The sequence below is a fragment of the Choloepus didactylus genome, chromosome 18 (assembly GCF_015220235.1).
Source record: "Choloepus didactylus isolate mChoDid1 chromosome 18, mChoDid1.pri, whole genome shotgun sequence".
NCBI lineage: Eukaryota > Metazoa > Chordata > Mammalia > Pilosa > Megalonychidae > Choloepus > Choloepus didactylus.
In genome coordinates, this window is record NC_051324.1 from 47,211,039 (window position 1) to 47,674,427 (window position 463,389).

General features: G+C 40.7%; 5 protein-coding genes, 2 long non-coding RNA genes, 1 other non-coding gene and 1 pseudogene across 26 annotated transcripts; 5 read left to right on the forward strand and 4 right to left on the reverse strand.

Annotated features, from left to right (window-relative positions):
* Positions 1–39,593: 39,593 nt before the first annotated feature.
* LOC119515049 lies at positions 39,594–39,781 on the forward strand. The gene has a single exon (XR_005212945.1). It is a non-coding gene; the product is annotated as a U2 spliceosomal RNA (small nuclear RNA).
* A 24,984-nt stretch (positions 39,782–64,765) lies between these two features.
* Positions 64,766–358,946, forward strand: SKAP1 (src kinase associated phosphoprotein 1). 2 transcript variants are annotated; one of them, XM_037808263.1, is made up of 13 exons: positions 64,766–64,953; positions 115,338–115,443; positions 141,900–141,925; positions 158,051–158,149; positions 313,804–313,881; positions 314,793–314,876; positions 317,672–317,796; positions 320,211–320,274; positions 322,367–322,564; positions 330,787–330,837; positions 337,900–338,000; positions 356,397–356,505; positions 358,329–358,945. In XM_037808263.1, the coding sequence occupies exons 1-12, from the start codon at positions 64,905–64,907 to the stop codon at positions 356,496–356,498; spliced, it is 1,083 nt and encodes a 360-aa protein (XP_037664191.1). In that variant the 5' UTR covers positions 64,766–64,904; the 3' UTR covers positions 356,499–356,505; positions 358,329–358,945. The 2 variants fall into 2 exon arrangements, with proteins under 2 accessions (XP_037664191.1, XP_037664192.1); XM_037808264.1 differs by lacking the exons at positions 64,766–64,953; positions 115,338–115,443 and adding an exon at positions 117,148–118,639 and having other exon boundaries at positions 358,329–358,946.
* LOC119513243 lies at positions 136,584–137,776 on the reverse strand (annotated as a pseudogene).
* LOC119513249 lies at positions 197,028–219,069 on the reverse strand. The gene is made up of 3 exons (XR_005212590.1): positions 218,672–219,069; positions 197,840–197,898; positions 197,028–197,467 (listed from the first exon to the last, which is right to left on the reverse strand). It is a non-coding gene; the product is annotated as an uncharacterized LOC119513249 (long non-coding RNA).
* A 758-nt stretch (positions 358,947–359,704) lies between the features above and the next one.
* On the forward strand, positions 359,705–367,361 carry LOC119513251. The gene is made up of 3 exons (XR_005212591.1): positions 359,705–359,760; positions 359,860–359,966; positions 367,289–367,361. It is a non-coding gene; the product is annotated as an uncharacterized LOC119513251 (long non-coding RNA).
* On the reverse strand, positions 367,250–376,045 carry SNX11 (sorting nexin 11). 5 transcript variants are annotated; one of them, XR_005212589.1, is made up of 8 exons: positions 375,820–376,045; positions 372,607–372,661; positions 372,089–372,175; positions 371,672–371,772; positions 370,276–370,371; positions 369,850–370,062; positions 368,788–369,130; positions 367,250–367,985 (listed from the first exon to the last, which is right to left on the reverse strand). XR_005212589.1 is itself a non-coding variant. In XM_037808265.1 (7 exons), exons 2-7 carry the CDS (start codon positions 372,646–372,648, stop codon positions 368,839–368,841), a joined length of 831 nt encoding a protein of 276 aa, XP_037664193.1. In that variant the 5' UTR covers positions 372,649–372,661; positions 375,820–376,045; the 3' UTR covers positions 367,250–368,838. The 5 variants fall into 5 exon arrangements, 4 of the variants coding, with proteins under 4 accessions (XP_037664193.1, XP_037664194.1, XP_037664195.1 ...); XM_037808265.1 differs by having other exon boundaries at positions 367,250–369,130; XM_037808266.1 differs by lacking the exon at positions 375,820–376,045 and adding an exon at positions 373,332–375,800 and having other exon boundaries at positions 367,250–369,130.
* Positions 376,046–379,943: 3,898 nt separating this feature from the next.
* Positions 379,944–397,481, forward strand: CBX1 (chromobox 1). Its single transcript, XM_037808273.1, has 5 exons — positions 379,944–380,166; positions 392,343–392,519; positions 392,950–393,127; positions 393,714–393,808; positions 395,973–397,481. Exons 2-5 carry the CDS (start codon positions 392,380–392,382, stop codon positions 396,115–396,117), a joined length of 558 nt encoding a protein of 185 aa, XP_037664201.1. The 5' UTR covers positions 379,944–380,166; positions 392,343–392,379; the 3' UTR covers positions 396,118–397,481.
* A 4,377-nt stretch (positions 397,482–401,858) lies between these two features.
* NFE2L1 (nuclear factor, erythroid 2 like 1) lies at positions 401,859–415,293 on the reverse strand. Of its 11 annotated transcripts, none has more exons than XM_037808256.1 (6): positions 415,163–415,293; positions 412,521–413,539; positions 407,533–407,715; positions 406,979–407,068; positions 406,598–406,756; positions 401,859–405,844 (listed from the first exon to the last, which is right to left on the reverse strand). In XM_037808256.1, the coding sequence occupies exons 2-6, from the start codon at positions 413,028–413,030 to the stop codon at positions 404,498–404,500; spliced, it is 2,289 nt and encodes a 762-aa protein (XP_037664184.1). In that variant the 5' UTR covers positions 413,031–413,539; positions 415,163–415,293; the 3' UTR covers positions 401,859–404,497. The 11 variants fall into 11 exon arrangements, with proteins under 11 accessions (XP_037664184.1, XP_037664180.1, XP_037664181.1 ...); XM_037808252.1 differs by having other exon boundaries at positions 407,533–407,748; XM_037808253.1 differs by having other exon boundaries at positions 407,533–407,748; positions 415,101–415,257.
* A 7,527-nt stretch (positions 415,294–422,820) lies between these two features.
* COPZ2 (COPI coat complex subunit zeta 2) lies at positions 422,821–432,303 on the forward strand. 4 transcript variants are annotated; one of them, XM_037808269.1, is made up of 9 exons: positions 422,821–422,954; positions 423,722–423,796; positions 425,418–425,499; positions 426,050–426,141; positions 426,627–426,682; positions 427,184–427,261; positions 429,301–429,352; positions 429,933–429,971; positions 431,961–432,303. In XM_037808269.1, exons 1-9 carry the CDS (start codon positions 422,844–422,846, stop codon positions 432,006–432,008), a joined length of 633 nt encoding a protein of 210 aa, XP_037664197.1. In that variant the 5' UTR covers positions 422,821–422,843; the 3' UTR covers positions 432,009–432,303. The 4 variants fall into 4 exon arrangements, with proteins under 4 accessions (XP_037664197.1, XP_037664199.1, XP_037664200.1 ...); XM_037808270.1 differs by having other exon boundaries at positions 422,837–422,954; positions 423,728–423,796; XM_037808271.1 differs by lacking the exon at positions 429,933–429,971.
* Positions 432,304–463,389: the final 31,086 nt, after the last annotated feature.

Sequence of the window (463,389 nt, forward strand, 5' to 3'; positions counted from 1 at the left end):
TGATATGGCTGAGAGTGTCACCCGGGAACCAGGGGAGTATCCTCAGAGAAGAACTGAAACAGAATATAAACTGCGATTCATGGTGTCACCTGCACAGACTAGAACAGGGCTATAACAGTCTTCTCATTCTTCTAGGCCTACTAGCTACTTAGTGAGCACTGACTGAATGCTGGGTTTTGTTCCAAGTTCTTTGCATACACTGTCTCATTTAATTCTTGCCACAACCCTAAGAGGTAAGGTATTGTTATAATTCTCATTTCACAAAGAATGGAGCTGAGACTCACAGGGGTCAAATATCTTGTCCACTGTCACACTATAAATATTATATTTCTATTAATACAGCTCCTGGTTACTTTTCTGTTTTGTTTTCTTGAAATTTTTTGCCAGTCGTATCCAGAGTTTACTCATGTTGAAGCATCTAATAATTTTCTGCACATGCTTGGGCTTGGTCTTATTTTCAACACCTGGATTCATACAATTGACTTTTTGAACTCAAAATAGGCTCTTACCTTTATCCCAATTAAACTTCATGTCTTCACATTTTTTCCTTTGGCCTGGATGCCCACTTTCCTTCCCCTGATTTGGCTGACTCCAATAACTCCTCTAAGACCTAGCCCAGGTGGTCATTTCCTCTGGGAAATTCTAACCCATCTTCCCATCCCTGTCTGAGTTAGGAGCCCTTCCCCTGTATTGCTAGAGTACCTTGTGCACATGTCTCCATTATGGCTTCATTCCAGTACCTTGTATGTAATGTTCGGATTACCTTGAAGGCAGAGACAGTCTTGTTAGTCCTTGTTTTTCCATTGCCTAGTACAGTGCTTGGCTCATAGGCACCTACTGAACTAAGAAATATTATATTTAGATGAATATTCTGAACTAGAGAGACCCAGAGAGGGTCAACCAGGATGGAGACGGAGAATGATAGTAATGATTATAGACCATGTGTATAATGCTTTAGAATCATCAAATAATATAGGCATATATGATCTCATTTAATCCTCTCAACAGTAGGTAATGTACGTATTTTAATCTCCATTTTACAGATGAGGAAAGCAAACCTCAGAGAGATTATAAGACTTTCCCAAAGTTCCCCAGTTAGTAACTCATAGAACCAGACCTTGAACCCAGGTCTTTAGGCTTCCAGTTCTTTGTTCTTTCCTGTGTAGGGTATTGTTGAAGTAACTGGCAATGCTTAGCTTGGAGAAGAAAAGACTTGGGGCCAACATTATAAATACCTTCAAAGATCTGAAGGAATGTTATCTGGGGTTCTTGAAAGGGCATCCACTCCTCCTGTTTTGTTTCTACTAATGAGCAAAATTTATAGGAAGAACTCTTTAATAATTAAAGCCGCTCAAAATTGAATTTGGCTTCCTAATGAGCTACCTGTCATTAGCGGTATTAAAGCATCAGCATATGAGGATCTGTTAGGGATATTATAGGGGAGATTTTGGGGTGAGAGCTGGTACCAAATTACCCTGAGATCTCTCAATGACTCTATAATTCCTTCTGGATCTTCCCTATACCTGGTCACATAAATATTTGCATGGCTGGCTTCACCACTACCACCAAAGATGGGTGTACAAGATCCTTGTAGAGGAATGGATAGTATTTTGCCCCAGAAGAAAACAAAGAAAACAATCCTGAAGTGGAAGAAATAAAGACTCATTCCCATGAGAAAACATGTTCCTTTCAACGATTCTTTGTATTACAAAGCAAGAAAACTCTCATTCCAATTGGAACCAGGAAGCCAAGAGCTCTAAAATTTTAAGGTGTGACCAAACGGGATTACGGGGAGCAGCTGCATTAGGGGCAGGCCAGAGGGGGGCCATGGGGCAAGACTACCCATAGGCAGTCTACATCCTTCTCCTGGAACCACTTTGAAAATTTGGCCCAGGATTCCTTCTGGGAAAAGAAGTCAGGAACCTAGAGAGTCAGAGTGAGAAGCAAATTCTTAGAATATAACCCAATTGTCAAATGTCCTTCTACTTCTCTGACAGAGGGAACTGAAAGGCTCTAGGAGATCAGGAGCCCTGACAGCTCAGTGCAGCACTGAGCTCCTGAGAGCAGTGGGTATTGAATGAAACATCGATGTCCACACAATCACGATTTAATAATCCAGACGCATATTGTGCTGGCCCTTCTGTGAACTCCGACCTCCCTTTCAAGTCCCTGGCCTCCGTGTTCATTAAAAAAATCTGATCACCAGTGACCTGGGCCCTGGTGTAGCTGACACTGCCTCCCTCCTTTCCTTTCTGCTCTAGTCCAGACGTGCTCCAGGGATGCAAAAGAGCCGGGGCTCAGAGGTGAGAAAATAACTTGTTGAGAAATCTGTCTACAGCAAGGACCTCAGTGTGGAGCTGGGAGATGGGAAAAGGATAGCTGGAAATGGGGGGTTGTTACCTGCTGAGCAGGAAAATATTGTTTCCATGGGCCACCAGGAGGCAGAGGTTGGGGCAAGGATGAAATTCTGAAATTCTCTTCTCCCTAAGGAAGAAAAAGAGAGAAATAACATCTTTCCTGATTGCAACCAAATTAGCTCTCGGACCAATCCTTGGGTCAGACATCCCTCTCCGGTCCCCTCTCCCAGCTTTAGATTCTGGATATTAAAGCTTATCTCTAAATAATTTTTGAAAGGGTGATTTGGGTTCTGTTCACAACAGCTTCTTTTTCAAACTGTACTTTTGAGTTCTTGCCCAGTGTCTCTGTAATTCTTGCTCTGAACCTTAACAGAGATATAGGACTGGAGACTTGTGACATGATTTGATATTTTCCAGGCCTTGACATTGAACAAGGATATATGGTATGAGAAGAGACGCTCTTGGTCCAACAGGATGTACATGCTGAGTGGCTTTTCATCGGGTGGGGTTGGGAGGCACTGAGTAATCCATTCTCTCTGGCCTTGTTGCCTTAGTGACCAAGAGCCTGTATTTTCAACGTGACTAGCGGGGCTCAGGAGTGCAACCTGAGATGAAGAGCAGGTTGTTCCTTGGCAAGACCTAGCACTTAACAACAGCAGCAATAAATATTTGTGGGAGGGCACACTTGGTGCCATACACAGTGGGAGGTGGGGCAATAACAACTGAGGTTTACATTTCTGTTTTCAAGGCTCTTTCCCAGCCATTATCACATTTCCTCCACACAAGAGGCCTGTGAGGTATGTATGGCAAGTAGTATTATCAACAACTTCAGTTTATAGATGAAGAAATCAAGAATCAAAAGAATTAAGTGATCCGCCCAAGGTCACACAGCTAATCAGAGCTAGAACACGTTTTCAGACTGCAAATCCCACCTTCTCTTTCTTATAAGAAAATAACCTACAATGATGAGCAAAATAACTAGCTTAAAACAGAATGCACCTGTGTAGGTGGCGTAGATAAGATTGGCCCTGAATGATAATTGTTGAAGCTGGGTGTTATTGTATACATGGGAATTTATGATATTCTTTTATTATATATATGTATGGAATTTTCTATAATCAAGAGAAAAATAAATCTGTGTCCTGTGTCCAGAGCCCGTTTAAACCATTTTCTTAGATAAATCCCATTTTTCCTGCCTCTAAGTTTCCTTCCAATGGCTGAGATCTCATTACTGATAATGGCTGCTATTGACTGGGTGTTAATTGTATCAGGCATTCTGATAAGTGCTTTCTTTATGTTTTACCATTTAATCTTCACAACCACCCCATGACTAAGTACTACTGTCCTTGCTTTGCAGATGAGGAAACTGAAATTTAGAGCAGTCACTTAACTTGCCCGTGGTCACACCCTTAGTAAATCTCACAGCTGAGACTTGAACTTAGGTCTGTCTGACCCCAGAGCCCCGTATTTATCCCCTAATTCCCCACCCTCCCTGATTTACTCCCAGAGAGGCAAAATCCCTCTCTTGGCAGCAATCTTGAAATGTGCTTTCACTCTCGCATCTTATAAGAAACTCCGAATGTGGAATTGAAGACATTCTCATCAAAACTAGGACTTTGTAAGCAGAAAAGCTCTTTCATTTGGCCAGGCCTGTCTGTCCCCACCTCCCCGAGGGGATTCAAGCACTTAACTTTGTTTTGTAATCTCAGGTTGATGTAGCTGGCATCCATTTACTATCTGAGCACAGGCGTCATTGTTATTTTTTCAGTTCCTAAAAGTAAAACTTCTCCCAAAGAAATGGTTAGTAAGCAGGATGGGGAAGGAGGAGAATTGTCTTTGAAAGGGATTTAAATTCCATTTTTCTTCTAGGTTTAACAGAGAATCAACCTTTAGTGGGTGAGGTGTTAGCCCCTAATTGGGCGGGCCAAGGTTAAAGGACACCAAACCCAGTGTTGCTGGGATGACCCCACCTCAAGTCCTGTCTGATTTCAGCGAGTCCAGCGCTGACTTGGCCCCTGTCTTCTCCAGCCTCAGCCTTCTTGCACTGGTGGGAAGACCCTCGGGCTGTTATCTGATGCGGTATCAAATATTTAGCTGGAGAACTTTCAGAGTGCTTCAGGGACACAGGGAACTGTTTAGATATCAGATTCTCTCCTGCCAGGCCAAGCGAACCCCCTGTTGACGAATGGCTGTGTTTCCTCAAGCATCTTTCCCAGCAGTGAGTTATCTTGCTTGCCCTTTAACTCGCTGTCCAGCTGAGAGGCCCCAGGCCTGCAGAAGCTGTTCTTCTAATCCCCATCTCAGGCTCAAGCTGCTGCAGTGGGCGATGGAAGATTGTTTACAGAAGATGAAGGCTCGCTGCCTTGCACCTGGTTTCTGTCTGGCCCACGCTGAAGGGGATGAAGGATACTTCATTTATCTCGACCTCTCTTCTCAGGCAGCTCCTGCTGTCATGGCAAGCTTGGGTTGGTGTTTCATTCCCTGATAAGCAACTTTCTGAGGAGCTGGGGAGAGAGAGCCACTTACAGGCTTTACATACCTCTCTCAAGTCCCCACCCCAGTTGCTAGGGGGCAGTAGGGCTGGGTGTAGGAGATGCTGAGGGTTATGGAGAGGGTTCAAGAGGCCCTTGCATTCCAGCTTGCTGGTGGGCAGGGCATATTGCCCTTTCTCTAATTATGGATTTTGGAGCTCAGGAGCCAAACAACCAATTTGCCCTCTTTGCCACCAGGGGAGTAAGAGTGAAAGGGCATCTGTTGGGCAAAAGACATGATGGACAAACCTTATTTTCTGAAGGAGGGGGACAGACAAACAAAGGAGGGACTGGGGCTTGGAGTAGAGGAAAATAGGGAGCTATTGCTTAATAGGTACAGAGTTTCTATTTGAGATGAAAAGTTTTGGAGACAGTGGTGACGGCTGCACAACATTGTGGATGTAATTAATGTCATTGAATTGTACACTCAAAAATGGCTAAAATGGCAAATTTTATATCATTATATTTTACTACTAAAATTAATTTAAAAAAAAGGAAGAGAAAGGCTCACTGGGACAGACATTCTGGAAGTTTGGAGTTGGGAGTGGAGAGTTAGGAAGGCCCCTCCCTAAAGACCTCTAAGATAAAAAGAAGTTCATGATAATAACTAACATTTATGGGGTGCTTACCATGAACCCAAGCCCTGTGCTAAGCACTTGATCTCATTTAATCCCAAGGGGCAAATCTCTTGTTACATCCATTTAACATATGAGGAAATTGAGGCTTAGAAGGATTAAGTGATACAGCTAGTAAGAAGAGAGCTGAGATTTAAACACAGGACAGTTTGACTCCAGCGCCCCAAGCCCTTCACGAGCATGCTATTTGTAGGGAAACTCACCATGGGCAGCCGATTCTGAGGATATAGAGCTACGCAGACACTGATGTGTGTTTAGAGCTGCTTGGTGGACTCAGTGGGTCTCTAGGTCTTCCCTTGTGCAGCCTCACAACATCAGATCCTGCAGCTTGCAGAGGTTCCAGATCCTGCTATGTCCTCTTTCTCCTCTTTCTATCCTTCAAGGGGCAAACAATTGTGAGTTCCCTTGAGGCAAGAGACCAGTACCCTCTAAGGGAGTTTTCCTCAGCTTCTAAATTTTCCTTGTTGAGTTAGTAGCAATAAGCACTTTTCACATGTCCAACTTAGAAACTCAGAAGTGGCACAGTGACCTCCTTTGTGGCCTCAATCTCAATTCTTTGTCTGCAAACCCAGCTGCCTTCTTCTGCCACTATTCTACCCTCCCTCATGAGCACACACCCTTGTGGCTGGTTTCTGTCCCAGGGGAAAAGAGAACCTCAGGTCTCAGAGACCAGTGTGAGACTTCTCGGGAATATTGGTGCCTGGTTTTATTCGATGACACCCTGGTACTTGAACCTGGAGTGAGAAAGCAAATCTAGGTGGTGGGTTAGGGGAAGCAGATAGCGAAGGGTAAGGGTGAAGTGGCCCCTCAAGGAAGCTGAATTTGAAGAGGGGCAGGAGACCACAGAGTTTCTGACAGCTTTTGGGGTTTGAAAGAGGCAGGTTTTTATTAAAGCAACCATTTTTCTTTCACTGGGACAATTCTACTTGTTGCTTTCTACCTTCCTGGGAAAAGTCAACAAGCCTTTGGAAATGAATTATGATAGTAGATGTGGTGGTAGTACTTTTTGAATAGAGCCATCAGTTGATAATCTCAGTTTTTGAAGTTTACTCCAAATATTCAAAAATGAATACACTGAACTTCCAGGAAGGTGTCTTCTTCCTAGAACAGGTGCACCAAGTTGTGTCGACAAGCCCCTGTCCTCTCTGGGGGAACATCAGGCCTGGCCAGAGAAGGCTCTGCCTACTGTTCACAGGCCATGTCCTTAAGCCTCTGCACACACATCTATTGTGTGATGGTCAAGAAAGCATGGATGGTCTAATGTGATATATTCATGGCTAACGGGTGTCTGGAGCACCCTCCTCTTTAAAGCTGGTTGTTAATACTGGCAGCTGAGTGGAGGAGAAGGAGTGAGACCCTTCAGGGCCCAGGAAGGACTGGTTCGGGACACAAAAGTTCCGTTCTTGATGTTACCATTGAGTTGCTGTGGGTAGTTAATAAAGAGGCTTAACATCCCCGAGCCTCTCCTTCTGGAGTTGGGAAGTTCATCCTATTCTCTCACCATGAGAATGAGACAAGGACAAATGGATCCACTTAAAATAAGTGTCACCTATATTCAAGGCAAGGTGGCTTTGATAAAAGTAAGTCCATGACACCGTTTTCCCTCCTCCTCCCTCCACCACGCTCTGGGCTTCTCCTTTATTGGAGCAGTCAGATCAACTCAGAGGACCTCACTGTCTGGAGGGCAGAAAGCATTGACAGAGGGCTTCAAGCTTCTTTCCGACAATTGCAGCTCCTATCTGACCCCTTGAGGACAGACAGTTGGAGACAAAGGGAGATTTAGGTAGGGGAAGGAAGGGGACACTCTGTTTCACACCCTTCCAACCTGACGCCACCAGGATTGGGATGGTGACAGGCCCTGGACTCAGCGTTCGGAGCAGCTGACTCTGTGGACAAGAAGCAGATAAACTGCACCAGGCCTCATAATGAACCCAGCGCCAGCTTCAGATAAACTGTCGCCACTTACTCCTCCCTGCCCTCCCTTCTGCAGGAAAGACTTTCGCCCTTGCATCAGCCACAGGCTTGGAGCAGGAGCTGGGGCTTTCTAAGTTATGGAAGGAGCAGAGACTCAGGAACTCTGATTAGAACCTGGTTTGATTCCCCTTAACTTCCTCTGAACCCAACTGTCCAGGACCAAAGAGAAACAACTGTCTGAAAATACAGATAAAAACCACTGGGGGGGTGTTAACTTAAAAATCAATGAGTTTTACTTTCTTGATTTTTACTACTCTTCTTCCCTTTGTATCTCTCCTCCATCATATTTTCTTTCTAGTCACAGGAGAGGTAAGTACATTACAAGCAGATAAATTCTGCTCAGAGATGCTGAGGGCCCCATCCCAGATTAGCAAGGCAATGGCAAAGACAAGGCTAAAATCTGGAACTCCTGCCTCCCACATCAGGATTATTTCATTACAATATTTCCCCTCCCACTTATCTTGATAATTGCCTCAATTTAATTCTTTGTTTTGGCCCTAGGAGACCTAGGCCTTGTAGATTTTAAGAAATGGATCATCTTTTTGCAGGTAATTGGGACAAAGGGATTCAAGCTTGAGTCTTCCAAATTGCATGCTGCTCAGATAACCCCTCGAGCTCATAAAGAGTTATACAAATTTTAACCAAATATTAAATAGTCTTAAGGGTGTGAACAAGTGGTCCTTTACTAGGGAAATGAAGAAACCTTCTTTACTGAAGAAAGAGAAATTTGAAAAATTTGAAAAATAGGCAGATATTTCTCACCTGGTCAATGTCAGTACCCAGAAGCAGATTGAGACAGCCTCAAAAAGGCCTTATAACCCAAGGATAAAGCCCAGGCCCAGGACTGTGGAGGATATGAGGACCCCACCCTCAAGCATATCTCTTCCAACAGTTTTCAGATTCCATGAGAATTTGGCTGGAGACACTTACAATGTGCTGGACATGATCTAGCAGGATTAGGACTTTCTGATTTTTATCTCAATGTTTTACATCCAGGGTAAATGTTTTTAACAGGAGATAGGAGAATTCCACATTTTTTAGTGTTTATTTTTTTCTGACCTAGCTGCTGAGTTTGGAATGATTGGTATTATTTTCTAATGCTTTCACTTAAGTCAGTCTTTTTCCCCACATAGATTGTGAACTTCTTGAGGGCAAGGACCATGCCATAAATTTCTACTATTGCCCGTGCAGTGCCTGCCGAACACAGATCTAAACACTTGGTAGGACTCTGTTGAATTCTGAATGAGTTTAGTATGTTTACTTAGCTGGTGATGCTCATCAGTAGCATCATCCTTTTCTGTGGCTAGTAAACAATTCAGTCTCCTACTCAAAGTGTGATCCATGGACCGCCCTCAACAGTATCACCTGGGAGCTTGTTAGAAGTGCAGAATCTCAGACCCAGCCCAATCTACTGACTCAGAATCTGCAATTTATCAAGATCTTCAGGTGATTCATATGCATATTAAAGTTTGAGAAGCACTGGTCCATAAAACATGATCTCATCTGATTCTTTCTTCTACCTATGAGTATTCTTATTTCCATATCATATAAATGGAAATTGAGACTCAGAGGTCAAAGTGACTTGCCCATGCTCACACAACTAAGTGGAGGAGCCAGAACTCATGCCTTCTGACTCATGTCTCAAGCTCTGTCTACTATGCCACGATTCAGAAGAAGGGGAGATAAGCAGCTGGCTACATGCAAATGAGCCATCCTAAGTCTTGACTCTGTGCTTCTGACTCTTTCTCAAGGGAGGCCGTGTAAGATGATCTCTGAAAGAGGAAGAGCTGTGATGACCAGCCCTCCTCGGCTCTCTCTTCACTCCTTTCTTCCAGCCACCTAACAGCTCCTCTAACTCGAGCCAACTGCTTCGCAAGTGCAGGCTGTTAGCAATAATTGCCAGCACCTGTCACAGTGCCTGGCATTTAGTAGGCACTCAACAAATGTCTGTTGAGCCAAATAGAATTACCTAGCATTAGCACAAGCTTTCAGCTGCTGATTACCAAGGCACACTGGGTGAAGGAGCGTGCTGGGTCTTTGTGACTTCTCTCTCTAGTCCTAGAGAAACATTCAAATTACAGGTCCTGCTGACAAGAATTAGGGACCCCATCTTCTTAACCTAAAGGTCAGATTTTAAAAACAAATGCCATTGTCTGGGCCCATCTTCTGGTTAGGGCCCAAGCTAGGAGCTGCAAAAGCCTGAAGTTGATGAGTGGAGAATTTACATGCTTACACTGGAAAGCAGGCTCTGTTACATTTTCTTTGGCTGGAAGCACTGAGTGTGGGAAAAGTCAAGAGCACTGACTGAGCCAAGTTTGAAGCCAGGGGTTAGCAGAAGGGAATTACAGGGTGACAGTAACTAGGGTCTGCCTGTAAACCTTGGCTAAAGTTTAGGGCTTTCTCTGGGACTGTTGATGATGGGAAAAACTGAAATTAACCAGGGGTGGGGTGGGGTGGGGTTCAGCCCATCTGAATGAACACAGGACTGTGCAGGAAATGCCTAAATTTCTTTGCTTGCTTCCAAAAAACAGAAATGAAGCAAAGCTCTGCTGAGGGCTGACTTGTTATGCTGTCACAAGTTTTCTGAATATCTGGGCTATGAAGATGGATCCCATTAGGAAATCTGACAGCTTTTCCACTCCTCCTTGCATTTTTGCATCTTACACCAAAATATAAATGAAAGGAATATACTGTCTTCGCCAGGAAGCAGTCAATCCTCACCCTGTCTGAACAAGGCACATATTTGGGGTTCTTTTACCTAGATAGGGATGGTTATACTCCCTCACCCACATGTTCTCATCCTGTTCTCTTTGTGTCTGTTGAAATGTGTGAGCAATAATGCAGATAAACCTCAACATTTCCTTTGCCTCTGTCAGATATTAAGCTACAGAGCCAGTGAGTCACAGATGCAACAAGATGCAATTTGGCCTTTGATCATTTGAAGATTGGAGAGGCTTGGTTCATCCTTGTCCAACTTCCTTATTAGCTAGCACAAGGAATATTTTGCTTCCACATAACAATCTACAGAGACAGGGATTTAGTTCTTCCGGTGTGGGTGGAAGAAAGCCATCCCTTTGCCCCTATGCTACTCAACTCCTTCTGGCCAGGGAATCTGAAGCCTTGGGTTTTTCTAAGAGTTAGTTGAGAAAGAAAGTATCAGCTTCAGAGTATATTTATTTCCAGCTTTAAGGGGCTGTTCACAGAGATGTGTATCCCCCATTCTACTCCTTTTAATTTAGTTGGTATGTTTTTCTCATAGCACTGTTGGAGGTTGGAGTAGGTTACTTTCCCTTCCTGCCCCTTCCTGCCACTCCCCCTGCCCAAATTCTCTACTCCAGGCTATTTGATTGCTCATTCGTTCACCCAATACATAGGGAAGACCAATGAGGTATAGCACACGGTGTGGGTGTGGGGAAAAACTGACCACTTCCTCCTCCTTGGCACTCCCAGTGTCCCCTATGCAGAATTCTGTGACAGCACTTAACAGCAATTTATTATACTTATTTGACGTGTTTTCATGTATCTCCCTAGAAAAGGTAAGAAGCACCTTGAAGGAAGGAATCACACTAGTATTTGTTGTAATTCTAAGCATCTAGTCAAGGTGGCTGGCACATGGGAGATATTCAATGTATGTTGACTAAATTGAATGAATAAGAAGGTTTGAGATGACTCAGAAGGGAAGAGAGCAGATCTAAGTTCTTCTGAGTAGCCTGGGCCTCAGGTAACCTTCCAAAATGATCCCTGGGGTGCAGATTTGACCTCTTCAAAGTTGACATTGCTACAGCCTCAGGGTGGTTATTGCACTGTTGACAGTGTCACAAAGATATTGGTCAGGACTGAGGACAGCTGAAAAAGTATCATTCTGAGTACTCAAAGAGATATTTATCAGTGGAAGAGCATTGCTTAAAAACTGTGGCCACAATATTTTTTGTTAATTGGTCTGTGTAAGTATCAACATGCACACTTGTGTTCATATTTTTGTGTGCATTCTTTAGCAGAATCATAAAATGTCAAAGGTGAAGAGATTGTGAAGAAAATGTACCTCTTTCTTTTTACAGTGAGGAATTGAAGCCCAGAGATTGAGCAAGGAAGTATTATCAGAGAGTGGAAGAGCTAGGATTAGAACCAAGGCCTCCTGATTCTCAATAAGACACTAAAAAGCATGGAGAAGACGGCAGTGGCTGTGCAGTTACTTCCCTCTTACTCAGGAGAACTGGGCATTTCTACTGTCCCTGTCCTGCCAAAACATACACAGAAGCTTTTATTTTTTCTATCCCCCTCCCTTCCTCCCTCCTTTTTTTCTGCTAACATTTACTGGCTATTTACTATGTTCCAGGCACTTTGGTAAGAGTTTTGTATGTATCCTCTCATTTAAACTTCACTATAATCTTATGAAGTAAGCTCAGTCATAATTATAATTTTATTACTGTTATTATTATTCCTGTTTTACAGAAGTGGCACAAGGAAGTTGAGCAACTTGTCCAAGATCATGAATCTAGTAAATGACAGTTGGAATTCAAACCCAAATATGTCTCCCTCCAGAGTCCATGGTCTTAACTATTGTGCTACAGTTTTTTTCATAGTTTTATTCAAATCTAAGCAATGCCCCACTATTGGAGAACTGAGTCCCCTTGTTGTTGAAGGAATCATTCTTGCCCCCAAAGTATCAGGTTCTATCATATTTTGTACCCATCTCCCTTCTAGCTGCTTGTAACTATTTGTTTTCATGCCCATCTCTTCCACTAGAGTAGAAGCTCTTTGGATGAAGGGACTTTATCTTTTTCATCTTTTTATTCCCAGCACCTAGCACAGTGCCTGGCACAGAGAAGGTGCTTAATAAATGCTGACTAAATGAGCAGATGACTGAAACTCCCATACAGCTCACAGGGTTGGTTATACAATACTAGAATAACTTCTTGGAGTCCCCGACTTGGGGATTTGATCTACTGTATCTGTTGTCTCTGCTTGGTTTCCTTGTAGGAAAAAGAATAGCCTCTTTCATGCCCTACAAAACGGAACTATCAATAGATAAACTTCCAATTTCTGAAGGCTAGTGTCTGTCCCGTTTCCTCCTTTGCTGGGTACATTCTGGCATTAGCAGTGAGGATGTCCTCTACAGAACCCAGGGAAGATGACAAATACAGACCCCAGGGGGAGGACTGTGCAGGAGAACAGGGTGGTGGTGTTGCACCTTTCCTCATTTCAGTAGTACTTTGATATCTGGAGCCAGGAATCCCTTTCTCTCCTTGGTGGCTTGGCTGGACCTCTCCAAACCCAGAGCAACTTAGGCTTGGCAGCTTGGGCCTCACTAAAGGATTATTGGAAACCATTGCCTGCTGAAGGGTAACTTGCTATTTTTATATGAGGCCAATTTCCCCAAATCCATGTCTTCAAACTGAGAGAAGGGTCAATGGCACTGGCCCTGACATCTGACCTGAGCCTCGGAGATGCATGCTTTGTCTCCAAAACTTCTCTTGGGAAGGCTCCTGATCCAGAACCATGTTCATTCCCGGTTGGGTGTATGATTCCTGCATCCTGTCTGGTTTGTGAGCTTCTAGTCAAAGACAGATAGGCACAATGTTCAACTCCCCACATTCTGCTCCCCCTCCCCCTAAGGGAACTGATGTGACCCTGGAGAGGCTAGAAAGGGGGAGAGGGGCCCGCCATCCACATCTCTGCCCTTCCTAAGGGCCGGGCAGTTCCAAACTCCCGATAGGACACTGGCCTGCTTTCCTCAATTCCTCTCCAAGAATGTGCTTTCCCAAGGGAAAGGAGGCGGAACCTTTGCCCTGAGCCCCCAAGAGACGCTACAGCAGTCACAGGTGGGGAAGGTCCTTTGTATTATAAATACTTCTCAAATGTCTCCTGTAAATCTCCAGATGTGTGGCGCAAGGCAGAGGGGAGAGAGCTTGAGTTAGAGCCGATTAGAGACCATTTTCTCCCAGAGGAGGGCAAGCCTGCCCGTCAACCGAGCCCCACATGGCCGCGGAGACCACCTCGGGAGGAAGCGTCTCCCTTGACAGCTTTCCACGCAGCTGCTTGGTCCAAGGCCTGCCTGTACCCCACTCTGCGGCGCTGCGAGCTTTGGGAAGGACAGACACCATTTACCCGTTGCTCCTCTGCCCTTTCTGGTGCGCGCGCCGGGTCGTCCCCGGGTGCGCCCTCTTCCCGAGCGCGCCGGGGCGAGGGGGAGGGTGCGGGGGCAGAACGCAGAACGTGGCAGAAGCACACTGCCCGGGCCGGTGGGTGATTTATGAAGTGCTGAAAAGCATCTTCGAAGCTGTCATTTATCTTACAGCTCTCAGCCTAAATAAACACAGAATCCGCCTAATTATAGTTACAGTGGAAACACAACACTCGAACCTCCTCGCCAGCGCTGCCAGCCCCTCCCCGGCCCGGCCCCGCCCTTCCCCGGCGCCCGCCTCAGCCCCCGGCTGCACCCTAGCGGCCGCCTCTCCCGCGCCCGGGCTCCTTACCTCCTCCGTGCGCCCCCTACCCTCGCCCCGCGCCCCTCTCTCTCTTACACACACATACTCACTCGTGCACCCACGCACTCAATCTCTGAAAATGAGTTGAGTCAAGAGCAGAGGTGCCAGAAACTTCCCCTGCTGCACCCATGGCCTGGATACTCCTACTCTTTCCCAATCTAGGGAGCTTCCTTGGACACTGGTCCAGCCTGGTCCAGGGGAGTCCTGCAAGGGCAAGGGAATGTCTCTCTCTGTGGTTGACCAGATCAGGGAAAGGCAGGGGAGGCTTGGGTATCCTTTAGGGTAGAGGAAAGACGTTCTTTTTTGTTGCTTGGCCACTTTGGTCCGTCCCAAGGAGTAGGGAAAGGCTCTTCCTGCTTGGTGACTCTTCCTTTCTCTATCCCTGTTCCTGGGCTTGAACTTGGAACCTCCGTTCCTCATTTCTCTTTGGCATGTGGGAGGCGTCCTGTCTTTGGAGTCAGAGGGGCAGATGTTTAAAATGCATCCAGGACAGTGATGTCACAGTCTGGTTCCGGCAGAAGCCCTCATCCACTGGGGCACCCTCCCCAACTTGGTCTTTGTCCTGGGGAGGTGAGGCTTAGAGCCAGGGCTGCGTTCAACAAGAGGAAAAGTATCTAGTTATTCTAACAATCAAGGGGGATCAGCCTCATGGCTGATGTAATCATAGTCCCATTGTTTCTGTAGAAACAAGTTCCCTAAAAATGTGAATTTCAGAGCCTAAGGCTGTGTTTCAATTGGGGCAGTTCTCAGTTTCATTCATGTGGTGTTAACTTATGAGCTAGCATATACATTACACTAGGCATATAACTCACCCCTAATTTACTGCTGTCTTTCTGTGTGTGCAGGGTCTTGTTCTTGTAGACAAATTTGGGGATCTAATAACAAAGTAAAGGAAGGGTCTCTGAAGGGCAGGTGTAATCTGAGTAGGCCCTCTACTCAGAGGATGTGAGCTTTGGAAAATGGTATAAATAAAGACAGGGCTGCCACCTGCAAGTTGATTGGGAATGGAGAGGAGACATCATGGAAGGAGAACTGGGAATGAGGGCATAAAAACAGAACAAGAAGAGGAAGTAAATATTGCTTATTAAGTGCCCAGACCTGGGAATTCTTAATCCTGATTTTGCTTCCTAACTCATCCCTGACTCGTTCTGTTAAAGGGTTGTGAAATGCAGTCCCTCCTGCTTTAGTTCCAGCCATAAAACCAAGCTCGAAAGCCAAGATAACGGACCCACATAACTTCAAGGGCTTGGACAGCTGGGTTCACGTGAGAGGCTCTTGATTTGAGCTTTTTGATGGCCCTGGCAGCCTCCCTGCCAGTCTATCCCCCTCCCTAAAGAGCAGGATCCCCCCTCCCCCAAACTGTCCAGAATCTAGCCTGCTTAGCCAAGTTTCCAAATCTTGCTAGAAGGAGAGAGGAAGAACCCTTTCCATGGTATGCAGAGGAGTGCAACAAAGAAGAGATCCATTTTTTACTAGATACACCACTGCTTATCCATTAAAGTAAGATAAAAATACCTGTTTCTTGCCTAGCTCCCAGAACACCAATTCAAATGAATGAGGATGTAAGCTCATGGTAAGAAAATCTCTCCCTAGGTAGTTCCAGATGAAAGAGCAGCTCTTTAGCACTCCTAGTGAGTTAGACAGTGAGGACTCTCCTTACAGCTGGCTGGGGTAATCTCTGTTTTGTTTGTTTGTTTGTTTGTTGTTTGTTTTTTAAATAATAGGGGACATAAAGCCTCAGAAGAGTTGAGTAACTTTTCTGAAATCACACAGTAAATCACCCTTGAAGACTTCAGTTTTTGTTTACTGGATCACAAATACATTTTAAGAATATGGTTTGCACTAACTCTTTGAAGGACAAGACAAAAGGAAAGCATATTTTAAAATGATACACCTATAGATCTTTTAGAAAATACATTTTTATTAGAAAGGGGAGGAAAAACTTATGATTTTCTGTTTTGTTGAGCCTCTTTGGGTTTTGTAGGGTTTTCTCCTTTCTCCTCTTCTCCCTCTCCCATTTTCTCCCCTTCTCTCTACTCTACCTTTTCTCCCCTCCTCCTTCTTAACAGTCCAGTCAGCAGTTTTGTGCTTAGGATGCTTTGCTTTTATTGCTGCCAGTCCTTTCCTGCCAGCCACCAGGGTCTCCCCCTCCCTCCCAACTTCCTCAGTTGATCCCGTGCAGAAGTCGATAGCTTATCTTCACACAGCAACAAGAAAGTGAGATAGTGGCTTGGAAGCCAGCAACAGGAGAGCATCTTGGGAAATGGCCTGCCCTTGTGGAACAGTCCTCTTCCCCATCCCCCAAAGCAAAGATCTCCCATGGATACTTTTTGCCCCCTCTCTCCAGTCTAGTCTCTGATCCTACAGTCAAAGAGGTCACTGGATTAAGGAAGATAAAGGAAATGGCCCTCAGATTCCTCCCTGGGCAGTTGAGGATGCACCATTTCACCTTTTCTTCCAGAAGTCCGTCTTCAAAGGAAGTTCAAGTCCTGGCTTTTGAAATAAAGCTGTTTCTGAAATGCTGTGCATTATTAGAAAAGTCACTCAGCCTCTCTGGACTTCAGTTTCCCCAGGCATATAGGATCCTACCAGAGTGCGCCTTTCAGTATTTGACCCGGGTTTAGAGCACTGGCAGTTTCTATTTCAGGAGGAAAGAGTAATTGCTGTTTTCAGTAATTTCTGATGGGTCATGCCCTCACACTCCACCACTTCCTTCTTCTGTTACTTCACTCTGTATCCCAATGAGCTGACAGGGAAATTTTGTCCCAGGCAGGGATTATCCCTCCTAAAGTGCTCCCAGTTTCGAATCTGAGAAATTCTGCAGGCTGGAAATATATTACTCTTCAATTCTTAATCTAATAAATATTAAACTTTTCCTCTACCAGGAAAATATTTTCCGTTTCCACAAGGCAATAAAAAGTAGAGACATTGCTTCTGCTTCTGCTTCAATTTAAGTCAGTGGTTCTCAACCAGGGTGTTTTTGCCTCCTGCCCCTGCACCAGGGGATATTTGATAGTGTCTGGAGACACTTTTTATTGTCACAACTGGGAGAGGGATGCTACTGGCATCTAGTGGGTAGAGGCCAGGGATGTCACTGAACATCCTACAATGCACAGGACAGGCCCCGCGCGGAAGAATTATCCAACCCAGAATGTCAACAGTGCCGAGGCTGAGGAATCCTGGTCTAGGTCATCATTAAGCAAACCCTGGCCTGGGTCCCTGATGAAGTTTTGGAACTCAGAGCACCTGAAGGCGCCATGAGCCTGCCCTCAGAGGGCTCCCATATAATAGGGAAATATTAGGAGGCATCTGGTCTGATAGGAGAGGCATAGTTCTTAATTTCATGCTTGGAGAGTGTATAGTCTAAAGAGGCTTATGAGATAGTAAACTGATATTTATCCATTCAACATATTTATTGAGCTCCTACTGCATACCAGGTCTTACATAAGGTGCCAAGGATACCCTAAATGAGTTCCAAATCCATGTACCTGGGAAGGAATTTCCCTTCCCCTCAGTCCTGTTTCCAGTCACAACTGTGGGCAAGTTTTGGCTAATATGCTTGTGAATGGGAAGAACATTCCAGAAAAACAAAAGGCATTATATAGAGGATCTAGAGAGCAGAATAGTTACAGCATTTGGGATATTGTGGGCAGTTCTTAGAAAAGTAGAAGCCAAACTGGTGGAAGGAAAAAAAACTTAGGTTCTATTGTAAAAGCAGGTAAGCCTCCTGGGATCCTGAAGGCAGCCACAGACTAGAGATGCTGCTGAGAGGTAAGCATGGTAATTGCTCTCAGACCCAAGTGATTTAAATTCTGAGTTGCATGGGCTAACTGGATTCGACACCGACAGCCCTGCTTTGCAATATGCCTTGGAGATCACACTAAGTGTTCTGTGGCCATAGAAGAAAGAGAGAAAGCCTAGTTAGCCCAGAACAGCCTGGAAATGTCTGGATAGTTTGAGGTGAAGATCTTCCTCCTTTACACTTCTTGTACAAAGGAATTCACTTGTCATGGGTGAAGGAAAAGGAGGGATCCTAGAAAGTAGTTCTCATTTGAGTTGGCATGGGTGGTGGTAGGCCAAATACTTCTGGATTGTCCCACCAGGAACCTTAGAGACATGAGCAAATTCCTTTTCTTATGAAATGGAAGCAGAAGAAATAGGCCTTCTATAGGAAATATTGCATGCATTCGCTTTTATTGAGCACCTACAATGTGCAGAAATTATTCTAGGTACTCTAGGAGTTACAAGGTGTGCCAGTTTGAATGTATCATGTCCCCCAAATGCCATTATCTTTAATGTAATGTTGTGTGGGCAGATGTTATCAGTGTTGATTAGATTGAGTGTTTCCATGGAGATGTGCCCCACTCAACTGTAGGTGATAACTGATTAGATATTTCCATGGAGGCGTGGCCCTACCCATTCAGGGTGGGCCTTGATCAGTGGAGCTGTATAAATGAGCTGACAGGCAGAGGGAACTCAGTGCAGCTGTGAGTGATGTTTTGAAGAGGAGCTACAGCCAAGAGGGGCACTTTGAAGAAACCGCAGGAGCTGCAGATGAGAGACAGTTTGAAAATGGCCATTGAAAGCAGTCTCTTGCTCCGGAGAAGCTGAGAGAGGACAAATATCCCAAGTGCAACTAAGAGTGACATTTTTGAGGAACTGCAGCCTAGAGAGGAAAATCTGGGGAGAAAGCCATTTTGAAACCAGAACTTTGGAGCAGACGCCAGCCACAGGCCTTCCCAGCCAGAGGTTTTCTGGACACCATTGGCCATCCTCCAGTGAAGGTACCCAATTGCTGATGTGTTACTTTGGACACTTTATGGCCTTAAGACTGTAACTGTGTAACCAAATAACCCCCCTTTTATAAAAGCCAATCCATCTCTGGTGTTTTGCATTCCAGCAGCATTGGCAAACTAGAGCACAAGGATACATTTATTCCTTATTCATTCATTCACTAGCAGTTGCATATTGAACACCTACTATGTATCTAGTACCATGATAACTGCTTGGGAATGAAACACTGTCCCTTTCTACAAGAGTCCATAGAGGACAAGCATTTCTTACATTCCTACTATGTTCCAGGCATCAAGCCAAGAGCTTTAGGTAGATGATCTCTTTAATACTCACAACCCCAAGCCTATTTTATAGATGAGGAAACTAAAGGCCCCCAAAGTTTAACCATGGAGCCCACATCTGATTCCAAGAGCCAGCCCATTTTTTATTCCCACTTCAAGAACAAATATAAGATAAGGGGAAAAGTAATGTGTCATAAAAGAGGTACAGATAAGGAATAATTTATTAATGCATCATTGTTTGCATCCAAAGGTGATGAAATTTCTAGTTTGCTTTGGGTAACTATGGCTAAAAGGGGAGGTGATGACCAATAGCCCCTAAGCTAAGTCAAGATTCAGCATTGTTTAAAGGCTGATCCAGTTGAAGACTCAGACTTCTCCTCTCTAAGTCTCTGTTTAGGAAGACCTTCACCCCAGTGCCTCTCTCTCACCCATCTGCTTTGCAGCTGCTCACAGCCACTCTGAGCAGAAACAAGCATTTTGAAGGTGGAGATGCACAAAGGGGCAGCCCCTGGCAAACTTGTGAAACAGGCAGTTTGTCTTTCAGGACTTCGGCTTTTCTTTTCTGCCTCTGGCACTGGGCTATGAATCCGGAACCCTGAGTTCCAGTTTCAGCTGTGCTATTGACTTGCTGTGTGATACTGGAAGACCTTCTCCTTCTCTGGGCCTTAGTTTCCTCATCTGCACAATGAGGGGATTGTTCTACAGATCTCTAAGGTTCCCTCTGCAGTTCTGACCCTGTGGGAGTCTTGAAACCTTTGACCCCCTCACTCCACAGCCTTGCTAGGGTCCTTCTGCTCTGCTGGCGCAGGGCTCAGCCCTTGGAGGGAGATCTTGGCACATTTCTCCATGTGTGGCTCAGGCATGAACCCATGATACAGCCTCCTCTTTTTCGAGGGACTCTGCAGGAATCCTGGCAGCCCTTCCATCTCTGGAGAAGTGAGTTCCAGCTCAGATGCTGATGAGATCATCAAGATCCCTGGTCTGAACAGGAATCTGGCAGGAGGGCTCATGGAGCAGCTGTTTGTGGTTTCTCTTTGCCTCTGAAGGAAAGTCTGAGCAGATGATCCCCTAGGTGCTGCTTGTTTCTGTGTGAGGGAGAAACAGGATGTAGCTCCAGATCAGTGGATTGGGAGGGGCCTTAGCAAGGGGGGTCTGGGGCCCCACATAAATGGCGTATTTCATGGGATGAAAGATCCCACCCTCTCTCAAATAGCTTCCTTGGCTCTGCTTTAGTTCTTGGGAACCTAATTTCTTCCCCAATATTTTTTCATGAGGATTTTTTGTTTGAGGAGCAGCTGCTCTGGGTCTGAGGGAATTTACTCCACTGCCAAGGCAGCTTTTTATCCAAGCAGCCAGGGTCCTCCTTAAAGAACATCAGCTCCTCTGCCTGGAGGGGCCTCTGACTCCAGCAGGATTAATAAGCAGTTGTGGAAGGCTCTGGGCATCCTGGCTCCTGTCCAGGCAGCCCTGGGGCCTGGGGGCAGGTTGGGGGCAAGGCGGGGCTGGGCGCGAGAAGCTTCTCGAACACCAGGGTGGCCACCAGACAGGACAGGCATCCCTGACCTGGAGACCTCATGGAAACTCTTTGGCTGGCAAGGCATTATACTGGAGGCTCCAAATGCCAGAGGGACCTCATCTTTTAGCTGTGTTTAATGGCAGAAATCAGGGACTTTGACTTACCAGAAAACAAATCCAACACAGCATACAAATAACTGCCCAGTGGGGAGAGCCAGGTTGGTTCAGAAGTGCAGAGGGAGGGCAGAATTAGTAAAAGATCTGCACAGGGTGGCTTTGATTGGGGAAGTCAAGAATTCTAAGATGTCAAAGTTGGGAGGAACCTTGAGTTCTGGTCCAATTCTTTTATTTTCCTCATGGAGAAATTAAGGAAAGTGATTTATCTAAAATCTGCCACAAAGAAGAGATTCAAATATAGGTCTTCTAACCCTAGCCCAGTGCTCGTTCCTCTACATCTTATCTCTACATGTCTTGTTTGCCCAACGTTCTAGGACTCCACAGTTCACTAACTCTTATGATGTTCCTAACCAGCTCCAACTCAAGCACATCTGGTTCTATGTTTCCACTCCTCCCTTCCCTTGCTTGGTCATTGCTCTTTTTTTATGCCTATCTGAGCCAGCTCTGCTCTGTCAAAGACTTCTTTAATGCTCATGGGGTTGTGAATGTAAGACTTCAGGTTTGATGTAAATAAGGAGAATCCTGGGAATGCTTTTGACTAAAAAGGGGGTACTGACCTTCCATATTAGTTAGGGTTCTCTAGGGAAACAGAATCAACAAGAGATATCTGTAAATGTAAGATTTTATAAAAGTGTCTCACACAACTGTGGGGATGCATGACTCTAAATTCCGTAGGGCAGGCAGCAAACTGGCAACTCCAATGAAGATGTTCAATGAACTCCTCAGGAAATGCTTCACTGGCAAACTGAAGAACTGAAGGTCCTCTTCCTCTCTTCCTTAGAAATCTTCAACTGATTGGGTTAAATCCAGTTGATTGAATTCTCTCATTGAGGAAGACACGCCCTTCATTGATGTAATCAGTCACAGGTGCAGTCAATTGACTGATGATTTAATAAACCATCCTTCTGGTTTATTAACCAGCCACAGATGTCCTTGCAGTAATAGTTAGGTCCGTGCTTCCTTGACCAGACACCTGGACACCATCACCTGGCCAAGTTGACACATGAACCTAACCATCACACCTTCTGTAAGGAAAGATGTAGGAAAATGAGGATTGCAATAGTTCTTCCTGAGGCTCTGGACCTGTTCCTCTCATCGACCAGTGTCAGCTCTTCAACCTGACACCAAGCCCCATGCTCCAAGGCTTTTACCTGGGCTTGAAACTACCCAATCATCTTCTCTCCACCTTCTACCCCCACCCCCATTCAAGCACAAGAATCTTTAAAAGTGTCTGTCATTGAGCACTTGGGCATTTAGATTAATCCTCCTCATTCCATACTCTGGCCACCCTTCTCAAATCTTGAACACACTTTTGATGTCACTTCAAATTCTAAAAAAAGTTGAGGTTTCTTGATTATCAGCGCTAACTGAGGGATATGGGAAATAGTAGTAATTGAGATCACAAGCAGGACAAAAGGGTAGCAAATAGACTAACCAGGTCATCTGGCTAGATAGAGACTCCTGCTACTTTGCTGTGTGGTCTTGCATAAATCCTTTAACATGTCTGCTCTTTAGTGTCCTTACTTACCAGGTGAGGATAATTCTGTCTGACTCATCAACCTTTGAGATACATTAAAGGTCAAGTGGGAGAGCAAATTTAAAATGTTTCTTAATTTAAAAGAATGTTTCAACTAAATACATTGCTGTTAGGTTTAGTGTTTTAGTTTCCTTGGCTGCTCAAGCAAATACCATGCAATGGGCTGGCTTAAACAATGGGAATTTAATGGCTTATGGTTTTGAGTTTAGGGAAAAAAGTCCAAGTTAAGGAATCATCAAGGTAGTGCTTTCTCCCCAAAGACTGTAGCATTGCAGGACTGGCTACTGGTGATCCTTGGTCCTTAGCTTGTTACATGGCAAGGCCCATGGCAGCATGTCCTGGTCTCTCCCTTCTCTTCTAGGATCTGTTGATGTTCAGTTTCTGGCTGCTCCCTCTGTGGCATTCTTTCTTTGTCTGGATTTCATTCTGCTTGTAAAGAACTCTAGCAATAGGACTAAGACTCATCCTGACTGAGGCGGGCCCCACCTTAACCAAAGTAACCTCATCAAAAGTTCCTACTTACAATGGATTCATGCCCAAAGAAATTGATTAAGTTTAAGCACATGTTTTTCTTGGGTACATACAGCTCCAAACCACCTCAGTTAGGATTAGTTTAATCTAGATTTAGGATTAGGTTATGATTAGCTCAGCATTTCTCAATCTTGGCACTACTGACATTAGGACTGGATAATTCTGTTGTAAGGGGCTGTCTTGTGCATTTTAGGATGTTTAGCAGCATTCCTGGCCTCTATCCACTAGATTCCAATAGGATCTCTCCACTCCCTTCTCCATCGTGGCAACCAAAAATGTCTCCAGACATTGCCGAATGTCCCCTAGTGGGCAAAATCATCTCTGCTTGAGAACCACTGGGTTAAAATAAAGGTTAAAGATAATGTTAGGATTATGTTAGAGTTAGGATTAGGGTTTGGGATTGGGTTAGGATTAAATTTTGAGTTGGGTTCAAGTTTAGATTACTCCTAACCCTACATCTAAGTTTAAACCCAATTCCCAAACTTAACTCTAAACTAACCCTAAAATAAACATGGTTAGGGTTCACGTTCAGGTTTAGTTTAGAGTTTATGCTTTGATTGGGTTTAGCTTAGCACATTGCAGAGAGAAATGTATTGAAGAAATATTATATAATGAATTTCAGGCCCCAAAAGGAACAACGGTAGGGCTACCACACTGCTATTTCTCTTGTTAGCAATATTGGTAAGTGGTTGTAGTACTTAGGGGACGTACCCACCCCCCACTGTGGAACTCCCCAAAGAACCCTCCTGAGCCTCTAGGGAGTGATTTCATAATGGTCTTCAAATCTAAAGAAGGTGGTTATGTACAGTTGTTCCTTATTCCCTCTCTGTGTGACGTAACTATGGCTGTAAAGTGACCTGTGTGTGGGTGTGTATGTGCTTGAGTGTGTGTATACCTACTCTTTGCATCAGCTGCTGATTTACATCTTATTTCACATCCATATTAGCATACTATTGTCACAAAGGTCCTCATACCTAAGGTTAGGAAACCAGTACATATGTGCAGGCTCCCCTTCTGTGAAGTTGTTCCAGGCACAAGGAAGCAGGCCTAGAGAAAGGGATTCCTAGGAACAATACAAAAAGATGACCCAAGACCCCAGCATAGGGAACATCTTGGAGCTGGAAGTCAGGAAACCAATTCACTCTCTCCTTTCTTATACTGCTGCAGGCAATTTCATCTCCCTGCCTTGATTTTCCCAACTGTAAGAGAACCAGAATAAAACTTGCTTGAAACCCTTCATTGATCCCCAATTCATTTGGGGATAAAGTTCAATTCACAAGCTCTTGAAGTGTTTGGGAAGGAAGATGCCATGTTAACCCAAAGTGTTTTTTGTTATCTGTTTCCAGAACGAAGTAGTGGAGGGTGTCTTCTTGCCCGGCACCTGAGAGGTAGCTGGGACCTGCCAGAGTCTCCATCTGCCCATGTCAGAGAATATAGGAGGATTGGTGGTGCTAGAGGCAGATGCAACAGAGAGGGAGCTGTGCTTCACCAGCTTGTCAACATGTCATTAGGGTGTTCCTGTGGGAACCAGGAGCAGAGTCAGGAGGCAGGAGATGTGAGAGGGAGGGAGGAGGGAGGAGGGAGGAAGAGAAAGAAATGGAAAAGATGAAGGGGTTCATGCCAATACTACATTCATCCCTGTCATGAGGAGAGCTCTATCAAACCAAGCCCAGGCCTATAAATCAGGCCATAATTAGTTGCAAAGAGAAAGCTTTAACATCCTCATCAAATTGATTAATACATCTTGCAGCTCAGGACAGGCTGGCCATGCCTTGGAAAATCTGCAGGCATGCCTAGCTGGGTGGGAATGGAGTAGGGAGAAGGGATAGCTTCAGCTGCAGCAGCATGGAGCCAGGTGAGTGCCGACCCCTCTGTTTATTCACTCCAAGGGGCCTTTGACAAGTGGCGGGTGAGGCTGGTTCATAGTCTGGGAGGTCTTTCTGGACCTGGAGCCTGGAGAATCAAAAGAATGTGGTTCTGGTTTTGGAAGGGATTAGCCCTGATATTGCTGGTAATTTATTTTTTTCTCTCTGGATCTCAGTTTACCTGCTGTAAAAGGGACAGATTGGACCAGATGAACTTTATTTCCATTTCTGACACCAATGGACAAGGACTTTTGGGGTTCATGGCCACTGAAGACTTGGCTACAGTTTCAATTGCTAGGACATGCAGTGGGAGGTCAGGAGTTTGGGGAAGCTTAAAGAAAGTTGTCCTGCCTCAGGCTCGAGATTTCCAAGTCTTGGTTTCCCTAATCAAGAATGTCTTCAGCATCAAATCAGATAATGTGTCTACATGATCCTGATAAAATGTAAAGCATTAGTTAAATATAAAGCATTTTTATGAGCAATGTTCTGGGTATCAGCCACTCTTGTCCTTTGCTGACTGCCCTTGAAATCCCTGTCTGCCCTTTATAAACAGCTTCTTTTTAAACCCCTGGAACATGCTCCATTGGTCTAAGGGACCCTGCATCCTATGACTTCTGTGAATGTCTTGTATGAATTGCCTGTTTCCTGCTTTAACAAAAATTCTGACCTAATGGCTTATAATAAATGAAGATCCTTTACTCGTAGTGTTTGTACTATGTAGATGCATTGATGCAATCCAAAATCCATTCTTTCTTTCTTCTATAATAATAGAACTTCCGGGCATATGGCTGCTCATTCATGTATTTCCCAGCCTCCCTTGGAGGGAGGACTGGTTGTGTGACTAAGTTCTTGTTAATGGAAGGTAAGCAGAAGTGATGTGAGCCACTTATGGGCTGGGATCTCAAGAAATGGGTAGACCTCTCCACATTCTTTATCCTTTCTGGGAGCCAGCATACAGGTGAACCTGCGGCTCAGCTTGGACCATACAGACAAATGTCACACTCTAGGAGATGGTGGAAAAGCAAGACAGAAGGAACCTGGATTCCTGGATGACAGCATGGAGGAGAGCTCCCTGCCAACCTGCAACTGAGACGGTTCTGTAAGAGAAAAATAAACTACTATTGTGTTAAGCCATTGCATTTTTGAATGTCTTTATTACAGGAGTTTTGTCTTTTGCCCTAATTATTTATTTATACTGAGTATCTCCCAGGAGTCCAGAAGTTATCCTACCCATCCCACTGTCTGTAGGCCACAGCACCAATCCATACTGAATGCGTAAGATGCTCCAGTTTTAAAGACATGTTAAGGAGATTCCACTGCTCCTCTTGTACTTGAAGGCTGGGCCTGCATCTAGCTCAGAATCATCTTCTGGTAATAATTTTAAGAAGCTCTTCACCCAAACATACTCAAAATTACACCCTAAAAAATAGTCATAGATTTTATTTTCTTTCCTCCTGTGCCGTCCTGCCCTTGTGTACCCTACACCATTCCTGGGAGGCAGCTGCAACTTGAAGGTTAAGGGGAGGAAAGATGAAGCAGCAAATAAGGCAACTAAAGGCAGAGGATGCCTGGAGGGACCTTCAGGAAATGGGACTCTTGACTCTGGGCCGGAGGAGCGGCATGGAGGGCTTAGGGACCACGGACCTGGGGAAATGGACCGGAAGTGCCCAAATGACTCATCCTAAGATTCTGGTAGAGCAAGTGAAGTTTTAAAAGTCTAGGCACTGCTTTCTTATGCTTCTAATTCCCAGGAAAATTTGACCCTCACTAGCTGACCCACTGGCTTCCTCGTTGGTTTGTCATCATCAACCAAAGCTTTTCCAGAGCTACGACATTTAGAGGGCCTCCCTCCTGACCTAACTCCTCCCATTTTGGAATGTGGTCCTGGGTAGACTGGGAATTGCTCTTTAAGATGTTTAACTGGGGTAGATGGTTTGGAATGTGAAGCTGGAATATATCCTTTCAAACGCTGGGAGCTATGGGTGTCAGCAGACATGGGTCACAGGGCGGAGGAGAAAATGAATAAAGGACATTGTGCCAAGTAGCCACAAGTGGGGACCCAGGGTGGAGAGGAGGGGTGCTCTCACTTTGTCATATCACTGGCCCGAGTCACAAGGCAGGACCGGAAGGGACATGCCAGCTGCAAATGCTCCCACCTCATCTCACAGCTCACCAAGTATTATTGCCTAGCACATAAAAACCAGAGTGCTAAGCTGCCAGGAGTGTTAAATTCAAGGAGCTGTGACCAGAAGCAGGAAGGCTCTGGGGACCGAGCAGGGAGGCTATGCTGGCAGGGCTAGCGGTTCCCATTAATCCCCCCTTGGCTCTCAGGCGGCAACTGAAACCGAGGAAGAAACTTAGCCCTTGCCCTGAAACCTACCTCTGCCTCCTGCCTCTCCACCGTGATAGAATTTAGGGGAGTCCTGCACCTCCTTAGCAGGAGCTGGGCAGTCTCTGAGCAGAAAATAAGTGCTTTCAAGCCACATAAATCAAAGAAAATTAGCAGGAGTCAGGGTAAAAATCCATCCTCCACCACTTGGATGTTTGAGCCAATGTTCTTCTCCATGATTTAGAGCCGTGTAATTAGAGTGATCCAATCTTGGTTGTATTTTTTTTTTCACCCTCCCTGCCTGTTCCATTCAAAATTTCCCTCCAATGAGGCAGTTTCCCACTGGCCATAGCTCCTCTGGCTGGAAGCAGGGCTGTGCACCTGTCAACTTAGCATCTTGATGGAGCTCTGTGCTATTTCTCTTCCCCTCCTCCCTGGTTGCCTGGAATGAAAGTCCGCTGCAGGCTGGTTAGGAGTTGTGGGTGGGAGGCCAGCACTGGGTGTAGTTGCTCCTTGCAGAAGCTGAGGGTGTGAGAGTTAAGTCCAAGTGAGATGCAGGAGCATCCCAGGGGCAGAGGAGGGGGCTGGGGAAGCAGAACCTCTGACCTCCAAATGGGGAGGGGAAAGATGATGGAGTGAAGGTTTCCTAGCCTGATACCCCTTGCCAGATTGGAAACATAATTTCTGCAGTTGATGGAACTGTGTGAACTGGAATTCAGAGAAGTTAGGTGTCTTGATTTACCTCAGAAAACCAGGGTCCAGAGGGACAATGTGATATGGAGAAACGAAGGCAGAATTTAGAGTCTTAGAGTCAGCTTCAAATCTGTAGCTTCAAATCTCCTCTCCATCACTTACTACCTATATGACATTGAACAAGTTTCTTAAGTTTCCTCATCTTTAAAAATAGAATAATGATATGATCTCATGAAGTTTTAATGAAGATCAAATGAATAATCAATATAAAGTTCCTAGCAGGTAGTGCCTGGAACATAGTACCTTCTTGCCTCTCAATGCTTCCCGTTGCTCGAGGCTGTACAGGAGGCTCAGAAAGGAACCTTACCCCCCTCCTGGGTCTCCCAACTCCTGGTCCAGTGCCTGGTATCTAGCTCAGGAATCCACCCACTAGGGGCTCTCAGTCTAGATGGTGAACTGAGTGGTAGACAGAGCAGAGTGGGTAGGTTCCTGTAGGAGGCAGACTAGTGAACGTCACTCTGAGGAAGGGAGAATCACAGCCAGCAGGGTGGTGTGTAGTGCTCGAGTCCCGTATCAGCACTTACAAGTTGTGACACTGGGAAATTCCCTGGGCCTTAGTTTCCCCCATTGTAAAGTACGTATGATTGTAATCCTTACCTTACCTACACCAGAGAGTGCCTCTGAGGTTCAAAGGAAATAGTGGATGGCAAAACACGTTGCAAATGGCTCTATAGGTATACGGAGTGGTGAAAAGCTTATTCAGTAGAATATCTCTTAGAAAAGGAACTCTCTGATTAGAAGAATGCCTTGACACATGCTTCTCCATGTAGTTTGGTGGCAGATATTAGCAAAATTTTAAAGAAGGGAGAATATTGTTCTGCATGAGGCAGAGAAGAAAAGGAGAGAGAAGAGGAAGAAGAGAAAAAAGGAGGGGCAAGTGAGGCACCAATAGGATGGAGAGAAGTCAGGAGTGGTGGAGAGCCAAGTGAAATCCACCCATTAAAGCACCCATTAAAGTTGTGCTGTGTAATATGAGCTCTTTCTCAGGGTCCCCTATGAGATCCTTGGGTATACCTATTAAATTCACTCTTTTTGGAGCACCAATCACATGCATATCACCATGCTAGTTCTTTATGCATATCCTTTCATTTACTACTCCCACGACTTTCCATAGTTGAAGAAACCAAAGGTCAGGAAACCCGGACAACTTGTTCAAGGTCACAGAAGTGGTAGCTGATGGACGAGGAATTTCAAGCGGGGTCTAGCTCTGAACACTACCATGTTGCCCATCTGGGCCTCAGTTCTTTGAGGTTAAAGATTAGTTAATTTCCCTGGGCCCCAGTTTTTCCATGTGTAAGGAAGAGAAGCATATCTGTTGCTTTCCTTAGTCACTCAGATACTTGACAGATGAAGGAGGTAATAGATGTAAAGTACTTTGAGAGCTTTTAAACAAACAGCCCCACTGTGAACGAAAGCTATTAATACCGCATCTCACATGCTAAAAGGCCTGCTTAATCCACCCTGCCCTAGGAGCCAAAGAGGATTTTTTCCCTGTTTAATTTATCCTTTCTAGTCAAGTGCCAAGTCTATTCCACTTGGCTTCCTTTCAACAGAAACCAACCCCTAAAACTATCCAAGTCCAAATACCATGGACCATCTCAAAGGATTCCCTTCCTCTCATCTGTCTCTTCAGCCCCCTCCAAAGATAGGGACTGACCCCAGTGGTATGCTGGAAAATGTTTAACAAATAGCTTTCCAGAAAATGTCCTGATTTGTAGCACTTGCCAATTTCCTTGGTGTAATTTTTCCCACCATGGTTGATTCAAACTATCCACAAGACATCCCTGAATGCAAAATTGGGAAGAGACATACAGTAGTACACTATTATATATGGGTAATATAGATACAACAGATGTAACTAACCACAAGTGCTCAGATAACAGTAAAATTTAGCAAAACATTAGGAAGCCATGGATTTTAGTATTTGTTACTTTTATTTTTTAGCATAATTTAATTTTTTGTTTAAAACCACTGTTTTCCAAAATTCTTGAAAATTAACAGTGGTGCTCATGAGCCAATACCAGGAAGCTCCAGGCCCTTACAAAGGCATCAGTCCCCTGAGGGCATGACCTTTGTCTCTCTTGTTTACTAAATATTTTCTCAACACCTAACAATTTTGTTGAATGAATGAATGAAAGAAATAGATTCTATACTACCAGATGGAAGGGCTAAAACTTTGACTTCTTGTTATCCCTCACAATAGTTACATAATGGGAAAGTAAATATTATTGATAAGAAAAATGACCTAATATCCAGTGGGTGTGACTGACTCCTAGGAAATCATCCTGCCCTGGAAAGTAATATATTTTGAAGAAGAAGGTTGCAACCGTGGCTTCTGGAATTCAAAGCACTGACTCTGTGCTTGGCATATCTCATTACCCTCAGCTGCCCCTCTCCTACCCTCAGGGTAAGACATTTGATCTTTGAACAGGCCGTGCAGAAATTCAGGCCTGAATCTTTTTGATTTAGGAAATAGCCAGGCACTATGGAATCTTGTAGCAATGGTTTGTATCTCCACCCGTTTCTACTGCCACCAGAAATAATAAAATGGTTTGTTTCTCTTGGCAGCCCGCACCCATCAGTCCCCCATGTGTGTGTTGCTTTCTTCAATTTTCCCCTCTACAAAATCTGGTCATGTTTAATAACAATAAATCAGAGGAGAGATTGCAGCCTGGAAGAGAAGTCTGGGGCAGCCGGGTTTTCCACATCTGGGGCCCATTCGGATTGAAGCGACGACAATTCCTAATAAATGTTAATGGAGAACCTCCTCAGATTCATACACCCCAGCCATAATTTAGCCTGTCTCCATGCCAGATGACCTTCTGAACACCCAGAATACACCCATCATAGCATCAGCTATAGCCCTGGATTGCTTCCTGCATTTGAAGTGGAAAAAAAAGAAGGCTCATTACTATTGATCACATGCCTACTTTTCCCTTCCCCAGATTTTTCTTCAAAGGTGCACAAAGCCATAGAGACTGCTGCACAGGTGCTTAGGGGGAGGGAGTCTGCTTGAAGGTTGTTACCCTCTACTCTTACCGGAGGCCTCCCCAAGACCCAGGACAGCCAACGTGGTTCCTACATGAGAAGGGCCCGGACATGGAAATTCTCCTGTTTTTTGGCTTCTGACACTCTTTTCTGACCCCACTTGCTCTATCCCTTTTGCTGACCACTCCATCCCCTCCAGTCCTATCTATCTAGATGGTCCTCAAGGCCAGCTTTCAGTCTTTGGCTTTTCTCTTCCCACACCTGTCACCTCTGTGAGTCTAATGTCCCCATGTGGTTTGCCAGCTCTGACTGCTTTCAAGATGCAATCCTGAATTTCTAATTGAGGGCTATGTGTTTTTACTTGACAACCAGTCATCGCTTATGCATGAGTTATCAAAAACCTCTACAACTTCCACAACAGCTTTTGATACCAGCTGACAAATACTGCACTAACTCGGTCAACCCAATTCAATTCTAACTACCTGGAGTTAGGCCAGACTCCACAAATGAGGGGCAATCCTCCACGAGATTATCCTTCAGGTACCAGTCACAAATTCAGGGCTTTGGGCCACCCGCACTTCTGATCAACTGTGTACAAATTTGGGAATTCCCATCCCTTTTTGGATTCAATAATTTTATAGAATGACTAGCAGAATACACTGCGTGGGGACCCAGGGCCCCGGCCCCCTCCTCTCCATAGTGATTTCACTAGCCAACAGGACAGACATTAAAAGTCATCAGACCTCCCCAGGGGAGGAAAAAATGTATTGTTAACAAAGCATTGAAATTCCCCTCCCCTGATTACTGTTGATAACAAATCTCCACTCCCTTGTGTCACAAGACCCTGCTGAAACTCTGTTCTCATATGCTCCTTGTCCTAACCCTTATAAACCACCCTGACACGCCCTGCTTTTGCGAAGCACTAACCTCCATCTTTCCCAGCCTGCTGCCACCGTGGAACAGATCATCTCCTGTAAGTAAGTCCTATTAAACTCACGTCTGACTCCATGCCTGGCATGTTCTTGGTCCTAGGGCTAAGCTGGGTCTGACATAGTGAAAGCACTATACCTATGATTATAGTTTTATTGTAGTAAAAGGATGCAGATAAGAAGCCAAAAGAAGAGACATACAGGGCGAGGTCGGGGAGGGTCTCAGATGCCAGCCTCCCTGTTCTCTCCATGCGGGTCAGAACGCGTCACCCTCCCGGCACAGCAGCCATGTATTTTCTCAATCATGGAAGCTCATCTGGGCTTTGAATGTTCCCAGTTAATATGGGGTGTCATTATTTGGGCAAGATTTGATAGAATCAAGGCCCACGTGGTTGAACTCATTCTGCAGCACCCTGTCCCCTCCCAGAGGTGGGGGAGATGAGGCTGATATGAGATTGCTCAAAGCCCAACTCCCTAATAACATAGTTGATCTTCCTGGGGGGGGGCAGCCCCCACCCTAAGACTGCAGGTGCAGTTGGCCCCTCCCTGTCTCACTAGCATATGAACTATCAGGTATGGTCCCAGGCCCTAGGTGAAGAACAAAAGACATTCTTATATGGGAGGATTTGGGTTTTCTTTTTTCTTTTCTTTCTTTTCTAGAGAAATGAAAATCTTCTAAAGTTGATCATGGGGTTGTATGCACAACTATGTAATGACACTGTGAGCCAGTGATTGCATGCTTTGGATGGTTTGTATGGTGTGTGAATATATTTCAATAAAACTTTATTGAATAAAAAACCCATATTCTCTTCATAGGAAATTCCAAAGATTCAGAAGTGAGGACAAAGACCTGTCAAGTACTTTCTTATACCACAGCCTAAAAGTCAATTTGCCTAAATTAACTTATCATCTCTTCCAAACACAGTTGTTGGCCTTTTCTCCAAACTTCCATATATCTGTTCAAAGGGTACCACAATTCTTTCAGCTATATAGGTATAAAATCATGAGCCACTTTAGATATTTCTTCTCTCTTGCCTCCTATGCCATTAGGTGATAGAATTATTGGATCTTCTATCCCAGTCTCACTTCTTTTAACTTTGATTACCACCCACCCACACACTGCAGGCCCTTATCACCCACTTTGAAATTGTCTTCTAACTTGTATCTGTCTGCTAAACCATTCCTGGACTCTGTAATCAGATACATCACCCAAGATGCTGTCTTGATCATGTCCTCCCCTAGCTCAAAATTCTTCAGTGGCTCCCCATTGACTTTATTATTATTATTGTTGTTGTTGTTGTTGTTGTTATTCAAGGCCACATGCCCATTAAACTGCCTAAGTCACATAGTGTTGGAGCCAGATCTTTAGATTATAAATCTCATTTTTTTTTTTCATATTTTCTCCTTACCTGGTCTAGTGACAAGCCTTATGAGAATTCATTAATTTATTCAAGAAATGTTTTTTAAACTATTGTACCAGAGTCTGTGCTGGGTACTGGAGAACATTATAAATATGTTCCCTGCCCATATGGAAGCACATTTTAGTTGGAGAGACAGACAAATAAAAAAAAATAAACAAGTAAATAAGTAAAATAATTGTGAACTCTAATTCTGCAAGGAAATAAGGCTGGGAAAGAATAAGGGAGTTCTACAATACTTTAATCCAATCTCCAAATTCTCATCTCTCCTATTGCAAACTCTCTGGTTCCTGAAGGAGACCACAATTCTTGGGCACCCACCTTCTAGTAGCTCAAACAAGGACAAGCATAAAAGATGCTTTGTGACTAGAAATAATTCAATTAGCTTAAATAGTGATTAAACAAATCAAGCTACATTTCTTGTACATTTAGAATCTAGCAGCCCCTCATTTGGACTGAAGATGAAATAGATGATTATTGTAATGTATGAGGGATTTAGTTTACACAGAGAAGAATTTCCTGGGAAAAGTTCAGTGGAACAGGTGTTTGAGGGACCATAGTAGCTTTTACTACAACAATGCTGTATAGCAAATAACCTCAAATCTCACAGGTTTACAACATTTATTTCTTGCTCACAGGTTTGCAGATTGGTTGCAGTGACTTCATTCCAGGTTATGGATCTTGATCAGGTCTGAGTCCTATACCTTCTCATTCTGGGACCAGGTTGAACCCACCCAGGGTGTACTCTTCTCATGGCAAAGAGCAGAAGCCAAGCAAGAAGAGATTAAAGCTTCTGCTTTCATTCCATTGGCCAAAGCAGGTCACACAACTAACACCATCATCAATGGAGCAGGGAAGTTTACTCCTCCCATGGAATGGCAGAGAGGGGAGTGAATATTTGCTGACACTCTACCACAGGGAGGATAAGGAGTTCCTTTCGCAAGTGGTCTTTATGAACAGAAAGATTGTTATCTATCTGGGTCCCTCTGGGTACCATATTACCTGAAGTATAGCAAAGGAGGACCAGAAGACATGATTTCTTAAAGATGCCTATTTTGGTACAAGGGCAATGTAATTCATATTTGATAGCTGGTCGCCACTGAAGCCCCTTTTCCTTTTCTACCAGAGCTGTGCCATGGGGGCGATTTTCAGCCTGACTCTTCATATCAGAGTCTGTGTGTGATTGTATACAAGTGACAGCCACACAGCAAACATAAATACAGAAGAGGCTCTGATACCATTGGGGAACTGTATTCCTGCCATCAGGCCAGCTTTGTCTGCCACTACAGTGCAGTTAACTCTGGAATGAAACTGGAGAGCTAACTGATGGTCAGAGAGGACTGGGAAGGTTTCCATTTGTAACTGAGACAGGTAGGGCTCAGCAAAAGACAAGACAAAAGTGGATTTTACCATAGGCAAGACAAATTCAACTGACAAACACTTATACATTGTATTGAATCACTTAATGGTCTTAATGTTTGAACTCATTCAAACGGAAAGTTGCAGGCACAATTGTGAACCCACAATTCACAATTCATAGCTTTTGACTCCCAAGGCACAATCTCCTGTGCCCTTTTCACCGTTGATAACTTTCTCCTCTCCTTTCGCTGCGGGATGCTCATTCTCCCTCTTTTCCCCTTGCAATTCTTTTGGGCCAGTCCAGCAGCAGCTGCATTGCCAGAGAGAGAGAGTTTGTTAGAAATACAAATTTTAGATCCCACCTGAGAATGCTAAGTGAGAATCTCTGCTGCTGGGGTTAAGGGGTGGCGGGAGGGGGGTGGGGGGCAGATCCAAGGAATTTGTGTTTTAATAAGCTCTCCAGGTGAGCATATAAGCACACACACTGAAGTCTGGGAACCAATGTGGTTCTAATTCAGTAGATCTGGGGTGGGACCCATCACGTTTCTAACAAGCAGCCTGAAGACTCTGAGACTGTGGAGTGCAGAGCACAGTTCAAGAAGCACTGCTCTAGAATTCACATACACATGGAACGATTGTCAACAGTTAAAAGCCTTACCTGTCTTAAGTGGATAGGAATGAGTCACTAATGACAGGATTCAGGTAACACCACCGGGTTTAAAAAAAAAAAAAAAGCATGTTTTGATCAGAGGGTGGACCTGAGCCTCTAAAACCACACTTGGTGTGTTACCTTTCTTCTCATGTGTAGAGCCAGTCCTGGCTATGGATGATCAAAGTGGGAGTGTTTTATGGGGGGAAAAGCACTGGGCTGGGGGTCAGAATACCTGGGTTCTTTCTTGCCCTGCCACTGACACTGTGACCACGGGCGGGTCACTTACATTCTCATCCATAAACTGAAGAAAATGAGACTACAAACTTTCTAGCATCCCAACCCCCACTCTCCCCCCTTAAAAATATTATTACACGAAACTATGATTACTCTTAGTAAAAGTTTTCTCTCCAGGTGAGTATGGGAGTCTCGGAAATGATAGGAACCCCAAGTTGGAGGATTGAGTACCGGAGTTGAGCGCCCGGGCCCGAGTTCCACCCTCCTGAATGGAATTCTCCAGCGCCCAAGCTCTGAGCCAGACTCTGTGGATTGAGGTCCCCGCCCCCCACTCCCAACTATGTGACGTTGGGCAAGTTAACTTCGGAGCCTTTTTAAATTCTGTAAAATAGGGGTGACAATGACACCTACCTCGTAGGGTTGTGGTGAGATTTAAAAGAGTTAACACATGCAAAGCGCTTAGGACAGTGTGCGGCAGGGGGAGAAACATTCGTCAAACGTCGGGACCTATTAGAAGGAGGTGGAGGGGGTGTCCTCAGTCTCCGCCGCAGAGCGATCGAGTTCTCGAGACCAGTTTGCAGATCTCCGTCTCTCCTGCAGGTGGCGCCTCCCCTCGTTGAGCAGGCGTCCTGCGTCCTGGAACTCTTTGAGGAAGTTGAAAGAATTAAGTTTGTTTTACATCTCTGCTTCGTTTAGGATTGCTAGAGCGGGATCTCCTGCAGTCCCCCGAGGCCTGTGCCCACGGCAGCAAGGTTTTGGGATCCTGACCTTCTTCCTGGAATGGCGTTGAATCAGTTCCCCGCCCTACTCCCGTCCGAGGCCGCTCACCCATCAGCCGGGAGCCTCGCTTGCAGACGCGACCCAGTAGGCCTTGCGTGGGAGGATTTACCTCTCAGCACCCGAGGTAGGGAATTCAGTAGGAGTTTCTTTCCTGGTCGGTTAAAATGACAGATTGGTACATGAGCGCTTAATGAAAGATTCTGGAAACGTCCGTGGAGATCAGAAAAAGCGCCTCTCGGAGCTGACAGCCAGGCCATCTGCATTCCCGCATCGCTATTAATTCCTTAACAATAAACGACAGGAGCGCCTAGAGGGTTAACAGCTTAATTTAATCTCCGAGATTCCTTCCTGGAGCAATGAGAATTAGAAAGGCATTTACGAAACGTTATCCGCACATCTCATTTTTCCCCACTTGGAGTCTTTTGGACCAGTCACACCCACTGGTCCAAGGGATGGTTGCCGCCCACCAAGGCTGACACATCTCCGCAGGATCTGCCTCTACACGGCGTTTTTGGGCTTCGTGAACCACATGACCGGGCTCCAAGGTCACATGATTTGACGTCTTAGCAATTGTCCTGAATGCTGGTTTACATTATTTCCCCAGGGTCTTCCAGGGAGGAAAGTCCCTGAACCAGAGCCAGAAAGGCTTGCTCTTACTGCGGGTGAATTTCCTTCCCCGTTGGAGGAGGGCAAACCATGAGCAGAGGCGTGTGGTAGGAGCAACCAGTGTGAAGAACCACCAGGTCAGGCTTTGAGCATCCTGGGCAGGTCTTTGGAGAGACCTGATTCTAATGCCAGTCCTCTCATTTTATGGGTGAGGAAACTGAAGCCTGGAGATGTTCAGTAGTTTGCTTAATGCCATACATCCAGGTAATGAATGCCAAAGCTCCAAATAGGATTCAAGCCTCCTTATTCGCAGACAAATGTTTGTTCCATGATAGGGTTGACAAAGAGATTTCATCTTACACTATAACTCCCATCGTTTGTTGGTATGGGCTGTTGGGGCCCTGTGGGGTTCTTAGGCTGTTGCTGGGAAGGCCTCGATGTCCTTTTGGAGGTGTCTTCCAAAGACAGAGAAGGGGCAAAGGTGCCAGGTATTTGTTATCCCTGCACTTCCTAGGCTGTTTGCTTTGGGTTAAGGCATTTAAAGGCTTCTAATAAAAAGGAAATGTTATCTGGAAGGACTAATGCATTAAGCCATTATCTGTCATTGACACCTTGGCTACAATTCATTTAAGATTAGTTTGCTGGTTGTCCAGCAAGTCCCTGAGGGAATGAGAGTTTTGACCAGTATAGGGGACTAGGAAAAGACCAATTCATGAGGCCAGGTCAAGGAGGGGTGCAACATTTGGGGTTCAAAGCAGATAGGAGTTGGAATGAAGACACTGGATATCTAGTGCAGGGAATTCTGAGGGGCTGAGTTAAGAGGAAGAAGTGACCCTGAAGACATTTTTTGCATAATGCTCTCTTGGCTTAACTTTGCATAGTATGGTTTCTACCAGTCACACTGCTTGATCCTTAGTTTCCCTATTTGTAAAATAAAGAGATGAACTAGATCAGAGGTTCTCAAGCCTGTCTACCTATTAGAATGACCTAGGGGACTTTAAAAGAAAAGACAAAAAACCAATGCTTGGGTCCTACCCTGGGCCAATTAAATCAGAATCTCCAAGAATGGGACTCTGCTCCCCCTTTCCCCAACACCTCTCTAGAAGGGAAGTGTTCCCCAAAGTGTCCCAGTAGTCTTCCTCTGGCCAGAAGTGGGTCATGTGGCCATCCTTAGCTGCAAGGGACCTGGGAAAGCAAGAATCTGGCATTTTCAGCCTCTGTCATGGGAGGCAGGGTCTGTCAGAAAGAAAAAACGGCACATGTTGGATAACCTATCTATAGATATTTACAGCTACAGTTAAGGACTTACATGCAGTTGCTGCTTTGTATACTACTTCCTTAACTAGCTAAAGCCATTTTCTTCATTTGTGCAGTTCTAACTCCTGAGACCACATCCTCCTTCCTTGGCAGGAAGTATAAAAAGTACAAAAAGATCAAGGCCCTTTAGATGTGTTTTGTTAACTTGTGTTGTAACAACGAATGTCTTCCTGAACAACAGACTGCTATCGTCTAGGTGACCCTGCTCCATCTTGCTAACTAATCTCATGGCATTTGGACCATCATCATACTCTGGATCAAGGGAAACCACCCAATTTTGGCATTTGCTTTGATCTCCAGATCCCTAGACCGCTGGTATCTGTTCTTGACATTTGCAGAGCTCTCTAATGATCCTGTCTCCCTGACAGACAAACCTGGTTCTGATGCATGAGTACAGTTATAAAGCTGAGTACCTGTGAAACAACCCAAATGTGTAGGTATTGAGGGGTTGCCAAACAAAAGCACTATCACCTGGGATTATCAGATCAGGGCTGGCTTCTGCCAAAATTTGACATTTTGAAAATTGTCATTGGTCAATGGGTTAATATCGTTAATATATGAAGAGTTCTTGCAACTCTGTAAGAACAAAAAGGACAAATACCTCCAAAGAAAAATGGGTAAGGAGCAGAATTAGTCATTTACCTAAAGAAGTAATTTGAAAGCCCAATAGATGTATTTCAAAAATTCATCCTTACTAATAATCAAGTAAATACAATTTGAAGCAAGACACAGTTCTGTCAATTTGACAAAGGTTTAAAAAAAGTTTAAAAAAAATGCCTAATAAACTGGCTAAGGTCAATGAACACTTAGCCTCTGTTCCCAGTCTTTCTGGAGTGCTGCTTTGGACTACAGAGGCTGGAAAGCTAAATTGTCCATTTTCCAGATTCCCTTGTAGCTAGGGTTCTGGGTGTGGATTGGAATCCACTAATTAACTGCACTTCCCTGAGATTTGGATGATGCTGTCTGCTGCTGTCCAGAAGCCTCAGACACTATGCCTTTGAGTTAATCCTTTAGACTGCTGGGCCTATTTGCCATGGCAAATAATAGTCTTAACAACAATAAATATGTGCATAGTGCTTTTAGTAAGGTAAAAAGCTAGCTTCCCATATTTGGTTCAAGGAAATAAAGTGCTAGTTCCAATCCTGACTCTGGCCTTGTGGTTATGAATAGGTCATGTGCTTCACTGGGTCTCAGTTTCCTTATCTGTACAACAAAGGGGTTTTATTAGTTGATCTCCTGCCACCTCTGACAGCCTAGCCCACACCAATCAGGCACATCTCTCACTGGCTCTTTTTAGCTTGGGAGAGTCCATCTTGCAGGTGACACTGACCTGGTTTGAAGGTCAGTGGAGAACCCCAGGCTCCTGTGGCAGATCAGAGTTCATCTCTTTGGTCAGCTCATCTGACCAGCATAGAACACACATGTACTCTCAGTGCTAGTATATATGTGCTTTACTGTTTTGATTCTGTGATCTTCTATACAAGTGGGTGAGTGACATGATTGTAGGGGGTCCTTATATAGGGGTTCTTAAAACTCTCTTACCATCGCTTCTTGACCTTTTGGCTAAGATCACGTGTAGTATCTGTTCTTAGTTTAATATCTGATACATCCTCTATCCAAGGACAATAAGTTAAATGGGTTTTTGGAGCAGGGAGATGGAAATGGAGGTTGCTTGGTACACTCCACGCATCGACCTAGTATTGCAGTACCTCCAGGGATGGTGCACACACACACAAAACAAAACAAAAAACAAAACAAAAAGACAAAACCCTCTTGCCAACTATTTCCAAACCCTCGCTTACCCTGAAATCTGGCGTATTGCATTCACCATTAGAAATGGCTCCATTAGATCAAGGAATTGTCTCTAGTTAAAATGAAAATACGTTATCATAAGAAGTAGTACATTACTATATTAACCCCAGTCAACCTCATTAGCACTGATTACACATGAAATTAGCTAGCTTCTTATCCTTTTGGAGGACAGAGAGCAGATCTGGGGGAGAAAGGCAGACGAGGACTAACAGTTTAATGGGAAGAAGGCATTCCCAAGGAGGGCAAAACGAGGTGAGATGCTACAGTAGGATGCACTGGGAAGCTTGGGGGCAGCATGACTGTACTTCATTCATACATTCAAAGAAATAAACATTTATTAAGCCTTCATTTCACACTGGGCGCTACGTTAGGTGTTGATACAAAGATGAAGAAAAATTTGTCCTTGTTCCTAAGGCAGATACAATCTAGTTGGGGAAGAGGAGGATCAAATGTAAAATGGACAGTAAATTGTTATACACACACATTTTTCTTTAGTGCATGCAGAAGAGAAGGAGTGGTCAATTCTTGGAAGCATTAGAACAAATTTCCTTGAGGCCATACTGCTTTCCTTCCTGGTATGAAGAAGGAGCTGCTAATAGAGGAGGGTGAAAAAAACTGTGGCTATCTGATAACAATTTTTTTTTTAAATCTAGGACCAGCCTTGATAAGGGAAGGATAATGAGGCAAAATGAATTTATAGAGGAATTGGAGGCAGGGTCTCATTTGAACCTTTGGCCGTTGAAGGTCAAATTGTCTACTCAGCATCTAGGGGCACCAATAACGACAGGGGGCAGGGCTCATGGTGGCTGACAGCACCAGCTTTCGCTGTCAGACTCCCTGGGTTTGAACCCTGGCTCTGTGGCCTTGAATTACCATCCCTGCTTCCAGTTTTCTTGTTTCTAAATGGAGAGACAATAATACCTGTCGCATGGAGTTGGGAACATTAGATGAAATACAGTAATGCATGGAGAGTACTTCGCAATCGTGGCAATTACCATGTATCATTGGTCTTAATTTTCTGAGATGTGTTCTATGAAACAAAAATTATCTAAATTAGTGGTAGAGCCCAGGAATTCTAGTTCCAGTTCAGTGTCGTTTTGCCTCACTAATGAAACCAACAGCTTCTCCACGGCGTTCTGGGGATCTTATAAATCTTTCTTGTAGCCACTTTGTCTACCACATGTTCCCATCCAAGTTTTTTTTTCTATAATTATTACTGTGCCTTGCTTTCAGAAAACTCAGGTTAGGAAAATCTGAATGTGTTAAACAGATATATCTAGGGTTCATTATTCTTATTACAAAATAATTATTTGTTTTACAGGAGAATTAACCTTTTTTTACAGGAAAAGATAATTTCCTATGTACATACAAAACTGAATGCAGAATATAAAAACTTACTTTCGATATAATGTAGAATCTTGGAATTGGGAAAGTGTTGATGGACCTGACCTTAGAAATCATCTAGGCCAGTGGTTTACAAATTTTTATTGTAGCAATCCTATTTCTTTGGAAATCTTTCTTAGATGCATAATGCAGAAGAAAGCAGAGCTACCCTGATTAAACCAAGGGTGAGGAGGGGGCACCCCTGAAGTAGCTTGTGATCCCGTCTGAGGAAGTTTTCCAGTTTTACTGCTCTAATCCAATGATCTTATTTTGCACAATTCTTTTGTAAACTTGATACACCTGTATTTCTATTGATTCAACTTATCTGTCTTATTTTCTTTTTTAAATTACAGGTTCTTTCAGGGCAGGAACTAAAAATCCTTAGTATACTGTTCTGCATATGTGTATTTAAGGCCTTGTTAAAGTCTTCCTGTTGGTGGCAGAAACCACCAGAGACTATTATTATATATAAACATCCTTTACTGAATCTTTGGAAAGTGATTTCATAGTGCCACAGAATTTTCAGCTTGAAGGGGCCTTAGAGAAAATGTAGTTTAACATTCTCATTTTCCAGATGTGGAAACTGGGGCCTAGATAAGTGATCCGGTTGATGCTATACAGTGAGTTAATGGTAGAGCTGGGACAAGAGTGTTGGATGTCTGATTCCTGGTTTAGGGCTATTTAAACTTGTAACAGGAGGCTGCCCTTATGCAGTGAGAACATTATAGATTTGTGTTCCTGAGAATGCACTTAAGGTACCTACAAATCTCCTTTCTTTTCTCAATAGATAACCCAGAGAACTATCTAATCTGTGGCCTATATTTTTATCCACGTAAATTTTTTAAAATTATAAAAGGAAAAGTACTAACATAAAGAGATGTCCATAATATAGTAAATGAAAATGCAACTATTATAGGTAAGATGATCCATTTTGTTTAAAGCCTAGGTTATTTCCCTAAGGTTTAGCTGGACATATTTTTCTATGATCACTCCTGACAATGAACACTCAAGTATCTAATGATGTGATAACCATGCCTGTTAATTGATAAAAGTTGACATTGATGCCTGTCTATAACAACTGTAAGAGTTTTTTATTTACTTTATCTTATTCTTTTTAACTACTGCACAGTGTTGTCTAGCATATATGCATCATAATTCATTTACCCAGTCTCCTATTGATAGCATTTAAGTTGTCTCCAATTTTTCAAAAAGCTGCAGTAAAATTCCTCACACATACATTCGTTGCCCATGTGTGAATGTTTTTATGGGACAGACTCATAGAAGTAGAATTGCTGGATTAAATTTTGAGATTCTGTACGGCATTTATTCTCATATTTTTCTTTCATAGCTGAGACTAAAATGATTAAAGATTAAACCCCAATATCTGTACATAACTTTGTAGTTTATTAAGGCTTTCATGTCTGTGAAGTCATTTGAACGTCTTAACAACTATTTACAGATGGGGAAAATGAGGATCAGATAAATAATTTGCTCTTGATCCATAGCTAGGGAGGGTAGAACCAGATTTGAAAATTAGGTCTTTTCATTCAGGTGTAGGGGTAAAAGCCTCTATTTAAAACCCAGGAATAATCCATTAGGATGAGCATAGTCTCCGAAGGGAATCAGCTGTCCTCTGTCCCTTTGAAGGGGGCCCCATTTGGTGAGAAGTAGACGTTTCCAGACAGAAGCCGAGAGTGTCTGGGAGCCCAAACCTTAAAATCATCCTAAGAATGGTTCAGTTGTGTCCGTATTTCCCTTGGTGGGAAGTTCAAAAGGGAGTTGAGAAAATCATTTGGGTCTGTTGGGGATTGACTCATGTCCCCCCACAAAAGGCATGTTCAGGTCCCAACCCCTGATCCTGTGGGTGTGAACCCATTTGTAAATAGGACCTTTGTAGATATTATTAATTAAGGTGTGCCCAAACTGAATGAGGGTGCGATTAATCCAATATGGCCGAGGTCCTTATAAGCAAAGGAAATTGGACTCAGGAAAAGAAATCACAGGGAGCAGCTAGAAACTAGAAGTCAACAGAACTTGGAAGAAAAAGAAGACGCTGCCATGTGCATTGCCATGTGGTGGAAAAGCCAAGGACTCTAGGCTCGCCGGCAGCCAGCCCCAGAATGTTGCAGTCTTTGGGGAGAATGTGTCCCCATGCTGATGACTTGATTTTGGACTTCTCCTAGCCTTAAAACCATGAGTCGATAAATTCCCATCATTTAAGCCAACCCATGGTACAGTATTTGTTTTAGCAGCTGGGAAACCAATACCAGTGCCCTAGATGCAGAGGGGAGGAGAAGCCCTAAGATTTACTGAGTAGACCCACTGGAAAGGCCTTTATGAACAGAAGTGGGGTGTGCTGGGGGGCAGGAATAGGACACTTCCCTCTTGGGATGGAGGACTCTGCTCTGGTGGGCTTCCTACTCTGCTCCAAAGAGCTGCATTTCAACTTGCGAGAGGGCCTCTAGCATTGTTTGGGTCCCAATGAAACGCTGGTGACAGTCAAGATGTCCCTGTATAAGTATTCCTTTTTCCTTCCCCTTCACCTAGGCCCTGTCCATGCTAATTTGTTTGAACTTTCTAAGCTAATCATTGATACCAAAACAAATATCAGATCTTGTTTGGTTTAATAGACATTTATTGGGCACCTACTATGTGTAGGGCCCTGAGGATGTAAAGCTAAATGGTGGATAGAGCTCTCTGTAGAAAGACTAGGGGGTCTTCTGTAGCACCTCCATTCTCAGCCACCCAATGCTACCCAATTATATTATTGCTCTTGGCAGCAGAAGTTGCTCATGTGGGCAGGAGCAGAGCAAGTAAAAACCTGGCTTATTATACCACCACCATTTTCAGGCGACTGCCAGGGCCTTGTCAACCTTTTGGGCCTGGGCTATGTTTGGCTCAGCTTCCTCTTTGAGACCTCATCTCCAAGCTGCATATTATGCTAGCAGAACCCAAGGAGATTTATTTGGTGACCTTTCTCAGATGCAGAATCCAAGCAGGGGAGGGAGAAAATCAGCTCTGAAGTGGTTAATTTTACTGGCTGCTAAATTGATAAGCGGTGGGACGTCAGTCTGAAATGAACTCGCCTTGTTCGAAGGGGTTCTAAGACAGCAGAACTCAATCAGCAGTGGGCCGCACGGTTCAAGGCTGCAATTCATCCCGCTATGCCTCTGAAAAATGGGAGGTGACAGTTCATTTTGCCAGTGACAGTCTGTCGGTCTCGCTCGCTGCTTCTCCTGTCGATTGCCTGGCTGAGGTGAAGTGCAGCTCCGAGACACCCTTGTTTGGTATTCTGCTCAGCTGAGCAGGATGGTCCCAGGACCCAAGGTGTGCAAATCTTACTCTGCTTCCACAGCTTCTGTGCTTCCCTTCTCTGTGGCACTGAGATGCCCATGCATGATTAGGGGTCCTAGGAGCCATCTTCCCCGTTCTGGTCCTTTCCCTTTCCTTCCAACTCTCACTTTTGGTGGATTGGGCTCCCTGCTCTCACCAAGACCTCGTGAAACAAAGGCATCCTGCTCAAGAGGGTTCCAGCCTCCCAACAGAGGACTACGAGTGAGGCAAGATATGGACATGGGAGCAGAGAAATTATTGTTGCAAGTGAGGGGCACAGAGGGAAAGTCAGACAACCAGCAAGGCACAGCCTACCCAAACACAACTTGAATTTTTGAGGAGACCCCTGATCAAGGGCAAAGGGGGAGGAAGGAGAAGAGGAGATGGCTGTGAGTGCTTGTACTTAATCCAGTACTTTCTACTTCTCTAAAAAATAACACACATTTGAATTAGAGTCCGTGTGTCTTTGTTAACTTTCCCCATTTTGATAATCTTACTGGGTATCATTTAAGTGAATGTTGTCATTTTTAGGAAATACCACTGAAATCTTCAGCGAAAAAGGAGCATGGTATTTACAAGTTATTTTCAAATGACTCAGAAAAGATATGTAAATTTATATAAATATAAAATAATAAAAGCAAATGTGGCAAAAGTTAACCACTGATGAATCTGGATAAAGGGTATACAAAAGTTCTACATACTATTGTAATGTTTCTGTAAACTTGAAATTATTTCAAAAGAAAAAAGACAAAAAAAGACAATAGATGTATCTTCCAGCACTTAATAAACTTTTGTTGTAGACCTGCTATGCATTAAGCCCCATGGTAGGTGCTGGGGATACAGAGGCAAACAAGTCAAGAAAGGTCCTGACCCACTGGAAGCTTTCGTTTGAGAGGGGAAGACAGGCACAGACAATTACAGATGGGACATATATTTTGAATGGCAGGACCTAAATGCCACAGGAATGTAAGAGAGGAAAACATAAACTGCCTAGGGAGCCCAGGATGGTTCCAGAGGACGTGATGTTTAAGTTGAATTAAGTAGGACTTAGTTGGGTGAAGAGTGTTCCAGACGTGAAAAAATGGAAGTGGGAGAGGGTGTGGCTCATTTGAGAAACTGGAAGAAATCTGTTACTGAAGATGAGAGAGTCAGGGAAACCGTGCGGCAGGCGTTCAGGGGAGATCGGCAGGAGGTCAAGCATGGTGGTGTGGAGAGCTTATTAGCCATACTGAGAAGTTACGAAGTATAGTATTAGGAAGCTACTAAAGCTTTATGTAGAAGAGGGACATGAGCAGTTGTGTGTGTGTGTGTGTGTGTGTGTGTGTGTGTGTGTGTGTGTGTGTGTGTATTTTAAAAGAGATTGCTGGCTGTAGGTGGAAAATTGATTGGTGAGGCATAGATTGAGGGCAGCAAGGTGAGAGTGATGATGGTGGCTTGGACCAGGATGGTGGCAGTTGGGGCTGGAGAGATATCTAGGAGGTAGACTTGGCAGGGGGAGAAAGAAGGATGAAGGATGAGCCTCAGGTTTCTAGACGGGGCAATGGAATTATCTGTGGTGCCATTTACTAACCTAGGGAAGAGAGAAAGATGGGAAGGTTGGCCGGGCATGGGGGTGAGTTGTTGCACTCTGTGGAATCTGGATCAATCCAGCATATTTCACAACCAAAATTATAAAGCCTAATATACTCTTTCGGCCTTAGCACCATCTTGCTCAGAACCTCCACACCATGAGAGACAAGTGGAGGAAGAAGCGAATGCGCAGGCTGAAGTGCAAAAGAAGAAAGATGAGGCAGAGGTCCAAGTAAACCATTAGTGTGTTCACCCATGGAGACCTGGGGAGCAGAAATATGGAATGCCAGAGGCCGGGGATGCTGATACAAGTTGTTGACTGCAGGCTACTGTCTCGAACTTCTCTCTCAATAGACCTAGAACTTCCAACATTGTCCAACTTCCACGAAGACCTCTGAGAGATCCACCTTGATTGTACCAAAGCAGTCCCTTTTGGTCCTTTTCCCTGGGCCTGTTGCATTCTGGACTAGTTCTGTTCTCAATTGTGGCCCAATGTAACATGTACAATAAATCATCTCTTCTGCTGTCTTAGCTGAAGAACAACAACAACAAAAAGTCTAATATAGCAGAGTTCTTGTCAGACTGGAGCTAAGACTTCAGCACACCAGCAAGGGATGTAACTTTCTAAACCCCCTATTTAACCACATTCCAGATTTTCAAGGGCGGAGAAGATTTGTGGCAGAAAATATGAACCTCTTCTATAGAGATTCAGGCATATACAGGAAGATCTGAAAAATAGGAGGTTTGATAGATAGATTGCTTTTACTGCTCCCCAGCAACCTTACCCATTTTTTGTACAAACAGCAATCCCTTTTGTCTAGGAATTGCTTCTCTCCCTCATTCCTCCCATTTGGTTTCTGCCCCCTCGGCCACAGCTGACCCAGGCTGGGCCAATGAGAGCCTGCCCTATGGCCTAAGAAACAATTGAATCCAGGGACTCAAAGACCAGTTATATTTAAGGCCTAGTTATTACTCATCCCCTCCTTGGAATCTTGGTGACATTAATTTCTCTTTTTGCCTAAGGCTATTTGATTTGGGTTTCTGTCTCTTACAATCATAAGTCTTGATTAAAACAAGGAGCTGTTACAAAGAAGCCAGGCTGTTGGAAAGGACAATTAAATTGTTGAGAGAAAGAAAAGCACAGAGTCTGCAGATGGGCCAGACTCGGTGATAAAGTTTTAGTGGAAGGAGCATGTGGTTGTTCTTAAGCCCTCCTGACCCATCCCCTGGGGATACTAAAGTACATTTGGACGATGAAGGCTCTGCACTTACATAGAAAGAACTAGGTCACCAAAGGCCTCAGCATCTCTGCTATGGACTCTGTGTCAGGTAGAGGGCAAGCAATGCCACATCTCAGGGGCAGCATGGCAAGAATAGGCACTTTAAAAATGAGCTGAGAGAACAAACAAGAGCCAAATGTATTGGCAGAGGCTAAGGGAGTCATGCAAATTTGTGAAATGACCCTGGAATTCTCAGAAAGACATAAGACAGATGGGGGCTAAGGATCCCTTTAGGGATTGAGTGGACTTAGGGACAAACTTTAAAAGTGATCTCACCTAGTAGTGCCTTAGAGACAGTCTGGACCACACTAAAACTTTTCTTGGTGCAAAGGGAATCCATTGAGGAAGCCCAGAGCTGAGTCAGGAGTTTAGTAAAGTTGCCCAAAGATGGGAAGGTCAATGATCAGAGCTCTTAGGGAAACAGTTATGAAATAAATGCTGCTTGCCTTCGGAATCCCTTTTGTCCTCCATCTGTCCCTGATACCCAGTCCTTCCAGTTGATTTAAATAGTCACCCAGGCCTGAATTCTCCTGGGTAATGCTCATTGTCCCAGACATGGGCTTTCACGTCCTATTGAAATTTGCCTGCCTGTGTCCTATATCAGCCCCTCAGGACATCTACTAATCTGATAAACCGATGTGTACTAATGGGATAAAAAGTGCAAATGTAGAAACACGTTAGCCTTGCCTGATAATTCATGTCTTATTCATTTCTGAACCCTTGGAACCTGACACTGCCCTGGCACATGTATGTATGCAGTTAATGTTTATGGAAATGAAATTGACAGAGTATGTTCCTTTTCACTCAGACTCTCTGGAAACAATACCTCACCCAAAGTTAAGAACTTCATGGTAAGGAGTTCAGGCATTGTAGCACCCCAGAGTGTGGGAGAAGTTTGGGGCAGATGGCCTTCCAGCATTCCTCAAATCATACCATGAGGGCCATTGCCCAACCTGACTCTGTCGAGAATGGACCTTAGCATGCCCCTTGTGGTCCATATGAAATGCTGAGCATCTACTTTGGGAGTCTCTGTTTTGGCACTAAGCATCTTTGGGAATTCAATTAATACTGATGCATTAAGCAGGCAAGTATTTTGGTCTCTAAAGAGCATTGTGTTGTCATTTGACATGAAGACGATGACAATATTAATACAGCATTTTAGGTCAATGTATTTGGTCCAGTTACACGAATGGGAGCATTAGACAGCTGCTAGATAGTGTGTTTCCTGAAAGCAGTGATAGTGCCTCTTCATGTATGTGTCCAATGCTTTGAACATAGTAGGGGCTTAATAAATGTCCAATGAATGAATGGAGGACAGAATTCACACTGGTGTTCCTGGTTCCTTTGTGACTAAAGGAAGACCCAAGGCCTTTTTGGATCTGAGGTTAACGGAAGTTTCAAGGTACAGAAATGCTTTGTTTTCCTTCTTCCTTTTCTTATGTGAAGCTGATGGATTCATTGAGTACTAAACCTGACTCCAAACAACACTGCTGCCCTGCCTCAAACTATCCAATTAACTGGAGTCTTAACAACTTGAACCAAAATGAATAAAACATAACAGGTTGCTTCCTCATCCTCCTTAAAACACTAGAAGGAGCTTCAGACTCCTTCACTGCATGTGTCTGTTCTGATCTGTTGTCCATGGTCACCTCTGCAAGTTGAACATACACTTTGCATTTGCCACACTGTGATGGTAAGTTTGGGGCAAGGGAACCATGCTACTTTCAAGATATGCATTACCATTGGTGTAATTAAGCACTGTAAAGGAATACTAGAAAAGGCTGGGAGGTCTCCACCTCTAGGGATCATGGACTTCTGGCATGTTAGAGCTGGAAGAAAACTTATTTCCTCATTTACAGTTGAGGAACCGGGTCCTTTAGTAAAAAGGAAAGACAATCAAATTACCTGTCCTAGATGGTTTAGTGTCTCAGCAACCAGAGGACATGATGCCAGACCAGATTTTCTCTTGGGGTTCTTGGAAACGCCATTATTCTTTGATTTTCTGATTCTGCATTGGACACCAACCAATAAAACCTCTGGATAAGCAGGTTCATGTTCCCCCCTATGGTTTGGGAGAATCAGAGTGTGGATTGGGTGAGGACAACTGTATGAGAGCCCACAGTCCTGTCGCTTAACTATTTTCTTCTCCAGAATATTTCTCCATCTTCCTTTCTTTGGCATCAGCTGCCACCAGAAATGGTAAAGCTATTATCTGGCTCATCCAAATCACCATTTCCTGATTTTAATGTTCAACAACCATTTTTGAATCCTTCTCCTATTTCCCCTCTGTTTCAGTTTAAGGTTAAGAAGCACCCAGGAGGTAAATGAGTACTTAGCCGAGCATAGCGGGGCCTGTCACCCTTGTGGTTCTGCATTAACTTGCTGTAACTTGGGCACGTCACTTCTGTCTGGGCCTCATATTTTTCATCTGCAAGTCATAGGGATTTCCAAACTCCTTTCCAGCTCTGAAATTCAGATACCCTGTGTTGAGATTTGGAAAGAAGTATCTTACGGACCAGCTCCTGTCTGGGAACAAAAATGTGTCACATAGTACTATGAATCTCTTCTTAGCCCATCCTTGCTGTTTTTTTTTTTCTGAGTGCTATACCGGAACAATGAAAGAAACCAGAGAAGCAGGTTGACTGTAACTGAAGTCTGCCAGCGTCTCATGTGAATTGGTAAACTGAATCAGAAGATGCAAGCATCTAAATGGCCAGAGCAACTCTTTACTGAGTCTGAGCAGAGTTGAAGGAAGGAGGCTGTGGGCTCCTTATTTGATACTGCTAAGTTTCTCCCAAAACTTCTGTTTCTCATCAGTTAAGTGCAAAACTCTAGTCTCCAACTCCAGGCCAGCTTAGAAAAAAAAATTGCCTCCTGGTTTAGTTTCCAAGTCAGCACAGAGGTGAGGAAGTACTGCTGAGGCCCTCCAACAGGGACCCCATTGCCACACTCCCCACCGACAGCAATAGAAGTGGTGTTAGAAGCACTCGTGACTGATATTAGTGACATTGAAAACTTACTTCCTGGCACTGGGCTCTGTGTGTGTGTGTGGGGTAGTAAAATCCCCCCATTTAGGATAATCCCTTGTGTTTTGGGTACTATCTTCTATATGGTGACTTTGGGAGCCCCCAGCCAGGCATTTTCTCTCTATTGGGGAAGATGTTGAAAGTTGGAGGTTAAATGACTTGCCCAAGGTCACACTGTTGGTGGCAGAATGGACATGAAAACCCCAGCCAATCTTCTGAGTCCTTAGTCTGGCTTTCATTTCACCAAGCCGTTGCTGCTCCTCATGTAAGGGATGGTTACACCCCCAGAGAATGCCAGGCAGGGATGCCAGGTATCCGTATGACTGCCGTTCCAGTCCCCAGTGACCTTTTACTTCCTGCAGTCAGCTTGGATGGTGGGGGGAGCAGCTCTGGGACAGAGGGGATTGCCATATGCAGAGCTGTCCTGGTGAAGATAACAGGTTGTCTGTCAATGTAAGAAGCCTATGTTTGACCCGACCACAGAGCTTCCACAGTAAGAGAAATTAAACCTGTCGCACACACCAATCCCAGTGCTCTGATTACATTTACAGGGGTCATGGCCTGTATTCTGTCACCATGGAAACCCCTCTTGCTGCCAGGGTGTTGTCTGTGTATGTGGTTGATATTTAAAGGCAAAGTCACAGGCCCTGTTGCCGAACTATCAGCTGCCAGGGGCATTTGTTCTCTTCCACCAACCTGAGAGCTGGTGCTACTTCCCAGAGATAAGAGGAAGGGGAATAGGTGAAGTAAGGGGCTTACTTGTCTCCAACAGGCAGATTTTTTTAGTAGAGCCAGGTTTGCAGGGAGGAGGGATAGTGGGTGGAGGTGCTGGGATAGCAGGTGGAGGGGGGTGCGATGCCGAAAAGGAACCCAACTTTATCAGAATACAAGCATCTTCTCACAGGCATGTGGGCCCCTGGAGCCCTGTTGCTCTGACACCTTCCCTCAAGTAGTGGGCACGTCTCAGCACAGCCAGGTGGAGCTGGGGAAGCCCCTCTGCCTGTGTGCCCTCCATGGTTTCGATTTTGCACATCTGCAGTCGTATGAATTGTGCTGATAACATTACGGTTTGCAAAGGATTCCTGCTTCTCCCAAAGACCCCACAGCACTGTCCTGGGAAAAGCTACCGGGGGAGTGACTTATCAGGAGTCCCAGGTGCTGGAAGAGGTAAATAACACCTGATTCAAGAGAATCAGAAGAGAAGGCAAGTGCTGAGTCTGCCTGTGACCATCAATTTTTTCTTTAGTCTCAAGACAATTATTTCCACACCATTGAATGGAGTGTAGATAACATGGGCACCTTAATAGACTGAGAGCAGAGGCTGTTTAGAGGAGATTTTAAGCACTGTGAGCATAAAATGAACATGAATATTCTGCAATATGCATCTTACAGTTGTCATTAAGTGGATAGCCTCAATGATGTGATGCAACAGGCTTTGATTGGAATTTTGAGCTCTGTAAAAGGAAATTCTGCATCAATAGTCTCATGATACGGAATATCACATATTATTCAATAAGACATGTCAGTGTGTTGATAGTGCATATTGCTAAAAAGTACAGTGGCAGATAATGGCTTGAATCTCCACAAGGCACTTTTCTTTGAGGAATTTACAGCCACCCCCTTGAAGCCTCTCAATGTCCCTTGGAGAGCTGAACATGATATATCCTGAAATTACAACTTGGGGAAATGGAGAGGATCTATTTGATTTAGTTTCTAATTCTCCATATTATGGGAGACTCTTTGTATTCTCCTTATGTTTTCTTTCTATTTCTCCATTTTTTTTTCAGTTTCTCACTCACTTTCTTCTTTTCATTTTTCTTTTTGCTCTTTCCTCATCCCTAGGCCATCTCTCTTTCTATTCATCCCACATCCCACCCCACCCCTACCCCTTCCTTTCTGTAGAATTTGACCCTGTGGCAGTCCTCCAGTCTTAAGAGGCTACTGACTCCTGGGATATAATCTGCCTTGTGGTTGGTTCTTCTTGGGGTCTGTAATTATAGTGAATACTTGGTTTCTGCCTCAATGAGTTAAAGGAGTTAATGTCCTGTGCTTTCCAGATCAGTGTTTTTCCCATATGGTTTGGCAAACACTAAAAATATTCCAGAATAGATAGGATAGGGAGGAAATATTTGGAGAAGGGCAGGGAGAATCTTCAGGCTGATTCCCCCAATTTCTTAAAGCATGGTGCCAAGGAAGCCAAGGCCATTCTTTTCATCTCTTTAAAGGCAACTTAGCTTTATAAAGAGGAAAACTTCTCATCCTTCGAGACTAATGACACCTGTATCTTGGCTGTTCATTTCTCCAATATATCCTTAGTGAGCAAGGAGGATCAAATGAGAGATTATGAATGCCTCAGTATATGTATTTTTATGAGCACCCAGCAGGTGCTAGTTGCTGCAGGGAATGCAGAGACAATAGTAATAGCTAACATTTATGAAGGACCTACCATGTTTCAGACAGTTACAAACTCTATACAGTATATAGTAACTCTTTGACTATTCGAAAAAATCTTGAGAAAGTAGGTGCTTTTACTATTTTATATTTACTCATTTTACAGATGAGGAAATTGAGGCACAGAGAGGATAAGTAACTTGCCCAAGGTCACAGCAGGCAAGTGTGAGATTTGAGCACAGGACTGTGACTCTAGGGCTACTGTACTATGTCACCTGTTTGATTGGGTCAGAGTTTTGTGTTGGGATGTGTCATCTGGAGCTTCTGTGAAGGGTGGCATGAGATGGTGGAAAGATTGGATGTAGGAGGCCGGATGAGAAGCCATCTCAATATCATTTCTCAGCAAAGATAATGGGAGCCCGACCCAGAGTGGTGACACTCAGGATTCAAAGGAGGGTAAGAGTTCAAAAGCTACCGTGGGAGGTAAGATTGGCAGCTTCGTGGAAAATTGGAATGAGCATAAAGAAATGTTCAATTTGCATCTTACTCTTAGGGCTTGGATCAGTGGGAAAACAGCAGTTACTTTATAACTTCTTACAATTTATTGAGCATATACCAGAAACTTTACATACATCATTGTGTTTAAGCCTCATTATAAGTCTCTGAGGTAGCGATTATGGTTCCAATTTATAGATGAGGAAACTAAGGTTTGGAGAGATGAAATGATACGCCCAGAGTCTTAGAGCTGGTAGGTGGCAGAATCAGAATTGAGACCCCAGTTTTTCTGACTCATAAGCCCATGTCCTTTCCACTGAGCTTTGTTGCTATAACAAGAATTAAGGGAATCAGGACATGGAGCTGGTGCTTCAGTTGGTGGAATTACTCAGATATCTGGGTGGAAATGTGGGACAGAGATATAAATTAGAAAACTAACCTGCATGAAGGGGAAAATTGGAGAGGTATAGGATGAAACCACTGGGAACTCAGAATAAGGAGGGAAATGAGAGGGAGAGGACAAAGGCAGGTATAACACCTTGGTGAGTACCCATGAGTAGGGAGTGAAATGAAGAAAGCCAAAGAAGGAGGCAGAAAAATAATAGTTAAGAAGGGTGGGAAGAAGACCAGGATAGGGCAGTGCAAAGAAAGCTGGGTGCTCACAACACAAGCAGGTGGCCAATGGCAGTCAATGCTGCAGAGAGGGTAGGGATGGGGATGAAGACTGACAAGAGTTAGAAGGAGGTCATTGATGCCCTTGGGAAGAGAGAATTCAATGGGCAAGGGAGGCTAAAGGACCAAGGAGATAGGATGTAAGATTTGATGGGGGAAATCAATGGAAAGAAGGAGAAGAAAAGATGAGAGAAGGAGAAAGTAGTAGTAGTGATTTTTATGTATGCATGTTTGTATGCTTGTATATATTAAAGGGGAGACCTAAAATGTTAGCAGAGGGAAAGACTAAAGATAAAAAAGAGTGTGGGACTAAAGGTCTAGAAGGTGATAGGAGAGTCCAAATCATGAATTTTAGTGGAGGGATGATCCCTGTAGAAGAGGACGGACAATTCTTCCTTTAGAGTAGAAGGAAAGGTGAAGTCCGAAGATCAATGCAATATAGAGTAGGAGTACAGGCATTCCTTGGAGATATTGCGGATTCAGTTCCAGACCACTGAAATAAACTGAATACTGAAATACAGTGAGTCACAAGAATTTTTTGGTTTCCCATGCATATAAAAGTTATGTGTATACTTTTATATGCACAGAATACTGTAGTCTGGTAACTGTGAAATAGCATTGTCTAAAAAGACAACTTACATACCTTAATTGAAAATACTTTATTGCCAAAAAAATACTAGCCATCATCTAGCCTTTAGCAAGTTGTTGTCTTTTTGCTGGTGGAGGGTCTTGCCTCGATGTTGATGGATGCTGACTGATCAGGTGGTGCTTACTGAAGATTGGGGTGGCTGTGTCAATTTCTTAAAATAAGACAACAATGAGGTTTGCCATATCAATTGACTCTTCCTTTCCTGAGAGGTTTCCCTGTAGTATGCGATGCAGTTTGATAGCATTTTACCTGCCACAGAGCTTCTTTCAAAATTGGAGTCAAACCCTGGTGCTGCTTTACCAAGTAAGTTTATGTAATATTTAAACCCTTTGTTGTCATTTCAACAGTGTTCACAACATCTTCACCAGGAGAAGATTCCTTCTCAAGAAACCACTTTCTTTGCTCACCCCTAAAAAGCAACTCCTCAACCGTTAAAGTTTTACCATGGGATTGCAGCAATTCAGTCACATCCTCAGGCTCCACTTCTAATTCTAGTTCTTTTGCTATTTCCATCACATCTGTAGTTACTTCCTCCAGTGAAGTCTTGAAACCCTCATATTCATTCATGAGGATTAGAATCTTCTTCCAAATTCTTGTTAATGCTGAAATTTTGACCTCCTCCCACAAATCGTAAATGTTCTCAATATCATCTAGAATGGTGAATCCTTTCCAGAAGATTTTCAATTTACTTTGCCCAGATCCATCAGTGGAGTCACTATCAATGGCAGCTAGAGCCTTCCAAAATGTATTTCTTAAATAATAAGTCTTGAAAGTTGAAAATACTCCTTGATCCATGGGCTGCAGAATGGATGCTATGTTAGCAGTAATGAAAATAACATTAATCTCCATCAGAGCTCTTGGGTGACCAGGTGCATTGTCAATGAGCAGTAATATGTTGAAAGGAATCTTTTTTTTCTGAGCAGTAGGTCTCAACAGGGGGCTTAAAATATTCAGTAAACCATGTTGTAAACAGATCTGCTGTCATTGAGGCTTTGTTGTTCCATTTATAGAGCACAGGCAGAGTAGATTTAGCATAATTCTTAAAGGTTCCATGATTTCTGGAATGGTAAATGAGCATGGCCTTCAACCTAAAGTCACCAGCTGCATTAGCCCCTAACAAGAGAGTCAGCCTGTCCTTTGACACTTTGAAGCCAGGCATTGACTTTTCCTCTCTAGCTGTGAAAGTGCTAGATCCTCTTCCAATAGAAGGCTTATTCATCTACACTGAAAATCTATTGTTTAGTATAGCCACCTTCATCAATGATCTTAGCTATATCTTCTGGATAACTTGCTGCAGCTTCCACATCAGCACTTGCTGCTTCATCTTGAGCTTTTATGTTATGGGGATGTCTTCTTTCCTTGAACCTCATGAACCAACCTCTGCTATCTTCAAACTTTTCTTCTGCAGCTTTCTCACCTCTCTCAGCCTTCACAGACTTGAAGAGAGTTAGGGTCTTGCTCTAGATTAGGCTTTGGCTTAAGGGAATGTTGTGGCTGGTTTGATCTTCTATCCAGACCACTAAAATGTTCTCCATATCAGCAGTAAGGTTGTTTCACTTTCTTATCATTTGAGGGTTCACTGGAGTAGCACTTTTAATTTCCTTCAAGAACTTTTCCTTTACATTCATAACTTGGCTAAGTTTGGCACAAAAGGCCTAGCTTTTGGCCTATCTTGGCTTTTGACACGCCTTCCTCACTAAGCTTAATTGTTTCTCATTTTTGATTTAAAGTGAGAGAGGAGCAACTCTTCATTTCATTTGAACATGTAGAGGCCACTGTAGGGTTTTTAACTGGACTAATTTCAATATTGTTGTGTCTCGGGGATAGACTTGGGTAGCATTTATTGATTATGTTTGCCATCTTATATGGGCACAGTTCATCACCTCCAAACAATTACAATTGTAACACCAAAGATCACTGATCACAGATCACTATAACAGATAGAGTAAAAATAACAAAGTTTGAAATATTGTGAGAATTACTAAAATGTGACACAGAAACATGAAGTGAGAACATGCTCTTAGAAAAATGGTGCCAGTGGGCTTGCTTGATGCAGGTTGCCACAAACCTTCAATTTGTAAAAAAAACAGTATTTGCAAAGTGCGGTAAAATGAAGTGCAATAAAATGAGGTATGCCTGTACTGTCTTGTATTTGATAGAGAGTATGGTTTACAAAGTTACAAATGTTGCTGGAAGGAGAGGCCAAGGATGTTTAAGAATAGATATTTAGAAAGAAAAAAAACAAAATGGATACCAACACAATTATGAAGGCAAGAAAAGAACGTATTTGAGGGACCTAAATGAAATTTGGGATGTCCGCAGACTCCCAGGCTTCATTTTTTAATCCACTTTCTCACACTGAAGTAATCAACCATTGCTGGTTTTATATCTGACTTCAGCTAGTGTTTCTGTTTGGATTTGTGAATATTAGTGATTCTTGTCAGATTATTTTTCATTTCCTCTTAGTGTGAACATTCCTTCAAAGCATGTTGCAGTGCAAGTCAGAGCTTTCTACCAAACTGTAAATAACCCCCCACCCCCACCCCAAATTCTAAGGCCTTTAATGAAATGAGGGACAAGAAAGGATAGACAGAAAGGAGGGGGTCAAGGGAGATTAAACTTTACCTATTGATTTTTTTAGATAATATGTTCTCATTATCTTCTTTTTAAAATTTAATTATGGTAATATATACAACATAAAATTTCCCATTTTAACCAAGTGTACCCTTCTGTGGAATCTTTTACCTTTTGAAATAACAGATGGAAGGAAACCAAAGAAATCCAGTTCAGCTTAAGAAAAATAGCTTAAAAATTGCTGTCCCTCTATTATTTTGCTTTAATACCTTTAATTCACATCCCTGCCCCACAAAAGAAACTTCATAAAGTTTTCAAAAGTTATCATGTCTGCAAATATCTAGCCTATAAAATTGGCCCTAACCCCACCTGCTTCCCCATGCAGTTTAACCACATAGACAACCTCTGCATTTACTCAGAGAGCATGCTGTGTCATCTGGCTGCAGCTGACACATTTCAAGTCCCCCACTGCCCCCCTCCCCCCATTCCCAAGAGAACCAATCAAAGACAGAGAATGTCAGAGTCAGCAACCTTTTTGGTCCTTAGGGCCATTGCAGGGTTCATCAGTGCCCATGGGGAATGTCTAATGTGGTCTAAGGGACAGGCAAAGAAGATACTTAAAAAAAAAAAAGTGATTGGGGAATATAGGGGAAAAATAATAAGGGGAGTAATAGAAAGATAAGTACAAACAAAGAAATTATTTAAGGAGAGGACCAACAATGATTGTTTCATACGCCTGCTCAGCCATTCCCAGGCTGTAATTTCCAGCCCAGGGACTGTTCTGTTCTACAAGAGCTTTGGACCAGCACTAGAGAACTGAGATTCTAAGGCCAGCACAACCCCTGGTGAGCTGTGTGGCCCTGGGCAGAGTGCTGGGTCTGTTCCTCATCTTTAATTTGATCACCTTGAAGATTCTTTTGAGTTTTTATAGCCCCTCACTCTGTCTGAGACTCTTCCTCATTGATAGTCTGCTTATGGGAATGTTCCCTGTTATGATGACACCCTGCTTATTTTGTTGCCTTTATTAGCGTAGAGAATCTAGGAATGTGAGCAGAAATGGGTGACCATCAACAGTGCATCTGTGTGTAATAGGACTCTCCTATGTCGAATGGTTAACAGATTATTTAACAGTAAGACCTGTTACTAATGCTGAGTTTTAACGGCAGCGAAGTGATAGGCCCAAGGTAGCATCCTGTGCTCATCTTCTGAGCCTCAGAAGGGGCATGAGGCTTGGTTTCTAGAGCCGTGCAAAGCATGTGGTGAGCCTGGCCTTGGCATCTGCAGGACAGGACACATCATCTCTCCGTCCACAGCCCTTAATGAAGTGTGCAGCTCTTGTCCTCATTAGGTCTCAGCATTGTCAATAAAAGAGTCAATAAACCCGGCTGATGGGGTTGGGACCGAGAGGCTGAGATGCAGCGGCTGCACATCCACAGGGCAGACGTCAGCTCCGCCACATGTCGTGACCCAGCATCCAGGGATCAATAACCGGCTCGGAATAAAGCCTGAGAGCCTGCCCTCCACAGTCTCCTCTTCAGATCCATTTCACCCAGGAGGGAGCAGTGCCAGCCGGCTCCTGCTTTGCTTGCAGTTGTTCCCACCCTATGCCATTCTGGGTACCAGATGCTTTTGTTTCTTCCTGATTGATCCCTCTGGACACCCCATGGATGCATATTTAGTGAGTGCCCACCTGGCATGAGAGCATGTAGACGGCATCCCCCAGCAGCTCAGAGGGCAGCATGGACTGTGTTTTCTGTGTCTTCTGTCTGCTGACAGTGTGTGAGGCCTTAGTTGACAAGACGGTATATTGTCTGCATGTCGTCCTGCTGGACTCCATTTCTGGCTGCTCTGCATCTCTTTAGATACCCTTATCTTACCTAATTACAAGGAATTTTAGATTAATTTCATGGCCTTTGCTCCAAAGGACCTCTTATCAGTGAGGGCCTTGTATTTTAACCTTGCCATTCTTTTGTTGTTTGCCTTTAGGGGGCGGGCAGCTAAGAAGGGGCTGGTAAGATCTTTCTGGAATTGGGGCTAAAGGGAGGGGAAGAAGAGGGAGGCAGACAGACCTGGGATTTGTGTATTCTGCTCCATCCTCCTGCCTGTGTGTGGAGACAGCTGGCTGCTTACTTCCATGACAGCCACATGGTACCCAGCCACACAGAACAGGACCCGGGCAGGGACGTGTCTGCTGCCAACCTCTTCAGATCCCTTTGATATTTCCGACAGAGCAGTAAAGGACTCTTGACTATCACATTTTGCCTTGCTTCTCTCTACCTCCTCTAAGACTCCTCAGTGTGGTTTCCATGGCTACCTCCAATCAGATCTGGCTTCCTGAAAAATTGAATTTCAAAGAAGCACAAGGCTTCAAAGGAATTTGTCCATTTAACAGAATGTCATTAGGAGTGAGGCTGACTGCTGAACCAGGTCCTCAGATGATTAAGGAGGGGCTGCACTCATGTGTGGAGGCCGGTTTCTGTCTGCAATAAGGAAACTTGATGTAACATGACAATACTGTATTGGAACCTGCCAGTCACCCACCACACACTACCCAACATGCACCTCACTCTATCCCCGTCTCCCAAAACCTAGAGATTCATGTGGGGAAGAATGGATGTAGAATACCTATGCTGCAAGTTCTACTGTTTCACTTGATTTAGAGAGCTATGACAGAATGTGAAGCCTGTGAGGATGTGCAATTACCTGGGTTTGTTGCTCCTTACCAAATAATTCATTAGCTCACAGCCTACATTAGCATGTGACACAATATCCTTTGAGAAAGAGGTTTGTCAATTTTCTTCCATCCTTGAGAGGGAAAGCAAAGCAAAGTGCTGACTTATATATAGGAGGGACTTTGTTTCCTTTGCTGTTTTTTTTAAAGTAAACTTTAATTTAGAACAGTTGTAGATTTACAGAAAATTGTGACCACAGTACAGAGTTCCCATTACCTTCCCTTGCTTAAGTCCTCAAAAATGGTCCAAGACCAATTACGATTTTATAGGAAGAGCAGCGGGATGGCTGAAACTGCCTCAAGGGGTACCTGGTATTGCTCAGGAGCCTGGAGAGGCCAGCCTGCCCACTGCTACACTTTCCCAGGGCAAGAAGGAGGCAGAGTCCCCAGACTGTAGCCAGCCACTGTCCCCAACCCCTCCAATTTGCTACAATGTGTTAGGGTGGGTCATGTGACTCTGAACCCAAGGTACTTTCTCTCTTCAAATCTCAGAAGGCAGACATGTAAAAATGGCTCAATATCATTGCACCCCTGAACCGGTTTGGAACTGTTATGTGCCCCAGAAAAGCCAAGTTCTTTTTTTTTTCCTTTTTAATTTTTATTGGGATTGTTCAGATACCATACAATTATCCAAAGATCCAAAGTGTACAATCAGTTGCCCCTGGATACCCTCATACAGCTGTGCATCCATCACCACACTTAATTTTTGTTCAATTTTTAGAAACTTTTCATCACTCCAGGCAAGAAATAAAGTGAAAGATGAAAAAAGAAAAAAAGAGAAGGAAACTAGAATCCGCCCCTATCCCTAACCAACCCCCCTCAATTGTTGACTCATAGTGTTGGTATAGTACATTTGTTACTGTTTATGAAAAGATGTTGAAATACTACTAACTGTAGTATATAGTTTGCAATAGGTATATACTTCTTCCCTATATGCCCCTCTATTATTAACTTCTAATTGTATTGTCATACATTTGTTCTGGTTCATGGAAGCGATTTCTAATATTTATACAGTTAATCATGGACATTGCCCACCATAGGATTCAGTTTTATACATACCCATCTTTTGATCTCCAACTTTCCTTCTGGTGACATACATGACTCTGAGCTTCCCCTTTCCACCCCATTCACACACCACTCGGCACTGTTAGTTATTCTCATCTTGCTACTGACAACGTCTGTTCACTTCCAAACATTTAAGTTCATCCTAGTTGAACATTCTGCTCATACTAAGCAACCGCTCTCCATTCTTAAGCCTTGTCCTATATCTTGGTACCTTATATTTCATGTCTATGAGTTTACATATTATAATTAGTTCCTATCAGTTAGACCCTGCAATAATTGTCCTTATGTGTCTGGCTTATTTCACTCAGTATATTGCCCTCGAGGTTTTGTCATCAACCCATTTTTTTTTTTTTAAGATGGTTTTGTTCACTTACCATACATTCCATCCTAAGTAAATAATCTGTGGTTCTCTGTATGGTCATATATTTATGTGTTCACCACCTTCACCACTATCTATATAAGGGCACCTACATTTCTTCCACAAGGCAGGAGGGAGAGTCAAAGAAGGTAGGGAGGCAAAAGAAAGAGGAAAAAAAAAATGACAGCTAGGAAACAGCAAAAGGAAAAATAATCTTAAATCAAAGTAGAGTAAAGAATCAGACAATACCACCAATGTCAAGTGTCTAACATGCCTCCCTTATCCCCCCCTCTTATCTGCATTTACCTTGGTATATCCCCTTTGTTACATTAAAGGAAGCATAATACAATGATTCTATTAGTTACAGTCTCTAGTTTATGCTGATTGCATCCCTCCCCCCAATACCTCCCCACTTTTAACACCTTGCAAGGTTGACATTTGCTTGTTCTCCCTCGTAAAAGAACGTATTTGTACATTTTATCACAATTGTTGAACACTCTAGAGTTCACCAAGTTACACAGTCCCAGTCTTTATCTTTCTTCCTTTCTTCTGGTGTCTCACATGCTCCCAACCTTCCTCTCTCAACCATATTCATAGTTATCTTTGTTCAGTGTACTTACATTGTTGTGCTATCATCTCCCAAAATTGTGTTCCAAACCATGCACTCCTGTCTTCTATCACTCTGTAGTGCACCCTTTAGTATTTCCTGTAGGGCGGGTGTCTTGTTCACAAAGTCTCTCATTGTCCATTTGTCAGAAAATATTTTGAGCTCTCCCTCATATTTGAAGGACAGTTTTGCTGGATATAGGATTCAAATCTGTTCTAGTTTGCTAATGCTGCCAGAATGCAAAACATCAGAGATGGATGGGCTTTTATAAAAGGGGGTTTATTTGGTTACACAGTTATAGTCTTAAGGCCATAAAGTGTCCAAGGTAAACATCAGCAATCAGCAATCGGCTACCTTCACTGGAGGATGGCCAATGGTGTCCGGAAAACCTCTGTTAGCTGGGAAGGTACGTGGCTGGTGTCTGCTCCAAAGTTCTGGTTTCAAAATGGCGTTCTCCCAGAACGTTCCTCTCTAGGCTGCAGTTCCTCAAAAATGTCACTCTTAGTTGTACTTGGGATATCTGTCCTCTCTCAGCTTCTCCAGAGCATGAGTCTGCTTTCAGCAGCCGTCTTCAAACTGTCTCTCATCTGCAGCTCCTGTGCTTTCTTCAAAGTGTCCCTCTTGGCTGTAGCTCCTCTTCAAAACATCACTCACAGTGGCACTGCATGTTCTTTTAATCCAATCTTGTGGGTGCAGTCTTATTGTGGATGGGATCTTTTGATTAGATTATTTCCATGGAGATGTGACCCTGCCCATTCAGGGTGGGTCTTAATTAGTTTACTGAAGTCCTTAAGAAGTTAAGAGAGAGAGAGTTCAGAGCCCACACAGACCCAGACACTTGGAGATACAGACAGAAAGACATTTGGAGATGCTAAGAGATGAAGTCCAGAGTTTGTCTCAGAGACACTAAGCGAGAACCCACAGACACTTAAAGAGAAAGTCACTGGAATCAGAAGCTAAAAGCAATGCAACCTGGAAGCAAAGGACCAGCAGATGCCAGCCACCTGCCTTCCCAGCTGACAGAGGAGTTCCAGACACCATTGGCCCTTTCTTCAGTGAAGGTATCCTCTTGTTGATGCCTTAATTTGGGCACTTTTATGGCCTTAGAACTGTAAATTTGTGAACTAATAAAACGCCATTTTAAAAGCCAATCCATTTCTGGTATTTTGCATTCTGGCAGCTTTAGCGAACCAGAACAACCCCTTAAAGGAAGCCCCCAACCTTGAGGATTTATCTCAGCCAGGAGAAACTAACCCAGGAGGGTGTGTACTGCTACCACATGTCCTTATGGATGGCTTTTCTTGCTGTTCCCATCAACACCTCCCTGGGTCAGTCTTTATTTCCCCTGAGGCCCCTGTAAAACCACTTCCTCCCTCTTCCTGTTGTCTTATTGTCTTCTCTCTTACTGCTCCCAATCCTTTCCACAAACTCTGTGGGTTGAGTCTGAGAATAGAAACCCAATTTAACAGAGAAGGAGTATCATAGAGGTGAAGTGACATGTGTGAGGCCAGATGCTACACAGGGGTTCTGGGTAGGTCACTCCCCAGCTCAAAAATTGTCAATGGCTCCCCAGTGCCCACTCAACTGAGTTCAAAATCTCCATCCTGACATTCAAGGTCCTTCACAATGGAGCTTCAATTTATCTTAACAACCATAGTTCCCCAACTATAGATACTAGCTGCTAGCTGAAAGGAGGACTTTCTCATCTTTATTTTCTCTGGCCCTTCCACCTGGAAAGTCCCCCTGACCCTTTAAAGTCTGGTATGTTGTTCAGGGCTCACCTCAAATACCAAGTGTGCCCACATTTCTCTCCTTTTCTTATATCCGTCTTTTATTTCCCATGGCACCTTATACCTTTTTCATGGCGCTTGGCCTGTTGTACTTTTTTTTTTTAAGTAAACTCTTTGAGATAATTGTAGATTCAAATACAGTCGTAAGAAGTAATACAGAGAGATCCTGTGTCCTGTTTTCCCCCAGTGGTGACATCTTGCAGTACTACAGTATGATATCAAAACCAGGATATTGATGCCTATTGTACTTTGAGAACACTGTCCTTGGTAATCTTGTCTTGTTTTCTGTTCCTCTCCTCTCTGTGTCAGCTCTTGGGAGGGAAAGGACTCTGTATCCCTCTCCCTCAGCTTTCCCCCAGGCCACCCCGTCATTTCCCTGCATACTTTCAGCCTCAGGGAGGAAGGGACACTGACTCTCTGAGTCCAGTGCTGCCGCTACAGCCCCGATTCTCCCAAATGTTGGTGGCTTTGTAGTATTTATTGAGACTTAGGGTCATTTTCTTTAACCATTGGCGGCTTGCCTGAGATAGCGAATGTTCTGTCCTGGTTTTCTGGCATGGACATTGTGGACTGGATCATGGGTTTAGTGGTGCTACGCTTGGCTCCGACTATACTCTTCCTTAGATTCTGCCTCCTCCACACCCTATTTCAGGCGCCACGATTGCTTTTAAACCTCTTACCTTGAGGTCCACTGTCCAGCGCTTAGAAAGGAAAGTCTCAAAGAGACATGATTCCTTTGAGAGAAGCCTTTGGGCGGGGGCCTGGAAGGAACACCCATTGGCTTTGCTAGGCCCCGTGCTCCCTGCCCTGCCCCACCTGCCCATTTCCCTCCACCTGCGGGCCTCAGGGTGCACCCCCTTCCCACCGCCACCCCCGGGCTGCGCCCCCCGCCGCAGGCCCACCGCTCGCGGGGCTCCCCGCCCGCCACTTCCTGAGCGCGCCCCGGGCCGGCGCCCCGCCCTGCGGCCGGGCCAGGCAGCTGCAGCTGCGGAGGCGGCGGCGCCAGAGGTACAGGTGCTGCACCGCGCTCCCGCGAGCCCGCCAGCCCCGCGGCCTCTGCGCCCGGCCTGCACGACCCCTCTCTCGCCTCACACTCCGCCTCCCTACCGCCCCTGCCAAATGCAGGCCGCCGCCACCCTCCCCGAGGAGATCCGTTGGCTCCTGGAAGGTAACGCTCTGGCCCAGCCCCCGGCCTCTCTCTCATGTCTCGATGGCCCCGGGAAGCCCTCAAGCGCAGAGCTGAAGGAGACCTCCGGGCTCCCAAGGCCAGGCCCTCTGCCATCGCTCACCTGCTTCTAGAACAGTCGAGGCTTTTCGAGTCCTCATCTCTCCCAAACCAGGCTTTCATCTCCCATCTCAGAATCCTACCCCCCTTACACACACACACACACACCCACCACTTAACCTCCCAGGCTTCTAAACTCCAGGCCAGATTCTGAGTCCCCCTTGCCACCTTGCTGGTTTTCCACCTGTCCCTTCCCCCTCAGGTCTCTGCCGGACATCTGTAGGCTTTCCCCCTCCTCACCCCTTCCTCCCAATACTTCTTCACCTCTCCTGGAGGACCCTCATCTCTCTTGGAGGCATCGGGGCTCACAAGGGGCTGTGGAGCTGTGAGGACTTTTGGGGGGTGGGTCCTCTGTTGGCCAAGGCTTAGTGGTTAGTTTGAATTTGGGGCAGAGCTGAAACCACAGGCTCCCTCTGCCAGCCTGCACACTTCTAGGGTTCCCTAAACAGTATTATTTGTTCATTATTTACTATTCACTATTGTATTCCTTCCTTTTCTAGTGTCTAACAATCTTTTAAAAAAGTTAAGGCCATATTAACACTCAGCACATACTTCTAACACTCAAAAGAGACCCTTCGTTTATGTACAATATCATCTGCTCAGTTCACACTTCTCATGGTGAAAATAATTTTACTTGCTTTCCCGTAACTGACCTTCTTAGAAGGACAGAGGCCTGGAATCAGCCCTTGCATAAGAATCCCAGGAGGGAATTATTCAGAATGAAACCTCTTGGCATCTTAGTGACATATTTGACACATATTTAACAGATGGCCTGCTTTGGGCAGGTCATACTTTTGGCAAGCAGCTATTTTTCAGTTTCTCTCAATTTAATTGGTTTTATATCTCCATTACCTTGTTATCTTGGTATAAATGCTTCCTAATCAAATATTTGGCAAGTCCCTTTGGTCTCTGTTTGTAGCAGTGTTTCCATCCTGGATAGCTTCTGTGTAAAAGCTGCCAACTAGGTATTTTTTTTTTTAGGCGAGATTTCCAAAATCCATTTTGATTGTGATTTGAATGAATCTAAACTTTAGGAGTAGAAAACTAGTTGCAGGGTGAAAAAACCCAGCAATCCAGCCTTTCTCTCCACTGTTGAGTTGCCTGTTGGTTCAATATTAGACTGTGACAAGAGGCTCTAAGTGTTTCTTGGTTTCCAGGAGAGAAGAAACTGTGGTAAAAAGTTTAATTTTGTCCTTGCATTTAAAAACATAAAGTGATTCTTTCTATTGGTATCTCACATTCGAGATAAAATGTCTTTTACAAGCTTGTTAAGCTATACTTCCATGTTGTTTCTGGCCTTGGTAGAAAATTTCCTTTTATTTTCAGATCCTTGCAATGAAATTCACTCCTTCAACATTTTTGATATGCAGTCCTTTATTGTTCAGAACTGACACTTTGGTAAACAACTCATTCTTGCACCTGCCACCTTCCTTTAACTTAGATTATTTTCTTGTTAGCTGACTGTTTTTAATTGAAGTCTTCAGATTTCCTTCTAAAGTAGAACCTTTGTTTGCTGACAGATAGAGCAGGGTATGAATGGAGATTAATTGCATGTCACATACTTCTGTATCAAACTTGCTGCATCTTAACAATCTCTGTTGGTGCTCAGATCTTTGGAATTTGTAAGAAGGAGTCTGAGGTTAAATTTTAAGGAGCTTCGTTGGTTAATGTATTTTTAAGGCTTTTTTTTTTTTAAAGTTTGCAGTTAGTCTGAATCAGAAGTAGAGAAAAAAATGTAAAGTGGAATTCGGTCAATGAGTCTACTGAAAACTGTTTGAAGAATATGTTTTTGAAAGGCTCATATAAAAATAGCAACTTATTGATTATAGGTTTTATTTTTATGGAACACAGTCTCTGGTGTCCACCAGCAGAAATATTCACTGTGCTACAAATAATTTTGTGGGTAGTTGAAACCCAAAATGACCATCAATTTATTGCCTGTTGCTGTTTACTCTCTCCCACCTCCCCCTTTTAAAGTTAACTGCTGACAAAAAATATGTAGATCCTGATCTCTATATAGTCACTCAGTGGGAGGGAGTTACAGGATGTAAGAGCTGCAACTTTAGAGCTGTCACATGGCCTTGGGATGGAGTTTCCACAATGACTTACTACTTTTATAAACCAAGGCTTAAGTGTTTTTACACTGATTTAACGCTGACCATCACAGCCATAACATGGGCATTTATTTCTAACTACATGGGCATAAATGACAGGGGCATGTTTTTGACATAATGTGGGCTTTTAGAAATAAAATTTGCAAAACATTGTGAAAGGTTAATGTGAAAATTTTGCATAATGAAGAGAACAGAAATGCTGAAGGTTTAAAATTAATTTAGCTTAAGGATAAAATGTTAAACATTTAAAAATGCTTCATTTGACTTAGAAATTCCACTTCTAGGAATCTGTTGCTGAAATTAAAGTACATGAAGTACATGCACAAGGATCCATCCTAAATATCCATGAGTTGGGAGAGGATGGGGGATGATTGAATGAATCATGGAACAGCCATATTATGGAATACTTTGCAGCCAGGAAAAAATTGTAATGTTTCTCTATATACGAACTTGGAAAATGTCCATGGCATGTTTTTTGTTTTTTTTTTTTCATGGCATATTGAGACTAAAAAGAAAGGTGCGTATCTGAAACTCAGAGCTAGAGCTCGGCAGATATGAATATCAGTATTAACGCATACAGCAACTGTTAAAAAAAAAAAAAAAGCTGAAATAGAGCCCAGACTTCAATTAGAGATATGAATAAAGCGGATCTGGTTAAGACTAGAGCAAATCAGGCCAAAGGGTAAAGGTTGAAACTGACTGTGTGTTAAAACTTCAACTTCCATGTGAGACCAAGGGAAGAAATGTTTATTTGGTGTAGGATCTATATTTTCTAAACAATATAACTTCTGTCAGTTTGTTCAAACACTACAATTACATGGAACTTTGAATAGGAAGTGAGCTGTGGTAGGTCTGTATAGATTACAATCAAATAGCAACACATCCTAAAGTAATTTGGGTGGAGAATAAAAATATATATTCAGGCCTCCCTGAAGAGCTGGGGGAGGATGCAGATGTGTTGGACTTCCTCACCTGGATTGTTGCTGATGTTCTCACAAACATTGGGTACTGACAGCTTGATGTACTGAGCCTTCTGTCTTGGGGCTGGCCCCAGGAAGCTTGTTGCTGCAAGGAGAGGCTAAACCTGCTTATAATTGTGCCTAAGAGTTTCCCCCTGAGTGCCACTTTGTTGCTCAGATGTGGCCCTCTTTCTCTAACTAAGCCACCTTTGTGGGTGATCTTGCTGCCCTACCCCCTACGTGGGACCTGACTCCCAGGGGTGTAAATCTCCCTGGCAACTCAGGATATGACTCCCGGGGATGAATCTGGACCCGGCATTGTGGGATTGAGAACATCTTCTTGACCAAAAGGGGGATGCGAAATGAAACGAAATAAAGCTTCCAGTGGCTGAGAGATTTCAAATGGGGTCCAGAGGTTACTCTGTTGGACATTCTTACGTACTATATAGATAACACTTTTTAGGTTTTAATATATTGGAATAGCTAGAAGTAAATACGTGAAACTACCAAACTCCAATCCAGTAGCCTTGACTCTTGAAGATGATTGTATAACAATGTAGCTTACAAGGGGTGACAGTGTGACTGTGAAAACCTTGTGGATCGCACTCCCTTTATCCAGTGTATGGATGGATGAGTAGAAAAATGGGGACAAAACCTAAATGAAAAATAGGTTGGGATGGGGAGGGGTGATTTGGGTGTTCCTTTTTTATTTTTTCTTCTTATTCTGATTCTTTCTGGTGTAAGGAAAATGTTCAAAAATAGATTGGGGTGATGAATGCACAACTGTAAGATGGTACTGTGAACAGTTGATTGTACACCATGGATGATTGTAAGGTATGAGAATATATCTCAGTAAAACTGAATTAAAAAATCAGGAATTTATATACATAAAAAAAGAAAGGTGCATAATAGAATATATAATATCCTATTTTTGTTTGAAAATAGAAACAAAACAGAACAATAACCTCATATTTTATGTTTGTGTAAGCCTGCGAAGAAGTAGGAAGAATATACACCAAGATGTTAACTTTAGCTTTCGTGGGAGGGAAGTGAAAGGGTGGGTGAGGAAGAGATTACTAGTTTTTATTTCATGTATCTTTGCATCATCTGAATTGTGACAATAACAATGGATTACTTTTGTAACCAGGTAAAAACAACTAGTAAGGTTATTAAAAAAAAAAAAAAAAAAGCAAACCAACTAAAGGTAAATAGAAGCTAGGAGTGGTCAGTTGCTAAAGGGCCAATGACCATGGTTGGAATTATGTTTTTCTCTTGTTAGCCCTGGGGATGTGTAGATGGTGGGGAATTAAAAGAAAATGCTACATTAGAATTTTGGCAAATGCTAAAGCAGGAAAGGCTTCTAGAATAGCTCAGGAAACAGTTTTCTCAGACTCTGTCAAGCTCTCATATAGAAATAGTAACTAGTCCCATATCAGCAAATAAGTACCTTATAGATAAGAAATTTGAAGGGATCTTTTGCCTTATTGAAAGAGGAGGAAGTATTCAGGTCTATTGTCAAGTAAGTGTTTTTCAGATGTAGAAGTTATCTTTTTCTTTTTTGTTTTGTGATACCTGGCTGAAAACAAAAACAATGGAGTGCTGGCATCATCTTTGTTCCTCAGAAATGTGAACAGTTTCTTCCTTGTCTTTTTAGCCCTGTTTTTTGAAGTCAGAAACAAAAGAGGCATATATGAAGGAGGTGGAATAAACATTTTTTAGGTTCACAGTTTTTTCAGTGTGATGGAATGGGACCTGCTGATTTTACCCCGATAGCTGACAGACTCCAACCACCTACATGGTACCTAAATCCTGCTCGAAACATGGATTTTATCCAAAATAGCATCTACAACCCGGCTGCATTTAGTAGCAGTTGCTGTATTAATGCTGATTCTGATATGTCTGTGGTTACTTATTTTTAAACTTCCGTGGAAAGAAGCAGTCATGAATCATTTCCTTGAAGATTGTTCTCCAGATTTGTATTGGTTGACATAGCCAACCATAAAATCCTTTTCAATATAATAAAGCAACAACTACGTGGAACTTGTAGGCATGAGTTTCTCTGGATAGCTAAGGATATTCTCTTTAAGTGCTGTAACTTTTCAATTTAAACATTTGTAATCCTTTTTTTTCTAAAATGCATTAAGAACTTTTCTAACTTCAACGGACCAGTCTATATTTAAATGGACCTCCTTTCAACCCTTCAACAGATTTTTTTGTTTGTTTTTAACTCAGAGTTGCTATTATCATGCTCTGTGGAGAAATATTGAGTTGTTTAGGGATATTTCTGCCGTAATTTCTCCTGGACTGCTTTTTGAGTATCTACATTTGTTTTTTATTTTTATTTTTATGTTTGTCACTTTTCCTGCGGTTAAGCTGAGGCCTGTCACTCAGTACTGCTGTCAGTGTGTCTGCATCCCTAATCAGATAAGAAGTGTGTTGAAGTTAAGATATGTGTGAAAGAAGGGTATGAAGTGCTCTCTTGATAAAGTACCCAGGCTTGGTGCATGGGCTTTGTGATGTGTATTTTGGCTGTTCAGAGTCTATTTTGCTTAATTTCTTATACTGGGTTGCCTTCCAGATAGATTAGGTTATTGGTCAGTTGAATTCTGAAAGATGAGACATGACCAGGTTTTTATTTTTTGTTAATTTTTTATGATTATGAAAGCGATAATGCTCAATATAGAAAGTTTAGAAAACACACATTAATATACAATCACCCATCATCAACTACTGTTAAATTCCTTGTATTTCTTTCAGTCTTTATTATATGTACATACTTTAAAAGTTGGGACATATTGTGCATATAATATTGTATACTGATTTTCACTTAATATTTTCTGCCTGCTATTGTCTCCTGAGCATTTTCTTAGAAATTAATTTTTTTTCTTTGAATGATTTAGAAGTTGTACATCCTGTTTTTATTCCACTGGTGGTTTTCTTCTTATGGTTTCAAAAAAATTGAACCATTTCCCTCTGAGTAGCAACATTAAGAATGAACCGGTACCTTTTGGCTAGTTCCTCCACTGCATAAAGTGAAATTGTTGATATAATCTGAAATTTTTGGGCCCAGGGAGTCACTAATGTTTTTAGTATGTCTATTAGATTTCAAGAATGATTTTCTGACATTTCATAATATTTTTAAACCATACAAATAATAATATTTTTTCTGTTTAAAATGTTCATTTCTTACTTTTTTTTTAACCATGGCTTTTTCATTCTTGTAAATAATATCAAGACCGTGCTGTCCAATACATACCCACTAGCCACATGTGGCTAATTAAGTTTAAATTCATGATAATTAAATAAATTTGAAAATTCATAGTTTATATGAAGAATGAAAGAAGGAACATTTGAAAAGAACTTAGAACAGTATTTGGCATGTATTGAACATCATATATATTTTTGTTAAATAAAATTTAAAATGATTTTTTTTAATTTGAGAAAGTCCTATTGACTCTCTTCCATAGGAAAACTCCCTGACATGACCTTTGCATATGTTGGTGGTTCATCTTGTTTCTTGAAACTAGGTGAAGCTTATAAGGGTTCCTTTCAGGTTCTCCTCCATTTTCTTCCTTTCCTAGATGAGAGTCCAGTGGTCATTTCCAAGAGTATCTTTATGGTGGACAGAAGGAGGAAGTTAGCTTTACTGCTTTTGTCATCACATAGCCTGTAGTTCCCTGAATTTTCTATAGTTTTATAGATACCTACAACATACAATTATTATAATCTTATCTTTTGTAATCTAATGTTTTATAATCTCTTCAAGGTCTATCTCTGATGGTTTTATCTCCCATATAACCTCATCTTCCTTGCAACAAAGGGATTCTCTGGAGAGGCAGGCTACTTGAAACTTTTCCAAGTCTGTTTGTGTATGATTGAGCATATCTCAGGAAAATATTTGTTCCTTACCTTGTTATGGAATGCTTTCCTGTGTGTGTGTGTGAAAAAAATAGTATTTTTGCATTATTCTTAATCAAAGGGAAATTAAAGATTCACTCTCTTTCTTCTCCCCTTTTGTTTGCTAAAATTAAAAGAAAATTGGTAAAAATACTTGAGCTTCATTGTGGGTATAAACTAGATGATAGGAGGGTTCCCCATGCCCCTTGAACTTTAGGTAAGATCTACTCCCTTCGGAAATGCAAAATGCTTCTCAAGATCCAGCTAATTTTCAAGGACTGTACATTCTTAAGGTTGCTTTTCCTTCTAGGATTCCCCGCTTCCACACATGCCCCCTGTCCTTGGACACGTAGGCCTAGACCAGTGGTTCTCTACCAGGACGATTTTGTGCCCCAGGGGACTTTTGGCACTGTCTGGAGGATTGTTTCCCAACTTGGTGGAGGCCAGGGATGCTACTAAATGATGCCCAGGACAGCCTCACGACAAAAAAAGGACTATCCAACCCAAAATGTCAGTAGTGCTGAGGTTGAGGAACCCTGGTCTAGACCTATTATCTTCCTCAGTTTCCAAAGTCTACCCACCTGAAGTCCTTGTGAATGTAGAAGATGGGAGATTCAGGGGTGCAGGGAGGGGGGGGGTTGCATTGTGACCGTGCACACAATTTCAATTTGAGGCATCTCTGGTCCTAAAATGCCTCCTCACTGCACTCCTCTCTTTCTCTTCTTTGGAACAAAACCAAAAAAAAGACAAAATAATAATAATAGTTTGTTTTCCCTTGCTACCTGTAAAGGCAGTTTAACTCTCTGTTTAGTCATTAATGTTCCCACCAACACCCTCACACAGACAACTGCTATTTGCCAAACAATTCAGTTTTCTCTCTAGCGGAAATTGTAGTGCCTGCTCTTAAGATAATAACATTTTCACCTCATTACATAAGTATAATACTTAGACTTTTTTACCATTTTAAATACAGAAAAAATAAGGAGGCAAGTTTCAAGTTTTACCATTTTCTGAGAATCTTAACATATTGACATAATTATCATAATCTAATTTTTTCACATGGTATAAGCCGTTACACCCTACAGAAATCCTATAATTTCTGCTACATTTATTCATATTTATTTCCCCTGTGTTTCCAAGTCCATTGCTTGCTTTTCCGGTTTGTAAGTGCTGCATTTTAGGTTAGGTGATTATAACAGATGGCTTTTCACGTTTGGAGCCTGAGCTCCACTGTTTAATTTTACTATCTGGCTTTTATATGGAAGATAGGACAGACCTGGGTTCAGGAACAGAGTGGCCTTAGCATCCAGAGAGCAAATTTCCCTGAAGGCTGATGGCTTTGATGAAAATCATTTATGAATTACTTAAATTCCCTTCTAGGGTCAACTCCTAAAATTCTTGACATACTAATACTAGAAAGTGTGGAGGAATGAAGTTCTTTTTTTTTTTTTATCTTCATTTTATTGAGATATATTCACATACCACGCAGTCATACAAAACAAATCGTACGTTCGATTGTTCACAGTACCATTACATAGTTGTACATTCATCACCTAAATCAATCCCTGACACCTTCATTAGCACACACACAAAAATAACAAGAATAATAATTAAGGTGAAAAAGAGCAATTGAAGTAAAAAAGAACACTGGGTACCTTTGTCTGTTTGTTTCCTCCTCCTATTTTTCTACTCATCCATCCATAAACTAGACAAAGTGGAGTGTGGTCCTTATGGCTTTCACAATCCCATTGTCACCCTTCATAAGCTACATTTTTATACAATTGTCTTCGAGATTCATGGGTTCTGGGTTGTAGTTTGATAGTTTCAGGTATCCACCACCAGCTACCCCAATTCTTTAGAACGTAAAAAGGGTTGTCTAAAGTGTGCGTAAGAGTGCCCACCAGAGTGACCTCTCGGCTCCTTTTGGAATCTCTCTGCAACTGAAGCTTATTTCATTTCCTTTCACATCCCCCTTTTGGTCAAGAAGATGTTCTCCATCCCACGATGCCAGGTCTGCATTCCTCCCTGGGAGTCATATTCCACGTTGCCAGGGAGATTCACTCCCCTGGGTGTCTGATCCCACGTAGGGGGGAGGGCAGTGATTTCACCTTTCAAGTTGGCTTAGCTAGAGAGAGGGCCACATCTGAGCAACAAAGAGGCGTTCGGGAGGAAGCTCTTAGGCACAACCATAGGGAGGCCTAGCCTATCCTTTTCAGCAACCATCTTCCCAAGGGTAAAACCTATGGTAGAGGGCTCAACCCATCAAACCACCAGTCCCCTCTGTCTGTGGTCATGTTAGCAACCATGGAGGTGGGGTAGGCGAATACCCCTGCATTCTCCACAGGCTCCTCAAGGGGGCACTACATATTTTTTTCCTTGTTTTTCTTTTTTAAATCAACTGTATGAAAAAAAAATTTAAAAAAAAAACATACAATAAAAGAACATTTCAAAGAGACCATAAGAAGGGAGTAAGAAAAAGACAACTAACCTAAGATAACTGCTTAACTTCCAACCTGTTCCTACTTTACTCCAATTACCTAATATACCAACATTTCTCCAATTACCTAATATATACCAACATTTCTCCAATTACCTAATATAGCAACATTTCTGTGAACTTGTTCCTACTATATCCATCAGAAATTAACAGACCGTAGTCATTCCTGGGCATCCCCAGAACGTTAAATAGCTTATCTGTTCTTCTTGGATTATTGTTCCCCCTTCCTTAATTGCTCTCTATTGCTAGTTCCCCTACATTCTACCTTATAAACCATTTGTTTTACATTTTTCAAAGTTCACATTAGTGGTAGCATATAATATTTCTCTTTTTGTGCCTGGCTTATTTCGCTCAGCATTATGTCTTCAAGGTTCATCCATGTTGTCATATGTTTCATGAGACCGTCCCTTCTTACTGCCGTGTAGTATTCCATCGTGTGTATATGCCACATTTTCTTTATCCACTCATCTGTTGAAGGACATTTGGGTTGTTTCTATCTCTTGGCAATTGTGAATAATGCTGCTATGAACATTGGCGTGCAGATATCTGTTCGTGTCACTGCTTTCCGATCTTCCGGGTATATACCGAGAAGGGCAATCGCTGGATTGAATGGTAACTCTATATCTAGTTTTCTAAGGAACTGCCAGACTGACTTCCAGAGTGGCTGAACCATTATACAGTCCCACCAACAATGAATGAGAGTTCCAATTTCTCCACATCCCCTCCAGCATTTGTAGTTTCCTGTTTGTTTAATGGCAGCCATTCTAATCGGTGTTAGATGGTATCTCATTGTGGTCTTAATTTGCATCTCTCTAATAGCTAGTGAAGCTGAACATTTTTTCATGTGTTTCTTGGCCATTTGTATTTCCTCTTCAGAGAACTGTCTTTTCATATCTTTTTCCCATTTTATAACTGGGCTGTCTGTACTACTGTCATTGAGTTGTAGGATTTCTTTATATATGCAAGATATCAGTCTTTTCTCAGATACATGGTTTCCAAAAATTTTTTCCCATTGAGTTGGCTGCCTCTTTACCTTTTTGAGAAATTCCTTTGAGGTGCAGAAACTTCTAAGCATGAGGAGTTCCCATTTATCTATTTTTTCATTTGTTGCTTGTGTTTTGGGAGTAAAGTCTAGGAAGTGGCTGCCTAATACAAGGTCTTGAAGATGTTTTCCTACATTATCTTCTAGGAGTTTTATGGTACTTTCTTTTATATTGAGATCTTTCATCCATTTTGAGTTAATTTTTGTGTAGAGTGTGAGGTAGGGGTCCTCTTTCATTCTTTTGGATATGGATATCCAACTCTCCCAGCCCCATTTGTTGAAAAGACCATTATGACTCAGTTCAGTGACTTTGGGGGCCTTATCAAAGATCAGTCGGCCATAGATCTGAGGGTCTATCTCTGAATTCTCAATTCGATTCCATTGATCTATATGTCTATCTTTGTGCCAGTACCATGCTGTTTTGAAAACTGTGGCTTTATAATAAGCTTCAAAGTCAGGCAGTGTAAGTCCTCCCACTTCGTTTTTCTTTTTTAGAGTGTCTTTAGCAATTCGAGGCATCTTCCCTTTCCAAATAAATTTGATAACTAGCTTTTCCAAGTCTGCAAAGTAGGTTGTTGGAATTTTGATTGGGATTGCATTGAATCTGTAGATGAGTTTGGGTAGAATTGACATCTTAATGACATTTAGCCTTCCTATCCATGAACATGGAATATTTTTCCATCTTTTAAGGTCCCCTTCTATTTCTTTTAGTAGAGTTATGTAGTTTTCTTTGTATAGGTCTTTTACATCTTTGGTTAAGTTTATTCCTAGGTACTTGATTTTTTTAGTTGCTATTGAAAATGGCATCTTTTTCTTGAGTGTCTCTTCAGTTTGTTCATTTCTAGCATATAGAAACATTACTGACTTATGTGCGTTAACCTTGTATCCCGCTACTTTGCTAAATTTGTTTATTAGCTCTAGTAGCTGTATCGTCGATTTCTCAGGGTTTTCTAGATATAAGATCATATCGTCTGCAAACAATGACAGTTTTACTTCTTCTTTTCCAATTTGGATGCCTTTTATTTCTTTGTCTTGCCGGATTGCCCTGTCTAGCACTTCCAGCACAATGTTGAATAACAGTGGTGACAGTGGGTATCCTTGTCTTGTTCCTGATCTTAGAGGGAAGGCTTTCAGTCTCTCACCATTGAGTACTATGCTGGCTGTGGGTTTTTCATATATGCTCTTTATCATATTGAGGAAGTTTCCTTCAATTCCTACCTTTTGAAGTGTTTTTATCAAAAATGGATGTTGGATTTTGTCAGATGCTTTTTCAGCATCTTTTGAGATGATCATTCGATTTTTCCCTTTCGAATTTTTAATGTGTTGTAATACATTGATTGTTTTTCTTATGTTGAACCATCCTTGCATGCCTGGAATGAACCCCACTTGGTCATGGTGTATGATTTTTTTAATGTGTCTTTGGATTCGATTTGCAAGTATTTTGTTGAGGATTTTTGCATCTATATTCATTAGGGAGATTGGCCGGTAGTTTTCCTTTTCTGTAGCATCTTTGCCTGGTTTTGGTATTAGATTGATGTTAGCTTCATAAAATGAGTTAGGTAGTGTTCCATTTTCTTCAATGTTTTGAAGGAGTTTGAGTAAGATTGGTGTCAGTTCTTTCTGGAAAGTTTGGTAGAATTCCCCTGTGAAGCCATCTGGCCCTGGGCATTTATTTGTGGGAAGGTTTTTGATGACTGATTGGATTTCTTTGCTTGTGATGGGTTGGTTGAGGTCTTCTATTTCTTCTCTGGTCAGTCTACGTTGTTCATATGTTTCCAGGAAATTGTCCATTTCTTCTACATTATCCAGTTTGTTGCCATACAGTTGTTCATAGTATCCTCTTATAATTTTTTAATTTCTTCAGGATCTGCAGTTATGTCACCTTTTTCATTCATTATTTTGTTTATATGGGTCTTCTCTCTTTTTGATTTTGTCAGTCTAGCTAGGGGCTTGTCAATCTTGTTGATCTTCTCAAAGAACCAACTTTTGGTGATATTTATCCTCTCTATTGTTTTTTTGTTCTCTATGTCATTTATTTCTGCTTTAATCCTTGTTATTTCTTTTCTTCTACTTGGTTTAGGATTGGTTTGCTGTTCATTTTCTAGCTTCTTCAGTTGATCCATTAGTTCTTTGATTTTGGCTCTTTCTTCCTTTGTAATATATGCATTTAGTGCTATAAATTTCCCCCTTAGCACTGCTTTTGCTGCATCCCATAGGTTTTGGTATGTTGTGTTCTCATTTTCATTCGTCTCTATATATTTAGCAATTTCTCTTGCTGTTTCTTCTTTAACCCACTGATTGTTTAGGAGTGTGTTGTTTAACCTCTGGGTATTTGTGAATTTTCTAAGTCTCTGATGGTTATTGACTTCTAATTGTATTCCATTGTGGTCAGAGAATGTGCTTTGAATAATTTCAATCTTTTTAAATTTATTGAGGCTTGTTTTATGTCCCAGCATATGATCTATTCTGGAGAAAGTTCCATGAGCACTAGAAAAGTATGTGTATCCTGGTGATTTGGGATGTAATGTCCTGTATATGTCTGTTAAATCTAATTCATTTATCAGATTGTTTAGGTTTTCAATTTCCTTATTGGTCTTCTGTCTGGTTGATCTATCTATAGGAGAGAGTGATGTGTTGAAGTCTCCCACAATTATTGTGGAAACATCAATTGCTTCCTTTAGTTTTGCCAGTGTTTCTCTCATGTATTTTGTGGCACCTTGATTGGGTGCATAGACATTTACAATTGTTATTTCTTCTTGTTGAATTGCCCCTTTTATTAGTATGTAGTGGCCTTCTTTGTCTCTCAAAACATCCCTGCATTTAAAGTCTATTTTATCTGAGATTAATATTGCTACACCTGCTTTCTTTTGGCTGTAGCTTGCATGAAATATTTTTTTCCATCCTTTCACTTTCAATTTCTTTGTGTCCCTGTGTCTAAGATGAGTCTCTTGTATGCAACATATTGATGGTTCATTTCTTTTGATCCATTCTGCGAATCTATATCTTTTAATTGGGGAGTTTAATCCATTTACATTCAACGTTATAACCGTGAAGGCATTTCTTGAATCAGCCATCTTATCCTTTGGTTTATGTTTGTCATATTTTTCCCCTCTCTCTATTAATATCCTTTATTGTACCCATACCGAATCTCTTTAGTACTGAACCTTTCTCCAAGTCTCTCTGTCCTGTCTTTGTTTCTCTGTCTTTAGGGCTCCCTTTAGTATCTCGAGTAGGGCAGGTCTCTTGTTAGCAAATTCTCTCAGCATTTGTTTGTCTGTGAAAAATTTAAGCTCTCCCTCAAATTTGAAGGAGAGCTTTGCTGGATAAAGTATTCTTGGCTGGAAATTTTTCTCACTCAGAATTTTAAATATATCGTGCCACTGCCTTCTTGCCTCCATGGTGGCTGCTGAGTAGTCACTACTTAGTCTTATGCTGTTTCCTTTGTATGTGGTGAATTGCTTTTCTCTTGCTGCTCTCAGAACTTGCTCCTTCTCTTCCATGTTTGACAGTGTGATCAGAATATGTCTCGGAGTGGGTTTATTTGGATTTCTTCTATTTGGGGTTCGCTGAGCATTTACGATTTGTGTATTTATGTTGTTTAGAAGATTTGGGAAGTTTTCCCCAACAACTTCTTTGAATACTCTTCCTAGACCTTTACCCTTTTCTTCCCCTTCTGGAACACCAATGAGTCTTATATTCGGACGTTTTATATTATCTCTCATATCCCTGAGGTCCATTTCGATTTTTTCAATTTTTTTCCCCATTCTTTCTTTTATGCTTTCATTTTCCATTCTGTCATCTTCCAGGTTACTGATTCGTTGTTCAACTTCCTCTAGTCTTGTACTATGAGTGTCCAGAATCTTTTTAATTTGGTCAACAGTTTCTTTAATTTCCATAAGATCATCCATTTTTTTATTTAGTCTTGCAATGTCTTCTTTATGCTCTTCTAGGGTCTTCTTGATATCCTTTGTATCCCGTACTATGGTCTCATTGTTCATCTTTAGTTCTTTGAGTAGCTGCTCTAGGTGCTGTGTCTCTTCTGGTGTTTTGATTTGGGTGCTTGGGCTTGGGTTATCCATATCATCTGGTTTTTTCATATGCTTTATAATTTTCTGTTGTTTTTGGCCTCTTGGCATTTGCTGAACTTGATAGGGTTCTTTTAGGATTTGTAGACCAATTGAAGTCCTTATCTCTAATTTATCAGATCTACAGCTTCGTGGAGTACACTTCCTCTAACTAACCAGCAGGTGGCATCCACAAGCCACCTGTTCTCCACAAGCCAGTTCTCCCCTGCTTAGCCTTTGTGGTGAGTGGGGGAGTGAGCCTTGTGGCGTCCAATTGGTGTACCAAGCTTGCGTGTGTAGTTGGTGTTGCCCGCCCTGTATATGGGGCGTGTTTCTGGGCAGTCAGGAAGGGGGGGGGGTGGCTCTAACAATCAAATCTCCCTGGTGATCCTAGAGTTTTAAAGCTGCTGCAATAGTCTAATCCTTCAGTTCAGTCCTGCCACAGTTTGTCTCTGCCACTGACCCACAAGTCCTTGGTATTGGCATATGGCTCCTGAGACTTGCAAGTGGGCCCCTCTTCCAGGCTGTGTACCCCCTGGTCCTCTGTTGAGGGATGACTGTGCTATGTCACAGGTGAGTGCCGTCCCCCCAGGGCAGTTCTGGGCTGCTGAGCTGTGTAGGGAGGCTCCCAGTCTGCTGAAATAATGGCTGAATGGGGCTTTGTTAATTCACACTGCTCCACCTTCCCAACTCTGGGACAATCAGCTGAGGTTGCAGGGAAGGCTAATGTCCACTCCCAGTTTTGTGGTGTGTGCCTGTTATTTGAAGCACTTCCGTCACACTGGGTTGTCTGGGGCAGCTCTGGGCTATGGGGCTGGCGATGGGCAGGAGTGTTTCCTGTCCACCAGTATGATGGCTGTGAGCGGACACCCCCCTTTTCTTGGGAAGTTGTGGTGTTTAGTGAATTTTCTCAGCCACTGGATTATTGCCTTTTGTCTCAGAGCTCTCTTAGTTCTGCTCTTGACTTGACCTGCCCAAATTGCAAGTCTTTGAAGCTTTCTGTATTGGGTTTCTTAGAGTAATTGTTTTAGAAAAAGAAAAAAGGATTAAAAAAAAAAAAAAAAGGGCCCTCCTCAGAGATCTAATGGGTTATTGAAATGCTAAGAGACAAAGCAATTAAGGCCTTTCAGGGCAGAGAGATCAGCTTTTCTTCGGGATTTGTATATGAGCCTCAGGGCCTGAGCTCTGCCCTTCCCCTTTCTATGTTCACCAGAACTCCAAAAATCCTCCGCTTTTATTTTGGAATTTTTCATGTTGTTTTTTTGTATGCCTGTATCCTCTCTGCTGGGCTGGCTGCTCTCAGATTCTCTGGTGTCTGGTCTCAGTCTATCTATGGTTGGAGTTTGGATCAGTAGAATGAGTTTCCGATAAGGGCTGCCACTGCAGTTCTCCCTTCTCCTTCCTGGAGCTGACAGCCCCTCTTCCCACAGGACTGAGCCTGGCAGGGAGGGGTGCGGGTCCCCTGGCCACAAAAACTTACAGATTTCGCTGATCTCAGCAGTTCCACGTTTTCATGAGTGTTGTATGAAGTATGCCCAAAGTCAGATTGCTCTGTGGTGTCCAGTCCACACGGTTCCTGGCTTTCTACCTACTTTCCTGGAGGAGTAACTAAAACATACAGCTCACCAGTCCGCCATCTTGCCCTGCCTCCTCCAGGAATGAAGTTTTTATTCACATACTAGGAGCTTTCCTAAAATGTATCCAGAGACACACATTTATCCTTACTTAAACCAATATTGTAGTTGTTAGAATTAATTAAGGCACTATATATTGTAAATCAAGTGTGAGAAGTATGCTGAGGAACTTAGATATACACAGAAAATAGCTTTTAACTGCATTGTAATAAACCTCCTTAAAATCACTTTACCTTTAAAATAATTTTTCCTTTCTGATAACTTTTTGTGTGAGCCTCTTCGTCCTCCCTCTCTCCTTCCCTCCCTCCCTCCCTTTCTTCCTCTCTCTCCCTCCTTCCCTCCTTCCCTCCTTCCCTCTATGTTTTTTCTTTTTCCATAGTTTTTGAGATATGATTTACATTTTTAAAATGTGCTAATACTGTTTTATATCTGGATGACTTTAACATATGTATACACCTGTGTGACCATCATCCAGATTAAGATATAAACATTTCCATCACCCCAGAATGTTTCCTTTCCAGTCAGTACCCACTACCCCACCCTAGAGATAATCACTATTCTGACTTCTATCATCATAGATTAGTTTTGCTGTTCTGGAATTTCATACAATCAGTATATACTCTCTTGTGTCTGTCCTCAACATAATGTTTTAAGATTCATCCACATTGTTGTGCAGTTTTGGTAGTTTGTTCCTTTTTTGCTAAGTACTATTCTGTTGTGTGAATATTCCACAGATGGTTTTTCCATTCTCCTCCTGATGAACATTGGGTCGTTTTCAATTTGGGGCTATTGTGAAATCAGGTTCTGTGAGCAATATTCTGTAACTTGTTTTGTAAACATATGCATTCATTTCTCTTAGATAAATTGCTGAGTCATAGGGTAGGTGAATGTTTAACTTTGGTAGAAAGTCCAAAACGTTTACCAAAGTGATTGTACCCATTTAAGACTCCCAGCAGTAGCGTATGAGATTTCAAGTTGCTCCATAGCAACACTTGTATTGCAGTCTTTTTAGTTTTAGACATTTTGGAGTATGTTATGGTCCATGTATTTTTTTAAGTTACAAAAATAACTCATGGATATATTTTCAATGTAGAATATTTGCACAGTATAGAAGTATATAGAGTACTTAATTTTTTAACTTGTCTGGAGACTTTTCCATGCAAGTACATATGGATGTGTGTGTGTTTATCTGCTGCATAGTATTTCACAACTTATTTAACATTTTCCTATTGATGGATGTTTAGGTTGTTTCCAAATTTTTGGTATTTCCATGGTGCTATAGTGAACTTCTCTGTTTATTGTGTATGTATACAAATATTTCTGTAGCATGGATGCTTATCCTCTCAAATTAAGATAGCAAAAGTGTTAATCCTGGGTTTCTAATTTGGCATCTAGTTAAAACTTAAAACTTAAAAGTACACTGTGTTTGGGCTTCTGTTTTTTGTTTTTTTTTTTCTGTGCTGTGCATATGCAGGTATTTTCTTTCTCTTTTCCTTTTCCTTTACAGGAGGTAGAAGGAGAATTAAAAATATAAACAGTACACATTTCATGGGTCATAGGGCAGAAACAATTAGCAGGTTGAAGCAAACCATAACTAGAACATGCTGACAATTTCTTTGTTGTATGCTGGCAACCTACTGCAAGCCAAAACAAAGCTGGTGGGTGTGATTTTAGTTTTGTCAACAAGTTTTACTTCTGAACAAGAGACCAAAAAATAAAAAATAAATCAAAGATTACAATTAACTATGAAATCAAAAATTTAATGTAAGTTTTAAAATAAGTTTTAAACAAATTGAAAGTCCTTCTATGGAACTTTTGTTTAATTGCTATGAAAATAGACAAAAAAAAAAAAAAGACATGGAAACCTAGGTTTCATGAACAGTTTCATTAATAGGGTAGGAAAATGAAACATTAAAGTTTTAGAGGTTTGATTTTGGCGAAATATTTAAGAGCGACAACAGAAATCCTAATGATCTGATCTCTTCATTGTAACCATGACAGAGAATCAAGAATTATTATTTTTGTCTCTACCAGAAGGTGTTCATGAAACTTTGTAGAAGTTGGATAACCAACCAAGCTGTGTTTCTTCTGTAAGCTAGTAATATGTAACTTAAAGGGATAGTTGTGACATTTAATTAAATGTTTAGAATACCTAGATATCCTAGAATGAAATGTGGTTTTCTGCTATTTCCAAGGAGAAGATTGTTTTGGTTTCACACTGCTAGGTGTGGTAAAATGGGTGGGCACAGTCCATTATCAGAAAGGATGTCTTATTGTCAGCAGTTCACTCGTGGAAGTTCTGGGGATGATGCAAAGGGTCTTTATTCCCCATCGCCAACCATCAATCCAAACAGAGGGTGCCTGTTGTGGGCCCCTGGGGTGGGCCGCTCACTGGGAGTCCCTCCTGTCCCCGTCTCTTCTTCACCCCCACTATCCCAAGGAACTTTTCCTACCCCTCTGCCCATCTCCAGGGTCCCTTTTCTATCCTAGAGGGATAATGTTGGTCTTCAAACCTCTACTTCCTTTACAGTGGTAAGAGTGAGTGTCTACCCAGGGAAGTGAATCTCCCTGGCAACGTGGAATATGACTCCCAGGGAGGAATGTAGACCTGGCACCGTGGGACGGAGAACATCTTCTTGACCAAAAGGGGGATGTGAAAGGAAATGAAATAAGCTTCAGTGGCAGAGAGATTCCAAAAGGAGCCGAGAGGTCACTCTGGTGGGCACTCTTATGCACACTTTAGACAACCCTTTTTAGGTTCTAAAGAATTGGGGTAGCTGGTGGTGGATACCTGAAACTATCAAACTACAACCCAGAACCCATGAATCTCGAAGACAGTTGTATAAAAATGTACCTTATGAGGGGTGACAATGGGATTGGGAAAGCCATAAGGACCAAACACCACTTTGTCTAGTTTATGGATGGATGTGTAGAAAAGTAGGGGAGGGAAACAGACAGACAAAGGTACCCAGTGTTCTTTTTTACTTCAATTGCTCTTTTTCACTCTAATTATTATTCTTGTTATTTTTGTGTGTGTGCTAATGAAGGTGTCAGGGATTGATTTAGGTGATGAATGTACAACTATGTAATGGTACTGTAAACAATCGAAAGTACAATTTGTTTTGTATGACTGCGTGGTATGTGAATATATCTCAATAAAATGATGATTTAAAAAAAAAAATGTATATATGTACCAAAAATGCACATGGATTAGTTACTAAAATATTAACAGTGTTGTTTCTAGATGGTTGGATTCTGGGTGACTTTTATTTCTTCTTTGTGGTTTTTGTATGCCCCAAAAGTTACACAATAAACTTATAAACTTTTGTCACCTGGGAAAAAAAAAAAAAAAAAAAAAAAAAAAAGAGTGAGTGTCTACAAGACAGAGAAAACTTTTTCCTCTCAAGTGAAAAAAATGCTAGGTGTCGCTGATCATTTGAATGAAGATAAGGCTGAAATAGCATCCTGCTCCTAGAATTTCTTTTCTTTTCTTTAAAATCAATAAACAGACTGTTTCTCAAAGTTCATGTAGGCATTTTCTTATGGAAACAGTGTTTTTGGGGGAAAAAGAACCATGTTTTCTTAGGCTGTTTTCTGGGCCAGACTATTAAGAAAACTGTGAACATTTGTTTCTGGAAAAGAGTATTTTATGGGGAAAATGTTCCGACTTGGGACTCCAGGAGCCGATTCCCTGTTGAAGCCTGGTCATCACCCCTTTTGCATTTGCTTCCTCCTTGTTAGTCTGTTGGAGCCCCCTCGTTATCACCCTGTTCCCCAACTCTCAGTTCTGATGGTGATATTGGTGACTGGGGAATGATTCTGATAGGCTGAACTGGGAAGGGGGTGAAGAGCTGGGTGGGAGCCAGGGTGGGGTTTGAGGATTAGGGAAGACATGGGAGAATCGTCCAGAATGAGAACAGGAATGGGGCCTTACATAGGGGAAGTGAGGACCAGTGGAAGGGGTGCAGAAGGAAAGCAGAAGAGAACTTTCTGTCTTCATGTCCTTCTTTTCCTCTCCTTCCCCCCTCACCTCCTTCTTCCCATTGAGATTGCGGCTACAAACAGGCTTGGAAGCACTATGATGGGGAGGCCTAGGGGATAGGTAGTGATGGAAGTCAGCAGAGGGTTGTTGAAGTAAAATGAGAATAAAATCAACAGTGATAGAGTTGGACTTTTCTGTGATTGTGCCCAGTCAGGACAGCCCATTTGCATTTAAAGAGGACTTGCAAGTATGTGGGGACTTTTTGCCAGAGTGAGAGCCTGGAACCCTTGCCAGCATTAAACTTCATATAATTAATTTAGTGAGTCATTTATAGCCTGTGCCAAACCTTTTGCACACAGACAAAAATGTTCAGAAACATTTCCCTGGGTACAATGCCAGTATAGGTAGAAATTCGTGCCATTCTCAGAAATGTGGGTTCTGCATTAGTAGTTCAAATGCTTTTGCAAACTGTCCCTGCTAGGACCACTTTAATTGGTTACTGGTTTGTGGAATTGTCTTCAATAATATTGGACATTCATCCTGCCTCCAAATAACGGGTTGATTGGTGACTTTTGAGTCAGAAACATCAACAAAAAGCATTTCCAACTGTTAGGAAACACTGACTTAATTATCTATTTTTCCTTTCAATGTATTAGGAGAATTATTTAGAAAACAGAAGGAGACAACTTTTGTCTTTTAGTAGTTTGAAAAACATGGCCCATAAGATGTTATTTTCCTCTGTGCCAGTTTGGATGTATTACGTCCCCCAAGACAGCATGTTCTTCGATGCCATCTTGGGGGGGGGGAGGCAGACAAGATTATGTTGATTAGGTTGGAACCTATTGATTGTTTCCATGGAGATGTGACTCGATTAACTGTGGGCAAGACCTTTGATTGGATGATTTCCATGGAGGTGTTACCCCACCCACTCAGGGTGGGTCTGAATTAAATCACTGGAGCCATGTAAAAAGCTGACAAACAAAAGGACCTCAGAGCAACTGAGAGTGACATTTTGAAAGAGCTGCAGCTAAAAGAGGACAAAATGCCCCAAGAGCGACATTTTGGAGAATGCCATTTTGAAACACAACTGGGAGCAAGCTGATGCCAGCCACGTGCCTTCCCAGCTAACAGAGGTTTTCCAGATGCCATTGGACATCCTTCAGTGAAGGTACCCAATTGTTGATGCCTTACCTTGGGCACTTTATGGCCTTAAGACTGTAACTGTGTAACCAAATAAACCCCCTTTAAAAAAGCCAATCCATTTCTGGTATTTTTCATAATGGCAACATTAGCAAACCGGAACATCCTCTAAATCAACAAAGAGCCTTGTTAATAGACCAGGTCAGAGAATTTGGGGGAATGTCAGAAGCTTCCACCAGTCTACAAAACGAGTAAACTTGAGTACTTCCTGTCAAGCCAGAAACTTTTTGACTGGCCATGGGTCCTGCAGCAGTTTTTTCTAGGAGTGTCACGATTATAACATGTCCCATGTAGCACATGCCCTTTGTTCCATTGTCCTTCTGTCTTCTTTTCCTATTCTGACTTGCTGTAATAGATACCTATACCTGCCTGGAAGGTGAGAGAATTTTTATTTCAGAGCAATTGTGAATTGTAATAGGAAGATACATCTTTGCCACAGCTGTTCTTATCTTTTAAATGTGTTGTTTTAAATGATGGTATATTACTTTTAGTCCAAAATGGTATATATTGCCACAAGTCTGCCTTCCAGTTTATTCTGCCACCACCTCCATCTTACCCCCTAACCTTGTGTTCTGCCCTCCCTGTTGAAATTCTTTCAGGCCCTTCAACTGAGATGCAGTCTCTTACCTCTGGACCTTCCCATGTGGTATTCCCCATGCCTGGGCCATTTTTCTGCTCATCTCACCAACACCCCACCCCACCACCAACACACACACTTGGCCTGCTAATTTGGGGGTTTCATTTGAAAGTCAATTCTTTGGGAGGCCTCCCCTGATCTACTTTCCCCTCTAGATTAGGTGCCTCTACCATGGGCCTATTCACTCACCACTTCACTTACTACGGCTTATATCATGATTTGTTCTAATTGTGCGTTTAAGTCTGTATTCTTTGCCTAGACCCTAAACTCTGAAGAAAGGGATTAGGCCTGTTTTGGTCACTTTTTCAGAGCTTAGTATATAAAAAGTACTCAATAAATATTTGTTTTAGAATAAATGCATTTAGAAAAAAGTGCCATTGCTTATGGTATGTATTAATTTGCCAGGGCTGCTAAAACAAAGCAGCACTGACTAGTTGGTTTAAATAACAGAAATTTATTTTATCAGGTTCTGGGGGTTAGAAGTTTGAAATCAGGCAGGGCCAGGCTTCCTATTAAAGGGGAGACACTGTTCCATGTCACTCTCCTTGTTCTAGTACAGGGTTGGCAATCAGTGGCATTCTTTGGTTTGTTGAGGCTTAACTCAATCTCCACCTTCATCACATGGCCATCTCTCTTTGTCTCTGCCCAAATTTCCTCTCCTTATAAAGACACCATTCATACTCTAATCCAGTTTGGCCTCAACTAATGGCACCTTCAAAGATTTTATTTACAAATAAGTTCACATTCACAGGATCGGGGGTTAAGACTTGAACATGTCTTTTTGGAGGCCACAGTTCAGCCCAAAACAGCATGTTTCCATTTGTCTTTTCTCTTTGGTATGAGGACACTTACACCATGTGGTATTGCTCGCTCAGTTGGTGAAGGGAACTGTGTACAGACTCTGTGCATCAGGTGTTACAATAGTGAGTGCTGTGATATCAGAGATGTACCAGGGATGTTCTTAAACAGTTAGTGGAGCTTTTCACCCTGGGTCTTGAGGTGCAGGGAGCTCTAGGCATCCTAATGTGACATGATGTGATGTGATATTTCTATTAGAAGAGATTTTGTTTTAAAAAGTTTTCTCTCTTACTTAGAAAACCCACCCACAAAGGGGGTGAACTTGGTTAAATAATGGAGGTGATAATTTAGGGACCTTTTAAAGTTTTAAAATCTCATCCCTAGTTACAGGAGGCGGGGCAAGATGGCAGACTGGTGAGCTGTAAGTTTTAGTTACTCCTCCAGGAAAGTAGGTAAAAAGCCAGGAACTGCGTGGACTGGACACCACAGAGCAATCTGTCTTTGGGCATACTTCATACAACACTCATGAAAATGTCAAACTGCTGAGATCAGCGAAATCTGTAAGTTTTTGCGGCCAGGGGACCCGCGCCCCTCCCTGCCAGGCTCAGTCCCGTGGGAGGAGGGGCTGCCAGCTCCGGGAAGGAGAAGGGAGAACTGCAGTGGTAGCCCTTCTCGGAAACTCATTCTACTGATCCATACTCCAACCATAGATAGACTGAGACCAGACACCAGAGAATCTGAGAGCTGCCAGCCCAGCAGAGAGGAGACAGGCATAGAAAAAAAAAAATAACACGAAAAACTCCAAAATAAAAGCAGAGGATTTTTAGAGTTCTGGTGAACACAGAAAGGGGAAGGGCGGAGCTCAGGCCTTGAGGCGCATATGCAAATCCCGAAGAAAAGCTGATCTCTCTGCTCTGTGGACCTTTCCTTAATGGCCCTGGTTGCTTTGTCTATTAGCATTTCAATAACCCATTAGATCTCTGAGGAGGGCCCTTTTTTTTTTTTTTTTTTTTTAATCCTTTTTTCTTTTTCTAAAACAATTACTCTAAGAAGCCCAATACAGAAAGCTTCAAAGACTTGCAATTTGGGCATGTCAAGTCAAGAGCAGAACTAAGAGAGCTCTGTGACAAAAGGCAATAATCCAGTGGCTGAGAAAATTCACTAAACACCACAACTTCCCAAGAAAAGGGGGGTGTCCGCTCACAGCCACCATCCTGGTGGACAGGAAACACTCCTGCCCATCGCCAGCCCCATAGCCCAGAGCTGCCCCAGACAACCCAGTGTGACGGAAGTGCTTCAAATAACAGGCACACACCACAAAACTGGGCGTGGACATTAACCTTCCCTGCAACCTCAGCTGATTGTCCCAGAGTTGGGAAGGTGGAGCAGTGTGAATTAACAAAGCCCCATTCAGCCATCATTTCAGCAGACTGGGAGCCTCCCTACAAAGCCCAGGAGCCCAGAACTGCCCTGGGGGGACGGCACTCACCTGTGACATACCACAGTCATCCCTCAACAGAGGACCCGGGGTGCACAGCCTGGAAGAGGGGCCCACTTGCAAGTCTCAGGAGCCATACGCCAATACCAAGGACTTGTGGGTCAGTGGCAGAGACAAACTGTGGCAGGACTGAACTGAAGGATTAGACTATTGCAGCAGCTTTAAAACTCTAGGATCATCAGGGAGATTTGATTGTTAGGGCCACCCCCCCTCCCCGACTGCCCAGAAACACGCCCCACATACAGGGCAGGCAACACCAACTACAGACGCAAGCTTGGTACACCAATTGGGCCCCACAAGACTCACTCCCCCACTCACCACAAAGGCTAAGCAGGGGAGAACTAGTTTGTGGAGAACAGGTGGCTCGTGGACGCCACCTGCTGGTTAGTTAGAGAAAGTGTACTCCACGAAGCTGTAGATCTGATAAATTAGAGATAAGGACTTCAATAGGTCTACAAACCCTAAAAGAACCCTATCAAGTTCAGCAAATGCCACGAGGCCAAAAACAACAGAAAATTATAAAGCATATGAAAAAACCAGACGATATGGATAACCCAAGCCCAAGCACCCAAATCAAAACACCAGAAGAGACACAGCACCTAGAGCAGCTACTCAAAGAACTAAAGATGAACAATGAGACCATAGTACGGGATACAAAGGATATCAAGAAGACCCTAGAAGAGCATAAAGAAGACATTGCAAGACTAAATAAAAAAATGGATGATCTTATGGAAATTAAAGAAACTGTTGACCAAATTAAAAAGATTCTGGACACTCATAGTACAAGACTAGGGGAAGTTGAACAACGAATCAGTGACCTGGAAGATGACAGAATGGAAAATGAAAGCATAAAAGAAAGAATGGGGAAAAAAATTGAAAAAATCGAAATGGACCTCAGGGATATGATAGATAATATGAAACGTCCAAATATAAGACTCATTGGTGTCCCAGAAGGGGAAGAAAAGAGTAAAGGTCTAGGAAGAGTATTCAAAGAAACTGTTGGGGAAAACTTCCCAAATCTTCTAAACAACATAAATACACAAATCATAAATGCTCAGCGAACTCCAAATAGAAGAAATCCAAATAAACCCACTCCGAGACATATACTGATCACACTGTCAAACACAGAAGAGAAGGAGCAAGTTCTGAAAGCAGCAAGAGAAAAGCAATTCACCACATACAAAGGAAACAGCATAAGACTAAGTAGTGACTACTCAGCAGCCACCATGGAGGCAAGAAGGCAGTGGCACGATATATTTAAAATTCTGAGTGAGAAAAATTTCCAGCCAAGAATACTTTATCCAGCAAAGCTCTCCTTCAAATTTGAGGGAGAGCTTAAATTTTTCACAGACAAACAAATGCTGAGAGAATTTGCTAACAAGAGACCTGCCCTACTGGAGATACTAAAGGGAGCCCTACAGACAGAGAAACAAAGACAGGACAGAGAGACTTGGAGAAAGGTTCAGTACTAAAGAGATTCGGTATGGGTACAATAAAGGATATTAATAGAGAGAGGGAAAAATATGGCAAACATAAACCAAAGGATAAGATGGCCGATTCAAGAAATGCCTTCACGGTTTTAACGTTGAATGTAAATGGATTAAACTCCCCAATTAAAAGATATAGATTCGCAGAATGGATCAAAAAAAATGAACCATCAATATGTTGCATACAAGAGACTCATCTTAGACACAGGGACACAAAGAAACTGAAAGTGAAAGGATGGAAAAAAATATTTCATGCAAGCTACGGCCAAAAGAAAGCAGGTGTAGCAATATTAATCTCAGATAAAATAGACTTCAAATGCAGGGATGTTTTGAGAGACAAAGAAGGCCACTACATACTAATAAAAGGGGCAATTCAGCAAGAAGAAATAAATAACAATCGTAAATGTCTATGCACCCAATCAAGGTGCCACAAAATACATGAGAGAAACACTGGCAAAACTAAAGGAAGCAATTGATGTTTCCACAATAATTGTGGGAGACTTCAACACATCACTCTCTCCTATAGATAGATCAACCAGACAGAAGACCAATAAGGAAATTGAAAACCTTAACAATCTGATAAATGAATTAGATTTAACAGACATATACAGGACATTACATCCCAAATCACCAGGATACACATACTTTTCTAGTGCTCACGGAACTTTCTCCAGAATAGATCATATGCTGGGACATAAAACAAGCCTCAATAATTTTAAAAAGATTGAAATTATTCAAAGCACATTCTCTGACCACAATGGAATACAATTAGAAGTCAATAACCATCAGAGACTTAGAAAATTCACAAATACCTGGAGGTTAAACAACACACTCCTAAACAATCAGTGGGTTAAAGAAGAAATAGCAAGAGAAATTGCTAAATATATAGAGACGAATGAAAATGAGAACACAACATACCAAAACCTATGGGATGCAGCAAAAGCAGTGCTAAGGGGGAAATTTATAGCACTAAACGCATATATTAAAAAGGAAGAAAGAGCCAAAATCAAAGAACTAATGGATCAACTGAAGAAGCTAGAAAATGAACAGCAAACCAATCCTAAACCAAGTAGAAGAAAAGAAATAACAAGGATTAAAGCAGAAATAAATGACATAGAGAACAAAAAAACAATAGAGAGGATAAATATCACCAAAAGTTGGTTCTTTGAGAAGATCAACAAGATTGACAAGCCCCTAGCTAGACTGACAAAATCAAAAAGAGAGAAGACCCATATAAACAAAATAATGAATGAAAAAGGTGACATAACTGCAGATCCTGAAGAAATTAAAAAAATTATAAGAGGATATTATGAACAACTGTATGGCAACAAACTGGATAATGTAGAAGAAATGGACAATTTCCTGGAAACATATGAACAACGTAGACTGACCAGAGAAGAAATAGAAGACCTCAACCAACCCATCAGAAGCAAAGAGATCCAATCAGTCATCAAAAACCTTCCCACAAATAAATGCCCAGGGCCAGATGGCTTCACAGGGGAATTCTACCAAACTTTCCAGAAAGAACTGACACCAATCTTACTCAAACTCTTTCAAAACATTGAAAAAAATGGAACACTACCTAACTCATTTTATGAAGCTAACATCAATCTAATACCAAAACCAGGCAAAGATGCTACAAAAAAGGAAAACTACCGGCCAATCTCCCTAATGAATATAGATGCAAAAATCCTCAACAAAATACTTGCAAATCGAATCCAAAGACACATTAAAAAAATCATACACCATGACCAAGTGGGGTTCATTCCAGGCATGCAAGGATGGTTCAACATAAGAAAAACAATCAATGTATTACAACACATTAAAAACTCGAAAGGGAAAAATCAATTGATCATCTCAATAGATGCTGAAAAAGCATTTGACAAAATCCAACATCCCTTTTTGATAAAAACACTTCAAAAGGTAGGAATTGAAGGAAACTTCCTCAACATGATAAAGAGCATATATGAAAAACCCACAGCCAGCATAGTACTCAATGGTGAGAGACTGAAAGCCTTCCCTCTAAGATCAGGAACAAGACAAGGATGCCCGCTGTCACCACTGTTATTCAACATTGTGCTGGAAGTACTAGCCAGGGCAATCCGGCAAGACAAAGAAATAAAAGGCATCCAAATTGGAAAAGAAGAAGTAAAACTGTCATTGTTTGCAGATGATATGATCTTATATCTAGAAAACCCTGAGAAATCAACGATACACCTACTAGAGCTAATAAACAAATTCAGCAAAGTAGCGGGATACAAGATTAATGCACATAAGTCAGTAATGTTTCTATATGCTAGAAATGAACAAACTGAAGAGACACTCAAGAAAAATATACCATTTTCAATAGCAACTAAAAAAATCAAGTACCTAGGAATAAACTTAACCAAAGATGTAAAAGACCTATACAAAGAAAACTACATAACTCTACTAAAAGAAATAGAAGGGGACCTTAAAAGATGGAAAAATATTCCATGTTCATGGATAGGAAGGCTAAATGTCATTAAGATGTCAATTCTACCCAAACTCATCTACAGATTCAATGCAATCCCAATCAAAATTCCAACAACCTACTTTGCAGACTTGGAAAAGCTAGTTATCAAATTTATTTGGAAAGGGAAGATGCCTCGAATTGCTAAAGACACTCTAAAAAAGAAAAACGAAGTGGGAGGACTTACACTCCCTGACTTTGAAGCTTATTATAAAGCCACAGTTGCCAAAACAGCATGGTACTGGCACAAAGATAGACATATAGATCAATGGAATCGAATTGAGAATTCAGAGATAGACCCTCAGATCTATGGCCGACTGATCTTTGATAAGGCCCCCAAAGTCACTGAACTGAGCCATAATGGTCTTTTCAACAAATGGGGCTGGGAGAGTTGGATATCCATATCCAAAAGAATGAAAGAGGACCCCTACCTCATCCCCTACACAAAAATTAACTCAAAATGGACCAAAGATCTCAATAGAAAAGAAAGTACCATAAAACTCCTAGAAGATAATGTAGGAAAACATCTTCAAGACCTTGTATTAGGCGGCCACTTCCTAGACTTTACACCCAAAGCACAAGCAACAAAAGAGAAAATAGATAAATGGGAACTCCTCAAGCTTAGAAGTTTCTGCACCTCAAAGGAATTTCTCAAAAAGGTAAAGAGGCAGCCAACTCAATGGGAAAAAATTTTTGGAAACCATGTATCTGACAAAAGACTGATATCTTGCATATACAAAGAAATCCTACAACTCAATGACAATAGTACAGCCAGCCCAATTATAAAATGGGCAAAAGATATGAAAAGACAGTTCTCTGAAGAGGAAATACAAATGGCCAAGAAACACATGAAAAAATGTTCAGCTTCACTAGCTATTAGAGAGATGCAAATTAAGACCACAATGAGATACCATCTAACACCGATTAGAATGGCTGCCATTAAACAAACAGGAAACTACAAATGCTGGAGGGGATGTGGAGAAATTGGAACTCTTATTCATTGTTGGTGGGACTGTATAATGGTTCAGCCACTCTGGAAGTCAGTCTGGCAGTTCCTTAGAAAACTAGATATAGAGCTACCATTCGATGCAGCGATTGCACTTCTCGGTATATACCCGGAAGATCGGAAAGCAGTGACACGAACAGATATCTGCACGCCAATGTTCATAGCAGCATTATTCACAATTGCCAAGAGATGGAAACAACCCAAATGTCCTTCAACAGATGAGTGGATAAATAAAATGTGGTATATACACACGATGGAATACTACGCAGCAGTAAGAAGGAACGATCTGGTGAAACATATGACAACATGGATGAACCTTGAAGACATAATGCTGAGCGAAATAAGCCAGGCACAAAAAGAGAAATATTATATGCTACCATTAATGTGAACTTTGAAAAATGTAAAACAAATGGTTTATAAGGTAGAATGTAGGGGAACTAGCAATAGAGAGCAATTAAGGAAGGGGGAACAATAATCCAAGAAGAACAGATAAGCTATTTAACGTTCTGGGGATGCCCAGAAATGACTATGGTCTGTTAATTTCTGATGGATATAGTAGGAACAAGTTCACAGAAATGTTGCTATATTATGTAACTTTCTTGGGGTAAAGTAGGAACATGTTGGAAGTTAAGCAGTTATCTTAGGTTAGTTGTCTTTTTCTTACTCCCTTGTTATGGTCTCTTTGAAATGTTCTTTTATTGTATGTTTGTTTTCTTTTTAACTTTTTTTTCATACAGTTGATTTAAAAAAGAAGGGAAAGTTAAAAAAAAAAAAAAGAAAAGAAAAACAAGGAAAAAAAAAAAAGATGTAGTGCCCCCTTGAGGAGCCTGTGGAGAATGCAGGGGTATTCGCCTACCCTACCTCCATGGTTGCTAACATGACCACAGACATAGGGGACTGGTGGTTTGATGGGTTGAGCCCTCTACCATAAGTTTTACCCTTGGGAAGACGGTTGCTGCAAAGGAGAGGCTAGGCCTCCCTGTATTTGTGCCTAAGAGTCTCCTCCTGAATGCCTCTTTGTTGCTCAGATGTGGCCCTCTCTCTCTGGCTAAGCCAACTTGAAAGGTGAAATCACTGCCCTCCCCCCTACGTGGGATCAGACACCCAGGGGAGTGAATCTCCCTGGCAACGTGGAATATGACTCCCGGGGAGGAATGTAGACCCGGCATCGTGGGACGGAGAACATCTTCTTGACCAAAAGGGGGATGTGAAAGGAAATGAAATAAGCTTCAGTGGCAGAGAGATTCCAAAACGAGCCGAGAGATCACTCTGGTGGGCACTCTTACGCACACTTTAGACAACCCTTTTTAGGTTCTAAAGAATTGGGGTAGCTGGTGGTGGATACCTGAAACTATCAAACTACAACCCAGAACCCATGAATCTCGAAGACAGTTGTATAAAAATGTAGCTTATGAGGGGTGACAATGGGATTGGGAAAGCCATAAGGACCAAACTCCACTTTGTCTAGTTTATGGATGGATGTGTAGAAAAGTAGGGGAAGGAAACAAACAGACAAAGGTACCCAGTGTTCTTTTTTACTTCAATTGCTCTTTTTCACTCTAATTACTATTCTTGTTATTTTTGTGTGTGTGCTAATGAAGGTGTCAGGGATTGATTTAGGTGATGAATGTACAACTATGTAATGGTACTGTAAACAATCGAAAGTACAATTTGTTTTGTATGACTGCGTGGTATGTGAATATATCTCAATAAAATGATGATTAAAAAAAAAAAAATCTCATCCCTGTTCAGTGGTGAGTAGCATGCTCCTAAGCAGGCTTGCTCAGGCACCCTCAGATCATAATCACCGTGAGTGGTACCAGCTTCTAAATTACATATTATTATGTAATTTTGATCTTTGTATATATAACCCTAGATCTAAAATAGTAATCCCTTACTTAGTCCTCGCTTTTTTCTTCTTCATGTTTTCTTGGTTATGAGATTATTTATTTAGTAAATGTTTTGTTATATTTTTAGAACAGATAAAAAAAAAACCTGATGAGACAGATGGAAGAGGTTATTTCTGTGTCATTTTATTCCCTTGAGTAGATGACACTTGCAGGTTGAAGAAACACATACTTAAATTAACATGTGACCTCCTAAAGTGTTTTGAAAGATAGCCTTTCAAAAAACGAATTTGAAGTGAAACTTAAAATGTAAAGTCATAAAAATATAAAAATCTCTTTAGTGACATCATTGAGAGATAATTATATGCTAAGACCCCTTAGACAATTTTAATATAAAGTGTAACTACATAGGATATTTTATTTATTAGTAAGGATAGTAAGTAAGGGGATTAGAAGTTTAAAATGATTTATATTTTTATAATATATTGGAGTACAGTATACTCTGAAACCCTTCCCTTCCCTCATAAGGATCTTTATGCTCTACTTTATCTCAGCCTTGCTGGCCTCCTTTCCTTGTTCAGCTTCCTGAAAAGCAGCTCAACACAGTACCTCTGACTGAGATGAAAATGTGGAGCAAAAATTAAAATTTATCTACCAAAATTAAGAGAAATATTACCTTATGTCTTCATAGACCTAAGTTATTTATTTGTTTCTGATTCTAAAAGGAACCCACACATGTTCTAGAACATTTAGAAAATGTAGAAAGTACAAAGAAGCTAATAAAAATAGCTTATAATTTCACTACCCAATTCTTATTTTATATTTGAGGTTATAATCCAATAGCACTTTATTTATTTTGTTGCTCAAATTGTTTCCCCTTTGGTTCCTGTGCCTTTTTGAATAGTCCCATCAATTTTTTTCTTTTTAGCACTTCCTCACCTCTGAAACTACAAGATGCTCCTGCAATCCTATAATCAGCTATTTCTTCAAGGAGTCCTGGTTCCTTTTTTGGGGGAATGGTATTAGAAACCAAGATTTGGCTGCTCCATAAACTGGTTCTTACTAGGGTATTGTTTCTTTTAGGCCCTCTCAAATGTAAGAGCAAGGAAATGTATGTATGTGTACTAACCTCTCTGTGTGTATACACACATATATAAACATTTCAGTATGTAACCACCTGTGTCTATATTAAGTTAAATGTGAGTTCTTATGGTCTCTCTGACTTGAATCTATTATCACATGGCCTACGCTCCTTGCTGATCTGTACATTTCTACTTAACAGTGAGAAACCTTGTTCCCATCATTTGCCATCCACTTACTTAATTGTTCAATTTAGTATGCATGTATAAGAGTATCGAAATTGTTAATCCACACCCCCAAATTTATTGACTGGAGTATTGTACTTATGTGTGGTTCCTTTTACCTTTCATATTATAGATTCCATCCGTTTCCAAAGTTGCTTAAGTCACGACCTTTCTGTCCACCAGCTTTAGTGAGGTTGTTTCATACGTTGTAGATTATCTTGTCATAGTCTGCATTCTTTCCTGGGATCCCCAACCTTCTAAGTGATTTTTTAAAATTTGCATACATTAAGATTCACTCTTTGGACTGTAAGGTTCTTTATGTTTTGACACATGCATAATGTCATGTATGCACCATTACAATATCATACAGAATAATTTCACTACCCTAAAAGTCCCCTTTGCTTCACTTATTCCTCTTCCCTCTCTGCCAAACCCCTGGCAACCACTGCCCTTTTACTGTCTCTGTGGTTTTGCCTTTTCCAGAATGTCATATAATTGGAATCTTACAGTATGCAGCCTTTCACACTGGTTCTCTCACTTAGCAGTATGCATTCAAGGTTCACCCTTGTCCTTTGGTGGCTTCCTCATTAATTTCCTTTTATTGCTGAATAATATTACATTGTATGGATTTATCAAAGTTTGTTTAGCCAGTCACCTATTGAAGGACATCTTGTGGCTTCCAGTTTTTGGCAATTATGAGTAAAACTGCAATAAACATTCATAAACAGGTTTCTGTGTGTATATAAGTTTTCAACTCAAGTGGGTAAATACCAAGGAGTGCAATTGCTAGATGGTGTGGGAAGGCTATTTTTACCTTTGTAAGAAACCGCCTCTACTGTCTTCCAAAGAGGCTATATCATTTTGTATTCCCAGCAGCAATGAATGAGAGTTTCAGTTTCCCATCCTCCTCAGCATTTGGAATTGTTAGTTTTTTTTTGTTGTTGTTGTTGTTGTTTTTTTGTTTGTTTGTTTTGTTTTTGTATTTTATCTATCCTAATAGGTGCCTAGTGGTACCTCATTGTTGTTTTAATTTGCAGTTCCTTGATAATAAGTGATTCAGAGCATGTTTTCATAGTTTGTTTCCCATTGTATAACTTCTTTGGTGAGGTGTCTGTTCAGATCTTTTGCCCGTTTTTAAATTGGGTTGTTTGTTTCCTTGTTGAGTTTTAAGAATTCTTTGTATATTTTGGATACAAGTCTTTTATCAGATATTTGTTTTGAAAATGTTTTCTCCTAGTTGCTTTTTCATTCTCTGAAGAGATTCTTTCACAGAGGAGATGTTTTTAATATTAATGAAGTCCAACTTATCAACTTTTGTTTCATGGATCATGTTGTGGCTTTTTTAGATATCCTGTTGTTATATCACTTAATTACTTTGTGGTCAGAGAACATACTCTAAGATTCTAGTCTTTTGACACTTATGACTTCTTTTATGGTCTAACTTGGAGAATATTCCGTGAGCACTTGAAAAGAATGCACATTCTGCATGTTGAATGTAGCATTCTGTAAATGTCAATTAGGTTGAGGTGGATGATAATGTTGTTCAGATCTACTATATCCTTACTGATTATTCATCTAGTTGTTCATTTATTTCTGAGAGAGGTATTAAAATCTCTAACTATCATTGTGGATATATCTTTTTCTCACTTTATTTCTGTTGGGTTTTGCTTCAAGTATTTTGAAGCTATGTTATTATGTGCATACACATTTATGATGGTCAAAGCTCCTGATGATTTGACTCTTTTATCATTATGAACTGTCCCTCTTTAGCTCTGGCAAAATTTCTGTCTTGAAGCCTACTTTGTCTGACATTAATATAGCCATTCCAGCTTTCTTATGCTTACTGTTTTCTTGCCTTATCATTTCCCATTCTTTTATTTTCAACCTATCTGTGTTTTTATGTTTAAAGTGTCTCTTGTTTATGGTATTTAATTGGGCCTTGTGTTTTTATTTAATTAGATCTCTGTTTTTTTCCATTTTTTATTAAGATGTATTCATATACCATACAATCATCCAAAGTGTGCAATCAGTTGTCACAGTACCATCATATAGTTGTGCATTTATCACCACAATCAATTTTTGAACATTTTCATTACTCCAAAAAAAAAAAGGAATAAAAATAAAAGTAAAAAAGAACACCCAAAACATCCCATACTTCCTATTATTCATTTAATTTTTGTCCCCATTTTTCTACTCATCTGTCCATACATTAGATAAAAGGAGTGTAAGCCACAGGGTTTTCACAATCACATGGTTACACCATGTAAGCTACATAGTTATACAGTCATCTTCAAGAATCAAGGCTATTGGGTTGCAGTTCAACAGTTTTAGGCATTTCCTTTTAGCTATTTCAATACACTAAAAACTACAAAGGGAAACATCTATAATGCCTAAGAATAACCTCCAGAATGACCTCTTGACTCCATTTAAATTCTCTCAGCCGCTGAAACTTTGTTTCATTTTTCTTCCCCTTTTTGGTCACCGAGGCTTTTTCAATCCCACAATGCCAGGGCCAGACTTACCCTGGGAGTCATGTCCCACATTGTCAGGGAGATTTACACTCCTGGGAGTTATGTCCCATGTGGGAGGGAGGGCTGTGAGTTTACCTACAGAGTTGGCTTAGAGAGAGAGGCCACATCTGAGCAACAAAAGAGGTTCCCTGGGGGTGACTCTTAGGCACAATTATAAGTAGGTTTAGCCTTTCTTTTGTTGTAACAAGCTTTATAAGGGCAAGCCCCAAGATCAAGGGCTCGGCCTTCTAAATTGGTAGTTCCCAATCCTTAAGAGAATATCAGTAATTCTCTAGGTGAAGTTTAACATATCCACATTTTCCCCCAGTTCCTCAAGAGGGGTTTGCAAATACATTTTTATTACCTGCCCAGATTACTCTTGGATGTATCAGGGCTTTGCACTAACCTGTACAAACCAACCAGATCTCACTCCCTGTTCAAAGTTCCATGAAACTGACTGTGCCAGTTTGAATGTATTATGTCCCCCAAAATGCCATTATCTTTGATGCAATCTTGTGTGGGCAGACGTATTAGTGTTGATTAGATTCTAATTCTTTGATTGAGTGTTACCATGGAGATGTGACTCAATCAGCTGTGAGTGAAACATTTGATTGGATAATTTCCATGGGTGTTACCTGCACGTTCAGGGTGGGTGTTAATTGGATCACTGGGGTAAAAAGAGCCACACAGGTCCTGATGCTTGCTACAGCCAAGAGGGATACTTCAAAGAACGCACAGGGGCTGAAAAGAGGAGCTGCAGATGAGAGACAGTTTGAAGACAGCCGTTGAAAGCAGACTTTTGCTCCGGAGAAGCTAAGAGAGGAAAAATGCTCCAAGAGCAACTAAGAGTGATATTTTTGAGGAACGGCAGCCTAGAGAGGAACATCCTGGGAGAAAGCCATTTTGAAACCAGAACTCTGGGGCAGATGCCAGCCACGTGCCTTCCCAGCTAACAGAGGTTTTCCGGATACCACCACTGGCCATCCTCCAGTGAAGGTTCCTGATTGTTGATGACTTACCTTGGACACTTTATGGCCTTAAGACTGTAACTTTGTAACTAAATAAACTCATTTTATAAAAGCCAATCCATATCTGGTATTTTGCTTAATGGCAGCGTTAGCAAACTGGAACATTGACCATACAAGTTAAATATATAGTGTGCTACAGAAAATATAGATTTTGCACCAAATAAACATCTCTTCCTTTGGTCTCAAACAGAAGTTGAAGTTTTAAAACACTGTCAATATCACCTTTTACCTTTTAGTAGGGTTTACCTTAGCTCTAACCAAGTCCATTTCATTCATATCTCTAACTGAAGTCTGATCTCCTTTTTAGCCTCTTTAACATTTGCTGTAATGCTAACATTCATAGCTGCCAAACTTTGGCTCTGAGTCTCAGATGTCACACATATACCCAAAGTTCTAGGGACCAACCAGGTTATACACAAACAGCTCAACATCTCAGAATGTAGAAGGAACCATTGCAACTCAGGAATAGATACAACTGCTGTAAGAGCTTACAATCTAGGAAACTGCAATAAGCCTTCCCCTGATAACCTATGCTCTCAGAGTCAATTCTCAGTGTTTGCGCATTATAGTTAGTCTGTATCAGTGAGGTGTTATAATGTTTGTCTTTGCATTTATTTCACTCAACATACATACTGTCCTCAAGGTCCATTCACCTAGTTGCATACCTTACAACTTCATTCCTTGATGTAGCCGTTCAGTATTCGATTGCATGTATATACCACGTTTCCCCATTCTGTTCATCAGTCAATGTACTCCATCCATTGCTTATCATGAATACTGCCACCGTAAACACCAGTGTGCAAATGTCCATTTGTGTCCCTGCTCTCAGTTCTTTGAAGTATATACCCCATAACAGGGTTGCAGGACCACATGGCAACTCCATACTTAGCTTCCTGTGGAACCACCACATTGCCCTCCATGTGGATTGTGCCATTCTACTTCCCCACCAACAGTGAATAAGTACATCCCTCTCTCCATATTTTCTCCATCACTTGTATCACTCTGTTTATTTTTTAGACAGTTTTATTCACACACCATATATTCCCTCCTAAGTAAATAACCACTGGTTCCTGGTATGATCACATAGTAATGCATTCACCACCACAATCTATATGAGGACATTTCCATTTCTTCTGCAAAGAACAAGGAAGAGGAGAAAAAGGGAAAAAGGGAAAAGAAAGAAAAAAATGATGAATAAAAAATAAAAATTAAAAAAGATAAACAGTTTAGGCAACAACACCACTGCCAAGCATCCCACACCCCTCCTTTATGTCCCCTTCTTATAGACATTTAACTTTGGTATATTGCCTTTGTTACAATTAATGGAAGCATTTTACAATGTTACTGTTAACTATAGACTCCAGTTTGCATTGATTGTATTTTTCCTCCAAAGCATCCCATTTTCAACATCTTGCAAAGTGGACATTCATTTGTTCTCCCTTGTGTAAAAACATTCTTATATTTGTACATTTAAATACCATCAGAGATCACTCTAGGTTTCACTAAGTTTTACAATCCCAGTCCTTATCTTCTATCTTTCCTTCTGGTGTCATACATGCCCCTAACCCTCCTCTTTCAACTGTACTCACAGTCATCTTTGTTCAGTGTACTTACAATATTGTGCTACTATCACACAGTATTGTGCTATTCATTTCTGGATCTATACAATCAATCCTATTGAATATTCTGTACTCCTTAAGCATCAAATGCCTGATCTCTACCCTCTTTCTATCTCCTGATAACCTGTGTACACTTTTAGTTACCCTTACTGCTAATCTTCATTTCTACAGTCTTCTCCAAACCTCTGTCTCCTTTCTTTTCCTATCCATCTATAGCATTTCGTTTAGTATTTGTTGTAGAGGAGGTCTCCTGTTCATGAACTCTCTCAATGTCTGTTTATCTGTAAATATTTTAAAGTCTCCTTCATTTTTGAAGGACAGTTTTGCCAATGTAAGATTCTGGGTTGGCAGTTTTTCTCTTTCAGTATCTTGAATATATCATACCACTGTCTTCTCACTTCTATGGTTTCTGCTGAGAGATCCACACTTAGTCTTATCAAGCTTCCCTTGTATGTAATGGATCGCTTTTCTCTTGCTGCTTTCAGAATTCTCTCTTTATCTTTGACATTTTCCAATCTGGTAGTGTCTTTGAGTACTTCTATTTAATCAATTCTGAGTTGGGAAATTTTCATTGATTATTTCCTCTATTATTCTTTCTGCCCCTTTATCCTTCTCTTCTTCTTTTGGGACACCCATAACACGTATATTTGTGCACTTCATGTTGTCATTCGCTGCCCTGAGACCCTGCTTACATTTTCCCATTCTTTTCCCTATCTCTTCTTTTGTGTGTAGGATTTCAAGATGTCCTGTTCTCTAGTTCATGAATACTTTCTTCTGCCTCTTCAAGTCTGCTGTTGTATGTCTCCACTGTGTTTTTCATCTCTTCTATTGTGCCTTTCATTCTCATAAGTTCTGCCATTTGTTTTTTCAAACTTTCGAGTTCTTACTTATGTTTGCCCAGTGTCTTCTTTATATCTTCATCTCTTTTGCCATATCTTCCTTCGACTTGATATGATTTTTGAAATTGATTTAGCATGTTTGTATGAACATCTTTAATTAGTTGTTTCAACTCCTGAATCTCAGTTGAGTTGTTAGTTTGTTCCTTTGGGCCACATTTTCATGCTTCCTGGTGTGATTTGTGATTTTTTGCTGTCTAGGCATCTGATGTTGATTAGTTTATTCTGGAGGTTGGTATCTCTCTTTTGCCTAGTGTTTTCTGTTGGTTTTCTTTTATCTCTATCTGTTCTTTGTTTCTCTTACTTGCCAGTTGTCAGAATGGCTCTGCCCTCCCCAGTCTTCCCCCCAAATCAAGCACCCACAGTGGCCTGCCACAGAGATGGGAGGTGTAGGCACTGGGCACCCCAGCAGGTTCACTGTGTGTGGTAAAACAAATGTGCTGGCTTCCAGTGGTGCTCTGTTTTCTGCTGGCCAACAAAACCTCAGTTTTTTTTGAGATCTCTGCTTTAACAGTTGGGTCATCCATGTTTCTCATGGATGGGTTTCCATGCAGGGCATGTAGACCAGCTCCTGTGGTCCTAAGAAAGGGTCTGGAGCATCTTTTAAAAATTGTTTTTATTCTCTTGCACCTTCTGGGTTGTCCAGCAGATGGTGCTGTTTGGTAACTTAATTGACCTCAGAAGCTGCTTTGCCTCCAAGCACAGGCTGCATTCAAACAGGTGAGCTGAAACTGTGGGATTCCTATGCCCTTACTTTGCCAGCCAAAATCTGGCTTGATGTGGGGCTCCACCTGTGGCAGAGGACTCCCTTAGTTGACCCAGTACTCTAGCTGTCCCCTAGGCAAGGAAACAGCTGCCCACTGCTGCTTCCCTTAAGGGCAAGGAAAGGGCTTTCGGACACAGGGCTGGAAACACAGTCTTTGTCCACATTTTCTCAGTCTCTTTGTCCCTCACTGACCTGGGCCTTGAAATGACCTCCCCTGTGCCCCGGGTCTTCAAATGGTGTGGTATGACTCACTGCTGTGTGAGATTTTAAAATCTGTGTCCCTGGTGGGAGGGGTCTGCTTATTCTGTGCCTTTCCCACACTGAGACCAAGGGGCGGGTAGAGGATTGGCTGGTCTGGGACGGAAGATTCCTACCTGATATTTCTTCTCTTTCTTCAGTTCGGCATTTCCAGTATCCTTCTCCAGTCTATATCTTCCTCCAGAGTTTCAAACAATTCAGAATTGTCCTTTTCTTTCATTGCATCTCTGGAGAGAAGTTTTCAATCACTTTTTACATTGATGACATCACTCCAATCTCTGTTTTTTAAATTGAGTATTTAGTTCATTTTACATTTAATATAATTATTGATATGGATGGATTTAGGGTCTGTCATTTTACTATTTGTTGCAACAGTTTTTTTTAAATCATTTTTATTAAGATTTATTCACATACCATACAATCATCCAAAGTATATAATCCATTGATCACATTACCATCATATAGTTGTTTATTCATCACCCTTATCAATTTTTTTAAACATTTTCCTTGTACCAGAAAAAGTGAAAGCAAGAATAAAAATAACAAGAGTAAAAATATAACACCCAAATTGTACCCCGTCCATTCTTCCTTTAGTTTTTTTTTCTTTTTTTGGCCCCCTTTTTTCTATTCATCCATCTATACACTGGACAAAGGGGAGTGTGATCCACATGGCTTTCCCAGTCACATTGTCACCCCTCATAAGCTACATTGTTATACATTGTCTTCGAGGTTCAAGGGTTCTGAGTTGTAGTTTGATAGTTTCAGGTATTAACTGCTAGCTATTCCAATTCATTAGAAACTAAAAACGGTTGTCTGTATTGTGCATAAGAGTGCTCAGCAGAGTGACCTCTCGGCTCCTTCTGGAATCTCTCAGCCACTGAAACTTATTTCATTTCATTTCACATCCCCCTTTTGGTCAAGAAGATGTTACATATGTTTTTCATTCCATTTTTTGGATTCATGCCTTTTTTGGATTAATCAAATGCTTTTTAGTATTCCATTTTAATTTCCCTCTTTCTCTCTCTCTCTCTGTCTCTCTCTCTTTCTTATTACCTGTAGCTCTTGTTTGTTTGGGTTCCTCCAGTGATTACAATTTGTTCCTTAAGTTCATAATCTACTTAGAGTTAATATCATGCTATTAAGGGGTTTCATTTACCACCTCTACCCTATCTTCTGTGCTAATGTTACCATAGATTTTACATCCACATATGTTCTAAACCATGTATTTGTATTATAATCTGTGCTTTAAATTGCTTGTTATCTTTTGAAGGAATTAAGAGAAAAAAGTGATCATGTTTTATATTTACCTATATACTTAGTGTTTTTAATGGTTCTGTAGATTAGATCCAAGTTTCCCTCTGGTGTCCATTCCCTTCAGCTTGATGAACTTACTTTCGATTTCTTTTAGTGTAGGTTTACTAGCAACACCTTTTCTCGGGTTTTGTTTATCTGAAAGATGTCTTTATTTTGTCATTTTGTCATTTGAAACAGAATCTGGGTTGACAGGTTGTTGTTGTCATTGTTTTTCCTTCCAGCACTTTAAGTATGTCATTCCAGTGTCTTCTGGCCTCCACTATTTTTCAAGAAAAGTCAACTCTCATTCTCATCATTGCTTTCCTTTATGTACTGGTGTCATTTTGTCTGGCTGCTTTCAATTTTTTCTTTCTACCTTTGGTTTTCAGCATTTTGACTATAACGTGCCCATATTTAGATTTCTTTGTCTAGCTTGAGGTTCACTGAGCTCCTTGAGACTGTAAATTGATATTTTTCAGCAAACTTGGGACATTTTGGGTTATTTCTTCTCTACAGCACCCCCTCCTTCTCATTTTGCTTTCCTTCTGGGACTTCAATTATATGTAAGTTATAAAATTTGATATTGTCCACATGCCACTCAACTTTTGGCCTAAGGGTATTTCCTAGCTACTCCACACCACTTGGACTGGGAGTACCCTTGGGTGAAAAGTTGTGTAAATGCTTTTGTTTGCTCTTTGGTGCTTAAAATTATCATTTAAATTTTTTTGTCTAGACTTTAAAATTTTTATCTATGGAAAAGTTATTCCAACATGAGCTATTTTATTATTTTCCAGTAAGCTATTGATTTTTTAATGATTATTTTCCAGCTACCCTATTAAATTCTTACACTTTCTAAATGTTTTTCAATTGATAGTTTTAAGTTTATTTAGTGATACTGTCAGTACATAATGACAAGTTTTTTTCTCCTTCTTAGACTTTTTTGTGTCTAGAACTTCCGGAACAAGGCTAATTAATAGTGGGAGTAAGTGGCAAAGAAATTTCGTCTTTTATTTTAATGATAACTTCAGTTTTTAGCAATAAAATAAGATGCTGGTTTGTGATATACATATTCTTTGGTGAAGAAGATATTTTATTTCTGTTTTACTATAGGTGTCATAAATAGTTAGAGAATATCATTAGAAGAGTTTTTTTTTTTTAATTTTTTTTTAATTTTTTTTTTTTATGCTATTTGCCAAGAAGCTTGTATGGATTTTCTCCTTTAACCTATTAAGGAAATACATAATGTATCACATAATATTGAAACATTTATATCCCCTGGATAAACTTTACAGTATTCTTTTAATACACTGCTAGATTTGACTTGCTGGTCATTTAGGATTTTTGTATCTGTATTAACTTTAAACTTTGGTACCTTTTTGTGCTACCTTTTGGAATTGGGATTATGCTAGCTTCCGCTGAATAATTTTGAGAGGCTCCTCTTTTTCTATGCTCTGAGATAGTTTATATACAATGAGAATTATTTATTGCTTGAAAGTTTGAAAGATTTCGTCCATAAAACTATCTGAACCTGAACTTTTTTTTTTAAACATTTTTAACATTTTGGAAACCTTTCCCTCTTTTTCCCTGGCTATTAGCATATTCAGGATTTAGATTTTCCATTTCTCAATTTGGTTTAAAAAAACTTCTTGTTTTCAAAAATTATTTCATTGAGAGTTTCACTTTTTTTTTTTTTACATAGCTTTTACTTTTGAAAGGAACTTTTTAAAGGGTTAAACATGATACCCACTATTACAAAATTCAAACTACATAAAAGAACAAAAAAGAAAACAAAAATAACTTGAATTCTCACTAATTTTACAGAATATTTCATTTTCTTTTATAAAACTCTTCTGTGTATATGTTGCTGCTCCCTTTTATTCTACCTAATTTTGTGCATTTGTACTGTCTACACTTTTTTCTTGATTCCATTTGCTAGCGGTTTATCAGTTTTTTGGATGTCTACCAACCTTGGGAAAACCCCAGTTCTCATACTTATTTAGCATTTATACATTATTTTTCCCTATTTTTAAGCTTAGTTGTTTTTAACCCCTAAATTGTGTAGTGGAACCCTTTTTAAAAATAAAACCTTAAGTGGAATCTCAGCATATAAAATAGATAAAAGACAAGTACTTGTGGTTAAAGCAACGGGGAGTTGGGGAAAGGGAGGGAGTTTCCCAGAAACTCACTGACTTGACTTTCCCCCCCTCCTTTTCTTTATCACAGGCTTATGACTCCAGAAAGTACTGTTAGAAAACCACTGCTCTTACTCTTTAATGTCTGCCTTTATCTTTATTGTCCTCTTTCTATTTTCCATAGACTTGTATTACTGCTCTTTTTGTGTGCGATTTCTTGAGTTTGGTGTTTATTGCATTTATTTTCATTCTTTCTTATTTAATATGGAAAATATTTAAGTCTATGAAGTTGTCACTGTACCATGCTGGTCATGTCTTATAATATTTTGTCAGGCTATTTTCTCAATAGGTGGTAATTATATTTTTGAGTTCCTCTTTGACTCAAGATATATCTAGGCATGCTCTTTTAATGTCTACATGTGCAGAAATTTGTTTAGTCTTTTAAATATTAATGTCTGGTTTTTTTTCATTGTGATCATAAAATACAATCTTTATAATTTTAAAGTTGTAAGAAAATTTTGATTTTTCTTTGTAATTTAGCGTTTAATCAATTTTTGTAAATGTTCCATGGAAGTTTGTTAAGGACATATATTTTATTTTTAGGTTACAGAGTTTAGTTCATGTCTATTATCTGTTTTATCATTTATATTATTTAAATCCTCTATATTTGCACTAATAGAATAGCTCATACCCTCATGTGGCTACTGAGTATTTGACATGTGATTAGATTGACTGAGATATGCTATAAGTGTAAAATACACACAGGATTTTGAAAATTTAATACCAAAGGAAAAAACTAATGTAAAATATCTAATTAATAATTTTTATTTTGATTATGTGTTGAAATGATATCTTCCCTGATTTGAGTTCCTAGGTTCTTGGCCACGCCGCGAGAAAGAATTCAAGGGCACAGAACAGGTAGAGCAAACCGGTAGAAAATTTATTAAGTACACATGCAAAGAGGAGCGTGTGGGCACTCTCACAAGGAAACAGAGGCAAGAAGCGAGAGGCCCCGACACTGGGGGGCAATCAGCTTTTATAGAGTTTTGCTCCTTTTGTAATTTTTATTGACTATTCTACTACCCTCTCCTTCTCCCTCCTTTGAGGATGCTTGATGGTAGATGAGTAACTCAGGTGGGGTTGGTTGGCCCAGGTGCTGTTAATTACTTAGCTTTACTTACTCCCCTTTCCCCTTCCTTGCTCAGGGCTCTTTGTCCTACCTTCTCTTCTCTCCAGGGCAGTGCCTGGTGGTAGACGGTGCATTTGGACGGGTTAGCTGCTGCTGGGTGTTTGTGTAGGTGGGTAGCTCCCAGGTAGGGTGTCTGTGCAGGGCCCGCCCTCCTGACCTGGATTAACCGTCCTTGCCCAAAGGCTTCTTCGTGTATTTTCTCTCCCCTCTCAGGTCCCTGTTGTAGCCTGCCTCAGTAATACTTTGAATGTATTGGGTTTAAATAAGTAAATAATATTGACATTAATTTCACCTTTTTCTTTGTATTTTTTAAAAAATGAGGCTAAAGAAAATTTTAAATTATGTATGTGTCTCACATTTTATTTCTACTGGGCACACACTACTTTATATCATTATATATTGTTGCCCACTTAGTCTGTTTAAGGCTAGTAGTGACATGTTAAATTTGCTCATCAAAATAATTTTTTCAGTAATTTCTGCTTTTATTTCTCACTGTATATATTTCAGTACTATGCTTATTTAGCATATAATAGGCTCATGACTATTGATGATTATACTTTGTATCAGATAAAGTGATCCTCTTTGGCGTCCTTTAAATTGGTCCTTGAATTCTGCTTTGACTTGGATTATTGCTGTTTTTTTTTTTTACATTTGCCTAGGATATCTGCACATACCTTTTCATTTAACTTGTTTCATTTTATTTATCTTTTAATAATTCTTAAATTAATTTTATTTTTTGATGCAAATGAAAATCTTTACTTTTAATAGGGGAGTTTAACTTTTCACAATTATTGTCATAAGTGACATATTTTATGTTTATATTGTTTATGCTATCTTGTTTCTTCTTTTTTCTGTATTTTGTTATATCGAATATTTTAAAAACCCCTTAGTCTACTTTCATTACTTAGTATTTAATTTTTGATGAAACATAGTTGAACCCATTTTTTCTAATTATCACTGTTGATGGAATATTGCCTATTGACACTATGTAAATGAGTAATTTAGCTTGTTTTTTCTTCATCTTTTATTACTTTTCAATCTGGGATTCAGGTTATTTTTACATTTTTTTGCTTTGTCTCATGTTTATGAAGAATTGTTTTTGATACTTTTAAATAAGGGTTAAACTGTATTTACCACAGTTATCTAGATTTAACTCATGCTGTTTTTGACACTCATTGCCACCTCTTTCCATTGACCAGAGTGTATCCTTGAGAAAATTTCCTCCAGGAGGAATGTGGGGTGTATACATTCAGAGCCGTAACTATTTGAAAATGTTTTTCTGATCTTCTACATAAGCAACATCTTGACTACGTTTAGAATTCTTGGAGCACAATATTTTTCCTTCAAAACACTATAAAAATTTCTCCTGAGATCTTCTTAGGCTGCTTTTGTAGAAGGCCAGTTGATTTTGTTGTAGCTGTTGTCATTTGAAGGCAAGTTATTTTTTCTGTCAGGATGCTTGAGGAATTTTTAAATTTTCTCTGACGTTTCCTAAGGATATGCCCAGGTACTGCCATTTATTTATTTATTTATTCATTATTTATCAATAGCTTTATTGAGATATAAATCACATACCATACAATTAACCCATTTAGAGTGTATATTCAGTGGCTTTTAGTGTATTCATGGAGTTGTGCAACCAATACTACACAATCAATTTTAGAACATTTTTGTATTCCCTGAAAAAAACCCTCATCTCTTAGCCATCACCCCCTGGCCCTCCATCCCCCCATTTCTAGGCAACTAATCTAGCATGTGTCTCTATAGATTTGCTTATTCTAAATCTTTCATATAAATGGTATCATACAATATGTGGTCTTTTGTGGCTGGCTTCTTTTCCATATCATAGTATTTCAAGATTTATCCACATTGTAGAATGTATCAGTATTGCATTTCTTTTTATTGCCAAATAATATTCCATTGTATGGTATACCACATTTGATTTATCCATTCATCAGTTGATAGACATTTGCATTGTTTCCACTTTTTGGCTACTAAGAATAAAGCTGCTATAAACATTTGTGTACAAGTATTTGTGTGGACATAAGTTTTCATTTCTCTTAGTTACATACCTAGGAGTGGAGTTGCTGAGTCATATGGCAACTCTATGTTAAGGATTTTCAGGAACTGTTTTCCAAAGTGACCATTTTACATTCCTTGAGCAATGTAGGGAGGTCCAATTTCTCCACATTCTTGGCAACACTTGTTATTTTTTATTATAGCCATCCTAATGGGTATGAAGTGGTTTCTCATTGTGGTTTTGATGTGTATTTCCCTGATGGCTAATGATGCTGAGTGTCTTTTCACATGCTTATTGGGCGTTTGTGTATCTTCTTTGGAGAAATGTCTATTCAGATCCTTTGCCCATTTTAAAACTGGTTTATTTGTCTTTTTACTATTGAGTTGTAAGAGTTCTTTATTCTGGATACAAGTCTCTTATCAGATATATGATTTACAAAATCTGTCTCCCATTCTGTAGATTGCCTTTTCACTTTCTTAATGGTCAACTTTGAAGCACTAAAGTTTTAAATTTCGATGATATCTAATTTATTTATTTTGTCTTTTGTTGTCATATCTGAGAAACCTTTGCCTAATCCAAGGTCACCAATATTTACGCTTGTATTTTCTTCTAAGAGATTTATAGTTTTATCTGTTACATTTAGGTCTTGGATCCATTTTGAGTTAGTTTTTGTATATGGTATGAGGTAGGAATCCAACTTCATTCTTTTGCATGTGGAAATTCAGTTGTCCCAGCACCATTTGTTGAAAAAAATTATTCTTTTCCCATTACATTTCCTTGGTGCTCTCACCAAAACTCAATTGATTGTAAATTTGAGGATTTATTTCTGAAATCTCAATTTTACTCCTTTGATCTATATTCTATCCTTATGCAAGTACCACATTGTCTTGATTACTGTAGCTTTGTAATAAGATTTGAGATTGGAAAGTTTGAGTCCTCCAACTTTGTTCTTTTTCAAGATTGTTTTGGCTATTCTGGGTCCCTTGAATTTCCAAATGAATTGTAGAATCAGCTTCTCGATTTCTACAAGAAGCCAGCCAGAATACTGATAAGGATTGCATTGAATCTGTAGATCAATTTGGGGAATATTGTCATATTAACAACATTAAATCTTCTGCTCCATGAGCATGGGATGTCTTTCCACTTACTAAGGTCTTTAGTTTCTTTCAACACTGTTTTGTAGCTATTGGAGTGTAAGTATTACATTTCTTTTGCTAAATTTATTCCTAGCTATTTCATTCTTTTGATGCTATTGTAAATGGAACTGTTTTCTTAACTTCATTTTTGTATTGTTTATTGTAAGTGTATAGAAATACATTTGATTTTTGTGTATTGATCTTGTATCTTGTAAATTTGTTGAACTCATTTACTAGTTCTAATAGTTTTTAGTGGATTCCTTCATGTTTTCTATATACAAGATCATGTCTTCTGCAAATAGAAATCATTATATATTTTTTTCCTTTTCAATCTGGATGCCACTTATTTCATTTACTTGCCTAATTGCCCTAGCTGGCATCTCTAATGTTGAGCAGAAGTGGTAAGAGCAGACATCCTCTCTTGTCCCTGATCTTAGTGGAAAAGCTTGCAGTCTTTCACCATTAGAAATGATGTCAGCTGTGGGATTTTTGAAGATGCCCTTTATCAGGTTGAGGGTGTTCTCTTCTATTTCTAGTTTATTGAATGTTCTTATCATGAAGGGATGTCTTGCCAAATGCTCTTTCTATGTCCATTGAAATGATGATGTGTTTTTTGTACTTCATTCTGTTGATATGGTATATTACATTAATTGATTTTTGGATGTTGTTACTTTTACCTTTAAATTCACCTCCCCATTTCCTCATTCTTTAGTGTTCAGAAGACCCTGGAGGTAGCCATTAAGTGACATGTGCAATAGATGTAATTAGGGGCTTGGAAGTTGTCAGTGGCCTTCTGTGAAATTTTCAATTTTCAGAATGTTGCACCTTATCAAAAGTCCTGGTGATGGCTATCTAGCACTTTTTATTTGATGTTCTTGAATGACATGAATGTGAAACAATTTTTTAGGTGTGCTTATGTGCTGTATAAATTCATAACATTATTTTGATACAGTTTCACATTAAAGCATAGTTTTTTGGAGGTAGAAAATTTTAACCATATTATTTATGTACACTTTTGGAATGATAACCTTTTTTTATGAAGAGTAAAGTATGGAGGCATGTGTTCTAGTTTGCTAATGCTGCCAGAATGCAAAACACCAGAGAATGGATTGGCTTTTATAAAAAGGGGTTTATTTGGTTACACAATTACAGTCCTAAGGCCATAAAGTGTCCAAGGTAACGCATCAGCATTCGGGTACCTTCACTGGAGGATGGCCAATGGTGTCTGCAAAACCTCTGTTAGCTGGGAAGGCACGTGGCTGGTGTCTGCTCCAAAATTCTGGGTTCAAAATGGCTTTTTCCCAGGACTTTCCTCTCTAGGCTGCAATTCCTCAAAAATGTCACTCTCAGTTGCTCTTGGGGCATTTGTCCTCTCTTAGCTTCTCTGGAGCACAAGTCTGCTTTCAGTGGCTGTCTTCAAACTGTCTCTCGTCTACAGCTACTGTGCTTTCTTCAAAGTGTCCCTCTTGGCTGTAGCTCCTCTTCAAAATGTCACTCTCAGCTGCACTGAGTTTCTTCTGTTTGCCAGCTCATTTAAATGGCTCCAGTGATTTAATTTAGACCTATCCTGAATGTGTGGGGTAACACCTCCATGGAAATTATCCAATCAGAGTCATCACCCACAGTTGGGTGGGGCACATCTCCATGGAAACACTCAAAGAATTACAATCTAACTAACACTGATATGTTGGCCCACACAAGGTTACAACAAAGATAATGGCTTTTGGGGGAACATAATACATTCAAACTGGCATGGCATGCAACTAGGTGAATGAATCATGAGGATGTTATGTTGAGTGAAATAAGCCAAAAACAAAGGAACAAATATTGTAAGGCCTCACTAATATAAACTAACTCTAATGAGCAAACACTGAGAATTGAATTCGAGAACCTAGGTTATCTGGGGATAGAACAGGGGCAGAGACTGGGCAATCAATGATAGGGAACTACAGAATGTTCCCTGTGTAGTTTTTATCATGTGACCAGGGGATTGTGAAAACCTTGTGACTGACACTCCCTTTATCCAGTGTATGGGCAGATAAGTAGTAAAATAAAGGCAAAAAAATATAAATAATAGGGGGAATAAGGGGTATGGGATGTTTTGGGTATTCTTTTCTATTTTTTTTAATTTTTATTATTTTTGGGGGAGTAATGAAAATGTTCTTAAATTGATTGTGATTATGAATACACATGTATAGGTTGACACTGAACAATTGATTGTTTACTTTGGATGGATTATATGGTGTGTAAATATATCTCAATTAATATGCATAAAAAAGAGTAAAGTATATAGGTAGTATTTCTGACAATTGCAATAATTATCAATACATTTTGTTTTTGGAACCATGTAGATGCGCCCTCCACCCCAATTTCTGTTTTTATCATAGTATGATTTGTTTCATATTGTGTATTTTCGGCATGTCCCTATTTTATAATGCAAGTTCCCATTAATTGCAGTTTCCTTCTTATGGACACATTTTTCTTTTCTGATTGGTTTCCTTCACTTGGTTGCACTGTCATTTTCATTGATGATGTATCTGCTAATTAATTTCTCTTCTTTGAGTGCCTGCCCTTTTTGTTCCTTATTTTGCAATTCAGCTCTATTTTTTATTTCATCTCTATTTATTGGTCTTTCTTTTAATTTCTACTAGCCAGTGACCTTCTGTGACTGGTTTGTAATATTTATGCAGTTTATGAAATTGACAGCCCATGCTCTGCCATCGGTGGAAAATTAATATTTAAATTTTTAAGTGATTTAGAAAATAGTTATTTCTTGTGGTTAATACATGCTTTATATTATTTCTAAATTCATAGCAAGGTCTTGGATTATCAGAATATATCACTTATATGCATATATAAAGTTTCTAAAGAGTAAATAATACCCATTTCTTAATCTTTCGGATTTTCTTCTTTCTGCCTTAGCATCTCTTCTTGTCTGTTGATTAATTTTCCCTTTCTTCTAGACGCTGAAGAGTTCCTGGTGGAAGGTTTGCGGAATGAGACCCTCAGTGCTGGGGCAAGGGACCACAGGGACCTTATTCTACGGGGCTTTCAGCAAATCAAAGCTAGGTTTGTATGAGCTGGTTCCATTCTTCTTCATATGCTTTTAATCTATAATTCTTAAAATCTACTTTAATAGTATGTAAATTAAAAAGTAAGACAAACTTACTGTAGTTCTTTTACTTGGTAGAAACTCAGTAAGTATTTACTGAATTGAATTTGAGGTAGGCAGACAGTGTAGTTTACCAAAATAAAAATATTTTGATAATTTTCTATCTTAAGATAAATTATAGTGCTTTTGGTTTTGTGTTGTTATATTGGCAAATTTATTGAACCCTTGCATTTAAATAAAAGTGACGGTGAAAACTTAACATTTATGCTTGTCCGTATTACTAAAGGGAAAGTGTTAGGCATAATAATAATTAATTTTTGTTATGATTGTTGGTCATGGGTTTATTTCCAGTCTCCTTCCCCAATAGAAAACTTAAACCAGACTTATCTAGTTGATTTTTGACCATATCAGAATGTTTTAGTCTCAGACTGGGTTGTAATATCATGCTCATTAAGTTTATTATAAAGAGGCCATGACCTACCTTGTGCATTTTAAAATGTGAACGTCTGACAGGTGCATACACTTGCTTGGTGGGTGGGGAGAGGGAAAGGAATAAAAAATCTTACTTCGCAACATATTCGTGACCACTCTTGCTTATATGTGGTTACTGAATGAGAGTTGGGGATAAGTGAGTGTTACTTTAGCCTTTTCCAACCTGGTGGCGATATGATTCAGAATGTTTGAACATAGTGCTCTTGGAAAAGGGAGAGCATTTGCAGGGTTTAATTTGCGTGGCTGACCATTCTTAACAGCTCTTTGAAAATCTAACTGAAGCTTCTTAGAAGCATGGAATTTTATCCTTTGGAAAGACACAGCCAGAATCTATTCCCTCCAGGAATGTGAGAGAACCTTACCAGATGCCCTGCTGGATCTTAATCGATCTTTCCTGCTGGCTAATTAAGCATCACTTTTACTCAGCAACTGGGGACTGTGTAATTATCAGCCTGGGTTGCCCTGAATAATTGAAACAAACGAATGCAGAAGATGGGAGCTTTTTGCAAAAATAGGTACATTTATAATTTTTGGTAGGCTGGGAGAACATTTAAAACAAACTTTTCCATAAAAGGTTACTTTATTAGTAAATAAGTGTAGTCTTAGTTGTGTACCTGAAGGCTTAGTTATTAACCCACAGAATTTTTTTTATTTTCACAAGTTTGTCTTTGCAAAATCTAAACATCAGAGGATTATTATAAGGATGTCATGAAGAATAAAGGTAGAATCTATTTTAGACTGTATTATATAGGGAAAGGGATGCTATAAATGTAATTGTGTCTGTGGTGCTGCTATTTGGTATAAATCCGTGGTAAGGAATGTTCACATCTGTAGGAAATAAATATACAATGAGGGGGAATTCTCCTTTCCCATATGTGTACCAGCATCAGGAAAAGGCTACATTTCAATCTTAAATTGATAATTGAAGGAGAATTTGAACAATTCATTACTGTCAGTTATACATTACTTATTATCTTCTTTATGAATGTGCGCACACACATACAGAAGCTGGATTTGTTACAGAGTAGAGAGGGTTCCTCATTCTCAAAGAACTTGCTGTGTGGTTTGTGGGGTAGACATTTAGGAAATAATCAACAGGAACTTTAGGAAGCATCTGCATTTGTTGATGGGAGCTTTCTGCTCATTGATTTGTTGTGAGAAACATGACACTTACTTAGAATTTATAATTACCAGATCACTAAGGAAATGAGGAGCCAGAGGCTAGATACTGTAGAAGAAAATGGAAAAATGAGTCTTTCCTTTAGCAAGCTCTTTGAAACTGCCTTACATCCACCCATTCAACCATCATCCCATTAACGTAACCTTTGTTTTACTGAATCCTCTTCTTCAGTCACACCACCTCTATTGTTCCATTTATGACTAGTCAACTTGAGTGTATGTGTATTGATATTAATTGGCTTGAAAGTACCAAAAGTTTGCAAAATGTCAGCCACAATTTTTTTTAAATTTTATTATGGTAATGTATATATAAAACAAAAATTTGCCATTATAACCATTTTAAATGTACAATTCAGTGGTGTTAATTACATTCAGTATGTTGTGCAACCATCACCACCATCTGTTTCCAAAGCTTTTTCATCATCCTAAATTGAAACTCTGTACCCATTAAGCAATAACTCCTCGTTCCTTCTTCCCCCAAGCCTCTCCAACCTACTTTCTGTCTCCGAATCTGCCTATTCTAGACATATCATAAAAGTGGTATCATACAATATTTGTTCTTTTATGTCTGGCCCATTTCAAGCAGCATAATGTTTTCTGGGTTCATCATGTTGTAGCATGTATCAGAACTTCATCCCTTTTAATGGCTGAATAATATTATACCATTGTATGTATGCACCACATTTTGTTTTATCTGTTCTTTTGTTGATGGACACTTGGGTGGTTTTCTTCTTTTGGCCATTGTGAATAATGCTGCTACTAACGTCAGTGTACAATTATCTGTTTGAGTCCCTGCTTTCAGCTCTATTGGATATATACCGAGAGTAATTGCTGGATCACATGGTAAGTCTATATTTGACTTTCTGAAGAATCATCAAACTTTTTCACAGTGACTGTGCCATTTTGCATTCCCACCAACAATCCACAAGGGTTCCAATTTCTCCATATCCTCAGAAGCACTTGTTATTTTCTGTTTTTTTCCCCAATAATAGCCATTTTATGGGGTATAAAGTTTTATCTCATAGAGTATCCACAGTTAGTTTTGTTGTGTGGCAGTTATATCTCCCCAAAAAGCTTGGTGAGAAAAGAAATTTGGTAGGCATCAAACTTGGGAATTAAATTTATATGACAAATTGTCAAGTAACATGAAAAGAGTTATTGAAAGTCATTAAAAAGTTTTATCTTTAGTCATACTAAAACAATAGAATTATGGGGTTTTGGCAAGTTTAGGGGGTTCCACACCTATCTAAAACCATAATTTGGCACTTCAGTGCTTATTTGGAAGGTTTGTAAGAAATTCCTAGCAGGATAATCTGGGAAAGCCACTAGATAAATATACATGCAATATTTGTTTTGCACAAAGTCTTATTTCTCTCTTTATTGTTTCCCTGTTTTGATTCCTTCAATTCTTTCCTCGATGTTTTGCTGCTTGAGAATGAAAAAGGTGGAGAGAAGTGAAAATAGCACTGCCTCTGATTCATGGTAAGCTGTAGGGGGCTGGCCCTAATTTTTATGGCTGACTTAGAATTCAGAGGTATTTGCCACGGTTGTGGACTTGCTGTAAATTAAAGGGTCTTACCCCATCAAAGCTATTACAGTGTGCTTTTTGCCACCTTTCTGTTGTCTAGAGTGACCGACCACAGGAAATGATAGTTGTGCCAGGAGTCCTGGGTGTCCTCCAAGAGTGCTCATCTGTTTTTCAGTATAATTATCTTAGCTATTCTCTCTCTTCCTAGACTTAAAACAAAAAAATCAAATCAAACCTATATTTATATCTACATACTAGGCTTTTTTGCCTTGAAAATTTTAGCAATGAAGAATAATGTTTTCCATGTAGGACAAAATAAAACTCATGACAATATCTGTGACTCCAAGGAACTGAAGTCCTGTTGAGGTATTTGATGTTCTGAGCTGTGATTTTCATTGCTGTTCTTCGAACTGCTTCCTCATTTAAACCTTCTCCCTAAAAACTAACAGCTTTCACATTCCGAGTCCAAGTTTTCATTGAGCTCTTTAGAGAATGGTTAGGATGAAAGCCAGGCAAAGGCTCCTTCTGGTTTATTACGGTGGTCACTGCAGGATTAGCACCAGATGTTAGACACCTGGAATGAAGCAGACATGATCTATGCTCAGAAGCTTGATGGCATTCTTATGGGTTTGGAGAAACAGTAGAGCATTTCTTAAATGTTTGATTCAGTGGAAGCCATCTGACAGCAAGAATACATTGAGAGTGGGGGAAGGGATGAAGAAAATAGGATATTTTTATTACTGAGGTAGGGATAAATTCTCTCTCAATAGTCCTTTTTGGAACAACTAGTCATTTATGTTCACTGTTGGAAGTGAAAGCCAGAGCCAATGGAAACAAACTTGGAGTATTGTTTCCTTCTGTGAAACTTAATAATGCTAAAGGAGTTCCATGAAGAGACAGGTAGATTTATAGCATATTGAAATGGAAAGAAATAAAGAAATAACTTTATGTAACAGGGTTATGGCACAAAACCCATAAAACCCAGGACATTTAAAGTATGGGCTGAAATAGAATCTTGAACATGTCTCATTGTGGGTGGCTTGTGTATGGCCCCGCGTGAAGCAAGATACACTAGTACAAATCTCATAAAAATAATTCAGGCTTTCTTTGGGAACTTCAGGTTTTTCTCTTCAGCGCAACATTGCTTTAGCTTAAAATAAGAGTATATAATTCTAATTCTTTGTATTACAGGTAAAAAGACAAGGAGTTAGTCTGATAAAACTCTAGAGAGCAAGTGTTACACAGAGAGTTTTTCCCCCTAAGTATTGGTTATTGAGCTTGAAAACCCCAAAATACAACACATTTAAATGAAATGGGCTTATCAGGAGAACTAAAGCGTAATGCGTTAACCCAAGTTGAGACTTGCTCATAACGTCGTTTGCTATTTAATTTTGCTTATACTGGTGTTCCATTGCCAACTCAGACGAAAGACTAGAAGGTATTTGTGCAATCCATCTAAACTGAAACAGCTCTAAAAAGGCTCAAAATTCATAGTAATAGTTTGACAATATCTTGAAGGTTAATTATTCATTTCTTCCTTCTTCACTCCTATCTTCCCCTCCCTTCCTTAAAGGAAGAGGGGAAACAAAAACCTGCAACAATTTCAGGGTTATCTTTCAACTGATCAATTAAATGCCAAATTTCTGTACAGGTTTTCTGTTATTCAGTGAGTGTATATTGAGATTCACAATTGTGTTAAAAGCTTTTTGGAACCTACTTATCTGGGAATGAAGGGTTATTTTTATTGGTCATTAAGTCTGAAATGTTCTACAACTGAGACTGATATAATATTACCTAGTCTTGGTTTCTTGGCTTAACTTTTAAGACCTGCATTCTTTCATGGCAAATTCTCTTCCTTTCAAAGCAGCCTTGAAATGTATAACTCTCCTTTTAATTTTATGGTGATGATTATTTTGTTTGTTCTTTCATTTGTGAGGGTATGTTGGATTTGGCACCAGCTCTAAGATTAAATTGATCCATTTTTTTCTTTTACATTAAACCATTGTGGCCCACAATAGTGGGCAAAGCTTTTCCATTTGAGCATCCCTTAAAAATAATCATTTTGTATCAGTAGCTCCCATATATGAAAGTATTTTAGTTTTTTTAAGATAATAAGTGGATTTTTTTAAAGTTTGGATGAATGAATTTGTTTTTTTCAGAACTTTATTTAAATATTAGAATTTTTTTTAACTTTTCTATATAATAACCAGTATAATCCTTAATGGTTCAGAATAAAATAATAAAATTGCACTTATGATATTTGAATTTTATATCTTTAAAATTCTAGATTGAAGTTCAGGAAAATGCAATTTTAAAGAAGTTTTTAGATCACTTGCAAAACTAGGTCATGCATAATTTTTCCCAATACGAAGCTCCTTAAACAGAATAACATGTTTTATCAAGAGTAAAAAGGAATTTTGAAATGTGACCTGGGAGGCAGGGAGGTAACTGAGCATGCATGCTTCAGGTTAGACTAACCCTTTAGATTGTCTTTAATAAGCTGACCCCTGCTTTTTCAGCTGTTTATGTTAGACTATTTGAAATTTGCTTTACTCCTGATAGAATTTTACTTATCATTAGCTCTTGGGCACATTCCTGTTACCTACTCAATTTGAATTTGTCTTGGAAGGTCTCAGAAAACCCTTGGTGTCAATTTTTTAATATGTGAAGCTTTTCTGTTTGTCTGTTAATCGGGGCTCTTAATTCATATACTTTGTAAAAAGATCATTTGTATGAAATTACCACCATCTGTGTCAGCTTGATCTTTAAGTCTCATTTGATATGGAGCTAGTCTTTTTTCCCTGTGCTATACTATTTTCTCTGCTTGTAGAAAGCCAATGAAAAAAAAATGCTTCTCTGTTTTCAACTATTTGTGGATTTCTAGGAACTTTGTGGCTTGCGGCCTTCCTGATTGTGGTTTTCTCTGATTTGCATGTTTTCTCTTGCTTCTGATACCCAACCCGTATCCACTTTCTGTGATAGAGTGAAAATGGAGCAAGGGGAGAGAAATGCACTGGCCCAGTAGTCAGGAGCCAAACTCTTTGTCCCAATGTTATTTCTATATCACTTGACTGATTCAGCTGAAGATTCTCCTAATGATGATCTTATGTTTCTTTTTAGGTTGCCTCCCAAAAACTTTGTTTGGAAATTTCTTTTCTTTTTTTTTTTTACAAATACTACAAAAATGCAAACATTGCCAACTAAACCTTGAAACTTCTATTTGATTTCTTTTGTGATGTCACTATGATTTTTTCTTTAATTTGGAAATGATGCAGGAAATTTCATTTCTGTAGGATTTTATTTTATTTCTTAATTCTTTAGAAAATGAGTTGGGCCTAAAGTGGGTTTTTATAATCACTCCATGTGACTCATTTCTTCTGTGGAAGCCAGATCTTCTTTCCCACTGTGTTGCCTCATCTAGTCTCCTTAAAGTGCAGTGCTAAGAGGGTTGATAATGAAATGCGGTCCTGCTTATCACGCTCAGCAAAGGGCTCAGAGAAGAGAAAAAAAATCAATCCCACAGGAACTTCTTGAGTGTTAGATCTCCATATTTAACTCCATGTATTTATAATGGAAATGAGATATCTCAGGGTTTTAGTTTGTGATTTACACAAGATGTCACTGCTTCCTTTGCGATGGGCATATTTTAGAGACCAACTGCTGACCTGTTTGAGAAGCTCTCAGCCTATCGCCCCAGGTCCGATGTAGTTTCTTCATATTTCTTTCAAAACTCTCAGCAGTGTATTGCAGTAGCTTTGATTCTTCAGGCTTCAAAGGGTGCCCCTTCCAGGGCCAATCTTCCAAAAGGAAAAAAAAAAAATCAGTGTAGGGAAATAAACAGTTCATAAAAGAAGGAGCAGCTAACTATCCCTCTGGCAGTTCTTACTGTAGTCAGGCATTTAATACAGAGTTTACAAACTAGTAACACCAAGACTTTGCAAAGCCAAGAAAATTCCAATTTGTTCTTAGTGCTTTGTTGTTACAAAATCCCCACTTGGAGTGACCCAATCTAAAATTTTCCAGCTTCTCATTGCTTTATCATAGATAAAGCATGGTTTATATGAAATGCATAATAACTAAATGTTCAAACTCAAGCCCCTCTTGAGTTTGTGAGCCTTGTTGAGGTTCTCATTATAATTTACAGAAAACTTTATGCCCACATTATCTCCAATTAGCTATTTCTCTAAATTATGTTAGTGAGTGGCTCTCATTTGTGAATCTGCCATAACCACGAGGCCCATTTTATGGTTTGGAAATTAAGACCTTGTACCGGGTCTACTGAGTTCCTTTTTTCTTTGTGGAGGAGAGAAGTGATATGTAAGAAATTACTCGAAGTAACAGAATTAATAAAAGATTAGGGTTTAGAATTCCTAATTGGTTGTTTAGTTTATTATCCAAGCCATTAAAAAAATGAATTGGCATCTTTCAAAAGATTATTAGTTTAAAAGAACTGTAAACAAATATTGAAGTCTTGTTAATTACATGCATGCTGAAGTGTTTGAGGGTAGAGTGTACTGATGTCCGTAGTTTATTTTTTTAATGAGTCAAGCAAGTAAGATTGATGGGTGGATAGATGGATGAATAAATAGATAGGTATGTGACAAAGCAAATATAACAATATGTGACTAGTAGAATCCCGTGTGGTGGGTGTATATTGGATGTTCCTTCAACTTTTCTGCATGATAGAAATATTTTATAATATAATGTTGCGAAAAAAATGATAGGTTTGACTTTATATTTCAGAAACCATGGACTTTACACTGGTTTCAGAAAATCATAGACTTCTTCCATTTGGGAATGTAATAATATATATTTGTGATTTTTTAGGATGATAATTTTCTATGAATAACCTTATTATTTTTGGATGATAGTGACCTAATGGATAATCTTTCAGTTTATTTCTGATGTAACTAATAGGAAGTAGCCAACTTTTCTACTTCTTTAAAACTTCTAGGCCAGCAATTATTGAGGGCTGAAATTCAATTCAAACATTCTGCCCAAGAGATCCTAAAATTTTGATTTTTTTTTAAAAGAAAGGCAATTTCTGACTTTTCTCATAAATTTGATAAAAGGAAAACTAATATGAGCTTGGTAGTCCAGTAGGAAATGGAACTCAATTTTACATTTTAAAAATCATTTTATGGTATTAAAAATGACAGAGGTTAGAAACAAAGCCCTTATTCTTTCATTGAACTAGAATTGAAAGTGGCAGAAAATCATTTTGGCCCTAGTGCAGTAAATGTTACCCCTAAAACATGTTCAGGGATATTAGGACAGTCTCTCAAGCACTGGAGACAAAAGTCCACAAAACAAGAACTGACTTTTCTGTCCTTTTCTTTAAATTATTAGATGTACAGGAGATGGAAGTATCTTAGCTCTAAGAGGACAGAGGATGGAGTATGTGTTGAAAATAATAATGTCTCCATTCTGGAGAGAGGTAAAATGGAGAAAAGGTGGTAGAATGGGTTTCTCAGCAGTGACAGGCTCTGGAGGGAGTCCACAGAGACAGGGCATCTGAACTAGCCCCAGGACCGAGGAATCCAGAACCAGAAAAGAGTGCGAGCTGATGATGAAAATGGTGAGGAAGCAGGTGATGCTACTCATTAAAAAGAATGACTTCTTGAAGATTTTATTTAAGGAGAGTGAACCAGAGCTGTCAGCAGCTACTTTATTTTGCAAATCTGGTAGGAGAGAAGTTATAAGTCCATTTGGGAAAAACCAATCATTTTTGAGTGCTCAATGTGATTATTCTTCAGAATTTTGTGTAAATGGAGCAGGTTGGTAGGCATATGTTTGCTGATCCTAAAATGATTAAAATTCAGAATAAGTAAGACTCTTGTGAAATTGAATTTCCAGGTTCCAGCCAGTGTTCTATACTGCCATATGGCATAACTAGAATTAATTGCTGTTCCTAGACTCTTATTCTTATACTGAATATTTAGATGCCCTGTTTGAAATATTAGAGGTTTCATAGAAATATTTAATCACATGAGATAGATGTTTGACATGTTCATGAAAGCAATGTGTGTAGCTAATAGTTGCTTAGAAGGAAAGCACCTTGCGAGGTTTTCTAGGTACCACCCCCACCCTGCCTTTTTTTTTGTTGTTGTTGTTTAGAACCATGGATACTGGATGGGAAAGTTAGCAAGGAAAGGAGGAAAGATTCTCAGGACTTTATAGTTCAATGTAAATAGAAAAGGTAAAGCAAAGAATCTTTTCTGCTATAGTCTCCAGCTCTTTGATACTCACAGTGTGGACCATGGACCAGCAACATCAGCATCACCTGGAAACTTGTTAAAAATGCAGAATCTCAGGCTCTGTTGAATCAGATGTGATGAATCAGAATCTCTGTTTTAATAAGAATGCAAGGTTATTTGTATGCACATTAATGTTTGAGAAGCACTGCTCTGACACATCAGTTACTTTCAAGTGCACTTTAAATTCAGTGTTTCTCAGAACTCAGAATACATATTTCTGGAGATTACAAACTCCTTAAAGGCATGGATGGTATTATGCTCATTTAAAAAATGTTTTACTGGTTGTGGTATGAGCTCAATAATGAAAATTGAATGAATGGAGTGGGGGTGTGGGGACTGTTGTAAATGTGTGTAGGACCCAGACTAAACCTTAGAACAACAGGAGACCTTTTTTATTAGGACATTTACTATTCATTAGCCAGCTCCCCATATTCTTTCCCAGAGATAAAGGTGCTTTCTTTTTACTGAATGTTGGGGAATACAGAGCCATTTGTAAAGATGGTATCCATCTCTTCAAATGTCTTCTAATAACATTTCTCTAATGTTCTAATTACAACCTGATAAAAGATTACAAGACTGCTGACAATGTATTGGAATTCTGTTGGAGCACGATCAGCTCATTCCAACTGTCGCTGTGACTTGTCATGAGCCCTCTGCTTTGGTCATCTATTTATCCTCATTCAGCTCTGCACTTCTGCTCTACCCTCTCTCATTTTTCCTGATCACCTATATTCTAACCTTTCTCCTGTGTTCCCTAGAATCCGTGTCCTGTTATAATCAAACTCCACTAAATCCTTATCCTCTTTTCTCCATCTATATTGCCTAACTAAACCTGGCTCTCCCACATGGAGATAACGTTTTGTTTGCAGTCATCTTAAACAGAACTTGCTCATTTTCCGTAACTGCTGTTGGCGTTCTTCAAGCAACTTGCTGCCACTTCTAGACTTTTACTATTCCATCTTGGAATAGTTACCTCTGTTCTTTTGAGATTTGTCTACATGCTGTACGTATCTCTGTTCCTCTTTTGTGTTTTGACTTCAGAGTCCCTCCTCACACTATTTGAGGACTGCAGCATCGACTCAGTTATCTTCACTCCACTCTTGTCAGAGACCTCCTCTTTCTTAAATTTTAACGTTTCCCTCTCCATTACAGCTCTCCTTGATATAAATATGCTATGTCCTACACAATGATTCCTTCTCTAGCTACTGTTCTTTATCTTTTCTCTTGTAGACAAACTTGAAATAGAAGCTTAGACTAGCCATTTCTGGGTTTCCATTCCCTGGTCATTCCCTGTTCTGTCCCCTATAATCTAGCTTCTGCTCCTACCAAATTAAGCTTGCTAAAGTACCAGTAACTCTCTGATTGCCACATCCATGTGGTACTGTTCAGTCTTTTTCTTATTTGGTCTTTCTGAGCATGTGACACTGTTGATCACTTCCTTTTTTTTTTTTTCCTCAAAAATTTAAAAACAAAACTCCCTCCATTGATGGCCATGAAAATAATCTCTCCTGGTTTTCTTCCTTGCATCTGTGCTCTTGTTTAGGCTTCTGTTTGAGCTTATTTTTCTACCCTGTCCTCTTCAGCATTGTTCCTTAGGCTTTTCTCTTTACTCACCACTTTCTTCTTAGGTGGTTTTATCTATGTCTATAGCTCCAAAGGTTCTCCTGTACATGGAGTTCAATTCTACAGCTTAACTGCAATTCTTTCTTCAAAGCCCCAGACAGCATGTTGAATAGATCTTTCTAGCTGTCTCATAGATACCTCAAACTTCACAAAGCTGGGGCAGACCCTACTGAATGCCTACTCAACAGCCACTCTCCATTCTTCCTTGTCCAAAGAACCCCACCGGCCCAGGCATGAGTCATGATTGGTAAATCATTCTGCTTTGCCAATGGTTGGTTTAGGGTAGATACAAGATATAGTTTTGGCTAAAGAAATATGAGAAGACGTCTGATGGCCTCTCACAGGACAGACTTATTCTTAGGAGACAGCAAAATGTTGAAATACAGTAGCCACCCTAAGACGTAAGGGTGGACACTGATGACCATCTAACATGTTAGAGAAAGATGGGAAGATCCTGGGCCTGTCATGACATTGCTGGGCCCCTGCTCCAACCCTGGAATCACCTATCTCCAGCTTATATGGGAATAAGCTTCTACTTGTTTCAGGGCCTGTCAGCTTGGTATTCTGTTACTTGTAGCCAAAACAACTCTAATGGGTTCAGTGTCCAGAACTGAATTCATTATCTTATATTCTGCTCATCCCTGAAACCTACTGTTGTCTTCCCTTTGCCCAGGCTCCCAAGGCAGCCTGTGAGTCATTCCTGACTCATCTCTCTTTACTCCCCAGCCCTCAACAATGCATACTGATTTTTTATAATAAAACTGTCTTCTCCTTTCTGTTCCCTTTGTCATTGCCTAAACTACAGCTTTCATAAAGTTTTACTCAGAGAATTGCAAAGTTCTCCTTTCTGGTTCCTTGTTTCAAATATCTCCCCATTGTGGTTTATTCTGTTCCTTAATTCTGCTGAAAGAGCAAACTTTTTAAAAAATGGCAATTTAATAGTTCATGCCATAGATGACTGTTTGTTGATGTGGAATGATAAGGAATAATATAAGTGAAAAAGTAGGTAGGAAAATATATAAAATCTCATAGAGAAAAATGTCTGAAAAAATATACACCAAACTGTTAATGTTAGTGATCTCTGGCAAGTTGAGTTTGAGTGATTTTAAATTTCTTCTTTTTATTTATTTTAAACTTCCAACTTTATGCAATGAATATGTATTTAATCACAAGTCACTGATTCAGAGTCTTTCCTGTTTTAAAAAGGGGGAAGGGATTTAAGAGCAGAAGGGTATTTAGTATCCAGTGGGAAAGGAGTTAGCTTTGAGGGGAAAAGAGTTGTGGAAAAAGGAAACCAAGCTGTAATTGTGTAGTTTGGCCTTGAATCACTTCTGTACAAATAAATAGCTGTATTTGGAGGTGTTTTACTGTGTGCCTAACCCACACACACATAGACACAAGAAAGCAAAATTATTTTTGGGCCAAGTAGAATACAGCAGCCCTTTGAATAATTGATGAAAATTTTTCTAAAGTATGTTTGTTTGTTTTTTTTAAAATAAAGGAAGTTCATTCTCAAGGTCTTTATTCAATGAGGTACCACTGACTGGGACAACTTCCGTTTCTTATGAATTATCACTTTGAGCTGCACTGAAATGACACAGGACAAATCTTTCATTATAAAAAGATTCTCTACACTCTGTGTGACTATTTAGGAAAACATTTGTATTTGTGGGACCAGTTTGTCAAAGTGATGGTGCTTGAGTAAACCATTCACTTCCTGCTTCTTAAAACATGAGTCACTGTGATTGATTTTTATGTTTGTCATAAAGAGAAATAGAATCAACTAAAAGCTGGCTGTAAGTGTGAGGATTGCAGACAGGAAGCAGTTAATTTACTTAACAAATATGTATTGGCTATTTGTTTACTCTCTGCTGGGCACCATGCCAGGTGATCAAAAGAGTGTCAGATAAGACATAATCCCTGTTATTCAAGGGGTTCTTGGGCCTGTGAGTGGCCAGACTCATAGATTGAACCAGCATGGAGCCCATTGCCCACAGATATATTCCCAAAAGGGCAGAAATGTTTGCTTCCAATTTGTTACATGCCTGGAATTTCACCATTTAGTGATTCATTTTGACTCGCCATTCTCCTTAAAATACAAATCCATTAGACCTATTCAATGGTTTCCTTCTAATTCTTGATTAAGGTGGCTGCACTGAGGAAATTCAATGGTCAATAAGTTTGTGAACCTCTTTTATGTGCAATGCACAGTGCTAGTTGCACCAAGAGCTATAAAAGTAACAGAAGATCCTTTTCCTCCTTGAGAGAGCTCAGGGGCCAACAAAACCCACACACTTGGAGATGGAGACAGAAAGACATTTGGAGATGCTAAGCTAAGAGATAAAGCCCAGAGTTTGCCCCAGAGAAGCTAAGAGAGGACCCCTAGATGCTCAGAGAGAAATGCCCTGGGAGAACAAGCATGTATGCACAGGAGCTAAGAGAGAGAAGCTAAGAGAAACAGAAGCCCAGAGACATTTTGGAGAAAGCCATTTTGAAACCAGAACCCAGGAGCAAAGGACCAGTAGACACCAGCCATGTGCCTTTCCAGCTGACAGAGGTGTTCCAGACAGACCAAACATTTAGGTCTTTATGTGTATAATCAGGCCTTTCTTCAGTGAAGGTATCATCTTGTTGATGCCTTAGTTTGGACACTTTTATGGCTTAGAACTATAAATTTGTAACCTAATAAATCCCCTTTATAAAAGCTAATCCATTTCTGGTGTTTTGCATAACGGCAGCTTTAGCAAACCAGAGCAGGAGGAGAGGTAGGTAATTTGGGAGTGCAAAGCATAGGGTAGAGATGGTCAAGATGAGGTGGGATGCTGTGGTTGGGAGCTGTAGACAACCTATGGGCTCTCGGCACCTGGGCTGAGGCCACCAGGAGTTGGGAGATGGTTGCAAAGGGAGAGGATAAGAATGTCAACGGTTGCTTATGCTCAGTGAAGGGAGACCAATCTTTTCTCCTTCTCTTGCTCTGAGGACACCAAAATCTTGGTTCTATATCTGGCTTTGCTTCATTATGGGCTCCATAGGCTTTGTGGAGAGCCAAGTGATCTAACCTCTTTTCAGAACTTTAAGTTTATGGGAAAATACATTCTAAATGACTGACTTGATGCTTCAACTTTATGTTTTTCTTTCCCAGTGAAGGGAAGGAAAGAAAGAGGGATTTGACTGGGAAGTGTGAGTACAAGCTGGTGGTTCAGGCGGTAAGAAGGGTCCACCAATATGGTTGGGGATGATTGACAGGAAAATCTTACCAGCATGACTTAGGATCTGTGAATAGCTGACAATATTTCAACATAATTAGCATTTGGGGAGAATAGAAGGAGATATGGTTAGTAGAAATAATCTTGGTCCTTCCCTTGGCCTAATGTTTGCCTGCTGCCTTTTGCCTTCGCTGTGGTCTAACAGCATCTCGAGGCAACATTTCTGATGCTGGAGAACCCCTGGAAGTGGGACAAAACTGGAAGATATGACCCTACGATGGACCAGTTAAGCCTGGGATTGACTGGTTAATCTGCTGGGAACCCCTGGCCTGTGTTGATAATGCCGAAGAAGTAGTTGCATAGTCATTAGCCTTTAGATTAAAGTCAGTTCCATGTTTTATAATTTGGATAATTGGGTACATTATCTAAGGGTGCTATAGGGACTGCACAAAGAAATAAATGGGAAAGAATGATACTTTAGTGTAGAATCTTGTACAATTAGGAAAAAAGCCAAGTTGAGGGCCAAAGCAATATTCTGGAAAAAGAGGATTGATATGAATTTAGGAAAAGCATGTGAAATAATTTAAACAATTGTTTCTGAATTTCTGTATATACCTCAGTTCTTAACTGGAAGGAAGTGTACACCTAAGGAAAGGAGTGTTATAAAAATTTCAGTAATTCATTGTAGCTCTTAGAGTGGGTTACCAGTAGATGCCTGTTTTCTGGATTGTTTTGTTTTTCTTCTGATTTTGGTGCAGTATATGAATGAGTGAAATAATATTATGTCTTTAATTAGGATTCTGTTATTATTTTTCAATTAATCTGTGTCAGTAGCTTTAGCATTTGTATTAAATCATTTTCTTCATGAAAGCTTTTAATGAGGAAACAAATTGATTGTATTTCTATATTGGATTCTTGCCACTGCGATGTGTATTCAGTCGTGTCTTTTGAAGTATATTTTTGCCGGTCATCTTGTGGTTGGTCTTTGAAGCCAAGCATTGGAAAAAAAATTCTTAGCTTGGATGAAAGTTTTAATTTAACAAAGCAGTCTTATTTTTTTATCTTTCTCTTCTCTCTTCTTCCATTTCTTCCCTTCCTTTGATTTTCTTTCTTTATTCCCCTCTTGCCTTCATGTAAGTAATTTAGAGGAAAATGAAGGCACCTTCAGCTATTTGGAATAAAATCCACACTTCATAGCATTGCAGACAGGGCCTTGTATGCCTTGCCTTCTGCCTGCCTACCCCTCCCTGAAATGTCTTCTATGCTCCACTGATACTGAATCCAGATAGGACTTGCTGTTTCTCACCTCCATTTACTTATTTAATAAGCATTTATTGAGCACAAGCTATATGCCACTGCCCCTCTAGTGTTCAGTGACATAAAGAAACAAGAGGATTAGAATGCAGTATTATGGATGCTACCAAGAGGTGAGTACAGGTGTGTTGTGGGAGCACCTAGCACCAGAAACTGGACTGAGCCTGGAAGGACCATGAAGAGTTTGCTAGAAGAAGGGGGCACGGAAAGAAGGGCAAGCTGGCAGGGAGAGCAGCAGCCTGTGAGAGCAGGAGCATGGGCAGAAGTTGTGAGTAATATACTGGGAACGATCTGAGAACTGGGGTGAGTCATTGAAGGACATAAGCAGGAGAATAAGACTGGGTTTGCATTTTAGGTCATTCAAATAATGATGGTGCTCATAACAAACAGCTGACCCTTAATAGATGCTAACCAGGTAACAGACCTAGTGTTTAGGTCTTTATGCATATAATCTCACCTAGTCCTCCTAACAACCATATGAGGAAGGTATAGTTATTATTTCTTTTTTAAAGATGAGAAGACTGAGGCTGCAGTTAAGTAAATAATCACAGCTAGTAGATGGAGGAGTTGGGACTCCAACCCAGACCTGTCTGCAAAACCTTTGCTCTTTACTGTCACTGCACTGCCTTCTCCATCAGCACTAGGAGAATGGAGAGGAGCAAGATGATGGCAAGGCTGCTTGGGATGTGGTTGAATTAAAGACTAAATATCAGGCCAAAGTTTAGATTTTTTTTTTCCTGTGAACAAAAGGGAGCCATTGCAGGGTCTGTTTGCTTGCTTGCTTGTTTGTTTTTAAGGACACGAATGATGTCTATTGTGATCAAATCCAGCAGAAATGTACAGCATGGATTAGAAGAGAAAAATTGGGAGGGAGTTTAAGAAGCCACTGGAGAGCAGGGGAAGGGACAAGAGATTTGATAACAGACTTAGAGATAGGCTGGGAATAGAATGTGAAGAGGAAAGTTAGAAGTGACTTTTGGTTCAAAAATTGTGTGTTGGAGGAAACAAGGCACCACTGACATACATCTAGCTGATTACCATATTTTAAATTGCATTTTTGGCTCTTGCCCTGCCATTTTTGTCATTGTTGATGTTTGGAGATTTTGTTTTATTTTTATTTTTTGCTTGCTTCAGTTTAATAGCTACTCTTTGACCAACAAGACTTTTAATTATCTGAATAGTGGCTAACATTTTTAAAAATCAGTTCACTGAGTTACATTTGGTTGCTTACTGTGTGCAGGGAGTATGGAGATTATGTAGGCTTACAACCAAGAATCCCTGCCTTCTTCCTCCCACTTGAGCTTTGCAGGTGTGGAAACAGTTCTAATGCTATAAAGTAGGGGAGGGAATATTAGAATGTAGGTTTCCAGAGCCAGTGTTGCAATGAGAGAGCAAAATCATTGGCTAATGAAGAAGAGCTCCCAGGTTTCTTACTGTTAGTATCCAGAGTGGGTGTAGCAGTGATTCCACATAGTAAAAGTGTTAGAGAAGACTCAGTGTGAGTAGGGGTTTATTTAATTAATTTTAAAAAATATTCTGGACATCCCAAAGTAATTTGGGCAGAGAATAAAAATATATATGCAGGGCCTCCCTGAGGAGCTGGGGGAAAATGCAGAAGTCCTGGACTTCCTCACCTGGATTGCTGCTGATGTTCTCACAAACATTGAGGACTGGCGGTTTGGTGTGCTGAGCCCTCTGTCTTGGGGCCTGCCCTTATGAAGCTCATGATGCAAAGGAGAGGCTAAACCTGCTTATAATTGTGCCTGAGAGTCTCCTGCTGAGTACCTCTTTGTTGCTCAGATGTGGCCCTCTCTCTCTAGCTAACCCAACTCAACAGCTGACTCCCAGGGGTGTAAATCTCCTGGCAAGGCAGGATATGACTCCTGAGGGTGAATCTAGACCCAACATCATGGGATTGAGAACATCTTCTTGACCAAAAGGGGGGTGCAAAATGAAACAAAATAAAATTTCGGTGGCTGAGAGACTTCAGATGGAGTCAAGAGGTCACTCTGGGGCAATCTTACGCCCTATGTAGATAACCGTTTTTTAGGTTTTCATGTATTGGAATAGCTAGAAGTAAACACCTGAAACTATCAAACTGCAACCCAGTAGCCTTGACTCTTGAAGACAATTGTATAACAATGTAGCTTACAAGGGGTGTCAGTGTGATTGTGAAAGCCTTGTGGCTCACACTCCCTTTATCCAGTGTATGGATGGATGAGTAGGAAAATGGGGACAAAAACTAAATGAAAAATAGGGTGGGAGGGGGGATGATTTGGGTGTTCTTTTTTACTTTTATTTTTTATTCTTATTTTTACTTTTTCTGGTATAAGAAAAATGTTCAAAAATAGATTGGTGTGATGAATGCACAACTAACTATATGATGGTACTGTAATTGATTATATACCACAGATGATAGGTGAATATATTTCAATAAAACAGAATTAAAAAAAAAAGTTGTCTGGGAATGAACTGAAACTTTGGTCATGGATTAATTAGATTGTCAACCTAAGATAATGTGGCTTATTATTTTATAAAAGTTTAATTGTAACCATTGTATTTTTTATTTTCTAAATTTATTTTTATTATTTTTTATTTGAGAAGTTGTAGGCTTACAGAAATGTAACATTGTATTTTTTAAGTAGGAGAACATTGGGTTGGTTGTGTACCAGGGTGGGTTTCTAAAATTTATGGATAGACTCAAGACTACAGAAATATTACATCGCAAATAAGAACCCAGAGCCTTCTTAAAACAGGCCCTTCTATATTTGTTATATGCTTGTTATCCATAGTTATCAAAGTATTTGTTATTTCTATTTTAGGTATCTCTTCATATGCAAATATATCATATTTTGGACTAGATAATAAGCTCCTTGTAGGTAGGCACTAGGTCTTGTGCTTTTGATGGCATTGAAGCAACAGGGGTCACTGCTCCCCTCCTGGGACCTTCCCATTCCTGGGACTGCCACCAGATGGTGCTCTTTTCCCATTTCAGTTATTGGGTGTCACTGCCACATTGCCCGTTGCCACTTGCCCATTTTGTCTACAAGTTGGTATGTGGAACACATGTAGTAGAAAAAGCCAGAGTTTGAAAACACTGTGAATCTTCCCAAGTGAGAAAAGAGGTTATAGGAAATGTATACAGTGTGCAGACCATTAGCATTGCTCAGCAAAGCCATTTCCTTGTGCATAAATCAGTCTCTGCCACATGACTCACTGATCAAGGTCAACAGTGAGGGGTTTTCCTAGTCTTATCAACTTGCCATTGAAGTTCTGCTCAACCGGGAGTCCATTTGAATCTTAAGATTACATTTCTAATGCCAGAATAACATTTAGATGTTAATCTTTGTGGTCTGTTTGGAGAGAGCTATTACCAGAGAACATAGATGGTCCAGAGGGAAATAGAAGTCTGTGGACATTGAGTTTTGCAGACAGCCTCTGCATTCTGCAGGCATCACTGTTTTGGTACAAAAATTGAAGTTACAATTTAGACATCATAAAGTCACCAAGAAGAGATTTAATTTTGTCCTGTAGGTGGTTTACTAAGGCAGGGAATATATGATTTGTTTTAAATTTCCTGTAAGTCACAGGTAAAATAACACTTTTGATATGTCAGTTGTCTTGAAAAAAAAAAAAAAAAAAAAAAAAAGATTCATCTAGATGTTCTAGATTCTATAACATTACAGATGTTGTTGGCCTTTCTGGATAGCTTGTTTTATAACGCCACAACAGCCTTATTCAAAGCTGACACAGTGAGTCTTGTCATTTTGGAGGTTGTGGGGGCGTAAGTTTTGACATTTTTGGAAATCTAATGAAGGTTATGATTTTCTCCAAGGGAAAAAAACATGTATTACTTTTCACCCTCAATTTTAGGGAGTTCATGAATCCCCTGCAGTCCAACTGTGTGCTCCAAGTTAAAGACCTCTGATCTAACCACCCCTAATACTCATAGACTGTCTAATAAAACAATTTTGCCTTCTTTTAAGCACTAGATTTTTTTTTCTGTATTACAACTAATGAGAAAGCAATTAATATGGAAGTTAAGAGCTTGGGCTTTGGAACCAAGCAGACCTGGATTCTGAACTAAATAGCTGTGTGATCTGGTCAGATTGTTTGACCTTACTAAGTCTCAGTTTCCTCATTTGTAAAATGGGCATAGTAATAGTACTGGTCTTATGGGGTTGTTATGAAGGTTACATAAAATAATACGTGTAGAATGTTTTAGCATGATGCCTAGCTTTTGTTAAATGCTTAATATGTTAATTGTGTTAGTATATTTAGGAAATGAGATTCTTTATCTTTTTTAGGCATTGCCAATAATTTGAGGATAGTTGCAGCCATTTGTCTTATTTCACCAGAATCTCTCTAATTAGCTGGCTGAAGGGATAAGGCTCTGAGTTTTTTAATCTCAGTAACTATATTCATTGTTTAGCTCCATGGTTAAGAATTTGATATTCTCCTCTTCAATGTAATGATTTAGAGTCAATAGCCTCATCTTAGCAGAAATCTAGTATTTCTGTGAATCAGTGGTGGCACTTTAGAACAGTATGTTTGCACTTGAAAGTCACTGAAGTATATCTGTAGATGAACTGTAGCTACTTTAGTCACCATTTCATCCTCATTCCTGAGCAAAGGACTTGTAATATAAAAGGCATCTGATAAATATTTGTTGACTGAGTGACTGAATTCTTTAGGTAAGTAAAAAGTCTTTAGAGAAAGACCAATTTTGATGAGTGTTTTTAAGTTGGATGATATTTTCAAGACTTTTCCCCTTAATTTCTCATGAGTACCTGCTCTGAAACCAATTGCTTGGGTTGTGATGGCCTCATTTACTAGCTGTATAATCATAGGCAAGTTACTTCGCCTTTTGATGCCTCAGCTTCCTCATTTGTAAAACAGGCATAATAATAAGGCTAGTCTGTAGAGTAAAGTGGTTATGTAAGGGAAGTGCTTAGAACAGAGCCTGGCAATAGGTTTGGTAAGTCTTTGCATCGTTATTATCATTTCTACTATGACTAATACTACAGCTGCTGCAGCTCACCACGATTCTCTCAAAACGGTGGGCTCAATTTCTTTTTTGTACCTTTCCTTAAACCAAAATCCAATTAATCTCTTTAATTTAAAATCATAAATGCCAAACTTTGTCTTAATGTAATCTGAAAATTTCAAGACTACATATTCTGTACAGTAAGCTAAATGAAAAAAATTTTTGCTCTGTTTATATAGTTTATTAAGTTTGTACTAACAGTCTCATATTACAAAGGCAATTTAGTGGAAGAACCTTCCCTTTGATAGTTGAATCATCTGAAATAACACAGAATTATACGTTAAAAAAAATCTCAATTGGATAACAAAACAAAACAAAAAAGACCAAAAAAACTTTCCTTTCTTACAGGTGTTTGTTGAAGTGGATCTAATTTGCTTTTCTTTTTGAAAACCTCCAAAGACAAAAGCAGCTTAAAATCTAATTAAAATTAATAAAAATTTTGTTTCCTAAACTACTGGTTTCCAGCACTATTTTTTGTTTTCTATTGTTTTGATGCAGGTTCTTCCTTTTTGCTTCTTCTTTTGTTCTTTTCACCATCCCAGCTGCCCCACTTTCTTATGTTCATCATCACTATCAAACTTAGTTTTCTTGCCCTGAAATTGTACTTTTCTTTTAGCAGACCCAGCCTGGGCAGCTTTATTTCTCTTTCCTTTTCCTTTAAATCTGCCACCGCTTGACTCCCATTTGTTTAGGGATTCTTGTTTATCTTCTATGATTTTTTTTTCAGTGCATCTTTCTCTACCTCTCCTAGTATTTCCCCAGTTATTTTTGTTCCTTAATTGTAGGTTACCATTATTTACATCTCTGGCTTTATCCAGTGCTTCTTTAGCTTTTTCTTTAAATAAAATTATTCCCTCTTTTGCTCCTCTGACAAAGTCTATCTATTTTATTTCACCATGACTTGAGAAAAGGATGTGCAAATCTTTTCTACAGGTCTAATCATGTAAGTCACCCGAAAATTTCAGCAAGCATCCAATCTTCTCTTCTAGAGATTTCCTTTCAGCATCTTAGCCAACTTCTGTTTTTCTTCTTGCTCTTGTTTAGCTCTTAATTTAGCTTCCACTTTATTTTTCATTCTTTCTTCATTCTTTTCTGCAAAGTAATCTTCCTTGAAAAGTATTAGCAGGTCTGTATCTTTGTATTTCTGGCCAGGGATCTCTACAAGCTTCTTAGCAGATTCAATGCTATCAAACACAGCAAATATTGATCCCTTAAATGCTTTGTGCAATGTTCTTCTCATCTGAATATTTAGTACTTGACCTTTACCTTCCAGCCATTCTTTTATGTCATCAAGGATTACATTAGTTGGGAAACCTTTAATATAAACAGATCTGTTTTTGACATCATTTTTATACTTGTCATTCACTTCAGGGAGAGGTTTACTTGGAGATCTTCTGATTTTAGTTTTGTCTTTATTTCCATGAGTTCTGCCTTAGATTTGCCCAATGCTTCTACTGTCACATTAAAGTCTGTTGTTAGATGGTTTAATCTATTGAATTTTATCATTATCTCCAAAGGTACCCAGTCCATCCAGTTTGATCTGTTCCTTTAAAAATTTGTCCTGTGGCCAAAATTATACTCAATTTGATGACAGATTTTGGCCTTTAGAGGAGCCATTTTTTCATTATCACCATTTTCGGCCATTGTGGCAACCTTTAGGGTCCTGGTGGTGCAGAGCCGTGCCTCAGGACACCAGTAGCGACACTCTGGTCTTCCAACTAAATGAGAAATTTTATGCTTCCATTTTCATTTTTTGCAGGAACATGTGAAATTGGGTTTTGACTGAATGTGAAAATAATAATCATCAGTATGGTTGTATCATTTTCTCTCTGCTCATTCTGCACTGTTATTTTTTCCGTTCCAAGTATCATTTGCATGGACCTGATGATGTTGCGTATGGATATTGCAGAGGAGTGATAGCTTTACTTCCATACTGAAGCCAAAGCTTCAAAGAGAAGATTAAAGAAGTGTTTGTTATCTATCTGCACAGGCCTGATATGAAATTCTCAGAGGCTTTCAGGATAAACATAGCTCTGTTTGGTGTGCCTGTGTATGCTTTTTCTTCTATTTACTCCTACTGAGGTCTTTGTATTTTGGTTTAAAATTTCTCATTTCAGACTTGTTGGACTCTCTGCCTAAGGAGACTTGTTTTCTGAGTGAAGGGTAAAAATTGGTAGATGTAGCAGGACTTGACTAAATGTCTCCTGAAGAGTGTAGAATTCTCTAGTGTGGAATCATATTCCCAGAGGACACGATGAAGACCATCCAAGGGGTTATGTTTAACAAGACAAGATCAAGACCTTGAATGGTCCAGCAGAGAATTATCCATGGCATCTTCCAGTGAGGAATGAAGTTGCTCACCTTTTGGCCTTTCCTTTTTGCCTCTGTGAACTGTAGAATAGAGGTGTGTGTTTGTTTTTTAACAGACTTTCTTTAGGGTTATTATGTAATTAATACTTAGAATAAAAAGAGAGAGACAAAAGATAGGGTAGCAGGATAGATTTATACCTTCTGAAAAGGAAAGGAACTAACATTCTACTTTATGCAACTCTTTGTTAAGTTCTAATAGGATTTCTATTGACTGAGATATTTAATTACAGTATTTTCTATAAGAAAGCAGATTCCACTATTTATGATCAACTAGACTGACCTGCTACTTTATTTGATGCTGTTAAATTGAGTTCTTTCTTTATAATCAGACTTCTTAAAAAATAGGTATTCTTGAGAGAAACAATACTGTTAATAAATAAGTAACAAAAGAAACTGTTAATAAATAAATAATGAAATAAGTAACAAAAGAAACCAGGGACACTTTACAATAGCTACAGAGGGGAACAGAAAATATGCATGTGTTGGAGAGGAAGGCACAAAAGAGGAGGCTGAGACCATCAGTAACATATTTTACCTATTTAACAATTGGCCTTGTGGTGGTCCTTTTACTGCCACTGCATGACTAGATTTTTTTCTGGACCAATAAATGAGAAAACATTGGTTAGCTAAGTTCCTGCTGTTGCCATCATTAACATTTTGGAAGGAGTGTGTGTGTGTGTGTGTGTGTGTGTGTGTGTGTGTACACCCTAATTTCTATCTATGTTGAATTAGAGGTTGTGCAATGATTGGAACTGGGGGCTAAGGAAATTCCTCAAAAGAAGGTGGAAAATAGCATGTAGGTTTGTAATTGCTCACCCCTTTGATGATTTGCTTGACTAGTTGTGGTTTAGGAGGAAGGAATTTTAAGATAAACTCCTTATGGTGGCCAGGTACAATGGGAACTCCATCCACTGCCTGTTGGGTAGAGATAGACCCATCATCCTACATATACAACCTATTTGTTACAGCATGCCAGTTCCAATTACATATGCCCTTACATTGACATAATCACCCCTTCTAACTGTTGCAGCTTTAGATTTTCCACCCTTTGATCTTCTCTTCCCCCATCCCCTTATCTACTGCAGAAGGCACTGCTGTCCTGGACTTTCTCTGCTCTCTAACTTAGGTATCTTACATTTCTCTTCACCTGATAACTGGCTCGAAACTGCTCTGAGAAAGGGAAAGTCATTCGTGAGGCTCCTCCTCCACCTTCTCTTCCTCATCTCTGGTATTTCGTCCAAAATCAGGTCTGGATTTTGGTAATATATTCCCCACTGACCTCCTTCTCCATTTTTGCAGTAAGGAAATAATCTAGATACTCCCTAGTTTGGTGTGCCTTCCCAAAGTAGCCAAACAACATTTCAGTCATATGTGTGTTTGCGTGTGTGTGCTTGTGTATTGGAAGGCTTACCATTGTCAGTATGCATTGCCTTTTTCTTAATCATTTTTTTTTGGGGGGGTGGGGTTATGTATTGTGCTTGTTTGGATGTTTTATGTCCCCCAAAACTCCATGTTCTTCAAAGCAATCTTGTGGGTGCAGATGTATTAGTGTTGATTAGGTTGGAATATTGGATTAAATTGTTTCCATGGGGATGTGACCCACCCAATTGTGAGTGGCACCTTTGATTAGGGTGTGACCTCTTGATGGTATGTTTCCATGGAAATAAGGCCCCACCCATTCAGGGTGGGTCTTGATTAGTTGACTGGAGTCCTATAGAGCTCACAAACAGAGGGACCACAGTGCAGCTGTGAGTGACATTTTGGAAAGCAATTTAGAGAGACATTTTGAAGATGGCTGTTGAAAGCAGACTTTTAATCGAAAGTACGATTTGTTTTGTATGACTGCGTGGTATGTGAATATATCTCAATAAAATGATGATTAAAAAAAAAAAAAAAAAAAAAAGAAAGCAGACTTTTGCTCTGGAGAAGCTAAGAGAGGACAAACCGCTCCAAGAGCAACATTTTGAAGAATGCACAGGAGCTGAGAGAGAAGCTGGAACATAGTCCAGGATCAGCAGATGCCAGCCAACAGAGGTTTTCTGGATGCTATTGGCCTTCCTTCGATGAAGGTACCCTATTGTTGATACCTTACCTTGGACACTTTATGGCCTTAAGACTGTAACTTTGTAATCAAATAAACCCGTTTGTAAAAGCCAATCCATTTCTGGTATTTTGCAAAATGGCAGCATTAGCAAACCAGAACATGGACTCTTAAGATTCTGATGAAAACTATGGACTTTCTCCCCTGGAAAAAAAAAGATGTTCATATGCACATATACACTGCTAAAAGGTCAAGAGGCAGATGGAAAAATATCCATTCTGTTTAGTGTCATGGAGGTTACTGAGTCCATATCAAGAATTTAGGTAAAGTGACTGTGAGCCAGATTAAAGTATTTCGAGGAGTGAGTGGTAGGTGAGGAAATAAAGAGAGCAAGTTCAGACACCTCTTTTGAAAATTTCACTATGAAGGGAGGAGAGAGAAGACAGACAGCACATGGAAGGATATCACATGGTGGGGGTGGGGGTGTTATGAGGGTGGGTTTGCTTTATTTTTATATAAGCATAAATTCTGATGGAAAGGGCTCAGTTGAGAGGAAGAGGTTGAATATACAAGCAAGAAAATCGATGTAGAATAGTGCAAGGTTCCTGTGAAGGCAGGAAGAAGTGGGATCCAAAGAAGAATAGACTTTTGTGGGTAACCACCATATATAATCATATATTGTTTCTGTGGGGAAAATTGCAATTTAGGTTCCATATAAGTGACTTACAAATGATCTTTTCCACCACTGCAATTTCATTAAGTTTAGACTTCAAGGGTTGCCAGTTTTGCCAGTCATTTCCCAAAATAAAAGAGGAGATGGAATTACACAGTAGACTGCAAGAACTCCAGTCTTGGATTGGGTACTGAAATGTTAGATGACCTTGAGTCAGCTGTTCATGCTTCAGCTGTAAAATTAATAATTTTGGCTTAGGAGGCATTTGGGGATGTGTTGGGGAGTGTTTTGGTTGTCACAACAAATGGGGGTGTCCAGGACTAGTGATGCTAATCATCCGTGTAATACACAGGACAGCTTATCACAACAAAGAATTGTCCTGCCCAAGTTCTTAGAGCTCCTGATGAGAAACCCTGGGCTACTGCTAGCTGACGTCTGAGGGACTTTCCAGCTGTAACATTATCTAAGGTGTTAAAGTGAGTTAAACACAGCTTTGAGCCTTTAAGAATCTTTCAAATCTCAGGGACAGCCCTTTGATTTTTCTAAGATAGTAGTAATTTTGCCTAGTTATTGACTATTTAGCAAGCTTTTGGACTGGGTGTTATAGCTGCTTTCTACCAACTGAGATTGAGAAATAATTAAATACAAGTTTGACTTATCTCCATTTTCCCCTTGTATTTCAGGTACCACTGGGAGTTTCAGCCCCAAGGTGAGTTCTCTTTGACTCCTCATGGTTTTACACTGAAAATGTGTGGTTGATATTGTTTACTTCTCTCTCTTCTAAATAAGCTTCTCCACAAAGTGGCATTAGCAGTTCTGAGGAAAGTTAGTGGAGTGTTTAATTAACCTTCACCCTGCTGGGCCTCCCTGCCATGTTTTTTTAGCAACTAGAGGCTCGGTTGCTTCTGCCTTCTGAGTGGATTGTTGCTAGATTATTTTATAGAGCCAAAATATAATAGACTTTTATTCCTTTTGCTTTGTTAGGTGCAAACAGGATCCACTGGCATTTAAATAAAATGGTGGCTGAGTCCATAATAAAAACATTGGGAGGGTTTCAACTCAGCTAATCTTTCATTTGCTCCAGAAATAAATTCCAGTATGTTACCTCTTCGATCACAGTGCTCTTCTACACAGTCTGACTGTCTGGCAGCAGAGAAATGTCAGAAATGGAGCAGTGCTGCAATTCCCACTAGAACAGTGTTATCACATTTTAATATGAGCCTCACTGCAGCCTTGGTGCTTCTAATTGCTTTCAAACCATTGTTTTCCTGCTTTTGCTTGATGAACCCAGCATCTGGCATGATTCTAAGAAATACAACAGACAGCTGTATGCAAAATTAAAAATAAAAAAAGGACAGGATTAGGACATATTTTTAAAAGATTCGAAACTGGAATTTTTTTTCTGAATTTGAACAGTTTGAATGGGTGTCTTTAAATTATATATGTGTATGCTTTAGAGTATAAAGGATCTTTTTAGTACTGTGGTTGAGAATGTCAGAAACATCAACCTGAATATTAATGATCTTTATTCATTATAATGGAGGATTTTAATTTTCTCAAAAAAATCACAGAGTTTTAGATCAAACTTGCAAATAGTTTGATAAACCATCTGCCCTATAACTTTTTTTTAACAATTTTAAATTTTTCCAACACTTTTTCTTCTCTTAATGTTGTCAGTGTATCCAGTGTCAGTGAGCAGTAATACCTTAAAGAAATTCAAATTGTGAGTGATAATACTAGTTTTATTAAGATTTTTCTTTTCCTAGCCCACACTTTGTTTCAGTGTATTTCAAGCTTGTAAGGATTTCTTTAAAAGCCAACCTGAAGAAAGAAAAAATCATGTATTTTTAAAGTTTTTTGACTCTTGTAAGTTAAAGTTGAAGTACTTATAATAATTTGATGTGGTATTACTGTGTATCTCACTATCCTAAAGCATTTATAACTGAAAACATAGATTATGTAGTAGAGAATTATATGTAATGATGTAGCAGTTTGCTTTGCAGAATGCAAAGTGTGCTATTCAGGGAATGGCCCTATAGTTCAGGGTTTAACAGATGTTAACCAAACTCCACAGGGTGCAGAAATGAAAGTGAACTGGCAGAAATGAATGGAATTTGAGGGTAGAATTAATTACCTAAAGGAGAAATAAAAAATTAGTGTCAGAATTGTGGTATAGTACTGTTGAGATGAGAAAATAATTTTAGAACACAAGAAACTATATGGGGCTAAAAAGACACAGGGCGCATCTTACCAGAGTCTTGTGATAGTGGCAACACAGACTTCCAGCACAGGGCAACGTCCACATGCACCTTTCCTTTTTGAGAGAGGGCAGAGGGAGAGCAGCTGAGGGGACAGCTGAGATCGGGAACATTCAGGGTGGTATGGCCGTAGACGAGGGGACAATGGAAAATAATTTATTTAGAACAAAAAACTATATTTGCTGCTCGACAATTGACTGAACATAAGTAGTGAAATACTCACTATTTGGAAGTAAATATAAAGAAAGGTCAGGTGGAAAAATCCTTATAGATTGTGTCCCCCCTACCTCCCCCTCCTTGCTCTTCCCCTTACATTTTCAGGAGTAGGGGAGTCCTTCTTTCACTTTGCATTTTTGATTAGATCTTAGCTGACAGTGTGCTTCAAAAACTGGTGGGGTGAGTGGGAGCAGCCACAGGTCTATGTAAGGTTCCACAGGATAATTTAGGATTGTGAAAAGAATAGGACTATGTAGGAAACAGAACAGATGGCAGAAGAATTTAAAAGGCACTAGAAGGCTAGGATGGGAGTGAGAAAGGACAGAAATGATGGCCCCAAAATTTCCAGTCATTTTTTTCTGTATCAAGAACCTCTGTACTGGAAGATGATAGGATGAATTTTATTAACTTGGTGCATTTGCCTGAATACACATTTGCATTCTTCAGGATATTTGGAGTAACCAAAGTCTGGTGACTGGAAGGAAAATAGTTCATAATTATGAAAGATCCCTTGTTTGTAAAATCCCTTTACTGGTAAAGTCTGGGATGAGTCGAATGGTGCTCTGAAGAGGTAATGCTTAAAGGAAGACTCCTGGGAGAGTGAACCACCCAGATTTAGAGAAGGATTGACAAACAAAGTTTTCCTTATCCATCGTTGTATTCAATTCTGGGTTTAATGTAGTTGGCAGAGTGACCCCTGAGTATTTAGGGAGAGTCTCGTCTATATTCTGGAGAGGGCACAGTGCATAGAAGGAAGAGCATGGACTTGAAACAGCCTGACAGACTTGGCTTCAATTCCACTTCTCCCTTTCCTATGGTCGTGTGACCTTAGCAAGTTGTATAATTCCTCTGAACCTAAGCTTCCTTATCTATAAATTGGGGATGTGTCAGACACTGTGCTAACTACTTACACACTCTATCTTGTTTAATCCTCATAACAACCCTATGAAATAGGTGCTGTTAATATACTCATTTGACAAACGGGAGTAATGAGGCACAGAGAAGTTAGAAGTTAGGAAGCCTGCTCAAGGTCACACAGCTCAAAGATTCTAGCTTGGTCAGTATGACTCCAAAGCCCATACTGAGTTTTTTGTTTGTTTTTAAATATATAACAGCTTTTTGGAGATATAATTAACATATCATCAAATTCACTCTTTTAAACTGTACAAATCAGTGGTTTTTAGTATATTCATAGAGTTGTGCAACTGTTACACTATCTAATTTCAGAACATGTTCCTCACTCCCAAAAGAAACCCCATACCCACTAGCAGTTCCAGGCCCAAGCTCTTCATTGCCCTATTTTACTTCCTCCTTGCAGGGTTGTTATGAGGCTTAGTGGTCATGTGTGTAAGTACCTAGCACAGAGCCTGGTCATGTAAACAGCAAGAAAATGCAATTTCTATTTATGATAGTGTTAATGGTAATTCTTTCCACATTTCCACGCAAGTCTTCTTATTGGTCCATTGTCCACTTCTTGAATGATTTTCATTAATAAAGAATTAGATATAGGGAAAAATAAAACAATCCAAAGAATTTCTTACTTTAATAGAAAGAGAACATAAATGGAAGAGTTCTTTTAACTAGCTCAGATATGATTGGAGAATATGGGAAAGGCTTTTTATTTTTATTTAGAATACGATGCAAAATTCCTCTCATAATTCAAGTCCTATTTACTTTAAAAACTTCTTTTCTACTTAATTTTTCATTTAGAATTACAAGGAAAAGACATTAAAATCTTTGTCATGAAATTTTTACCGTTTCAGTAATTGATCAGGTATCTAAGAGACAATATTGATCAGATGTCTAAAAATAATACCAGTTTTGCCTTTTTTATCTGATGACATGATCACTTTATGTCATTAAGCAAGCTGATTTCTTTCATTTTGTTTCAGTTTTCCTTTTTATAAAATGAGTTAATTTTTGTCAGTTATAATTTAATCAGTCCAGATTTCAACTACAGGTTGTAATGTTTATAACATAAAATTTATTGCTATAACAAAAATCTTCATGAATATTAGATAGAATTGCCCACAATGGACCCAGAGTCTAAAATAAATGATACAATATTTAAGTAAAATTTTAAGAAAGACCATGAGAATATTTTAAATATATGTAACAAATTATTTGTCCAGTGGTCACTTACTTTACAATTTGTGGTAATGATGAAATAGGCCATTGAAATTTATTGCCATCTTGAAAATTCTTTGAGCTTCTGTCTGTTTGGTATAGAGGATTTCTGAGAAAATTATTTGATATTTCAATATGAAAATTTTCTACTATGTGAATCTTAAAAATTTAATTGTGAAACAGCAAGCCTGTATTCCTTGTTAAAGCAAATTAATGCCTAAAAATATAGGTTGGCAAAACCATGTACTGCAAAGTGAATAAAGAAAATGTTATTATAAAGCCAGTTAACTGTAGATTAAAAGAGAATTAAGAGGCATATCAGCTAATGTGTGTACCTTATTTGCATCCTGAGTCAAACAAATAAACTATAAAAATAAATATGAGAGAATTAGAAATTCGAATACTGACTGGATATTTGATATTATTAGGAAATTACTGTTAATTTTTAGGTGTAGTAATGGTATTGTGGTTATGGTTTTTTTTTAAAGTCTTTATCAGATGGAGAGACATACTGTAATATTTATAGAGGAAGTGATATGATGTCTGACATAGTATTCAAAATAATATGGGAGGGAGGAGGAAGGGAAGAAGGTGTAGATTAAACAAAACCATTTAAAAATGGACAATTGTTGAAGCTGGATGATGAATACATAGGGGTCACTACACTATTTTTTTCTACTTTTGTATATGCTTAAAATTCTCCATAATACAAAGTTAAAAGAAAAAGAAATTCAGGTTGGGATTAATTTTAAAAAGTGGCATTATCCTTTTATTTCTATCGTGAGACCTAGTACATTAACACATAAGATACTTTAGGTATCTTGGACACAGAATAGTGATCTTTTTAAAGAATGTCATTTCTGTGTTAAAAAGCTAGTGTTTTGTGGTGAGATGAACATGAGCTTTGAAACTAGACCAGAATTTGAATCCCAACTCTTCTACCTGCAGACTTTGTGAGCTAAACCAAGTGATGTGACCTCTCAGACCTCAGTTCCTTCATCTATAAAATCCTGCTAATAATATCTACTACCTAGTTGTTAGGAATTGTAATGAGTTATGAGATGATGAATGCATGAGCAGTGCATGCCACATAGTAGACACTTAGTGCTAGCAAGTATTAGTTTTAGGTTTCAAAGTAGGACTATGCAAAGTAAATGCATGTATGGAACGCTGACAAAATATAATTCATCCATTCCAGCTGAACCCTGGTGTAGGCCGTGCAATCCACCATGTATATATTTGTAAGGTTTGCTTTTATAGGGTGTATGTGCAGAATTTTTATTGGTAGGCATTTCAGAGGTTAGATTTATTGCTCTGTAATGTCTGAGACATGTTGAATCGAAGCACGGATGTCATATAACTTCTTGTCCCTTGCTTTCACTACTTGGAGCTTGTAGTTATGACAACTACAAGAAGCAAACCATTAAAGCAGCAAAGAAACACCATCTTTGCACTAAAAAAACAGAAAGAGAGAGAGAAGGGGGTTTTTCTTTGAAGTTGAAGAGAAGTGTTCTTGAATTAATGGAGTGTACAGTGATTTTGCTAAATTTTATTTATGAAAATACTCTTTGCATTCTTGCCAAAAGGTTTTAGCACAGTCATAAGTAGGCTTTATACAAAGAAACACAGACTAAATTTACGATGTGTTTGCAAATGTAAGAAAAAGTCTGAATTTATAATATTTGTAATTTATTGTTAAGTATCTTTCTATCACTATTCCTGGAATGCTAATATTTTATAAACACTAGTATTGGCTATGAACCTGGAATATCCTAACCTATACTACTTGTTAAAAAGAAGTCTTCCGGAATGTTTTCCGTGGTTTTTTGGGGGATTTAATAGGAGGGAAATATATATACAGGATGAATATTCCTTTGGTCCAACTTTTTTGCATCAACAATCTTGACAGCTGCTTTTGTGGCTTGACTTCCTTTAAGCATCCCTCCCCCCCGCCTTTCCTTTGGATTTGCTACATTTTATACAAATTAATCTGTGGAAAGTGGATATACATATAAATTGTTTTTGAGGTTAATTATTTACTTTGATACCTTTTCAAATATTTTACTTCCTATGTATCTACTGCTGTTTTTTTTAAAAGAGTGAAATGATGCGTTTTTAAATTAATTCACTAAACTTTACAACTACTGTCAAAGGAAAATGTTTCTTTAGTAGAAAGACTCACTTTTTTCCTTTTTAAAATTAAAATTTTCTGAGATTTTTGTGCCTTTTGTAAATTTCCTATTCTAGAGTAGATAGTATTGAGACAAAAGAAAAAGGAACTGACTTTCATGCAGGTGAAAGGAAAAATCATTGAAGTCAGGTGATGCTGCTTTCTACATTCCCTTCATAATATATTATGTACAAGGGTATTCATTATAGCATTGTCCAGCAATTGAGGCTAGTTAAATAAATTATGCTATATCTATTAACTGGAATGCTATGTAGCAGTTAAAAATAAAATAACACACATATATATATGTAGCATGGAATAATCTCCAAGGTGTATTGTTAAGTGAAAAAAGCAATTTAGGCAAACAGTCTACAGTTTGTTTCTCTGTGTATGTGTGTGCATATGCACATTCACACAACTTTTACTTATGTATGGAATATATTTGGAAGGCTTCAGAAAATCTATTAACAGTAATAATTTCTGGGGAGTGGGATATATGTATGAGTGGAAGACAGCATTTCCATTAGTATATCCTTTGGTAATCATTTAAATTTTCACCATGGGCATGCATTATTTTTTAATTTTAAAAAGTTAGTTAATACAAAATGAGGTAAATTTATATGTGCTGATATGAAACAATCTCCAAGATAAATAGCTAAGAGTAAAGACAGGTACAAAACAGAACAAATCCTACCATTTGTTTAAAAAGAAAAAAAAAAAAAAGAAAACATACATACCACACACAGAGACACTTGTTATATTTACGTAGGTAACTCATAGAACACCCAGAAACCTCAAAATAGTTGTTTTTGGAGAGAAGGACCAAGTGTGTAGGGAGGAGGGAGATGTGTTTTTCATTATATGACTTCTTGTAAGACTTGAAATTTCTACTTGGGATATGCTTAAAATGCTATTTAATAAAGAAGCTTACAAAAATTTTTATTTAACACACTACTGTACTCTGTTTCAGTAGAAACATGATTTGGTAGTTTCTTATCTATTCAAGTTTTTTTCCCTTTTATTTATTTATTTTCACACATGAATTGATGGGTGAGACCCTGATCAAGGTATAAAATAGCAATATTTGTTGTTGTTCAGTGTTTTGAGAACCAGCAGAATGTAGGTACGCTGAATCGACTTACCACTTAAAAGATAATTTAAAAATAAATAATAAAGTAGTTTCATATATTACCCATGATAACTGATTATGAATATATTTTTTACCCTATCTCAGTCTTTTCATATGTAACAATTAAAAGTTCATAGAAACAACAAAAAGACAGACAACCCAATTATAATGGACAAAGGATCTGAATAGGCATTTCTCCAAAGAAGAGATGCAAATGGCCAATAAGCGCACATGAAAAGATGCTCAATGTCATTAGTCATTAGGGAAATGCAAATCAAAACCACAATAATACATCACTTCACACTTGCTAGAATGGCAGTAATTTTTTTAAAAAAGGAAACCAACAAGTGTTGGCAAGGATGCAGAAAAAATGGACCCTCATACATTGCTGGTGGGAGTGTAAAATGTGCAGCTGCTGTGGAAAACAGTTTGGTGGTTTCAATAAGTTAAATATAGAACACAGAATTACCATATAATCCAGAAATTCCACTTCTATTTTTGTAAACCCAAAAAATCGAAAGCAGGCATTCAAACATAAACTTGTATATAAATGTTCATAGAAGCTCTGTACACAATAGCTAGAAGGTGAAAGCAATGCAGTTATCTATCAACAGATGAATGGATAAACAAAATGTGGTATATCCATACAATGGAATATTCTTCAGCTATAAAAGAAATGAAGTATTGTACATGCTACAACATGGGTGAACCTTGAAAACATGCTAAGTGAAATAAGCCACATGCGAAAGGAAAAATATTGTATAATTCCATTTATATGAAATGTCCAGAATAGGAAAACCCATAGAGACCAAGAGCAGATTGGTGGTTGTTTAGGGCTGGGAGAAGAGGGAAATGGGAAGTGACTGCTTACTAGGTAAAGAGTTTCCATTTGGGGTGACGAAAAAGTTCTGAAACTAAATAGTGGTATTGGTTGCCCAACATTGTAAATATACTTAATGCCACTGGATTGTACACTTTAAAATGGTAAATTTTATATTATGCATATTTTGGCATCAAAAAAAAGAGTGCAAACAATATCCTTAGAGCTTCTGATTCTTGTCTTTATTTAGATGGCAAGGAAAATCAAGTAATCAGTAAATGAATAACTGCTGAAGTTTAGTTGATTAGCTTGGGGACTCTTGTCAAGAACAAAATAATGTATGAAGTGTTTTTCTTAGAAAGTATTATCCCTGAACTGAAACAGAAAACCAGGTGAAGAATGTAGTTTTTCAATACAGAATTTTGGCATAAAAATTAATCTACCTCAGCAATTCTGCCTTTAATGAATTTGCATGTTCTGAACCCAGAACAAAATATTGAGAGAAGGGTGTGGTTAATTTGGATATAAATTTTTTGGTTCTTTCGCTTATAATTTTTTTGTAAATAGACTAAGCTTTTGGATTTGAAACCCAGTGAGTTTGTTTGATATTTGGAGGCTAAATAATGTGGTGGGTAGGCCCAGTTCCATTAGAAAGCATTAATTTTTCATTCTGCTTCCAATCAGCACATACTTGTCTCAGAAACTTGTTTAATACTTACTGTTTACCAGGAGGACCAAAGTATCACAATTACAAGAAGTGGACTTCTTGGTTATGGGCAAGGAAATTTAATATAACACACAGAATACATGTTGACTCTTGTGAGGCAAGTAGTAAAAGAGCCAATCTTGTGAACCTGTCTGTCCTCCTTGAACTGTTGATGTGTGTTTAACATACACCTGCCAGCCTGAAAAAGTTCTTGGTCATAATTCATCTTTAAAAGTTATTTTCCTAAGCTTAAAAAAGTGGTGTTCCATACCCGTAAGGTTTGTATAATTGTGTTGGTGCTACCTCAATAAAAAAGAAAAAATAAGGAGATACTCTTCCACGTGAACTTCCATCACTAAAAGCACTGAACTTTGAACTGAGTCGTTGACAGTGAGAGGTTTTGGATGTTTTGGATACTATGTATCTTTCTATTTTTACTCCTGGGACATTTGTAAAACTTTTCTTGTTTCTGCCTATAGCCTGTAGATCAAGTAGAAGAGCAGAACATGCACACTCTCTCTTTTTAGTCCCAGTCTTCTTTAGTGGCAGACACTGGAATCCAGATGGACTTATGGTTCCTCTCAAGAAGTTACTTTTTAAGGTTATGTTGATCCACTAATTAAAGTGTAATAGATCCTAGGAAACATCAGGATTATAAGTCAGTGCTAAAATCTACTACAGTTTGTTGTTTGGGGGAAAGGAAAGCTGGGAGGAGAGAGCAAGATGAACCAATAGTAGTAATAATAAAATAGCTACATTTAGGTAGCATTATATTTTTCAAAGCATTTTCCTGTTGTGTGATTTAAAGCACGATGGTACCGAAAAGAAATACATTCATTAATCAAGCCAGGTCCAAGCTCTATTTGGGCATGGAATTGGGCCCACCCACCACATTATTTAGCTTCCAAATATCAACATACTCACTGGGTTCAAATCCAAAGCTTGAATGATTGAGGCAGGGTCAAAATATCCAGGATCCAATAGGATCAATAGAAAATGCTGGGAAAATTTCAATTTATTGATTTGACTTGCCCAAAGTAGTTGTATTAAATTTTGTAAGCATGAAATTCATGCCAAAAGTGGTATTCAAAATAAAAAGTCACTACAGCAATACTACTACAATATATTTGAGCCTATGAATTGGAATAGCTCCTTCTGGACCAAATCACTGGCCACATTTAGCTTTGCCAATCAGTTCCAGTTCCCATACCTAATGTTAGTACCACTACTGCTAATTTACACTTTTGATCACAGATTTATTTACTTTACTGAAGTGAAAAAATATTAATTTATAGGACATGCCATAAATTCAAGTCATCGACTGTCTTTTGGTATGCTTTACCTTTGAGTAATGATCATAATTTATAAAGTGTGCAGACTTGGAGACTGTACAGCTCAGTGGATTAGAACAAGAGCTTAGTAATCAGACAAGGTAGATTCAAAGCCTGGCTCAGCCACTTATGAGTCACCTATGTGACTTTGGTTTAATCTCTGTGTCTCAATTTCTTCTTCTGCAGCTTTGGGATAATAATATATCACAAGGTTTTTTTTTTTTTTGAGGATTAAATGAAACAGTACATGAAGAATTTGACCCAGAGCCCACACCTAGTAAGAGTTCAGTAAGCTATTATAAGTTTATTATTATTATGGGTGATTGTCTCCAATAATTCAAAACATGGTAAAAATCCAGTTTAATAGCTTCCTAATAAGAATTAAGGACTGGGAATACAGTAGTTCGAGGAGATCAGAACTATGAACCTCTAATTCCAAGCTACCTGGTTGCTGTATGAGAAATGTATTCATTTTATAATATATTTACCCACATTCTACCAATGACCTAGGTTTACATGTTTTGAATTCTGTTAAAATCTAACTCTTATGTAAAATATTCTAACTCAGTAGGTTCTATTTTAGTACTTGATGACCAAAACAGTGTTAGATGGAATGATGTGTTAGTGTAAAGCCAGAATGATTGCTGACAGGCTGTTACTGGCTTTATGAAGTATACATTGTCACATATATAATAATCTGGTTTATATTGGTTGCTGCCAGGCCTCCAGTTTGTTAATGTCTAGGATTTATGTCTTTATGTGAAACCTAAAAAGGGTTAAAAAATCTTGGCATTTTCTGGGGAAGGGGAAGGAGCAAAAGGGTTTCTAAGGTGGTTTTATATATATATATATATAATTTTTTTTTTTTTTTAAGGACTAGGATGATGCTACACACTGCAGCTCACCCTACTGGCCAAAATGAAAAACTACATCACAAAGAACCATTTTTTTGAAGGACAGGGTGAAAAAGAACTTTTCAATTGGCCCCCAACTGTCATTTTCCTGTCTAGTCCACCACTGAGAAATGTAGTTTATTCTGGGAATATTATAAGTTGCCCTTTGGTTGTTGGAGTCACTGGTGGTGTCGCAGTGAATGTTCTACGTGCTTCTAATCAATTTGGTTCCATTTCTGATCATTTAGATTGCTCTAATATATTATAAAATATATATAATGTATAGCAAATGATATTCTTAAAGATTTTAAGAAGTTTGTTACTCTTAGCATGAATATGTAATTAGTGAACAGCATCCTGAGCCAAAAAATTTAGACTTAGACTGAGTTTTCTTCTTGTACTTTCAAGATCTAGTTGGAGCAACTTGAAAAAGAATGATAAACTGAAACTTTCGTTGCCTGGTCCATCGTTTATCCTGTAGACTTAATGACATCCAATACTGTTACACCCACTGCCAGGGCCTTGGGAAAAAAGAATATTTATACATTGAGTTATGGATAGAGGTAGGAGAAAAAAAGAGATAGGCAGAAAGTCAGACTGTATAGAACAGAGAAGAATTTGAGACCTTCACTACATGTGGATTAATCACAAGAACTAACCACGCAAATCCAAATGGATATTTAGAAACCGCTGAAGCCTCTAAGATGTTCTGTGAGAAACACCATACATTTTCTAATGCATGAGTATGTGCAAAAGGTGTGTAATTTATAATGGAAGTGTTGACAGAACTTTAGCATTGGTGTTGCAGATGTGCTCTATAATATATTTACGTGTGACTAACATTTCACATATATGGGCACATCTGTGCCCAATATATATCTTTAGTTGGGTATTATACTCACTAACAGGTGAATGGTTATAATAAGGAATTGTAAGTAGCTGTTTTGTTAATCTTGCCATAGTTCAGCTTTGGGAACTCCATTACTATTAAATTGGTCCATGAAAATCTGGCAACATTAATGCTATCAAGCATGAAAACTAACTGGATTTGGATCAGGGACCCTTATATATAGCATTTTAGTGAGGATTTATTAGTTCAAAAAGGGAAATGTGTGTTTCTTGGGTTCTTAAATATTAAGTAAAATCAGAAGTCATGTGTTCTCGTCCAACGGCAACAATAAAAACAAAAAACAAAAGATCATAAATAATTTTTCATTCATATCTGTTTCCTTATATTATCGAAAGATACTTAGTGAAGTAACAGCAAACCCTAGGAAGTTCTGAACCATAGGCATGTAAACAGTTGGTTGAGGATGTGAATAAAGTTTTTGTGATATAGCTCACAATAAATTAGAAAAGAAATAAAAGATGATGACAGCTAACATGCAAGAAAAATTTCAGCTTTTACATATTGAATAAGCAAATGTGTATTTATATGTTTTGTCTGTTATTTGTTATTCTCATATTTTGTGTTTGATGCTTAAACTGTTTTCGACAGACTTAATGACATCCAATGCTATTAAAGAATCTTTAGATTCTTTCTCATTTCTTTGGTAAAATTGTTGACATAATGGCCAGTGTTGTCCCTAAATAGTATCTGCAAGTTCAGAACCAGACCGATTTGCTGTGAGTCAAAATAGTTACAAGGGGAGCATCATCCTGGTTCATTTTCCTCCCTGTTTTATTTGGAATTGAATTAGGAAATGAAAGTTTTTAGCAGTTTAATTCACTTCTCCATAAAGTTTATGGAGCAGCAACAGCTGGTTCAATCCATGGCAGAAAAAGCCAACTTCTAGTGGCCAAGCTATTATTTCAGAATTAAGGGAGAAAACTCATTAACTGTTAATGAAAACACAGGGAATAAAAACAAATAGCACAGAAACCCTAGCAAATAATTACCTTACACCTGACACAAAGCTGCTTTATCTTTCTGCTCCAACCCTCAGAAATTCCCAACTTATCACTCTGTGGTGCATGAATGAAATTGAGTTTGACTCGAGGAAAGAACGATAGAGAAATTATCCCCTTTACAGGCCCCTCAGCATGATGCTCAGTGGAGAACCTGCCGTTGGATATACTGAGGAGTGTACCTAGTGCCCAATTCTTACAATACTTAGGATAGAGCCACAAATTACCAGCTAATAGCAGGCAAACCCTTGCTATAGTTCCCCCAGATCTTCTTTAGAGAAACATAGAGAAGGGACTGAAGGTAGTGGATGTGATCAATGGAGATATGGTGTGTTAGAATATATATCTGTATAGAAATGTATTGATTCTGAGCGAGTTGCGGTGGGAGAGTGTGTCTCTGGTGGCAAGGGGTCTTGCTTGTAAGAAAGCCATCTAAGCAGATGGAGTTCCCAAGCCCTAATTGTAGAGCTGCTGAGTGCAAATGTCTTGTCACTATAGTTTGTGATCATTTATGTCTGATCCCACTGGACTATAGTGGTAGCTTCTTGGAACTGCAGTTGTCAGGGCTGTAGACAAATCCAGAGAGCACTTGTAGTTGTGTTGTAAGGAAAAATGATGTTCTAAACTTCAACAAATCCAAAATGTCCACGGTAATTGCTGGTTTATCTATAAAACTTTTCACCCATGCGTCTTGACTAGTTTTAATCATTTTTAATTACAGGGGAGTGTCTATTTATATAGTGTTAAAGGCTTGTTTCTGTGTGTGCCCAAGGGAGTTGGGCTACTTGATATATCACGAAAAACACTTATAACCACATCTCCATAATCAGGAACTAATTATGCAAAACATTTTTAAATGTTTCCCCCACTGCAACCATTTTTAGTACTGACCTAGGCTCTGTTTTGCTGCACTATGTTGGATGTATACCTTCGTGGAGGCATGGTCTTGTGTTTGGCACAGGGTGTCTGTTGAAAGCCCACCTTGGGTAACTATACTCAGAAACCATAGGGATCATGTGAAGATGACTTTTTCTTCTAAAGGTAGTAAATCAAGTGCCAAAATGGGTGGGTATTTTGGATGAGACTTTGTAAACAAAGCCTTAAATGCAATGTGATATTCTGGAATGCATCTTGGAGCAGAAAAAAGGACATTAGTGGAAGAACTGGTGAAATCCAAATTAAGTCTGTAGTTTAGTTAATAGTAATATACTAACTCTAATTTCTGTGTTTGACAAATGTACCTTAGTATCTAACAAGTAGACATTAGGGGAAACTGGATGAAAGGTGTTCGGGAACTCTTTGTACTATCTGTAACACTTTTATGAATCTAAAATTATTACAAAATAAAATGTTCATTAGAAAAACAACAAAGCAAAACAAAATCCCTTTCTGATCTGCTTTTTTTTTTTTTAAAAAAAAAAAGGCTAGAATGTGTAAAATTAGGGCTTTTTCTTTATTTTTTTCTTGAGTTTTCTTTTTTCTTTAGTGGTAGACTTGACAAATTTCTGAAGCAAGCAGAAAACTTTGAGTCCAGAATGATAGTTGATAAAGAATGTTCAATATATCCTACAAATGTTAAATTTTGCTTGGCAATCCAAACTACTTCTACTACCACCACTACTATTTCTTCTTCTTCTTCTTCTTCTTCTTATTATTATTATTATTATTATTATTATTATTATTTTAGTGGATTTTTATTTGGCCCAAAATAAAAAATTTCTTTTAACCTAGCAGCTCACTTTCAGGTTACCTGCCAGGCAGTGCATTTAGTTCATGAGTATATAATTTCCGTGGATTTGCATTGGTGTAAAATTTCAACCCTTAGTCCAGCATTTGAGAATTTTTTGGTCATATTGGAAATTACAGAGTGATGCTTTAAGCGTAACTATAAGCTGTTGCATCCTGATCACCAAACTAATAAAGAAGAGCATTTCTTCTGGCTTCGACCAGCGACTGTTCTGTGAGATTTTTTTCTAATTACTTTTCTTTTCCACAATGAACTCTGTAGTTTATTTCTAAAGTCCTGTATCTGCAGGTGTTCAACTCAGTTATGGATATCTACCGAACACTAAGTATTCCTGGAAGAGAGTCTAGATATGATCATCTAATTTATGGAAAGAGAAGGCTACAGCCATCCTCTTATCATTTTATACCCTCCCTATCCTTCTAGTTTAATTGTAGGAAATAAACCTTTAAAGTGAGGCAATACAGATTCTATGTAGGTTGTTTGGTTTCACTGCTCCCTAGTTGAAATCCAGGGCCAAAACTCTACAGTGTTTACTGAGATTAGCATTGGTGATTTCCTTTGGAAATTAGTATTTGAGATAATATTAAATTCAGTTGAAAATCCCCTTTTCATGTTTGTGAAATGAACTGAGCAGCTGTGGTGTCCTTTTATCAGCAGACTGTACCTCTGTTTGGGGGATTTTAAGGAAAGCCATTTGCAATGCATAGCCTTTTCTTCCGGCTTCTGAATGAGCTAATATCTTCCGTCTGAACCTTTTAAAGTATCATAATAGCATCAGCCACTTCTACAAAATATAATCCAATGTATGTTGAAAACACCCAAAAGGGATTAGCAGCGTTTTAATTGCATAATTCGGTATTGCATATACATTACCTTTTATCAAAGCCATTTTACAGAACAAATATTACCTTCTTAGGGCTTTTAGAATTCCTAAGAGGTTGGTTGCATAGGCTGCAAACTAGAATTACAAAGGGAGAACTTTCTTAAGGTTGCAAAACAAGTAGTGATTTAAACAGGAATAGAAACCAGGAAAGTCTAGGTTCTCTATTTACTGCTCCTGTTTTTCAGAGAAGGAAAGAATATTGATCTTGCTACATTATATTAGGTATAGAAGTTTAACCCTTTGTGTAATTCCTTCTATTTTATTTGGAAATATAAAAAGAAGGAGGTATTCAGAGTCAAGGTTGTAATTAAGGGAGATATGGTGTATTTGAATACATGTTTACAGAGCTGTATTTTCATTTTAAGTGATACAATGGAGAAATTTCTCTCTTGTCAAGAGATCTCCCCACTCTTAAGGTGATAGTATGTAAGTTCTAGTTAGAGAGTTACTGGAGTGAAAAATCTCCCATCCATGTAAGTTAGTTCTTGAGCTTATTTATCTGTTTTTCATATGTTCATTAACATATGGTGGTCATGTCCGTCAAGTAAAAGTTATATCCCTTTTTTGGGAATACCAGAAAAGATTTACAAATTCCTTTATAAAGATATCCAAAGATATCTTATTTTCTTTCTTTTTTGTTCTGCAGGGGGAGACCAAGCTGAAAATTTCCTCGGCCAAGACAGCTCTGATGATAATCACAGTGGAACTCATGGCCCTTGCCTCCCGTTTGATTATCTGGATGAGGGTGAGTGTCATCTTTCTGGATTTTGGGTGGCCACACTTTGCCATAGTCCTGGTGTCTTCGCCTCTTGTCATTTTGCATCGAGCAGCTGTCAGTGGACTATGTGTATTGGTAAATCACTTCTTTGCAAAGAACAACTATTTGTTTCTTTGTGTGCCGATCCTCCTTGGTAATTCAATATTTCTGAAGCTAATGTATTTAGGGAAACACTAATTCCATACTGGAGCAGGAAGACATCATTATTGATCTTTTTATAAGACCTGTAGCTTGAGAACATTTGAAGATGCAGGGCCCAGTTTACCATTCTTTCAGATTTCTTAGCTTCACTGAGTTGTATGAGACATAGGAGCTTTAATTTAATGATTATTGGTTTATTAATTTATCGTGGATCATTTGAATTCCTTGACCTCATTGTATTATAATAAGACATGGTTTTCACCCATGCTTCTCATATACCTCTTTGTTGTTCCAAGGGAAGGGGAAGCAACAGAAACCACAATGCAAATCTTCCTGGAATGTCAATTTTGCTTGAAGATTTGGGAATGAGAGGAGTTAAATAACACAGCTGTTATAAATCCTATTTTTAAATATTACAACATAAATTGGTATGTAATAGAATGGAATGCAAAATATACATGACTTTTTAAGACAAGATAAATGAATGTAAAGATTCTGGCCTGGTAGCTGCCAGTTTCTGGCTCAGGCACGCATCTCGCAAGGGTTTACTGTGCCACTTCTGGCATTTGGCCACCTGAGCAGGTTTGATCATCACTAATGCACATGGTTATCTTATCAAAGGTTCTATCAGGCCTTTCCCAGTGGGGGAGAAAGCTAGAGATGCTACTAAATTGGATATTAGATTGGAAGCATATTATTTACTTAAGGATTGGGAGTTAAATTGGTAAACAACTCCTTGTTTCTCTCTGATAGTTTGTTACCTTTCCATTTCTTTTCCTTCCTAATTTCTCTTCTATTTTATCATTTTCCAGGCATTCATTATACCTACTTTTACTTCTCATCTTGATTAGTTAATTTATCCATTAATTGTTGTTTCATTTAACCCTTTTGATGATTTGTATTTTCCCCCTTTCACTAAACTGATAACCTCCCTATCAGAATTACAGATTTAATAACAGATGTATTTTATTTTGCTTGAGCTTTGTATATCAGCACAGTTAGTAATATCCAGGTTTTTTAAATTGGGCCTTGTAATGTGGGATCTGTATTCACAGGGTTATATTGGTTTAGATATTACACTGAAGACACTGTATGGATTGAAAACTTAATAATTACATTGGTACCTGATCACTAATTGTAGAAAATTAACAGCACAAAGCATGAAGAAACCAACCTTTCATTTGTTTTTGATTACTCTAATGCTTGGCAGAATTAGAGCAGTAGTGCCTCATTAATCCATAGGTCACTTATTTGGTATTTCCAACTTTCCCAAACACAGCTGAGAACACAGTAAACCAGAAAGACCTTGCTTGAGGTTGAAATAGATGTTACTAAGTCCCAAATTAATACTTATGTATCTTAATCTTGTGAGAGCCCTGGGGGCCCTCTTAGAAATTTCTAACCATTATAGTAGTGTTTTGGTTTCTCAGCCAAAAGTAGAGTAGAGCATCAAGTTAGAGGAAGGGGTACTGTGAAGGTATCAATTAACAAATAACACAGAGGTAATAAATACAAACACTTTATATAGAAAACAGAAGCTATAAAGAAAACAAAATTTATGTAGGAGCTCAGAAAACATGGCATCCTGGAACCATTTTGTATTGTAGAGGAAAGTGGCCCAAGCTCTGCCCTCAAGAACTCAGTACCTTAATAAATGAAAACTTTTTAAGCTAACATTTATTGAGCACTTACTATAGTGTCTTGCATCTGTGTTCTAAGCACTTCAATTATATTATTATTTAATCCTCAGAACAGCCCTAAGAGGTAGTTACTAGGATATCCTTATTTTCCAGATAGGAAAAGTGGGACCCAGGGAAGTTAATTTGCCTAAGATCACAAAGCTAGTGAGTAGTATTGCCAGGATTTAAACATAAGCAGTCTGATTTTACAACCTCTGCTTTTAACCTTTCCACTATTTTTACCTGACTTTTCCAAAAAAGGTGGATTAATGATCCAGGCATTTTGGTTAAGAATATTCAAATGCACATAGTGTGCTTAAAAATATTTTCATTAAAAATAGTTGAAAATTAAAAAAAAAAATTAGTGTTGAAAGAGATAAATCTGTTATCTGGAAAATTCCAAAAAGGAAAACTGTTTCGTAATGGTCTCCCATAAGTAAAGTGTTGATTATATTACTAATATTAAGTTCTTACTTAACATATTTTTGGTTTTGGTTTTATAGCTAAAAGTTAAAAGAATTCCCAAAGTGACATAGTCAATGCTAGGGTTAGGAATAGACCTGTTTATGTGCTAAAAACTTGATTTGGGGATGATGAGATAATATTTAAAAAGAGTTTCTTCAAAGCATTGACCCTGGCACAGTGCCCGAGTGCCTGATGCATAATAGGCACAATAAATGTTTGTTCCCTTCCTCCAAAAAATAAAGATATATTTTCTATGGAATTAAAGAGAGGCTTATAAAGATGTTAGAACTTTAAGTAAACTTTATATTTTGTCTAATTATATTTTATGACCATGGACAATAGTAACACTTGATTTGCTGCTTATTCACTGTTTTAACAGATGCTTATTCAGAGATTACAAGATAATAACAAGGTACTGTGCCAAGTAGTTAATGGTATATGAAAAAGTAAGTAAACACAGTTCTTGCCTTCATGGAGCTTACCACCTTGTTGGAGAAACACACTATTAACAAGTAGACAAATGAACAAATATAAAGCCAGTGTCTTCATTTGCTGGTGAGATAGCTAAGGCGATCCTTTAGGAAAAAAAGATATTCTTTTCTAACTTTCTTTGTAATGACAGTTGTTTTATCCGTTTTGAATTTTATCTTTATTAGAAAATGAAGGTCACTGTTAAAATGTGAAAATATTTCAGCCTTGTTGTCTTCTACCACCAGTCTGAGCAGCATCCTAAACTAACAGTTCTAGAAGGACATGTGGTCTGACCCATCCACCTACAACTTTAGTGATGAGAAGCAATAACCGTGATGCGTGCTGTATTTGGGTCATGCCTTTGTGAAAAGTACAAAGAGACTAGAATAATATGGAAACTCAGCCAGGTGCACAGCAAAAAAAAAAAAGAAAAAAAAAAAAAAAGAAAGAAAACCAAGGTTACAGGCTAAACCATGCATAAACGAGAGCATGCTGCTACCTAATCACAATTCCTTCTCCTTTTCCCTTGTAAATGCTTTCAGTCTGAGGATGGCATGCTGTACCCTATGGAGAGACACCCACAAGAGCATAGCCCCACCATTGGGAATGAAAACTTGCTAACAAGTAATTACATTTAGATTTCTAAACCTATAGTCTGTACTATATTGAAGAAAAAAAATTTAGTATGAAGCACTGAGTATAATAACTTTACAAAAGTCTCCCAACCTTGAAGCCCAGGATCTGTGTACTTCCAGTGGCTAAAATATGCAATGGATTTTAATGTGTCTGTAAACTAATCTCATTAGTATACTGAAGAACCTCTATGTACAAATATTTTTTAAAAGATGGGTTGGGAAAAGTTATGGTTCTATAAATAAGGTATGCTGACCTTTTCTGGAAGAAAGAGAAAAAAAGTTATTCTATAAAAGAAGAAACCTAAAATGTATAATAATGTATTATTATGAAATATGTATTATTGCATTCTAATTAAAGAAAAGAGGATGAAAGGATATTAGATAGATATACTTGGAAGGAAATGAGAAAGAATGCTTTTAGAGCTTCTTTTTTACATCAGGATATTGAAGGTTAGGGAAGGTTTTATTCTCCAAAAAGAGAAGAAATTGGAAAGAACTGGAAAAGTAAGGGTGAGTAATCATCTTTGGAGAAGAAGAATAGTGAATAACTGGCGAGTTTATTGTTGATGAATAGTGGCCATTTTCAACTCCCATCTTTTTTCTGAAAGATACATTCAAAAATATATAAAAGATACTGAAAATAAAGGAAATCAGTGTTTTACAGCCATATGTTTAGCACTTTTTTTTCCATTTTAACTCTGAAATACAAGTCAATTTTGGATATAAGATTAAGAAAAATAGGTTTTATTGATAGTTTTCGGTTTTTATTTTTATGAGAATGGGAAGATGTTGTATGTGAATGTATTTTAAGCAAAACTATTTTAGTACTGTGGAATAAAAATGAGAGTTTAATTTATTGATTCAATTTTTGTGGCTGTAATTCAAGTTCCTCTTAAATTTCATTGTACCAGAGTTAGAACCATGGAATCCAGGGGTTTGAAGGGACAATAAAGTCCTCTAGCAGCAGAAGCACATACTGAGTATCTGTCACTAATTGTGCCAAGTGCTTTTTGTGGATTATTTCATTTAATTCTCATACCAGCTGTGAGAGGAAGTTAGTTATCCCCATTTTATAGGTAAGGAAATTGAGGCTCAGAGAAATTAAGTGAATTGGCTAAGGATGACATAATCTAATCCATGAGGGGATTGGAATTCAACTAGATCCCAAAGCTGCTGCTTTTTGAAGAGTTCTTTTTAGCTGAGTGGTTGTCCTTTGTAGATGCCTATTCTGCAGAGACCTCTCTGTATACATCTCATTCTCCTCACTGCTTTTTTCCACCCAATGTAATGTTGATTGTTGAAATTAATGTATTCAAAGCTAAAAATTATCCTCTAAGTACTACTTTAACTTCATTCCACAAGACTTGATATATACTGCTTTCATTGTAATTCATAATCCCATTCTAAGTACTTTGTAATTTCTTTTGTGATTATCCTCTTTAAGCTATGTGTTATTTAGAAGCACTTTTTGTGTTTTTGATCTTGCTTTCGTTTTGATTTGTTTTAGTTTCTAGCAACTTTTAAATCTGCTTTTTTATTATTGATTCTTAATTTTATTGCATTTTAATTCAAGAACATAGTCCATATTATTTGTATTCTTTAGATTTTATTGAGATTTCTTTTGTGGCCTAGAACATGATCTATTTATGCTTATGTGCTGTGTGTACTCCAGAAGTTATGTATTGGATAAACTCTTACTATTTTGATATTTGTAAATAGTATTTTTCAAATCTTTTTTATCCTAACGTATCTTTTATCTGCTGAAAGGACTTTGTTAAAATATCCAATTACAGTTGTAGATTTATCTGTTTTTACATGTTTTGTTTTACATTTTCAAGGTCATGTTTTTAGGTACTTGTAAAGAGTGCTAATCATTTAAAAAGCTTTCCTCTTATTGAGCTGAAATCTTATTCCTGAAACTTCCACTTATAAAACTAGTTTTGCCATCTAATTCCAGCTAGAACACCCCCTGATAAGACTTCAAGGGAGTATATAAATTGTTCACAAACCCGTTTGAGATCCCTATTGGGAGTTGTGTGTTGTAAGTGGTGTATAAGGCCTTGTTTTAGTATATACATTATATTGCTTTGTGGAGTAAATAAACTGAACTTCTTAAAATGCTTATTGAGTTATGTTAATTAATGATGCATTAAGGTCAGTGACCTTACCCATCAGGGTAAATTTTAGGCAGATTTTGCTGACATCTTTGGAGGAAAATGTGCATATTAAAGTCCAGTCTTTGGTACCCTAGTATCATGTGAATTAATGGCCTAAACACAGTGAAACATTTGCTTCCTTCTCACTGATGGGGTCAGACTCATTACTTTCTTCATGTGTATTTTTAAAAATCACATAAACTATGTGAATGTATTTAGAATATATAGTTCCTTTTCATCCTGTGATAGGACAATAATGAAAGTGACTCAAGAGTTTCTCCATATATAAGTATGTAAATAAACATACATGCATACAAATAAGCATTTATCTTATTTTCTTTTTATTCTTCAGTTACTTTCAAATGTGTTGCTAGCAGTTATATTTTTATTTAATAAATGCACATGACTCCTGTCAACACTAATAGAAGTTATGTATGTGTGTTTAGAGGTGCATACTATGAAAGAACACAAAACTTGTTTCCCATGTCTGTTTTGGGACCAATGAACAAGTTCTACAGTAAAGCACATACTTTCATGAATATGGTGGATTTCTGAGTAAGTTCTGTTGGTCTCAGCTGAGTCCATCAGATTTCAGATTATTGTGAGAAATTAAGGACTTGGTGCTGAGTTATCTGTGATAAGGGTAAGTAAACTGTCACTCAGGATCTCTGTGGCCTCTTTCATGAAGATAAATGTCTTACTAGATCTAAGACATCATGTCGTTTATATAGTCTGGTATAAATCACAGATGAAGATGACAAACTAGATTTCAAACTTGACAGTAATTTATATAACTTAAACAAATGATTACTAAGGATTGTACATGTTTTGTGAAGAATAAAAAAACAATAACAATTATCTGTCATTGAACTGCCCATTTTTCATTCTTCTATGGTTGGGCTCTTGGTGTGCATTTAAACTCTAACCTTCCATCCAGTACCCTGTAAAGTACTCTCACATATGTTGATGGCTGGATATCTTCCATAATGCTTCTTTCACTAAAATAAACTCCTTGCAAATCTAACCCAAGTATCTACATTTTCATGGAATTTTAGAGCTGGAAGAGACTAGGTAAGGACCTCATCTAGTCCCTGTTTTACAGAGGAGGAAACTAAATTCTAAAGAAGTCAGGTGTCTCAGGTTCTATGGCTAGCAAGTGTCAGAGCCAGTGCCAACACTGGGCTTGGCCTCTCCCCTACCCACACTGCTTGGGGGGATTGTTTGCTTTCCCTCACCTGGATGATCTCAGTGTGCTTTTCAGTCCAGCACCCAAACAGCTTTACAGGAGGGTGATCCTCCTTCTTGAGCTATTTCTCTTAAGTTTCAGTCAAGTTCTTCAGACATTCATGTCTCTCTTACCCACTTAAGTTATATCTTCTTCCCAAGATGATTTGGGAGCAGTATATTTTATAAAGAATTTTGAAATGCTCCATAAATGCTAAAAATTATAAATATGAATAACTTACAGTAAATCCCTGAATTGATTTGATATAAAACTAATTAGTTATCTTTTTTGGCCTATGTTATAGATTTTAATATATTACTAATGAAGAATTAGTTATTGAATGCCTATACTGAATGTCCTTATTCAATCATAAGTTTAGATGCTCTGTGGAGGATATGAGAAGGATGAGATGTGATCCCTTTCCTTAGGGAGCAAATAATCTAGCCGGAGAGAGGAGATTTAGACACCCTCACAACAAAGTGATCAAGTGCTGACGTTGGGGGACAGATTTGTAGAAAAAAAACTAATTGGTTGAATTTGTAATAATTGAGATAATATTTGATTGGGGTTATGGCCAAACTGTTTTGAGAAGTCTTTTCCAGACTGAGGGCATGAGTAAAAGTCCATGCTTTGAAAGGTCAAACATTTATTGAACTTCCACTATAATTAGTAATGAAATAACAGTCATTTTTAAGTGCAAATAGTTGATTTTTAAAAGAGTGGCTTTCCAAATAAGATTAAAATTTTTCGTAAGTTTAACTCTTTGTTTCTTTGTTTTTCTTCAAATTTGGAACTTGTCAACATGTTTAATGGCAATATGAAAGTTCTAGTATATGATTATTGAAGGCATTAGTGTGGTCGTTACAGTGGTGGTAAAATAATCAGTATTTTAGTTGTTTATTTAAATATATAATGTAACATATACACCTGGTTGATATATAAGTCAATCAGAGGTGGGGAGGGGTTCTATATCTTTGCATGCTGTTCATTAGAATATCTTATATACCATGCTTAATTACCTTGTTCTTAGAATCTATTGTAGGTGAACACAGCATCTGCTTAATAGATGAACACTGAAGCACCTCAAGGTTAGCTAGCTTACCTGAGGCAATCAAGCATAGAGTTATAAAGTCCTGTATTCTCAGGTATGGTTTTAACCAACAGACTGTCCTTCCTCAAGTTCCAAAGTCATTGAGCATTTTTACTTCAAAGTCTAATATTCACTTAAATGTGAAAGAATTTTGTTTAAGCATAAGACAATTCTTTTGGGCTAATTCTTTTGTGTACATGCACACACTTAATTTATATATGTATATTCAACTCTTCATGCTTTGCTGCTTTGTTGGTCTTTGTTTTTTCTATTAGCCATAAATACTTTCGACCTAGCATAGAACTCTTAACTTTTCAAGTAAAAATGGAAATGTTAAAAATGCTGTTTAAAACAATGCTACTGAAGCACCTTTTAGTCTAGAATATTATGGTCTACAGGGAAAGATTGCCAGATTCACAAACTATGTTACACTTATGCACTAGACTGCCTGACTTTGAATGACAGCCCTTTTTTTTTTTTTTTTTTTGGTATGTTGGACTCAAAGTAACTTAAAGTCCAAATAACACTCGTCTAGCTGGAAAGAGTGGCTTCTCTGGCTCACAAAAGATGGAGATTCACAGGGGAGTTGTTACTTTCTGGAAAGTTTTCATTTATAGAATCCTTTATGCAATTTTGGCAGACCCATTCCATTCCTATAAACTGTCAGAATATAGCTTAAATGATATAGCATATCTTCATGAAATGCTCTGAAAGGTAGACATCATTGTTGTAATTATTTTAATAAATTTTATTTTATAATAACACCCCAGATATTGTTTTAATCAACAAAACATAGGGTTAACTGGGATCATGAACTCTCTTTTCTACAAGTAGTCATTATCATCATTGAAAGACATTTATGAATGCCCGAGAACATAGTTGGGCCTAGAGATTGTCAGAGCCTAGGAAAAGAAATCACTTGAGTTATCCAATCTAGCACTTCTAATGAATTCACATCATTCTTACTAATATCTCATTTAATTAATTATCAAATGTAGCGATTATGCTTTGGATCCTTCCTTTGTAGGACATCTTTCCCACCCAACTATTATTACTAATTTATTTTTCATGTCTAACCTAAACTTCTCCTTCCTTAGTTTCAGGCCATTGCTCTTTTCTATACCATCTTCTGGGACTGAATAATTCCCCTAATTCATTTATATTGTTACCTTTATAAGGTATTTAAAGACTATGAACATTTATCCCCAGAGTCTTCACTTTTCCAAACTACATAAATTTCAGTTCTCTTAATCCTTACTTCACTCTGTCCTGTCATACTGTCCAATCCTTGTGTGTTTTATCACACTCCCTGATATTTTCCTTTCCGAGGGGATTATCTAACCAAGAGAGCAGCCTTTGGTGGGGAGGGGTGGGGGGAAGCAGGGATGCTGAAGTGTAAAACCTCAAATAAACCATTAGAAGATGCCTAAGTATTTATTTGATGCTGGTGTTGGTGATCATCTGTTGGGCATGCCAGTGCAGTGCTTCCTTTGGCATATGTTGGAATATATGCGTATTTTAATGCCTTAATGTATTATGGCCTTTTGTAATTGAATGTCTATAAAGTAGCAGTTAAGCGGGTTTTATAGACCTTGGAAGAGATTAGAATTCTCTAGCCCCCTCTTGTGGTAAAAGAAAATACTGCTTTTGGGCTTTTCTGGATTTTTTGTTTTAGGGAAGAGGAAGGCTAAGACATAAATTCTTAACATGTGAGCATAGAGAATGAACTCAAGAATTAAAATTATGTGTGTGGATACATAAAATTATGTGTGAATGTATACACATACACTCATATCTGAGAAATTCCTGTTCTTTTATTTTATTAATACCCTAAAAACTAAAAGATACTGCTTACAACTGTCATTTCAATATATTTTTATTACTGCACAAGTCAGGGAGAGGACAAATAAAATAAAACCATAATCTTGAGGGTCTTATATTCCTAGCTAGATAAATAAAGGGTGTTTTGATCTGAATTTTAAATCAATTTAACAGGCACTTTCTCTTTGCCAATTATGAATGGATATGCTTAGCATTTCTAACAGACTTAAATAGATCTCTTATATCTCCTATAACATTAATTTTAACAGTTTTACTATTTATTACTGTAGCATTCCTTCTATGGTGGATGTATTTCAGATAGTAATAATATCCTAGTAGGTGGCAAATAGCTGAAGAAACGACTGAACTGCCATGCAAATGAGTTCATGTGTATTCCCCAGGGAATAAAGTAACTTCCACAAGTAACACAAAATTATGTCTGTTTTTTTAGGAGATTACTAAAAGTAACCCTTCTGTGTTGGAATTGCTGGTCTCTAGACAAGAACTAATGAAAAGCTGTTATTATACCTTACACGGCAATTTGGGAAGCAAAGAGACTAAAATTAAGCACTGTTCCTAAATTGTTGTTTTTTTTAAACTTACTAAAAAATCTTAAGTAATGGTTTTTTGAGTAGGTTACCTTTATGCTCAAGTCAAATTCTGATGAAAATCTGATATCTTATTTAGCAATTCAGAGAACTCTAGAAATAACTTGAATGAGTCCATGCTTTTTAATTTCAAATACTGCTTTTTTCAAAAGGGAATATGGAATATTATTCTAATTGAGGAATTGTAGGAGAAGAATGGCATAGATACAGCACACCAAAATGAAAAGAAGTCAGTCACAAATGAAATGAGTGAGAATAATACTACAATGATTTAAATATTAAATCAAAAACTGGTAATTTCGTTTGACTCTTTTTTTCTCCTCCACTTGAAGAGATGAGTTGTTATTTTATAAAAATAGGGAAATGAATTCACATTTATTAAATTATGTGCTTCTCCCTTAAGATGAATGAATAAAATTTTAACCTTAGATATTTATTAATTTTTAGTATCGGCCTTCCTTTTAGCATCTGAATAACAAAACATTTATGGATCTTCATAGGAATAGTTTGATTTTTACCCTTTTTAAAAAACAATAATTTGACCTAACATTTTTAGATTTATCTTATTCACTCCCGATTTCTTGATATATGCAGACTTCTCAGATACCTGCTGTACTTAATTTTTTTTCATGTAAAGGCTGCGCTTTCCATGAGACAGACTAAAAACCCTGGAGCATTCTTATTGGAGTAGAGAATCAGAAAATGGCTGTTAGCTATACCTGTGCAGTTTACTATCATGTATATTTCAATTGGCTTGTTCGCTAATAAATTGCAATTACTCTTGGATATATATTCCTTGATTATTGATTTTTAATTACTGTATGTATTTTCACAAAGCTCTCAAGTGTGTAGCTTTCTTCCTTAGAGATGTCTTTACTTAACTATTGGTAAAAGTTTCATTCTAGAATACCTGTTTATCAACCAAAATATTATTAATCAGCTTAAAATTTTGTGTTTTTTTTCACATTAAAATTACGGAAATTATAATTACCAATTTCTTGAATAATTATAGTTAATAACAGTATAGAAGTCACTTGCAAAAGATTGACTTTTGTAGCTATAAGGCGATGTCAGGGTGTTGGTCGGAGTGTCATGATAGTTTTCAAAGTATAGGATAGAAGGGTTTCCTAGGAAACTATATCTGCGTTTTTGTTAAGTATCTTATTGTAATAGTTATTATTTTCTTTATCATAATTTGAGGCTGAAAGTAAGGCAGTCTAACTGCTCTTTTCCCTCTTTTCTTGTGAATGCCTTCATTTGTAAAGCAAGCATCTTTGTGAATGTTCTTAAGGAATATCAGAACAATTCAAGGAGGTCTTCATGTGGAATCTTTTGCATGTTTGCTTCCTCAAAAATAATAAATTTACTTATGTTTTATAATGTTGGTTCTTAAAGTGTTTCTCCACTAATTTGGAATTCATTAAAATTCTTTTTTTCATTTGGGATGAGACACATTAAAAAGGAGCCAAACGGGGAAACTTTTTATAGCTTTCTATTTATTTGTTTCATGGATAAATTTTCAAATCATAATATGATTTCTTAAATCTAAATATAGTAACCTTTTTTTGGGATTTGTTTCATTCTTTGCTAAGAGGCAATGCATGTAGCTTCACTGAACAGTATTTTTTTTTCTTTTCAGCTATATGACACGTCCCAGCTTTGTCCAATTTAGAGAAATGGTACATGTGAGAATAATGACTGCATATGTGATGCAAAGAAATTTAGAATACATGTTGGAAAAATTGATATTAAATCCAGTTAAATTAGGAAGGCTAGGCTATTCCACTAAATAGATCTAGCAAAAATAAATGGGGACTAACTTGTGAAGGCACATTAGTCATCAACTTTTTTGTTTGTTTTTAAGAAGTTAGTTAATGGGAAATAGCTGGAATTGCACAAGTGATTTGGCAAATTCTGAGAGTCAAGTGAGTAATTGTAGCACATTTTACAGTTCACATATGATTGTTATAGTATGATACACTGTATTTTGCAATTAAGATTGTGGCAGTATGTTTCATTGTACAAAACATTACAGAGATCCCAGGCCAATGCTGCAGAAGCCACCACCTAGATAACAAGTTTCACAACATTAAGTTTACTTTTCCTATATAAAATAGGCAAAAATTGAGTTCTGTCTGATTTAGTTATAATGGTCTTTAAACTCTTACCCAAGTTATCACTCACAATAATTCTAACATGTTCTGTTTTTCAGTCCAAATGATATAAGAGCATACTGGGTACGATTTTCAATATATGGCAAAATATAAAATTAGGAAAAAATCCCTATGAAATTTTTGCACACTCTGCTAAATGAATTATTGAAATTCCAATAAAGAATTTAAAAAGAAACCTAAAAAGCAGTATGGGTTTTATTTTTCCCTCAATCCTTTCAGCCCTCATAAATGTCTCTCTGAGAGCCATATCTGCAGAATTAGAAAAGAATATATCCTATAATATTTACCTGATCAGGAAGATTTTTAAAACTTGGCATCTCAATGTGAGATATTGACTGAAGTGGGCTGGCAGGTTTACTGGCCTGGCAGATGCAGCAGGCTCACAGTAAATCCATGTGGTAAAAATCCCTGAGAAGTTTTTGATTAAGAAACTTTTACAATCCTTTAAAAATGAAATATACTAGTCATTTTTTAAATGATAAAAGCAGATATTTTATGCGTTGTCTGAATCTCAGTTTCTGAAATATATTTTAATGAGTCCATGATATGAAATTTCCTGGATATCTAAGATGCTAACTTAAATTATCAGTTCATGGTCCAGCACATCCAGAGGGTGTGTAAAAAGAAATGATATAAAAATAAGCCTATTCAGCAAAAAATAAGAATAAAATTTTATATCTTAAACCAGAAAACTTGCATTCAGGCAAGAGTTAATATTTTCTTTTATAAATGTTATCAGTGATCTAAATCTGTAATAATATAATAAAATATGCAGAATTATTAAATTGAAGAAAATGTATTTTGAAATAACAAATGTAATTGAAAATATGTATATACTTTTTTTTTTGACCCATGTCATGGGGAGGGTTGTATATACTTTTTAAAAACAAACTAAAATTATGAGATGGTTTTAAAAACACATTACAGGATTTCTACTTCGAGTCAGTAAGAGCAATGATTCATTTAAAACATAATATGATGTCACTGTGTTAAGTGATAAACAATTTTATTGGGAAAATGAGTTTAGAAAGAATAATTAATATAGAAGTTCATGATTATAGTAAAGGTTATAATTTATTGAGAATTAAAGTTTGAAGATGGATCCTGCCCCATTGAAAAGCCACTTGTTCAAGGAATTTATTATCCCCTTCCTTAGGTGTTTTATTAATTAACTAGTCTTATTAGTAAAAAGGCCATAGATGACCCTTCTTGAATTTTTCATAAAAGCTAGTGTTTAACTCAACTAGATTTTTTAAAAAGTCTTATATGATTAACTATTTAAAAACTTTTTAATTTAATGAGGTGACAGCAGAGGTTAAAAGAGATATATGTCTCAAATTGATTTCTGGTTGCTGTTGAAGAATAATTACATGTCTATATATCCTCCTAAATTAAATCTAATATAAAAAAAAAATTCCACAACACCCCAGTAACAAAAACTGCCCCTTAACTCACTGGGACCCTGTGTTCTACCATAATTTCGGGAGAAGCAGCTAAAGCAATGGGCATCATTCTTCACCTAGATAATGCTTTCTCTGCAGCTAATAGCTCCTTGTTCATCAAGGAAACGAATGTGCACAGAGGTGACATGCTCTTCACCCAGTGCTCTTTGTTCTAGAGTCCCTCAGACTGATTATATCAGCCTTTGCACTGACAAATATCTCCCCAAACTTTAACACTATGTTAAATTGAGTTATGGGGTTTTAAGGTTACACTCCTCTGGCTGAAGGTTGATTGTCTCTGAGAGATAAAGGAATTGTGCTCAACAATAACGGAATCCATTCCATGGGATAATCCAGGTCATTGAACTCATAGCTCTTTATTTGGTTACTTGGTCTCTCTTTATTTTTCTTTTCCCCCTGGAGAATGACTGGCTACTAAATTGGTGATTCACCACTCTACCCCCGCCCCCAAAGATATTTTAGAAAAACCCACAAACATTCTAGTACATGAAGGAACAAGACAACTCAGGCAAATAGAGCCACTCCCTGAAATGTGGTATCACTTGGAGTACACCAACTACTAGAAGCAAGATGGACTCAGTTCTTATTTCCTCTTCTCCTGGCAGCATGAGGTGTGTAAGAGGGTCTGAGGATACAAAATGTTTCCTTTCTGTTTCCCTAGCCCTCCAATGTCTTATGCATACAGTTTAATCTCTGTTTAAAAAAACAAAAATTTGTGATCTTTTTGGATTATGTTCTGAAGACAGACATTTCAAACTTGCTATCCAGGCAGAATTTTAAGCTGCAGCATTTGTTGGTGACGGGGCTGGTGATAGTTCTTTACGCCAGTCTTTGCAGTTCCAGTCCACCACGCCACTCATAAAATGCCTTTGTGTAAAATTACTGAGTAATGGTAAATTAAAATCTGTCTGATGAATTATGAATACTTGATTATTTTCTCTATATCATATAAATTTAAGAGAACTTAAAATATGAGTGGAATTTATAATACCATAGAGAAAAATCTTTAGTTGAGCTGCATTCTAGGAATATCAGAGAAAGCCCTGTTTAGGGAAAAGGGTTTGAACAAACACATAACACCATTCTACAAAAGATTTACTAGCCTGACCCTCATTACCAACAGCAACAATCACTTACTTAGCACCTAACTATGCCGAATGCAAAGCACTATAAGGTGAATAATTAGTTCTGTTTTTTATAATAAATTTATTGCATGACTACCATGTGGCCAGACCTAGTGTTTTACACACATTATCTCTAGTCATCATTACTATGGTGTAGTACTATTATTTTTCCCATATCACAGATGAATAAACTGAGGATCAGAGAGATTAAGTAGCTTGCCCAACGACCTCAGCTAATAAAATGACAGAGCCAGAGTTTGAACAAGTCTCTGTAATTCCAAAGTCCATAATCTTTCCGATATGTCTCCCAAACTGTCTCACAGGAAGGGAAGTAACGTTTATTGTTACTCCTCTAGATACTTGTGTACACTGCTAAAGGGAAAACAGAGAGATTATGGGGTTACTTGGGAAAGCAATGGTGCATTAAAAATGGCCATGATTAATTAAGCACCTACTGCCTGCCAGGCATTGTGCTAGGTACTTACACAATTTCTTATAGTCACCCTTTATGTCCTGTATTCAAAAACTAAAGGACATCTAATTTCAAAGTTCATAACTTGCACTATACCACACTGTCTTTCAAGCTTGTAGAGAAAGAGAGGAGAGGGGTCTTTAGAACAGTCCTGTCCAGTAGAACTTCCTGCAGTAATGGAAATTTTCCATAATATCTGCTGTCCAATACAGTAGCCACTAAACACTTGTAGCTAATTGAGCACTTGAAATGTGGCTAGTAAGAACTGAGAAACTAAATTACAATTTTTAAAAAAATTAAATTAATTTAAATGTGCATTTAAATAACCGCATGTGAAGAGTGCAGTTCTAGAAAAAAGACTACTTCTTAACTGATTAGTCAGGACTATTTAGAAATAGTATTTCAGAAACTGCTTGAACGATGGATAGGATGGAAGTTGAGTGGGCAAGGGAGAGAAGAAAGGAAGGCTCAGGCTTAGACTGTGCCTGGGGTCAGAGGTGTGTGAGGCAGGTGAGTAGGCGGAAGGGCCCTCAAGTAAATTTATGTGAGAAGCCCAAAGAAAACAGGATGTGGAGTGGAGGAAGGGAAGTGACCTGGTGAAGTGCTTTGAAGAAGAGCTTAGAATGGATTTCTGCAGATTGAAAGGTAAATAAAAATCAGCATTTATTTTCAGCATTCACTTGCTGCAAATCATTACTTGACATTTTGATGAGTAGCTTTGGAGTAAGTTGTTTAAACGGTACTGTGATATTTTTGTAGGGTAGAAGCTATGAAACTCACAGAGCTCTTGAGTCATAGGGACTGCCAGTTTAGGGAGAGGGGTCATTTATTCCTTCATGAGCAGTCATTCAGTCATATAGATGGTCTCCTTGTTTGGAGTCTAACCTTTCTCACAATAGGTTCTCCAACACAATTTTTTTTTCACTGTAAAAGTATTTAGGCCCTGGCTAACGAGTAAAGCTGTCACTAACATGTATACTTCTATAGCCCTTCACAGTTTAAAAGTCTTGTTTACAGTCTCACCCCATTTAACCCTCTCAGCTGTCTTGTGAAGTGAGCAGTATTCTTGTCTGATAGGTGAGGAAAGTGAGCTTGAGATTTGCCTGGAATCACGCATCTCATATGTAGCAGAGCTGGGACCCAGACGGAAGCCAGAAGGTTGCAGGATCTGTATTCTCTGATCACACTCTTGCCGTAGCTGTTTATACAATGAAGCTTAGTATTTTCATATATGGTTTCCATTTTTCAAAGTAAGAAATGGAGGCACGAAGAGTCCAACATGAGTCTTCTGGACCCAGCTGCCAATTTGCAGGAAAAACAGGACAGAAGTACATGTCTGCAAGCTGCCTGCAAGTGTGCAATTAGCCAAATGCAGAAGGTGGGAATCTCTATAATCAAACAGCATGGCTTCTTCTACAGATAAATTGTAAGAAAAAGGGATGAAAGGCAAAATGTAGATTAAAAGAGATATAAATAAAGAACATAAAAAATTTTAAATGGGCAAGATTTAAAAAGAGAAGAAGAGAAATTAATGTATATTGGAACCCCAATTTATTTTCTGGTCTGTCACTTAGTCTTTAGAACTTTATGCCTTTCTTTACTTACATTGAAATAAAGAATATTCAATTAGCTTAATATTTATCAATCACTTTGGAAAATACATATTTAAACCTTTAAAAAGAGAAATTAGTGTTAGTTGCTCTTTACTGCAGTGACCCCACTGGCTCATTCTGAGTGACTATAAACCCTTTGCCCTTTCAGTTTTCTCATCATACACCTTGTGGTCATCACTTAAAATGGCTCTTTAGAAAGAAAGCATTTTGGGTTGAAAAGCTTTATAATAAATTCCTGGTGTTTTGTAAATCTTAATAATACTCTAGTTTAAAGCTCTGTGGTCATCAGAACAGGAATAATCTTAAAAAGCTATGAGGAATAATTATTGAATATATTGCTGATATCCTGCCCTGAATTTTGATCTATAATCAATATAAGAGGGAATACAAACATCTACAAAAGGAAAGGACTTCAAGCATAAATGGGATGTACTTATAGTATGAGCTGTAATGTCCAAGTGTTTGAATTTGGTCTAGATAAACCATTTAGAACAAAATTAGTTCTTCTCTTACAGGGATGCCGAGTTAGCAGAAAAAATATTTCACTGAGAAACAGACCTGCAGATGGTATTTCTTATCAATTCAGAAGCTCCAGAACAGTGAAGAACCCAGGCCATTTGACCTGTAGAATCACCCACAGGCTATGATAGTCCCTGTTGTTTTTATCATTTCTATTTCCCTAGCTTTGAAGTAAATGAACTCATAGAAGCTTCAAGAATAATATGAAACAGGAAGATTTTGACAGGCATCTTAATTAGTCTGGCCCATACTAAAATAAACAAATGAATTTCCCTCCATTATTAGGACAGTTCTAGCAAAGAGAGCAGGATGTATATACAAGAATGTTCATCACAGAGTTATTTATAATAGTAAAAAAATTAAAAGCAACCGAAAGGTTGAATTACTATTGCTTTACACCTTTGGAAACAGTACAACGTGTTATAACATTGGCATAACTATAATTTTTTTAAAGTTTCTCCATATTCTACTTGACTGAAACTTGTACATTTGGGTTGTTTGCACACAAAGATGTGTGTGTGTGCATTTTCAACGATGTAGCATGTTTGTTTGGATGAGTGAACAGTTTCTTTTTTTAAATGAAAGTTGTTTGTGATGTTAAAACTTTTTTGCTTACAATATCTGGTAGATCTTTTTTTTTGTCAAGGATTTTGAAGTAGAAGGTCAAAGTTTGTAAAGATATGCCTTGTTTCCCCATCCAAAAAGAACACCTTACTAATTAACACTCCCTAGATTATATGTTTAAAATTCTGGATCCTTATTTTTTTTGTTTAACATCTATAGATTCTTGTACAACATATTATATAAAAAATTGAAACCTACAAACAAGCTCACAGCGTTTTCTGCGGGAAAACATGTGAAATTCTGACACTAATCTGTATACTCATCTATCAAACATTTGTTGGTGCCTAGGATATCAGACACAGCCAGGCACTGGAACATCAACAGTGGAGATGATGTGACCCTTGCCTCCAAGAAGCACCCAGTCTAGTTGGAATAGCAGGTGAACATATACCTTGAATACAGATTAGTAAGCACTAAGAATAAAGAGCAAATATAGTGTTACGGGAGCATAGCAGAAGGAGCAATAACTAACCTGGAAAAGAAGCTGGACTCCAGGGAAGGCCTCTCAGAGGAAATGATATTTAAATTTTGTCTTAAAAGATCAATAGGAATTTATCAGGCTAACAAGAGTTGGGCAGCAATAAGTGAAAACACTCAGCGTTTGGCAAAAATGTAGGAAATGGCCACACGCAACAGGTATGTGTATACTTTGCTATCCTCCTTCCTGAGGAGAATTGGATAAAATTTACCAAAAACCATAAATGTAAGTGCTATTTGACTTAGGAATTCAACTTTTAGGAATGCACCTTGAGAAAATAAATGTACATAAAGATGCTTAAGGATGTTCATTGCAGTCTTGTTTTAAAAGCACAAAATTGAAAATAGGCTGAACATCTAAGGAATTTATTAAGCTATTACCGTACAGTGGAATATATGCAACCATTAAGCATAATGTTTGTTGAAGAATATTTAATGATTATTAAGAAAAAATAAGGTTTTAAGACAGTACATAGAATAAGCTCTCACTTTTTGAAAATATGTATATCTGTGCATAGAAAAAAAGACTGTACTATTCTTCACCAAAATATTTTTGGCATGCTTTTGTTTCTAAATTTTATTTACTGAACATGTATTACTTTTATAATTTAAAATAAACAATAAGTATTATTTTTCAAAAACCTTGAAACTGTACATAGCCTTAGACCCAGAAGTTTCCTTTCTAGGAATATATTCTAAGGAAATAAGCCAATAGAGCTCCTACAACATCAAGTAATTGAAAACAAACTAAATATCTAATTACATGAGGTTGGTTTAATAAATTATGGTACATCCATATGATGGAATGCAGTGCAACCATTAAAAACCATGTTGTCAGTAGAGGAATCATTATTGTCATGGGAAAATGTTCATGATGTATTAAAGGGAAAAAGTAGTATGTTAAGCAGTATGGAAAGGGCATATACCAAAATGTTAATAGTGGGTTGCAGGATTATGAGGTTTTTCCTTCATGCTTTTCTATATTTCTTAAATTTGCTGTTTCAAGCATGCTGCTTTTTAATATGAAAAGCCAGTGGTTGTTTTTAAAATAGGTGTGCTAGAAGTTGTAACATTAAAGTGTCAACTAACAGCTGAGGGAGGTGCATGAGACTCCACAGTCACGAGTACACGTAAGGAACAAGCAGCAGGCACCGCATGTGTTTGTAAAGGGCTGGATGTCCTGTAAGATATGCCAGCCAGTCCTTGGGGTAGTGTTAGAACAGCAGATACTCCAACACCCGTGGTCCCATATGGAATCTGCCCTCAGCATTGTTCATCCCCAACCCCTGTCCTTGTCTGAGCCTTCACATGAATCCTCTCTTAATTTGCGGTTCTCTCTCTTCCTCTTCTTTTTTAATAAGAGCAGGTGTAGGTTACAGAAAAATCATGCAGAAAGTACAGAGTTCCCATAAACCTCACTCTCACACACAGTTTTCCCTATTATTTACATTTTGGGTTAGTGTGGTATCTTTGTTACAATTGCTGAAACATTATTAATAAAGTTATACTATTAACTATAGCCCATAGTTTACATTAGGGTTCACTCAGTGTTGTATGGTTCTGTTTTTTTCCTGCTAACTTATATGCAACCTAAAATTTCCCAGTTTATCCACTTGCAAATATACAATTCAGTGGTATCCATTGCATTCACAAAGCTGTGCCTGCATCACCGTCATGAATTGACAAAACTTTTCCATCACCCCAAACAGAAACTCCATAACAGTCAAACATTAATTTCCCATTTCCCACCCCTACCCAACCCCTGGGAACCTGTATTCTAGTTTCTGACTTTATTAATTTGCGTATTTTGCTTATTTCTTGTGAGTGAGATCGTATAATTTTTGTCCTGTTGTGTTTGGTTCATTTCACTCAACATGATGTCTTTAATGTTCATCCATGTTGTAGCATACATTAGAACTTCATTCTTTTTTACAGCTTCATTCTTTTTTACATGTTTATACCACATTTTGTTTATACATTTATTTGTGGATAGACACTTGTGTTGCTTCCACCTTTTGGCAATTATGAATAATGTTGCTATGAACATGGATGTGCAAATGTCTGTTCAAGTCCCTGCTTTCAATTCTTTTGGGTATTTACCTAGAAGTGGGATTGCTGGGTCATATGGTAATTCTATACTTCACTTTCTGAGGAACTCCCAAGCAGCTGCACCATTTTACATTCTTATCAAAATGAATGAGGGCTCCTATTTCTACACATCCTCTCCAACACTTGTTATTTTCATTTTTTTTTTCCTAAGTAATAGCCATTCTAGTAAGTTCCCACTCATTGTAGTTTTGATTTGCACTTCCCTGATAGCTAATGATGTTCATGTGTTTATTGGCCATTTATATATCTTCGTTGAAAGAAATGTCTATTCAAGTCTTCTCATTTTTAAATTGTGATTGTAATTTTGCTGTTGAGTTATAGGAGTTATTTATATTTTCTGGATATTAAATCCTTATCAAATATGGTTTCCGAATGTTTTCCCCCATTCTGTAGGTTGTCTTTTTTTTATGAAGTCGTCTGATGCACAAAAGTTTTAAATTTTTAAAAACTAAGTCCCATTTATTTATGTTTTCTTTTGTTGCCTAACACAAGGTCCTGAAGACATTTCCCTATATTTTCTTCTAGGAGTTTTATAGTTTTGGCTCTTATATTTAGATCTTTGATCCATTCTCAGTTAATTTTGTGTATGGTGTGAGGTCCACCTTCATTCTGTCCAGTCCTCTCTGTACCTTTTTTTGAAGACTATTCTTCCCCTACTGAGTGGACTTGGCACCCTTGTCAAAAGTCAGTTGGCCATAGGTGTGAGGGTTTATTTCTGAACTCTCAATTTGATTCCATTGGTCTACATGTCTGTCCTTGTGTCAGTACCATGCTGCTTTCTGTAACTTTGTAATAAGTTTTAAAATCAGGAAGTGTGAGTCCTCCAACTTTGTTCTTATTTTTCAAGATGGTTTGGCTATTGGAACCCCTTACATATATGAATTTGATGATTGGCTTTTCCATTTCTTTAAAGAAGGCTGTTGGAATTTTGATTGGGATTTTGTTGAATGTATAACTCTCTTGGGGTAGGATTGACATCTTAACAATCTTTAGTCTTCCAATCCATGAACATGGAGTTTTTTTTCTATCTATTTAGGTCTTCTTTAATTTCTCTCAGCAATCTTTTGTAGTTTATATTTTTGGTTAAATTTATTCCTAGATATTTGATTCTTTCAGTTGCTATTGTGAATTGAATTTTTTCTTGATTTCCTCTTGGATTGTTCATCACTAATGTATAGAAATACCACTGGTTTTTGCATGTTCATTACAATTTCTTTTGAAGGTAGTGATATTGTCTAATTCTACTTTGTATTCTGCATCCTCCTCTGGCTTCCAGTATCAGGCATGGTGCTTTTCATATAGAAGTGCTCAATGAATGCTTGTTAAATAAATTTAAAAGTAAAGATCACAATGCTTTTTATTATAATGCCTCTGATTTTGTGCCTTGTTTGCCCAGAGCAGCTCATTACACTAATGCCTTCAAGGACCACTTTCTAATGACCTAAGTGAGAAACTTTTCTTTGGTTTTAATTGTTGAGTGTCCATAATCTTTTAAATATAGTTTGGATTCTGTGAGTACAATTTCTTATATATTTTCCCAGTACTAAAAAGACATTAGCTAACACTTAACCACATTGGAGCTCATCTGCCATTTCTTTGCCCAATGATGCATTCCACACTTTGTCCACATTAACTTGACTTTTTTTTACTCAAGCTTTGTTTTATTGTTTTCTGTAAACTTAGTGATTTTATTATCTTCCCTCTTTCATGTTTCGACAGGCTCTGCTAGTTGTTTACCAGCATCCATTCCCCCTTATTTGTTACTTACAGACTCTGATTGCACGACCAGCCGAAAATATTTGCCTTCCTAGACAACCTTGCACTAAAGTGGCCATGAGACACAGTTCTGACCATTGGGATGTAAGGTGAAGTCACTAGAGGATGTGCTGCTTCAAAAAAAAAAAAAAAAAAAAAAAAATTCTCATAAAGCCCTTCGTCTATCTATCTTTGCCTTTCCCTTTTGTTCCTTTACCTTCTTCCTGCCTGGAATGTGACTATTCTTTCCCTACTGAGTGGACTTGGCATCCTTGTCAAAAGTTAGTTGGCCATAGGTGTGAGGGTTTATTTCTGTACTCTCATTTTGATTCCATAGGTCTGTATGTCTGTCCTCATGTCAGTACCATGCTGATTTCTGTAACTTTGTAATAAATTGCTGCCTAGAGGTGAGCAGCCTTTGCAAAGTGAAGCTGTGAGCATAGGGGTGAGCAGAGCAGAAAGGAAGAAACTGGGTCCCTGAAAGCATCCTTATGCAGCCTCGCCAGACTATGACTGCCTTTCTCTGGCCTTCCCAATCTGTGAGAAAAGTGAATTCATGTTTGTTTAAGCCACCATAAGTCAGCTTTTCTGAGTCTTGTAGTCAAACACATTCCTAATGGATAACAGTTTATTTACACAAATATTAAGAAAGGCCTGTTCCTGAGAAATTTAAAAAATTTTTCTTTATTTCATTTATCAATACTCTCTATTTCCTGGTTGCAAACCATTTATCAGTGGTAAAATATGTTGACTTATTATGAACAGAATGTTTAACTAGGTTGAACTTAAGTGTTTGGAAATGGACAGAGGTGACAGTAGCACGTTATTGTGAGAACAACTAACAGTGCTGAATGGTGTGTGAATGTGGTGGAAAGGGGAAGCTTAGAGTCACATATGTCACCAGAAGGAAAGTTGGAGATTAAAATATGGGAATGTATGGAACAGTGAATCTTGTGGTGGACAATGTCCATGATTAACTGTACAAATATTAGAAATCATACTAGAACAAATGTATGACACTATGACTAGAAGTTAATGATAGAGGAGTATATAGGGAAAAATATACCTATTGTAAACTATGTACTACAGTTAATAGTATTTTAACATTCCTTCATCAACAGTAACAAATGTGCTATGCCAATACTATGAGTCAATAATGGAGGGGGGTGGTGGTGGTTAGAAGTATGAGAGGATTTGAGTTTTCTTTTTTGTCTCTATTTCTTTCTTGGAGTAATGAAAATGTTCTAAAAATTGAACAAAAATTAACTGTGGTTGATGGATGCACAGCTGTATGATGGTACTGTGGGCAATTGATTGTACACTTTGGAGCTTTGGATGATTGCATGTATGTGAACAATATCAATAAAATTAAATTTAAAAAATATATAAAAAATATGTTGACTTAACTTTTTAGATGACTTTTTGATCAACAAAAAGTATTTTCCCAAGAAGAGCAAAAATGGCAGAATCTCAGGAATGTTAGAGGACAGAGCCTATCTAAGCCTCCACCACACTGAAAACAATACCAGGTATTAATCAGTATTTAATAATAGATAAATAAAAACTCAGATTCAGGCTAATACCCCATTAGATATACTCCATCAGATGGGGGCTTGAAACTCCTAGTAAGGGTAGAGCTGATACTTTGTATTTGCTGACTGAAGACTGGGGATGCTGAAACATTAACCTTGTTACTGAGTGTGGCCAATGGCATTCATACACTACTGCATAGCAGAAACAACTGGGAGGTGGTATCAATCACTTATAGATGGTTCCACCTGATATCTGGGTTACTCGCCTACTGGGAAAATAGCCCAAGGACACTTATATTTCAGTTTGGACCCTTTGAAGATGCTAAGTCCCCACGGGAACGTGGGCATTCACATCGTTCTCACCTTTTCCAATTCTGTACACTTGCATACTGTCAGCTTTTATGTGATATCTCATCACAGCCAAATAGTTTTTCATGCAAAAACTAAAATCTTGAAAAAGAGTGTTGTTTGGTTGTTGTTTTGTTTTGTTTTTGAGGAACAGAGAGAGAGCCAGATGTTTGTCTTCATAAACTCTTCCAGTCAAGAATGATTTCCTTCTTTGCAAACAGTGTTGTCACATCATAAGGAATCTGCCTTATGTTTTATAAATCTAACAGCTTACAGAGCATTTTCACATATTATTATTTCATTTACTCTTCCAGCAATTGTTTGAGGGCATGTAGTACTATTCCCACTTTATACAGCAGAACACAGGCTCACAAATATTGTGACAACCATGGCCAAGGCCTTGAAGTAACAAAGTTAGAAATAAATACGCAGGCCACTCTTTCTGTTGTATCTTGAGTATAATTATGAATAACTTCCCTTTATGATAGATTTTAATATGCCTCCCCAAATTAACCACATATAAAATGAAAGAGTACTAAATAAACATGCATACACAAATATACATAATACAATTCAGCAAACATTTCCTGAGACTGCACTCTCTGGGCCAGGAAATAAAGGGGAAAGCAAGACTATCCCTGCCATCCAGTGGCTTAGAAATAGTTTTGTATGCAACTGTAATGAAGGTAAAAAATGGCAAGTTTTATAATGTGCTAAGAGAACAAAGAAGTGTAAGAACAATCTTTAAACACACACACACACACAAATTTATTATCTTACAGTTGTTAAGAACAATTTTGAGTGGGAAATTCTAAGAAAACTTCAAGAAGAAAGTGGGTCTTGAAGGACAGTCAACAGTTAGAAATGAGAGAAAGATAATTCAGGCAGATAATGAAACATGAGCAAAGATATGAAAAAGAGACATTTAAAGGGCTTTCTTAGGTGGATTTCAGTAGTTGGGTGTCAGTGGGAGCAGGAGGAGATAAGGCAGGAAAGAGTTTGGGTATGAATTATGGAGACTATGTTTAAACTTTGTTTTGTAGGTGGTAGGCATCCATGAAATTTTTTTAAAAAGCATATATTGACATGATTGATTATGTTTTGGGAAGATCCTGTGATGGGAGGATTAGAAACAAGGTTAGGAGACTCTTGCCATAGTATTGGTGAGCAGTGGTGAGGACCTTTCCATGTCATTGGAAAGAAAGAAAAAAAAGGGATCAATTGGAGAGAGCATTTTATCTTTAAAAATAATGAAGCACAGGGATGAATTGGACCACCAAAGATGAATGTGGAAAAGTGTCCCTTGAAAATCTTTTAAAATAGGGTGGCCAACCTTTCTCTGTTTTGACCAGTTTGTATGTTTACACCTAGGGAGCTAAGGAACTGACCTAAATGGTTTCTTAAGAAACAATTTTTTGTTTTGGGGTAAATCATAAATGGAAAACCTATTTAAATGGGTAGCTCTTTCCATAATCTGGTTGGGTTATTGATTATTTAGGTCTCTTGCCTCTTTCTCTCCACCCTGCTGCAGCTTGCTAACTGTTTTTACTGAGTAGTATCACATTCTCCAAAGGAAAAAAGAAATTGGAAAAATTCCAAGACTTCACCTGCCAAGGTTGTCATTATCTGGATGCCTGCCATTGCCTTGGGTGGCCTAGGCCTATATCCACAGATTTTTCCCTAGAAACAGAAAAATTAGATATGTAATGAGTTTGATAAATCACTGCCTTCTACTCCTTCTTGACTAGCATGATAACAGGGCTGAATAAGAGTAAGAGTTTTGAAGTATCTATGAATTTTATTTATTATTATTCTTTTATCTGCTATTATTACAGATAACAAGAAATGCTTTTTCTTTTGATAAAAAGCTTGCATTATTTTTTCTTTCTGTCTGTGCTTCATTTGCCTTTAGATATTTAAGAGAAACTTACTTTCTTTTCTACACTACAATAACTGTTACTATATTTTTAGTAGCTACAAAGTTCAGACAAAATCTATTTTTGTTATTTTATTTTTATAAGTGTGCTGGGCACCATGAGTTTCTACCATGAAATAGGTTTTTATAACAATTTTATTTCCAGAATAGTAAAGGAAATTTTTTACTTTTGAAATATATTCTTGAAGAAGTATTGGTTTAAATTTAAGGCAACATCATTGATTTATTTAGCCCCCAGAATTGATTTACAGGATTTTTTTAAAAGGTACACAAAGAACCTATAAGATCATTTAATTCATACGCAAGACTGGTTTTTCCTGATGGCATATTTTTGAATTATTGCTTGGTTATTTTTGGTTCACAAGATACCGTTTCCTGGTGGTGGACACCATTATAGGAAACTCATTCTTCTTTGCTATTGGCTTTATCTTTGTTTCTGGGTTATTTTGTATGTATTCCTCATTTATTTTACCTCCTTGCCATTTTAATTCACAAATCATTGAAATCCCTCCAAGCCTTACTTTTCAACTCCAGTTGAAGTTCTTTGTTTTAGTTAGGATGAAGACTAAACTATAAATATATGACTAAGAATTTGCATGACATCATTTCTGTTCACATTTCATTGGCAAGAGTCTTGTCACATGATCACACCTAGCTGCAGTGGAGACTGTGTGAAACACAGTAAACCTGGATGACTATGTGCCCAGGATGAAGGGGAGAAGGGATTTGGGGGGACATCCCATTGTCTCTTTCATACTCTTCCATACCCTTAAATTGTCTACTTCAGGGCTATAGAAAGGATGTGTCATGTAAAGATCTTTTCCAAAGATGATTTGGTCCTGCAGGAGACTGGAAACTACTGAGACAAAGTTCTGATTCCGTACTGCTGATTACCTGCCTTTCGCTGTTTCAGTCTATTTCTTTTATTTCCTTTTTTTCGTTTTGTCAGAGAACCATTGATGACAAAGTCCAAGAGCTCATTTTTTCTAGAGAATTTCTATTAAAAGATTGTTCCTACCATGCTTTATATTTATAGTCTCATTCAAACTTTAAAGGTTCATTTTTCCTTTTTGTTTTTTACTTCAAGATGATAATTTATAACAAATTGGGGTTGCTCAGGTCTTTGGAAATATTTAGGCTCATAAAAGAAAACCCATACTTTTTAAGAAAGCAAAGATTTTGTGAAAGAACAGTTACTAGTACAAATATAACCATTTATATTAGACCAATAATTCCAAACTCATGAGAACTGTTGCCTGATTTCTAATAGTGATAGTGTTGACAGCAAATTGTGTAAGTATTTTAGAGTGTCAGAAAAGTCAAGTGAATGAAGATAGCAGCCTTGATGTTACTTAAGTGGGATCTCTTAAGTGGGACACCAGCATGAAATCAAACTTAGCCAGCCTCTTGCTTAGGCTAGAAAATAATTGCCATCTGAGGTCAAGAAGAAATGATGTTCTTGAAACAATATTGCATTAGGTGTATTACTGGATTTGGGTTTGTGAGAGTAGAGTTTTCCTCTGAAACACCTGTTCACTTTCGGGGCCAGCATAGTAAAGAGATGGACCAGTGGTCCTGTTGCGATATGGCAAGTCTTACATAAAGATATAGAAATATGAATGCCTTCCCAGGTCATTATGAGTTGTGGCACTGTATATGAAATCTAAAAATCATTGTTTTTCCTGGTGTGTCATATTGCAATCTCATTTTCCCTTCTCTGTTGCCACAAGATCTTTATAAGTATTATACTTTCTTAACCCTTCCTTTTTATTGATATTTGTATTTTGGATTATTTTTATCCCAGACCTGTTGGTTGCATTTTTTTCTTGATTGAATTCCATTTAATTTTATTCTTGAAGTACTTCAGGTCCTGCTTCTACTCTACTATTTGTTTCTCTGTTTTTGCTGACTTTTATAATACTTCTAAGTTAATGTCTCATGAGAGTTTAATATTTGTTCTGATCTTGGTTGTAATTTGCATAAAACACATAAGCATCCTGAAATATCCAACTGGATTCTTATTTGCCTCATAGAATTGTAATATTTCAGACCTTGAATACACTTGAAGAAGTTACTTTAGTATTTTCAGTTTACAGATGAGGATACTAAGGAAAAGAAAAGTTAAGTGACTTACCTATATTTATTTGTTTTCAGGGTTAATCTAATTTTTGGTACATGAAAATTATTAATGTCCAAATAGATTTCAGTTTCTTTCAAAAGGAGGCTTTTATGGACATTTCCTAAGACTAACCTACTGGTCTAAGTACAAAATAATGCTTTGCTTAGTCTCAATCTTTGAGCACTGCCTTTGCCTTATCCTTAAAATTGCTTCTATTGCATAGCTTGATTTCTTAATTTTTTAAGATACAGTATCTGTACTAAACATTATTATTTAAATGCCATATTTGTGTTATTTCTACTTCTGTTTGGAATTCACCTCTAAAAAAAGAAATGAAGGTCACCTGATAAGCTAACTTCAATCTTTATTTGTGTTCATCATTCTTTTATCTTATTGACACTGAGATAGTTTTTTCCTTCATTATCATAGAAGGGATTGGTGATTTTTCATAGATTTATTTCCAGCACAAGTCTTTTTCTTCAACAGATGAGTACCTATGAACATCCATCTGTGTGCTGAGTGGTGCCAAGGGGCTGGCACCCCTTGCTCTTGCACAGGCTCAGTATCCTACATCAAGGGTATGACTGACAACCCAGGGGCTGGGCACCTGCTACATGTTGGATGTGGTGAGGGATAAGAGGAAGGATCAGATTGAGATTTTTCCCACACAAGCTACTAGGGGAGGTCAGATCTGCATGCAGATAAGCATGGTGCAAAATAAACAGTGATACATACCATAAGGAAGATATGCTTTCTGGTTGTTGAGAGAAGAAAGAGCTGATTTTTAGCTGTCTTTGATGGATAGTTCATCTTAGTGTGGTAGCCTCCATTATATGAACATTGTTTTGAGGTTCATTTCAAATGAACAGCAGTTGACATGTCTTTCAGTTGCTTTGACTGTTCTTTTTTCCATTTATACCGAGGAACTACTACGTGCTAGGCCTTATTCTAGGTGCCGGGGACAGAAATGCAAACCAACCAAGTCTCTGACCACATGAAGCTTACATTTCTCTGGGGAGGCATATACTATAATGTCAGGCCTTGGTAAATCCTACGAAACAAACAAACAAAGAAGACAGGAAGGTGCAAGGATAGAGAACAATTAAAAAGGATAGTGGTGGAACCCTTTGAGACAGGGTGAGTAAAGTGAGGGATTAAGCCATTCAGAGATCTGAGGGGGGAGCATTCCAGGCGGAAGGAACAGCCAAGGGAGAGCCTCTGAGGTAGGAACCGTCTTGGAGAGTTCAAGGAATAAGCAAGACAGCTGTGTATCCAGAGCTGCGTGAGACGGGATTTTAGGAGAGAGTTTGAAGAGGCAGAAAGGACTAAATCATGGAGGGCCTTTTAAACCATACTAAGGCATTTGGAGTTTATTTTGCATATCATAGAAAGCAGCTAGTTAGTTTTAGGTAAGATAGCATCGTGATATAATTTGCATTTCTGAAAGACTGCTCAAATTGCTGTTTGTTGAATTGATTATAAGGGGGATACTAGAGGAAGAGGGGATAGACCAGAAGATGAGAAGAAAATATTAGAATATAGGTATGTATATGTATATATGTATATGTATGCATATATATGTGTGAGTATATATATAAATATATGAGAAAGAAATTAAACTTTACTAATATTAATGGATTAGTGGTGGTGTGTGTGTGTGTATTACAAGTTAATATACATATATCCTGGCATCTGATAAAAAACTTACAGTTGGGGCAATCACTTTTAAAAAGTTTGAAAACTGTTCTAAGTGAGAGAGGATGGCTGTTAGTTGGCTTCCAACATATTTGCTTTGGAAATTGTAATAATTTTTTGTGTGTGCTTTTATTCCTTTTCTTATCACTGTGGAGCAGTGGTTCTTCTACCCGTGAAAATGAGCATGCACTGACAATCACAGAGGCACATTTGCATACAATTTCAGGGTGTTCACAGATACCACATTAAGAATCTTGACTGTAGAAGATCATTGCACAGCCTCACAGCCCCCACCCCAGGAATACAACATTTATCCTTCTTTTTCTAAATATTCAACTCCAGCATTTCTATCCCTGTTTGTGTCAATCCTAAAATTACTATATGAATGCAAAACACTCATTTACTCTTTGTATTAGTTTCTGAGAGCTGCTGTAAGAAATTACCACAAACTTGGTGGCTTAAAAACTACCGAAATGTATTTGCTCACAGTTCTGGAGGCTGGAAGTCTAAAATCAGAGTGTCAGCTGCATTGTACTTTTTCCAATGACTCTAGGGAAGAGTTCTTCCTTGCCTCCTCCTGGCTTCTGGTGGCTGGCAGTCCCTGACATTCCATGGCTTATAGCTGCACAACTCCAGTATCTGCTTCTGTTTCCACATGGCCTTCCCCCACTGTGTGTCTCTGTCCCTGAGCCTCTTCTTATAAGGACACCAATCATACTGGATTAAGGGCTCACTCTACTCCAGTATGACCTCATCCAACTTAACTGATCACATCTGCAATGACCCTGTTTCCAAGTATGGTCACATTCTGAGGTACTGGGGGTTAAGACTTCAACATATCTTTTTGAGGGACACAGTTCAACCCATAACACCCCTCAAACATAGAATTTTGACCTGCAAGTGAGGGCAATTTCTTTTAGTTATATTTTGCTAGCCATCCATTTTTTTTTAAATGCACTTTTATTGAGATACATTCACGTACTATACAATCCATCCAAAGTATACAATCATTGGTTCACTGTATCGTCACATAGCTGTGCATTCATCACCACGATCAATTTTAGAACATTTTCACTATTCAAAATAAATAAATAAATAAATAAATAAATAAATAAAAATTAAAAAAAAGAAAACCCAAAACATCCCGTACACCTTATCCCCCTTCTTATTGACCCCTAGTGTTGGTGTGGTACATTGTTACTGTTTATCAATCCATTTTTGTGCCATTAAACTGTCTTGAGGCTCAGAACAAATAATTCCAAATTCAGTATTTTGCAGAATGGGCATCCCATTTCTCTGTCTCCTGCAGTGTTGCCTGGTATACCAATATTAATATATATTGATAAAGGTCCTTATGATAGCCAAACAAAAATTAGAAGCAATGTTTTTGTAAGTAAATGATGTGATTTTAACATGGATCCCAGCCATCAGGCTACAAACTGCTTTCATTAAGGAAGTTCTGTGACTTCCTTGGGTATACCTCAGGCCCTTCGGCAGAAGTAGGAGTAGAGATCGGGCATTTTTCTAGTATTCTGCAGAGTCCTCTAACATTCTTGTACTTCTGCAAGTAAAGGAAGGTAGAAGGCTCATCTTGTCTCCTTTAGAAACTTTACCTAATGGCCCAGCATCATGGGACTCTTCTAGTCTACTTTGTGGTATCTGTCCAACCCTAATTACACTTGACATTGTAAAGCATTAGTCTTCTAAAGACTTGCCTCATGACAAGCCTTATGCACACTGTCATAATTTCCTACTTAGAGAGTTTATCCACATTTTTTTCTTTCCTGTTTGCTTAGACCTTTGGTTTCAAAGTATAATCAAAACTAATTTCTGAGAATAAAACTCAGAATGCTGGCCTGCCATGGTGGTCAGATGAGGGATTACTTTTTCTTTCAGTCTTGTTTAATTGTTGTGAGAGGACAGAAATAGCTACAGCAAAAAAAGAGCAGGTGATTTGGACCTCATAGGTGTGTTCTTTCCAGGCCTTTTGTCCCCTTCCACCTATAATGTCTGTTATGTTTGGAGGCAGTAGTGATATGAGATACAAAAATGACATAAAGTCAAAGTGACTGTCATTTCATTTCACTTCAGAGAGAACGTGATGCCCCTGAATATAAACTATGACATAAAGAAGTGAAAACAATCTTTTCTTTGCTTACTTTTCTCTGTTTAACTTTTTGCAATTGATCTTTATTTTTCAATTGTCTAAGACAAGATAATGAAAACCCTCTGAGGTTTTGGTTTATTCCTTTTAAAAATGTAATTTGAAGTAGAGAGAAATACTCACAAATTCATTTTTAAGGTCATCTTATATAGTTTCTATCAACTCTGGATTTGCTTTTAAATCATATATTTGATTTTTTAAAAAAATGTATTCCATGATGTAAGCTTTCTCATTAAAGTCTTTGTTCAGGATTTGTTCTACTAAACTTAGCAGACACCTACAAACACACAAACCCCCAACACATGCACTACATACACGTTACTCCCTTTAAAAACGACAATCCTCCGTAATTTAAACTGCTTTATACTAACTCCATTGATATTGCCTATGTCTGCTTTAAAACCTGAAGTTTGTAAATTATTAGGAGACAGTCTGAATCATAATAGATTGTTTCTAAGAAGTCAGATAATTTCAGAAACTTGTGGAAACTTCCTAGTTTCCAGTCTTTTATCTCCTCAGAATACTTTTTCATGAAAGACAGGGATTAGTGACGACTTTCTAATGCAGAGTTAGTCTTTAGTTTTTTTGTTTAAAAATGACACTTTGAACATGTCGTGCATAATGCATTTGAAGGTCTGTTGCCAAGCAGCTTGAAACCTAGGGGGCATTGTTGAATTTGAAGCAATAGTGAGCTCAGGGAAGGGGCCAAAAGAAAACTTGAGAAAAATAGAGTAGGACTGAAAGTGTTTTATGATAATTAGAATAAAAATTGACTATCAGAACCTCACAGATCAGCTTCTGTTCACATATTTAGCTTTTACCTTGCAAAGAAAGGGATGTATCAGGTAATTAGGTCAAATCAATGATTATGTATCTTTAACTCAAGTGGAAGGGACTATAATTGTGATGAAATTTGTCTGAAGGGGAACGCATGGGGAATCTTGTCAAAGGTCATGAGTTCAAAGGGGAAATTAAGTTCAAGGTTTGGTTCCTGTTCACCTACCCCACCCCCACCCCCACCCCAAGACTGCATAACAAGAAACCAACTGACCAATATTTCTAGAAAGCAAGTTATTTTATCATTTTGAAATAAGTAGAATCTTTCTCATTCATATCCCTTTAGAGATGTAGAATTAAAGCAGTTACATTACCTCAGTTGGACATTTTCTCCTGATGTGGACAGAAAGAAAACCTCCAGTATTATATATATTTCCTGCTTGTTGGTTTCTTCTGCTTTGTTGCTGATGATACACACAAGACATTCAGCTGCATGGAATGCAGATAAACAGCCCATCTCTATGAGATCACACTGCCACATTGTGCTCTAATGTAAATTTCTGGTTTGTTTACAGGATAATAATAAAATATTATAAGTTTAAGATTGGAGGCAATGGGGAGACAGCTAAGAAAGTTGTTTGGGGGTGTCCATCTCTCTCTTTCGCCTTTCTTTCTTGAATCCAGTTTCGCCTTAAACTTGACAAAGTAGAACCCAAATTCACCCTTGTGTTGGTCATTCTTCTGAAACAAAAGGTCTATTCTCTCTTTTAATGCTTGTAGAACTTCCATAAAGGTTGACCATAAGCTTTCGCATGGGATGAAAAAAGAAAAAAGCCCTCAAATCTTTTCTTTACCCTGGTGTTATTTTTAAAGGACAAACAATAAGAACACAGTTTCACATAGTGATGAAGAAATTCTGGCCGGGGAGACATGTCCTTTAAGGCCCAATGGCCTTTAAACATTCTGGATTCCATGTGTAATCCCAAAACATTATATTTTAGTAATTGTTTTAAGGAACAGAAACATATACAAGACACATTTTTTTTTCATATAATTCCTTAAGGCAAATCAAGAAAGTTTTCATAGCTATTTAAAAATATTTTTTTTCCATCCAATTGGGTATTATGTTTGCAGCTCACATAGTAACACTGTTATGGATTGGAAACCAAGAGGCATAATCAGTAAAAGGAAAGCTGGAGAGTCTGTGTTTTCCATTCTACACTGGAGCTTTTGTGTATGGGCATGCAACCACACATCCACTGGGGCCCAACCAAACTGGGCTGGCTACTGGCTGAAAAGTATTTTAATGTTAAGTATGTAACAGAATACAGGAATATTTCAAATATAAACAGTACAAGTAGCCAAACCCCAGATACTTGTGTCTTAGAAAGATTTTCATAGAATAGATAATTGCCATAAAATAGGACAAGAAATATTTGAGGAAAGCCTACCCATTATTTTTGCTCACAAATTTCCTTCTATCTATGATGCCCAGTGCTTAGATTGGCTTATTATCCTAGGGCTTCTTCTTGAACAATTCTGTTTCTTTGGGTCAAAATGTATGTGATTTCTGTCTGTAAACTTTAAAGTACTTGCCAAATTTTAACAGAAAATAATCTCTGGTTCTGGTCATGATTGATAAACTATTTGGAATACACATGCGTGTGAGTGGAGAAGATTCTAGGAGACAGGTGCCTCACTTGACTGAATGGGTTGGGAGGAAGAGATAAAGGGCTGGGGAAGTTCACACTTTGGTTAAACTCTAGCAACTAAAATTTCCACCCTGGTAAAATTTAGAAGTTCAAGGAACAACATTGCCATGATATTAATGACCTTTGAGGGCATATAGAGTTCAGAGTTCATTTTCTGTTTACAACATCCCTTGCTGCTCCACCCCTTACCCTTCCCCCTTCAAAAAAAAAAAAAAGCAATTATTTAGCACATTGTGACATTCAGCCTGGCTAATTTTTACACAAAAATAGAGACAGTGGAAAATATAGCAGTTAAGTATTAGTAATGGATAGAACTGGGGGTGCCCGATGCGGGGAGAGGGTATCTCCTGAGCAGTTCAAAGTTCATTCTTTGTTCACATATAATGAAAAGTTTTCAGTTATCAGGTATTTAAACCCAAATCAGCAGTTCCATATCCGTAACCTGAGCTGAGTGTTCCTCCATCTAATGGCCATGCTGCTGTCGTTTGCAGTGAGTTGGGTGACACTCGATTTGTACTCTGAGACGGGAACAGATGGGCTTGCATTGTGAGACTCCGCCTGTATGCAAATGTGAACCGAGTTTCACCCGATCCTGGGGCCTGACCTGACCGTGCACATGCATTTACTCAACGTGGCTCAGCCTGGGGGGGGCGGGCCCAAGGGGGGAATAAAAAATGGCAATCGGATAGTAACCAGCGGCAGGTCAAGTTTACCATCCGTCTTTCAGCGGGGCTGAGATGGCAACACAGTTATTTAGTTTCAGTGTTGATGTGCGTTGCAATAAACTCCATCATTTCACCTGTTTATGAACCCAGCCTCGTATGAGATCTCTGTGAAATCAAACAAAGCTGGCAATCAACTCTCTTGTTTCCAGCAGAATGGGGAATTATGGACTTTAAAAAAAAAAAGCATCTTTATTTTCTCCCCCTGCTTCACATACATAAATCAATATTTTTTTTCAGTCCTTTTTATTTGTCACATTGAATTTATTAATTTCTTATTTGGAGGAAGCAAAATACATTTTCCCCCAAATGTTTTTTGTTTCAAATTAAGAAATATGATCATCAGTGTCAGAATAAACAACCAGCATTTTATATGTCAATTAACTGTTTTGCATGTACACAGCAATATACAATATCTAATAAATCTCACAATTAAATGTGGAGCCCATCATTAGAGTGAAAATATGAACCGCTGTAATCATACACATTCTATTGACAGAGAAAAATTTGGTTTCGTTTGTAATTTTCACACTGGGAGAGAATGCGAGATGGATTGGAAGCACCAGTGTTTCTGTAACTGGGCTTTTCCTTCATATGTACAGAAGGACAGCAAACCAGTGTCTCTAACTTCAGGGTCTAACAGCAGTGATTTGCCTCAAGTTTCTTCTCTCATGAAAGTAAATTTCTCTTGGGAAACATATAAGCCTTTGGCTAGAAAGCCCATAGGACAGACACCCCCAAACTAACAAATAGCAAATTGATGTATTTCTTCAGTACATCTGTTCTTTAAGGGGTTCTGTTTAACTGATGTCTAGAACTGACATAAAAGAAAGATTTCCTAAGAATACAGTGAAAGTTGATGCGTGCAGCAAAAACTGCTTGTGAATATAGCTTCTGGCAACAAAAGACACTGCTTCTGGTAATGCATACATATTGCTCAGAATGGAAAAGGGGTCTTTTGAAGTTACATTTGTGCAAGTGCAGGAAAAGAATTAAGAGAGGCTTCTTTCAGAAAAGGTGCCAAGTGTCCCTCCATAAGGTTTCCTCTCCACTACCCCTTATTCCAACCCTCACTCCAAGGTACAAGGCCAACATATCAGGACAGCATTGTCAAGCAGTTCTGGAAAGCTAGACTCAAAATAATTCCAAATAGAAATAAATGTTCAGGACTAGGACTAACATTTGTCTACTAGGCACCTAGTAGTAGCTGACAGAGATAATAAAGAATAAAGAGTTGCACGACAGCATAGCAGGTATGAAAAATTTCATATTCCTCTCCTTAGCTATTGGAAATTGATTTGATGATCTCACTTGGTCTTTGAATATGTATTTCTAAATAGATAGGAAGTCTTCAGAGGGTATACATGTGGACATGTATGTACATATACATACTGACATACATATGTATTTATATCTATATATACAGATCCTTCTTTATACAAACAAGAATTTATGTGAATGCAGGATTTTGTGTCTACATAAACCTTTACTCATGGTTGAATTATGGTAGGCCACCTTAAGTTAAATTTATCATTTATACCTTTAGAAAATTTGTTTGAGAATTGTCAAGGCAGTGCTTACCAAGGAATCTAAAATGTTTATTTACTTTAGAAGCAGGGGACTCATATGTTCTAAGTTTAACAAGGGGCTTGACAAAGTTATATTCTGGCAGTAGTCCAATTCTGAAGACTTTTTTTGTAATATTGTGAAAAATGAAAATTAAAATATTTACAATATTAATATTATAACCAAGTTCTTAGAACCACTACTTATTCTTTGCTTTAGTAAAATGATACATTTGTTAAAGTATTATCTAAAACAAACTTGAGATTTAGAAATCAGCACAGTTTCTTTTTTTAATGTTACATTGAAAGTAATACCAGGAATTGGGAAAGAAATGCTTATAATTTTTAAGTTCTTGAGGGAAAAAAAAGACACCAATAGTTACCTCTGATCAGAGATTTTGAGACTCTAGAAAATGATACTCTCCATGTCTTTACTAAATCTGTGAAAGAAAAAGTATTTGGTTAATTTTTTCAACTGGTTATGTCACAAAGTGCTTTCAAACAAGGACCTAGTGAGTTCAAATAAATAAATTAACAATAATTTATTTGTCTTTTAGTATGTATCAAGGACTGTTGTAAGTACTTTACATGTATTAACTGATTTAATCTTCACAAAGAAATCCCATGAGGTCTTATTATTATCTCCATTTTACAGATGAGGAAAATGAAAATTGCCCAAATAGCTTCTGTCCTGATCAGAAAAGGGGAAATATAAGAAATTAGAGCTCAGACTTTTGGAAAGACTCTTCATGTAACTGAACAAATGATTTGTCTCTGTCTGTTTCATCTGTAGAAAATTATAATGTGTTCTGTAAAAATCACATTTACGACATATTCATTGTTTCCTAAATAGCGAGAAGGCAATATGTAACATTTCTGCTCCCTTTAAAGCTGTGCGGTATTTGCGATCACTGTTCTTCATCTGTGACATGGCATGGACCTTCTAAGAAAGTGCTGCAAGGGCCTCATGAAAACTCACTCGTGGCGAAAGTCCGAGATCAGAAATTCCAAACCCTTTCCCCTTCCAAAGGCTGGCTCCAGTTTGAGAATAAGCAGTATATTTTTCTTAAAATTTAACCTTGTCTCATCTGTGTCTCTGTTCTTTGGCAACAAAGCTAGACTCCTCCACAGTGTTTATAATTATTTTCCTTATATCCTCTAAGGTTAGCTCAGTTGCACCCTCCTTAGAAGGATAGGTGAAGGGAAACTTGGGCAGGACGTGAGGTTTTTTCCCATCTCCTCTTTTAAAGACCAATTTTGTGTTGTATCTTAGTGTACCAAGGTCTGGGTTGTGATCCATTCAATTCACAATGAAAATAAGGGTAATTATGGGTCATAATTAGCCTCTGAGTCCTAGTGTGTCCAGAGCACTTAGCAAAAGAGATAATCCCGTGCGCTCGAGAGAAGGGGTGGGGGGAGCCACCTTGTGGCTGGAAGATGACCCAGCAGCCTCAAGACCCCTGCCCTGTTCTGAGAAGGCATGAAAGGAGAGGGTAGAAGCCTGAAATAATTCAGAAATATCAATCACTAAAGATTTGTGGAAAGGGGTAAGGGATATAAATAGAATCTATAACTACAATAATACTGAAGCTGTAGTTGTAAATATGCATTATCCCCTTTAATATGACATAGAGTAGATTGAGAACTGAGAAATTATTAAGACCCCCATAAAAAAATTGGAAGAAAGAATGAAAACATTTAAGTTAAAATTATGTTCATTTTGTAATTCAATAAAGAAATCCCAGAGACATATTTTTAAATTTAATGTTGTTTTCTAAAGCACAGAAAAAGCCCCACAGACATCTGTTTGCATACATTGTGTGTCAGGCAACAATCGGATTTGAATGGAATTTATCTAAATTTTATATGCATGGCTTGATGTAAATTGAAATAAATTGTACAGCATACTCTGCGTGGACATATTGGTTTTTCCATCGCTGCTTGAACTTTTAACCCTAGAGCCTGAGCCAGTCACACGTTGACCTGTCTGAACTCTGCTGGTAGATCCAAGTGTGGAAGGCCGACCTTGCATCCATGGCAACCATAAAGTAGGGTCCATGACTCTCCTCTCCCTTTCTCTCTCTTTTCTCCACACTCCAAACAAAACAAAACAAAACAAAACAAATTAGTATATTCTCGCATAGCCAGTCAGTGTAATCTTGGAATAGTTTTGCCAAAATGCATTTTGCCCCAACCCAAGCTCAGAGCAAAGCTTTTCAGCTTCTTGTCAGATGTTAATGAAAGTTTTAAATGAAAGCCTTTATAGAAGTTAATGGAAAAGACCCCTTCCTGGGACACATTCAGTTTGATTGTCTACTATTATAATAAAATATCCTTCACATACTCATATATTAAGTAATGCTACTATAGGTATGTTATACATGCAGATGAAAATTACACTTGTGTGGGATTTCAATATAATTCTTTATGGGTGAATTAAAAAAAAATACTTAGATAATGTTTTACCAAAGCCCGCATTATCCACATCACATCTAACATTTTCCGATGTCATAGAGTTAATGCATCTGAAAGACATATTAAGGGTCTAGAGTTAATCTTTATATGGTTGGTTGTATTCTCTGTTTTAATTAAGGTATTTTCATACTTCTGATTTGTTTTAATTTGGAAGATTGATCTTTAAATCCGTGTACTAACAAATTATTGTTTTCACAATCTTGGTGGTAGTCCAATGGTGTTATTTACTCCTCTTTAAAGTTAAAATTCTGTTCATAGGATGGTTCTTCATTTATTAGTACAAGAAGCATTTGTTGAATTCCTACTCTTTAAATAACTTCAACTAAGTACCGAGGGATGATTTTTTTTAAAAAAATAAGGTGTGTCCCTGATTTAAGGATTTACAGCCTTGTTGCAAGATGGGACATATTACCTGGAGAAACAACAACAACAACAACAACTAGGAGAAACAATTAGACACCAGTGACAAATGTATAATTGTTTAAAATTGTGTAATAACTGACAAGAAAACATGGCACAATGGGGTGACCATTTGGGAGTGGATTTAATAAATACCTATTGTGAACAAAGCCTTGAAAAATTTTGTCCCTGTCCAATAAGCAGACATTCTAGGTTTAACAGATTTCATTGAATAAGCAAAACCTGGGATTGTAATTTGCCAGGGTTGAAAAGGAGGAAAAGTGACCAGAGAAAATGGGCTACATTATACCAGGAATAACTAATATCCTTGAATTCTTATGAACTCATCTACTATCTTTTTGTATCTTGGGATCTATACCATCCTCTGTTATTTGTTTCTGATATCTGTGCAGCAAATATTTAAAAAACAGACTCATCAAATTTGAGTTGTAGGGAATTCTATTGCCCTTTTTAGAAAACATAAGGAAAATCTTCATTTCTAGAACTTTGGGGTAGAAACTTGAAAAACTCAAAAGTTATACCAGTTGCCTTTGAGCAACTATTGGTAACAGGATTGATAGGAGACCGGTCTGATGAAACTGAGGTTCTCGTTTAGTATTGCCTTGAGGTAGTTTAAAAACAGCAACAGAAACATCATAAGAATGTTTTTCTTTGTCAGACAATGTTGAAAATAAAAAAGTCAACACAGTAGAGTGCAAAGAGAATCAGGAAATTCTAGTCAGCCTCTAGCAAACTATGTGAGCTTGTGAAGTCACTCTATCCCTCTGGGCCAGTTTCTTCATGTGAAATAATAAAAAATATCTAATATTTACTGAATTCTTACTTTATACCAGGCACTAGTGTTCTCAGCATGATCATTTAATTCTCACAACCCTGTTAGGTGAGTACTATTATTATCCCCACTTTACAGATCAGAAAACTGAGGCACCCTACCTTTTGCAGGATCACATCCAGGTAGTTTAGCTTTAGACCTTATGTGATTTATCCACTGCACCAGAGGTCAGCAAACCTTGTCTGTAAAGGGCCAGCTAGCATTTTAGGCTTTGTGGGCCATACAGTCTCTGTTGCAATGACTCAACTTAGCTGCTGTAGAAAAATATATAGATGAATAAAAGCAGCTGAGTTTCAATAAAACATTTTTTATAGACAATGGAATTTGAACTTCATGTAATATTTCATGTCACGAAATATTAATATTATTTTTGTTTTTCCCCAGCTATTAAAAAAATGTAAAAACCTTTCTAAGCTTGTGGGCCATACACAAAACAGAAGGTGGGTCAGATTTGGTTGTCATCCACTGTTGCCTCCTGACATACAGACTAAGGTGATGGTCTGTAAAATCGCCACTGTTCAAAATTTTAACAATTAAATGACTTTCTAACTCCCAAAGGTAGGGTAACCATTTTGGATTCAATACTGTGTAATATAATTAAAGAATTGAAAGCTGCCTTGGAAAACAAGCCTACTATCTCTCAAGAATGAATAATCATCTCTATTTAACTGGTATTTTGCGTAAGGTTTCATTTTCTTCTGTCATTTCATTTAATAGATGTTACTTCTCATGATGATAGACCTAATATCTAGCCTGAGTACCTCATGATGCAGTGAAAGCCCCTTTGCTTCTCTTTTTAGAAATAGGGATGAGCTAATCTCCATCTTCTACACAATTCTACACCACCTTCTATAACTTCTGTATCATCTTCTGCAGCTGAAGATAAAGAACCTCCTGTCCTTCTCCCAGGCCTTTTGTCTTCTTTTCTAAAAATTTATTTTGAAATAATTTCAAATTTACAGGACAGATACAAAAATAATACAAAAAAATTTTTCAAGAACTCGAACATAACCCTCACCCAGATACCCAAATCCACCAACTTTCAACACTTTGCCACATTTGCCCAGGCCTTTATTCTTTTACTCATCTATTTTATTTTATGTTCTTCTAGCCATTATTGTAACTTCATAGGAATCCTTCCCAATGGGCAGAATAGCCACTTCTCTTTCCCTCATCTACATCTGAAAGTTTGATTTTCCAAAAGGAGCATATATAAAAATTTCTGTAAATTTCATTGTTACATAAAATAAGTGTTTTGCAAGGGCCTACATGCATAAATCGTAATTGCTTTAGTTGGTATGATACTTTGATAGTATGATAAATGTAGCAACTCATCTCTTTCTTAAAAATAAAGTAATATAAATGAAAAAAATTTCCTTTAGTTTTAAAACTCACAGCCATTCTAGAGTTTACCTCTTTTTTCTTAGGGTCTATTGAGATGAGGTGATAAAAACAAAATATAAATTCTCTCACATATCTCATGCTAGTACATGTGTCCTAGTTTGCTAATGCTGCAGAATGCAAAACACCAGAGATGGATAGGCTTTTATAAAACGGGGGTTTATTTCACTACACAGTTACAGTCTTAAGGCCACAAAGCATCCAAGGTAACACCTCAGCAATCGGGTACTTTCACCGGAGGATGGCCAATGGCATCCGGAAAACCTCTGCTAGCTAGGAAGGCAGCTGGCATCTGCTCCAAAGCTCCGGCCTCAAAACGGCTTTCTCCCAGGACGTTCCTTTCTAGCAAGCTTGCTTCTCTTCAAAATATCACTCCCAGCTGCACTCTCTTTCCTCCCCCCGAGTCAGCTCATTTATATAGCTCCACCAATAAAGGCCCACCCTGAATGGGTGGGGCCATGCCTCCATGGGAACATCTCATCAGAATCATTGCCCACAGCTGGGTGGGGCACATTCCAAGCAAATCCAACCATCACCAAAACGCCTGCCCCACACAAGACTACAAAGATAATGGCATTTGGGGGACACAGTACACTCAAACCGGCACATTCCACCCCCTGGACCCCAAAATGACATTATCTTTCCAAATACAAAATACATTCATTCCATCACAATACCACAAAAACTCAAATCATTTCAGTAACAAAAGTTAAGTACAAAATCCCATCAAAATCAATTTAGGCGTGGTGGGTCCTAAGGCACAATTCTCCTTTAGCCTTGGATCTGTGGACTTAGAACAAGTTATATGCTTCCAATATACAAAGGAGGGACATTCATAGGATAAACATTTCCATTGCCATAAGGAGAAACAGGAAGGAAAACAGGGTTAACAGGAGCAAAACAGTTCCTAAAACCCACGGGACAAACTCCCTTAGATTTCAAAGTCTGAGAGTCATTAACAGAACAACGTTGCATCCTTAGGGCTTGAGAGAGCGAGAGCCTAACCCTTCCCAAGGGCCTTTCTGGCAGCTGTTTCCTCTCCAAATGCTTGGGTGAGTGCTCCAACATATCCACACATTGGGGAGACCACCTTCTCGGCCCCACCCTCCTCAAACATCGGGGCAGCTCCCGGATTCCCTTCCATCTCCAGGGCACACGCTCAACCCCTTCAGAACAGTGTGGTGGCAGCCAGGCTCTCCCCAATTCCCTGGGAATGTGCTCAAACCTCTTTGGGACCTGAGGTGGCAAAACTCTTCCAGAGCATCGAGGCGGAAAGCCCGCCCACGACCTCCAGGGCAAACTCACCCTTTCCATGCATGTGGGCTGCTCTGCTCTCCCAGCCCGAGACCTCTTGACTCCAGACCTCAACCTCCATGGCTCTGTCTTTGAAGAAATTTTTCCTTCAGTTTGTTCCTTGTCTGTCTCCTCCAGTCTCACAAAAATTCTGTTGGCTTTGCATGAAGCATGCAGGGGTCAAAGCCATCAGACAATAGGAGTTTCCACAAATCCTTTCTGGATAATTCCATCTCCAATCCTGGCTTGTACTGAAATGGCGGCTGGGTTCCATGTTTGGTTCCATCCTCACGTTGGGCTGTAGCTTCTGGGATTCCACCCCCTGGAAGCCTGTAATTTTCCAAGCCATCAACTTCTGGTTTCTTTGAACCCAAGAGTTCAGTTCTAAGTTTATCTCTCTCTGCTCGCATTTTGCCATAAGCTGCAAGGAGAAGCCAGGATACATCCTCCACATGTAGTCTGGAGATCTCCTCAGCTAAGTATTCCAGGTTGTTGCTTCCAGATTCTTCCTTCCATCTGACACCAGGACTCAATTTTGCCAAATTCTCTGCCACTTTAAAACAAGGATCGCCTTTCTTCCAGTTCACAACAACACATTGATCATCTCTGTTCAAGGCCTCATCCGAAGTATCTTTAGAGTCCATATTTCCACAAACAGTCTCTTTAAAGCAGTTTTGGCCTTTTCTATCAAGCTCCTCACAACTCTTCCAGAAACTCCCCCTTATCCATTTAAAAAGCCGTTCCAACATGTTTGGTATTTGCAAACTCAGCAGCAAAAGCACCCCACTTCTCTGGTACCAAAATCTGTCTTAGTTTGCTAATGCTGCAGAATGCAAAACACCAGAGATGGATAGGCTTTTATAAAACGGGGGTTTATTTCACTACGCAGTTACAGTCTTAAGGCCACAAAGCATCCAAGGTAACACCTCAGCAATCGGGTACTTTCACCGGAGGATGGCCAATGGCATCCGGAAAACCTCTGCTGGCTAGGAAGGCAGCTGGCATCTGCTCCAAAGCTCCGGCCTCAAAACGGCTTTCTCCCAGGACGTTCCTTTCTAGCAAGCTTGCTTCTCTTCAAAATATCACTCCCAGCTGCACTCTCTTTCCTCCCCCCGAGTCAGCTCATTTATATAGCTCCACCAATAAAGGCCCACCCTGAATGGGCGGGGCCATGCCTCCATGGGAACATCTCATCAGAATCATTGCCCACAGCTGGGTGGGGCACATTCCAAGCAAATCCAACCATCACCAAAACGCCTGCCCCACACAAGACCACAAAGATAATGGCATTTGGGGGACACAATACACTCAAACCGGCACAACATGTTATCCCAAATACTGTCTTAACATTCAAACTCCTGAATTTGAATTGCATACCTTATGGCTTCCCAAATATTGACAATTTATTTCAGAGATAGTACAAAAAATATCCCCTTATTATCTAATAACCTTCTATGTGGCCTGGGTATGAAAAATTTAAAGGACTGCATTTCATTCTCTGAAATGACCACTGGAGTCAAATTTTCAAAGGTTATGTCCCCCAAGGCAGACTCTCTTACAGACATATTGTCACAAAACGATTATTAGCACATGTAGAGTTTTTGACATAAGACGTTTCTATAGCTACAAAATTGGAGGTACAAGAAGGAAAAGTCACTTGAAAGTCTGCCTCCTCTGTGTGTGTTCAATATGGTCTTAGAATATTCACTCAACAACTTTGGTCATAAAGCTGTAGTGAGTCCAGGTGAATAAAGTGCTCTCTGAGAGTAAAATGCTCATCTATTTATATTTCTGAGACTAGAGAATATTATTTGACAAATTATATAAGCGTTCATGTAGAAGACTATTTACACAGCCCACTGTAATCAAGATGGCGGAGTGAGACACTTCAGGGCTCCATCCCTCCACAGAAGCTTTGAACAACTAGCAAGAACTGGCAGAAACATCTTAAAGTTCCAGAAAACTCTTAAAAGACTGCAGTAACAGAGTAAGCACAGAATCAAGAAAAAGGCTACTTAAAAGTGGTAGGGTTGCATGGCACCCTAGCTAAAGTCTTCCCCCAACCCTCACAGATTCAACCACAAGAGCCAGCCCACACTCCCTGTGTGATCCCTGGTCCTGATTCCAGAAGGAGCAGAGGAACACTTGTGTGTGTACTGGGAGCATGTATGTATAGCCCACTCTGGTGATGGCCTGAGGGACTTGCCATCCAAGAACTTGTCCTGTGTGTAGAAGACAGCTCAACAAACTCTCCTTCAGAATGCAGTGAGAGAGCAGCAAAGTTGTGCTGCCTGGGGCAAGAGATTGCTGACTATAGGACATTTACTGCAGTTCCCAGGACTGTGAGGAAACTGTTTCCTAGGGAAGAGGGACATTCTGAACTGTGTAAATGGGGAATACCTAGGGCCACACAGACATGCCTAAGGCAAGATGCATGTGCATAAAGGACCAGGGAGACCTCTGTGCTTTGGCCTGGAGCTATTCTCTAAACTCATTGCATGGATAAACCGTGAAGAAGAGCACTTGCACAGAGGCAAAGACTAAGGAACATGTTCGCTTTTTCTCTTCTTCTTCTTCTTCCTCCCCCTCCTCCTCCTCCTCCTCCTCCTCCTAGGGCTAGCTCCTCCTGGCATTCAAGGAAAGCTCTGTTGTACTACTAGCTGGATACAAGTTTAAAGAACAGATGCATCCAAGTCTAAACTCCAGCAATAACACAATAAAATATCAAAATGTTCAGGTTTTGACAAAAGACTACAAAACATACTGAGAAACAGGAAGCAATGGCCAAGGCAAAGAATATTAAAGTATTAGAAAGTATCAATGAGGAGGAGCAGACCTGGGACATAACAAAGACTTTTTAAAAATGGTCTTGCATATGCTCAAAGAGCTAAAGGAAAACATAGACAAAGAACTAAAGGAAGTCAGGAAAATGATAGGTGAACACAAAGAGAATATCAGTAGAGAGATGGAAATTATGAAAAGGAACCAGAGAGAGCTGAAGACCACAGAAATAAAAATTAAAAGTTCTTTAGAGAGATTCAACAGCTGATTGGAGGTGGCAGAAGAAAGAATCAGAGAACTTGGAGATAAGACTATTAAAATCATTCATTCTGAGGAGCAGTAAGAAGAAAGAAGGAATGAAAGTGAATACAGCCTGAGGAACCTGTGGGACACCATCAATAATATGTGGTGTGAGAGTTCCAGAAGTAGAAAGTGAGAAAGGGTCAGAGAGAATATTCAAAGAAGTAATGGCTGAGAACCTCACATATTTAATGAAAGACATGAATATAGACATCCAAGACATTCAATGAACTCCAAGCAGGATAAATCCAAATAGAGCCACACCGTGGCATATTATAATCAAACTGCCCAATGCCAAAGACAAACAGAATTCTGAAAGCCACAGAGGGAAGCAACGTGTCACATACACGGGAGCCTCAATAAGTGTGAATGCTAATTTTTCATCAGGAACAATGGAGGCTAGAAGGCAGAGGGATGACATATTTAAAGTGCTGAAACCAAAAAATTGCCAACCAAGAATTCTGTATCCAGCAAAAATGTCTTTCAAAAATGAGGGTGAGAGAGAGGGAAGAAGAAGGAAGGGGTGGGAGTTACTTAATCCCCCAGAGCAACTAATAAAGAACAAGGAACAACTAGTAAATAATCTGGAATAACTGCTGGGGAACGACTGTGACTGTCAACACATTATGCATCAACCTGAACTGGGAGGAATGCCTGAGATTGCAGTGTGGAATCTGTGAGTAGAAACTTCAGACCTGAGCTGGGGGCCCCCTCTCCCATGGCAGCCCAAATGGCAAAGCCTCACTGTGATAGAAAGCAGCAATCTCTGAACAAGTGAATATACCTCAGTCCAGCTCCAACTGGGGTTTTAATTGGCAAACATGGACTGCTCAACGCAAGCTGCAAATCCCCAATCAGCAGACAGAGGCTTTTAGTGATGACTCACTTTAAAGGGCCAGGGGACTTCTCTGTCTTGGGAGGGGGAGCCCAGAGGACCAGGTGCTATCTCTGGCTGATGGGTGAAACTGGGGGCCATGGACTGACCCTGAAAGGGGGTGTTCTGTCCCTTTTTCTCTCTCTCAACCTGAGAGGCTCAGTGGAGAAAGCCTCAACCATTTTCAGCTTGCAGTACTCTGACCCAGACAAGGGTGGAGATAGCAGAGTCAGAGAAATGAAGAACCTATTTAAGTGCAAATGAAATCCCCTAGGGGGGTTTCTTCCCTAAAAGGAAAAAAGTGGTCCCCAGCTCTACTACCTGCCTTCCATTTAGAACTAGACCCCAGAGCCTGGGGGTAAACAGCCACAGACCACAGTTTCTTACACCAGTCAGGAGCTATAGGCTGACAGGCGCCATCTGCTGGGCAGGTTGGAAAAAGCACAGTGGCTTGAGGCCTCACAGTACGTGTCAATCTTCTAAGACACACCCTCAGGGGAACCAGATACTGAATGTTTCCTCCTTCTGGGACCTGAGCCTGTTCTGGTCTGGGAAAACCTGATTGGGATAACCAAGGAAACCAGATGCCTAGACAACAGAAAACTGCAATCTACGCTGAGGAAAATGAAATTATGGCCCAGTCAAAGGAACTTACACTTCAACCTTGATACAGGAATTAAATCAACTAATGCTAAATCAATTAAAAAAGTTTAGGGAAGATATGGCAAAAGAGCTGAAGGCTATAAAAAACACTGGGTGTATATAAGGTAGAAATCAAAAGTTCTACAAAACAACTGGCAGAATCTATGGAAATGAAAAGTACAACCCAAGAGATGAAAGACACAATGGAGACATACAACAGCAGATCTAAAGAAGCAGAAGAAAACACTCAGGAACTGGAGAACAAGACACCTGAAAACCTATACACACAAGAACAGATAGGAAAAAGAATGGAAAAATATGAGCAACATTTCAGGGAATTCAATGACAACATGAAACACATAAATGTATGTGTCATGGGTGTCCCAGAAGGAGAAGCAAAGGGAAAGGGAGTGGAAGCAATAATAGAGGAAATAATCAATGAAAATTTCCCATCTCTTATGAAAGATATAAAACTACAGATCCAAGAAGCACAGCTTACCCCAAACAGAATAGATCTCAATAGGCCTACTCCAAGACACTTAATAATTGGATTATCAAACATCAGAGACAAAGAGAGAATCCTGAAAGCAGCAAGAGAAAAGAAATCCATCACATACAAAGGAAGCTTGATAAGACTATGTGCAGATTTCTCAGTAGAAACCATGGAGGCAAGAAGGAAGGGGGGTGATATATTTAAGATACTGAAAGAGAAAAACCACCAACCAAGAATCCTATATCTGGCAAAACTGTCCTTCAAACATGAGTGAGAGTTTAAAATATTCTCTGACAGACAACGACAGAATTTGTGAACAAGAAACCTGCTCTATGGGAAATACTAAAGGGAGCACTACAGACAGATAAGAAAAGACAGGAGTGAGAGGTCTGAAACACAATTTTGGATGATGGTAGCACAGCAATGTAAGTACACTGAATAAAGATAACTATGAATATGGTTGAAAGAGGAAGGTTAGGAGCATGTCGGACACCAGAAGGAAAGAGGAAAGATAAAGACTGGGACTGTATAACTCAGTGAAACCTAGAGTGCTCAACAATTGTGATAAAAGGTACAAATGTGTTTTTTCATGAGGGAGAACAAATAAATGTCAATCTTGCAAGGTATTAAAAATAGGGAGGTATTGGGGGGAAAATACAATCAATGTAAACTAGAGACCATAATTAATAGAAACATTGTATTCTTCCTTTAATATAACAAAGGCAATATACCAAAGCTAAATGCATATAAGAGAGGGTCATAAGGAAGTGATATGGGACTCTTGGCATTGGTAATGTTGTCTGACTCTTTCTTCTACTTTAATTTAATGCTATCTTTCCTTTTGGTGCTTCCTAGTGGTCATGTTTGGGGTGTGTGTGTGTGTGTGTGTGTGTGTGTGTGTGTGTATGAGTTTTGTGTTTTTTTGTTTTTTTCTCTTTCTTTTTTCTTTTTCTTTTGTCTCTCTACCATCTTTGACTCTTCTTCCTGCTTTCTGGAAGAAATGGAGATATCCTTATGTAAATAGTGGTGAAGGTGGGAGTACATAAATATGTGACTAAACAGGGAACTATCGAGTGTTTACTTAGGATGGAGTGTATGGTGTGTGAACAAAACTGTCTTAAAAAAATGGGTTGATGATGAAAACTTGAGGGCACTATATTGAATGAAATAAGTTAGACACATAAGGACAAATATTGCAGGGTCTCACTGATATGACCTAGTTATAATATGTAAACTCATAGACATGAAATACAAGTTACAGAATATAGAACTGAGGCTAAAGAATGGGGAGCGGTTTCTTATTATGAGGAGAATGTTCAACTAGGTTGGAATGTAATTGTTTGGAAATGAACAGAGGTGATGGTAGCACATTGTGAGAATAACTAACAGTGCTGAATGGTGAATGAATGTGGTGGAAAGGGGAAGCTCAGAGTCACATATGTCACCAGAAGGAAAGTTGGAGGTTTAAAGATGGGAATGTATAAAACAGTGAATCTTTTGGTGGGCAATGTCCATGATTAACTGTACAAATATCAGAAATCTCTTTCATGAACCAGAACAAATGTATGACTCTATAAATAGAAGTTAATAATAGAGGGGCATATAGGAAAAAATATACCTATTGCAAACTATATACTACAGTTGGTAGTATTTTAACATTCTATCATCAACAGTAACAAATGTTCTATACCAGTACTATGAGTCAACAATGGAGGGGGGTTGGTTAGGGGTATGGGCAGATTTGAGTTTCCTTTTTTTGTCTTTAATTCTTTTCTGGAGTAATGAAAATGTTCTAAAAATTGAACAAAAATTAATTGTGGTGATGGATGCACAGTTGTATGATGGTACTATGGACAATTGATTGTACACTTTGAATCTTTGGATAATTGGTATGTGAACAATCTCAATTAAAAAAAAATGAGGGAGAGATTTAGACATTCCCAGATAAACAAAAGCTGAGGGAGTTCATCATCTCTAGATCAGCCCTTCAAGAGATGCTAAAGAGAGTTCTGCAGGTTGAAAGAAAAAGACAATAGACAATAGATTGAAGCTCCATGAAGAAATAAAGATCTCCAGTGAGGGTATGGACAGGGGTAAATATAAATGCCAGTACTATTCCATTTTTGGTTTGTAACTCCACCTTTTACTTACTATAGGATCTAGAAGGCAAATGCATAAAATGTAATGATAAATCAGTGATTATATAAACATGTAATTTTTGATAAGAATTACATAAAGGTGAGGGGGTGGAAGGGATATAGGAACATAGTTTGTGTATACTATTGAAGTTAAGTTGGTATCAAAGAAGACAAGATTTTTGTAGATCTAGGGTGTTAAATGTCACCGCCATGTTAACTACAAAGAAAATATTGGAGAATGTGCAATCTCAAAGAGAAAGAAAGAGTACAGGTTGCCAGGGACAGGGGGCGTGGGGAATAGGGTGCATAAGCATAATGGGTGTAGAGTTTCTGTTTGGAGATGGGGAGGTTTTAGTAATGGAGGGTGGTGAGGAGACTGCAATTTTGTGAATGTGATTAATCCCATCAAACAGTATGCTTGGGAATGGTTGAGATGGGAACGTTTATTTTATGTATATGTTCTCATGATTTTTTTAAAAAAGAGCAACTAAAGAGACAATGACAATTAAATGTAATACATGATCCTGGATGAGATCTAGCAGAGGAAGAGAAAAAGCTCAAAGGGGCATTATTGGGACATATGAAAACATTTTAATGTAGACTGTAAGCTTTATATCAATGTTAAATTTCTTGAACTTGATAGCTACACTTAAGATGGTTGCATAAGTTAATATCCTTCTTCCTAGGAAATGTGCATGACAGTATTAAGTGTCCAAGGAGCATGATGTATACACCTACACTCAAGAGTTCAGAAAATGGATTGAAAGATAGACAGACAGACAGATGGTAGAGAGTATGATATGACAAATGTGGCAAAATGTTAACATTGGTGGGTCTGGGTATCTGGGAGCGGGTGGGTAGAGGTATGTTGGAGTTCTCTGATTGGGGTTTGTGTTATTTTTGTAACTGTCCTGTAAATTTGAAAGTATTTCAAAATAAAAAGTTAAAAAAAAGAAAGACTTTTTACAGGTTATTTGGAAGGGTTGAGATAAACTATGATTTGAGTAAGAATATCTGTGAAAAGAGAGCTTTAAAAAGAAAAAAAAATATATTGTAACAAGGAGACCCTCTTGCCTACAGCAGTATCATAGTACAGTGTCACTGGATGACCCATCACCAGAGAAGATCTTAGCATAATCAAAGATGAATTTAAAGTTGCTAGTGAAGTGAAACTCTAATGTTTCTCTGCTCCTACTGCTATTGTATAAAAAAGTTCACTGTCTTTGAAGAACTTTGTTTATGAGAAAAATTGTTCAGTAACTAGGGTAGCCAATATGTTTTTCTTCTTTTAGTTTGCACTTCTTTGCTTTCTTAAAGATTTAAGTAATCTTTAAAAATTTTAAATAAATTCTATCCTAATACAAAGAATTGCCCCAAACATAGTTCGCTCATTTTCACCCTGGGATTTGACTTCTTCAGATCACTTTCCACATTATACTGAAATTTCATGTTTACAAATCAGCATGTATTGGAAGTCATGTATTGAAATGTTTATTTTTGAGTTGTTAATCACCACCATTGACTCTGGCTCCTTGAAAGCCTAGCACAATGTCTGTCAGGGGTAAGTGCTCCCAGAGTATTTGTTGATTGAACTGCTGAGCCAAACAGTGACAAAATGGATGGATTTTAACTGAGCGTTAGAATACCTTGCAAAACCTCGTGGATTCTTTACATTTTTGTTGGGTAGACTCATTATAAAAGAAAACTGCAAGTAAACAACTGTAAAAGGCAATAATGTAGGTTTCCTTGGGCATTTCACCATTGCTTTTGAAAAGGAGGGCAGCAATGTAAGGTAGGGAAGTGGCAGAATAACTTCAACGTGCATACGTGTGAAAGAAGTTGCGTGGCACTTGAGCTGTTTGTCGCTAAAGGTTCTCAGTGAAATGGTGGGGTGTGTGAGAGATGGGAGAAGGGACTTACACTTCCTCTTAGTGAAATTCCACAGCAATATAAGACACCCAAGTGCATCATTGGAGTAAAAAAGTGTCCCTGTATCCCATTGATTATGCTTAAGCATTTGGATTTGAAGTAAGAATGTGTTTTTCTACCCTCTGCAGAGAAAAAAGCATATTTATTAAACATGCCATGTCAATATAAAGATTCCCCATTGGTAGTGACTGGCTCAATTCCTGGATATAGTTTAGTATATCTTATGTCTCAACCACCTGTGGAACTTTCTGAGAAAATGCTCAAGAAATGTAGTTTCCTTAAGAATATAAGGTATTACAATAATATAAATTTACATTGGATCAGCTAGAGGTTCACTTGATAAGTTTGGCAAGTCAGCATATATTTGGAATCTTCATTTTTGAGTTGTTGATCACCACCATTGATCAATATGATATACATTCCATGATGAATATTTGTTGTTGGTTTCTTACAATTTTAGCACAAAATCTAAATAACAGAATCTTCACCATAATTTCTGATAAAGGAGAATATTTAAATCATTTTGTTATCTACAGCCAAGGGTAAGATGTCTCCTAATTCTCTAGACTCCATATGGAAAGCCCCATGCCTTGTATCAGCTGTAGCATCCAAGACCATTGCTAAGTTCCTAAGTTGGTGGAGGAAGATCAGGAGCCATGGGGACAGTAGGAAGGTTGACGAAATCCTGATTAGATTTAAATAGTCTTCGAGTCTCTACCATGTGCAAGGTATAATGCTAGATGTTGATGGGCTATAAGATAAGGCAATCCCCCTTCATGATTATAATTTATTGGGTATGGGGCAGGGGGTAGATGATGGGAATAGAGGGGAATCTAACAAGAAGGTTTTGCTAATCTTTTGAAATTAAAATTAGAAGCCTGATTCCAGGGGTTCAGGCATGAGTGCATAGTGAAAAAAATAGAGGCTGTAGGTGTATGCTGCTACTTTTAAAAAGTTGGTTGGTAAAGAGGGGAGAGATAAGGAATAGTAGGGAAGAGGAATGTGTTTTGGTTGTTTTGTTTTTTTGGGGGGGGGTTTTGTTGTTGTTGTTGTTGTAGTTTTAGGAGAAGGTAGATCTGAGCTGATTTTCCAGCAGATGAAAAAGAACCAGTTTAAAAATAGGAGATAATGGATGGAATGAGATCCTGGAAAATGTAGAAGAGGTCAGATAATACTATTCAGAGATCAGCCTCAGCTAAAAGGGAAGGCACTCCTTGGAGAAAGGAGTGAAAAGATAGAGGGGGTTAAAGATGCAGAGATATTTTTGCTTGAAAGGAAGAGAGGGCAAAGCCATTTGCCTAGAGTAAAGAGAGTGGTGTAGAGACTGGCCCAGGGCTTAGGAAGGATGGAGAGTAGAAGTTCAGGGCAGCCACTGTAGAAATAAAGAGAGAAGAAAAGAGGAATTACTGCTGAGCAGTATTACTGTGCAACCAGAACCATCTCAATCTATTCACCATTAAACAATATATGGAGAATTAATAGAGGAATGAAATAGTAAAGGAAGGTTCTGATACATTTCATTTCTAGGCTCAACCCTCATCACTCTTTCTCAAAATAATGTGAGCTATAGCCTCCAGTTCATGGAAAATCACATAAGGTCCTATGCGGAGTCAACCTTCATCTTGCTTATCTATCCCCAGTTACACCAGGACCCAGTCCTGAAGAGGTGTCATCTTCACAGAAGCACAATAAGAGTAGGCATTTCAGTCCTCCAAAAATTCCTGAAGAGGGTCTAATTATATTTTACAAGGCAGCTTTCCCCTCCTGTTCTTGAAATCCCCACAATTTTCCAGAATCTCCCCCTCTCCTGCCCCAGAACTCTCTGGTGTACACACTTATGCCATTCTGCCCCACCTATTTAAACCCCTGACAGTATGGAGTGGGGAGTGCCTCTATGCTCTCAGTCCTGACTATCTGAGTGGCTTTTGTCCTTTCGAGTTCCTTTCTTCTCTTTCTCCCTTTAATGCACGACAAAAGGCCGAGACACTTGTTTGACTATGGCAGAGCCCTCTTGATGAGGACAGGCCTGAGGAAGAACCAAACAGGTGAAGCCAGAACCTCTTGCTCACACAGAGGAGGTAACAGGCTAGGAACACTCATAGTTAAGAACTGTCGTCTCATTATACTTCAGCTTCATGGTCTCAGCTTATTGTAGAAGAGGATTTGAAACCATGATCTGAAATGAGAGTTATATTTCTGAACCTACCCCACTACCCAAATTTGAAACTCATGCCCCAAACTCCATCTGTGACATTATTCATCATTCCCTAAACCCAGCCCTGTGCCTTCCACCTGGAATGTCTTTCCCATCCTTTCCACCCTCCCAGGTTCCACTCATCCTTTATGGTCCTGCTCATACTCTGTCTTTTCTACATGCCTTTCTGGATGCCTTAACCTCTCCCTCTCCCAGTCTTCCATCCTTCTTGATTATACCTCTATTATAGTGGTTATCATCATTTGCATTGCATTATATTACTTATATATGCTTCCTTGTCCAGTGGATTATGAGCTCCCAAAGAGCCAGTGTTGTATTTTAACTACTTTTATATTTCTCACACGTTTCAGCACATATTAGATATTCAGTGTTTATCAAATTGAACCAAAAATATGATTATGTGGCCCAGACTTTCAAATTATACATATATATATATATTTGTCAGATCCTGAAGAACCTTCAAAGAACCTTGAGATAATAGCTGTCTCTTGTTCTTCAGTGTTTCTTAATGTGCCCAAGAGTGACAGCTCCCCCACCCCCCACCCCGAGTAACTCCCTCTGCGGCCCTCATGCTTTGAAGATACCTGGTGGTTTGTCTCCCTTAGACACTGGAAATACTGAGGGTGGAAAATACTATACAAGATAAATCCAAGACATATGTTTACTTCCTTCAGTGGTATAGCTTACGAGTATAAAGCCAAATGCTGGACAGTATACTGCCACAAAGACAAACGGAAGAGACAGGAACTTTAGAAAAAGGAAAGGAGTTAGCCAACAAGGGTATGTTCCATTGTGTATCTCACAGCTCAGGGAAGAGAAAATGTCAGGAAAGCCAGATAAATCCACATAAGGGTTTATGTCCCTTTGACTGCTGAAATATGGTTTCTGTTGAGATGCCAACAATCTGTGATCACCCACATAAAATGAAAATGCTTATATTTATATGGTGCTTTTCATCCAAATAATCCCAAGATGATTTATAAATTATAAATATGAAAGCTTCTTATGCAGTGTCCCTGATGTTCTCCATATACAAAATCCAGTTTCTAATGGCCAACCTCTCCCTTGCCTGTCACCACCTTACCACTAAATATTTAAACATTTTCATCAGATCACATTTTTGTCTTTAAAAAATCCCACCATATTGAAAGTCTGCAGTTTACACTATTTGTCTTCTAACATATGCTGCATCTCTCCTTCCCTCTTCCCCTCCCCCTTCCTCCCTCACTAACATGGAAAGTGAATTCAATTAGATTTAAGACAAAGAGTAATTGCATTGGAAAATAGAAAAAATATCTCATCCCAGAGTGATTAAGCTCTTTACCTTATAGAGGGAATTTAACTGTTTCAGGAAAGCAGGATTTCATATAATAAATGAATACGGGGATTTGCTAAATCAAGGTATACGATCTTGAAGTTAATTCCTCAGTAGTAAGTGAGCTCTTTGCTCCAAGAGAATAGTGCACTCATTTTAAGAAGTGTAAGAAATAGCAAATAAAGACTAAATAAACTAAGAGGTTTTATAATTTTATTTTCTAACTAATCTTATTTTTACAGTGGGTATTTCAAAATCTGAGTCTTATTCTAAACTCTTGGACTCCTGAAAGTGAATTTAATCATCTGTTTTCCTAGAATTATTTTGCGCTTTTGGTATCTTGGTTTTGGTAACCCCTTCCATATGTTCAATCAAAGTTGGTAAAAGCAGAGCCTGAGTCACCCATGCTACCCAAACTGCTATGCCAGCAACTTCTGCCTAGTTACCCGTCAGTGCTCATTCTGGAACTCCTGTGGAAAGATTATAAAATACCCTAATGTGATATGCTCTTTATGGAGGAAGTGCTAAGACTTTAGACGGCCAGTAGCCAGGGATGACATATAGGAATTTCATTTGTAAGACTCTACATTGGGCTTGGGAAGGATTGTGTCAACTACAAAGGAAACTTATAAAGTAAATGTTGGAATATCTGAGAGAATCTGAACTGGAGGGACAGGTCAAATGTGGAGTTATAGCCTGCACTTAGTCCTTTGGGGTTGGCTGCCTAAGACTGTAGCACAGCAAACAGAAGAGATCTTTCTAGGGCAGAGAGATAGGTTCAGGTGTCTTGAATTAAGGAATCTCCCTTCTTGGACATTTCCCCACCTACATCATTCAGGCATTTCACACCTATCAGTGTGGGCTAAGATATTACTGCCAACATTTCTGAAGCTGGCACTGTCTCAACACTTTAGTTAAATTGTCCTTTGTAATGGTATAAAGCACTATAGCTCCAACAACATATATTCCTATTTGTTCTCCTTAGTAGCCAATAAAATAGGAGCTACACGTTTTATGTCACATTTAGAAGAACTGTCAGAGCACAAGGCAATGGCTTGGTTTTGACTTGAGTTTCTCATAGCAATATGGAGTTTTCCCTTTTGAGTAGTACCTGGACTGACGAGATATGTTTTTGATGGTTGATGAGACCCTACTCTTAATTGGTTGATGTTCTTATAGGGTGGTAGGTCTGATTTTTTAAAAGGTAGGGCAAAGGAACAGAAGTCACATACTTGTCTTAGGAGTTTTGCTCTGTCTGTTTCACCATATGATATTGTTTTTCCCCATTCCTAACAAAGAATGATAATATCTGTAACTATTTAAGGGGTCATTTATGTTGTTCTTTAACACCTGCAGATGAAAGGCACTATATAAATAAATCCTGATGTTAATATATCCATAATTTTACCCATATCTTATAAAATCTGTTGTACATAGGACAGCCATTTATTTATGAGACATGCTTAGTTTGTCACTCTTAGAAAAATTTGTATCATAATAAATATTTTAAAATAGTTATATATGTTAACCAGAGATGAGAAAGACTGATTTATAGATAAGGAGTGGAGGGACAAATAAAATAAAACCACCTTCTACTGGGATAATGGATTGAAATAAGTTTAGTGTTTTTAAGTGAAATGTTTTTAGTCAGTCAACAACAGGGAGAGTTCACACCATAATGGGCACCTATAATGAAGTAACTTTTTTTAAATCGAAAGTGAGTGAGTTAAGGAAAATTAATGGTTCTTCTAACTCCTTAGAAAGAGAGTGATCCTTTCAAGTTTGATGAAGGTCATTTTCAGGACAGTCTAAGAGAGGTTACAGTTCAACTTCCACTAGCAGGCCTTCAGAAAAGGCAAAATGGCTTGAGTTCCTGAAGCTGCTGTTCTTTTTTAAAAAAATTAAAGCAATAAAATGCAAATAATTACCTATGTTTTGGATATTTTTATAGTAATATTTTATATTTTTCTCCAAAAAATTTAGTAAGTGGTTACTTTTACCAAAGACTGGAATGAAGAGAACGCCAGCCAACCAAGATACAGTGGATGTGTGTCAGTAGGCTCCCAGCTGCTCACGTAAATCCTTCCTTACTGCAGGATTTGAACAAAACCTCATGACTTAATTAAATAGTTTAAACACCACTAAGTACGAAATTTTAGTTAGATCAGAATATTTGTAAACTTAAAACAGATTTATCTATTCTGGTGGCATACATAGTATTTTGAAATAACAAATTTTTTAAAAATGCTCTTGTACAATTGTGGATGATATTTGTTTTAGCTTTTTGAAAGTATTCCTTTTATACTGTTGCTGTTTTTAAACAACAACAACAACAATCTTGTTTCATTTTCCTTTTTATTTTTGAGCTGTTTGCAACCCCCTTTTGAATAGTGAGAAACAATGCAATTAATTTTCTCCAGCGCAATCATGCATAGATTTAATAAGCATCCGAAGGTAGGATCCATCTGTAAAGTATGCGTTGTATGCTAAATTACTTCTCTTCTGTGTTTTTTTTCTTTCCAAACCTTAATTAATTGAAGAAAAAAAACGTTTATTAAAGTGGGAACAGGCTGGGCTCTGACTCGCCGCCTCTGGTTCAAAAGTTCATACAATTCCCTGAAGGCTCATCTGAATGTGTGTGTCTCCCTCTCACAGTCTTTCTTTCTCTGTCTCTATAGTAGGGATGAATGCCTAGAAAAGGTGTATTATTTTGTTCCCAGGATCAATTTTAATAATCTTAAACTTGAGTAAACTAACTTTTTGTTGTGTATAGATTTACATATATGTTTGTATAAACAGTTCACAAACATAGACATATAAATACGTTATTTACCCATTTTCCTATTGTACAGAATAAAAAAATGATATTCTTTCAGTAGCATCTTTGAACAGGATATAGATGGATAGCAGGTAGTATAATTCTACAGGTGGATCTCCAGCAGGAAATTAAAGGAATTACATATGAAAATAAACTAGATCCTTATGGAAAAATTTAGACCAGAAGAAAAAATATTAAATCTATTCCAGGTAGAAAAATATTTATCTGTAAACAGAGAGGGGAAAAATATATTTGTATATAGGAAATGACTCACTTGTGTGAGACGCTTTGGAAACAGAAGGCATTTCCTGACTTTTAGCAAGCTTTATGTGACCTGGTGAAAAACAGCAAGTTTATTGTAAAAGAAAAGTATTATCTTAAAGATGGACTTGGTATTTGTTCAATTATTTTAATCCCTTATCTAGGATGCCATGATCTTCCTTTTCTTTTGTCAAAGTATTGTTTTTTTCTCCTTATTACATGCCACGATTTTTAGATCCCTGACTTAAAAAAAAACAAGTTGCAGTTTCATCTAAGTTACTAGTTTCTTTTACAGCTTAAAGTAGGATTAGTTTTCTCCTTTAACAAGAGTAAGGTTTGCACATTCACTTCTAAATTTAGGAGTCTGTGGAATCAGGAAGCAGTGCTGAACTTGACTGTGATCTTGCCTGATTGAAGTCAACTTCCCTTTGCCCAGTTGCTTCTTGCAAAGAATAATGATCACATAGAAACCTGACAGAGGGCTTCCTACAGGTTGTTTCATTTTCTTTTTCTTTTTTTTTTCTTTTTTTTTATTTTGGCTCTTCTACAGGGTGCTTTAAATCAGTCGTCTGTTAGTCATTTTGAATTTTTAAAGTAGGCATTTAAGTAGGGAAAATGTAAGCACAGAGAGTTATTTTAGTTTGGCATAGATACAACCTTAGTCACATTGGCCCTTTTACCCTGTACGTTCCTACCATTCATTACCCTTGCCATGCAAGTGTCACATGAGCCGTGGGGACATTTCCAGAAAGAATTTTGAGGAATCAGCATTTCACATTTTCCTCTCAGAGGTGCTATTGTTACTGCATATTAACATGTACACATTTGGGCCACTTTTATAAACTGTGAATCAAATTACTTGGAGGCAATGGTGAAATATGATCACCTAGTAATAGTTATAATTGATGTTTTGGAAACTTGAAGACCACAATCTACTACGTAGGACATCTCTTTATGTGTATAACATTCATCATCTCCCCACACCCCAAATTCCATGACTTTTGGAGAATCTTGCCGTTGCTTTCTAAATAGATTTTGGTCTAGAGTTCTGTGAAAACCCTGAATTGAACAACTATGGGTTTCACAAATCGCATGCATGTAAACAACATACCTTTGAAAGGAGGATGTGTGGGCCCTTTCTCCTATATGCTTATGTCTCTGTTGTCGTAGATTGGCGTCCTTTGTGAGCTATTCAGTGACATTTCAGAACCATTTCGCTCTGCAGAAAACTTGCAGTTGTGTTTCTTTAGCTGACACTGTGGCACTTGCACTCGAAATTGCTAGTTAGAAAAAAAAATTGTTGAGGCCGGTGGCTGTAATCAGCGTTGTTGCTGTCTGTTTCCTCAGACTAATAGCAGAGCGATCCGAGTCTGAGAGTTCAAACAGAGGTTATCTTTCCCAGGTAGCATCTCGTCCAACGAGAATTTGATTTTTTTTCTATAGGACTTTACTCCATTAGATTAATGAAATTTCAATGAGAGCCTGGCGCCCCCTGAAGCTTTGTTAAGAAAACAAATGGTGATTCTGTAGGTGTGACAGCTTGCTTGGAGAGTTACGAGAAGGTGAATACATCCCCACAATCCAGACAGCCTGGAACACATTGATCTCTATTTAAAGCACCAATCGGATTTTTGTTAATTATAAATGATTGATCTGCAGTTTTTCCCTCTCTCTCCTCTTATAAGTGTGGTGTCCCCTCCTTCCCCCACTTCTAACTTCTTTGCATGCTGAGTGCAGAGCTTTTCGTTTAAAGGGACAATCAGAGAGAGCAAATTATAGCAATACCCAGCAGCGAAGCCGCTGTGAATGTCACTGTCACAGTGTTCCCTGTTCAGCCAGTTGAGGTGAGCCCCAAAGTAGATTTCAAACTGACTCCACGTTCCCTCTTTACTTGGCTCACTCCTAACATAAAGGATTATTTTAAAGAAAAGAAAGCATTAGCATCATTAGGATAGTGTCATAGACACTATTATGTTTTAAAATCTGACTTCTTGTAAACCTTGTAACCCAAATTCCCAATATTAACTCTGAACCATGGTGGGTACCTCATACACACTGGGATATGATATGTGGGCAGTCAACTCTGTGTGAGACAACAGGGTGAGTGAAGGGACTATCTATGATCTTAAATCTCAATTGATAGGTGTTTAGGTGATTAATCTACCTTTTATCATCTTTGTGGAGTAATTTTTTAATAATGTCTAGGAACAATAACTATACTCAAAAATTGGCATATGTGTTACTCCTGATAATTGCTTGCCACACATAGTTCTGAAGTGCACAGAAAAATGTCCTTAGCTTTTTTGCAGAACTATCATAGTGAAAATGTTTGAGCATTATATATATACTTACTTATTAAACACAAATCTCTTTATTTATAATATATACAATACATAAAGAAAATAATTTACACAACTCTTAGGAAACATATTTGTAAAATATTCAATTTAAAGAGTACAGGTATTACTGTATGAAATTGAAAACTACATTGATTTTACACTTCTAACACAAATGTAGATTTTTCTGAATGTGACTTTCTTAAGTTTGAGTCCTTAATTAAGTTTTAGGACATATCTTTTCAAGTTAGAATAATGAACTTGCCCCGATTTTTTTTGTTTTGTTTTGTTTTGTTTGTCTAAATCCATGTAATACACAAGAGACTTCTCTAGGCCAAGAATCTTAAAGTGGTTTATAGTTTGCAATGACACTCTTCTGCAAAATCTTTAGGTTTAAAGAAGTGTTGCCTCATTCTTTGAGTGTCCTGAAACTTGCTCAACTTGTTTATGAGTTGCTGCATCACTAATTTGTTTGATAAACTCTCAACAACCTGAGAGCATTTCTATCTTTAAAACAACAGCGTTCAGGGTTGGGATAGGGAATAAATAGGGAGTTAAGGCTTAAAATGTACAGTTGCTATTTGGGACTATGGAAAAGTTTTGGTAATGGATGGTGATGGTAGAACAACATTGTGAATGTAATTAACAGCACTGAATTATATATTTGAATGTGGTTAAAAGGAGAAATGTTAGGTTGTATATGTTACTAGAATAAAGAATTTAAAAAAAATCCAAGGAACTGCACAACACAAATATTGAACCTAAACCATGGACTTTGGTTAATTGTACAGTTATTAAAATGTGCTTTCATCAACTGTAACAAATCTACCTTACCAGTGCAAGGTGGATGATTTTTCTGTAAACCCAAAACTTCCCATTAAAAAAACAAACAAACAGAAACAAAACGAAAAACAGCAACGTAAAATGGGCAAGCACCTCAATGGATTCTTATCTATTACACTCACCTAAATATGAAAGGTGTTCTGACAGAACTTCCCCTTGAGGAAATTATTTCATGTTTCTGTATGTACTCTTGGGAAAACTAGATTTAAAGTGCAATTTTTGTAGTGTTGTGTTTGTTCCCAGTATTTAAAAATATTTATTTTTCCTCTTTATTACTGTTTATTATTTTCATCTCAATATTTTGTAAATTGGCAGAAGTCATTAGGGCATATTTATAAATTGTAACTATGACTTTTAAAATCAGATTGTGGATTAGCCAGAAAAACAGCAATGTGACTTTCAAAAATAAATTCTAGCACATCAGAATAGTTGTCAATGTCAATGACTAAATAAGTGACCGATGACAATATTAAGAAATGGGTGATCATGGTAAATTCACCGTTATTTTCATACAATATCTCCAAAGAGCTGACTTTAAAATGTGTTAATTTTATTCCTATTGGAGCTTTTTTTTTTTTTTTGAATAGGCTAACTAATGATTTTCATTAGTGTATTTGCAATTTATGTGATTTTAGTAGGTTCTACCAAGATTAAATAAAGAAATAAACTCTTCTCTGATATAAGATAGCTAATGAAGTATATTAGATACTTGCCCTATTGCTGTATGAAATGGATCTCCAAAGCTAACTACAGCTTTCTGCGGGAACACAAATCTCTACATAAATATACAAATGTAGCAAGATGCTGCAAATTTTTTAAAGATATGCCATAAAAATAGATTAACGCTGGTATGCAGTCCTGTTCAACTGAATTACAAAGGGATATCGTGGGATTGCCAGTGACATTCACATAAATAAAAAATCAATTCTTAATGATGAGGCAGACTTGTTTTAGCACATTACCCGGGTTAAATGGGAGCACACAAAGACATCAACTCCTATAAGACTAGTGGAGTCATTGTATATTAATATGATTTAGTGAGCTACACACCTCAATGGAATAATTGTTATTATATCTGTAGAGCCAGATGGCACTTGGTGTAAACAGCCATTGAGCACCTCAAACACAAGTGTGGCAGGTGATCATTAAGGTGTTCTAGCATCCTGCTCACTCATCTTATCATTGGAATCTGCCTTACTGTTTGCAGAATGGTTTGATTGTCATTATGCAAATTTCAGAATGGTCTTATTGTTCAATAGGAGTATGGAATATTACATACCCTTAGTAGGAGAATAGATGAGGCAGCTACCTGGATTTGTGTGGCTAATCCTGCAATTTTTATAAGAAAGAGAATGGAATCATCTCTGTTCCCAGCACCAGTGGCAAGAAATGGTGTTTCCAGAAATTTTAAAAAGTGAATTCATGAATTTGTAGTGAAGTCAGCTCTAACTATTTTGTAAAAATAACTCTATGATGGAAACTGAAAGATATAAAAATTTGTGTTCTCCAAGTTAGAAAAATCCAAGTTCTGAGCAGAAGTATCTTTAAGTTCTTGTAAAGTGTCTTTCTTTGTTTTGAAGATTTAAAATTGGCTTCTGTTGACTATCCAGTTGAAGGCAACTCATCCATTTACTCAGCAGGTATTTATTGGGCACCTGCTACATGCCAGGCACTGTTCTAGGCACTGGGGATACAGCAGAAACCAACCCTCATGGAGTTTACATTCCTCAGGATGGCAATAAATGATATATATGATAGACTGTATTATAAGATATTAGAAGATAAGTTCTTTGGAGAAATGAAACAGGGAAGAGAGACTTGAGTGTGCTAAGGTAGAGTGTAGGAGTATAAGCCTTGTCTTTTTCCCTTTAAAAACATAAAAGCGGTTACGTAAGAGGAATAAAAGAGCTGGCAAAGTTCTTGTATGTCTTCCAACTTCATCGATATCATAAAATTTCTAGAGTTCTCTGGTAACACACCTGCTGTTATAGCCTCAGCTCAGCAGCCAGGGTTGAATAATTGGAATGAATGTTCAATGTAAGCTTAGGTTTTCTTGGCTTACATTAAATTTAATCACATTACATAAAGTTTTTATGGTTTGGCTTCTTTCCTTTGATAATAGCATTAAAAAGCATGCCATCTTTAGTTATAAATAATCTTAAATTGTCCCTCACTCTATCTCATAGTTCATGTTTTCTGGTTTCAAGGACATAAGATTGACCTTGTATAGGAATTTTATCATAGTGAATTCAGTGAAGTTAGATTTCCAAACATATAAAACAGATTTTCCAAGTGTCAGGAATACGTGAAGCTCCTCAAACTTTGGAGATCTCATAAATTAAACCCTCTGGTCCCTAATGACAGTATTCATCCTAATCCTGAGAACACCCCCACCCCCACCACCAACTCCGTGACTAAATCTTGGATTTTAAATTAACTTTCAGTTCTTCATCAGAAATAGTTTGTCACATAACTACAGCTACTCTTTAGGTGAAACACAGCACCTCCTGTGGAATACTCCTTTACTTTAGGTGAAAAAGTAAAATTCATTTTGTAATATGGCAGTCTTAATTCAGATTTATTTCATATCAAATATTAAGGATCAGAAAAGCATAGGTGCTTATCTCTGCATAGAAAAAAATACGGAAAAGTGGTTTCCAAAATGTTAATAATGACTACACATTTTAACACAATAGTAAGGATAATATTTATTGTCTTCTTTATTATTTTGGTATTTTAAATTTTTTCTACAATGTACTTGTATTCTTTTTATAATCAGGAAGAAACCATTAACATTTTTTAAAGCTGAAGAAGCTTAAACAATGATGTTTTTACTTAAATAGCATAAAACCTCACAGCTGGCAAGTGGATGCAGAAGAGTTTTGCAAATCATAGAAAGTAATAGAAATAAGCAAGAATCAATATTTAGATGGTGTCATGAAATTACTAATTTTACCTATTTCTATTCATTGTATTTGAAAAGCATAAAATTTGACCGATTTATCCCTTCTTTTATTTCCAAGATATCAAGCTTCATTAAAAAATAGTAGGCTGGGATATTTCTATAGCAACATGCCAGATATACCAAATTTGACGAGGAAACATGTTTTTAATTTCAGGCCTTTGAATGTGGTGTTATTCATAGGGATGAGTATTTATGAAAGTGTAGAAAAAAGTGCTTAGAAACTTTATTTCTTTTAACAGTCAATAATATTTAGCCAATCATAATGCTTGAATGGATAAACATTCCTACTGTTTTAATTTTGAATATAGATTGTCTCGTGCTGATGGGAAGTATTGTTAATTTTAATAAAATTAACTTTATGTTGTTATTTCACTGCTTTATAATAATTTTACATGGCACCCTGGGGATGGCTCTGTTTTACATTATCAGGTGTCACATTTGCCATTTGGTTGGTATAGCAGTGTTCAGCTTCACTTCTCTATTCAATTGCCTGAAGCCACACTATTCACGTTATATTACAAATAGCTATATTGCTATACACTGCGCAAGTTTATATACTTTTATTTTATATGTATACATCATTTCTGTATTTTCTTAAAATCATTGTTTTGTGCTATTTCCCAGCATTCCTGTTCTTTGCCTTTAGGTAGACAGTTATAATAACAAGTTGGCTAGGACACCTTAACAATCTGCCTCAAGTACTAAAATGTTTAAATTTATTTTCAATCTGGTAGTCAGCCACTCTTGGTACAGTCTTAGCAAATGCTTCATTGTTTTTGATAAGAGTTATAGTTTGATAAGTCCATTAAAATATAACTTTTTATAGAGACAGAGAGTTATTGCTGTTTAAAAACAAGGGGAAATTATTGACGACTTTCAGAATTCACTATATGCCAGACAGATCACTCGGAAATAATTAATCAGAACATGTCTCCATTGATGTTACCACTGGCTTAAACTCTCCCAGGAATTCAGACAGACTGATAATCTATAAGGGAATTGTCAAATAAAAAGCCTCTGTTACCAAATATGCAGTAATTAAATTAAAGATAAACCAAGTTCCTCTTGAGTTAGTTTATGTTTTTAATTTTTGTTTCTTTTTAAAAAATATTAGTAGATTGGCTTTGAGACTGAGCTTCTTCTACTTTGAATTGCTCTATTGCATTCTTTTATCACAGTCATATTTAAGATGTAAGAGTGTGCTAAAATAGTTTGTTTACCTAGGTCAAATATTTATTGTGGACAATTCAGAATATACACTTTAAAACAGACTTTCTTTTCCACTTGAGTTTGGGTATATATATTGATAAATATGCTCATTTTCTGTTAAGACCTTATATGCAGCTGGCTTGTATTTGACTGATAAGCTAATGATCCCTTTAATCAAAGGAGCATTTAACTGATAGCAGATAGACTCCTCGAATTAACCCTGCTTTAGTAGTTCATAGTCAGAAACTACATTAAAAATGAGTACTGGAAGTTCCCATGAAAGTGTGCCTTTATATTGATATTTTTGTTTTGAATACCATGTGCCACTGAAAAGTCACATTTATGCTATTATAACAACAATATTGCAGAGAACTTTCTTGCAGAAATTTAGCAGGACATGGACAGAATTTGCAGATAAAAATAATTTGCATAATCTCCATCCTGAGCCAGAATTGGAGGTAAATGACCCACAATGCACCCAGCAATTTAATGGCTGTTAATATATATTTCTGAATTTTCAGAGGAGAATTTATTTGAAAAGAATTTTGTGAAGTCTCTGACTATAGGTAATTTAAATCATGTTTATAAATATTTTACCTTCCTTGAAGAGATAAATAGCTTTGGCCAATAACAATTTCAAGGTAACTAATGTGGCAATATAAGTATGAATATTTAGGGGATACTTCTTTCTTTCATATATAGTAAATATATGATTAATAATGATTTCTTTTACAGAAGGTTTTTTTAATGGTGCATTACTTTATAAAGGAAACTTGAAATTAAGTCTGAAGAAATTACATATTGAAATCTTCTGCGAGTGTGTGGTTTTGGTATAGTTACAAAAATGAAAATGTATAATTTACACTTGCATAATACTTTTTCTTACAAGTTTTGAAAATAAGTCTTGTGATATTCTCCAGGCTTAATATTTCTTATATGCTTCCTATATAATTGAAACAACCTCCCTGTTATAGCCTAACAATAATCCCACAGTCAAAAACACCTAAAATTCAATGTCTTGCAGTAAATCCTCTTCATGAGGTAATGTGAGTGATGCTCAGTTTGTCTTTCTTCTTAGTAAATTGTTTGCTTATCTATTTCTTCCTTTCACAAAACATTTGAGGTAGTCTCTCCCAAACCCCCTTTTAAAAGACTTTTATACCAGCTGGATAAATACTAACCATCAAAAACAAAAACTGCAATCATTTATTGAGAGTACTTTATGTGCCAGGCACTCTACTGACTGCTTTCCACACAGTATCTCATTTTAACTCTTACGCTGATTCTGTAAACTAGATGTTAACATCCCCATTTCACAGATAAGGAACCTAAGACTCACAGAGATGAAGTTAACTTTCCCGAGACCAAACTGCTCAGGAATATAAATATACACTTGACTCCAAAAGTAGATGTCTTTGAGAAGATGAGGAACAGAGCAAAAGATGTGGGAGGAAAAGATTAATTAAAAAAACGCAGCATTTTGGGGGGAAATACTGATATATGGGCTCTCTTTTTCTCTATATACCCAGCGTGACCAGCAAGACCAGTTGGCATCATGTAAAGGAGGGTAGATAGAAATAAGCTTTCTGCTCCTCTCCTAAAGCCCCTCTCCCATCTTATTCATTACTTTCTCAGAAATGCCTCAAATATTTTGCTAAATGCTTTCTTCCTCATTCCTAATAGCAACCTGACCACAGAGCAAATACCCAAACAGAATATTTAGAGATGGCAGTGAAGATTTAGAGAGTGAGTATACCAAAAGTATAAAAAATGGTCCTCTCCCTGTGTCAGAAGAGGCCTCAGGCTTACTGTGAGAGAGCTCTTCATAAAATTGCTTTGTAGTCTAATCCATACCTCAGTGTCTTTCAATATGACTTCCATAAATCTCAAGCAACTAAGAATTTCAGCACGCATTGCCTGGCATCTGATGCTGAAAACTACCAGTCTGGTAACCTGATCAGAGTTAAACAACTACTGTGGGAGAACTTTGTTGAATTGTGAACAAAACCCAAATGCTTTCAAAGTCTTATCGTGTATGTCTGTGCCAAATTCTTTGGCAGCCCATGAAAGCCTGTTCTCCCAGACTTGGCCAAAGTTCAGTTTTTTTTAAGATTTCCAAGCTTCTAGGAATGCTGAAATATATACCAGTTGACATAGATAGCACATGCTATAGTGTAAAGTGAAAGTGAAATTATCACAGAATTATCTGCATCCCTGAGGTACTTACAGAAAAAGGACACAGTGAGTATAAGTGTATTTTCCCCTACACTATGCTAATTGGGTTCTTCAGAAGTCATTTCTGAACATGTTGATAGAGTACACCTGAATATAGAAGTCACCTATGTACTCACAGCCAAGCCCCTTCACACATCACCACTTTCAGAACTGGCAGAATACACTGAAAGGAATGCCATTTTGTCAATAACCTATGCTAAGATGGTAAACAATTTCTCTTCCATGTTCTGTTAACAACCTTTGAGTGCTCTGTTCACCATACAGTTTCTATTCAGTGTGAAATTCTTAAAAGAAACTGGCATCCATGAATTGTTCCTTTTCTTTACTAGCAGTTTTATTCATGACCTACCCTTAAAAATGTTATAATAAAGTCTCTCCTTATTAAAATCAGAACAACTGTAAGTGTTTGCTATAAATGGTGTTGGGTTGGCTAGTCAACAGGTTAGTAGTTCCCAGTAGGGAAAGAGAGTGTGTAGGATTTAGCTAAGGATGAGCCAGAAGCAGGGAGAGAGGTAAAGGCTTAGGGGTGTGAAAGCAAGGATCAGTGAACTGAGTTTAGGCCAGGCAAACGACCCCAGTTCCATCTAAAGCCTTCAGTCCAAGAGATCTAGGCAGCAAATGGCATCTGAACACTGAGTAAACATGGTGCTCAAGGAATGACAGGCAAGAGTCTGGCACATTGATCAGGGAGCTTCCGGTGGGACAGGAGAGAGTGGAGCCTAGTTTCGGAGGAGGCTGGCAGAAACTAAGCTCCTGGCTGGAGTCAAGCCTTTGGGGAATTACTAGGTACAAGAAGCCCACACTGAAGGGCCAGTTAGATAGACTGAGAGCACGTTGTCCTACTTCCACCTAAGATGTATCTCGACCCTGAGAGAAATGGAAGGGGAGCAGCAGTCTGTATCCAGCTTTCACTCACTCTTTTGGAGACAGTCCTGTACCACCACCAGGATGTTCAAGAACCAGTGAGTTCCCTGCCCCCTGTCTGCCTCCAGATCACATTCAGGGTGAAAGATAGCCAGTGAGCCAAGTCAAGAAACATTTGGTCTCTTCTGTATATGTTCTTCTTGACCCAAGGCTTCTGAACCTGCGGGTGGCAGACGTTATTATAGGCACCTAGAATCAGATTATCTAAAAGGGTAAATAACTTGCCCTAGGTCACAGCACAAAAGGGATGTGATCTGGAATTTGAACACAAGCAGTCTGACCTTAGAGCTTATGCTGGCTTTAACCACTATGTTATGCTGCCTTAATCATGTACATTTAAGATTAAAATACAATTTTAAACTCATCTTCCATTAGGAAATTTTCTCTAGTTCTCTATCATAGTCTACCCTGATCACAGCTTCTCTCTGTATACTCTCAGCAGTTATGTATTCTGTTTAAAATCTCTAAACTCTTTATTTTTCACTGTTGGTAAAGTTTGGACTTCTTCCAAGTTGCTTAAGATGTATGATTGTTTTGATTTCCCTGACAAAATTGTGAGCTCTAAAATGGCCTAGGCTTGATCCCTGTTTCTTGCCATAGTTCATTTATTTATTAACAAGAGAAACAAACAGGAATAAGATAGCAACCCTGCCTGATCTTAAAGGGCTATTAAGTGCTGCTGTTGTAGGAGTATGAGAAACATGGGAGTCTAGGAATCACCCTGTCTAGGGGGATCAAGAAAGGCTTACAGAGCCCCTGCAAGGCTGTCAGACATAGGACCCCAATTACTTGATGCCTTGGATAACTGGTCATAGTTAATAATAGGATTTTGAGTAACAGGAGGAAGGTCATTTATTCTTTTTTTAAATTCCATTTTATTGAGATATGTTCACTTACCTACAATCATCCACAGTTTACAGTTGTTCACAGTAGCATAATATACTTGTACATTCATCACCAAAATCAATTTTTGAACATTTTCATTACTCCAAAAAAATAATAAATAATAAATAATAAAAACAAGAATAAAACTACAAGTAAAACACCCAAAACATCCCATCCCCCATTCCCCCATTATTCATTTAGTTTCTGTCCCCAGTTTTCTACTCATCTTTCTATACACTGGATGTGCCAGTTTGAATGTATTGTGACCCCCAAATGCCATTATCTTTGCAGTCTTGTGGGACAGAATAGTGGGAATTAAGTTGGAACATTTGAATTAGGTTGTTTGCATGGAGATGTGCCCCACCCAGCTGTGGGTGGTGACTTTGGTGGGATACTCCCATGGAGGTGTGACCCCACCCATTCAGGGTGGGCCTTGATCAGTGGAGCCATATAAAACATGCTGACTCAAAGAGACTGAACGGAGTGCAGCTGTGAGTGACGTTTAGAAGAGGAGCAAGCTTGCTAGAGAGGAATGTCCTGGGAGAAAGCCATTTTGAAACCAGAACTTTGGAGCAGACGCCAGCCACGTGCCTTCCCAGCTAACAGAGGTTTCCAGGACGCTATTTGCCATCCTCCAGTGAAGGTACCCAATTACTGATGTGTTACCTTGGACACTTTATGGCCTTAAGACTGTAACTGTGTAGCAAAATAAACCCTCGTTTTATAAAAGCCTATCCATCTCTGGTGTTTTGCATTCCGCAGCATTAGCAAACTAAAACACTGGATAAAGGGAGTGTGAGCCACAAGGTTTTCACAATTGCAGTCACACCAGTAAGCTTCATAGTCATACAGTCATCTTCAAAAATCAAGGCTACTGGGTTGCAGTTCAACAGTTTCAGGTATTCTTTCTAGCTATTCCAGTACACTAAAAACTAAAAAGGGATATCTATATAAAGCATAAGAATAACCTCCAGAATGACCTCTTGACTCTATTTGAAATCTCTTAGCCACTGAAACTTTATTTTGTTTCATTTCTCTTCCACCATTTGGTCAAGAAGGCTTTCTCAATCCCATGATGCTAGGTCCAAGTTCATCCCTGGGAGTCATGTCCCATGTTGCCAAGGAGATTTACACCCTTGGGAGTCATGTCCCACACAGAGCAGAGGCAGTGAGTTTACCTTCTGAGTTGGCTTAGAGAGAGCGGCCACATCTGAGCAACAAAAGAGGCTCTCTGTGGATGACTCTTAGGCACAGTTATAAGTAGGCTTAGCCTCTCCTTTGCAGTAACAAGCTTCATAAGGGCAAGCCCCAAGATAGAGGGCTTGGCCTTCTAAATTGGTAGTCCCCAATGCTTGTGAGAATATCAGTAATTCTCCAGGTGGGGAAGTTTAATATTTCCACATTTTCCACCAGTCCTTCAGAGGGGCATTGCAAACACATTTTTATTCTGTGCCCAAATTACTTCAGGATGTATGGGGGTTTCACACTAACCTGTACAAGCCAATTAGATCTCACTCCCTATTCAAAGTTCTGTGTATTTATGGTGTTTGAGTAAACTGACCATACAAGTTAAATTACCTGGTGTACTACAGAAAATACAGCTTTTGCACCAAATAAACATATCTTCCCTTGGTCCCACACAAAATTTGAAGTTTTAAAATACAGTCAATATCATCCTTTACCCTTTACCCTTTACCCTTTACTGTGACTTGCCTTAGTCCACTTCATTATATCTCTAATTGAAGTCTGAACTCTTTTTCAGCTTTTTTAACAGTTGCTGTTTTAACAGTTGCTGTATGGGATAGTACTGACATATTAGAGCCAAACTCTAGCTCTGACTCTCAGGTGTCACACAGATGCTCGAAGTTCTAGGGACAGACCAGGTTATACACAAAGAGCTCAGCATCTCAGAATTTAGAGATAACCATTATAACTCAGGAACAGATGTGACTGCTGTAAGAGCTTATAATCTAGGGACCTTTAAAATAAACTTCCCCTGATAGCCTGTGCTCTAAGATTCAATTTTCAGAGTTTACACATTATAGTTAATCCACATTAGTGAGGTGTTACAATGTTTGTCTTTTCGTTTCTGGCATACTTCACTCAAAGGGCTGTCCTCAAGATCCATTCACCTAGTTGCATTTCTCACAAGTTCATTCCTTCTTGCAGCTGCTCAGTATTCTATTGTATGTATACACCACAGTTCACCATTCTGTCTATTGGTTGATATACCCTTAGGCCACCTCCATCTGTTGCAAATCATAAATACTGCTGCCATAAACACAAGTGTACAAATGTCCAGTACACTCCAGATGAGCTGTACCTTTCTACTTCCCCAGCAACAGTGAATAGTACCTCCCTCTCTCTACATTTTTTCCAGCACTTGTATCCCTCTGTTTATCTTTTCCCCTGCAATTTTTAGAGAGATATATTTACATACCATGTAATCATCCATGGTGTACAATCAGTTGTTCAGAGTATCATCATATAATTGTGCATTCATTACCACACTCAGCCCTCTAACACATTTATTACTCAAAGACTTAAAATAAGTATAATAAAAAGGGTAAAATACAATACAATACAATAAAAATGTCAGACAACAGCACCATCGCCAAGAATCCCATACCCCTCCCTTATATCCCCCTCTTACAGACATTTAGCTTTGGTATATTGCCTTTGTTAGAATTAGTGGAAGCATATTACAATGATACTGTTAACGATATACTCTAGTTTTCTTTGATTATATTTTTCCCTATACCATCCCATTCTCAACACCTTGCAAAGTTGACATTCATTTTTTCTCCCACCTGTAAATACATTTTTATATTTGTGCATTTAATCACCATCATTGACCACTCTAGATTTTAAGTTATACAATCCCAATCTTCATCTTCTATCTTTCCTTCTCGTGTCATACAAGTCCCTAGCCTTCTTCTTTCAACTTTACTCACAGTCATCTTTGTTCAATGTACTTACAATATTGTGCTTCCATCACACAGTATTGTGCTGATCCATTTCTGGATCCATACAGTCAATCTTGTTGAACATTCTGTACTCCTTCAGCATCATTGCCTGATCTCTACCCACTTTCTCTCTCCTGATAACCTGTGTTCTCAGCTTTAACTCTCAAAGTTTGCTCATTAATGTTAGTTCATATTAGAGAGACCATACAATACTTGTCCTTTTGTTTTTGGCTAATTTCACTCAACATAATGTCTTTAAGTTTCATCCACGTTGTTATATGCTCTGTTAGTTTATTCTGTCTTATAGTTGTGTAATACTCCATCACATGTATATACCACAATTTGTTTATCTCATTTACTCTTGAACATCTTAAGGGGGGATTCAGAGCAGGAGTCTCCTGACATTATTTTCTATATTTTAGAAATGACCAATGTTTCTGGGCCAAAACTTAATTGGTATTTCCATGTTCAGACAATTATGGGACTATATTCTGATCCTAAAATAGGAACTTGGTCTCCAAACACCTTGCTAACTAGAAATCTAATTAGTTTATGTCTGTTTCAGAGATCTTACAGTGTTTGTTTTGTTTTGTTTGGCCAAATTAAGTAAATAATTACATGGAATTACAAAATTGCTGAGGGTGAATAGTGTTTTATAGTTATTCATTCCTCAGATGGGTGGAATGGCATTCAGCAGATGAGCACAAAAACTGGGCAGGTTTTCTTGCTTAAAATTCAGTTTCTTAGTTTTGATCATTATATTATGGTTATGTAATATGTTAACATTAAGGGAAGCTTGGTGATGCGTATTTGAAAACTATGTACTGTTTTTGTAACTTTTCTGAAATTTTGAAATTGTTTCAAAATAAAAAGTTAAAAAAGTTAGTCATTAATTGAGGTGGTCAGGAGGAGTGAATGGGGGAATAGGGGAAACAGGATTGACCACAAGTTAATAATTGTTGGAGCTAGATGACTGAAACAGGAGGTTCATTAAATGATTTTCTCTATTTTTTACATGTTTAAAATTTTCCATAATCATTTTTAACCTATTTAAATAATAAAGAAAGGCATCTGAGGAAGAATTATGCTCAGTTCACCCAGGAAAGTATAGGAATTTTCCAAATGACATTGTTAGCTGAGATGAACTTTTATTATTTTTGGATTTGTTTTCTTTACTATTATTGTTTGGTGCATGGGGAATTAAGTGTTTGCTTCTGTAATTTTTTTAAATTCTAAAACATATATTCTTTGTTAAATTTAGCTATTGTCTTTCACATTTTTGTCATTGCTAAAGTGCTGAAAATATTTGCCTAATAAACTAGAGATGTCTTTTAAAGTTGTCTTACCTGTCCGTAGACTAGTAGATATTAATGTTTATCTTATGTCTTTTGTGGTTTTTTTTTTTTTTTTTTTTGCTTTTCTAAACAATGAGTGTTATCATCCATTGGCAGATATTTTTCCATTGTTTTTATAGTAAATTTATGCTATTCCAAAGACAATAAACTTTGCTAAGTCAACACTTATGGGTAAGAGTTTTAGGTGCTGCCATGTTAGAATCTAAGCTATGAACCACTAGATAGATTGTGGCCACAATGTTAACTTCTTATTTTCTAAGCCCTCCCTTTAAAGAGATCTAAAGTAGAAGATTTCCTTGTAAATAAACTTCCCTAATTAGTTTGGGAATAAAATGGTCTTTCTCTAAAGATCAATTTGAAGTCATGCTGCCTCTGGCCACTTACCCAAATGCTTGGTGCTCTTAAGTGCAAGCAGGCAGTCTCTACTTGGAGAACAGCACAGGCTCTAGGAGGATCAGGAGAATGCGGGGAAGGGGTGCCATGATGGCGGCTTAGCCCTGCCTAGTTCCTGATGGCGTGCCAGTGGGGTAGTGTGGTTAAAAGCTTGGCATCTGGGAGTAGACTGCCTAGGTCTGAACACAGGTTCTGCCTTAAGCATTTATAAGAGCTTTATTTATAAGAGCACCAAATTGGAAGCAACCCAAGTACCCATCAACTGATTAATGGATAAACAAATTTTGGTATATCCATGTGGTGGAATAGTATTCAGCAATAAAAAGGGATAGACTACTGATACATACAGCAACATGCATGAATCTCAAACATTTTATGCTAATAGAAGAAAGCCAGACACAAAAGATTATATACCATATGATTTTATTTATATAACCTACTAGAAAAGGCACAAAAAATACACAAAACCATAGACAGAAAAGAGGCCAGTGGTTGCCAGGGATGAAGGGAGGGGAGTGATGCAAAAGGACATGAGGGAACTTTGTGGGATTATGGAAATGTTCCAATCTTATTTGGTGGTGATTATGAAACTATAGATATTTGTCAAAATTCATGAAACTGTATACTTAAAAAAGCATGAATTTTATTTTATATAAATTATCTCAATAAAATATCCAAACTCAGATATAAAAAATACATTTTCCAGACCCCTTTTTGATTTGTCTGATTTCCACAGACAAGCCTGTTGTTATTGTTCTGGTGATATGTCTTTCTAGAACCAAGGGACATATGAGTTCTTTACCACTGTGCCGGTTTGAATGTATTGTGTCCCCCAAATGCCATTATCTTTGTGGTCTTGTGGGACAGACGTTTTGGTGCTGGTTAGATTTGCTTGGAATGTGCCCCATCCAGCTGTGGGTGGTGACTTCGGTGGGATACTCCTATGGAGGTGTGACCCCACCCATTCAGGGTGGGCCTTGATCAGTGGAGCCATATAAAACATGCTGACTCAAAGAGACGGGATGGAGTGCAGCTGTGAGTGACGTTTTGAAGAAGAGTAAGCTTGCTAGAGAGGAATGTCCTGGGAGAAAGCCATTCTGATACCAGAAATTTGGAGCAGACGCCAGCCACGTGCCTTCCCAGCTAACAGAGGTTTTCCGGACGCCATTGGCCATCCTCCGGTGAAGGTACCCGATTGCTGATGTGTTACCTTGGACGTTTTGTGGCCTTAAGACTGTAACTGTATAGCCAAATAAACCCCCGTTTTATAAAAGCCTATCCATCTCTGGTGTTTTGCATTCTGCAGCATTAGCAAACTAAAACAACCACGTATATCTTCCCTTATCTATTTACATTCTTCTAGTAAAACTGTATAGCAACAGGGTCCCTGGGGGATAAAGATAGCAAAAGGGATGAGGTAATCAGTTAAATACTGGCCTTAGGACACAATGTCCCAGAAGGAACTGTGACACTAGAGAGAAGGATTCAGGGAAAGTGGGACTGACCCAGACTCCAAAGAGAGGAAGACCCGAAAACAGAGGTTGGCTGGCCTAAGGAAAGGAGATGACCCTGTTGGGGAAAAAGAAGCCAAGAGAATGAGATGAAATGTACCTCTTTAGTTATCACCCTCAAATTACCATGTTTACACATTCATGACACCCGAGTGGCTTCAATTTCTTGGCAGTGGAATTTCTCACATAATTAAGCTTTTAGGGAAAAAAAATCATCTTTTACCATTAAAAAGCCTGACAAATGGTCCACATGTATCATTTGGACACAGGTCACATTACACAGATAGTGAACTCTTTCATGTAAAATTTCCAGTAGGTTTTTAACATACCACATCCTCCTCATATGTTATCCTGCATTGATCCGATTGGAGCTGTTAGTGTCTAGTGGATCAATGATCAGCAAACTAAAAAGTCACTTAGTGGCTATGAGACCCATGGCAGTGTTAGAATCTATGGTGTCAGGAATCCTTGTTTTATTAACTCTATAATTACCCGTTCAGCTGAACCAGTGAATTTTATTACACTTTTTTTTTCACCTGAACAAGACCTTTGCACTTCTACCAGTGCCCTGAGGATCCTCCATTTTTTTTCATGCTCCGTGTCTTTTTCCAGTGCCCTATGGCTTAGATGCCATCTGTTAGGCAGAGCTGTAGGAAGGAGGGCTTTAAGAATACACCGCATTGCTTTGGGAGCTGTTAAATGACCTCATCCTCCAGGACAGTTGCCTCAGTTGAAACTCAAGAGGAAGAGAGTGGGAAAAGCAACTCTACCTGCTATCTGCTGGTGTTTTCATTAAACACAGGATCATAATCCTGTATGGCACTGGGATTAACAGAATGGACTTGAGAGGCATGTCTAGAGCGAGTCCTGGCTCTGGCAACTGGCAAGTTATGTAATCTCTCTCAGCCTTGGTGTCCTAGTGTGTAAGAGGGGAGTACAGGAATAGTTCTTCCCTCACAGTAATGGTTGGATGTCTCGCCAGCACCCCAGACTCAATATGTCCAAAACTATGTTCTTTTCCCCCTAAAATCTGTACCTCTTCTACTTTCTCTTAGTAATTGGTGCTATCATCTTAACCCTCTCTCTCCTCACCCCATATCAACATCCAGTAACACCAAATCCTGTCGATTCTGCCTCTAAGAATGCATCTCTGATACATCTATTGCCTTCCGTCCTGACTTTTTCCACTCAAGTCAAAGCCACTACCATTTCTTGTCTGGACTACTAATCACCCAACTGGGCTCCTCAATTTCACTCTTGGCCTCTTTTAATTCGGTCACTATGCTGCCATTCTTCAAAGACTTCTGTTGTCCTTAGAGTTAGGTTCATCGTTAACACAACCAAAAGATTTTGCATGATGCCATCTCTGTCTCTTCTCCACCTTCATGCCATTCCCCTTGACCTGTTGTCCTAGGATTATATATTATTACATATAAGTAGTTTATTTCTTAATTTATTCATTTATTTCTTAATTTAGTCACTCATTCAACTAACATTTATTGAGCATCTACTTGTGTCATGCATAGTGCAAGTACTGAGAATACAAAAGTGTTCTCTGCTGACCAGAATGAGATCAATGCTTAGTGGGGAAGAGAAAATGATTATGGTAAAATGCAACATGGAGCAAGCCAGAAATAGTGATTAGCTCTGTTTGGCATGTCAGAGAAGTCTTGGTAGTGGTCGTGACTATATTACATCTGGAAGGATAAATAGGAGAGAGAGAGAGAATGTGTGTGTGTGTGTGATTTTAAGTTAGATTCTTCATGTTAGAAAATATTTTAGTAATATAATACATACCCAAGGCATAATTCTCCTTTAGAGTATGTAGAGAGTGCTTAATATTTTCCCCCACATCGAGATTAGTTGTATAATAACAATTAGTTACTGGTAATTTCTCTAAGAACAAATAAAGGTAATTAAACACTTCCCTTTTTTTTTCATTAAAAGTGCGTTTCTATTACTTTTGTAAAGTCCTTCCACTTCTATTGAATAGCCAATCCAGTAGCCAAAAATTTCCATGTTCTTGCAATGTATCTTAAGTATTGGGAACTGAAATGGCCATTGGTTGTAGACTATGATAAAAATCAACCAAAAAAGAAACAAATTCAACATCTTCAGAATTTGAGACTTTTCAACTGACTTCTTAAAAAGAATGCTCTGTATACTCTCATCTTGTAAATCAGACCTTCTTTAACATTTAATTTCAGTACAACAGGAATTAGACTATCCACAAATGACAGCAGGTCTGTCAATTTGCAGTCTCATGACCTGGCCTGCCTAAAGCTCAGATTAGGTGTGAAATATCTGGTTTTCTAGAAATGCTACTTTTTTTTTTTTAATTTATTTTTTTATTTTTTTATCTTCATTTTATTGAGATATATTCACATACCACGCAGTCATACAAAACAAATCGTACATTCGATTGTTTACAGTACCATTACATAGTTGTACCTTCATCACCTAAATCAATCCCTGACACCTTCATTAGCACACACACAAAAATAATAAGAATAATAATTAAAGTGAAAAAGAGCAATTGAAGTAAAAAAGAACACTGGGTACCTTTGTCTGTTTGTTTGTTTCCTTCCCCTATTTTTCTACTCATCCATCCATAAACTAGACAAAGTGGAGTGTCCTTATGGTTTTCCCAATCCCATTGTCACTCCTCATAAGCTACATTTTTATACAATTGTCTTCGAGATTCATGGGTTCTGGGTTGTAGTTTGATAGTTTCAGGTATCCACCACCAGCTACCCCAATTCTTTAGAACCTAAAAAGGGTTGTCTAAAGTGTGCATAAGAGTGCCCACCAGAGTGACCTCTCGGCTCCTTTTGGAATCTCTCTGCCACTGAAGCTTATTTCATTTCCTTTCACATCCCCTTTTTGGTCAAGAAGATGTTCTCCGTCCCACGATGCCAGGTCTACATTCCTCCCCGGGAGTCATATTCCACGTTGCCAGGGAGATTCACTCCACTGGGTGTCTGATCCCACGTAGGGGGGAGGGCAGTGATTTCACCTTTCAAGTTGGCTTAGCTAGAGAGAGAGGGCCACATCTGAGCAACAAAGAGGCATTAGGGAGGAGGCTCTTAGGCACAACCATAGGGAGGCCTAGCCTCTCCTTTGCAGCAACCGTCTTCTCAAGGGTAAAACCTATGGTAGAGGGCTCAACCCATCAAACCACCAGTTCCCTATGTCTGTGGTCTTGTTAGCAACCATTGAGGTGGGGTAGGCCAATACCCCTTCATTCTCCACAGGCTCCTCAAGGGGGCACTACATATTTTTTTCCTGTTTTTTTTGTTTGTTTGTTTGTTTTTTTTTTTTAACCTGTTCTTCCTTTTTAAATCAACTGTATGGAAAAAAAAAAATTAAAAACAAACAAACAAACAAACAAAAAAGAAAAACATACAATAAAAGAACATTAGAAATGCTACTTTAATATTCAACTGCTACTGAAGGCCCATTTGATAAATTTAATGAAATATCAGTTTCCTTTAAAATCTAGTTTTCTTATTGGAATTCATTTTCTAACACTTTTGAATAATCAAAAGCATTCTCTTAATTTTAAAAGTGTATTATGCAACTGAGATAATTGCCATAATGTAGAAGCAAGAGAAACCTATGTTTCTTTTTATGTCCGTGATGCTTATTGACCATATTATTTTACAGACATTTCATTGAAGTATTTTTATCATAAAGAAACTGACTCATACTACAGACACTGTTGCCACTTTTAGAGATAATATCCTTTGTCTAAAGTGTGTCACATAAAGATCTCAATGCACTTATTACATAAGCTATTTTAGTGTATTTGGTTTTAAGCCCAGTGTCCAAGACGCAAAGAAAAATGCATACAACTAGCTCAGTCTGTGCTTCTGAAAGAAACATTTATCAATTAAGCAAAATTGAACTGCTTGTAAGACCTCTGAAAATACCAATGACACCTCAGTTGTGAAGAGCAATAGGGACATTACTCTCCTCTTCCTTTAGCTAAAGAATAAGAAATAAAGAAAGTAACCTGACTCAGGGTGAAGCTGACCTAGAACTCTATGGACGGTTTCATTTGAAATGATTAAGAAAGAACAGTGTATGGAACAAAAGAAATTATGGTGGAAAATATAAACCATAAGGTGAAAGACCTTACCATTATAGCAACATCACCTCTTCTGCTTCCTGATTCTTCCTTAAAATGTGCTTACTGATGTAGACTCTGGAGATATAAAGATGAATAAAACTTAGCCCCTGCCTTCAAGGAACTAATAATCCAATGAAAAACAGATATGTACAGTTAACTATAATCATTGAAATTTACTGGTGTTTTCAACTAAGAACTAAGTAGAGGGAGAACAAAATAAATGATTAATTCTGCTCAAGGGAATCAGGGAGGACTTCACAGAGGAAGTAACATTTAGCTGAATCATGAAGGATGATTAAGATTTAACCAAATAAGTAAAGTAAAGATATCCTAGAAAGAAGAAATAGCAGGAAACAAAAACAAGCTTTATAAAAATACTTGGCATGTTGGAGAATACATAGGGAAAGTGTCTGGGATGGTATTTTAGGGTTCATTGTAAAGCATATGGGTGTTTCTTTGCTCTTGGTTCACTCCTACCACTTCTTGTGAGAGTTTAGACTATTTTATAAGGCACTGGGGGCCATTCAACCTTAATATGTTTGTGATGGTATGTTTCGTTATTTGGCCATCTGCAGTCAACCCCTCCTCCTTCCTATAAACACTCTGATCCCCGTCTGTGTATGGTATTAATAAGAGACTGTGGTCCCCTTCCACTACCAGATCCTCTTTCAGTCAACTCTGGTGTTGTCAGGGTTCCACCACATGACTTGGGCTTGGCTAAATGGAATCTCTCTTTGAAGATTTTCAATCTTGATCAAATGATGCAAAGATGTGAGGATATCTGGTAGTCATATTCATAGCAGCAGCAACTCTAATTCGTCTATTGAATGTTCTTTGTTGTGGTTCCTGTTCCCTGGCTCTTGGGAGCTTCTGATGCTGACCTTGAGTCAGTTTCTGCACTAGAGCTAAGAACCCTGATCAAACAATGTCCAAAATCATTCAAGTTCAAGAAGAGTTACACACTTGGAACTAAGGTTCAGAACTTCACATGAAAGAATTTTCAGAGCTGGAGATAGCTTTAAGATCCTTTGGATTAAAGCTGAGAGTTAAAGTGCTGGAGCTAAATCACCCAGGGAGACATGATGGAGGAAGAAGAGGATAAGAGATAATGCTCTGGGAGGTGCCAACGTATAGAGAGGCAGACAGAGGAGCTAGTCAGGATGTCTTCAAAGGATATCAGAGAGGTAGGAGGAGAACCTAGGAAAGAACTCATTTCAAGGAGGGGATTAACAATATCAAATATTGCAGAGAGATTAGAGAAAGACTGAGAAGAGCTCTGAGACTGGCAATTAGTAGGTCATTGGGTGCATTTGAAAGAACAAATTTAGAGCAGTTTTATGGGTGGGAGCCCAGGTCCTGTGCTTAAAGAAATAATGGGAGGTGACAAGTAGAAGCAGCAGTACAGACCACTTAAAACTGGAAGTCCAGTGAAGTGAAAGAGGGTGTGTATGTATAGAGGGGATTCAGGGTTGAAAGGAGGCTTTTTCACTAGAGGAGAACTAGGTCTTTTCTAGTGGAGTTGCCAGTGGAGGGGGAGAGATTGAAAATGTAAGATAGTGGAGGGATAGATGATGGAGCATTATCTGGTAGAAGGAAGGAAGTGATGGAAAATATAGCAAGGTGGAGTGGTTGGCCTTGGAAAGGAGTAGAGCCTCTTCCTCTTTAGAGACAAGACTGGAAGAGATAATCAAAGATGAGGATTAAAATCACCTGGATTGTTACCTAAACGTGCAGATTCCTCAGGCCTACCCTAGCCTTAGTGAATCTGAATATCAGTAGGTAGGGCCCCTAAATGTGCATAATCAACAAGCCACAGGTGACAGCTATGCATGCTAAAATTCAAGAATCACTAATAGAGATAATACAAAAGTTGAGATGAAATTGGTGCTAAAGAGTGATAAAAGTTTCCTGGGGGAAAAAAGAAATGCAGCTTAGTGAAAAGGAATTAAAGGATTCCTGAAGAGCACTAAGAACCCAAATGAGGTTGAAAATCATAAAGAAATTTAAAGATATTTAAAGAAACCTAGATGTTCTGTTTCTTTCTGATGCATTTGGTGGCCCAGGAGAAGGAGCAGAGAAACAAGTATTCTTTATTGATGGAAGAGATTGGGACTGGCACAATGAGCGCAATAGAAAATCTCAGGAGACAATGGAATTGAGGGTGGTTTATCCTGGAGTCCAGACTAAGTAGGCAGCAAATGAAATATTGCTAAAGTGGGGTAGAAGTAAAGCTCTTTAGATGGAGAAGTTCCATTCCAAACAGGTTGACTGGATCAAAGGAGTGAAGTTGGTACCACCAAATGCTGAGCAGCCCTTGTATTAACAGTAGGTAATGATCAAAACTGAACAAACCTGCTGCCTATCTTATATCTGAATATAAGTGCTGCTGAGGTCATTCCCAGTGTTCCAAAGACTTGTTCACCCATGTCAAGAGACTGACATCCTCAGGGAGTGAGCAAATCCTCTTTATTTAACAGACATTACCTTGTTCCTACAATCTGGGGCTGAAAAAGAAGATTAATAATAACAATGATAACGATTCCTACATTTTAGTTCCCAAGATTAAAAGGGAGGGGGACTTATAGAAAATAATCCAAGAATCATTGCTGCTTTTATACCATTTAAATTTTACACATTAAATAGCCAAAGAAACATAATCTATCATTTATTTATCCAATAAGCTATTGTTATGTATTTACTGTGCTCAAGACAATAATTAAATGTTGAGATTCAATATACATTTCTACCCTTTTTTAGGGGAGTGTCAATTCATTTAGGAAGGCAAAACATAAATTGATAAAGTAACAAGTAATTTTTCTCAGATGATAATTGTAGTAGGAGTGAGGTGAGGTGGGAGGCATGTATCAAAATCCCCTAGGGATCTTTTTTAGTTTATAAATGCCCTCACCCAAGGAAAAACAAATTAGTAAAGAATGTGTGATTTTTAAAAACTCCAAAATTATTTCAATACAGTCCCCACCAACTCTTAAAAATCATTAAACTAGAGAATAAAATCAAGTAACACCAAAAAAAAAAAAAATCAAGTAAGAATTTTTATATCATTCTCAGGTTTATTGAGAGAATATTACATTTCATTGACTTTTTAAAATAACATAAATAGTTCCTAATTTATTAACAGTTGATACTTTTAATACAGTTTATATAGAAATAATATAAATAGTGCTTAGGTTCTCAGGCTAGCCCAAAAAGTTGTATGTAATTATGATATAGCTAATTATACTAACTTAACCTATTTTGGGGTTCTTACGTGTAAAAAGCTGTGTAATAGAAGGAGTTTCTCCCACTCTCCTAGGCACAGTCCAGCTGTAGGAAATGTTGTGGAAAATAAAAGCAGCAAGATCTGCTTTTGGTCCTCCATCTCTTTTTTGGTACCTCTCTCTTTTTCTACACTTCTTCTTGGGTCCACCATATGTTCATTCACCCTCCTCAAACCTGCATTAACTCTAAAAGTATTTCCAAATTCATTTGTACAAAATTTGAATTGTACAAATTATTATTATGAATTATTATTATTATTATTATGGTGAAAAATTAGAAACAATCTAAGTGTTCATCAATGGACAGATTTGTTAAATAAATTATGGTGTATCCAAATCATGGATAGTATGCAGTGATAACAATCTACTTTTTATGGAAACATGATCATGACATTTAAGAAGGTGAAAAAACATGTTATAAAGCAGCTGATTCTATTTTGCTAAAATTATGGGTATGTGTGTCAAAGGAAATATCTGAAAGAAAAGTCACAGATGTTGAGATTTTGGGTGATTTTTATTTATGTTTTCTATATTGTTTAATTTTTTACTATATGTTCCTATTATTTTAGGACTCAGAAAATAACAATAGTTGCTTTCACTTGATAATAAAAAGTGCTTCCAAACTTCCAATTCACTTACCTTTCCTTGCCACCAGTCAAAACTCTCTTTATCTTAGTGTAACTTGTCTTAGCTAGATGTAGGAAGAAGTTAGGTTGATTAAATTAATTTCTATTTTGCCAGTTTGTGAATGATTGGTATCTCCATTATCCTTCAAAACATATTTGCAGTCTCAAAACACAAATGAATCTCTAAATGATGGTTTTCAAAGTAGAGGAACAATGAAGCACAATAACTGGAACAGTGTGGGTTAAGGTAATTTTGGACAAGAGTATGACCCCCTAGCAGGTTAGCTCTGGAGAAGATATGTCCCCCAAGATCAACTTCCTGAAGTTATTCCCACTTAGGCAACATTCTCTAGTCCGGTAATAGATTGATACTTATTATATGCAGAAGTTGTCTTTTTTTTTTTTAGTGTGGTCATATTTATATATTTATCCCTTCTAACTTAAAATGTCCTTTTTTCTCTAGAGATTTGTTAAACATTTAATTCTATTCCAGTTTTCTATAATTTGACTTCTGTATCTTTAATTCAGGTGGAATTTAATTTGAATCTAATGTGAGAAGAGGATCTAAATTTATTTCATTCCAAATTGCTACTTTTCACCAAATTATTGACTGAATCATTCTTATCCATCATCTGTTAATTCATTACATCTAAAAGGATCTCTTTATTCTGTTACATTGAGCCAACTACTTTTTGCACCAGTACTAGGACCTATTGTAGCTTTTTAATGTTTTCATATTTGTTAGTGTCACTCAGTCATTACTTTTCTTTTTCAAAATTGCTGTTTTTCCCTTTTTATTTTCATGTAAATTTTAGAATTATTTTGTAAAGTGCCTTAAAAATCATATTGTGGTTTTAGTTAGTATAGTATTAAACTTAAAAATTAACTTTATTCTCTCCACATATGTACCAATAAATTATTTTCAGTCTCTTAAGTATCTTCCACAGAGGCTCCATGGATTATACAGTATATGTGGGTAACTCAGGTATTGCCTGTATTCAAGTGAAGTTCATATATTAGAAAACTGTGCCTTTTAGGGCCTTTGACTATTGCGTAGTCCAAGTTTCGTGGCATGTGTATGTGTGTTTCTTTGTCGTTTCATTATTTGCGTGCTGTTCTGAACATTGTCAATAATTGTTAGGTCTTCTAGGACTGATACACTTTGCATCCTCTTCCCAGTTTTATAATTGGCTTATTATATTGGTTTGGAAACCTCATTTGAAACTCCAGGCAGTAATGGCTGTCTTTCAGGGATTTTTTGAGAATCATTTTGTTAAACATTCTAAACCCTGGAATAAAGATTATTATGTAAACTACCTATCTGATCTTGGGAAAGTCATTTAATTCTCTAATCTTAAGCTTTCTCTTCTGTAAAATGGGCCCAATAATACGTACATGAGATAGTAACATCAAGGTACCTAGAAACAGCCTCTGTGTAATTGCTCAAGAAATGGTGTGCCCTTCCATCTCTCCTTTCCCTCAAGTTATCTGTTGATATCTATTTTGTCAGTCCTCCCTGCCTTTGGTTCTGTAATTACTCTTCCTGAGGGAGTTCTTAAACTTGTCCCATGGCTCAATAATTAAAACCAAACTGATGATATTAAATTAATCAGAAATCATTTTAATAGCAGCAAATGAAGCTAAGCCAATGTTCATATCCTTCCCTTAGAAAAATAAGCAGGGTTTAGAAAATTATATCTTTTAAGTTATTAATGATTAATATAGGGCAGTAATTTGGATGTCAACCTTAAGGACTTATGTACAGGATGACTATTAGTAGCAAGTGGTAATTCCAAGTATAAATGCTGATCATGTCACCTTACAGCCAAAATCGTTGATTAAATGGGCATGTTCAACATTAAAGTGTGTGTGCATTTAATTAAAATTGATTTTGGAAGAATTCTCCAACTACTGTTCCTTATGTTCAACATTATTTTCTGATTGTGAAAACAACGTAAAATTGAGGTATTGTTTAGGTTAAATCAGAGTATGTTGAGAAGTATCTAATTTTGTTTTTTTCTCTTTAAGGCCTAATAACTTACATCTACTTCATATCTTAATTTCATTTTATCCTAGGAAGGCTTTCTAGTGCTCATAACTCGGAAGTTGAAAATTTATCCAAAGAGGATCCTAAATGTTTTAGAAGCATTCAGAGCCCTGAGTCTAGGGAAGGATATGGAAAACAAATAGAGAAAAATAATTCTTCAATTGTTCTGCATCACATTTTTCCATGGTGAAACAATATTCTATGTGCTAAAATTCTGTCATCTGCTAGATTCTATGAGGGTTTTCCTTAGAGCAGTGACAAGGAGAACAGGTTTAGTCCTGTTCATGGAAAGAAAGACAATTTCATGTATATTTGAACATTTCCACTTCATTCACCTAGGAATTCTCTCTAGTGATTATAAGGTAGAATTATCATTTTTGAATTTTTAAAAAAGAGGGATAAGAAAAGGAAACCAGAATTTTAAAAAATTAAGTTGATTTCTTGCACTAACAGATTCAATACTGTATTTATTGATGTACACAGTATAATTAGTATCTTGCAGGAAACATCCATCCATCTGTTCTGATAGGTAGAAACTAGCTTTAAATAATAAAGGAACTCTTTTATAACACAAATGCTCTCTGTCTTTGAAAGCTAAAGGGAAATATGCGGCCTGATGGTTTTACACTAAGATTTATCTTATTATAGCTTATAAAATCCATTATTTTTTGTAAAGATTTCAGTAGTCTAGTCTGGGTTTGTTTGGGGTTTTGTTTGTTTTAGGTGGTCCCTAAAATATTTCCACCTCACTCACTGGTTAATAATCATATAATGATGTCAGCCAAACCACGTGCTGACAAGGAAATGGGAGCTCTGTTCAGGAGAGAGATACGTAAATATCCCAGGAGAGGGATCAAATGGCAAGCAATCATTTTTCATAAGGAGAAAAATCCCTAAAGGGAAGGGGCTTTAAAAATTTTTCACTGAAAACTTGGACAATCTAAAAAGATATGCAGATGGGAAGATTCTAATGGAAGAGGCATTTGGAAGCGTAGCCAGCTCCGTATTCCACCTGCCACTTGAGTTCACCTTTGGGCAGATGGAACTCCCTAGTTGTTTGAGAGAAAAAAAAGTGAAAAGATTACGGTCCAGGTGCATTAACCCACCTCTAGCCAGAGGGATGCGCCTAAGTTATCCACACAGTTGATGGCAACAACATTAGAATAGAATAAAATGAGTGCTGATTTTAAACTACTAAGTCAATATGCATAAAAAATAATTTGAGGTTTTGTCTGCCTTTTCTGAATACGCAGGAATCACGTACCACAGTCATAGCCTTTTCCTAATAAAAGACTCCCAATTGGTTAGAAGTAAACTTCATTTTAGAGTCCTTTTATCATCAGTATGAACTAACTTTCCAATTTAAACCTGGATCCGGGTACTTTTTCTCTTTAACAGATTGGGATCCATTAAATCTCACCACAAACTCTGTAAAGAGTGTGTATTGTTTCCAGTAGCTGGAGAAGAGGGCAGCTTTCCCCATTGCTAACTGCAGCCACAGTTCACCCCAGAAGAGTCATGTTTTCAGCAGGGTTCCTGTGGGAGACCTGTTTGTGAAAGTGGCATTTGTGATTCAGACTTCAGCTCCTCATGCCAGCTTCGGAAAGTCAAACAGATGTTTCCTCTTTTACTGCAGCATAGCTCATCACTTATCCCAAGAGGAAAATCAGAAGACACTGGGGACAAGTACAATTCTGTCAGCCACAGCCATGAAAAAATGGAGATAGAGGGCTTATTTGTGTGTGGTGTAGACTTGATTAAACGTAATTTAAAATTCCACTTTATTTAAAGATAGAATGATTCATCTACAGAAAATTTTAGCCTCCACCTTAATTTCCTTTTTCACCACCCCAGCTTCTTCCTTGCAGAAAGTTCAGCATCTTTGACGGGTCTCTTAAGAGTATAATCTTTGTGCTTTTCAGTTTTGCTTTGGATTAATAGCTTGAGAGCAAAGCTTAACTCCTCATTTGTTTTCCAAGAATAATAAGCTATTTCTTATTCACACACTTCAAAACATATACATACACACACAAAAAAGCAAATAAAATGTATTTGAAGCTCATATACCCCAATAATGTGGCCTGGAATTGCATTCATTAACTGGATTACAAAGAATTGAGTAGCATACAGTGGAAAACAATTAAAACAATTGTGCATTGAGCCTGCATTAACATTAGGTGGGCCATGGTCAGACTTTACAAATCTGATCTGTATATTAAATAATAATAATAATAGTCTTGCTGATTCTTAATTACTTTAGAAAATACAAATTTTATTTTAAAGCATTCCCATGTTATTGTTTTGGACATATATTAGATGTACTCTTGCCTAATTGTGGTCTGGAGTCAGATTTTGAAGTTGGAATTTTTTGAAAAATGATCTGATATCTCTTTGCTTGGGGTGAATTCTTCTAGCCCCAGGCCCTAGACTAGTGGAAGGTGGCGGCTGGTTTAGAAGTTTCTCTCCCTTTCAGACGCTCTCGTTTGCTCTCCTCTCTTGCTCTGTGTGAACGCAGAGTGGTGTCTGTGTTTCAGGAAAAGAATGTGTGTTAAAAGAACTAATGGTCCGACTGTCCATCAGGCTGGGCAGCAATGGAGGTCATCTGGCGGTCAAAACCAAATAATTTCAGCCTGTTCCTAAAGCCCCTGAAGCTGTTGACTCGATGACTGGAGTTCACTGCCTCTTGTTGCCTCTGTATCCTCTGAAACCTGGGAGTTTTATTTTTAGAGACAAGAATGGACATATTTTCTCCCTAGCAACTGTGTGTGCACAGTGCCTACCATTCTGCATTTACTCAGGTTAGCTTGGCTGAAGTATACAGTCAGTGCTCCCTCTGATACATGTCTGCCCTGAATAAACAATAGACCAGAGTCTAAACCTAGATACTTCAGAAATGTTGGAAGAGTCAGAATATTTGCACTTGTTTGAAGCTCACTGTTATTCAGAAACTTTTAAAAATAGAAAATATTTTCTCTGCTTTTAGAAAGAGACCCGAAATTCTTAATGTGAAACTTTCTACAGGCACATACTTTAAGGTGACTTCCAAGTTTCCACATTCATATGGAACAGATGTGAATGGAAGTGGTTTCAGAGTGCTGCCAACTCCATTAAAAATGTTTTAAAATCCATAATCCATAAATCTGAACCATATATTTGTCATATTCACAGCACTTTCAGTATTTCTTGAACCCCGTTTGTGAATACCACCACCTGCTGGTAGTTAATGACAAGATCTTACCTTGTTTGCTGAAGAATCAATCTAAAAGCCAATATTAAATAAAACTTAAATGTTTTACAAGTAGGTACATTTTTGAAGTGAAAATCCACTTACTGTGTTAGTTTTAAACAAGGTTTTTACCAGAACTTTTAAAAAAAGGGAATTAGGAAAATAATTGCATACGGAATATTGTTTTGTAATAACAGCTTTTCTTAAATTATTTTATGTAATACCAATTCTTAATCATCTTTTAGCTTCAGCTTCTTTTCCCTTGACCACAACATTTCAAAGGAACATTAGAAGTATCCAAGTCGTCAAGTTTGAGTTTCATCTCTTCTACTTCTTTTGTGTTTGTGTGCAATGAAATATCCAAATTTGGAAAAAAAGGAGGGGCAGAAAGCATGGATAGTCACAGGCTGAATAATTAAGTGTTGATGTCTGAAGATTATGTCTGTGATTGAGGGATTTACCACTCTTATTTTGGCACTGACTCATAAAACATATGTTCAAAAATCTGTTTTATGGTTTTTTTAACAGGGTAAGGAATTTTCAGTGTACAATAGAATAGGAAAATAAAATCTTCATACAATGAGATTATAATATACATTGTTTCTTTTAATTGTTCCTTCTTTACTAATCAAACAGAAATATACTGTAATAGCTTCTAACAAAATACACTAAAATAGAATGTCATAATTACCCAGTATAGTGAATGACAAAATTTTGTGGATTAAAAGAATCCAAAGTAGTTGAAAACCTGCAGTTTTCTAACAAAAATTGAATGTTTTTATTTTGATGTAATGTCCCTTGAGTTTTCTGTTATTCTTAAAAATGCATCCCGGTCCAACTTTAATATATACATTTAGCTGGATCACTTTTCTTATCTCTTTGTATCAAGTAAGACTACCTGGAATTTAGTAGTTTGGGGCCAAACTCACACAATGGCTCCGTCTTCTTGAATATTCTTTTCTAACCTCATGCTTGAGGGCTGTCCTGCAGGGGATGGTCTCTCCCACCAACCAGTGTGAGACGTTCTGACACCTTGGCTAAGTCCTACTCCCTCTCCTAGGCAGCCACACTCCTAACATGTTTAGGATGTTTGCAGCATTAATGTCTCTGTAGATTCGGTATTTCAGGCAGAAGTTGCATATCTTTGGTGGTCAAGAACTGAACTCTTCATGGTGTTTACATAGTTTGGCACTGAGTTTTATGTGCTATCTGTCTGGAGCAGAATGAAATCGATCTGACATCCTTCTGAGAGGAAGAATAACTTCCAGAGTTTTTTGTTTCCCAGAGGAGCTTTTACAGAACTTTTTCAATATTCTTTCCTTGTGTGTGTGGTTTTCTTCCCCACCATAAAACAAGAGTAACCCCTAATGTCATTCCGGAGGGAGGAGCACGCCAGATCTCTTTTCATGATGGAAATCTAAGGGAGAAATCAGATGAACTCAGTTTAAGACATTTCTCCCTGAATCTGGATTCAAGTTGAGAATTTGGATTCAGGATGACCCTTGCTTTGGGAGTTTTTTCAGTTTTTTCCCCAGGCCTCTGATTACTGTTACCAGGCCTGACTTACGCCACATCCCACACACACAGCCCCTGTCTGCTTATATTTAAAAGGTCACCAGGACAATGACTAGGTTTTCTGCAAGCTCCGCCCATCACACAGTCCGTGAGCAGGAGCTCTGTGCCTGGATCCTCAGCTATAAGACACCCCCTACTGTCTCCAGGAGGCCAGTTCACCTTGAAGCTCAGACTTGCATTCCTAGCAACCAGACCCTCTGGCTCCTGAGTGTATACAAGGAGAAGGTAATGCTTGGTGCCATATTTCTTCTTAAGGCTTTCGAAGGCTCTATTCAGAGTGCACTACAGGCATGCCAGCCTTCTCTTGCTCAGCAGAACAGAAAATTCTCACTATCAGCAGCATTGAAACGTCTCATTTTGAGAGATGGTTTTAAGTGAAATCTTCAACTAATTCAGATAAACATACATGATGCATTCTCTCCTTGAAGCGCCTGGCACCAAGAATTTCCCGAAAATTGTTGAGAAATGATCCCCGCCCTTCTGGGACTTGCAAACTTGCAGGTAACCAGACCCAAACACAGATATGATAATTCTAATGCTAGAATGTAATCATTACTCTAATAGAAGTTTAAAAAATAATAATAATACCATAGGAGAGGAGAGATTAATTCCTCACAGGGGATTCTGAAAGCCATTTTGGTGAATTTTAAATTAAAATCTTAAGAGATGAATAGAAGAGTGTCCCAGGCAGGGGAAAGAGTAGTTTCAGAATGTGACCTATGTTTTCCGCAGGTTTCTTGCATCCCTTGACTACTTGGTCCCATTTGTTTTTAGCTGCATAGTCAACCACTTAAGGCAAAAAGAAAAGCTGATTTGAGATAACCGTGATGTGAAAAAGCTTTGAGCTGGGCCTTTAACTTCCTTTCTTTTCACATGGTGATTCTGATATGAATAACATCATTAACTTTTTCTTTTTTTTTTGTTTTTGTTTTTCCCTCTTGCAATCCATTTACCTGTTTCTTTCCATCTGTGTTGATACACACACACACACACACACACACACACACACACCCCTCCCGAGTTTATTCTTGGGCACTTTCCAGTTTCTAATATGATGTCCACAAGTCAAATCAATTAGTTTTAATTGATAACACAACTTAATTACCATGCTTGTCTTTGCAGGTAAGCTTGAGAATGGAATGAATGTAACTGCCAACTCATTAACCTTGAAAGACAATTCAGATGGTTTTATTCTAATGTTTCTAATGTTTGTTTAGAGTTGAGCACGCTTTAAATATGTCTACATTGTTTAATAGCCTCTTGTACGCAGTTTTTTGATGGACTCAATTGGTATTCTTCCTTAAAGACCATATCCTAACAAACTCATTCGCCTTCCTCTTGAATTTATATTCAAACAGGAGATTTCTCAATGGCTTCTTAAAATGTTAACTTGCTAGTTTTAAATTTATGTATTTCATGCTGCCAGCCTCAGAATTTCTTGTCCACATCAAATCCTTAATTCTTACAGTCAGCTTTGTGGGAAACAATTATCCAGTCCTTACCTCTTTCCAGTTATTCTCCTTCTGATTTTGTCATCTGTGCAGCTCACTTGCCATGCTCTGTATATTGTCATTAAGGGATTGCTAGGATTTTGGTCCCTGAAGACAAATATTTTATTAGCTGTTAATGGTAATCTGCTATGAAAGGCTACATTTCAGGACATTGTTTATTTTGCTTTGTAACTTGTAACTTGTTTTTAAGGAGGATTTTTCCTCCTTTTACATTTCCAACTGAGAAAAATCATCCAGAAATGTCTCCACTGCCACCTACTTGCAGTTTAGAAATTTACATGCACCTGGCCTTTCAAATAAAGCAGACTTCTTTTGCCTGCCAAGGCAAGATTACTGACGAGAATACTGTAGGTGGCATTGTGGATTCTTCACATGTTTTTAAAAGCATGGGTTTTCGAAATTGCTGGGAAAACATCTACATTATAGGATTTTTACTAACGTTCATGGAAGCGGCTTTTTATTTTTTTATAAACGTGGTATGTCTTCTCCTATGATAATTGTATTGCTGCAAATCTTATAGGTAACAAACAGTCTAAGTAAAATACCATTCCTAAATGCTTTATCCATATTTCTATTAGGATTACGTTGCCGTAGTCATAATCCTTAATAACTTCTTATAAAACACATTATATAATGCATTCATGATTATGCGACGGAAAGCTGTTACCTAGCACATTGTAAAAGGCAGACATTTTTAAAAACAATATATGTTCCTATTTAATACAGAGAGATGAGTTATCAGACACTGTGTGTACTTGCAATTTCATAAATAATAATAAGGTATGCATAAATGGCTCTTTAATGCCCAATGTTATTATGTAGAGAAGAAAGTGAACTATTCTAATATAATAATAGATATGAGAGTTTTGAGTTATTTTTCCTTCTCATCATAACAGTGACCACACTTTGCCTAATGATTTCATTTTATTGCAAATCCTCTGGATGGAAGCTTAAAGATTTGACATCATTATGTGCTTTTTAATATAGGTTATTCTACATTTTATTCAGACTAGTAAAAGTGCAGTGCCCTGTCTAGGCGTATTTAACTGGAAATCCTAGCTTGAATCATTTCTGCAGCATGCTCTGTAGAATCTTCCGTTTTAAAAAAATTGTGGGCATTCAAGCACTAATTATATTTACCTAAAAATTTTAATTATTCCCCAAACCTCATCTACCTAATTTTCCTCCATTTCCATACAATATAGTTGAAGTTGACTTTTAAGAATATTTTGGAAAGCGTTTAGTTAATTATTTTAAATCTGCTCCTCATTTGGACCACATAATAGGTGTATGTATGTGTCTACATATGAAAACATACATATTACATATATATTAATAATGATAAATATTTTATTCTTTCTCATGAATGAAGAGCTGAGAGTAGGTATAGGGCTGGTCCTTTCTAAAACCATTCAGTACAATCTAATTTCCCATCTATACAGTTTTCCATAAGTGACATTTTAAAAGCAGCTGTAACTTTATCGTTGTTTATGTTCACTGACTGTAGAATGGCTGTCTAAGAGAAGTAAAACAGATCTTTGCCATGAGTTCCATGGCTGGTACACAAGCAGTATTATGTTTGTACTTTTAAACAACTTTTAATGTAAGTCAGATTTCATTTGTATGCTGCACACCCTTTTTAAGATTTTTTTAAAATCTCATCTAGAGAAACTGCAAGTCATTCAAGTTTCCTTAAGAGCACCAGTAATGTATATTAATCTTGTTAGTATGCAGTGCATTATAGAGTGGAGTGGCATTGAAACTCTTCTGTTGCAAAGTCATGCTTTAAGGAAAGCTTCCAGATCTGAAGACAAACTGTGTGTTTGGTGAGACCACTTCATTTGAAAGTGTCTGGAATATAATTTTTCTTGTAAGGGCGATCCTTTCACATAACATAGAAAGTATGTGAGTTCTTGTTAAGCCCATGGAACTCTGTACACTAGGATAAAATAAAGCCTTATATTTTACTTCCTCTCTAATAAATGCAGTAGAAAAATATATTGGACTTTGTGGGAGACTTACTTTGTTTATGGTTGTATTCAGGTGAACAGAGATCTTTGAAATTTCGACATCAAAAGCACTTCTTGGGAACACTGATGATTTATTGCATAAGAGCATCACTTTAACCAGCCAAGAATTCTGACTTTCCTGTAGGATGATAGAGCACTAGCATGACACACTGGCACACTGGCACTTGGTGTAGGAAGATAGGAGGGCCAGAAGGGGATGTCTTCAGCAGATTCCTGGTGTTGGGTCAGTTTTCTCATCCCCATGGCCCATACCCAAACCAGCTCTCCCTTTGTGAGCATTCAGCCTCTTGCATGTGTTCAGGAGATATATGGACAGCCTCAGAGGCTCCAACTGTCAGCTCCTTTTCTGCTTCTAGAAATGAAGTAGCTCCATGCACTAGAGTTATTTTTTTAAAGACTGGAATAAGTTATAGTTATGGGTCATGGTAGTTTTTTCTGTAGTGTTATTACCATTATTATCTTCTACAGCAGTAAAAATTGATTGTTGAGATGAGCAGTGTGAGAGACCCTCAAATTCAGGCAGCAGGATTAAATCTCCCATCTAGATAGCAAAAAAAACGAAAAAGCAGAGAAAAGAGTATTTTAAGCTAGTATTCCTCTTTCTCCCTTCATTACTTCCCAGCAAATTTTCTGAGTGTCCATGGAGGTACCACAAATGCACCCTTCTAATTGAAGCTGCACTGAAAGTTATAAATCTTCAGTCTATGACCATCAGTCACCTGTTTTGGTTGTCTTTACCCATATCTGCCTTACTGCTATACTCTATAATAACTTCATACACAGCTCCATTTGAGATAAAATGGCTAAATACTATTTACAGACATATTTGTGAGTGCAGGTAAATATGAGGCAGACATTTTTGAGGACCAGAATGTGTTTACAGAGAATACAGCTAGCAGTTAAAACAAGAAACACAGAATCAGGAGTCCTTGAGTTTTGTGACCTGAAGCAAGATACAGTATATTTCAGACTCAATAGGTAATGAGACTTGTTTTAAATGTTTTAAGATAGAGATTGTAAGATATGAGAAAAATATTTTAAAAAGCAGACATCTGCTAGGTTTTTATATGGTTTTGGGTAGCTTTAAAAATTGAGATTGTCAAAGTAACATTCTATGTTTTTTCATCTCTTTATTTCATATTAATTCTTTAGTATAATCAAGTAGACCTTATAAACACTTAATAAAACCCTCTTTGACTTCAGGGGGTGTTTTGCCTCCTCCTAAAATCACAAGAGCACCAGCAGTATTTGGACCAAATGTTTTGTGATATTGGCTCTTTTCCATCTTGAGATGTGGGCACTCTCCCCTCCATATTGAGATATATTTCACGGTCATTAATAATGCATCATCCACATACCATTTCTAGAAATATTTTTTATTTATAGCTTGGCTCCTTCCTTCCCTACCTCCAGTTGCCAAAGGAGCCCTCAGAGCTTCCTGACCCACTTTTACCCTTCTTCCCTCATGTCATAGGCATTGTCCTTTGGAAGACTTTCTGAGCAAAGATGAACAGATCAATCCTGTTCCTCCAGGAGTCAAAGCGTCTCCACAGAGTACAAGGGAATTTCTCTTTTTGAGGCTCTGGGCACACTGCCTCACAGCTGTCCTGAAGGGCAGAAAGACTGGGGTGCTGGTGGAGGTCTAGTGTCCTTCCCTGTCAAGGCAAAAGTATGACTGTATAATGCCACCGACTGAGAGGGACATATACTGTGATGAGCCCCTGAGTATGTTTTTATTTCCTTTTATATGCACATTGATAGTAAACCGTTTAAGGTTTTTTGCTAAGTGTTTTCATCTTTAAATATTCAATTTCAGAAACTAAGATCATTTTCAACTATGAATGCTAATTATTTTTGCAGTTATTTCTTCATATAATATCAAGCAATTAATGTAGTTTAAATGGGGTTGATTTACTTGAATTTTTCTCTGTTCCCTGGCTTTCTGTACCATCTTAGCATACATACACAAACACACAAATTTTGGTGAACCGAAGAATATACATGTATAAAAAGGGGAAACCAGTGAGAAAGTGACAATACAGAGGGATAACAAGTAAGGAAGAAACCATGCTAAGTCTGGTTGGTTTGTGACCTTATTTTTATCAATTTAAAAATACATCTTTACAGAAGCCTTTTTCCTTTGCTCTTTTGTCTGTTAAACTGAACAAGAAGGAGAAACCAATGATAGAGTGTTAAGCAGAGAACAGACCATAGCGATTTAGTAAATATTGTGGTGTCAGTTTTATTTCATTTATACAATTTATTTCATTGAGAAATATTAGATAAAATAGATTTTCAAAACAAACGTTATGACTTATATTCTCCTAGGGTGAACAGACTGCATTTTTCATAAGCTGAGGCTGCAGATCTCTTCAAAGGAAAAATTATGGGGATTGATATTACAAACCTTCTAGGTAGCTCTTAGGGTGTCAATTTGAGGTGGAGACTAGAATGTTTGAATAACACGGAACAGCTGTTTAACAAAAACTATAACCTCTGGGCACATTTTGTTTAAGTTAGGGGAGATTTTAACATTCAACTTTTTAACAGGAAAATTCGTCTTTCTGCCTGATTGCATGATTGTCAATTTAAGGGGAATCATTTTGAATTTAACTATTACATAATGCTTCAGAGAAAAGTGCATGATTTTTTATCTATTCCTGTATTCTTCATCCTAATGCGCAGTGCAGCTGACTTTATACATATGTTTAATAAGAATTTGTACTGAAAGGAGAAAAATTTTTTATGTGGCTAAGTTAAAAAAAAATTGAACTTGCCTATAAGTAGCAGAGCAAAGGGGGAGAACCAGAAAATAGTGCAGGCCACCTCTAATGAGTGTGAACAGATGAGTGCAGGCTCCACTGTTAGACATAATTCTGATTTAAGCTCTAGTCATTTTGTCTGGCTTTAATTTTAATTATATCCCATTAATTAAAAACAACAAAAACCCAAGAAAAGACTTCAGACTCTTTTTCTCTTCATTTCTTCAAGGATGAAGCTTACCACCCTCTCCCTCTCACTAGGTCCCTCCGTCTCTCCCATGATGACGTTGAGCGTTGAGCATTTGAAGGGGGCGCGCTAACCCATCCATGGGAGGAGCTTCTGTTTCATTTCAATGTGTAAAAAAATTTCCCTGAAAGGAAAAGAAGAACTCTTAAGGGCTTACCCAAAGGGAAAAGAAAAATAAAACAAAAACCAAGCATTAAGGAAGCTCAGGTCTCTTGGGGTCCTATCTAGATTTTCAGACCATTGCTAATGATGTTCAAATTGTATTGCTTGCATTATTGAAGGTCACATTCTTATTGCTTTGAATTTATAGAATTTGTTTAATGGTATTTCTGGGTGACAAGTATTGGGGAATCCTTGTTACTTTAAGGAGATATAATTCCATGTTTAAGTAAATCTATTTTTCTTCCAAGGAAACGTACAGAAGAACCTTCATGTCTTGCATCCAGTAGGCACTCAGTAAATATGAAAGAATGAATTAATGTTCCAGTAAGCACTATAGGAAAGCTAGCATGTTGTCAGAATTCTCTAAAACAACGTGGTGATAATATATTGACATGTGGATATAAGTCATTCTTGCTTTTAAATTTAATTGTATATATATGTATATATGCACTTGGGGTTTATACTCCATTATCCATGCACACATGATGACTTGTACTATGTATCAAAAAACCAGCTTAAAATTCTCAAAAATTTTATATCACATATGGAAGGCATGAATTAGAGACTAAAATCAACATTTTTAATAGCAGTAAATGACCATTAATAATGTGCAAATTTTGTATATTCCATTCTGGCTTTGTATCTTAGGAGTGAAAGTTACTTTACACATTGGGTATTATGAACTGAAGGGGGAAAAATGAAAAGAAAACATTTCCTGAAAGAAGTTTCTCTTACCAAAAGTTTTCCTAGTGTTATTTTTATAGCCGAGTGAGAGAGAATTTACAGGGAGCTGAAATCATTGAAGCTAATTAGTTGAATGGCCCTATTATTTATCCAGGGACACGTAGTACAATAATTGCTATTGCAGGTTTGAAGCATCTCAGGGATATTAATTCCAGAGCTTTCATGTCATCTCAGTACAGTAAAACTTCCTAATAGCACCCTGAAGGTGCATAATCTCATTTTAAAACTACTTTTTCTTATTTTTTTCTGAAGGAACTGGCAGAATCTCCTTCCATAAAAGCTGAAAAAGGGGAAGAACTCATAATATTTTCCTCATAAGAAAGCAGTTATATTTTCTTATTTTTTTTTTTTTTTTTTTTTTTTACTGTGTGACCTTTCTTACCTTCTGATGAGGGGTTTGCTATGGCACTTTATCAAAAGTTTATCTGAACTCTGCTCCTTTGCCTCCCCTTGGTGGTAGCCAAAGCAACTCTTGATCTCTCAGAGGAATAGAGGGAAGGTGTGATGGTGGTGTTGGCTCTGGTGTCTTTCACAACTATTTCAAAGAAGAGGACTCATTACAGAGCACAGCATGGCACAGGTTAGGTGGGGAGAGGTGGGGTCTGCACCTATGCCTAAGAGAAGTCCCCTGTAACCGTCCTAAACCAGCCTTAATTTGGGTCCCTTTGCAAAAAACAACACCATAATATGATCTCTATAAAATCACACCAAGAAATGCCACTTGTGTAATTTTAGAGGGAAATGAAGCCATTACTCATAAAACTGCTAGCACTGTCTTGATTCAAGAATTGTGTTGGTTGGTTGCCAAGCATCCCACATTCCTCTCTGGTAAACCATCTCAATTTTTACATTTATCTTTCCTTCCTCCATCCCCCTTGCTTTTTCATTCTTCGTCTTCCCGCAGCTTGAAGACCCAAGTTCTGACCCAGAAAAATTAGAGCAATCCTTAAAGTTTTGAGAGTTAAGACTGTTAAGACTCTTATAAGACTCTGGGGCTCAAGGAAGGCTTTCTTGCAGAAACCATTTTGACCATGCCTCAACCCCAGGCCTCTCTTTTTCTATTAAGATTCAAAGCTTCCACTTTTTTAATAGCTCTGATGGCTCACAACTTAAACCTAACATGCTGACGTCGTGTTGCAGTCCTCTAAGGGAACAGTGACCAGAGTACTACAGTGAAATGTCTCCACAGGGACCAGAATGATGCCACTCGATCTGTGGTCCTTAAACTCAAGCAACAAATTTATATCCAGTTTTCAAAGATCAGAAAGGCAAATACAACTCTTTCTACTCCAGCAGTAAAGCAGCAGAGACCTCCAGGGAAGCTGATGCAATTAGGAAAACTTGACTTAGGTACAGTATATAGATCAAAGTTCCTCCTTCATATTGGCTGTGGTTGTAAGCGGCTGGAACTACACACACACATGCACACACATGCTGTCTTCAAGCTTTGGCCATTTTCATCATGACATCTTAATTCCTTTGCTAAGGTTTCTTTGAATTCCTTTGGATCCAATGTAAACTTATTTGAATAGCTGTTTTATTCGTTAAGTTCTTAAGTAGAACAAGACACTAAAATCGTAATGTTCTACCTTTGGATTCCTAGCTTAGAGTTCATTATAAGGATTGGTAGATTGTCCCAGGAGTCAGTGGCTGTCTCCTCAGATACATGTATGAATATAGGCAAAGTATAACTAGTTTGTGGCTTATCTCAAATCCAGGGCAAAACAGCATATACTAGAAAATCCTATAGACTGCCATGGGACCTCTCTTCTTGCTAAAAGCAGCACTGTCTCCTTATCCAACTTTCAGTCTCAAGAAATGCTGCTGAGTTAGAAAACAGGGATTAAAATCAAGGATGGTGTTCCTGTCCTATATCAACTAAACTAACTAGCTCACTCACGCATGTGCTCTTCTCTTTCTTTCTTTCTCTGGGTCTCTTTCTCTCTCTCTTTTCCATTCTCTCTTACATATATTATTTACTCAAGAGTCTGTAGCAACCCTTTGGGGGCTGTTAGAATCTATTTTATAGTTTGTTGGTCACTGACCTGATAAGTCATAATCGCTCAGAAAGAATCGTCACAATTTTATCAGGTAAGTGCAGCTGCTGTACAGACACAGTAAATTCTTGTGCTTAAAATCTGTGCATGTTTTTTTTCCAGAAGAAATGGTAAATGAATGCTCTATGCATGCAGCACAAGATTGTCTGCTCTTATTTAGAATTTAGCAATAATACTTTGGAAAGAAAAAAAAATTACCAAGTGTTCAGAGAAAGAATCAAAAAGCGAATTTAAAATTTTACATAATCCTGCCCATATTTACTTTGAAACCCTCATAACTTCACCATGCCTGAGTTTCCATTTGCCAAAAAAAGAATTACTTACTGTGTGTTGTGTGTATGGTAGGAGATGGGGGAGGCGAGGGTGATACAATGGATTTTCTAATATTTAATGTCTTAGGAAAATCCAAGCACATAGAGAATTTCATGTTTTAATCAATGTTGTAGCTGAAATGCCTTTGGAAGCTATCTTTTTTTTTTTTAAGGAAAACCAAGAAAATCCCAATCATGTGTCTTAAAATGGGATTTTCTTGGGATGTCTATATCTTTTGTCAAGATGGCCTTTTAGAAGTCATTAAAGATATATAAAAATTTATTTTCAGCCAAGCTCCTCTGTATTAAAGTTTTCTTTTTAATTTTTCTTCTTGTCCAGTCCAAGTTATAAACTTGTAATAACAAGACTTTGCATAAAAGTGCCGTCAGACCCTTAACTATAACAATGTGAATGGTGCTACTTTCACTGTAATTTAACTTGATTTAAATAAAATGAATGTGGAATAAAAGAGGGTATACATTTGGAGGTGATTCTATATACTTGGTTTTAACCAACAGGCTTTATAAGTGTTCATTAAGAAACTCCACTAGGCATGTTTCCTGCTGCAGAATAGACTTTAACGGAAGAAATAAAGCTGTGAAGATTCCGTTTTCACTTTGTTTCTCGTAAAGACAGTCAGGATCCAACATAAACAACAATTTACACCCAGCATTTATTCTGGAAATTACAGTATCGTGCAGTTAACGCACGGAGATAAATAATGTTTTATGGGATTCTGTGGAGTCCTTTCAGGGTAGCGGATGTTTAACCGAATTAAAGGATTTTGAGGACTCAAAGCTCTCATTTTAAGCAGGTTTAAACAGTTAATATTACCAAACATGAGCACAGAGGAGCTGGCCCAAATATATTTTTAATGCTCAGTTATTTTATTTTCATGATTTTCCATTTTGGTTTTATTACCGTTTGGTACCTTCCGTTTATACTAAGTTACTTATCTCCCAGGCCGCCTCCCTCAGGACCTTGCGTGCTTTATGATGACATTTCTTAATCAACTTTTTAATCCCCTGTATATCTGCAGGTGTGGAAATATCAGAAATGGAACTATAATTCCTGATAGATGGAGTTATATAGCAGATGATTATAAAAATAAGAATTATGACTTTATCATGGCAAAAATCTATTTTTTTAAAAAAAGAATTACATATTTAGGCTAATTTCTGATTTTTCAGTTAGTGAAAAGTGGCAGTTTAAAAAATCATCTCTCTTTCTAGGGCAGCAAAAAAATGACATTATCCTTTAAGTTCTAAGGGATTGTAACAGTTTGGAGCCATTTTAATTTGAAACATATTATAAAATTGCAGTAACTAAAACCCTATGCAAATATTAGGAAAATAAATTGAGGAATGCATATATGAGAAAAGGCAGGAAATATTTAAATGGCAGCATCAGTGAGAGTGAGACACTCAGGATAGGATGTTCCAGGTAAAAAGCAACAGCTCCAACCAGCAAGGTTTAGAAAAGGTTTCTAAGGTCCTCTCTTAGCCTTCAGAACTGTAACAAATCTGTGTTATTTTCAGAAGATTGCTCCCTTTCCATGTTGTTCAGCCTACCTAGTCCTTTCTAACTCAGTTATGAGGCCTCTGTGTTCTCCCAGATAAGCAATATGTGTCAACAGCTATCAGTGAGCCAAAATTTTTAGTAAAATTTAAATTGTGATTTTAAATTTTGCTAAAATTCTGTTTTTAATAGGAACCTAAGGAAAGAATGTAATGTTCTTGTTTCGTTCATCTATTTTATACTAGCTGCAATTTTCAGTACTATTATAACATAGTTCAGCTGTGGTTAAGGTTAAGTTGGCATTTCTATTCTAAATCACTCTTTTAGGCTTTTGAAACTTGACCTTTTAAATTCTAATGGGAATGAAGCTGAAAGAGCTAGACCAAGTGTGTGATTAAACATACATAAAGCCATTAAAAACCTCCTGTGGGGCCAGCCCAATAGTCTAATAGAACTATTTTCCATTGACAGGATGACTGCCTATTGGAAGATCTCAAAGCATTCATAATCTTTAAATTTTCTTTCCTAAACTTGGGGTATGTGGAAGCAAATTGAAGTTAATTGATTTTTTATTGGTAGAAATTCAACTTGTCCTCAACTCAAAACCACACCATCCCCAGGCAGCCCTCCATGATCACACTAATCTAAGATGTTTTCTCCTTTCTCTGACAGAGCACATGTGACTGCACCACTTATTTCACATTTATCATTTACTCTCTTATAATTACTATCAACATTGCCGCAATCACATGGGCTTATTGGGGGCAATAATTATGTCTTAAAATTTTTACCCCTACAATTCCTAATACAGTACCTATACAGAGAAAACACTCAATAATTATTATTTATTGAAGGATTGGCAAAACTAAAAACTAAGAGAACAACTTGCTCCTGTGTAGGCCATCCTTCATGGGGGCATAAATGGATAAAAATACAGCTAATCACCTCTACATTGGAAAGTCTGTTCATTGGCTTCTTTTATCATTATAGCTTATTTGCCTTAATAGAAAGAGTGTTATTGATTATTCATTCATATATTCAGCAATTTCTTATTGCATACCTACAATAAAGGGACAAGATAGACAAGGTCCCTGTCTTCATGGAGTTTAACATTCTGTCAAGGAGACCAACAATAAAGAAGTAAGCCAATAAATAAAATAATTATGGATTGTGATTAGTGTGATGAAGAAAATAAGCTGAGTACTATAATAGAGATCTGCCTTTCCTTGGATTTCCTCCTTGGGGAAAATTCATGAAGAGAGATTGCAGGAATGAAATAGAATAATGTTACAAAATTGAAATGTAACCATTACACATCTCTTGTACATCTATGGTATGAGGTTTGCACTTGATTCTTCCCTCCTGGTTTTGTTGAAAGCAAAGAATGAAAAGAAATATATAAAAGCACTTTAAAAATTAAAACTGGTTTATGTATTCTTACTATTACTTTCCCCAGCTGAGAAAAGTTCACATTACAGTGTTTAGTCAAACTTTGGTCTGTAATTACAACTTTCATGGGGGAGGAAAAGAGTGTCACCCTTAAATCATTGACTAAAGAAATGAGTGATAGAAGAAAACAAATCAGAAGTACTGGATTTAGTTTGCAAATTAGAGGCCCTTCGTAGAAGAGATAACATAGTACCCGCTTCCTGATCTTGGCAGCTTCCTTTCCTTAGCCTCCCTGTAGCTCTTTTTTTTTTTTTTTTAATCATGTAAGTGCTTTCAGGGCACTTGGTTAGTAGATCTCTAGTTATGCTGTATATATTCTTCCCAATTGATAGTGACCAATCAGAACCTCTACAATGCTATGACTTATAATAGTGACCAATTAGTCTCCTCCTTCTTTGGTTAATTATCAGTCCAGGATCTCTTGTACACACCTAGTAATGAAATGCACATGTAATTGCTCAGAAACCTTTGTAAAGTAGATGAATTACTGCATATGGATAATGTATAATGACACAATTTCCATTACCTCTTCTGCAAACATGGAGATATGTATGTATTGTGCACCAGAACTGATAGTTCATTTCAGATAGTTGGCTTAGACACAAGAAGTAACTTCAAGACCGAGTTGTATAGGTCATTGAGATGGGGAAGACTGTTTACTTCCTTTTTAACATCCATTTGTACATTAACTCAACAAATATTTACTAAGTGCCTTCTGGGTATAGGCTCTGTTCTTTGCACTCTGTGGGTAGAGCTGGAGGTGTCAAGGTGAATGAGAGTTGGCAGGGGGGATAAGAGTACCCAAATAGCTGTGAGACAAGAGGCTATATGATGAGTGCTATAGCAGCTCCAAGGAGACAGGCCAATTCAGATTAGAGTGATAAGGAAGACCAGGTGTATGGGGCTATTTGTTCTCAAAGATCTCTACACTGGCTTTTAGAAGACCTGAGTTCTTGTCCTAGCTGTAGGGAAAATCACTTAACCTCCCCAGGCCATATAAAAGGAAGAGTTCGGCCATTTGGTCTTTTATAGACTGTTACAGCCCCAAACCTCCATGATCCATGAGGTAGCTGTATTTGAATCAGACGTTGAAGTATGAATAGAAAAATAAATAAAAATAAATTATTATTAAATTATTGCTTGGGTGAGAGAACCTCTACAATGCTATGACTTGAACACATAGAAATGGGGAGTATAGAGGTGGGAATGGAGAACTTCAGAATAAAAGGGCTACATCCATAAAGCCATGAATGTGGGAAAATGTGGGGTATGTTCAGCAAACAAGTAGTACAGTCTGACAGTGGTTATTTAATTGTAGAAGGATAAAATATATAGAGAGAGAACTGTAAAGGTAAAACAGCCCAGTTTATAGAAACCTTTGAGTGCCATTCTGAGGCCTAATATTTAGCTTAATTGAAGCTCTTTAAAACTATAATCAATACCCTTTGCTTTAGATGCCATCCAGATAACTAAATTACTTATGCCTTCCATTTTATATGAAAGCTAACCCTAACATAGCCCCCACAATGTGCCACGTTCTGTTCTAAGTGATTTACCAGTGTTGATGTCTCTAATCCTCATGAGATTGTGAGAAAGGGACTGTTATTGTACCTATTTTATAGATAAGGAAACTGAGGTACAGAAAAGTTAAGTAACTTGCCCAAAGCCAAAGCTAGTAAAGTGTTAGGGCAGGGATTCGAACCTATTTGTTACACTATTGTAGAAAACTTATTAGTGCCACCCTCATCTTTCTCTTTTTAAAATAATGCAATATCTAAAAGCTTATGTCAAAATCAAAAGATTGAGTAAAATAAACCTTTACAGAACAGCCATTCTCTAAGTATAATGAAGGTACTTTTACCCAACTTCTTTCTGAGCAAGAGTCTACTTTTTTGTTCTCAACAGCAGCCTGTCACTATCATTATTATCTAAGAAGTTTTCACTTTTACCAGAAAGTAGTCATAAAAATGCTGCTTTTTAAAACCAGTTTGTGGGTTGTGTTTTAAAAAGGCAACAATCATTTTTGAAAAACCCAAATATCCCAGAAATGCAAGAGGGGCAATTGCTCCAGCCAAGTCTAGGAGGAAGATATTCACTATTTTCCAGGTTTCTCTATTTTAGATTCCACAATTTTGGAGCTGCCAAGAGTCCCTAGGCAGATGCTTTCCCAAGTACAAAACTGCTTCCCGGGAAGGAAGGAATGTCAGAAGGTCACTCATTCCTCAAGTGCCTAAACTCTGCAAGCAAAGGAGTGCATTCTTTCTCCAGCTTCTGAGCTAAGCAAGACTTTGTATTGAGTACTACTCCCAGAAATCTTCTGTTTCCATCATATATGATTATGGACCTGGTTCCAGACCAGGAAACAAAGCATGCAGCATTTTGGAGATTCTAGAAGACAGAACAAAAGCCATTACACTATTCTGCTCTTTATTTATTTTGTTTATTTATGACTAGAATACTTTTAAACTAATTACTTGACTCAGTTTCATCATGGGATCATCATGTTTTTGCCAGGCAGTTTGGTCATTTCTTAGCCTAATCAAATCCCTTCTTTGAGGTTCCCAAGCTTCCTTTACTGCTCTATAACTGTATCATCAGAAGAGTTTTCCGTTTTCATCCCCCTCCACCTACTTCTAAATGTTTGCTGAAATGAACCCTTAACAGGAAGTAAACTTGCTTGACATGGCCCAGCTGTGAGTGAGGCTTGAGTGAGAGGTATTTATGACCTGACAGGAAGATAAAGATAAAGATAAAGATGAAGCTGACTCGGTGGCTGTTAGCAAAGGAAGAAGGAAATGTTTATGACCCCATCTGCTGGCGTTTCAATAGGATAGAACTGCCTTTATGGCGTCAATCTCCCCTGTGACTTCCTTCCATTTGGGGAGCGATATCTTATTTCAAGATGTTCCCACCAAACACACTGTTGTCCTCTTTGTTTTGGGGCGAGGGAGGAAGGAAGGACTTTGTTACTGGAATGTGGGATGGGGGAGTATTTATGGTTATGACTCAAGCTGGAGAAAAGACTCCATTGGAGTTGATTGTATAGGTCCAGAGAAGCTGCCGTGCATTCTGCTACCTCCTTAATTGTTATCCACACTAAAAGCAGAACCATATTAGCTTTCGTCATTATCAGTCATTAAGGCTAACCATTTTTTAACACTATTATAACTAGAATTATTGTAGCTTAATTTCCTTGCCCACTGGGAGGAAAAATCTTTTATTTTGTTAGTTCCTTGATTCTTGTCTTTTATTTAACTTTTCCTACTTTCTTTCTCCTCAACTTCTTTTCCTCTTTTTCCTAGGGGAGGAGACACTTAAAACCAACAGGTACAATGTCTGTTCAGCTCAAAATACATGTTCATGTAACAAGAGCAGAATGAAATTACCCCTTTCTTAAAACTAACTCAGATTTAGAGAGTCTGCAGTTAAATTGATACTCCTTTTAGAGGGAATGCATTTTTAAAGTATCAAAAATTTAGGAATATTCTTAAAATACCTTGTGCCTCACTGAAACCTGTTTTATACATACTGATGGTTTTCATTTTACTGCAAAATAGTATTTATCCCTCAGTCTTATTTGTGCTTCCCTTAGGCCCATTAGTACAGATTAAATTTCATATTAAATTGCCCAAATAATGAGCACAATATATGTAAATCAGGGACTTTAACTTTTTTGGCACTATCTGTGCAGATATATGTGACCATATTCAGTATGACCTTTTTTCCCTCTGCAAAACAGGGTTTTTTTTCTTTTTTCCATTTTAGTGCTAAGATCTTATTTCTGAAACATGAATTGTTTGCCAAGTTGCATGTACAAAAAGCCCAAAATTGCAAAGGAAGTGACTTTTCCATTGCCATTATGTTTATTTGATTGAAAGATTAGGGGGTAGAATTTATGTTTTGAGCAAATTGCCCAATTCTGGTCTTGTATGTCTCCTTGAGGCCCGTCTTCATTTTCACTGGGGTGGGGGAATGCTTGCTCAAGTATTTTGCAAATTGTACATTATTATTTTTTTTTAAATGGGAAAGTCCCATAGTTAAGTTGGGCAAATTAGTTACAATCTTTGCATCTGGTTATGTAAAGACTAGAGGGTAATAGTGTGTGACAAGTTACCTTTGGCATCACAGCCCAGGTATAGTCAGTTCACAAAGTGGAAATATTCCAGTGGCAATGTCCCATCAAGGGATTGGAGCTATCACTGAAATAAAATCTCATAAACCTCCTATGACTGAATGTCATAATGCCAAGATGTGACCCTTGACTTTTATAGAAATTCCCCCAAAAGAAAAAATTCTGCCATTTCTTCTACAGTGTAAAAGAAGACTTCTTCTAAGTCTTAGACTACTTCTAAGTCTTGGCATGTTCAATAGACCAGTAAGTCCATTTCCAACCCTATTTATCCAGTGTGATTCCTGAGAATAATTTGATAGGCCTACTAGGGGACGTCCTATCTTACCTGCAATTTTATGAGACCTTCTTTTGAGTTACAGGTTACCAGGTGGCATTCCTATTAACAAAGGTTCAAATCATACCATCAAATGGTTCAAACTACATAACCTCCTGTTTTAGGAGTTAAGCTAGCTTCCTAACCCTCCCTTGCAGTGGTTAACTCCACTGAGAAGCTTTCTATCAGCAATAATAGCTTCAAGGTGGGAAATAAAAAATGGAGAGTGTTTAAGTTGTTAATGGGTTTCATGTTCTTGTCACTGTTGAGGGTTTGTTCCCTTTTATAAACTCATAGTTTTTGGTTGACATTGCTTTTATGCGAGCCATTAGCCAGTTGGTGATGGTGTTGCTGTGTTAGACCATTACTGCTGGATTGTATTTGCAGTAAAGAAGGAGAATGGAGGCTGTAAATCTGCAACTGGAGATTTAGGGCTCTGTTACTCTGCAGTTTAGGCCCATGTGCTAGGGAGTCCATTCTCCTCCAGCAGAATTATACCCTCCAAACATGCCTTCCCAGGCACTGATCGACGACATTCATTCCCTGGGCTACCAAGGCACTTAATACGGCTAATTCAGTTAAAGAAGCCTGAGGGTTGAGGTGGATGAGTCTCGCTCCCTGCTGGAAGCCAGATGCTGGGCAGGTTAGCTATACTGCTTTATCCCTTCCCCCATGCAAAGCTGCCAGGAGAAGCATTTACTGCAAACACAGAAGAAAAATAAGAAAATGCTTCTGATGCTGTTGGGCTCCGTTCTTCAAGCAAGAAATTCTGCCTTACTCAACTTCCACATTAACCCCTTTGCCCATTATCAGGAATATTCAGGAAACACATTCTTTCAGAACTCAGGATGTGCCAGGGGTCTTGATACATCACATCATTTTATAAAACTACCGTCAAAGTATGGGAGGCACGACAGTCAGTGCTTTGGGAATAGATAATTAAAATGTAGGAAAAGTTTTCCCATCCTTACCCAATCAGTTGGTTTTGAATATAACCATTTCAGAAGATAATATCTGTTACTGATGGATTCAGAAATATTTTGGACAGAAATAAATAGTAAATATATTTAGAATAGCTTTATTAATCATGTATCATTTCTACTGCTATTTGTTTCAGAGTGAAAAGAATGCTGGAATATCTCTTTGGGTAGCAAAAGTTTTAAGCATATCTTTAAATTTGTTTTGTTTAGCTTTGTTTGGCCTACCCCAGAGAGGAAGCCTGTTAAATATAGACTCATCTGCCTGATGCATCTGAGGCATCTGGGCCTCTTTCTGTGTTCAGCTGTGGCACAAATGTGCATGATTTAACCATACAACTATTGAACCAGGATTGGCCTATTAAGACTTCAGATGATCTGTTCATGAGCTGTCAGCCCAAATTGAGCTTGAAGTCTGCTGTAAAAGATCTAATTTTCGTAATTATCCTGGACCTTCACACCCTCCTTCCCTTCGGTGCCACCCACCTCCACGCATGCACACGGAGGAGTAAATGCATACATACAGACACAGAGACACGGAGCGGCACCGTCCCTAGAGATTCATCAGGCCCCTTGCCTGAAAATGCACCGAGTTCATCCAGGGGTCAGGCCTGGCTTTGACTTCCTGTTTGAGGAGCCCCATGTGTGGTGCTCCAGCATCGCTACAGGCTAGTGGTGACTAAGTAACCTTTTCACACTACAGCCTCCCACCAAGAAACAAGGTCCCTTATGATCCTGGACCTGGAGTGATTAGGGTACAACAAATACCTTTTTAATATATAAGGTGGAACTAATGCCAATAGAAACAGCACTTTACTGTTTCATGGCCTTATGTTTATATAAAGAGGACAGAGTTGTCTTTAAGGATGAAGAATTTTAAAGGCAACCTGATTTAGTCTGGGTGTACACTAGGGACTTTGATCATTTAGCAGTTGCTTAAGGCTACCTTTGAGCTTTTTCTGACCCTAGTCTCCAAAGGAAATTATCATACTATTTGTGGTGTTCAGTTGGTAATGGCCCTCTAGGTAACCTGGCCTGCAGTGTGGACCAGTGGGAACAGGCAGTGCTTTCAGGTTTAACCCCTTGCAGTACTTGAGATAAATAGTACACCCTTCAAGGATTAGGTCATTCTGATGCCCCTCCAGTAATTCCACTGGAACTACCCTGCACAATAAACCACTTGATTTCTGGACATCTATTGCCCATGTGTCACGGGTGGGGAGGCAACATTTTACTAGGTTCTTCTAGTACAACCTCAGGTTTTTTGAGGCAGCCGAGGCTTAAATGCCTTGTCTTAACATGGGACAACTGTATTTCTACACTGGTCATCAATTGTCTTTGCCCTCAGAGGGCACTTGCTGCAACTCAGGGGTTCTATAGTTAGAAAAAGGGGAGTTATTTCCTGTCTTCACTGCTTTTTTTTTTTTTTTTCACCTCTTTTTTTTTTTTTTATCATGGTAGAGACTGAGTTCATTACTCAAACCTTGGCTTTTCCCTGAAGTCCATTGTTTACAGAGAGACATTTGGGTCCCTGGGGCTCACTCCCATAAAACCTTATTATCATATATTTCAAGGCATAAACTTAAGTTGTCAGCTCAGGAGCACAGTTTTTAAAGCCCTGGCTGCTCTTGTTTTTCCTCTGCTTCATTCTGGTTTATTTTTCTTTCAGCTTTGGGTTTTTTCCCCTCTCCCTCAGCTCAAGCAATGCTTCGTTCCAAGCTGGCTCGCTCCTTTTTCCACTAATTAGACAAGAAGTCCAGAGAGGCCATTATTAGATTCTCAGAATCTTTATCAGAGTCCATTATGGCTTTAAATGCTACACAAACATTTTACTTACTGAACCCATGAAAATTTCAGTCAATCCGTCCTTGGTCTTTAGCTTCTACCTTCTTTTGTACCTACAGAGTTATGTTACTGATCAGAAAGGTCCTTAACAGCTTATTTTTTCTTTGTATTAATTTTCCTAGACATAGTGACCCAGCATGCTCGCTCTCTCTCTCTGTCTCTCGTTCTAATTACTAGTGTCTCCAGTGATGGGGGTGGAGGTGTTCTGAGAAGGCTTCTTTTCCTTGGTGGGATACGTGTGAGTGTGTGTAAATGTCATATGTATTAATGTCACCAGTGAGTAGGATTCATGGTTGCCTGTTTTTCTCTCATTTTCTTTACAGAGTTTGGAATTATTTGTATGGACCAATGGTCTCCCTTCTCTTTCAATGGAAGAATAATCCTGCATTATAATATAGTAACTGCAAAAGAAAGCACTTTTTCTATTTCATTCTTTTCTTTCTTAATTCACTGTCTAGTGAGTTTCTGATTGACTCACAGACCAATTAAAGTAAAATTTAATGGAAGAATAGATTAACTCCCTGAGGTTTCCCTACCATCCATCACATTTTTATAGCAGTTGCTGTGAGGAAGCTCATAACTTCATGCTGTGAATGTGATAATAAAGAGGGCACGGAGAGGATTCCGATTTACTGCCGGGCTGATGTTTGCCAGGACAGAATTTACTGCCCAATCCCCTTCCCCTTTTTATTCAGGAGGAGGTCACTATATCTGTCCTCAGCCTGGGTCTGAGATACTGAAGGGCAGATTGTCAGGTTGAGATTTTTTCCCTTTAATTGGGGTGGCAGAGAGAGGGAATATGAATTTCATTGTCCAGAGATGGATATTGTGTTAAATTCATTTCTGTCTTCAGGAAGCTGTGTCACCCCAAGTGTTCATATTTTTAAAGGGTGCATTTGATTTGTTACTATTCACTAGCATAGAAATCTAGAAATAATACCAGGTGTGTTTGTTGCCAAGTCACTAAGTCATTGTCTTTTATCTTCAGGCTTTTCTGGATAACTAAAGATACCTCTCTCTGCATCTCCATAGTCAGCATCAATGTCTTCTCCCTGGCATCTTTAATTTGAGGATCTCAAGGGCTTTTGTAACCATTATTTTAGTCTTTTTGTTAAGTCCAAAATCACCTACTAACCTTCCAAATATTTTGCAGTTCACCAATTTTTCCCTGATTCATCTCAACAATAAAGTGTGGCAGGGATCATAATACAGTGGCAGTCATATGATGAAGCTCCATATCCATGCCCAAGATGAATTTTGTTCATTTATTAACATGTAGCAAGACATTTATTTTTAGGCCTTGAGTATTTAAGCCTTTGTCAAGTTTCTTGACTCTATTAGATATAATTTTTAGGTAGTTAGTTTTTTTGGAAGCTCAGTGAGATAGAATCAGTATTTTAAAATAATGTCCTTAAAATCAAAGCATATCTGACTTGAACTCATCATCTCTCTCTCTCCTCACCAACCCACTCTTCTTCCTGTGCACTATATCTCGGAAAGGGGTTCACCTAGTGCTATAAGTTGGAAACTTGGGAATTGTCCTAGATTCTATGTCTCACCCCAGTATCTCATTGGTTACTAGGGCCCACTGAGTATACCTCTTCAATGTTCTGGAAACCATCACCTTCAATCCATTCTCTTGCCTTAGTTCAACGTACTCATCATCTCTTTTTGGACTGTTAGGATTGCCTTCCAGATGATGTCCTTGTCTTCTATCTCATCCTCTTCCAACCCATCTTTAATGCTACTAAAAGAATAGTCCCTCTAAAATGCAAATTTTATAATTTTACTGCTAAAAACACTCATTGCTACAGGATAAATTTAAACTCTAACATGGCTTATACTACTGTTAGTAAAGCAGCATAGATTCATGACTCAGAGCAATGATCCCTAGATTTGAAGTGTCATGGGGTTGCCAATTTTTAATTTTGACAAGAACATTTTTAAAATAAATACCACTTTCTGAAAACATGGTTGCATAAAAAATATTTTAATGTCAGAAAATAGGAAGAACATAAGTTCAAATTAAAGGACAGTCTTTTACATTACATAACTATTTAGCTTTATTTTAAAAGACACTATATAGTCCTTGTTTTCTCACTTTACTGTAGACCTGAAAACTTTATGCTATTCCCTTACTGTATTTGGGAACTACTGGTTAAGTAAATGGTCTCTGGAGTCAGAAAGAGCTAGATTTTTAATCCATCTTCACTACTTAATAGTTGTATGAACATGAGCAAGTTGCTTACCCTCACTGAATTCAATTTTTCAATCTGTGAAATAGAAATAATAATAGTATGCACCTCTTAGTGTTTTGAAGTTTACATGATATAATGCATATAAAGTGCTGGGCCTAGTGCCTGGCACATAGTAAGCACTTGACAATACTAGGTATGACTTATGACCCCCTGGCCTCATCACCTATCCCTCCCCACAAACACCCTATGTCTACAGAAACACTTAATGCCAGCATGCTCTTACATACCTTGGCACATGCTTTTCTGTCAGCCTGGAATTCAGTTGAATGCCTGATGAATTCCTGCTTTTTCTTCAAGATTCAGCCCAAACTTCACTGTCTCAGTTAATGTCCCTTTTCATTTCCTCTCCTCTATTGGCAACCTATCTTCTACAGACCCATAGCATTTTGTAGATTGCCAAACTTACACCAAGGGATCATCAGAATTTTTTAAAATTAATTTCATTGAGTGATTAAATAATATATTTACTCACTATTACAGGAAGAAATTTATATTTGAGGGTTGGTCACTTATTATTACTTAATTCAATGAATGTTCATTAAGAACCTATTATGGTGCATAAACCACTGCATAGAGTGTATTCCAATAATAGAAACTCAATATTCAACATTTGGGAAGAGTTAGTTTCTCTCCTCTGTGCTCTTGTAGAACCTGATAAAAGCTGTAATGCACGTGACAATTTGTATTATAATTATTTGTTTATATTCTGTCCCCTCTAGATTGAATTCCTTGAGGGCTATTATCTTATTCATCTTTGTCTCTACAGCACGTAAAACTTTGAAGGTGCTGAGTGTATATTTATTGAATAAATGAAAGCATTCTGAACTTTAAAGAGCTTTACTTAGTCTTGTTAACTCTGTAAGTGTACTGTTGTGCTTGATTTTGAAATGACGCAATCATCCCAGGCAAGTGTACCTATAAAAAACAGTCCAGCATCTTTTCTGTGGTGGGTTCGCTTTAATTCGATCCTTCATATCACATCTGCAGCTCCATCCAAAAGGCTGGGGTGGTTTCCCTCTTAAACCTAAGCCACTTCTCAAAAAAGGCAAGTGTGATCCTTTGAGCTGCATATCAGACTGTTGTGATAAAGATATTCTAATATGTTAGGTTGTGTTTGATTGTAAGTTCATTGTGGGTAAAGCAGGCGAAAGAGGTATGACTGGTGGTCCAAGCGCATGCAAGACTTGCCTCTGGGTGATGTTATTTTGGGAGTGGAATAGTATCCGACACTTACAATGAGTATGTTCTCAGTGCCATAATTTGGATTTGTGAGGTGAACACCAACATTCCCCTCTATCTTCAGTTATGCTGCACTACAGAAAGCTGTGCTTCATAGGGAATTAAACATATCTCTGATCATGCATGTCCCTACTTCAAGATAATGTGCAGCAACTCCCTGGGAATTCTGCTGTTGTCCCTTTATCACAGTTACCCTAGCACAGGATGAAATTATAGCATTCCAGGATTTTGCTGTAGTTGATCTTATTCTGCAGTTTGCTACTGAATGGAGTCTGTGAGCCACATTGATGAATTCACTGAAAGAATTAAAGCTAACTTTTAAGACTGTTCAAATGTCATAGTTATATGACAAGTTAGGACAGTTGTTACTTACACACCTTCAACTACCATGATGCTTAATGATCCATGATTATTCTATGATAAATTCCCTAAGGATGTACATTTTTGTTCATTTCTCAGTTTCTTTGTAGATCAATACCATCCCCAGCTTTATCTCCCTTTGCTGCTCATTCCTCTTTGTATATCAACAAATACTAGATTTGCCCCCACCGTTTCACATCTCTATTTTTCTATATATTGTACCTTTATTCTTAGAGAACTCCTATTCATCCTTCAAAACCCAGCTTGGTCTTTGTCTCCTCTGTGAAGGCTTCACACACACACACACATGAGGAGAAAATGAACAATTCTAGAGCTCATGCTAGGAGATTCATGACAAGAACAATATATGATGCATTTACAAATCTTACCTTGCTTAATCCTCAGAAAACATTTCAAAGTAGGTGTTATCTCCGTTTTCAAAATATAAAACCAAGGCTAAGGGCAATTGAAATATTTTCCTCAAAGCACAATGGCTAAATCCTTGCAAGATTTAAACCAAGGTTTGCACAATTTCAAAACTGATATTTGTTCTACCAATGCCATGCCACCCGTCATCTCCTTTACCTGTTTTGTTTTAATGCATATGTCTAAATTTGATTTTTACTCATCACATTCTATTGTGTTATGCATTTTACTCTTTCCTACCAGAAAAATAGCTCCTTGAATGTAGAATTTATTTCTTATTTGTCTTGGTACCCCAGGGCTCTCAGAATATTACCTGACACAAAACAGGCACTTAACAAAGGTTTACAGGATTGGATTGGATCAGAATAAAATTGAGTTGAACTGAAAAACCTATTGCTTCAATCTCAGAATTTTGCATTTCCGATTATGTCTTGGGCTCAGGATGCCATTGCTGTCATGCCAGGTGACATGTGGATTCAGTTGTCTATGTCCAGCCCTGTACCAACTTCATCCTAAACAATTGCCCTTCCTTCCATGGATGTGACTTAAGAACACAACCATTAGCATATATAAGTTCCTAGAGAATTGTCTTCTATCTCATATATTTACTGTAATCAGTGGGGTATACTCAGTCTTCTAGGAATAATTAAAATATTCTGTGTCTCTAATTAAAGTAGTCTGGATATTTTTAAGAAACCTATATATAAGAACAAGCTGAGTGCTGACATCCAGTTAATTGTGTTATTTTTAGTGGAGCTATCATTGGAGACAGCAGCATGGCACTCAATGTCTTTTTTAATCCTCATATCAGGATATAAAATGTTAAATAACTAGCATCTTGAGCTCTTATGAGGAAAGGCATTAAGGCATAAATAAATAAAGCTGTTATGAAAACTCAGAAAATTATCTAAATGTGTTTGAATAAAAGTAAATGTAGTTATTAAGTGGCATACTATGGAGATCAATGCTCTTAACACCTTTTATTGCCAAACACAAACAAACATACAACTTGGAAACCTTATCATATAAAGTTGACGGAACCAGAGGAAAAAGAAGCTTTTCCAGGTCTAGTTAAGACCAGGGCAAGCCAGGCCAAAGGGTAAAGGTTGAAACTTACTGTGTTTTAAAACTTCAACTTCCATATGGACCAAGGGAAGAGATACCTATTTGGTACAGGATCTAAATTTTCTAAACAGTACAGCTCTACAGTTGATTTGTTAAAACACCACAATTGCATGGAACTTTGAATGGGAAGTGAGATACGGTAGGTTAGTATGGGCTGGAGTGAAATAGTGACACATCCCAGAGTAATTTGGACAGATAATAAAAAATATATTTACAGCCTCCCCCTCCCCAGCCCCGAGGATCTGGGGGAAGGTGCGAATGTGTTGGACATCCTCACCTGGACTGGTGTTGATGTTGTCACAAACATTGGGACTGGCGGTTTCATGTGCTGAGCCCTCGATCATGGGACTTGCCCTTAGGAAGCTCGTTACCGCAAAGGAGAGTCTAAACTTGCATATAATGGTGCCTAAGAGTCTCCCCCTGAGTACCTCTTTGTTGCTCAGATGTGGCCCTCTCTCTCTCTAACTGAGCCATCTCGACAGGGGAACTCGCTGCCCTCCCCTCTACGTGGGACCCGACTCCCAGGGTTGTAAATCTCCCTGGCAATGCAGAATATGACTCCCGGGGATGAATGTGGACCTGGCATCGTGGGACTGAGAGTATCTTCTTGACCAAAAGGGGGATGCAAAATGAGACGAAATAGTTTCAGTGGCTGAGAGATTTCAAGTGGAGTCAAGAGGTCACTCTGGTGCACATTCTTATGCACTATATAGATAACACCTCTTAGGTTTTAATGTATTGAAATACCTAGAAGTAAATACCTGAAACTACCAAACTGCAGCCCAGCAGTCTGGACTCCTGAAGAAAATTATATAATAATGTAGATTACAAGGGGTGACAGTGTGATTGTGAAGACCTTGTGGATCACACCCCCTTTATCTAGTGTATGGATGAGTAGAGAAATGGGGCTAAAAACTAAAGGACAAATGGGGTGGGATGGGGGGATGATTTGGGTGTTCTTTTTTCACTTTTATTTTTTATTCTTGTTCTGGCTCTTTCTGATGTAAGGAAAATGTTCAGAGATAGATTGTGGTGATGAACGCATAACTATGTTATCATACTGTGGACAGTGGATTGTATACCATGGATGATTGTATGGTGTGTGAATGTATTTCAATAAAACTGAATTTAATTAAAAAAAAAAAAAAAAGTATGCCAGCTAAAAGGAAGAAACATAAGAAAAATTAAAAAAAGAAGCTTTTCTGTTTACATTTTTGCCACTATAAGCAATCATAGTTTGCCCATATTTTATACAAGTACAATAAATTTTGTTGTTTTAAATTTGATCTGTTTAAATTACAAATAATTCTTATTTTTACTAGAAGTCAGAATTTGCCCCTTTTTTCCTAATCCTTTTCCCAAAACCTTGGTATACCCCAGCAAAACCATACATTCTAGCACTGTGGTTCTTGTACTTTTCTTTTGATGTGAAGAGTTTCCACCCTTTCCTCTTAATATCCTCCTTTATCGTAATCTTGATAAACACTGAACCCCACTGCAAAGTACCTTCATTTAATTTGCCATGGCTGCAATGGGATTTCTTTTAAATGGACTACCCAGAACTAGTGACCTCCACAGACAGTGACGACCATTTAGCCATGACTGCTGCAGAATTCTTGGCAGAGGGGGAGCATTTCTTTTGTAAAATTTAATTAGGAAACTCTCACCAAATCCTCATTCCCTAGTCCTTTTCTATTTCCCATTCTTAGGACTGCCCAAGATGTATCTCTTGCAAATAATCAAGACATAGTGACTCACACAAGGCCACAACCACAGTTGTGGATATCCATTAGGAATTCTGGTTCTGGGTCATCTGTGAACATAGGAAGAAAAAGAAGATCCGAAAGCGAATTTATTTGGAAATAATAGAAACTATTGTTTGGGTTTTGTAGGCTGAAGTTCTGAATTTAATCATTATTCTGTGGAATCCTGAATGATTTTGCTTGTAGCTTTCCTATGCAGGCAGCGTCCCCTTGGGAGTCCTACTAACGGTCTTTTGTCAGGCACTATCAGCAGTATTGAGCCAACCTGAGCACCCTATTATTAATCCTTTTCTCCTAGTGACATGACGGCAATCGATGTCTGAACAAGCTATTGAAACTGTAGCAATCAAGTGGACTCCAGTTAATCCAATGGGATACTTACTCAGAGCCTATGGGAAGGGCAGGGAATTTTTTTCTAACTCTGTACTGTTCACATATCCATACACTCTGTGCTGCCATAATTTGGGTAAGGTTGACATTTACCCAGGCCTGTAAAATACACAATGGAACCCTTACTGATGACTCGAATACATTCATATCACTTTTGCAGCCATCTGCTACTTCTGTAAATACATAAACTTGTGATCATTATATAAATATTTGTGCCTATGTAAATGTAAAGCAAGGAGCCTGAAATGTTTGTATGGAAAGGTAACCACCTGGTGATGTTTTTGGACTCATAGAAATCAATCAGCAATGACAAAGAATAGTACACAGAACATGAGATTATCTAATTTCCTGTCCTCCATTTCAGATGGAAGGAAATCTAAAATGGTGATGCCCAACCTGGCTGTGCATGCTAATTCCAGGGCCCCATTTCCACAGATTTTGGTTTGGAAAATTTGGGGTGATACCCAGGAATAAGCATTTTTTAAGTTCTAAAGTGACTGGCCTAGAATAGCAGTTTTCAGGTTATATTCCCAGGTGCTTTAGGGCTTCCCTAAGAGGTACCTAAGTGGTTATAGGGTGGGGTAAAGGTGGACAAGCGGGAAGAGGGCAAGAAAAGAAAGGTCTTTTCTCAGCTTTACTAGCAAGAGCATCACAGTTGGCAGCTCTGTTCATCTCTCTTGGCATCTTTTCTTTATAAAAATTTTTTAGAATTACAACTTTATTGAGATATGATTCACATACATACAATTCCCCATTTAAAGTATAGAATTTAGTTTTTTTTAGTATGTTTACAAGTACGTGCAACCATCACCACTGATTCCAGAACATTTTCGTAAACCCTAAAAAAGAAGTGCCAAACCCATTAGCAGTCAATACCCATCCCCCAGCCAGTTAATACCACCCCACCCCACCCCCCAACCTAGCCAACCACCAATCTACTTTCTGTCTGTATGTATTTATCTATTCTGGAAATTTCTTATAAATGGAGTCATACAACATCTCTTAGCTTCTTGACTTCAGTTTCTCTGAGTGTATCTTTATCAGTAACATGTACTTTCTATTGCTTTGACATGAATATTTTGAAAAGAATGAATAGGATAGTATAGAGAGAATAAGGAATTATAGAGGAAAAAGCCAACTTCCCAGTCAGTGTAAGAATCTATTAACATGGGGTCATGTAATCCCTGATTAACCCTGAAGTAGGAAGTGAGGCTTCCTGCATTGGCCACCCTTGCACCCAGGGACTGGTTTGGAAGGAACACTGCAGGATCTGAAGGACTTTTCTCATGCTGAGCCTAATCCTACCTCTTTTTTTTTAATTCAAGAAGTTGTAGGTAATACATAAAAAATCATGTATAAAATACAGAGTTCCCATATACCATCCTATTAGTAACACCTTGCATTAGTGTGCTAACCCTACATTTCAGCAGCTTCTGCTCATTGGTCCTAGTGCTCCCACTACACCCTGATCCTATGGGACAGCCCTCAAATATTTGGGGACAGTTATCCTCTGTCTCAGGCTAAAATTCCCTGCTTTCTTAAGCTGTTTCTTAACTCATCTATGTAAAGTATTTGTGTAGTATCCTTCTTCAAATTATATCAGTTATTAAGTTAATTTGCTTTTACTTTCTGCACCTAATTTTCTTGGTTTTCACTCAGACCCCTTTCTTCAGCATGTTTTTTCCAATAGGCCCCACTGCATTATTAGTTATTTCTGAAATAACAATATAATTACTGATCTGAGAAGACACATAGTGGTGCAAGCTCCCTCGCAAACATAGCTGCATGATAGAATCACTTAGGAATTAGAGGAGTTTGTAAAAAATGCAAATCTCCAGTTACCTCGACCATTCTGAGGTCCAGTGTACCAGGGGCAAGACTCTGGAAACTGTATCTTTAAGGTGCCCAGTAGATGTAAATACAGCTGGTCTGTGAACCAGTTGAAAACCACCTCGCACGCTAACTTGAGAACACTAAACCATTTAAAGAAGCCGAGTCAGAGAGACCTAAACCCTGCCTGAATCTATTTTCTGACTTGAGACCTATGCAAGCCGCTTAAATTCCCAGAGCCTTTTCTTCCCATCAGCTATTTCACAGAGTCGTCATGAGGATTACATGAGATGACATGTACAAGACACTTCAGTATCCAAAAGTACTATATACAATGCCTGATATATTTATTCAAAGACCAGTCAAGTTAATATTTTATTATGCTTCTATTCTATTCCATTTTGGTATATGCTTGTCTAATAAAAGTTTAGGATCATACTTACAGTCACATATGCTTATTCATTCAAGAACAAATTGAACAGATTATTATTTATCTTGTTTTTATGTATGTTTTTGTTTGTCTCAAGTAGTCAATTGGCAAATCAATTTTTTGCTAGGCATGATCCTCCCTCTCCCCATGCAGCAGTTCTGGAAAAATATGCAGAACAAAAGCTTCGAGTTTAACAAAAACAAAGCTTTTTTGATCCCCTAACCTAGCATGGATGTGAGAAGACATCCTGGAAGGCCCCATACAGACAGCAAGTTCTAAAGAAACAAGTTGCGACAAGAAAATGATCTGGTTTATTATTTTTAATTTAATGAATCTTGTTCCTGTAAAAATTGCAGGGCAGATATTCCAGGAAATAAGCATCTTTTTTTAACCTCAGAGCAGACAGCCTAGCAGTGGCCATGACTGGACAAGTGTGCCTGACCTGCATTCCGATCCAAAAGAGCATTGCTGAAAGTGAGAAGGATTTTTTCAATTCAAGGGCTGAGACTGGATGCCCAGAGACTGTCGGCAAGGAGGTGAATTTTGAAATGAAGTTTTATGACATGTGCACTTTCCACTAAAAACTGGACGGAGCCCAAGACTCATTTCTCAGAGCTCCCTACCCAAGCACAAGATGAACAATGGTCTTTGGTCATTAGCACTTGGTTTGAAATAGCCCAGAGGTGAAAGAGTTGCTGTTGGATTTCATTAATCTGAAGAATTATGTTTAGGTTAAAACTTCTTCCTGGTATTTTTAATTGGGTATGTAACATTGGTGTTCTGTATTAGACAAGACCCATAATCTCAAGATTAAGGAAAAAAAGTTGTGGTGATGAATTGAACCTTTGAATAAAAACTGCAAATGTTTTATGCCAAAAAAAAGTTGTTTTGCCGATTTAGGTTGATCCAGATAGCTGATGTTCATCATTCTCTTTCTTCATTTCTGAATCTGTGTAATAAAAAAAAAACAACTTTTCATATTTAAAATGTTAGAGTTCCCTAAAACACACATTTATTGGTTGCCTAGAATAAGCCAGACACTGCTAAATCTTGGGGATAAAGAGAGTAAGATACAGGCCTTGCCCTCTGTGCTTCAGTTTCTTTGTCTGTAAATTGGGAGAATGCCTACCTGATTCAGTTTATGAGAACTGAGTAAGTTGATACATGATGCATGTAAAGCAATTAGAGCAGTGACTGGCGCATAAATGGAGTCTAATAAATACTAGCCAGGCTGTTCCCCCAGTTCTAATAGTTCAAGGCTTAAATTATGCCTACCTTTGTCTATATGTTTGGTACAATTTGAGAATCTAATAAAATCTTGCAAAAATATCTTAATGATCCTGAAGCTCTGGCCAGATGTTAGAAAACATTAAAGGCAATTCAAATGTCAGTACTCTTCATGGAGATTTATTAACAACACAAAAATGCTATATCCTATCCTTCAACTAGGCACAATACACTAGTGAAAAAATTAGAAGATATTTTAGAGACTTTCTTTGGTGAGTTAAAAAGGTTCCCCCCACCCCGAACTCAACCTTACCCTCACACACACACACACACACACACACACACACACACACACCCTGTTTATCTGATGATGCTTCTAGCAACTTTGACAATATTCAATTGCATCAATGTTTCTCTACAAGTAAGCTTGCAACTTAATTCTAGATATTTAAATATGAGTCATAAGATCTGTGCTACTCATCAGTGCTTAGGTATACGTATATACATAGAAATGTACTTTGAGATGCATGAGGGAATTTATAGCTCCCATATTTTCCTCTAATTAACAAACATTTATCTAGTGCTTACTGTGTGCCAGGTACAGTTCTAAGCACTTTTCAAACAGCATTTCAGTTTATCCTCATGACAACTTTATAAGGTAGATGTATCATTATCCCCATCTTACAGATAAGAAAACTGAGGTACAGAGAATTTCAGCAACTTGCTCAAGTTTCACAGCTAGTAAGTGGTGGAACCTGGATTCAAATCAGACTTTCTGGCTCCAGAATCCATGCTCTTCACCATCACTCTCTATTAACCAGTAAACCTCACTTCTTCCAGCCCCCACAATAAAAAAATAAGTAAAAATAAGCGTCTCTTAGAGCCTGTGTTTTACTGATATAAATTTCCAGTGTGCCGATACTCTCGTAATTTTATAAAATTCTAAAATTCTTAACAGAGAGTGAATGCTTAATCAGCACTAAACAGTAGTGATAAGGATGCATAACTGCAGGTTTTCCAGTCTCTTTCTCTGTTGAGCTGAAGCCTGAATGATAGGGGTCCTGGGTAGAAACCAAGGAGGATCCAAGAATCTTGGAAGTGGGAAGGAGTCATGTACTCATGTAGTCCAGCCCACTCATTCTATAGACCAAATGCAGAGAAATCAAATAATTTGCCCACCATTACAGAATAACTTAGTGGCAGTGCTGAAACTAGGGCACAGGACAAGAATGAAAAGGGGCAGTTAAAGAAACAGTTCTATTGGAACTGCCCTAATTTCTTCCTGGCCAGGGCTCTTTCCGTCAAACCATGTTTCCTCTGTGACCACAGAAACTGAAGTAAGATTTGAGGGATCATGCAGAACTTGGAGTTCAGAGTAGAAGAAAGTCCAGAGGATGCACTGAAGGTGAAGCAAGACAGTAGTTCAAGTCCAGGCAAAGAAAATGGGAAGAGTTAGGAAGAAGTAAATTGGCATTGCAGTAACCAGCACATTTCAAAACCCAGAGGCTTAAGAATGTCTCAAACTTGGAGTGTGCACTCTCACTCTAAATGGTGCCACCCTTTTGAGTGGTAAGCATTACGCTTATTGTGCAAATTATACAGAGTTTTGTAAGCAGGTGAAGGACGCTAAAACCAAGTTTAATGTCCACTATAAAAAAAAATAGGCACAATTATGGGTTACTATGACTCGCCTAAGAGATCCTGTGCACAGTAAGCTTCTTAGTGTCTTAATTTATCTGCCAGTGAAGACTGGAGGACTGAGCCAGTTCAGCTGGGAATTGAACCTATGGTTCCAGGAAGTCTAGATATTTCAAACCTCATACTTAGTCCATTAAAATATCCCCTCCAAGAACATAATGTAGTTAAAGTAGACGTACATATCTTTAGTACAGAGAGTGGATTTTATTTCCACTTGGGGAATTTCTGATCCATAATAGGGGGAGATACAGATAAAACTCACCTAGGAAGTGCCTATAGAGTAATGCATGTATGCCAACATACACTGTCGCTTTTCTGATTTATGGTTAAGAAAAGTAAAAACATCTTGGGGGAAGAATAGATTACAAATGCATTTGCTAAATGCGGTCTTCATTCATAACCCTTTTCTCTTATTCCTTCTAAAGACCCATTCTTGCCTCTATCAGAATAGAATAGATTATACTTATCCAGAGAATCTGCAGAGAGACCACAGATTTCACACATCTGTCAGGTGGGTCGGTTTATTTCAGGGACAGTAGAGGGACATCCTGTACCATTACAGGCTGTCAGCTGCAGAGAATGTTTACTAATGAGCCTGGCCATTAAGTTGGGTCAGTGATGGATGCTCTATGCTCCCCTGGCCTGGCCTGGCATGTGCTGTGATACTCACTGACCAACAGCAGCTGCTGTACTAGCTGCCTTGTTAAGGGTCTCACCAAGTGACATCAGCTATACATCATCACTGGCTGATACCTCTGATTATTTGGACAGCTCCTGGCATGATGAATCGTTGGGATTGATCTGTCTTTTCTCGCATGCCCTAGTCAGTGTTCTCTACCTGTCTCTCTCAACTCTTCATTCTTAAGTTGAGCGTCCTTAATACTGCTCTTTTCAGATGTATGCACCTACCCTCACCAATTTAAAGGACCCACTGGTTTCAGTATTCATAACGAGAAATTGGGATGAGGCTGAAGAAAATAAGTGCATCATAGTACAGGCAGGCCCCCTCTCGCAGCCAGAAAAACAAGGAGAAAAAGGTTTTTCCATGGGCATCAAGGGCTCAGCAGCTTTCGTTTCTGAGGTCATGGATCTTCCCCATATTCCAGGTGGTGCAAATTAAATTTGAATGCTGTGAGTAACCTGAACAATGCCTTCTATTTATAAAGATTCTTTTCTTCCAGGAGTACAAATCATTTTACACACAGAATCTTAAGCATCACAGTATTTCTGTAAAGGAAGTTTTATCATCTGGATTTCACAGAGGAAAAAAATGAGCACAGAAGGGCTATATTCCCAAATCTGCTTGATAAATAAATGTGCAGCAGAATCAATAACAGGACCTAAAATCTGTGACTCCCTGCTATATGCAGTCTTTTAACTCATTGATTTATAAACTGTTTATTTAGCACCTACTATGTATGCTAAGAGCTAAGAATACAGAGAGCCTTGGTCAGGCAGCCATTAAACTCATTTAATCCCATTTAATTATAAGTCAATATTAGTATATTAAATGGGAAAACATATATTGAAATAATCTATTTTACTTTGGAGAATTTACATGTATGTATTAAAGACACAAATACTATTCCACTATATCATGAATTAGCCAAAGGCCATACATAGTTAGAGTGTCCTTCCTTATTAAATTACACATTCCTTGTGATCAAGATGAAGTTCCCTATAGTTCTTTCCAAATTTGTTGAAATTTAATAGTTTCAATATGGCTATATAAAAATAGTGGCTCTCAAATGTGTTCTAGTACAATTGGCAAAATGCATGCTTAATTCCTTTATATAAGCAATTCTACCAACATAAAATACAGCCATATTATATAAATGCAAATAACCTTTCAACCAGGAATACACTCATCTATTCCCACCAAAAAAAGGCCACCAAACTAAGCATGATCAGTGATCTCCAAAACTTCCCATTGTTATATTCATTTACTACTTGTTTTATTTGGCTCAATGCATTAAAGTGATCAAATAACACAAGGTTTAAGAAAAATTTATAGGAGAAAATTTAACTTTGATAAAATTATGTGCACATTAACTAGGTACAGAGATGCTATGTTACATTGTTCCAGAAAGAATCTAAGGCAATTACTAATTTATTTACTAAGAATTACTCTTCTATTTGAAAAATGGAATAGCTCACTCACTCAGAGACTAGTTGTAAGCAACTTTATTTAAAACACCTCCATTGCTAGAAAAACACTGGTTTTAATCATGTCATTTCCTGACTGAAAACATCCAATGACTCTAAATAACAGAGGAAAACTAGATTATTGAAACTTTTTAGGTTGACCTTTGAAGTCTTTCATGGTCCATTCTGAGCTCTTGGAAGAAATGTCAGGCTTATTTCCTAGAACACGCCCACACCCGCACATTCAACAAAAGCTCTAGGCTTCAGTCAGGCAAGTTTTCTGTTGACCAAGAACACGCTATACTTAATGTGCTTCAAGCCCTCACTTGCTGTTCCCCCATCTTGAAAGCTCATCCTCCTTCTTGCCCTCCAGCATCTCTCCAAGTCCAGCTCAAGCACACTTCTTCACCTTGATCACCGCCTTCTCCGAACTTTAGGTATTTATTTTGGCACCTAATCTTATACTTTCTTAGGTTGTTAATCATCTCAGGTATTCAACTTACACACTACAGGAAGCCCATAGAGGGACGTCTACTCTTCCTCTCAGAACCTAGCACGGTGCTTGTACTCAGAGAGCATAATAAAATTCCAAGTGAACGAAAATAACTCCAAGCAAACTGTTAACCATGGGTCACTATGAGCCCATAAAAACATGTTAAATTGACTTATCACAGTTGTTTTCAAATATATGTGATTATTCTTCTAGACTTAATTTGTGGAAGTCTACAGGAATTTCTTTTCTTATACTAATTTAGCAGTTTTGTGGCCTGGCTTATATAGACATGTACGCATGCACACAGGACATTTGCCCCACTTTCAGCTTTTATCAGGTCATAGACTACCTGCCAAAAGGATAGTGCAGTATACTGTGCAGTGTATAATTGCAGCATATAATGTGGAAATTTAGTAGTAATTAGGAAAGTATCCAGAATATAAGGGATTGGTCAAACAATTAAGGGAATTGCCATGATGCTTGTAACTGAGCACCGGTGCCTCAGTTATGCCAGAAAGCCACTCCAGAAAAGTCAGAAACATGACATTGAAAGAGCCTTAAATTTCCCTGTAATTTCTTTTCTTTTACATAGTTCTCTATGAAGCATAAATCTACTTCTGATTCTTCAGACTTCAGTTGCTGTAACTTAGTTTCCATTTGCCAAGCAAGAATCAGCAGTTTTTAGAAAGCCAGTGTTTCTAAAACCACATGAGAATTGAGCTAAAAACCTAGTAGCACTTAACACTGAAGAGCTTGACTTCAAACCATACACCTTTCAAGAGGACACTTTAAGAAGCATTAAAAATATTCTTCTACATGCATCTCCCATTTTAGCTAAGTAATACTTTTCAGTTACCAAAAATAATATATCAAAGTCATCCAATTATATCTCTTAAATATGTTTTTTTCTTAGTGGTGGAAAGAGTGTAGAAGTATGGAAGAGGAGTAATCAGTGGAAAGAAAACTTCTAGAAAATTTTAGATTATAGCTAAAACCTTTTCTTTATTATACATTTGCTAAGGCTTTCCTCTGGACTCAGTTCCTTTAACCTCAGCTTAGCTTCCTAAGGGCCCTTTTGTGATTCCCTCTACCTCCCAAAGCCTGTGAGTGACTGTAGCAATTTAATTCTTGAGCCAGTGTCAAGAGTTCCAAGTTAACATTTAAATGGATATTTTTGGCACTGTCAATGTTGCAGTTGGCTGGGTTTATTATGATAATAATTCTTTATACTTACATACCATATTTCATTACAGAATCAGTACAATTTACAGATGTTAACTAATTGGGCTTCTTCCCTCATTTATCATGAGGAGAAACAGTTGCCAGAGACTTACAGAGAGAGAATCTTAGGGATGTTACTCTGTTAAGGGAGTTTGGAACAAGAGCCTGAAAACTTGCAGTGCTCTCTGGAAGAAATATTAACAATAAAACAGTGGAGCTAATATTTCTGAGCACTTATTCTTGCCAGGTATAGTACTAAGTTCTGTAAAGTGTAGATTTTTAACCTATTCTGCCATTCCACTATTGAACTGAAGAATAGAGCTGAAAAAGATCTCAGGGCACTTTGTGGATCAGTCACTTGCCAGAAGGTTTTCTTTTTTTTCCTTAAAGATATCCAGAATTCTGATAACCACAGTTTTTTAACTTCCCAGTCTTCTTTTCCTAGTCGTCTAGAAATTCCTCATAATATCCAGTTGACATTGTTTGTGTTTTAACTTAAGCCAATTTTCTCTGGCTGCACAAACAGAAGAGCTAGTTAGCACCTTCCTTATAAAACCTTTAGCATAATGCATTATATGATATTTAAAGGTATAAACCAACCACCACTTAGCCATGTGAACTCTAGGGTAAGAAGCACAAATTCTTTTAACCATGTCTATGTAATTTCTCTGGAATGTTTTTATTTTATAAATTCTATAGAAAATTTTACTCAAGGAGAAACTGCCTTAGTCATTCTTTGTTTCCTAGTGTTTCAGAAGTTAACATAGGCATTAATAACAAGCTACACTGATAGTTTTTTTAAAAACTTTTTAACTGAGAGATATCATATATTCAGAAAATGCACAGAGTTCACTGAGTTTTTACAAAGTGAATATGTTCATGTAGCACCCACCCAGATTAAGATATAGAATTTACCAGCATCCCAGAAGGTTCTCTCCATGCTCCTTCCCACTTATTATCTCCCCAAAGTTAACTATTTGGACTTCTATCACCATAGATTAATTTTGCCCATATTTGAACTTCATATGAACATAATACAATATATACCTTTTGAATGTGTCTGGATTTTTTCACTCAGCATTATATTTATGAGAGTCATCCATGTAGCATGTAGCAGTTGTTCCTTTGTTTTCATTACTGTATAGTATTTCATTGTATGGATATACCAAAATTTATACATGCTATTGCAATAGACACTTGAGTTGTTTCTACTTTAGCACTTTACCAATAATACTACTGTGAACATTCTTGTTTGTGTCTTTTGGCACACATTACGTTGGCATTTCTGTCAGGTACATACCTGGGAGAAGAATTGCTGGGTCAGATGGTATGTGCATGTTCAGCTTTAATAGATTCTGCCAAACTATTTTCCAAAGGGTTTGTACCAATTTACACTTGCACCAACCTTGTGTGAAATTCCAGTTGCTTCACATCTTTACCAACAGTTGGTATCGTTAGTATTTCTTAATTTTAGCGGTTCTGCTGGGTGGCTGTAGTGGTTTCTTCAAGTGGTTTAGGTCTTTGAGAACAGTTTTTTTCCTCCTGCTGTTATGCATTTGCCAATAGATCACAGGAACCTCTGCCCTGTGAGGAACAAAGTGGTAGCCAGTAGCTTGCATTTGCGTGACTTTGAACAGTTATCTGTGGCTGCTGGAGCAGACTGGAAGACACCACGTGGGGCCAGATAACCTTTCCTTGTTCATTAAGGACCCACTTAGCTCTCTGTGGGGCTGCAGCAGACTAACCTAGAAAAACAGGTCAATGACCTTATGACTGTATAATGCTAATCTCATTGATAATACTTCAAATAGAAAAAAACAGGATTTTTTTCTCTGTCATAACTAGGTTATGACACCAACCTACAAAAGTATAGAAAGTTAGGTTGAAGACTGCTATAGCAGTTTTTGCAACATAAATACAACTGATATGACTCCTTTCCATATATATATATAATATATATATATATATATATTCTGATTGAGTTTTAAATTGAATGCTGAAATCTAGATAGGAGAGGGTAATTGTCTTGAAGTGTTTTGAAAATACTAATGAATAAACAGTCATAATAGATAGGCAGAATTGGTGCTATATGTAAGGCTGGACATATCAGTTTCAAAAAGGTTTGTGACTAATTCCTTCCTCTTTTGTAAGCACGAAATTCAAGTGCCATCACCAGGTCCTTGCCAACGTGAAACGAATGGTACAACTGGCTTTAAAACAAAATGTCAAACTCCAGACACTTTCTACCTCGTTTGGGTTAGTTTCTTAACAATGGCACAATATTTGCAATAAATGCAGAGATGCAAATGCTGCCCAACCAACCTCATTAATATTGAGGGACTCTTCTCTATTGGAAATTTGCATATTTTGCCTTAAAAAAATGAAAACGAGGGGCTCTTTACTGATAATTCAATTTGGAAACTCAGAAATTAAACATGCTATTAGATAAATACCAGAAGGAAATCAGAATGTTGTGTTTTTTCAAAAGGTTAACTTTTTCTCTTTCTTCCAGTTCCCATCATAAAATATGTGTGTGTATCTTCCTTTGTATTTTATGCCCTGATTTCACATCGCCACCCCTATGAGGTATTTTTTAATCTGCAGCCCCCAAAATATTGGATTATTATGGAAACAAGGTGCAGTATTTCAAGCATCATGCCACAATAAAAGTAACAGGATAATGATTTTCTTTTTCAGTTCAGATATCAGAGACCCAAGTATTGATTGCCTGTTTCTTTTGCCTCCTGTCCCCTGATGAAACTACACTTTTGACACAGAGTCACGATAAAATGTGCCCTTTCCAGCATGAGATCTCTGTAAATGTCATTCACACAGTCATTGTTTTCTAATTCCCCATGTTTTCATCAGAATAGCATAGAAACCTTCCCTGAGTGGCAAGAGAGCCAGCAGTGTTTTAGATTTAGAATTCATTGGAAAAAACAATTTCCATTATTTTGCTAAGGGCAGTAGCATTTTAAAAATAGGACTCCTTTCCATAATGACTATGAAATTTCAGTTATTAGAATTGACTGAGTGATGAGGACCAAGATAACTGGAAGTTTCATGAAATATTGTTGGGAATATTAATGTTGGGTTTGGCAGGCAAAGAGAGGTTGTAAAATCAGCGTGAATGTTTGTGTTTATGGATGACAAGTGTTGGGTGGTGGCACGAGCTGCAGCTGGCTGGAGACCTGGAGGTAATAGCTGGGTCTTCCTTCTGATGTGTAAAACTCTTGCTGTCTCGGCTCCAGGTCTCTGATCCGGGCTGCCAGCAAATGATTTGTGATTTTGTTTAAGGACAAATATCAGTGGTAGCCTAGCTTGAGGCCACCAAACTCATTTCACTGGTGCCCCGCACCAAATTTGATCCCAGAGGTGGTGAACTGGTGTATTAACACAGTGTGACACTTATTACCTTCCTCCTCCTCGGTGAAATCAGTTTATCTAAAAATATCTCATACAAAAGACCTGCAAAAATGAGCCATACACAAAGCAGTCACTAATGCCTTGATAAATGTAATCAGCACACCTTTGGCTTTTCAGGATGCTCCCATGCAGTGACCCTTGGTTTCACATAATGGATCCTTTTTATTTATTTCCAATAGCTTTCTAATCAGTCAGGACCAGTGTCCTTTTTCTAACCTCAGTCATGGCCTAATAATCAGTTTTTGTGCCTCTATTGGCCTTGAAGGTAGTTTGAGCTGTTGAAATCTTTAACAAGTTTCCCTTAGATAAGAGATGTTTGTTGGGCTCCATATCTCTCTTACCTTTTCTAGACAGACACAAAATCATGGGTGAGACAGACCACAGCATCATCTTCTAACTATGACAATAAAATTCATTTGTATCATCTAAAACTTCTGAAAATTCTTAGTTACATTGGGTCAGAAGAAAGAGAGCATGGAGTCTAGGCCAATAACTGCATTCTTGCATTTTATGAAAAAACAAAAATGGTCCGGTGTTGTGAAGATAGCACTCCTCCCACTGCTAGCTGGTTTACTTATCTTTTGGAGATGGAATGTAGCAAAGAAGATCAATTTTATTTGTGTTCTCCATTTTGCTTGTATGTGTCTCAGTCTGTACCTCTCTGGCCCAGTGTATGCCCCAGAGGGATAAGACTTGTCAGATACACTTTTGTCTAATACTACTGCACCCAGTCCAGTTATTAGCACAGCTCTACTAGACATCTGTTCAGAAACTGACCTTCTGTTCTGGGAGGCACAGTCACCTGAGAGTTCTGTAAAGGCAGGTCTCACTCTCTCTCTCTTTTTGCTCCCTACTGGCTTTCTATTAATTGTCCCTATAAGAAAGGTAACTGATTTAGGGGAGTCCAAAAACGGTTTGGGTAGACTACAAAGAAAAAAAATGAGGCAAGTGTGAAAAAGTTAATACTACACACCCTTCTTGAACTTGGCAAAAACATTTAAGTTTTGACATATTTCCGTTAAAGGAGTAAGAGATGTGATTATAGACAGGCTACCTGAGATATATTTCTGGAACCTAAACCTCAGTTTTTTCTTACTGCCCCCTTTCCACACTCACTATGTGAAATGTTGGAAATGGAACTTCTGCTTACTGCATTAGAATTTTCAAGACTAAAATTTCTTGTAAAGTTTTTAATGGGATGCATGTAATATTTTTTAATTTATCAGCTAAAGTAAATGTATTTTACAGATAATCCGACAAAGAAAGATCCAAATTTTCTATCTTAATAATATTAGCAGTATTAGGTACTCTGCACAAAAGTCCGCGTAGGATGCACAGTTCTTAAGACTTAATTGGAAGCGTGCCATATGTTACTTCTGTTTTAAAAGCAAGTAAGATAAGTAGTGAATTCACGGTTAACTCACAATATACCAATGGAAAGTCGTTCAGATAAAACCTAAATTGTAAGCTCTCTAGTTGGAATTTTTCCCGGAATACTGTTTTGTATCCTGTAACTCAAACAAAATCAAGTCATTGCTGGCACCATTTTCTTCAAAGTTCCAAAGACCGACCTGATTGCTTTGCGAGAACGTCAAGTTACCCAACCCCTGAAAGCCATCCGCCGGGAGTGCCTGACGCGTCGGAAGTTCCCTTCCACAGGTTTCTTCTGTGTGACGGTGGTGCGAACCCAGGGGCTCAGAATGAGGCCATTTCAGATAGGAGAGCATCCTGGGCCCTTGTGGCAGCTCTCAGACAATGTCACGGGCAGGAGATGGGATAAACAAAGCAATACGCTGGGGGCCGGCTGTTGACGTGAGAGGAAACAGAACTGGGGTTTTGGGGTGAAGGGTGACGTGCAGAGCCCGCACCACGCGCAGGGGCTCTGCGGAAAGGTGAGCTCGCCTTGTTGGTCCTCCTCGTACCAGGGCGGGAAAGCAGGAGGACAACCTCGAGTCAGAGTCAGGGCAAGCTGGAGGGGCTGGGCCGCTGCGCTCCAAACCCTGATCTCATACTGCTTCCCTGTGGAGAATTCTCAGAACTGCAGCCTGCCTCTGTGGGCCCCTGCCTGTCTTGGGAGAGCAGCAGCATCATCTCTGCTCTGGGAGAGAGCTGGGAGAGGGTGGTCCTGCCCGGGGCGCGGAGGCACAACCGACCGCGAGCGATCGGGCGGCCTGCATCCTCGCCCTTCCCTTTTACATATACAGTTAAAAAAAAAAAAAGTGTCTCTTTGTCTCCGCTTTCACAGATATGTGTTCTGGCTTGCACCCCTAGAAATACCAGATAAATTGGTAAAATTGCCTACTGCTTCTCGAATTTTTTTCACAAGAACTAAGATCACAACGTAGAGGTTCCCACACTCATGTTTATATTATCGCCATCACAACTTCCTGCTTATCCCTCAAACTCGCCCAAGGGTATTTTAGACACAGGTGTTACAATGTGTCTACCTACCCCGAGGTACATCCTACCCCTCCACTACCTTTCTTTGTAGAGCATTAGGGTCATACAACATATTTTTAGTATGTAGCTACAGCTGATTGTGATCTAAAAACAGCATTTTAGGGGCATTATAATTGGTATGGCTTTTCCATTTCTTTACAACTTGATAAGAGGGAGAAAAGCTCAGTTTCTCTTAATTAAGAAAATCAGAAGCTAATGGAAAGCTATAGTGTTTAAAGTTTGATACTTTTTAGGGAAAGTGAGTAAAAGGGCAATAGATCCTTTGGGCTGGTCGGTGATATTTTCCAGGGAATATTTGGAATCAGAAAGTATAAAGGAAGTTGATGATATAATTCACATTCCACAGAGAACCTGTGACCCTTTCTCTTCCTCTTCTCTCTACCTCTGCTGAAGGCTCCAGGGTGAAAGCTGTGAGGTGAAGAGGACAAGCCATCAGCCGAGGGTAACTTATGATGAGAAATGAAAATATTTGGATTAGCTATAATACCAAGCCAGTGATATTTACAAATTATTAAACTGCCATCCTCACATCAAACACTTTTTCTTTTATGAAATGTTAAGCTGTACTTTCAGTTTGTTTCAAACTGTCAGGACCATTATTTGATGTTCCTCTTTGTTTGTTTATCTTAATGAAGATGTTGAATCAATCATTTTTACTTTCTCTCTCCAAGAGCAGCAGCCGGCTCAGAGTCGGGATGAGGGCTGGCCACCCTTGAGTGCTGTGCAGGTGCTGAACTGAGTTTGTTCACAGAGGGATAAAAAACACATTTGTTCTCCAGGTTGTGTGGACAGACTGACAGATTTTTGATAAGAAAAAAAAAGTCTGTCTGTGGTGAGAAATGACATTTCTATCTAGAACAAGTAAAAGTGGTGGCAAATTTTATTCCTGTTATGGAAATGATTTTCTTCAATGTCGTAACTCACCTGGTTGTGGTGAACACTGAGGTGGGGTTGGAAATAGAAGACATAAAGTGCTGTCCTGAATCAAGCAGAAAATGAAGAACCCTGAACCTGTGCCAGGCATATGGCAATTATTCTTGCCACTCTTAACTTTCTTCTTCATTCTTGATATTGCAGATCACTGTTTCTTGGAAGTAGGATGTCACGTTTGTTGGAAAGACCATTTCATACCCAAACTGCTTAGTGCTCCTCTTTGTATGGAAATACTTCTGGCCCATCAATTCTGCATAAGGATCTTTGCACTATTTTTCCAACAGTACAACTTAATTCTGCTGAGATACCCACTCTTTCCTGCTCAGTCCCCCTTATGAGAAGCATATGTTCTTTCAGAACAGCTAGCCAGGGATAGAGGAGCAATCAACTAAACATGGAACAGAATTTGGCTTGGCAAGCCATTTGGCCTAAGAATAAAGCCTGTGACCTTGGCCTCACTGGCATCATGTCAGAACTAACTGAGCTAACTGTCCATACAATTCAATCACCTGGACCAGTGAGAAACACAAAGAAAGAAAACAAGTCTGTTGGATGATTTAAGGAGATCAGAAGTGAAACGAAGCAATGCTTTACTTTTAAAACCATCCTAATCAATGAAGCAAGCCAAACATACCCATAGAGTTAAACAGATTTCCTGTTTTAGATCATATGCTTCTAGATCAACATTGTTCTGGTTTTACCTAAGATAGATCTGTCACTGGCTGGAAGGTGCTAACATTATCTGTAACCCTTATGTACTTGGAGCCTTGGAGTCAGGAGAAAGTATAACTTTTCATGGATCAGAATCTCTTTAAATCATTTCTAAGAATTTGTATGTGAAATTAGTGTCAACATTTCTCCTATTTAGTATGTGAGTACTAGCAGCTATTGTGCAAGGCCATGCTCTACTATGTTGTCCTGCTCCTCACAGCTCTACGGATTGACTCTGAGTCCAAGGACTCGGACAACAAAGCCTGCATTCCAGGCCTTCATTAGGCAAGAGGTAGACTTCTGAATCACATAATTCCAAGAGGAAACATAAGCTTTCAAAAGACAAACCAAGCACTTCATTTATTTAAAACTTGTGTTAGGATTCTTGGGCCACGGATAACTACTTTCAGTAAATCCTCACTCTTCACTAGTGGGAAACACTTTCCTTTAATCACCACGAATCACCCAACACCTGGAATTCAGCAGTCTTCTCTTACCACACTCATTTGCTTTCTTTCCAGTGGGATATTCTAGGTTCATAAAGTGACTGCCAATACTAGTTTAGCTGTGAACATGATTCCTTGATGTGGCTGAGACTGCTAGCTAACCGCCAGTATCCATTCTCCCCTTCTGCAGTTTTAGATGGGCTCGCGGCTGCCCAGAACAGCTCTCCACCTCTCTACCTGCCTGGCACCTAGATTCAAACAGGTATCTTAAGTTCTGGCCAGTGGAATGTAGAAGAATGTTTCAACTTCTAGGATCACACAAGTGTCCTTATGCAGGTAGGGGTAGAGAAATGCTCTCTGCCTCATCCCCTTCCTTCTTTGTGCTGGCACTGGAGCCTGCTTGGACCCTGAGAAAGAAATCGCCTGCTAAAGATGGTAGAGACAGTAGAAAAGGAGCCTGAGCTCCATGACATGGAGTGTCATACCATTGCCAGGCTCCCTCCCTCCCTCCAGTCTTTTTTTATATGAGCAAGAAATTATCTTCTCTTTGATTAAATCCTCTGTTATTTAGAGGCTTCTGTCATACTGGCCAAACAAATCCTGATATACCTGGTAAAGACTCCCTTTGGGGGATAACCAAGGGCAAGCTAAGTAGCCTAAGACTTAGGGGGGGGAAGACTATAAAGATGGGTGGAAAAAGATACTATAGTAATGATATGACTATGAGTGGCTTCTTCAGCCATTTAAGAGGATAAAATAATCCAGGGTTATATGAACATAGATAATACTTTCTCTAGCATTTCTTCTATGGGGTTAACTAACTTTCATAGATTAATGTTGCTCCTTCAAGTCTTGGTCACAATACTCCTGGGTAGTTTGTCAAAACTATGATGGGGACAAGTTGTCTTGGCACGTTTCCAGGTCCCCTTCAATTCCTTTGTTCTTTATGGCACCTCTCTTCCCCCTCATTGTCTGTTCTGGTCCTCAGTGTCCAGGCCCCCCACCTGGGCCCACCCCAAAACGCCCACTATCAACCATCTCTGCTAGTGAGTCATCAGGTTGAAAGGATCTAATATCCAAATTCACTCTGGTTGTCAGCCCTGGTTGAGCAATAGAACCATCTATAAAGCTTTGTAAAAACAAACATACCTCTGTCCACCCCTAGATGATTGTGATTAGGTATATCTGGGGTGCAGTGCAGGATCTGCCTTTCTAAAAGGCTGACAGATGATGCTGATGTGCAGTGACAGTTAAGAACCAGTGCTCTTAGGTGTTAATGGATCAGTGTATTGTCAAATGCACATACTGCATGGATAAGAGTCACTGCTGGACATACTTATATCTGTTACCTCTGCTCACTAGTCTACTACATGGTTACAAATGGCTGCATCTTGTACCAGTTTGTTACCACACTATGGATGGGAATGCCTAATCAATGTACAACTTCTCCCAGAGGCATTTGTATTTCAACAGGGAATAATGCTTTAATCTAAGGGAATGGGCTTCTACTGGTGAAACTTCAAGAATTAAGGAAGTTAGTTGAGAAGGTATTTTTGGAAGAGGGTCCCTTTTCCAGTTCCCTTAAATGCACGCCATTTAAGCAGCACTGATTCTACTAACAACCACAACAACAACAAAAAGAAACAGGGCCTATTTGAGAACATTAGGCTTCTGTGGATATGAAAGAATCTTTATGTCTTCATTTTTCTTTGTCTGCTATTTAGAATCCCCCTTCTGCCCTGACACTTTCCTTCACCCCATAGGGAAGCAGTTCATCATTCCTCATTCAGCCACAGGTGAATGGCAAGAGAGCTCATTTAAAAATAGTGCCTTACGCTGTTCTGAATATCCTTTCTTACCTGGAATGATCTTAGAACACAGAGCAGAGGGTCATTGAGAAATCAATCTCTTATCATAACTTAGGCACAGACAGGTCAATCAATATTTCCATCCATCCGGCCATCTTACTTTTACAAACCTGGGGTAATGAAGACTCTACAACGTCTTAGATAATCCTTAATATTTCACTGGCTTTTCTTCTCAACCATTCAAGCTTTCATTTCCTCCTTCCAGATTCTGTAAATACCTACCGCATAGGGCTGTTTAATCAAACTAAAGAAGAGGTTTGAAAGTGCTCTAAAATTTTTTTTAATTCTATATAAATGTATAGTAATATGTATACTATAATAGGGAATATATTCGTTGTGAAGCAATAGTTCAAATCTTTGATGGGGGTGGGCAGGGAGACCACAAGATGCTGAGAGATTAATGTTGAGGACTGGAACAAGGATTCCTTACTTCTGTTCCTGCTTGTTTACTTGCTAATGGGAAGACTTGAGAAAGTGTCTTAGTTTCTCCATTAAGAGAAAAATGGTGATAATTATTCTTATTATAGAGGTTGTGTTAGGATTAATGGATCAAGGTCTTCAGGAGGTTTAAGAGTCCGTGGATAAAAAATCCCACAGAAAGAATCTGGAAGGGAGGTTCAGATGCAGGCCCAGGACCCAGGGAGGAGCTAGAAATGGAACCCAAGCACCCTAGTACTCTGCTCCTCAATGCTAAATTATCAGCATACTTCCTCTGCCAAGCAGGATAAAAGAAAGAGTTTTTACTCTTGTCCATTCAAACACACATTGAATTGTCTGCAGACACTTTTTAAGCAATTGCAGATTTACTACCCTGGAAACAAGGATTTGTAAAGAGGATCTCAAACCTTCAATGTTGTGAACTGTTCTCTGTGAGCAGGTAGAGAGATCATTGAAATAGAAGCAGATACACTGGGCTTAGTGCAGCCTCCACTAATTGTTTATTTTCTTTCCAAAGTGGCAAGAAGTTGGAGTTTCATACTTCATTTTATATACAAATTAGGTCCTGGAGGAAAGTATCCTTCATGTGAACAGCTCTCCCAGTTACAGGAGAAAACTGAGTAACAATAAAACCCTCAGGGACATCATTTAATATTTCCAGCATTTCACGTGAGCTTCAAGGGGAAAGCTGATTTATACCTTCAGTCATTAGACAATGTAAAGGTGAGGTCAGGCACAGGCATCCTTCATCCCTTTCCCCGGTGCTCACAAGTCCCTTGGGCAAGGTGGAATCAAAGCATTTCAAATGGTAGAGGTCACAGAAGTGACAAGTAAGAGGTAGGAGAGCACAGCCTCCTTCCTCTACCAGTGGGTCTGACGCCCATATATCTTCATATTGCTGTTGTTTCCACTTGAAAAATTACATGCAGTTGGTTTTACTTTTCCTTCCACTTCTACACTTAAAATATGATTTCTACCCCCAATCTAAAGTGCAATTTATGTCAAGAATAATGATTATGTGTTTCTGATTATTTTTTTAAAAGGCGAAACCTATAACATAAATGTGGGACAACAGGTGTCCTATTTTATGGCCTTGTACCTTTCCAACCCTATAAATTAAAATCATGTCTGTGCTTTCCTTGTCTTTGCACTGATCTGAAGTTGTCTTTCTTGGACATCCAAGGAATTCTGTGCTCTCTGGCACAATGCCTCCCACATGGTAAGTTCCAAATGAATTTTTCTCAACTTGATTTGATCTTCAGGTACTTCATCCAATTCTTGTCATGCCCAATGATACAATAACATTCTGTAAATTATAGCCCCATTTTATACCTTTGGCTTCTGACCCCAAATTTCATAATGGGATTGTATAGCCTTTATTGTTTGTGAAATAAAGTGATCTCCAATGGAAAGAGGCTTCCTGTTTTTGTGGGTTCCCTTGCATTGTAAGAAGAGCTTAAGCAGAATTAGACTTGTGGCACAAAGAAAGTACAATATTAGAACTGCAAATGAGCCTTAAAATTGCATAAAGACTACAGATTATTAAAATAGTCTTAAAACAGTAAAGGTTGAAACTGATTGTGTTTTAAAACTTCAACTTCCATATGAGACCAAGGGAATAGATATCTATTTGGTACAGGATCTAAATTTTCTAAATGGTACAACTCTACAGTTGATTTGTTCAAACACCGCAATTGCATGGAACTTTGAATAGGAAGTGAGATACGGTAGGTTAGTATAGGCTGGAGTGAAATAGTGACACATCCCAGAGTAATTTGGGCAGATAATAAAAAATATATTTACAGCCTCCCCCTCCCCAGCCCCGAGGATCTGGGGGAAGGTGCGAATGTGTTGGACATCCTCACCTGGACTGGTGTTGATGTTGTCACAAACATTGGGACTGGCGGTTTCATGTGCTGAGCCCTCGAGCATGGGACTTGCCCTTATGAAGCTCATTACCACAAAGGAGAGTCTAAACTTGCATGTAATGGTGCCTAAGAGTCTCCCCCTGAGTACCTCTTTGTTGCTCAGATGTGGCCCTCTCTCTCTCTAACTGAGCCATCTCGACAGGTGAACTCGCTGCCCTCCCCACTACGTGGGACCCGACTCCCAGGGGTGTAAATCTCCCTGGCAATGCAGAATATGACTCCCGGGGATGAATGTGGACCCGGCATCATGGGACAAGAGTATCTTCTTGACCAAAAGGGGGATGCAAAATGAGACGAAATAGTTTCAGTGGCTGAGAGATTTCAAATGGAGTCGAGAGGTCACTCTGGTGGACATTCTTATGCACTATATAGATAACACCTCTTAGGTTTTAATGTATTGGAATTGCTAGAAGTAAATACCTGAAACTACCCAACTCCAACCCAGCAGCCTGGACTCCTGAAGACAATTATATAATAATGTAGATTACAAGGGGTGACAGTGTGATTGTGAAGACCTTGTGGATCACACCCCCCTTTATCTAGTGTATGGATGAGTAGAAAAATGGGGCTAAAAACTAAAGGACAAATGGGGTGGGATGGGGGGATGATTTGGGTGTTCTTTTTTCACTTTTATTTTTTATTCTTGTTCTGGTTCTTTCTGATGTAAGGAAAATGTTCAGAGATAGATTGTGGTAATGAACGCATAACTATGTTATCATACTGTGGACAGTGGATTGTATACCATGGATGATTGTATGGTGTGTGAATGTATTTCAATAAAACTGAATTTAATAAAAAAAAAAAACAATACCTAATTCCAATATGGCTTTGTGTAAGTAGTTTTAATAAAATTATTTCTCTTTATTCCACTCTGATTTCTTTCTTTTCTGAATTCCTTTGTCATAAACCCTTCATACCAAACTTAGGAATTTTGTATTTTCAGCCACTCAGAATGGACATCATTATATAAATATAGAGACACATGGCTTTGTTATTAAATTATAAAACTGTTTTTTTCCATTTTCTAATATTTTTAAAATTTTTATCAAAGTAGTAAAACATAGTTTTAAAAACTCAAATAGTACTACAAGCAGTCACCCCTGCCCAATCCTGGAGTACCACTCCCCAGAGGCAACCTCTTTCAATTCTTTCATCTATTTTTTCTGCTATGTACCCCAGATTTCTAAATAATATTACATGCCTATTTTTAGATTTATCGATTTCAGACATTATATATTGATTTCATATTATGAAAGAGGAGAACTTAGCATTCTTATCCCATCTCAACCCCCACTTCCCCTCAGTTCACCTTCCCAAGATATCATAATTTTTAGTTAAATCAACATGCAGTGTTTACATTATTTTAATGATGTAAATATTGCTTACTGTCACCACCTAGCAAAGTTCTATGATTAAATTTTATTTCTTGTTTTTCCTAGAGTTGGTAAATGCCTTGTTTTTTTTTTATTTGATTAGTTTTCTAAATCCAGAATTTTAATATTGCTCTGATAACTATTTTCCATATGTTTGAACATATCAGACAATCCATCGGTTCCATTTCATTCATGGAGCGTTTCTCCTGGACACCTCCATCCTTTCAACTTTGGACTAGGTGTACTTGGCCCACTGCACAGCCGTCACCCTGGGACTTCCCTTTACCTCTTTCCCTTGACAGAATCCCACTTTCTGGATCTAGTGTTACCTTTCTTGGTGGACTCTCATTTTGGCAGAGTGCATCCTCTGGTGGCATTCTGAGAAAAGCTGCCTGGGAGGTAAATTTTTGAAATTTTGCATGCCTGAAAACTTCTTTCTTCTACCTTTATACTTGATTGATAGTTTGGATGTAAGACTTTTCCCTTAGAATGTGGAAGATTTGTTTCATTGACTTCAAGGTTCCTGTGTTGCTATGATCAAGTTCTGTGCCATTCTGATTCTTGATCCTTGGTGTGTTTTTTCTCCCACTCAGAAACTTTGAGATCTTCTCCTTATCCTCTGTGTTCTGAAATTTCACAAAGATTACCATGGTGGGAGTCTGTTTTCATTTATATACTGAATATAGGAGAAACCTTTCAATTTGAAAACTCATCTCCTTCATTTTGAGAAATTTTATTGTTTCTATGATCATATCTTCCCCTCTGTTTTCTGTATTCTAATACTTTTATCTTTTTTTGTTTTCCTTTTCTTGGTCTGTTGCCATATTTTCTGTATGACTTCCTCAACTTTATTTTCCAACTCATCTCTTGATTTTGTTTTAATTTTGAATATTGTATATTTAATTTCCAAGTGTCCTTTCTTATTCTCTGATTATTCTCTGAACATCTTCTCATCCCTCTGGCCCTACAAATGATGCCTTGTTTGGGTTTTTTAAAGTTTCTTTTTTGTTCCCTAAACTAACTCTGTTTACTCTGAGTTCTTTTTGGTCTCTGTCTTTCATGTTGGAAACTTTTCTAAAAATGTCCAGTGATCCGTAGGTGCCTGCTTATATTTAAAAATCAAGCTCTAAAAAGCAGGTTGGAATTCTTGTGTGCCAGGGTGGAACTTTATCAACTGATGGGCTTTACCTTAGACTCTAAAGTTTAGAGTGAGACTTTTTGCTTGAAGTCTCCTATTGTAGTACCTTTACGTGTGAGACCATTTGTTTTTTCCAGAGAAGGATCCAGGAATCTCCTGGTGGTGCCATTAGCCCCGACAACCATGGTTCTTAGAGCCAAGGAACAAAAGGAGGCCAGGGACCTCATTGTTCAGTAGATGGACTATTACCTATTCCACTATTTCTGCTATGGGTCTTAACTCCCATTGGATTGTGTCCTGAGATTTGGCATCTCCTTGATTTAATTTACCCACAGAATTACCATGTGCCAAGGTTGAAGAAGGATCATTTTTTGGCTATAGAAGTGTAAAAATTGACATTATGCTGAGTCAGTCAATCAAATCAGAAAACTTGATTTCTCTTCCCAATTCTGAATTTCTACCACAAATTAGTCACGTTACCCGGGATGAGTCACTTAATCTGGCCACCTGGGCTTTGGTTTCCCCATCTGCAAATTGAGTAGCTGGATCATTTGTTCTGTGTCCACTGGAAAGCTCTGTAATCTCTCCATCTAAGAGTTCTTCATTAGAGTACCTTATGCAGGTGCTAAAAGAATTGATGAAATAACATTTAGAAGTGTTTATTTTATAGAGGAATTTCCCTGACAAGTACTTTTACCTTTTTAAATTATGCCACTTTTCAGCAGTTGGTCATGCTTACGGAAACCTAGCTCTGATGATGTGGGTTATGCTGCGTAGACCCTGCAGCTGGGACGATAGTGCTCAGTCTCCAGTCCCTCCTTTCCTATGCTCTACTCTGTTTGGCCAATAAGAGGCCCTGCAGTTCTGCCCAGTGGATAGAGCTAACCGTCCCTGTGAACTACATCCAGAAGGATCTCTCAGGTGCCTGCCTCTTCTCTGGTAATGTCAAAGATCAGATCCCATTTTGGGGCTGAACATCTTGAACTCCCAGGCATAATGATTCTATTGAGCCACTGTAGCTATTCTTAGCAAAATGGGGTTCCTAAAAAACAGGAAATTTTGGCTGAGAAATCTAGATTTAAAACATTTTTCAACCTTAAGTTTTTATAGTTATGACTATAACATTATACATTAAGCAAAATGTTTGTGTTGGATGGTGTAGCAAAAAAAAAAAAAAAAAGATACTGTATTTGGAGTTTAAAAAAAAAAAACTTTCTGTATTTTTTTCTTCTTTCCAACTGTATGAGAAAGTCACCTACCCTCTGAGTCTCAGTTTCAACTTCTGAAGAGTAGACTGATGAGGTCTTTCTGTAGGTATCAAGATGAAGGAGGAGGCATATGAGAAAGCATTTTACAAACACTAGATAAAGTGCTATACAAATGTAAAGTATTACTATTATGGTTACTATTATAACTATTTAGCCAGGCAAGCTTGAATTTCATGCTGCCTCTCCTCTCTGCTTTGTAATACCCAGGCAACTCCACAATTAGAGTTGGCTTTTCGAAAAGATATTTTAGTCCTTTTATCATCTAAAACAAATGAATCTGGAACCAATCTACCTTAGCCTTCCAATATGTGCAGCCTCTTTTGTTCATGAACAACTTTAAGGTAATAAACTGGTATTCCCCTATGACAGAGAAAAATGTTGGAAGGAAATAGGTTTTCATTTCAGGCTTCCAAGGTGCTATGCCAAACAATAACAAGGGAAAAATTATTTGGTTAAATGCACCTGACATACATTGGCATCCAATATGCCACCCTCCTCTCCACGCATTATTACTTATATACCTGCTTCTGAGAAGGGCTGCTCGGGAGAGCTACTCCACTTTTGTTAGACATACATTTTAGGGACTCTTGAATAAACTTATATAGCAATACTGAGCTGCATGTCTCCTAAACTTTGCTATTTCATCCGTCTCTACCAAGTGCCGTGAAACAATGAATGTGCCTTCAGCTTTCTACAGCCCTGGAAAATGAACTAGTCCACTTAACAATAAATGGTGGTTGGTTCAAACACACATGACTGGTCTAGTGAAGAAGAAAAGAAAGTTGAGCTTAATGAAGTCCAGTATCTGTGTCCCTGTGCATGGACAGGAAAGGACGAGTGTTTTATAACTGTTTATTGGAGTTAATGGTAATAAATTCCTCACTTGTGATGCATTAACTTTAATGTTTTCATTACTTGGTGATTTAGGTTTTCCCTTTTCACATTGTAAATCATGTTGTCCCAGTAGCAGAACAGGTCGAGTGCCTGCCATAATGTTCCTAATGTTCAGTGGGGAAAGGAATATTCACTTTTTCTCTCCAGCACAGTCTGACAAAAGAAGCTGTGCTTCATCCTGATTTTCTGTTTCCTAAAAAAGCAATAAAGACAGACAGACAGATGCACCCGACAGCAGCACGGAAAATTTGACAAGCCCTGGTTTAGGTCCCAGGGAAGGATGGGTCTCCATAGTAACTTTCCAAATGTATTTGGTACTTTGAAGATTTTTTTTTCTGTTTGCTGAGTGTAAGCCCTTAGTTAATGAGCTGTGCAAATAGATATTGAGATTTAGTGTTTTTATTTTGCAATTACAGACTTGATGATTTGGTTGGAAACTTTTAGGTCTAGAAACATCACCCTTGTTTTCCCCTAATTCTTTTTTGTTGCAAAGTTAGACTTACTTCAAACTTGCTTGAGTTTTCTCAGATGAAACAGAAGAATAAAGATTTTTAAAATTTCAAATATGTAACAAAAGAAAAGGGGGTGATTTTTGCCCTAAAGTTACCTTACATAGCTGACATCTTTCTGTTTCCAAGCTGTACTGCTGCACAGACATTCTGGGAATTGTCTGGGAGTGAGGTCTGGTTTTGGAGTGGCCCTTTGTCCAGTAGATGATACATACCGGGTCAAAGCCACATCGCTAAGATCATTGCATTCCCATCAAGTTCTTCCTCATTAGATCACCCATCCTTCATACCCCAAGAGAATCGTGATAATTAGTTCCTGAGTCTTCTTTTTTATTTTCTGCTTTGTTTGCTTTAAAGTTTTCTCAGTGCAGTGTTCTGATAATATCTAAATGTCTTTTACTGGCGAGACATGGAGAAGGCAAAATTATTATCATCTGATTCTTCCTTGAAATCTTTTGGTTTGAAGAGTAACTAAAATAGAGACATCAGGATTCGTTTACACTAATCCACACATATCCTCCACTGTCAACAGTATTAAGTACTCAGAAGCATGTCCAATGTTTGCATTTGGGAAGCAAACTGATGTACCTGTGGATGTTCAAGGAGAAAAATGCCCTTTCTCTGGAAAATAATACAGAAAGACTGCGGGAAACATTATAGGAAGATCCAAGTTGTCAGCCACTCAAGGTCTTTAGCTCAAAATTTTCTATCAAAAGCTACTTTCTGAAAAGTAATTTATTATTCATTTGTTAAGTTGTTTGAGTTTGGCTCATTTCTTTGCTCATTTATGGCTTCCTCTGAACCCCATCTGTGGATACTTTCGTGAAGATAGATAAGGTCTGTGGTCCAGCCCCTACTGATGCACAGCTGTATTGAATTCTTCTTTGCCCACCCTCCTCCCTTTCAGTCCAGGTGCTATGATGTTTTGATAACTTAATTTCTTCCATAGTATCATCTCTCTTCCTAAAAACAGAATGCAAGATCTTTTACCCTCCTCCTTCCTCTTTCTAGAACTTCTCTACTGCCTTCTACCCAGGCCAGCTGCATTCCTCTTCTCAGGATATAGCTCCTTTTCTACTTCCTTGTTCAAGGCATCTGGCAGCTTTATACAATTTTATATAAGGTTTTATGTAAGCCTAAGCAGAGTCAAGAAAAGACGAGAATTGGAGGAAAGATTTAGGGTTCCTGGGAGCCTGGAATGTACTATAGTAATGCTCTGTAGAATATGATATTAGAGCACAAAAGAGGAGTATATAATTCCATGTGGAGAAACCAGAGAAAGATTCAGAGAGTATGTGACATTTGAATTGCATCTTAAAGGAGCACTCCTTACTTAGAAAATGGGGGTAGAGAGAATGGAAATTCCAAATAGGTAAAACAGCATGGGCAAAGGCTTGGAGTGTAAAGTACATGGCATGTTGCAGAAGGCAAAGTCTTACTTTTGCTGGAGTATTGGTTAAATGGCAAGTGTAGAGTTGGGAGAAAACGAAATGGAAAGTAGGGTGAAGCCAAATATTTTAACATATATGGAGACAAGAGTTTAAGTTTTGTCCTCCAGGTAGTGGAGGAGAACCATTAAAGGCTTTAAACAGGAATGTGATATGACCACAGTTTAGAAAGATGTGTTTTAGAAAGATGACTTCTGGTTGTAAAGTAGTTGACAGGTGGAAGGTGAACCATTTTCAAAATAATGGCAAACTCAGTCAAAACTGTTTTTTTTCCTTTTCTCCATGTTCTTATCACAGTCCAGTGGAGTACTAAATAAATATATTTGAAAATGATATTTTTTCATTCATTGTTAAAAGATATGCTCTCAAGTGACAAATGATAATAATGGTCTGTCTCAGTATGAGGGAGACATTCATTGATCCTGCATGGTTTGTGAAAAAAAACAATATGGCTATCCCTTTTTAGATTTTAGTGTATTAGAATAGCTAGAAGAAAATACCTGAAACTGTTGAACTACCATCCAGTAACCTGGACTCTTGAAGAAAATTGTAAATTGTATAACTAAATAGCTTATATGGTGTGACTGTGTGATTGTGCAAATCTTGTGGCTCACACTCCCTTTATCCAGTGTATGGACAGATCAGTAGAAAAATGGGGACAAAAAATAAATGAATAATGGGAGAGGAGGGGTGGGGGTACGGTATGTTTTGGGTGTTCTTTTTCACTTTTATTTTTATTCTTATGTTTATTATATTTTTGGAGTAATGAAAATGTTCAAAAATTGTGGCGATGAATGCACAACTATATGATGAGACTGTGAACAATTGATTGTACACTTTAGATGATTGTATGGTATGTGAATGTATCTCAATAAAATTGCATTAAAAAAAAACAATCTGGCTTTTTAAATCCTCACCTCCTCCTTTTTAGAATCACAAGGCCATTTGAAGTATTGCTGCTTGGATTTATGTCCAGATTCTCATTGCACTTCTGCCACTTACTGTAGTTTAGCTGCTAGAGATTTCAGGTGGTTTGTATCTTTGTAGTTCTAAATTAAGGATAGATTCCTAGGATAAAAATAAAACAGGGTTCAGGATTACAGATGTGGGTAATTAATAAAGTCAGAGGAGACAAGAGGTTTCCTGGATTTAAACCATTTTTATTGAGATTTCATGGGTTCTCAGCCTTTTTCCCACCATAACACATGCCCATCGACATTCATATGCTGAACATATTTCCATGGAATATCCATAATTTTGAAGAAATACAATTTTTTCCAGGAAATGAAGCACTATGAAATTTTTGGTTGATGCAATTAGATTCTAATAGTACATCAGATGTATTTACTCACTATGGACTGTAGCTTAAATAAGATAAGCTGTAAGTTATTTTTTATTGATTTTTCCCCTAAGTAAGGATATCAGAATGCAGGTAAATAGTATTGTTATGGAAAAACTTTTAATCCATTCTTATTTTAAAAATAATTATTCAAAGTCTCTGCCCTATAGGTCAACACCTTAACTGATCAAAATAACCAATGTGTTATGATGCCATGATTGAGAATCAATGGATTATTATAATGAGTCATTCTTTAAGATGAGCTATTTACACCTACCAGATATTGTTGATTATTACCATTTATTTAGGTACTAGAGTTAGTGTGTTGAAGTTATTTTACATGGAGTTGCAAAGGTTTTTTCCTAACACTTTCACTTTTATAAGTAAAAATCCCATTGAAATGTGGGAGAGGGGCATCCTCTAAGACCACAGACCTCCAATACAATTGGAGCTGCCTCTTGTAGGAAAGGGAAGGTTCCTCATCCGCCATGAATATTCATGGTTTCTGTATTTGACCTTATGGTTTCCATTACTGATAGACTGTGTTTTATGAAAAGAAACCAATTTGGATACTTGGCTTAAATTTTTTCTTTCTTTCTAAACTTTTTAAACTCTTCTTTAAGATTTTTTTCTTAAAGAGTAAATGAATCATGTCCAAGATTACTGTGTAAGTCCTGTGCTGGAACAGGTTTTGTTTTTCTGAATATCACTCTTGCATCAGCCAAGGTCTTACAAACCTTGGTGACCAAGCAGCATTTTTTGAGAGCTCAAGGTTCCTTCCTCTTCTATTTTCTTTCCCTTGTGTATCCCCTTATTGCATTCTCAAACTTTCTTTTACTTTGCTGTATATATCTGTGGACCTCTTGGATTTCACACAGAACTGCCCAGAAAAGCAATTCCATAGATTAGTCAGTCAGGACATTAAAAAGTAAACAATTAAAAATATAAGATATTAAAATAATTTTTCACATCAAGTGTGGTTGTTTGGAGCCTTTGTACCCCAGAAGAGCTATATTCTTAATCTATTCCTGTGGGTGTGAAACCATTGAAAATAGGACCTTTTGATGAGGTACTTCAGTTAAGGTGTGGCCCACCTGAATCAGGATTAAGTGTGGCCCAACTTAATCCTATTACTGAAGACCCTATAGGGAAGGCCATGGAGATAGAGAAAGACAGGGAGCAGCCAGAAGCTGGAAGACAATGGAACCGAGAAGCCAGGAGAGGCCACCATTTGCATTGCCATGTGACAGAAAAGCCTGGGACCAAGGATCCCTGGCAGCCAGTCCCAGAATGCCACAGTTTTCTGAGAGGAAGTATCACCTTGATGACACCTTGATTTTTGGACTTCTCTTAGCCTCAAAACTGTAAGCCTATAAATTTCCATTGTTTAAGCCAACGCATTGCATGGTATTTGATTATCAACCAGGAAACTAAAATATCAAGTATTAGAATAACCACACATTGTATCTGTTTCTTTTTCCATATTTAAGTGGAACCTCTTTGGGAGGAAAGTCAGGTAGGAAGAATTTGTCTTTCCCTACCCACTTCTGGATATGTCTCCTCGACTGAAGCTGAGAGTGGGTGAATGAGCATGGGCTTGTCCTGCTGAGCAACCTTCAGCATGCCGTGTAATTTCACTAAGCTCAGTTTCCTGGACAGTATCCTGGAGATCCTTAAAACCATATTCCATAGGGTTGTTGTGGATCTCAAATGAGATGTAAAAATGCTTGATAAAATGCAGATTAAAAACTTGTTTTTTTGAACAATTTTTATTAAAGACATTAGTTTTTAATCACTTTGTTCTTCAATTATCTGCTTTCTTTCTTAGAACTACTGGCCTAGAACCTATCAGGAATTTTTTCTTTATCCTCAGTATAACAAGATTTCCTCTACTGATTTTTACACTATTAGTTTGTGACCTGGATTAACAGATTTTTTAAAGACTTTAAATAATTGGAAGGGGTACATGACTCCATCAGAATCTCCTGAATGTTGTCTTCTGTGTGGATTTGCTAACCACAAATTTATAATTTCTACCCTTTTTCAAACCTTCCTCAGTCTAGCTCCAATTGCACATGTTTTGTTTCCTAGTTTCTTATGTTTCAGCTTGTTGAAGAACTTGATTAAATACATTTTGTTCACTCCCTTCCCTTCATCTGCTGGATTTATTTCACCATGAACAGTTCCATTCACTTAGGTTAAAGCTGTCTGTTCAAGTGGTTTCCATATCCTTGGAACTTTTAGATCCTGAGTCTATTATTGATGGTTTAGAATGTTTCACCTTATATGTATTAGTCTAAATTCCTTAATAAGTGAAGCACAATGACAAAAGAGCATGAGGAATAAGTGCATACTTACATGGATACTGAATGGAACCACAGAAGTTAAAGAATTACATAAGGCTATCCCAAGGGACTAATAGAGGATGATTCATTGAAACCAACTTTCCTGTTAGCATCATGCTCAGAAGATGAACTTGCCAGATGCCTCAAACTGACTGTCATTTATTGACTGTCTTCTGAAAATTGAGAAAATGGTGAAGAATGACTCAGAAATTTACAAAGCTGAGGAAAAAGCATTAATGAACTTATTCACAGAGACCAAGTAAAAAGGAAAGTTTAATGATTTGGAATCAACAACCACAAGACAGGAGAACACTATGCACCATCCCCAAACCCCACAACACCCTCTGCCCTTTTGTACAGTTGAGGCATTGTGAAGTGTTTGCATGCCTGGGTGCACTTGTCTGCAGACACTCCCACACCGGCGATCTGTGAGTGGACTGGAATTACAGATGGAGCTTCACCACACCCAGTCTCCAAATATTAGATTTCCTCCAGCCTCATTCACCCAGTCCTTATCATGAGTACTTTAATAAAGGAACCAGGTTAACTTCACCCTGCCTGGAATTTACCCCTGGTAGCTATCAATCTCTAGGCCAGAGTTGGTTTGGTCTCTTTTCCTAGAGATGAAAAGAACTTGAATTAAAAGGATGGGAGAGGATGGAAGAAGTCCACCAACAATTTAAGGATGGGAAAGAGTTGAATAAAAGATGGTTTTGAAATATCATTGGTTTTCTTTTCAGGTTGATTAAGCAAGAGACCAAGCCGTCTACCTATAATGAAAGTTAATGGATACCTGGTTTGTTCTGTAGGGGCTGCAGCCCATGAAGACCTTTTTGCAGTGGAAACCATGTGGTCTCCTGCATTATTAGCCTTGTGCTGTGGTGCTGCCAACTGATTTCTCCAATTCTCTTTTCTCGGTGGGCTAGAACGCAGCTGCTTAAATAGGCCGTGACTCACATAAGCTCCCGTGTCTTTTTTATTGACTGCTTTATGGAAATGCATCACACTCCAAAGGGTCCCCATTGTTGTTGCTGTGCATAGCTGACTGGGGAGTCATGTTTAGCACTGAGAGATGGAATTCTATCCTAATGTTTTTTTATTGCAGAGTGGGGTACGGGTGTGATACAAAGGTTTAAAGGAATCTAGATGAGGAAAGAGGGATGTCTGAAAATTTCTTTTATCTTCACCTTCCATGAAAGTTGGATGACCATCACTTCTGGATAACACACCTCTCTGTTGATCTTATCTTTATGGCCCCACATTCTTTAGCTAAGTGAATCTTCGCTTTATATAGGCTTTTTGAGAGATTTACTTAAGTGTAGTGGTAGAGAGAGATTACGACACTAATGTAATTCTGTTTTGTGCTGATATAATGTGATATACCCTTAGGTTTATCCAAGAGGGCCATTTATTCCCAATAAATCTAAATCATTTCTATTTTTCATCATGGTGGTTATATCTTTTTTTCAGATAATGGACAAAAAACACTATCTTCTTCCTTAATTTTATGCTTAAATATAAAGACTTTTGCCTCTAAATAACAACATATACAACTCTTTGCAGCTTCTTCCTATTTTTATTATCCTGCAAAGCATTTGCATGCTTTCTATTAAGTGTTAAGTAGCTCTCTGAAGGTCTGTTCATTTGTCAATAAGTGTGAATTGAGGCATACAGACTCCTCCTGCCTTGGCACCCCTCCAGGTGGCTTACATAGTAGATCCTCAGGATCACTAGTTCTTGATTTAGTAGGACCCTAGCTGACACTGAAAAAGGAGATAGCTTGATTGCCACAATGGCTTCCCATCTTGGTTGTCTGGATTTATTTGATAAATAATAGCTCCAGATCATGGCCCTAATGCAGTTGAGCTCAGAGTCAACTCTACATTGACAGCAATTGTTTTTGTCGCTACCACACAGTACCTTGTACGTAGTAGACAATCAATAGACTAGAAATTGATTGATTTGATTTCCTAATTTTCTACATAGCCACACACTTCACCCATAATCCCATTTTTCCCCACTGCTCATAAGGGAAACCAGGCAACAGAGTTCAGTACATCAGTACAGATTCCCTCCAATGAATAAGAAAGCAATATAATATGTCTTATTGACTATGTACAAAAACACAACATATAAAAAGCTCTATTTCCAACTATATTACTCTTCAGAATCCTGTTGGTGAACAACCAAGAGAGAAAATTCAGAAACTCATTCAGTGCCCAGTAACCAAGTTTGGCTCTTGGGGACAGAAGGTGGTGATGGTGCTGTCCCCAGTCTCCTGGAATTACCGACTTGGAGTTCAAACATCTCTGCTGCATTATGTCTTTGTTTTCTTGGTGGTGGCATTCTTGGGTTTCAGTTGGTGGGGAGAGGAAAGCCTCATGCTGATAATGTACTGAAAGTAAATGAAATTAAATAAGCGAAGCAGTGTTCATCACTACTTCCTTCCCCCCTGGGTAATTCAATTCAAGCTCTCTCTCTGATGGCAACTCACAGGGGCTGTCTCTGTCACCCCGCTGGGGCCTGGAGTCTTAACATCTAAATAAAAGTTTCACTCAAGCATTTTTTATGCTCCTGCCAGCAGGATCAGTGAGCTGGTGTGGGCACATTAATGTAATATTCATATTCACAGACTCTCCCAGCACACAAGGCAATGTCTTTCCATTTTCATAATTATAGATGTTCCATAAAATGGCATTTAGATTTGCATTTAAAAAAAAGGGAGCTTTGAATTCTAATAAAACGTTTAACATGTTTTTATGATTCAGACTCTTGGCATCTTTAACAAGAAGCTGTGTCTCTTGAGTTTAACAAGACCTTTAAAAAAATAAATAAATAACCTGTGGGAAGAGGAGATAGAAACCACAAGCTTAGAGGATACTGTTTTTCTCTTTCTTATCTCCTATATCTTACATTTAATTTTTAGGCCTCTTAGAGCAACTTTTTGACACTCAGAGCTTCATCGAGGATGGACTCTCCTTCAAAGGGTCTTCAACCACTCTGGGTCCTCACCCTGCCACCTGCTTTGGTGAAATCTGTTACTGTCTTCTTGGACAGTATTTTCAGGGGGATATTAGAAAAGGTGGGAGAAATGAAAGAATTCTAGAAAAATGAACTTTCCTTTCCTGCTGTACATCTCATGCATATGCCCTGAGACCCATCTGGGAGAATTTATAGTAGCCACAGAATTTGCTAACTGTAAAACACACAAATGAAAATAGTCCATGAACAAGGAAGTTGACAAAAAGGACAAACTGGATAAAGAATCAGGCACACAGCACACTAAAAAAGAAAAAGAGGTGCTCGTCTGACAACATTTTAAAAATTAAGCTCAAAACAGCTTATAAGCAAAAGGTAATTTTAGTTGCATTTTAAATTGTCTTAAAACACTTTTAAACAGCAACAAAAGCATGTAAAGCACTGAGCAAAGTGCCAGGTTATAGTCACCACTGAATAAATATTAGTTATTGTAGGAGGTGTTCAATAAACAATTGAAACATGATTTTCACCCAAAATCCTCAAAAGCTATTGCATAGTTGACCCAGTTGATTCATGTATGGTTGTGCCTTCATTTGTTTTGCATTTGTTTCATTAACTGCATTTTTCAAGGCAAACCAAAAGAGTTGGGTTTGAAGACTAAAAAGAAAAATAGTAAGGTTCTGTTAGCCTACTGCCTTCATTATTCCTCATTAAGAAATGTAGAGTTATGCTTTTAAAAGAGTTTTTGTTTTTTCTGTTCTTGCTTCATTTTATTTTGTAAGGAATAAACTCCTTCTTCTTTGCCTCTGTCCTTTGCCCCTCCCTCCTGCAAAATGACTATAAACCCTAGTGGAGGCAGATGGATTAGGATCTTGACTTCTCAATAAATTTGTACCTAACGAGGCTAATTGAAAGCCAGGAATGTTGGCAGAGACAATTAAAGGCTGATGTCAGTTCCAGGGTCTTCTCTTTGTAAAGGCTTCTACCATTCTTAAACTCTTTCCCACACTTTGAAGAAATGAAGATTTGGCAGTTATTGCCAAGTTCAGCTTGCATAGCCCTTCTTTGTGTGAAATTAATAAAATTTATTTTCATGAAGGTGGCTTCTGTTCTTTAAAAAAAACACAAAGCGTATGCGTATGTGTTTATAGCTTCCTCTGAGGCGACTGCATTTACAGTGACGTTTACCACTCATTAAAGTTTGCCTGTGCTGGTAGCTATTCATTTGACTTTTGATTATCTGAATGTGGATTATCCAATTTGTACCTTACATCCACAGAAAACTCTTAATTCCCTGGAGTCCTGTTCTTGCCAATCAGTATATATTGAAGCTAACTCCCCTTGCCACAAACTAACTTATGTTTAGATAATTTTAAGTGTTTTTAGCATTAGATGTAATTAGGAAGAAAGAAAATTAACTTTTTCCCCAAATAGAAATTGTTTTATTTTGTGCTGTGTTTAAGAAACTGCACTTTTGCACCCCTTCATTAATGTAGACGATCGAAAGTAGCTTAAATAAATGAAAATTTCATCAGGTTTCGACAAAGCATTTTGCTGTTGTTCCTTTTAGGAATAGAAGACATCGTAAGAGGAGCTCAAGAGCTTGACAACGTCATCAAACAGGGATATTTGGAGAAAAAAAGCAAAGGTACTAATCAGACCCCACATCTCTCAGAACATTCCAGGAAGGCAAGGGAAATGAAGAGAAAGAGGGCTAACATATTTTGTGCCTTCTCTGTGCGAGGCAAGTGTAAGGCAAAAGCAGGTGTAATGCAAAAGCCAAGGAAAGAAAAGAAGTCTGATGTTTGCATGTAGGCTGAAGAGAGACAGCACAATATCTTCAACATTCTCCAGACTATGAGCTTCATCAGGATAGTGGCTGGTTCTGCACTGGGTCCCCAATGCCTGGCACACAATAGATGCTTAATAAATACTTATCAAGTGAATGAATGAATAAATGAATGAATGAACAATGACATTCTTGTCCTCATCTCTCAGTGTCCTCTCATAAGGAGTGAAACTGTTTTGCCAACAGTGTAATTTTTATTTCATGTGAAGCAACCCACTCTAAAATTTCAGACAAGCCCAGATCTTGACCCTTAACTCCTTTGATCAGAATATGACACTGCTAGGATTGAAGTCCCAGGTCTGACACTGCACTGGATGGGCAAATTGGCTTAGCACAAAGAAAGCCTTTCTCATAGCCGTGGCCTGCAACATTATTCTTGTTTGCCAAAAGGCAACAAATAAAGATGTTATGGAGAATTTGAAAAATGTAGGATGAGATTAGAGCCAGAAAGATATAAAGGATGCTAACTAGAGAGACATCCGTGAGGGGGCAGAGCAGACAACTCTGTTTAGAGCTGCACCTTTAACTGAGCTGGCCTCCAGACTTAGAGTCAATAGGGGATAACCTGTGGGAGTCAAAGGGAGGGTTTTACAGTCCATTAACCTGGGAAATAAAACAATAACACACTGGACTGTGTGTTGTTGGATTTTACAGACTCTTCAGTGACTGTAGTTACCTGAATTTATGTCCTCTACTGCTGTTCCATTTAGATCATAGTTTCTTTGGATCGGAGTGGCAGAAGCGGTGGTGTGTTGTCAGCAGAGGCCTCTTCTACTATTACGCTAATGAGAAAAGTAAGTGTTCTTCATTTGCACAGCAGCATCTCACTCCTGGATGCAAGCACTTCATAAATTCTCAAGCACTTAGATCTCAAGGTAGCAGTCCTTAACTAACACCCAAAAAGAGACATGGTTGGGAAGGAAATAGGTTTAACAAATAATACCTTACCCAAAAACTTAGAGACCAATTTAGAAATCATTTCCCCTTTAAACACTAGGATAGTGTGTCATCATATCAAAGGGTTATCTTTTATTATGAGTAATAACACATTACCAAAGTTGAATATTTTGGCTCTCTTTTAAAAAAAATGAGCCTCAAAATTCTTTATGAGCATTAATAATGTAGTTAAAATACTGAAAAAAATTCTGAGAAAGAGTTAAACAGCTAACCAATGGCTCATAGAACCCTGGAGTTCAAACTCTCTAAGAGCATGATCCAAACTTTATCCTACTGACTACTTGGAAGTAGTCCAGTGGACATCCCTAGAGCTATGGAGTGTTGAGACCCAAATGGTTGCTGTGCCTGGGAGACATCCTTCAGCCAGATGGCAACAGCAGCCAAGAGTTGACTCAGGCCAGAGGCAGCTTCTTAATGAGCCACCACTGACTCGATCAAGCACAATACTCATGAGCTATCCCTAGAAGACCTCCCGTCGATGTTTAACACAATTGCTTAGTTCATGAGAAGGAATCGAGGCTATAAGCACAAATTGGAGGCAACTACAAATAAATACAAGCTAAAACATTATCATTGTAGAAGAATGCGAACTTTCAAATAGGGAATACCCTTCTGCAGAGCTGGATTGCCCCAGGAGTAATTCTAAGAAGCAAGAGGGAGATGAGCGAAGTAGAGCATGAGTTCTTGTGGGATTTTCCTTGCTCTACCACCTTAGTACAGAGGCCAGCAATCCAGAGCAGACCCTTCCTTTTCCTTCCATTCATTTCTGTTCTTCTCCTCTGTGTCCTTTCTCAAACTTATTCCTCACCCAATGCTTGGATATCCAGATTAGATAAAATCCAGGCACCTGCTCAAATGTCATTGGACTTCCTGCACCTTTGGCACTAAGGCAGAAGAAAGAATTGCTAAATGACTTGGTATCCTTCAGATTTGCCTGCCAGCAGCTTTTCTTTCTTTCTTTCTTTCTTTTTTTCCCCCCTTTTTTTCTTTTTTGGTAAAGCCCTCCAGTTTTTAGGCAATTGCCTTCCGTTGCCCCTCTGCCTACAACGGTTATCACTGACCTTCTTCCTGGGTTCACCACCTTGCACCCAAAGGAAAAGGCCTTTCCCTTTTTTGATAAAGAGTGAATCTTTTTGGGGGTATCCTTTTTGCTGAGTAAATCAATAAGAAAAAAAAAAAAGAGTGAATCTCTTCTTGGAAATAATAGAAGCATAGTTTGAAAACTGAGTAACAGGTCTCCTGTGTCCTTAAAACCCCCATCCCACTCTCAAATCCAGCAATCACAATTTCTCCTCTGAATTCTAGTCATGGGGGCCAGCCACATGTTATTTTCTTATTTTAAATCTTTAAAATGATATGGCATTTGTGTCATTGTAAAACTGTTCATCATTTCCCCTGCCTTTAAATAAGTGTTTGGCATATCTGGATATAAAACCAGATATCGCATCCATTCATTCAGAATCTTTTATATGCGTAGTGAGAGAGAGAGAGTAAGAGCAAGAGGCTTGGAGACTTTTATTGACCATTTTGCCAACAGCGTGAAATAAAATCTGGTGACCAAAGAAACAACAAAACATTTTAGTGCCCAGTTAGAACAAGGAGAGATACTTAAACAAAAAAGATTCTGGTGTCAAAAAGCACTGTTGCATGGCTCCCCTCTCGCCAGTTACTTCTTATTGTGCCCAAGACATTTTCTTAGTAAGTGTAGAGTGTGTATTTCTTTTAACTCAACCAGGTGAGGTCAGAGTCTTTTTCTTTTTTCTTCTTCTTTTTTTTTAATACTGTCATACACTGCCATCCTTATCATCATCCAAAAGCATTTATTAAACAATTCATCCACGTGGTATAGGACACAAAGCCTCATCCAGACACCATGGTTCCTGTCCTCTATGCATTCTGCTGCCCAAACCACACAGTGAGGACAGAATATCCTTACAAACCACCTCCTCTTTTCCATTTTCCTATATTTTGTTTTTTCAAAAGAGGGAAAATTCCTTCATTTAGAGTCCTTTTCCTTTTATCTCCTTCCTCATTATCTAATGATATTCAACAGGGTTCTGCTACTTCCCAATTCTCTTGTAAGAAGAATAAAGTACTAAATTTAAATTATTCTCCCTCTGGTATAAATTCCCACCAGAGACCAGCAGGAGAGAGGGTGAACAGTTTACCCCAAATGCCACATAGGGCATGGTGAGGAGGGGAATCCCGGGAACGTATATTGCCCCTTGTGCTGCTGTCCCTCCCCTCGAATGTGAGCTCTGCTGGCCCTGATAATAACGCTTCAGTTCTGTAACAGCTTCCCAGAGCCTCACATTTACAGCCACACTCTCCCCGCTGTAATAATTCCTTCTTTCTGTTATTATAGATCTCTTAACATTCTAATAAATTCTCTGTCTCTGTTGTACTCTTTTGGCAAAATAACCTTTCATGTTGCATTTCCCTAGCTTGGCAGTGATATCTGCCTCGCTGTCACAGTAGCCTCTTAAACTTCCCTAATAAAGTTTCCTTGGCTGTTGTGGTTCCTCAGGGATGGAACAGCTGTTTCTGTGCTTTTATTTTACATACCAGAGAAGAGACCTTCCCTTGGCAGTTGCATCTCTCTAGGGATACAGGGAGCTTTCCTGTCTTGCAGGCAAGCAGCCCAAAGGGACCTTTCTCATTAAGGGATACAGTGTACGGATGGCCCCCCACCTGCGAAGAGATGCCAAGAAAGAATCCTGCTTTGAACTGACCTCCCAGGATAGGCGCAGCTATGAGGTAGGATGAACCGAGGAGGCGGTTGTCCTTATTAGTGTTGCAGTTTTGTTCTGTGTTACATATGAGCTGTGGTTGCAATTCGCTGTTCCGTCCTTTCTTTGTTACCTGCTCATTTCTTACCATAAGACCTTCTTTCTTGACCTGCCTTTACTTTCACTAAGTCATGCCCGTCCTTCTTCTCTTGGTTGCCACCCTACTCCTAGATACTGCCTTTGCTTTGCTTCCATCTCCTCATCCCTCCCCTTCTCAGTCTCACCCCATAGGTGAGATTCTTGTCTATGACAGCACACAATCCAGTTCCTTACTCACAGTGTCTAGTTTCATGGCTTTAATTCCCATTCTCTTTATTTTTCAACTGTTCATCTTCACTTCCTTCCACAAAATCCAGAAAAAGAAAAATCTAACTGTAGAATGCAAAAATAATTTATTTTCCCACATTCATCTTGTTATTCAGATAACCCTCCTGTATCTATATGTGTGTAGATGCATTGCATGTGTCTCTGGAAGGATTTCTAAGGCTCTGGTGTCAATGGTTGCTGAGTAGTAACAGTGGTAACTAAGGGACCAGAGGATTGGGAGGTATGTGTGTGTGTGCGTGCGCGTGCGTGTGTGTGGAGAAAGACATTCCTAACTGTATTCATTTTTACATATTTTGAATCTTTTCCTCATGCATTTATTATTACTTTAAAATTAATTAAAACAATGAAAATTTTCTGACTATGGAAATATAGCAATTTCCACCAAAAAATATATTTTTGCATATATGTGCATGTGTGTATGCATATACATATTGTTTCCTGCTTGTAGACAATTTTTATGTTACAATTTTACTAAAGCAATTTAGAAAAACTCTATGAAAGATAGCTAAGAAAGAGAGAAAAACCATGCGAAGTCTAATATTAACCTCTCAAGTAGCCCTTTAGCTCTTCAAATTTACTCAGCATTCATCCTTTTACATTTCTTCAACATGTGAACTCTTATTTTGATAAAATGAACCAGATCTTTATTCTGCAATTTCAAAAAAAAAAGTAAATTTAAACTAAAACTTTTGTACAGAGTTCTTTATAAATACATGTAATATAGATGTCATGCATTGGGTATAATTCTAAGTTATTTTAATTATTAAATTCTGATGGTGCCTCATCCAGATAAAAGTTCATGTATGTCTAAACCAAATTTTCTAGAAAATTTTTATAGAAATTTGTTTTTAAGAAATTAAGAATGACAATGTCCATTAATAAGTGTCAATAAGAAATCTAGGTTTCTTATACAGCATATAACTTTATCTTACTTCAATGGCCAAATAATAAAAATATTTTTCAGGAACAGTCATTCCAAGTTGATTCACTTAAAATAAAAGAATTACTAAGGGTTAATGCTTGACTACCCTGTTTTGTGAATCAGAATGTAGAGTTTGTTTACTTCTTCTTTTCTTTGGCCCATTGAATCCAAATCATTTCCATGGTCTGTGGATTCTTCCTCTACAGTATCCTTCGGATCTTTCCCTTCTTATTTATTCCCACAGCCATTACAATAGTTAAGTCCCTATCGCTTCACCCAGAGGACTAGTTAAACAGCCTTCCAGTCTTTCTTTGTCTCCAGTTTCAATCTGTTCCAAACCCTCCTACCCACAACTGTTGAAATAATCACCCACTCCTTTTGCTAGAATTTACTGTGGCTTTCTATTGCCTACACTTAAGTCTAAACTCCTGGTACTCTGAGACTTTCTATCAGCTTTTCTCTGCCCTTCAACTCTCCAGCTTCATCTGTTATTACTCTCCAGTCAAGCAGATCTGCCACCTCCCCATACTTGATGTTCTTGTTCCTATTCCTTTGTACATGGTTTTCCCTACCTGAAATGTCCAACTCCCTCCACCAGTCAATTCCACCAACTCTTAAAGCCCAACCAAACAGTGCTACTTCAACAAGCCCCCCTGATTTACTCTAGGAAACAATAAGTGTTCCCTGTCCTCTCTCAATATCCATTTGTTATGAAATGCACCTATGTTTTAGTGTTCCCATTTCATGTGTATATGTTTTCTCCATAACTGGTGCATTATTCTTTGAAGTCAGGAACTTTGGTTGTTGTTTTTTTTTTCTTGTTGTTGTGTTTCTGTAAACTGTTCTCAAATAAATGTTTGATAAATAGATGGATGATCAAATGGGTGAATGCACACAGACACAAATGTCTGGACATAGTATAACAAATAGCTGTCAACTCTGGGTGTGCAAAATTGCTAAAGGGAAAAATCACTTTTGAATGAGGTATTTGGTCGTTTTTCTAAATACTAAGCAAACAGAGAATCCTGAACTTGACTCTGAAACCCAATTCACAGCTTGCTCTCCTTGAAATCCTATTGGGATTCATGGAAATTTAATGAAGGTGATTGATTAACTCAGTAATTTTTCTCTAGTTCACAGCTACTAATCCATCTGAAGCCAGAGACTGGGTGGATCAAATAAGTTTCTTGCTGAAGGGTAAGTGTCATTGTTATAGGAATACTATTTTAGTGAATTTACAGTTGATGTTATGTTGTGTAATTATAATCCATAGCCTTCAAGATGTATATCTTCTTTCCTTTCTTCTTTCCACCCTCCTCACCAAATCTCCCATATTATATCAACATTAGTACCATGTATGAATCAGAAGGTAAAGAAACATCAACCTGGAGATGACCTCTGATACCATTCTAGTTCATCTACCTATCTATAGACAGGTCTGTAATTTTCATCATCATTAGACAAGGAGAGTCTGGAAACTCCTAATTCATTATCTCCTAACCACTTATATTCTGGAAAGGAAGTTCATGACCATCAAACTTGAAGTTGTCTAGTTGCAATTTAAGTCCAAAATCTTCTTATTTTAGCCTTAGTAGGAAGTAGAAATCTAAACTAATCTAGGTAGCCTTCAGGTACAATTGGACATTAAAAACAGATTGCTACTTGCCAAGCCACAAGAAAATACTCCTTGCTTTGGGGTGGGGAGAGTCCTGTCTGAAGATGTTAAATGACTGCTCTTAGAGTACCCTCTGCTGGTCAGCATGCAGGCACGGCAGTGAGAGTGGCCGAGGAAACCTTGTCTGGGAGTGGCCTGGCAGGTAGATGTAGTCTGTCACTTGGCATCACATAACTCTCAGATGCCAGGGTGGCAGTATCCCACACTTTATACGTGGCTAAGACCTAGGGAGAAGCATGTCAGCCGAAAAACAACAAGCTTCTTTATCTCAGTTTTTTATTCTGCTGTAAGATTTTTTCGTGGATAAAAAGAAAGAAGCACCAGAGCTTTAATTACAAGAATTGCCTATTTTACTCAGTTATGCCTTTGCTATCACAAAAAACAAACTATTGCATCTACCAAGTGTGTCACATATAATAGACTGGAACTAGGCAAACATGAACGTTGATGGCAAGACTACAGGGTACACTCTCATCTAGGTGCCTTGGATTTATGCGTGTAATATACCCCTAAGCGTGTAAACCTCAATAAAACTCAAAGCAGCTTTATTGAGCTGTACCCTGTGGTACTTTCAGAATCCCACATTGAAGAAATTATTCATTCCATTTTATTTTAAAACAAACCAAATAATAACATATGGTTTAAGCTGCAAATGTGTCTTTGATCCTTTCCTTATATGATGTGGCACCAGAATTTAGATGAAAATTGTTGCAAAATCTTTATTAAAAGCCTAATCAAGCCAAACAGTTTTATTGTGTTTTGAAATGAGCATTGGATGTCTCTACATCCTGTCCTTCCCTAGAGTATGCTGACTGCACTCACCATCCTGTGGAGGCCCCTCAGCAGGGTTTCAGAGAGCACTCTGTACCATATGTCGGAGAATGAACCTTCCCAGTTCTCCATTAAAATAAAACACCAATCTCTCTGGTGCTCCCCAGTGCTGTAATGGTTCAACATCCTCTATGTGGTGACCCACTTTGAGGTCAGCCAGACTGTACATTGCAAAAGGACATTGGAACTACATTGTTCAGCCATTCCATTTGGTCTTATATTACTGTTACATTTTTTCATACCCCACTTTCTTTTCCTCTTCCATTTTTGCCCAGTTTTCTCTTTACAAACAAACTTGTCTGAAACTCTTCAGTGATGTCATTGGCAAGATGGGCTTCTGACAGCTCAGATACCCTACCGAAGCCACCATGGTACCCACAGCTCTGTGTGCCCTGGAGAACTGCAGGCCATCACTCACTCTTCCAGTTTTCTACTTGATGAGCAGTGCGTGGCACTCTGGCATTTCCTCTTCTGGCCTATTTTGTTCCCTTCTGCCTCGTGTTCTCATTCACACACCCATACTTTTCAGGGCTGCGTCATCCTGATCAAGTTTTATTGCAAGAAAGGATTTATGTGTGATGGTTTAAACCTGACGCAGTGCTAGTCTGGCCTTTTCTGTAGATTTCCTGCCACCAAGGCTCACATTAGAAATGACAGCACTTAACCTGGTGTTTCATTTTCTTTTGACATGTTTTATTCTCATCCCTCCTCCTTCTCCCTCTTTTCTTCCATGCCTTATTCTTTTCTTTCTATTGTGATTCATTCTTGTCTTTTCACTGGCAGATCTGAGCTCCCTAACCATTCCCTGTGAAGAGGAGGAAGAGGAAGAAGAAGAGGAAGAAGAGATGTACGATGACATTGATGATTTTGACTCCCCAAATTCCGGTTCCCAGTGCAGACCCATTATCTTGCCTGGGAGTATGGGGATAAAAGAGCTTGTAGAGGAAAAAGAGGAAGAAGATATTTATGAAGTCTTACCAGGTGAGAAATTTCATCTTCCAATTTTCTTCTGCTCATTTCAAAAACTTCTAGGCCTGATGGAAGAATGTAACTGAAAACCCCAGAGAGCCAAATCTGACTCTCACCTTCTGAAAGAGAGAATGTAGGAAAGCTATAGGGAAGTGATTCCCAGCATAGATGCCCACCCCCCTTGCTCTGGGAGCAAGATGAATTTGATCAGTGAGTGTCTTTCATCTATTCCATGTAAAGTAATTTCTTACCTATGTAGACGAGGTTAAAGAGTCAAGCATACTCATGTTGGTTTTCGTTGGTTTACTGTGAGTTTTGGGGTGAGTCACCAAAACTCTCTAATTTCAACTTTTTTCTGTGTAATTGTGAAAATAATGTTGTCAACTCAAAATTATGAAGGATTTCAAATGTGTATAGGAATATAGATAAATTCCTGACAAACCTTCTTATTAATACAATAAAACCCTGATACAGCACAACTTATTATTATCTGGTTCAAATATACCATGAATCAAATCACTTCTCTTAAAAATGTCTAACCTGTTTCCTCTGCCCACCATTTCAGCAGGTCTACAACACATATTTCTTTTTTCAAAAGGCATGAAAACTGACATCTCAAAGAATGTATAGTCTTCATTGCTTCCTCATAGCCACTTCTTGTGGGGATAACAGCAGCTGGTGAACAGTGCAGAGCACAGTGGGGGTGAAACTGTGGAATGTGGAAAACCAGAGCCTGAGCCTTTTAATTGTGAGGTAGTTAGACCACAGGAATGCTGAATCTTCAAGTCCATTCAGAAAGATCACTCCTGTGGAAATTTGCCAGGAATACAAGTACTCTTCTGAGAAATTCAAGTTAAGCCCAAATTTATAGCAATGTAAACCTCAAACCCCGGTGAACCTGGGACCAAAGGTGAACCCAACACTCAGGGCCCTGAAGATAAGGCTGGTTGTTAAAAAGCATCATCAGTAAGCACCTAACATTTCAAGGTTTCCTAAGGAGAGGGTCCAACCTGGTCCATGTGGCATTCCATCTCTTCCCTGAGGTAGAAGCCACGTCATTGCTTTCTGAGTCGTGGAACAGGGCTCCTTCCACACACCTTCTCCCTGCTGGGGACTCCAGTCACTTCCCACCCAACCACCAAGGAGAGCCTGCTTCTCCTACCACTTCCAGCCTCTGCCAGTCCCGACTTCCCCAGCCTTTTTGATGTGTTTTATTATGCAAATGATATCTTGGTTGAGGTTGAGCCATTTCTTGTGTCTGAAGTTAAAAAAAAATGATAATTTCCTCAGCAAGTCATCGTCGTTAATGAAGTTTTACAAAAACAGATACAACCAAAGGAAAATAAAATTTCACAGGTGATAAATTTTTCCAATTTCCCTGGCAGAATTCGATAGGATTGTTAAATTAAGAGTGAAGGTGTCTGTTAGAAAGCAACGAGCAGTGATGGGTAATTTTATAGAGTGGAAAATTGAATCAAATTGCTACATTAAAACACAGCTCCTCTGAGAATCTTCCCTTTCACAGTCTGCTCCATTGCAACAGCAGGGTGCAGAAATGGATCTAATTCACAACACTCTCTAAAGGAGATGCAGTCTCCAGCTTGGCCAGAATCTTCCACGCTCTCCTGTCCAGACTTGGGGAAATAGCCCGCTGCCGATCTACTTCAGGTTATAGTTGTGGAAGAACGCTCGGGAAAAACCTCACTGAACCACTCAGACGTCTGGGGAGCAAAAAGGGTATTTTCATTCACCATGATTAGTTCTTGGAGGAGCCAAGGAGGAAGGGGGCTGATGCTCAGAGATGGCAGAGCAAAGGAGGGCAAAGGGAAAGAGTTTGGGACCATCACCTTACCCCAGGTGGGAGTGATGTATGTATGACTGGCTTCTTAACAACCTCCTCCTCCCACCTCCTAAACGTCTACCCTCAGCCTGTGTGCACTGCCCAGGGCATCAGGGCAGGCTTCCAAAATTCATGCCAGTTTGAATGTTGGAGTGGACCCAAGGGCATGCAAACTAGTGTGCTTTCTCGAGGAAAGCCACTCACCCTGTGCCCACACAACTGCCCTTCAGAAGTGAAGAAGGGCACACAATAGGAAAGCCAGGTCCTCTTTCCTCAGGTTAGGGAAACAGTGGCTCAGTTGCCTCTTTCAGAGGATGATACTGTTCCAAGCCCACACATTCTCTCCTAAAAGCCTCTGTCTATCACAGCTTTTAGAGAGAGTGTTGAAGCTGGGAGAGATAGGCATTTAATTATAATATGACCATTTCAGCCACAAGTCTCCATTCCCAGCTTCCCATCTACTCTACTCAACTTGTTGCTTCTGAAATTGCTTTTAGAGCTTTGCATATGCCACACCACCAGTTCTGGAAGAAGTGAGAGAGACTGTAAAAGGGCCTACAGAGTGGTGACATGTGAGCAACAGAGTGGTATCACAGGTAAAAGTTCTGGGTCTAAGTTAGGATGGAGCTGCTCTGCCACCTGCTAGCCATGAGACTTTGAGCAAGTTATTTGCCCTCTCTTTTCTATTTTCCCCATATATAAAATGGGGATATTAATAGTAGTTACCTTAGAAGGCTGCCATGAGAAATCTGGAACTGATGTATTTAATACACTTAAAACAGTGCCCTAGCATATAGTGAGTGCTCAATAAATGCTAGCTACTATTAATTTAGTGGTGGTTAAATAGTGTTACATCCTTGAAGAGTTGGGGGATGGCTAGGACCCCACACCCACCAACTGGACCCCCTACAGTCTAGTTGGACATTTTCCACTATGTGTATGACACAGGTAAAACTGAAATTCCTGAGCAGATGGAATGTGGAATGCACCTTCTGCTCAGACCCATTTTTACTGTGAGGCCAGGTGCTGGGTGGAGGGACAGCTAACATTGCAAACCATCAATAGTCAAATGACATGGGCCTCTAGCATTTGTTTCCTTACAACAGGTAAATATGCTTTGTGAAGAGTATTTAGCATTGACAGTTCTGCCTTCTAATCCTTCCTCTTTGGGATTGGGCCTGCACTAGCCTTCGCTGTCTGTGAGGAAGGAAAGGCCATGTAGTGAGATTTCCCTTCCAGACTGTAATTTCCAGACTTCCTAGCAGAGAGAAAAATACCTGTAACACATAGCAAGTCAATAAAATTTTTTTCCTTATCAAAATAATTAGTCATCAAGTTAAAGACACTGTATCACATTAATCATGGGATAATTAGCATTTGCTATGTGCATAGCACTCTCTTCCCCATGAGAGGAAACCGAGCACTCACGTTTTTTAGCCAGACCACAAAAACGTCAGTCCTGGATCAAATGGTTTCGAGGTTGGCCTCTGGTGGGAATTCTGAACATCCATGTTGAGCATATGGGGACCCGTGATTTTTAAGATCTCATTTGCAATAGATTAAACTAGGGAACTAGCACAAAGAAATGCTAAAGCAATATGGAGAAAATGGGAGGCTTTCTGAGCCCTTTTTCACCCCTCTAAAGTTATTTTACAGGCCGGCATTGGCCCAGTTTTATGATTCAAGATTACATAAAGGGCAATTTCATCAGGTTTCTCTTTGTCTGGGGCCTCCAGGCTGGAATCCAGCAAGGCGCCTGAGACAGTTAAAGAGCTGTAACTGGGGCTATGCTGCAGCTGCAATGGCAACAGAATCTGGCTGTGTTCTCTAGAGAGATTCCAGGAGAGCAAAAGGAAAGAGAGACAAAGAACCCTCCCTGGGAATTTCTGTGGATATTCCAGTGCTGCTCACACTGCCCCACGAGGTTATTAGAGACCCAGAAACCAGATTGCTTCATAATAAAGCATTTAACTGTTGTGTTTTTTTTTTTAATTTGAGTCAAATGGAAACAAGCATTCAGTGGAATTATTTTTTCCCTTTTATACAGTTGTCCGACTCACAGGAAGGGAGAGCAGTGTTAGTAAGTGGTCTTAGGAAAGAAAAAAAGTAGACACCGAAAATACAAAGTTTATGACAAAAGTGATTTCCAGTTTCGTAGAAAAGCATGGCTCCATGGGAGGAACACAGAGGAAGCGTGGATGCCATCACCGGGCGTCCTCCGACCTTCCTGGCCTTTTCTCTCACTCCCTCCCTTGCATAGCGGGTCCCACCCCACATGCAGCTCGGCCAATGCCGAAATCGGATTTGTACTCTTTCTTCCTCCTGCAATACTCTCCCCCTAACATCTGCCATTGAAATCCTACACTTTCTTCTCAGATGTGTCTCCTCAGTGATACCCTCCCAGATACTCAACTGAAACCAAGCTTTGTTTTAGCCTTTTTCACAGTTATTTGTGTTCAGGTCTTTCTCCCTGATTAGTATGTGCTCAGTTATTATTTGTGGAATGAAAGTCAGTGCATTCCAAGCATTGCAATTAGCACAAATTGAATTTAATATCTTATATATATAAAGACCATACAAGATAAGATGCAAATATTTTGACAAAACAGTTGACATCACCAAGTACACAACAGAGAATTAAATGTGTTATTACTATCTTGCTCATTTTTTCCCATGTTGTCTGAGGAGGTGCTATGGCATCCATGAGGCAAAGAACCTATCCATGCCATGTCGCAGAGCAGCTTCTATTTCTTCTTTTGTATATTGTGTTCCCTTTGTGTTTTGAGTCTACCTTTCTGTTTTCTGTTGCATCTGTCACCACAGCACCTTGGCATCTGGCTGTACTCTGACACATTTGGCAGTTTTTAAGCTTTTGTCACTTTGCTTTGGGGGAAGTGACACTCCCTTCCTGATCTAGTCTTTTTTTTTTTTTTTTTTTCTTAATGTTATTCTCTCTGCATCAATTTAGCCGATGTCAGAGGGGTATCAGAGTAACACTCCAGAATGGAGCCAGGTATCATGGGAAACTGGCTCCTCTCTGTCCCTCCGAGGTGGATCCAATGTCCTGTCCCTTTCAGCCTCTCATTAGTGTCCCTGACTCAGTGCCAAGAGTGTTGATTGAAATTGACTCTCTGGCTCCTGATGCTCATTTGTGATGCCCCACGGTTCTCTTACGTGTTCACACAGTTAACAGAATCTTCCTCAACTGTTTTCCCAATTGAGATGAGATATTTGGGAATCAAGTAGAGCATTTAATGTAATAAGTGGACAGTAATCTATAGAGGTTAATTTGTTTAAAACTCTGTAAGACTGGGGTCCCATATGCCCTGTTAGGAGCAAGGACCATTATAATCTATTACTGTTTAAAGTTGAGCTAGCATATAAATTTTAATTCTCTCTTAAATGAAGATGTATTTCAGTAGATGTAATGCTAAGAATGCTTAATAATATTCTTATAAAGAAGGTCAACAAGCTTTTTAGCCTAAACTAAATATTTTTCAAAATAGCCTATTTAAAATCAAAAGTCTCACTTTACAGATTAATGAGATTGAGAAATATAATTGTTTATTCACCTTCTTTTGTAAGCAAAAGATTTTTTTTTTTCTGTTGCCAAATGCTAGTTTTCTTGCCTTTGGAGTTGGAAAGATACAAATCTGGTTTCATTGAAAGATCCGAGATAAATTGTGTGCCTCTCTATTTGCATTGTGCCCGTTAAAGCTGGGAGGGTGCTGAGGGTTGTGCCTTTCACAGCCAGCTGTGGAAGGCATCTCCCTTCCCCATGTGACAATGCCCCCACTCAGTCTTTTCAAAGACCCCAGAGGTACAGCACCCAGCAACTAACATCAATAGCAAGGCTTCTTGACTTGAGCCCACTTTCAACCACCCGAGGACAGTGTTAGACAGAACAGATATGGGGATTGGAGCTTTCCAGTTCACATCCATCACCAGGGAGCTTACTAATGGTAGTGAATGGTCCATAAGATCTATGGCCAGTGTTCTACTTTCTTTCTAGGTGACTCCAAAGGCACAATGGAAATCAAAGTATCTGGTCTGGAATTGAACCACATAGAACAACAGATTTTTATTTTTTTCCATTTTTGTATCATGACTAGATTAAGTGCTGTTGCCTGAAAGGATAAAGGAATCAAGTTTTGGTTTTCTTTTTTATCATTGCAAATACATTTACATTCTTCTGTTTTACAAATGCAAAGAGCAGGCAAGCCACTTTCAATAATTTATTTTAAAATCAATGCTAATGAGGTTATGTCTCGTCAGTGGCCGAGTTTTACAATAAAGCCTGATTTATTTAGAAAAGATCTTTGGTGTAGTTTCCAATCTAATGGTGGTGGGAAGGAGGTGGAGTAGCAGGCACAGTGACCCTCCAACTTCGGATCCAATTTGTAATTCACAGCGGAGATCTGACCCAATTTACATTGATTAGAATTGGGAGGAAGAGACAGCTGCGCACAGACAGCAGAGGCAGCATCAACTCTCTCTGCAAAAGTGCCTAAGCACAGCAAATTATTGGTCTTTGTGATTAAGTTCTTTGATATCAGCACAAGAGCCACTCTCTTTCCAAATTATTGGGTATCTCTAAAACTGAGTATGTACCTCCTCTTGTTTTAATATTTTTAATCCTGTGAAATTAGTCCCATGTTTAAAAGGAAAAGCAACATAGCTGAGGGAGGAAGTGGACAAATAATGAGAAGACAATGTGCAAAGAATGATGTTTAATGTGATTTATTTCAACATGATCTATTCCTCATATTTGACTTCATTCCTCCTTTATCTTACATCTTTATTCTTCATGGTGGTGGTGGGGAACAGGGACTAGAGGTGATAAGTAGGAACTTCTCTGCTGCTAGATCGTCCATGGAGGAAAGACAAGTTGAGTCAAAGTGCTCCTTTCCCACAGCATCTTATAGGACAAGTGTACGTATAAAAACATGTATATGTAAACTCACAGTAAATATATATATATAAATAAGTTTTTCTATTTTGTTGACAAGTGACTTATTTCCCCCAGAGTATTAATCCCTTTATTTTTATTTCTGCAGAAAACAGTATCTTTTTCATGTTGAACCATTCACTTCTTTAATGTCCCATAGTGTTCTAACATTTTTATTATGTTTCTTCTTACCTACGTGCTTGACATTTCCTCCCCACCCACCCACCGTCTGACATACCAGACCTCATATTGCCTTATAAACTTTTCATTAAAAAATAAATAGGATAATGTTTTGTTTTCTATGTTGAGGACATATCAAAAATTATCTCTTGGGCCAAATAAAGGAAATGAAGAAAGATATTTCAAATAATAAAGGAAGGAGACTTTTAGTGATATAACTATGGAAAAACAAGACCCAGAAAGAGAAAGAAAAATGAATGTGGCACTGAAAAATGGAGCGGTCAGTCCTCAAAATGTTGCTAATTATGCCCCATCCACTTCATGTGTGAGAGTGTGTGTAGAGGGTGGTCATGGGGAAAAGGAGATAAGTGAATGTATTTTTGCTCATTTTGTTCCACGTATAAAATAGCTAGATATGGTTCTGGTACTCATGCTTTCTTTATAAAGCGGTCTAATTCCCATTTTTATCCAGTAGCATGAAATCTGAGATAAAACAGATTAGGCCCATCATATTGTGACTTTGACCATATAAACCACTTTACTGGAGCTAGAGGATAGCATTGACTTAGAAACCATGTGTACCTGCAGCAATTAATTAAAAGACCATTCTGACTGCCCTCAGGAGCTTACACTCTAATGAACGAGGCAGGCTAAATGACAACAGTAAAAATATAGCCTAGCCCCAAGTACCAGGAACATAAAATTAGCCTCAGCTACAGCTGAACAGAGATTGATACATTAAAGGCTAATTAATCATGGAAGTTTAAACACGTGCTGTGCAGGTTGCACACACGCACACCGTGCACATTCATCCTAACTCTGGAGTGCCTGAAACCAGAGAGGATGCTTTCGTGAAGATAATAAATTTTGAAGAGAATGGAGAGAATCCAGAAGGGGAGAAGGAGTAGGTTTTGAGGAAAAGGATTAGGAGGGCTTTCTAGGGATTGGCACCTTACTAATCCAATGGAGTGGAAGTTCCGCAAGGACAGGAACCCCACCTGTCTTGTCCAGTGCTGCTTCCCCAGTCCCTGGTGCAGTGCCTTGCATTTCATAAGCACTTAAAATGTTTGTGGATGAACGAACTGGAAAGAAGGAGGAGGAGAGGGCCAATTTGAAGGTGAAAGATGATTAAAAAAAAAAAACTTGTAATTACACTTTTCTTAAAGAAGAGAGCGTGATGAGCTCAGAGAGAGGAGACCAGTCAGTAGAAAGAACATGAAACTGTTGACAACTAATTGCTAATGCTAAACATTTTTATCCCCTCAGACGAAGAGCGCGGTCTCGAAGAGGATGAGCGTGGCACGCAACAGAAAGGCGGTATGAGAGCTTTATAAAGGCACAGGCGCTAGCTGGGATATTTGGGCTTCTAGCTGGAGAAAGCACCTTTCTCCAAACCTACAAACATTACCAGACTCTCTAATTAAGAGGGTGCTGGTGTGTCAATCTGCAAAGCCTCAAATAAGATGAGTGAATAGAGAATTGTCTTACCTTTAAAAGCAGCCTCCCATTCACTTTAATTAATGTTCTCATAACAGCTAAGATTTATCCTAGAGAGGGTAGGAAGCCAAACCAGATATTTATTTTTTCCTATCAGTATTTCTTAAATCAGTACAGTGAAAATAGAATTGCCTCATCTCTAAGAGATCGGAGGATTGAGAATGGAAAGAATGGAAATGTCTCCTCTCTGAGAGGCCGGGAGATTGCAAGTTCAGAGGGGAATGGAAATGTGTCACATCTGAAAAGCGAACGTGGGGTGAAGGATAGAATTACTTGGTGATGCTGACTTCTGATGGCCTGGTTTGATTCCAGGCACATTTGGAAATGAATATGTAACAGGTCTGTTGAATACAAAATTGCAACTTATTCATCCCAGACTGTTAACCATGCTTCAGGCTGTTAGTGAGCCCATCCTTTCTAAGGTCGGATGCCCCTTTAAAGCCTCCTTAAGTGGTAGGAGACCCCACTAAGGACCCATTCCGTTGTTGTCAATAAAGGAATGCTCCTTGCTGCAAGGGCTACCTCAAGGATATTCATTCCATCAGCAGAGCCTGAATCATTGCTGATGTAGAGACTAGCTGGTTTTTTCTTAGAGATTCTATACAATCGTAAACCAGGAGTTCTTTCCCTTTTCCCCTCCCTGTTTCTCTGGCCCTGCCTTTTCCCATTCTCCTCTCCTCTCCTTTCCTTGTGATTTTCTTCTCTTCCTTCTCTATTCAGCAAAGCCCATTTTTCCTTGGTTCATTCTTTCCAGGATATGAATACTTAAAACAGTTTAGTGAAGAGCTCAACTTCTCCAAAGGAGAGAAAAGATGGGTAAGAGGCAGTATCTAAGTCATATGCCAAAGCAAGCAAGAAAGAAAGCAATCAGGCAAGTATGATGCAGTAATGTTAGTGTTGCTTCAAATTATATAGTTAGGTCCATATAATTATACGTATAATCGGGTCCATCGTGAAACCTATCCAGGGATCCAGAATCCTCTAGAAAACTGTTTACTGTTTGCTGTACTGAATTCCAACAGAAAGTCTGTTTCCTGACCAACTCATGCCCACTATGTCTTTTCCCAACCAACTTCCATCTCTGGTGCAGGAAGAAAAACACTTTATGTAGACAGCTAAGGCAGAATATCCATAAGCTTCCTATGGCCAGGTTATATTAAACTCCATTCTGGAAGCAGCAGTTTTCTGGCAAAACTCTAAAATTCAGTTTTGGTCTCCTCCCTCATTTCCTTCTTCTGCTTCTCTCTCAAGGGTTATATCTGGGAAGTGACGGGGGGATTTATTTCTTAACTATTCCAACAGCTATCATTCAAATAGATTTAAAAAAAAAAAAAAGCACCTGTCGTTTTTCATGCTTCTTGCCTCCAAAATATATGTTATTAAAGTATCGCAAGCTCTAAATGTATTTCTATGGTTTATACTTCTCACCATTTATAATGACTGGTGACTTAGCGATTAAAAAACAGAGAAGGACTTTTCACTCTATCTGCAGGATCTGAAGCAGGAATTTTTATTATTTGTGTTTACTTGTTTATTTATTGAATTTATATAGTGTATTTTCTCCAAAGGAGCTATAGAAACAGCAACAAATATGTAACATACAAATGTCATCACTTAGCTTTAAAACAGTAAAATATTAGAGGTCTGGGGGAAGGGCAGGCAGCCCCAAGGAAGGCATATTAAAGCAGGGGGCTCTAGGTCAGTGGTGAATTCTTGTATAATAGGCAAGCTACACAGGTTTGCTTCACTTAGTTTTTCTCAGGTGTTACATGCCATTTGGGGATTTGGGGGAACAGTTTTTAAGCAAATTGTCCTTTCCCCTCTTTCTTTGCTCCCAGCAGTATTACCTTTAAAATCCAAATACTTTTCTCCACCCTTCCATGGATCCTGTTCCCTGAATGCTGTGCTTTTCCCTAATGGAATTACTAACATTTTTAAGGCCCAACTAGATCTTATCAGAAGGGAAAAAAAGGAATTCAGTTTATCCTTATTGGATGTTAATGACCCTATAAGATGTAATTTCTTTTATTTTATTCTGTTACCTAGAAAATCTATCACGGCCTTGTAGTATTGATTGTTCAATCTATAAAGAGCTGAGTTTACAGCATGACTGTTAGTAACAGGGTTATTTTAATGACTGTCTCTTCAACGCCTCAGATTTTCACTGAATTCCAGCCCATCAGTTTAACACCTGAGCACTGAGGCTCTTCAGTGATGAGAGCTTATCTTCCTTACATATTATGAAAAGGTAATGCCCAGGGAACCAAGAATAAAATTTGTTCTATGCTGCTTATGTTAAAATTACTTGCCATTTGCTTGGGTGTGCCATGTCAAATAAAAAGCAGCCTGGAGAGCATAAATCATCCTTAGATACCTCAAATCCCTGACCAAGGAAGATCTTGAAACAGGTTGTTTTGCTCTGAAATTGTTGGCAAACTCAGGCAAAGAGGAGATCAAGTTCAGTGATTTCTAGAGGGCAGAGAAATGGTTGCTTGGGAGCATTCCATCTCTGAGCATTCTTCTCACCTTGGTACCTGCCAATGGGATGAATTACCACACTGAGGAAGTCCAGGAAAGCCACAGAAGGAATCTGTAGCTCTTACCTTTTGAAATTTCTTTCCCAAAACCAAACATTGATCATCAACCAGCTAAAATTTTGGCCCAATAAAAGGAGCAAATGAGATGAAAATCCGGAAATGTTTGCCCCTCTTCAAAACAATACTTATAACATTAAGAACCCTAGTAATTTCAAAACTCATGAATAAAGGGCTCTGAAAATGCACAATGGTGTTGTTCAGTTGCTCTCCTGCTCTGGTGCCCATAGTCAGTGGAGCTCGGTGACTTTTTCATACCTTTCCTACTGAGGTAGTTAATGGGGTATCAGAGTCTGCTTTCACCAGCTAGACATGGTGGCCTTTCTGGCCTTCCCTAAGAACACTTCAAGCCCCCTCCAAAGAACCACCTCTTTAGCCTTCTTTTGTCCTAGTTTCACCATCCCATACTCTGGTAGGACTGGCTTTATCCATCTTCTCTTTTTGTCTCTCTGTTCCATAATTTGTTAAGAGGTTGCGCCCAGTGCCAGGCATTGTTGACACATATCTTTTACTCATCAAGAAAATAAAAGCAACGTGCTGACCTGCCTTTAGCCTCTTTTCCCTGGTCACAGCTTGAATTCTGGAGCTGCCTGTCCTCCCCCCAGCAAAAGCTCAAGGTGACATATGACCTCTGGAAGGATCACAGGTTCTGTTGTCCGTACAGAAGGGAAAAGGCAGAAAGGTCTCTAGTCCTTTTAGTTTAAAACACTCCACATCATGGAGGCTAATTTCCAAATATTGATTCTGACAACAGTAGCACCAACTTGGCCTAAGTTACAAGAGAAATGACAATCATACTTATAAAGAACTTGGCATAGAATGACAAATGCTTTGCAATAAATACCTGGAGAAGAGAGAATAACAATACTATTTTTTAAAACTTGGTCCGTTGCTATTCTTCCTGTGACATTTTGTTTGTTTGGAGCTGAGCTTCTCTTACATGGGATAAAGAAAGAAAATAAGATGCCGCCTCTTTTTATTCTCTAGAAAAAGTCCTTCTCAGCTCTGCTAGCAATTTAAATGCAGTGATCATAGCCATTAGCTTCTCTATCATTGTAATTGTCGTTAATTGTTATAACTGTTTTAGTTATTAGTGGTGCTGTTATTGCTCTAGGTCCTCTGTCTGTTTTATGCTGAATATATTAGTACTTTGCTTTTGAATTACCAGGCTTTATTTAGTGCAAAGTTACATTTTTGGAGAGACATTGAGGAATGCTGGCATTAAGCTTTATTCCTTTGTTTTTCATTCCAAATGGACAGACTGGAAAAAAAAATAATTAGATGGAATAATGTCCTCAAATGAGAATGAGGATGTTTTTGAATTAATTAAATGGACAGAATACTGCACCATTTCTGATCTCAGACTGCTGCCAGAGAAGTGTAAATCTAAAGGAACCTAAATCCAGCCCACAGAGGCAAGCCTCTCTCACGGGCTCTCAATTCCTCTCACTACTCTAAAGAAATCAGTCTCCTCATGCATTAGCTTGTTTATAGGATGAGCCGGGCAAATTTAAAGAGTAGCAGGACTGGCCTGGCAGTTCTCCCTGGGGCCCAAGCTTCAGGAATGAAGCCTTCCTCAGCTTTCCTTCTCCCTCTCTTCCAAGTCTTTGAATAACACCTACTAACCAGGTTTTTGTTAGGCAACTAAAGCCTTCCCTGTGCCCCCTAGCTAGGTTAGATTCCCTATTTTACAAAGCACCCTCAACTTCTCTTTGCAGATGTATTGCAGTGGTAAATGAATATTTGTGTAGCTCTTTGTTCCATGGCTGTCTCCATCACTAGATGGTAGTTCCTCAAAGCAGAGACATGTGTTGGCTCACTCTGGTTTTCCCAGCACCCAACCCAGTCCCTGGCACCTTAGTAGGTGAATGCCGAGGAATGAATGTAGTAAAGATGTATGCACATATACACATAAATGCAAGTCACACGTAGGGTAAACAGGGAGTCTGCAATATGGAGTTCAATCTTGTCCAGCTAAGGAGTTACTTCTCACTGATTTCCTTAATATTAGAATACCTCCATCTGGTTGGCCAAGTCCAACCTTTTCCCAGTTTTTAGCTCTTCATTCTGCTTATTTTTTACATCTGGCTTGTTATTGTTGTAGTTCTGACTATCCCTATTCTTGGGTTGGGCTAAATCTCTTGGATTCCTGCACACTATCTTCTTTGGGCCTGTAGCATCTGAAGAATTAAAGGTCTTTTCCATCTTTATTTTTTCCTGGAAGGTTTCTTTTTTCCTCCTAGCTTCTTGCTTTCCCTGTGGTCTACTGTCCTTTTAGAATAGGCCTCTTTCTAGCTGTTCTCCCCAGATCGCTCACATATCCAATATCAAATCACTCTTTACACATATACCCAAAAGGTTCCCATAGTCATAGGAGCTGTCCCACGGCCAGGCACACTGTGGGGAGCACTACCCTGCAGATACCATCTGCTAGGCCAGAAAAAGTCCAGAAACTTTGTCTCCTTACCATTCAAAAATATCGTTATGTTTTTTAAAAACCTACTTTTATATAATGATTTTCGTGTGCTATATATAAATCCATGAAGAATATTGATGTCAATATATTTTTCATTCCTAGATTTAGATAAAATCTTGGGAGGATTAATCAACTCCATTATAACTGAAAATGCAATAATACATCCTCTGGGAAACTACTTACACTTGTCAGGGACTGATGGTTCTCTATTATTCCATGCACTGATATCCCCCCAAATTTATGCTTTGTCTTTTCAGTAGTTAGCATTTTTTTCCCAATGTATTTTTCTTCCAAACATATTCCTAACCTGGTGGCAGAATGTTTTCACTGTAGTTGTCTTATTTGCTGCCCTCTGTTGTCTACTGCATATACAATTTTCTGTGTAAAGGAAACATGCCCAAGTTTCTATATGGTTGACGTTTTTACTTCTATTTGCAGGTCTGTGTTTAATTAAAGTGCTCTGTCCCTCCTGTTTTTATGCACTTTGACTCCCTACTAAAGTTATTTTCCAGTGACACGTGGGGCTTTTGTTCCCCTGCACCTTTATTGTTTAAATTGCTTATAGTCAGGAACATGGAGAAAGAAAGCAAATATAGCCAGGGCCTCTGTCCTCTCACTACCCACCTGCCCCCCCATCTATTCCCATCTTCAGCAACCAGTACCAGTACAATGCTGCTCATTGACGGGCCAAGATAAATGGACAGGTGGAAACCTGTAGAATAGGGTCCCCAAAACTCACTTGAATTTTTCTTAGAACCAGGGCTCCCAACTGCCCTCAATAGGAATTTTGTCTTTGGTAGGTGCTTTGTTTACAGTTCTCGTGCACAGCAGCCAAAGGAACAGGGGGCACTGCCACATCATCTCTGGTCTAGTGGGCGTTAGCTCTCCTGCCATTCAAATCCCCAGATCCTCTCCCACTTTGTACTCCAGTGTTTAACCTTTCCGGGTAGAAGAGGATCAATACAAATTCTTCATTGTTAAGAATCGATGGCTGTCCTGTGGCATCATTGCCATCTAGTCTTGCTGAGAAGCCCAGTAAATCTCTCCGGTTGCTTCTAAAGCTTGGTTTGTCGTCTTCAATTGCTTTCATTTTTAATGCAGATCACTTTGGTTTCTGTTCCCCCCCAGGGGCTTGCAGATAAATCTTGGCAGACATGTTCAGGGTCTACAAATGAGATGCTGGAAAACAGCCAGCCCACCCAGAATTTAGTTGTAATGGATGAGACACCCTCTTGATTCCACTTAAAGACGGGGCCATTCGTTTCAGTATTTATTGGTGCTGACATCATATAGTACCTGGGTGGGAAGTGCCCCAGGATGAAGTTCCCTGTGTAACAGAGAAGGCCAAAATGTGAGACTGATGCAGAAGCGCGCTGGCTGACACAGCCTCTGTTGTAAACAGGCAGAAGTCGGAGACTTATACTGTTCCTTCAAACACACAATGAAAAGAAGCCCTAAATAGTTCAGCTGCCCTGGATCAAGAAAGCCTGACAGAAAACCTCTTTGTGCTGCTTATTTGCAAATCAAGTGAAAAATCCTCTGATTTTCTTTTATTAATAAATAAATATGCCTATCATATTATTGAATAGCATCCTACTAGAGGTGATCTGTAAATATTTAATGTTACTTAATGATCTTCTTCCACAGTCCTTTGCTCAAGCTGAACCTTTGTTTGGCTGCATCTCATCCTGACCCCCCTTAATCTCAGGTTTGCTAGGAGCAATACAGAACCCTGGTTTCCATTTGCATCAAAATGTGGGCTCTTTGGAAAAGACAATCTTTGTAATTTTGATTTCTCCTTTCTTTGTTCAGTGGACTATGCCAGTTATTACCAGGGCCTATGGGATTGCCACGGTGACCAGCCAGATGAACTGTCCTTCCAGCGGGGGGACCTCATCCACATTCTGAGCAAGGTAAGGATATACTGTGGAGCTTGGATCAGAAGTCAATTTTTTTCACTCTTGGTGAGTCAGCACCATAACCAGACCTATTCCAGCTCATACACTTCTCTTGTGTATTTACATGGCTCCCTCACACACAGAATAAATTCCCATTTATAAATCATTGTTAGGGGAAATTTCAATTGAAAATTTAGATTTAGGAACCAATTTTCAAATTTAGAAATACAATGTTGTAGACATAATACTAAAACTGTGCCAATCAAAATTTGATCTTTTTCAGGGTCTTGTGGCGCTTAAAGGTCATCATTATGTACATAATTTATTACCTTATAAGCTACTGAAAAATTCTGGCTAGGCTGGCTGCCTTCTTATTTCATGTATAGATAAACAAGACTACAGTGTAATTATGTTGAGGGAAGGGATCAGGACTAGTTAGCTGGATTGGCTTGAGCAACTGCTGATAAGGCCAAGATGGTGTGTCCAATCCCGCATGAGCCAGCTAACTTTATTCTCTTCCTCAGTCACAAAGTTAACCCCTAACCTCACCTAACCAACTCAGAATAGTATTGTTGTTGATCCTAAAGGAATTGGGTAAAACAAAGCAAAACAAAACAAAACATGAATAGTTCACTGCAGATCATCACTGATGTAAAGAAGATTCAGAGCTCACGGGCTACTGTTTGGAGAATCAATAGCATCATCTTTGTAAAGAAATATCACACACATTCTACATAGATGGGCTAAGGCAACAGGCTCTGTCTCTGAAAGAACTTACTTAAAAGTTCTCTCTTCATATGGTCAATCAATACCTACAAATACGTTTTTGAAATAGGCACGTTTTGCTCTTTAATTACTGAATATGTGAATTGGTGGAGAAGCGTTCCTTAAAGAAAAACTAACCAATTGTTTACTGTTTATCTTTATTCTGAGACTGTCACTACTTTGACCAACTGTTTGTCTTGGTTTGAAATATACCGTACGCTGCTTAAGGAAAAAGACCAGATGTGACCCAAAGTGCCTTTCAGTGGTTCAAACAATTCCCTTGTAAACAGGAACTGAATTCAGACCCAACTCTGAAAGGGAAGCAGGAGACCTCCTGGCCCTGCTGAGGGAGATCGTAATCTTCTAGTGCTTTCTCCCAGATTCCATAGCTCAGCTCCACCCTAGTGCCTTTTCGGTGCAGCTCCAATACGCCAACAATAAATTGGAAGCAAAGAAGGGAGTGGACATTGGCCTGATTGGTATTTCAAATGCCCGAAAGCAAGGTTTGCAGTGTAATAGAATTTGTGTACATTACCACACTGGCATTACAGGGGTAATCGAGTTATCCACTCAGGTGTGACCAGGCCTCTGTTTGCCCAGAGCCTGCAGGTGAACAAATTAACTGTTTACATTGTCTGGAGGTGCCTCCAGCAGGAGGGGGGTGGGGGTGGGAGAACAGAGCCAGAAGGTCTGCTGGCCTTCTCCCTCTGTCATGATTATTTTGTTTGTTTTGTATGTCTTTTGCCTTTCTTAATGGCTTCTCACTAGGGGTCCCTCTCTTCCAGTTAGAAGGGGCTGTGCTGCAACCTGCCCCCGCAGTACAGAGCTGTCTACCTTTCTAGGGCCATTGTATTTTTAAAAGATCCCCAAGAACAAGGGGACCCTCCTCCACCTGTTTTTTGGTAAACAACCCCCTTTCTCTTCCTGATATCTCAGAGTGTAACTCAGTGAGACTACCTTGCTGCACTGGTTCTGTCGGCTTCTTTCTCCATTCTTCTGGAAGGTCTTCAGTTTGTTTTCTTCTCTTACATTGTAGTAGCACATTTCTTCCCCCCAAAGCTCCACCCGCTGCCTGCCTTCCCCGTGTTGCTAATCCCTGCATGCCAGAGAAGGAAATGAGAATCTAGAAGCGCTACCAAAGTTTCCCTCATAAAGCTTCATTCCAGTTAACATTGTCTTAGGGGGCATTTCAGATTGGATTTACCCTTATTATATTACCCAATTCAATAAGAGTCCTTGGACAGGACAGAACCTTAAAAGGCCACCCAATCCATCCCATTGCTTCTAAGAAGCACCAAATGAACCATTTCAGGAGATAGAAAAGGAGATTCCACTACCATTCTCAGAAATTCAGTAACTTCTCTCTCACTGGATCCTAAATTCCTTATGCTTTAGGGCCAGCTGACTGCCTTTGTTGGGGTCAGTTCCCTCAGCCTTTGCGGCTTGCCTCTCACACAGAGGAGCAGAACTGACCCAAGTTGAGGTTAGTCCAGGAAAATGGTGTCTAGAAAGCTCCACTTTACTCTTTTCTCTGATCAGTAGAACCTTTGTCAGGCAAGAAAGTCCTGCTATTTAGGAACCTGGCAAAGTCTGTTTCCCTAAGAAAAGCAAGATCAGATGCAACTATGTGCAGCTCAGCTTACCTAGACCGTTTTCCTTTCCTGTAAAATGAGGGGGTTGTGTTAGCTGACCTCTAAGATTCCTTCAAACTCAGACATAACAATCCTTAACGTGGTGAGCCTGACATCACAAAACTGCTAAAGAAATTCCACACTCAAATGTGTTTTAGCTTCTATCAATCACTTATTCAGATTAAACAAAAAATTTCCAACTACCAGCTCTTTTGTTTTCAGCCCTCATAAATGTGCATCTGGTTTTCCCCTCTCTCTTTATCTGATAAAAGAACTATTTTGAAGAGGGAGGGCAGGGGAAGGGAAGGAGGCAGGGGAGAAGAAGGGATAACAGCTTGATTCTTGGCTCCTGCTGGGATCCTTGCTGTATCTTAATAGTTGTCCCTGTGTAATACAACCTTGAATGCTAGAATCTTAGGGCCAAACTCAGGAGAGTCTTCAAAAAAATTTTGCAGAGAGTGTGACTGGCTGAACAGGAAGGTGGAACCCGATAGATCACCTGGCCTGCTCTTGACAGATGGGTTATCTATGTGACCCTGAGCAAAGTTACTTAATCTTGCTAATCTTTAGTTTCCTCATCTGTAAAAATTGGAATAATTTATATTCATAGGGTTGTTGTCATGCTTACATTAGAGAATTTGTGTAAAGTGCTTGGGCATCTAAAAAACGGTAAATATTACATTCCCCTCCCTTCAACTAACAATAAAGTAAATCTTTTGGGTCAGTGTTGGGCACATACTAGGAGTGCAATAAGTTATTGGTGAATTGAGAGAGAAAAAAAGGTGGCCTATCTTGCCAAGAACTCTTCATGGAGATGCCTGAAAGCCTAAAATTTTCCCACCTGGATATAGAAACTGCCCAGGAACGAGGCCTATGTGGAAATCCACCATGCCTCTCCTTAGTCTGAGAGACTTGTCACTGACCTCCCATAAATTGTTCAAACTTCTTGTAGAGAGATGGGCCAAGGCCTGCATCCAGGCTCTGAAACAGGCCCCAGTGGCACCATGACCTCCCCCACCTCATCCGTATATCCCCAAGCCCCATGCTGTTTCATGCCCGCTGCATTCCCTGAGTTCTTAAAATATGTTAAAGGAAGCAGTTCATAACAAAGCAGATCTGTGCATCCAGCGGATGTTCTTGCATTCCTTTTGGGCCCAGATATTTCTGAACAGCTCTTAGTCTGGTGCAGGGACTGAGCTTCCTTTCCTCCGCGGAGCAGGGACGCAGCTCAGGCCACAGTGGGGTGTTTGGCGCTCTTCGGTGGCTCCAGATTGTGGTGCTTGTGCAGGTCTCCTCAAACGTAACTGATGGCTCCTGAGAGCACGCCTCTCGTAAATTACTTCAGACCGTGCCTGCGACCACTGCAGAATTCAAGTTTGAATAGAGCAGGAAAAAGGTGTTTGAAAGGCCTGTTCACTCAGCTGCATTTTAATTTCCTTTTCAATCTTGTCCCAATTAATTTCACAGAATTAATCTCACAGAAGCAAACTCGGCAGCATCGAGGCTGCAGTTTTAGTGTGGCGGTCGCTCTGCCTGAACATGAAATAGGAGCTAATATAAAAATCCATCTGCTGTGTTTGAAATACACACCGGCTGCTGCTCAGTCCTGTCTGACATTCCAAACATCAACAGCGGGGAAAAGTAATTTGGGGGTTAGTGGCCATCAGTACTTGGCAGGAGTTCAACAACAGGTGTACTCCGAAAACCCATTCAGCCTGGGCACCAGGCATGACAGGGCACGTGTGGAATCACCTCCGTGGGGTAACGCCGAGCCCTGGCTCAGTTCCTTTCATCTGAGGACCTCAAAGCCCTTTTGTGGACCAGCGCTGCTATGGGCATCTGTTATAAGTGAGAGAAAGGGAAGTGGGGAGCCTCTATTTGGGTAAACAAGTCACAAGTCCCGGCTTCCAGAGAAGGGAGCCTGTCTTCCTGTCTCCAAAGTTTCTCACTAGGGAACATTGCCTACATCCTTCTTTCTAAATAATAAAGGCACTTGCTCTGCTATGCGAGATGAATCTTAAATAAACCCCAATTAAAAAATTATTCTCCTGTTCCAGAAATAATTTGTGGCAGTAACACAAGCCATTCAGCAGATAAGAGTGAATTTAAGAGAAAAAGAAAGGGAAACTCTTTATCTGTCAATTGAGTAGAAAAAAGAGGTCCCTGAATGAGATCTTCCAGTTACAGTAAACTGAGACAGAAGAGCTCAACCTTGGGCTTGGGTTATGTGCCTCATGAATTAGCCTTAGACTCCTCTAAGACTGTATCCAGCTCCTTATTTCCATGGAAACCAGCCTTGGAGCACCACATTGGGCAGCCCCATTTTCCAGAATGAGTGCCCTCGTTATGTGTACAATACATGGTGGCTTAGCTTGGCTCAAATGTGCCAAGCTTTGGGTTGTCTTCTCTGCCAGTGCAGTAGATGTAGAAATGGGAAGCCTTACGGCCAGGGTCAAGTTGAACACTGAATACATGATAGCTGTCAGATGGCCATGGACTTTATGTGGATGAGGATGGATCAACTTTGTCACCCTAGGTGACATTTAGCTGCCAACTGAGTTGGAGCTGCTTAAACTCAGACAGGATCTGGCTCTAAACCCAGCTCCTAGTTCTCTGAATGCAGCAGGCCTCTTCCCTGCACACCTGGATTGTGTTAAGAAAACACAGTGTCGGTTATAATAGGACTTTTAAAACCCAGTACTCTCCACCTACTCCCTCAAAGGGCTACTTAAAAAACGTAGACCTTTCCTTTCCCTTGACCCCAACCTCTCCAAAAGAGATTTGTATGCTGTAAAAATTATCTGAATGTAGCAATACTTCCTCTTTTAAATGTGCTTAGTTGAATGTGACAATCACCCTCATAAAAACAGATAAGTTAATTCCTTCAATTGCTTTAAATGAAGGTTGTGTTTTGTGGGTCCCCCCCCCCAGGGCTCTGAGGGAAAGGAGGTGTTTGGTGACATCTAGTGTCCATTCAGGACTTCCTCAGGCGCTGTACCCTCTGCTTGACTAAGTGGGGGATAGGCAAGGGGTGTATCTGAGGTAATACGGGATAGAAAGTAGGGAGAATATAGGCCCGGGGCACAGGCTGCCCAGACAGTGTGATGAAACTAATCAATGCCTGTCAAAGAACTATTATTCACCTCTGACCTAACCAAAGGGGTGGGTGAGGAGGATACCATCAGAAAATATCTTTCATTATTTATGATAGTACAAAAAAGAAGCAGAAGCTGTCCCCACCACCCCATCTCATGTTAACAGGCAGGTCAACACTGTGCTTTCATGATGAAGATGATGATGATGATGGTATTTTCTCTCATTAATAACCCCAATGGGAGGCCATAGAGTTATAGAGTTAGGAGGATGGGAATAGGATTTGGGGTCAGCTGGAAGGCAACGGTCATATACCGGTCAAATTCAGTAGAAGCCATTCCTTTCCCCCAGACAGGAACCAATCGTCTAGAACAAACCCTGGCAGCCTCATTCCTTCCAGGTAATTTTTATAAATGAGGGGACACCCATGCCAAGAGAGGACAAAAGGGAGAGATGTGTGTGTGTATGTGCATGCACACACACATATGCGTACATGTAAACCTGCTAACATGAGGCCCAACTGCACATCAACCCTATCCTCCAAACCCTGGCCATTTACTATAAATCCATTTTTTAAAAAAGATAATAAAACAGGCATTTTCCTCTAATCTCCTTATTCCTAAATTTTTGTCTTGGACAGAACCCTTGGCTTTCCACACATGCTTGTGCACAAATGCACACACACACACACACACACACACACACACACCTCTTGGAGTCAGGTGGAAAGTTCCAGACCAGATAATTAACTGTGAAGCCTAGACAGAAGTGTTTACCTAGAACCATATAAACTATGGCAGGCTTAGGTTAATGCTCAGAATCTCCCGATGCTTTACAAACTCCAGTGTAAAAAATTCCAGCCATTTATTTTGCAGTGAATTTATAACAAATGCTGTTAAAGTCTTCGTCTTTTGACAGAGGTAATAATAAATTCACTGTTAAAGACGGTAGTTTAATTCCTTATACCTCCAATACTGCACAGAATAAACCATATTCATCACTGAGTAATTTTTTACCACATAAATCTTTAAAACTAACCAGTGAAGGCTGTTGAGATTGAAATATTGTGAATTTATTAGATATGCCCATGTAGTATTGGATTCAGAGGTTTCCATTCGAATATATTATGGGGAAAATTTGTGTCTTTAACTGTGACATTCCCTCTGTTTCCCACCGCCAGTATTATAACAAGCAGCTCCTCCACAGTCAACTGCATGTTTATTAGACAGAGATTTAGTCATAAACTCTTCACTAATCTGCCAAAGAGGCTGGATGACATTTTGGTGTGATACCCTATTTAAAAGGAGTTGCAGAAGCTTTGTTTCTGTGTAATTATTTTCTCAAAAGGAACTCAGCCTCCCCAAACCTCTGTCTGCCAGTGTTTCCTGGTTGTGTATGGATTCAGCACTCCAACTAAACTAGCAAAATCTTGAAACAAATTATAACCTCATTGCTAATTCACAGGGCCATAACTTCCATGCAGTTTATAAGATTACTTATGAGGAATTTTGAGTAATCGGTTAAAACATAGAAAAGGTGAAATTAGCAGACATTGCCAGACATTTGGCATTTAAGGCTAATAAAAAATTATATGGATTCTTCAACTAGAAATAATAGACAAGGTTTCAGAAAACTTGCTATTTAAAGCTTTCATTTTAACATATCACACATTAAAATTACAATTAAATCCTCAGATTTGAACAGAAATTCTTTTACTCTACCATATAAATTCTGAGTGAAAATCTGCGCCTAATAAATGAGAATATTCTGAACCTTTCTCAAGATTTGCTAGTGACATTTAAACCAACCAATTGATTATATCAAATTGTAATGTACTCTCCAGTTTCATTAAGGAAATATTAATATTGCTGAAATGAAAAATATTTTTTCTTTTAAATGCAGAAATGTGTATCATTTTTTTTAGCAAAGACATTTGGCAATTTTGCTGTTACCAATAATATTCTGAATTTGGAAAGAGTTCCGAATACTAAAAACTTCCAAGGAGCATCATGAACTATAAGATTCTTTTTTAATAAAATAAAATTAAATAGGTTTCTAACTGTTAAACAAAGGAGAAAAATCTCCTGGCAGTCCAAGACTGCAGCCCATCAGAATAATTGTTAAAAGACAGAACCCGGCTAGAAAGATAAGCATAATACCAGCAATTAATATTCAGCATTTCACATTATAGTCAAGAGGATGTGTTTTTCTTTGTGATGTGGCTCATAAGCTAAGAGTGTTGGGAGCCAGACTCTGAGCTCTGTCTTCTTTTTGTGCATGAAGATTAAGAAGAAAAAAGCAGCGGCAACAACTCTGCTCCATCTGTAAATGAACAAACATCTTGATTTTATAGCTATTTGCTTTGTAAAACTGAGGAATGAAACAAAAATTACTGGATGCCTAAGTAACACTTTAATTCCGAATTCATTTACGCTGTAGCTATGTAGTTGTCACAAACCATAATGCAGTATTTAATTAAAATAACAGAAGTGCATCTAGATATGTCCTGGGGTAGCTATCACCAAATTATACTCTATGCCATCCTTATCTTACTTATGAAATGGCAGATTCTAAGGTTCAACTAAGTTGATACAAACCCACAAACATTTTAAACCTGCATTTTTATAAATTCTACTCTTTTTTTCCTACTGTCTTTAATTTTTTCCTCCTTTTACATTAGGTTTGTTGTTTTGTTTTGCTTTCTTTTTTAAGTGGGATTGTTTTGAAGTCGATGAATATCTTTTTTTCCTAACTCTTGTTTTTCAACTATTGACCTCCCAAGTCTTCTGACTGTGAAATTCCCGTCTGTGGTCATGAAAAGGCTTGTGAGGTTTCACAGGAGCCGCAGCGAGTATGGGACATCTTAGGCGGAACTTTGACATGGATTCCAGGAGGGTAGAAAAAAAAGCAAACCTTTTCAGGCTCTGTGTGCCTGCTCCTACCCAATCTTCTTTGCACCCTTTTTCTGCCTATAAATACCCGTTATGGGTTACACGCTTGCTTGCTCTACTTTGTGGATGTTCACATGCAGACATACTGCTCCTTTTCATAAACGCATAGCATCTATCTTACACGTACCCACCATCTATCTCCTTGTTCACATTGGCTGTCCCATCCACCTCCTTGTCTGCAGAATTATGTTCAGCAAGGTCCCGATTTATAGGAAATAAATAATGAAAATGGAACGGACTGGGAAAGATAATCGAAACATTCAAATTGTTATTTTTCACTGTACTTTCCACAAACAGAGCATTTATAAACACCTAGGAAAGGTGTTGGCTGATTCCTAAAAAGCAATGCTTCTTAAAACATTCTGAGTGGGTCTCTACATTGTATCTTTTCTGTTCTGTCTCTCCTGCTTTTTGATGCTCCAAGAGCTTGCCATTTTTAAATGGCAAATGATGCCATTATTATTTTTGTTCTTTTGGCTTCTTATTTATCCTGTCCATAATTACAAATTTAAATATGCCATCATTTATCCTCTATAAAATAATCCTAAGAATTATAATACAAGAAACAATCTTTGCAATCACCTTTTTAAAGGAAATAATCCTGCAGTTACTGAATCAAAATATTCTGGTAATAGTAATCATCGGATCACAGCCCAGTCCTACAGCAAGGGTGTTTTGGAGGAGGTTTCTTATACTTACTTGTAATTATTTTAGCCCCTTTCACAGGTCACATAAAAAGCTAATTTCAATCGCTGCTAATTTCCGTCCAACAAAAGTGCAGTACTTTAAACCACCCAAAATAATTGGATTCAAAACAAATTTAGGAAATTGAGTGTGTTAGAAAGCAAATAAAAATATCCTTTTGGTAAGGAGGAGGGTGAAAGTCGTAAAAATGGCCTTTTCTTTTTCCTCCCTTCTTTCCCCTTCACAACTTTGCCATTAAAGTTGCACCTACAGCTAGAAGTTTGTCCGTGAAAAATGGTCATTTTGTTTCTCTGCTCAAAGAATGTTATTAAAATGCTAATTTAAAAGAAAAAGGAGTTAAATATCTAGCGATGGTGCATTCTAATTGCAACCATAATGAGCTCTCTAAATGTGTGTGCCCCTGACACACACAGAGCATAAACAGCAGTAAACAGATCATTAGTACCCGCATTCATTTATTCTGGCGACCTTACCATGACCCCACCGAGGGTAGGGTGAAAAGCAGGTGGATCTGGCTGTGACACCCCCTAGAGGGATCCAGGAAATGAAGCTATAAGCGGTTGTCATGGAAACGCCTATGTGTGCAGATGATGTAACACACCGACAGGCTGTAGGGCTCCGCAACTGGGACGTTGCCTCTCCCTCACCGGAACAATCTTGAGGGTTAAATTATTCATTTCTTTAATTCACAAAGCAAAAGGAACCCTACTTTTCTTAGTGATGTGCACTGCCTTTCAATTGTCTAGGGTCTGTCTGGGACACGGTGACTTGTCTTCCCCTCTTTCTCCAAAACCCACCCCAGCTTTCTACATTCTAGCCCTCGGTCACTGAATCTGGCAAAATCAAGTGGGGGAAGGCAGCGGAGGTCTGACACCCACCACCTGTACTTAAAGAGAGAAAATATAAGGTTCTAAACTAAAATTAACAATATACACAATGTCCCTTCCTGTGGAGGACACGTTGACCAAGGACGAAATGTATAAGATGGCTTTGTTTAGATCAGGACAGGGTCGGGGTATGCCCCGGAAACTACCAAGCTGGTACGCGACACAGAGAACGTCAAGCAGACAGGCACCAGCCTCAAATGAACACATCATCCTGGCAAGGTGCAAGGAAAAAACGATAAGAGTAAACAAGCATCTGCTCACCCCCTTCCATGTCCAATTGAGAGAATCGAGATTAATAAAAATAATTCTTTGGAGAATGATTCCACTCTATCCTACCCTGTTTTCCACCAAACAACCTCAATAACCTTAAGGCAACAGTAAAATAACTTTTCTTCTTTTTTTAAAGGAAGCAGAAAAGATGATCCCTGGAAATTATTTTAAAATAAAAAATATCTTGGCCTGTGCCTCCCCCCACTCCACATCCCCTCCCCGATGCACTTTAGATGAACCTGTGATATTGTAGCAATGGCCCTTGAAGTGCAGTGGGGAGGTGATTTAGGAGAATATTAAAGGCAATGTGGAGATTCAAGGCGCCTCTCTCAGGGAGATCTGGAGAAATACGCTGCACAGATGGGCCGAGCAGATTAAACATTTCCGTCACATTGTTTCCAAATTGTGTTGTGGTGCCTGAGGCTGGTACCGCGGTCAAAGCAAAACAGAGCGGTGCAGAGCTGCGAGCTGCGCAGCTTATGGAATACATATTAATACGCCGGTCTCACATGGTACCACAATTCTATCAGCTTTGAAATGCTGCTGTCTCTATTGTTCCTGAATTCTGCACTTGGCACCTTGTTTTCTCCAATCCGCAAAGTGTTTTCCTTCCCCTTATCCTTTCTCTCTTCTTTAGGTGAAGTTGAAGTTGGGTTTCTCTTTTCTCTTTCCTTACAGCCCTGTTTGCTTTCCCTCTTCCTTCCCAGTTTATGATTTTTCTGACCCACACGTTTGCACACCCATTCTGTTTTGCAAACACTTCCATCACCAACAGTGTCCATTTTGTGCAGACCCTGCACCACATTCCCCTGGCCTTGACTTGATTGTTATCTTTCTACACCCTGCTCAGAATGGAAGCTTAAGACTTGAAACTTGTCTTTCCTTACACTCAAATGCTCTCAGCTCCTCCATTTAGCTGACACATTCTCTTATCCTCAGAACACTCAGCACCTAGCTGTGAGGAACACTTTGTAGAGTTGTTGCCAGGCACCCACAACTGCTTTTGCTGCACACCCCAGCCTCTCCATGTCCCCATACACTCACATACCTTCACCTGTATCCAGGTCCATCAAGCTTCAGGTGATCAAGTGCCCTGAAATGCAAGGAATAAAAGTGGTTCAATGGAGGCAAATTTAATTATTCATCTTTATTATGACCACAGACCAAAACTCTGAAGAATGGAAAAAGAGAAAATGGTGGCCAAGGACTTAAGACAAGGTGTCAAATATCCTGGAAAGGCTGCCAACCTGCCCAAGGTTTCAGCCAAGCACTGAGCTCAGATCTTTTCATGGTTCCAGCATCACTAATCCACCATCCACCCACTGACCATTTCCTCTCTCCCCCTGGAAAACTTCTTCATGAAAACATGTGAGCGGAGAAACTGGCACCTATTTGCCTGTGGTGAACAATTCCTGTTTCCAGCCTTGTTTTTCTCAGCAGTTGGAAGGGTGCTGAATTGGAGCCCTCAATCTATTTAATAATTTATGATATCCTAAGAAAGCATTAAATTTCCAAAGCTGGATTTAGAGGTAAAGAATTTGCAGGCCAATCTGAAGTAAAAATACAATATTTTGGACTGACCCTGGAGTATTACCAGCTATTCTGTTTAAGAATTCAAATTTCTCATCTTTACTAATGATAATGTATGATGCACAAGCATTAATAAGAGAAATAAGCAATCATAAACCAATAATTCTGCGATTGATTGGTCTTTCCCACACATATATCAAACACGTATTGATCTTTTGTGCTAGGGGTTGATTGATTGTTCTCGTGAAGAGGAAGTCTCTTGTTTACAAGCACAGATACAGTGAACTTTGACAGTTAAAAGAACAGAAGTGTGAGGCATTTTCTGGGACTCTTGTTCCATAAAGGTTTATTGAAACCCAATTCAATGTGAAAAGAGAATGTTTCTATTAGGAATATTCTCAGGAGAACTGACAGTCAAGCAGCTTGCTCCAGAAGCCATCATATGGATTTGAAGGGAAGTTATGAGAAGACACCACAACTTTTAAGCCACAGTTACAGAGATCAGTCAACATCTCTTTAGAAGTGATAATCAAGCTCGGTCAGCCCTTGGAGAAAAAAACAGACTCTACAGCTGGAAGGTTGAGCCTAAGAAACCCAGTAAGGAGGAAACCCAGGATTCTTAATTCTGTTTCAGTGTATTAAGAAGGAGGTTGGGGCCCAGACACACTGGGCCAAAGTGCAGGTCCAGACTTTAAAGGCATTGTATCCCCCCTAGAACACTGGTTCCTAAACCGTGGAGAGTCAAAGAAGTTTTGCAAATCTGGTGACCGGCCTCGGCCTCGCCCTGGGGATGAGACACATATACACGTGCATACAAAATTTTACACCAACTTCAGAGAGTTCATAGATCCCTTAGTGTCCATCCATAGACAGACCGGAAGTTCACAGACTCCGGTTTAAGAATCTGTGCCCCAGGATGGTGAGTTGCTTTTGTTGGAACAGCCTAGGATTCACTGAGCCTAGAAATTGAATTCTCATCCCAAGACAGGATGGTCATTCCAGGTCATGTCTGTGCTACTCCAGGGGAGCCATGGAAGAGTTTATACAAATAGGAACCAGCAGGGAGGAGAGAAATTAAAATGTAGCAATCATGGAGTAGGGGTATTTAATCTCTTTTAAGGCTTATGATAGGCGCCTGCTGGTTTTCCCCAGATATCCCCTGACACCTACTGACAGGGTATTTGCAGCACCACACAGGGACTCAGTCCCTGTGACAGGAGGAGCACTGAGGAGGTCCATGATAGCCTTGAAACCATAAACAGCAATAGGAAACCACTTGAGGCAGAATCAAGCTGTGCGTCAAGCCCATTGTTGGTGGCCATACTGCTTTTTGTTTATAGAATTTGCTGTTCTTTTTATGGCAGGTTTGGTAGGATTTTTTTTCTCGTTGATGGGAGATTAGCAGCATAAATCCTTTTACAGCAATGCACAATCCCCCATAAACACTTTTGATTGTTGCTGAGGGTGAGAGCTGCCTCTAGTTCAGGTGCACTCAGTGCTCTGCTCCTCCAGAGCAACAACTCCTCCAGCCAGATAACGAAGGCCAGATAGCCAATCTTCCTTTTTAAGTCTCTTCCATTTGAGGGGGCTCAAGGAAGTGGAGCAAGGTTGATGTTGAGAGAAACAGATATTTAATCAATGCTAGAAATATTTATGATAAGAACAAACCACATGTTGTACTACCTTCCAGTCAAAGGCTTCTAAAAAGACTACGGCAAGAAGCAAGCACCAATGTGAAGGGTTTTGCTTTTTTTTTCCCAAATAGATTTTTATCTTCATATCTAGAGCATCTGTAATTAACAATTTTGTTTAATTAACACCTTGGTTCTACCTACCCATAAACAGTGTATATGGAGTTACCCAGTGGGGCACATGCATAATTCTGATGCTCTAACATTGTCACTTGTAGGTGTGTGATCCCATCTTGATGGTAGGTCCACTTCTACATTGAGCATTTCAAGTCTTCTGGGAGCCTCTCAGTGTTTTTCCAGTCTTTCCAAACATCTGGGAACAGAGAAGTCAGAGTTTACTGAAAACATTGATCCTAGGACTTCAGTTCTCTCTACCACCTTAAAACTAAAATCCAAGAATCAGCAACTTAATAAAAATGCAGTAAATTAGCACCTCTAGACAAGAGCAGAGTTCATCCAGAGCTGGGGTCTGCCTGGCTGAGCCAGTACTCTTTCCATTTTAATAGTTTAATAAAAATTAGCATAATTAACAAACATCTGTATGATCCAGAGTGGTGCAATTTGGCACTTGGAAACGAGGGCTTAAACATGATTGCTGTGAGTTTAATGTTGTTTTAATTCTTTTTGGCACTGCACAGTGAAATAAACGTTTGGTGGTGATAGTTCTCGGCCGGATCTCATTTGCATTTTTCTCCCTTTGATTATGAGCAATTGTGGACTCCCCAGCAATTCATCAAAGTAGAAATTATTTTAAAATACCTCATGGTGTTCAGACTGGGCTAGAGCAATGCATGAGGGTGGTATGGAAGAGAAGGCTAGAAGTTTTCCATTCATGCTTTCAGCATCTCATCCCTGCAGCCCTTTTTGTGTATCCAGCCAAGGGATAGAATCTGGAAAAGACAGTCAGATCCCAGTACCTGTAGGTGCTTTGATTAAGCTCCCAGGCTCCCACAGCAGGATACATATGGTCTCTGAGACTGTGCCATCCTCTTTACACTTTTGCCTGCTCTTTTGTTTTGAAGGGCAGAGAGTTGATGTCACTAATTTCAGCTCTCACTGCTGCAGAGTGGCTACTACAGCTGCAGTCACGCAGGGTCAGTGTTCCCCTCGAGCAAGAGCAAACTGCCTGGGAGTCCAGCTTTGTGGGTGCCCTGCTGAGCCTCATCTGCTTGCTGTTTACACTCTCTTCGAGTTGGCAAAGAACACCTTCCCAGGCTTGGTCCCTACTCCTGGCATTACAGCTAAAAGGGGATGCTTCAAAGCGTGAGCCAAAGACAAAGGTCTTGAACAGTACACAGGGAGAGGATCTGGGCCCCTGCGGGTCATCTACAATGACAGCATCTGGCAGGTAGAAGACCAAACTTCACACATGTTTAAGCAAGTTGACTTTGATCAAAGACTGTCAGACAGCATTGTGCCTACCTTCTGCCTGTGAGATAGCAGAAGACCTAAAAATAGAGTTTTTATGAGTTGTAGTGAGAGGGGATGACAGAGCCCATGTTTCCCCTTCACAGCGAGGCCCTGTAGACACAGACACTCCAGCAATGTGGTAAGCCAAGGCAATGCTACGATAAAACTTATGACAGAAGTTGCCTTGACTTCAATATGGAAAAATGGACAGCAACATAATTTGTACCAAGAGGAGCTTAAAACCCTCCTAACAAGCTTAGGCTAAAGAATTCCTCTAAGGTAGTATGGATTGTGAGGGGAAGTTGCCCTGAGGGAGGGAAGGAGAGATGGTAGACATATTTAAGTCTCCTTTTAAAAGGCAATTCCCTGGTCCATTAGGATCAACTCAGTAGTCTTACTTCTTATGGCATTTGAGACTGTCTTCATGGTATTTAAGGAGCCATTTGGGAAGACTGTCTCGAAAGACGGTTGCTCTTTTCCTGCCACTACCAATTAAATCACCAAGGGAGTGAGTTAGTTGTGACTAAATCTGCTCAACTGAGAGTACAAATCCCCACTGCTGCCTTCATTTCTTCATGAACTCATTCAGCAAGTATTTATTTGGTCCCACTCTGGGCTGGGTACCATGGTGGGTGCTGAGAATACAACAGCAAACGAAACCATCAAGGTCTCAGCTCTCATAGAAGTTTCTGTCTAGTGATTGACGCTGAGACAATCAGATACAGGGCAGCCCGATGAGCTCATTTCTAGGGAAAGCCCAGGGCAGTGAAGACCAGCTGGCTGGGGCTCCCCCACACAGTCAAGAGATAGTCAAGAAGAAGCATCCGGAGCAAGTGACTCAGGAATTGAGATCTGAAGGCTGCTAGGGAGAGAGCCCCATGAAGGGGAATGAGGAAGAACAGGTTAAACAGGCAGAGGAAAGTCTCCATGGTGAGAGATCTGTGACTCGTGGGAGTAGCTGAGAGGAGGTTCTGCTTTACTGGAAGGTAGCACTGAAGTTAGGGGATGAATGACAATGCTGGGCAGTGAATGGGGTCACATCCTACAGGGCCTTGTCCACTTTGTTAAGAAGTTAACAATGAGCAGTGGAAACCACTAAAAGATTTCAAACAGAGCAGTGACATCATCAATATGCATTTTAGAAAGAGTTTGGCTGCAGAATGGAGAATAGTTTAGAGGAAAACAAGAGTGATTGTTTTGTAGTCCTCATGAGAGAGATGACAGTGACATGACTGTAGAGTATTGGCAATGGGAATGGTGGATGGATTCCAGAATATTTTGTAGATAGAATTGATAGGATCTGGGGATTTAATGGAAGAGGGGGGTTAAATTGGGAACGACTCCTGGAGTTTCTGGCTTGGGTAATTGAGTGCGTCATTTGACTACTTACTGAGACAGAGAACCCAGGAGGTAAAGATAGTTGAGAGTGGGAATGAGGGTAGAGGCAGGATGATGAGTTAAATTTAGGAGATGTTGAGTTTAAACTTGATGGACATGCACTTGACTATTGGAGTCCAACACTTAGACAAGACATCCGGGCTTGGAGTTCTGGTTGTGAGTCATTATCACAGAGATGGTGGTTGAAACCACAGAGGTGTATGAGATTGCTCAAGAAAAGTCCATCTAGTCAGAAGAGGAGAGGGCCAGGACAGAACCCTGGAAAACAACTGCATTAAAAGGAGGGATAGAGGGAGATGAGCCTGCAAAGGAAAATAAGAAGAAGCAACCAGAGAGGTAGGAGGGAAATCAGGAGAACGTTCTTATCATAGAAACTAAGAAGAAAGTGCCTCAAGAAAAGTCAAAAGTGCCCACACTGCTGAGAGGTCAATTTAAGGACTGAGAAGTACTCATAGAAATTGAGCAATAAGGAGGTTATAGGAAACTACGGAGAGAGCTTAGGTGGGCTGATAGAAGCAGAAGCCTGGTTAGAGTGGCTTGAAGAGTAAATAGAACGTAAACAGTTGAGGCAGTTAAGAGTAGTAAGCCCTGTCAGTTAGTTTGCTGTGTTTAGAAATCAGCATAAACCAGTAGAAATGGGAAGTGGACATGCAGTGGAGGCTACTTAATTGTGGTTTTCAATTAAGTGCTGATGGAGCCATTTATACTGGAAGCAGAGGGCAGATGTCACAGATCCTCATCACTAATAAAGAAAGGGGATGGGTTACAAATACATGTTGTGAAAGATAGTCTTAAACCAGAGGAGGGAAGCCTCCCCCACTTCACTGGGAAAGAAGGATGGGTGTCAGTATGGGTAAACTCCTACTTTGGTGGCTGGAGACTGACAAATCTGATGGCTTCTCTTTTCTCTTTGAAGGTGGAGAAGAGGTCATCTGCTGAGGGAGGGGGAGAGGATGATGGGTTGGAGGAGGGGAAGGAGGAAAATAACACTATCGAGAGAGACAAAAAGTTCACTAGTTAATGCCAAAGACTGTGGATTTTAGGTGTCACCAACCTGGTTTTCTTGTATTTATTTTTTTCCTAGTAGAACTCAACATCCAGGTGTGCAGAAACAGACAGCTCCATGCTACCCCAAATCCAGTCAGACTGGAACATGAGATATTTCTCATTCTTAAAGCTTTATCCTACATTTTACTTGTTTCAGAAGAAAACGTTTTCTGGTGCTTTCATGAATAGTCTCATAATGTTCAACATCTGTTGTGCTTTTGAGAAGCTCTTCTGTTTTCAAGGAGCTCCATCTTCAACCCTTGTTTGCGCCTCTCTTGTGCACTTATATCTCACCTTACATTAACATTATTAATGTACCTGCCAACCTGCCACCTTTTTGGTGGCATCTAAATATCTAATGTTTAGATCACCTACTATGTACCGTGTACATTTAATTGTTTATATCCCCAGAACAGAGGGGAGGGATGATTTTAAACCTACTTCTACAGAAGAGGAAGTTAAAGCTAGGAGAACTTAAGGTCACATGGCTATTAAATGGGCAAGTAGGGATTAGATCCCAGCCTGTCCGTCTCCAAAGCCCATTACTATATGCTGTAAGTTCCCCAGGAGCAATCAGTGTTCTGATTCCTCATTATATATCTCATGGGAACTGAAACAGCAGTTTGCACATGGAAGATGCTTGGTAAATATTATTGATTTGAACTCTGACCTGACCCCTATGGATATCTTTAATGTTCTGGCATTTTAGGCTGGCCCAACTTTCTCAGAAGAGGCCACACTACTCTGCTTGGTTAAAAAAAAAAATGCTCTTTAGGTTCAGAAATGGCATCAAACACTTACTCTGTATGTGCTAAGTTTACAATGTAGACAGGAAGGTGGGAAAATGGAAGCAGAATTTGCTTTCCTTGTCTAGGTGACTTTTTAAATTTAATAATCCTACCAGGAGTGCTAAGGATTCTTGACAGTGGTACCAACAAAAAGCCCATCTAACAGAATCTCCCATGCAGTCACTGTGAGATCAACAAACACATGATGAAATGTCAGCTGAAACTATCCTCTTTTTGTGTTTCAGGAATATAACATGTATGGCTGGTGGGTAGGAGAACTGAACAGTCTTGTTGGGATTGTCCCAAAGGAGTACCTCACCACTGCCTTTGAAATGGAAGAAAGATGAAGCCCAGGTATCAGAATCATTGTGAATGAACTGCCTGTTAGTTGAGTGGAATTTGTTGGCTGAGCCTTCATTTCTCTGTGAAAGATGAGTGTTGCTGTTTAAATAGCTTTTCTTCATTTCCAAAGGTGATGCTGATGATTTACCATTGAAAGAAGATGAGTCTGGAATTGTTTTTCCTAAATTGGGATACTGTGTCAGGATTAGGTTCAACTGCAAGTGACTGGAAACTCAAAATAGCAGTGACTTAATTAACATAGAAAATTATTTTTCCCTTCTGTAAAATCTGGAAGTAAGTGGTCCAAGGGATCTGAGTTCCAGGTACCTTCTGTTTTGTTGCTCCACTGTGTGTGGCCAACATTCCAAAGGTTACTTCATGGTCCAGATGGATGCTCTAGCTCCACCTATCATGTCTGTATCCAGCAGGGAAGATAAAATGAAAGGAGAAGGGCACACCTTCTCTGTTTAAAGACATTTCATCAATGTTACATACACTACTTCCACTTATATCCCACTGGCCAGAACGTAGGCACACAGACACATCAAGCTTCAAAGAAAGCTTTATTCTAGATAGCCATATGTCCAGCTTAAAAATGGGGAGTTCATTATTATATTAACAAGGAGAATGGATATTGTGGGACAACCAGGAATCTGTCTACAAGATGGATCTGGGTCTCTTTCTACCGAGCCTTTAAACCCTGAGCACGATTTCCCAAATGCCACCTATTGAAAATATGACTGGCCGAGATTCAGAATCCAGTATGAACTTTCCTGTGGAACATAATCAAATTAACTTTTAAGTAACAAAGAATGTATCAAGCTTCATAAGCAGGAAGCACACCATGTTTTAAAACAGTGTGGGATGAGTGCTTGGTTTGAGTGGGGTAACAGTGGGGGTCACTTTGGCAGAGTGGGTTTGGTTTAGAATCAGGATGATGGTGGAGAGCACCCAAGCTTGTATGGTGTCGTTAGCTCCATCTTCCGGCGTGAAATGGGAGCAGCCTTTATTTTGCTAGTGGTGAAGGATGACATCAGTGTGACAGTGACACAAACTGTCCTTGGAATATTCCAGACTAGGACCCACTCTAGTGTGCAGCAGAAGCCGAGTGAATTCATTTAATAAAATATATAAGGAGAGATCTTACTCTCCGATGCCCTTGTACAGCCATATAGCACCAGCCAAAGCCTATCGCTCAAGATTTGACTTAATGTGCCTTTTCCCAAAAAGGATTCCATTTCCTGGACATGAATGCAGAGGAGGTTGAATTTTTCTGTCAAATCTAAACAAAATCACCCTACTTCACTTCGTCCTTTATTTAAAGTTGTTTATCTCCTCATTCTATTTTGATCCACAATTCTACATCCAGGAAATTATCCTACAAGTATACTTGCACACATGCAAAATGATATACACACAAGTTTGTATTAACAAACAACTGGGAACGACCTAAATGTTCAACAGAAACCTAGTCAAATAACTATAGTACACACATAGGATTGAATGCTATGCAGTAGTAAAAAAGAAAGAGGAAACTTTACTGTAACATTTTGAGATATGTTGGCAAGTGAAAAAAAAAAAAAAGCAGTGAAGAAGGGTGGGCCTACTTTGTGCCATTTGTGTAAAAAGAAGGTAGAGACTATATGTGCCTATTTGCTTTTATATGTATGAGATAACTGTGGAAGGAGGGGTAAGAATATGATAGCATTGGTTGCCTCCAAGGATAGAGAAACTGCATGACTGATAAAGTAGGAGAGAGACTTTTCACACTACATTCCTTATTTCTTTTATATTTTGAAACATGAAAGCAAATTTATGTATTTTCACTCCTTTAGGACACATATTATTCTCTCTGTCCTGCCTGTATGAAGAAGCTGATCATCAAGAGACCCCGCCTCTTACCCCACCACCCCACCAACATCATGGACCCTCTCTTTACTGAAGAGACCCAAGTGACATTTGTAGTGACTGTAACCACCAATAAGGCAAGTGGGAATAGGAACATTCATTTAACTCTTTACTAAACCAGCCTTGTCACAGTTCCTCCTCACCTCTAAATGTGTCCACACATCTACTTCTGCCTTTTCCTCAGGCTTGTCAGAGACAGAGAGACAGAAAGAGAGACAGAGAGAGACACACACACAGACACAGAGACATAGAGACACAGAGACAGAGAGACACAGAGGCAGAGACTCTTGGAGAAGGAAGGTGCTGGTTGTTTGACTGGTTTGAAAAGCACAAATAAACTTCAGATTTGGATCCTTGCTGTGTCTGATGGTGTTGAGTTTCTTTTTGTAAAAGGTTATCAGAATGCCAGCTCTGGGCATTCTCACCACTTCCAAAATAGGAAAGGATGGCAAGGGAGAAACAGTTCAAACAGAGAAGAGGACGTGCAGTTTCTTTCAGGGGCAGAAGCATCTCTGGAGTCCAGGTCTGCCTTGTTCCTGGTCAGCTTCTCATATGTCCTCTAGTTGGCTAAGTGTTTATGTTATTCTTGTGTGCTGAGTCTCTGTGTGAAATGAGACAGGGGCAGAAACAAGTCTTTGGAGTCAGCACATTGGAGAGTTCCCTTTTGGGCCTCGGTTAACAGCCCCTACTAGGTTCTGCACCACAAGAGTGGACTGAGGAAGTGCTTTAAGGAGGGCTCCTGTAGACACAGCCCTTGCTTCTCCTTCCTGCTGCCTGTCCCTCACACTTGTTAAAGAGGTAGCAAAACAAAGTGATGAAGAACATAAACTAGAATCAGACAGCCTGGGAATAAATCCCAGTTCCTCCACTTCCTAGCAATGTTCTCTGGAATGAGTTACTTGGACCTTTATGCCTCCATTTCCTACCCTTAGAAGGAGTACATTCCATCTCATTGGGCCATTATGAAGATTAAAAGATTGGAATATGTAACACACTTGGAACAATGTCTGGCACATAGTAAATGCTCCAAAAGTGTTGGCTATTATGGCTACTTGACTCCATACAAAATACTTTCAAATATGGGCAACTGAGTAGCTATAGAAATTTTATCCCTAAAACTGCCTCTGCAGAGAGTCCCTGGATTGACAGTAGCCTTTCTCACCTCCATAATGACTATATTATAGCCCTGGAGTAAGACACCAACTATATTACCTAAAGAGAGAAATTAGGGAGCAAATGGGGATGTCATCTGTGGATTCCAAGTTTCTCAAAAGATCCTCTATGCCAGCCATTCATTTCCAGATCTTCTGTGCCAGGAGCAAAACTGGAAGCCTTTATGTATATGTGGTGAAGAAAGAGGTAAGAAAGGGGAACAACTTAGGTCTGGGAGGAAGAGAGAGAAAGAGAGAGGATGTAATACAAAATTACCCACCCATAGCACCTCCTCCATTTTCACAGGTTGTTGAAGGCATAGGAACCACTAGGTGGCAGCATATGAGCAGATGAATCAAAGAGAACCAATTGCCTTTGGTTTTAGCTACCCTTGCACCAATCCCAACCTACAGGTAAGGACAATGGGCATTGTTCTCAAGTGTTGAAGAGCAAAGAGCCAGCAGGGGCCCCTTCATGCCCAGGGACCCAAGGCTGGAAGCTGGGTGGCTAAGAGGAGAGAATACCTTTGTGCCACTGTCCTGTGATTGACAGGCTCTCCAGGAAAGGGGACACCAGGAGAGGAACAGGTATCTGGGGCAGGATGGGAGCAAGGTCAAACTAACCTCTCCACTCCCTGCACAATTCAGTGGTCTGGAAATAGCGTTGCCATTCGCTTCCAGCATTTAAAACACGTTCTCCTACCACCACACCCCTGCCACCCACCCTTAGTGCAATAGTCCATTCTAGTCCTGGAGACCAGAAAAAACAACCATTTGTCACACTGTAAAGGTCTTTCGGCTCCTCTTCCCCCCCAGAGGAGTGGGACCACTCTCAGACCTCTGGCCCTTCTAGCTGTACAACTTAGTGGAAAAATAAATCAAATTGGCCTTAAAAGTTATAGGCAAATGAACTGATTGGGAATCTGGTCTGGCCATCTCTGACACTGTTACATGCAGGAATAGATAGGGCAAGTTCGATGGGTATTCTCAGTCAGGGGAAAGTTCGAGAGGAGACCATTTCGAAACAGCAGATTCCTACAGTCTGTCTGGAGGCAAACCTCACCCCGGAAAAACTGCTCCCCACTCAACTTGAAAGCCACCATTTTAGCCAACAGTCCCACACTGCAACTGGCTAATCAGATTACCACTTCTCTGTTTGACTCCACTAACCAAATCTCCACCTCACTGCTTGCGACTCACTGGATAACTGGGGCATTATACCACTTAACTAACCACATTATACACAGGATGGCTTTTTAATCGCCACTAATCGCTCTGGCATGTGAAATAGGAGAGAGGCAAGGGTGGGAAGCTATTTTGTTTCCTCCTTGATTTTGTGTAAAGGAAGGAAAATAAGAAAGCTAAGATTCTAAATTTAAAAAGCAAATGAATACCTGCCTTTCACATAATAATTCATGCAGAACTTAGTGACACACAATGGATGATCTGACCTGGTGTGGTACAGTTTGACCTGTATTGTCCAAGCTGACATCTGAGAATACTAAATGCTCTGAAAGGAATCTCTCATTTGTTTTTCATTAAAAGTGTATTTTTTTCTAGTGTGTTTTCTTTTCTCACATAGCAAAATAGCATAGACATTGTTTTGCTGTTACTTCAATATTAAATCTTCCCATACAATCATCTGTTTTACCTCTTAGAAATCTATATTTAATTCCAAACCAACTACATCTTTTCTTCTGATGAATAAAAATTGGAGAAGAGGATCGCTGTTAAGTCTCACTCCCTAAATTGAGACAATTTGAATAACTTTTAAGTGAAAGCTGTAACAAAAGATGGGGCCCTCCCTTTTGTTTTTATTTTTGTTTTTGAGACAGATACTTTATCTAAATACAATACAAAAGGAATAGCCTGGATTTCTCATACTCATTAATTTTTTTTTAGCACATTAGGTTGCTCAGTTGCACCACCTTGTTTATACCTGGTTAGTTTTTGCAAGTGGTGACAAAGAGGAGCCGAAAGGTTGTAATCTGGCCAAAATCACACAAAATCTGCTGTGGAAGAAGAAATGAAATAAAAGACCTTTGCTTATTGAATCACTCGCGTTCTATGCAGTTAGAAACCTCCAGTGAGACATTTTCAAAATCCCAATTTCATGCTGGTCTCTGGCATCACAACAAAGCAGTGGAGGCAATGCAAAGAGCCTGGCAGGGTGGGTGTGGGGGTGCAACTGGGGGGGGTGGGGGTGGAGGGGGGGTGTGTTCCCGCCTTTAAAAACCAATCTGAGAAAGATGGAGATGAAGAGAAGCAAAGAATAAAGGACAGCCACAAAAGTATGTTGTTACAAAACTCTCAGATGCCAGGGACAGAGGTGCTTTATCCCTAGCCAAAAAGCCTTCCCCACCTGTCTCCCTACCAGGAGCGGCTCTGGAGGGATAGATCTTGAGTGGCACTGATTTGTCAATTCCCAGAGCACCATGTTAATTTCCAGAGCACCAGAAAAATCTGTGGAGCTGACTTTAGAAAAAGCAACCCTCTATAGAGAGGATTATCCCTTCTACAGCCCAGTGACTCAAACTAATTTTCTAGTTTGTGGATTACCATAGTCCCTTGCTCCTCCCCCTTCCTTCTTGCCCGGCTATTTCATTTCCCATTAGTATTTAAGGAGACCGGGTAGGGAGTTTGCAATTTGCAACTAAAAAGAGATTATTCTTTTTCAAGAGATTTCAATTATTCTATTTCCCTATCAAAAACTGTTCGGAAAACAGGCTGCGTTTTTTCCCTTCAAATAAATTACAGCTGTTCTCCTGCAACTCTTTGGGATTCAATTTTTGATACATTTTAAGATGTAGCCCACTTTGTGCAAAAATATCCTAGAAATATAATGGCAAAAAAAAAAAAAAAACCTATTATATTAGAGGAAATGGAGGCACAATTAGTAGGATGACCATATAATTTATTCCCAAACTGAAACCCTTTTGAGAGTGAAAGGCGGAGCGATTAACAATGATGCCAAGACCACAGGTGTAAGCCAGGATGTGTGGTCACCCTAAAATTAAGGCAGAATGGGCTGCCTAGTCAGCTGGGCAGTGGGCGGCAGATGGAGAGGATACCTGGCTCACCTGGTGCGAGGTTTGGCACCATCCTTTTAATGAAGTCCTGTCCCCTGCAGGTCAGGTTCCTATGCAAACCCTGCCAACTGGACTTTCTTTGCCTGGTGTGTGGGCCATTCTGTGAGGCCTGGTATCTCTGGCATCAAGCCGCTTGTGGGGCTGGCTGGCTCTCAGCAGCTGTATGTGCTCAGTTCCCTCCTGGGGACCCATCATAGCCAGCCGCCCCTCCACCTGGCAGAGAGCCACTGAAGGAAGCATCTTTGTGTCACTAGGCAATAGTAAGCCACTTCCTTGCCTCCTGTGATGGGAGTGAGTTCCAAGGTTTCTAGTGCTGGTCCTCAAAGAGGGCATCTGGTTCCACTGCAGACACTCTCAACCTGATGGTGAGCATCTGGCCACCTTTTATGCCCCACAACTGATCACAGAACAGAAAACAAGCTATGAACATTTCCCTTTTACCCACAGACACTGGCATCGATTTGCCTCGAATCATCAAGGTGGCACACATGCCACCTATATTTACCGGATGCCTACCAGGGGTAGATGCCATGCTAGCCTGACACTAACATATTCCACCTCTGGGAAAGCACCTGGCATCGGGAGATTTTAATTTCTTCATTGGTGCCAGTGCAGAGCAATGGAAGTTTAGAGGGACGGAGCTTTGAGATTATTAACTCATTGTGTTAGTGCAGGGTTTCCCAACCTCGGCACTATTGACATTTTGGGTAGGATAATTCTTTGTTGTGGGGGGAATTGTATGAAGTTTAGCAGCATCCCACACCTCTATCCAGTACATGCCAGTAGCAACCCTCCTTCGTCATCGCCACCCCACCCCACCGTCATGACAACCAAAAATGTCTCCAGACATTTTACTAAATGCCCCTCAGGTGTGTGTTGGGGGCGGGAGGCGGGGAGTGTTGTTCTGGGTTGAAAACCATTGTCTTAGGGCATTTGGGGCATGCTTAGGTCCAAGCACAGAGAAAGTGCCTTGCCTTCTAAAAGTCTTACCTTAACCACTGGTTTACAGTGGTGGGGAGAAGCTTATGGCTGGGTCGGGAAGATAAAAACACCACGAATCCCTCAGGGTTTAAGAACCAGCAAGCCTGCCCCTATGCCCCACAAGCATCTCTGAGATTTGTTCACCTGTGCTGCTGCAGCTATTAGCCATGGACTACGGAAATGATGTGGCTGAGTAAGGCCATACTCACTGATTTTGACAGCGGCAGCACAGCAAGTCTCGCGTTTCTAGAGCTAAGTGCTTGCTATCCCTTATTTCCCTTTTCTGTGGCAGAATCTAAAAGGGAAGACTGCAACTCTTGATCAGGACTGAGTGAAATGCTGTCTTCTATTTCAGAGCAAGGAACATAAAAACACAATCGCAGAAGACACTGCAGCTGAAAGGGGACTGTTCTGGTTCCCCAGCTTTACCCAGGGTGGGGCTGGTGCAGTGCGCTGCCCATCGCGGGTGTTGACTGCAGTCCCCAGGCAGACGTGGGGAGACTCAGGACAGATTTCCATCTTGCTGCTGTGATTTTCCTGATCCTTCATTTTAGTTTAGGGGGAAGGTTTTCTCATTTAAAATGACTCCCAGGAGCTCTGTGAAGAACCAAAAAATAAATAAAACAAAACAAAAAACCACCAAGCAAAATATGCTGCCTTCTCAGGAGGCCCAAACAGGACAAGGGGCCAGTGGCTTAGTTGTCCTGCCCTCCACAGGCCCGAGAGGAGGGCACCAGTGGCCCCTGTGCTGGCCAGAGCCCTGCCAATGCTGCCTCCCAGGGGCCCTGCATTGGAGACACCTGGAAGGGTTATTAGCAGGATTGTAACTCATCCCTCTGCTGGGACTAGATCATAATTACAGTAATTTTCTAACAGAGCTCGGCAGTAGGACTGTTTAATCAGCATCTGACTCCCTTGTGCTCCCAGCCCTCATCACTCAAGGAGAGGAGTGGGATGGCTCTTAAAGAGACAGTGCCCGCCTTTCAGCATTTTGAACAGATGTGCCCTAATTGGTAGAATATATCTAAGTCTCGTAGCATCTAGCAGGCAGGTTGCATTGCCACCAACAAACCGCCTTGGGTGCTCACCATTCTGGGCTTTCTGCTGGAGGGATATGGGTCAGGCTGCTGGTGGGCCTGGCTTCCCATACCAACACAGCCACCAGGGAAGGAATACATGCAGGGCAAGAGCATTCACAGTGGGATCTAAACAAGCTGGCCCCTTCCAAACCAACAGTGTGAAAAAGTGCTTGGCTGAAGGGCAGGAAGGACAGACTTGACAGCCATGGGTAAGAAGTTTTGATGAGGACTATATACATATATATATGGGATGCTTCCCATCATTCAAAGATGACAGAAGCATCTCTTCTGTTTCCCACTTTCCGGGGAAAAAAACTTAAGGACTTTCAGGGTATCTCTTAATTTTCCCCACTCTAGTTTTCTCTCTCCATACTTATTCCTCATGCCCCTTTTTACTGCTGTATAAGTCTCCCTTTTCTTTCTCCTCCTTTGCTCACGGAAGCAGAACAGATTTCCCCTGAATGGAAGGGGAGTAAAATGATTCACTCTGCTAATGGAGTCAGAAGCGCTCTGTCTCCTAAAGAGTGTGGCTCTTGTTACCCTTGTGAACCTACGTTGGTCACGGTTAGCATATCTTTTGAGATTGGAGGTCCAGCTTCCCAGCTCTATATCCAGCCACAGCTAAGGCGGAACTAGACGTTATTTCCCTAATAAAATGCCAGAACTGGCTCCTGCTGCTGTTAGTAAGCCAAATGAACACTTGGACTTTGTAGCAGTTCCCAGGACATTTAGAGAGAACCGGGGCAGGAGGCGATGAGACGTAAGAGGAAACACTCAAGAAAGATGTCATGGTAAGGAGAATGGGAAAGGGGATGCTCACCCACAGTTCAAAGAAAGGTTACCTTGAACCAGGCTCTGTGCAGAGGGCTGCCAGGGAGGGGGCGGCTTAGGATCAGGGCCCAGTGTTGGAGGAAGTAGCTATCTCGTGCTACGCTGGTTATCTCTTGGCTTCAGTTGCGTCTCAGCTGGCTGCTCACGCATCAATCCACAGATGCCACTCCAGCGCCCAATTTAAAGCTCCTGCAGCCTCTGTGAGGCCGGGTGGGAGTGGGAGCTGGTCTGTTCCCATTCTCCCACCAGCCCCACCTTGCATCCTCCCTACCCCTAGATTAAGAATCTTCAGCATTTAAACAAATGCACATCCAAACATGAAGCTAACAACGCTCAATCAGATGGTTAAAGTGGGGATAATGATCACCCACACACACAAAGCTACTGGAAAGGGAAGGATGCCCAGGACTGATGTTGTGGATCTAAGGCATTAGTAGTCAAAACACTGAAGACTGCGGATGAGCTCTGAGGTCTGAGAAAAACTCTGAAAAGCTTTACAGGGAATTTTTTTTTCTTTAGTGTTGGTTTTAATTCTTTTGTGTGTTATGTGTTGTTTTTATAAAAAGCTTGCCTTAGAGAGCTTGTAAAGTGTCTCTCATATGAATATACTCTACAACCATCTAAAAATGTGTTTTCAAAACCAAGCTCAGCTCAGTTTCCTCAGCTATAAAATAAGCCTATTAACAAATTTAGTTTTATATAATAAAACCCAACTCCTCCCACCCCGACCCCCCCATCCACAAACTTCCTCCCACCAAAAACAAAACAAAACTCATAAGCTTGGGTTCACTTATCCTAGGTAATAGGATGACTAGCCTTAGGCCATGGAAGTAGCTGTCAGAAGAAAAGTGACTAAATCAAGTACAGAACCAGCCCCAAACCAAATTCAAAACAAAAAACGCTTACACTGTAAAACCAACCCAGTGGGCCACTCCCTGCCACTTCCCACCTTCCATATGGAGGTTATCAGCCACAGTGGCTAGATCTGAGCACAGAGGGACAAAACAAATACGAGAGGGTAAATGGCACTGCCTGGGTGGAGAGGAAAATGCATCTTTGCTGTTTTTCTAGTAACCCCAGGCCCATATTAGAAAAAACTCTTGCCATTCTTAAGGCAGCCCCTTCCATGGCCTCCACTCAGCTCAAGACCATAAGGGGATGGTGCCTGGCCTTAGATTAACTGAGGTGCTGTTGTATGCACTGCTGCTAATGGATCATTAAAAAAGCCAGGAGTCAGAAAAATTACATCCATGTTTTTGAATGGCTCCTGCTGTCCCAGCAGCCTATCCTGCTGGCAGAACTAGCTGCTGAGCACCAACTCCAGGAAGAAAAGGGGAGAACAGAAGAAGGCCAAACCAGCTTGCTGTTTTTTGGCTGAGTAGGGAATTGATACAGACCACCTCCGGCTCCTGTCTGAAGTTTCGAGATCAGAGAGCTTCAGGCACAGCTGGGTTCACAGCTGCACCATTTGGAGCACTGGACTCATTAATATTCATGAACCATCCCCACCAATCAGCAGAGCGGATGCCATTAGCTTAGCATCTGTCGAGTTTTTGTGAGGGTTGTGTATGGAGTTTTTTTCCTCTTTTAAATGAACTTCTTTTGACATTTTGGATTTGCCTCTGTGGGTTTTCTATTGTGCCTTGCTCTGCCGCATCATATAAAGGAGAGACACAGGGGAGGTGGGCAGGAAAGAAGGATGAGTACCAGCCAGGGCTTTGCATCTGCCTGTTGACAAACTTTATTTCTCTTTCAGCACCTGGCACCTCAGACAGGTTGTGAGAATGGAAGCAGCATCAGGTAAATTACACCTAACAAGGTTCATGCCCAAAACTGTGAGAAGAGCTGGATCCTGGCTCTTTGGAAGACAATCCTTCCTCCAGTGGTGAACTTGAGTTGCACGCACAATGCAGGAGAGCTGCAGTGCACGGTTCTGAACCATTATTTCCACATTGATAAATTCATGATTTATGAAAGTAACGACTGCCAGCCCTCATTCCCCTCCTTCTCTGCTACAGCTTGTTAGACACAAATTGGAACAACAGTCTTAAATACTTGAATTTTATTTCAGGCCAAAGCCCCTCAACTCTCAACTAAATGCCATGACAGTCCCACAGCCTAGACTGGCAGTTAAAGGGCCCACAGACAGGGTGGGTTGGCCGGGGTGGGGGGGGGAGGGGGAAGAACCACACGCAGACACCAGAGTGCAGAGCAGCGCGGAACACCAGCAGCACTGTCTCCTACCAGCTCTGGCTCTCGGTGGAGAGGAATTACAGCAGCAGGAGGGCGAGCACCTCATTGTCTGAAGGCAGGCGTGTTGTTCCTCATCTCCATCCCCAGAGCCCTCGCACAGGAGCAAAACAAAGCCCCTGTGCCCCACTGGACTGAACATGCAGCCTCCCTGCAACTCGGCAGAGGGACCCCGCGGCGGCAGAAACGCTGAGGGCAGGGAGCTGTCATAAGGGAGAAAAAAAGGATTAAAAAAAGAAAGGAGCTCACTCTAATCCTGTAGACAAGAGGGCCAGTCTCTGCTTTATAACTAGAAGCAATGGTTAACAGCCCAGAACAGCTTTTTCCAAAGCCACAAAGATTCTTGGGTCCAGTGGAGCTGCTGTCTTTCCCCCGACTGTTACCCACCACCTCTCTTTTATGGTTGGACATGAGCTGTTTCATGGGTCCCAGGCCCAAGCCAGGCTGGGGCCTTGGGATCTACTGGAAACTCCAGCTACAGGAGTCACAGCAGTTCCAAGCGTCGTTTTTAGTGAAGGAAAAAACAAGGAGGTGGGAGAGTAAATTATTCACCGTCTTGTCCACTCAAGGAGTAGCCAAGAGGTCAGCCTCCCAGAAACAAAGTGCACCAGGGGCTGCAGCAAAAACAGAACCCACCAAGATGGGTATAAAACTACATAAGCATCCCCGTTGGGACAATATTCAATATGGCAGCTTAGAGTCTGCCACTTACAGGTACCCAAAACCAGTCACCTGAGATGGGGCTCCTAGATCTATAAACACACATCTGAAGAAACTCAGCTTCCAGGAGAGTAAATATGAGGTTCTGTTAAAAATCAACAGCCCCTGAGCCAGATTCTTAACTTACAAACATCTGTACAGTGTTGATTCCTATGAAGGAATCATGAGGACTTGTCACAACAGACCTCTGTGTAACCAAACCAAACAGAGGCAAAGTTGGTGACTAAGCTCAACCTTCGGAGATCCCAGCTCTATGCTCCAACCCTCCCAAGCAATTCTCCTTACTGCATTCTTCTCCATCTGCCTTGGAGCAGAATCCAGAGCTTGGACCAGTGCTCACTTTTCCAAGACTGTTTCTAAGTGACCAGGGTCCAAAGGCACAGCATGAGACAAAGGGGCTGAGTTGTCCCCTCCCGTGGCCCTTCTCACAGGCTGAAGAGCAGAGGTTTCCTCATCAGGTCTTGCAAAATCACAGCATGACAATGAGGAGAGGGATGGGAGAGCAGGACTTTCCAAGGAAGGAGCCTCACAGTCCACTACAGGAGCCCACACTGCTAAATGGTCCTTTTCTTCACTAGGAGGTGGTGAGGGAGACTTCCTCCTACCAGGTCTTGGAAGAAAGCAGCAACTGGAAAAGAGTAGGAAAGGAAAAAAAGAAGGGCATGAATGAAACAAACAAACAAAAAAAAGGTAATACATCCACACACTGGGATATCCCACCATAAAAAGGCATGAAGTTCCAACATACATAACAATGTGAAAGAACCTTGAAAACAGTATGCTGAGTACAAGAAGTCAGTCACAAACAACCACATATCATATGATTCCATTTATATGAAATGTCCAGAATAGGAAAATCCACAGACAGAAGGTAGTGGTTTGCAGGGGCTGCGGGGACAAGGGTTGGAGGGAAAGGGGAGTGACAGCTAATGGGCATGGGCTCCTTTTAGGGTGATGTGTTCTAAAACTGATTCTGGTGACTAACGGTTGTACAACTCTGTGAATATACTAAAAAATAATCAATTATATCTTTTAAAAGGGTGAATTTTTATGGTATGTAAATTCTATCTCAATAGAACTGTTATTTAAAAAAGAAGGGAAAGGAATAAAGAACAGGACAAATACAAAAGTCCTCCCCTTTGTTCCCAGGTTTCACTAGGAGTGCTTGCTACCCAATGGCGGGTTAACACAGATCCACTCAGGATGAGAGAACCATGCACATGCAGAAGAGGCTTCTTCTGAGAGGCCACCAACACTGTGGCATCACTCCCTATCAAATGGATGCCCCACTGGCCTGGGTTCCAGTAATCCTAGCCCCTAGTTTCTCAAAAAGAAAGCTTCTATTACCTCCTTGACTGGTCTCCTTTAGCCAGGTGAGAGGAGCCCTGCCGCTCTTCCTGGACCCAGCCACAGTTTGACATAGCATAGTGAAGAATGGCGTCCGAAACAGTCATAGGGCTTCGGCCCTGGACACAGGCCTCTATCTCGGGCACAGAGAGCTGGCTTTGCAGGAAGAGGTGCAATTGGCTGTCTGACAGGAGTACCACACTCTGCAAAACCCTGGGGTAAACACAGGAGGCCCAACACAGAGCATCACCCTGAGGGGCTGCTCTCCATACCCATTCTCCAAAGGGTTCTGGCTTGAGGTACAAGAAAGGGGCCTACCACAAACATGCCTAAGTGCGAAGGGGCCCATCCTGGGTGGTACCTTACCACCACCCCACTCCAGTACCCTCCTCAGGCAGCTAGTACCAGCCTGTTACACCCACTCACTTTTCAAGAAAGTGCTGCAGACCTTGTCGTCGCTTCTCAATGAACTCATCCGAGCTGCCAAAGAAGGTCGATTTCCCAGGAAGTTCAGGTACAGGCCTGTGGGGTCATATAATGTAACACACAAGAAAACGGTAACATACAAGACAGTCATTCCAGCCCCTGATCAAGGAAATGCCCTGAAAAGAGGTCCAACACAATGCAATTAACATTTAATAAGGGGAGGGAGGGCTAATATTTATTGACTGCATGCCACATGTTGGGCAATGTCCTAAATGTTTTATAAACAATATTTCATTTAATCCTCTCAAAAACCCCATAAGAAAAATATTACTGTCTCCATTTGAGTAGTAAAGAAACAGTATCAGAGAGGTTAAGTAAATATCCCAGTGACACACAGCTAGTAAGCAGCAGAGCTGGTATTTGAACCAAATCTGTGATCCAAAGCACATATTGCTATACTACATTATTTACAAAACCCATTCCTACCAGCAACTATTATTTTAAAAAGGAGGAAACCTGTACACAGAGATATAGAGAATGCTGGGTCCTTCTGTGTAAATTAAGACTACCTACTCCAGTCCCAGAAAGTCACATGCTTGGAATTTTCTAAAAGTAGGTGAGTTGTTGCAGCAAGTTATCTGCAAATTCTTTAAGCTGCCCTTGCCACTCTTATGAGTATGGCACATATTTTCTTAAAAACCACAGGCTGCCTAGAGGATGTACAATCTGTCAGAGGAGCTCAGGGAGTTCACCCACCTTATGAAGGCCTGACCTAAGACAACGGCCCTTCATTCCCACATGTTAACTAACTGGCTCATCACTCAACAGGCTACCTGTCACCACTGAGCATTCTGAGACCATCCTGAGGTAGAATCACTGTTCTAATTCTCTCCACTTTTAGAACTTATGGGGGGGAGTGAAGAATTAATGTTACTGCCTTTCCTAAGGCTCTCAATCTGGTATGCCTCTGGAGAAGGGGCTCTGCACTAAAAGAAAGAAAGACGGATGGAAAGACAGAAGAGAGGAAGAAAAAAAGAAAAAAGGGCACCACTTGTCAAATAAATCCAGGTACTTAAAAGTTTCTGATAACCAGTAACAAGCAGGTTTAAAATGCTAGAGGTACATTTATTTAGTCCTAGACTAATATGTATACAAAAAAAAAAAGAAAGAAAATATTTTCAATGTTTCTATGGCTTTATGGCTTTGTTAGGTCAAAATACTAGAAATGAGAATTTCATCTTTACTTCTTCCACTGACTTGAAAACATAATTTCAGAACACATTTCCCAATTTCTTTAATGTGTGCTGTAAGTTTTCTCCATTGTAAATTCCAGTTCCCAGGAAAGCACCTAAAAAGCCAGCCTCAGACCCAAGAAGGAAGCAAGATACAAACTCACACTAAACCAGCATTTCTCTGTAGCTGCTTTCTCAACCACACGAACTCACGGTAACGGCGCCGAACACAGGACGTCTTGGCAGTAAAGGCCTTGCTGTTAGTCTACAGGAGGAAGTACGTGAAGAGCATTTAGTGAAGAAGGACCCAGCTTACATGAGCTCCCCGTCATCAGTCTCACTTAGGACCCAAGCCGCCAAGCCATGGACCTGTACCTTCCAGATCAGCAGTTCAAACTGGAGCCAAGGGTCCAAAAGCTACTCTCAAGCCTACCCCAAGCCTTCCTTCCTCTCCTCCCTCCTTTTCTTCTAAGTCTTCTGTCTCAGGTCTGCCAGCAACACCCACAAACAGGTCCCACCTCAGCACTAGCCACTCAGCCCTGCAGGGTGTTGACCTCAATAAAGAAGCCTGACGCACTTACATGGAGGAATATCTTATAATCCACATAAGAATTCCAGGAGCCCTCATTCTGCACACGGGGTTCCTGAACACGCACAGTGATCACCTCCTGCAGTTAAGAAATATTCCCTAAGCTTCAGCTCAGCCACATACTAAGGAAACTTTGAGAACACAGATTGCCAGATTTTCCCACTCAGATAGCATCAACTTTCATTCATTCAACAAATATTTATTAAGCACCCACACTGTTCTAGGCACTGGGGATAGAGCATGAACAAGAGACAAAAATCCCTGCCCTCCTAAAGCCCACATTCTAGTACATTCCAACTAATGGAAAAATTAGTCAAAATGGAACCTCATTTCCCAGCAATGCCTCTGATTTCCTTCTACTGACCTTATTTTAAATTCACAGGAACCACCAAGGTATTATTAGTATAGAAAGAGAAATAATGAACAATGATTTACATCTCTGTACCTTCCCTTCTGCCAAATTCCTTCTACAACTTTTACCCACCTGTTCCCTGGAGACCACACTCTTACCTCCTGCTCTTGGTTCTCCGACATCTTACACCAAAAGCCCATTGGAAGAAAACATCTGATGAGGGACAGAAGATGGGAGAACAATCATGGTCAGTATGCCTCTATCTCATTACTCTGTACCAGGGCAAAAGCTGAAAAATTCTAACTGACCTCTTGGGGAAACCCAAGTGATTTCTTTTGTTCTTGTGTAAGACATAAGAGGAAGCAAAAAAAAAAAACAAAACAAAAACAACCCCATCTTTAGATCAGTACTAGGTTAAATACCCTAAGGGATTTGCCTCCCTCCTCAGACCACGGCTAGGACCCTCAATTAGGCCACCTCTCCCCAAAGCATGTTGGGGTCCGTGCAGTGTTTGTCTCAGACATCCAGAACAGGCAGGTTTATTTGCAGAACTTTTCTGGCCTGAAGGCTGCAGGTATAGCAGTATCCTGTGGGCACTCTGAAAGATCACAGCTTTGAAAGCGAGCCTAACATCGCCCCCTCCTGGTTGTTTAGAGAGAACCAAGCCCTCCCCGCCCCCTCCCCCCCATCAGCAATGCTCCTGACTATCTCTTTGTCTTGCTAACCGAAGTCATCTCTCACAAGTGAATCATAGAGTTAGAACACTCCAGGGAGCACCCGAGTGGGTTGCCCAGTTGCAACCTTCCCTTATGTAATCCACTTTCTGTAATCTGAGCCAATAGCTCTAATCATTTCCTCTCTCAACATGCCATCCGGTTTGTACCTCTGTCCAAGCACTCCACAGCTGCACAGGTCGATTCAGGATGCTTTCTGCTCCTTTGTAAAGATTCATTAAAGCCTACACCCCTGATTTCCCCAATGTGGCAGTTTACACGTGCAGCAACATGGCCCACCCCAACAAGGGGACCATGAAGGCTGCAACGCAGGGTTACGCAAGTCCAAAGGGGCCCATGATGTCACCTTCTGTTAAAATACAGCACTAATCTTGTTACTCCTAGAACCACTCCAACAACATCCACCCTGGCTGCCGCCTCCACCTCCGTCTCCTCTCTCAAGAGCAGAACAATAAGGTTTAATTTCCCTTTCCAATTTACCTTGGAAAAAAAACTGACTTCAGCCAATATGTACTGCCAACAAATGATCTGGGCTGGCTCCCAGGAAAACAAGACTACCTCTAAGCTCTCTCTCTCCCCCTCCCCATTTTTATAGTCCCACAATTAATTTTAAACACATTCTCTGATTAGTTCTGCCTTACCATTAGAAGAGTGTGTAATGAGTTTCCTTCTATTTTATGTTTTGCTAACACAAGGTTAACGTTTCAAAAGAAAGGAAACTCATTTACACCACGAAATTAGCAGAGCAAACAGCTTCTCTGATTCTTTCCAATATCCCACAAGGTCTCTCTGCAGACAGACATTGCACGCAGAGACATAGCTGCATGGTATATAACAAAATTGGATTACACTGTCGAGTAAAACCAAGTTTTTGTGATTTTAATACCATCTCAAACAGCATTCTTGTTAATCTAATTTTTCCTCTGATGCAGCTACCACCTCAAAGGGATCCTGAACAAAAAGTTAGGAAATTCCAATTCTATCACAACCAACATGTAACATCCCAGATGTAGGAAAATGGCATGACCAAAAAGAGCAGGCAGACTTTCTATGAACAGTTAACCTCCTCGGATTAAATTTTTGTTTTCTTTTCTTTTCAGGTATTTGCACTCAGGAGCAGAGTTAAATATTCTAAACTGTTTTTTTTTTTTTCACAGAAATAACCCGTAGGAAAGATGATGACAAAGAAATCCTAGTCATCCACACACTCACAGAAGCACATACAGCTCCTGTGCATTGAAAGGTATATATAGCATATAACTAAATGGTCATCCCATTTTCTTGCTCTAGGGCCCTGCACCATGCCACCTCCATGCTGAAGATCCTCTCCTTTCCTTTGGGGCTATTTTACCTTAGAAACAGATAGTTATAAGTTGTGTTAAAAAACAACAACAACAACAAAAAACCTAGGACCTCCAAGATGCTATATACTTAAGTCTAAATTTAGAAGACAATACAGTAAGAAAGTTTCAGGTGTAACTTTCCATAAAAAAAACACTGGAACAAAACAAAAAACCTAGATTCCAACTAATAATTTTCAGCACCTACTCTTCTCCATCAACTTCTTCCCCATAGATACAACTTCTCAGGAGGAAATAAAGTTCAGTTCTGCCCTTGGAAGGAAAGTAGGAAGTTCTTAATTTTAGCTCTATGATCCAGGAGATGGGTCTGTGTGTCATCCATATAAGGACAGAGTCAGTAGCCCTCTCAGTTACATAACCCACTGAGCACTGAATCAGTCACATATCCTTTACTTTCTTCACCTGTACTAGCAACAGGATCTCCAGCTGAGGAGAACCCAATGTTTTGCTGTTTACAAAGTAGATTCACTGTAAAGCCTTCCAGTGTCGTAACTATTCAAGGTGGCAATTCAAGACTTTAGCCCCCCATTTTCTCTCCCATCTAAACTACTTCAAGAGACAGGTTAAAAAAACAAATCAAGTGATAAAAGTAGACTGAAGCCCCGGACCTCCCATCCTTTCTTACTCATTCTTGAGCCCTTGATGCCAGATGAGATGAGAACTCAAAAAGCTCTCCTTCCTAAACAACCACAGATTTTTTATAGGAAGCGCCTCTGTCTCACCAAGTACTATGTGACCTCAACCAAGAGGCCCCATCCCTTTGTCCATTTGTAAACTGGGATGGAACCGATACCTGCTCTTCTTTTCACTTGGAAGGTAAGTCATAAAGGTGGCCACAAAGAAGCGCAGGAGTCTTCTGGGTCCTGTGAAATACTTGCCACTACTCCTTAGTCCTAGACTTTTGGATAAATGTCCCCAAACCCTTTTAATCCGGCCACTCCTCCATTTTTAATGGAGGAGCAAAAGGGCCACACATCCTTTCTCCTTTTCCTATTAAGTTTGGGGAGTGGAAAAGAAAGAGACCTTATACTTTAAAATAAGCTGCAAAACTGAGTTTCCTTCCTTGCTTCCCAAGCAAACCCCCACCTTCATCCTGGGAGGTGCCAGTCCCTTCCCCAGGATGTCCAACGGGATCCCCACCCCAAACACCACAATTGATGTTTAAGCCCGTGGCTTCCTATCTGAGAGCAGCACCGACTCCCCGGCGACCCCTCCTGAACCCGCTCAAGTTTAAGCGGCACCCTCTACCCAAGCAGGCCGGCACGCGCCTCCTCACCTGATAGCAACATCCACTCCCTACAGCGTCACCACCGGAGCCCCCACCACATAGCCACGGTTGCGGCTTCTCCTTCCGGGTGAGTTGCCGGTGCCCCAGTGCACGACGGGAGATAGTTCCCGACGAGCCAATCCTGGGTACCTGAGGCGCCCCACCCCTGCAAGTCGGGGTTCTCAGTGGAGATTTTTGCTCCCGGGGAAGAGCGGCTCCGCCCGGCCCAAGTGCCCCCAGCAGGAGTAGGGGACTCACTCTGGGCCGCCGAGAGTGGGCGCTAGTGCCGGGTAAGGGGAGGGCGAATGGGCTCAGATGTCCAATCGAGGGCCGTGTCCCGCCCATCGTGTCGGGCCCAGTCAATCAGTGGCCAGGGAGCGTCTTTAAAGGTCTGAAAGTGGGCCGGGAGAACTAAGGCGTGTGAAGAGTGCTACTGTTTGCGTTCTGGAAAGGGCACTCTTGAGTGTGGGAAGTTCCGGGGAGAAAACGCCCACATTCCTGGATCTTCACTAAGTCTCAGGAGAGTCCCCATTTGAACCCCATAAGTTGCAGTTCCCCAGCGGAGGACTCACAGAGATTCGTGAAACCTCAGGTTGTCAGAGTGAAAACCAGACTCGCTGAAATAGGCCCAAAGAAGGATCACAGTTAGTAAGAAAGAAAAATGACTATGATGAAGACTTTTCTTTTTTATGTTGTTGAAATTCCTTTTTTAGCAACCTGTTTAAAGATAATTTAAAAAAAGATATCAAGGAAACAGTTATGGTCACAAATATGAACTCTGGCTTTAGGGTCCCTAGAGAGTGAGGTTGAACTGGTCCTAAATCTCTGTAACAATCTCAATTTCCTCATGTGTGAGAAACAATTGTGGAGAAAAAAAGAATTTACTCAGGATCTTGCAAGAACAGGTGCCCAACCAAAATGTTGGGGGGCTGGTGCACAGAACAATAGACTCAGCAGTATTTATTCCCTATGCCTAACTAGCAAGTCCCTCCCCTGTTTCTCCAGTGGCTGGATACTTCAAAGGTTACATTCTATTGGACAAGCCTAACTAGTAGGGGCAAATTTGAAACATGCAGCCCACCCAAATTGGAAACATTTGAAAAAAGTCTCCTGCACAAACTCCAAACATATGAAACAAGTCTCCACCCCTCTTTCCTTTTTTAACTGGGCAGCCAGTCTGAGCTAGTTTGGTAACAACTTATGAAGCTATTTTAGGAACCTCTACCCCCCCACCCCCACCCCAGTCTCCACCTTGCAAGGACAGTGGGCAGATAAACAGGAGGACCGGCCACTGATTATAGCTTGGCTTCTTGACCCTCTGTCATTCCTCTGAGCTGCCCCCACCCTGTGTGAAAGCTAAACTTAATCTAATTCTCACATCATGTATAAAGTGATTATTGCACATACCCAAAAGCAGTGTTTCTCAGACTTTTTGGTCTCAAGATCCCTTTGCGCTCTTAAAAATTAAGGACCCCAAAGAGCTTTTGTTTGTGGGATATTCACCGAATTAGAAATTAAAATGGAGAAATTTAAAAACATTTATTTATTAACACATTTAAAACAATAAACCATTACATGTTAATGTTATATTTTATGAAACATAACTATATTTTCCAAAACAAAAAACAAGCGTGTAGAGCTGCATTTATTACAATTTTGAAAATCTCTTTAATGTTTGGCTTAGTAAAAGACAGCTAGATTCTTGTATTTTTTGCTTTCCCAGTCACACTGTTTTGCTGTGTCATTTTGGTTGAAATAAACTCCTGCTTCACACAGATATATAGTTGGAAAAGGGAGGAGTCCCTTTACATAACCTTATTGTTAATTGCATAATAATGCTGCAAGGCAGGGCTAAATATTTTCATGTTTTAGATTTTTATGGAGGTTGAGGCTCAGAGAAGTTAACAGCTTGCCCAATGTTGCACGGCAGGCAAATAGAATCAAATCCAGTTCAGCCTGATTCCCAAATCCTCACCTGTTTTGCAACATCACACTTCTCTCTTCTCCACATTCTTGTGATTTTAGAAAGTTGGTATGACAGAAGCATTTCCTGTGGGCATGAGCAATGCCACTTCAAATGTTGTCTTAAGCAAAACTACTATGACTAAATTGTTGTTGCTCCTAGAAAGAGAAGAAACGCTGAGGGGCTGAATAATTTAAAATGCCCCCATTCTTATGGGAAAAGAACTAAACCCATTTAATCCCAACAGATTTTCAAAATAGATATTGGTAATGCAGAAACTTTAGGCTTGTGCGTTTGGCATCCATCCCTGGCAAAATTCCAGAATATTAACAAGCAAGTTTTTAGTTGATTGATTGCAGATTAGCACAAATCAGTGGTGCTTGGCTGCCTTAATTCAAGAATGGCGTAAAGCATCACAGCAATGATAGCTCTCTCTACTTTGAAACACGCTCATTAGAGCCAGAATTTATATCTGAAACAGTTGTCCTATGATGTACAATTTAAGGAAATGGTGACAGCCAAGAAAAGCAATACCTTAGGGATTCAATAAAGGCCAAATTTAAATAGAAGGGCCACATGACTCTGTGTGGCTACAGAAGCCACAACTAGGGAAAGTAGGTGGTATTTATATGGGGAACAGAAAAGAGCTCAATGTGAGGAATTAAGGATGGTAGCATTTTATGCAGGCAAGACTATGGTTTGGGAATTAGAAATAAGATCAAATCTTGATTCCACCAGCTTCTTGCTGAATACCATCGAACAACGAATGGTACAAAGTTGTACAACCTCTCTGAGCATTCTCTGCAAAATGGAAATAGTAATTCCCACCTCCCAGGTTGTTGTGAGGATTAAATAAAATCAATGGAAGGCTTACCAGAATTCCTAGCACTGTGGAAAGCACCCAAGAATAGGAGCTATGTTATTAAGACTAATTTTCTCATTATTTAAGTTATTCAAACAGAACAGAATGCTTCAGGAGGGAGTAGATGAATTTTTGCTTCTTTCTGGAGACCCAACCCAAATGTCTCGGGAAGATTTGTCCTCTTTGGTATGCTCCCGCAGCCCCTTTAGCAAAACTCTGTTCTAATTATTGCTGGGCTATTCTGTGGCAACTCTCTTGAGCCCTGCTCAGTGCCTGGCTCAGCATAACAATTCTATAAATGCAGACTTCTATATTCTAGATTAGAGTCCACTAGACTTTAGTTGCCTTTCCCCTTTCCCCCTGATTAGGAGGCTACTTTAATATTTAAAGAAAAAGTTACCTTCTCCCGACAGAAGTTCTCTTTAGTTCCTGATTGGGTAGAGAAAAGGAAATAGAGGGTAAAAAAGAAACACAAATCTGAGTTAAAGAGATGAAGGAAATTTTCTCTGTCAGGTAGGAGATATCAGTCATTAATCATTTACTCAACAAATATTGTCTACTGTACGCCAGGGACTGTATCGGACACTGAGGATATAGTGGTGAACAACACAACACTGAAGCATGAGTCCAGGAGGAAGACAGACATTAACTAATGAAAATACATTGGGGTGAATGTTGTGATGGGAGACAGAATTTCCCTATGAATGGATTTGGGGGACAGCAATCTAGTTGAAATCAGGAGAACTAGAGAACTTGTCTCAAAGAACAACAAGCATGGATTTTGCCTAGTTCTATATTTCTTTGAGAGGGGTGGTCATGAAGGTGTGGGCGCTAAAGCCACACACTGGCGCAGCCAATGAGAAAGGGAAATCCAGGATGCCATTAGGACACCTAGCAGGAGGACCTTACCTAGTCTATAGGATCACAGAAGGCCTCCAAGAGGAAGTAAACGCAATGTTAAGGGGGAGGACCCCTACGATGAGCACTGGAGATTTAAGAAGGCGGAGATTTGATAAAACTTTGTTGAGGAACCTGTTAAGATTCCAAAGTTTAGAGAATCTGGTTTCAAGAATTGTCCAGAAATAATCTGAATTTTCGGACCAACACAAGGGGCTCGCTTGTAAACCCACGTTCTAATTTTCCAGGGTACAACGTTCTGAAATACAGGAAACGGGTCCTCACAGCTTAAAATTAAAACTCCCAAAAGTCCTCGCAACCTGTGAGAAACCGCGCGGGTCCCGCCGAGCCCTTCGGGCCTTGTAGTGTTGGACGGACTCCAACTACCATGGTGCTGTGCGGCGGGTCGCCGCGCCTGCGCGGTGCGGGCGGCGGGCAGCGCAGAGTGCGAGATTCTTTTGTTCCGCAGAAAGGAGGGCCGTTGGCCTGGGCCTGCGGTACGCCGCCTCAGTGAGGGGTTTGTCCGCGGCCACCCGGTTCGCTGCTTTTCTGGGCGCCATTTCCCCGCTGGCCGGACACGACGCGCCAGTAGCGCAGCACCAATTCCCCTCGGGCTCTTGGGCGCTGCTCTGAGGTGAAGAGCCCGCTAGAGGCAGGGAGGCGGGGGGAGGCAAGCGGTGGTGGCGGGATCCGAGGGTGAGGGGCTGCGCGCTTGCGGCGGCCAGTGGGAGCGGGGAGCGTGCTCGGGTTCCCGCCCCGGTCCTCTCCGCTTCCCGCACGGGCCTCTCCCGAGGACTCAGTGTCGGGCGCCAGTCGCCTGAAAGATGGAAAGGGCGGGGCGGCGAATTCTGAGCCAGAGATTGAAGCGATTTGGTGGGGGGGCGGGGGGAGTGAGCACTTAGGGGTCGCTCTTCCGGGACTGCTTGGATTGGGTTCGTGGCTGCGGGATCGGGCTGGAGAGGAAACACTTTAGTAAATTGGGAAGGGGACAGTCTGGGCAACCTTTCTGTTCGAGTATGCGTGGGGATAGGGTGACAACCGCGAGACCTGAGGTTTAGAGGTGTAACCTGAGGATATTGGGTCGGGCCAGGGCTGCGTGAGGAATTTCGCTCCTCGGGATAAGAGAAAGAAACTTGTAATTTGCAAATTGGGAGAGGGGGCTGGACAGCCCAAGATACGTTACTCGGGGAGGTCTGCTGTACGAGGTGTAAGCAGGGATTGGGGAGTAATTGTTGAATAAATTGGAGAGGGAATTGGAAGGGGGAGGGGTAGATATTTGCCTTGCCTGGCTCTAGATGGGGAGGAGGCCCGGAGAGTATTTCTGTGAGGGGTGGAAGGGACAAAAGGAAAGCAGGCTACCTTTGCTTGCATGGACCCTTACAGTGGGGAGGCTGTAAGAATAAATGTGTGAAAAAGGGAGGGAACGTGCTTTCTTTACTTTTCTAGTTTTTTTCCTTCTTTTTTCCTATTTTTGCTCCATGATAATGAGTTGTTTGTTGTTGTTTTTAAAGTCTTAGTACAGCTTTTGTTTTGATTCAGAATTCATTCCATAGGTTTTGAGCTGGGATCCCTATGGGCTCACAAAGGATGCTGAAATTGTAGAAATGTGTAGGTGAGTTAATAGTTAAGGAATGAAGTGAGGCAGTGAGAGATTGTGAGATGGTGTGGGAAACTGGGAGACAAAAGGAAAAGTAAATATGTGAGATTTTTTTTCCCCCCTTGGGCTCGTTTTTTTTTTTTTTTTGCTAGCCAACCTGTCCCTGTTGGAACACAATTAGAATACAAAATGAGCAATACTTCCCTCCCCACCCCCCACCCCAAGAAACCCAAAGGCTAAGGTGAGAGGTTTTCATGGGTTGATGTTATATTCGCACACCTATTTGTTTAAGTTTAAAAGATCTGTTATCCTGGAACCTCTGGCCAAGGGTAAGATAAACTATCTTCCTCAGTTGTGTGAAAGGTACAAGGTTTTGGAATAGATGGCATGTATACAACCAGGAAATTACTGCCTGTGTTCCTCCCTAGATGCCTTATAGACATTTATATGGAAAATGGTGTGACCGAAAGGCAACCTGTATTGGAACTGGTCTCACCTTAAAGAAGGTTCAGGGCAGTTGGAGGATCTTCAGTCATTTCCAGTATTCCAGTGGTGACATTCTTCTGTCAGTAGTCTAAATTGTTTTTCATTAAAAATGTAAATAGTCTGTAGCCTGGTGTTTCTAGCTTCTTGATTAAAGTAGAAAAGTAATGGAACCCTAGCCTCCTACTGCTTTTTTCAATACAAGATAATTACAATTTTCTGATTGTCTAAAGAAAGGAAGTCATCATTATATTTTCTTGTGTTCCTTGTGGGAACTAGGAGTTTCTTTTTTGTGCTCACACCATTTAAAAGAGATTTGATATTTCAAACTATGGACTGTAGTTAATAGTAATATTTTTATATCCTTCCATTGACAGTAACAAATGTACCACACCAATACTATGAGTCAATAATAGGAGGGGGGATAAAGGTGTATGAGAGGATTTGGGTTTTCTTTTATACTTTTATTTTCTGGAATAGTGAAAGTGTTCTAAAATTGATCATGGAGATGTACGCACAACTATATGATGATACTGTGAGCCAGCGATTGTATGCTTCAGATGGTTTGTATGGTGTGTGAATACATCTCAATAAAACTGCATTTAAAAAAAATGAACGTTGCCACTTTAAAAAAAGGAGGGAGATTTGATGCATTTTTGTCGTTTACTAGTGATTTATCCAGCAGTATTTCCCTTTTCTATATACTGTCTGTGGTGGTATTACAGATTTTGCATCGAATTTGATAGATTTTTCACTTCATTTGTTATCTCTTTAAAGAGTTTTTGGAGTGAAGTGCTAATAGCCAGTTTATGGGCTCCCATAAGATAGGCCATGCCTCTTATTCATCCAGTGTCTGGTACACAGTAGGACCATTCAGATTGTTGATGAATGGATGAATAAGATTTTGAGATCCTTTCTAAGAACTTCATGTGTTAATCAGAATTAATTAATGTGCATTTATATAGTCAGTTTGCCTGTCTTAGGTCTATGATACTTGGCAGAGTAAAACTGTTGCCTTTGGTGTGTTGTGTTAGTCTCAGTTTCTAATGTAAAAGCCCTGATGTTAAATACAGAAATGGTATGCAGACTGTGTAAATAACCGTTTTAAGTACCTTAGGAAAGGACTTGGAGAGGCCTCAGATTCTGGATTTTAACAGCAAGCTGTCAAGCTTGAGTATTTTCTGTTTTAAAGGTATCTTGAAAAATATCCTTTGTATAGCACTGAATAATAATAAAGCTTCCCCAGTAGCAATTCTGTTGAGAAATTGAATAGCCTCCCAAAGATTAACTGGAGAAGTTACTCAAATATGGGCAAAATTTAGATCCTGTCAGTATTTGAATTGAGTAACATATTTTCTTTTCTGCTTTTACCTTTTATGATTAGCTGACCAGTAGGGGGCAACCTAATTTGTCTGCAGAATTGTGCTTATTTAAAAAATAATAGCTAACACATTGAGAGCCTAACAACTCTAGTATTTGGGAGGTTGGTATCAGTAATCTGTTTTGTTTGCTGTCAGTGAATGCATTGGTCTCTGCCTTGAATTCTGACTTTGTCATAATTCTGGCCTAGCTTTCTAATCATTTTTATTTCACCCAAACGTAAATCCTTGAGTGATTTGCTCCAGGCATCACTGTGTCTCACTAACATTTGCAGATCCCTGTGGCCTCTCAACCCAAAGCTGTTATCTATTTAATTTCATCTACATATGCAAATCCATGGGGGTGGGGCAGCCAAGTTTCTGAACCTATCTCAGATAAGATTCAGTATCTGTTCACACACCAGTATTGTAGCCCTAGATCCCCTGGAATTCAGGGGCAGCGGTTCCTCTAATAATAAAACTCCTGCTTACTGTGTATGTGGCACAAGTTCTTGTTTTCTGCCTAGTCCGGTTTTCCATCTGGAAAACAGTTGATTCACAAAGAGCCACAGCTAACAACAGGCTAAAAGCAGTTTAGAAACATGAGTCAGTGGGACTCAAACGGAACATACTATACATGCCTTCACCTGCCTTTTGACGACTGGTATGTAGTTGCTCATACTTTCAGCAAAGGTACTTCATTCTTGATTCCATAGGGCTTGTGTGTGAGATTGATCTTGCTGATCATGCCCTTAAAAACTGACAACTTTGGACTTCTAGTGCCTGACTGTCTGAGTCTAAGACAGCCATCCTTATTCCCCAAATAGGTTCAACACCTTGCACAGAGCCCAAACCTACCTTTAATTGGGTATCTGAGTAAAAATAGAAACAAAGTACTGTGGGAGCCCCAAGGAAAAGAGAAATAATATTTGACTACGTTGGGAGGCTTCATGGAGGAAGTAGCATTTAAGCTGGGTTTTGAAAGATGGGTAGGAATTTGGCTGCTGGTCCTGGACAGGAACGCACTTTTTAGTTGAACAGAGTCATGCGCAGAGAATATTTGCAGGATGTGTTCAGGTTATAGCCAGTAGTCTTCTGTTTTGACTGGGGTGTAGGTTTTGTGAGGGAAGTAGGACTACATTTAGTCTGGAATGGTAGGTTGGAACCAGAGGGTGTTAGATATTACACTGAGGAGTTGGGCCTTTGTTTTAAGGGGTGGGGGACCTTTAAAATTTTTTTCACACCCATCACTTTTCTCTTCAGTATTTTCCAGCCCAAAGTGGTTTATACCCTTACCTCAGAGGAGCTTCATTACCTTTGTTCACAAACAGTTCCTTAGGCCAGATTGCCCTCTTCCAGTCTACCTTTTCAAATGCTGGCAGAGCATTCAATCCCAACATCTCAAAACCTTCTGTAATCACCCTAGTTAAGTTCTTCCTTCAAACTCTTTAGTGCTGTTTTGGCTACTTAATATTATACCTCCTTTGCAAATTATTACATACTCTTGTCATTTCTCCTATTGTTGACTTTAACTTGGCATTGTTTACTTTTTTGTAATTCTTTTGTCTTTCATTTCCTCATCTGTGAAATAGACTTAATAATAGAATTGTTGTAAGGATTGAATTAAGTACCTTATATGCATTATTTCAGTGTTCAATAAATGTTGTTATTACATTATTATTGTTACTTACCTTCAGAGGCTTCTGAAAGTCTTTACTTGTATGTCTGCACATCCCACTAGGCTGACCAAACCATCCGGGTGCCTGGCTCTCAGGGGCTCCCAGGAAGTGGGACTTTCATTGCTAAAACCAGATGAGTGAGTTAGTTATCTTGAGTTCCACCCAGGCTCTTAATAAATGCTTATTGATTTGGTTTGTTTTTTAATAGTGTTAAAAGCTAGTAGGCTGCAGTTGTAAATTTTTATAGCCATTAATTAACTAGGTCTTAGACCTAAGCCAGAAGCAAAAGAGAAAGGAAAACAAGGAATGGAAAAAGGAACTAGATGGAAGGAGGAATGAAGTCTAGAGTGATACGTACGATAATCATCTGGTCCTTGTCTTCTAAACCGCAATTTGCCATTGTAGCTCTTTCCACCCAGTTCAGATAAAGTAAACTTCTCACCTTAGACTTTGGGACCAACTCTTCCCTGCAGTTGGTGTGCTTCTCTGATATTTGCCAAGTTGGCTTCCTTGTCATTCGGGTCTCTGTTTAAATGTTAATCTAAAGATAATCTCTGGATAGCATATATCACTAATATTTTCTTATTTATTGTCTGTTCTCCACTCCATACCTGTTTGTGTGCTCACATACCCACTCATGCTCACTTTCAATCCACACACTAGAACATAAGCTCTAAGAGACTGGGAGTTTTATCTGTTTTATTAACACCATTTCTTCAGCATCACACACAATAAGAGGTGCCAACAAATAATAGTTAAATGAATGAAGACCATAGAAGCATGTTCACAGGAAGAGTTAACCTAGTCTGAGCCTTCAGGAAGGTATTCTGGGGAAGTGATTTAAGCTAAGTGAAAAATAGGTTAGGTGAAAAATGGAGCGAGATAATTGTGATTGAAAGGTTAGATGCAGGGATCTTTAGCCCAAATCTGCATTTCAAAATCACTGACTAGCATAGAGTAATCCAGACAAGAGATTATGATGACTTGAAATAGGGGGGTAGTATTGGGGCTAGAAAAAAAGTATGAATTAAAAGATATTTAATTATTCTTATTATTTTTGTGTGTGTGCTAATGAAGGTGTCAGGGATTGATTTAGGTGATGAATGTACAACTATGTAATGGTACTGTGAACAATCGAATGTACGATTTGTTTTGTATGACTGCGTGGTATGTGAATATATCTCAATAAAATGAAGATTTAAAAAAAGATATTTAAGAAATAAAGTCAACAGGATTTAGTGAGAGATTGGATATGGAGGACAAGGGGAGGAATCAAGGATGGCATCTCTGTTAATGACTTGAACTCAGTAAAAGCTTATGAATTCTTAGAAAGATCATCTAATTGGGTGATTACCAGGGTGTGTGTGTGTGTGTGTGTAATCTGTAATCTGTGCCTGAAATCATAATCTCTGAAGTCTGTTAAAGAACTTGACGGATCATCACAACTGATACTTGGTACTTACCTAGGTTTTCAGAAATCTTAAAATTCTTTTCATAAATAAATTATTTTGTTGAAACATTCTATTGTTTGTATACAGAATTTGCGTCCTTTTTTCTCACCTATCTTATCCATCTTTGTTGGACGAGATATATATATTTTTTACCATTTACTAGGAAAGCATGTTACTTTATTTTCCTGTCTGGTCCAGATAAAAGGAAGTGCACACGAAATACCTGCACCCTAGGTATATGAAATGTGATTTCTCCATTTCTGGCGGTTCTTCTGTCTCAGTTTTCCAGAGATGAGATCTTGATCCCTCTGTGTTTGTAATTACTGGTTCATTTGTACTATCCAAACCTGGGTCCTTTGAGTGTGTTTTGGAGCTGCTCTGCTGTTATGAGAAACTAATCATAAATTTCAGCAATATACATCAGACCAGAAGCGTGTTTCATCAATGACTTCTCATTGTACTCGGTTTCAGAGAGCTATTATTAAGCTTAAGGCAATATGTAATCTAACAAAGAAATAGAAGATATTTGCAAATATAGATAATTAATGCCAGAAGATCATAAAAGCCAACCCCATAGGAATCCCATGAGTGTTATACCAGATTTACAGATGAGGAAACTGAGTTATGCAGTAAATATATAACTACTTAAGGTCATAAAATTGTTTTAGAGGTCAGAAAGGAGAAACATAGGTGTGGGCTAGGACTAGAGTCATGCCAGTTTTGTTTTGCTGATTATCCGCATATCTGGTTAAGCAGGCCTTGCATCAGGTTGCAGAGCACACAGGAACCACAATGTTGCTCGGGTGTGGTGCTCATACTAGCTTTCTTCTGTGGATCCTTTGAGCAGTGCTCTTCCAATTTCATTGCTAATGTACAAAAAAGGTCTAAAGGGAATAATGTTGAATGTGATTTAGAGAAAGTTTCTTTCTTTATTACTTTTTGTTACTTTTCTTTTTGCCCCAGTTATTGTAAATTTTATGGAGAAAGTAAAATGTTCATCTGCCTCTTAGCTGACTGAGAAATGATTTATGCCTGCAGTAATGTGCTCAGTTTCACCTGAGGAATATAGTTTCTGCTGATCCTGTATAGCAGTGGTTCTTATTCAAAAGTATGCACCCAAATCAACCATGGAGATTTTAAAGATGTAGATGCTATGGTCAAAGCAGCCCTGTTTGCAATAATTAAAAAAAATGGAAACAACCCAAATTTTCATCAGTAAATGAGTAGTTAAATAAAGTATGGCATGTCCATGCAATGGAATACTATTCAGTTGTTAAGAATAGGGATCTTTGTGGAACAATGTTAAACGTACATTGCATTGTATAAAAAGGCTGGTTGTAGAACTGTAATATCTGTTTTTACGTGTCAGTTTTAGTTTATGTATAGAAGAACAAAAACAGCCAGTTCATTAGCTCTGGGGTGAAATCTGGACGTCTCTATTTCTAAATTCTCCAGGTGATCCTGGTTCCCATACAGGTGAAAGTTCTCAACTCTAGTTCTGTTTTCCTGTGAATTGTTTTTAATAAAAACAAACATCCCACCAGACCAACAACATGCTAAATGCTTCACCTTAGCATTTACCTAAAGGCCCCTCTGGTTTGGTTTCAGGGGTCTGTAAATGTTACTTTGGGTTCGTTTCTGGAATTTGATCTTTCAAGACAGCAAGACATCATTCTGGGCATTCCTGGGATAGCCCTTTATAATTCACTTGGTGACAACCTGGGACTGTGCTCACACTGGCTTTGCAGATCCTTCTCACACCCTTTCACAGTGCCTTCTATTCAAAGCCAAAACAAAATACCTGGTCTTGTTTCTGATACATGACTGCTTTCTCTATTGAAGCAGCATTGTTCCCCCCTTTACATTTCCAGCTTCTAGTGAGGGTAGGTGAGAATTTGCAACTGTGCTTTTTTTTCCGCCTCTTAAAAGAGCTACGAGTTCATGATTCTTCAGATTTACACCATTCCTTTATTCATTTAGACTCTATAATCTTAAAATTGGCATTTTCTCAGTAGTTCTCTATCCAGTCTACTTGCTAGGTATTTTCAGAATTTCTGCTGGGGCATTAGAAACCACAGTTTTATTACTCCCTGCTGATTTAATTAGTAATGCATACCTTCATATTCCAGTAACCATTTAAAATTCCTTGTTTTTCTGAAAACCGTTACTTCCAAGGTCTTTTGCTAACAAAAACCATTATCAGTCATTTTCTTATTTATTTTCTATTTACAAATAGTAGAGAGGATCCATCTTAAGAATCCTTTCCTTGTACAACCTGGAGGGAGATCTGTAGCTGTGTAAGCTAGCTCCTAATTCTGGGTTGTGTGCAGGGCTGTTAATCTAGCCTTGCTAGGAGATACCCTTACTGAGGTACTGTGCTCTTTGTTAATTATGTGACCTTTAGATGATCTGTTTAATCTAAATCTGTCTGGTGTCTTTGAAGTGGAGATAACGTCTGAACTGCTTTTGAGGATCAAATATATGTAACATGTGGTATCACTTTGTAAACTGAACACAATATAAATGTAGTGTGGGTTTTTTGTTTTGTTTTTTAATAATTTCCAGTTTACAGGACAGTTACAAATAAAGCCAATACGGAGAAATCTCCAATATACGTTTTGCCACATTTGTTATGTCATTATCATTCTATCTGTTTTCTAAACATTTGAAAGTAGGTTGCATACTTATGCTCCTTGAATTCATTATTACTATTAGATAGTTAAATGAAACTCCCGGTTAAACATGGCTAGTCGAACAGATGGAACCCACTTCCTTTCAGAAGCCTACAAAATAATGGCAAAGGGATTTTTTAAAGGACAAGAAAAACCAGAGAGGAGACAAGCATAGAAGAGATGTCAAGAAAACAAATGGTAATTTGTAGTAAATTGTAGTAATTGACCAGAAAAAGCTGAAAACCACGCAGTTTTGGGGTTGGAGAAGCCAAGAAGACACAGGTCAGTTTATGCTGCAGGGTTCCAAAAAGGCTCAGGAATTGAAACCACCAAGTACCTCTGTTGGTGGGGGTGAAGGTGAGATTTAAAAAGTGAGAATTGGTAGAAAGCCTGGAAAAGAAAACACATGGGTCCCTTTCTCCATACTACACTGTATAGACTGTCCCTTTCCTACTTCAGTAGAACATTACAAATGTACTCTTGAGTTGAAGGTTGAACTGGAGGGACTCTGGACTTGGGGGCATCAAGCAGAGCTGAGGGCAGGAATCCATACTGAAAACACCAAATGCTCTGAGCCCTGCCTCCTGCACTTGACTGCGAGAACACTGATTCCTAGGTTTATACCACCCTGCTTCAGCCCACTGCCCTACTCCCCCAGGCAAAAACATAGGTAGATTCCTCTCTGGAGAAATTGCCCAAGAGAAGGGAGCTATGAATATACTGATTTTTGGGGCATCCCCAAAAAAGTAGCTAGGTCCTGACCAGTCATCCTTCAGTGAAATCATTACCTAACAGCATTATGCATACCCATAACTTCCAAGCTTTATAAAGTTACTTCACTGATAATTACAGGAAAGAAAAACGTCTAGTAAAATTGCCTAGTATCAGCTGGTTGTATATACCTCTTGTAATGTTCTGTTTTATATTTTGACCCTTTCTTTGATTATGACAACTTTGATGCCATAAATGATTTGACTGCCGGGATGCGGGGCGGGGAGGGGGGTGGCATTTTTCCATTGTGCTGCTGTACTGATCTGAGTTATCTTGAAATTTCGCTATCCAATTTCAACAGAGAGCCCTTCTTCTGTATGTCCCTGCTGGTGTGTAGTGACTGTCATATTTGGGGGGATTTTCTTGAAATAATACAGTTGGAAATGTATGAGAATAATTGGCCCCTCAATGTTTAAGGGCTTCTTTGAAGGTGCTAGGTTCTATAGAAAGGGTGGGTTGCATATTTAATCCAGTTTTTATTGATTTTGACAAGCAGCTTACTCAGGAGCCTAGAGAACCAGTTGTTAACAAGGAAAAAATTCACACTGGGAGGTCTGGCTGAGATTCTCAAGTATGAAGAATCCAATCTCTAGAGGTAGATACTGGGGTGAGCCAATTAAGAAAGCTCAGAGAAGGGAAGGTCTGTTTTCTACATTCTTTGCTTATTTAACTTGCTCATAGAACAGTGAGTTAAGTGAGTAAAGATGAAAATTAAGAGAAGTCCTTACTTTAGATTTCCCCATTTTCAGAGGTTTTTTTACCTAACCTAAAGGATTAGCCTTTGACTGTCTTCCTCATTGGGGCTTGCTAATGATAAAGGGGAGGTGAGGCCTACAGTAGCCAGAGATAAGCCACAGCTGTCCTGACCCTTTTGGTTCATGGTAGGTCTCAGGGTCAGATGGGCAGTCTTCAGTGCTAATTTCTTTTTGTGTGTAAGTCAAATATAGATATTAATGTAGATAACACAGGGCTTGCTCTGAATTCTGAAGCCATAATGATAGAACACCTTTACTTCCTTAACTTTGATTAAAAATTACTGGAAGAAGAGTTATTAGGGGACAGTTACCACTGTTTTGGATGGTCTGTACCCATTGTTTCCCTCCTTCTACTGAAAAAGGGAGTATCTTCCAATTTTCAAGTCCAGATGTCTTGGCCTTTGTTACCTAAAGGTGATTATTAATTTATTAAGTTTTTATTAAGTTTTGTTTTTATTGATATCTGTTGGCGCCATCTACTGACACAAATAGGTAATCCTAAGGCTTTAAGCCAACCATAAATCTAAGGGTTGGATGAAGGACTAAAGAAATTAGACTAATACAGGTCTAGAATTTTTATCACTGGAAAAACTCTTAAAGGTCAGCCAGTCTGACGATGTATTTCACAAGTGAATAAACTCAAGTTCTTACTATCTGTGATTGCTACCATTTTTCCTACTTGTTTTCCAAATTGTTGCAGTGCTCCAATTTAGAGATTTTCCTAGTCATTCTGGCATTTTTATGAGTCTTAGCCTCAGGCTTAGAAATAAACTATGAAGTTATGTAACTAGAATAAGAAGTTAGTAAGAAACTTGTGAATTGTGAACTCATGGTGGCATTCAGAAAAGACCACATAATGAACCTTAAGGGAACTCAGAAGGGTGTTTTAACAGTGCAGAAGAATGGATTATAATACATAGGCATACACAAAAGGGAAAATTACACTAGATGTTTAATAAATACAACAAGCTATTTCTCACAGTAAAATATTAAGTCCAGTAATGTTACAAAATGAAAAACACAGAGAATAGGAAATAAAAAACACAGAGAATAGGAGAAAGTATGGGTCAGAGAGTTTGTATGTATGTAAGCTCGATGTGTGTACATTATTTTTAGGAGGATTAATTTCCTTTTAATTTAATAGAGTATTTTAGGTACCATTCTTTATGTTGGAAGGAGTATTGGGAGCTTTTTTAAATTTGGAAGAATGGATATGAAAGTTTTAAATAGCTGTGCAAGAAAAAAAAGTTTTGCTGTGAAATTAGTTGGAGTGGTTTTATAAATTAGCTTTTCTAGCTGAACATATTCAGAAACCTTTATTGGGTTTGTATGAAGATGAACAGGTATGGCATGTAGTATAAGCAGCATACAGTATTAAAATCATCTGTGATGTCCCTGGCTTTCTCACCATCCACAATTCACCTAGCCTTGCAAGAAGAGTAGGTCTCAAAAGGGGGATGCAAAATGAGATGAAATAGTTTCAGTGGCTGAGATTTCAAATGGAGTCGAGAGGTCACTCTAGTAGACATTCTTTTGCACTATACAGATAACACCTCTTAGATTTTAATGTATTGGAATAGCTAGAAGTAAATACCTGAAACTATCAAACTCCAACCCAGCAGTCTGGACTCCTGAAGACAATTGAATAACAATGTAGATTACAAGGGGTGACAGTGTGATTATGAAAACCTTGTGGATCACACTCCCTTTATCTCATGTATGGATGGATGACTAGAAAAATGGGGACAAAAACTAAATGAAAAATAGGGTGGGATGGGAGGGTGGTTTGGATGTACTTTTTTACTTTTATTTTTTATTCTTATTCTGATTCTTTCTGATGTAAGGAAAATGTTCAGAAATAGATTGTGGTGATGAATGCATAACTATATGATCATACTGTGAACAGCTGATTGTACACCATGGATGATTCTATGGTATGTGACTATATTTCAGTAAAATGGAATTTAATTTAAAAAAGAAAAGTTAAAAAGAAGAAGAAGAAGAGTAGGTCTCAGTGTCCTCTTTATTTCACTTATCATTTTAGCAGCGTCACCCTTTACACCAGAAAGCTGGCGGGCACTATGGGGAAAAAACAAAACAAGAAGAAAGTGGAGGAGGTGCTAGAGGAAGAGGAAGAGGAATATGTGGTGGAAAAAGTTCTCGACCGTCGAGTGGTAAAGGGCAAAGTGGAGTACCTCCTGAAGTGGAAGGGTTTCTCAGAGTAAGTTTTGTTGACATGGGTAAATCCACTCATTTAATCACCAAATATTTTATCAGGATTCTAGTAATGTGCAAGGCCTAGGATGCTATGATTCATGGCTAATGGTCTAATAAGGAAAACTACCTACATGCACAAAGTACTATAATGCAAGACATAATATGATTTCTGAAGAACATCTTTGTGTGTGGCTTTAGACAAATCCAAGTTTGCAAAGAGGGAGTATTTTCCTTTGAGTAAGGCAAGTTTCTAAGTGTTCAATTTGCATTAAAAAGCCTCCCAAGAATTTTCAGCTTTCCCAACTTCTTGGTTTGGACAAAATCTAGCTAGTCATTATAAATTCCTCTTTTCCAAGAAGGCCAGCTCTTGTTCTCGTGTGCTTAGCCCTGGTATGAATGTGAAAAGTACAACTCACTGTGCCCTCTGATTTCAGTGAGGACAACACATGGGAGCCAGAAGAGAACCTGGATTGCCCTGATCTCATTGCTGAGTTCCTGCAGTCACAGAAAACAGCACATGAGACAGATAAGTCAGAGGGAGGCAAGCGCAAAGCTGACTCTGATTCTGAAGATAAAGGAGAGGAGAGTAAACCAAAGAAGAAGAAAGAAGAGGTAAGGGTGGAAGTAAGAATTTTTACTAGCCCAGAATTCACACTGCTATAAAAGAACCTGAAGGCCAGGTAATTTAAGCAGTTTTGTTCTTCCCCTTCTCAGGGTCTCAGCAGCCATCTCCTCCCAGTCCTTGTGTAATCTCAGATAGGCTGATGTCTGTGTGTTTGGGGGCTTAGTCTAGTGAAGTCACATTATCCACTTATACTTTTTATTGGTGCAGGATTGATAAGAGTAACACTTATTGGGGGACAGACACCTATTTTAATCATTAAAGGTTTGAAATGGATATTTTGACTTATTCAGCTCCTTAAAATAAGTTGTCTTTTGAGAATGAAGAGACAGTTCTGAACATTTTACTTGGTTTGAGATGTATGTCCCATTTTGCATACGGGAAAACATTAAAACACTTCAGACCTTGATGGAATAATCTCTCAGAATAATCCTAAAAGGGCATATTACTTGGCACCAAGGTATTGGTGCCATATTGGCAAGTATGTGTGATTACAGTCATCAGACAAATAAGTAGCTCTAGAATGGACAACAGTCCCATATAGATAAAATTTTTCCACCCATCTGATTTTTACAGTCAGAAAAGCCACGAGGCTTTGCCCGGGGTTTGGAGCCGGAGCGGATTATTGGAGCTACAGACTCCAGTGGAGAACTCATGTTCCTGATGAAATGGTGAGTCTGTCAGTGGCTCTGTGTGGTTGTTTTTTTCTTCTCCCCATCTGTTCTGTGCCAGAGGAAAAGAGCTGGACCTTCGAAATCCCAGTTGCCCAAGTGTGAAATCTTTAAGATGGCATAGTCCTTCGATTGTGACCCTCGGCCTGGCTGCCAACCTGGACTCATGAGTTACAGGTAGGGCCCTTAGGATTCTCAGATCTTTGCCTGCTCTTTTTAGGAGGTGGGAGAAAATCTAGATTGGGAAGGGTCTGGGGAATGATCACATTTCACTTCTGTAAATTAAGGAAAAAAATAATGAAATGTGATTGGACCGCCCTCCTCTTCTACCACCTCCTTAATAAAGATCAGGCTGGCCACAAGATCAGAGATTCTGTTGACCTCTTGGGATTAGGAAGAGTTTCTGTAGCTCTTCCTTTGTCCTTGATCACAACATCCCTTTTTGTAGCTCTTCCTTTGTCCTTGATTGTAATATCCCTTCCAGTATGTGCAAATTCTACAATTCCAGAACCAGCCAGTGGGGGTCAGCAGGGCCCCTTGACTGCTCTTTAGCATAGAACAAGCCTACTTTTTTCCATTATAGTAATATCCCATGAAACTTAATAAAAGCATCTTGGGAATGTTGAGAACTGTAGTTAGCCCAATATTCTCCTTACCATCTATCCAAAAGGAAGCTTCTCTTCTCTTTTTTTTCCCATAGTGGATCTCAATTATTGTCCTTAAAATCTAAAGTTAGAATTGAATAATACTAGGCTTTGGCCACTGAAGGCAGTATTCTAACGGTTCTTTTTGTTTTCTCAAGTAGAACCTTCTCTGAAACTTGTATTTATTAAAAATTCCTCTCCTTTGCAAGATGACCTGGGAGCCTAACTTTAGCACCACTGCAAACCTATATCACTACTAGCTAACCCTGTATTTTCTTCCAAAGTATTCCTTAGCTGTTAGTGAATCTGACCCTCTTTTAGCTGATTTACTGCTAGCCTCTAGGAGAAAAGTTCATTTTTAAGGTGCTGCATAGAGGGGGAAAGGACTGATCCCAAGAGTTATTCACCCACCTGGAGTGCACTTTGTCTATCTGCATGTGACCAGTTGAGTTACAGTAGTATCTCCATATTGCTTAAGATTTCACTTCTTTGGTTAACACACTGTTGTGTGTAAAGATTACAGCTGAATATATCACTAGAGGTTAAGATAAAATTGGATGTGGACTACAAAACCAAGTTCACATTTTAAAAAGTGATTTTCCTGGAGAAGTGAGGTATCTGTCCATTTCCCAAAATAGCAAGTATTTCTGTGTAGTTCAATGACTGAATTTACCTCAAAGAATGCTGCTGAATTATCAACAAAGGGCAGCCTGCTTCAGATTCCCCTTTTCACAAAAACGTACCTTATAGGCTTACTCTTTTCTGGTTCAGTGTGGGCTGTGTGGCTTTGGTTTACCTGTTGCTGGAATTCCAGAGGTTTTGGGTGGTACCTGGTCAGAGATCCCATTATCTTATCTGCTGCCTGCCCTAATCCTTCTGTTTCCATCTAGAATTCTCAGTGACCTGAAGATAGTGCTTACTCCTAAACCCCAGTGTGTGATTTTCAAAATTTCCTCCCACTATCAAAGCGCCATTTCAGAGCACCTGGAGGTTGTGTCCCATTTGTGTGAGCATGGCATTTTGTAGTGTCGAGCAATATAATTATAAGTAAGCAAGAAAATGTCCAACTGCATTGGCTCTGGCTATGCATTGTGGGATTAAATCCTATTATGAAGGCAAGAGCTCTCCATAGGCTTTTATCACCTGGGATGTGGCATTTGGAGTGGTGTGGTAGCTTCTCTCCTTTCCACAGAGAACCTAGAATATCATGCTTTTTTGGCTTTTCCCAGAGGCTCAGATGTGATACGTTGAGCCAAGTGACCCAGCTTTCAGCAAAGATACATAGAGGGGATTTTCAACAAGACGGGTCCCCTGAAATGTTACTTGACTAAAAGCTGCCAGTAAATGGTGTTTGGGCCATGCTGTCCCCCTTCTCTACTGTATTGTTTGGGCCATGCTGTCCCCCTTCTCTACTGTATCCTTTCTGGAATTACTTTTTTAAAGTCCTTTCCCCTGGGTGATCCAAGTTTAGAGCCCACCAGCACCTGGTCTCAAAAGTCTCTCTGTGCTTTGTTCTGCAGGAAAAACTCTGATGAGGCTGATCTGGTCCCTGCCAAGGAAGCCAATGTCAAGTGCCCACAGGTTGTCATATCCTTCTATGAGGAAAGGCTGACGTGGCATTCCTATCCCTCAGAGGATGATGACAAAAAAGATGACAAGAATTAACTCAACTGAGTACCAGCCCCTGTCACTTCTGACTGTGGGTTTAAAGTGGGGGAGGGGAAGGAGTTCTACTTGTCTTGACACCATAGAGGTGGCTTGAGAAGATGTCCTTTGAAGAGCCAGTATAGTTTCTGTGCCCTGCAGCAGCCCAAGTGCTTTTAAAGCCGTTAGGTGCTGTTTAGTTTGCACACCCATCCCAGTGGAGGGGAAGAGGGGATAAGTGTTTCAAGGCAACCCATTCTGCACTTTGCTGAGGAAAGCAAAGGGCCTTCTATGAAGGACAGAACTTGCAGAGTGGCGTGTGGGAGAGCAAAAAGATACTGTAGATCTTCAAAGAGCATCTCCACAACCCACAGCCTTCTTCCCAATAGTGTTAACTCTGCATTTTTACAGCGTAGCATGTGTGTAGTTTTGGCTGTTACTGGTGTATTATTTGGGGTGGGGGTGGGGAGGAAGAAGGGAGATGGATAGAATCTTTTTTTTTTTTTTTTTTTAAATTTGGGGCCTGATTGGGGAAATGGTGAAGCAGTGGAAAAAACAAGTAACTAATGATTCAGTTCTGTATCCAGAATATTTTACCTTTTCAAAAAATGTCATTAGCAACATAAATGAGGACGGTGAGAGACTGTTTCAAAGCTGTGAATGCCTAAAACCTATAAGCCAAGGTGTTCCCTGCCTGACTTTAAATGCTGTCTCCCATAAAGGACTAAACCAGTTAGTAATTTACCAAAGCTGCCATTTGGAGATGGAAACTAAGGAGGGAAAGTCTTTTATTGGAGCATATACACAGGCAGATCATTCTGTCTTTGAGGTGCTAATTCTTGAAATTGACGAAAAGACCCTTTCTTTTCTGATTAAGTTCTATACATCAGCTTGTCCATCCACGCCACTGGCTGAGGATTTGGGGAAGGGGAAGAGAGTGGTATAGGAGACGGGAGAAGAGGAAAAGCCCATGTTCTAAGGGTGGAAAATTCATAGAGCCTCTCTGCTTTTTTGAACTTTGACTTCTGAAACCATCAGTGGCAGGGTTCAGTCACTGACAGCACAAATTTCATTGGATCAGTTCAAGGGTTCAATGACTTCAATAGCTCTGGTCTCAGGAGAAATTAAACTTTCACACTGGGGCAGTGGTTCACTTCAAACAAAGAAACTCACATAAAAAAAAAAAAATCCCAAGAATTAACTGATATCCAAATGCTTTGTCTTGAATCATAAGATCTATCTGTTCTTGACACCATCTAGACCTGCATCTAGAACTGTATTGTAAACTTTTTAGGCATGTGTTAGATTTCTGTGAAAACTTTGTTTAAATGTAAACTTCATATCATACTGTCAGTTTCTGTCTTAATAAAAGTATAGATTTATAATCTTTGATTTCTGTCATGATTAAGTTTTGCCAGAAGTTCTTACCTGCTATTACCTTACAGGTTCAGCATGTTGGAAACAGCTTCCTTACCTGGGTGGTTTATTTCTCAACACTTTAGGCTTGAAAATCTGGTGCCTGACCTGAATCTTGGAGTGGTCTCACCATATTGATTTAGAAGCATTTATAATTGCTGCAAAGATTGTAAAAATTGTCAGATCATTCTGTCTTCACATTCCTCAGTTTGTTTATTGGAACTCTGTGACCTAATAGCACTTCTAAACTATGATATGTTAATATGTTTGGAAACATGGGTTTTTGAGTGAGAGCCTGTGTCTAGTATTTAGTAGACTGTTATTACCTTGGCTAAAACGAAGTTCTGAGTTATGTGCTCCATTTCTCTTAAAAATACAGTGTTGACGATTACATGAGGCAAGTGTGTGGAAGTGCCTAGCATTAGCCCAGCCTAGAGTAGTTTTCAGTAACTAGTCACTTTGTAGGCTATTAGGAATATTCTAATTGATGGAAATGTTTAATGAAATGACCTATTGGGAAGGAGTCAGGGATTCAGTAATCAGTCCTACAAAAATTTTCAGGAACTGGCCCATGTTTAAGCACTGAATTAAAATGTCAGCCATTTTCTTAAAATCATTTTCTGCCTATAATTCTAGAGCCAAAATGGGACTAGACTTGTTATCCATAAAACGGGAAAATAAGATTTTCACTGAGCTCAAATCGATGTACAATTAAACTCTACTCATAAGTGCAAAGCATTTGTTTCACATAAACTGATGTGCAGATTGTTTTTCCAAAAGAGAGGAGCTGGGGAGGCTTATTGAACATCTGGGTCATGAAGAGGCCTTTTTAACAGAGGTCTCGGTATGTCACTGGGATAGTTGGTAGTTGTTGTAACATAGTGATGGATAGCTAGTAGAGGGGTTGGATGAGGTGGATAAAGGCATTGTGGTTCTGTTCTGCACCATCAGATGCACTGAAATTAGACTTCAGCCTTGGTATTTGTCCAAGATGGGCTGCTGTTCAGCTTTAACCTTAATCTTTTGAACCTACTTCATTGTCCTTTCTGAAATGTAAAAATCATATAATTCTCCTCTGGGTAAGATGCTGCAATTGAAATGCACATGATGAAAATTGAGATGAAGTTAGAGATTCAGAGGAAATTCTGTTATCTTGAAAAGCCAATTATCACATTTTTAGATACATGGTGTAAGGATAAATTTTTCTCAAGCAATTGAAGCCACAAATGCATGCAAAAATGTTGGAAATAAAAAATATAATAGACACAACAATCTTAAGTCTGCTTCAGAAAGTATTCAGAGAGCATTGTTAATTAAATTTTAATCTTTTTCAGATACATTCTTACATGCGAGAACTCATTCTATGGTCATATTCAGGCTCAGCTCAATTTGACTTTAACCCTAGGCCATTTGGTATTTGGCCGTGTGTGCTTCACTCATCTTTACAGTCTGTGGTCTGTGGCAGTGGGAATCTGCATTTAAAAGCATTTCTTTCCCTCAGAGTATAGGGAAAATGATAAAGGTAATTGCTAACTCCAAAACAATTTGGTGGAACTGGTCTTTGCAATAGCTACACATCCTGAACTATGGAGCTGGGTTCTGTTGAGATCAAATTAATCTGATCAGTTTACCTGATTCGTATTTGCATTTAACCAGATGTGCAAGTTGGGCCTTCTCATGAGGATGTTCTCATTAAAATTCAGAGCTGATAGGACTGTATTAAATCCAGGCTCAAGTGTTTCTCCCCTTGCAGAATTTAACTGAAATAACATCACTACCAGGCCAGCATTGCTTAGTTTTTTTAAAAGAGTCTCGGCTTAACCTTGCCTTTTAGCAATAGGGGGTAGGAGGTAATTTGGTGTGTAATTAAGGGGCTTTTCTTTATCAGTTTCTGTGGACTGGCACATCACCTTGGTTTGACTATGCCCAGCACAGAGGTTTTCTTCAAAAGTTACTGCTTTCCTAGCCAATGTACTCATCTCTCTTATATGGATGACCTTTAACTGAACTTGGCCTTGTGAGCTTACCCCAGAACAGACAGCTGATTTGTTAAAAGTAAATGAAATCTGAAACAAAACCATCCTGCTGGGATGAAAAGCATAGTTGGCCCTGCTCCCTGGGGGCAAGCAGAGTAGACCACGTCTAAGTTTTTTGTTGTTGTTGTTGGAGTTTTTTTGTTTTTTTTTGTTGTTCCTTAGTTAGGCCAGTGAGGTGGCAGAAGTGAGGCAAGAGCAAAACAACAGGGTTTAGAATGTGTTGACAATTCAGCTTCTCTGGTTTTTGTTTACATTAAATAGTTTGTGTTTAAATATTCACCAACAGGATTGAGTCTCCATTGTGACTTTGTTGATTTTTATGGACATTGTATACACATTGTATACACAAATGGAATTTTAATCACAGTTGACTTTGACCAAGCCTGCCCTGCTTACTGTTTGCATAGCCTAGGGTCAGGCTGGGCAACTTTAGGGCATCGCTCTGGGATACTAGCCCATTTTCCAATTACTACTATGGCTCTTAACCTGAGGATTGGAAGGTTTAAGTCGATTGAATTAGCCTAATTAAATTTATGTTTAAAACTAAAGGCAGCGCTCCAATTCCTTGGTCTTTTCTCTACCACCCCCCACCCCCCATCCCAGGTGAACGAAGTTTTGTTTCTTTGGTTGAACTAGCATCTGTTATTAAGTAAAAACTACTGTGCAACTTATCTTCATTCCGCAATTTAAATTAGGTTGGAAAAGAACCCACTTTAAGGGCTTCTACCAGCTGGTTTTGAAAACACCTCTTTAGCAGTCTCATGCTCTCCTTCTGTGTTAGATTCTATCTCCCAACTAATTAGGCAGACGTGAACTTTCATAGAAGTCCTGGACAGAACAAGGACATGACACAAATCAGGTGTTGTTTTATATGTATCCCCAGGTTCATCCCCCACATGCTCATTCTCTACTACCAAGTTTAGAACGAGAGGAAAGAGGATGATTGCCCTCTAGGTGAGAAGAAAGTTAAGGTGAGAAGCTTCATTCTTGGTTCACTGACGAAATGACAAGTAGAAGGTTTGTTAGTTCCCTTTAACTTCTTACCAGATGGACCAGTGATAGGAAAACAAAGTTTAACCACTCATGATACTCAAGCACGTGTTTTGAACATTAGAGAATTTGTACACTTCATTGGGAAAATGACTTTCAGAGAGCCCGACACCCTTTCTAGTACCTGTTGGTATATCTGTAGCATCAAGGAGTACTCTAAAAGTATATATTTAACAAACATGTTGCTCTTGGTCACTACCTTCTAGATGACAGGATACTTGAGGGTGGCAGGGACGTTTTTTCCTGCAAGGCACTTGTTCCAGTTATTTGCCAAACGAAGAACAGCAAGGTCTGGTTTGGCTGGAAGGTTGTGAAAGCAGCGATGAGGCCTTAAGGCAGGCAGGGCTCTGTAGAAGGTACCCCCCATTTCCCAAGCAGTTCATCTTTCCCAGCAAAGGATGTGGCGGTGCAGGGGTCAGCCATAGAATCCAGGTCTTGATGACATGGAAGCATGTCTCCAAATCACTGTTTTTCCCCCTCAATTCTATATTTCTTGTTTTTTATTGACAATGAAATAACCCTGGGTTCACTGGTGAAACTTTGTGCAGGGCAAGATTGAAATGATGAGTTTATTTCCATCCCCTTACATGCAACAATCAGTTTGAATAATGCCTAGGACTGATAGGACAAACCAAGCCTTCCCTCCCCACCCACCCAAGCAGGTCACCCTGAATTAGGTCCTTAATTAAGCCTAAGGCCTGCTTATCTCCCTACCTCTCCCCAGGACCTCTTTTCATTTTGTGTCTTGGGTGGATGGGTTAGTGGTAGCAGCTTCCACAGGCCTTACTTGAGTCCCCCTTTCTTCCTGCCAGAAGAGCCTTGAGGATGGAACACCCAGTCCACCTGCCAGCAGTAAAAAGAGGTCAGCGCCACGGCTGTGACCAACTTGGCCAAGAGCCCAGCTAATCAGCATGATCCTAGATAAACCTGCACATCTCTCCGTAAGGGGGCATGGGGTCAACAAAAAGACTTTCCCAGGCCAAGAACAACACTAGCAAAGGGGATAAATAGAGGAATTTTTGTCTTGAAAAATCTTTAAATCTGTTAAGTTTAAAGAAAAAAAAAGTTGCAAAACAAGGATAAAAGGTATAGCCTAATTGTGTACTAAACAAACAAACAAAAATACACATTTCTGGAAGGGATACAAAAACACTGAATAACTAGCCCTGAATTTTACCTGTCACAGTGTACCCTTCCATATACAATTTGGGTTTTTTTTTTTTCACCTTCTATATACTATTTGGCTTTTTTTTCCCCATCATCACCATGTTTTTAAAACTTAAATTTTTAGTCCTTTTTTTTTTTTTTTTAAAGAATCTTAGTTTACCTGGCTTATAGTCAATGCCTAATTAGAAAAGAGCTCTTGTGAGAGATGACCTACCCTTTCCAAATAGATAGGAAAAAAAAACCCTTGTACATTGAAACAAATTAGAAATCAATGTTATCCTTAGAATTCTGTCCCAGTCTATGGGACAATTCTAGTAGCATCATTAATGGGCTGGGCCAGGTGACACAGTGGTACTTGGCAACTAAAGCTCAGGGAGCCCACCGTGGGAACTGTAGCTGCTTCTCAGCCTTGGCAACAATCTCAGAGAACTGCAGGTAGGCATTCGTGCCCCAGCATTGCCAAGCACCCACCCCAGGACAGGCCTCTGGTGGTTCCAGCAACAATCCAGAGGTACCTTAGAGGGCAGTGGTTGGTGTGTAGGCCCCGTTGATTTGGGTTGTTACTGCAGTTCAGTGCTGTGTCCCTGTTTGGCAGATGGGGCCACCAGAGACGTAACAGTCGAGTCTAGCTTAAAAATGCAATTTGTAGTAGATGGACAGGTAGGGAGCTGGGCCAGGTAACAGAACATGTCCACCTAGCCTAGCCCTGTGAGAAAGGAGAGGTCAAAAGATTTGCGTCCTCCCTCTGACATAGCATTAGTTGGCATATCCGATAGAGAGGTCCCTAACACCTGCTAAGAAGGTTCACTACAGTATTTAAGATGTGTCTTTCTAAATTCCCTGCCATCAGCCTCCCCTGCTTTCTACTGACGTTCCCGTGTGAGCTTTGCCTGAGCCACACGAGGGCCAGTCCTCCCCCATGGGGCCTATTTCCTTTACCTTCAATTTGAACTCAAAGTAGGGAAAAACTGCACTTGAGAATGAATCATCCATTTTATTTTATTTTATTTTTGTCATGTGCTCACAGCATCTCTCTCCCCTCTCCCTGCCAGGTCACAGAGATAAATTAAAAATAAATCTACAAGGAAAATAATTTATAAAAGCATTTCTCAGGCTCACGCCTTATATCCCACTACTTGGTTAGAAACCGCAACCCCTCCCCATGGGGAGGGGGAATCAGTGCTTCACTCTCCTCAACTTGTTTCTGCTAGACTGGGACAGAGAGTATTCCAGAAAGGGCAGGGGTGGCAAAAGTAAAGATGCTGGGTCCTGGAGCCATCATCTGGCCTTGCCCTTCTCTGCACCCCCCAGGCAGTGTCCAGGACCCCTCCCTGCAGGGGCTGTGGAGAAGCTGCCCGTGCTGAGAGCCTGAAAGAAAGTGCTCTCAGCCCCATCACATGCACATCTCTTTCTCCTAGAAAGAAACCCCGAAAAGAAAGCAGACTGAGACCTTGGGGCAGAGGAGAAAATCCCAAGTGTTCACACAGTTACACGGAGTCTTTATGGCAAAGAGAACATTTAGCAGCTTTGAATATTTAGGGGCATCTCCTTTTTACTCAACACAAGCATTCTAGACCCTACAAATGAAACAGGGCTCAAGTCCTAAAAAAATCAAAGCGCAAGAAATTCTAAGAGAACTAGTTTTTTGTTGTTGCTGGGTTTTGTAGTTTTGTTGTTTTTCAGTGACAAGCCCAGTTGGTGGTGGCGGGAAGGAGGCCTGAAGGAAGGGTCACTCCCCAGGTTTGTGCTGAATACTGCCTGGAGGGTGCTGCGCTGGCTTCTCCCTCCAAATCATCCCCCTGCCTCAGAGGTGGCCCCGGAAGAGGAAGCACTGCCGGCACCCAGCACTGCAGGCAGCGGTGAGGGAGGGGTGGGCGAACACAGCCCGAGGAGTACGGCATTCGCATGCAGGCTCTGGTGGAGGCGATCGGAGCCTCAGCTCAGGGACAGCTGGAGCCCACAAGGGGATGGCAGTGGCAGGGCAGTGAGTGACATGCTTGGTGTTGGGGCTGCTACAGTGTGGGGCCTTGCCACCCTTTCCTGTTCACTCAGCCCTTTGATGCTAAAACCTCCAAGCCAGTGTTCGGTCCCAGTGGCCCCCATTCGTTCAAAACATTGCAGGAGATTGCCCTCAGGGATGCCGAAGTGCAAGGAGCAGAAAGAGTCAGCAGAGCCCACCCCCAGCGCCCGTCTGCATCACCCCTCCCTGGGGTGAAACGGGGTTTACTCACACCAATAACCTGGTCCCACCCAGTCCACCCACAGTCACAAAAACCTGCTGCCCGGAATCCTGGCCGAAGCCAAACGTAACCTTCCCTTTGCTTTTCTTCCTGCTTTGATTTTTTGGGGCTTGCTTCCTTCCTTCCTTTCAGGAATGACTTTCTACTACTTTCCTCTCCTCTCACAAGTCCTGCCATTCCCCTTTTTCGACCTCTGCTCTGAGTAGTTCCTTTACCTCCGGCAATGCCAGCACTACCCCTTCCCTCAAAGGAAAGGAGCAGAGTGAGGACCCTGTCCACCCAATGGTCTGGCCACTTCCACCCCACCCCAGTGGGGGAAGCTGAGCCAGCCAGCGCCTGCGCCCGCCCTTCCTATACACTGACCCGCAGTCATCCCATCTGAGAAGATATATTAGATAAGAAGGCAATAAAGTCCCGCTGTAGGTCCAGGTCCAGGCCCAGCCCTTCTCCAGTTCTGGTCTTGGTGAGCGTCGACCCCCTTCCACCCCAGACTCACTTTCTCCGGTCCTTTGGCTTCCTCTCCTGCCGCCGGGCCTGCTGGTCGGCCAGCGTGCGGGGAATGAGGAGGACGCTGCCATCCCCGGCATACTGCAGCGCGTACTGACTGGGCGAGTAGGGTCGCCCGTTCTCATCCCGCAGCCGCCCAAACACCTCCTGGTACAGGCTCTGGACCTTCTGCTTCATCTGCCGCAGCGACCGGAGGAACTCCACCTTCTCCCGCAGCAGCCGGGCTTTATCGCGCTGCAGGTCCTCCACGTCTCGCTCCAGGTTCAGGATGGTGTCCAGTTTGCGCTTCCGGCAGTTCTGTGCCGCCATCTTGTTCTTGCCCCGGCGACGGATGTCGCGGATAAGACTCAGCTGGGCCTCACTCAGCTGGTATTTCGACAGCAGCTCATTGAACTCCTCCACAGGCAGGTTGATGATTTTGTCATTGGTGAAGGGAATCTTCATGGCTCGGGCTCGATGCTCATCCCGGCTCATCTGCTTATCTAAGAAGTCGGCCTGCTTCTCCTTACTGCCTTTCTTGAGGGTGCTGGGTGGCGGCAGGTCAGCAGAGTCGAGGGCACTGGGCACCATGTTGTATGTGTGGTTGTGGCCCACATGCTCCAAGTACGGCAGGCAGGAGAGCTGAGACGGATCCTGATAGCTCATGCGGCAGAACTTGGAATACTCAGGCTGGTAGCCCACCGCGCCCTCGGCCTCTTCCAGATCCAGGGTCTCAGAGTCAGAGCTGTAACCAACAGCACCTTCCTCGGAAAAGGAGGAAGAGGCTGAGGAAGAAGCTGAGGAAGAGGAGGAAGAGGAAGAGGAGGAAGAGGAAGAGCTGCCTTCAGAGCTGCTCAGGGAGGAAGGGCTATGGCTCGAGTCCAGGGAGAGGCCTGAGTCAGAGTCAAACTCCTCTTCAAGCTGGGAGGCCTGTACAGGGTTAAAGCCTTCTTCAATGGCCAGGTCCATGAGGCTGATCTCGTCCAGCATGGCTTCGTCTAACAGGCCCCCCAAGGGGTCAGGCAGCTCTGAGCCTGCAGTGTCATTGGCTGTGCTGTTGAGCTGGGGTGGAAAGAAGAGCCCTGCCAGGTTGGTGGAGCCAAAGGTGGAGTTGAGGCTGGTGGAATTACTGGGGACCAGGGGCAGCAGGGTGGAGCTGCCGGCCACAGGAAGGCCCTCCACCTCCGGGCTGAAGAGCGAAAAGTCCTGGCTGCAGCCCCCGAGGGATGCCTGATGCAGGCTGACATTCTGATTGATGGGAGTGTTGGGGGCAAGGCTGTAGTTGGTGCTCAGTGGGTCTCCAGGAGGGGCGTTATACAGGATTTCACTTGTTGAGGTGTTCACTTCCATGGCCTGGGAGGGGAGAAGAGCATCACTGCTCAGTCTGCTCCTCGGAGCCCCTCCCCAGGCAAGGGGGCAGGGCAGACGTGCTCCACAGGCACCCAACAGAGCCACAGCAGTACTGGGCTACAGGCAAGAGATTGGAAACTAGAGCCCACAGTGTCAGCTCCTGGCCCAGCCTGGTCCACCAGGCCTGGCAAGGATGGGTTCCTTCCTCTGGACTCCACCCCAAATGCAGGAACTGACCAGCTCCTGGTCATGTTTGGCAAGACTCCCCATCTTGGAGGGAGAATAAGAAAACACAAACTACCCCTCTGCTGCAAACTCAGCACGATGGAAAAAAACACCCAAAAACCTAGCCACACCACTTGCTATGTGACCATGGGCAAATCAGTTAACCTCTCTTGAGCTTCTGCTGCCTGGCATTGAAAGTATCAGCTGACTACACTACGTTAAGGGCCAAGTGACGATGGCTATAAAACACCATGTGACTGTCAGCTATTATTTATGCTGAACCTCCAAAGCACCCAGCCAAGTGACTATCTGCCTAAAAGAAAGGAAGACAGGACACCCAAACCACCCTCCACGGTACTCCCCACCACTCCAAGGAGACACCCAGACAGTTACCTCTCAGTATTCCCACTTTCCTATGGATCAGACAGATCCATATGTGTTACTCTCTTTCCCCAGAGGTGGAAAAGCAATTGAGTGCTAACACACCCTACGTAAAATCTGATGTGGTCTGCCCTGTTTTGATGCTTCTACCTGCATTTCCATGATGGACATGAGATCTTGCCACTGCTGCTCCAAATCAAATGGCGACTCTGTCCCCGTCAGGAGAGGAGACAAGAGGTTGTTCTGAAGAGCTGGAGGCTCACTCTCACTAGGCACTGCTTCTGTTATGCTGGAAACATCTCCTGGAAACTGGGGTTAAAACACAAAGGCATCAACAGGGAGAAGGAAAGACCACGTTTTGCTTTCCTCCCGGAGATTACCACCTGATTCTCTGTTCCTTCCTTCCTCTGAATTCACCCCCAACAGCCAGGACAAGGCCAAAACTGAGAGCTGGCACCTCAGCCAGCCACGAAGGGATATGCCATGTGCAGGCTGCCCTGCTCAGTTGCCTCTCCCTGGAGTCCTGCTCACCTCAGCATTCTCCCCAAAGGGGCAGGTGGCCTCCAGCAGCCTAAGGCACTCTTCCAGGGACAGGGCCGTCTGGTCCTCCCCACCAGGCACCTGTGGCAATAGCAACTGTAAGTCTGACTGACCTGAGCCTTGGCTGTCTGTAAGCTGAGGCCTCTTCCCCAGGCTCTCAGTGGGAAACCGAATGAAGACCTGGATGGTTGCAGGCCTGCAACCTCCCTCCCGGACCTGGGAAAATGGTTGACCCCAAGTCCCAAACTCCAGGGAAAAGAGAAGGGAGAGTGGAAGAGTTCTGAAGCAAGGAGGATGCTAGATGCTTTGCCTCCTCTGTATTGTTGCCAGGACCTGGCCCTCTGCTTCAGTTGCTCATCCACTCTCCCTTCCTCAGCCCAGCCACTGGGACTTAGAGACCCCAACCCAAAATGTACATTCAAGTCCATCCCACACACATGACCTGCCTTCCTTAGGGGAAAGTTCCCAGAAGAAATCCACCCTGGTTTGTATGTTTTGGGGGCATAGGGAGAAACAGCAAGCCCACTGGGCAAAGGTGATGTTACCTGTGAAGGGAAGCTCTCCCCAGTTTCTCCATCCACTAGCAGGCTTCGTGCCAGAGCCTCTGCACCCTCGCCTGGCCAGGTGTCCCCCTGCTCTCCTCCATCTCGCAGCTCCTTATCCACATCATGCTCCTTCTGGCGGTGACTATAGTCAAAAATCTCACGCCCAGCCCCCAGGTCAATATCCTGCCGCCAAAGGATGTCAATCAGATCTATGTCCTGAAAGATAGACCACCATGACTTTAGCTCTTGCATCGCAGGGCCCTCCTACCCATCACTCCAATTAGTCCTGGGCGGGGCCTTTCCCAGCCCTACACCTGCCAGCCTCTACCCCGTCCCCTCTGCACCAGCAAGGCTTCATCCATCGATTTCCAGATATTGCTCCCCGCCTCCAAATAAAACAAGAGCCACTCATAAAACCACTAGCGTGACCATCACCACGTAGGCCTGTGGGCTGAGGATCTGGACACGAGGCACACCCAGCCAAGAGGTGGGGCTACTTCATCCCTGCATAAGAAGGCATGGGGAAGTGGGAGACACTTCTCATTGCGGGAATGGGAACCCCTTAAAATTCGGCTTGTAGGAAACTGGCCATGGCAAGCACAGGCAAATTGTCGTGCAGAATTGCTTTCCAGTGGCCAGGCTTGCATCAGCCTGTGGTGCCATTTCATTTGCATAAAGGGGTGGGGTGGGATGGTGAGGAAAATCCCTGCATTTCCAACCACCTGATGCAACCAATGACAAGGACAGGCTCTCTCCAGCCCTTCCTATAGCCATTCCCCTTCCCTGACTGAGAGCAAGGATAGGATGAACACACACAACTCTTAAAGCCCAGGCTCACCTCAAGATCCATCCTGCCAGAACTGCCATTCTCAGCTGATCCCAGCAAGCTGCCTCTATCCCAGGAGAGCCTCAGGCAGAGTCAGATGATCCCCACTGGCCACCCACCCCTGCCAAGGCAAGCCCTCCTCTGTCCCCTCACACCATTGCTCTTCACTCTTCCTTAACCGTACCCCAGGACTCACGACTCCCCATCCGACAACCCACTCAAGGACACAACCCCCATCACTCCACAGCCATGACTGCTGCCTTGGGCACCAAAATGCCTCCCTCCTGCTCTACCCTGGTGGCTCCAGATCAGTTCCTGCACCAACTGCCTCCCCCATAGCCACCAGCATAGAACTGCCAATAAATAGACACGGTGAGGTTTCCTATACATGCCGGCCCTGTGATGGAGCCCTCCTCACAAGCATGAAGAAACCCTCAACTGCTGCCTTCCATTCAAGGATTAAAAAGCAGACAAACACTTTCCAGAAAGCAATATCCTTAAACCCACTTCCCTAGCCAGAACCAGGCATCCCTTTCCCACCATACCCCTCCCTGATCCTAAGACCTCCCAGCTGTACCTCTCCATAGCCTCCCCACATACACCAACCTGAACTGAAGCCCTGGACCCAGGAGCAGAAGGGGGCTGGGCCACCCGATGACCAGCCAGCAAAGAGTTAAGGGGCCGGCTCCCTTTGGAATGGCCCCTACCACTGTGAGAGCTGCGGTCCAGGCGGGTCATGGTCTGCGAGATGAGCCCCAGGGCAGCCGGTGCCGGAAAGCCGGACAGGGGGCTGCAGGGAGCTCTGGGCTTGCAGGGAGCACACCAGACTGGAAGGGTGGCCCCTCGCTAGCTCCGAGGGGCCCAAGGAGGGGGCCCCGCCCATGCTGCTGCCTGGGCGGCCCTGCCCAGCTCCCTTCCTCCATCCTTGAGCAGCCCCCTCCCACCTCACAACCCCAGTTCCACTCAGGCGCCCGGCAGCCCCCACCCTGAGCTCACCGCAGAGGCTGCAGTGAGATGGGATTCCCACCCCATGCTCCGCGCTCAAGCTGCAGAGGAAAGCAAGCTCCCTCCTGGGCCTAGCCTCCCGCTCCTCCCTCTCTCCCCCTCCCCACGCCCCCCAAACTTGTTACCTAGGCTGCAGCAAGGAGCCAATCCCCTCCCCCTCCCACCCGCAGGTCACTGCTGAGGCTGCAGAGAGCCAATCCCCTCCCCCAGGTCAGCAGCTGGCTGCGGAAAGAGCCAATCCCCTCCCACTGCCGTTACCTTGGCTGCGACGAGAGCCAATCTCCTCCCCCAAGTCTCCGCTGGAGATGCGGAGGGAGCCAATCCCCTCCCACCGCCTGTTACCTAGCTGCCGACGGGAGCCAATCTCTGCACCAGGACAGCTGGAGAAGCTGCCGCAAGGAACCAGCCCATCTCTGGGCCGCCTCCGTCTCCTTGAGGAGATGCACCCAGGGGCGGGGAGCCCCACCCAACCCAGTCAATCAGCTGGGTGGCGCAGTGTTGGAGCCCTGGGGGGAAGGGGTGCCACTCACCCTCCTGTCGCATCCTGCTTATCCAGCCCACTCAGGACTGGGCAGCTACTCCTCCCGCAGTTTCTCTGAGAATCTAAGTTCTTCCCTGGAAGTGGAAGCAGTTTCCCCATTCCCCTGGAGGGCCTGCCCATTTCTCCTCAAACCCACGGATCTCAAAGCAGGCTGGGCAGGAACCCGGGCCTCCAGACCCCCTGGGAGTCAGGGGCTTTGTCACCCTAAAAGAGGTCAAACTAGAGAAAAGGTGAAAGTCATCTACATACACACAGCGATGTGCTAGCCAGGTCTAGCCCCAAGCAAGGGGACCCAATCCTCAAGCCCAACACCTGGATCTGATGGCAGAACCCTGGCCACCAATGTCACCTACGCCCTTTTCACTCCAGCACTGTTCAAGAGTATTCTCTCCCTGACCCACACATGGCCCACATTTCTCAAAGCAGGGGAAAGAATCCCCTGACAGAATCAGCACCGCAAGTCAGATTCCCTGGATTGGTTTCCAGGGGAAATTCAGCTCCCTCTCCACAGCTGCTCCCCTTGAGCCTAAGGTCAGGTCAGAGACAGTATGTTCTCCTTGGTCACAAACTGCTCCTAGCCTGGAAAGAGCTGTAAACAGGCCACCCTCCCTGCTCTGGGCAGAGTGCCAAATTTGAGGGGAATCCTATCCCTGACAAGGGCCTGGGTGATGGCTGTCCATCGAAGAGGCCTGGCAGCGGGGGAGCACGGCCACCCCAGGGATAATACCAGCGCCAGCAGAGCCTGTCACATGCTCTGGACCTGGATATTTTTATCCCTGGGTTGCTGAGGAAATGTTGTTCTAGACACACAATAATCCTCCCTTCCCCCACACCCAGTCTGCGCCCCTAATGCTGACCTCCCTCCCCATTCTCAAAGGGAGCAGTAAAGGCCTGGGATCAAGGGAAGCACAACCTTTCCCAAAGCCAAGAAATGGAAGGAGACCAGAAGTCTGCTCAGAAAGCAGGGTCAGGGTCCCACCCCAGTCTGCCCCAACCCACTCAATTATATCCAAAACATCCCTTCCTATCCCCAGAAGGCTCCCTGCAGGAACAGAAATGGAGCTACCCCTGCCAGGCTCCCCATACCACATTCCCAGGAGCAAGCCTTGTCACACCCAGCCCTGGGGGAGCCAACCGGGGGTGGAAGCGTGGAAAAGGATGCTGGGTGGCATCCCTCAGACCACCATGCTAAGACTGGAGCCTATTTGAAGAAAAGGAAAAGCAGAACCGATGTAAAGTTCCAAGTGGCACTATAAGAATCTAAGAGAAGAGGCACTCAAAGATAAGATATGCTCATGACTCCCTTGGCTCAGATAATCCTCGACTCTCTGACAGCAAATCCAGTATGAGCCAGCTGAGCAGAGAGTAATGTTTCTCAGCTTTGGCACCATGGACATTTGAGGCTGGAGAAATCTGGTGTGAGGCCTGTGCGTTGTAGGATGTTTAGCAGCATCCCTGGCCTCTACCCACTAGATGCCAGGAGAAAACCACCCCCACCCCCACCCAAGTTGTGAAACCAAAAATACCTCCCAACATCATCAAATGTACCCTAGGGCAAAATCACCACTGGTTGAGGACCACTGGCCTAAAGGAAACCATAGTCTTTAAGGGTCACTAACATTCAGAGAACTGAGCTCCCTCAGGAACAGGGTCAAGGGCTGGGAGTGAAGCAAAACCTTGTCTGACCTGGTGGGCAGAAGGAGCAAAGTTCTCCATCACCTGTACAACTTTTTACACACCTCCAGACTCCCATCTCAGCACCCCAACCCCTCACCCAGACCTAAGCACAATAGGAAAACCCAGCCCACTGCAATACAGCCTTCTTCTTCCCTAATGGCTAGCAGAGTGCAGTGAGTCTCTTTTCAAGGTCCTTAAGGCTGGGAGGCAAACCAGAGCCAGCCCCTGAGCTCAGAGCAGTCTCATCATGTCGGTGGAGCAGGGGCAGCAGAAGCCCTGTGCCTCATTCAAGGCAACTGCATCGCCTTCTGCCCAGAACAGCATGTCGGCCACCTGAGAGGCGCTGGCAGACTTGGGCAGTAGAATGCAATTTCTCTTCTAGCTCCTAACCCTCTCCCTCCTTCCTCCCTGCTGTGGGCTTATACCAAAGGACGGCCTGAGCCCTCTCCTGGCCAGGAATAACTATCCAAATCTACCCCTTGGCTCAGGCCCAGGGGATCTGACTTATCAGGACTTTACAAGAGGCCTGACCACAAAGGAGAACTCCAGGGTATATATGCCCGTTTTGATGGGGGGAGAGGTACAAGGCAAGAGTCCACAAAGTGTTTGTGTCTTAGTAACAGATACACACTGCATCAAAGCCCATCACAACACAACTCCCTCCCCCACCCTGTGCTTCCAGGGTCATGTTGAAATCCAAGCAATAAACACACTAGCATGTTCTAGGAACCTCCCACTGCCCTGACAGTACATTTAGAGGTGGATCAATGGTTCAACATGGGGAAAGGCTCCCAGTCTCCAAACCTAAAATCAGATAATTCTGCCCATTCCTAACTAAGAACCATGCCTTAAACTCCCCTGGAACCTCTTTGGTTCAGTCCTTCAGGACCAGCCCACCCCCCACCCTCAACCCCACCCACCCACCACAGGGCCACTAACCTCTTTGGTTAAGTCTCCACTGACTGGAGGGGCTACAGCCCCCAAATCCTCCAAATCTTCACTGAATCCCTGCTCCGTTTCGCTTTCTCGCACCCCGTTGTCTGGGTCTGTCACATCTTGGAGGCCACTGGAACTCTCGAGGGCGAGGCCTGAGCTGGGCTGGCTGCCAGAGACAGACCCCTCCGGGTCCCGATGGACCAGCCAGGCGTTCACCTCAGTGGTCGGCACCTGAAACCTGTCCAGGGCCCTCACCTGACTGAGGAGCCGCCGGGCAGTGAAGTAATTGTCCAGGTCTATGCTCTTGGGGTGGATACCATAGCCATCCAAGGTATTCCTCAGGTTGTGGAACTGGGTTTGCGTATAGGCCGAACTGGGCCCCAGGATGATTTCCCGGAGCGGGGGGAGCTGTGAGGTCAGGTAAGTATCCACGTCCACCCGCACCCCAATCAAACTCAGCAGAATGGTGAACTGGAGGAGTCCTTCCGTTAAGTATTTCTTCAGAGAAAGCATTGCTGAAGGACCAGAATGTTTATGCTTTTTGGTTTAAATCTTCCAAAACACAAATCAAGGCCACTGCTCTGCTGCTCCAGCCAGCAAGTTACCCTCCTCAGTGCCCAACCCTGTGCCCTGCCCTGGCAGAACACAGGGGCTGAGCTCCCTGAGGGCCCCGGAGGAAAGCACACCCCGTGGAGCCAAGGCCACACTCCAGACCACATTCACTTTTCCCTTCTCGACACCTCACCTCTGAAAGTACAAGTGTTCCTAAGACAGTCCAGGCCCCTCAGGGCCCACGTGACTTACTGTCTCCACAATCCACATACAGTCACTTCCTCACTCACTTTAGCTGTCCTCTCAGGAGACTCCACTGCAGGCTGTTCTCAGGAACAGCTGATAGGTTGTTTTTTTTTTTAGCTTCTCCCTCCTAAGGTTTATTTTCTTTGGCTGGAGCTACTGGCCTTTTGTCTTGGGTCAGAGTGTCCCGCCTCCTCCACACTTACCAGGGGGGTTTCCAGAGAAACCTGGAATGGGAAATCACAAGAGCAACAGGATAAGATTCCATGCTTTTCACACTATATAATCAGGGTAGGAAAACTTCACGGTAGAAGGTTAGGAAGCACATTAAAAGAAAAGGCCATCTTTACAGGAGAAAAATAAATTACTTCTCATACTCTCAGAAAAAAAAGAAAAGAAAAACACTTGTGATAGACCAAACAACAACTATAAAAGGAAAATATTGCTCACAAAGGGTCCCATTACTGCATATTAAATTTGCAATGCCCTGAAAAGTAACCTGCTTTGGATAAGCAGAAAAGCCCAGGGCATTCAAAATATTTTACATGTTGTGTGATTTACCACTCCATCCCCTCCCCCCCATACACACACACACACACACACACACACACACACACACTCTCTCTCTCTCTCTCTCTCTCTCTCTCTCTCTTTCTCTCCCCCCCCCTCCCCTCCCCAGCTTCTGTTTTTGGTGTGAGAAGTCAATTTCCCATTTTAAAGGAAAGTTGGTTTCCCATCTCTCAGGAGATAACTGCCTACAATCCTCACCCCTTCCAATTCCGAAGGGGAGGGAGAGATTATTAATGGATGAAAAAGAGTGTGAAAGGGCATGGGGACAATGTTCAAGCCACAACTTCACACAAGAGAATAATTAATGCCTTTTGTTTTCCCAACTTTGAAATCTGACTTCTCATTCCTATTATTCCCACAATAAATAAATAAATAGGGACGGAAAGGGATGCTGGGGGTTAGAGGCAGGATTATTTCATCCAGAATTTGCCCCGGCAGATTTTCTTTTCATTCATATGACCTTCTGAGCCAAACCAGAAGGATCTGGCCAAGTTCTCAGCCCAGATCGCCAAGTTAGGAGAGGGTAAACCTGCCTTCCAGTTTCTGGTCTCTATTATCTCTGAGCTTCCATTAATCTCATAAACCAAGACATGCCGTCTTCTCTGCTGTGATCCATCTACCAACTCCATTCTAACAAGGAAGAGAGATACAAACACACACACGAACGCACGCACTACCCACACACTCTCAGTTGGTTAGAGTAAACAGAATTATGACCCAAGATTCCTGCTTCACTACTCTCGTTCTCAACCAATTTATTATTAAAACCTCCCAAGAGCCGATTAAAGTTCGAGAAAACCGGACAAGGTGCCTTAGCGATCGAGTAGGGTCAGAGGTTCCCAACCTGAGCCCGGTCCCACCCTCCCCTGGATACCCGAATCCGGCTGGGACCAAGTCGCCATGCCCATTCCCGGCGCCTCGGCTTCTAGCCTCCTGGGGCAGCAGCGAACAAGTGCCACTTGCTCGGCCGTGACCCACCCATAAAGCCAAATCCCACCCCGCCCTCCATCCTTATCGCCCCACCCCACTCCCGAGCCCGGGCCCAACACCACGCCTTCTAGCGCCCTTAACCTTCCCCAGCCCAACCCACCCCGGAGCCACCAAGGCGTTCTCCTCGGCCCGCGGCCCCTCCCTGACAGGTCCCGGCCCCGACAAGAACCCCGCTCCGCTGCCGCGCTCCCGCCTCCTGACCCTCAGCTCCACCTCGCCGCCCCTCACCCCGTAAGCCTCGGACCGCGGCGCGGCGCCCCTCCCGACAGGGGAAGGAATGTGCCCGATACCCGCTGCCTGAGCTCGGCGCCCACCGCTGCCGCCACAGCAGGCCCTCAGTCCGGATCCCGGCCTCGCCGCCACCACCGCCGGCCGGCCTAGAGCTCCCTGCCTCCGCTTCCCTCCCTCCGGCTCTCCCCACTTCACTCGGAAGCCCGCCCGCCCCGGCCTCCCAGCAACACGTTTCTCCAATCAACGAGCCGGGAACTTAGCCGTCGCCGGATGTCGCTTTGATTGACAGCAGAGGGAGCCCAATGACTGAGTATGTATCCTCCTTCCCCTGCGCTATCTCTTAAGACTGACACTGACCATGGCCCATGGGTGTCCAGGCCCGCCCCTCAGCGTGGTCCCACCTATGAGTGGGGCGAAGGCCCTATTGCCCCGCATTCTGGACCCCTCCGCGGTGCGGTGGATGAGGGAGCTGTTACAGGCAGTTCTCTGAGGCGAGCGTACAGGTTAAGCGTTTCCAGTGTATTCTTCGGCTGGGGAATGACGACCCAGAGCAGGGGATGGGAAGCGGCATGGCCGCCGGAGCGCGGAATACCCCCATTGAGGGTTCCCACGGTGACTTGCAAAACTCCATTGAGACTCGAGGGGGCCGGGGCGGGCCATGGAGCATGTGGTCCTCGCGGTGGTGACGCTTCTACCGCCATCTTGAATGCTGGCAGGGGAACCCGATATTCCAGTTTGCTCTCCACGCTAGCCTTGCGCAGGTACCCTCGCCAGACAGTGACGGTTGCGCCTCAAGCTCCAGGCAAGGGTCACTTCGCGGAAACAGTCCCGCGATTGGGTTGACTTGATGGTGGTGACATAGTAGGGGGGTGGGAGATGTGGCGTAAAAGCGATTTTTGTCATGATGGAAACACTACTTAGAGCCCACCCTTTCCCCCTCCAGCCTACCTCCCACGGAGCTTAATCTTGCCTTTTAGGAACTTTTCTCCATTTCCATGGTTCTCCAATCCCATCTAGCCACATTTTCGAAACATTTTTGTGACTCTCAAACTTTGGTTTACTGCAGCATCACCCAGGGAGTGTAGTGTGCCCAACTTGCAAATTCCGAGGCCCTACTTCAGAGATTTTGATAAAGTAACCCTGGGGTGGGCGGCCTATTGATAAAGACTCGGGTAATTCTAATGCAGCTGTTCAGAAGACCACATTTAGGGAATCGCTGAGTTGGGTCGACGCATAGAGCCTTGCTCCAAGGTGTGAGACAAAGAAGTGTCAACAAGCCTCTCCCGAAGAGAAGAGTCCATAATCTAGAGGGCTAGTCATTAGTCCTTTTACAACTAAGGACAAGGGCAGCTTCAGAAGGTTAGGAAGGTTAATTTTGGTGGCTCACAGTTTACAACGCACTTTCACTAAATAGAAATATACACCAGCCTCCACTCACTGAAGTCTTAAGAAACTACTGAGCTAGTTACCCATTTCAAAGACTGATTCACAAAGCTCATGTTTTACTTTTATGCATTTTAGTTACTGTCTCCCTGTGAATATTAGAATATAAACTAGGATTTTATGGATTAAACACTGTGTCTTCAAAATCTAGAACAGCACCTGGAATTTGGTAGACCCTCAAGCAGGCAGGCCTGTGATTAAATTCCTGCTAAAAGCAGGAGTTAATAGTGGAGGAGGTGTGGATTATGAAGGATATGGCCAGTTACCAAGGAAATGGGAGACCATTCAGCCCCTGAATTGGCAAGACCTTGGAGGTCCATAACTGCTATTGGGTAAGAAAAGAGAAATTTAGGTGTGACCATTAACTCCAGAAAGAAATCAAGGGGGTTGAGAAGGAAACATTTAAAAATCATAGAACTAAAAGATAATCAAGCCTAGACTAGAGTTACAGGAATTTGAATACAAGACTATTTTGAGAAGGCAGAAAAGAGTGATCATTTGTTTGACACAGAAAATGCAGCACAATTTTAAGCCTTGGCACATATTTATACATACATATATATACACACACACACACACACACACACATACATACATACATATATATCATATATATAAATATATATACTGGGCAATTTCTTATCTATGGGGAATCAAGAAACCTTAGAGTCAAATAAACTGAGTGTTTGGAACAAGTACATTTGTATTTTCTCAGTGTCCTTTGAGCCGCATAGCTGGGTACCAGGTGCCTAGGAAAAGAAATAAAGTCATATAGTGGATATAAGACTGACATGAAATCAAAGGTAAGTGTTCACTGATCTGAAATATGGAAGGCAGAAGTGGGGATACCACACTGGGGAGATAAGAGGTGATACTGTCACATCACTTCGAGAGCCTAGATTTATCTGGTCAGTTTTTTGATGACTCAGCATCTTGGAGTAGCACTTTTACCCATCTTCTTTCCCCTGTCTTCTTTCTGGGGTCCTGAGTGTGGACCGGCAAGCATGGAGAATGGGAAGGCGTCATGCTACGCCCTAGAGAAGGAGAGGGGGAGGTGTGGAGAGATCTCTCATTTTTTTGCCCAAACTATCCTGTTTATTTGCGTTTGCCTCCCAACTTCAAGTACTGTATGTAATTGTGTATAATAATTAATCCTTTGTGTGTAAAACAGGAGAGACATGGATCAGGAATTGTATTATTGGGTTTAAAGAGGGGGGGGGGTAGATAGAAAGTTTCCTGTTGAGCAGTTTCGCAAAGGTAGGAAGAGAAGGGGGAAAAACCAAGAATTTGCTGGTATTTTGCAAAGGCTGAGGAGAATACAGATACAGAGATGAGCTCGGTTGTAACAGCAGGCGCTTAGGTCTGGCAGGGTGTGGGTGCCCAGGATATTTAATACTTCTCGGTGGAGGGTGGAGACTGAAAGCCTGCTTTCAACTCCGGCTAGAGTTCAGGTCAAGTCTGAGCAGGTGCAAACCTCCTTCCCAGACCCGATGATTAACCTTGTAAAATCCAGGGTGTGTCCTTCTTCACCTAGAAAGCCCCCTCCTCCCTTCCCCGAACCCCGCCACCCCCACCCCAGCCTGGGACAGCTGTTCATAGAACAGTTACCCAAGAAGCAAATGAAAGATCCCATGCTGATGTGTCATCAGTCCCGGTATATCCATTAAATCAGCCCGAGAAGACCATGGGAAAAAGTGAGCGAGCACATGCACTTGCTCCCTAAGGGATGCCAGGTCCTGGCACCTTGCAACTCCAGATTGCTCAGGAGAGAAGAGAAGGCAGCAGGTAGTCAGGAAGAGGGTTAGTTCTAATGCACAGGGATTTGGAGTCATAAAAAGATCTAGCTAACTAAAACATAGGCTGAAATCCCACATGGCCCAGGAATATCTGTGTTGACACAGCTTCCTGTAGGAAAAGCCAATGCTGCCACCAGCAGGCACATCCCTCCCTACCAGGATGACACCTGCTAGGAAACCCTCAGAGAAGACCAGACTGGTTGGCGTTTGAATTTCTTTTGGAATAGTGGGAATTGCTTTTTTTCCTAAGGGGAAACCAAGACTTTCTGTCATTCTGGCTGCCCACTATTTTTACTTCTTTAAAGATGTTCTTAAATGTTGCTAATTTATATAGATATTTCTCCCTCTCCAACCCCCATCTAATCCAAGGGAATGGATTAGATGACTGCCTGAGATTTCCTTACAGCCCTTCTGAGAGATTCTAGGATTACATCCTGTCAATACTAAATGTTAGCATGTCTTACTAGGCAATCAATTTGTTTTCCAGCTAATCCCAACATCTGGGCCCCTTTCTTACATGGTAAACACAATTAGCAAGCTTGTGCCATTAAACCAACAAAAAAGTAAAGCTCTTCTGCAGGCTAGCCTCTTTCCTGTGCACTGCAGCCGCAGTTATCTTAGACGATTGAAGATTGCTTCTCAGCTCTGGCTGCTCATTAGATTCACTTGGGGAGCTTGCAAATACACACACACACACACACACACACACACATACACATACACACACACACACAATGTCTGGGACCCACCCCACACCAGTTAGAGTCTCTAAGAGTGGGGCTGGGCATCAGTATGTTGTAAAAGTTCCGCAGCTGATTCTTACTGCAGGCACAGTAGAGAATCACTAGCTTAGTGCCAAAGGTGGGTAAAAAAGAACAGCAGTGGTAATGCAGGAGTACAGACTAGAACCCTCACCTACTTGTAGGATGTACTCTTTCTCAGTCCTAAAATGCTCTTTCTCCTTGACCTATCCAATGAGAATGCCTCATTGTTCATTCGGGTCTCGATTTAACATTTTGTGAAGCTGAGTTCAGCTGTCCTCTGTCCCCAACAACATGGGTCCTTTTCTTTGGATAGTTTTCAGTGCAGCATGTTACAATCAGGAGGCACCATTGTGAGGTGGAAGAAGTGGGTGTCACAGTTCAAAAATCTGGCTCTGCCACTTAGTAATTGGGCCATCCTGGGCAAAGTGGAGCTAGTATACATATTCGGAAAGCTTCAAAATCAGATCTTGTGTAGAAAGTTACGTGCACCTGGGTAGAGCTGAGAGTGAGGTCCCTTTTTCACCTAACTTTTTCTCTGTATTCACCCTGCAGAATTGCCAAATATATTGAAGAAATTAGTGCTGTCTTTGGAATGGTCTACAGGAAGCCCACCTGCAGACAGAGCATGGAAGCTTTAGTTTTTCTCTCTGAAGAATGCCACGAGGATACGCATCCTAGCCTTATATTGCATACATGCCTCCCCCTCTTGACATTATAGCAGGAAAGATGGAAAGAGGCTGTTACCCAAGGGAGCTGTTTCTTCTTGTCACACAGAACAGATGCTGAAATCCTAGGACAGCACAAAAATATGGCAACAGGACGGTGAGTCAGAGGAAACAGAATGGTCTCACCTCCAAGCTGGACCAAGGCCCAGAGCCAAATCCCATTTGAGTCAAGGCCTCCTGGAGACTCCACAAGGTGGGGATGCATGTGTTTTCAAGTCCAATTCTGAGTCCAGCTACTCTACAGACTCCAGCCACTCAGAAATGCACCCAGCCACACTGTGAAGAGGGCACAGAGGGCAGAGAAGCATGAAGACTGCATTCCTTTTGAACCCAGCTTTGGCTTCCTCATTCAGGGTAGGCTTCCCAGCAGCTTCTCTTCTGCTGTGCTTGTATGCTTCTCAAGTGCTGCCGGCCTTACACTGTGGAGTCAGTCTTCTGGGGCGATGCTCTGTGACGCCCTGCACACTTAGCTTGCATTCAACACGGAACCCATTAAAGGTGCACCTCGCACTGGGAGGAAGGGAGCATGGAAAGAAGGGAGTTTTCAGGCCTCAGTGGAGGGGTGTGAAACCATCATGGGGAGAATCTCTTGAAAAGTTGAACTGAATTTATTTATTTAGCACTGCACTAAAGGAGAAAAGAGAGTCTTATAACCCAACAGTGGTGGTAAAGATTCAGTGGTTCATGAGCTTCTTTTTCTGGCCTCCGCTGTCATCCCCCAGAGCACCTCCCCAGTGCCTGTGCCTTCTCTACACCCCATGTAACTGACTCTTCCCGTGGAACTGGACTCACTCCCGAAGACCCCTGCCTTCCCAGATCTCCCTCCCTTCAGAAGGCTGGCCCTTGTTTGCAGCAAGTACCATGTGCCAAGCAGGGAAATGCCCCTGGAGGCCTTTTTAATACTGTCTTTGTAAACATGAACTAACAATTGGCCAGCTCACAGAAATGTGAGGGCATAGAAATAATCAAATCAGTATTTCTTATGGCATTCCCAGCCGACACAACCATTGACAGTAACTTCTGGTGATCTAAAATCCAAATAAAAAGCCCAATACTGGGTCCTCTTTTCCCCTCTTGTACTAAATTGTGTTGACTAATGCTCTCTATTATATCACTGGTAGCCTGCAACAGAGATTTGGATGTGCCTTTCAAATCATTGTAGAAGGAGGTTCAGTCACTGTTCCCTCAGATGTCTGCATAGCCCATTCCCTCACCTTCTTCAGGTCTTCCTTCAAATGTCACCTTCTTGGAGGCCTTCTCAAATGCCCCTACTGAAAAAGGCATTCCGCCCAGCTTCTCCCCACTCTCTTGCATTCCTGATCCCCATTATGGCTCTATTTTTCTCCATAGGACTTACTGTCAACTGACATAATATCTGTTTTACTTGTTTATTCATTTGTAATTTGTCTGACCCAGGAATGCATGCACACACACATGTCCACACACACACACTTGAATATAAGCTCCATGAAAATATTTTGTTTATTTTGTTGACTGTTGTATCCCAGTGGCTAGAAAAGTACCTGATAGTACATTAGTAAGCACTCTGTAAATATTTGTTCAGTGTATAATGTATGATTTCATTAAGCACATTTTAATTATTTGTTTAAAATAGGTAGTCTGTGAATACATATACACAATATCCCATATCCAGAAGTATGTGTTCATGTATTTACTCAATTATACAAAGTCCAACCCATTTACACCAATGCTTGTTAAGTAACCTTTCACGTGCCAGGGCTTGGGCAAGGCACATGCTCCAAGTTTAGTGGATTCCACCAGTAAATAAATTAGTAAAAATAATAGTTAGCGACTGCAGAAAATATGATGAAAAATAAGGGTGCATTGATAAACAGCATGATGGGAGAGACCTGTCATATCAGGTGCGAAGGTAGTCAGAGGGGCCTTCTTGTGAGGACATTTACGCGAGACTTGAAGGATGAGAAGGCCTGACGCTGTTGGGCAGAGGAAAGCCCCATTTCCAGTCACCTGCGATGGGCATGTGTGGGACGCAACGTTAACAGGCCTTGAAGAGAAGAAAGGGAAGGCATTTTGCATCTAAAACTTGAATTCCTCTCCCACTCAACTATTGGTTGTAGGATCTTGAAAAATCACATAAACTGTCTCCCTTTCCTGATCTATAAGGTGGGGGTGATAATACTTATCTCACATGTGCGGGTTATATCAGGTCATGGGTGTGAAAGTGTTTAAATGTAAAACACGCATGATGATGTTACAGGCAAATGGATAAGTACCATTGGGCAGGGAAGGGCCTACTGGTGGGACCTTGACTTCCGGTATACTTCCACTAAAGAAACCAAAGCTAACTGCAAAGCCTGAGGCCCTTGGCGGAGTATGTGTGCTGCAAAGCATGTATCTGTTCAGATTGTGCTGTGGCTTGGGGACTGTCCTGGGAGGTGTCCTGGGGCCAAGGCTGCCTTCCCCAAGTACTGGAAGAGGAGCGGGAGCCTCTTCTCCAGCCCCAGAGCAAGCTTGCTCTGCTCCCACTGCTGGAACCTGCCCTTAAGACCTGAAGGGTGACGAGTATATCTGTACCGATGGTACCTGAAAAGGGCCAAGAGACAAAACTGGGCATTGCCTGAGTTTTCTGCTGGCCTCGGGGCAGTCTGAGGACACCCCACAAGCCAAACCCACAGGCGGCAGAGAGGAAGCAGGAAGAAGGGCTGGACCTGGGGCAAACGGAGGATGTAGAGAGCTGGGGCTTGAAGAAATGGAAAGGCCAGGAGGAGAGAGGGAAGTGAGAGGTGGGGGAAGGAGCGCTGGAGTGTGGGGCGCAGGGTGGAGAGGACGGGAAGGGAGAGGAGGGACAGCGAGAAGGAGGGAAGGGCCGTGGGGAAAAGGAAAGACAGGAGATGGGCGCGAGGCCTGCGGCGGCCGGGGAGAGCGCGGGCGGTGGCCTCCGGGGGGCGGCCCCGCGGGCAGGGCCGGGCGGGCGGGTGCGGAGGCGGGGCGGCGGGCGGGCGGCGCTGTCAGCGCGAGGCGGCGAGCGGAATGCAGCGGCCGGAGGCCTGGCCACGTCCGCACCCGGGGGAGGGGGCCGCGGCGGCCCAAACCCGGGGCCCGGCACCGCCCGCCGGGGCCGCGGAGCCCACGGGGCTGCGGGTACGGAACGGCTGGGCACCCGGGGTTCCCGCGCGGCGGGAGCGGGGCTCGGGGAGGAGGGAGTGCAGCCACCTCACAACTCGCGCGCCCCGCGGCCGGGAACTTTGTGCCACTCACTGCTGACCAGCCCGGGGGGAGGGCTGGGGCCTGGGGCAGGGGAGAAAAAGTCCTCCGGGTGCGGAGTCCAGACGAGGCCTGTCCTGAGTCCGCGCGGAACTCAAGTTCTGGATCAATTTCGGGCAGTGATGAGAGGGAGGTGGAGGTGGATTGGGGTTCCGCAGGGAGGGGGTAAGGAGTGGCCTGTCCGGCCCGGGTTCCTGTAGGCTGTGAGCTGATGTGCGTGCTTCTGGAGCCCACCCGGGTCAGGGCCTGGGGGCGCGCTGAGTGTGCGGGTCCAGCCTCGGTCCGGGGTCAGCTGGAAGGAGGAGGCTCGGCGCCACTGTCCCCCCGGCCCAGGTTCTGTGATACACTCGGACTCGGGCTCTGGAGCAGTCAGTGCATGACAGAACTTGGGCCCGGAAGGACCTTCTGCACACGACGGGCGCAGCGCCCACCCGGGGCCTGCAGCGGAACACCTGCCTGGAGTGGAGCAGCCGGAGTTGGCTCATGTTGGGGTTGGGCCCAGACCTTCTGTGGACCTTTGGGGCTGGTCGCTGGGGCCTGAGGAGGTACCCTTGGGGCCAGGAGATCCCGTAGAGCCAATGACAATGTGTCCACCTTGAGAGCTATTGTTTCAGAGGCCAACGGAGCTCCCCTCTCCCTGTCAGTTGCAGGACCCTTCTCTCTACACCATCAAGGCTATTTTCATCCTGGATAATGATGGGCACAGGCTGCTGGCCAAGGTAACCCCACCTACCCACCCTAGCCTGCATGGCTGACACCAGAAGGGTCTGGGAGACACACAGTGATGCAGCAGAGCCAGGAACAGAGGTGCCCACCCATCTGATTCTCTTATCTCAAGAGAGATTCCATTGGAGACCTCGGTGATTTGGAGCAGCTCCGCTTAGATCCCTCCAGAGGACCTCCTGTCGGTCCTCCTGCTTTGTCAGGCTGCTGGCCCCTGATCAGGAGGGAGGGCTCCTCTGGTCTACTCATGTTCCCTGAAGTGTCTTTCCATCATCCTTTCCACCAGCCAGCTAGGCCCTGGGCAAGGAAGGGACCTCCTAAGGGTCAGTGGAGTGTTGGGCCTGCAACCCAGGAGTTCTGGCCCCCAAACTTTAAACAAGCAACTTCCAGTTTTCTTCCATAGCTTAGTAAATGCAATTGTGGGAGTCTAAGAATTTAGAGCCAGAAAGGATTTTAGAGACCATATAATCCAACTCTAATTTTACAGTTGAAGAAAATGAGGTCTAGAGAAACGTGCCTGAGTTCACAATCTGTTAATATTGGGAGATCCGAACTCCAGTTTTTTGACTTGAATCTCAGGATGGTTTTTACTCCACCCCCATTCAACTAGCTGGTATCCATCCTAGTGAACATGGCCTGGGTAAACCAAACTAAGATAATCCAAAAATAAATTTCCATGGTCAAGACAATTAACTATAGCAGAATTACAGCATCTAAACTAGTTCTGAATGTGTTTTAGATTTTGTTGTTATTTGGAGCTGAAAATTTCTCTTCTGAATTCTTTTTTGCCTTCATGACATTTGGATGAGCTTCTTCCCTGCTGCAGTGGCCAGCAGGGAGAATGCCAATTTGCCTGCAGACCCAGTACTAAACAGCAAGATCCCCATACAGAGAAGTGAGAACTGGCTACCCCTCGCCTCCGTGTCTGAGGTGGATCAGCAATGCCAGAGGCTCCAAGGCCTTGTCCCAGCAGGACCCATCCATGTCATTGACTGAAAAACTGAATCAGGGAGGCTCACCAAATCCAAACATAAGAACATTGATTTAGTTAGTGTGTGCCAGGAACTTTTCCCAAGCTGTTTGATCTTCACCATAGGCCTCTCTGGAGTCAGACTTTCCTTGGTGTTGAATCTCAGCTCTGCCCCTGACAAGCCATGAGGGAATTTGGGGGAAGCTCCCTGACTTTGCGCCCCACTTCCCCCATCTAAGTAATGGGGGTAAACATGTTCCATAATGGGTGGCTGTTGTTATGATTGCCATGGCTCAAGGAAGGACCCCCAGCTCTGCCATCACTCCTGTAGGCTCAGGTCAGTGTAGAAACAGTGGTCTACTGACCACCCTGATCCTTAACAGGCTGCATATCTGCTGAGTACATCCAGGAGGAGACTCCAAAAGCAGGCCTCAAAACTCCTCTCCTTTTTATGACCTTCTTTGCTTAAAATTTGTGATTATGGGGAAATAGTGAGCAGACAGGCTGGAGGAAGTAAGTGAGGGAAAATGGGGCACTGTGGCAGAGTCCCACTTTGCCAGCACCCACCATCCCATCCCCTGCCACCCAGTTGGAGAGAAGCCAGGCACCTTAGAACAGTTTCACCCTTCTCTTTCTCGGTCTCAAAGTATTACGATGACACATTCCCCTCCATGAAGGAGCAGATGGTCTTCGAGAAAAACGTCTTCAACAAGACCAGCCGGACTGACAGTAAGTGTTTGCCTCTTTCTCCACCAGAGCTCTCGGGCGCACACCATCATCTTCTCCATCTGGGCACATCTGTCACCATCGGCCTTGGACACCCCAGGCCATCCCTTGTCTTCAGAGGCTCTGTCTCCTTTCCGGCCCAGCTGTTCTCCACTCCCTTTTTCTTGGGAACCTTCACTCCTCACCAGCTCCATTCCTCGCCTTGCCCCAGCTATGCCTGGACTTCTCTCCCAGCAAAGAGGGCAACTATGTAGAGGGTCCCGCTCAGGCCTGGATCTCACCCGAGGGCACTGTGCATGGAGGGTTGGGGCAGAGGTCCACTCTGACCTGGGTGTGTCGATGCCTCACACGGAGGCAGTCCCTAGAAATGGCGAAGAGGGTGGGGCAAGGACACAGGGAAGCCTCATGGCAAGTCCCTATTGTGGGTCTTTCCAAGGGTTCCTTGGGAAGGGAAGAAGGAAATAGAGGGAGAGCTGGAGAGCTGGAAATGAGGAGGAAGGGCCAGCTGGGGGCCAGGCAGCATAGCCAGGACTGAAAGCCCCTCCACTTCCAGGTGAGATTGCATTTTTCGGGGGCATGACCATCGTCTACAAGAGCAGCATTGACCTCTACCTGTACGTGGTGGGCTCATCCCATGAAAATGAGGTGAATTCAGAGGCTGGGGTGGCAGGGAGGGTCTGTCCGTGGGAAAAGGCTTGGCATCTGGGTTAGAGGCTGGGTCCTGGGGGCTCATGATTGGTACCCCTCCTTCCTGGTTCCTGGAGTGGGGGTGGGAGGTAGCTCGAATGGTTCTTTTCAGGACAGTGGATATCCAAGATGCCCTTTAGCTTCTCTGGGAACCAGAAATGAGGTCATCACTCCGTCTGCAAGGAGCCTTTGTTTCTTTCTTAAACTAATTAGAGAAAGGTACATTCGGTGTGCCTCAGTGGAACACTCCAGTGTTGCCCAGTCCAGACATGGGATGTTCCCGCTAAGGTCAAGGGGCAGTCCGTCAGTCTCACCTTCGGCAGCTCACGCCCCGTCCTCCTTGGGCACTGCTGCCATCTAGCAGGCTCCGAGGTTTCCATTTGGCTGTCTCAAATTCAAACTCACCTGTTTTCTTCCCCACTGTCCTGTCCCCTTATCCCCAGCTGATGCTCATGTCTGTTCTCACCTGCCTGTTTGAGTCTCTGAACCACATATTGAGGTAAGGTTCTCAGCCTTCTGAGGTCCCCTTTCCCCCATCACAGAGGGTGACTCTTCACAGAGGCAGGACTCTTCCTCCCTGCTTTTCTCCTAAAGTCCCTGCAAAACTGACACTGGAACCTGAGCATCCTCCTCCAAGGCCCCTGCCCTTTACCTGACCACCATGGTGTCACCTCAGCAGAGGCATGCAGAGAGTATGGCCAAGGTGGACCCTGGGTTCTGTAGCAGGAGTGGTGACAATGTCCAAAGTGTGAGAGGGTGGGCAAGGTGGGGCTCCAGGAAACAGACCTGCCCTGTGCTCAGGATTCCCTTGCATAACCTCTGCCCTCATAACCCTTTACACCCCCTTCCCCAGTCCTTATTGGTGGGGGGGGGGGGCGCAGGTAGAGGGAGAAGGAGAGGAAATGAGGCTGTCTTTGGAGAGAAAGTCCCTGTGTCACCTAGGCGGGGATCCAGCTCCCCCTGGCCGCAGGGAGGCTCAGGAGCCTGTGTCTGCCTTCAGGAAGAACGTGGAGAAGCGCTGGTTGCTGGAGAACATGGACGGAGCCTTTTTGGTGCTGGACGAGATTGTGGATGGCGGGTGAGGAGCGGATGGGGAGAAAAGGGTCACTCACAGCGAAAGGGTGCCTTTGAGGGTCATCAGCTCCAAACTGCAACCAGCGCATTGTTGCCTCTCTGGCCAATTTCTCCCTCCCTTCCTAGTATATGCCCAGGTAGTATATCCCCCCATAGGGATGGAGGTTGATGTCAATGTTAGCCAAAGCCGAGTCAAACAAAGGTAATCTGATGTGAAAATATGGTAGACTGTTGAATAGCAGGATTTCTGGAAAATCCTCTTTGATATGCAGTGCCCAAAAGAATCAGGCAGCACAGATGCTTGTCCCTCCCTGGAAGGACTTAAGAGACTGACCAGTTCCACCCTCCCACTCTTAGAGCTCAACTCCAACAATGGCCACCTTACTTATTCTACCTGAGCCTCACTTTCCCCATCTTTAAAATGGGGATGATAAGGGAACTACCTCATAGCATTGAGGAGATTAAATGAAGTGATTAAATAATGCACAAGAAGCTCAGATTCTTGTTCAATAAACGTGACCTCCTATTAGCGATTCTATTCTTAGGAAGCTGGGGGCCCTTATGAGAAAGGTTGGTTGGGGGATTTCCATGGGGTGCAATATTCAGGGAGAAAAAGAAGTTCTGGCTCTGGGGCAAAGTATGACAGAAACTTCTTGAGCACTTAAAAACATCCATGTGCCTCTATAATTACACACATTTTATAGAAGAGGAAACAGGCTTAGAGATTCCATGACCAGCTCACACAGCTGGGGAGGTGGCACAGTTCCAGAGATAGTGCTCTTTCCGCCACACTGCGCCACACTGCACCACACTGCACCACACTGCACCATACTGCTGGGGGCTCTAGGGGATGGGGCACTGCAGACCTCCTCCCTCTTCCCTCTGTGATTCTTGATTGCCTGCTACTGCTAGGCCTTGAGCTAATTGCTGGAACCCAAAAGTGAGTAGAGGAAGACTAGATTTTGTGGGAACAGAAACACATACAATTTGTGGGGCTCTCTTTAAGGAAAATTGTACAAAATTATAAATAGAAAATAAAATATTTTGTGTTTATAAAATACAAAATAAAAAACAAAAGTATAGGTCTTGGAAGGGCCTGTGCGAGGAAGGATGGCTGAGGGTGAGCTTTATAAGCTTCAGACTCTGCCTCTGAGGAGGGCCTGGTGTGCCCCCAAGGAGCTGACAGTCTCCCACCAAGGACAGCGGAGGAAGTGCCAGTCGGGAAGCCACACCTGAACTGAAGCCTTGGCCTGCGATGCCTCTGGTTATGGATTATTAAACAGCCTCCGGTTAGGGAACCTGGGGCTGGGGGTGCCTATCCCAGTGGTGGGGGTTGGGTGAGGCTCTCACTTCCCTCGGATTGGTACACAGGGAAAACCAAAGTTTCTGCCCTCCAGAACCTCACGGACAGACTCAGTAGCTGTTGTCTCTATCTGAGGGGTGTGGGGGGCACCATCCCACCCACGGTGGAAGGCCATGCACAAACTTCATGCCACCCCCAATGTACCATAAAAAAATGCACCATTCGCTGAGAAAAGCCTCCAACTTTGGGTCTATCAAATGAGAACATAGATTCTGACTATGGGAGTTCCTTTTTTTTTTGAGTACAGCCTCACACTGGAGCATAAAATAATAGTGAAACAAGATAAAAACTCCAGGGGCCTCCCTTTCTTCACCGCATCTGAGTTTTTTTTAATAGGGAATCCATCCTTAGACCCAGAAGGTGAAGTGAACTTTTTTTAAGAGCTCTGAGTTTTGCAAGTCCCTGCTCTCAATAACCTGGTTATTCTAGACTGGCCCTCAGTTGATTTCAGAGTTTTTGCGCAGTGATAACCAAGTGTGGACCACTGTGTTTGAAGAGTCAGAGCCAAGGGCTCCCCAACAGTGGGACAGAGTTCTGACTTGAGGACTATCAGTGGGAAAGTACCCTGGAGGGGGGGATATTACGGGATATTTTGAGAAGGGAGAGTCTTGTCAGGAAGAGGATGTAGAGGGGAGAGTCATGGCATCGATTTTCCTTTTGATTTTTCTTTCATCTTGTAGTGTGATCTTGGAGAGTGACCCCCAGCAAGTGATCCAGAAGGTGAATTTTAGGGTAAGAGTCTTCCCATCCCCACCTTGTGCCCATCTCTGCCAGACTGGGCAGCCTGCCCCTTCTCTCCCCGACTCCCACCCCATCTTGCCTGCCCCTGAGGCTCACACGACCACGGACTGGGTGCACTTGCTGGGAGCAGCATTTGGGGTGGGGGGGTCTGTTAGTAAGAGATATTCCCATCCCGTCCCCCTGTGGCATTACCAAGTATCTCACCATCCTCCCCGGTGGAAGTAAAGCTGGGGAAATAAATCCTCAAAGAGACACAAACCAGGTGGCTGCCTTGGCCTTGAGGTTGGGGGTAGGCTATGGATAGGAATCCCCCTGCCTAGTTTGGCTTTCTCATGTCTGGATGAAATCTTTCCTCCCATCTTTAATCCTTTTCACCCCCTCACCCTCTGTGCATAAAAGGACCCCAGGGGTCCTGGCTTCCAAAGGACAGACTGCAGGATTTGCCCTCCCTGGTGATATGGGTGCAGTGCTGATCACCCCATCCACTGTACTACCACCCCCTTTCCTTCACCCCTCAGACCAGATACCCTGCCCTGGCCTGACCCCAACCCCTGACTCTGCTTCCCCACAGGCAGATGACAGCAGTTTGACTGAACACAGCGTGGCCCAGGTAGGCCCCCTGTGTCTGCCTTGACCAGAAATAGGCTAAAGGGACAAGGAGAGCAGAGCATCCTGGGGGAACTGGTGAGGTGTTGAGGCTGAGAGTGCAGGATGGAAGGAATGAGGCAGTGACAGACACTCTCTTGGAGGCCTCCAGGGTCTCCAAGGTGGTGGGGAGCTGGGTATTTGTGGGTGGATGGGCGTGCTACCAGCAGCCCACCTCATCTCCTTGCTTGACTTACTTGGATTAAAACTTGGGACAAACTACACCCTAGAGATGGCTGGATCACTTGTTCCCAAAGACTGTCTGGGGGCTCAGGTCCCTGATGTTCCCCCAACCTGGAAAGGACAGCAAATATGAGGTTTGCCTCCACACTGTCACCCTTGGCCATTTAGAATTCACCCTGGGATTGTTAAGGGACTCTTAAGCCCATGGAAGGATCTAACTTTCCCCACTCGCCACTCACTGCCTTGCCCCTGAGTGATCTGGCTGTGGAAAAGTCTGCCACCACCACGTCTTGTCTGGGGGTGCACGTGGGGTGGGGGGGTGGTTACCTCCTCTGTGGCCTGACTGCTTTCCCAGCTGTGCAAATTTCCTGCTTGTCCAGCAGACTGCCTTGACCTCCCTTCTGTCTGCCCACAGGTCTCTGTGCCCAGACTAATCCTGCTTTTATGGAGCTTCCTGCCCTGGCACTAACTACCTCCTGCTGTGGTGGCCCAGGCCAAGGATGGGCCTGTGCCCTCTTGTTCGGAGCCCCAGGTGTGGTGCCCGCTCTCCTGTCACCGCCCTTGGTGCTCACTCTGACTCTCCCTCCTCCTGGTTCTCCACATCTCCCCATACCCTGCTGGGATGAAAGCAGCTGCATGGCAATTTTCAGGGTGGGAGGTGGCTAGGAAGCCAATGAATCTAGCAGCTAAGAACATAGGCTCTGGTGTAAGTCATTCCAGGACATATATTCCATTTTACCACCCACAAGCTGTGTGACCCAGGGCAAGTTACTCAACCTCTCTGGGCCTCACATAATAACAGGACCCTCCTTATAAAGTTATTAGAATTAGATGAGCTAATGCAGAGAAATCACTTAACAGAGCTCCTCAAAAGTAATACATACTCAATAAATGTTAACCACTACTATTTTTCCAAAGGGGGGAAGAATGAAGACATACTACTTTTAATGGATAGAATTCTTGCATAAAAACCAAAGAAGTTGCCATAGCGAATGGAAGACAAAATAAGGGAAAAGTTAGATGCCAACTGGGAGAAGTGGGAGAACCCCAGGGCCAGGCTGTTCTGAAGAGCGAAGGGAGACTATCTGAGAGAAAAGGGCATATGTAGTGTGAGATGGACCTCTTTGGAAGGGAAAGAGACTCAATGGCCAGAGGACAGTCTACGGGACATGTGAGCACACACCTAGGGTCTACTATGTGTGTGCTGGCATTGTGTGCGTACAGTATAAACTCTGGGCTGTGACTCCTCAGCAGGGTATGAGTGCACACATCTGTGTGTAGGTGTTCCATGGCAGCGTCAGGCCAGCCACCCTTTGCCAGCTGTGCCACATCAGCAGCTGGGTGGGGTGGGGTGCTGAGGACACACTACCAGCCAAGGCCAGAGCCAGGGGTTTGCTGAGGTATCTGGGCTCGGGGAGTCCCTGACCTGGGCCCAGTCTCTGCCTGGACACAGTACTGTGGGCGGGAGCTCACAAGGCTTGGCGTAGAAGAGATGGGAGCTATGGCCACACCCGTGGGCTGCAGATGTGGGAACCTGAGGGTTGGAATGGCTGGGGCCTGGGGTGGGAGTTGGCTGCAACCAGTTTGAGCTGCCTTTTCTCAACTTGATGGCCTGATGCCACCTAAGCCCAGCAGAGGTGGGCTGCGCCCCTGGGCTCGCAGGAGCTTAGGGAAGGTGGGCTGTAGACCTCCCCATCCCTGCTGTGTCCCAGAAGAAAAGCACTCCTTGGTCCCCTCAATTATTTTTTTCAACCTTTTCCCAATCCCCCAGGTTCTTCACTCTGCCAAGGAACAAATTAAATGGTCGTTACTGAAATGAAGGCTGTGGATTCAAGGCTTCCTCCCCCAGACCATTTCCCCAAGCCTAGGAAAAGCCCAAAGACCCCAGAGAACAGGAGAGACCCCTCTGTGTCCCCAGTCCCCTTCCAGAACTGACTGCTGTGGTCTCCGGACAGGGACTCTTGAGATGCAAAGGTTTGGCCCCAACACTGAGTCACCCCTTCTCACCACCCTGCCTTGCCCCCTGGGTCATGGGAGTCAGCTGAGCTGCCTGAAGTCAGACCTTAGGCATCTGGGGACCCAGGACCCTAATAAAATCTGCTTTTGTGTCCTGCTAGGGTTTTCTTCTCTTTTGGCCTGAGGAGTGTGTGCGCGTCCCAAATTCGGAGCTCCGTACATTCTCTGTGGCTCATCTCCAGGGATGCCCACTACCAGGGTCTGCTCCCGACGTTTTGTGTGATTGGGTGGAGGTGGAGACCCGGATCTAGGAAGAGGGGACCATTTAACGTAGTGAAGGAGTGTGATACTGTAGGTAGTGGGGAGGGCTGGATGTGATTGTGTGACACGGTGAAAAAGTAAAGATGGAAGGAATGGCGCATACTTCCAGGAAAGTAAGGGAGAACAACCCACCTATTTACAACGCACCTATTTACAACATATATGTTGTAAATGCTGTGTGCAACAGCACATTCCAGTAAACAACGCACCTATTTTGTGCGTGCGGTGCCCACATGTTGGCCCTGCTGGGGATTCCTTGAGTCACTTTTTCCATCCCCAACCTCCAGAGAGGAAGGGAGTAAAGCTTCCTCTAGACAAACTGAGAAACAGCGTGACTGTTTTTCTTGGCATGCCTTGGACTGCGGAATTCCTGCATTGGGCACTAAAGCCTGCAAGCTTGTTGTGGCTCGGCCGGGATGCTGGGGGCGGGGACGCACCCGCCAGCTCCTACCATGCCTGTGTTCACTGCACCCGGGGCGCTTCAGAAGGTGTGAATGATTGCATGTTGGGAGGGAAAGAAGGGGGGAAGAGGATCCTGGGGGCAAAAGGGGAAGGATAGAGATGTATAGCATTTCTACGGGAGCGCCTCCTCTTCTCTCTCCTCCTGTCTCAGAACTTCCCGTTTCTCCCTTTCTCTGAGGCGTACACTTTCTGCGTCCATGTACCCACGTACCCGAGCGTACCTAAGTTTCTGTCCCGGGACAGCATCTTTCCCACGATCCCTTGCTGTTTGCAGCTGCTACTTGACGCCCCGCCCCGGCCCCGCCCTACCCGGGCGCGGAGCGCCGCGGGAAGCCCCGCCCCTGGACAGCATCCGCGGTCCTGTAGCGCCACCTGGAGCGAAAGGCGAGAAAACACGCTCCCCTAACTAACTCCACCTCCAGGGCGGGACTGACCACGGCTCCTGGGCGTTTCTCGTTCTTCTTCACTGCAGGCGACCGGGCATTGCCCCAGCAACCAGTCTGCTTGGCCCGCCCATCGTAAGTACAAATTTCCGCCAGCACCTAGAGTAAGATAGCTGCGAGCACCGATCGTTAATAGAGGCTGTTACTGCGGGTTATAACGTTCCCCATTATAGAACTCTCCAAGGATGGCTATTTATAATGAGCCTGACTACTTCTGCAATTAGAGAAAATGATAAAGATACAGTTATATAAACATATATGTTGTAAATGCTGTGTGCACAGCACATTCCAGTAAACAAAAAGGCAACTCTGAAGGGGTATAAAGGTATGCAATTAAATACCATAGAAGTTCAGGGGCCAGTGTGGCGACGGGAAATGAGAACTTCTCCAGAAATACTTTGGCAAATATGCGGCCACACCCAGTGCCTGGCTCCATCCACCACCCCTAAGCGACCGCAAGGACGGGAGGGGTAAATTCGCTTCCTAGCAACCTGGTCGCGCCAGCCCTGGCCCTGCAATCAACTGTGCCGGACCAGAATGAGGAGGGACAGCAGGAGCCCGGCGCTTCACACTTATCGGCTCTCTAAATTCTGTGCGCTACGCGATGCTACCCCCATTTTATGGAGAGGAACACCGAGGCTCCGAAAAGTTTAAGTGTTTGCGGCAGTTTCCTCAGAGCCCCGGCTCCAGAAAGGGAACTGCTATTGGAGGGGTGGCTTTCCCAAGTCCTCCGCCCTACGGCCGTCTGAACCCCTCGCGTACACAGGAACTGTACTGGGTTAAGATAAATGAGCCAAGGGGACATGGCAATGCAGACAAGCGAGCAGAAAAGATTCCTCGCCCGCTGTGGCTAAAGGAATTTTGTGGTGCGGGGGAGGGCGAGCCCAGAGCGGGCAGCACAGAACCGCCCGAGAGGAACCAGGAAGGGCCGGCTAGCAGGAGGCGCTGCTCCTTCCCGAGGATCCCAAGTTTGCAGGCCGGGCCTTCTGGGGTCTGATATGGAGACCCCGTTGGGGCTAAAGGGACCTCTCCGACCTCCATTCCCGGCCGCTGCCTCCCCGGCCACGTCTCGCAGCCTGCAGCCTGGCGGAGCCGCCAGGACGGCGGGCCTGGAGGTCAGCTCAGAGCTCTACCCGCTGGCACCGGCTCTCCCCCAGACGGCGTCACTGGCGGCAGCCACGGGCCCGAGCCAGCGGGCGGGAGGGGAGCGCCAAGGACCCGGCGGGCGGGGGCACAGTCTGCGGAAGACCGGGTTTCGGGAAGGGTAGTCGGCGGTTCCGGGTGGGAGCGGCCGTCAGGGCGTGCCTTCCCGTCTCTTCTCACCCCCCAGCGCCCCTCCCTTCTCCTTCCCCTTTGTGGAAGACTCAGCGGGTCCCGGGCGTGTGTAGGCAAAAGGGGTCCAGGGCTCCCCCTTTCCTGCTGCTGAATCGGCGCACCTCAGACACCGAATTCCCAGGAAACTGGGCCTAGCCAGAAGGGCGTGCACAGAAACACTGGCCCGGGGACTATGTTGCAGAAGGGGACACCGACCACATTCAGACCGGACCGGGGGACACAGAAAAAGCCCAGCCGTAGGACCCCCTTTATACCATCCTGAGCCAGTCTCTTCGTCTGGCGCTCCGCGCGCCCCCTGCTTTTCGGCGATTGGCTAGTAGGAAGGAAGGGCTCGTCGGATTGTCTAGCATCCAGACAGTGATGGACGACTCCCCGCCAACTGGACCGCGGCGGGGTGCGTGTCACTGCCCCACGCAGACTGGCGGAGGCGGGGCCAGCCAGCCCGGGGCGGAGAGTACGGGGGATGAGCAGAGACCCGACCCGGAGTCAAACTTCCTGGGCTGTCAACCCCCCTTTGAAACTCTACTATATATACATGTATATATAATAACTTACTTCTGAATTTCCAGTAGATTAACTCCAGAGCCCGAAATACGCAAAGTGGAGTAATTTACCCAAAGCAGGTAAATTATTAGCTCTCTGGTTGGCGAGAAAAGCTTTGGGCAAAATACTTAACCTCTTAGGCCCTAAAAGTTTCCTTTCTTTTCCCTTCAATTCGGGTCTCATACATTCAACAATATTCATTCCTTCACTCAAATATTTGAGTATTTACCATAAGCCAGGAACTGGGGAAAGAAAGGCAGGGAAAGCGATTAGGAAGAGATTTGGGCAGACGGGGCAGTGGGATACCGACTGGGAGGCTGAAAGAAAGGAAGCCATTTGAGAGAGATTTCAAGGTAGAAATGCCTTTAAAAATCAGATGGTGTTCTAGATCTTGATCGGTAGTGGGAATAATTCACAGAGTTTACACTTAAGATTTCTGCTGTAGGTAAATCATACTTCAATAAAAAAAAGAAAATGAAGTTAATCAAATGACTGCTAAATTATATTCTATCATCAACATTTGTATGTCCTCATCTGTTTCCTAATCTTCATGTCTACTAACTAAAAATGGAATATCTCAGATGAGGAGCCAAAGAAATGAGAATGAGTGTGAAACAAATGTGGAATTTATATTGCACATATAGATAAGTGCAGTGTCTTGAAATGGTCTCTTTGGAAAGAAAAGCAGTATCAATGATAAAAATAATAATAGTAAAATAAATTTCTTTTTTGAAATGAAGTCTTTCAACAGACATTTACTAAGTGGTTCTTCTTAGCCAGACACCTTGCTGAGGGTTGGTGGGAGTTTCTAAGGTGAACTGGAAGACACATTTCTTGACTCAAGGAGATTACAATTTGGCTGTGGGCAAAGTCATGTATGCAGATAATGAAATTATAAACATTCATGGAATAGGCTGCACAGAAGAGATGTATATTGCATAGTATTAGAATGAGATGGGGAAAGAGGCATTAAAAAGGGTGCAACAGTAAAGAGGCAAAAAAGCATAGCAAGCAAAGAGGCATAGAAGCCCTCACTTGTTTAAGGAATTCCAAGTAGGCAAATGTAGCTCAAATAGAGGATATGTGTCTTGTGGGGAGAATGGGGTGTGTTGAGATGTAAGGTTTCTCCCTAGACAGATGGCAACTGGATAGCAGGGGCATCAAATGCCATGCTAAAAAGAACTACCATTTACCAAGTTTACTATTCTGTAAACTTTAGAAATGCTAGTGTCCTCAAAACAGTCTAACAAAGTAGTTGCTGCTAACCCTATTTTACAAACGCGGAAACTGAGGGGCTAAGAGTTTAAATATTTTGCCTCAGGTCATAGAGGTGAGATTTAAATCCATGCTAGTCTGACTCCATTGCCCAATGCTCTTCTCATCAACCAGAGAGCTAAGGAGCTTGGATTGTATTTTGAAGGTAATAGGGAGTCACTGAAGATTTTCAAGAATTTAAATGATATCAGCTCTGTTTTTTTGAGGGAGGAACTCTGCCAACAACCTGGAATATGAATTGTAAGCAGGAAATAGGAATTTAATGTCAGTTTATGATCCACAGAAGGAAATCATTTTCATTACGTTCTCATTCTTTCTCTAAAACAGTGCTGCCCAGCTTGATTGCTTATCTTATTCACTAAGTAGTTTGCAAAAATCAAGCCCATTCTCAGAGCTTAAAGACTTGGTGCTTTTGAATTCTTCAGATCATTGCAAGCAATCATTCTGAAAAAGGCCTTCCAAAAGAACCACTTTGTCAAGGACAGTGATTTGGACATTTAGGTTTTGAAAAGTATGTTAAAAAATAATAAATCACTTTATAAGTTATTTGGTGCCCTCTTAACATTCCCCACCCACCCCTACTCTGAAAATAGACACACAGAAACCAACCACAACAACAAAAAAATACCAAATGAAAGAAAAAAAAATGTCATGAAAGATCTGATTCCATTTGCCCAGACCCATAATTTCTCTTTATCTAGACACCTGATTTTTAAAACATTGAAAATATGTGTCTTTTCATGCCTGTCAATGAGCCCTCAACTAAAAGAACATAAGGATAGAAGAAAACTGAAAGTCATGAAGGGTATAGCCCTGGCTCCAGGCATCAGCATCTTAGTGATATGTTCACTGGGAGAGTGATTGGAAGAGACTGGCATCGGTTCTTCTGGGTCTCAGTGAGTTGGGGAAGCAGGTGAAATTAAAAAAAAAACAAAAAACAAAAAACAAACTTCTGAGAGCAAAAAAAATATCTAGCATTTAAGACCAAAAAATATCAAAAATATTGCAGGCTGTCCGCGGATGGCAGCAAGTCAGAACTCACAGGTCAGCCCAGAAGATGGCGCTGTAAGACAAGCCCCATTTCCATCCTTCTTAGCCCGCCTGGGATCAGGGCTCCAGCAGCGGAAGGCTTGCAGGAACTAGAACTTCTGCTGCCTACAGGGTGGCAGTTATGCCAGAGCACGCTGAGCATAGGAAGCTCATTCCTAGAGATCCCCTAAACCACAGGGGAGAACGGGGGTGTGAGGATGGGAAGGGCCCACATCTGTGGTGTGAGCGCCCTGTGTTTTTAATCAGCTTTATTGAGGTATAATCTACATGTATTGAACTTCTCTATTTTAGGTCTACAGTTCAATGCGTCTTGACAGCTCTGTGTGGGTATTTTCTATAGTTCTAGGCACATTAACTCCAGTGTGCCTAGAGTTGATGTGCCTACTTCATTATTTTTAAAATAATGAAATTAATAAGCAAGTACAGTGCCATCTGCTACATTTATTTTCAAAGGAAAATTCATATAACAAAATACAGAAAAGCTTCACGTGCAGGTTTCTTTTCATAAAATGTATGTAAATGGCTCACATTTGTCAGGTGTTCTATAAAAGTGTTCTGTTCCCTCTGTGTTTCCTCTCTGCTGCTGTGAGGCAGGCAGGTCTTGTCATCCCCACTGGACAGGTGGGGAAACTAAGGCTCGGTTGACAAGGAGGCTGCTTCGTGGTCCCAGGAACAGCAGTGGTGAGATCTGAACCCGGCTGTAGGTTTCACTTTGAAGAAGGGTCTCTCTTCTCTTAGGATATTGCCTGGGACCCAGAGGGCCAGCCCCTATGTGGTCTCTGGTAAATTCAATGTCTTTGGCTCACCAGCACAGCCCCAACTTGTCTGGCAAAATGGCTGGGTGGATGAGGGTGTGGGTGGAGGAAGGAGATGGGGAATCAGACTCACTTCTCCAGATGCCAGTGGAAACTTTGAGGGCAGCATTGAAATTAATCCGAGATGGTAAGAATCCTGGAAAACCTTGAAGAACACCCCCCACCCCAAGGATTAGGATGCAGACAGTCTGCTTTTGTGCAACAAGGAGAAATAATTATTCCTGAAGTCTGGAGAAGCATGCCAGGATGCTAGTCCAGACGCAGTTTCCAGGGACTGAGCTCAAAATTATCACATCCTGGAAAACTTTAAAATAAGTGTGGGTCTCTAGCTCTGTACCCTCTTTATTCTGGGGGTGCATTTTGAGTTTCCTTTAAGTTCTATCTGAATAAAATGAGAGGAACTAGGGTGCAGCAGGTGGGAAAGAGACAAAGGGGCTGGGAAGGCAAGGAAGAAGTAGCAGTGGAGAGACAAGGGAGGCTGACATCTGAGAGACAGCTCAGGGCTTGGTAAAGCGCTTGCTGGTCCCGCTGCACGCCAGCCTATCCCCCACTCCTCAAGTCTGGGCTCCTCCAAACAATGCTCAGCTTAACGCTCAGACCCTAGGCAGCAGCAGGGAGACGGAATTGGGGTGCCCCAGTGCAGATCACCTTGAGAAAAGGACTCTGTAGAGTCAAGCCCAGAGGCTGCCGTGCACAAGCTGCTTAGGGCTCTGGGTCACAAGAGAAACAAGGAGCTTCCCTGGTGACAATCTTTCTCCTCCTCTTCCTCTTTCCCACTCTCTTCTTCCTTCCACTTCCCTTAAAACTGCTGAATCCCTAAGGCAGCTAAGATCAACATAAGCTAGAGACTGATCCATGTACAAGGGAAGCAGGGGAGCCTAGAAACAGCAGAACCTGGGAGAGGTACCCGTGTACAGGGCAAATGAGGGGATCCTGGAAACAGCTGAATCTGGGGAGATGGAACTGCCTAGTGAGAGAGCAAGGGGGTCCTGGAAACTGCCGAACCCAGGGAGGCCAATTTGTGTACAGGGAAACATGGGGGAACCTAGAAACAGCAGGATCTGGGGAGATAGTTCATGTACAGGGGGACAGAGAGCAAGAGAGAAGTCTGAAAACAGTTGAATCTGGGGAGATTCGTGTGCAGGGGAAACAAGGGGAGACTGGAAACATCACAATCTGGGGAGATGTGTCAGAGAAAGCTGGGGCAGCCTGAAAACAGGGGCTCTCAGGGGATGGATCTGTGTGGGATTGAAGCGGGAAGGGTAGGGGGGGAGCCTGGGGACAATGATGAGGCAGACGGGGTGCAGGAAAGACAAGCAAGCATAGGAGTGGAATTGGAATGGTGGTTGTATGGAATGGAGAGTCCAGTGGAACTTCCTTTCTAGTTAGGCTTGAGTTTTTAGACTCCTTCCGGACAGGTCAAGGTAAGAAAGTAGATCTCCAACGGGAACTGATGATTTCACATGCAAGGAGAGTAGATGGGTCTTTCTAGGCAGTTGCTGCCCTAGTCTTAAAATGTGCAGTCTTCAGTCTCAAGGCCAGCTCATTCTAGGGCCCTGGAATTCCCTAGGGGAGTCAAGGAGTTGAGAGAGGAGAGGGGCATGAGGAGGTGGAAGGAGCGGGGTCCCCTCACCTTCTTCCCCATCCTCTAGGATGGGGACAGGCCCCTCTCTCCATTTCCACCAGCCAGCTTGACCTTCTCCCCGCCAGCAGTTCACTTCTGAGTGACAGACAGACAAAGACAGAGCTGCGGACAATCGAGTGGGGGAGGCCCCAGAAAAGCTCCCTCCCCACTCACCACCCCCAGGAGAGAGGCCCTGGGCCAGCCAGGGCCAAAGGGAGCTGTCACTATAATGGAGCTGCCGTCAGAAGACAGGGTGACTAGGAGCTTGGAAAGGCCTGAAATTTTTGGGATTCTGCCTGTGCCTCTTGGAAACCAGGGTTTCCTAGCCACTTGCCTCTAAGAGAGGGAGGGGTGTCAGCAGCCACCATGGCAAAAAGTGCAACCTGGCTCCACCATTCCCTAGCTGTGGGATTGTGGGAGAGTTATAGGCCCTCTCTGGGTCTCAGTGTTCTCATCTGTAAAATGAAGGATTGGTCTAGATCTCTAAAGGCCCTTGCAGCTCTAACATGAGGATTCTCCATAGACTCAGAGGAGAGAGAGCCCTGAGTAACATTTCTTCTTAGCTGACACTGTTCAAGCCTTTGCAGGCAAACTCTGGGAGCAAGGCTAGCACTGGGGGTGCTGTGGTAGTGTTTAAGCAAGCTTTTCGGCATTAAGAACTCTTCCGGAACACGTGTGTTTCTATTTCTCATCATTCCAAGGAGGTCCCTCCTCTTATGCAAAATTATTTTTCACTCCAACCACCTCGAGCTTCCCGCCTTATGATTTAGCTCTGAAGTGGAATCTGCGCCCAGAATCTCCCCTCTCTCTCCTGCGTGTTTTGCCCTGTTTTTCCATGCTGGCGTCACACTCCTGCCCCTCTTGTCCTCTCCAAGCATCCCTTGCCTGTGGTCTTTTCTGATGCCAGGGATATTTGGAAAGTTTCCTTCTGCCTGGAATCTTGTAATGAAGCTTCAGAGTCTGGGGCAAGGAAACCGAAAGGATCCTATACTTTCCCCAGGGCCATGAGGCAAGACTGAACAACTGCACCCTGCCCACCACCAAGCCCAGGGACAGGGACATGAGCATCACTCACATGCGTCCCACAGTGCTTGCTGGGAAGGCATCTGAGGCCACCTGTAAACAAATGGCCCTGAGCCTGGGAGCCTGGAAAGCACATTGTGTGGGTGTGGCTAGGAGGGGGGTCAAGGTAACTGTTGGCCTAATTCAGGCCAGGCCTGCATCATTTGAGAGGCCTCTCCATGCCTCCCCTCAGTCTGAGAAACCACTGAGTTTAGCACATGGGACGTAGCTTGGGCTGTTGCTCCAATATCACTCCACAAATCCTCTCCACCTCCCGTTCTGTGCAGAAGAAATCATTCCTAGCACTTTCAGAATCAGAACCCACAGTCCTGCCCAGACGGAAAGGGAACCATGGTTGCCTGTCTTACCTCAGGTGACCTGCCTCAACATAACCAAGAAGAGGGGAGAAGAGTGCTCTCCAGGGGTCAGTGCTGGGAGCTGGACCCTCGGGGTCAAGTGCTCCCAAAGATGATGGCCTTGGGTGCACGGAACTCCGTCGGAACCGGGGCCAGTCATTCCTAAACAGGGGGTGCAGGGTACCTCTCCCACTCTGCTTCCCCCAGCACCACCAGGGATGCACCGGCAGTTCTTTACGAGTCCCAAGGATGTAGGAGCCGATGTGGTGGGCAGGGCAGAGGAGAGTGGGCTCCGCCGGGCCGAGCGGAGGCGAGAGGGGGAGGGGACCTGATTAGAATCCGGACCGTATGGCGAACGCTGCGGAGATGGAGGTAATCACTGAGCGGGCGAGACAGCGTGCTCGGCGACAGCAGGCGGCCCGGCCGTCGCCATGGCAACCGCGGCCTCCGGGGCGCGCGGCTCCGCGGCGCTCAGCGTCCGCAGCAGAACATCTGCTTTGCACCGGGCTGTGGGGAGCCGCGGGGCGCGGGCGCGGCTGCTGCCCCCACCCCGCAAAAAAAAGAAACAAATTAGGCCAACTGTCCAATGAGGGGCCGCAAATGTATTTATTAATGCGAGGGAAAGGTTGTTCCGGAGCGCAGTTTGATTAATGTTTGAGTCTTCAGCCTGTCAGTCTGGTTTTGTCTCCTGCAAAAGGGGGAAAGGGAGGGGTTGGGCGGGGGGCTGGTAGGGGAGTGGGGAGAAGAGAGACAACAAAGCGGGAGGGGATGTTAATAACCAAATAGGCTCTTTTTCATGTTTCCCTCAGCCTGCCACCCTTGATTGATGGCTCAGACAGAGACCGGAGCGCATCAGGGAGACGCAAGCCCCCTTGGAGGGAGAGACGGGGGGTGGGGGATGGAGGGGAGGGGGGGTCGCTGGAGCCTGGCTCGGGTCTGTGGGGAAGGAACTCCCTGAGGGCTAAAAGGAAAGGAATGGCCCCGGGAAACAGTCAATTCCTAGGGAAACCAGAGGAAAATTACACAAACTGTTTAAAGCCTCCCCTGTCCTCGCCTGCTTGCAACCTCTGGCGGCGGGGAGAGGAGAGGGCAGAGTGGGTTGGAGAGTGTGAAGGCCTGTGCGCCCCGGGCGTTACAGGGAGGGGCGAGAAGCTTTCATCCGTGGAGTGAGGGAGGGGAAAAAAAAAAAAAAAAAAATCCAAAAGCTTGGAATTCTCCTTCCTCTTTTCTTCACTCCACGGCTCTCTTTTCTTTCCTCTCACCCACTCTGCCACACCTCCCAGCTTCACTTTTTGCTCCATATTTCCTCCTTTCCCTTTGTCTCTTCCATTGTTTCTTCCCTCCATCTTCCCGCCCTCTCCTGGTGACATCAGCTGGCCCTGATGGGGACTGCCTTGCTGAAGTGTCTCTTCTGTGAACACATCTAATGCATAATATTTTCTGTGTCTTCTTTTCTGGATTCACAGGGGAACCGAGAGCCCCACTGGAACCCCAAACTTGAGCCAAATTATGAGAAAAAGCAAACCTGCTCCTCTTTCACCCTCTTCACCCAAATCTTCTCAGCCCCAGTGCTCTAGGAATGCATGGGGTGGAAGCTGAAAATTACAGATTTCTGTTTTGGCCTGGGATTCAGAAACACAGGGGAGGATCTGAAAAGGTAGACCGCTCTGACATGAGAGGCTTCCTCTTTATTATCCCTTGCCAAAAAAATAAAATAAAAAGAAGAAAGCAGCCCCTTTAGGCCAGGCCAAAGCCTAACATGACTTTGCAGCTCATTTTACTATTCTTACAAAAAAGGGGTTGCATTTACACATCAGAAGAGCTTGGCCGTAGTGAAGTTATTAGGCCTAAACAAGATGGCTCAGATCACAGCCCCACTTTCCTTGGACAATTTTCATTTATCATCATCAGCGTCACAACTAGTATTATTCAGTCTTTTAAGGGGGGGAGGGATTATCCTCTTCAAATGTAGTGGTAATACAATGGTCAAGAATGGGGGCTATGGGTTGAATCCTGGTTTCTCCACTCACTATTTGGGTGGCCGGGGGTGAATTACTCAACCTTTCTAAGCCTCAGTTTCCTCATCAGTAGAATAGGGATTATAATTGTTGCTGGGTCTCTGGCTTGTGGAAGGGGTAAATAATCTACATAAGAGAAGAGGTAATGTACATAAGGTGGTAAGCGCTCTGTCTGGTGGTCATTTATGTGCTCAGTACACACTGGCTGCTATTATTATTTGGTTGTAGACTCTTCCCAGACAGACTTCATGATCAACAACACTGAACATGTACTGCGCTTTAAATATAAAAATGGCACTATGTTAAATATAAGATGGGATGATACATTATAGTGTGACCTCTGTTCTTGAAGGGTTCATGGTCGCTCTGACAAGGAAGAGCACATATATTAAAAATTACGAACCACACAGGGCATGTGCCAAGGGCCAAGTAAGTAGTATAGCTGCCAAATGCTTTTGACACTCAGCTCTGAGGGAAGGGTTGCAGGGCTTGGAACTGGGGTTCCCTCCAGAAGGAGCCATGCAACCCAGGTCTTTAAGGAAGTGAGAGATGGAGTGGAGTGGAGCGGGGAAGGGAAGGAACAGCTTGAGCAAAGGCCAAGACATTGGCTTGTTCACAGGTGAGTTAGTTTGGCTGGATCTAAAATGGAAACTTGAGGAAACTCTTGAACACAGGACCCAGACACTTGGATTTTATCTTGTGTGCTTTAGGAACTGTTGTTGGTTTTTGAACAAGAGTTTCAGGATGTACAATATTTTTACCATATGTATGTCATATACACACACACATGTACATACACACATATATAGAGGGAAGATTAATCTACTGGTAGTACACAGAATGAGTTGGTTAGGAAAGAGAATGGAGACCAGGAAATCATAAGGAGACTAAGTAAGGAGGACCTGGTCAAGAATGGAGAGGGAAGAATAGGTATGAAAACATGAAAAAGTTTGGAGACTAAATGGATATTAGGAAGAGAGTGGGGAGAGGAATTAAGTGCTAAGCTCCAATGCTTTGAACCTGGGTGATGGAGGGGAAATCTACAGAAACGTAATTTGGTCATCATTAACTTGAGTTCTGGATGGATCCCACGTTGTTTAAGCTTAGCGGATCACCATGCAGCTTGCTGCCCAGGGCTCATTGATATGGTTTCATATTTATCAGGTGTCCATTACCGAGTGGGTGTGGTGAGAAGTCACCTTCGTCAGCCACCCTCCTTCAGTATGACATGGGTTTTGAGTTGTTGGGAATTGAATACCCTCTACATCTAACGTTTGTCCACCTCCCTCCCTCATAGCTGATCTTAGAGGTTAAGGTTTCATTCTATGGCAAGTATAAATAACCCTTTTGGGGAGGTGGCCAAACCTGAGACTCAGCCCCATCAGCCTAATACTTCCTTCAACAAATGAGCCAAAAAGTATGTGCCCATCCGATAGGACTGTTCTTCAGAATCTGTAGCTCAGATGGTGTACAGTTTGCCTATCAAGTAATGAGGCAAATTTATAAGCAAATGCCCTAGGACTCATTCCTCTCTTTGAGGATATTCCCTTCGAAGTAATCTCACCAGGAGGCTGCACTTGTTCCAAATGGTTCCATTGCTTAAAATATTGGGGAAGGCTTTATGGGAATTATCTTCAGAGTCTGCCGCACGTTTGTTTTGCAGTCCTCAGAGGTACCAATTCTTCTTTCTTTGAAGGTGGGATGGCTTAATTGTTTTTCTTAGGTTGGCACTTTTCAAAAAAAGTTTTCCATCTGCTTTTAGCAATGGCAAAAGTGTTTAAATAAAACCATAGCCCCCAACTAAAGAGCCGTGACAACTGGGTGCCATGTCCGGTCTTAGATTGGATCCTGGAATGAGGGTGGAGGGGTTTGAGTGTGGGAAGAGCTATAAGGGACATTATTGGGAAAATTGATGGAATTTGAAAATGGACTATGGATTAGATAATAGTCTTGCAACAATGTTAAAGTTCTTGATTTTTGTAAAAGTTACGAACAACCACCACCACTAACTATAACCTCCATTTGAAGGAGAGCAACAGCATTTAGATATTGATTCTATCAAAACAGTCCTTTTGGGGGGCAACGGTGCTCTTCAACATTTTATCAGGGATTGGATGAAAACATGGAAGACAAGCTCATCAGATCGGTGGATAACACAGAGCTGGAAGAGAGAATTAATTTTTTGGGTGACAGTCTCATAATCTAAGAAGAACTCAGCAGGGTGAGAACACAGGGCCAAAATGAACACAATTAAATATAGTGCATGTCCCACTAGTGTCAATCAGTTAAAGTGAATTGAGTGAGATGAAATTTAAAAGGGTTAAATGATAAGTTTTATGCTTGTCACCAAAAAAGTTAACTCAAGTACCATTGAGGAAGATACGGCTTAACAGCAGCATCTATCAAAAACAAGTTTAGTGGACTGTAGCCTTGATGTGCTCATATGATATAGAAGCTACTATAATCTGTGGCTGCCATAAAAACTAACTGATTCTGAGCTGCATTAATAGAAATACAGGCTGAAGAACAAAGGAGGTGACAATCTTTATTCTGTGCCCTTTGGACTTAATCTAAACCATTCAGGTTAGGCCTGGGGCACCACTTATAAAGAAAAAAGGCATCGCAAATGAAAAAGGATATAGAGAAAGAGAATAGTGAGGATTTGAAATGAGAGCATTTGAGGAACAGCTAAAGGGATTAGTGATGTTTAAGTTGAAGGAGAAAAGTCTCAGGGGTTCCCGTTGGCTGCCTTCTAGGCATTTGATTGACATCTGAACTGGGAAGGAAGGATTACACATTTGTCATAGCTTCACAAGGTGAAAATAGGACACATAGAAATTTCTGGTTTAATTTAAGAAAGAGTTTTCTAAAGATTAAAGCAGACTGAAAATGGAAAGGGGTCACCTAATGAGGTAGTGAGTTCCCTGCCATTGGAAATATTCAAAGAAGAGTATTATCAGGGCTATTAGAATAAGATTCTTGCAGCGGGAAGGATCCTGGTTAGATGGACCTCTCTGGTCCCTTAAACTCTGAAAGTCCAAGTAATTGTTTAGAAAAATTCAAGCCATCAGCCTCATTACTCTGCGGTCTTGATTATAACATGTTTACAGAAACTGCCCCCAAAGTCACTGCTTGTGTAAGGATTGGGAAACCAGAACGGGACGCTTCCTTATTTTCACTTCTCTCTGCTTTCCTCTCCCTTTTTTGCAGTGTCGCATCTGCCCTTTGGTCCCTTCTGCCCACCACTTCCTGTCTCTCCCTGTGGGACGGGATCTCCCTTGAGAGACTTGGAATGTTAAGAAATTCCAGGTGGTGTACCAGTCTCCCTACGGAGGATGACTGTCACTCCTATGTGGCAGGTGCTTTCAGAGCACCGTTTCTGCATTGGAGGAACTGAGCTGGGAGCCTGGCCGTCTTGCTTACAGCTCAGAAAGCAGGACAGTGGTGCATGACAGTGTTACATGTGAGCGGGCAGCATCAGTTCTGAACCCCAAGTGAAACTAAACCCTCAGGATGGACTGCAGATCCCAGAAGCAAATGAAGGTAGAAACCAGAGATAAGAAACATGCTCCCTTTCTTTCCTGTTCTCTTTCCCCAATTCCTCTCTGCTTTAATCACAGGAAGAATGATTAGTCAGCCGAGGAAGGACGGGGGAGGAAAGCAGATGAGTTTTATCTGGCTGGGGTCTGTCTGAGCCCCAGCCATGTGACTACCTGGCTGACCTGGGGTCTCCATCATGTCCCTGCCCGTCCACAAGATGGATCGGGCTGCCCTTCTCCACCGCCCTCCTCCTCCCTCATTCCAGGAGAGGCTGGCTAGGATAATTATAGCTTACTTGTTTCTCTTTCTCCCTCTCTCCCGTTCTTCAGATCTAGAATTTTTTTTACTTCCTCAGGGGACTGAGAAACTTCTTCCACACTATGGTAAACAAGAATCTGGAAGATTCCTTCCAGCAGAGAGAGAAATAGTGGGGTTAGATACTTAGACATCGTCCCTTATTTTCATCACTGCTTGTTCTTCTCCCCCAATGTCAACTGAGATCCCAATTGCTTTGCCCTTAATCTCAGCAGTACGGAGCCTTTCTCCAATATCCAGGCCCTCTCTGGCATCCTTGAAGCTGGCCCCTCCCAAGGGCAGTCTGGCTTATTTTGGGAGTCAGCAGACCTGGGTTTGAATCCTTTCTACCTACTTGCCCAAGCTCTGACCTTGGGCAAGTTTCAAGATGTCTCTGAGCATCAATTATTCCACTTGAAAAATGGGAATAATTATACTGGCTTCCCAAAATGTTTATAAAAATTCCATGAATAATAAACATAAAGCTCTTAGCCCAATGGCAGGCAAAGTAAGTACTCCAAACATGTTAACTCTAACTCAAAGGGCTCACATTTGTTAGTGCTAAGTGGACAAAGCAAAAGGAGATGGTGAGGGTTAGGGAAGTAAACAGAAAGGAGACTCAAAGGAGAGAAGCTGAAAGGGGCGGGTTTAGTTAAATGCAGGAGGGATGGCAGAGAAGGAGAAAGAAGACTAGGCAGAGGAGAGGAAAGGAAAGGAAAGGAAAGGAAAGGAAAAGGTGGGGTCCTTGGAGGCTGACCTGGCAGGAGGATAGAAAATTGGAGTGGACAGAATGAGATGGAGCAAGGAAAAGGGACAAACAGACAGACAGACAGTAGATGGGAAAGGAAGATGGAATGACACCGATAAGGGAAGAAAACCAGCTGGTGTAAGATAGACAAGGGGTGCTGGAGAAAATAGAGGGAAAAGAGAAAACTGAGTGGGGGGGTGTGTGTCAAAATGAGGTGGGAGGCCAGGGGCAGGACAGACAGACTGAGAGCGAGTAGAGCAAGCATAAGACAGACAGACAGATGGCAGGGACAAGAGGGTGCCCTGGGTTGCCTGCATTCTGCTGTGTTTACCAGCTAATTGAGTTAAATTGTTGTCAGAGATGTAATTAAAGGGTAGAGAGAGCTCTCTGGCAGGCCCGAAACAGATGGAGGGGGCTTTAATTGGTAATTAAATTCTTCCCTGGCAGCTGAGGAAGGAGCTTGTGCTTCAGCCTTGCAAGGCCGCGGTGGCCTTCCCCCCATGCCCGGCCCCTCTCAGGGGCTCTTTGGGGAGGGAACGGGCCCTGCACACCAGCAGCCTGGCAGGCAGGGAGGCCTGGTAACTGCAGGAAAATGCCGAAGCAATCCTCCTTCCCTACCGGGGCTGGCTCAGCTCCCAAAGGCTGTTCCAAGCAAACCCAGCCCTGTGCCTGCCCCTCCCTGACCTCCCACTCCCACCCACGAAACTGGCATTGACCAGTGAATTCTTACGTGGCCCCTATTGCTTCCCTTGGGATCTTAGGAAAGAATAATGGGCTCTGGGCTCTGCAGAACGATCGGCTTGGGAAGGGTTAGTTGGTTTAGTTGGAGATCCAAGCAGACCCATCTGTTGGCTCCCATGAGCCTCTCAGCATCTGTCCCCCTCCCCTCTGCCCTCCCCTCCAGGAGACATGGTGGGGAAATGTTATTCTCTATTCTGCCTGGCACATCACTGTCTGGAGCTGACTCGGCTTCTATCCTCACCTGCCCCCTCCAAACCCCCAATACCAAATTAGACAGGGATGGGATCAGTAGCCTTGATGGGCAGATTGGTTGGATTCTTTAAGATGTGGGCATTTAGACTAATCAGCTTTCAACTCCAAATCTCAGTTTGACCTGCATCTCATTGGAAAAGGACCCTTGGGATGGCAGATTTCCCTGAAACCCACATCTTCTTGACATGTTCCACTTCAAAGAGATAAGTCAAAAGAGAGCAAAGAGGCAGGGCTTTTTAAAGAGAAAGCAGAAAAGGGAAGTTAGGCAGAAATAAAATCCAGGATGGACATTGTGAAATTTTTATGAAAGGCATGGCTGACTATGAGTCAGCAACACAACCCGGCTCTCACAAAAGCAAGCCCCACACCAGTCGCATAAATAAGGAGCCTGCGTGCCATTCTCTCACTGTGTCTCAGCTGATCAGACAAAAGTTCTTTGTCTTGCTCTGGGCCTCATGGAGCCCAGAGGTTCACAGGGAGCTTAGAGAGATTCCTGGGAAGGGCCAAAGAAATGACAGAAAGACTCCTGATGCAGTGTGCTGGGGCTCTCCGGCATTGCACTCAGTTTGTCGTGCCCACTTTGCTCCCGCACTCCCCTCTGCAGCCCTCATTCTTCAGCACACTGTCCCTTGCCCCAGCATCCCATGCTTCGCCTGTCTTAGCACCATATCCTAATTGCTAGTTTAATTGTCTGACTCCCTTGAGAGGCTGTGAGCTCAAGGACCAAGGATCGTGTTGATTTTGCTCACTTTTGTTTCCCCAACACCTAACCTAAGGCCTGTTAAACAGTAGGTGCTGAATTAATTTTTGTCTAATGAATGAATAAACCCAGCTCACTCAGAGCCAAGAAGAGAAAGTTGAAGGCAAACTCCAGAAGTCATCAGTAAAATTATTACACAGATGGTGAAGGCTAGAAATCCATCCAGCAGAGATTTGTGTTAGCTATAGGGAAGAACTTTTTTTTTTTTAATCTTTCTGTATTTGCTAAGGAAGAGTGAAGAAATCTCTTGCAGAAGTAGAAAGAGGATACAGTCTTTTATATAGTCAGCACTGATTGTAGCCTGTAGCCTGGGCCTCCACTGGGGCAGTCAGGAGGGTGATTTTAATGGTTCCCAAATGCCAGCAGCAGCAGCACCCCCACTTGGGATTTTTAATCAGTAAGTCTGGGGCCAGGGACAAGAATCTGTATTTTTCAAACCTTACCCCATGATTCTGATGATTGGCAGATTTAGAAACCACTATTAAATGTCAGGTGTCTTTTTGTTACAAACATTTGTTTTTCTATACTTTCTCTCACTCATTGGCTTCTTCTTTTTTTTTTTTTTTTAATCTCAGCAAGAACGAGTCAGCAAGGCTTGTTCTAATAGGCCAGAAAGAAAACAGGCTCTGGGGATATTGAATTCTGCATCCTTCACAGGATCTAAGCCAATGTAGGCATGAAGCCTGCTTGTTGAGTGGACCCTTACGCCAAATGCCAAATGAGGTGATGGTCCTTGGAGACCTTTCTCTTTGTGTTCACCCTTGACCCGCTCCATTGGAAAGACCAAATTCAAAATGAATATGATTCAAACCCAGATTAGTAACTCTAGCCCATAAAATGTTATTGCACGACAAATACTTTCAAGGTCATGGATTGTTGCAGCCAAGCACTGAGCCCTGCATTTTAATCCTGATTGTCAAGGTTCCTACCACATAACACAGATGAAGCCATTCAGCTCCTGGGGAGGTGAGGCTGGGAAGAGGAGACAGGTGACATTCCCTCACTGAAAGTAAACCTGTCTTCCTGGTGCAAGGCTGCCCCCGAGGCCCCACTGCTTCAGAGGGCCACCAGAAGGCCTTGGGACCCTCCACGGTGAAGCAACTCCTTCAATTGCTTCCTAGCTCATCAGAGCCCACACAGCCAAGTCTTGATTAGCCAAATGCCCTGGTAAGACCTAAGCCTCTTATTCGTCTCTGTTCTCCCTCCTGCATGGCCTCCTGTGGCCTGTTAACTTAGATCACAGCATTTAGAGCTAGAATGAATCTCAGACCACTTCTGGAATAATAGTTTTTCAGGTCTTGGATTTCAGCAAAGCTTGGTAGGGAAGTGGCACCCCTACTTCAACCAAAGCAATTTCTGCTTTTCTCAGTCTTTATATAACATATTAGAGTTATTTAAAGTGCTGGTAAAAGTTGGACAGACAGCTCTGTCAAGGGCAGGGGGTGGAAAAGCTCTGACACGTAGCATTGGCTGATTTCTGAGGTGTAAGTACTGCCAAAGCCCATTCCAAGCTACCAACAGGAAGTCACCAAATGAACAGTTGGAAAGCAACGCACACCTGGGAGGCAGTGTAAACTGCCCCGGCCCAGCACTGGTTCTGGTCCTTCTCTTTAAAAGAAGTGTGAATTTTGTTTGAAATGTGGTATTTTTGTTGTTGTTGTTTGTTTGTTTGTTTTAATTTTTTGATAAATAAAGTTAAAAAAAAATAAATGAAGTGTGAAGACCATTGTCTGGCTTCCCTTTTAAAGGTGAAATAACTGAGGCCCAGAGAGATGAAAAGAGTTGCTGAGAGCCACACAGCTGACCGGACTGAGAAGCGGGCTCAGATTCCAAGCCTCCTGACCCCCACACCTCCTGATGCCATAGTATCCTCTCCTGCCAGCCTGCCCCAGGCAGCTGGAAAGAACACGATTCATGGCAGGCAGAGGCGGGCGGGGCCCTGGGGATGGCTCGGCAGTGGACAACGTCAACGTGAGTGGCCAAAAGTTCTCGCAGTCAACCTTTGCTATATCTCCTTGATGCTTCTCCTTACTCTTATGGGGGCAAAAACAAAAAACAGACAAACAAAAAAAACATACACACAGGAAAAACCAAACTTAAAAAGCTCCTTTTCAACCAACCTCATCCACACCCTCAGTGAGTAAACCATTCCCCATTCCCAGCTAGGATGAAACAGGAAGCACTTTCACCATCCCTTCCACACCCCCATCCCAAGCCTATCTCCGAAACCTGCTGGAAGCCCTTGGGCAATGCATTCTGCATGTGTTGGAGGTGGGGGAGGGGACTGTAAAAGAAGGAGCCCTTTCTGTCAAGTCCAGGAATAATTATTTTAGCAGCTGTTGTATTTTCATCCAGGGTAAGGGGCAAGGAGGGGGTGTGATGCAATGCCACAGAGAGGGTCTTGATCTGGGAGTCCCCTGGATCCCAATTCTATCTCTTCTGCTCATTTGGGCAAGCCTCTTCCCCTCTCTGGCCTTCGGTTTCCCCATCTGTATGATGAAAGGTGAGAACTGATGCTTTCTAGCATCTCTTTCTTTTAAAATGTCACAGCAGGGACTTGCCATGGGGAAAAAGGGTAGAGAGACCACCCAACAATGTTTCTTTCCCCCTCTCCAGTGTCTCACTGCTTCAATAAGCACACTCTCCTTGCCCCTTCCCAGTCTGTAGACAAATACCCCCAAAGGCTCCCTCCTTCTGATTCCTCTGCACATGGATAGGAGACATGAGGCCTCCTGGGCCTGACATGGGGCTCCGCCAGCCAAGCAGCTAGTCTCCTGTTTCCTAGTGATTCTTTGTGTCTATGTGTCTTCCCTAGGAGCTGGGGTCACAGTGCCAAGGACAAGGAATGAGGGGGAAGTTCATCTTTTTCCTCTAGTCTCTGCCTACTCCCCACCCCCAACCCAATCTGGCTCTCCAGTGCAGGGGAGGGAAGATGGGCTCAGGGCATTGGCAGAAGGATCCTGTGACTCCCAAGACCGTCCTGCAGCTTCTCACTCCTCTGTCTTCCCCTCCACAGGAGGAAAATGGGTCACGCTCCACAAGGGCCGGTTATCGCCAACCTGGCCCTGCTGTTGCCTGATAGAGCCCACCCCTCCCCCGCCAGATCTCATTAAGGGGTCACTGCTCATGCTTCCCAGAGGCCCCCATCCATCTTTGGCCACGGATGACAGACTGGGCCCGGGGGCTGATGTCCGGCAGGTGACAGGGTTAATGGCAGAAGAGGGCAGAGGGCAGAGGCCAGCCAACTCACAGTGGTGGGAGGGCAGCCTGGGGAGGCCCTGGGTCCATTCCAGTTGGGCAGCCCCTCAAATTACAGCACCTGGGGGCAGGATGGGTCCTGGGCCCCTCCAATCCCAGGGTAGCAAGGGAGGCAGTACCGGCCATCTTGGGAGCAGATGATGAGAGCGGGAAAACATGTGAGCCTGAGAAGAGGAGGTAAAGAAGTTTGGAAGGGGAAGAAGGGCTGGAAAGAGAGAGAAAAAAATCCCTGTGTTTGTAGGCTCAGTGAAAAAGTTGCCTCTGGGGTCCCTGGATGCTCTTTGGCAAGAACACGTTTCACAAATGTGTATGAAGTTGGATGCGTTCTTTAGAAATGGGTACTCAGGAGCTGCGGTCTCCTGAGTCAAACAATTTGGATTCAAAGCCTGTTCAGATCCTCTCTGTGTGGCCCCGGGGTAAGATACTTCACCTCCTGAGCCTTCTTTTGTGCATCTGTGCAATGTAGTTGTGAGCACCCAGCTCCAATGAGGAGGGAATAACATAATGTAGGTAAACTCTGCACCTGGATCAGGGTGAGGGTTCAAGAAATCCTCGCTGCTATTGGTCGTATGATTATATGATTCTCTCCTGATGATTGTCTTGCTGTCACTGCTGCCTCTCGCCCATCCCCGTCTTTTCCCAGGCCTTCTGCCTTGGGACCTCCTACATGCCCAGAATCACTCCCAGGGAGCGACTGAATGCTGCTTTGGGGGCAGCTGCCCCCCTCACAGCCCCCAAGGAGAGGCCCCACGGTGGCAAGGGTTAGCCCTCTGGGCCTTTGAAGCCCGGGGAGGGCAGGGGCTGCCCTGTGCTGCTGACCTAGGGGAGGGGTGGGGGGCGGCTCAGACCCCCGCCGTGGGAGGAGCCTGAGGACAATGGGCAGCAGAGGGTTTGCTCCATCGCTGGCCAGCTGGTGTTCAGGCGAGGGGGTGGGGTAGGGGCAGGAGCATCCCTCTCCCCAAAGGAAGCAAAAAACTCCTTTAAGATCTGGCAGTGGCTGGGGGTCCCTCCAGGGACCCCCGATGTCGAAGGTGTCCTATGGAGAGGAGGAGAGGGATCATAGCAGTATTGACTCCGGGGCTGCAGTTGTCCAGATACCTCTCAGAGTGGGCACCGAGAACCCTCCCACCCCAGTCCCAGGGGCCCCACTCAAGCATACCCCAAAGTCAGGGTGGTCAAAGGAGTCAAATAGCACTGCTATGCCCTCCTCCTGGAGCTTAGAGGGGTCTTGGGGGTGGAGTGGCTCCTCCCAGGGGTGCTGATCGCCTCCATTAGCTCCTCAATCTTGCGAGGATAATGCATGGCCCAGGCTGGGCTGGGAGTGGGAGGCTCCGCCGCAGGAGAGCCGCAAGGCGGGATGTGACAGCAGCACCTGAGCCGAATGCCAAGCGGCTGAGGCCACCCCTCACTGCCTCCAAACTGGGACAAACCTGAGCCGGGCAGCCTGGGGGTGGGGGGTGTCTGTTCCTGCCCTCCACAGCCCCTGGCCACCTCGGCACACCTCTGTGTCCTTGGGCCAGCTCCATCAGCTCCCTTCTGTAGCCAAATGCCCAGAGCCTCAGAGGGGCTTCTCCCTGGGGTCTCACCTTCCCACCACTGCAAGCTCTTTGGTGCCAGGGTCCTGAGTGGCATGAAACAGCAGCATACACCCCACTGGAATGGACCAGAGCCCGCTCATCTCAGAGCCTCTGAGACTGATCCAGCAAAATCAGAATAAAAAACCCACTGGGCAGAGGTGGGAGGACTCAGAAGAGCAGAATATTCTTCCCTTTCCTCACTAGCCCCACTTGTCAGGCCTCTTCTGAAAGGAGTTGGCCATGGGGTGGCCTGCTCATTGCTAGATTCGGTCCCTTTGGGAGGTTGCTGCCTTTGCCGGCTGGTACTGGCAGGCCTGGGCCTCTCAGCCCATCATACCCCAGGCTCCCCTTTCACCTTCTGTTGGGAAAACCACTGATTTTATCTTGTGTGCTATTCTGCTCTGCCGGTGATAGAGTCCTTTCGCTTCTCTGGCTGGGTCTGACTTTCCCCATCCTGCCTGGAAGGGGGACGGGGTTTCTGCCGCTGGACGGCAGTGTGGCCCAGGAGTGAGGGGCCAGACAAAGCGAGGCTGTAAGCCAGCCTGGCCACTTACCGTCTGGGTGACCTGGGGCAAGTTTGTTAAATTCGCAGAGCCTGAGTGTCTTTATCTGATTATAATATTATCATATTGGGTGGTTATGAGAATTAATTGAGACAATGCTAATGTAAAGCATTTAGCGCCTGGCTTGACACATTATAAATGCTTAAAAATGGCACAGGAAGCAAAAAAGGACCTTTTGAAATTCCTATTTTATAGGTGAAGAAAGTGAGGTCCAGGAAGGAAAGAGGTTTGGGCTGGATCCTAGGACCAGGGGGCAGGAAAGACTGGGGTGAAGTGAGGTCTTCACACTCTGAGTCCAAAGCTCCTTCTACCACCGTACCCTACAGGGACCCTCCCAGCCTTAGGAACTTCTTCTCACCCCCCTGCTCCCCCATTGGCCTTGCTCCCCAAATTCTGCTTGCTCTGAACTCAGGGTGGCAGACCCCTCCTCTAGTCTCTGAGTCCTCCCTCATCTGAAATGCTGTCAGGACTGTGTGGAAATGTTTGTGATAATGGGAACAGCAATAGGAATTCCAGGCCCATAACTCACCAGTGATCAGATGTAGGGGAGGTTCCAGGACAGTTATATTAATAACTGCACCATTAAAAACAGGCAAGCGATGTTCTCATAAAGCATGCATTGGTTGGGGTGGTTGGGTTTGTTTATTTTTTTCCCCCCCTACAGGAGTGAATGGGGCCACAGAGGGAGAACATTAAATTATCTCTTGAAATGATTCCGGTAATAAGTTGGGCAGGTTAGAAGAGCTGTCGGCAGCTCCCACCAGACCTCCTTTGACCTTTCCTAACTCTTATCTTTCACTTGGCTTTGTTTTATATGGGGCCAATTATTCCCTTCTGGGTTAGCTGTGTTCCTTGTTTAAAGCCACTGTCTACATGAGCAAAATGTGCATTTTTTTATCAGCTGAGCAAGTCAGAGTGATCATATATTATTCCTTACCAGCAATCAGGACATGTGGTATGACGTGGAAAACAAGAAAAGAGAGGGGACTTGAAGGGACAAAGGCTTTGGATATTTGAAGCGTTCCATGTTCTGGAAAATCAGGTCCACAGAGGCCTAATAATAACATCAATAATAATAACTAACATTTATACAGCATGGATGACGGCCCAGGCGCTTGGTTCTGAGTACTTTCCACGTATTCACGCATTTGGTCTTCACAATAACGCTGTGCATTATTATCCCATTCTATGCACGAGGAAACTGAGATCTTGCAGCTAGTAGATGGTGGAGCTGGGATTCAATCCCAGCCAGTCTGGCTCCCTAGCCTGTTTCCACTCACCACTACACTGCCTCAAATAGTCTCCTCTGTTGACAGAGCCCTCTCTAGTCATCTTTAACTGCAGAGATGAGGGTGCCCTGGCCTGAGCTAAGTAGATGATTCCTGAAGCCTGAGAACCCCTTCCTGCCTCACACAGCAGCAGTTAGCCTGAATGCCTACATGAGCTAGGCAGTGTGCTAAAAACATGGGGTGTGCATTATCTCACTAGTTCTCACAATGACCCTGTGAGTTGGTGCTGTTGTCACTCCCACTTTGCAGACAAGCAAATCAAGGCCCCTGGATATCTAAGAGCACATGGCAGCAAGTACACATTCAAAGCCAGGGCTGACTCTGTAGGTTCCACTACCCTGTATAGTTTCTCCCACTTCCCATGCCAGCATTTTATGATTCTACCATTGCAGGGAGTTTAGCCCATTTCTAAGACGCCCCGATTCCCAAGGGTGGGGTCCTAGGCCGGGTGACCCAGCCTGAGACAGGCACAAACAGGGAGGCACCAGGGGTCTTTTAATTCTACATTAAAAGAGAAGATCCCCTCCCCCATGCCCCCAGCCCTCCCCCTGCTCCAGCTCCCTTCCAATCACATCAGAGACCCCAGAGGGGGCTTGACCTCTGTCCTCGGGGTAGGTCAGCCGGGGTGACCCTGCCTGTGTGCAGGATCCCGTGAGAGAGGCCCAGCTGCAGGCCCGAGTGCTGGAGGCGCACCCGGAAACAGGCCCGGGGTCACAGAGTGCGGCGGCCCGGGCTGCGGGAGGGGCTTCCCAGGCCCTTTGTGAGCTGACAGGCAGGGGGGGGATTAGTTCCACAGGCAGCCCCTGTGTCTCCAGAGAAAGGGGCTATTATGGAGCCACTAAAAATACAGGGCACGCCCCCCCTTTTATCACCATGGAGACGAGGGAGGCTGTGGGGGGAGGGTAAGGGGTTGTGAGAGGGGGGTGAAGACAGCAAGAGAGGAAAGGAGAATGAAAGACACATGAAAATGGAAAGAGAAGGCGGGAGAGGCCAGGAGTGGAAACCAGCTAGAGAAAGAGCACTTCGCCTGCCTTTCTCTCCCAGAGCGGCTGGTGGGAACTCTCAGCTTCATCTCTTGCTCACCATTTCCTCTCTACATCCTGCCTGCTGGGTCACAGACACAGCCTGGGGTCTACACAGGCAAAGAAGGGCCTAGTCACAACCCAGCAGCTGGCCCCGTGACCTCTGAGGGCAAGGGGTCCGGCCATCTGGGATTAAATTGCAAGATGGCCACGTGGAAGGCAGCTGGTGAACAGCTGCTAGGACTTGTCCAGCTTCTGGATATACCAAGTGCCCCAAACCTTCCACCCTCCATAGCATCCCGCCAGATATTGATCCAGCATCAGCCTGAGACCTTCCGTGATGGTGACTTCCCCACCTGTCCCTTGTGGGACACCTGTGATCGTCAGAAAGGGCTTCCTGCCATCAGCTAGAAATCTGGGCCATAGTACTGCCTTTTGGACCTGCCCAGTGGTAGGCATTTAACAGATATTGTAGAAAGAATAAAATCCTGACACTTCTTGACATGAAATATTTGAAGAAAGCTACTGAGAAGGTGACTTTGTTGTCAAAAAGTAGTCCGTGTTTTAAAAGTATCGGAAGCTAAGTGGAAGTCCTGGGACAGGAAGAAATTCTTGCCACTGAACACAGGGTGTGCAGAACATGGGACATCCTGAGACACCAGGCTCCTGGGTGCTGCTCTGATGTCAACACAGAAGGTTCAGGATGGGGCCTTGGGTGTCTTCCATCAAACCAAGCATTTGGTGAACAGCCAGCCCGAGGGACAGGGATGGAGCCCAGAGTTAGAATTTGCCAGGGGATTATGGCTGGGCTCTGGTTCTCTGCCCTTCATGCCTGCTGCAAGCTGGAGAAACATGCTCCATCCCAAAAGGGATGCTCTTGAAAAGGAAGGGGCCTCCGTCTTTGGGAGCTAGAAGCTCTCAGGCCAAAAGATTTGTGGTTCCATAGTTTGGAGAGATTTAAGGATGTGGTTAAATGGGGCCTTCCAGTTGGCAAGATTACAAACTCCAACCTGCACTCTGGGGAGCCCACCTGGGAAGGTTCAGGTCAGTTTCTCACCCCCCAGAAGAGGGAAAGGAGGCAAATTCCATCGTGGAGGGAAAAAATGGGGTGCTCGTTACCTTTATTCCTCCCCACCACCCCCACCACCCGGGGAGGCCTGGGGACCAGATTCCACAGACAAGGCATTTGGAACAGATGTGGTTTGGGTGTACCAGGGACCAGAGATAAGCGGAGACTTGCGGTTGCACTAACAAAGGCTCCGTATGTCCTATGCCCAAAAAGAGTTGCTTCGAATTGCCGGGAATTGGCAGAAGTCAGGAAGAGACAGGGACAGCTCACACCCTGATCTTGCATCAAGAGGGAACAAGGAGATAAGTCCCTGGCTCCCCCCACGCCTGGGCTGTGGGAAAGCCAGTCAACCTGCTGTTGCCTCTTCCCATTCAACACTGGGGCTCCTGCCCAAATGCTACTGTCCAGATTGTATTTATGACTGTTTTAAGAAGGAGTGACAGAGCCTTTTAATATCCCTGACAGCCCGGGATGTTTTAATAGATGGTGGGAGCTGGGCCGCCGGAGTTAAGAAAAGAGAGCTGAGTCGTTGAGCGAGCTGTCAGGCCTGCTTTCTATGACAGACCTACTGATGGGCTCGACGACAAAATAAAATACAGGGCCGTGTCTCTCCTCAGTCCCCTCAGGTTGACAGACAGTCTGTCACCATTGTATGTCATCTTTCACCTCTTAGTCACTCAGGCTTACGGGAAACCTGTGTTTAATGGGGAGGCCCTACAGGATTTCCACCAGAACATCCAGCCTCCACTGCAAGTTCCTTGGGCTCTGGCTGGAGTTCTCCTATTTTCTGGAACAGAACTCTTCTCCCTACCCAGCCCCACCTCACTTGCTGCCATGTTAGAGGTGATTGTAGTTCACATAGGGTGAGCTGAGGAACAAGGGGCGATACTTTGGATCTTTGATCCCTCTGAACTTGTGTGTTTGACAGTGTATGTCTATAACCTGTATAATCCATAGCAAAACTATCCACAGTGCCTCCACTCCCCATAAAAACACTCGGCTTCCCCCACCTCCAGGGTCCTTGCCTCTTCTTCACTTCCCTGGGCTTTATAGGCCTCAAGGCCGTTGTTTCCAGGCTCCAGGTTTCTGTGCACCAGGTATGGGGCTATTTCCACTAAGAACTCAGTTTGTGGCTAAAGCTACTTTGACCCATCCTCCCCCCGGCATGTTCTGAGGTCTAAGGGATTCTCCGCTTTTTTAATGGGGAAACTGAGGAAGTAAATTCAGGGGCCACTGGCCTTGTTCTTTCCCAAGTGGCTGAAAACCCCAAAAGAGAGAACTAAGTTCTTTCTTCTACATGGGTTAAGGTTAGTTGTGCTGAGTCTGTGCTCCTTCCATTTGGGGCTCCCCTCCCTCCTACCCCGCTTGTGACCGAGGGGGGTGGGGTTAGGGGCGGTGGGGGGTGGTGGTAAGGGGCAACACTGATGCTCCTTGGCCCCCAGGGGTTGCTGACACAACTCCTCCAGACAGAAAGCCTCCCACCACCCCCAGCAGCCCAGGGTTCTGCATTCAAGTCCCCTGCCAGGAGAGAGTTAAGGGCTTGGGTTTAATTTGCCCGTTAATCACAGTTAAAAGAAGTAATGAGCATCTCCCCAAAGCCTGGGTGTTTCTCTGCAGATTAAGCAGCAATTTGCATAGCCCCTTTATTCATCCCCACCTTCCCCTGCGGGGCGGCTTGTCCTTTCAGACACAGCCAGGCGCAGCCGGCGGCGGGAACGGTTTGACAAATGGCTTTGCTGGCCGGCCTGGTTTGGGCAAGAGGGAGGGAAGGGAATGCTGGGAGGGAGAGGGCAGCTCCCGACAGTAATGGATAGCTGGGGCGTTAAACAGTGCAGAACTTTTTATTAGGCACACAGGAGAAGTTTAAATATTCAAACTGGTTTTCTTTGAAGCCTGGGGAATGAGAGGAGGTAGCTGGCAGAAGGGTTTACTCAGGGCCACTTTGCTTGGAGAGGCCCTGAGAGGAAGGGCACCTGGAGGGCAAAGGCGGGTCTGCAGTCAGCTGGTACCCCTGGGCGCCACACCCCTGGAACAGGCCTGACACCCCCCTGCTGGGCTCTGGGATCTGCCAAGCGTCGGCCAGCCTGGAAGCTACTCCTCGGGGTCTGAACACCCAGGGTGCAGAGCAGCATATGGATGGCATCCGATAGACGGGGACTGGGGCCAGCTTTGGTAGCAAACCCTGGTCTATGAAGCAGTGACATCCCCAAGAGATGGGACAACAGCCCTGTCCTCTCCAGCTTCAGTTGGAAGTGTCCTCATTCAAACAGAGTGAGGAGACAGGAGGCTCAGAAGACACTCGGGGTAGTTGCTCTCACTGGACAAGTTACAGAAAGCATTTTAGTTTAGCCACTGGTCCATTTTAAAGGCCAGCTTATACCCAGTTTTCTTTGGAAACTTCTAGAGCTTTGTAGTACTCTTCCTTTTTGCCAGATGATTTGTGAGCCAGGTGATCATAATATTTTAGAAGTCAAAGTCACTTTAGAGATCACTGAAGTTCAGAGAAGTTGAGTTTGAGACTCCAAGGGGAACGTGCATTTCAGCAAGACCAAGACACAACCCCTCCCTGCCCTAAGAAGCGCAGTTTGGGGGGCAATTGGGAAGGCCTCAGTCCATAAGCGCTCCCCTAGGGCCTCTCCATGGAACTGTGGGAAATCTGCCGAGGGGGTGGGAGGGTGGAAGGGAGCCAACGGAGGGAGGGAGGAATTGTCTGCAGAGATGACATCTGGGTCCCATCTGAAGCTGGCTCAGGAAGGCTAGGGAGGCAAGCCGAGGGTCAGGGCTTTGGGGATTTACATGCGTTTGGTGTCTTGGGTGGAAATCCCAAGCTGAAAAGGTAGGTAGGGGTCTGAGAATCAAGAGTTAACCTGCTACACCAGGAATTTGGAGAGCTGAGGGACATCAGAGTTTCTACACAGGGGAATATTTAGGATGAAAGCACCTGTAGCACATGGTGGATTAGAGAGGGGAGCCTGTAGAGACTGGGAGACTATTGATGACGCAAAAGGAGAGAGGAAATATCAGAGAGGGATCAAGGATGGGATGGGGTGATGAGGGGTTTAGTTTGGGACATGTTGGGATATCTGGGACATAGGACACCAGGACCAGAACACAGTTTTCTAACTTCAGTTCAAGGATGTTTCTGTGCCAACACGCTCTCATAATAGTGAATGTCTACTTGCTTTCTGTGTGCCAGGCCCAGTCTAACTGCTTCACCTGCTCATCTACTCCCCGGAGGGAGGTAGTATCTTTATCCTCCTTTTACACTGAGGGAAAATGAGGCACGGAGAGGTCCAGTGACTTGTCCAAGGTCACACAGAGCATAAGAATAGAGCTGGAACTTGAACCAGGCAGTCTCGATCAAGAGTGCCTGCCAACCACCCCTTGTTGCACTGCCTGCCTTCCTAACTTATTACTTTGATTACACTTTGAATGTGCATGGTTGGGAGTGGAGGGAGGAGCAGCAGAATAAGAAAGTGGCATCTAAAAGAAGAAATAAAAATTAGGAACAGGAGAGCTATATGTGGATAAAAAGGCAAAGGGCCACGTGATCTGTTTCTATGGGAGACACTGGGTAAACAACATCTGGGGAGCTCACAAGAGGGAGATCAAGGTTCTACAGCCCCAGCCAATGAGCTCCTGGAGGCTTGGGATGTGCTTTTCATAGTTCCCAGTGCCAGGCCAGTTCTCTTTGGTGCCAGCAGATTTTCAGTCTGAATGATGCCCTGAGCTGGTCATGGGAAATCACTTCTAGATATGAGTATTCCAGAACTCCCCAGCAAGCTCAGAATGGGGCACAGGTTCTGGGCTGCCAGAACCCAGATGGGGGACCCTCAGCAACCCTTCAGTGCATGTTCACGGTCAGCCACCACAGGCTGCAGTGGAAAGGGATTCTACTTTTCTCCACTGTGACGAGAACTGCACTTTGAAAGGACACAGTGGAGATTCTGCAGGAGGAAGGCTTCATTTGGGCAGAGACCATGAGTGGCGCTGGGGCAGAGGCTAGATTTAGCAATGTGAGAAGATTTTGGAAAAGCATCTTGCTGCCTCCTTATCTGAAGCAGCATGACCAGTCTCAGCTAAGTAGTGAAAGTCACTGCCTTAATCCTTTCTGGAAAGTGGTAGGATTAAAGCAAACATAAAAAGTATATTGAGCTCTTGGCCATACAATTCACATCAAACTGAGGATTTTAAGGGTGTGATCTTCGCCCACGTCCCCCCTACTGTCTGTCTGTCTGTCTGTCTGTCTATCTATCTATCTATCTATATCTATCATTTATTTTGGCAACTCTAGAAACCCAAGTCCTCAGAGCTTGGTCTTCAAGTTCCACACGTGCCCCTCGCCCCTTTCTCCCAAGAGCTCCAATTAGGCTGGAATGGAGAATTGTATCACTGTTTCACAAACTACTGTTTCACAGACTTTAAAAATAAGAGCTCACAATTATCCCGGGAGAGTCTACTCTGCCAGGTACTATTTTAAGAGCTCTGCATATGTGAGCTCATTTGATCCTCACAACCTTTGAGGCAATTCTGAGAAACACATTAACAAGCAGAACCTAAATGCAATCAGAGGGAACCTAAGGGAAATCTGAAAGCAGATCTGGGGGACAGAATTGTCCCTCACACGGGGTGAAACTGCCAGCTGGGCTCCTGGGTCTTCAGACTGGTCAAGGAAAGTGGGACTGTGGAGGTGCAGGCCAAACACAAACGAGGCTGAAAGTTCTAGATACCAGACACAATGGTTATAAGAGTTTAAGGCTGTTAAGAAACCATTTATATCAGCCTAGGGCTGGGGTGTGCCTCCACTTCACCAGATGAGCAGTATCA

Excerpts from the sequence above, each read along its gene's own strand:
- COPZ2 (XM_037808269.1), top strand. The coding sequence starts at position 422,844 with ATGCAGCGGCCGGAGGCCTGGCCACGTCCGCACCCGGGGGAGGGGGCC. Across the intron at positions 422,955-423,721 it reads CGGAGCCCACGGGGCTGCGG|TTGCAGGACCCTTCTCTCTA; the intron begins GTACGGAACGGC and ends TCTCCCTGTCAG. Across the intron at positions 425,500-426,049 it reads CAAGACCAGCCGGACTGACA|GTGAGATTGCATTTTTCGGG; the intron begins GTAAGTGTTTGC and ends CTCCACTTCCAG.
- CBX1 (XM_037808273.1), top strand. The coding sequence starts at position 392,380 with ATGGGGAAAAAACAAAACAAGAAGAAAGTGGAGGAGGTGCTAGAGGAA. Across the intron at positions 393,128-393,713 it reads CAAAGAAGAAGAAAGAAGAG|TCAGAAAAGCCACGAGGCTT; the intron begins GTAAGGGTGGAA and ends TGATTTTTACAG. Across the intron at positions 393,809-395,972 it reads CTCATGTTCCTGATGAAATG|GAAAAACTCTGATGAGGCTG; the intron begins GTGAGTCTGTCA and ends TTTGTTCTGCAG.
- NFE2L1 (XM_037808252.1), bottom strand. The coding sequence starts at position 413,030 with ATGCTTTCTCTGAAGAAATACTTAACGGAAGGACTCCTCCAGTTCACC. Across the intron at positions 406,757-406,978 it reads CCTTTGGGGAGAATGCTGAG|TTTCCAGGAGATGTTTCCAG; the intron begins GTGAGCAGGACT and ends TTTTAACCCCAG. Across the intron at positions 405,845-406,597 it reads TGTCCATCATGGAAATGCAG|GCCATGGAAGTGAACACCTC; the intron begins GTAGAAGCATCA and ends CTCCCCTCCCAG.
- SNX11 (XM_037808265.1), bottom strand. The coding sequence starts at position 372,648 with ATGGGCTTTTGGTGTAAGATGTCGGAGAACCAAGAGCAGGAG. Across the intron at positions 370,372-371,671 it reads CAGAGAAATGCTGGTTTAGT|GCCTGTACCTGAACTTCCTG; the intron begins GTGAGTTTGTAT and ends ATGACCCCACAG. Across the intron at positions 370,063-370,275 it reads CTGCAGCACTTTCTTGAAAA|GGTTTTGCAGAGTGTGGTAC; the intron begins GTGAGTGGGTGT and ends TGTTTACCCCAG.
- SKAP1 (XM_037808263.1), top strand. The coding sequence starts at position 64,905 with ATGCAGGCCGCCGCCACCCTCCCCGAGGAGATCCGTTGGCTCCTGGAA. Across the intron at positions 158,150-313,803 it reads GTTTGATTATCTGGATGAGG|GAATAGAAGACATCGTAAGA; the intron begins GTGAGTGTCATC and ends TGTTCCTTTTAG. Across the intron at positions 338,001-356,396 it reads TCATCCACATTCTGAGCAAG|GAATATAACATGTATGGCTG; the intron begins GTAAGGATATAC and ends TTTGTGTTTCAG.